Raw genomic sequence first — 576,716 nt, 5'->3', positions numbered from 1 at the left:
CAGAACTGAGGTTAGGAACCTGTGCCTTCCCCACGGTCACCTGTCTACATAGTGGGCAGAGCTTGGACATGAACCCAGGCCTGCGGACTCCTGGGCCTGCTTGCAAGTGCTGAGGAATCCCATCCTGATGTGCATTTGTCCTCTCCAGACTGGGTAGAGGGCTGACCAGAAATGATCAGGCTTCTGAGCCGGCAGCAGGAGGATGAAGGATTAGAATGAGAACAATTGAATTTCAGAGCCAGAAGAGATGTCACAAGTCATCTAGTCTGACCTCTGCATTTACAGATGAGAAGACGGAGGCCCACGGGATTGAGCTGCTTTGCCCAAGGTCGCACAGCAAGCCGGTGGCAGAACTAGGGCGAGGATGCAGACCTCCTAATCCCCAGGAGACCTGGAGCGAACCTCCCACTCCAGAAAGATGATGGCCAAGCCCCCCTGCCCAGCTGCTATCTGAGGGGCGGATCCCCGGAGTCCTGGACTCTTCTGGGCTTTTCTTTCCCTCTCTCGGTGGCACGGCACTTAAGTAGGGTGCATGCTGCATAAATAATAAAGCACGACTCCCTTCCAGGGAGGAAGGCCGCGTCTGGGCAGGCAGTGTGACAGATGGTATTTACAATGTGTACTGAGAAGTTCTCACACAGCCTCACTTGGGCGGAGTGGCTGAGAGATGGAGGAAGCAGATTTGTGTGCCCACCGTCTCACTCCTGTGCCTGGCGTTCCTGCTGCTGCTGCCGCGGCTGCCGTGTTTCTGTTCACTCTCCCTTGCGCTGGTTGCCCCTGGCCATCCTGGATCTGGAGCTCCAGGATGGTTGGCTGCTGCTGCTGCATCCTCATCATCAGAAAGGACCCCAAGGCTTCCTTCACCAGAGCAGATGCTGGACTCACTGACATTCTCTCGAAGGAGGCCGAGGAAGGCTTCTGAGGCCAAACCCTGGGCTGCGTTTCTAGGAATTCTGACATCTGGGAGCCCTTCCCCAGGCCCGGAGGAGAAGTAGGAGAGATTTGTTCATTGAACAGGTTGTTGTTGTCGTTCAATTGCTCAGTCGTGTCCAACTCTTTGCAACCCCATAGACTACAGCACACCAGGCTTCCCTGTCCTTCACTATCTCCCGCAGTTTGCTCAAGCTCATGTCCATTGAGTCAGTGATGCCATCCAACCACGCCCCCTTCTCCTCCTGCCCTCATCAGGGTCTTTTCCAATGAGTTGGCTCTTCGCATCGGGTGGCCAAAGGATTGGAGCTTCAGCTTCAGCATCAGTCCTTCCAATGAGTATTCAGGGTTGAATTCTTTTAGGATTGACTGGTTTGATCTCCTTGCTGTCCAGGAGACTCTTACGAGTCTTCTCCAGCATCACAGTTGGAAAGCATCAATTCTTCAGTGCTCAGCCTTCTTTATAGTCCAGTTCTCACATCCATACATGACTACTGGAAATAGTCATAGCTTTGACTAGACGGACCTTTGTCAGCAAAGTGATGTCTTTGCTTTTTAATATGCTGTCTAGGTTTGTCATAGCTTTTCTTCCAAGGAGCAAGCGTCTTTTAATTTCATGGCTGCCATCACTGTCCCCAGTGATTTTGGAGCCCAAGAAAATTAAATCTGTCACTCCTTCCACTTTTTCCCCATCTATTTGAGCAGGTGGCTTGCTGTGAACCTTCCAGGTGCCAGGAATCATTTTAGAAGTCAAAGATTCTGCTGTCAGCAAACAGAACCAAGTGCTTGTCCTAATGGAGTAGATGCTCAAACAGGAAGTTTACCACAGGCTTTGTGGCAGATTGCCTCCAGACTCTGTCCCTTTCACTCTGCACAAGCTCCCATCTGGCTGTGTAGTGGGGAGTGACAGCAAACCATTCCCCATCCTGGGGACCCCGCACACGCAGCTTAACAACAGCAAAGCAGAAAACAATCCAGTGGCTTTTACTTCACAGCCAGAGACCCTCCCAATGTTACGATTTCTACCAGCCTACAGCTGGACAAGCCCCACCTACTTGCCCTGGGAGGCTGTCACTGCAGGTCGTGGTCAGGACTTGTGTATTTAACTTTTTTTTTGGCCATGTGGTGCAGCTTGCAGGATCTTAGTTCCCTGACCAAGGATCAAACCCCAGCCCCTTGCAATGGGAGCATGGAGTCTTAGCCACTGGATTGCCAGGAAAGTCTGTCTTTCACTCTTAAAATCAGAAATTTGGGGGCTTCCCTGGTGGCTCAGTGGTAAAGAATCCACCTGCAATGCAGGAGACATGGGTTCGATCCCTGGTCTGGGAAGATCCCATATGCCATGGAGCAACTAAGCGCATGCACCGCAACTACTGAGCCTGAGCTCTAGAGCCCGGGAGCCTCAACTGCTGCAGCCTGCGTGCCCTAGAGCCCGTGTTCCTCAACGAGAGAAGCCACCACGATGAGAAGCCTTTGCACCACAGCTAGGGAGTAGCCCCTTCTCGCCGCAGCTAGAGAAGAGCCCACGCAGCAACAGAGAAACCCAGAAAGCCTCGTCTTCCTTTAAAAAAAGAAAAATAAATTTGGTGAGAGGAATGGAGAATCAAACCCCCTCTGGGTCCCGGGAATCTTACTGTTCTGCCTTTGTATCTGTTCTTCTACCTCAGAAAGGCCGGCTTCTTGAGGATGAAATGAAATGACAAATGTGTAAGTGCTTTGAAATAAAGGCAACGGAGATACAATTGTATTTTTATTATGCAGAGAAATCTTTTCTGTAAAACATAAAACTTGTTTCTTATCGAGGGCTGAGACTAGTAACTGTGTAATTAGACCCCATGTCAGATCAAGAGACATGCTCTGTTTTTCATTAAAGAGACATTTGTTCGGCTCCTACTGTGTGCAGTGTTGTGTTTTGTGATGGGTGTGACACTGAATAAGCCATAATCTCTCCTTCAAGGAATATGTATTTGGGTACAAGGAAGGCAAAACTTAGATATTGTAATGCAAGGTCAAAAGAAAAAAGTGATCCAGAGGAAGCAGTGGTTCCACTTGGGCTTGGAGGGTTGAGTAAAGACTTCTGAAGGAGAAAGCATCCATCAGAGAGCACACGATTGAACTCGAAGGTGCTGTTTGCTAAGGACACAGGGCCTACCTGTGACATAACCAGAGGTCACACAGAGCATTGGAGGCCCAAAGAGGACCCAGGAATGGGACCCCAGGGACAGCCTACCCCCCAAGGAGAGGGCAGAGAAGGAAGAGGAGAACCAGAAGAGCAGCTGAGAGTTTCCCTGCATGTATGTGCGTGCTCTCATTTCAGTCAAGTCCAACTCTTTGCAACCCCCTGGACTGTAGCTCGCCAGGCTCCTCTGTCCATGGGATTCTCCAGGCAAGAATACTGGAGTGGGTTGCCATGCCCTCCTCCAGGGGATCTTTCCAACCCAAGAATCAAGTCCTCATCTCCTGCCGCTCCTGCATTGCAGGCAGATTCTTTATCCCCTTAGCCACCTGGGAAGCCCTTCGCTGCATGTGCGATTGGCTAAATCTTGGAACTGGGCGAGTTTCCCCCGTGCTTTTCTGAGCTTTTCCCTTTTGGGTGCCCACACCTCTCTTTGAAAGGATCTGGTGTCTATGGACCTAGACGTCTCTCAGTGATTTTAGTTCCCTGGAAAATTGGGGGCCCTGGAGTGAGAGGGGAAGAGACGAAAGGCGAGAAGAAGAAAAAAAAAGTCCGTTTAGCAGCGTTGTTGCGTTTGATCTCGGAGACAGCGGGCAATAATGGAAGAATGCTGGAGCTGGGGACGGAGGAGGGTTGGATTCCAAGTGTCGGTCTCCTCCCTGAGCCGCACCCGCTGTTCGGACTTGCAGACTTCAAACATGACTGGGGGATTCCGGGAAGACAAAAGAATTCAGGGCCAGGGCTTGGATCTCAGTCAAAAATAACTCATGTCTTCATCTCAAGCAGCTCGGGGCTGTTTGCAGGTTTCTCAGAAGATGGAGCTGGATGCAGGCAACGGGGACTGTGAGGGTCAGTTTTAGGTTTACTTTGGGGAGAAAAAGTGTCCTGAGGGGTGTGGGCCTGGCTGAGGGAGACATCAGGATAGGAAACTGCTGTTTCAGAGGAGGCCTCAGCTGAGAGGTTCTGGAGAAAAAGTCACCCCCGTTTACCCCTCCTTCTTGGCGCTGCCATTTGCTTTGAGCGGTAATTACAGCCCTTAATGTTTCTTCCCTGTCTTCTCATTAGCTCACGGTGTCCACAAACAAACTCCTGGGCCCCCCTCTCCACCCTCCTTCCCTCTCCCCAGCTTTCCTGCTTCTCCAGTAGCAGCCCCATTGTGCGGGTGCTCCCGGCCCATCAGAACATCAGTTCCTTAAAGAACCCCCCCCCTCCCTCTCTGGGTGGGTGCACCCCCAGACAGCTCTTTCTCCCTTATCGCACTGGGCTGTAATTAGAGGATTATCTAATTTTCTCCCAGGAGGCCAGGGTCTGGGTCTTATTCCCTTTGTATTCTCAGCACCTCGGCCAGGGTCTGGCAAAGAATGGACACTCGCAATGTGTTAGTTGAATTGCTGTCCTGGGCTGCTGCCAACTTAATCTTCCTAAAATGCTGCTCCAGTTAGAAGCCGCCACCACTTACTTCTTCCATCGCCCATTAAGCAAGGTCCAGGCTCCTCAGACTGGCACTCAAAGACTTTCTGGACACGACTTCTCACCCATCTGGTCATCCCCTGTTTGTGCTCACCCACTGAGTTGTTCCCAAGACAGTCAGTGGCTTTCCTGTCTCTGCTTTTACTGCTTTGGTTCTGTCCCCCGAGAAACCCTTCCACACTCTACTGCAAAGCTGCCCCCTCTGTCCAGGTTCATCTCCATAGCTCATCCTGTCCCTCTGAGTTGGGTTTGCCGCTTCAAGGTTTGAACCGCTTTCTCCCAGGCTCTTATCCTGTTCAGCGTTGACTTAGTGTCTGGCTGTTGTGTGCTTAGTAGCTCAGTCGTGCCCGACTCTTCGCGACCCCATGGACTGCACTCCACCAGGCTCCTCTGTCCATGGGATTTTCCAGGCAGGAATACTGGAGTAGGCTGCCATTTCCTTCTCTAGGGGATCTTCCCATCCCAGGGATCAAACCTGCGCCTCCTGTGTCTCCTGCACTGCAGGCCAATTCTTTACCCACTGAGCCATCGGGAAACTTCATAAGAGGTCATGGGTGTCGAGGTCTTACACAGTGAAGAGCAGAGTGTAAATGCCAGTCGGCCTCTGCTGACTGTCATCTCCAGGCAGACCAGGGCCCTTGGGCAGGGCCCTGCAGCATCCAGTGAGAGTGGGTGGTTGCTGTGCCCTTTCTCTCCTCTGTCCCCAGTAGGGCTCCGGATGGGCTGGTCCTCAGGTGTTCTCAGAGTGGGACAAGAGCTCTCAGAGAGCCTGGCCACTCCTACCCCCCAGGGGTTCTGGGCCTTGGGACCCAAGGTCCACGTCCCACTGCCTGCTGAGGGGCAGGCTGGCCCCAGCTGCATGTTCCCCTGGGCTGAGGACTGCCATGGGCTGGCTGGTGAGGCAGAGGCAAGGCTGAGGGCAAAAGGTGCGTGCGGCCTCAGGTTCATAGGAGCTGCCGGATGTCACAGCTGGTCTCCAAGTCCAGATGGTGGTGCTCCTTCCAGCGGGGACCGGGGAGGGACGGGAGCGGGCTCCTGAAGCGAGAGCCCTGGCTGGAGTTCAGGAATTCCTCCCTAGGAGACTTGGGAACACTGTTTGCCAGGGTTGGGTGTGATGTTCCTAGGACTGATGAAGGAACAACATCCCCTTCTCGATACTTCCCAGAGCCCCGCTCTCCACTTTATTCTAACTGGTGCTGCCCTCATGACTGCTTCCTTGGATCGTTGTTCAGTCGCTGAGTCATGGCCGACTCTTTGCAAGCCCATGGACTGCAGCATACCAGGCTTCCCTGTCCTTCACCAACTCCCAGAGGTTTACTCAAACTCATGTCCATTGAGTCCTTGGATGTCACCTCCCATCTCCCTATGCTTAGGGTTAGAGAGGCCAGCCTCCTGGACAGATTTTTTTTTTTTTGGACCAGCTATTGAAAGGCAGTCGTAGTGTGGAGTCCTAAGCACTGGACCACCAGGGAATTCCCTGGAGGGATCTTTTCCAATGTTACTTTCCTGCTCACAATCCTTTGGTGGCCTCCCCATTGCTCTTAGGGCAAAGTCCAAATCTCTTTCTCAGGAAACTCCTCACAGCCCTTTAAACCTTCAAACCCTCTGCTCCAGGCTGGGTTCTTTTTTTTTTTTTTTTAAGACTTTTTTTTTTTTTGATGTGGACCATTTTTCAAGTCTTTCTTGAATTTGTTACAATATTGCTTCTATTTTATGGGTTTTTTTCTTTTGCCCTTGAGGCTTGTGGGATCTTAACTCCCCACCACCGATTGAACCCTTACCCCTTGCATTGGAAGGCAAAGTCTTAACCACTGAACCACCAAGGAAGTCTCCCAGTCTGGGTTCTCTACATTTGAGTTCCTTGCTCTAATTTCCAGCCGTGCCAAATTGATTGTAGTTTCTTTTCCAAACCATACTGCTGCCCAAGCCCAGCCTCTGTCCATGCCGTTCCCTCCACCTGGAAGGTTTCCCCTCCAGCTTTCCCACTTTGTTCTGTTTTGGGGCATATCCTTTGGGAAGCCCTCTTGGACCCACAGGAACCCTCTCCCTTGATCTTCCCTGGCTATCACTCCCAATTAAACAGCTTCTGGAGGTCTGGGTCTGGATCCTATCTACCTCTCTTCCCAAAGTTCTGTCTCTGGCACTTAGTAGGAGCCCAGCAAAGGTTCAGCGAACTGAATGGAGCCTGCTGAGATCCCTTCTACTGGAGGGGATAACAGAATTGGATGGGTTGATAAGAGCTGTCCCTGGGCTGAAGAAAAGGCAGAACCCAAAGGGCAGCTGAGGTCAGAGACTGCCCAGAGACCAAGCCCTCTCTGAGCTCTTCGCCTCCCCTCTTCCCTGGAACTTCCCATTTCCTGACCACTTCTCCAGCCTGGAAGATCTAAATGTAAGACAGCCAGCACCCAGGCAGGTCCTGTAAATGATAGCAGTGGGGGTGGTGGGGGCAGTGCCACTGACCTCAGGGCCCCCAGCTGCCCCTTGTCCTTTGGGCTTCTTTCCATAAAGGAGTCCATCGGCCTCTCTCCTGTCCCCTGAAAGCTGTTTCCAAAATCACATCCTATGCAGACAGTTTTATTTACAAGGAAATCTTGGCAGGATCTTGACTTGTTAGTAGAGTAGGGATGGGGGAAGGGTGGTGAGAAACAAAAATAGTTGGAATGATCACACTTTCTGAAACCAGAGATGAAAATTGGTGTCTGTAGCAAACTCACCTAATTAGAATGGAGTTAATTTCCTTCTCTGGGTTTAGGGGGAGCAGTTATTGTCGGCTGAGATGGTCACAGGTTGGATCCTGGGGTTATGTGTTTGCTTTATGAAGATGAGCACATTAATTGCAACTTGCACTACTGGAAAAGAGCATCCACTTCTGAGAGGGAGAGAGAGGAGCAAAGGCCAGTGGGTGAGTGGGTGGTGGTAAGAGGAGTGGAAGGAGGCACCTTTAGTGTGGGCTGGGGGCTGACTGGGGAACATCACCAGAAATGAATCCCTGAGAGGGCACCTGTCCCAGCCAGCCATTGGCACCCTTTCCAGGCAGAGCCTCTGCTTAAGGGAGACTGCCTCTCCTGGGAGGTCTTTCCTGCAAGCAAACAGCACCAATTTTTTTTCTTTAGAAGATCCCCTACTCCTCTGTCTCTAACTCGATTCCTACTTGCTGTAGTTTCTTTACCTCCCATCTTGCCTGGTCCTACGTTTGTCAGCCTGGTTCCGTGAAGCCAGGACACTGTCCCATAGCTCTGGGTGTGCGGAGGGCAAGATTTCAGGGTTTGGGGTCCGGGACTCCCCTGATTTCTCCCTACCTGAGCCTACCTGGACCTCCCAGGATCTGGGACCGAAGTGAGGGAAGGGTGGCGGTGGGGGCGGGGATCCTGTCTTCCTAGCGTCCTGCTCCCATTTCACTCCCAGTTAACCCCGACATTGCCAACTTAGTGAGAACCTCGCCCCTGCCACCTTCACGCGTCTGCTGCCTCCAAGTCATGTTAGCCCGGTGGGTCTCGGCAAGTAGACACTGCACCCCGCCATCCCTCACCCCACCCGGTCCCGCACGGAGAGACAAACCCGGGCCGGGCTGGAGGCAGGTGGTGATGGGGCCCGGGCCCGCGCAGCCCCACCCCCGCCAGGGCCATGCAGCCACTTCCCCGCCAAGCCCGCCGCAGCCCTCCTCCTCCCCGGGCCGCGGCGCTCTGACCGACTTGGCCCGGGCGGTGGCGCCCGGGGGTGGCGGGTGGGGGGCGGCGGTCCCGGGAGCAGCCCCGCCCCCGCCTGCGCACCGCCCCCGAGGAGTCCGCGGGGAGGAGGAGACTCGGGCGCAGAGCGGGGGCCGCGGGAAGCGAGGAGGGAGCGCGCGGGGAGCCGCGGGGCCGGGGCCGGCCCAAGGGCGCCCTCGCCTCGGAGCCGGGCGTTGGGGCCGGGGTGGAGGCGGAGGCCGGCGGGGCCGCGGGCGCCGAGAAGTTTGCGGCGGAGGGCCTGGCGTCCCGGGGTCGCGAGGCTGCGGCGCGGGGGCCGGGACCATGGGGGCGGAGGCGGAGGCGGCGCGGCGCGCACAGGCAGCCCAGAGCGGCGCGGCCGCTGCGGCGCAAAGTTAGCCAGGCGCCCCGGGACGAGCCCCGCAGCCGCGCCGGGCCCCGGACGCCGCCCCGGCATGGGCGAACACCCCAGCCCGGGCCCCGCGGTGGCCGCTTGCGCCGAGGCGGAGCGCATCGAGGAGCTGGAACCCGAGGCCGAGGAGCGGCCGCCGGCGGAGGACGTGAGTGCCCCCTCCCCAGCCCCGGCAAACTTTCTGGGGGGTGGGGGCCGCGGTGGGGACCGCTGCCCCCGACTTGCCCCCCGCGGGGTAACTGGGAGGTTTCAAGGTGACGCGGGAGCGCCCCGGATTGGCCGGGTCCCCGCGGGCTGGAGGGGGCGGAGGGAACCGGTCTCCCCGAAACGCGCGCGCGCCATCCCCTGCTCGGGCTCCCGGGGCTTCCCGGCGGAGCGCAGCGCCCGCCGCTGCGCCGGGGACCCGCCGGCCACCAAGCCCCCTCCCCGCGGCTGGTGCAGTGCCCGGGACACGGCGTTTTCCCGCAGAGGCGGCCGCGTCACAGCAGTGGCTCCCCTCCCCTCCCACTCGCGACCTGCGGGCTCTCGGAGCCGGGGAAGGAGCGGGCGCCGCAGAGTCCCCGGAAGCCGGCGGCGCAGACCGCCCTGGCGACCCCTTCTCCGCTCGCTGATGAGCCCCGGCCCGGCACCTGCCCTGTCCAAGACCCTGATCGAAATTCTAGCTGGCCCCTGGCCCCGAGCCCGGCTGGAGGACCCACAGGAGGAGTGCCAGGGAGCTTTCGCTCCCAGAGGGGGGCTTAGGAGTCCCAGACCGCGTCGGAGCCAGCGACGATCCCCTGGGTGAGGATAGGGAGGGGCTGCCCCACAGGGCTTCCCTGCCATCTGCTGCCGGAGTCTCCCCACCTCCCTCCGGTCCTGGGAGCCATGGGCAAAGCCGGCACCGGGGAGTCCTGGGAACTGGAGTTTCTTAAGCTTCTCCCTCCCCAGGTTAACCTGCTCCGCAGAGGTGAAAAACTGGGCAGACGCTCTGCCCTGCCCCTGACCTCTCAGTGTGGGGACCGGGAAGTGAAGCCCGCCCACCCCCCACCTCCCCCCACCAGCCCCGCCGGTCTACCCAGCCTCCGCAGGGAAGTCTGAATAGGGTTGTATCCCCTCTGGCTCTTGTGCTTAAACCCCTTCTGTTGCTTCTGGTCCCATCGCTTTGGCTGACTCTTAGGGGCTCCTCACTTAGGCTCAGCCTGCAGAGAGACAGGGGTGGGTTTCAGAGCATGCGGGAATCCCCTCCTCCCAAAGTAGAGGCCAAACCTTAATGTTTATGCCCGGATGTGTTTTCCGGATAGGGGGTCTTTGACCCCCAGCAGGTGGAGACTGCTGCAGCGGGTCTGATGGAATTGCAGGAGATGCATCCGGGCATGCATTCCCAGGCCTGGGAGTAGACACCGAGATAGCTAAGCAGCAGAAGTTATTAGAGGCCCTTGGACAGAATGGCACACTTTTTTCTTTTTTTTTTTAAGGAATGTTGAGAATCACCCTTGCTCTGCTCATGTCCCCTCCTGCGTGTCCCAGAATGAGGGATGCTCTCCCTCCCCAATCTGAGTTCTCCCACCTTTGCTAGGTGTAGACTCATTTGGGAAACTCTTCCCAGGGATCCCTGGCCTCGGGTCCCTGAGCCTGGGCCCGCAGCGGGAGGCTAGGTCAGAAACAGCAGGGGGCTGCAGAGGCCTTGGTGATAAGTGTGTTTCTTTCTTTCTCTCCTCTTCCTCCTCTCCTGCATGGCTCCTTCTCTACCAGCACTGGAAAGTCCTGTTTGATCAGGTAGGTGAGCAGTTAAATGCCCCCTCCCTTCCTGCCAGCCCTCCCCGCAGTCTCCCTGCCTGCGTGGGCTTCCCCAGCTCCGCACTCCTGAGACGGTGACGTGGGGGTGGGGGTGTGGCCTAAGGCAGCTCTGGGTCTGAATGGTACTGCTCTCCAGGTTTCAGGAGGAGGTTGGGGGGGCTCCCTTAAGAGATCCTTACCTGCCTCCTCCCAACGCCACTTCACGGGAACCAGCTTTATACCAGGGAGAAATCCGATAATACGCATTGAAAGCCCTGGATGTATGTTCTCTGTGTGCCAAGGAATTGGCCGTTTAGGCTGAGGAGGTGGGGGAAGGGCTTAGGTGAACATCCCCCCCCCCCGCCCCTTTTTTTTTTCTCCCTCCACCGTCACAGATCCACGGCCATCTCTGAGGTCAGATCTCTGCCATCCTTGGTGGGTGACTCAAATATGAGCCCTATTTGAAAGCTGACCACTCTTGATTTTGCCTCAGGGATGGGGGAGCTATAGGGGGAAAACAGGATGTGACTGCAACACCTCAAGTCGAAGTGTGGGCGGTGGAGTTGTAAGTGCCCCATTGGCTTTGGAACAGGGAGACCAACTCTTGGCCTTCAGCAGGGAAATGGTCTTCTTTGCTGGGAACTGCTTTTGCGTGCTGTTGTCTGTTTCCTTCTCCCTCCCTGTTTCACAAGCTGCCCGGGTGTGGGGGAACAGTGAGCATGGTGCCCTGGGCTGAAGATGATTATGCCAGGAAGTGTGTGCGACTTTAAGACACCAGTCTGGTTGGGTCAGAGGGAAGGTGTTGGGTTCCAGAGGCAGATAAAGCTGAAAAAGTAGCCTGCACCAGACCTCATCCTGTTGAATGCAGGGGAAGCCTTTCAAAGTATTTTTGGCAAGTTTGTTACAAGATCCAGGGTTTACCTTGGGAAGATGCTGTGTGAGAGTTGGGTGGAGATGAGAAGCTGGCTAGGAGCCTGCAGCAGTGCATGGGGACAAGCACCGTGACTTGGAAAAGTGGGAAGGGAAAGGAAGAAGGACATGGTGATGGGCGAATTGGAAGATCTTATTAGACTGGAATAGATGAGGTGAACCCCATCTGTTACTTTGAGATTCTAAATGTAGATTTGGGACTTCCCTGGCGGTCCAGTGGCTAGGACTGTGCACTTCCGGTGGAGGGGGCCTGGGTTTGATCCCTGGTTTGGAAATTAGGTCCCACATGCCACAGCTAAGAGGTCCGTGCTGCAACTCAAGATGCTGCAGCTGCAGTGAAGATCGGAGACAGATCCGAATAGATGAGGCAGACCGCGTGTACAACATCGAGCTTCCGAACCTGATAGGAGAAGGAAATGTAAGGGTTCATAAAACTGACAACTTTGATTTCAGACCAGTTCAGTTTGAGTCAGCTAAATGCAGATGCCGAGTGGGACTGAAAACAGAATTCAGGGGACTTCCCTGGCGGGCCAGTGGTTAAGACTTCACCTTCCAGTGTTTGGGGGGAGTGGGTTCTATTCCTGATGAGGGAGCGAAGATCCCACATGCCTCTGGGCCCCCAAAAAATCAAAACATGAAACAGAAGCAACATTGTAACCAATTCAATAAAGACTTTAAAAATGGTCTGCATCAAAAAAATCTTAAAAGCAAAAACATGGAATTCAGCTTGAAAGACAGGGTGGGCCTGGAGTGGAGATTTGCGGGTGTCATCATCTTAACACAAGGCCTGACTGTGATGTGGGGAGCTTCCCACCGCTCCAGTCCCGCTGGGGTAGACCGACTCCCCCTCGGGCTCCTAAGAGCACAGCAGCTGCTGGCCTGATGCCCTGAGGCAGGAGGGAGCCGCCTGCTGCCACCGATGCCACGACCAGCAAGCTGCCAACCCTTCACACCTCCTGCCAGATTTAGAATCGAAACCTAGAACAAAGTGTATCGTTCGTTTTTCCCCTCTGTCTGTGTCTTTCTCATTTGATTAATTTCCTTCCCCAGTCCCTGCCTGTGTGTTTACACTGTGAAACGAACGATTTGGAGGAATGGAGGGAAATTTTTGGGAGGAAGGATTTGGAACTTGAGGGAGCAGAGAAAATGCATGGCACCGGAGAGCAGTGGGTGGTCCACGAAATCCAGTTTTTCCCACTGGAGGGAGATCCCGAGTGTCACAGAGTGCATCCCCCTGCTTCTGGGAAGGCCCACCCAGAAACCATTCTGGACAGACACACTTCTAGGAAAGAAACTCTCCAAGCTTACTCTGGACAGTTTTTCTCTCACTATAAGTTCTGCCTTATGTTTGCTCCCCAGCCCTCATACGGCTTTAGGAGCCCGTTTCTGTTGTCTTCCTTCCTGTCAGTGCTTTGTGTTTGAGGAGAGCTGCTTGTGAGCAGGGGGCCCAACCTCTGGCAGATACCCATCCCTCTGCACCTGCTCCCCTCCTTTGTGCAGCTCCCCTTAGACCAGCCCCTATAGGGCTGAATGCAGAGCAGGTGTGAGGCTCCATAAATGGTCGTACAACTTCAGAAGGGCCCCAGGAGAGCTGGGGGGTCTTATCCTCTCTGACTCTTCCTCTGGGCCTACTTGAAGGCAGGATTTGGTGATGGTGAACTTGTTGCACTCAGGAAGGAATATTTGTCTGGGGGTTACAGGCAGCCTCCCTACAATTTCTTACAGGAATAGACCTGATGGATCGACCTGTGCTGAATGGAGTAGGATTCTCCTGACACTTGTCAGAATCCCTGCTGGCTAATGTGGCCCTGGAATTCACCTTTCTGAGGTCATGGGATGGGGAGGCTGGCCCCAGTCAGTCCGCCTTCCTTTCCTGGGTCAAGGGGATACCAGCGATCACCTGGTTTCAAACTGGGATCTGCTGCGACCTTTTCCCAGTGTTAGGGGTGGTTTTGGAGCAGTCTCTCTGTGCTGTCTGGTTCTTCAGCGTGTAGAGTGGCTTTGACCCAACATGATGCTGATTGGAGCCAAGGGCTAGAAACCATGACCTTGGCCTTTTGATCCTATGTGGACACCCCCTCACCAGAATGCCTTCTGGGTAGTTGGAGATGAAGAAAACAGGTGACTCCAGCCCCATGGAAATTCACCCAGCTGGTCCCCACTGGCATCCTGGGTGTTCGTCTGGTCTGTTCAAGCAGGAGTGCAACACGCCACCCAGCCTCATCCCTTCCCCTATATTTCCCTGTGGATCCCAGAAGTTATAACGGGTAGGAAGCCTGAAGATCATCACTTCAGCCCCCAGATATTCCAGGTGTTTGTTTCCTGTTTGAACTTCTCACTGAGGAAATGATCTTTTCATTGCCTTGGAATCAGAGTGGTTTTCCTAAATACTGGATCTTAAAGTTTAAATATTAACCTGTTGTTATGGTGTAAAATAATGGTAAAAATGTCTTCTTTTTCTGCAGTTCAGTCTATTGGGCTTTTCCTTCATGATTCCTTATGTTGCTTCAGAGCTGAGACACTTTCCATCCCTCTTCAGATCTCATAAATTGCTTTTGTTGTTCAGTCGCTCAGTTGTGTCTGACTCTTTGCAACTCCATGGACTGCAGCACACCAGGCTTCCCTGTCCTTCACTATCTCCTGGAGATTGCTCAAACTCACATCCGTTGAGTTGGTGATGCCATCCAACCATCTCATCCTCTGTCACCTCCTTCTCTTCCTGCCCTCAATCTTTCCTAGCATCAGGGTCTTTTCCAGTGAGTTGGCTCTTTACATCAGGTGGCCAAAATATTGGAGCTTTACCTTCAGCATCAGTCCTTCCAATGAATATTCAGGGTTGATTTCCTTAAGGATGACTGGTTTGATCTCCTTGCTCTCCAAGGGACTCTCAGAGTTTTCTCCAACACCACAGTTTGTTTTTTTTTTAATTTATTTATTTATTTTAATTGGAGGCTAATTACTTTACAGTATTGTAGTGGTTTTTGCCATACATTGACATGAATCAGCCATGGGTATACATGTGTTCTTCATCCTGAACCCCCTCCCTCCCCATCCCATCCCTCAGGGTCATCCCAGTGCACCGGCCCTGAGCACCCTGTCTCACGCATCAAACCTGGACTGGCGATCTGTTTCACATATGATAATATACATGTTTTAATGCTATTCTCTCAAATCATCCCACCCTCGCCTTCTCCCACAGAGTCCAAAAGTCTGTTCCTTATATCTCTGTCTCTTTTGCTGTCTCACATATAGGGTCATCATTACTATCTTTCTAAATTTCGTATATATACGTCAATATACTGTATTGGTGTTTTTCTTTCTGACTTACTTCACTCTGTATAATAGGCTCCAGTTTCATCCACCTCATTAGAACTGATTCAAATAACACCACAGTTTGAAAGCATCAGTTCTTTGGCACTCAGCCTTCATTATGGTTTAGCTTTCACATCCATACATGACTACTGGAAAAACCATAGCTTTGACTATATGGACCTTTGTCGGCAAAGTGACGTCTCTGCTTTTTAATATGCTGTCTAGGTTTGTCATAGCTTTTCTTCCATGGAGGAAGTGTCTTTTAATTTCATGGCTGCAGTCACCATCTGCAGTGATTTTGGAGCCCAAGAAAATAAAGTCTGTCACTGTTTCCATTTTTCCCCATCTATTTGCCATGGAGTGATGGGCTTGGATACTATGATCTTAGTTTTTTGAATGTTGAGTTTTAAGACAGCTTTGTCACTCTCCTCTTTCACCTTCATTAAGAGGCTCTTTAGTTCCTCTTTGCTTTCTGCCATTCAGTTCAGTTCAATTCAGTCGTTCATTCATGTCCGACTCTTTGCAACCCCATGAATTGCAGCACACCAGGCCTCCCTGTCCATCACCAACTCCCGGAGTTCACTCAAACTCACGTCCATCGAGTTGGTGATATCATCCAGCCATCTCATCCTCTGTTGTCCCCCTCTCCTCCTGCCCCATTAGGATCTCATAATAGGTGCTTCTATTTCCTACTTCTTTTTCTCTGATTAAAAAAAATCCTCTAACCCTTTACTCCCTCCAGATCTAATTCCTATCCAATTATACCAGCATCACTTATTAAGAAAGCTTTCCTTTACATAGTGAGAAATTTTATCATTTGGTAAGTTTTTATTAATATACGTGGTGAGGTTTATTTTTTATTTCTGATCTATTCCCCTGATATTTACAATTTTGTCCAGTTACCCTTTAGTTATTGCTTTACATTTCTTCCATAGGTTTCCTCCAAGCTTCTCTTTTTCAGATTATGCTTTGATAGTCTCCCAGTCCTTCCTGGACTCCAGGGAGGTACCCTCAAGGACCTAAGGTCAAACAGCAGGTTGTGGCAGACATAGGACTGGAGTCTGCTAACTCATAAAAGGCTTTGGGGTTGGAAAACCATTGCCACATTCACACATACAAGTGCCTCCAAGATCTCCAAATGTTTAATGAGCAAAACGGTTTGGAGCAGAGTTCTGTTAAGTCAACAGAGCACAATTGCTTTCCAAGCTCAAGCACGTGAGAAGGAAAAGGGAGAAATAGAAGGAAATTGATCATGTTTCCCGTTTTTCCCCTTCCCACTGGGAGCATGCATTTTTCAGTCTCCAAGAAGAGACCCCTAACTTTTCCAATCTCCCAGAAGGGAAGCAGGCAAATCTTGACTCTCCCTCCAAAATTATAAACATGTTACAACCACAGCAGGAGGCTGCTTGGGTGGGCTGCTGGAGAAAACCCTATATGTGGGGCAAATAGTCCTGGGTTCAAGCCCTACTGACTCTGTGATTGGGGTCAAGTGACCTTAGCTCTCTGAGCCTCAATTTCTTTATCTCTAAAATGGACAGGATAATCTTTAAGTCTAGGGATGATTGTGGGAGTTAAATGGAAGTGGAAACTCTCTTAATAATGTCTGATACCCAGTGGATATTGGTTGGTGTTTTTGTTTGTTTGGGTTTTCCTGTTTTGTTTTTGGCTATGCTGAGTAGCATGCGTGATCTTAGTTCCCTGACCAGCGATTGAATCCACGCCCCCTGCAGTGGAAGCATGAAGTCTTAAGCTGTAGTATACCTTTGACAGCTGTTTTTTGATGGGGAATCAGAATTTGCTAGAATAAGCCCAGAGTCACTTCTGAGATCCATTCCTCCATAGGGAATGTCTCTGCCTCTAGACAACCTCCTTCCCAGCCCCAACTCCTGGAGACAGAGCCACTTGTATGCTCAGAGGAGTTTTCTGCTTGCTTTCCCCAAGTATCTCCTCTACTCAGTCCCCTTGCCCCCAGCCTGGGGTCCTTCCTGAGCCTGACCCTAAAGCCTACCTCATTTACTCTCCTGCTGGCTGGCTTAAGACGATTCTGGGAGCTGAAAAGAGGTGCAGATGAGACTGCTGTATGGATTAGTGAGGAGCCGCAGAGAAAACACGTGCCCCAGACTCGGGGGCCTTGGCAGCGCCCCTGGGGACACAGGATTAACCAGCAGAGAGGGGTTGCCTTGCCTGGGCTCTGTGCCTCCAGCCCCTTATCAGGTGGTGTCCAGGTCCCTAGAGTCTGTGGACTCTCCTCCACCACAAAGGCCGCTCCCCTCCCCTGCCCCCAGGGACCCCAGCAGTCATGCTGCATTAACACTTTTATGCCTGACTCCCAGAAAGGCACTGGGTAGCAGCTGAGCAGTGAGGCTGAGGGAGCTGAGGTGGTGTGCTGCCCGGCTGCCTCCCTGACATGGAACAGGCACACACATGTGGAAGCGAACAGGTCCAGCTACATCCCTGCCCGCGCCGTCTCTGGCTCTGATGTCCTCTCCAGGCGCTGGCCCTGGCTGTGGGCCACCTCGCCCCGGTCGGCCCCTCTGGGGCTGCGGCCACCTTGAGGACCTCGGCTTATCAGGAGGTCGATGGAAGCAGCTTGTCCAGTCTGCTCATTTTGCAAATGAGGAAACAGAAGTCTGTGACCTTAGGAGGTCACTTGGTGCTGGAGTATCAGACTGAGACAAGAGCCCAGCTCTGCTTTCTCTCTGACCTGTGTTTCTGCCGCCGGGCCATGCAGACTTCTGGCCGCTTCCTCGGCACCCGGAGTGACTAAGGGACAGGCGAGGACACGGAGTCTGGCTTGAGTCCCAGTTTTGCTTCTCCTTGCTTGCTACGTGACATGGGGCCAGCTGGGTGATGTCTCCAAGCCTCAGTTTTCTCGTCTGTCAGCTGCCTGCCCTCAGGGCTCTTTCGGGGCCTGATGAGATGCTGAGTGCACAGCACGTGGTGGTGTGTAGTGAGCCCCTGGTAAACACACGTGGTTGTCACTGTGTTACTGGAATTTGAAGAAATTGACACCATTTTCAAAATTACCTCTGGGTAATAGTTCTAGGTCTTGAATCAAAGTGTCCAGATCCCCATGCTGGGGTTCCTTCCAGCTTATCAAGCTGATTTCTTCAGGGCAAGAGCTGGAAAACCATGTTCCCTCTGAACTTTGCACAGAGAGGAGAGAAGTTTTTGGATAGAGACTGCCGGGGGTAGGGGCTGGGGGGATGGACGTCCAAGCGTTTTTCCCTCCTCTCACTGGCTGTGGGAAAGTCTGTGGCGAGAACAAGGCTTCAGGCACCAGGTGATCAGAGCCCAGGGCAGGCCTCCTCTACCCAGGGTTCCCATTTGACAGTTCCTGGTGAGCCTGGGCATAGGGCCCTGGTTTGTGTTACGGAAATGAGCTGATGAGCGTCTCGAGCTGTGGACAACTTGGCCAGCCTTGTTCCACCGGCTTTTTAAATTTATTTTGAAAATGTATTTATTTATGGCTGCACTGGGTCTTCGTTGCTGTGCGCGGGCTTCTCACTGCAGTAGATTCTCTGGTTGCAGAACACGGACTCCAGAGCGGTCTCAGTAGTCGTGGCACATGGGCTTAGTTGCATCTCGGCATGTGGAATCTTCTCAGACCAGGGATCCGATCCATGTCCCCTGTGTTGGCAGGTGGATTCTCAGCCCCTGGACCACCAGGGAAGTCCTCCGCCAGCTTTTTAAATTTATTTATATCTTCTATTATTTTTTGGCCATGCCACATGGCAGGCAAAATCTTAGTTCCCCAATCAGGGATCAAACATGAGTGCCCTGCAGTGGAAGCCTGGTCTTAACCCCTGGAGCACCAGGGAAGTTTCCCATCACCTTTTTTAAAAGGACGGTACAGGTTTGAGTTGGAAAGTATTCCTCTGAGAGAGCAAACACTGAGCATCTGCTGTGTGCACACAGGTCATCTCATTTCGCTCTCTTAATAACCCTGGGAGGTGAGTGGTGCAATCCCCTCTTTACAGAGGAGGAAACTGAGGCCTGGGGGCGGGGCCCAAAACAAAAAGCAAATGAGGACCCTCTGCAGAGGGGTTTGTGTGAGTGCACAAGGCTCCTGGGTGGCTTCAGCGTCGGGGCTGAGGGCCACAGGAGACGAAGGAGCCTGGTGACCCTACATCCTGCCCACCCTGCTCCTGGTCAGAGGTCTGCATCCCACTTCCCTCCTCCCTGCATCCAGCGGGACCCGTTGGTAGTTTCCAAGAGAAACAGCAGGAGGAAATGGGTTTAGGCTGAAGCAGGTGGGGTGGGGAAGATGTAAGACCCCCTCCCCACTCGAACCCACTCCCACCTCTCCCTGCCAACGGCTGCCCTGCCTTTACAGCTGTGACTTGGCCTCAGTCCCCCAGGAGCCGTGACGGCCAGGCCTGGATGAGTCAGCACAGGCGTTCCGTCTGCCTCTGGGACCCAAGGGGCCAGCCTGAGTCCCAGCCCCCAGCTGCCCCCCAGGGCCTGTGCACCTCCAAGGCCTTCTTTGGGGAGGGGACTCCTGAAGGGGAGAAGCGGGGTCCTCCAGGAGGCTCTCTTTCAGAGAGGAGATGGGCAGGGCCTGGAGGGAAGAGGTGGCCCCCATGCCTGGGCACCCACCTGACCCCCGTTTCTGCACCCCGGAGGGGGAGTCTGGGAGCTCATCTTCCCCTCACGGCCCAGGTATTGAGAGAGAGGGCCGGATGGTTTTCTGGAAATAGACCAGCTGCCCAGCAGCTCAGCCTGGATCCAGGCCAAGACATCCCCGGCTTCTCTGCTTGAGGAATGTGTTCCAGCCTCCTAATCAGCCTGCCAGCCTCAGATCCGGGGGATCAGCTCTTCGACTAATGGGGAGTGATGTTCAGGAGTCTGGCCTACAGCTTCTGGGAGAAGCCCCTTGGGAGGGATGGAGCCCTGGGCTGGCAGCTGGAAGGACAGAAATAATAAAACTGGGAATTCTAGAATTGTGGAAGGTTCACTCGCCGTCAGATGCCTGGCCAGACCTCAGGGGAGCTGAGCGCCCCTCATGCCTCCAGGTGGGGAGACTGGAAGGCAGAAGAGGTCGGAACCAGGCTTTTAAAAACTGGTCTCTCCTTCCCAGGGAGACTTGAGGTCTTCATAAATCCACTCCTAGCTTCAGCTGCTTTAAAGCAGGCCAGAGGGGTACCCTGTTCTACTCACTGAAGTGCCTCTGGGCAGATCATTCATCTTGGTGTGCCTCAGTTTCCATATCTGTTAAATGGGACTAATCACACTTATACTCTAGGATTGATGTGAGAATAAAAGTGGTCAGAGGAATTCCCTGATTAGGAATGGTTAGTGTGGTTAGGACTCCTCTTTCACTGCCTAGGGCCCAGGTTCAGTCCCTAGTCGGGGAACTAAAATCCCACAAGCTGTGTGGGGCAGCCAGGAAAAAAACAAAACTGTGAAATTATTGTGAAAAGATGTATTTCAGGTCTGGGGGAAAAGACAGAGCGGATGGTGTGAGGTGGTTTTCTCTATGGGGCGAATTAGCATCCTCATTTGCAAGGCAGAAGTGCTAGGGAAAGCTGCTACTCCCATAACCTCACCTCCTGACCTCGGCAGCTGCAGGCCTGGACCTAATTTATGGGGCTGTAAATATCCATGAATGGACCAGAGTTCCCTGGTGGGCTGTAGCTGCTGAGTGGGGACAACTCTGCTGAGCCCGAAACCCTAGGGCAGCCTCATTAATTCTGCTTAGCCCAGAAGCCGGGTAATGGTGCAAGGAGCCAGCAGAGGAGCTGTGATAACCCCCTGAGTGGGGAGGGGTGGCTGTCTGCACCCTCCCCTGCCCCAGCATTCACACTATGTGGTCCTTTCCCAGGGATCTTTTTGTCTTGGTAAACAGGGGACAGTGGGGCCGAGATGGAAGCCTTCCTTAGACTCTAGGTCCTAACCTTCTGGGTCTGAGAGGTCTGTACCAGGATGGCTCTCTAGGTGGGGCTTCCTGGGTAATGCTAGTGGTAAAGAACCCTCCTGCCAGTGCAAGAGACATGAGAGACAGGTGTTCCATCCCTGGGCCAGGAAGATTCCCTGGAGGAGGGCATGGCAACCGTCTCTGGCATTCTTGCCTGGAGAATCCCATGGACAGAGGAGCCTGGATCACACATATAAATGAGCCATCCAGTAGGCGTGTTCCTTCCTCTTTCTCCTGTGCCTTGCTACTGCTGAAGCTTGGCTGGGCTCTCGGGCCTGCGGCAGGGAGGGAAGTGGCGCCGCTGTCCTGGGTGCTGAGCAGGCAGATCTCAGCTCAGCGGCTCATTAGGCCCATCACTTCCTCCTCTTTCTCTCCCAGGGTTTGGTACCCTCCTCAGCCCTCTGCCTGGGGCCAGGATCTGGGAGATTTCTAACTTTGCTGGAGGACACCGGACAACTGCCTCAAGGGCCTGCCATTCATGAGGTGGGGGTGAAAGGCTGGTTTGAAACCACGGACAAAGGGGCCTGGTTTCAAAGAAGGGAAAAGCACCTCTATTATGGATTCATGCATTTCCCCCAAAATTTGTTGCATGGAGTGTTGCTGTGAAAAAATATTATGATCAAAGATCCAATAAGTTTAGAAAATGCTGGGCTGAACAATTCAGACAGGTTTCTCCACTTTATAAGACCTTGAAGAACTGTTTATATGGTTTTATGCATCATGCCCTTCCAAAAGGGTTTCCCATAATTTTTTAATTTTATTTTTTGGCCACCTTGCCTGGCATGTGGCCTCTTCGTTCCCTGTGTGTGTGCGTGCCAAGTGGCTTCAGTCGTGTCCGACTCTTTACGACACTATGGACCGTAGCCTGCTAGGCTCCTCTGTCCATGGGATTCTCCAGGCAAGAATACTGGAGTGGGGTGCTGTGCCCTCCTCCAGGGATCTTCCCAACCCAGGAATCAGCCTGCGTCTCTTCCATCTCCTGCCTTGGCAGGCAAGTTCTTTACCACTAGCGCCACCTGGGAAGCCCCTTAGTTCCCTTACTGGAGCAAACCTGTGCCCCCCACCTTGAAAGCATGGACCATTGGACCATTAACCATTGGACTGCCAGGGAAGTCCCAAGCGTTTCCCAAACTTACAGGACCACAACACCCTTATTACATGCACCACCTTGGGCCTGGTGCTTCATGAAACACACACTGGGAAGCACTGAGCCAGTTATATTTCAAATGCCAGAACAGGGCAGAGAAAAACAAGGGAGAGCAAAGCTGCACCAGCTAGCCCCCATGGAGGAACACTGAACTATTTCCATTTTGATCACTGACTTGCTCTGTGACCTTGAACTAGTTCCTTTTGCCCTCTGCACCTGTTTCCCTGTCCATAATACAAGCATGATACCCGACACATAGTTGATCCTTGGCAAGTACTTGTTGAATGAATGGATGAGAAGACTGAGTTGGGGTCTCTCAAACCCTTCAGGATGCCGCAGCATCTGAAACTGGGAGAGTGTAGGCTCTGGCCCCTCCACCTGGATGTGAGTCCACCTGCCCAGTTACCAGCTCTTCAAACCTGGGCAGCTCTGTGCTGGATGCCTCGTCTTTCTCCCGTATAAAATAGCACCTCCCTCGTAGGACTGTTGTAAGGTTTAAATGGGGGGATCGTTTAGTGTCCACCCTGGGACTGTTTTGAGAGTGAAAGGGGGCACTGTTAATAAACATGCTGAGGGACTTCCCTGGGGGTCCAGTGGTTAAGAATCCACCTGCCAATGCAGGGGATGCAGGTTTGATCACTGGTCATGGAACTAAGATCCCACAGGCCTTGGGGCAACTAAGCCGGTGTGCAGCCCTACAACTGGAGAGCCAGCAGACAGCAGTGAGGTTCCCACGTGCCACAATGAAGATGGGACGAAGCCAGATGAATAAGCTGGAATAAACAAATAAATCATCCTGTCATCTCCAGTTCCTGCTCACCCAGTTCCTTCTGAAACATGCTGAGACGATAGGTGTAAACCAGGACTGTCACAGACAAACCAGGACGTAGGGTGACCTGAGGTTTCCACGAGGTAGCGCCTGATGCTTGGCTGCTAAGTTGCTTCAGTCGTGTCCGACTCTGTGTGACCCCATAGATGACAGCCCACCAGGCTCCCCCGTCCCTGGGATTCTCCAGGCAAGAACACTGAAGCGGGTTTCCATTTCCTTCTCCAGAGCATGCAAGTGAAAAGTGAAAGTGAAGTCGCTCAGTCCTGTCTTGACTCTGAGTGACCCCATGGACTGCAACCTACCAGGCTCCTCCGTCCATGGGATTTTCCAGGCAAGAGTACTGGAGTGGGGTGCCATCGCCTTCTCCTGATACTTGGCAGGCACTGCATATGCAGCTACTATTGTGTCTCTGTTCAACCAGGGAGCCCGCAGGAGACCAACAGAGAAAACAACTCAGAAACGTCCCTGGTGGTCCAGTAGTGAAGACTCCAAGTTCCCGAGGCAGAGGGCATGGGTTTGATCCCTGGCTGGGGAACTAAGATCCCTCAAGCTGCACAGTGCAACTAATAAAAAGAAACAAAAAACTGGAAACAAACAAACTCAGATGGGGCCTGTCTGGCTGAGGAGGCAGAGGGGGCTGTTCAGCAAACCCTTCCCCACCTCTCTGGGCCTCAGAGGTCCCCCCAACTCCTAGAACTCTGCAGAGCAGCTTGAAAACCACTGAGGTTCCTTTTCAGCTCCCGTGGACCGTGAGATAACAATCTCCTGATCTGCTGCCTGTCTCCCCAGTGTCACCAGGTCCCTCGTGCAACACAGACCTCAAGCCCCACCCCTCCACCCCTGCCCCTACCATGTAGCTGCCTCATCCTGAGTCCAAATTTCCCATCAGCCCTTTGACTGAGCAAGGATGCAGAACTGAAGATCAGCCGCTCCACGCACTGTATGGGTCGTGAATTTCTCTTTCCCCGGCCGTCATCTGCATACGATGTGTTTATGTGTGCAGGGCTGGGGACAGACCCCCTTACTTCCATCCAAGAGGGGAGAGTTCCTCCCACATGATGGATAGAGAAATCCAGGCAGTGTGGCTAATGCTCTGCCCAAGATGGCACAGCAGCTAAGGGTGGGGTTCTTTCCAGAACTCTTCCCCAGCTCCTCGCCCCAGAGGAGGGGAGGAGCCCTCAGAGAGAATGTGGTGGGTTCTTTCCACAGTCGGCTTCCACGGTGGCTGAGATGATAAAGAATCGGCCCACAATGTGGGAGACGCAGGTTCAATCCTGGGTCAGGAAGATCCCCTATGGCAACCCACTCCAGTATTCTTGCCTGGAAAATTCCATGGACAGAGGAACCTGGAGGGCTACAGCCCATGGGGTCGCAAAGAGTTGGACAGGACTGAACTGCTAACACTTTGCACAGCTGAGGTTGTAAGTAAGCCAGGAGGGGGCCCAGGGCGGGAGACAGGGATATATATGTACAAACGGCCGAGCATGCGTGGGGCCCCAGGCAGGGGAGAAACCGGCAACCCAGAGGATTAAGGGGCCAGGGGGCTGGGCATTCTGGGATTAAGCGCCCACCACCCCAGTCTCGCAGCTCTTTTCAAGGTCCAGGCAGGTGGGCGGGGGCTGCTGGAGGATCACTCCTCATTCTGTGTTTTCCTCTCTTTCTGCCCCAGCAGCCCCCACACAGGCTGAATGTGGGTTTGGCTTCCCCTTCACCCACCTCCACAGTCAGGCCTATCCAGGAGGCAGCTGCGAGGGTGCTCCTGGCTTCTGACTCCCAGGGGGCCCTCTGCCTGGGGCCTGTTCACAGCCCCGCCACCCTCAGACCAGCCCCAGTCAGGCTGTCTCCAACCCACTCAGCCTGGACCTCACCCTGAGAGCGCCCCACCCAAAGTGGATGAATCTGGGCTTGGAGCACCCAGGACCCGCAGTTTCGGGGCCTTCGGTACATTGCGTGTGTGCTCAGTCACTCTGTCGTGTCTGACTCTTTCGTGACCGCATGGACCGTAGCCCCTCACGCTCCTCTGTCCATGGGATTTCCCAGAATTTGAATGAGGCAAGAATACTGGAGTGGGTTGCCATTTCCTCCTCCAGGGGATCTTCCCAACCCCCGGTTTGAACCTGCCTCTCCTGCATTGGCAGGCTGATTCTTTACCACTGAGCCACCAGGGAGCCCCATTCGGTACATTATTGATGAGGAAATGAAATTGCATTCGTTTGTTGGGGTGTTTGTTTTTGGCCATGCGTTCTGTGGGCTCTTAGTTTCCCGTTCAGGAATCCCCGCCCCTTGCATTGGCTGCGCGGAGTCATATTCACTGGACCACCGAGGAAGTCCCAGAAACTACATGTATAGGGTTTGTCTCTCCCAAAGCTCCAAACCACTGTGCTCGTATGATCCTGTCCCCATCGCTGCCCTTGAGGAGGCCCAGGGTGGGAGTCGTGTCCAGGAGGGTCGGCCAAGCCTCCGTAACACGGCTGCTCTCCCTTCCTTTGAATGAGGCAAGTGGAACTGGACACTGAGTCCGGCCGACCCTGGACCCTGGAGAGCCCAGCCCTGCGTTTGCTTCAGCCCACTGCACCCTGCGGAGAGGCTCGCTCTGCTTGATAAGTGAGGCCGAGGCAATTATGGGTCGAGATCATTACCCGAAATTACGCAAACTGCTCCATGGCCGAGGCAAGAATGGGATTTTGCCTTGTTCGTTGCAGCCTTCTTTAGAAGCTCTCAGCATCCTCCCGGGCAGTGGTGCCTACCTCTCTCCACCTTCTGCATGAGTCCTCTCTCTGTGTGTGTTTCTGTCTCCCCCTCACTCGCTCCCTTTGTTCCCTGGCTCCCCCTGCCCCATCCATGCCCTCTGTCAGCCTGTTCTTGCCCTCCTCTTCCGAGGTGTCAGGGGTGGTGGTTGGAGGGTGTCCTGTGTCCATTCCTGTGGGGCTTAGGCAGCTGGCCCCCTCCCTTCCTCTGCCTCCCCCCAGTCACCCTCCTTCATCCCTGAGGCCTCATTATTAGGGTAGCCATGACCTCGCATTGTCTGGCCTGTCTGGCCCTGGCATGAAAGGTAGAGTTTTGGCAGAGAAGGGGAAGCTCGGCCAGCTTCCAGCTCCTTCTCTGTAACATGCTGGGGGCAGACACGGCGGGGCGGGGTTGGGAGCTGGGGCAGGAGCCCCAGGGCAGCCCCTGTCACTAGGGCAACAGCAGGGAGCCCTGGGTTGTGAGGGGGGGGGAAGGAGACCAGGGGAGCAGGTGGTTCTTTGTCTGGAGCCGGAATGAAGGAGAGGGGCCCTTGCCTGATCCCAGCCCTTTCACCCCATCCCTCGGGAGAGCCTTGGATGGGCCCCCCGGGGAGGGATTATCTTCCCCCCACCCCAGGCTGATGCAGGAGACGCTCCCTGTGGTGCTCACCAGGGGAGGGGCGGGGAAGGGTGAATGTTTCCAGGATTCAGGGCTGCTTCCGAACACCCCCTACTTGGAACCCACCCCCGCCCCACCCAACCCCCATCAGCCCACCCAGGACGAGGGTCACAGGGAACCAGGCAGGGCCAGGCTGGTGAGTCCCTGTTGCCGGAGGGGTAGGGGCCCAGGCAGAGCGGGAGACCCCCACCCAGCTGCTGCCGCTGCCACTTGGTCACCACAGGCATCATTTCCCGTCTGAGCTGTAAGGAGATCAGAGCTGTTGCTGTGTGAGCGCTTTCCTGCTTTAAAAATCTGTTTAGAGTGGACCCTGGAGGCTCCTGGAGCCCCTCCTTTCCGGGCTTTGCGCTCACCTCTTTGATCCTTACATTTGGCTTCTGAGCAGCAGAGCAGGCTCTGAAGGCTGACGGGCAGCGGCAGCCAGTGGTGATGGTAGGGCCGGGCTGTTCGGGCCTGGAATTCTGGGGTCTTCGGCTCCGTGGCTCGCAGGCCTGTCACTTAACCTCTCTGCGCTCATCTTCCTGAGTCTTCACTTCCTCATCTGTGAGACTGAAACCATGTAACTCGGGCTGGGACTCGAACCCACGTCCCAGGACTTGAACCCACGTCCCTGGACTCGAACCCACGTCCCTGGACTCAAACCGACCCAGGCTTTTAACTGAGATCGCACACCTGGTTTCAGGACTTAATGAAGCTCAGGCTCTTGATGTCTCATCACAGAAAGAATTCAGTGAGAGACCAGCTGATAGGTAAGAAGTGGATTTATTTAGAGAAAAACACAGTCCACAGAGTGTGGGCCATCTCAGAAGGTGAGAGTGGCATCGAAATGGGGTGGGGTTACTTTTTATGGGCTAGCTAATTTCACAGGCTAATGCGTGGGAGGATTAGTCCAGCTATTTGGGGGAAGGGGTGGAGATTTCCAGGAACTGGGCCACTGTCCGCTTTTCAGTCTTTGATAGTCAGCCTTGGAGCTGTCATGGTGCCTGTGGGTGTGTGACTTAGCTTGCTGATGTGTTACAGTGAGTATATACTGAGGCCCAAGGTCTAGTGGACGTCGACTCATCGGCCACCTCGCGGTCATTTAGTTCTAATAAGTTTATGTCATGTCGTTTGGCTATGTTGTTCTCTTAAAGGCTGTGCCCTGCCCCCTTCCCTCTGGTTTCAATATGAAGATAATTATATGACATACTCGTAAGGTTGTGGTAGGAGGTTAAATAAGTCATATATATGAGGTGCTTGGAATGGTATTTAGCCCCATAAAAACACTCAGCAAATAGTAGGTGTTTTTGCTCCTAGAGATCTTTCTGGAGCAGGGTGGAGGTGAATTTCCTGCAATACTCCTTGTTGGGACCCAAAGAAGTGTCATTCCTGAAATCTGTTTTTTTGGGTGGAGGGTGGGGAACAAGTGCAGGCTTTTCAATAGGCCTCCTTCGAGATGTCCCCTCTCACTGAGTTCTGGGGAGGATTGAAGGAGTCATATCTCCTGGGCTGTCTTAGAGAGGCTGCACACAGAATCAACCTTTCCAAAAATAGTCTTCACTGACCTTATCCAGGAAAGGCGGAAAAGTGGGCTTGATTTTCCGGGCTCCCTGTCGTGCACATGCAGATGTCCGAAATGTCTGTTCGCTCATTTTTTAAATGCCTTTTTAAAAAAAAATATATATTTTATTTATTTGGCTCTGCTGGGTCTGAGTTGCATTCTGTGGGTTCTTTAGTTGCAGCCTGTAGCATCTAGTTCCCTGGTCAGGGATTGAACCTGGGGCCCCCTGTATTGAGAGCACAGTCTTAGCCACTGGACCAGCAGTGAAGTTCCTATTTGCCTGTTAAAATCGAAGCAGCCCGCAGAAGCATCTCCAAGTGCAGTGAGTTCATGTGGGGAGGCAGTTTGTGATCAGGAACTGCTCTGGGTGTCTGTAAAGCCAGTTAGTGTGCGCTGACTGGGGACACTGGGTGCGTTCTGTGGGGAAAGAGATGGGGCAGTGAAAGGGGGACCTGAAGGTCACGGGCCTCTCTGGGGGAAATGAATAAGCCCCTTTTCTTTTCCTTTTCTTCTCTTTTGGCCACTCTGAGTGGCACGCGGGATATTAGTTCCCCTACCAGGGATTGAAGCTGCAACCCCTGCAGTGTAAGCACAGAGTCTTAAACCACTGGTCTGCCAGGGAGGTCCCAGTCCCTTTTCTAATGGAAACCCTGAGCCGTTCCTTGGAAAATGACCGCCCATCTTTTCACCCAAACATCCACTTATTCACACAACAGATCTTCAGTGGGTGTCAAACTATGCCAGCCTCTGTGCTGAGCCCCAGGGATAAGTTGTGATGCCAACCTTCAAGGAACCAGCGTCCAGAGAAGAGTTGAAAATAGATAGTGGGGTGGAGGCTGGAGGGCTGTTGGAGATTCCAGGGAAGCAGATCGTGTGTTGGGGGAAGGCTGGCTGGACATGGGACACCTGAGGAGTTGGAAGGGTGAATCCGAGTCTCCCAGGGAGATGAGGGGCAGAAGGGCAGCAACCAGACGTTCAGAGCACGGGGTCTTTGGGGAGCCTTGTGTGTAGGGTGTGGGGTGCATGTGGCCTGGGCATGGGAGAGGGGCTGGCAGGCTGTGTTCCCCACTGCCCGGGGCCTCTTGCCTTCACCCACTCAGCCCCTCCAGCCCAGGGTCCAGATTTCTTCCTCCACTCATCACCTTTTCATTCCCACTTCCCACTTGTCCTGGGTCAGAAGTAGGGCAGAGAGTCACCTCTCTGAGCCTCCATTCCCCTTTTCTGTGCACCAGCTGGTTGGATTGGGCGATCTCAGAGGTCTCCAGGGCCTTCTAGGGTTGTTCATGGTTGTCTGCCCTATTTGGATGTTTCCCCTGGGGGCCTTGGGAACAGTCCAGATGCCCTCTGGTCCTCTGTCAGCAGAGGGCTGAGGATGAAAGCCACGAGTGGTGGCAGTGATGGAGTGCCTGGGGCCTGCAGGTGGAGGGACGGAGCCCCACTGACCCTGCTGCTGTGTGTGCTTCTCCCTCAGTTTGACCCTGGGAACACAGGCTTCATCAGTACAGGCAAGTTCCGGAGCCTCCTGGACAGCCACAGTTCCAAGCTGGACCCGCACAAGAGGGAGGTACTTCTGGCTCTTGCCGACAGCCATGCCAACGGGCAGATATGCTACCAGGATTTTGTCAACCTGGTGAGCACTCTGGGTCCCTCACCACTGGGAGTGGCCTGTTTGGGGGCGTGGCTTAGAGGGCCCTTTTGGATAATTAATTACTGGGATTGGTGGGTCTTCAGCATTGAAAAACTCCAGGACTATGGCAGCAGCAAAGTGGCTGCAGCTGTTCCAGCCCTCACACCCTCAGACCTCACCCCAAAGGAGAGGAGAGGAGAGGAGCTCTTTTTATGGGAGCTCCCACATGAGGCCTGGGATTTCCTTCCTTCCATTGGCCTAGATTGGGTCAGTGGGATGTGCTGATTGACTCAAACTGATCAGTGCCCACCCTGGGGGCTCAGAGGAGAGTCACTTCCATAGAAATGAAGGGCTGGAAGTGGGAAGTCATCGTTGGCAGGAGAAGAGCTGTGGAGTGGATGTTGAGAGGATCGGGCCAGGCCTTTCAGGAGCAATGGGGCATGTGGGTGAAGGCTGAAGCTCTTCAGACCTGCTGGCAGTGGTCCTGGGTGATCGGAGGGGCTGGAGACAGGAGGCCCATGCATCCTGCTCGGTGGTCTGGTGTCTTGGAGTCAGGACATCCTCCTTACTGGGTACTGCTGTGATGTTTCGGGGCTACAGTGGCAGGATTGGAATGGGGTTCAGTGGGGTTGAGCAGGAAGCAACCCACCGTGGGTGAATGGGATGTGAGCAGAAGCCGCATGAACTAGCGGGATGAACACAAGGCTGGGAGATTCCACGCGGTTCCCTCTTGGTGGAATGGAAGAGTCGCCTCTCTTCTCGTCGCCCATTAACTAAATGACTGGTGTGAACAGTCAGTTCTTGAACATCCAGGCTCCTGGAATTCACAGGCGTCAGTGATGGGGGAGCCAGAACTTGCCATCGTGCCAAGTCCGTTCTCTGATGTGAAGGCTTTGGTGGTGTTTTAATTGCCTCTTAACTGAGGACCTGCCTTCATCCAGAGATTAACAGATGGCAGCGAGCAGCTGTGAGGCTTTTAGGGATGAAGTAATCTGCTGTTCAGATTGGACCCAGGGAGCAGACCTTTTAGAGGGTGGGAGGCAGAGCTCAATTAAGCAGGGAAGTTGGGGACATTTGGGATTCACGGGATGGGTCATGGAGGTGAGTTGTGTGGCTGGGAACCCAGCAGCGCCAGCAAAGATCAGACCACAGGTTCGAGCTCGTGGCTCCTCCACAGCCCCAGCACTAGCATGTTCGACGCGTGCTCTGGTCAGCCCGGGGCAGAGTGAGGGCATGGCAGAGCCAGTGAGTGGCTTCTGTCCAGCTGGGGGTTCAGGAAATCTGCGTGAATTCACAACAGCAGGTTGCTTGTTGCCATCAAGATTTCTCTGTTCAAGTTCTGAGCTGGAGTGGCCAACCAGAGCCTGGATTCCTGTGAGCAAGGCTGCCCTGGAGGGCGGGACTAAGAAGGGGCTCACGGGGAGGGAGGATCTGGGAAGGGCAGAGAGCTCGGGGGCTGGAGTCAGGCGGACCTGGGTCCTGCTTAATGCGCTGCCTTTGCCACTCAGTGGGAAAGATTCTCTGAGCCCATGTGTAAAATGAAGCCAAAGTACACCTTCTTCAGAGTGGTGGTGGTGTTTAGTCACTAAGTCACGTCCGACTCTTTGCGACCCCATGGACTGTAGCCCGCCAGGCTTCTCTGTCCATGGGATTCCCCAGGCAAGAATACTGGAGTGGGTTGCCATTTCCTTCTCTGGTTGATCTTCTTGACTCAGGGGTCAAACCTGTATCTCCTGCATTGGCAGGCATGCTCTTTACCACCGAGCCACCTGGGAAGCCTCTTCAGGATGGTGGTAAGGATTAAATAAGATGAAATGTTTGAAAGTTTTTGTTGCCTCTTAATGTTCTTCCAGGTTAACTCCTCGGCATCTTTTGTGAGCCTTTTCCCACGCCCACCCAGGCAGAATGAACTAACCTTATCCTGAGCCCTCCAGTGCTTTGCGCAAGCCTCTCTTCTAACACAGACCACATTGCATTACAGCTGAGTGGTCAGGGTTGTCATGTATGGGTCTACAGGTTGTGGACTGTATAAGGATGCCAGGCAGAGAGACGAATGACTGAAATCTGCCCTGGGCTTTGTTCAGCAAGGCCTGGAAAGGGTGCATCCACCTGGAAGAAGAGGCTTCCTTATCTAACTGGCATGAAAGCACCATATGGGCCAGCATAGGCCCCAGAGTCAGGCGGATCTGAATCTGAATCCTGACTCCATGATTTACTAACTATGGGTCCTTGAGAAAATTACTTTCCAAGGAAAATTACTCTCCAAGCTCCCATCTCCACTTTTATATCACGGGGATAACACAGTGCACCAGATAACAAAGAAGACATCATCTTTTGCTGCTGATTACACCTCTGTCTCTCCTATAAGCTCCGTGAGGCTGGAGACCATGGCCGCTGCTGTGCCTAGCACAGTTCTAGGCACATCAGGGCAAAGGTCAATGGTGAGTGTGTGTGTGCGCACACGCACTTCTTCTCCCATACTCATGCTGAGCGCCTCCCCCCATGAGTCTTGCAACTGTGTGTTTGTGAGTGCATGTACACACCTCGAGATTGGGGGAGAGGATGGCTATACACTAATCGGATCACATGATCTTATCTTGGGCTTGCAGCGAATGCAGAGCCCTAAGCCCTGCCTAAATTTATAGAGCTGCCAAGCCACTGAGAACCAGGCCCAAGCTTTGCAGGCATGGAGGGGATGGGAATAAGGAATCGTTGGAAGGGGTTCATCCGGGAAGGCCTGCTAGAGGGGGAAGGCTTCAGCCAGATTTTGCAGGTGTGTGCAGAACCCAGGAGAGGGGATGGGAACTGCTGATGGAGACTCATTCGTCCTGGCCTGGTCTGAACCCGGATCTTCCCCAGCTCTCTGCCCCGAACAGGGCTTCAAACCCCTATGCCTTTATCCGGCTGGCTCCCCTTTGCATCCCTGTCTGGACTCCTGCCTTCGGGTTTAGCCTGATGTCCATTTCTGGGCCCGCAGTCCCAGAAATGCATTGATAATCCCTACTCAGTGACCGTGGGGCAGCCCCTGGGCAACACTGTGGACTCTGGTTGGGAGAGCTGTGTCTCTAGAATATTTCCCTGTATGGAGGGTCTAGAGTGTGGTCGGGGAGAGTGTGTGGGAGGTAGCAGAGGCCTCTGGAGGCTGAAAATCAGCAGGTCTGCCTCTGGGAGTCAGGTTGCCAGAGCTCTGTGGGGGAGAGACCCGGCCTGGGGCTCCTCGAGTATCACAGTTCTCTTGGGGTCCTTCAGGACTGATGACCTTCCACAAGCACAGCTTTGGGTTCTGGCTTTAGGGGCCAGGGATGCAGACTCCTACTTGTCCTGTAGTTCTCACTCATGCCACCTCCTCCAGGAAGTCCTCCATGACCACCTTGGGACCAGGTTGGGCCTCCCTCCTGTGTGCTCCCACAGCAGGCTTCACTGTGAACCATGATTGCTGGTTACTTAGCTGGCTCAGACAGTAAAGAATCTGCCTGCAGTGCAGGAGATCTGGGTTCCATCCCCGGTTGGGAAGATCCCCTGGAGAAGGGAATGGCTACCTACTCCAGTATTTTTGCCTGGAGAATTCCATGGACAGAGGAACCTGGTGGGTTCCAGTTCATGCAGTCCCAAAAAGTTGGACATGACTGAGTGACTAACACCTTCACACTTTCTTCACTTTCACTTATCGGCCTTCGACACCTCTGTATTCCAGTGTCTGGCAACACCTGATGCTTAATAGTTGCTCAGGAAATTGTGAGGGATGACAGGCTGGTGGGTGGGAGGAGATATCGTGGATATGAATCCAGGCTCTGGAGCCTTGCTGGGTTTGGACTTGATGGATTCTTAGAACTGTACGCTTTGGGCTCGTCATCTGGTGGGATGGGGATATTCATGGTCTTTATCTAGCAGGTAGACTAGATGCATCAAATGAGCTGAGCTGTGATGTGCTTAGAACAGCCCCTGACACAGAAGAGCTTGGTGAATATTGCTTGTTAACTTACATTTAACTCCTTGCAAACTATTACAGAAGAAAGAGGAAGGTGGCCTCAGGCCTGGGCGGTCTAAGGAACTGGCTGGCTGGGAAATGGGATGGGGCTCCCCTGAGACCCCGGTTCTGACCCCCTCCCCTCCCCTGTTCCCATGTAGATGAGCAACAAGCGGTCCAACAGTTTTCGCCAGGCCATCCTGCAGGGGAACCGCAGGCTCTGCAGCAAGGCCCTGCTGGAGGAGAAGGGGCTGAACCTCTCCCAGCGACTCATCCGTCACGTGGCCTACGAGACCCTGCCCCGGGAAATTGACCGGAAGTGGTACTACGACAGTTATACCTGCTGCCCCCCGCCCTGGTTCATGATCACAGTCACACTGCTAGAGGCAAGGATGGGGGTGGCGAAGGGGCTGCTGGAGGGTCAAAAAGATACAATTTTTTTTTTCCCTGCACCGTGTGACATGTGGGATCTTAGTTCCCCAACCAGGGATTGAACCCACACCCCATGCAGTGGAAGGATAGAATCCTAGCAATTGGAACCACCAGGGAAGTTGCAGGAGGATATCTGAGATCACAAGGGGAGGGGCAGCACCTTCACCACCGAAAGGTGATGGTTGAGGATCAAATAGCAGTTGTCACGGCAGGTCAGGCCCTGGTACAGGGCATGCAGGTGTTGTTATAACCCCTCGGCCACAGAGGTATTACAAAGATCATGACTTGAAGTCACATGCACTGCAGCAAAACTCCTGTATGACCCTCCCCCCCGCCCAAATCAACGGCAACACGAACAGTGTCAGAAGGTCTTTGATTGGGGGCATTTCACCAAGCAAACTCATTAAAGCAACTTCTGTTAGTTCCTCCCAGAGTGAGTGGAGTGAGCCTCGTGGATGGGTCATTTGTTCCCCCCGGACTCCATCTTCCACCTGGAAAGTGGGAATAACCAGACTTGCCCTCCTTCTCCCACGTGACTCCTCTGTTTAGAGCCAGAGAATTGCTGGTGGTGCTTTCTGAGCACAAAAGCATTATATCAATACGTATGGGAAGGAGTGTTTATGAACAGGTAAATGTGGGCTTCACATATTTTGCAGGAACATTCTCCCCTTAGGGAATCATCCTTACCTATTGTAATTCTAAAAGTCTCATCTTATGCAACATGATCCAAAGTACCACTTTCTGAATCAGCACTCCTGTATGAGGGACTCTGAATGCTTCCGGCTCTTCAGCCCCAGAACTTGCGGCCCACCCCCATCCCCAGCGCGGGCTCTCAAACGGATGCTTGGCTTCCTTTTGGCGTTTTATAATCTCCACCGTTTCTCTTCCAGAGCTAGGGGCCTAATTACCGCCCCTGCGTATGTTCTTATAAAATTCCTGCCGAATCAAACTGCAGGATCATTAAGCCTCATGGCGTCCTGCTTCTTCCTTTCTTTAATCAGAATATCTGGACTGCAGACCAGAGCTCCTCGATTTGTTGTTCTGGCTTCCTCCAAGTACATGTTGAAGTTGCGATTTTTCCGAGATATTCTTGGACTTGTTCTCCAAGCGCTTACTGTGTTGGTCTATTTATTAACTTCTATTTGAGGACCAATAATAACGAGTTGGCTTGCAAGCTGTGTTTGCTGCCAGGCCACCCGCATGCATGGTGTTAGGTGAACAGATTCGGCTCCCAGGGAGTCCAGCTGCTGGGAGCCCTGAGCCATTCCCAGGCTTAGCCCAGGAGGGCTTAACCCCAAGCTAATTACAGCTGCCTTCCCTCAGCTGATGCTGCTCACAGGGCTGGCTCTTCGTGTACTTTATCTTAAAAAAAAAAAAAATTATTTATTTTGACCACGTCGGGTCTTAGGGCTTCCCAGGTAGCACTAGTGGTAAAGAACCTGCCTGCCTATGCAGGAAACGTGAGACGTGGGTTCGCTCCCTGAACACAAAGCTCCCCTGGAGTAGGAAATGGCAACCCACAGTAGTATTCTAGCTTGGAGAATCTCATTCTAGCTTGGGGAATCCATGCTGAATCCCACGGACAGAGGAGCCTGGCAGGCTACAGTCCATGGGGTCACAAAGAGTTGGGCACGACTGAGCATGCAGAGAGAGATCGGGTCTCAGTTGCAGTGCACAGGCTTAGATGCCCACAGCGTGTGGGATCTTAATTCCCCAACCAGGGGTTGAACCAGGTCCCCTCCATTGCATGGTGGATTCTTAACCACTGGACCACCCGGGAAGCCCCTGGTGGGAAGCCCACCTTTAAAAAAACATTTTATAGTTTATCATTTTTAAGCCTCACAATCACCATGGAAATGTAGACATGAGTATTCCCATTTCCAAATGGGAAAACCATGTGTGTGCTCAGTCTGACTCTTTGCAACCCCATGGACTGTAGCCTGCCAGCCTCCTCTATCCATGGAATTTTCCAGGCAAGAATACTGGAGTGGGTTGCCATTTCCTACTTCAGGGGATTTTCCCAACCCAGGGATCAAACCCACATGTCCTGCATTACAGGGGGAACCTTTACCACTGTGCCACCTGTGAAGCCCCAGAGAAATGGACGACCAGTGAATTAAAATAATTTGCCCAAGGTTATCCAGAGGAGCTGGATCTTTTGTCCAGATTGGTTTCTGATTTTCCAAAACCTCAGCTGTGTAAACTCAAATCACCAATCTAGAAGAAACTGGAAAATGATGAAGTAACTGTTTCAGAGTCCTTATACCAAAGCCCAAGCCTTTTGTTTTATATCCTGTTCCAGTAACCTAACTTTCTGATTCCGTAACAGTGAACATAATGGGAAGCTACTGGAAGAGGGCCTCCTCCCTGCCAACAAGAGGAAGTAAGAACCTGGTTGTGGTAACTGGTTAACAACTTGCTGACACCCCAGGCATGGCAAGAGAGGACAAGAGAAAATGTACAAGCAAACCTGAGTCACAAAGAAACAAGAATTTGGGATCATTTAGTACAGGAGCGAAACCCCCATCAGTTGCTGGAGAAGACATTGCTCCTATAGCCCAGATCAATACCTGAGGCATCCTTAAAATTAAGAACCTAGGGACATGAATTATGCATTGTAGAGAGAGTTCCAGGGAGAAATAGTTAAAATAAACACCCTTTTCGGGCTTAAACAAGTATGCTTCAGTCATCTTCACAAATTCTTATGTGAGGTGTTGATGAGAATTCAGAGCAATTGAAATCCTTGTGTACTGTCGGTGGGAATGTAAAGTGGTATAGCCATTGTGGGAAACAGTATGTCAGTTCCTCAGAAAATTAAACCAGAATTATCACACGATCGTGCAACTCCACTTCTGAGTGTATACCCAAGAGAATTGAAAGCAGGGACTCAGATATCTATATATCCATGTTCACAGCAGCATTGTTCACAGTAGCTAAAAGGTGAGCGCAACCCGAGATCCATCAACAGATGGATGGATAAACAAAATTTGGTAGCTACATCCAGTGGAATATTGGGAAGGAGATTTTGACACATGTTACAACGTGGATGTATCTTGATGACATTATGCCGAGCGAAATAAACCAGTCACAAAAGACAAATGCTGTGTGATTCCACTTCCACACAGTCCCTGGAGTAGTCGCGTTCGTAGAGACAGAAAGCGGAATAGTGGTTGCCAGGGGCTGGGGGGCAGGGAATGGAAATTAATGTTTCATGGATATAGAGTTGCTTTCATCACTTGTACAAGATGAAAAGAATCCTGTGAATGGATAGTGGTGATGGTTGCCCATTATGAATGTATTTAACACCCCTGAACTCTACACTTAAAATGGTTAAGATGGTAAATTTTATGTTACATGGCTTTTGCCACAGTTTTGTGTGTTTTTTTTGGAAATCAACTTATATGGCATTGCCTCAACCCCAAGTGGGTATGTGAGTTATTACTGGAATTAAAGTTTAAAATCCTCCAAACCCTTTCTGCTTAGCACCGAGGAAATGTGGGCAGAGACCTTGAGACCATTTTGTGAACCGTGAACACACAATGAACAGAAGTGGAGTGAGAGGTGGTAGAGAGCTAGCTTGGGTGCTGGTCACCCGGGTGTGAGAAGGACAGATGGCAACTTCCCTAGGGATTCCGCATGATAATAAGCTCAGGAGGGCTTCCGGGCAGTTTCCTGCCTAGTAACGGCCTCTCTGTACTCTCTGCTCTCCTCCAGGTTGCCTTTTTCCTTTACAATGGGGTGTCGCTGGGCCAGTTTGTACTGCAGGTGACCCACCCACGGTACCTGAAGAACCCACTGGTTTACCATCCACAGCTCCGAGCACAGGCTTGGCGTTACCTGACATACATATTCATGCATGCAGGGTGAGTACTGGTGTCCTTCACTCTATCAACAATCCCTGCAGAAAAATAACTGGTCCAGAGAGCCTGGATTGAAATTTTATTTTTTTTTAGTTTATTTTTGTCTACCTAGACACAGGATTTGAGATGGCTTCTTAAAACTTATCTAATACCAAACCAGTATGTGTAAATTATTTGGAGTATATGGGAGATGAAAATGTTTTACAGTTGGTGGTGGTGATGTTTGTGCATACCAGGCCATTAAAACTATACGGTTTAGGGGACTTCCCTAGGGGCGCAGTGGGTATGAATCCACCTGCCAGTGCAGGGAGTTTGATCTCTGGTGGCGAAGATTCCACATGCCATGGAGCAGCTAAGCCCGTGCACCACAGCTACTGGGCCCTGTGTGCTGCAGGTACTGAAGCCCATGTGCCCAGAGCCTGTGCTTTGCCGCAAGAGAAGCTACTGCAATGAGAAGCCTGCGCACCTCAACGGAGAGTAGCTCCCACTTGCTGAAAATAGAGAAAGCCTGTGCAAAGCAATGAGGACCAGTGCAGCCAAAAATAAATAAAATTATATATTTATTATATATATATATATAAAAATTGTACAGTTAAAAAAAAAGAGTGTATGGGAAAGAGAAAGCAAAGTGAGATCAGCATACACAGCATGTGATTCTATATCTTTGCTGTAAGTAGGTTATAGATTTATTCTGAGCTTCCTGGTGGCCAAAGCAAAGAGGGAAATGTGGTCAACCACCAGGTTCATTGTCCATAAACTATGTGTGAGAGTTCCTATAAGTGAAATAAAGCACTGATTTGTTGAAAGGAGGTCTACCTATATGGTGACATGAGTCTTCTGGAGGAACTCTGGAAATATTAGAGTTTCTGTTTACAGAGCCATGTGACCTCTTTTGGGACCTGGAGTGCCACCAGTTCTCAGGGATGCATTTTACCCCATGATAAGGACCTCCTAGCTGGCCAGGTGACCACCCAGGTCCAAGTCTCTTGAATGCACGATCTTGGCTGGAGAGTTTTTACGTAGTGGAAGTGTGGAGTTGGAAAGTCAGAATCCCCGGACCCCAGACCTCTGCAGTGTCTTCTACAGACTCTAGAGAAGTGGAGAGAAAGCGTGGAAAAGCCCTGAGGGTGCCTGTCCCTCAGGCAGTGGGGATGCCAATGGGAAGAAGATCACCCGGGCCCTCATGGTTCTTTCCTTGGGAGAATGACCCACAGTGGCCACGAGGAAGCTCCACTGTGAACCTCTGCTCCTGCTGAGCTTCTAAAGGGGCCACAGAGCCTTCCCCAGCTGGCTGCACCTGCTGGGGAGGCTGCTTTGGGGTTAAGAGACTTCTCTGGTGGTCACTGATGAATGTCTCTACCCTGAGCCTAAGGGGATGGCAGCCTGGCCTGCTATGTCTCAGCTTCGACTTCAGGGCTGAGGAGGAGAGTGGGGGAGGCCCTTCATGCTTGGGTATCCTCATGAGTCAAGATGTGGACACAACAGGAACTGGGGGAATAACTTTGACTTACTAAGTTGTTTTTTTTTAAGTATTTATTTATTGTTGCACTGGGTCTTCATTGCTTCATGTGGACTTCTCATTACAGTGGCTTCTCTTGTGACGGAGTGTGGACTTTGGGAGCACAGGCTTCAGTAGTTATGACACGAGCTTAGCTGCCTGGCAGCATGTGGGGATCTTCCCAGACCAGGGATCAAACCCGTGTCCCCTGCATTGACAGGCGGATTCTTCGCTACTAGGCCACCAGGGAGCTCCCAGCCGTAGGGTCTGGTCCACTGCTGGATGCCCAGCCTCTTGACATGCTGACTGAATGACTGTGGTCTCTCTGTACAGGATAGAACACCTGGGACTCAACGTGGTGCTCCAGCTCCTGGTGGGGGTGCCTCTGGAGATGGTGCATGGAGCAACCCGCATTGGGCTTGTCTATGTGGCCGGTGTCGTGGCAGGTAGGCAGGTGGGCCCAGAGTCCATAGGGGTGAACCTCCCCAGGGCGGCTGATGAGACCCTGTGCCGTCAGGCAGGCCCCAGGCTTCCAGCGGACGCTCATCACCCAGGCTCCCGACTGCTAGGGTTCTCCTCCGGGTACCTCCCCCCACCTCCCCAGGGAGACCGGACGGGGATGCCACCCAGAGGGGGAGGTGTGTGACGGCAAAGCGGGTGGAGGGGTGTGATTTGGAGCTGGCAGACTGACCGAGGTTTCAGTCTCTCACTGCCGTGTTGTAGCCGTGTGAACTTGGGGAAATTCCTTACCTTCTCTTGGCGCCTGTTAAGCTTTAAGAGGGAACTAATGAGATCTGCCACAGAGAGTCGGACACAACTTAGCGACTGAACAACAAAAAGTGAGATATGCGTGCAGGATGTGAGGAGGGCGGGGCGAGGTGAAGAATGAAATAAAGCAAGGGTAGTAAGATCCCAGGGGTGGGGTGGGGGGCCACCGGTACCCGAAGGGCAGTCTTGCCTCTGCCTGGGCTGGCCCTTGATTGACCCACTGCAAGCAGGAGATAGTCTGGCCCAAGAAGTCGTGAGCACTTGTGCCAGCTGGAGGAGTCTGGGCCCTGGCTGACTCAGCCCACGTGGCAGGTGATGCGTGTAATCACTGTGGCCTTGAGGACAGTGTCGCAGCTCCTGGGCCCCCGCCCCGGTGGGAGGGGAGGTGGACCGGAGCAAGGTGGGGAGAGCGGAGGAGATTTCTGCAGGAGTCTGCACCAACTGTGCTTCTGAACAGAGAAATCTCCCTGGTGATGTCTCCAACTTTATTGCTGGCTTTTTTCTTTACAAGGTTTGCTGCTTCAGCTCTTCACCTTGACAGCGGTGCCCAAGGGAGCTTTGCGTGTGTGTTTAAGTAAGATCTTAATCCTTTCTGAGTGGCATTAAAGCTGTCATCAGGAGAGCAGGGCAGCTTCGGCCTTGTAAACAGAGGGCAGGCAGGGACCCCGGGAGTGAGTGGGAGGGCTTCCGGAATCAAAGAGGGAAGGCTCCCACCCCGCCCGCCCACCCGTCCATCCCAGGAGAGGCTGGTCTGCTAGTTTGTAAAGCCTCAGCCTGGGAGGTTGGCCCAGCGCTGTTCTCCTTCACTCCTGGGCTGAGGTTGAAAACTTGGCCACCTTGGACAGCGCCCACACCAGCCTCTCATCTCCCAGAATCCAGCACCTTCTGCATCCTTGAACAAAGGTCTGAGGAGCGTCTCTGTGCGCCAGACTTCCTCAGTCACCCACACACTCCTGAGCGTCGACATGTGGGGATTCAGAGCCACGTCTTCCATACCTACTCAGAGACCCAGATGGTTAATGGCGAGGAACAGGGAAGTGCTCGTAACACTTGCAGTTAGTAGTCAATTAAGTGGGCGTGCCGGAGTAACCTAGAAGACAACACAGATTCAAGATGACTCAGGTCTCGTCCAAACCAGATGATGCCCAGCGGGGAAACAGTGCAGATATTACTTCCCAGGGACACCAGTGCAGAAGGGGTTGGTGTACAGGCAGAAGGGGGCTTGCCAGCTGAACCTGAGGGTGTGGGTCTGTACTGCAAAGCAAACGACGTGCACTGTCCTATTTGAGTCATTGATTCAGAGCAGAGGGCATTCTGGTCACCACATGTCACGCCATTGATCTCCAGGATTGAGCTGATTGATCCGCCTGCACCCTTTCCTCCTCCTCTGCTCTGTGTGTGCATCGCTCTTCAGAGAGGGGGTGCCGGTTCAGACAGTCAGGCTCTGACCAGATAGCCAAGTGCGTGTCCTGTGCAGGCTGTATTTAATCCCCACAACAACCTCCTGAGGCAGGTACTATTACCCTTCACCTGTTACAGATACAGAAGTCAAGGCTTGGAGAAGGAAAGTGACTTGCCTAAGAAGATACAGTCATAAGTGGTGGAGCTGGGCTCCGATCAGGCTGTCTGACCCCAAAGGCTATGCTCTAACATGACCTTAGTGTTATGAGAACCAGAGGCAAGACTTATCCTTCATGCATGGAATTTATTGGAAACCAAGGGAGGTCATTGTTTTCATGTTAAAGATTTTTTGATGTGGGCCATTTTTAAAGTCTTCACTGAATTTGTTACAATATTGCTTCTGTTTTGGGTTTTGGTTTTTTGGTCGTGAGGCATATGGGATCTTAGCTCCCAGACCAGGAATCGAACCCACACCCCCTGCATTGGAAGGCGAAGTCTCAACCACTGGACCACCAGGGAAGTCCTCCAAGGCGGGGCAGTCTTCATAGACATTAAGCCCTGCTCTTTAATTCCTGCCCAATGAAAATATTCCAAATCCAAGGCCATCGCATTTTGTAACAATTATAACTAATCTCTGCTCAGCATGTCTGATGGTCCAGGCATGTGATAAAGGGTTCACGTGTATTATCTCATCACATTCGTCTGAAGTGGCTACTGACACCCCCATTTTATAGGCAGTTCAAAGAAGTGGAATCACCCTGTTTGCTCAGCCAAGAAATCCTAGAACTGTAGTAGAAACTTCCCCAAACCTGTGCTTCTAGCCAATGCTTGAAGCCAAGATGTATCTCACTTCTGCTAATGATTATAGGGCTGAATTTAAATACTTTAACATCCAGTCTTGGGACTTCCTTGGCAATCCAGTGGTTAGGACTCTCAGCTTCCACTGCAGGGGACATGGGTCGAATCCCTGCTCAGAGAACTTAGATCCTGTAAGCCATGTGGTTCGGCCAAAAAAATCAAAGTAGCCCGATCTTTTCACTGTTTTGCCCAACTTTGATGATAAATTCTGTAGATCAGAAGCCATGGGCGCACCCCCCAGAGCCTAGCACAGGCTTTGGCACATGGCAAGCACTGAATGAGAGGGTACATACATAAATAAAGTTAGACTGCTTAAAGGTAGGTGTTCTGGCAATTTTTATTTGGATTTGCTTTTCTTTAGCAACCAAGGGCGGAGAAGGTGATTGGCACCCACTCCAGTACTCTTGCCTGGAAAATCCCAGGGCGGAGGAGCCTGGTAGGCTGCAGTCCATGGGGTCGCTAAGAGTTGGACATGACTGAGCGACTTCACTTTCACTTTTCACTTTCACGCATTGGAGAAGGAAATGGCAACCCACTCCAGTGTTCTTGCCTGGAGAATCCCAGGGACCGGGGAGCCTGGTGGGCTGCCCTCTTTGGGGTCGCACAGAGTTGGACACGACCGAAGCGACTTAGCCGCAGCAGCAGCAGCAGCAACTAAGGGAGGTGCTGGAGGACACCTGCTTTAAATTTTCCAGGCTAAAATTATCCCAGCTGTGCGTTATGGCAAAGTCGCCAGTTCATCACTGTGCTGGCATGGACCCAGGGTTTCGGGGAGTGGAAATTCATAGCCCTGACTAGCACTGGTCCTCTGGTTTGCTGCTGTGCAGAGGTGTGGCTTGCTTCTCTGTCTTCTACCTTCCTGACCTCCGTGGGTTCACACTGCATCCCATAGGTTTGTCAGGAATCCTCCCTGGCCCTGGCTTCCGACCCCGGAATGGCTTTGCTCTGTTGATATGCAGAGCAGCCCACATTTCTACTTGACTTCTCCCAGTCCCTCTGAAAATGAAAGTGTTAGTCACGCAGTCCAGTGTGACTCTTTGTGACCCCATGGACTGTAGCCCGCCAGACTCCTCTGTCCATTGAATTCTCTCCCACCAGACTTCTCTAACCATGGAATTCTCTCCAGGCAGGTATACTGGAGTGAGTAGCTATTCCCTTCTCCAAGGGATCTCCCTGACCCAGGGATCGAACCCAGGCCTCCTGCATTGTAGGCAGATTCTTTACCATCTGAGCCACCAGGGAAGCCCATAGTCCACGACTAATTTGCAGTCATTTAAGGAAAGTCTTTCTGCCACAAATGGAGGGCAAGTGGGTCCAGATCATTTCCTTCTAGATTCTTATATCAGTATTCAAACCCCAGACCCTGGATCTTAGGCCAAGGCTTTTATTATTGTATTTCTGATCTGGAAGGAACCCTGGAGGTCCCCTCCAGTGAATGGCAAACTTTACTCCCCATGTCTCACCCCCATTCAGCCTGAGCAGCTGTCTGCCCTCTGCTCTGTGGGATAGGGGTATAGGTCAGGTTTCTTTGAAAAGAGAGTCTTACTGCTCAAACATTGGACAGCCTTAGAACTAACCTCCTCATTTCACAGATATGAAAACTGAAGCCCAGAGAATTCAGGGGCTGTGTCCGAGGTCACACAAGTAGCCAGTCTCGTCCCCAGTCGACCATCCTGCCACCATCCAGACTGACCTGTGGCCCTGCCTGGGGTCAGGACTCCCATCCCTGCATAGGGTGAGGGAAAGGTCAGTGCATGGAGGCTGGACCCTGCTGCCTCCCTGCCCTGGTGGATCCCGCCGGTGAGGCCGAAGGAGCAGAAGCTGGGCCCATCTGCAGGGACTCACACGGAGGAAAGAGGCCAGCCTGGGAGCTTCCTCTGTCCAGACGGTAATTAAGAGGAGCCCAGCCCTGCAATGCAACCTTCTCCACCAGCCCCAGCCGGGAGCGTGGGAATCCTTTGTCATGCAGATCTCTGCTGGCCTGCAGGCCACCCTGAGATTTTTTTTTTTTCCCCTCCTGTTATATAGGGTTGACCCCATGGCTCAGCAGTTAAAAAAAAAAAAGTTATCTGACAATAGATCAATACCTAATTAAAGCCGAAGGGGAAGCATGAAAGGAGAGAGGAAAGATTTATAGTTGCCCTGGGAGGGGAGAAGGACTCGGGTGTTCTTAGTTCATGACAGTTTATGTTTTCCTTGAGAGATGACATCCCCCTGGAGACGAAGAACCTGTTGTGGGGAATCTCTTCCTGGTAGGATCACAATAAGCTCAGAGCCTTGAGAGCGATCTGGGGTGGCGGCAGCAAGCGATGGGGGGAGAAGGCAGATGACATTGCTGCTACCTCTCCAGGCCCAGGGTGTCAGGTACCCTGGTTCCCAGGCGGGCCCCAGCCTCTTCCTTAGGAGCTGACCCTCCACCCCCATAGGGCCTGCAGAACTTGGCCTTCTGCCTTGCCCTCCTCTCTCCACCCAGGCAGTGACTAATTGGCTCAGGAGCCTGCGGGCATTTTCCAGTGGTGATTTCTGCACACTCACCCTGCCAGCCACCTCTCATCCTCTGAGCCCTGAGTTCTAACTCCCAGTTATTTTTAGTCTCCTGTGTCCTTCCCTGGAAGCCAAAGCATTGATCACACTTAAATGAGACCAGAACAATGCATTGCCCATCTCCTCTCTGCCCAGCTTCCCTCCCAGGACCAAAGTTTCTCATCCTCCAGACCTAGAGTCTGTACCATTCCTTTCCCCCAGGGGGTATGACATCATCTTTCTTTCTTCCCTGGAACTTCTCAAGGACATTTTTCCTCCAAAGATGCTCAGCTCTAGAGATCCTGTTGGTCTGTTGCAGTTTCACTCAGTTGGAGGTGATGCATGGCAGGTTTCTGGGTGCTATTGAGAAAGAATGAGGGTAGAGGGTGGGGATTGACAGGTTAGGGAGTGGCTGCTGGAGAGGCCAAGAGTACACGAGTTTTGTGTTAGGCAGGCCTGGACTCATGTCCTGGCTGCAGCCATTCCTACCAGGTGACTGAGGCCTCAGCCTCCTCATCTCTGCGATGAGGCTGTTAGCGCCCGCCTCAGCGAGTGGGCTTGAGGGTCACACAAAATGTTTGGCAGTTGTCTGACACATAGCATCCCATAAGGGTGGCAGTTTCGGCAAAACTACCGCTACCATTTTCTTGACATCGCTCAGAACCCTGAGATAGCACCTGGTGAGGCCAGATCACCAGGCAGATGGTCTGGGTTGGAGCTCTACTGTGGACAAGTCACTTCCCTCCTTGAGACTTTGCTTCCCAGTTGTAAAAGGAGAGGTTTGAACCAAATGGTCCTTTCGGTCGTAGATGAATCTTTCAGGAAGCTCCAGGGTGATGGAGCTTTCGCTCTGGAGTCTCAGCCCTGAGGCTGCAGCATCCCAGCGCCTGGGACTCGGGGTGGGGAGCGACTCCAGCATCCTTGAATTCTCCGTCTCTCTCTGTACCAGGGTCCTTGGCAGTGTCTGTGGCTGACATGACCGCACCAGTGGTGGGCTCCTCTGGAGGGGTGTATGCGCTCGTCTCTGCCCATCTGGCCAACATCGTCATGGTGAGCACCCCTGTCCCTGAAGTCCTTTCTTGGCCCACCCCACCCCTTCCCCGCCGTCACTGGGCCTGGATGTTAATCTACCGGAGTTGGGTTTTAGATTCTTTTCTGTGCTCCAGCCTGGGCTCGGAAAGCCCCAGGTGGCCTTGGCCAGTAGCCAAATTCAAGGAAACTTCCTCACCCTCTGCTGGGCCATTTCCAATGGGTCCCTTCTGTATATGATTCCAATTTTCTCCAGCCTGGCTTTGCCTGTCTCCCTATTACAACTCTGCTACCCGGTGGCTTTAAAAAGTGAAAATTCTTGACCACTAGCACCCATCAAAATTGTAATTTGTTGTTTCTCATAGTTTGGTAAAAGTAAAGGGCCTTAAGGGCTTCCCTGGTGGCTCAGTGGGTAAAGAATCTGCCTGCCAGTGCAGGAGACACAGGTTTGATCCCTGATCTGGGAAGATCCCAAATGTCACGGAGCAACTGAGCCCGTGTGCCACAACTACTGAGCCTGTGCTCCAGGGCCTAGGAGCCCCAACTACAGAGCCCTCATGCCCTGCAGCCCCCACAATGAGAAGCTGTCACACCGCAACTACACAGTAACCTCTGCTCACCACAACCAGACAAAAGCCCCTGAAGCAGTGAAGACCCAGCACAGCCAAAATAAATAAAATTACAAATAAAGAAGTAAAGGGACCTTAGAGATGATCTCACCAAAATTCTCAAATAGGAAAGAAGGCCCCGACAGGTTAAATGATTTGTGCAAAGTCATAATCAAATTGGTGACAAAAATACGGTCTTGAGCCCACATCTCCTGGCGACCATTTAAGTGCCACTGTCCTCCACCAGCCCGTCACAGTGTCTGGACACCGTCATCCTGTTTCTCATGTCCTTCCTTCCCTTTTCCTGAAAGGCAATCTAGTGAACTAGCTAACAGCAGGGGCTGTTATTCAGCTTAGATCTGAATGGCAGCCACCTACTTCCTTAAGAGTGACCTTGAGCAAATGACTTCAGTGCTTTGTGCCTCAGTTTCTACATCTGTGAAATGGGATGGGGTGGGACGAATGTGATACAGTGAAAATAACCACTTGCTGTAAGTGTTAGCTTCATGCCTGAGCCCTCACTGAAGAGGCTGGGGTGGACTCAGAGTAGAGACAGGACCTTCAAGGCAAGAAGTTGAAAGCCATCTGATAGTCTTAGAGGAGGCCAAGGAAGACAGCTTCCTTGCTTTGGAAGCAGTCTGAAGTTTGGAGGCTGAAAGAGGAGTCGTTGGCAGTGCTTGGTTCACTCTGCCTGATGCCCCCCACACAGGCACAGCCCAGGTCTTACCTATCTTTTCCCCAGTGCCTGGAATAGGGCTGAACGCATGGCAGAGGGTACCCACTGAATCTGGGGGCAGGCGGGAAGGAAGAACCCGGGGTTAGGGGAGCAGGGGCCATGTCCAGGAAAGGAATTTCTCTTTGGGAGCCTCTTGTTCTCACTTTCCTCCCCCATCACTGTCTTCACCCACGTGGCAGATATTCAGATGCTCAGTTACAACAGTTCATAGAGTTCCTCGATTCCCCCACGTCTTATTTATTTTGCCTGCGCTGCCAGGCATGTGGGCTGTTGGTTCCCGGACCAGGAATCAAATCCGCGCCCACTGCAATGGAGTCTTAAGCACTGGACCACTGGGGACTCTCCTCCATTTCTTCTTTATCACCGCTACTGTCAACTGTCCTGCTCCTCAACACGATTCCCTCTTTTTGCACCAAAGTCCCATTTGTACCCTGAGAGAGAAAGAGAGCTGCCACAGAGGCTGGAAAGCCCATGTGAGGGCGTGGCGGGGCGGGGGGCGGTTGGGGGCGGTAAGTGTGTTTACACACAGGGTGCGTGCCGTGGTCTGCTGAGCACCTGGGAGCCCAGGGCCGCCTCACGTGGCCCTTTAAATAGGTCGTTCTGTATCAGCGCCACCGCTTTCCCCAGACACAGCTTTTCCTCTGAATTCTGCTTCCGCCACTCCCCCCTCCCCCTGCCCCAATTCCTTTCTGCAGGGGGAGGAAATGCCACCCTCCCCCAGCTGTTCCCCCCAGGATGTGTCTGTGTGGAAGGACATGAACCAGCACAGCTGAGAAGGGAGAGGCAAGCAGGACTTCATAACGATGCCCTGTTTCCACCCCTCGCCGCCACCTGGGAAGTAGCTCTGGTGTTCTCAGAAGTTCCCACTGTGAGAGCAGACCCAGGGCCCAGGGTGGGGCGTGGGGTTGAGGAGGGGGTATTTGAGAGCAGTTTTCTTCCAGTTTGTACTTCTTTCTGCAAGTAGCCAGTGGTGGTGCAGCTGAGCCCAGTGCTCTTCCAGAAGGACATGGCTTTCTCTGGCCAACGGGGAGCTTTGGGGTCCCCTGGAGCGTGACATTTGGTAGCCCTCCTTTAAAAAGCTGTGTGCTGTTTATTGGACAGTGAAGAATGCTCATTTCACTCGCTTCCTTCTTAGAAAGGTCAGTTTCTTTTCATCAAGAGGCTACCTTTACCCAAACTAGCTCTGTGCCCAGCGATTCGGAGATGCATTAGGACAAGCCAAATGAAATTGGTATTTCTGTGGGTCAGAAGCATTTCAACCTTGGCAGTTTGATGTGGCTCAGCCTAATAGATGACATATTTTTTCTCCCCAGAATGTTAGCAAACGTAAGAGGAGAGTTCTTTTTTTTTCTTTATTTTTATTTTATATTGGTGCTTTCAAACTGTGGTGCTGGAGAAGACTCTTGAGAGTCCCTTGGACTGCAAGGAGATCAAACCAGTCAATCGTAAAGGAAGTCAACCTTGAATATTCATTGGAAGGACTGATGCTGAAGCTGAAGCGCTGATACTTTGGCCACGTGATGCAAAGAGCCGACTCCTTGGAAAAGACTCTGATGCTGGGAAAGATAGAAGGCAGGAGGAGGAGGAGACAACAGAGGATGAGATGGTGGATGGCATCGCTGACTCAATGGACATGAGTTTCAGCAAGCTCTGGGAGATGGTGAAGGACAGTGAAGCCTGGTGTGCTGCAGTCCATGGGGTCACAAAGAGTCAGGCATAACTGAGTAACTGAGTAACAAATAGTTGATTTACAGTGTTGTATTAGTTTCAGGTGTACAGCAAAGTGATTTACTTATATATATCCTTATTCTTTTTCAGTTCTTTTCCCGTGTAAGTTATTACAGGATACTGAGTAGAGTTCCCTGCGCTGCACACCAGGCCCTTGCTGATTATTTTGTATACAGTGGTGTATATACGCTTAGTGGGCTTCCCAGATGGCACTAGTGGTAAACAATCTGCCTGCCAATGCAGGAGACTCAGGAGACATGGGTTTGATCCCTGGGTCGGGAAGGTCCCCTGGAGTAGGAGATGGCAACCTGCTCCAGTAATCTTGCCTGGAGAGTCCCATGGACAGAGGAGTCTGGCAGGGTACTGTCAATGAGGCTGCAGAGTCAGACATGACTGAGCGGCTGAGCACATACATTTAGACTGTTGATCTTTAATTCCAAATGAAGATTTGGTCTGTGTGTATATACCCAATAAAGCACCTCACTGGAGCAGAAGGAGAAAGAGCATGCACCTGTCAGGAAATGTGGATTTGAGGTCTGGTATTACCATCTATTATGCTGTGAGTTCCTTAACTCCTTAGGGATTCTGTTCTCTCATCGGTAATCCTTTCTTCACAAAGTAGTTGTGAGAAAGACATGAAAAAAAATGCATGTGAAAATGTCATTTATGTGGCAGATCGTCATCCTGGGAGATCCTGTAGGTATATGTGTGTTTATATTAGTCAGTTCAGTTGCTCAGTCGTGTCCGACTCTTTGCGACCCCATGGACTGCAGCACGCCAGGCCTCCCTGTCCATCAACAATTCCCGGAGTTCACCCAGACTCATGTCTGTTGAGTTAGTGATGCCATCCAATCATCTCATCCTCTGTCGTCCCCTTCTCCTCCTGCCCTCAATCTTTCCCAGTATCAGGGTCTTTTCAATGAGTTAGCTCTTCGCATGAGGTGGCCAAAGTGTTTGAGTATCAGCTTTAACATCAGTCCTTCCAATGAACACGTAGGACTGATCTTTAGGATGGACTGGTTGGATCTCCTTGCTGTCCAAGGGACTCACAAGAGTCTTCTCCAACACCACAGTTCAAAAGTGTTTATATATATATATTTTTTCTTTCTAACAATTTGTTCCTTTATTTAGCCTGAAACTTTTTATAAAGGTAAAAAATAATTTTAAGGGTGAATATCATCATCATTTTATTTGAGCTCTTTTGATTTAAATTTTATTATTTTTCTTTATTTTCTAATTGAAGGATAATTACTTTACAATATTATGTTAATTTCTGCCATACATCACCATGAATCAGCCATAGGTATACATATGTCTACTCCCTCTTGAACCTGCCTCCCTCCTCCCACCGTCCACTCCTCTAGGTTGTCACAGAGCCCTGGTTTGAGTTCCCCGAGTCATACAGCAAATTCCCAATGTCTGTTTTCGTATGGTAGTGTATATGTTTCCGTGCTTCTCTCTCGATTGGTCCCACCCCTGCCCCGGTGTCCATAAATCTGTTCTCTGTGTCTGCATCTCCATTCAGTTGAGTTCAGCTCAGTCACTCAGTCGCTGCCCTGCACATAGATTCACCAGTACCATCTTTCTAGATTCTAGAGTGTGTCGTGTGCTTAGTCGCTCAGTCGTGTCCGAATCTTGCCACCCCATAGACTGTAGCCTGCTAGGCTCCTCTGTCCATGGGATCCTCCAGGCAAGAATACTGGAACGGGTTGCCATTTCCTTCTCCAGGGAATCTTCCAGACCCAGGAATGGAACCTGGGTCTCCTGCATTGCAGGCAGATTCTTTACCAACTGAGCTAGATCCTATGTGTATGCGTTAATATGCGATATTTGTTTTTCTCTTTCGGATTTATTTTACTCTGTGTAATAGGCTCTAGGTTCATCCACCTCATTAGCACTGACTCAAATGTGTTCCTTTTTATAGGTGAGTAATATTCCATTGTATGTATGTACCACAGCTTCTTTATCCGTTCATCTGTCAGTGGACATCCAGGTTACTTCCATGTCCTAGGTATTGTAAATAGCGCTTGAATGAACATCGGGGTAACATGTGTCTTTTTCAATTATGGTTTTCTCAGGGTGTATGCCCAGTAGTGGGATTGTTGGGTCATATGGTAGTTTTATTCCTATGTATATATTTTATACATATTCTTTAATTACAAATTCCACCGGATGTCTGCACAGGGAATAATCTGAAAATGTGTACTTTATGCTTCAGATACATAACAGAAAAATGTTGAACCCTCCTGTTCTCAGGACTGTACTTAAGCGAAAGAGTCTGCCTGAAATGAAAGCGTGTCCTATTTTTCATAAAAAAAAAAAAAAAAAAAAAGCACTTTGAGTTTCAAACAGCTTGTTTACATCAAGGGATTAAATCTAGAAAATATTTCAACAAACAATCTGGATGGCATTAAAGACCTGCAATCAGGACTTCTTATTTGAAATTCTAGAAGTATAAAGACTCACATAATTGAATAATTTATTAATTGCTTTTTGCTGCGGCCCATAGAGCAGACTTTCATTTTTAAATATACAAGATATTTTCTTATACTTTGCCCCACTCAATAGATGTTTTTCTAAAACGTTTTGAGATCGAAATTTTCACAAATTGAACCGTACTGTCAAAGCACAGGAGAGATTGTTGTCTGAAAGTCGCAGAAGATTGCTGCGTTACAAGGTTCAGTTTATTAAGTAAAAAGCCTGCTGTAAGATTTTTACTTAATGACATCTAATTTTATCTGTGTCATGCTTTCTTGTTTCCTGTGTTGGGTTTTCGTGAAGTGATTTGACAAGAAGTTGTTTCCACTGGGGGTATGTAACGCAGTCTGGGAACAGAACCTCCCGCCTGGGTTTCAGCCTGTGAGCTCTTAGCTGGTTGGATGAGCAAGATGCTGAGAGGCCTGGTTCCCGTCTTGTTTGCCGTTGGTGAGTTACCATCTCACCCTGCAAGGCTCTGGGAGAGAATGAAATTAAAGGGCCTGAAAAAAGTATATATTCCCCAGGGGCCTGCAGGCTTTTCAACATTTATAGCAGCAGCATGGCTGGCGTGTGTGAGGTTTTTCCCCTTCTCCTGTTGTTTCACTGTGCTTATTTTATTGGAGAGAATAATGGGGAGGGGGCTGGGAGATGAGGCAGCTGGTGCAAAGGAGTGACTTTCTAGTTTAACCCGTCAGCTGCTGGGAGGCTGGTCACTTACTGACTGTTCACTCAGCTTTGGGGGGCAGCTGGGGGCAGCCGGCAGGGACAGACAGCACAGACAGACAGAACATAACCTTGCCTCGGAAGTGTGGGCAAACAGAGCCCTGGACTGGGAACCTTGTCAAGCTCGACCTTAACTCACTGTGACCTTGCCCTAGCCCTCCTTGACCCTCAAGTGCAGATGAGAGGGTGTGACTGGATCAGCTTGGCAGACTCCAGTATCTTCCGGAGCCAGGTATGGTGTGGTGGATGAGGCTGGCCCGGCGGGGGTGCTGGGGGGGCAGGGCAGCCATGTGGGAAAACTGGAGTTCCCTGGCTTCATCGAAGGTCATTGAGATTCTGCAGAATTTTTTTTTTTAAGATTTTTTTTTTTTTTTTACCTCTTTATACAATTTTTACAATTAATTCATTTGTTTTGTTTGGGGCTGTGCTGGGTCTTTGTTGCTGCACACAGGCTTTCTCTAGTTGTGGTGCCAGGGCTTCTCTTACTGTGGATCTTGGGCTTTAGGGCCATGGGCTTCAGTAGTTACGGCACACGGGCTTAGTTTCCCCATACCATGCGGGATCTTCCCAACCCAGGGATCGAACTCTTGTCCACTGCATTGGCAGGAGAATTCTTAACCCCTGGCTTCCAGGTTGCGCAGTGGTAAAGAATCTGCCTGCCAGCGCAAGAGATGCAGTTTCAATCCCTGGGTTGGGAAGATCCCCTGGAGGAGGCTCCTGGAGTCAGATGGACTCCCTGCCTGTGGGAGTGGCAACCCACTCTAGTATTCTTGCCTGGAGAATCCCATGGACAGAGGAGCCTGGTGGGTGAGCGTCCATGGAGTTGCAGAGTCAGATTTGACTCAGCACACAGACGTGACTTGCACACTCCTTAACCACTGGGAAGTCCATTTTTGTACAATTTTAAAAGGTTACTTTGCACTTACAGTTATTACAAAATATTGCCTATATTGCCTGTGTGAAACAAATCATCCCTGAGCCTCTCTTACCCCCAGTCGTTTGCACCTTACGGTCTCCTACCCCAATCTTGCCCCTTCCACTGGTTACACTAGTTTGTTTTCTGTATCTGTGAGTCTACTTCTCTTATGTTCTATTCACTGCTGCTACTGCTGCTAAGTCACTTCAGTCGTGTCCGACTCTGTGCGACCCCAGAGACGGCAGCCCAGCAGGCTCCCCCGTCCCTGGGATTCTCCAGGCAAGAATACTGGAGTGGGTTGCCATTTCCTTCTCCAATGCATGAAAGTGAAAAGTGAAAGTAAAGTCGCTCAGTCGTGTCTGACTCTTAGCGACCCCATGGACTGCAGCCTACCAGGCTCCTCCACCCATGGGATTTTCCAGGCAAGAGTGCTGGAGTGGGGTGCCATTGCCTTCTCCGGTTCTATTCACTAGTTTGTTGTATTTTTTAGATGCCACGTGTAAATGATATCATCCAGTATTGGTCTTTCTCTGACTTATTTCACTTCGCAGAGATTCTGAAGTTTTAAAACCGTTCTGCAAGGCAAGCTCACTATCTTTGCCGCAGGTCTAGATACTATCAGACATTTAGATGGATGACTCTTACTGTGTTCCAGTCTGTGTTCTTTACACATATTAATTCATTTCACCTTCGTAACAATGAGGTGGGCTATGAGATACGTACTATTACCTCAAATTTATAAACAAGGACCCTAGGAAAAAGGAATTCTGAGTCATCCCAGGGTGATCTTGCCAGACCAAAAATACAGACGGTACTTTTTAAGGCAAATCCCAGGTTGGACCCAGAGGGGTGAGGACCTCAGCTGAAGGAGAGCGTGACCAATACATTCTAAACTTACTTTGCCCCATAGTATCAGTCAGAACTCAGGGAAAGAGACATGAGGTAAAATATCCAGAGAGCTTTTATGAGGAAAAGGGATATTAGAAGTGTTCCATGTCACTTTTTTTTTTAAGAGTGTTCAGTACATTCATATCATAGTACGATACAAATCACCATCTATCTGCAGAACTCTTTCCATTTTGCAGAACTAAAACTCTATACCCTTTTAACAACAACTTCCATTCCTCTCTCCCCCACCTCCTGGACTCCTCTGTACCTCCTATAAGTGGAATCAAATGCTCTTTGTCTTTTTGGGAGTGGATTATTTCACTTAGCAGCATAATATCTTTAAGGTTGATTCCAGTTTGGGATGAGTCTTAACGTCTTTCCTTTTGAAGGCTGAGTAATATTCCACTGTGTGGCTAGCCCACCTTCTCTTTCTCTGTTCATCTCTCCTTGGACCCTTGATTTGCTTCCACTTTTTTGGCTGTTGTGAATTACACTGCTGTGAATGTGGGTGTCACTTTTAAGAGAGAATGAAGAGCCGTGGGTGGACATCACAGGGAGGCAAAGCCTGGCTGGACAATGGCAGGAAGAAATTTTCCGTGATTATAACCCCTTCCTGGGGCTGCCCCAGGAGCTGGGGAGCTCCCCGTCACAGGGGCTTCTTGGCAGGGGTGTCCCTTTGGGAGGAGATGGCCCACCAGGTGACTCCCAAGGTCCCTCCCATCCTAAGGCTTCCTCATGGAGAGGAGCTGAGGGGCTACCCAACTTCAGCCAACTGAGCCAGCTCGGACTGGGTTGCCAGATCCAATGGAAGGCACCAACTCCTGTTCTGTTCCCTGCCCCCAGCAAGAGTCCCCTGTGGGCAAACCCCAGCAGGGGACAACGTTGTCTTGCCATCTGCTTCTTAGTACAGAACATGTCAGCAAGCAGAGATCAGACTTTCCCACCTGAAGAGGGACCGTGTATCGCTCACCTCCCCTTTTTTTTTTTTGGTTGCAGCATGTGGGATCTTTAGTTGTGGCACGTGGGATCTAGTTCCCTGACTAGGGATCAAACATGGGCCACCTACATTGGGAGCTCAGAGTCTTAGCCACTGGACTACCAGGGAAGACCCTCACCTTGCTTTTTGTGAGGAAGGACATGCTGATCATTGAGGAATAATGGGGAAGAGGGAGGCGAAGGGCAGAGAGCTGAATGTGGCAGGATTTCTGTCTTTGGGACAGCGTCCCTCCATTCCATTCGGTCCACTGAAGCTTCTATAGACATTGCTGTCCGTGCCAGTGTTTAGGAGCCCCGTCAGATTTCATGCATGGGTCCCCCTATTTCAGAGGAGTTCAAGATGTGCCCTTGAGCTGGGCCTGGGCCAGGGAGCAAAGGCAGGGGGAGGTGGGTGGGAGGAAACAGAAGCCGGGGCATCCCCACTTGCCTCCTCCCCCAAGACTGATGTTTTCCAGGGAGATTCCGGGCTCCTTTCTGCTTCTGGGTAAATGGAAGGGATCTTTGAAAGCACTGCAGGAGTGGCCCTCAAAGGAGCCCTGTGGCGAAGTCTTTTGTAAAGTGAACAGTCCTTTTGTAAGGTGAATAATTGTGCTCTGATTATCTGCTTTGGAGGTTCAGAGTGTTCAGAGATTCTCAGGGGAAAGAGGGATTTGTCTGAAGGCCATCTGGCCCACCCCGCTTCCAATGCTTGATTCTCTCAAGCACCCGCTCTGAGTGATGCAAAGCCCCCATGTGGACCCCTCTGTGATGGGAAACTCACCATCCCATGGATCATTCCATCTTTGGACAGCTCAGCTGATTAGAAATGGAAGCGTATCCTGAGCTTAAAAAGAAAAGTCTGTCTCTGAAGTTTTATCCATTGTCTCTGCTTACAGGTTACACTAAATATACCTTTTGCTTATGTTGACTCACTTGATAGCTGACCACAGTGAACTTGACCTCCCCCAGATCTTCTCCTCATTTGTTTCTCGAATGCAGGCTTTTGAGTTCTCCTGTCGTCCTGATGGTTCTGTTTTGACTTGGCTTGCTTTGCTGGCCTGCATCGCTTTGTAACCATGAGACCTAGCAGCTGGGGCAACATTCAGATATCTATCTGTGTCGTGGAGACAGGGACTCGTGTCTCCCAGGATCTAGATTCTCTTCCTATGTTGGTGCAGCTCCAGAGCTTTTATGACAGTACCAACCCCTAAAATCTCCAGGCTGTGCTGGTGCGATCTGGGACTGCGCCACAATCACTTCATTCAGGATTTAATAGAGATGATTTCTTTTTAAACTCCATCTTTATTTTTATTGTACTCCAACTCTTTTAGCCTTTCCTTTGTTTACAAATTTTCTTTTTTTAATTTTTAAAACTATTTATTTTTACATTTATTTATTTGACTGTGCCAGGTCTTAGTTGAAGCATACAGGATCTTTAATTGTGGCATGCAGACTCTTAGTTGTACCATGCGGGATCTAGTTCCCTGAGCAGGGGGTGAACGCTGGCCCCCTGCATTGAGAGCATGGAGTCTTAACCACTGGGCCACCAGGAAAACCCCACTAATTTTATTTTTAAATTTATTTTTGGCCTCACTCTACAGCTTGTGGGATCTTAGTTTCCCGATCAGGGAACAAACCCAAGCCCTTGGCTGTGAAAGTGCGGAATCCTAACCACTGAACCACCAGGGAATTCCCAGAGATGACTTTTTTAAATGTCAGCTTTTCCTAGGCTGGCTACCTCTGCAGAGAAGTGGTCTGATCTGAAACTAATGAAACTCTCTCTCTTTTTTTTTTTTTTCCTAGAACTGGTCAGGCATGAAGTGTCAATTCAAGCTGCTGCGGATGGCTGTGGCCTTGATCTGTAGTAAGTTCTGATAGGGCTGGCTGGGGAAGGGGGGCCCTGTACCAGTCCTGGGGGATGTAGAGATGGCACAGTCCCTGCTCTTTAGGGACTTGTGGTCAAAAAGAGAAGGGAGACATGTTCACAATGTGCAAAGAAGTGGGGGTTACAGGAGGGTCTGACCTCCAGTGCTGCTCCCTGACCTCTACTTTTCACAGACATAGACTGTGCAGAGAGTAAAGTCCACGTAGAGAGGAGAGTCCACATAGAGAGGAGAGTCCACATGGGATAAGGCTGTAGCTCAGTGGTCAGATCAAGAAGAATAACCTTTGGGGGCTTTTATTCCTTTTGGTTTAAAAAAAATTCTGGTTTCAATATTTTTATTTAAAAATGTTTTTCCTTCCAGTTTTATTGAGATAAAATTGACACACGGCCCTGCATGAGTTACAGGTGTACAGCCTGATGATTTGACTTATATACATCACGAAATGGTTAGTACCATCAGCTTAGCAAACATCCGTCATCTCGTATAGATGCAGAATTAAAGAAATTGAAAAAAATTTTTTTTCCTTGTGAGAAAAGTAATTTCTTAACCTTTTGGGTCACGGAGTCGATCCTTTGAGATCTCCTACTGGAAACTGAGGATTACTTTCCAGAAAAAGGCACATATGGGCAAGCTCACATGGGCGTGCACACACACACACACACACACACTCTAAAACTTGCAGTTTAGCAGGCTCACGAGCTATAGCTAATCCACGAACCCTTGTGAACAGGTGTGATGAGGGCCTTCGTTGAGAGAAGCCAGTCTACCTGCAAAGGACATTTTGAGTGTGAAAGACAAGACAGGTTTTCACCAGGTAGACAGGATGCAAGAGGCCACTTCAGGTGCTGCAGAAACAAAGATGCAAAAGAGTGAAGGGTAATGGCTGGCAAGTTGGTTAACAAAACTGACCCATGACGTTTAGGACTGTGTGTGATTGTGTAAGAGATCACTGGAGTCAGACCATGGAGGGATTTAAATGCAAAGAGAAAAACTGGGCTTCATCCCCGGATGCACTAGGAGGCCAGTGAGGGGCTTTAAATGAGGGAGATGTTTACAATTTTGAGTTTTCAGTGACTCATCAGATTGCAGTGTGGAGGGGGAGGTATGTGCAGGGGATAAGACCAGAGGCCAAGAGGCTCATTCTGAGATGGAAAGAGATGAGTCTGAACAGAATAGAGAAGAGGGACACACAAACTCTCATTCAGTCCCCAGAACATGGCTATGAAGAGCGGATTGTTTTTAGGCTCAATTTACAGGCTCAGAACATGAAGGTCACCCCCCTACAGGTGGTAGAGGCAGAATTCAGAGTGAGCCTCTGCCGTCTCTAACGCCCTGCACTTTTGCCAGGCTGGGCAGGAGCTCCGGGACTATCTCTGTCTGGGTCAGCCACTTGGTTTGTGGGGAAGAGGAAAAACTGAGCCAGAACAGATATGGAACGGATAAGGGGCCCAGGTGGGCTCCATTTAAATCCACTTCCACATCCTTTGTACCCCATGGCTTTCAGGATCCTCTGATCTCTGTTTCCTGGATGGCGTTGGAGGATTTCTAATCCCGGAAAGGACCTTCCAGCTCTAAAACTCACAGAATCTTTGAATCAGGGTCTGGGGGCGGCAGGGGGTTGGGAGAGGCTATGGGAGGCAGTGGGCTAGGAGCTAGGGGGAGCATAGCTTCCTCATCTGCTCAGCCTGAATTTGTCTGTTTGTAAGAAAGGGAGCAGAGTCATGAGTCTTACAGTTTAGAAGAATACAACCTGGGGACTTCCCTGGTGGACCAGTGGTTAAGACTTCTCCTTCCAGTGCAGGGGCTGCAGGTTAGATCCCTGGTTGGGGAGCTAAGATCCTACATGTTTCTTGGCAAAAAAAAAAAAAAGAAAAAACAGAACATAAAACAGAATTGTAACAAATTCAATAAAGACTTTAAAAAATGGTCCACATAAAAAATTTTTTTAAATAAAATAATCTAACTACAAGCATTATAAAAACTAAAATGCAATTTTGGAACTGAGACCAATGTCACTCCAACCTCCCTTGTGGACTGCAGGGCCTGCAAGGGAAAGGGCAGGAAGACGCCTTGGCACCCGGGGAGGCAGGAGGAGGTAAGGATGTGTGTCCCTTGCCACTCCTTTTCTGCCATCTATTGGCCATCCCTGGGGTTGCAGGGCTCAGGCCTGGAAGCTTAGGCAATTCCCTGGGGAATGAACATCCTTGGAGGTGCTGGCATCTCTGGGGTGGTTAGGGTGGAGAGAGGCACCCTGGTTAATTAAATGGTAACCTAACAAGGTTCTTTGGGTGATAGGTAATAAAATGGCACTTAACCCTTCAAGAGAGCACGTCCCCGTTGAATTGGCCAAGCTGAGTTTGCACAAGAAGGATGGATTGGAGAGCAAGATGGGGGCATTTTAGGTTCTGACATTCTAACACTTTGTTGAGATTATTTATTTCCGTTCCTTCTTTGCCCTTCTATCCCTTCATCGCTTCCTTTCAACCACAAAAGCACCAGTTCTGAGGGTTCTCCAGGGTTTAGAGCTAGTACATGAAGACACTTAGTAGACTGTAAAGGTCTCACACATAATGAGATTCTTATTGATGTCTCAGCAGTGTAGCCTGGTATGTAGAGTCTGAGACTATACAGATGGGGGGACTGAGCCTCCAGCACTCATGACTGCAGGGGTGCAGGCCCTTTGGGCTTCTGCACAGAGCTGTCCCCTCGGCCTGAAGCGCTCTTCTTAAGGTCTTCTCTCTCTTTTTAAGATTTTTTTCTTGATACGGACTATTTCTAAAGTCTTTATTGAATTTGTTACAGTATTTTGTATTTTTGAATTTTTGGCCACGAGACCTGTGGGCTGTTAACTCCCTGCCTTGAAAGGTGAAGTTTTGACCCGTGGACCACCAGGAAGTTCTGAGTCTTCTCTTGATATTCAAGTGTCCCTCCTGTGGGAAGATTTGGCCTGATTCTCCAAACTGAACAATCCCCTTCCTGAAACACAGCCTTGATTTTAAATCACCTATTTTTTTCTTCCCATAGGGTTTCTTTTGGGCTTCCCTGATAGCTCAGTTGGTAAAGCATCCGCCTGCAATGTAGGAGACCCCAGTTGGATTCCTGGGTTGGGAAGATCCGCTGGAGAAGGGAAAGGCTACCCACTCCAGTATTCTGGCCTTTTACCGGATTATCTTACTATGTAATTATATGCTGGTTGGTCGCCAGATTCTGTAAGCCCTGGGAGAACAGTAGTGTGTCTGCCGTCTTCATGATTATATGTCCAGTGCACACAGCAAACTGTGCTTGGCCTGTTGGGTAGTGAAAGAATTAGTGGCTGGATGACTGGGTGGCTGGCTGGAGTGCAAGACCTCTCGTTCAGCTCCCGCCCCGTGCCCTCCGGTGACCTGTCTGTGCTTCCTCCCCTTGCAGTGAGCATGGAGTTTGGACGGGCCGTGTGGCTGCGGTTCCACCCGTCAGCTTACCCTCCCTGCCCTCACCCGAGCTTTGTGGCGCACTTGGGTGGCGTGGCTGTGGGCATCACCCTGGGTGTGGTGGTCCTGAGGAACTACGAGCAGAGGCTGCAAGACCAGTCGCTGTGGTGGATTTTTGTGGCCATGTACACCGTCTTCGTGCTGTTCGCTGTCTTCTGGAACATCTTTGCCTATACCCTGCTGGACTTGAAGCTGCCGCCGCCCCCCTAAAGGCCTGAAGGACCGTGGTCCAGGAGAGGAGGGAGAAGCAGCATCAGCCAGGAGCAGCCGTATTCTTTTTCTCATCACCAGCTCAGTGAGGCCAGAGAGGAGAGGACAAGAGATGCTGGGCTGCTGTAACATTTGTGTTCAGATCTGAACAGACAGTGGAGGCCTTTTTCTGAAGGCACCCGTTGGAGGAATTGGATGTGGCTTCTGTAGTTTTTCTAGATTGTTCTGAGGACCTCGGGCCAGGGCGAAGGCCTGGGGTGACGTGAGAGTGGCTGTCCCCTCGGGCTGGGCATGTCCCATGTGTTCAGGGACACAGACTGGGTAGCAGCCTTCTCCTTCATCCGCCACCCAGAGGTGCCTAAGAGTGTAAGGAAGGCCCGCGGCTTCTAGTCATCCAGTAGCCAGGCAGGCCGTGTCCAGCCCAGAGGTCACTATGGGGCCAAGACGTGTTCCCTCCATAGCTATTGGGTATGGAGCTCTGGAGTGGAAGGGGGCCTGGTGGTGGAGGATGGTCAACTTTGGTCTCAGCTGGGGGGACCCAAGACGCCCTCCCATGCCTGTTGGTGGGCACTGGGGTGCCCACCAGTGGGGCTCTCTCTCAGGCCTGGAGAGCGCAGAGGGAGATCCTATAGCTCCAGGCTCCCCCTTCCCTGCTCCCTTGCCCTCGGGGTACCTGTGAGAGGAGCCTGAGAGGGAGGCAATAACTTTGTTCAGGGCTTACCTAGTGGCTCGGGTGATAAAGAATCTGCCTCCTGTGCGGGAGACCCAGGTTCGATCCCTGGGTCGGGAAGATCCCCTGGAGAAAGGAATGGCTACCTACTCCAGTATTCTTGCCTGGAGAATCCCATGGACAGGGGAGCCTGGTGGGCTACAGTCCGTGGGATCACAAAGAGTTGAACAGGACTGAGCAACTTTCACTTTCACTCCCCTCCACCCCGCCCTTGCCCTCCCCACCCCCCCACCCCCAGTGCCAGTGGGGAAGGGAAGGGTATCAGCTTCGGACTTCTCCCGGGTGCTGACGTCTCACACCAGTGTCTGGACATCCAACCCCTTTTGTTCAGGGTCTTTTCCTCCCCTTCCACTGCCCACAGCCCCCAGTGTGCCTGTCCTCTGCTTACAGAGCCAATGTTCTGGTACATGTGTACGTGTGTGTGTGTGCATGTGTGTGTGTGCACATATATGGTTTGGTGGGCAGATGCACATGTGATGGGAAAGATGATGTGAGGCCAGCTGGAGGCTGCAGAGGAAACCTGCAGAGGGCAGGGGCTGTGGGGGAGTCCGCCTGAGAGGAAGGGGACACTGAGAGATAGGAAGCTCCCACCCCCTTCTTCCCCATCCCCGTTCCTCTCTGGTGCCTCCCTGAGACTCCCTGACCAGTGGGAGATGTGCTGCGGTGGAGGGAGACCTCCGCCCTTCCAGGGACCTTGAGGATGCTGAGGTTTCCCTCCCCTTTGCCACGTTCTGCTCTGACTCCTGTCTAGAGGAGCCTTCCTGTCTGAAAAGATTATGTTGTGTCTCCCTTAGGAGGGAGGGAGCTTTGGGGGTGCAGGAAAGGCTGGAGCAGGAATGTTGGGTCCTTTTGAAGTTGGGGGGCACAGGGATTCCAATTCAGACAGGAAACTGCTCCTGGAGAAGAATTAGTGGGTGCTTGAGGGAATATTGCAGGCAAGGAGGACAGCCCATGGATGCTCAGAGCCGGGAGGACACATGGAGATGGTCAAATCTGCGCCCCCACCCCAAAACAAGTGGCAGAACAGGGCTGAGGCAACAATCCCCTGCAGGAGCTGGTGCCCACCCGGTGGGGAGGGTGTGGGGAGGATGGCCTTTGATGAACTGTGTCTCTTTATGCTGCCCTGGGAACTCCCTACACTGACAACCCAGAGGGCTGTGTTCCTGCAGGAATGGGGCCGCCACAAGCCTGTCAGAGCCCTTACATATGCTAAGGTCCAGAGTCAGCCAGGCCAGGTATTCACGGGTCTTGGGCCACTGTGATCACCCATAAATGGGCAGGGTCTTCCTACCCCACGACACCCCTACTCACCCCCGGGCTATGCCAAGCCCTTCCCTGTCTTGGCCCAATGATAGATTGTTCTGGTCCCCACATAGGGCTCCCGAGGTCATGCTGCATTTGTGTCAATGCTGTGCTAAGGACACCCTGGCAGGATGGCCCTGGGTGTTTGGCTGAGCCGTGCCAGTCTGTCCCTGCCAGCCATCCTCCACCCTCCTGAGGGCCAGGTGTGGTTGAAAGAGTGAGCTTCTTAGGAGAGGAAACTCTGAGCTGGAAAGGAGGCCAAGAAGACGTGGGCAAAGATGGGGGTGGGAGGGGCTCCGCAGTGGACTGCCACCCCTGCTAACCCTGAGTGATGCTGTCCCTTCTGGGAGCGACAGAGGCTGCTTGTGCTCTGCTGGGAGGCAGGGCATCGCCTCTGTCCTGGCACCTGAGCACTCTGGGATGTGGTGGAGGAAGTGGAGACACTTCTGCCTTTATCTGGTATGGTCTGGAGCGGGGGGCTTCCGCTCTCAGACGTGGGAAGACTGTGAACTGGAAGAGTCTAGAAAGCCCATCAGGGAAGCACCCAGTTCCTTCAGGGCTTCAGATGGAAGCTTGTTACTGAGGACTGCATAAGGCAGAGGTGTGGAGTCTTGCCCTGCGAGGCCTGGGATACACTAAGGGCTCCTTCTCTACACCCCGCACCGCCGGCCCCAGCTGCTCCTGGTCCACAAGCAACCTCCAAGTTCTTTGTTGTGCTCAACGCCCACCTCCGCCGCCTCTCCCAACCACCACGTTCAAGCAGGACCACGCAGTGGTGGCAGGAGTCACTTCAGACGCTCCAGATCTCCAGCCCAGGGCCGGCAGACAGCTGTCCGGTAAGGTTTACTTCTGGGGGTCTGGCTTCCTCCCGGGCAGGTCCCTCTGTTCCCACATTCCCTCCTCATCCAGTATGGCCACCTGACCGGGTGCTGAGAAGCAGAGGGTGGAGAGAATCTTCAGGCTGTGGAAGCCAGTCAGCCTTTTATCCACAGGCTTCAGAGGCTGAAAACTGAAGGTTCCCCAAACAGCAGCCCCAGACTCACCCTCTCCTTACATGGAAGAGGAATCACAGAAACTCGGGAAAGGAAAACGACCTTCCAAGGAGAAATTTCATTTTAGTGACACCACTCATCATTAGTTTTTTAATTAGGAAAAGCTCCTGGATGAGACGCTTTTGCCAGCTCACAGGGTTCTCAATTTCCATGAGAACCATTCTTGCCCAGAGGATTAGGGGAGTCCATGCTCACCAAGCCTGGGTCTCCCTGCAGTGTCCAGTTTCGTTTGCAAATAATGCTGATTCCCAGGTGCAGTGGAAAACCCTTTCCTGGCATCATTCATGTTCCCAGTGCTGGCCGGAAAGCTCCAATATTCCTCTGCCTTAAAAAACTGCCCAGCCCAACACCTGTCTCCCTGCCCCCAGGACTGGAGTAGGTGGAAAAAAAAAAAACCACAAGCTGCAGTGTTTGTTTCTAAATATTTTTGTATCGTGTACATTCTGTATATTTTTGTTGTAACATATTATTTGAGCACAGATTCCATTAAAGATTTTTTTTTTCTTTAAGTCATTGGTTATACAGTTATTCTCACCAGTTTCACCAGTTACTCGGGAAGGGCTGGCATTGGAGCCTGTTTCATCTCGGTCTGGGTTAGGGTTGGGGAGGCAGAGAGGGTGGCCAACAGTGGGGGTGGGTCTGTGATGTATGCCGTACGGATGGGGCATCCGTGCTCAGCACTGGTCTTTCCGGCTTGGTAGTTCTTAGCCTTTCTTGAATACAGTTCTTTTGAGTGGTTGATGGAAGCTATGATTATTCTTCCCATAAAAATGCACAGATAGACAATTCTATGTATAATTTAGAGGGAAAGGGCTGTGAATAAGGAAACTCATCTAGGGTTTCAGGTCATGAACCTCTGTGCCAGCTGTCCTGGTGGGTGCCTGGCCTTCCCCTTCCACTCTGATACTGTACCCCAGAGAGAGCTTAATATTCTATTATTATTGGATGAGTCTTCTTCAAAATATCCTAGATACTTCCTTCATTACCCCAATAGCCTAGTCTTTAGGTCTTTTCTTTCTTGTCATGCAGGATCTTAGTTCCCTGACTAGGGATTGAACCCATACCCTCTGCATTGGGAGCATGGAGTCTTAATCGCTGGACCACCTGGCAAGTCCCTAGGTCTTTCTAGGGGCTGTCAGCACCCTGATCCTAAAAAAGAAATAGGAATGTCCTTGGGGTAAAAGAGCATGGACAGTTCACTTACAGAAGGGGAAAAATAAGAGGAGAGAAAATGTTAAAGGTAGTCTGGTGCTTGGTATGTTTAATAATCAAGTGGGCTTTGAGTTGGTGAAGCCTGAGAAACCATTCTCACCAGTTTCTCTAAGCTAATGGCAGTGTATGTGGTTTGGCCATTCACAGCTTTCAGTGGAGGATTAAACTACCCTGTTAAAATTCAGGGTATGGGAGTTGTTTCTGATCATGTTTTCACATCAGTTTCTTGTGTATCATTTAGAAATATTTCTACATGCTTTCTGGGATGGCAGAAGTCATCCCAGAGCAAATTTTAGGGCATGGTTCAGGCTCAAGATCTAGGATCTGTTTGGAGTGTGGGGAACAGAGTCCTGTCAGCAGCCGTGGTCCCGGGACTCGGTTCCCAAAGGTAAGCTCCCTGGCAGCCGGCAGTCGTTAAACCAGCTTTGCCTCTGACCTCCTACCACTCTGCTCTTCACTCTTGCTTCCTCCCTTCCACCAGCTTCTCATTCTTCCTATAACTTAAAACTGATAATAGGGTAATTATACAGACCACTTAGTGGGTACCTACTCTGTGCCTGGGCACTGGGCGAGGCACTTTCAGTCTTATTTAATTGCACAGCTACTTGAAGTGGGTATAAGTACACCCATATCTACCCACGAAGGGACAGCCTAGAGAAGTTCAGTAACTTGCCAGTAGGATCGCAGCCAAGACGGCCTGGTTCCAAAGTTCCTGTGCTCAGCCCTCGGGTGTTTGTATAGAACTTTAAGGACACTTAAGTTTGTAGAAGTGTCAGGGCGTTTGTTTAAAGATCCAGTCTCGTTGCCCTTGGCCTGGGGCCATCTGGTCACAGTCCTGAACCTTGGCATATTTGCTTGGTGTTCACTTAACAGGATCTCCACTTTGTCAGCCCTCCCAGAAGTAGTTCACAAGAAAACTCACAGCTATCAATTCATTACTGCTCCCTATCACTGCCCCACCAGTGACTTCTGAAATCTAGCATTTCCGCCAACTTAGAGAGATATGAAGTCTGTGAGGCACATTTCAGAAGTTTAGCGGGTATAGGACTGGAGCTGCCCTCTTAGGCCTTCAAGTGGAAAGACTTCGTTGAAGCCAGTGGGGTTTCCATGACAGAGAAGACTCATGGTTAGGAGAAAGGTAGTCCTGGTAACTGAATCTTATTTCTGAGACGCTTGCAGGCTTTCCTGGCATTTGGTGTAAGTACTCCTCTGGTAAAGGACAGGCATTCTGTCATGGTTAATAATGAATGAGAGTGAAAAGAATTGAGTCGGGCCATTGAATTAGACAGGTGTAAGCATACTGGACAATGAATAAAACACTGTGATGGAAATTGCTCATATAGTCTGCCTAATGCCTCCTGCAGGTTGCAGAAAGATGTCTCCTAGCAGGCAATTTGATTTTTTTCAACAAATTCCTTAGCCAAACAAGTATAATTTCCCTCAAAACTTGCTGTGAATTAATAAAAATGTCAGACTGGAGAATTGAGCTCACTGAATAAAAATGACTGTGTTGCTGAGAAGCTAAGTTTTATTGTTATTATAATAAATATAATTACAGGTAAATTGAGACCATTTTTGATCCATGACAAACATACATTTCCTGTGTGTATAGCACACAAATAATACACAATGTATTCCACACTTAACAAATGCTTTTTAAAACTTTGAAAGTTAATATATTAGCTTATTAAAATTTGAATATAATACATGTTTTTGGTCACAAACTCTGAGTTTCTTCTCACGGCCCACAAGACAGTCAGCTCCATATCACTATTTTCCTTGTCTACAGCAGTGATATACACACACTTTTAAAATAAGACTGTATTGTATATAACTGTGTGATGTCATGAGCCTACATTACCAAAAATATATATAAAAGTACATATAAAGAATATGTAATTATGCCTTGACTCTATCCATAAATGACTTGAAGCAGGTAATATATTTGCTTTTAAATGCTATTTACAACATGGACTCTTGAATGATATGTGAATTTGAAAATGAAAAACATATTTTCCAGACTCAAAATGTTGATGTCCTAATGGTATTTATTTAAAAAACTGATTTCCAAGTGGGCAACCCTACCTTAGAAAAAGTCAGACTCAAGGGTTGTACCATAAAATTTCCCATAGTCACTGTGAATGCTATAAAAAAGATGGTACTTGGATTTTTTTCTACACTGACTACAATGCAAGTTATTAAAGTTTAAAACTATATGAAAGCCTTTATGAGGATCCTGAATTGTATTTCCCATTAAAGAAAAGAAATGGCTCAGTGAGTCATGTCTCTAGGTTTCTGTAGAAGAAAAAGCAGAAGGCCGTTGTCAGTTATCTTGAAAGTTAAAACTCAGCACTTAATGTGAATTTAGATGAGTTTAGGAGAGGAGTTTTACGGGCTTCTGTTCCTCTGAGCATCCTGAGGGCAGTGAGAACAGAAGACTTCTGATCTTCCAAACAAAAATCATTATCAAATGGATTTATTAAAGAGCTATGCAGAACAAACTGCAGTCATATGTGTGTAGCTATAGTTGGCTTCCATGGGAATTATCAGTGGCTCTAACGCAGGGCACTTTCAGTTGATTCAGAGTAAAACAATATAAGGCTTGTAACACATGTACAGAAAACTAAAATCAATGTGAAGAATCTCTGTGCGAGTTCTTTATTTTGTTTGCTTGTAAAATTGATGTACTTTGTTTCTTTTTTAACACTCCATTTAAAAACTCCAGCATTTTCATATAAAAGAAAAAGAGAAATTATAGGCTCTTGGCAAATACCTGTGAACAAAAGAATGAAGAAAAGTGATGGGGCCACTTCTGCAGTAGCTTTCCATCAGAGATAATATCTTATCTTGAAGCTAGTGCACCTATTTTTAAAGTTCATTTAATTCCTTACACACTCATGATTTATTTGCATATTGACATAAAAGCTGCCTTCATCATCCATGCCATTATCAATCAGACAAAAAAAATCCATCAAGCACCCACAGGATGCAGAGATCTGTCTTTGAAATGGTGGCATGGTGTTAATCTGTCCTAAAACTAGGAATAAGTTTTTTGAAAGAAGCTATAGTACATTGAGGGATTCCCTGTGGCTCAGTGGTAAAGAATCTGCCTGCCAACACAGGAGACGAGGGTTTGATCCCTGGGTCAAGAAGATCCCCTGGAGAAGGAAATGGCAACCCACTTCAATATCCATGGACAGAGGAGTCTGGCGGGTTGCAGTCCATGGGGTCACCAAAAGAGTCAGACATGAGTTAGCGACTAAACAACAACAGTACCTTGGGAAAGAAGTATTATGATTTTTCTGGGAGGGAAAGTTGCTAAATACTGCAAACTCCTCAGAGAAGCCACAAAATCACCTCTGAAGGTTTTAAGCAACAATTCCCTGAAGCTAGAAGTTATGGGACCAGCAATGTAAAAATTTCACAGTTCTAACATACATCTATCTATGACTGTGAAGACGTGCCTCAGATTTATACATCTAATTGGGTTTAATCTTGAAGATACAAAATGAGAAAATCTATAATGTGTTTTCAAATAATCTGAAATAGCAATCCTATGACAGTTACCAAACTACCACAGTTTTAAACACCACGGCTTGCAGGACTTCACAATACAATCATCTCCAAATACGTCATCAAAAACTCTGGGCAGCAGCTTCTTTCATAAATTCCTCGAGGACAGCTACCACATTTTTGGCTTCAGGCATTTCTTCGTGTTCCACTTTAACAATCTTCAAAAGGATATCTCCACTACCACAGTTCTTTAGGAACATGTAACATTTAAACAAAGCATAATGATTCATTTCTGCCTGCCGGATAAATCTCTTCAAATTATTTGTGTCTTGTATGGCCTAGAAAAAGATTACCCAGTTAACTATGTGTTCAGTGAGATAATAATGAAGCTTGAAAAAGATCTCCTATCCAGCTGAGAACTCAACTATATGTGAATGAAATGTTTGCCTTTTATTTCAAAATTGCTAATATGCTTTGCCCTTGATACAACAAAATCTTTGACATAAAGTAAAAATACAAATCTCCTAAATAAGGTGACAACATGCCTCCCCAACAAAATTCTGAACTTTTAGGCATGGAACTACGTTTTTTGTGCTTCCCAACTAAGATATGCCGTAAATTATAAGACGGATGTCCCTAAAATATAAGCAAGCATTCAATTCAATTTATTGGAAATGCAATGATACATACACAGAGGCCACTGAAAACTATAAATGCCTTTGGAAGATTCTAGCTCTTGTTTGTTTTTCAAAAATTAGAACATCATTTTAATTATTATGAATAAGGCTTACAGTGCAAAAACACAGAATAAGCAAATTTGTGGTTAAAACTTGGACTTTACTTGACAATTCATCAAAAAATATAAAGATAGTGTTTATATATAAAGAATGACAGGTAATACCTTTCATTAGTATTGCCTTTACTATTTCTAATGTCACTGTATCATAGTGGATACATCTGCTCCATCAAAATGTCTTTCTGTTTATTTGCTAATACTAAACGAACATGAAAAAATGTTCAGCCTGAATAATAATTAAAGACAGATTTGAATAGCTATGGAGTGCCAACATTAAAGTAATAAAAATAAATAAGACTGATAAAAAACTGTTATATCAGGTTCTGCATAGAAAACCCATACACATTGCTGAACATTCTGTAATTTGTTCCTATTTTTTTTGAACTGCAAGCTGGCAATTTGTAATAGAAACCAAAACATTAAAACCCTTGACTTGGTAATCCCACTTTTGGGAATATACATTAAGGTAATAATCCAAATGAAAAAAATACCATCCAGCAATGCTCCTTCTGGACATCTCTCTGAAGAAAACCAAAGCACCTACTCAGAAAGATATCTGCAGTGCCATGTTCCCTGAAGCATCACCAACAGCAGCCAAGACATGGAAACAACCCAAGTGTCAACTGATGGGTGAATGGACAAACTGTGGTATATACACACAATGGAATACCACTCAGCCAGTAAACAGAAGAATGAGATCTGCCAACAAGGGCTTCATGCTAAGTGAAACAGGTTCTACAGAGAAAGACATCTACATGTGGAATCCAAATATATATATATTTTTATATAAATATATAAAAAACAACTCATGGACTCAGAGTACAGAGGCAGCAGATAGGGAGTGGGAGAAATGGGTGGACTGTTTTGGTTTTGGTTGAAACAAATTGAAATTTTTACATACAAATAAAAATAGTGATATACCAGTGTCACCTGTCAGGCTGGCAAAGACGAAAAGTTTAGATACCCGGTGGTGTCTGAGTTTGGGGAAACTGGCACTTTCAATGCTATTGGTATAAATGGAAATTGAGGATTATAGTTTTGAAAGTGTTCTAGTTAACAGACATTATAGCTGTGAAGCAGATTTGTTTCCTGGTCACTGGTACTAACTAAACTTTGTGACAAAGATTATATGTGGCACTTGGCACACAGCCAATTAGTTACCTTTAGTTTAAAGTTCTCCAGGACTTGTCGAAAAAGAAAAGGGTTACCTCCTTCAGCACCATTCATAAAAGCCTGCATCCAATCCTCACAAAACCGGTTGCTCCCTATAAAATATTTTAGAAAAATGAATAAAAGTAACATCACAAGACATTTATTCTTCCTTTCTTTTTATTTTCTTTTTTAAATTGAGGTATAATTGAACCATGTAACATTATATAAATTTCAAGTGCACAGCACAAGGATTCAATATTTGTATACATCACAATATTCTTTCCTCATTTATAAAAACACTTATAATGAATTATTTAAGGCTTCTATATTGGTCTAAAAAAACCTTAACTCACCACCTGGCTAAGAAATACCAAACTGGTCGAAGCTCCCACATGCATCTTCCTAGCTGCATCCCCCTATTTTCCCATCAGAAAGGATTATCATGCCCATGTCTTTCTTTAAACCTTTGCCACATACTTTATCTCTAAGCCCTATATAGTGTAAAAAAATTTGCATGTTAAAACTGTACTTTTCTTTAACAGCTCTTTCACTATATAGTATGTTTGGATGCTATACGGAGAGATATAGCTCTACTTCACTCGCTGTCACGGCTGTATAGTATTCTACTGTATGAGTATAACAGCTTAGCAGTTCTCCTGTTGACAGACACTTGAGTTGCTTTCAGTTCTTTCCTTGCCAACAGTGCCCTTATGAACGTCTTGTATTTGTCTCCTTGTGTACATACATAAGAGTTTCTCTATATACCTAGGAGTAGAATTGCTAGGCATGTCATGATTTCCATGTTTCTAGAAATGCTCTTGTTTTTGGCGATTTGGGGATAAACATGTAAAACTGCACAGGGCAGGGAGGATAACTTTGCGTCATTTGTTGTCCGTGTGAAAACAGTGATTGACAAGGCTGTTCCCAGGGTTGTGGCTCACCTGCATTGTGGAACTGAGGCTGGGAGCTGCTGCAGTCGATGATCACAGACTTCTGCTGCTCCTCCGTCATGGCCATGCACAAGGATGTCATGGTGCCTTCGTGAATAAGGCCTTGGAGACTAGCCACGCTCAGAAACCTGCCACACATACAATCTTTTTCCACAAAGTATATTACAGGATGGGAGGGAGAAAGCAAATTCATTCTGCATTGCGTGGTGGGGGAGTTCAAAACAGAAATATCAGACTGGCTGAGGAAAAGGTGCTCTCTTTGCAAAACTGTTCTTTACCTGTGAATGTCTCTCTTTGTTTTTTCATCTGATCCTTTAACCTCAACAGGAGTATAACTCAGAGCCTATGAGAGAAAAATAACGCCCAGTTGATACACCTATGCCAATTTTCCTTGCAGAGCAGCTAGTGACTAAACGTCGCCTCCCCCAACAACCACCGCACCAGACCATGTTTGCTGGACACCGCCCTGGAGCTCTCCAGAGCTGTGTTCAGCTGCTCACTGATGGTCGGGAACCTAGCCTTACTACCTGGGCTTGAGGGGCTGTCCAGGCTCAGCTGCATCCACCCACCACATGAAAAATGAAAAACCTGGCCACTTACTCAAGCCTTCCCCACTGTCCAGATATTCTATTAAATATTTTATTTGGGCATTTTTATATAGTTAAAAATTACTTTGGATTTCCATTTTCCTCTTCAAATTGTTTTAGAAATCACATGTCTCCCACATCACTTCAAAAAGTAATTATTTTAGAGAATTCCCTGGTAGTCTAGTGGTTAGGATTCAACACTTTGACTGCTGTGGCCCGGGTTCAATACCTGGTTAGGGAACTGAGTTTCTATAAGCCGTATGGCACAGCCAAAAAGAAAAAGTGATTAAAATGTTTTATTGTATTAGAAGATAGTATTCGGAACTCTACCTTCGTAGTGTAACTTTCTGGATCTGTGTAAACAGAGTGCGGTGTATCCTTATTGCAAGCATAGTCTGAATGAATATTCAGAGGGCAGGTGGAAGTAATAAGTAATGTTCAGAGAAAATAAGTATGTCTTTAAGTAAACCAAACTATGCCAAAGTGATCCTCAATGAAGGAAATACTTTCGTTTGGGCAATACTTACAGCATGTAGCAGAAAGGTGAGCTTCTCCTGAAAGAGATGGACCACCCTTTGGATGGGGCAAACAACATCTGCAAACCAGCTGCTCAGGTAAGACTGGATGTGGTTCTCCCCACCACTTTCCTAGATTAAGAGAGAATGTCATTTGCTTTGATCTAAGCCTTCACCTTAATTAATACACTTAACATTTTCTTCATGATACTCTTGGCAGTGAAAAGAAATGGGGACCAAGACCTCCTTCTTTTTTAAGCTAATGCCACCAATTAAAACAAAAGGAATTGTAGGAATTTCCTGGCAGTTCAGTGGTTAGGACTCTGCCCTTCATTGCCAGGCACCTGGGTTCAATCCCTGGTTGGGGAACTAAGATCCCACAAGCAGAGAGGTACAGCCAAAAAACAAAAAAAGGAATTGTGATATAACTTTGCTGGGCTTGTTAGGCAGAGAGGGGATTAATTCAGTACTGCATTAAAAAAAAACACACTAAAACATGCATTATATAAAATGAAGAAACTAAAAAAATACAAAATAAAATGAAGAAACTGACTTAATAGGGTTCTATGCTATTTCTTCACTGAAAGGAGTTAGGGCATTTACATGTCCATCTCCTCCCACTGTGCTGTGAACTCCCAGAGATACTCTCTTAATAATCCTTATCTCCAAAAATTAATGAATAAAACTCTTTAAGGGGAGGAAAAAAAATCCTCATCTCCCCAAGCATCTGGTACAGTTTCCCAAACATCCATGGATGAGCTTATAAAGGGCCTGTTGAATGACTGAAGGAACGCAGACAGCTAACATTTGAAAGCGAACAGGGAAGGACAGAGGTCAACACATCAAAGTGCTCAAGCCCACTCCGGTGTGGTCGGACACACTGCCAGGAGCTCATCCAGCTTCCCTGGCTCTGCTGCTCCCTAGGGACTGGTGGGAGCACCCCATCCTGGAGAGCAGCTACCCTAGACTTGCTTGTATCCCTGGCTCACTCCGATGCTGTCATTCCCCTCTGTACTGCCTTGTAAGCACAGGCATGACAAGCAAAAGGAATTACTACCACCTGTAATGGGTAGAAAATTTATGAGTTATACTTAACTCCAACAAACCAAACGCACAGTATTTAAAAGGTATGGATAAGCACAGGCATGACAAGGAAAAGGAATTACTACCACCTGTAATGGGTAGAAAATTTATGAGTTATACTTAACTCCAACAAACCAAACGCACAGTATTTAAAAGGTATGGATAAAGGAATCAATATGGATGTATCTAATTCACAAAAGATCGATTAATGAATAACGGGATGTTTCTAAACATCTTTGAGGTTGAGTTCAAGGACAGTCATCCCATTGCACAGCATGTCTCTGGTGCCAGCGGCTTCGTAAGCCATTAGTTCTGCCCAGAGTATAAATCCTATGTCTAGAAATCAGGAAAGCAGCATCTTCTTCCTTGCTTGGCATGTGACTGTATACCTTTGAACTTAATGGATTGAATTTTTCATAGATACAAAACATCACAAGCAGTCTTATGAAACTTAGAGCACTGTGTCCCTTGCTCCTCTTAACAGCACTTTCCTACTAGCCCACAAAGTAGCACATTTTCAGAATTTAAGTGTCTGTGCCCACCTGGATGCTTTGATAAGAACAGCAGTCACATAATGTTAGTCATTTGGGTCTTTAAAAATATTAATGCAATTGTCTTACCTCACAGTTCATGTTATTTTTCAGCCCTTGAATGTATTTGTCCAATTCAAGCCTGAAAGTATGTTCTTAAGGAAGTGATAAAGGATGAATCAAGACAGGGTTTTATCTCTCAATGGATAATAGGAAAATCTCTTAAATATCTGTTGGTTAAAACAAGCCACGATATGGGAATTTCTTGGCAGACCAGTGGTTAGTACTCCATGCTCTCACCACCTAAGAGTTCAGTTTCAATCCCTGGTTGGGGAACCAAGATCACACAAGCCAAGTGGCCAAAAATAAATAAATTCATGATAAAAACAAGTGAAGACAAACTGGTTGTATGAAGGTATGAGATTGAAGTTAATGCATAAGAGGTAGAAAGGCTTTTCAGGGGTTGGTAGTGATAATCCTCCACTTGCCTGTCAGCATTTCCTTCCTGATATCCTCAGAGACCAAAGAAAGGATATAGCTCAAGTCCTTTTTCAGACCCTCCTAAAAAACAGACCACATACTCTGAAGACTTCTGCTCAGAGTCCGTTGATGCTGTTTGGGGAAGCAGTTTTTCTTGCTGGAAAAGGCAGTAATAACAACCGACTCGGTAACCTGGAATTCTAGAAAAGAAACAAAAAGCTAAAATGCATTCTTTTGACAACTCATGTATGTTGTTTTGTAGGCTTCTCTGAGCGCTGGTCATCCTGATCTGGCAATATCGTTAGACTGCTCTGTAATTTAGAGCTTCCCAGACTTCTCCTTAGTTTACTGGTAACAACAGACGAAAGTGAACCTTCATCGTAATGGGCTTTAGCTAAAGCAGCACCTAACAAACACAGAATTTCTTTGAATTCTTCTGTCTTATGTGAAAAATTCATACAAATTCCACTCTTGTTGACGGTTTACCCATGTTTACATGGTTTATCTGTGTTTTCCCTCCCATAAACATACACGAATCACTGAAGCTCCAGGAGGATGTGAAGTGTTGACCCTGTGGTCTTACCTTTGGGATGTGGCCTCATACTCCTGAAGGGACTCAATGCCAATATCATGGTCTGAAGTGAACTACAATCAAGGGGTGTAATGGAAAGATGGCTGGAATTCAACCAAGGACACCTATATTTAAGCCTGAATTCCATCAATGTGACTGGCCTTAGGAACTTAACTTCTCTGAGTTTATTTCCTCATCTGAAATAGGAAGTAAGAGTATATGCTTTATCACCCCTTTGTAAGGAGAATGGCATTGAAGCTTGTGAAAGCCCTTTACAACTGTACAGTGTACAATTTCAGTTTTGGTAATGAGCTCATTTCTCCCAAGTACAAGACTAAATATGTACCCTTAGGAGGAAGGGTCTCTGCCATTCAGTTAATTTCATTCCTCAAAAGTGTGTGTGTGTGTGTGTGTGTGTGAGGCCCACGGCTCAGCTGCCAGGAAACAAAGATGAACTTTGCAGGTCTAGCCAGAGTTGATCTTTTGGAGTTTCTCATCGCTTCCCATATTTAGCTCAGAAATAAAACCTCAGAACACAGCACATTTTACACTTACCTCAGCTCTACAGCTGCAACATTACCCAGCCCTTCAAAGACTGCTCCCTTAGAAAGACGCTTCGCGATGAAACTGCGTAGCTCTGGCTCCACTTCAGATGGTAGATTAGTATCCACTAAGGAGAGGCTTGACAAATGAAAGACACATGTTCCTTAGCAGTGGACTCTGCATTTATACCCAGTAAGTCAGACAGGACATTGCTAAAAGCCCTCACTAAGGACTCGGCAGAGCTTTCTGTTTGGGTCCTGTTGGTGAGGCTTCTAGGGATGTATGTCACCAAGTACGATCTGCCTTATCTGTTTAAAGTAGTCCTACCTTTCTAGCTCATTTTCTTTAGTATTATGACTCCACTGGGACCCCTCAAACCCACTGACCTTACCTCTTTTTCACAGTAACCTCAAGTTTCTCATCCTCATCTCCCTTCTCCTTACCCAGCTTAAATTCCACGGCCAGTCATTACGATCACCGCCCCGCATACATTCTCATTCAACCCCTTTGTTTTCGCCTCCTGGTATTTGCTTAGCAAAGCTTCAGCCCTGCTTAGTCCAGTTCTCTACCTAGTCTGCACCTGCCCCTGTGCAGCTGAATGTGGCTGGACAAAAGCCCACCACCACAGTGGCTAGTCTCATTTGAAATCAATGACCACCAGCCACCAGCGGGCCCTGACCGCTGCCCAGCTCTCATGCCATCTCCTGGTCCACTCACATCTACTATTTCATGCCTCCTCTTCTTCCCTCAAACCTCCAACTACCCACTGCCCATGAATAAACACACCAGCTCAGTGATTATTTATGACCTAGACACACACATTTCAGTTTGGTTGAGATTAGAATATAAACAGAAACTATAATTTGAATATGTAAGAAGATTTTCCATCACCAAACTTCCCAACAGAGAATATGAACCCAATATGCCTCACATCTTTGGTTCCACATTAAGGAAAATTTCAAACACTGAAAAGTAGAAAGAATAATATAACGAACCTACATGTACCAACCAACCTACATGACCAACGTAGGTATAGGACCTACGTATAGCACTGGGAACTCAATACTCTGTAATGGCCTATATGGGAAAAGAATCTAAAACAGAGTGGATGTACGTATATGCAAAACTGAGTCACTTCGCTGTACACCTGAAACCAACACAACATTGTAAGTCAATTATATTCCAATAAAAATTATAAAACATTTTATTTTCATCTGTACTCCCATGTTGTCCATACCCTCCACCTCCCAGACTTATTTTGGACTTTTTTGTTTTTACACTTTTGATTTTGTATTGGGGTATAGCCGATTAACAAACAACACTGTGATAGCTTCAGGTCAATAGCAAAGGGACTCAGCCATACACACACATGTATCCATTCTCCCCCAAACTCCCTTCCTGTCCAGGCTGCCACATAACATTAAGCAGAGTTCCATGTCCTCTACAGTAGGTCCTTGTCGGTTAAACATTTTAAATATAGCAGTGATTACATGTCCATCCCAAACTCCCTAATTATCCCTTCCCCCAGTCCTTCCCTTCTGGCGAACCATAAGTTTGTTCTCTTAAGTCCCATACTTATTTTGAAGCAAGTTCCAGGCATCATATTATTTCATCCCTAAACTTCTCATTACATATCTCTAAAACATGAGGATTTAAAAAATATATATGTATGTATCTATAACCACAATACTGTTACAGCACCTGAAAAATTTCTTAAATCATCCATCATCCAGCCTCTCGGTGAACATAATATTTTTGTACTATACCCTACTTTGCATCAAGTGTTGAGGTTCATTCATTCCTTCCCTTAGTAAATATATATTAAACATCGACCCTATGCCAAGTACCTACCACTCAAGGTTCTAGGCACGGAGACATCAATGAACAAAAGAGACAGCAATCACTGCTGGCTTGGAGTTGACACTGCAGTATGCAGCAGCAGAGCTATGAAAGGGTATTCAATGGGGGGGGGGGGTAGGGAGAGGAGGATTTTAAATTTTTTTTTTTTAATTTTTTGATACTCATATGATATTGAATATTTACTGGAGTTCCGATCAAGAAACTCAGAATAACTGTCTGCCTAATCAACATGGTGCTAATCACCACGGTATGTGGCTCTGCCCCAGCCTTGAATAAATGAATAAAGGAAAATAAGATGAGGTTCCTAGGGGTGAAGGGGGCTTGATGGTTTCATTCAAGGAAAGCTGAGGGCAGATAAGGTACCCATTGACATCTGCATGCCAGAGATGCCCTTAGGAGAAAAGCACATACACGGCTTAAGGCCAAGCTGTTTTTACCTGAAATCATCACCAGAGGGAGTTTCTGCATTTGTGCCACCTGGGCTTCCATCATCGCTGTCCGCTCGCTGCTGTGCCAATCTGCTCGCCACAAAACCAATTCAGTTATGAACTATGGGCTCTAAGTCAAGTGGAGTATGCCCTCCCTCCCCCAGCAAGCAAGGAAGGGGGCAAACAGACCACTAAAACTGCTGCAAGGTAGAAATACTTGAACCCCGTCCTCCTCCGCCTAGCTTCAATGACAGGGAAACCCCACAAAACAGCGCTGACAGGAGCCCCTTCTCTCTCCAGGCCACTTAAAGGGTAGAGGAAAGCCTAAATTAAATATCCAGAAATGTCAAGGAAATTTTCTCTTAAATGCACACTTTACAGGGAATTCCCGGGTGGTCCAAGTAGGACTCGGCACTTCCACTGCGGGGGGAACCAAGATCCCACAAGCAGCCCCAACAAAAACAAAAAGACTTTACAGGGCCAAAAGAGCCCCAGGAAGTCGGCTCTGGAGGAGGGAGAAGAGGCAGCAAGGACCGACGGTAACCAGAAGGTGGGGGGAGGGAAGAGGGGTGGGGACGGAGGAAAGCGGGGAGACAATGACAGGAAGTAAAGGGGGGATGGGGATTGACTTTATTGAGCGTGCAAGGCACTGCGCTAAACAAAAGCAGAGGCGACAGGAAGGGGCTGAGAAGATGTCAAGGACACAGCGCTGAGGCATGGGAGGACCAGGCGCAAAAGTCCAGGATTGGGGGCCGGGAAGTATGGCGTGAGGCGAGGAGGGCCCTGAGGGCCAGAGACCTTGGCTGGGAGGGGAGAAGACTGCGTTTGGGAGCCGCCAAGCTGCGGAACCCGGAGTGGGCTGCGGGGCCGGGCGGCGGGGCCGGGGCGGGGCCACAAGGGCGGCCGGGCGCTGCACCTGCTTCCGCGGTAGCTGTAGAGACAGTAGTGGCTGCTGGGCGGCGGGTCGAGTCTCCGCTCCTCGGCGGAGCCGCCCTCTTCGCTGCTCTCTAGCTCCTTTTCATCCCCATCCAGCGATTCCTGCAAGGAGGGGAGCATCGCGGCGGCCTCTGAGCGGCCCTGCGTCCCCGCCAAACCGCTCCCCCGGTACCGTACAGTCCTCTATGGCCGGGCTCGTCCGGCTCCCGGCCCTCGCGCATCTGCGTTCCGCTGGTTTCCCGGGCTCTCAGTCGAGAAAGCTGGAATGCCCCCTGATTTTTCTGTCTTCTTTTTCTCACATCATTCAGGTCTGTGCAGAAACGTCACTTCCTCAGAGACAACTTCTTAACCGCCCTATGCAAAACATCCCCCTGGCACCTCCACTGCTGTTGCATCAGTCTCTAACCTATCCCCTTATATTGCTTAATTCTTCATCCCAGTTATCACCCCGACAAGATGTGTTTACTGTCTCTGCTACTAGAATGCCATCTTGTTCACTGCTATACCCTCTGTCCTAGCCCGTGCCCTATGCGGCTCAAAAACTGCCGAATTAGTTTTAAGATTTTGTCACGTCAGAAAAAAGAAAAGATTTTTGTAACGCCTAGGCATCTTTTTCTTGCACGTTTTACCTTATCACCGTATTAAAGATAATAAAGTACACCTACATCCCTTAACTTTATATAGAAAAATGGTAGCTAACATTTATTAAGCATTTTCTGTGTGAGGACTTTTCTAAGTGCTTTACAAATACTTATTCATTTAATTCTCACAACCCCATGAGGTAGATATTATTATTATCCCATTTGACAGAAAAGTAAGCCAAGGCTAGAATTACTTGACTTGTCCACTGGAAAATAAGGTTGTACGTGGCAGTGCTCAGTCATATCCCACGCTTTGTCACCCTGTGGACTGTTGCCCGCCAGGCTCCTCTGTCCATGGAGTTTTCTAGGCAAGAACACTGGAGTAGTTGTCATTTTCTACTCCAGGGGGATCTTCCTGACCCAGGGATGGAACTCGCATCTCTTGCATCTCCTATATTGGCAGGCAGATTCTTTACTACTGGAACACTTGGGAAGCCCTAATAAGTGGCAGAGTGGCTTTCAAACCCACTGACTCCAGAACTCAAGACCACAAAATTAAAGATGACTTGACCTAAATTTATGTCTTAAAGCCATTTATTTGGACAGTTAATCTCAGGGGTTTTTTGTTGTTTTCACTTCTTTAGATCTTTAATTTCTTACAACAATATTTTGGTTTTTCAGAGTATAAGTTCTGAATGTTTGTTAAATTTTTATTCTTTTTGATGCTATTATAAATGAAATTTTCTTAAATTCTTTTTCAGATTGCTGTTGCTTGTGTATAGAAGTACAATTGATTCTTGTATATTGACCTTTGTTTTAAAATTTTATTTTTTAATTGAAGGATAATTGCCTTACAATATTATATTGTATATTGATTTTGTATTGTGAACTTTGCTGAACTCTTATTAGCTCTAGGTTTTTAAAACATGTATTCCTTAGAATTTTCTGTATATAAGTGTTTCAGTTTTCTAGGGTTCCTGTTAAAGTACCAAAGGCTGAGTGGTTTAAATAACAAAATTTATTTTTTTGGAGGGCTGTGCACCTTGGGGTCCCAACAGTAAAAGTGCTGAGCCCTAACCACTGGACCACCAAGGAATTCCCTAAACAACAGAATTTATCGTCCCACAGTTCTACAATTTTAAGTCCAAAGTCAAGCTGTCAGCCGGGTTGGTTCCTTTGGAGAGCTGTGGGGAAAGAGTCTGTTCCAAGTTTCTCTCCCTGACTTACGGAGGTTGTCTTCTATATCTCTTCATATTGTTTCCTTCTATTCCTAACTCTCTTATAAAAAAATTCCCTTTTTGTGGTTAGCGGTTCATGCTTTCACTCCAAGAGGCATGGTGCAGCCAGAAAAAAATGTGGGTGGGGTGGGGGAGTTGAAGTAATTTACACAGTCACAGAGTAAGTATGGAGCTGAGTTAGAGTTGAGTTTTGTAAAACATTTTGGCTCAATAGTGAGAACAGTGGATTGGAGTCTGAGAGGCATGTCAGAGAATGTGACAGTAACCTGGATAAGAGATCAAACTGGTCTGCAGTAGGACATTAGTTGCAGAAAAGCATTTTATTCATTCTTCCTAAAACAAAAAATAAGATAATTCTATTTATTTATTTATGCCATGTAGGATCTTAAGGGTCCACTAACCACTGGACGACGAAGGAATTCCCTACAACTCCCTTAAGCTCTCCCTTTTTTTCATCTGTATTAACCGGGTGTTAACAACGGCACCTACATCACAGGTTTGTTGGGACAAGTAATGTAAAACTTACACCTTGTCTGGCACACAAATGCTTCATGGATACCCGCTATTATTTTTTTCCTTTTAATAGGAACATGTAATTTACCTTACTAGTTATTTCTCTATGACAAACTGTGCTTTAAATGCAGGCAGAGAAAGTTTAAGTGGCTTGCCCAAAGTCATGCAAATAGGCGGTAGAAAGCGATCCCAAGCACCTGGACTCTAAAGCAACTACACTCTTAATTTGTGTTATTCTCTAACTGTCCTCTTAAAACTCTTAGGTTGCTACCCAGGGACTTCAGCATAAAACGCAACTTCTCAGACTGCTCGAGAATCTCAAGAAGTCATCTTTGCCAGCCTCCTCAGCATCATCTGTTGCCATCAGCCCCTTCACTACCAGCTCCAACCTTACTACCTCTAAACTTTTTTTCAGGTGCTCAGGCTCAAAGACTTGCACTTTTTGCACCCTTAGGGAGATACCCTCTCCTCCACCTCGCCTGCTCCCATTCACCCTTCCGGCAACCTTGATACCCTGATGACCGCCAAGGCTCTATAAACCCCGCAACACCTCGTATTTCCATCACCTCGGTGACCATGCTGCCGTAGTTTACGCACCCATCACCAATGTGTGAGTTACAAGACTGAGACTTCGACTTCTTTGATTCGGTAGTAGAAAAACGTCCACCGCTTACTGCAGAGTAATCAGGGCAATGAAACAAAACGAAAAACTGGGCGCTGTCTCAGTTATCCTTTATTTGTAATCTACCCTGAATTACGCTGGGTAATCTTTTCAGCTTTTCCACCCCCTCCTCACCCCTCCAATTCGCGAGCGTCTCGGCGTACCTAGGTCACCATATCCTTTACAAAGAAAAATGAGCTCTGAGGAACTCGCTCGCCCACGAAAGCCGAGATGGCCAGCACTGACAAGATGGCCGGCAGCCCGACGGGGCCGCGAGTCTCCACCCACTTAGGACGGAGGCCTGCGTCACGTCACCCCCCCCCGACCCCCGCCCCTGCTTGGCACCTCCTCCGGCCGCAGAGCCTGACGGGAGACAGAGCAGCGAGCGAAGGCGTCGGCCATTTTGTGGATGTTTCCTGTGGGACGCGGTGGTGGCGGTTGGGTTGGAAGAGTGAGCTGTTCTTCACGTCGTTCTTTACTGTTTGTTTTTTCCTCTTTTTGTCGATAGAGCGCAGTTATGGGTCGCAAGAAGAAGAAGCAGTTGAAGCCGTGGTGCTGGTATCCTTTGTCGGTTTGAAGTCGAGGCCAAGCGGGGGCGCCGGTTAGTGGTGACTGGCTAGGAGAGGCCTGGCTTCGGCCTATGGCGGAGAGTGGGATGTAGGCCTCGAGGTCGGTGGTTTGGTGGTTGGACTGGGATTTGGGAAGACTTGTCAGAAAGTAGGGACCCTGGGGCGAGAGGCTCTGGCAGCTGTGGGTCGTGGGCCTTCGTGACTCAGGAGGTTCTTGCTTTGGTGCGAGCGTTGACCCCCTGAGGCGACTTGGACCCCATCACCAAGGACAGAGTCCCCTGAGGACTCTGCTGCCACACTACGTTGTTTTGGTGACGATTCAACAAAGGGACTTTCTTCGAGTATAATACGCTCATTGACTCTGGAGGATTAGGAGAGAGCTTCCGGAGTCTGTCACCCACTTTCTTTTTTTGGTAGAATCTGGTTTCGTAAAGGCTTCTGTTAGTCAACCCTGATTTCGACCCCCCCCCCCCCTTCCTCCCTTTTTATTGCGGGGGTGGGGCGGGGGAGCTAGTTTCCGCGTCTCGCCCTCTGGCGCGTTAATCTTCGGGAAGTAACAGGGTGGGGTTACTTATCTTTCTACCTAGCTTTCTAGGAGTGAAAAAATACGTTTTAGGAATAAAACGTGGCGGTTTATTTTTTTCCCGGGAACGTTAATAAACTACGTTCCAATTGTTTTTATTTATTGTCTTGTACCTGAAAAAGCTTTGCTACAGAACTGAATTTATTTTTGTAATAGTTGAAAAATGGTTACAAGTTTTGTTAAAGTCCTTTTAGGAAAATCTGATTAGTGAGTTAATTCTCGGTAACAACTCTTCTGGGAGTTTAAATGAAACCTTTGGCAACATAAATTCGGAATTGCAGGCAACTTTATGGGTTTTTATAGGAAATGGTTACTTTTACTCGCAGTGAACTTATTTTCAGATTCCAAATTAGTGTTAAATTCTAAATCTGATTATTTTTATGTTCTACTTAATTGAAGTTCTGTCAATATAAATTGTTTTTTTTCTTTTTTTAATAAACATTGATCCCTTGCAGTTAACATCGTGCGTTTGTAAATGTTGAGAGATTGAACAGAAGTTAATTTCGCATAAATCTGGTGGTAAACGCTGAAATTTGACGAAGCTGTATTGCCTACGGAGATGTGTTTTTTTAGGGTTGGTGAAGAGAGATTGTGGGCTTCCGGGACATTGAAAATTCCAAAATTAGTGGCAGGTTTATTTCTAGTTATATAATACCAAAAGCAGAGTTTGTACAAAGTACTTTTGGTTTTAGCTGTTCCCCGTTTTTAATGTTAAGTAGTGAATAGTGTTCTCTTTAATTGCATATTTATTTTCTATAAGTAATGTTATTGTGCTATATTTTTGTACCTTAACAATAGTGACCAGGTATTGTAATAGAGATTTTGATGATGAGAAGATCCTTATACAGCACCAAAAAGCAAAGCATTTTAAATGCCATATATGTCATAAGAAATTGTATACAGGACCTGGCTTAGCTATTCATTGCATGCAGGTAAGGAGTTTTTTCCTCTTATTTAATATTACTCTATTGTAGTTTGCAAACAGCATGGAGGGAAAACCTTGAATTTCTTTTTGAAACCCAAGGGTGTTTTTTTGTTGTTCATTGCAAAAGATTGGATAAGATGACCAGTTAATTAAAAAAAAAAAAAAGGTTGTTTAGCCATGGAGAAGATAAACTATTGATTTTCTATGTTTAAAGAATTTTTATTAGTATTTACCTTTAAGTTATTGATATCTTCATCCTAGGTTAGATACGTGACAGGCTGAAATCACAAAATATTTCCTCAATACTTGGGCAAGAAAACAAAGATCAGAGATTTAAATTTTGTAGGCAATCTGACCAGTTCTACTCCTGTAAGAATTAGTACATAATTAACTGCCATTACTCTGCCATTGAAGGATTTTACAATCTGTTGCCTGCCTGGGGCTAGGTTTAGTTCCACCATTTATTCCATGGAAGGGTAGTATTGTGTTTTCATTTAAAACTTAGGGTTTTTTTTCATTTCTAAGTAGGGGGAGCTTTGTAATGTATATTTCTGAAGATCTAGTAAGTTTTATTTTTGAAGATGTTTTATTAAACATTTCTTCTACTTTGTCAGTCCAGAATTGCCTGAATTTTTGCGTAATTGGACCCTAGAGAGGCGTGAGATGAAGGAATCCCCATTGGAAATTACTGTTGGTAGGAGGCAGGGAGGTAAATTAAAACAAGATTATTGCTTCCCCAAGCTTAAAAATAAGTTTTTGTAGATCTTTCTCACTTCTCTCAAGCCAATCAGTAATTTAAAATCCATTCAGAAATGTCAGTGCCTGCTACATCCACAATTTTCCATTGTGGCAATCACTGGTTCTTAGTTGCTAAATCCTGTCTGACTCTCTTTGACTCCGTGAACTGTAGCCTGCCAGGTTCCTCTGTCCTTGCAATTTCTCAGGCAGAAATACTGGAGCAGGTACCTTGAACTCAGGTGTCCTTCATTGCAGGCAGATTCTTTACCGCTGAGCCTTGAGGGAAACCCAGTCACTAGTTACCTGTGACTATTGAAAAAGAAATTTAAAAATGAAAAGTTAAATTCCTCAGTCGCATTATAGCCACATTTCCATTGCTTAGTCACATGTGACTGGTGGATGACTTGTATAGCACAGATATAGAACTTTACCATTTATGTGAGACAGCATTGTACAATATTTGAAGCACCATATATATAGCAGTGAATAAAATAGTCATTTTTGTGAAGTTTAGATTAACATTGTGGAGGAAAACAACCTATAAATGTTTACTTAGTCTTATGCTGATACATCGGAGAAGGCGATGGCACCCCACTCCAGTACTCTTGCCTGGAAAATCCCACAGATGGAGGAGACTGGTGGGCTGCAGTCCATGGGGTTGCTAAGAGTCGGACATGACTGAGCGACTTCACTTTTCATTTTCATGCATTGGAGAAGGAAATGGCAACCCACTCCAGTGTTCTTGCCTGGAGAATCCCAGGGACGGGGAGCCTGATGGGCTGCCGTCTACGGGTCGCACAGTCGGACACAACTGAAGTGAAGTGACTTAGCAGTAGCATGCTGATACATGATACAGAACTAAAACTAGGTAGAGGGGAATAGGGGCGGGCCATAAGATAGTAAAGGCCTGAATGACAAGCTGACATCTGAACAGAGATCGAAGAGGATGAGGGAGAGATTCCAGGGAACAGCAAATGAAGAACTGTTACATGAGGAATATTATCCTATATTGAGGGAAGAGCAGCAATGTGCTACTTTATATAGGAGGTCTTGTCGGCTGCTGTGTTTCTTTAAGTCTGAATGAAATGGGAGGTTTTAATTGAAGTGTAACATGCTTTGGTGTACTTTGGGTCATTTTGGCTGTAAGGGTGAGAATAGACTATAGAGTGCAGTAAGTCCGTTTTAGGAGTATTCGAGGCAAGAGGTGATGGTGACAGAGGTAAGACTTTGTTGATGAGGTTAGATGTGGAACGTGAGAAAGTGAGGGGTGGAGGATGATCTGAAGGTTTTTGGCTTGAGCAGTGTGAAAAGTGAGTTGAATACAGTGGTAGTCAATTGGCCCTTGGTATTTTGGTATCACTGTGGGTTCAGCCAACCACAGTTGGGAGTCAGTTGATTGAACCCACTATCAACTGAGTGCAGAAATACACAGATAATGGAGGGTGCCATTTTATATAAGGGACTTGAGCATCCTTGGTATGAGGTGGGTAGTCCTGGAACCAGTTCCTCCTCGATACCAAGGGATGACCCCTAATGTGTAGAAAGCTGCGGGAAGAATAGGCTTAGAGGTGAGAATACTATATCATCTTAAGTTAATTTTGAATATTTTAATGTTGAGAAGGTCTTCTTGAATATCCAAATGGAGATAGCATATAAACAGTTGAATCTACGGGTCTATAGTTTAGAGAAGTTGGAGCTGGAGATAGAAGTTTGGGAGGATACAGTAAAAGGATGGCTATTTTAAGCCATGATACTAGATGTCCTTAGACAGTATAGATAGAAAAGAGGTGCAAGGACTCCACCTTGGGTATCTCCCAGCATATAGAGGTCAGATGATTAAAATAAACCAATCAAGATTGAAAAGGTAGGAAAACTAAGAGATTAGTGCCCTGGAAGCCAAATGAGGTGTTTTAAGGAGAGAGTTAAATCAAAGCTAGTGGTAGATCAAGAAAGCACAGGACAAAGATTGGTTTGATCAAAGTAGAGGTCATTGATTACTTGTCAGGAGTGCTTTCCTAGGATGAAGAAGATGAAAGGCTGATTGGAGTGCTGGCAAGAGAATGAGAGGGAAAGGAGAGGCACTATTTCAGGGATTTGTACTGTAAGAGAAGAGCAAAGAAATGTCATGAAAGCTGGAAGGAGATTAGTTGATAAACTATTAGTAATGTCTTTAATTGAAATTTTCTATTTATATATTCTTATAGCAGCCTGTGACATAGGCATGGCAGTTAAATCAGACACATGCTCCAGTTTTTATAGTAAAAGATGTTTTTCCCCCTCATTACTTAGAAGCATAATGAAAACTAGTTACTGTGTCTGTGGATGTAGCTATATTTCTTTAAAGAACATAGAGATGACTTCGTGTACATCATCAAGAAAAGTAACATTCTAAAAAACCTGGGGGGAAGTGATTACATCATTTATTGAGTAGCTTTATTCATGGATCTTTTAATCATAATTTCTAAATTTCATTTGTGTTTCAGTTTTTTAAATATTTGAGATACTCCTCTAAAGAGAAAAAACAGTTTTCTTTACCTTTCTTCTGTTCTGTGAAAGAGTCTTAAAGGAAAAGAAAAATGTGTTACTTGGACAACTGTATCAAAGTCATTACCCTTACCCTATAAAAGTGATTCTCAAACTTGAACATGCAAAGGAATCACCTTGAAGACTTAGATTCATGGTTGTACTAAGAGTTTCTGATTCAGTAGGACTCAGGTGTGCCCTGAGAATTTGCATTTTTGTTAAGCTTCCAGTTGAAGCCAGTGGTCTAGACAAACTACTTTGACATCCTTTAACCTAAGTTAAAACATTCTGCTGAAGGAACCAAGACTGATCAGGGTTTTACCATATTGGCAGAAGTTACTCACTGAGGGTTAGAAATGTTTGATCTAGGAAAGACTATATAGTGAAAAAAGGTCCTGAATTCTCAGTGTTATACAATAATACATCTTAAGAACTTCTTTTTGTGATCAACCAAATACCTTCAGAGATAGTGACAGGTTCTCTGCTGTGGCAGTGTTAAGCTCCTTAGGTGACTCATTAGTTGTGGGTAATGCTAATTGTAAATGTCACTTTTGTGGTTTGTAATTACTAGCTTCTCAAGTACATCATTGGAAATTTCAGTTTATTCTGATACTTAATATAATAAGGCTTCATAAGCATTACTTAATTCAGACTTCAGACTTCCCTGATTTGAGTAGTACTGTTACTTTATTGCTAATAATTCAAACAAGATTATAAGCTACACATTGCCAAGTGGTTTTTATATACAGTTTTTTTTTTTTAATCTTAAAAATAACCTGAGAAATTAGGTACTAAATTAGATGAAGTAAACTGAGGCTTAGGTCAAATGATTTGCCCAAACTCTAGAAAGTTGGAGGGTTGAATTCAGTCTCACTGTAGCACCAGTTACTCTTAACCTTTATACTAGATGGTCTATGAGTAATTTAAAATTCCTTTTTAAAAAAGACTTTCATGAGGCACTTCTGTCTATCTAATGGAAGGCTTGTGTTTTGTTTATATGGATTTGTTTGTTTTTTAATTTAGGTGCATAAAGAGACAATAGATGCAGTACCAAATGCAATACCTGGGAGAACAGACATAGAGTTGGAAATATATGGTATGGAAGGTATTCCAGAAAAAGATATGGATGAAAGAAGACGACTTCTTGAACAAAAAACACAAGGTAAGTACTAAGATAAATGCTTAATAAGTAAATTTCTTAATAAAGCTTCACTAATGAGAGTATTATTACTGTTTTCAAGTATAAATTTAATGGTCGGTATTAGACCTATTTGGGCTTCCCTGGTGGCTCAGACAGTAAAGAATCTGCCTGTGATGCAGAAGACCTGGGTTGGAAAGATCCCCTGGAGGTGGGCATGGCAACTCACTCCAGTATTCTTATGTGGAGAATCCCCATGGAGACAGGAGCCTAGCAGGCTGCAGTCCATGGAGTCGCAAAGAGTCAGACACGCTGAGCGACTAAACATAGCACAGTACATTAGATCTATTCAGAATTCCACAATTTTGAGGGGTTTTTTGGTCTTATATTTGAAATAGATTTTATTTTGTATACATGGTATTGTTTGGATAATTTTATACGTTATTTTTTTTGCTCATAACTGAATTCCAGGTAGATTTAGCAAGTGTTAAGGCCTTTAAAAATGAAGGTGCCTTGTTTAGATTTATGAAATCACTAGTTGTAAATTTTTAGTACTGTATTTGACTTGGTATTTGCAGCCCTCTCCTATCCAAATGATAGAATCTTCTTAATAACCTAAGAAATATTTTATTTTGAAAAGCGTTACAGGGAGGTCAGACTGCTTTGTCATAATTTACCTTTTGGAGTGAAATAGGAAGCTTGTTTTGTAAAGTATAGCTGATTTAGGAAAATGATTTTTGCCTGCCATAGAATAGGGAGAACATGTTAACCCTTCTTGCTTAATACAGATTGAAAAACCATTCGAAGAGTAAAGAACAGTGTTGGCTGAATTTTTTTTTTGCAAAAAAAATTCTCAAGAGCTAGTTGCATTGAAATAAAGTTTTTAAATGTTGAATGTCTTAAACTTGATTTGTTTTTCTTTTCTTTTACTCTATGGGGAAAATTAATTGAGTCTTTTTTAGCAGAGAGTCAAAAAAAGAAGCAGCAAGATGATTCTGATGAGTATGATGATGATGACTCTGCGGCTTCGACTTCATTTCAACCACAGCCTGTTCAGCCTCAGCAAGGTTATATCCCCCCAATGGCACAACCAGGACTACCACCGGTTCCAGGAGCACCAGGAATGCCTCCAGGTAGCACCTAAGGCCTCTTACAATTTAACATTCTCAAGTCTTCATTGATACAGATTAGAAGTATTAATTCTTCCCTCTTAACTTTTTGTATGTTTTCTTCTTGGTGAAAATTCTTATTTATAGGCATACCTCCATTAATGCCAGGTGTTCCTCCTCTGATGCCAGGAATGCCACCAGTTATGCCAGGAATGCCACCTGGGTAAGAAAACTCTTTTAATTGACTTGTGAGCTGGTGCCTAGTAGTGATCTTTCTCAGCTTGGGTGTTTACATCAATTAAATGTTATTTTGTGGGGTTTTTTTGTGTTTTTTGCTTCTAAAAGATATGGGCTCTATTAATTATTAAACTTATCTAATAAAGAAATCTACTAATAAATTTAAGGAATATAAATTTGCCTCTGGAGAGAATAGATTTTTGGGTTTTAGGATAAATGTAGGCAGCCATCTGCTTCAATTGCATCTGATGTAATTAAAGTAGTTGGTTGTAGATTTGAGTTTTTGAGATTCAGAACTGTCCATGACACTTTGTAGTTGTGACAGAAGCAAATTCTGTAAATGATTTGTCAAATCTTCAAGAACTAAAATGAATTTGAGGTGCCCGTGCTCATCACTTTACTTAAAAATATTGTTGGATGTGAAAGGTATACAATACACTTTCCCACTGTATTTTGAAAATCACAGTTAGATTTTGATTTTGTCATACATTTTCACAGATTGCATCATCAGAGAAAATACACCCAGTCATTTTGCGGTGAAAACATGTAAGCATCTCATTCATAATGTAATTCAGGAGGTATAATCATAATGTCATTTTTTTGTGTGTTTAATGGTATCTATTCAGTTGACTTCAAAACTTTTCTAACCTTCCTCACTAAAACTTCTAAAATTTGCAAACTGACACAGATCTCTTAAAGGAGGGAACTAAAAAACATCTGAGGAAATAGTAATAGACCCACATAAATCCTTTTCTAACTGTGCAGCTGTTTTCCCCAAACTGCTAAAACTTATGAGACTTAGTAGAAGGGGTTGATATTTAAGAAAGAGTATATTCTTAGGTGAAATTACATGCTCTATTATGGAAAGTAATTGAATTTTCTTTAATAAAACCTGTATATAGAAGTTATTCTGTTTGAGTCCTAAATCAAAAATTCACAAAACTTGTAACTTTTGAAGTGAATTGGACACTGATATTTGAAGGTGAGCTCTTCTAAGGAAAGGAAGATAAATATGGGTTATGCTTTTAAGTCCTGGTTTAGTGTTAGGAACTTTCTACATAAAAAGTAGAGACTGAGTTTAGTTTTGGTTATCTTTGGTTATCTTAACTACAGATTGATGGTAGTTTATGTTTGTGCATCCCCAGAAAAAGAAATCTTCACTCCACAGAATACACTTACTATTTTTTCTTTTTGAAAAAAAATCTGACAGCTCTAAAATGGAGGGTTCTTTTTAAGGGGGGAGGTTTTTGGTTTTGTTTTCATTTTTTAATTTATATTCTGTGGATATATTCCAAGTGAGACAAAAAATGATTTTGTTTTCCAGTTACACATTTTAGATAAGGCCTCTTGTTTTTAAGAAGAGTAAAATATTTGTTCTCAATAACTTCAAATGTATTAAAATATTCTTTTAACAGACACTGAATTTTTTCACCCCTATTCTACTGGTAAACCAGAGAGTTTGCTGAGTTTTAGGGGATTTATTTTGATAGGATTGTTTTAGTGTGTTGTATGTTCTTTTCACTTTGATAGATTTCAATATTAGAGGTCAAATTCAAGTCTTTATTGTTGTTTCAGGCTTTTAGCTAGAATATTTTCTAATGTTTTATGCTGTTAATTAACTTTAGTTGTCTCTTGAAATTTGCTTTCTAATAGAATGATGCCAATGGGTGGAATGATGCCACCTGGACCGGGAATACCACCTCTGATGCCTGGTATGCCACCAGGTATGAAATGTTAGTTTCCTTTTTAATATGACATATAAAAATACGACATGTTTTATTCTTAAGTATTTTGAATAACAGATTTATGAGCGTTGGTACAATGTGATTTTAAATTTTCTATGGGTTAATAACTTCTTTTAAAATTACTGTGAGAAATGTATTTTTTTGTTTTGTTTTGTTTTTTTGAAATATATAGTAAAAGTATGAGTTACTGAGCTTGTGACTTAAGAGTGGTTATATAAGGACTATTTTAGACAAGTAATGGAGACCCTTAGCAAGTAACAGAAAAATCCAACCCTAAGTGGTAGATTTGGCGACTATGGCGATAACAAGAACCCATACTTTATTAAATTTGCCGCTTTGCCAGCCTTAGCTTTTGTTCCTCAGACATGTTACTCAGTAGTTCGAAGATGACTCAGGCAAGAAAGGGTGCTTTTATTTCTTTTATTTTATGGCAAAGTAACTTTCTAGCCTCTTAGATATCATTTGCCAGAAAAAGTCTAATGGACCCCCTAGGTACAAGGAAGCCTGCAAATTAATTAAAATATCTTGACTTCTTAGTCTATAATGTGAGGGGATGGGATTTGGTTAGCCCAGGAAATAAGTGTGGCACAGAAGTTTTCATGAGATTCTCTCGATCTGTTGCCTAGTTTTTTAATCCTAGCACGTTTGATTTGCAATCCATAACAGATTCACATGTACTCAAGTGATAGTATAAAAGGAACAGGAAAAATAAAGCAGCAGCAAAATTTGAATCATAGCTAGTGCAACCATTAATTTTGAGGTGGCAACTTCACATACATTATGATCTGAGACAACTTAAGACCTTTAAGGAATAAAGAAAAATAATCTGTATTCATTTGGTAATGGGAAGTCAGTAAGTTTTAAATTATTTTGAGGCACTTGGAAGAACAGCTAGTGGTGCATTCAGGAAAACGTATGTACTTTGGCCACCTCATGCGAAGAGTTGATTCATTGGAAAAGACCCTGATGCTGGGAGGGATTGGGGGCAGGAGGAGAAGAGGACGAGATGGCTGGATGGCATCACTGACTCGATGGATGTGAGTCTCAGTGAACTCCGGGAGTTGGTGATGGACAGGGAAGCCTGGTGTGCTGCAATTCATGGGGTCGCAGAGTCGGACACGACTGAGCCACTGATCCGATCTGATGTATTATTTAAAGGAGTAACTTCGTTTCTGGAATAATTTTTATGGGTATATGACCTATTAATAGTTTTTATTGCAGTTTGCATTAGAGTTCTGGAAACATCTGTCTCTTAGATGATTGAAATAATTTCTATTAAAAAAAAAAGAAATAATTTCTATATGTTTGAAAATTTTATTGCATTAGTAATAGGCCTAATTGTTGATCTGCCCATATACAGGTTTTCTCGTGGTTATCTTTAACATCTAAAAATTTTAAAGAGGAACAAAGTCATATAGAAAGTTGGAGGCAGAATTGTTCCAAGTGGCAAATGCCTAGGTTCTCTGAGCCTCTTTGAGTTCAGCAGTCAAGAGTTAGTAATTTTACAGTATAGGGTTTTTTGTTTTCTTTTTTTTTAATTTAATTGGCTACAAGTTTTTTTAATTCTCTGCAGGTATGCCCCCTCCTGTTCCACGTCCTGGAATTCCTCCAATGACTCAAGCACAGGCTGTTTCAGCTCCAGGTATTCTTAACAGACCACCTGCACCAACAGCAACAGTTCCGGCTCCGCAGCCTCCAGTTACTAAGCCTCTTTTCCCCAGTGCGGGACAGGTAAGGTGAAACTCTTGAAAAAGGAGTGCATTAATATTTAAAGGTAAAGTGCAGTTTACTGAAATCCTTCAGTTTGTCATAGGTTATTTAAGTATTTCCTAATCTTTTTAATATAATTTATTAACTATACTAAAGAGTGGCCTATTCTCTCCCATGTTTGCACACATTGATTTCCTCTACTCAAAAAAGATTAACTGAAACCAGAGAATAGTGTTGTATGTTGTTTTTTCATAGTAATTAATGCTGGTTACTCTTCACTTTATTAGAAATGGAAATTTAATTTCTGAGAGCTTAAATAAAAATGTTCCTCTTTTACATAATGAGCTCTGGGTAGAATGAAACCAAAGACAAAAATGTAAAATCCTATAGCAAATTATTTTGGGGTTCTTACTTTAATCTAGAATTGTTAAACAATGTTGCACTGTTGTAGGAAGGGCATCATTTAATGGATTTTGACCTAGTTACACTGGTATTTCCTATTCGTCTTTTTTTACCCCTCACCAGAACTCAGAAGCAAAAGATTATTTTATATGTAGTATGTATGTAATGGTTGGTAACCCAGTTTCATTCTGAATTAGGCAGGTGTGTTTAATTCATTCAGAATTCAAAAAATCAGGATGTATGTTCTTTATTGTTCACCTTAAAATGATCCATTAGATGTTTTCTTTTTTCAACTCTTTCCTATTTGTAGTTAAAAAGGCACTTTTTAAGTGCTTTTTAAGGCATATTACCTTATGTTTTTGAGGTTGGGGTGATCTCTTTTTTTTGAGAGATGTTATTAAACTTTTGGCAAATATTGTTACTGAGAAAATTGAAGTAATGCGTCATAATTCTCAGTTTAAGGTATCAGTTTTGAAATACCATAGTGCAGAACACCTTAGGTTTAGGTGGAAGAAAAAACTGGTTAATTAGATTTATTGATATAGAATTAAAGTTTTTTTGAAGCTCATACTGTCACTCTGTTTATTGCAAATGCATTAACTGCCTACCTCTATATATAAAACAGCTTTGATGGCATTGTATTTTGCATTTACAGAAATGCAATCTATACTGGAAAAAAAAGTCTACCACGTGGCTTATTTTCACCCATTTGTTTGGAGACTTTTCATTGTTTCCTTTCTTTTATGCTACAGATGGGGACACCTGTAACAAGCTCAAGTACAGCTTCATCCAATTCAGAAAGTCTGTCTGCATCTTCTAAAGCTCTGTTTCCTAGCACAGCACAAGTACGCAGGAAGTTGCAGTTTAAAATTGTTAAAATGGCTTTATAACTTAACCCTTTGGACCCTACTTTAAAACTAAATCTTATCCCAAAAATATATTATTTAATTTTTTAAAAATAAAATTAATGGCTTATAAATCAATGGTATTTGAAAATTTGAACTACATAATAATAGAAAAAAATGTACCCCAAACTCCTATGGCTCTAAAGGGTTAAAAGCATGTAAGCAGTAAGTGCATTATAGTGGCCAATGATTAGCTTGATGCATGAGTAAGCTATTCTGTTTTATGCTGTTTAATGCATCACATATAACGTAAGGAAATTTAGTACTCTGCATTTGGTTCTAAAAATTGGCCTAATTTACATGTTTCAGATGCATAGTGTTACAGAAAGTAACATTTATTACTGGTAACTTTATGCTTAAAAGCTCTACTGAATCCTTTTGTCCATCATAATCATACAGACATTGTTAATTGAGCGGACATTGTATTACTATATAAAGAATACTTCTGAAGGCCATATCTTTAATGTGTCACCATTGATAATTGTTTATGGTAGACTTGGTAACTGAAATTTATGCCAACATTTTTTTGTATTCTATAATTTGACTTTTTGTTTGGTAGATCAATTTTTAAAAAATAATTTAGAGTAATGAAAATTGAACATGTTATTTCATGATACAGTATTTCATCAATTAGGAATAATACAAAGCTTTGTAAATTAAGTAATTTTTGGTGAGGAGACATGCTGTCTGAGAAATTACATAAGCAGTCTTGTTTCTTGTTTCCCCTGCTGTGTTTTAGATGTGCTTTGATTCAGCATCTTTCAATATTATATGTTATCTTAAATTTTGTGGATTGATCATGATGTTAACTTAGTTTTCATTTAAAATTTTGTCCCTTATTGAATGTTAGTGTATTGTTTTTAAGTTAAGTTGGTAGTAAATAAATTCAGTTTTGAGGTTTTGTTGATGAAAGATTGTTTTACAGGCTCAGGCAGCTGTCCAGGGACCTGTTGGTACAGATTTCAAGCCCTTAAATAGTACCCCTGCAACAACTACAGAACCACCAAAGCCTACATTCCCTGCATATACACAGTCTACAGCTTCAACCACTAGTACAACAAATAGCACTGCAGCTAAGCCAGCAGCTTCCATAACAAGTAAGCCTGCTACACTTACCACAACCAGTGCAACCAGTAAGTTGATCCATCCAGATGAGGATATATCACTGGTAAGTTGTTTAAAATTTTTTACTAGCAGAGTTTGATTGAGTACTATTGTAGCAACTTGTTCATTTGAAAAAATTTTAATTTGTGTACCAATGGTCTTACAGTCTGATTGGATGCCAAGTAATTTTTGCCATTAGAATTTTTTATTTTTACCATACTAACTTCACAAAACGAGGTGAATATTGCATATTTTGATCTTAGATCCAGTCCCCATCCCCTAACACTATATCTAAAAGAAGGTAGTGAGTTGGGTTCTTACTCTTAAAAATTAGTTTAGTTGGACATAAACTGGTAAATGAATTGAAGAAGCAGTTAAGTGTGCGATAGAATCTGCAGATTGCTTACTCTACATACACCTTCTTGATTACGGTATCTTGCTGAAGCAATTTATAATTCCTGGATAGCTGTTCAAACATAACATACTTCAAATATAAAAATAGGTGATGTTTTCTTAAGGCATCAAGGTTTTAAGTAGTTGGATTGATTTGTGTTGTCAAAGTAACTGGAATGTAAGAGTACATTTAAAAATGACTATAAAGACTTTAGATTCTTGCCTTCATGCTTAACAACTCTCTGTGTTCATATGTTTCACATCTCACACATTTTTATTCCTAGGAAGAGAGAAGAGCACAGTTACCTAAATATCAACGTAATCTTCCTCGACCAGGACAGGCTCCCATGGGTAATCCACCTGTTGGACCAATTGGAGGTATGATGCCACCGCAGCCAGGCATCCCACAGCAACAAGGAATGAGACCCCCAATGCCACCTCATGGTATTCCTCTTTTTTATGTTTTTTTTATTCAGTATACACACAAAACAAATTTATATGCAAAATACATTACATTTAAAAGTACTGTGCATAGACTGAATCTATCTTTTTGTGTTTTAAATGTGTTTTTTAGGTCAGTATGGTGGTCATCATCAAGGCATGCCAGGTTACCTTCCTGGTGCTATGCCACCATATGGGCAGGGACCGCCAATGGTGCCCCCTTACCAAGGTGGGCCTCCTCGACCTCCGATGGGAATGAGACCTCCTGTAATGTCGCAAGGTGGCCGTTACTGATCTTACTTCATCCAGTCTAATAGGTTTGGAGATTAAACCTTTTCTCAACTTGTGCTGTTTATATAGCCAAGCTTCCGTCAATAAGGCGTCATTGTGACTTTAACAAAAACATTATCTTCCCACATACCAGGAACTATTGGACATTTATTTTACATGGGAAAATTTATTTGGAATAATAAAGCAGGAACTTTTCCTGAAGTTGCAATTTATACTGTATGGCTTCTTTTTCATGTTTCATCTAGGTTTTTAGAAGTGAAGTATAGTAAATTTGGTTCGTTATATTGTGAAGGCGCTGGAATTACATGAACATACCACCTTAATAAAGGCAAGTTCTGTAAGCTTACATTGCTATTTGTAAAGTTATGCCTTCACAGCATTTCAGATGCTGTTGGACTTCATGTCCCCAACCTAGCTTGGTGAGGGCTGTAACTGTCTCCAAGTACCTGTACATTGGAAGTCTGAATGTGTAACAATATTTAATGTATTTAGAGTTCCTCATGTTGCAGGGTTTAAGAAATCTGACCCTCCAAGGTCATGTGACTTTTCTGTACTGTTAAACTTCATTGTAATAAAATGAGAGAAAAATTTATGCCTTTTTATTCATAACCCAGCTGTGGACCACTGCCTGAAAGGTTTGTACAAATGCATGCCAGAGTAGATGTCCACATAATAAAATTCGTAGTTACCAATGCAATTTTGATATATCATTGGATTCTGTCATTGAATTGTAGGTTGTTCGTTAGCTGCATGTTTTTAACTGGATAGTGTATGTGGAATTGTATGTTAATCCTTCAGTTGACAAAAAACTTAGAGATATATACATATATATATATATATGGGTCAGAGTATGAAATCTTTATATTGTGTCACCCTTCTACCCCCTTGGTGTCAGTACATGTTAGATATCATAGAGACTTAAAATGTAAATCCTGATATTCCCTTCTTCCTGCTGCTGATGTTTAGAGCCTAGTGCCAGACCCATTCATTTCCTTTTGATTATATTTGAAACTGCAGTACTGAGTGGACCTCAGAAGCTTTTCAGGTGCAAAATTCTAGAAGCTTAGGTGCATGCAGTAATAGCCTTTTGTGCTGTTAATGGCTGGTATGTATTCTAAGTATAATTATGAGAATCTAAATGTGCCTCTGTTAAGATGGTTAACAGATGGATTTGAAATTTTTTACTATGTTCCTGGAAGATTTCATTATTTCTTTGATTAAATGGCTGCCTTCTGTTATTAAGCCTAAATGGCTTTTTGCTGTTAACCTTTTCATCCTTGGAAATTTGAATGTTAAAACTGTTCTATGGAGAACTTTTCTGTAGAGATGACTGCTATTATTCAGTATCTTGTGTTGCAAGTCTCATAATAATAGCTTGTTGACCACTTTTTGGCATCTATTTTAAAATCTTTTATAGAATACTTTTATGATTATTTAAGTATCAAATGACTTGTACAAAGTATAATTATTATGAACTCGAGTTTAGTTTTCCTCGATATAAAGTTAAAAGACAGCTAAGAAAATAACATTTCTCTATAACCTTATGTGGAGGTGTAGGTATCAGACAGAATCTGAAGTTTTGTTTAAAAAAAAAGTTTAACCATGTAACAAAATACTAAAGGATGTTTTAATTATCATAAAAGAGTCTGTATGTAAGTGACAAGTAAAGTCATTGATTTAAAGAAAACACTGAGTATTACAAAGCTGAGTGCCATTTGTTTTGTTCCAGTGGTGTTACAGCTCCTGTGCTATGTATCACCAGGAAAGCATTTCTTTCTCTACCCTTTTTCTTAACCAGCGCCTACCTACCGAGATAGTTTTGGAATTATCGTATATGTCTTAGATTTGGAAGTACGTATATCATACTGCCCAAGACCTGTGTTGAGAATCTTTAAGGTCAAGATGGCACAATTTAAATTTAGAATTATTAAATAGGAAATGTTTTCTCAAACCAAATATCTCCCAAGCATTTCATGTATAGGATTATCAATAAACCAGGAATGGATGATAGCAATGGGGCAAAGGGGGCAGGAAGAGGGTAAAAATGGGTTAGTAATGTTTCAAAAAATTTGCAAAGCCTCATTTGCATTTAATGCAAAGAAAACCAGTATATTGAGGTTGCTTTCTGAGATCCATGAAGAGAAAACACTAGTACTTTTGAATAAGGGGTAGAATTCTAATTAGAAGTTATTTTAAAATGTTATGCATAGCACTTAGGCACATCATCTCTTGTGTTTGTATGTATATGGCTCAGATGGTGCCCATTTGGTATATTTAATGTGTAATTTGTGCATGCATCAGAGCGTAATAAGCTTCTAGAACATACTTTTTACCTAACTGCTTCTGGGGTCCATATTATGGTTCAGTAATGAGTGGAACAACTTACGTTGAAATAATTTTAACTCTTTGACTTAACTTTCTTAAATAATGGATGGAGTTCAGTTTAAGTAAACTTCATCTGCCCTCAGAGAAGACAGCTTTGGGGACCCAGTTATATACAAGCAGGCATTGTGATTAACATAATTTAGGAGGTTGTCAGATTAATGAGACTGCCATCTTTGGCTCTAGCATACATCCATTGTCACCACTTGAAAAAAAAAAAGAACCACTATTTTTGTCTGGCACTAGTTTCTATTGTGTAGTTTTTACTACTGTATGACAGTAACAAGGCCAGCAGGTGAGGATCAACTTTTGAGTGACTGCTGGAATATCATTTGACTTGAATTCTTACTGTCTTAGCAATCTCTCACACATTTACCAATTAGAAATGGGGTAAATATTCTTTGAGCCCTCCTATTCCACTGATCAAGTTGCATAATTGAACTTAAACTTAGTTTAATTAAATTTAGTTATTTGTGGGGGTGGGGGAGAGTCCCAATAAAAGTATGGACTCAGAATGGAATTACAGTGGACAATAGATTTTTTTTTTTAAAGAGCTACTCCTTTTTTCCTATGCTTGCTTGATCATTGGGATTTTTTTTAATGCATGTCTTTTAAATTAATTGGGTAATGTTTTTCTAAAATTAAAATTTTCTTCTTCCTATAGCCCTGCCATAGGACAGGCTGAGGCTGAGTCTCAGTGTTGCCCTGTTCAGTCTGAGGCAAGTGGGATTTATTTTATTCCTTATAGGGGCTTTCACAGCTTTATGGCTGTTGGATATTCATGTCCCCAAACTTGCAGCAAGTTTGGTGAAGGCCCCTAAATTTAATTAAATTTAGGGTTTTTATACTCTTTTGGCAGAGAAGGCTCTATATTAATATTCACGTTTGACTGTGGTGTTAATAAACAAAATATTTGACATGTAATTTGTGTTACATAATACTTAACAGCCTCAGTAAAGCTGGTATTACTTACATTGAACTTTAGAAAATTGACAAAATTTGACATTCTTGATTTGGAGGCCTGATATGTTTCATTCAAATTTTCCCTTTCACTTTTTAGGAAAATCTGGTTATTTTCTTCTCAAACTATTAAATTTAACCTCAAGGATAAGTTTAATCATTAGATGTGCCACTGGATAGTGAAATCTACTTTTTTTAATCCCAAAGTTATTCATTGAAGGTTGAAAGGCCATCTGGAAATGCTTGTGATTTTTAATATAAATCTCACCACATTAGAGCAAATGTTAATGTAGAGCCCTGTGAAAAGTGGGAAGATGGTGTGTATGTGTGGTATGTATGCGTATACACTACACATTTGGTATAAAAAACGTTTGGGTATTACGACTTACAGTATGGGTGGATTATTTTCAAGCAGTCAAACTGAAATTGTATCACATAGTAAAGTTAGTATATTGAACTGTGGTTTTGGAATGATTATTTTGAGTTTCATTTTTATCTTTACTGAGCAATATTTGATGCAATATGCACACATGAAAAGCATCTATGTATGTTTCCAACCAAAAATTGCTTTTATTTGGTTAAGAAAAGTATGTGTATATGTTGTAGGGGGCAAGTAAATGGGGAACTGGAAGAGAGGCCAAATCATTAACTTGGATTACTCTTGTTCCTTCCTGTGTTAAAGCCATCATTCTATGCAGATAGCATTTTCCTCTGAACAGTAACAGTTAACGTAGTAGCAAACTCAGGCTTGTGTTTCTTTGTGGTTTTAATTCTTGGAAGCGTAAAGAAATACACAATGAATTCCAAATTTTCATGTCTGTAACTAGAACATATGCTTTTCTCTGTAACTGAATCATGGAAAGAAGATAACAATGTTTGAAAAAAGAATATGTCACCACAAAAAAATTCCGTTGGAATATTTTACTCCCTGCTCAATAATTGCACCTTTTAAGACTCCTTAGTTGGAGGTGCTTTCTGTTATAGCCACCATTGCCCCAATATATTGAAATATTCAAGAGTGAAGTTGCTTGTCCCAATTCTGATAGTGATCATTGAAATAATTATAATTGGAATATACTCTTAAACATTTGAGTGCTGGGGTGGGAGGGATTTTCTAAGGGTGACATAATTTATTGAAGGTGATAAGATGTAGGTTCCTTGAACTCTGTAGTTCTGTGATTCAGACAAATAACAATTTTAAGAATTACTTAACTTTCAGGTGTCTATCATGTCCACTGGTAAAACTTGGTAAATTATAGAAAGGAAATGTTGAAGTCACTTACTTTCTGAGATAAAATTTTGTTTAAACTGACACTTGCGTTGGTTATGAGATTTTTTTAAAGTAGGAAACATGTAACCTAAAATTTGTATAAATCAGGTATGTCTTTAAGGTGGTATTTATCTACCATATTGAATAACTTTTGTATGTTATTCCAAAATGAAACTGGTTCTCTCTCACTCTTTTATGGAAGTCTTCTAAAAGAAAGGATTCATTATGAGACTATTGACTATAAGGCAGAGTTTTGTAAGTAAACATTCTCCCAATTATACTTCTGCTTGCAATCCTCATGATTTGAATATTAGTGTAGGTTACTCCTCTCTTAACCTTCTTTCTCAATATTTTATTTTCTGTTATCTGAATCATTTTAATAAATAACCATTTGTTTTTATAGCATATAAATCATCTAACATTTCTGTGTGATTTCTTGGCAAAATAAGCAGCTACATATAGTGTTATGCACATACTGGATATTCACAATTTTGTGGTTAAATATCTCCATTATTTCCAAGTGTTTTCGTGTTTTTACTTGGCATTGTGTTGGAAAATACAGTTTTTAAAAGAAACTAGATTCTTCATTAAGGCTTGGAGAAGAACTGCTTTTTTATAAGCATTGTTTTTCCTGACCTTTTGCATAGTATTTTGGCCATAAAAGGAAAAGCCTTTCATTTTCATCCGAACTCAAAAAAGAATAGTTTGAAACTCTTACTAGTTTGAAATTATTGAACCTTCTCTCTTTAAACTTAATTAATCTCATGTAGTCTCAGGGGAAATTATACTAGTCAGGATATAGAAGTCATTTTAAGGTAGAAATTGGAGACCCAAAGTCAATCTTCACTGAAGCTAGTTTGAGCTATTTATTTCTATTTGACGCAAATTGAACATAGTATTGTAAATGAAGACTGATATAGTTAGGTTATTTAGGAGGGAAATAATGACCAACTTTCTTAAGAAAATATGTTTGTATAATTGTAGTTTTTGTCAAATTAACTGCAGAGAAAATACATGTGAGTAAACTGTTTGAACAATTGATTACTTGGATCCCAGCCATTAATTCCAAATATTGTAGTGCTATGTAAAGTTGTGATACAGCACAGCTTCAGTAATGTGCTGTGTTGGGTCAGGAGTTTTTGTAATGCTTTGTGTGTAAAAAGGGGGAAGTCCTTTATTGGAATTTTCCAGGCCTTTTGGCATTCTTACTGTGTCTGGGTTTTGTTTTTTAACCATTATTATAGTTAAGAATTGTATGTTTTGTTTTGGTTTAATTGTATGTTCAGTTTTGGTTTAAATATAAGGAACTGGCAATGAAATTCATTGATGCCCAACTTGGATAAAAATGAAGAATGTTGTTTACCCAGCTTACTACACACAAACCAGTAGTGATTATTTGGGAGAAGCCATTGTATAGTGTTGTTGACTTTTTTAAGAACCATAAATACAACGAAAAGTGACAGCATTCTGGCCTTGGTTTACATTCATTATGAAAGGTTTCACCAAATCATTTATTGCAATGTAGCTTGTCAACATTTTATTCATAAATAGTTTGGTGGTCAGTCAAAGATGAAAGAAAATAAACAAGATTTGCTGCACCATTTCCCAGTTTCTATTAATAAAACAAGGCTGCTTAAGTACCCAAGTGGACCAAGGAAAGAGTTACTAAAGTTTCTGGAAGTTTGAGTTAGAAAAGTGAGACATTTTAGTTATTGAACAGAGCCTTCCCTTTTAGTTACTAGCTTGTTACTATACTTGTAGGAGAAGCGATAGAATTTACTTTTTTGCCCGGGTTCTTAAAATTGAAAATCTTTAGTATAAGGAAATGAAGTCAAGTATTTTAAAAGTTGAATCTTAAAATATTCAAGTTTACCCTTAGAGTAACCCGTGTTTTCATAGTACACATACCAAAATAGTTTATTAAAATTGAGATGTATCCAAGAGATATACAGTATTAGTAACTCAATCTCGTAAGATCACTCTAAATTTAATAGCCAAAATAAGGTAATTTTTTAAGACTTAGGGAAAAAAATTTTTAACTGTATTAATGTCAGACTCTGAGGAAATTTTATGCGCATTGACTTTTTAAACTGAATTGAACTCCTCAGTTTAATACAATTTGTGTTTTTGTTAACTAGCAGCAGAATTTCAGCATTTGCTACTTACTGGTAGAGAAGAAAAATCCCACAGCCCTGCCAGTACAGGTTAGTTTAATCTGTAAGTACCTGATGTTCCTATTTTTTTCAAACATATCCATATAACCCACACAAGGAAGAAAGCTGTGCAGTTATTAAATGTGAGTATGACTAATAGAGATCCATTGGACACTTTCAGACACACAATTTTTGGGCCAAAGTAGCTCTAGGTTTGATCACCTTAGTTGTAATAAAGGTGTAATACTGCTCCTTTATCTGGTTATGATTGAACCTAAATACATAAATTGTACACAGGAGGAAGACAGTGGCAGTTTCAATTGGCTGTACGCTCATGTTGGTATATAGAGTGCAGGTGTTTGGCTTCAGGGTATCCTACTTAAGCCACTCCTGTGGTGGAACTCATACTTTTTTAACTTTTTACAATATGAATCAACAGACAAAAAGTCACGTTTCCTCACCTCTAGCAGTGATAAATGGCGTGCAATCATAAGCTAGAAAGTTTTTTTTTATACCTTTTTTGATCTTACATGTTTTTAGCAACTTTTGCTGTAATTAAGTACTGATTTTGTTCATCTTTTTTGTATACTATAACCTTTTCTGTTGGTGCACCACCATTGTGGGTTCGTTTTATTTTGAACTAAGCAATATTTTAATTACCATGAACGCTGACTATCAAGAAATCTAGACAGGTTTCTTTGTGTATTCCTCTTGAGGGGCAATGAGGACATATACATTAAAGTTTTTGTTAGTTTCATTAGTTCTACCAGGATTCATTGTCGACTTGAACCATCCTTCAAAGATTTCCTTTAAGCTGTAAATATTATGCTTTTATGTTGATAAAAATTTTAAATACTGAGGAGAGAAGAAGAAACTGTACAATTTAGTTTACACAAGCCTGAACCATTCTTCAGTCTGTATGGCTTCCTCTTCACCTTAAGTGTAAAGTTGTATAATATGGGACAGTCTGTTCATAAAACTAGCTGATCTTTTATTCCTATTAAACTGGGATGGTGATGAGCCACTGAAAACAGATCATCTCAATGTTAATATGAAAGTCATGTTTTCAGTTAAGTGTTCTAATGACCTTGATTTATCAACTGATAATATTTTTTATAAGATACTAGCTTGGTTTTTTTAAATATAAAATTGCCTAAGGGCTTAAGTTTCATTGCCTTTCACAGTTTAATCTGTATAAGAAATGGTGTAGATACAGTGGAAATGGTTTTCCTTAAAACCATCTCTTTAAGCTGCTTTGCTGGTGAGTACTTACTATTTTATACTTCATATAATTACTATTTCTCTAAAGTTGGACACTTTGATGGCAGTGTCTTGAGTTTCTGTGTTCTTCAACTATTATCTGAATCAAGAATGTTAAGGTGATTATTTGACTTCCTCACAGTTCCTAATAATTGGGGCTCACTTTTTTCCTAACCTTCACTTACTAGACTCTAACTGCAGAAACTTTTAACATGTAAATTATTTCCTTTTGGTGAGATAGGAAAAATGTTTTTGCTCAAAACTAACATTTAAGGAAAATCTTTTACAGATTTTTTTGTAGTTGACAGAAAAATTTTTTCTCAGTGCTTTTGATTGCCATTTTACATAAGTATAAAATTTAAAGACCACAATTTCTGTCTGTCCAGCAATTCCTGAGCAGTTAACTGAGAGTAGAGTAAAGGAAAGTTTGCCCAAAATGGTCATGCAGACTAATTGCTTACACAGAAGCCTCTGAGTGAAGCTTGAAAATTTCAAATGTACTCTTAAATCATTCTAACCTTGCATGAAAAGCTTTGGTTGGAATACTGATTTCTAGGACTGTGTATACCAGTGGAAATTAGCCTGAGTATATTTCTAATTACTTGATCCCTGTTTAATCATTGTATCACATAGATTCCGCCCGCCCCCGCTTTAGCATTTAGTCACATCCTAGCTAATGTCAATATATGCTAAGGATGTTCTCAGATTGTTTCTCCTGCTGTGATCTTTGTCAGTCAGTAATAAAGAGGCAACTCTTTGCTTTTTAGTATGAAGAGTGATCGTCTTCTAAAACCTGAAAATTGATATCTGAGTATGTGATAATGGTGATGTATTGTTCTAGATAAGCACTAAACAAAGTGTGGACCCTCAATTGATGTCTTTAAGATTTAAAGTGAAGTATATTTCTAAGGAACTCTGTCCTTTCCTAGCAAGGATAAGCAGACGCTGAAAATTCGGTAAGTATGTAACTTTAAATGCATGTAATATTTGAATAAATAGCTAAATTTCCATGGTTTAAGGTAATATCTAGACATAAACAAGAATTCTTGAATATCCTTTGTGACTTAATGTGTCTAGCATTTTTACAAATTTGTGTGCACACTGATTAAATTGAAAGGTACCTTACTCCTTTGTCTCGTTTGCTTTTATTTTTATAGTGCATTACTAATTTCATATTTCAAACTTTTTTCAGAGTAGAAATAAGTGGCGGGTAAAGAATATCTTCAAGGAAGAATTATTTAAATGTCCCCATCTTAAAACCCAATGATCTTCTGTTTACCTTAAGGCTTCTGTTCTTACAGCTCCAGTTAGATCTGACAGATAATAGGCAACTGATCAAAAATGGGAATGAAATCTTTCTGCTCTTTCTGGAGTGTTGTGGGAATCATTGTATAATAGTAAAATATAACTTAAGGCAACAGTGGATTTTCAGGGAAGCAGTGTTTTTTAAATTAAGAGAGAAAGGTGGTGAGATTTTGGAATCTCTGCTCCCTGGTACACCATTGCTCTTAGTAAAAAGAGGGTAAACGGAGGTTCAAGTGAAAACATTTAATTGTTACAGCAGGGAAGGTGGTTTACATCTGAACACTATGTCTGCTTCTTTCCAAAGTGATACAGCATTTTGTGAGATGGTACAAGATCTCAAAGGGGTGGGGAGAACAGGTGGGTTCCCTCCATTCTGTCTCCAGGCTTCACTCCAGCATTGTACTGGCAAGGAGGGAAGTGAAGAAGAGCAAGTCATACAAGGGATATGATGGTAAGAAGACCCTAAATAAAACAAACAAAGGAGGATAAATGCTAGTCCATGTATATATGTATATGATTAAATGGTCTGGCTAAACAACTTTTGACTGGTAGCTTTTGAATGTAAGTAAATGAACTTACTGATTTAAAAGTTGTAATTAAATACTAGCTTAGAATTTTTACTGACTTTTAAAACTAATCAAAAAAGAAAGATGCTAGCAATTAACACTAGGATTTGCGGGGCAGGGGGGAGGTGGGTGGGTATTTTTAAATTAAAGCTTTCTTGCATAAGTAATAGTGTGTTTTGTCACCTTGACATACCACTTGGAAGCTAGAGCATAAGAAAAATGAAATGGATGACCATATTTATAGTGTTTATATTAAATTTTAGCCTAATGATAGGGTTTGGATGGAAGAGGTGTTCCCAGATGTTCGTTCGTGTGTGGAACCATATAATTGGAGCTCACAAAAAGCCTTTTTCTTTTTTCTCCCCTCTTGAGTTTGTTTGGAAGTGTTTGCAAGGCTTTGAAAAAGGCCAGAACTACCATTTGAAAAATGGTGCTTTATTTTCATATCTGAAACAAGTTTTGGGTTGGATCTTCATTTAAAGGTGGAAGGATTTTTGTTTCTGCATATTAAAAGCAAATGTCTTTTTATTCCAAAGTAATGATTGACCATTAACATTTGAGTGTCTGTTGTTTACAAAGATTAATAAAAATTTTCATTTCTTAATTAATAATACTTGTCTGAGCCCTATTTATTAAGTTGTATCCAGAACAGATTATACTGAGGATGAATTACACACATCAGTTGTCCTGAACAGGTTTTGGTGTGCCTTGGGAAATGGAATCCACAGTTACTATAAATATGGAATGTTTATTGGAAGAAAATGGTAAATAAATTTTAACACTGTGGGTATGGAGTAATTGGTGGTGGTTAGGTTGAACAAGTAGATGAAGCCAGAAGTAACATTGTGGTTTAGGCTATAAGCATAAAATTAAACCTTGCAGTCCCATCCATCTCCATCATTTAGTAGTAGCTGACTTGACCATGAGCAAGTTAGCTTCTCGAAAGTGATGGTAATAATTTGCCTAGGCTTGTGAGAAAAAGTTACTGTAACATAACTTAGCCATGTCTACCACACCAGTGGAAATGGCAGAGTTAGGGTCTAGGTATAGGCAGTTACTGAAAACCTAAAATTTCAGTAAATGCTTATGAATGCCTATTATATGCTTGGCTACTTGCCTATATACAGGTGGACAGAGGAGATACATCCCAAAAGGGACCTTGGAGCTTAGGGTTTAGGAAGCCAGCCCTTGCAAAAAAGTTTTGGGTGAGTGTTATAGGCAAAAGGAACAATAGGTGCAGAAACAGATGGGAAAAAGCCTCTTGGAACAAAAAATCAAGTGCGAGTAGTGGGTTGGGAGGGTGTTTGTGGAGACTGGAGAAGTAGGTAGGCCAATCACAGATCATAGTTTGAATTTTAGTTTAGTGGAAGTCATTGAAAGACTTTGAGCTCGTGAGTAGTATGTATGACTTTTAAAAGCCCATTCTAAGGTGTGTGAAGGTGGGCGGTGGGGTCGACATTATAGGGACTAGGTAGAAGGCAAGAACCTGGCTCTAAAGAGAACTCTAAAGATAACTGAAGTTATGAACTGCTATGGCTGGATAATCACAGAAGAAGTTAGATTATGCTGAGCCTAAGCACAGAAGAATTAAGGTTTGATGGTTAACATGGTTTAGCCCGCACCTGACTTCATTTAGGAAATACTGAGGATCTATGTAAGGAATTGAGAAAACTTCCGTTGTCTTGGTTTTAAGGATAAATGCTAATACAAGAAAGTGAAAATGCCCTCTGAGGAAGTTTGGAGGATGGTAATTCCACCTGCCTTGTGTCTGGGAAAGAGGTAGCATTTGAACTAGGTCTTGAAGAATTGTTAAGGTTTGGGCAAATTAAGAGTATTAGGGGAATGCCTTTAAAATATATATCAATATAGAGAGGAATATGAGTAAAAGTTGTAGAGAATGAGATAAAGTAATTTGAGATAAAGGTCGCTGAATGCCATGTTAGGGATATGCATTCTCCTAGGAATTAAAGTGCCTTTGTTCATTACTGATGAGAGCTGTGGTTGTGGACTACTCTTCAGAAGCAACTTCTATTCCCAGATCATCAGACGCTGCCACCATTTCTCCATTGCTGCTATTGTCATGTGGAGTAGTAGGGCTCAAGAACCATAATTGGGCCGGACCACTGTTGATTGAGTTAAAAACTAGAATTCCTTCTTTTCCCCAGGGCTAGCTTAAAATGTCTGGACAACACACTGTCTTGGACCTTTACTGGGTCATCTTCCTGTAAATACCTTGACTTTTTTTCTAGCACTTTTAAGTAGTAAGGCATTGATCTCTCACTTCAAAAGCTGTTGAATGTGTGAAGTCACTCAGTTGTGTCTGACTCTCTGCGACTCTGTGGACTGTAGCCCACCAGGCTTCTCTGTCCATGGGATTCTCCAGGCAAGAATACTGGAGTGGGTTGCCATTTCCTTCTCCAGGGGATCTTTCCAAACCAGCGATTGAACCTGGGTCTCCTGCTTTACAGGCAGATGCTTTATCCTCTGAGCCACCAGGGAAGCCTTCCAAAGCTGTTACACCCATGTAAATCCTATTTCATATAACTGAATTCTTAGTCTGAACTTTAACTTTTCTGAAAACTGGTTTTTTGTAAAGGTACAGAATTGAGTGTGCTCTTCTTCCAGATTATCTGTACCTGGAATTTGAGAGGTAGAATCAGTGACTGAAGCAAACCATTATTTACAAATATATTTGTTTCATGACTTACTCCTGTGATTTACTGACTCCTTAAAATTGTCTCTTATTGAAGTCTGGCACAGTGCATAGTAAGTGCTCAATAGTTGGGTGGTTTGGTTTTTTTGGGGTTTTTTAGTGATTTTTTTTTTTTTTAAGATAGACATTTGTTTGTGAATTTTGTCTTTTATGAAATTTTTGTCACCAAAAAAGGCAGGATTACATTTTTTTTTTTTACTTCAATTGAGTTGGTACAGTATATTCTTGGTTGTCGAAATATTCATAGCTTTAAAAGTTCTTTGAAATGGTAGGTATTTGTGCTATGTGGAAGAGCATGATATATAGCTATGATCTTAATTACATAAAAGTGGATGCTTAGCTGTGGAAATACACAAATGAGACCTTTGACAAGGACACATCAAACTTAAAAACCTTAGAAGACATTCTTTGAAGAACATTGGTTATAATGACATACTACTGAAGACTTACACAGTTTTGCAGGTTGGTGTCTAATAGTGTATAATAATACTGTGGATGTATTATTTATGTGGATGTGACAAAACCATTTCAACCTTCACTGGGCCCATGATGTTCTGAAGAAATTCTGTGCAAGAACTTTTCCACTGATTGGTTCCATATCTTTCCAAATCCTTGTCAGCTTCTTTGCCCTGCCAGCACACAGGCACTTTTCTCATGGTTTTGCTTCCTAGTTCATGAAGGATGTAAAAAGCTTTTAACTTTAAGATACCATGTCAATGAAAGTTGCTCAGTTGTGTTGGACTCTGCGACCCCATGGTCTATATATAGTCCATGGAGTTCTCCAGGCCAGAATACTGGAGTGGATAGCAGGGATCTTCCCAACCTAGGGATGGAACCCAGATGTCCCACATTGCAGGAGAATTCTTTACCAGCTGAGCCATGAGGGAAGCCCAAGAATACTGGAGTGGGTAACCTGTTCCTTCTCCAGCAGATCTTCCTGACCCAGGAATCGAACTGGGGTCTCCTGCACTGCAGGTGGATTCTTCACCAGCTGAACTACCAGGGAAGCCCTTTAGATATCATATCTATAATCTGTATTTGTACTCTTCATTACTTTGTATTCCGTATTCAATTCTTCATGGCTAACATCTTTTACTATACTCTGGAATTCTGTGACGTGTGTATGTGATTCAGAGCAGTTCTAGGTTTGCAGTAATTAAAAGGGAGGTACAGGGATTTCTCAGATAACTTCTGTCCCAATACCAGCAAAGCCTCTCCTGTCATAGTCATTCATCTTTCACCACAGTGGTGTATATATGTGTGTGTATACCATGAATGACCATACAGTGATACATCATAATCACCCAGAGTCTATAGGTCTGTAGTTAACCATAGGGTTCACCTAGATGTACTTTCTAGGAGTTGGAATAAAAGTATAGTGACATATTGTAATATACAGAATGTTTTCATTGCCCTAAAAATTCTCTGCCTATTCATCTTCTCTGTGTCTACCCCTAGCAATCACTAGTGGGTTTTTTTTTGTTGTTGTTTTCATACTTTTACCATTTCCAGAATGTTATACATTGGAATGATACAGTATATAGACACTTAAGTTGCAGTTAAACGTGTTTAAGGTTCTTCCATGTCTTTGTGGATTTTTTTTTAGTGCTGAATAAAATAAAAATACTCTGTTGGATGTACCACAGTTTATCCATTCACTTAATGAAGGACGTTTTGCTTGCTTCCAGGCTTTGTTAATTACGAGTAAAGCTGCTATAAGCATCCATGTGTAGGATTTTGCATTGATGTTTTCAACTCCTTTGGAATAAATATGAAGAGATAATTGCTGGATTGTACGGTAAAATGTTTTATAGATGAATGCCAAACTCTTGCAGAGTGGCTGCCATTTAGCAGTCTCACCAGCAGTGTATTTAGGCTCCTCTTGCTCTGCATCCTTGACATTTGGTAGTATCAGCGTACTGGACTTTGACCATTTTGGTAACTAGTGGTGTTTCATTTAACTTTGTACTTTCTTCATGTAATGTGGAACATCTTTTCATATGCACGTATCTTTAGTAAGGTTTCTTGTTAAGATCTTTGGAACATTTTTAAATTGGGTGGTTCCCTTACTTGAGCAAAGAGTGAAGGACAGGAGCCTGATGTACTCCTGGGCTGCCATGGGGTGGCAAAGAGTCACACACAACTTAGCAACTGAACAGTAACAACAGCTGCTTTTCCCAATTCTCATTTAATGACTCCTCTTTTCCCTCAGGATAAAGCCTGAATGATGGAAAGTGGCATAAATGATAGAAGTCAAGGGTGGTACAGAGGTTTTATTTTCATAATCAGACCCTTGCTTATCTTCCTAGTTTCATTTTTCCCACGATAGTCTGTTCAAACTCTCTGCCTGAACACCCTTTTCCTCCTGTCTTGGTTCATGTCCTCATCTTTACACTTAGCAAATTTTAGTTTAGAGGTTATTTCCTCTTATAAATCCCAGAGCCTTCCTGACCTTCATATATGCTTTCTTTAAACCAAGTACTCAACCATTAATGTTGCCTGTGTGGACTGGACTGCAATGCCCTTGAATGCAGGTATGTGTCTTACTCATTACATCCCCAAAACCTAAAATGCTGCATGGTACTTAAAGAGAGGCCTTAATTGCTAAGTTTAATTAGACTTGCCATTAGTGGGTTAGTTCATTTCTTCAGAACGGAAGCAGTCCAGATAGACACGTGCCTTTATCTGAGCATTGTGCGACTTAAAATCTGTCTGACTCATCTGTTTTTTGAGCAAGAATTTTTTTTTTTCCCTTTAAAGCAGGATCTTTAGAAGGTACTTATTGATTGGCTAAAGAATAACCCTATCCAACAGTAAAGGTCTCTTGGACAAAACTGAGAAACTTGTGCTTTTTTCAGGACGATTGGAAATGTTTTTTTAGAAGTAACTTTTCCTATAGGATGTCTATCAGAATAAAAAAATTCCCCTTTCCTACATGGTGAAAGATGAGCTCCAGTTTACAGGAGAGGCTGGACTAGGAATTGCAAACTAAAATGCATAGAAGAGCCAGATATATAGTAGAAATGAGTGAGATGAGCCAAATGAAGAGTGTCGAAGTTATGACTCTTCTAAATGAGGTTTATGCATGTGTAATGTTTGATCAAGGTTGCCAGATTTCATTTTTCTAGAAAAGTGAGAAATAGTTTTGAATTTGGCAAAAAGATATTTCTGTTTTAAAAACTGTGAGCCAAACACACCTGCAGACTAGTTCCGTGGGTTACCAGTGTGGGACTTCTTGGATGGAAGCTGATATTTGTGGAGATCTGCCCAACAACTGTCAATACCGGGAAACCCAGGTAGTCCCAGAGTGGAAGGTTTGGCCAAGAAACATGATCTGCCTGCATGGTGGAGCATAATGTCAGAACAAAAGTGAATTACCAGTAATTGGCGACAATGACCCATCTGCAGATTGTAGATGGGAATAAATACAGAAATTAGTGTTCAGCATCAGGATTTTAGTTCCTAGAAGGGTTTTGGCTGCAGTGCAGTACCATAAGAGAGTTGAGAACACAAAAGTAAAACCAGAAGGACCAGAGTGAATATGTTTTGGTGAAAGAAAGCAAATCTTGTAAACAGTCGTAATAAGTAAGTTATGTTACCTTGATTGTTGTTGTTAAACCTCTCATGCACTATGCATAGTGCCTGGCACATAGTGGGCAATAAATGTTTGTTAAATTAAGTATGTTCATCTCTCATTTTGTCAAAAAAATCTCTGATCACCATCAGGATATTGACAAGTGTACCTCAGACCTATTTCTCAATCAGTAAATAAATAGTGGTAAGATAACTCCAGAAGTTCATAATTAACAGCATGTAATTTTTTTACCTGATGCTTGGAAATTGATACAGAGTTCATACTATTGCTTTTTTCAACAGTAAATTTTTGTTTGAATTGTTGCTTATCAGTTTTTAAACCCTGTGTACGAGACAGCAAAAGAGACACTGATGTATAGATCAGTCTTATGGACTCTGTGGGAGAGGGAGAGGGTGGGGAGATTTGGGAGAATGGCATTGAAACATGTATAATATCATGTATGAAATGAGTTGCCAGTCCAGGTTTGATGCAGGATACTGGATGCTTGGGGCTGGTGCACTGGGACGACCCAGAGGGAGGGTATGGGGAGGGAGGAGGGTTCAGGATGGGGAACACAGGTATATCTGTGGTGGATTCATTTCGATATTTGGCAAAACTAATACAATATTGTAAAGTTAAAAAAAAAAAAAACCCATGTGGGGGAAAAAAAAAAAGTCTAAGATGGATCAAATGAAAAAGCAGTAGGGAATTTCCTTGGTGGCCCAGTTGTTAGGACTTGGTGCTTTCACTGCCGCAGGCCTGGGTTCAATCCCTGGTCAGGGAACTAAGATCCCACAAGCTGCATGATGTAGCCAAAAAGTAAAAAGCAATGGTTCCCTGCCCTACCCCCAGTCACAGTCCCAAGGAAAAACTACTTTTAATAGTATTTCATTTGGGTTCCCCCAAGTATACGTAAATAACATCCTTCTGCTATTGACATAAATGTTAACATTTGTTGATTTCTACTGGTGGGTAATGATTTAGCTCTTCTCTCATTTTTGTAGTTCTATCAGTTTTTGTTCCACTGGTGGTTACCTCTGTAAAATATCTTTATTCCTTGTTCCATCAATTAAAAACAGTATCTAAAAAAAAAACAAACCAGTATCTCAGTCCCTTAATAACATCATCATTACTCTTCCATTCTTTTTCTACCTTTCATTTTTTTACATGTACACTTTTCTTCAGTGTCAAGGCTCAGATATTTGCATTTTTTTTATAAACAACATGTTTTGTGTATAGATTGATTTTAAAATTGGAAATAGATTTATGACTATAATAAATATTACTCAGAAGGCCAAGAGGTGTAAATTACATTTCCTTTCCAGTAAAGTTTTTTGTTTTACCCGGAGTCAGTCTGTCCCTGTGTGTATGTCTCGCATTTTGTCTACTTTATTATGTTTGTTGGTTATTCTTAGCTTTTGAGGACAGTGTCAATCTTTGGAATCCCTCCTCCTGTTTTTTTCTTGTGTGCCTTTTCTAAGAAAAATCCATCATGCAGTATTTTAAAAGTTTGCTTGCAAATCCTGGATGCTTTCTGAAAGATGTCTTCATATTAGAGTTGAGAATTGTATTCTCAGCCTCCTCATATGATAAGTGCTGTAAAGCCATGTTAACCTCTTTGTTTCTACAGGAAAACTGAAATTATCCCACAACAGTAAGATTATGTCAGAAAAAAGTATTTTGCAGTGTCTTGTGTATATATATCTAGGATATCTAAAGCATTTAGTTGACAATAATCCAGTGGGAAAATGGGCAAAGGGTATCAACTGGCACTTCACAAAAAAGATGATTGGAATGACCAATAAATGTGAAAAGATGACTCAGCTTCACCAGTAGTCATAAAAATTCAAGCTAAAATAGTAGAATATCATTTCAAAAGCCTGTATCAGTTTGGCAGAAGTTAGGGTCCAGTGGGCTTCACAGGTGGCGCAGTGGTAAAGAATCCACCTGCCCATGCAGGAGATGGAAGAGACGCACGTTTGGTCCCTCAGTTGGGAAAATCCCCAGACATGGGAAATGGCAACCTACCCCAGTGTACTTGCCTGGAAAATTCCATGGACAGAGGAGCCTGGTGGGCTGCAGTCAGTGGGGCTACAAAGAGTAGGAAATGACTGAACACACATGCAAGGTCTGATGATAAAAATGTTGATGAAGATGTGGAACACCATCTCTTGTGAACTGCAAATGAGAGTGTGTTTCATTAGGATACACATTGTGGTGTTGTAATAAAAATCCAACTATAACATGGTTTAATAAAGTGAGAGTTTTTCCTCTCATAAGAGTCCCAAGTATAGGGCTGATAAGAGTATTTGTGACACGCTCTTTTCTGTCAACTTTAGTAGGCACGTTTATTCTTTGGTTTCATGATGGCTACTCCAGTATGGCCATCATGTCCATATGCCAATTACTAAGGGGGAAGTTCTGTTTCATCTTTTTAAAGACATGGCCCAACTTCTATTTTACATGTTATTGGCCAGAACTTTGGCCCATGGCCACAGATAGTTACAAGAAATGATAAGTGATATCTATTCTAGTCAGCTATGTACCCACCTAAAATTTGGAGGATCTGTTATTAAAGAAGATAATATTTTGGACCTGTATAGATGTTGCCACAGAGAAACTAGTTCAGTCACTTGGGAGAGCAATTTGGCAAGATTATCAATAAAGTTGGAGATATACATATTCCTAGATCTACCACTTCCACTTCTAAATCTGTGTCGTATAGAAGCAGATGTGTACACAAGGAGATGTACAGAAATACTGTGGTATTATTTGTAATTGAAAAACTTGAAGCAACTGAATGTTCATCAATAGAGGAACAGATCATTTGAATATAGGTAAATACAAAAAAAGTACAGTTGAATTGTCAACATGGATAAATAAAAAGCATGTGATAAGGGGAAGTTGTATAAATATATTCACAATATTATGGCAAATAATGTTGGAAACATGTAACACTATAATATTTTTTCATACAGGTATGTGTAACAAAAGTATAGAGACCTGCATGGGAATGGTAAATACCCAATATAGGGTAGAAGTTACCTCTTGTTGGGGGTGGGGGTAAACAATGCTTCAACTGTTCGTTCTTAAAAATCTGCAGCAAATACAGCAGAATGCTAAAGCTAGGTGGTGAATATGTGGATATATATGTTTGTAATATAAGAAAATAGCACATGTTTTCATAGAGCTTACAGTTCAGTGGAAGAAACAATGTTTTCAACAATGTAAAATGTGGTGTAATAGTGTGTTCAAAGGGCTGTAAAAATAGAAGTGGATTATTTCTTAACTCAGCCTGGCAATGGTTGTTGAAGAGAGAAGACTGTATGGGAGTGATACCTGAGCCTTGAAGGATGTTGCACAGACAGTAGATGGAGTGGAAGAAAGGTAGTCCATTGCAGAGAGGACAGCATATAATAATGGCTACAGTTTGTATGGCAAACATTTATGTCATGTCTAAATGAAAAAAGAAAATTGATCTAAGCAATTCACGGCTCTGTCTTAGGTAATCCAACCACCATCTACCATCAAAAATGAACTCAGAAGAAGTTATAAAATTTCAGAGGCAGAGCTTTCCAAAACTCTTAGAGAAAGCATTCAATAGAGATCAACCAAAAATTAACTTAAAATACAGGATCCTATGGAAATTTAGCCTAGGGTATCACATCTAAGAGTAAAGGATACAGGCCTCACAAAGTTCTTATCCAGTCTGTTTTTGCAAGAGTGAGCAGTGTTTAAGTGTAACTGATTCACATAACTACAGATGTCAGTTTGGCCTGCCAGTGCAGCTTCTGGCCATGTTTCCTAATTAGAATACCGGTAGACCACCCAGAGACTGCATTCTTGATTAGCACCAGGATTATAGCTTAACCTAAATAATACATTTAACCACATTGCAAATACTGAAGTATTTTAAAGTAAATTACAAACACTTTTTTCTTGACTTCATCTGGCCATCCTTAATTTTTTAAAGTATAAGATGCCAAAAACACCAATAATGTGTATTTGTATTTCAATACTCAAGTACTTCCTTGAAGGTTTCATTATGGTAAAGTTAGAGAAAGGATAAAGAATATTGGTATTTGTCTCATTATTATATCTTCTGGTTTTTTTTTTTTTTTTTTTTCATAATCTTTAAAAATGTGACTGGAAAAAATTGTGACTGAGTTTTTCCTGGGAAGTGTTCTTTATTTTTTTTATGTCTTTTTCTGATTTTGTTTTTTTTTTCCCCCTCTTTGGAAAGTGTTCTTATGAAACATAAGAGTCTTATTCTGGGGTTCATACTCTGGCTAAAAACCTAGGTAATAATTTTTACCTTAGTTATTATGCAAGTAGTGTGGATCAGAATAAACTGTGGGAAATTCTGAAAGAGATGGGAATACCAGATCACCTGACCTGCCTCCTGAGAAACCTATATGCAGGTCAGGAAGCAACAGTTAGGACTGGACATGGAACAACAGACTGGTTCCAGATAGGAAAATGAGTATGTCAAGGCTGTATATTGTCACCCTGCTTATTTAACTTATATGCAGAGTACATCATGAGAAACTGGGCTGGAGGAAGCACAAGCTGGAATCAAGATTGCCAGGAGAAATATCAATAATCTCAGATATGCAGATGACACCACCCTTATGGCAGAAAGTGAAGAGGAACGAAAGAGCCTCTTGATGAAAGTGAAAGAGGAGAGTGAAAAGTTGGCTTAAAGCTCAACATTCAGAAAACGAAGATCATGGCATCTGGTCCCATCACTTCATGGGAAATAGATGGGGAAACAGTGTCAGACTTTATTTTTGGGGGCTCCAAAATCACTGCAGATGGTGACTGCAGCCGTGAAATTAAAAGACACTTACTCCTTGGAAAGTTACGACTAACCTAGATAGCATATTCAAAAGCAGAGACATTACTTTGCCAACAAAGGTCCGTCTAGTCAAGGCTATGGTTTTCCCAGTAGTCATGTGTGGATGTGAGAGTTGGACTGTGAAGAAAGGTGAGTGCCGAAGAATTGATGCTTTTGAACTGTGGTGTTGGAGAAGACTCTTGAAAGTCCCTTGGACTGCAAGGAGATCCAACCAGTCCATTCTGAAGGAGATCAGCCCTGGGATTTCTTTGGAAGGAATGATGCTAAAGCTGAAACTCCAGTACTTTGGCCACCTCATGCGAAGAGTTGACTCATTGGAAAAGACTCTGATGCTGGGAGGGGTTGGGGGCAGGAGGAGAGGGGGACGACAGAGGATGAGATGGCTGGATGGCATCACTGACTCGATGGACGTGAGTTTCAGTGAACTCCGGGAGTTGGTGATGGACAGGGAGGCCTGGCGTGCTGCAGTTCATGGGGTCGAAAAGAGTTGGACACGACTGAGCGACTGGACTGAACTGAGTGAAACTTTGAAACTTAAGATATTTTTCAAATTTAGAATTTTATTTTCAGTGTGCATACTTATCAGAAGCACTTCACAATTTGAAAATGAAATATACTGTGTACGTAGGATTTTTGTATTGCAAACTGTGAAGAAGGCTGAGCGCCGAAGAACTGATGCTTTTGAACTGTGGTGTTGGAGAAGACTCTTGAGAGTCCCTTGGACTGCAAGGAGATCCAACCAGTCCATTCTGAAGGAGATCAGCCCTGGGATTTCTTTGGAAGGAATGATGCTAAAGCTGAAACTCCAGTACTTTGGCCACCTCATGCGAAGAGTTGACTCATTGGAAAAGACTCTGATGCTGGGAGGGATTGGGGGCAAGAGGAGAAGGGGACGACAGAGGATGAGATGGCTGTATGGTATCACTGACTTGATGGACATGAGTCTGGGTGAACTCTGGGAGTTGGTGATGGACAGGGAGGCCTGGCGTGCTGTGATTCATGGGGTCGCGAAGAGTCGGACAGGACTGAGCGACTGATCTGATCTGAGGCCTCATCAAGTTAGTGATAAAGATACTTTTCCTGTAATAGATACTGTGTATCATCTTATATAAATTTCCTCAAACTAATTATACTTTTAGATAAAAATTAGTGCAAATTCTAAACCAGTGTATTCTTGACCAAGAACCTTCAGGCCTCTGTATTACTGAAAAAAGTTTTGTTTGTTTGTTTTTTTTTTTTTTTATGATCTCTGTTTTAGGGATAGAGACAGAATTCTGATTTTCATTCAAAAATGTTTATGAGCCCCTTTGCACAGTTAAAAGCTAAATTTGAGGTGTTTTGTTTTCACCTAAAAAAACTTAGAAAAGGTGGGTAGGAAGTAGTCAAAAGGGATACAAATATTAGGAGTTTTGATATCTACAAAATGAAATCTTTGTTAGGGAATTTACTTGAATATTTATCCATATTGCCATTATTCTGCTCTTGCTTTTCCTGGCCCTCTTTGGATTGCTTCTCTGATCCAACCTTAGTGTTTTCTCTCTTCATTAAGGCACTATTAAGAAACACTCTAGTGCTGGGAAAGCTCTAGTGCTAGGAAACCCAAGGCACCTGAATTGGTTCTTCCCAGCTACCTGCCAGGAAAGGGAGACACATTTAGCTTGTCTTTAAGCCTAGCAAGGTAAGAAGTTTTACCTTTGGAATCAGAACAGCTGTATCTGATTTGAAGATTGGAATCTTTTTTTTATTATCCTGCTTAAAAGTACTGTCTTTGAAGACCCATAAGATATAGAATTAGAAGGCAACTTAAAGATCATTTTACAGAGATGTAGAGAGATGAACTGCTTGAAGCAGCTATTTCAAGCACATGTAGGATGGGGCAAATTAGAACCTGTAGCCCCCCCAAATTAGTAGCAAGAGTTTTTTTTATTTATTCATTTATTTTGGCTGTGCTGGGTGGGGCTTTGTGGCACTCGAGCCTCTCAGCATGTGTGATCTTAGCTTCCCCACCAGGGATCTGTCGAACCTGCATCCCCTGCATGGGGAGGCAGATCTTAACCACTGGACCACCAGGGAAGTCCCCGCAAGTGCATCTTAGTTCTTTAAAAATATGATATTTTAGGCTACCATTTCTTTAATATGAATATGGGCTTTTTTGGCTGACTTTTAAACATACATATATTTCTCACTTTGTGGTCTTGTTTACTTATTCTTTCTAGAAGTGAAGGAGAGGGTTCCCATGATGGTATGACATTTTTCATCTTTATACTGGTAATCGGTAATGCAAATTTCTAAAACTTTTTGTCATCACAAAGCCCCTTTTCATTCTAGGTATTTTCCTTAAAATTTTGTGCATTTGAATTTTATGAAGAATTTCCTGCCTTCCTGAAAATGAACCAATTTATTATACTTAACACACCTTCAGTTTTTTCATTAATTAAACTTTGCCACCAAATGATATCTAGAAATTTCCTTTTTCCTCTCCAACTTAAATAGTGCTTTACTTTTTTTTTTTTGGAAAGAATTTTTTAAATACCCTTATCTACATACTATACAACTCACCCATAAAAATTGTACAATTCAATAGCTGTAGCATACTCAGAATTGTGCAAACATTGCCACAACCTAATTTTTTTTTAATTGTAGTAAAATATTGTTTAGTCGTTAAGTCATGTCTGATTCTTTTGCAACCCCATGGACTGTAGCCCACCAGACTCCTCTGTCCATGGGATTTACCTGGCCAGAATACCAGAGCGGGTTGCCATTTCCTTCTGGAAGTGCTATACTTTGAATTTAAGATTTGTGAAGGGTACCAGATAGAATTTTTTAAATTTACATCAGCCTAATAATGTATTTGCCTTAATCTTATTGCTAATAAACTATGTCAAAATGTGAAAGAAAAAGAAGTGATGCAGAAACTTAAATTGTATTGAAATAAGTTTGGTTGTTCCAGTTTGCTCCTAAGACGTCTTTATAATCTTTGACTCTCTCGGGCTGAGACAGGCACTCCTCTATATTCTCATAGAACTTTCCAGTACTTCTGAGTGGGAATAATAATAATTTGATTCAAGATTGTTCTGAAGATCAAAAGGAATAGTTTATGTGAAGTGTTTAAAACTGTTCCTAGATCAATAAAAGTTAGCTGTTTTTATTAATAGTGTTTTGGCTATGTATAACCTATCATTTTTTGAGCAGTTATAGATTTATTGAAGACCTACTTTGCTATATATGGGAAATATAATTGTAAAATACGGTTAACTAAGTCAGAGGCCTAATGTAGTTTTTTTTTTAAGTTTTTATTTTTAGAACTAATACGACATTTAAAAAAGAATTCATTATTTGTAACCAAAATTGCATATAGTGTGGTATTCATATTTGAATGCTGGATATGGTCAACTCCAAAGTGAGGTACAATTTTTTTTAAATTTTTTCAACATAACAGCTGACACATGAATGTGTGAAATATTTTTATCATATTTTTGCTGTTTTAATTTTATGGTACATCTACTTATATCTAAACAACACATTGAGTTTTGTTTCTAAGCTTTATAAAATTGGAATCATGGAAATTATCCTAAATCATACTAAGATTCATCGATGCTGTTTTGTGTAGTTGCATTACCTTCATATCCATTTTTGTCTGATATACCAGAATTTATTTATTCATTTTCATTTTGATGGCCATTTAGGAGTCCAGTCTTTCTCCTTTACAAACAGTGTTACTGTGAACATTATAACCTGTGTCTCCTGGTACATATGTATGAAGAGTATTAATAGTGTTTCAATTATGTATAACCTATCATTCATTGAACAGTTATATATTTATTGAATAATTGCTGGGTAATAGGATATTCAAAGATAAACTTCACAAGACAATGTGACATTTTCTAAAGTCGGTGAATTGATTTATACTTCACCAGTGACATATGAGTTCCCATTGATTCATTTCCTTTCTAACATTGAAGATTCTCACACTTCTACATTTTTTTGCCAAGTGTGAATAAAATGATATCCTAGTATGGCCTTATTTTTCATTTTTTAACTAGCTTAATTCTCTCTGCTTTTATTTCTTTTATTTCTCAAATGTAAATAACTATTTTTTGTTCTGATTACAAAATTGACTTACTGATACGCATTTTCAAGAAATATTATGTGCCAGGTATGCTTCAAGGTCCTAGGGGGAGAGATACAGCATTGAAATAGAAGAGATAAGCCCCTCCCCTCATAGAGCTTCCATTCTAGTGTGAGGAGATTAACAATATTCAAAGAAAAAATAACAAGATAATTGAAATTTCAGATACTGATAAAGTGCCATGAACACAAAAAGACAGTAAAATAATAATGATTTGTGGGGATGTGTGGATTGGTTGATAAAGAGCTTCCTGAGGAAATAAATCATATGTGAGCTATATCTAATAATGAGAGAGACAGCCCTGTAGACATGTGAAATCTACATGTGAAGGACTTAAGCATGTGAAGAAGATAGGTTAACAGTGTTTCAGGTGGTGGAAGGAGTAAGTCCTAACGTCATGTGATGGGGAATTCTACTATAACTTAAAGGATAAGAAGGGAAAAGAACTTAACCCCACCCGGGGACAGCATGTTAATATTTTTGATGCATGTTTCTTCACACATTTCTCTATGCATTTTTGGTATTTCTTTTCATCTGCTGGAAAGTTAAATGGTAGACTTTTTTTTTTTAATTTGAAGTATGGTTGATTTACAATATTGTGTTAGTTTCAGGACTATACAGCTTAGTAATTCAGTTGTTTTTTTCTATAATTATATTCTGTTACAGATTAGTACAAGATATCAAAATGTAATTTCCTATGCTATACAGTAAATCCTTGATGCTTTCTCTGTATCTCTTTTTTGTATTTTTAAATAGCATATATTTCTTGGTTCATCAAGGATAAAATTTATTGGTTCACTCTATTAAATGTAAGGAAATGATCACACTTGTATTTCTTTATTTTCCTCCTACTTATTTAACTTTAAGAGTTCAAAAAGTAACTGTTAGGCCTTTCATATCACAAATTCCAAATCAAAAGCACATTCTGTTTCATAAGTTGGTTGGCTGGATGATGTGTTCAAGTATGTCTTTCAGAAATGTATAGCTGGTGTATTTCTTGACTTTCTGCATATTTGAGAACATTTTTCTGTTGCCTTCAAACATGACCAGCAATTAATCTGGATAAAGAATTACCATCAATATTCTCTTAAGTTTTGTACCTACGGACATGACGTAGCGAAGAAGGCGACTAAAACCAGCTTTTCCCCTACACCTCTCCATTATAGATAATTTAAATTGACTTTTATCTGTACTTACATGATTTATTTCTAATCTTTAAAGTTCACTACGTTAACCAGGATCTATGTTCCTGTTTGTCTTTTTTTTTTCCCCCCCTGTGACATACTTACACAAAAGAAAGAATTATCAGAGTTCCTGTCCAATCCTTGGAGAATTTTTTTTTTCCTTCTTCTGTTTTTTGGCTTTGCAACATGCAGGATCTGACCATGGATTGAACCTGCACCCCCTGCAGTGGAAGCACAGGCATCTTAGCCCCCTGGATCACCAGTAAAGTCCCCTTGGAGCACTTTTTTTTTTTTTTTAATATTTATTTATTTGGCTGCTCCAGGTCTTTAGTTGCAGCATGTGGGATTTAATTCCCTTACCAAGGACTGAACCCAGGCCCCCTGCATTAGGAGCTTGGAGTCTTAGCCACTGTACCACCAGGAAAGTCCCCCCTTGGAGAACTTTTTAGCTAGATTGAAGAGGTAGATCCTGGTCCTAAGATTCAACAGTAGGAAAATGGAAAGTTTTCTGCCATTAGTAGGGTCTGCTGACTTCCTGGATGCTATAAGAAATATTGAGAATTATTTTGAGTCCAGCTAGTTTTATTGGGAAAGACTACTGTGATTGATTAGTGATGTCTGCCTCCAGTGAGGGAGAGTATTCAGTTCAGTTGCTCAGTCATTTCTGACTTTTTACGACCCCATTGACTGCAGCACGCCAGTCCTCCCAATCACCAGTTCCCAGAGCTTGCTCAAACTCATGTCCATTGAGTCAGTGATGCCATCCAAGCATCTCATTCCCTGTTGTCCCCTTCTCTTCCTGCCTTCAATCTTTCCCAGCATCAGGGTCTTTCCAATGAGTCTATTCTTTGCATTAGGTGGCGAAAGTATTGGAGTTTCAGTCCTTCCAATGAATATTCAGGACTGATTTTCTTTAGGATTGACTGGTTTGATCTTGTAATCCAAGGGACTCTCAAGAGTCTTCTCCAACACTGCAGTTCAAAAGGATCAATTCTTCGGTGCTCAGCTTGCTTTCTGGTCCAACTCTCACATCCATACATGACCACTGGAAAAACCATAGCTTTGACCAGACGGACCTATGAAAAGAGGGAGAGCATAGTAGTATCTAATATGCCAGGTAACAGACCTCCCTGCTGTCTCTGAGAACTATCTTAGATTGTCCTCAGAGAAAATTAGGAACATTGTTGGAGACCAGTGAGAGCTCTTTAAATCCAGTGATGCAGCAGAAACCCCAAGAGTGCTGAGTTCAGACTCCAGAGAGCTGGTGCTGCTCTCATTATTTTACTTAGCTCAGAAGCTGTGAATAACCTCCTATGGCCTATAGCATGATGTCCAAACCCCTCCTTAGCCTATTATGGCCATCATGCTCCTTCATGCTGTTTGCTATATCCTATTGTACAGTTACCTCAAACTAATTTTTATTCCCTGTACACTTCTATAATCTTAGCATTTGTCTACTTTGCCATGGTATATGAAATGCACTTAAGAATTAGAATGTTAAAGTTGAAAGAAATACTGAATATCCTATCAGTGACTCCCAATCCTGGGTATACATCACAATCACTTGGAAAGTTTTTAAGAATACGTATTTTCAAGTCTTATCCCTAGAGGTTTTTACTTCAAAAGGTCTGGGGAACAGGTTTGCATGTGTATTTTTATATTTCAAATTTTATTTATGTATATTATGCTTTAGTCTTTGCTCATATGCATGTTTGTAATAGAGCAGTTATGTAATAATTTTTATAATTTGCTGTTTGTAATGTTTTTCTGTGTTGCACTATCCACAATTTTTGTCAGAAAGGCTGTATAATAACTTTAGGTTATTGACAAGTTGTTTCCTAGATTTTACTTTTATAAATGACTCTACTGTGTGACTGTCTTCCTGCATATAGCATATGTATTTTTTTTTTAAGGAGCCAAACTGGACATTTTATATAAGAATAACATGAAGCCTAGAGAGGTAAGTGGCTTGCTTCTTGTTTCACAGTTAAGAAAAAGAGTAAACTTGAACCTGATTTTCCAATTCCCAATGCAACATGCCTTCTACCACCCATGCTTTTTACATCTTATCCTTCATAGCCTTTTTCTGTACAGCCAGATCCTATCCATCTGATAAAAATTTGTGTAAATATCACTTGCTTCACAAAGCCATTCCTTGCTCAGCCACTTGGAAGAAATGTCCTCTTGAATGTCCTTTATTATCTAGAGTTCTTTTTTCCTTTTTCACTTTTGACCTTATATGATGATAATGCGTTTTGTGTGTTAGCTGCCTTACCACAGGCAATATGCATACTGGTTAGGATTTTGGGCTCTGGAACAAATTGGAGTTCTAGCTACAGCACTAGATCATAGCTCTGTGAACTTGGGCAAGTTACTCAACCTCTAAGCCTGAGTTTTCTCAGCTTTAAAATGGGATTAAGTGAAATACTAAATGTGAAATACCTTGTACAATATCTGGCACACAGCACACAATATATTTTAATTTTTTGTTAATATTATTGCTTTCATTAGCAATTCATGGGACTTCCCTGTCAGTCCAGTGGTTAAGATTCCATGTTTCCACTGCAGAGTGCACAGGTTCAATTCCTGGCTGGGAAACTAAGATCCCAGGTTTGAGATCCATAATATGGGCTCCATAAATATTTGATGAATAAACAATAAAATTAATATTTTAGGTATGTGACTTCCCTGAATAAAGTAAGAGGCCCTGGGTAAATGTTTAATATGATACTGTCGGTACCCTTCCCAACAATAATTCAAACTCACTGGCAGCCATCCTGACTAGCTAGTACCTTGTCCATAGTGCTTCCCCACTCAGAACTCAGCACCTTGGGATTATGTAATAAACAGAGCATTTCTCATCCAGACACAACCTTTGTGAGGCCAACTCATTAAAATTTTTGAAATTGGTGGAAAGAAACTTAAAAAATGAGCTAACTATATATGGATTTTTGTAATTTAGTGATCAATCTCTCAGTTCTTCTTGACTAAGAAATTTGGATCTGAAGTAGATTTTGTTTTGTGCTGCTTTTTTTAAAAAAAAGTTAAGAGTACCATTGAGTCTCAGTTCAGTTCAGTTCAGTTGCTTGGTCATGCCCGACTCTCTGCGACCCCATGAATCACAGCACGCCAGGCCTCCCTGTCCATCACCAACTCCCGGAGTTCACTCAGACTCATGTCCATCGAGTCGATGATGCCATCCAGCCATCTCATCCTCTGTCATCCCCTTCTCCTGTCCCCAGTCCCTCCCAATGTCAGAGTCTTTTCCAATGAGTCAACTCTTGGCATGAGGTGGCCAAAGTACTGGAGTTTCAGCTTTAGCATCATTCCTTCCAAAGAAATCCCAGGGCTGATCTCCTTCAGAATGGACTGGTTGGATCTCCTTGCAGTCCAAGGGACTCTCAAGAGTCTTCTCCAACACCACAGTTCAAAAGCATCAATTCTTCGGCGCTCAGCTTTCTTTTTTTTTGTTGTTTTAATCTGAGTTTTATTGTTGTCTTTTTAATCTAATTATGGAAGTTGTTTATCTAGTTTGGGTAAATTTCAACTGTCAGAAAAGTGTATTGCAAATATATTTTGCACTTTTTTGTTTTTGGCGCTCAGCTTTCTTCACAGTCCAACTGTCACATCCATACATGACTACTGGAAAAACCATAGCCTTGACTAGACGGACCTTTGTTGGCAAAGTAATGTCTCTGCTTTTTTCAATATGCTATCTAGGTTGATCATAACTTTTCTTCCAAGGAGTGTCTTTTAATTTCATGGCTGCAGTCATGTCTGCAGTGATTTTGGAGCCCCCCAAAATAAAGTCTGACACTGTTTCCACTGTTTCCCCATCTATTTCCCATAAAGTGATGGGACCAGATGCCATGGTCTTTGTTTTCTGAATGTTGAGCTTTAAGCCAACTTTTTCACTCTCCACTTTCACTTTCATCAAGAGGCTTTTGAGTTCCTCTTCACTGGGTACATTATTTTTTAATTAATTTAACTAATTTTTGGCTGTGCTGGATCTTCGTTGCTTTGCTTGGGCTTTTTTCTTCTTGCAGTGAGTGGGGGCTACTCTTTGTTGCAGGCATGAGTTTCTCATTGCAGGGGTCTCTCTTACTGTGGAACATAGGCTGTAGGCGCTTGGGCTTCAGTAGTTGCAGCTCTTGGGCTCTAGAGTGTGGTATCAGTAGTTGTGGCATGAGTTTAGTTGCTCTGGGGCATGTGGAATCTTCCCGGACCAGGGACTGAACCTGTGTCCCCTGCATTGGCAAGCGGATTCTTATACTCATTGCACCACCAGGAAGTACTAGGGTACATTATTTTTTAAGTTTTACTCTTTTAAGGTAATTGACAGCTAGGAGAAAATGGAATAAACTTGTCTTTAATAATACCCTGAAGGACTTCACTGACTGTCCAGGGGTTAAGACTGCATTTCACTGAGGGGGCACAGGTTCGATCCCAGGTCAGGGAACTAAGATCTCACAAGCACAGCACCCCACCCCACCCCCCAAAAAAAAACAACTTGAATTTATATTAATATATCATTTTGAATGCAAATTGCTTCATTCTTGAGGAGTTAGGTTTCTATGGTTTGCTGTTTGTGAATTAGTGTTCACTTATAATACTAAAAAGTAAAACTAGAACAAAGCACTGACACATTTAAAGTTTAGTTTCATGTGTCTTCATCCATGTTGGTGATAGGGTCTAATGCTCTGAACACATGGACTTACACATATAAGTCCTTGACCTGGTTTCCTTAGTTCCACTGCTGGGGCCTCTTAGAGTCAACCACAAACTCATGCCAAACCTCAGGCTTGGGACTGACTTCCTCCCTGCCCTATTCTGTTGAAATCATTCTGACTTTAGTTTTAGTATCTGAGCACATGTCTTATTTCCACCTTCTCTGCCATACTCCGGTTTTCAGAATTGACCCTCTTTCTTGGCCTACCTGACATCAAGTTCACTGAGGACTGCTTTGCTCTCACCACTGCTGTGAGCCTGCTGCCCATGATGCTTCCTCATCTGCTGCCAGTCTTTCATGTGATTCTTAATAAGCTGCTAAACTGCCCCAGTTTCCATGTATATCAAAGGACAGAGCAGACCAGAGACACATAGATGAAGCAAACGAAACTGATATGAAGCAAACCCACTGCCCCACATAGGACTGCCTCCACTGCTCTGTGCAGGGGAACAGCTTCCATTTCATCTCTGATGAGACACTTATATCAACGATTGGATCACTCATCTTTTCTCACAAGTTCATTAGAAGTGACTAAGGATTTGTTTCACTTCTTCCCTTCTGGTTCCAGTAGACCATTTTAGGATGCTGGCAAACAACTGGTTGAAATGGGAAACCATTTCCAGTTTCCATGATCAGAATTTGGCAGTTTCTCCTCTTTGCATCTGTAACTCCAGTTTTTATTTGCCTCTGTTATAGTAAATTTATAGTAAAGAGAGTAAATGTTTAAAAAGTTATTAAAGCTTTATTTTTTTCTAAGAAATGCATTCTCATTTTAAAAAATGTGTAAATAATTACTTCTGATTGAGGTATTGCAAATAGTTCATGCTTCTACACAATTCTGCCTTGAACACTTAATGGTTAAGATAAAAGCAGATCTATTTATGGGACTAAAAATGTAAGAGAAAGCCCTCATAGTGAGTGGGGACTCAGGCTCTGGGTCTAGAACCAGGGTGACCAAGAGCATGACCTCTACTAGTAAAACAGATCTCTTTGAGAGCTCAATGATCAAGACAGAAGATCTAGGAATATTGATCGGAGCCAGGGCCTGGGATAGGTGTCAGCTTATGAAAGCAGGCTGGTAATACTGTTGATTTCCTGCCTGGGACTGTTACTTTTTAAAAAACAAAACAAAACAAAACTAGGCCAATGAGAGTAAATGAGAAAAACATGGCTTTGGGGATTTTTTAAACCAAAAACAGCTAAGTAGCTTCTTGGCTCAGTAACTGGATCTGTGATTTAAGACTATCAAAGTAGGCTCAAAACACTAAGACCTAGTTCTTGATTGGAGACTCTGGAGGAGCCTTCAGGAATAGTTAGAGTGGGATAAGAAAAGAAAAGGGAGAGATTTTAAAAATAAGCAGACAGGCCAGCTCTCCCTGCCTAACAGGAAGTTGGCCCGCTGTACTGGCAGTGACCCCCTCTCTCCATTCTGATAAACTTTATTCTTGTCTCAAAAAAAATAAAAACAAGCAGACAAAAATTTTAAGTAGAACCTTTCATTGAAAGTTATTGAGAAACTTATAGCTAAAGACTTCCAAAAATAATAATAATTCAGAACGTGCTTTATACCAGCTGAAAATAATTTTTAGGACAATATGATATATGCTTCAAGAGATAAGTGAAAGAATAACATCTGTTTAAAAAGAAAACTATGAAGCAAAACAGGCAGCCATAAAGTAAATTCTTATTAAAAAGAACATATCAGGGATTTTGAATATAGAAAGTGTGATCATTGAAATAAAACAGAAACTCTAACATGAACATGTTGAAAAGGAGAATCAGTGAACTGGGAGATAGAATTTTTCTAGACTGCAGCAGAGTGGATTGATAAGAATGTTAGAGGATTAACTGAAAGACCCCAGCATATATCTAATGGGAGTTCTAGAACAGGGTTTCAGAGTCTTAATACCTTTGCCATTTGGGGCCAAATAATTCTTTGTTGTGGGAAACTGTCCTGTGTGTTACAGGATGTTTAGCAGCATCCCTGGCTGTTTCCTCCTAGATGCTAGTAGGACAACCCCTCCCCCCAAAGTTGTGACAACCAAAAGCGTCTCCAGACACTGCCAAATCATACCTGGTTGAGAGCCACTATTCTAGAGGAGTAGATTTGGAGGATGGCAGGCAAGTAATATTTGAGAAGGCAATCACTGAACTTTTTCTAGAATTCAAAAAAAAAAAAAAAAAAGCATTACTTTTCAGATTAGGTGTGTAGCCTGAGGACCAGGCAGGATAAAAAGACAAATCCATCACCAGGCACATCATCATTGTGAAATAGTGGGACTTCCAGATAAAGGCAGCAAGAGAGAAGACCCTGTCTACAAAGGGCCGCCAGTTACCCTGTCAGCTGACTTCTCATCAGCAACAGTAGAGGCCAGGAAACAATGTCTCAAATGCTGAGGGCATATATGTCCATGTAGAACTTTATCCACAGCTAAACTAGCATTCAAAAATGAATACAAATTATAAAAATTTTTAGACATGACTTAGTACAAAACCTCACATTAAAATTATTAAAAATACATTTCTGCAAGAGAAGACATGACAGTCAAGTCATGAAGCAAAGTAGTTTCTGTAGTAGGAGAGAATGGTGGCTAAAAAATAATCTGAACACAGTGATTTAACAAGACAGTACATTTAAATCAACTATTGACTGTAGACACTGTTTTGTGATCAGATCAGATCAGATCAGATCAGTCGCTCAGTCGTGTCCGACTCTTTGTGACCCCATGAATCACAGCACGCCAGGCCTCCCTGTCCATCACCAACTCCCAGAGTTCACTCAGACTCACGTCCATCGAGTCAGTGATGCCAACCAGCCATCTCATCCTCTGTCGTCCCCTTCTCCTCCTGCTCCCAATCCCTCCCAGCATCAGAGTCTTTTCCAATGAGTCAACTCTTGGCATGAGGTGGCCAAAGTACTGGAGTTTCAGCTTTAGCATCATTCCTTCCAAAGAAATCCCAGGGCTGATCTCCTTCAGAATGGACTGGTTGGATCTCCTTGCAGTCCAAGGGACTCTCAAGAGTCTTCTCCAACACCACAGTTCAAAAGCATCAATTCTTCGGTGCTCAGCCTTCTTCACAGTCCAACTCTCACATCCATACATGACCACAGGAAAAACCATAGCCTTGACTAGACGGACCTTTGTTGGCAAAGTAATGTCTCTGATTTTGAATATGCTATCTAGGTTGGTCATAACTTTCAGGAGTAAGCGTCTTTTAATTTCATGGCTGCAGTCACCATCTGTAGTGATTTTGGAGCCCAGAAAAATAAAGTCTGATACTGTTTCCACTGTTTCCCCATCTATTTCCCATGAAGTGGTAGGACCAGATGCCATGATCTTCGTTTTCTGAATGTTGAGCTTTAAGCCAACGTTTTCACTCTCCACTTTCACTTTCATCAAGAGGCTTTTGAGTTCCTCTTCACTTTCTGCCATAAGGGTGGTGTCATCTGCATATCTGAGGTTATTGATATTTCTCCCGGCAATCTTGATTCCAGTTTGTGTTTCTTCCAGCCCAGTGTTTCTCATGATGTACTCTGCATATAAGTTAAATAAACAGGGTGACAATATACAGCCTTGATGAACTCCTTTTCCTATTTGGAACCAGTCTGTTGTTCCATGTCCAGTTCTAACTGTTGCTTCCTGACCTGCATACAAATTTCTCAAGAGGCAGATCAGGTGGTCTGGTATTCCCATCTCTTTCAGAATTTTCCACAGTTTACTGTGATCCACACAGTCAAAGGCTTTGGCATAGTCAAGAAAGCAGAAATAGATGTTTTTCTGGAACTCTCTTGCTTTTTCTATGATCCAGCGGATGTTGGCAATTTGATCTCTGGTTCCTCTGCCTTTTCTAAAACCAGCTTGAACATCAGGAAGTTCACGGTTCACATATTGCTGAAGCCTGGCTTGGAGAATTTTGAGCATTACTTTACTAGTGTGTGAGATGAGTGCAATTGTGCGGTAGTTTGAGCATTCTTTGCCATTGCCTTTCTTTGGCATTGGAATGAAAACTGACCTTTTCCAGTCCTGTGGCCACTGCTGAGTCTTCCAAATTTGCTGGCATATTGAGTGCAGCACTTTCACAGCATCATCTTTCAGGATTTGGAATAGCTCAACTGGAATTCCATCACCTCCACTAGCTTTGTTCGTAGTGATGCTTTCTAAGGCCCACTTGACTTCACATTCCAGGATGTCTGGCTCTAGGTCAGTGATCACACCATCGTGATTATCTGGGTCGTGAAGATTTTTTTTGTACAGTTCTTCTGTGTATTCTTGCCATCTCTTCTTAATATCTTCTGCTTCTGTTAGGTGCATACCATTTCTGTCCTTTATCGAGCTCATCATTGCATGAAGTGTTCCTTTGGTATCTCTGATTTTCTTGAAGAGATCCCTAGTCTTTCCCATTCTGTTGTTTTCCTCTATTTTTTTGCATTGATCACTGAGGAAGGGTTTCTTATCTCTTGCTATTCTTTGGAACTCTGCATTCAGATGTTTATATCTTTCCTTTTCTCCTTTGCTTTTCGCTTCTCTTCTTTTCACAGCTATTTGTAAGGCCTCCCCAGACAGCCATTTTGCTTTTTTGCATTTCTTTTCCATGGGAATGGTCTTGATCCCTGTCTCCTGTACAATGTCACGAACCTCCGTCCATAGTTCATCAGGCACTCTATCAGATCTAGGCCCTTAAATCTATTTCTCACTTCCACTGTATAATCATAAGGGATTTGATTTAGGTCATACCTGAATGGTCTAGTGGTTTTCCCTACTTTCTTCAATTTAAGTCTGAATTTGGCAATAAGGAGTTCATGGTCTGAGCCACAGTCAGCTCCTGGTCTTGTTTTTGCTGACTGTATAGAGATTCTCCATCTTTGGCTGCAAAGAATATAATCAATCTGATTTCGGTGTTGACCATCTGGTGATGTCCATGTATAGAGTCTTCTCTTGTGTTGTTGGAAGAGGGTGTTTGTTATGATCAGTGCATTTTCTTGGCAAAACTCTATTAGTCTTTGCCCTGCTTCATTCCATATTCCAAGGCCAAATTTGCCTGTTATTCCAGGTGTTTCTTGACTTCCTACTTTTGCATTCCAGTCCCCTATAATGAAAAGGACATCTTTTTTGGGTGTTAGTTCTAAAAGGTCTTGTAGGTCTTCATAGAACCATTCAACTGCAGCTTCTTCAGCGTTACTGGTTGGGGCATAGACTTGGATTACTGTGATGTTGAATGGTTTGCCTTGGAAACGAACAGAGATCATCCTGTCGTTTTTGAGATTGTATCCAAGTACTGCATTTCGGACTCTCTTGTTGACCATGATGGCCATTCCATTTCTTCTGAGGGATTCCTGCCCGCAGTAGTAGATATAATGGTCATCTGAGTTAAATTCACCCATTCCAGTCCATTTCAGTTCGCTGATTCCTAGAATGTTGACATTCACTCTTGCCATTTCTTGTTTGACCACTTCCAATTTGCCTCGATTCATGGACCTGACATTCCAGGTTCCTATGCAATATTGCTCTTTACAGCATCAGACCTTGCTTCTATCACCAGTCACATCCACAGCTGGGTATTGTTTTTGCTTTGGCTCCATCCCTTCATTCTTTCTGGAGTAAGCTGAAATAAACATTTAAAGAAAGAAAATTTAAACCAACAGTTTCCAAATGTGTTGGTCTTGTTGTTCAGTCGTTAAGTCACGTCTGACTCTTTGTGACCCTATGAACTACAGCACGCCAGGCTTCCCTGTCCTTCACTATCTCCCTGAGTTTGTTCTAACTCATGTCCACTGAGTCAGTGATGCCATCCAACCATCTTATCCCCTGTTGCCCCCTTCTCCTCCTGCCCTCAATCTTTCCCAGCACCAGGGTCTTTTCCAATGACCCAGCTCTTTGCAGCAGGTGGCCCAAGTATTGGAGCTTCAGCTTTAGCATCAGTCCTTCCAATGAACATTCAGGACTGATTTTCTTTAGGATTGACTGGTTTGATCTCCTTGCTGTCCAAGGGATTCTCAACAGTCTTCTCCAGTACCAGTTTTGAAAGCATCAACTCTTCGGCATTCAGCCTTCTTTCAGGTCAACTCTCACACCTGTACATGACTACTGGAAAAACTATAGCTTTGACTATTAGGATCCTTTTATAGTCTTACAAATTATTGCAGGCCCAAAGACCTTTGTGTGTGTGTGTTGTATCAATATTTACCATATTAGAAATTAGAACTAATATTAAAAAATTATGATTTAATTTACAAATAATAGGCCTGCTATTTTGGAATTTTTTATGAAAAATATTTCCTAAGACAAATTTAATGAGTGGCATTATTTGTACATTTTTGCCAATGTCTTTAATGTTTGGCTTAGGAGACAACTGGATTCTTATATACAAATTATGTATTCATCTTCATATTATTATAGATGAAACACATTATTCATAAATTCTTATTTCTGAATTGAAATACCTGAGAAAAATTCAGTCTCATACAGACCTGTAGTTGGAGAAGGGACTATATTAATACCTTTTTGCTTGAAAGCCTAGATTCATTTTGTTGCAACAAGTACTGATTTGTTTTCCTTGAAGTGATAAGTTCATTTTATTTTCAAGGAAATGACAGTCACACACCAATGTCTGTAGAACCATGGGTTATCTGAGCCTCTCAAGTAAAAATGATGTTCTGTGAAAAAAGTGGTTTGTTAAACAATCACACGAGTGATTCTCCAAGAGAAAACCACTGTATTTCTGTGTGCAGTGAAAGTACTTTATGCATATTTCCTATATAATCACCCAGATTTTTGAAGAGATGTATTCGTGGGTCAAAATTTAATGAAATCCACTTTTACTGCCTCATCAAGGGCACTCTGAACCATAACTGGCTTTTTTTCCCTTTTTTTCTTCTTCTGTGAGTTTATGACAATGAAGAATACAAGGACTCCTGGGACAGTTTGGTACCACTGCCTTGATTCATGCTAAGGCACCAGCTGTTTCACCCGTCATTGCTTTTGTATCATCAGTGCAAATGTCAAAGAGTGGGTAAAAGCAACATCTTAGTGATATTATAAAATAGCTTTAACCTTGCCGATTCTTGAATGAGTCCTGGGAAGCACACTTAAAGTACTGCTGCCTTAATAATGAGAGAGGACCTGTTTAATAAGAACCTTTTCATGTCTAGAAGGAAGCATAGCTGAAGAACATTCAGAATAAAGGTTAAGTGTGTCCTTTGAAAGTAAAGAGGAATTATTGAAAGAAAAAGAAGATATCTGTAATTTCCAAACAAGCACAGCTGTGAAAGGGAATATTGACTCTTAGTTGCTAAGTCATGGCTGACTCTTTTGTGGCCCCGTGGACTATAGCCCACCAGGCTCCTCTGTCCATAGGATTTCCCATCAAGAATATTGAAGTGGATTGCCATTGCCTTTTCCCAGGGATCTTCGCAAACCAGGGATCAAACCTGTGTCTCCTGCATTGGCAGGCAAATTCTTTACCACTGAGCTGCCTGGGAAGCCCCCAAAGAGAATATAGAAGCCTATCAATTTAGTAGAAGGCAGGAAAAGAGAAAGAATCAGAAAGAAGGGTAATAGGGGCTTGCCTAGTGGCTCAGTGGTAAAGAATCTGCCTGCCGATACAGGAGACATCAGAGATGTGGGTTTGATTCCTGGGTAGGGAAGACTCCCTGGAGGAGGAAATGGCAACCCACTCCAGTATTCTTGCCTAGAAAATCCCATGGACAGAGGAGCCTGATGGGCTACAGTCAATGGGGTCGCAAAGACTCTGCATGACTGAGCACACATGCAGAATCTCATCTTTTTATAGCAGTGTACTTTTTGTTGTTACATATGTATTTTCATAGAGTTGCTGGGAGGATTAAATGGAGTAATATATAGAGAGTACTTTTTACCTTCTGCTGATCTGCAGGCTACTATCTAATGGAATTAGAATTCCATTAGAATTGAATTGCTCTTCATGGAGTTGCTGTTCTTGGCTTTCTGCTAAGGATCCTAAGGAGTTGGTTTGAAAAGGGAAATTTATAGATACTAGATGAAATAAAAAACCCAGGTGTATGAGGAGTCGTGTGTAAGATCTCTCTGTTTTAATCTGACTGATTAAAGTTTTGAGCAAAGAGAAACTGTGTGATATCAGGGAAAACTGTTATTGCTGCTGCTGCTGCTAAGTCACTTCAGTCGTGTCCGACTCTATGAGACCCCATAGACGGCAGCCCACCAGGCTCCCCCGTCCCTGGGATTCTCCAGGCAAGAACACTGGAGTGGGTTGCCATTTCCTTCTCTAGTGCATGAAAGTGAAAAGTGAAAGTGAAGTCGCTCAGTCGTGTCCGACTCTAGCGGCCCCATGGACTGCAGCCTACCAGGCTCCTCCATCTGTGAGATTTTCCAGGCAAGAGTACTGGAGTGGGGTGCCATTGCCTTCTCCAAAAACTGTTACTATTCACTCATAAATACATTTACTTTATGTATTACATAATGGAAATGCTACCACCTTGTACCAGAAACAGTTTCTACTAGGAAGATCCATTCTGACAGCACAAGGTTCTTATTTAAAATTTGGACAGATTATCTGTATTGTTGAATTTGCCAACAGAGAAGAGAAATATCCTAAAAATATAGCTTGTAATTTACCAACTTAATGCAGACTGCTTATTTGTCTAGTAACCGTGCAGCTCTGTCAAGACTTTGCACATAATGCGTTGGAATCAGCAACATTAGATGCAGCGTGGACTAATGCAGTGAACCTGGGCTAGAAGTCCGAAGAACTGGAAGCAAGTCCTGATGTTATCTGAGACCGAGGGTTCTGTTATATCGATCTTGTTACGGTGGCAAAGCAGTGGTAAATATGGACTGATCGGAAGCATTGTGCAGGATGAAACCTTGCAACTCTGTATCAGTGTGTGTGTGGTGGTGGTGGGGATATGATGGCTAAAACTGACCAAAGCAGTAAGCGCTAATGCATAAAAAAATACAACAGATTCCTTATAATACCCAAAAATAAACGTGAGTTTGAAAAACCCTCCCTGAGATACACGAAACCCTGACTAGACTTCCCAGATCTTAAGATTTTCTTGTGGTTCTGTGTTACTGTATCCTGAAGAAATGGTAAGCAGCTCCTGAGAAGCGAAGGCAGTGAAGAGGTCCTTAAATTTATTAGCTTGCACCAGATTGCCCGGTAAAGTTAGGGCATTTATCTGGCTCTGACTATTCTTCAGAAAGGGACAGTGAAATGCTCTTGAGACAACCCGGGTAACAAAAAGTTCAGGAAAAATTGTCTCAGAAAAGGGACCGAGGAGAAACGGAGACTTCCAGAGAAGAGAAAGCCTGTGTATCAAAATGCCTGCAAGAACACAGGCATTGAATGGTGACATCTGAGTGGCTTTGTTTGTTGGAGTTGTCCTCAGGTGAGGTAAGTTTTTATCTTCTCACTCTCCTCGATCTTTGTATAATTCCCTGGTGCTTTACACTCCGCACTCCATTAGGAGGTGACTCCACAACCTCCAATTGTGTGTTCTGGGCAAGTTCCTTAGCTTTCTCTAAACTAGCCTCCGTTTCCTCAGCTGTAAAACACAGATCTGTGGTGCCTGCTACTAAAGGTGGTTTTAAGGATGAAGTGAAGTAGTATGTGTGAGAGTTTCACTATTGGTTCCTTGATAAGCTCCCTCCTGCTCAGGAGCTCCTGAGATCGAGCCTGATGCCACTTCACTGCTAGCCTCTAGCTGCAATAACGCTAGCACTCTGAGTCTTGTTCTGACCTGTAATCCTTGTTTTCAGTCATTTCACGTCTACCCAGTGGAGGAAAAACAAATGGAGCGTGTTTTAGACATCACAAAGCCCTTTATAAGCGGCTGTGAAGCCAGTAATGATCTCGTTCTTGCACAGGATGGGTTTCTGAACAAGCCTCCTTAGTACAGAGTGTAATTTCGGAGGCCCAAGAAGAAGTCTGAGTACTCCTCACAGAGGCAGAAGTGTAAGCAAACAGTTGCTTCTTAAAAAAGGGGGGGGCCATTGAGATAAAGTTCACATACCAGACAGTTGACCCATTTGAAGTGTAAAATTCAATAGTTTTTAATATATTTACAGAGCTTTGCAACTGTCACCACAGTCAATTTTAGAAGATTTTTATAATTCCAGAAAGAAACTCTATACCCATCAGTCATTCCCCATTTCCCTCCAGCACTCCCAGGCTTAGGGAACAAGTAATCTATTTTCAGTGTCTATATGTTTGCCTCTCTAGACATTTAGTATAAATGGAATCATACAATATGTGGTGTTTTGTGACAGGTTTCTTTCATTTAGTGTAAAGTTTTCAAGTTTCATCCATGTTACAGCACATATGAATACTCCATTCAATTTTATTGTCAAATAATACTCTATCATATTGATAGACTACATTTTATTTATCCATGAATTAGTTGTTGGTCATTTGGACCGGTTCCTTCTCAACTCCCTTTTGCATTTTGTTTCCACAGAGAACGGACTTTTAGAAGAGTAACTTGATTGTACTTACGACTTAACTGTAAAGGCCTTGATGTGGGTGTTTCCTGTTGGTACATGATTTAATCCATTTCATTAAAAAACTGAAAAATGAAGACTTGAACCATTCCTATTTGAAGATATCAGTACTCCTCAATTCTCTAGTATGTAGAGCAGTAGTGTTGAACTATTTACTGGTCCTCAGATCAGATCAGATCAGTCGCTCAGTCGTGTCCGACTCTGCGACCCCATGAATCGCAGCACTCCAGGCCTCCCTGTCCATCACCAACTCCCGGAGTTCACCCAGACTTACGTCCATTGAGTCAGCAATGGTATCCAGCCATCTCATCCTCTGTCGTCCCCTTCTCCTCCTGCCCCCAATCCCTCCCAGCATCAGAGTCTTTTCCAATGAGTCAACTCTTGGCATGAGGTGGCCAAAGTACTGGAGTTTCAGCTTTAGCATCATTCCTTCCAAAGAAATCCCAGGGCTGATCTCCTTCAGAATGGACTGGTTGGATCTCCTTGCAGTCCAAGGGACTCTCAAGAGTCTTCTCCAACACCACAGTTCAAAAGCATCAATTCTTCGGCGCTCAGCCTTCTTCACAGTCCAACTCTCACATCCTTGGTCCTAGTTGTTCCCAATTTTGGATTGTTCGTTTTTTGAACTTTTCTTTACAATTATAACAAAAGTTAAAACATTTGAAATTGAGAAATGCAGATAGGTAAAATTAAAAATGATCTGTAATCTCAACAGTTAAAGACAACTAACCTTAACATACTTTTGAGAATGAATTTATTTGTAAAAATGATACATACTGATTACAAATTCACAAAAAAGTTAAAAAAGAAAATCACTTTGAATTCTACCCCATGGAGAAGGAAATGGCAACCCACTCCAGTATTCTTGCCTAGAGAATCCCATGGACAGAGGAGCCTGGTGGGCTACAGTCCATGGGGTCGCAAAGAGTTGGACATGACTGAGCGACTTCCCACACTCACACACACGTGTTTTCTTGAATAAAAATTAACCATGTTTATATTCTGCAAAAAAAAATAATAATAAATAAATTCTACCCCAGAAGTAACTCTAATAAGTTAAAAGAATTCCAGACGTTTCTACCTTTGTGTGTACATAGACAGAAGGATAGATAGATTGTTGAATGAACAGAGAGAAAATGAAACATATAAATGAAAAATTACAATGATGACTTTTAATAAAAATAACATTTACCTGAATTTTACAGAAGAGTTTTGGGTCCAAGATGGTGAACTGAACACATCTTGAAACTTCAGTTGTTTTTCCGAAACTCTGGAATTGATAGCTAAGAACATGTGTTTAAAGTATTCATAGATGTGCTCTGAAACAAGACAAATTCTCAGAGGTTGTAAGAAATTCCTGACTAAAGTCAGATGGGATTGAGCTGAAGAGGGATGGCAATCCAATGGGCATGTGGGAATTCAGCATATAATACTGCTACAAGAGGTGGGAGCTCCATTCTCAGATAGGACATGCCAGAAAGAAGCTGGGCAATAGGAGCTGGGTGGCACAGGCATAGCCTCCAGGCCTGTTTTCCCTGTACCATTCTCTCCGTAAGTCATGCAGGTGCAACCATTATCCCTAGATGGGAGCAGTGTCTCAGAGATAAGGCAGTGTCTCAAGTGGCTGGCAATAGCAGGGAGAAATGAGGAGCGCTTAAATCCAAACAACTAGCTTCTTTCCTTGTAGCACATTCTACCCATCTTCCAGTCTCACTGAAAAACACATCAGAGCATCAGCCCCAGCAATCACATCTGTACCTCCTCAACATCCTTGACTCCAAGGTCAGCAGCTGAAGTAGAGAAGGTTTCAATCTAGTAGGAACCTTGGTGGAAAAACTGGATCTGTGGTAGATAATCCTCAGATACTTAAGTTGCACTTTGAAATAGAATTAAAAAAAGAAGAAGAACTTTAATTGAGGACACAGAGAATTGGAGAAACCTTTAGAATAAGCCTAATATCATCACAGAGATGTAAGGATATTTCGTCCATGAAACGTGAACAAGTATGACAAAAACGAACCAAACTGGAGATCTTAATGATGAAAACCACACTTTTCAAAAATAAAATGATAGCTAGGTTGAATGGCAGAGTGGGTACACAGAAGAGTGAATACCGTGCTGGAAGACTGGATGGAGAAATTCTCTCAGAACACAGTAGGAAAAGAAAGTAAGGGGTATTCCTGATGGTCCAGTGGTTAAGACTTAATGCAGGGGGTGCAGGCAGGTTCGATCCTTGGTCAGGGGGCTAAGATCTCACATGCCTCAGGGTCAAAAAACCAAAACATAAAACCAGAAGCAATATTGTAACAAATTCAATAAAGACTTTTAAAAGACGTCTGCATCAGAAAAAAAAAATTAAAAAAAAAAAAAGTTGGAGGAATGAAAGACATAGGGGTAGATCAAGCACTAGTTCAGTTGCTCAGTCGTGTCTGGCTCTTTGCAACCCCATGGACTGCAGCACACCAGGCTTCCTTGTCCATCACCAACTCCCGGAGTTTACCCAAATTCAGGTCCATTGAGTCAGTGATGCCATCCAACCACCTCATCCTCTATCGTCCCCTTCTCCTGCCTTCAATCTTTCCCAGCATCAGGGTCTTTTCCACTGAGTCAGTTCTCATCAGGTGGCCAAAATATTGGCATTTCAGATCAAGCACTAACGTCCGTCTAGAGGAGTGACAGGAGAAAGTGGAAAAAACGGAGGGCAGATATGACAATGTTTTTTGTTAATCCTGCAACTGCTGTTCTCTAACCCATCTCCCCTGCTGGCCATGCTATCTCCCACCCTAAATGCTGGTCATGCCCACCAATGGCTTGTCCAGCCACACCTGCAGCTGGGGCATGGGTTTGTGGTCCAATCCCGACCTGTGGGACCAGACAGGAGTTCTGCTAGGAAATTTCTATGCGTATTTCTTCACAATACCAAGAAATGCACAAGGAAGAACTGCTTCCTGTGTTTGAATGCAGTTGTGTGAGGATACTCTGTCTGGAGCTCTAGCAGTCATTTTGCAACCACATGGGGATGACAGCAATGCTGAGAATGGATGAACAGAAAAGTGGACCTTGAGTTCTTGTATACTTTAGATATTCAGTTCAGTTCAGTTGCTCAGTTGTGTCCTACTCTTTGCAATCTCATGGACTGCAGCACACCAGGCCTCCCTGTCCGTCACCAACTCCCAGAGTTTACCCAAACTCATGTCCATTGAGTCAGTGATGCCGTCCAACCATCTCATCCTCTGTCATGCCCTTCTCCTCCCACCTTCAATCTTTCCCAGCATCAGGGCCTTTTCCAATGAGTCAGTTCTTTGCATCAGGTCGCCAAAGGATTGGAGCTTCAGCTTCAGGATCAGTCCTTCCAATGAACACCCAGGACTGGTCTCTTTTAGGATGGACTGGTTGGATCTCCTTGCAGTCCAAGGGACTCTCAAGAGTCTTCTCCAACACCACAGTTCAAAAGCATCAATTCTTCTGTGCTCAGCTTTCTTTACAGTCCAACTCTCACATCCATACGTGACTACTGGAAAAACCATAGCCTTAACTAGACAGACCTTTGTTGACAAAGTAATGTCTCTGCTTTTTAATATGCTGCATAGGTTCATCATAACTCTCCTTCCAAGGAGTAAGTGTCTTTTAATTTCATGGCTGCAGTCACCATCTACAGTGATTTTGGAGCCCCTCAAAATAAAGTCAACCACTGTTTCCATTGTTTCCCCATCTATTTGCCATAAAGTGATGGGACTGGATGCCATGATCTTAGTTTTCTGAATGTTGAGCTTTAAGCCAACTTTTTCACTCTCCTCTTTCACTTTCATCAAGAGGCTCTTTAGTTCCTCTTCACTTTCTGCCATAAGGGTGGTGTCATCTGCATATCTGAGATTATTGATATTTCTCCTGGCAATCTTGATTCCAGCTTGTGCTTCTTCCAGCCCAGCATTTCTCATGATGTACTCTGCATATAAGTTAAATAAGCAGGGTGACAATACACAGCCTTGACGTACTCCTTTTCCTATTTGGAACCAGTCTGTTGTTCCATGTCCAGTTCTAACTGTTGCTTCCTGACCTGCATACAGATTTCTCAATCCCATATATAATATATATTAGGCATTGCAAATGCCTCCTTCAGTACTGTCACCTATTAACTTTATATGGTATCTTTCATGAATAGAAATAATTTTGATATAATCAAGTCCTTGATTGATTGTTTTCCAGTATTGGTTTGTGCTTTTGACATTTAAAGTTCATCCTTGTCTCTAGGTCACAAAGTCATCCTACATTTTATTCCATTGGATTTATGGTTTTACTTTCATATTTAATTCCTTAACTCATCTGAAGTTCACCCTTATAGATGATGTTAGGTAGCAATCCAGTTTTTTTTTTCCTCCATGTAGCAACCAAGTTTTCCCAACTTCACCTAATAAATGGTCTCTTCTGTCGCCATTGATCTGTGATGACTCTTTTATTGTATACCAAATTCACTTTATAAGTGGGTCCTTCTTAGAGTTCTCTTCCTTATTGCTTGGTCTATTGCACTGATGCCCACCTATTTTTGTCTTGCAATACATTGTAATATCCAATAGAGCAAGCTTCCTTTTACTCACTTTTCTTTTTAAAGATTATTTCAACTATTCATAGACCTTCCTCCTTTATATAAGTTTTACGGTATCTTATTGTTTTTATTTAAAGAAAAACTACTTGAATTTTATTTATGATTTGCAGGTTTGGAGATGATTGCTGAACAGAATAAATAAGAAAAAACCTGTACAGAGTCATGTAATAATGATATTTTAGAGCATCAAAAATGAAAAAATATTCTTAAAGTTATCAGAGAGAAAAAACAGATTTCTGAGAAAAGAATAAGAATCAGATTGGCATCTGACTTTTCTTCAGCAACATCAGACACAAGAATGTAGTAGGGCATGTGGGGAAACCAGAGCTTCCTGCTGTGGTCTTTTCTTCTTTAAATTTTTTTTCAAACTTTAAACTTTTTATTTTGTATTGGGGTATAGCCAATTAATAATGTTGTAGTAGTTTCAGGTGAACAGTGAAGGGACTCAGCCATACATATGCGTGTACCCACTCTTCCGAAAGTCCTCTTCCCACCCAGACTGGCACATAGCAGTGAGTAGAGTTCCAGTTCAGTTCAGTTCAGTCACTCAGTGTGTCCGACTCTTTGTGACCCCGTGGACTGCAGCACGCCAGGCTTCCCTGTCCTTCACCAACTCCTGGAGCTTGCATAAACTCATGTCCATCAAGTCGGTGATGCCATCCAACCATCTCATCCTCTGTCATCCCCTTCTCCTCCTGCCTTCAGTCTTTCCCAGCATCAGGGTTTTTTCTAATGAGTCCGTTCTTCGCATCAGGTGGCCAAAGTATTGGAGCTTCAGCTTTGGCATCAGTCCTTCCAATGAAGTTCCATGTGCTATATAATAGATCATATAGAGTTCCGTGTGCTATGCAATAAGTCCATATTGGTTATCCATTTTGAATATCCTGCTATGTTCTTTTTTCCCAGAAGATTTTATGATGTACCTTTAAACCCAAGCTTGATGGCATGGGGACGCCAGAAAATTGAACTGCTCTCTCTGCCCAGAAATTTTACAGATTATCTACATTGAATGGAAGATGCATCAGTAAAAGAATTGAGACTATTTATTATTTAGGTATAATTTAAATGGACTATAATTTTAGGACTTCCCTCATGGTCCAGTGGTTAAGACTCCACGCTTCCACTGCAGGAGGTATGGGTTCTATCCCTGGTCAGGAAATTGAGATCCCACATGTCACGGGGTAAAGCTAAAAGAAACAGTACTCACAGGGCTAAATGAATAATAATAGGCATATGTTATGAACCAATATTTCTTACATTTGACTTTATGCAATTCTTTAAAACATGTTGTATGAGCTTTGGAGTTAACCCAAACACTGGAGTGATGTGATTTTATTTCACGTGCTAAAAGAAAAGGTTTGATAAAAACAATTCAAGATCTCAAGGAAATATTATCTCTGCCAAGAAACACAGCAAGGAAGGCTGTAATTTATGATAGAAACAGCATGTCAAATTTGACTTCAGACCTTTTACTCTCCCTTGATCAAGTCTCTTTCTTTAGCTCGATTGATTGTAAATATTTTGCATCTTTGTATTTCTTATTGGCATAGAGAATGGCAAGTCATGGGATGTTGAAACTCCTGTGTAAAGTTATTTTTAGGTTCACAAGATTGCATCAAGAGACATATTTTTTTTCATGCCACATTTCTGTTTAAGTCAGAATTATACTTGCCAATTTCACAATTTCTTCAAAGTGCTGAAAGGAAAATAAATGTAGCAATTAAGAACTATATTCCAGCCAAACCACCAGACAAATTTGAGGAGGAAATATAAATATTTGGAGGCACAAAAGGAGCTTAGAAAATTTGCTGTCCATAAATTCACTCTGAAATAACGATTTAGTTACTTTAGTCAGAATTTTTTTTAATTTATGTGTTTTTAATTGGAGAATAACTGCTTTACAGTATTGTGTTTGTTTCTACCATACATCAACATGAATCAGCCATAGGTATGTCCTGTCCCATCTCTCACCTCCCGTGGTCATTTTCTGAGGCCTTGCACCCAAGGTTCAGTTTTATCCAGAAGCAAAACGTCTGTTGCCCTAGGGGTGCTCCAACCTAGATGCACACAAAGGATACTGCTACAGGTATGCCATTTTTTAGTCAGTTTCTATGACAGAAGACATGCTCTGCAAGAATGAGGCACAAGAAGAAACAATGAGCAAATGAATGCGTGGAACTTACTGTCTAAACATTAATTATGAACCAAAATTCCAGTTATAGCAATGTGGAAGCACTCAGCAAGAGGAAATGAAAATATGTCAAGGATTTGTAATCCTGTCTTTTCAAGGGGGAGATATAGATATCGACTACCTCTAGATATTATTAGAAAAATAATGTTTAATCATGTGTTTAACAATTTAAAGGTAGCCACTTAGAAGATCAAAAGTTGAGTAGAAAAATTGAATGAAGAAATGACCAATCCAGTGGACGTAAGGAACATAGCAATGATGAGATAAAAAGGAGAAGATAAAACACTCAAAATTTATTTTATAAATTACCATAAAGAAAATGGGTTAAATACACTACTTTTTAAAAAGCTCAGCATGGATTAGAATCATACACATATACCGAAACTTAGCCATATGATCTGTCATAGGAAACAAAGGTAAAACAACATAGAAAACCTAAATATTAAATAGAAAAAGACACAGCAGGCAAATAGTACCTGAAAGACATCTAGAGTAGAAATTCAATATCACTCAAAATGCATGCACACAATGCTATATTCAAAATGGATAACCAACAATGTCCTACTGTATAGCACAAGTAACTCTGCTCAGTTTTATGTGGCAGCCTGAATGGGAGGGAAAATTGGAGAACAGATACACGTGTATGTATGGCTGAGTCCTTTTGCTGTCCACCTGAAACTATCACAACATTGTTAATTGACTATACTCCAATATAAAATAAAAAGTCTAGAAAGCTGTTGTGTAAAGGAGAAAAAATTGTAAGGGGAAATTTTACTTTTTAAAAGGAATCCATGTATAGTTACACAAATAATCTCAACAGTATTAGTATTAGACAAATAGAAAATAAGATACTACAATACTTTGTAGTGAGCCTGTAGAGGGCCTGAGACAGAAAAGATATTAAAATTAACCAAAGAGAAAAGACAGACTGCCTACAAAGGAACTTCAGTTAGACTGAAAAGAGTTATCTTTCACATCCTTGAAATGCTGAGTGAAAATACATGTTAGCATAGGCACTTTGTACCCACTGGAACTATAAGAATAAGAGTAAAATAAAGACATTTTAAATCAACAACAAAGTTAATCACTGATGGAGTTTCACTGAAGGAGAACCATACTGCTGCTGCTAAGTCGCTTCGGTTGTGTCCGACTCTGTGCGACCCCATAGACGGCAGCCCACCAGGCTCCGCCGTCCCTGGGATTCTCCAGGCAAGAACACTGGAGTGGGTTGCCATTTCCTTCTCCAATGCATGAAAGTGAAAAGTGAAAGTGAAGTCGCTCAGTCGTGTCCGACTCTTAGTGACCACATGGACTACAGCCTACCAGGCTCCTCTGTCCATGAGATTTTCCAGGCAAGAGTACTGGAGTGGGTTGCCATTGCCTTCTCCTGAATCAGCCATAGGTGTACATATATCCCTTCCCCTTTGAACCTCTAATCTCCCTCCACATCCTACCCCTCTAGGTTGATACAGAGCCCCTGTTTGAGTTTCCTGAGCCATACAGCAAATTCCTGTTGGCTATCGATTTTACATATGGTAATGTAAGTTTCCATGTTACTCTTTCCATACAACTCACCCTCTCCTCCCTTCTCTCCATGTCCATAAGTCTATTCTCTATGTCTGTTTCTCCATTGCTTCCCTGTAAATAAACTCTTCAGAACCATTTTTCTAGATTCTGGATATGTGCATTAGAATATGATATTTAATCTCTTTCTTTCTGACTCACTTTACTCTGTATAATAAGTTCTAGGTTCATCCACCTCATCAGAACTGAGTCAAATGTGTTCCTTTTCATGGCTGAGTAATATTCCTATATGCAGGTCAGGAAGCAACAGTTAGAACTGGACATGGAACAACAGACTGGTTCCAAATAGGAAAAGGAGTACATCAAGGCTGTATATTGTCACCCTGCTTATTTAACTTATATACAGAGTACATCATGAGAAACGCTGGGCTGGAAGAAGCACAGGCTGGAATCAAGATTGCCAGGAGAAATATCAATAACCTCAGATATGCAGATGATACCACCCTTATGGCAGAAAGAGAAGAGGAACTAAAGAGCCGCTTGATGAAAGTGAAAGAGGAGAGTGAAAAAGTTGGCTTAAAGCTCAACATTCAGAAAACTAAGATCATGGCATTTGGTCCCATCACTTCAAGGGAAATAGATGGGGAAACAGTGGGAACAGTGTCAGACTTTATGTTTTTGGGCTCCAAAAAATCACTGCAGATGGTGACTGCAGCCATGAAATTAAAAGACGCTTACTCCTTAGAGTGTTCTTCCCTGGTGGCTCAGAGGTTAAAGTGTCTGCCTGCAATGCAGGAGACCTGGGTTCGATCCCTGGGTCGGGAAGATTCCTTGGAGAAGGAAATGGCAACCCACTCCAGTATTCTTGCCTGGAGAATCCCATGTACGGAGGAGCCTGGTGGGCTACAGTCCACGAGGTCGCAAAGAGTTGGACATGACTGAGCGACTTCACTTTCACTTTTTCTCCTTGGAAGGAAAGTTATGACCAACCTAGATAGCATATTGAAAAGCAGAGATATTACTTTGTCAACAAAAGTCCGTCTAGTCAAGGCTATGGTTTTTCTAGTGGTCATGTATGGATGTGAGAGTTGGACTGTGAAGAAGGCTCAGCGCCAAAGAATTGATGCTTTTGAACTGTGGTGTTGGAGAAGACTCTTGAGAGTCCCTTGGACTGCAAGGAGATCCAACCAGTCCATCCTAAAGGAGACCAGTCCTGGGTGTTCATTGGAAGGACTGATCCTGAAGCTGAAACTCCAATCCTTTGGCGACCTGATGCGAAGGACGGACTCATTGGAAAAGACTCTGATGCTGGGAGGGATTGGGGGCAGGAGGAGAAGGGGATGACAGAGGATGATATGGCTGGATGGCATCACCGACTCAATGGACATGAGCTTGAGTGAACTCTGGGAGTTGGTGATGGACAGGGAGGCCTGGTGTGCTGTGATTCATGGGGTTGCAAAGAGTCAGACATGACTGAGTGACTGAACTGAACTGAATATTCCATTGTGTATATGTACCACAACTTCTGTATCTATTCATCTGTCGATGGGCATCTAGATTGCTTCCATATTATAACTTTTGTAAATAGTGCTTCAATGAACAATGGGATACATGTGTCTTTTTCAACCCTGGTTTCCTCAGGGTATATGCCTAGGCGTGGGATTGCTGGGTCATATGGTGGTTTTATTCCTAGTTTTTTAAGGGATCTCCATAGCATCTATTTTTGCTTTATTGACTATGCCAAAGCCTTTGACTGTGTGGATCACAATAAACTGTGGAAAATTCTGAAAGAGATGGGAATACCAGACCACCAGATCTGCTGCTTGAGAAATTTGTATGCAGGTCAGGAAGCAACAGTTAGAACTGGACATGGAACAACAGACTGGTTCCAAATAGGAAAAGGAGTTCATCAAGGCTGTATATTGTCACCCTGTTTATTTAACTTATATGCAGAGTACATCATGAGAAACGCTGGACTGGAAGAAACACAAGCTGGAATCTTGATTCAATAACCTCAGATATGCAGATGACACCACTCTTATGGCAGAAAGTGAAGAAGAACTAAAAAGCCTCTTGATGAAAGTGAAAGTGGAGAGTGAAAAAGTTGGCTTAAAGCTCAACATTCAGAAAACTAAGATCATGGCATCCAGTCCCACCACTTCATGGGAAATAGATGGGGAAACAGTGGAAACAGTGTCAGACTTTATTTTTCTGGGCTCCAAAATCACTGCAGATGGTGACTGCAGCCATGAAATTAAAAGATGCTTACTCCTTGGAAGGAAAGTTATGACCAACCTAGATAGCATATTCAAAATCAGAGACATTACTTTGCCAACAAAGGTTCGTCTAGTCAAGGCTATGGTTTTTCCTGTGGTCATGTATGGATGCGAGAGTTGGACTGTGAAGAAGGCTCAGTGCCGAAGAATTGATGCTGTTGAACTGTGGTGTTGGAGAAGACTCTTGAGAGTCCCTTGGACTGCAAGGAGATCCAACCAGTCCATTCTGAAGGAGATCAGCCCTGGGATTTCTTTGGAAGGAATGATGCTAAAGCTGAAACTCCAGTACTTTGGCCACCTCATGCCAAGAGTTGACTCATTGGAAAAGACTCTGATGCTGGGAGGGATTGGGGGCAAGAGGAGAAGGGGACGACAGAGGATGAGATGGCTGGATGGCATCACTGACTTGATGGACGTGAGTCTGAGTGAACTCCGGGAGTTGGTGATGGACAGGGAGGCCTGGCATGCTGCGATTCATGGACTCACAAAGAGTCGGACACAACTGAGTGACTGATCTGATCTGATACTGTCTTCCATAGGGGCTGTATCAATTTACATTCCCACCAACAGTGCAAGAGCGTTTACTTTTCTCCACACCCTCTCCAGCACTTATTGTTTGTAGACTTTTTGAGGATAGCCATTCTGACAGATGTGAGGTGATATCTCATTGTGGTTTTGATTTGCATTTCTCTATTGAGCCATGTTGAGCATCTTTTCATGTGTTTGTTAGTCATCTGTATGTCTTTGGAGAAAAGTCTGTTTAGGTCTTTTCCCCACTTTTTGATTGGGTTGTTTGTTTTCCTGGTATTGAGTTATATGGGCTGCTTATATATTTTGGAAATTAATCCTTTGTCGGTTGTTTCATTTGCTATTATGTTCTCCCATTCTGAGGGTTGTCTTTTCACCTTATTACTCAATATGCCAGAAAATTTGGAAAACTCAGCAGTGGCCACAGGACTGGAAAAGGTTAATTTTCATTCCAATCCCAAAGAAAGGCAATGCCAAAGAATGCTCAAACTACTGCACAACTGCACTCATTTCACACGCTAGTAAAGTAATGCTCAAAATTCTCCAAGCCAGGCTTCAGCAATATGTCAACTGTGCACTTCCAGATGTTCAAGCTGGTTTTAGAAAAGGCAAAGGAACCAGAGATTAAATTACCAACATCCGCTGGATCATCGAAAAAGCCAGAGAGTTGCAGAAAAACATCTATTTCTGATTTATTGACTATGCCAAAGCCTTTGACTGTGTGGATAACCACAAACTGTGGAAAATTCTGAAAGAGATGGAAACACCAGACCACCTGACCTGCCTCTTGAGAAATCTGTATGCAGGTCCAGAAGCAACAGTTAGAACTGGACATGGAACAACAGACTGGTTCCAAATAGGAAAAGGAGTACGTCAAGGCTGTATATTGTCACTCTGCTTATTTAACTTATATGCAGAGTACATCATGAGAAACGCTGTACTGGAAGAAGCACAAGCTGGAATCAAGATTGCTGGGAGAAATATCAATAACCTCAGATATGCAGATGATACCACCCTTATGGCAGAAAGTGAAGAAGAACTAAAGAGCCTCTTGATGAAAGTGAAAGAGGAGCGTGAAAAAGTTGGCTTAAAGCTCAACATTCACAAAACTAAGATTATGGCATCCGGTCCCATCATTTCATGGCAAATAGATGGGGAAACAATAGCAGCTTTATTTTGGGGGGCTCCAAAATCACTGCAGATGGTGACTTCAGCCATGAAATTAAAAGATGCTTACTCCTTGGAAGGAAAGTTATGACCAACCTAGATAGCATATTAAAAAGCAGAGACATTACCAACAAAGGCTATGGTTTTTCCAGTGGTCATGTATGGATGTGCGAGTTGGACTGTAAAGATGCCGAGTGCCAAAGAATTGATGCTTTTCAACTGTGATGTTGGAAAAGACTCTTGAGAGTCCCTTGGACTGCAAGGAGATCCAACCAGTCCATCCTAAAGGAGATCAGTCCTGGGTGTTCATTAAAAGGACTGATGCTGAAGCTAAAGCTCCAATTCTTTGGCCACCTGATGCAGAGAACTGACTCATTTGAAAAAACCCTGATCCTGGGAAAGATTGAAGGCAGAAGGGGACCACAGAAGATGAGATGGTTGGACGGCATCACTGACTCAATGGACTTGAGTTTGGGTAAACTCCGGGAGTTGGTGATGGATAGGGAGGCCTGGAGCGCTGTGGTCCGTGGTGTCGCAAAGAGTTGGACACAACTGAGTGACTGAACTGAACTGAACCGGTAGTTTCCTTTGCTATGCAAAAGCTTTTATGTTTAATCAGGTCCTACTTATTTACATTTGTTTTTATTTCTGTTACTCTAGGAAGTGGGTCATAGAGGATCTTGCTTTATGTCATTGAATGTTCTATGTTTTCCTCTAAGAGTTTTATAGTTCAGGTCTCACATTTAGGTCTTTAATCCATTTTAAGTTGATCTTTGTGTATGGTGTTAGGAAGTGTTCTAATTTCATTCTTTTATGTGTAGCTGTACAGTTTCCCCAGCACCATTTATTGAAGAGGTTGTCTTTGCCCCATTGTATATTCTTGTCTCCTTTGTCAAAAATAAGGTACCCATAGGTGCATGGGTTTATTTCTGGGCTTTCTATCTTGTTCCATTGGTCTATATTTCTGTTTTTATGCTAGTACCATACTGTCTTGATGACTGTAGCTTTGTAGTATAATCTGAAGTCAGGAAGGTTGATTCCTCCAGCTCCATTCTTCTTTCTCAAGACTGCTTTGGCAATTTGGGATCTTTTGTATTTCCGTATGAATTGTGAAATTTTTTGTTCTAGTGTTGTAAAAAAATGCCATTGGTAATTTGATAAGGATTTCATTGAATCTGTAGATTGCATTTGGTAATATAGTCATTTTCACAATATTGATTCTTCTTACCCAGGAACATGGAATATCTCTCCATCTGTTTGTGTCATCTTTGGTTTATTTCATCAATGTCTTATAATTTTCTGTGTATAGTTCTTTTGTCTCCTTAGGTAAGTTTATTCCTAGATATTTTATTCTTTTTGTTGCAATGGTGAATGTTACTGATGCCTTAATTTCTCTTTTTGATTTTTTCATTGTTAGAATATAGAAATACAAGTGATTTCTGTGTATTTATTTTGTATCCTACAACTTTGCTAAATTCACTGATTAGCTCTAGTAATCTTCTGATACTATCTTTAGGGTTTTCTATGTACAATATGAAGTAGATTTTTTTTTTTAACTTGTGAAAAATGTTTAATTGAATACATTGTAACATACATACACATCCATGAAGCAAAAACAACACTTAAAGAAATGAAACTATCTATACCATTAAGATTTCTCATGACTTTTGTAATGACTCCTTCAGGCCTTTTTCTACCCCATCTTGTTCCTACGCATTCATGGATGTCTTTCTGAATACATCTCCTGTTTTCAAGAATTTTATGAAAATACACATTTTTAATATAATTGTATATTTGGTTTACTTCATTCAGAATACTCATTTTGCAGTTATGCATATTGCTACATGTATCCACAATCTACTTTTTATTCTCTACTGTTGTGTATTATCCCATTGTAGGCATATGCAGCAATTTTTTTATCCTTCTGCCAATGAATATTTAAATTTTTTCACATTTTTGACCTGTATAGGAAAGTTGATATGAATATTCATTTGCAATGTTTATGTAAAAATTCCATTTTAATTCTTTATATTTGGAGAGGAAAGTCTGGATCATAATATTAACTTTATTTCTACATTTTCAAGATACCATAACACTGTTTTCCAAAATGGTTGTACAAATTTCTCATGAAAATTTCAGTTATACTCTTTTTTGGGAATAGAATTTAGGAATTTATCTCTTTAATGTAAATGAGAAGTCTCATATGACTACTGCTACAGATACATTTTTGCACTAATGTGTGCCTTCACCATATACTTCCTCCTCACATTTTAGTACTTGTCTCCTGTTGTTGTTTAGTCCTAGGTCCTGTCTGACTCTTTTACAATCCCTGGTGCTTCCAGGCACCTCGGTATATAGGATTTCCAGGCAACAATACTGGAGTGGGTTGCCATTTCCTTCTCCATGAAGTAGATTTTTAAAACAATTTTATGGATGGCCAAACTCAATCTCAGAGAGTTTAAGTGATTTGCATATTAGTTGGTAGTAAAGATTTGTGCTTTGTGTTTGTCCAGCTTCAAATTCCACACTCTTTTCCTCAGCATCTAGTGCATTTCACTGGAGTAACTTGAAAGTCATCTTTAAAGTTTATAAACCTAGCCTGGGAACCTGAAGGACTTACCAATTTTCCAATGACAAATGTGATTTTGGAATAAAGAGAAAGATAAGGAAAGCAGATGGTTGGCTACACAGTTTTATTGAAACCAGGATTTGGTTTTCTGGCCCAAATAATAATTTGTCTATTGCAGGTAGCACAGTGGTAAAGAATCTGTCAGCCAATGCAGGAGGTACAAGAGAAGTGGGTTCAGCCCCTGGGTCGGGAAGATGCCCTGGAGTAGGGAATGGCAACTCACTCCAGTATTCTTGCTTGGAAAATTCCATGGACAGAGGAGCCTGGCAGGCTACAGTCCATGGGGTCACAAAGAGTCAGACACCACTGAGTAACTATATATTCCTGACTTTTTCCATGTCCACATTCCATATGTAATGCTATTGAAATTGACCTACTTTGTTTTTCATTGTAACTTTGTCTCTACCTTTAATGGAAAACCATTAGTATTATTGACCATAACTAGAATGTATTCATAAAAATAAAAACAAGGAAATCTAAACTCCATCTAGATAGTGTTGTCTGCTCTCACTTTGTTAAAAAGATAAAGGAGTATTAGAGAGCCAGTAAAAACATAATGACACCTCACTGAACATTTCTACTTCAATAAGAAGAATTGGAGAACATTTGGAAAGGAAACGTCACAGTATTCCAAAAATGGCAAATATGGTCTGGGTGGACCTCATGGGAGAGGAACTAGAAAGGAACTGAGGTGGCCTTCTATGGAGGTTTTTGGATTCCCTTGCATGATATTCCTTCTTCTCTCCACTCATCTACTGAGTTGTCTCTCTCCCAACTTGGCTCTAGTTTGCTCCAAGTGACAGAGTTCGGTTTCTGTTCCCTTGGCTAACTGGCTCAGTGTCTCAATTTTCCAATTCCTCAGGGAGGAATTGGACTGGTCCAGCTCCTCATTTCAGGCCAGCCCCTGTATGCCCTAGGTCACTGGTTAATCTGTGATAGCAGTCAGATTGGCTCAAGTGAATAATCCCATAGTGTAGGGCACAGACATTGAGGGCAGAAGGTTGTGGCAGGACAAATTCTAGCACTTGTCTCGTCATCCAGCAAATATGTATTGGGTGGTTTCTGTGTGTGCACATAGGAGTTGGGAGTATAACTGGACAAGATTGACAAGGTTTCTGAAACTCTGTGGAGGGAGATGAGCTTAAATAGGTGAAATAATAAAATCTCAGACTGTGTTAAGTCCTAGGTAGAAAATAAACAGAGTGCTATGATGGTTACTGGATTGAAAGTATAGGTGCTGATTCTCTCTTGTTGACAGGATCTGTGGGTTCTTGAGTGGCTCCCCTGGTGGACCTCACAATCCCCATTCATTGACTGCTTCCTGAAGTCCATCCTTCCAGCCTTTTATGATAAGTCTCCTCACTCAGATGGCCCTGCTGAGTAGGTTCTTTCAAGACGGCCCTGTGAAATCTACCTTTGCACTTGGCCCCTGCAAGCACAGGAAGCAGAGGCTCTTTCTCCTTGTCCCATTGTGGGGCGTGTTTCTCTGATCTGGAATTCTGCAGGCCAAAAGTGGGTAACTGTCCTCATGAATGCGTATGAAGGCCCCAGACTCCTGGAGAAACATATCAGGTTCACCTCCAGCTTTCATGACAGTGGTTGTGCAGAGAGGAGCTTAAAAGTTCCTGTGGTCAGCAAGACATACCAGCCTGGGAGAAAGGTTTGGCAGACACCCCTTGTCATTTGTAGTACACTCCTCTTTGTAGTGAGGTAAGCACTTTATCCTCTTCTCTGATTTCTTTCTTTTTAATTTTTTTGGCAGCACTGCACAGCATGTGGGCTCTTATTTCCCCAGTCAGGAATTGAACCTGCGCCACTGCAGTAGAAGCACAGAATTGTAACCACTGGACCGCTAGTGAAGTCCCTTCTATGATTTCTTCTAATGAATTCCTTTTGAATTTTTATGCATCCTGCTGTAGGCTGGAAGTGGATGAAGGCTGCATCTTTGGGGATATAACTGATAACTCTTCTTTAGAAGGTGGGGAGACATGTGGCTTTTGTTCTGAGCTTTGGAATTTATAGCCCATTAACATTCTGGTACAATATTAATTGGGTACCAAATTGAGAAGGGAGGAATACCTTTTTTGAGCAAAGAAAGGCTCAGTTTTAGGAGACATTTAGAAGCCATTTTATCCAATTCCCCAATCAATATCATGAATCCTGTTTACAATCATTTGAACATATCCAGGAACTAGGAACCCATTCCCTAACTCTCAGATCTCAAGGCTGTCAATTACCATGTGAGTTTCACCAAATCATTTAAAACCTTTATCTATAAAGGAGATTTAAATAATATCTTCTTCACAGAACATTGTTGGTAAGATAAAAGGAAATAGACATATAAATTGCCTAACTCAGACAGGGGTCTTCCCTGGTAGCTCGGCTGGTAAAGAATCTGATTGCAATGCAGGAGACCCTGGTTTGATTCCTGGCTCAGGTTCCCTTGGAGAAGGAAATGGCAACCCACTCCAGTATTCTTGTCTGGGAAATCTGATGGACAGAGAAGCCTGGCAGGCTACAGTCTATGGGATCCTGACACAACTGAGTGACTAAGCACAGCACAGCACAGCAACCCAGACACAGGTGAGTCAATGTTGGTTCCCTTTATATTAATAGGTTCCTTTAGGAGGCAGCATGTTACTTTTTCTTTTTGGCCACTCCAGAGCAGCACGCAGGATCTTAGGCTCCTGACCAGGGATCAAACCTGTGCGCCCTGCAGTGGAAGCGCAGGGCCCTAACCAGGGCAATGCAAGGCCCCAGGCTATTGCATTTTTGGATTGTCTTCACCCACAGAAAGATCTTCATGCTGAACTGTCGGTATTCCTTTTTAGTACTTCCTTTAAACTCAACTCTCAGTGGGCACAAAGAATGTCTTTTTTTTCTTCTATTTGACAGCTTTTTGGATGTGTGTAATATTAGTTGAAGGCACTAGAGACATTGGGGAAAAAATCCATTTTTTCTTTATTGAGCTAGGGAGTTGAAGGAGCTATTAGACTTCTATGTGACCCCCCAAGAGGGATTAACTGAATGAATGGGGCAAAGATGATATTTCACTTTCTAACATCAGTTTTCTACAACACTGGTGCATTTAGTCACAGGCTGGCTAGGATTCTGTAGGATTCTAGCCTGAAAAGTGTGTGTGTGTGTGTGTGTGTATGTGTCCCTCCCACGTGTTGCCAGACACTTGAAAGCATTTGAATAGTGCTATGAGTTTGAGTGAACTCCGGGAGTTGGTGATGGACAGGGAGGCCTGGCGTGCTGCGATTCATGGGGTCGCAGAGAGTCGGACACGACTGAGCGACTGAACTGAACTGATTCTTTGTCAGCCACACAGTGAGCACTTTATGAGACTGTTTATTGCCCTGAATGAATGGCTGAATGTGGAAGCTACAAAGAAAGCCAAACAGCTTTCACTGAATACCCAAGCGGGTGCTCAAACACTTCTCTCAAGAGCAAGCGAGGGAGTCGGGGTTTTAGAGGCCTCTTGTGGGTGGCTGGGGACTAGTTTCGGGCTCCCAATGGTTAGGCACCGCCTCGTTTGTTCGTGGGTAGCCGCTAGGCGGTGCCGGAGAGCCTCGTTGGTGGGCGGCAAGCTCCCCGGCTCTCATCCTCACCGTTCGGCCCTCCTCCGCGGCCCCCGCGCAGAGACTACAGCTCCCTTCGTGCTCCTGGAGTGGAGGAGGGCGGGGACGAGGGCGGGCCTTCCGGGCGTGTGTTTCCGGCGTCGGCGGCCGCGGCCGGGGACGGTGTGAGAGCGGTAAGATGGCGGCGGCGGCGGTGGTGGAGTTCCAGAGAGCCCAGTCTCTACTCAGCACCGACCGGGAGGCCTCCATCGACATCCTCCACTCCATCGGTAAAGGTCGCCGCGCGCCCTCTCTGTCCCCGCTGGTCCAGCTCGGCCTGTGTCGGTCGGCGGCGGCGGAGCGGGGCCGGGCTAGCCGGCACCGGTGCTGCTGACTCACTGTGTGTGTGTGTGTGTGTGTGTGTTTGTGTGAGTGTGAGGGGGGCCGGGCCGGGGGCCCGAGGCCGCTCGGAGCTCCCTGGAGCCCCGGGGTCCCCACCCCGGTACGAAGCCCCGAGGCAAGCCCGGCGTCCACTCGCCGGCTGCTGACTCACGGTGGGCTCGGCGCGCGGAGGGAGAGTGGGCCGAGCCGGAGCCCCGTCGCTCCCCAGCCTGGTCTCCCGCTCTGGCCGGTGCGGGCTGGCCCGGGACCGGGAGCGGTGCCGGCCGGCAGGCGGGCTTTGTCATGAGCTGGTCTGAGAACCTCCAGTTGAGGGCCTGAGAAACCCGCTCTGGACAGGCATTTCCCGCCCTTGTTGTCAGCCCAGCCTGCTCGGGTGGGAGCGCGAGCGCTCGCTCTTCTTCTCTTGGAGTTTCCTTTCCTCCGGACGCTGGAGCTGCTACTTCTGCCAGCCCACCGCGGAAAGCTCCACTTGCAGGGGCTCTTCCTGAGTATGTTTTGAGACACCGAGGGGGCACACACCTCAGGTTGGCATTTGGTTTGGGGAGGTGGCCGAGAGGTTCCTTTACCCCCCCGTGTAGGGTGTGAGAACCAGATGTTGGGGTGGGACCGCCCGGCCCGAGGAGGTGACTAATCGTCCTAGACTTTCCCGGAGAGGTTTGGAAGAGAGTTCAGAGAGTTAGTTGTCAGCCGCGGAGTTCCGCGAACTCTTTGCAACCTGCCGGCTGCCCTTTGCCGGAAAAAATGAAAGAAAAACGTCTTAGCACTGTAGTATGATTGTCTCACACCTTGCATGCAAGTGGGGGAACTGACGTGGGAGCCCGAGCCGGTCGCTTCCGACAGTTTTCTAACTGGGATTCAGGTGTGAACAGAAATAAATGTATGATGATACAGAGGGCTTTTAAATGTTCATCCATCAAGGGTTCAGATAGGGCTAGCTCTTCACTACCCAGGCAGTAGTGATGTTTCTAAGGTAGCTGGAGAAGATTCGGATTGAATCAACAAGTAGTTCGAGAATGCACGTGTATGTGGGACCTCCAGGCTATTGACTTTTCAGTTGACTCATCAGTCCGTTGAATTTTGGTACTCCTGACTTTCATGAAGAAAGGACAGTGACAGGATCTTGATGTCTTTATCTTTGGGGCTAGTAGAAAAAGGGAAGAAATGGAGGTTAAGATGCATCAGTGAATGGATGATGTTGGTAAATGAAGGCTGTATTTCAGTTTGAAGTTCTGATCTTGACTTAAGTCAGTTACAGTTGCAGAACTAGAGTTATCTCAATGTTTTTTTTTTTTAATGTGTATTTTTATCCTGTGGATACACACTAGTATTTACAACTAATGTGAGAAGCATGGGTTTTATATTTTGTGTGTAGTGCCTATTATATTGTCTTTTATAAAGTGGGCGTTATGGTAAACATTATAATCAGAGTATTTCTTGCTTGCCCACTGTATTAGGAGAGAGTTCACTGAAAGCTTCTTTGTTAGAGTAAGCTTGAGTCATGATGGTTGACAGCCTTACTTTTTCCAGACTCCATCATGGAGTATCAGAATTTTGGTTTTTGTCAAGTCATGATGCTTTGTAAGAGAAGTGATAGCTAGTGATGATTACTAAACTTATCACTACAAGCTTGAAGAGGCTGGCCAGTGTTCAAGTGGTAGAATAGTTACTAACAGTTGGAAGAGGGACTGTTAGCACAGTTATTTAAGCAGTTCCTAAATACCTTAAACTAGCTTCCCTCCTAAGGACCACACTGGAGCTGTGACAGGATTGTTTTTCCTGAATGGCTTTGTAGACCTGTTTATCCCTAACACATCAGTCAGCTGAGGTTCTCCACAGGCCTAAAGTTTATTGAAAGGCTTTTGACTTTATAGTTATCAGTAACTTGGTCATTTGGTTTTAGTTTGTAGCAGGTAAATATGCAGACAGGTATGTTTAATATTTTAACAGCGCCTGGCATGGGGTGTTCCTCCACAGGCATAAAGAACTTGTTTTGTTTAAATTTTGCATTAGCCAAGTGACAGCAACAGAAATCGCCAGTGTATGTGGGTGAGGGAAATTCTAAGTGGTAGACTGAAAAGGCACATTTAAATTCCAAAGAGGAGTCTATTCTGATGAGATAGATACATGGGACATGTACTGCATGATCAATTTACTTTTTCTTGTTTAAAGTTTTTTCTTTTAAAGCTCTCTAGCATTTGTGTTTTGCTAACTGTTTGAGTTTGTATTTGGTCTTGTGAGGGTGAAATTTCCCTTAGTCTTCATTTTTTGTCAGAATTTTAAGAGGGTTTGCATTTTCCTCTCCCAGTGAAGCGTGACATTCAGGAGAATGACGAGGAGGCAGTGCAGGTCAAGGAGCAGAGCATCCTGGAACTGGGGTCTCTCCTGGCCAAGACTGGACAAGCTGCAGGTAAGTGCTCCAAATGGATTGCTTTCTCTTCTTACCTGAGATGCTGCGTGAAGTTTCACTTTTTTGGTTGGAGTGAGGGAATATAGGACTGTATCCACACAGTTTATTGGTAATGAAGTTCCATTTTATCGTCCACTTGTTGAGCTTTAGTTTTCTGTCAGGAAGTTAAGAGGCCTTTAAACTCAGTTCTTTCATGGATGACTTTTGTTCTGCAGGTGAAGGAAGAATCCTGTTTCTGTTGGGAAACAGTAACCTGTGGTTTGTTTCTGCTTTGGATTTTCACTGCACTCCCTTACATGTGGGCAGTAGCAGTCTTCGGTGCTTTCATGGATCTGTTCTGGTGTACTTAAGGTGGAGAGTACCTAGGCCCCTGCTTTCAAAATGACCAGGGATTTTGTATCCAAGGAAGTGATTTGCTGTCCTTTTTTCCTGATACACAATGAGTAAGACATTAAATGGAGAGAACCTTCCCAAGATTTCTCCACTGGTACCTAGGACTTTGTACCTGTTGTTGCTCAGTCTAGTTGTAATGGAACCATTGACTCTCCAGGCTCCAAGTGATATTCTGATGATGGGTGTGTCCTGGACTGAGAGAGCCCTGTTGGCCAGGAAGGCCTTTGGCCAGTGAAGTGGCAATAGTATCAGAGTAGCCTGCTTAAACTTAACATGGATGATTTTAGTTAACTTTAAAGTGATTTTAGAGCTTATCTCATTAGAATGGATTGAACATAGTTCATCTTGTGGGTTACTTTCCTCCAAATTATGTTGTTATCCAAGAGGATGATAGGTATGCATTAGCAAAACTTGTTGAACTTGAGAACAAAGATCTTTCCCAATTAAGGGTGACAACTAATTATTAGACTTAATCAGTAGAAAGTTGAGTAAAGTTGTATGAAATTGGAAGGATGTATTTATATGGATCTTGCATCTTATTTAAAATATCATTAAAAAGGAAAACTGTTTTTAAGTGCTTACTGTGAACTACCTTAAGCCCAAGTGGGATTTAGCTTACTGAACCCTTGAAACAACTTGATAAGGTAGATACTATTACCCATTTATACTTGAGGAAACTGAGCACAGAAAAGTTAGATATCTTACTTTTACGGGCACCCAGTTAGTACGGGAGAAATAGGATTTGAATCCATGTAGTTCTACTAAGCTCATGACCTTGAGTTATAAAGGCTATTACTTTCCATAGTTATTCACTTATGAGTTATCAGTGGTAGGTGTGTTTTTTTCATTGTATGATGACTTCTATTTACCATGTATATGGATTCCTTTTGCCTGTCAGTTAATGTTGCAAAACAGTTTTAATGATTAGTCCACATGAAATATTGAAATTATTATTATTTTTTTGGCTGTGCTGCACGTCTTCTGAAATCTTAGTTCCCTGACCAGGGATTGAACCTGGACCCTTGGCAGTGAGAGCACAATCACCAGGGAATTCCCTGAAATAATTTTTCTGTTGTTGAACCATTCAGATGTCTACTTTTTCAAGTAGAATGGATAATTAAAAACAGCATGTAGTATAGTCATTGTTTCAGAAAACTTGTCTGAAAATGTTACTGTTTTGCTTGAAATTACTGTTTCCTGCTCTACTCCCCGCTTGTTCATTGCCCCCCACTCCCTGTGATCCATACCTGAGAAGTTTAGAAGTGCACAGGGAAACCTACTGGACTCTTTAACAGGTGAATCATAATAACTTTCAGAACGTTTCCAGGTTACTTATCATTGTTTTCTAAGAAAGACTTTGAGGAGTATGTTAAGGAAGTTTGGGGCCTACATTCATTTACCCATCTTTGCTACTAATAATTGATCAGTTTGTGTTCTTTCCTTTGAATTTGGGGTTCCAGAGAACAGAACATCTGTCTGTTCTGTTAATTTTCAATTTTGTTTTGTTACGTATTTCATATATGGCTAGAATTGCGCTGAGTAGTCTGCTCAAATAGGTAGGATCCCTGCTGGACAGTAGACAACTTGGGAATTAGTGAATAAGACTGTCTGATGCATGCTTGTGATTGAAAATTGTGGTCTTCATTATTAGATGTGATGTCTCGGCTTGGGACCTGCAGATTCCATAGCCTGAGACTCTTTAAAGGAGTGTGCTGAGTTCTGTGAGGTTCTGTAAAGGAAGTTCTGGTCATACATTTGCAAATAACTTCAGTAAGTAAAGAATGAAGAAGTGAATATGATTCTGTCAGAATTTAAAAAAATCATTATGTGTGAAAATGCAAAGAAACAGGGAATATAATCAAGAATGAATAAGAAACAGTAATAGACTAAACTGAAAAATGAACTGAGTCTTTTGGCAACTAAGACGTCATTTGTTTTTCTGTTAGAGCAAAAAGAATAACTTGGAAAAGATACTGTTGTGCTAGCAAGTGCTAGAGAGAAAGGCAGATCCTTAGCTCATGTTTCACTTCTGCCTTTTCCAGGAAGGAAAATGATTAAGAAAAAGATAGAAATAACACCAGAAAGAGAGAATTAAAGCCAAGGTAGGTGAGAGAAGAGAGAGCAGATTCTCTTTTTCAATAAGTTCAAGTTTCTAGGCTCTGACAATTTCTGTCTTTTAATATCAAAAGAATGGTTGTAGCAGATATGTTTATAGAGCCACTGTGATTCTGAGAAAAATCATGGAGGATGGAGAGGTGTAAGGAAAATGAGGAGGGGCAAACATTATTCCACTTTGCAAAAAGATAATGAAAAGAACAAATCCTAGACATTATAAGCTGGTAATCATCGGTAAAGTTCTGGGACAGATTATTTGATTAGGTTTTAATCATATAAAGCAGTGGGTTTGTTAAGAAAAAATTATTCCAAACTCACCCTAGTTCTCTTTGGTTAGCCTTATCGGATCAGATTTGCAGGGCTCTGGGGACAATGGCTTGCCAGCTGTTTTTGTAAATAAAGTTTTATTGGAACATAGCCATGCCCATGTGTTTACATATTACCCATGACTGCTTTTGCACTACAGTGGCTGAGTTGAGTAGCTACTGCTGAGACTGTATAACCCACAAAGTTGAAAATATTTACTATCTGGCCCTTCACAAAAAAAGTTTGTTAACCCCTGGTTAGGAATAATGATATAAACAACGTATCTGATGTAAGCAGAGTTTTTGAACGTTTGGCATGGCAAATGGATCGATTGTTGACCTGGAGGGAAGTCTCTAGCATCAAGCCATAGGGATCTGTACTTGCTCTTCTGGACAGCATCTGGCATATGGCTAAAGCCATAGCAGAAGGTGTGCTTATTTCTGTGGATGATTCAGTACAGTAGAGAACAGATTTAGGATTCAGGGTTGTTGCCAAAGCCAGCAAGACTAAATTGTGTAGAAAGGAAAAAGTTATAGACTCAAACTGTTTATCAGAACAGAGGAACCTGTCTGCACGAAGACTTTATGGACTCAGTCCGAAAAAGAGTGCTGTTAGCAAAAGCAAAACATGCTTTCTTGTGTTACATGTCTGATCAGGAGAACTGAGCCATAACTCTACTGGTCTGACCCTACGTGGAACATTGTTTTCAGTTCTGGGTGCCACAGGTGGTATGTTTGCAAACCAGAATTTATTTGGAGGAGGGCAACTAAGATGACAAGGAATGTAGAAACCAGGGTGTTGGAGGAACAGTTGAAATAGCTAAAGCTATCTAGCTTGGAGAAAGGGAAATTTAGGGAGACGCGTGCATGTGTGCTAAGTTGCTTCAGTCATGTCCGACTCTTTGCGGCGCTATGGACTGTAGCCCACCAAGCTCCTCCGTCCATAGCATTCTTCAGGCAAGAATACTGGAGTGGGTTGCTGTGCCCAAGGAGATACAAGTGATAGTTATCTTCACATATTTGAAGCCATGTGGAAAGAGGCTATAGACTTACGTTTCAGAAAAGAACAATTGAGTTTGACCAAGATTGGAATCATCTGCTTTCTGAATATTTCTGTCACTAGAGATTGTTCAGAATTCTTCCAGGATAATAGGAAACGCTGTAGCACAAGGGACGTTGCACTCGACTACTTTTAAAAAGCTGTGATTATATAATTGAAGTTTGCATACGTGCACAAGGAATTTGAGGGAGAGAAACAGGTGTAGCCTGGCATTGGCACGGAAGACTCAGTCGGACTTTAGCCGACTTGAAAGGGCATCTAAGCTCTACGTAGGTCAGGGTGACGGGGGTGGATTCCAGGTGGTGGTGCAGCACGAGCGAGGCCTGGCTGCAGGCGCGGGTGAATGGAGTGATAGAGTGGGGGAGAGTCTGAGGCGGTGGGAGTCCCAAGTCAGGACCGGAGAATGGAGGGAAGGGTGAACTTTCCCGCTCTGTATAGAGTTCCTTTTATACCTGACACGGCCCCGTGGTTTCTGTGACTGTGCTGGCAGATGAGGATTTCAAGACCCCTAATTAGCATTCTCTGGAGGGAGAGGTTTGCTTGCCCTGAATTCGAATTCTCAGGAGGATGAGTCTACAATTTGAGGCAGTGACACTAAAGTAATTTTAACCTACATTCCAGGAGTTCTTCCTTAGTTGGTCAGTTGAAATATTGTCTCATTTTCGCTCTTGTTTCTAAAGGTGCCCCCTTAGAATTACTGTGCCACCCACTTTTCTCACACAAGAGGGGAAGAAGCCTCAGTCGTGGTCACGTTTTTTGTCATAGTTTTTGTCATAGTTTGACTTAGGTTTTATAGATGAATGAGGAATTTTAAAAGGGTACAGTACAACTTTAAGGGACAGACACCCTAACTTTCATGTGAAAAACTGATTTAGAAGAGTGCCATGCAAATTACATTGTAAAAGACTAAACTGGGCATAACTTTAGGAAGGGAGGAAAAAAGGAACCTGAAAGTGAAGATCTCTGTTGAGATTTCCAACTTAGACAGTCTTGGAAATTAGAAAAAAAATTTTCTTTTAACTCTATAACCTGATAAATTTGTTGATTGTGGGGAAGTGATTTTGTCCAAGGTGGTTGAGGCATGGCATGTTTCCTGTTCTAGAATACTGCTTTCTGAGAGTGTGAGTACTTTGCTGTACTCATGAGATAGAGAGCCTCGAGCATTTCCCAGGATCCTCACAGTAATCCAGTGGCCAAGTGGGGAATGGAATACAGATTTGGTGTAAGCTGTTAACTTTTTTGCTACTCTATTACCTGCTGAGAATGCTTTAAATTCCTATTAAGTTTCCTTTTGACTGCTTCCAGACATAAGTACTGATTTTATTATCTTGGGTCATCTTTTAATGGGTATTTTGTCCCTAATATTGATGGGTACTTTTTCCTGTCACAATTGCCTTCCACAGAGCTTGGAGGACTCCTGAAGTATGTGCGACCCTTCTTGAATTCCATCAGCAAGGCTAAAGCCGCTCGTCTGGTCCGATCTCTTCTTGATCTGTTTCTTGATATGGAAGCAGCCACAGGACAGGAGGTAAGCTACTTGAAGGACGAAAGAGAAGAGTCTTGTTTGGAGCGAAGTCTTGTTTCAGTGAAGGAAGTGCCTGCCTGCACTGTGGTGGTAATGTGTAAGGGACGGCTGGGAGGACAGCGCAGGACTTAGCACGTCAGTTTCTCTTTGTTGCAGGGCATTTGATACTTTGGGTCTGTTCCATGCTTTGCTTTGTAAGTGGAGATTGTCAGTGGTCCCTGGAATCCTCATTACATCAGGGTCACAAACTGATTCTTGTCTTTGAGGTATTGTATTGCCACACCTTTGTAATGTTTTCTGTGTCTGTGGTACCTCTGTGTCACAGAGCTCCTAGTGAGCGCTAATTAAGTCTCGCGGCATCCCTTCTTGGCGTGTCTTGTATGCATTTATGCCTTTATTGAGTGAGCATCCATCTGTCTGTCTCGTGTGTCCTGAAGTGACTGGTATACCTGTCCATGTCCTCTACGAGTTCAGACTAGACCCTGAGCTGTACTGAAGAGTGCCTCTTTGGAATCACTGAGCCTCTTCCAGTTCTTTTCAAAGAATTATCGTTTGCAATTCCGGAGAAGGAGATGCTACCAAAGTTAAAACTCATTTGGTAAAAAGTGGTAGATTGAAGCAGGGTGTACGGTGGTTGCTTGAATCTGTTTGTAGGAAGAATATAGTTGTTGTCTTTTCTGTATTCCTCAGCAGTCATTGAATGTGTGCTGTGTTAGGCACTGTTACAGGTGTTAGGGATTCATTTGTAACAGTGTACAGTTACTGCTCTCATGAGGATTATATTTTAATGAGGAAGGCAGATAATGAACAAATAAATAAAATGTCAAGTGGTATAAAGGCAGGGGTAGGCATTGGTAGGTAGTTATATGTCTCATTATTTGCCATGGCCGCTGTGGGTGTAAAAGATATGAAGGGGCTTAGTGGCATATTGAATAAACAATGGGGAACTTCAGAAACCTAGCGCGTGACGGATCTTACTTTGAATTCATGTCGTTTGTAAAATCTGGTTTCTTTCTTTAATGATTCTTTGAAGCCTAGTTTAAACACCATAAACTAACTTCATTGTAGAAAATTTATTTGTAGAGAAGTCCTCAAGTTCATTTGTTTTTCGCAGAACCGTGTTTCATGATAATAGATCAAAAATAGATATGTAGATGGCTGCCTTTTGAACCAAAGCATTAGAATTATTTTTATGAACAATTTAAAAGAAAAGGTGGTGTTTTAAAGAGGTGTTACTCTTTTGTAACCCTGACTTTTAAAAGAAAATTGCATTTGTGCTCATGAAAAAGTGATGCCACATTTTTTGTTTGAATTAGGATGCCTTAGAATGAGCTGACCAGTAAATGTTAGCTTGAAACAGACTAATAAATGTTACTTGGAACATTTTAGGCAGAAAAAATTAATTATCCAAGCTGCTTCTTTGACTGAGCTCTTGGAATTTGTCTCTTCCTGTAACTGCGCTGGCTCAGTGGCTAGAACTGCAATTGTTTGATGGTCGGTTCTCCTCCTGTATCCAAATTATCCAAATCATAATTTGGTGCTCTCCTGTAATTGGCTTGTGGGATTCACTGGCCTTTGTCTTGTGGCTCCATGTCTGGTTAGGCCCTCCTTTTAACTGTGTGTGTACATTGTTATTCTTCGTTGTACATTATTTTCTTGTCAACTAGAGGCTTTTCTTCCTTATCCTAGGGTGAAAGGGAACACTCTTACATATTGTGTCTTTTTGTTGTCAATGTCGTATTAGTGCTAAGTAAGACCTGTTGATCTTTTTTGTTTGTTTGTTTTTATTGATTAGTAGTTTAGCTTTTTATCAACCAGCCAGAGTCTTACTCCACTTAGCAGGTCTTTCAGTAATTTTTGTGGATTACAGATTATTTGCTTGGTTTGGAATAAATTGTGAACCATCCAGATGGTTCTGTCTGCACCTCAAAGTCAACATAGCAACATCAACATCCAACCATTTATTAAATTCTGTCAATGCAACTTTCTCCAATCTTTATTCTCCACCCTTTTTGTATTTGTTCTCTGTGTACAACTACCATCTAATTGGGTTCTAATTATTTCTTCTTTTTATTTTTTGGAGGTATTGTTCACATACAGTGAGTTCTAATTATTTCTTAGACTACTGCAAAAGTCTCGTACCACCATTTTGAGAGATATCCTACCCAGTAACCCTCTGAACATCTTATTCCTCTCTGTGCATCCCTGAACTTGAGCCTTCAGTGGCTCTCGATTGCTTGCAGAGTTCGTATTTTATGTTCCTCTACAGTACAGCTTAGCAGGACAGTCTGACCTCCTGGTACTCTATGAAGTGTACCACACGTGCCTGGCCTGTTGGGCACTTGACTGTCTGCGGAGCGAGGCCTGTACACTCTTCATGATGCACCTTTCCCTTCTGTGGTTCCGTGTCCAGTGCCCTCTGCTCTGAGATCTTTGCTTGCTGACGTTCCTATGATCTAAACTCCACAGTGATGCCCGCTGTGTTTGCACATGTTACATCTCTGACGATTGTCTTTACGATGGACGCTTGGACGTTTGCCCTATCTCCTTTCCTGTGATACAGTCTCATTCAGATGCAACCTGCGTGCCTTGTGGTGTCACAGCACCTTTCTCATTCCTAACTCATGGCTATTCCTTGACCACGGCTACCTCTGGCCTCACCTGCCATACTGTTCTTTCTTTCACATTATTTACAGCTGTAACACTGGCTTTAAACTGTTCTAACTTTGGGGCATTTTTATACATCTAATTTTTTTTTGGCCATGTTGTATGGCTTGTGAGATCTTAGTTCCCTGACCAGGGATCTAACCTGTGCCCCTTGCAGTGGAAGCATGAAATCTTAACCACTGTACTGACCTGGCAGTCTCACTCTTAGCCTGATCTTAACACAGCCTTTTTTCTTCTTCACATCATTTCAAGTCTTTGTTTCCATCTCGTTTCCTCAGAGACCTTCCTTTATCACCGTATCTAAAATACCCTCTTTCTGCTTTCTTCATGTTTATTTTGCTTATTAACATTCATTTGCTACTTAAAAGATAAATTTCATGAGGATAATTACTGTGTCCTATTCACTGCTGTAACCTCCACACTTAGTTTGGCCCAAAGAAGCTACCTAACTAGTATTTGTCGAAGGAATGTATCAATCATGCCTTCTCCATGGTAGATGCTCAGGAGATATTTTGTTGAATTAAGACTTAACTTTATTGACTTGAGATACAACCATGGGGTATTGTTGCTGCATTTGTCTACGTGACTCAAGACCTCTGACTTGGGAGGGTGGAAAATTCTAGGTGCTTTTAAAATTCTTCGATTGAGTATTGGGAAAGGATAGAGGAGCAAGGCATAGGTAGATCACTCTCATTGAAGTGTTGAGGCCTGGGGCAAAGTACGAAGTTTTAGGACATTTGTAAGCCATGGAATTAAAAGATGCTTACTCCTTGGAAGGAAAGTTACAACCAACCTAGATAGCATATTAAAAAGCAGAGATATTACTTTGCCAACAAAGGTCCGTCTAGTCAAGGCTATGGTTTTCCCAGTGGTCATGTATGGATGTGAGAGTTGGACTGTGAAGAAGGCTGAGCACCGAAGAATTGATGCTTTTGAACTGTGGTGTTGGAGAAGACTCTTGAAAGTCCCTTGGACTGCAAGGAGATCCAACCAGTCCATCCTAAAGGAGATCAGTCCTGGGTGTTCACTGGCAGGACTGATACTGAAGCTGAGACTCCAATACTTTGGCCACCTCATGCGAAGAGTTGACTCAGTGGAAAAGACCCTGATGCTGGGAGGGATTGGGGGCAGGAGGAGAAGGGGACAACAGAGGATGAGATGGCTGGATGGCATCACTGACTCTAAGTTTGGGTAAACTCCGGGAGTTCGTGATGGACAGGGAGGCCTGGCGTGCTGTGATTCAAGGGGTCGCAAAGAGTCGGACACAACTGAGCGACTAAACTGAAGAGATCTAGAAGTGTTGGGGAGTTTAACAGGAAGAGTATGGGGAGGGGATTTTCCTTGCCTTTTTGTATTTGGTGACTCACCGTAAGTCAGATAGAGCTATAGCATGGTCTTCAGCTTGCTGTGTTCCAGAAGCTGATGTGATTCAGGTTAGGTTCTGGTCATTTGCCTAGGATGTGAGGCTGTATGGGTGGGGTGGGTGACTGAGGATTGGGATGGTTGGCAAGGAGAAGGGGAGTAGAGATTTAGGGTGAAGAGGGGAGAAAGAAGACTGAACCAGATCCTTAACCAAAGAGTGAGCTCAAATTCCAGAATTGATTTTACCTTCCAGGTATGTCTAGGCAGTTCTTTGGGAGGCCATTTTTTGGTATAGTCTATCCAACTGAAGCACAGTAGCACGTTTTAAGAAAGCTTACATCAAAAAATCCTGTTGAATTAAATAATTATTTTAATGGAAAAGGGGAGTTCGTGCCAGAGAATTTCACACTTAAAACGGTAGTTAACTTTTTTTTCCCTTAGGAATTTAGTGAATAAAAGCATATAAAAATGGTTTAGTGTTATTTATTTAAAGCTTAAAAACATTAATATCTAATTTGACTGTTTTAAGCTTTTGTACTCAAGTAAGGGCTTCCTCCAGAAGCATGGACTTCTTGTGTATTATTATCTATCCCCTTTATCTGTCATTGTTAGCATTAACAAAGCACAAAGCCTCTCAAACAAAAGGGCAGTGAGTGGCCTTTAAATTTTTTTTCTGAGAACTCATGTGCTGGTTTCACCAATTATAATTCTAGATATTGCAAATCATGTACCCTGTAACTGAAAACTGATAGTTCATGTAAAAATTCTCTACTGTAGGAAAAATGTCTCTATTGACCTGAATTTATTAAGTGTGAGTTAAGGTTGGGTCAAGTTCTGGTCCCAGTGGCTGATCATGACCTTTGGTAGGTCACTTAACATCTGGACTGTCAGGGAAATGGGGACAGGTAAGACGCTAGGGTAGAACTCAGTGTTTCTTAACTAGGGGTGTACATCAGAGAGGCCAACCTTTTATTCCAGACTACTGAATCAGGAGCCTAGGCATTCATTTCAGCATTGTTAAACTTGCTGGGTAAAACTGTTGGTAAGCGTTTCTTAGTCCCGCAAAACACGGAGGACTAAAGACTTTTATTCTTGTTGCTAAAAATATTCAGCAAAATATTTTCAGTTCCATTCATGTATGAACAGAAATCTTACTTTGATTTTGGTCTTTTAGAACATAACTCAAAACTGAAATTGTGATTGGCCTGCTTTTATTTCAGGTTTTGTAGAATTCATGAGGGTGATTGAGTTTAGAGTTGCGGATTGAGTAGCCACTAGGGGGCCCCCTCCGGTGAGTTATAAAGTTTTCATTGACTTGCTGATGAATCTTCCAAATACCATGTAAAGGCATTCACTTATCTACTGAGCTTTATTTTACCAGTTAGTTTTCTGGAAAGCTCAGTTTCTTTTTATCTTATGCTCTGATTGTGAATCTTAATATAAACTTGCAGTAACAGAAGTGATAGATGATCTGCAGCACTTAATACGTACTTGTCAGAACTCCTGTGGCAAGGATACCTGATGGCATGTAGACCACCTGGCCTAGAACACTTAAGATAGTTACTTTGCATGGGACATTACTGCTTGGGTAGCAGGTAGAACTGGGAGTTCAGAGTTCCTTTATAGAAAGTTTAAAAAGCCCCTTTAAGTGTTAGGCTAATTTTAATTTCTTTTTACTCACTTTCATACAAGCTAAGTTTGCTGTACTGTGATGAGAATTGTTACTTGCGCTTTGTAAACTCTGGAAGGGAAGAGTCAGCTGGGCCTTTTGAATCTTAAAAGCAACCGTTGGAAGAGTAAGACACTTGTGCCTAGACTGAGAATTTCTCCCCTTTATGACTGATATAGTCATATGAACACATTATTGTTACTATTCAGGGAAAAATTTCTGCTTTAAAAATGTCTCAGCCATTATAGAACTAACTCTACATTCCAGGACTGCATATGTAGTCTGGGTCCCTCCTGAGAAGGTAGATGAGGAATCTTGAAGACAAAGCTCTTTTCCAAAGGAACAGTCTAAGCACAAATATACTCTGTGTGTAAAAAGCCAAGTTGATTTTCCAGTATGCTATACATATTGAGCGGAGAAGGCAATGGCACCCCACTCCAGTACTCTTGCCTGGAAAACCCCATGGGCGGAGGAGCCTGGTAGGTTGCAGTCCATGGGGTTGTAAAGAGTCGGACACGACTGAGCGACTTCACTTTCACTTTTCACTTTCATGCATTGGGGAAGGAAATGGCAACCCACTCCAGTATTCTTGCCTGGAGAATCCCAGGGATGGGGGAACCTGGTGGGCTGCTGTCTATGGGGTCACACAGAGTCGGACATGACTGAAGCGGCTTAGCAGCAGCAGCAGCATACATCTTGAGATACTATGATCAAGGCATGCTCCTGAGACAGTAAACATGGATAGTAATGCATAAGGAGGAAATGACAGCTGTTCTCCCGAGCAAGGCTTGTGGGAAGAACGTGAGGACATAATGTTGCATATACTGTCTCTCCCTGTTGCAGGTCGAGTTGTGTTTAGAGTGCATCGAGTGGGCCAAATCAGAGAAGAGAACTTTCTTACGCCAAGCTTTGGAGGTATGTGCCTGTGTTGGTATTGATCTCAGGTCTCTAGACGTTTGACAGACTGTGATTATAAATAACACCATCCTGATCAAAAGTATTTTCAGCAGCTTTGTATTCTGTGTACCCATAATGATGGGTAGTAGACCTGCTCATGAGAATTGCTCTGGTTGAAGCTTTGATACAGACCTGCTGCTTGGCTCAGAAAAGTAAGCAGCAGCATGGTTTAGTCATTGGCTATAATAGGAGATAATATCATGGGCTAGATGATTTTTTTTTTAGGCTGAATTTGATGCTATCATCAGGACTTGAATATTCAGCAGTAACAGTTCTGTGACTGTCAATCTTTGATTTCTTTCTTTGGCTTTTTTTCTCCCCTTTCCATCAGTCAATGCCTTTTCTCTTTCCTAGGCAAGACTGGTGTCTTTGTACTTTGATACCAAGAGGTACCAGGAAGCATTGCATTTGGGTAAGTAAGCTGGTGGAAGCTAGTGAAGTGTCTTAGCTGGCTCTGTGTATGTGTGTGTGCGTGCGTGCTCAGTCATATCCGATTCTTTGCGACCCCATGGACTGTAGCCCACCAGGCTCGTCTGTCCATGGAATTCTCCAGGCAAGAATACTGGAGCAGGTTGCCATTTCCTTCTCCATCTTAGCTGGCTAAATGAATGTATTCTGAACCTGGGTACTCTTATTAGTTATGTATTAATAATTTATATTCTGCCTATATCTTAGAAGATTTAAAGTGGCTTATAATTACTGAATCTGTCATGGAAAAATGGCATTTAGAAGTTCTAAGAAACTATCAACATTAGAAAACAAAAGGGTGAAACTGCAAGTATTTATTGACCGTTACATTTACTATATCTGTTTATAATTATCATTAAAATCAGTTTTAAAGATCAAAAAGTTAACTGGATGTAAATACATACAGGAAACCTAAAGTGGGCCAGCTAAAGGCTTCTTTTGGCCTTTGCTGCTGCTGCTGCTAAGCACCCTAAAATCTTTGCCTGCTGCTTTTTAAAAAATTAATGGATATAGCTGGACTATTTTCTCCAGGTGGAAGGACATGACTTTCGTGATCTATTAAGTTGAAAAATTGCCAGTATGTAATTCTTATCCTGCAGAAGTGCTATTTTCATATGGTTCTAACAAGTAGCATTAAAAAAAAAGAAAACTGCTTTAATAGAGATATAATTCACAGACCATAAAATGCACCCTTTAAAAGTGTACAGCCAGTGATTTTTAGTCTGTTCACAAAGTGCAATTGTCACCACTATCTGATTTCAGAACATTTTCATCACCCTAGAAAGTAACCTTGTATCCATCAGCTGTCACTTCCTGTTAACCCCCCATTCATCCTCTGTGTGCCCACCATCCCAAGGCAATCACTAACTAGTTTTGCCTCTGTAGACTTGTCTGTTCTGGACACTGCACATAATGGAGCCACGCAGTGTGTGGCCTTTGTGAGTGGCTTCTTTCTCCAGCATGTTCTCAGTGTTCATCCATGTTGTAGCATATGGCAATGCTTCATTCCTTTTTATTGCTAAGTAATACTCCATTGTATCATATTATCCCTTCATCAGGTTGATGGACACTGAGATTGTTTCCACTTTTTGGCTATTATGAATGCTGCTATAAACAGGTTTTATGTGGACATGGTTTTCTTTTGGGTATATACCCAGGAGTAGAATTCCTGGCATATAGTGACTCTCTTTAGCTTTTGAGGAACAGCCAAACTGCTTTTTAAAGTGGCCACACCATTGTACATTCTCACCAGCAGTGTATGAGGAGAGTTCCAGTTTCTCCACATCCTCACCAACACTTGTTGATATTGTCTGTGTTTTTAACTTTAGCCATCTTAGTGTGTGTGGAGTAGTATCGCATATTGGCTTTGATTTATATTTCCTTAATGACTAAATTAATGATGTTGAGCCTGGGGAAGAAGGGGTGTTTGCAGAACGTTAGTATATCCTAATCTCTTTGCTTTCCCCAACAACCCTAGTGCCTCATATTTCTTATGCAGTTTCAGGATTATTGGATAGGAATAGAGTGCGATCAAGTGCCTGTCTGAACTGGATAAGTAATTTCAGCATTTTCTGGGTGGGGATTCCCACTTTTATTTGAATCTTAGGAGTAAGCTCGTCACATTCTTGGCTGTAATGTCTTTTGTATGCAGAAAGCTTTCAAAGAGATCTGTGTTTCTCTTTTGGAAGACAACACCTTAGCAGAAAATGTAAATCTTGTGAATAGATAACCTCGTTTTGAGTTCAGGCAGGTTTCTTTATCCTGAGTGTTCTTATAAGGGTGAGAGAGGGAAATAGTCCGGTATTAAAGTATTAAGATTATAGCTAACAAGAGGTATCTGTATTTTCTTTCTCTAGGTTCTCAGTTGCTTCGGGAGTTGAAAAAGATGGATGACAAAGCCCTTTTGGTGGAAGTACAGCTTTTAGAAAGCAAAACCTACCATGCCCTGAGCAACCTGCCAAAAGCCCGAGCTGCCTTAACCTCTGCTCGAACCACAGCAAATGCCATTTACTGCCCCCCTAAATTGCAGGCCACCTTGGATATGCAGTCAGGTAACACCCTTAGAAACTCATGTGATGTTTTCTTAAAGCTCATCTTACCTCACAGGTGGAAGGAATCTGGAGTTGGGGCTGAAGAATAAAATTGGCTGTTTTGGCTTAGGCTTCCTCAGGGAAACCAGTTGGAAGGTTACCCCTCTAACTAGCTGCCCGCCTCCTCTTCACTTGCTATGAACTGCCTAAATAATACTAAGAACCTGCTTATCTGTGGTTGAACAGGCAACCTGATTGTTGGCACCAGCATCCTAGAGAGGTCTCACTTAGGTTTTAAAAAGCTCTTCCTTCTCTTCTGTCTTTGTCAGTTACTCAGGATGGTAGCACTCCTTTCCAGGACTGGACTAACCCAAGTCTTTTGACAGTTGGAGACCTTTGTAGAGCATGCTAGGCTTTTCTAAAGGACCTCATATCAAGGCTGAGGAAAGGACCCCACCCCCAACCCCCACCCCTACAGGAGAGTGTAGTGAATTGCCTTCTTAAGAAGTGTGGGAACTGGGCTGGGAGGCCATGGAGTGGCAGGAGGATACTTGCAGTCAGCAGCTTTTATTAGTTATGATTTATTACCATTGTTGGAGGGTGTTGGGATTGGAGGCAGAGGACTAGTTTAAGCCCTGATGTTACCTCTTTGCCATCTTTGTTTCCATATAAAACTGTAAGAGGGAGATAACAGCTGCCATGCTTGCCTCTCAGGTATTGTAAATGTCATTTGGCATGTTTTGTCATTCAGGTGACCAGCAGAAGCTCTAGAAAATGGCTTTTCTAGGTTGAAATTTTAGTTTTGCGAATTTCTAGCTGTGTGATTGGGCAAGTTACTTAATTTATCTTTAGTTCATCTGAAAAATGGTGATGATAATTGTACCTCCTTACAGGATGGTGGTGAGGAGTAAATGAGCTGATGAATGTAAGCTCTTCTCACAGGACCTTGCTTTGACCAAAATTGGCACTTTCTTCAAGCCACTGCTCTTCATCATGTTCTTTTTTCATGGTCAGGAGATGACCTTGCATCATATTTCTCAGAGCAGATGAGGCCATTTTTATGTGTGCTTCCTTTATTTCTCTTTCCTCCCTAGAATTTGTATCACTGTTTTTACCTGTTATCAAGTGTGATCCTTCTACCTGCCTTTATAAAAGTTTTCAGTTTTCCAAGTCCAGTTTTTTGTCTCCACTTGGATCTTCCTCTCAGTCTTTGAACTACCCCAGCTGAAAAATCACAGTCCTCTGTCCTTTTAAAATTGCTGTGTTCTCCTTTTCTGTCAAGCTTATTGGAAAAGCTGGAAGAGTATCGTTACTTTGATGTCTTTTGATTCGTTTCAAGACAGTTACTCCCCTGTAATCTCTGACTTTCTTGGAGGTTGGACACTGTTGAGCAGTCCAGCCTTCTTTGACAGCAGTGTCTTCTCGGGTCTCCTCCTTGAGTCATTGTCCTCAGGCACTCTTCCCCCTGTTGTCTCTCAAGTGTGGGTGTTCCTCAGTGTTGTTTTCTTAGTTCTTTTCTCTTCCTGGTCTCCCTTTTTCCTGTCTCATCTCATACTCTCCCGTGGCTTTAGTTACTACGTAACACACAAATGGTCTCCTCATCTAGATTTCTGGTAGCTTCTCTGTCCTGAATTCCATACCTAAATGTTCTGTAGATCTGAATCTCAGCACATCAAAAACCAAAATTATTATTTAACTCTTCCCCTCAAACTATTCTATTCTACATTTCCTATTTTCATTAGTGGTATAATTACTGACTCAGGTGTTCAGGCTGTTCTCTTTGGAGTGATTTGGATTCCCTTCCTCTTCTTCACCCTTCATATGCAGTCAGTCACCAGATGAGGTTGAGTCTGTCTCCACACCTGCCTGTTCTTTTCCGTCTCTGCAGTCACTGCTCTCATGAATGCCAGTGGACCACTGGCATGGTCTTTTCACTGCCCTAAACGTCCCTGTCACTTCCCAATCCGTCTTGCTTACTGGTCTCATTTTTTTGGAAACACACATCTGATCGTGTAAATCCAGTGACTCTGCATTATCCTCTTTAACTGTGCATTCTAAAGGAAGGCACTCTTTTCACGCTTATCTATGGTTTCAGTCCTAGTCACCAAATGACTTCCTGTGTTCCTGCTCTTGTATATTCTTTGCTTGGAATTCCCCTTTCCGTCTTGTCCCCTTGACAAAGTCCTGTGCATCCTTCTAGATCCAGCTTGCATGTTTCCTTTATAAACCCTCATGAGTGCCTTCTTCACTTTGGACTTCCTTGTGAATTGTATATTCTTTGGTGTGTATTACGATACTAATCTCCTTCTGTCTGTTTTGATGACTGCTGTGAGACTGTGAGCTGCTTCAGCACCTTATTCATATTTTTATTTCCTCTATAATAGCTATATCAGTGCTTGGCATATGGTGGGCCCTTGTTAATATTGGTGTTGAATGAGTAACAGGCTAGTGTTTTTTTGTTTTTGTTTTTTTTTTAATGTCCTACGCCAGTTGTGATGGTTATAGTCCTCATGTGGTCTACATTTGCTAATGTGTTTGAGAATGCAGTATACCAGTTCTTGGGCCTTATTTTACTTTTTTTTTTTTTAATACCAGTCTTATTTTTCGTCTGGTCTATTCTAGCTTTAGACGGGGAGGAAAGGAAAAATGGGCATTTGTCTCATTGAATTTGGCAGTGTTAATAATAGTTTGTTGGATATTTTTGAGGAAGTCTCCTTGGCTACAGAGGAGGGTGGGTTTTCTTCAGGCCTCTGTGTGCTCAGTTGCTCAGTCGTATCTGTTTGCAACCCCATGGACTGTTTCTAGCCAGGCTCCTCTGTCCATGGGGATTCTCCAGGCAAGAATACTGGAGAGGGTTGCCATGCCCTCCTCCACGGGATCTTCCCAATCAAGGGATCGAACCTTGGTCTCCCTCATTGCAAGCAGATTCTTTACTGTCTGAGCCACCAGGGAAGTCCCCAGGCCTCTGTAGTTAAGTATAAGGGTCTGATTCCTATGGCTGCTGAACGGGAGGCTTTCTGGGTAAAGTAAAAGCCCTGGGTATGGCACATACCACTCAGTAGTGGTTATCAAGTAGAAGTTCCCAACTGGTGTGCCAGGCACACAGGCATATGACAGGTAGGTCTGAAACATGGATCCCCTGGGGTCATGTATGAGCATTTTCATCCTTTTACTCCAGAATACTGAGTACTTTCTTCTGTACCTTGCTGTGAAAAAATTGGGAAGTCCTGAGGTGGACACATGGATGGGGCTGAGGCAGGGTTAGAACTGATATAGAGAATCTTAGGCTTAGATGCCTTTCAAGCTAGAAAGTACTATTTTTCATGTCATCCCAAGTGATAGCATAGGTTGGTAATAATTGCAGATTCAGTCAAAGTTAGGCTTATTGGGAGCAACTCGGCTTCTAAACAGCAGAGAATTGGTTAGATAAAGTATGTAGCATATTACCCTAAAGAAATACTGCTTAAGTGTGTACAGTTAAGTTCATGAATTTGGCATTATGTGAAATTCATGTATTGACTGCATCACAGCAAAAGTATATCTATAAAATTGTAAATGACCAGTATCTGGAATGAGACTATATAAGAGGTTGGGTTTTTTTTTTTTCCCATCTCATGAAAGCTACTTAAAAATGTCAAGCTTAGAAAAGTTATCAGAAAGAAATGGTTGATGTTATTAAAGCCAGTAATTTGGGCAGAGCAGGGAGAGATGTTTGGATCGCCTTTCTGACTTGTGAAGATAGTGTCATGGAGAGTGAGCATGGCCTTGTCTAGTGGTTCCAAAGGATAGTGGGACTGCTGTGGTGACGAGACGCATGAGGACCATATGTGGCTTTTAGCATCCCCTTTAGTTGGGTCTCTAACTCGTTTGGGATTAATATTGGTAGATGATTGAACTGGGAGTTCAAAGACCTGGGCTCTAATCTCAGCTTTGCCACTAGATGGCAGTGACTTTGGGCAGGTCTTTTATTCTTCCCTGACCACATCAATAAGTAGATGAGGTTGGGATAGATTTTTGAGGCCCTTCCCAGCTGTGATATTTTATGGTTTTGTTACTTCATATGGTTCTTACCCTTTTCTTTTCAATGTCCAGGTATCATCCATGCAGCAGAGGAGAAGGATTGGAAAACTGCATACTCATATTTCTATGAGGCTTTTGAGGGTTATGATTCCATCGATAGCCCCAAGGCCATCACATCTCTGAAGTACATGTTGCTGTGCAAAATCATGCTCAACACGTAGGTGCACGTTAACTTGGGGGTATGAGCTCTCAGGTCCTTGGTCTAAGATTTTCTGCCATGTCAGGATAGCTTGGGCAGGGAGATTGGCCAGTTACAGAAGCAGTGGCTGCCACCTTGTGGGGTGCCTAAGGTGGAGTGGGAGGATCAAAGCTAATCTAGAGCACTCTTCCTTCCTAGTCTTTTAGAACTGAGGAGACAGATTTGAGAAATATCCTTCCCAGCCCCTTGGAACGTTCTCCTCAGCGTGCAGTTCTGTCCAGAGAGTTGCTGAGCACTGGGCAGAGGGCCAGGAAATGGCGTATAGACCAGCACCAGCCACTAGGCCTTCCGGAATGGGGGTTAGAGGAGAGGTTAGGGAAAGGCTTGAAAAAGGGTGACAGCGGCGAGTGTGGGCAGCTCGATGTCTCCATGTTTTATAAAGAATTCCACAGAATTTTTCCATGTTTCTTTTTTGGGAATGCATGAGGTACTGACTGGGATTTTTTTTTGGATCTTGGGATTAAACAGAGCTTGTGTTTTTATAAGATCTGTTATACTGGGATTTGATCTATAAAGTCATTTTGCATAGCCTTTTTTTTTTTTTTTTTTGGCCACGCTGTACAGCTTGTGGGATATTTCCCCAACCAGGGGTTGAACCTGGGGCCACAGCAATGAAATTAGGACTCCAAGTCCTAATTATTGGACTGCCAGAGAAGTCCCACTGTGGCTTTCTTCTTTAAGTTCAGTTTTTCTGCTTTTCAGCAGTGAGCCCAGAGTGGAGAAAGCCTGGCTCCTGTGGTGTGAGGAGCGTATGGATTTACGGGTGGGGGCTGATTACTTCTGTGGGTGGAGTCTTTTCACAGAAGAAGAAATTTGCCTAAACATAGAAACATAGCATCCTAGAGCAATTGACCAAGTCTGTCTTTTTTTTCTAGCCCAGAAGATGTCCAGGCTTTGGTGAGCGGGAAGCTTGCACTTCGGTATGCAGGGAGGCAGGTAGGGGATGCCTTGACTGCAATTTTGATCTCTGCTCACTCTGAGGCAGTGTGTGGTCAGTCACGGTGTTCACTGATATCGTGCTCTTCAGGTCGCCATTCTACTTTTCATTCTGCCCTCCCTCGCTTATGTTTATCAAGCTCCTTTAGTGTAATTCCTGTACTGTTAGTTCTGGGCCCGAAAAGTCAGTGTTTGGTGCTCTTGTGGGTATCAGGTGGTTTGAGGAACTTAACTCAGAATTGAACTGTAGCATTTATAGTGGGTTAGGTTGCATTTGGCTTCAACCAGAAAGTATATCTCCTATGAGCTTGGCTTGAAAATTTAATGTATGGAATAATATTCTTTAAGACAGTGGAGCCGGGTAAGGTCTGGTGCACATGTCCTTCAGAGAGGTTGGATTACCTGGTGCAGAAACTAGGATTGATGGCTCACTTGAGGGCTTCTCATGTCCATCATACCTTCCCACTCATTTCCTGAGTTTGGGTGTGGTCACGAAGAGACCTTCGGTGGTTGGTAGCCCTGTGTGAGATGCCTTTTATGCCTGAGCAGGTAAGAGTGCTCTGTGTAAAGGTGATGTTTCAGATGTGTGCATCATCACTTCTTTGTATTTTGCTTGATTATCACTAGGAAGTAAGAGTAATCTTTCTAGGTTTTGAGTGCAGTTGTGTCTACAGAAACATTGGCCATCTCACTGTATCTTTGATGGAATGTCCACTGCAGACGATAGCTTCTATCTATACAAATGGCCCTAATTGACTTTTCATCAGAAGAAGTTTCATATCAGCCCCTCGTTTTGACCAAAAGGATATTGGTTATTACTGTAATGAAAGACTCACTGTCATATCTAGAATTAGAGTTAATGAGGTGGGCCAAGAGAGGTGAAGTGTCCAGAGCACAAGGGCAAGTAGCTAGTACTGGTGAAGTCAGACTTTGAGCTTGGGTTATCTAGCTCTGAGTTTCAGGCTGTTCGCATCATTTTTCAGTCTGTAGGACAGATGCTGGAACAGACTCTACTAGTGATGAGTTTTGCATCATTTTTAAAGTCTGCTGTAGAAGACACTACATCCTTGTTTAAGTACAGAGGCTGGTACCAGAGGAGCTCCTTCTTGTTCTTTGTACCTTGATGACAGCTTTCAAGCAGGAGTCAGGCCCACCTCTCAGATGATGAATGTTGCAGATTTCTTGCTGAGTGCAGACTTACTAGCTTGGTCAGGTGTCTTGTATAACCAGATTAGAGGTTGCCCCTCAACCGTTAATTATACCTTCATCACTCTGGGGTTTTAACATTCAGTGTAATATGTAGAGTTTTGATGCCTCAATTCCAATGCAAGTAAATCTTGGCTTATGTCCTGCACCAAACCCAGCAGAGTGAGTTTTGATAAAGCACGAGGTGTGATCAAGTCTCAGGGCAGGAAGGCATCCGGGGGTGTAGGTAAGGGTAGGGAGTCTTGGAGGAGGGGAAAGGATTCACACCTCTCTGGCCATTTTCCCTTTTAGCTTCTCATCTTTGGAGAATGCTTTATCAAAGCCTTTCTTTTGGAAAACTTTGTACTTCCTAGTATCTTCACATCACTTCTGCTTTTGGAGGGAAACTGGCACACAGTGGTACTCCATTCCTCTGGCTTTTCTTCCCAGGCCTCTGAAGAAGAAGAGTCATGGGGCAGGTTCTTCCTGATAGCCAGGAGTTGTGTGGATGAATCACGTTTCTTATGACTTGTGGAGATGTGAGTGTGCGGAATAGATCACTGTCACTCTTCTTCTCTTTATTCTTAGACAGAAGCATTAAAATGTGTGGCTCAGGCGAGCAAGAACAGATCACTGGCAGATTTTGAAAAGGTAAGCATGGTATTGGGTTGCTAGGGAACCAGGTGGAGGGGAGGGCCATTTAAGTACTTAAAATGTTTTTTCATCTTTAAATGCTTACAGTTTCACAAGAAGTTGTAAAGATAGTACAGGTGACCCCATGTCCCATTCACCCAGTTTCCCCATGGTTACACCTTAAGTATAGTACAGGGTCAAAACCAAGACGTAGAGACTTCCTTGGTGGTCCAGTGGCCAAGACTCCCAACGCAGGGGTCCAGGGGCCCGGGTTCATCCCTGGTCAGGGGACTAGATCTGTGCCATTACAAAGACCCAGTGCAGCTAAAATAAACAAGTAAACATTAAGGAACCCAAAATTAAGAACTCTTTTCCCCACCCCCAAGAAGTAGTTAAGCTTTTGTACAGTGAAACTTGAGTTGTGAAATCTCATTTATATACAGTACATTTCAGTTTCATAAAGTTCTGTCATCTGTCTTGCACTTCATTTTTCACAACAAACCTATTACCTACATTTTATGCTTGGGGAAGCTGGGATTTAAAGAGAATGCCTGAGTCGCACAGCTAACTTGCATCAGGGTCTGACACAGGCACCATATGACATGGTCTTAGATGTTCCTTCAGCTCCAGAAATGCCAGGTTTGCGTCTCCTCTGTGGACATCAGTGGTGATGTGTGCATCTGGGCTGAAAGACTCTTCCTTAGGATGAAATTCTAGGCTTACTTAGCCTCCTGTGCCTTTCACTCAATGTTTGCGAAGGTTTAGAAAGGGAGAAAAACCTGTCTAAGCAGCAGGGTGAGACTTATACTTTTCTGAGTCTGCTTCCTGTTAATCTGAGTATAAAGACCAACTTAATAAAAACAAACCTAGATCCAGGAAGAAAAATAGAAACTAGACATTGTGGCTCTCTGACTGTCCCCAAGGTTCATCATCTTCCTTGAGATTTCTTGTCAGTTTCATTTCCTTACTTGGCTTGATTTGCTTGCTTCCCTTAACACGTTAAAGCACAGCTAAAATGAGGCGGGATACTGAAGAATATTATTAAAGATAAATAGATCACATACATGAATAAACAAAGAGTTTAGATTATTTTATCCCCAAATTTGGATGGAACATTTCTAGCAGGGGGGATTAAAAAAAAAGACCATGATCAGATATTTGGGAAACACTAGGGCTAACAAAATTAAAAAGGGACTTTGTTTTCTGGTACCTGCAGCTATGTTGTGCTGATATTCCTTATAAAACCCTAAGAGCTAGCTGTGCAATTCAGCATTTCCCATTATTTAGCATCAGAATTCCCCTGCTCCCACTGCCTTGGAGGCTGTGCTTGTTCTGTGAAACACACATTGAGAACTGCTTGTGCAGTGAATTCAGCTTGTAAGCTGAACTGCTCGTGGGGCTTGCATGGTTTGAGTGGTCAGTGTGAGGCTTTCAGACAGAAGCAAGGTGCCTAGGGTAGGCTTCATCTTTCATTTCTTTGCGTTCCTTGTCTTCTGCCTTCATGGCAGCTCCTTCATTTCTGCAAACCCTCCAGGCCTCTTGGGTCGAGCGTGTAATTACGGGGCCAGCACACTCTGTAGGGAGCCGCAAGTAGCCCGTGGCTTTCAGCTCTCCTCTGTGCCCTTCTCTGCTCTCTTGGCAGGCCCTGACAGACTACCGGGCGGAGCTCCGGGACGACCCCATCATCAGCACACACTTGGCCAAGCTGTATGATAACTTACTGGAACAGAACCTGATCCGAGTCATCGAGCCCTTTTCCCGAGTACAGGTAAGAACCTCCTGGGGACTCCAGCTCTTCTCTGGTGGGAGGGGGTTTCTGGCTCGGCTTCCTCACTGTCTCCCCCTCCCTTCCCACACCCATCCAGATGGGAACTTGCTACCAAGGGTGTGCCTGGGATTAGGCAGGAGACCCCCTAAGAGCTTGGGATTTTATGACAGGGAACAAGAGTTGAGGAGAGGGGGGTGTCAGGTGGAGGCTGGTGAGGTCGCCCCTGCCTGTTTTCGGTGCAGCCTCCTCTCCGTTTTTGCAGTCACCGTGCGTGTGGTAAATGCTGTCTCCTCTGGGCATGTGGGACAGGAGTGTGGTCATTGTAATGATGCAGGGAAGGCAGATGGACCAGGCATGGCTAAAGAGGATCTGGCCATGACATGCAGCCGGGATCCAAGATACGGCACTACCCTCATCCCAGTATTAGAGGCGAAAGTAAAACTTTCTGTGTTGGTGTCTTTTTACCTTTCCTTTTAGATCGAACACATATCTAGCCTCATCAAACTCTCCAAGGTAAGGAGTCCTGAGCTTGTCTGGAGGGTGGGGATGGGGAAGGGCGCAGGTGGAGGGGCTGCCGTTGACACCTACCAGGCCTTATTGCAAAGCTCCCCAACCTACTGCTCAGTGGGGACTGGGGGCCGTGGGCTCAGAGTGGAGCTGCAGTGTTGCTGTTTCAAGCCATTTGCCCTGGGACCCTTTTATACAAGACTTTTGTGTCACTTAGCTGTCAGTAGATAGCTGATCCCCTTAATCATGTGCTTTGATTTTAGGCCGACGTGGAAAGGAAATTATCACAGATGATTCTTGACAAGAAATTTCATGGTGAGTAGCAGCCATACAGGCGAGGGTGCTGGTGGAGGTGATGAAGTGGTGAGGAGGCATCATGCTCTTGTTGATGTTGGATGACGACGCTCTGTTGTTCCCCTTGGTGGCGCCCTGGGATCCTTGCCCACCTCATCCCTGTGATGAGAGCGTATAATAAACACGCACAAAGGGAACAGGAAGGTGACTATTGCCCCTCCTTTCTGGAGAAAGTGAGGCAGCTAGGGAGCAGGCTGCATCTTCAGTGCTTGTGTGTCTAATCCTTGCTTTTACCTGGGTTCGCTTGTGTTTCCTGCAGGGATCTTGGACCAGGGGGAGGGTGTCTTGATTATTTTCGATGAACCCCCAGTAGATAAAACCTATGAAGCTGCTCTGGAAACAATTCAGAACATGAGTAAAGTAGTGGATTCCCTCTACAACAAAGCCAAGAAGCTGACATAGGTGAGTGCTGGCGCCGGGCCGGCCCGGGCAGCGCTGTCTTCTGCCTGCTGAGACTGAACGCCTCCCGGTGGCCTTGCGGGCGGCTTCCCCGATTGACACTGCTCTGTCTTCTCTTGCAGAGTTGGATCTGTAGCGGTCCTTTGGAGAGTGTGTGTGGCGGGAGAGTGAAACCTTTGGGGAAAATGCTAGGAGATTCTTTTTTCTTTCTGTTCTACTTTTCGCTCGGAAAGTTTTTAAATCCTCATTTGGTGCATCTGTATTCCAGCCGATAGGTGTGCCAGTTTTCATGTAATCTTTACTGGCCCGACTTGGGAGTGGGAAAATTGCTTAAAAAAAAAGAAAAAGGAAAAAAAAAAAAGGTTATTCTAAATAAAAGGAAAAAGGCTTACACTACCTAAAGCTGTGCTCTCTGCCTCCCGGGAGAGGGCCGCCAAGCCAGGCGCTCCACCAGCCACCGGGGCTCCTAACCCACCCGCTGGGCGTCACCTTGCCTCCTCTTCCGAATTGGGTGTTTGCCTGACCATCAAAGCAACGACTTTTTATTCTGTTTGTACCGAACCAAAACAAACAACTGTGTATAGACTGCTCTTTTCTTTTTTATTTGAAAATGAGGCGTTTCGGTGTTCTGTCCCCTGCCATACGGCCTGTCCGCCTGCCCTTCCCCAACAGTGGCCCCAGCAGACTGGCCGAAGGTCCCGCCGCCGCCACTGCAGCAGCAGCAGCAGCGCCTGCACGGCTCCGCTCAACCCTGGAAGGAATGGGACGTGGCCGGGAGCTCGTGCCCACCGTGGCCACACGGGGAGCAGTGTGGGCCCTCAGGGGCCTGCTGTGCATGTGGCTCTTTTTAACACAGTAAACTAGATTAGACGTCAGTGTTTTAATTGCCCCCCTCCTCTGCTCTTTTCTGTCTCTCCCTCCTTCCCGCCCCCACCCTCCCCAGCCAGATGACCACCCCATGTCTCCCTCCCTTCCTCCTCTGCCCCCAGGGGAGTCCGGCTGTCTGAAACCCTTCAGCTTCTCTCCCTGTCCCACCGCTCCTCTCCTGCTGTCAGATGGATTTATTCCTTTTTTAAACAGTGAACGTTGGAAATGAGACTGTGGGGTGTGGGTTTTTTTTTTCCTCCTCTTAATTTTCGTTGTTGGGTTTTTGAGCAACCTCATGTCCCCCTCCCAGGGAGCGTCTTTATTTACCTCTTAGAAATGGGACGGATGGGAGGTAGAGCACTGTTTTCCGCATGCTTTGTCTTACGATGAGATTATATAGCAAGGCTTTAATGCCATTTGGGCAGGTAAGCTTCTGCGCCTCTGTTGTGCTCAGCTGTATTCTCTTCTTCCTCTCATTTCCTCTCTCCCCTCTTTTTTCCTCTCCCCTTCCTGCCTCCTTCCTTCTTGCTGCCTTCCTTTTATCTTTCTTTCCCTTTCTCAGATTATCCTTCCAGGTTTTCGTAATAAATTTATATTTTGTAAAAGGATTTTGTTGTACCAGGTTTTGCATCCTCACTGAATCTGACTGGCTTTTATTTTCCTCTCCAGAATCAGGTTTTTGTTCTCACCATCTTTCCCCATCATGTCCAGTCACTGTTTTGGTTTTGGCACCATCAATATCAAATGTACAAACGGTTCTTGCTAACCAACACCAGGTATATCTGATGTTCAGATGAGTTCCAATAAAAACAATTTTTTTTTTTCAAAAAGTGTCCTTTCTTGAGTGCTGGAGGGCTTCTGATCAAGTCCAGACAGGTCAGTGTAGCCCTCGAGACTGGACAGAGCTCTGCTGTCTCAAATTCGCTCCATGGGAGACCTTTAGAGCCAGGGTCATGTGGAGGCCTTTGGGTGAGAAGGTTGGTCTGTGAGGTCTGAAATGGGCACAAGGGCTCAGTTATCTTTGTTTTTCCAAGGTCTCGTGGTCCAGTGAGGACATGGGGTTTGGGTTGTAATATCCTCTGAACCTGTTTCCTCACCTGCACAGCAAGGATGGTGCTTCCTCTGTGGGTAATTGCGGTGGGAGGGTTACATGCAGTTAGCAGAAGGGCAGATGCCTGGAGAATCCTGGCATTCAGTTGTGGTTTAGTTTTAGTTTTTTTGGATCTTGTTCAAAAGCATTGGTTTTCATCCTGCTCCTCAGACTCCTGTGGGACTCTGGGGCCACGGGGAGGAAGGGGTGAGCTCTAGCTGCCAACTCCAGTCCGAGCCACTCTCTGTCATGTTTCAACGTGGTGTCTCTGTGTATAGTTCTACTTGAGGAGGAGTTGTGCTTCAATAAAGGGCTTTAAAAATATCCCACAGGATCCAGGACCAGAGCAGGCTTGGCAGTCCCAGGAGCTCAGAGCCTGCCCTCCCCTCCCTCAGCGTGTCTGCTGACTCCTCTAGACCTGTGCTGCCCAGTGTGTGGCTGCAGGCCCCGTGCGGCCATTCAGCCCTTGAAGTGTGGCTCGTTCAAACTGGGGTGTCTTGCAAAAGTAAACAAACCAGAATACTTTGAAGAAGGTGAAAAAAGAATGAAAAACTCATTGCTCAACTTCCTTTTTACATATGTTGAAATATTTTGTGCACTTACTAGGTTACATAAAATATACTATTAAAATTCACCTGTTTCTTTCACTTTTTAAATGTGGCCGCTAGAAAATACTGAGTTAACTCTGTGGCTTGTGTTTGTGGCTCACATTACTATTACTGTTTTTCAGACAGCACTGCTCTAGACTTCGCAGGACTGCTTCCTTTCCCAGACCTCGATAAGCTGCATCCAGCTGCAGCTGAGAGGGTGGGGTGGCCCATGGGCTAGCCTGGGCCTGGCTCCCTCACTTAGAGGCCCTCCCTGGCACTAGGCTTCGCGGTGCCAGGGCTTCCTTGTGTGTTCATGAGATACTGATGGCGTTGGGAGCGGCGGCTGAGGCCCTTGGCTCTGAAACCCTGCTGCAGGCTAGAGTTATGTAATCTGTGCTGCCCAGAAGGGCCACTAGATGCTGCTCTGTGATGCCTGAGAGAACAAAGCATACTTCCTTAGGAGCCAGGGCTCAGCCTGGCTTTACTGGAACCCTTTCGGGGGCTGGCTGACTGGGGCACTGACCTCCCTTCCTTGGGAAGGGGGCATGCAGAGCATGGGAACGCTCCAGGAAGTCCTAGCTCAGCAGCGCATGTCCCAAGCGGGCTGGCCCTTCCGGCAGCTAGAGACAGACTATAGGATAAAGAGGCTGATGGATGGGGGTGGGATCTGGAGCGCTTCCCTGCAGTTCTCTGGTGAAGAGCGGGAAGAAAACAGCTGTGCATCATTTATCTGGGTCTGCCTCCTGGGTCCTTGATTCTGCCGTTTCGGGCAGATGGTTGCTCTTCCTTGCTTCGCATTTGGAGCAGTGATGGGAGCTTGAGGAGGGTGGTGGTGGGCTGGGTGAGCAGAGTGGTGTGGCTCCTCAAAACAGAGCGGGCATGACACGCGTGGACAGCGTCTAGGGTTCCTCGGTCACAACAGCCAGTATGCTGGCAGCACCATCCCATTCATGCCCTGCTGCACACGTGACTTCACCTCTGACAAGTGTGAGGAGGTTGGGATAGTTCTGCCAAGAGCTCTTTTTGAAGGTAGTAGGTGAGGGCTGACTGGACAAAGGCAAGAGAGGACATGAGAGTGGCCAGGCTGGAAAAGGCCCAGGCCAACGCGAGCTTCCATCATGGTTTGGGAAGTAGGATGGAGTCAAGTGGAACTGCCCACCATGAGCTGAGAATAGTTAGAACTGAAATCTGCAGGTACCGGTAGCAGGGTGGGTCCAGATAGTTATAAGGGGTAGATTATAGGCTTAGAAATCTAAGCATATTTGGGAAAGTGGAAAGCATTTATTCCCTGCTTAACCATCCATAATCTGAAGGGGACACAGGAAAAGCAATGTGGTCACAGGCCAAGTCAGGAGCGGGGCCTCCACTAGGGGCAGAATGAAAAAAGGCTGGGGTCCAGCTTTGCCTTACGAAGTCACTGGGCCAGGGACCCGGAGGAGACTGATGCTCAGCTCCTTCTACAGAGCACAGCTCCATTAGAAAAGCAGGTAGGGGCTGTTCCTTGAGCATTCAGAGGGAGGGGCACACCAAGCTAAGGGCCAGCCTTTACCTTCTAAGTTAAAATGACAGCTGCTGTGGATGTTTCTAAAGAGCGCCACAAGAAGTAGCCTGAGTACCGAGCACTGCATTTCCACTATATGGCCACCCAGGCCATTACTGACAGAGAAACCTCTGGGTAGTACTTTAGCAAATTCTAGTACTTTCTGATGATGTAGCATTGTTGTGACACCAGATTTTAATACTGCTCAGGGCAGTAGGCAGAGCTGACACAGGTTGCTGGAGTGGTCTGGGCATCAGGGGACTGGGTATTCTCTGGACTGCCACTTCCTCCTTACCAAGTCCAGAGTGGTAATTGGAAACAGGACATGGTTTAAGTCTCTCTCTCCTCTTTCCCAGGTTAGTGGTCAAATCTGAGTCACCCATCTCTAGAACCAAACTAAAAGAATAACAAGAAGAGCCGTTGTGAAGGATTCTTGTTCTTTGTGAAAAGAAAAGTTAACAGAACCAGAATTTGACTCAGAATTTAATAATTTTAGGAGCGCCGAGTCTTCAAATTATACCCGCTTAGCATGAAAAATAAAGTCGGCAGATCAGAGGCTGGTTGAAGCAAGTGCTTCAGTTGTACTATAACAGATAAAGAGGGCCTGTGGAAATTCTGAGGTCACATTAAGGATGGGCTCAGTATTCATCCGTCTCGGGGGCAGTGACCGAGCCAGGAGCCTCAGGGCCCTGTCCAGGTGTAGTGTGGGAAGGCGAGTAGCTCCGTGGAACGGCCCAGAGCAGCCTACGCCTCTGGCTTGTATTTCTGAGACTTACCTGGTTGGTGGGCATTGACCCGGATGGGACAACAGAGGTCTCGGAGGGAAAAGCACTCTGAATTCATGGGACAGTCCCCTCCGGATGCGCGTGGCACTGAGGCCTGCCCCCTCTCCGCCCTTGCTCCCTGAGCGCCCTAGCTTCTGTCCCCGGGATCTCGGGCATTAAATGGAAGGAGGCTACTCGGGTCCCAGCCTCCGTGGACTGCTTCTCGGGCGGCCGGGGCGCGGACGCTGCCGAGGGTGCCCCCGCCGCCGGCAGCTGCGGACGCCGCGGCGGGAACAAAGGCAGCACGTGTCTGGGCGGGGCGGCGGGCGGGGTCGCTCCCCGGCCCCGCCCCAGCCCTCCCCGTCCGGAGCTCCCCACCCGCCCAAGCTCAGCTGCGCGGTGCGTTCGCGAGTCTCACGCGGTCGGGCTGCTGCTGGCGCGGCAGCGCCGAGCGGGCGGTGAGCAGTGCGGGGAGGGGGCGGCTCCGCGGGGCGGGACGGGGAGGTGCCGCGAGTCCCCGCCGCCGGAGTCTGGGTCCTGGATGGGGCGCGGCGAGTAGAGAGGAGCCCGGAGCTCGCGGCCGCGTCGCTGCCCGCACCGCGCGCCGCTCGTGCTGAGCACGGCGGCGGCCCCAGCTCCCGGGTGAGACCAGGCCCGGCCGGCGCGTGGGCCGCGCGCGCGCGCGCCCGAGAGGGAGGCCGCTGAGGTGCGCGCCGGGGCGGGCGCGGGCGCGGCGGCGGCGGCGGCGGCGAAGGCGGCCGAGCGGGGGGCGGGGCCGCGGCGCCTGCAGAACCTTGGACAGAAGCTCCCGAGCCGCCGCCGCCGCGCGCGAGCCCCGCCGAGCCCCGGGACCGCGGCGCTGAGCCGCGGCGCGCATTGCGGAAGGTGCGGAGCGCCGGAGCCACCTGCTCGGTAAGCCTGCCCCTCGGGCAGCCCGCTGTCCCCGGGGGACCGGGGCCGCGGCCAGTGTCGAGGCGGGGTCCCCGGCCGCCTCCGCCGGCTCCCGCGCCCCCGCGCTGCCATCCGGACCGCGGCGGGAGCGGGTCTCGGTGCCGCAGTGGAGAGGCCGGGGTTGCGGCGCGGGGACGCGGGCGGGGCCGTGTCAACCAGGGAAGGCCCCGGGCGCGGGGCCGGGGCCGGGGCCGCCAAGGCCGGGGCGGAGGAGCGCGGCGCGAGCCCCGCCTGATGCTGAGAACCATCTTGTTTTGCCCCCACAGATCCGGAGGGGCGGCACGCGACCTCGGGAGCGCCCCCGCCTCCCCCTGGCCGCCGCGGCTCGGTGAGCTTCTTTCCTCTAGCCGGCAGGCTGGGCGCGCAGGGGCGCGGGTCCCCGCCCGGCGCGCAGCGGCACCATGGGCACGGTGCTGTCCCTGTCCCCCAGCTACCGGAAGGCCACGCTGTTTGAGGATGGCGCGGCCACGGTGGGCCACTACACGGCCGTGCAGAACAGCAAGAACGCCAAGGACAAGAACCTGAAGCGGCACTCCATCATCTCCGTGCTGCCGTGGAAGAGGATCGTGGCCGTGTCGGCCAAGAAGAAGAACTCCAAGAAGGTGCAGCCCAACAGCAGCTATCAGAACAACATCACGCACCTCAACAATGAGAACCTGAAGAAGTCGCTGTCGTGCGCCAACCTGTCCACGTTCGCCCAGCCCCCGCCGGCCCAGCCGCCCGCCCCCCCTGCCAGCCAGCTCTCGGGTTCGCAGACCGGGGTCTCCTCGTCCGTCAAGAAGGCCCCGCACCCTGCCGTCAGCTCCGCAGGGACGCCCAAACGGGTCATCGTCCAGGCGTCCACCAGCGAGCTGCTGCGCTGCCTGGGCGAGTTCCTCTGTCGCCGGTGCTACCGCCTGAAGCACCTGTCCCCCACGGACCCTGTGCTCTGGCTGCGCAGCGTGGACCGCTCGCTGCTGCTGCAGGGCTGGCAGGACCAGGGCTTCATCACGCCGGCCAACGTGGTCTTCCTCTACATGCTCTGCCGGGATGTCATCTCCTCCGAGGTGGGTTCCGACCACGAGCTCCAGGCGGTCCTGCTGACCTGCCTGTACCTCTCCTACTCCTACATGGGCAACGAGATCTCCTACCCGCTCAAGCCCTTCCTGGTGGAGAGCTGCAAGGAGGCCTTTTGGGACCGCTGTCTCTCCGTCATCAACCTCATGAGCTCCAAGATGCTGCAGATCAACGCCGACCCCCACTACTTCACGCAGGTGTTCTCCGACCTGAAGAACGAGAGCGGCCAGGAGGACAAGAAGCGGCTCCTCCTCGGGCTGGACCGGTGAGCCCGCCAGCCTGCATCATGGCTCAAGGATTCAATTCATTTTTAAAAATTTATTCTTAAATCAGATTTTGTGTACAGTATGTGTTTAGCAAAGCCACCAAGGGCCTCTCCCTTCCCACCTCCCCTCCTTGGGGTTTTCCTCCACCCTGCCAAGAACTCTGGGCGCTTCTGAACTCCTGAACCTTGTGCAACATTCAGAAGATGTATTCAGAGCCACCGTGGCCCCCAACGTCTCACTCTGGGGAATTGAAAGGACTGACTGGCCTCTGCTGCCTGCGCCCTTGCTGGACCAAGGCAGGGAAGGCGGCCCACAGCCAGGCAGCCCAGGGAGGAACTGGAGTTTCTGGTTGGAGGCCCTTTGCTGGCTCCTGTTCTGGGTCGTCTGTTCTCCCAGAGGCTCCTGAAGCCGGCCACCTGGACTGCGCCGCACGTGGGCTTAGGAGGCCAAACGCCCGTGGCCCTGGGACAGCCTCTTCAATCGAGGGGAAGCCGGCCTGGTGCGAAGATCATGTCCTCTAATTTGGCCATGCACGACCCTGGTTTGCTCTTTTTTCTTTTTTAGGGAGAAGGGCTTTCCTTTCATGGAGACATGGAACCGCCCCCACCCCCCAACAACCTCCCCTCCTTCGTCCCCCACCCCCAGCCCTGTTGGTAGTGTTGGTTAATGAGCTGGTTTGACTAAGTTCTTTCATTTTGGGTCCCGGCTCCCAAGGGGTGGGGTGACGCCAGGGACAACTCCTTTCTTGGGTGAATTTTTCATTTGAATCATGCAGCTTAGTCACCCCGTGGCGAAGGCCAGGGCAGCTGCAGGTGCCCATTGTCAACAGCCTGCCTCCCGGGCAGGTGGGGCTGCCATGCCTGGGACTGAGCCAGTGCCCATGACATTTGCCCTGCGGAGCTGCAGGGATTGGGGCGGGGGTGATATCAGGGACCAGGGTGATGTGGTAATGATGCGCCCCTCCCCTCACCCCCTGTTGATGTAAAGCTGTTTCCAAACAGTTGAGTCTCTTCTGAAGACGAAGCCTTGTCCCGAAAGGCCCAGGGAGACGGCTGGATCTTGGAGACAATTATGAGCCGGGAGCCGAACTCCTGACTGCCTGCTGATTCTCCCGCTGATCATTTGCAGCTGCTGGTTTGGGTCTCCACCTTCAACCTTAGTGGCTGTAAAAAAAAAAAAAAAACCCATGATGTGTCACTTAATTTTCTTTCTGATTCTCCCAGATTGGTGGCTGGGGGCTTGGGAGAGGACCCAGAGAAGGGAGCCAGCCTTCCGTGATCCCTCTGGCTTTGGGGAACAAAGACTGATGTGAAGGCCCACAGAGAATTCTCTCTTCCAGTCTCAAACCCCAAGGGGAGCTGGAAGGGGAGGCTGGGGGTGAGGGAGGCAGGGGGGCCGTTTTACATAGGATTAGCTTCCAGGTGGCTGCCATTTCAGCACAAGCACTACTGAAATTCACATAAAAAAGAGAAAGCTGTGAAACTGAGCTCCCGATTTAACAGGCCCGGCGTCGAGCCTGCGGCCCCGTGGTGCTCGCGAGAACGAGGGCCTGCCCCAAGCTGGGAGCACGGGCCTCAGCTGCGCCCTGAGGCCCACGCCCAGCCGCTCCCAGGACCGCCGGCCAGATTTACCTGCCGCGGGGCTGGAAGGAACCCGCGGCTGCCGGCGGGGACCTCGCGTGCAGAGCCTCTCCTCCGCGGGAGTTGTCACACAGCCTGTCTGTGCAGATTCTGCTGCCGTGTGTGACCCGAGGTAGGCGGCCGGCGGTGGCGGCGGGGTCCCCGGCAGCACACGAGGGTGGGGGAGGGGTGGCGTCCCGGGGCCAAGTGTCAGCAGCCGGGACCGGGGTCTGGAGTCGCTCCTTCGTGGGCCTTGCTGGGCCTGAAACGGCGAGAACGCGCACCCGCGAGATTCCAGTCGTGTGTGTTTCCTTCTCTCTCCATATTTATTTTTTTAATTTATGGAGGCGGTGCAAATTTCAGGAATGGTTGGGGACTAAAGAAAGAAGTCTCTAGTTCCATCCATATGAAGCCTGGCGAGGTCTCCTCCTCTTGCACTGGTCATCAGTATTGTGTAAAGAAACCGATATACTTGAGTGTGCAAGCAATGAACCCATTTGACATGCTGCTATGAAGACTACTTTTAGAACAATTAAAAAAAAAAAGAAAAACTAATCTACAAAAAAAACCCCACCCTTTATTCTTTAATTGTTGCTTTTACAGTGATATTGTGCATGCAAACCAGGAGCATTTTGTGTCTTAAGAAAAATAATCTTAGAACAGATGGCTGTGAAAATTACACCCGTGCACAGAACAAGTCACAGGAATAATAGTTCAGGATTTGGTTTTCCTCTTTTTTCTTGTAAAACCTGAAGGGTTGATATATTCTTTCCATGCAGTTATTAGAACTTAGTTTTGTTCTAGCAGTTGTTAAACTTGCAATGAAAAGGAAATGTGCCATTTTTTTTTCCACTTGGAACTATTCTTAGCTGTATATTTGAAACTGCTAATTACACACGTGTGATGTATGTTGGTTTTTAGTGCAATTTCTTCTGTAGCTATTCTTTGACCAAACTGTGGGTATTGTTAATAATAATTTATATTTGTCTCATTTTTGTATGTATGCGTAGCGTGTTTGTAAGTATGTGTGGTTTATAATCTGACAAGGTCATGAAGCTCAGTTTGGCTGTAATTTAATTCCCCTCCCCTTATTTTTATTTATTTTTGTACTGTGCTGATTAAATAAAATGCACTGACCATCCATTACACAGACTGTTTTTTGTGGGCACATCCTTCAAGAGCAGTCTGGGGGCTCATTTTTATAAAGGATTCTTGTGCTCAGAACATAATTGGATTGTGGTGTGGGGGAGGGGAGGAGGGCAGGGTTAGGGGAGAAGGCTTAACAATTGTGTTCACTGTTAAGGTGATTAAGAAAGAAGCCCAGGTGAAGTCAACTTGGGTTTCTTGGTGTGGCCAGGGCAGGAGTTGGTCTCTCAAGGCCCAGGACCTCCGACCAGGGAGGGTCAGGCCCAGGTATGGCCTGGCGAGGGCTGGGCCCCCAAGTGTGCTGGCCCAGGCTCTGCTTGTAGCGCACTGCCCCAAGGTCCCCCGGGCAGCAGGAGCCGGCTGGGTCCGTGTGGTTCAGCCCCGCCAGCCTAGCTCTGTGCAGGTTTCAAGAGGAAACTCCAGCTCCCAAATAAGCAGCCTCCCCAGCCCCTAATTGTGGCAAGGCTGGGGCCCCCTACCGGTTGTATTGCCATCGGTCTGTGCTCACTCTTGCCACCAGCCTGGGCCTTGGAGACCTGGTGTTTTGGCCTCAGTCCTCCCCGGGCTCTGCGCCTGGTGGGCTGGAGCTGCCCTGGGCTTTGGGGGCACTTGTTCAGGTTGTGCCTTTGAAGCTGGCAGCCTTTCGATCGGGGCGTCTTCTTTGTCTTCTGAGTTGGAAGCCGTCGTTGCGTGCTCCGGCCAGTGACTGGGGGTTGGGAGCATCCTCTGGCTGCAGCACCCTGGGGTGCTGGGGTTGCCCCATCTCCCTGCAGGGCCTTGCTTGCCGGCAGCTCACCCACCCCAACCAGAGGGCTCAGGGAGGGGCTGACCAGCCAGCCAGGGTGCACTCAGGCCTCTACCTGAGCTGCAGCCCTGGGCATCCGGGCCTTGCGTTTATTCTTTGCGCATTTGCATGCTTCGATTTCAGTAAAGGTGAAAGCAAAGCGCTTTCAGTGTGCAGGCCTCAAAATAGTGGTTAACACCACCACCTGGCCCCCTCCTGACTCCTCCTCCTCACAGCTGTTTTCTATTTAATATTTTTCATCAGAAGCCTCAGGCCAACTATCCTCCATTTTTACCTTACTTGTGCTTAATGCTCCTTTCAGCCTCCAGGATAACAACCGACTTTCTACATGCCCAAATTTCACCATTTTAGATAGTTTTCAACTCAATAAGCAGAATACCTTTAAGAGTAAGATTTAATGCTTTATTGCTCTTGATGATAAATCAAAATATGCTTTAGAAATAAAGTTAATTTAATGGAAAATAGGAATATACGCACCAAACCATAAAACCACATTTAACTAAATCACGAGAAAACACTTCATTGCATACAATCACTGTGTCCCCCCTGCTTTGCCTTCGGCGCCATGATCACACCCGAAATTCTTTCCCTCAGTGACCACACACACTGACTTCTTGCAGGACATCATGAAAAAGTGCTTGTGGACGGTGCTCGCGCGCCGGCCCTCAGCCGGGAGGCACTGCGCTCGAGGGCCAGAGGCCACACCCAAAGGCGGGAGGTCGGACTCCGGAACCCCCCTCCTCTCCAGCCTCCGAAAGGCACTCATTTGGCATGTTCTGTTTTGGTGTGTCTAAAACATAACGTTTGCATGTATCTAGTAAAGCAACAAGTTTGGGGCAGTAAGTGGAAAGGAGAGGCGATGTTCCAGTTGAGGAGGACCGATAGCGTCAAGGCAGTTGGCAAAGCTGTGGGTGTTGCTGAATGGGGCCCTGTGCGGGTAGCTGACCAGGCTTGGAGGATGAGAGTGGGTTTCAGAGACCAGGATGGCAGCAGGGCTCTTGTGCTGTGGATGGTATGGGGTGTGCATGTGCTCAGAGCCCTGGGGGTGGTGGCAGGCTCTGGGTGTGCTGGGCGGGGCTGGGGTGCTGGGGTGGGGGGAGGGGAGCCCCAGGGGTGAAACAGTTAAGAAAAGCCAGGATGTGTTTCTTGGACACCCTGCCTGGCTCCGCCTGGGGCGTGGGCCCACTCTCAGCGCCCCCTTAACCACATGGGGTGCCTGAGTCTTGACTCTTGAAGGTTCCAGGCTGGGAGCCCCGGGGCTGCCCAGGGGAGTGCGGCATGGTCCCGGGGCATCTGGAGCACACGTGCGCTCTGCAGGGCAGGGACTGGCAGGGCGCCGCTCTCCTGGCTTGGGTGGGCATCCTGGCCTGGCCTGCAGTGCCAGGACCCCTGCTCTCTTTCCTATCGCTCCCCTTCCCCAGGTTCCTCTGGGCCCCGACCCTCCTGCCCCCGGCCTGGTTCTCCACGTGAGTGTGAGGCAGAGGCATTGGAGGGGGAAAACTTCAGACCCCCTAGTGCTCCCCTTTCTTTCCATTTTATTAGTGTTCCTGACACCAGTGTGGCACAGCGGATGTGGTATCTGGTTAGTAACCCTGCTCCTAACTGCAGAAATAAGTGTAAGACAACCACGGCCTGGGCTGCATGGTTCAGTAAGACGGTTCCTGGAGCATTCCCCGAGCCATGCTCTCTGGGCAGAGGGTCAAGGGGCTGGGGGCTGGCTCTGAGTGGGACAGACTGCCCACTGGGCGAGGTGGTTCCTTTGGCCAGGGGCTCCTGGGCTGAGGGGCTGGCTCTCCAGGTGAACCTGCTCACCTGGTGGTCTTGGTGGGCTGCTGGGGAGAGGGGGTCCATGGGGAGTTCCGAGAATCTCCCTGAACCAGGGCGTGGGGTTGCTATCCTTAGGGAGGAGGGGGCACCTGAGCCCAGAGAGGGCAGGGCTACCTCTCCACAGCCGCCCGCAACTCCAGAGGCTTGGTCTGGTTGGAAACAACATCCAGGCTCCCCCAGCCCTCCCCTGGCAGGGCCAGTAGCCAGTCACAGGGCCAGGCAAGCCTATCTGACCTGGCATGGGGGTGGCCCTCACTGACCAGAGGGGAGCTGTTCTGGAGAAGCTGCTGCAGGCTGGGCAGGACACAGGGTCTTTGATTTGTTGAGGGGGCCGTGGACAGTCGGGACAGAGGAAGACAGAGATCAAAGGCAGAAGCCGGACTGGACCTCAGGGAGGAGCCACAGGGGAGGCAGGGGGCCCCGTCCCAGCCTGGACCCTGGTGAGCGGGCATCTAGCGGCGGCTGGGCGGGCAGCCCCCGTCTCCCTGCGCTTCAATTGCCAGGCACGCTGAGGATGAAGCCTGAGCGATTCTTGGTGAAGTCAGGCTGCGGCTGGTTGAGCCGTGTCTCCACAGAGACCGTGCACTTCTTCCCGTGCAGGCTGCACTGGACGGGGTTGGTGACGTTGACTTGAAGGTGGCGCTTCTCACTGGAAGAACCAAGAAGACAGGCAGTTAGCAGGTGGCCGGGGGTTGGGGGGAGTCTCCCGGGCCACCCAGGTGCCCCCCAGGCTGGGCACAGAGAGGGTGAGGATGGGAGAGATGGCGCTTGGTTATAGGCCCAAACCAAAGTCATAGGCGAGCCAGGGCCCAGCTCCCGAGAACCCACATGTGGGGCAGGACAGAGCATGGAACTGCAGCGGAGCCGCGGTCACCACCCTCGGGCCTGAGGCCAAGGACCAAGGCCTGGGCTTTAGATGTCAGCTGGGGGATGTGGCGGCAAGGGGCTCTGATGTGATCATCCGCTTTCTCTGATGCCAAGAGAGAGCCCCAGGGGTGCTGCGTCCAGGGGCAAATGGAGGCTCTTCCCTACCCATGGTCTCCGACAAGAGAAATGCCTTCCGTGAGTCCTGGCTCGGCCCTGGCTGTCGTGGGTCTGGCTGTGAGAACCAGTCTGATGCCAGTGGCCCTGGGGTCGGGGGTGCTGCCCCCACATGGGGCGGCTTTGTGGTTGGCAATGTGGCAGGGAGGGTGAGCGGCGCTTCTAACCGTACTGCTGGCAGCTTGTGCGTGTTCCCCAGCCTGGGGGCCATGTGCCCTCCTGGCCCAGCCAGGGTGCCGGGCGGGGAGGCTGTGCACTGCTAGGTAGAGGCAGTGCCCGGCCTCTGGCGCCTTGAGATGTACCAAGTGCACTTCAGGTGCCGTCCACGTAAGAGCTGGGAGACCTGTGGCCGGCACGGGCTCACCCTGCGCCTTGTGCCTTGCTGGCTTTCTCAGCACCGGGAGGTCTGGACGGGCTGGCCTGGCTCCCTGTGCTGGGCCTGCTTCAATTCCCCTGGGGCGCTCTTGGGTGTGGTCAGGTTGGGCTTCCTGGGTGGTGGCTGCTCCTGGCATTGGATGGGGGATGCCAAGGGTCCACCTGGATGGGAGGCCAGGCCGAGGCTGGCCCAGGGGAGAGGGAAGCGCTTTCCAGGCACTGCCTGGCCTGGGTGACACCATCTCTCAGACCCTTTACTCCATAGGAAGAGCACCCGTGGGCAGTGGCACGCTTAGCCTCTGAGTGCCCGGAACACCAGGCTGGCCTTTGCCGCAGCACGGAGGGGCAGCTGTGGCCGTGTTCTTAGGGGCTTTCCACATGGCTGTTTCCTACCAGCTTTCTTGTTCAACGTGTTGTTGGAGCAGAAAATGGGCACAGGAAGAGACCCACTGTTATTTCTCATGGGCATTAGGTATCTGCTGCTTAATGTCTCGTCCGCTGCAGCTAAAACCTTGGCTTAGATGGCTATTTTTAACCAGGCTTGGGCATAAAAATAGCAGAGCCCATTGTGGGCAGTGCCTTGGGCACCTCTTCACTCCTGCAGGAGCCAGGATGCCGTGCCTGTCGTCTTGGTGAGGGGTCCTTGGACCCTCCGGACCAAGCGGAGCCCTGGCACTGAAGCCCTGCTTGCAGCTGGAGATGCCCCGAGTTCCTGCCTCTCTTTGCAGGGCTGCTGTGGGGTTTGGGCAGAAGAGAGGGGCTTGAGTAGTTACACGTGTTGAGGGCAGGAAGAAGCACCGGCTTTCTGGTCTGAAGAGCTGGGCGGCTAAGCGACCCCTGGCTGATGCCATCCACACTGCCATCAACTGACAACAGAGTAAGGTAATGTGGATTGAGGCTGACTTGTAGAGGAAGAAAACAGAATTACCACACGACCCAGCAATTCCACTTCTGGATATATACCCAAAAGAAAACAGGTGTTCAAACAAAAACTTGTACAGGAATGTTTATAGCAGCATTATTTACAGTAACGCAGAATAAACTTTGGATATAATTCATCCATTTATGATAAAAAACACAACCTCTTCAGATAGTGGGCACAGAGAGAACACACTTCAGTATAATAAAGGCCATAAATGTGGCAAACCCACAACTAACATCATACTCAGTGGTGAAAAGCTGAAAGCGTATTCTCTAAGATCAAGCGCCCACTCTGGACACTTATTCAACGTGGTTTTGAAAGTCCTAGCCACAGCAATTGGAGAAGAATGACCATACCGCCCAAGGCAATCTACACTCGCAGTACAATCCCAAATTACCAATGGCATTTTTCACAGAACTAGAACAAGAATTTTTAAAATTTGGGTTTCCCTGTGGCTCAGCAGTAAAGAATCCACGTGCAGTGCAGGAGATGTGGGTTCAGTCCCTGGGTCGGGAAGATCCCTTGGAGGAGGGAATGGCAGCTTACTCTAGTATTCTTGCCTGGAAAGTCCCATGGACAGAGGAACCTGGTGGGCTACAGTCCATGGGGTTGCACAGTTTGGGGTTGCATGACTGAGCAACTGAGCACTCAAAAAAATTTTTTTGGAAAATACATATGGAAACACAACCCCCCCTGAAAAACCAAAACAATCCTGAGAGAGAAGAATGGAGCTGGAGGAATCGCCCTCCTTGACCTCAGACTATACTACAAAGCTACAGTAATCAAAACGACGTGGCATGGCATAAAAACACACTTATAGATCAGTGGAGCAGGAGAGAGCCCAGAAACAAACCCACACACTTACAGTCAATTAATCTACGACAAAGGAGGTAAGAATACAATGGAGAAGAGACAGTCTCTTCAACAAGTGGTGCTGGAAAAACTGGACAGTAAAAGAATGAAATCAGAACACAACACTATCTACAAAAATAAGCTCAAAATGAGTTAAAGAAGTAAACATAACACCACATACTATAAAACGCCTAACATATGCCTAGGAGTGGGATTTTAGGGTCATAGGGTAACTCTTTGATTCTTAAACTACTGTCCTCTATAGCAGCTATACCAATTTACTGGAGAAGGCGATGGCACCCCACTCCAGTACTCTTGCCTGGAAACCCATGGACTAGAGGAGCCTATTGGGCTGCAGTCCGTGGGGTCGCTAAGAGTCAGACACAACGGAGCGACTTCACTTTCACTTTTCACTTTCCTGCATTGGAGAAGGAAATGGCAACCCACTCCATTGTTCTTGCCTGGAGAATCCCAGGGACGGGGGAGCCTGGTGGGCTGCTGTCTATGGGGTTGCACAGAGTCGGACATGACTGAAGCAACTTAGTAGCAGCATACCAATTTACAGTCCCACCAAGAGTGTAGGAGGGTTTCTTTTTCTCCACACCCTCTCCAGCATTTAATATTTGTAGATTTTTTGAAGATGGCTATTCTGACTGGTGTGAAGTGATACCTCATTATAGTTTTGATTTGCATTTCTCTAAAAATTAGCAACATTGAACATCTTTTCATGTGCCTTTTGGCCATCTGTATGTCTTCTTTGAAGAAATGTCTATTTAGGTCTTCTGCCCACTTTTTGGTTGGGTTGTTTATTGTTTTGATATTAAGCTCTATGAGCTGTTTGTATATCTTTGAAATTAATCCTTTTTCGGTAGCATTGATTGCAGATATTTTCTCCCTTTCTGTAGGCTGTCTTTCCTTTTTGTCTATGGTTTCCTTTGGTGTGCAAAAGCTTTTAGGTTTAATTAGGTCCCATTTGTTTATTTTTGTTTTTATTTCCATTAGGAGACAGATCCTAAAAGATACTGCTACAATTTAGGTCCAAGAGTGCTCTGCCTATGTTTTCCTCTAGGAGTTTTATAGCATCATCCCACTACTGGACATATATCTGGAAAACACCATAATTGAAAAACATACATGAAAAAAAAAATAAATAAAAAACATACATGTACCTCGGTTCACTGCAGCACTGTTCGCACGGAAGCGAACTGAATTTCCATTGACAGACGAATGGATAAATAAGATGTGGTACACATATGCCGTGGAATGTGACTCAGCCGTGAAAAAGAATGAAATGACGCCACTCGCAGCAATGTGGATGGATGCAGAGATTATCATATCATGAAGTAAGTCAGAGAAAGGCAAAGATATGGTATCACTTATGTATGTAATCCAAAACTTGGCACAAAGTTTAAAATCTTATTTACAAAACAGAAATTGACATGCAGACATAGAAAACAAACTTACGGTTCCCAAAGGGGACAGAGAGGAGGGAGAGAGAGAAATTAGAAGATTAATATATACGCACTACTATACATAAATAAGCAACAGGGACCTCCTATATAGCACAGGGAACTATATTCAGTATCTTCTAATAAACTACAATGGAAAAGAATCTGAAAAATAATATATGTACATATAACTGAATCACTTTGCCGTACACTCGAAACTAACACAACATTGTAAATTAGCTGTACTTCAATAATTAAAAGGTAGAAATAACCCAAGCATCTATCAACTGATGAAGGAACAAACAAATGTGGTCCAATAAAATATTATTTAGCCATAGAAAGAATGAAGTAATGATGCCTGCTACAACATGGATGATACCTTGTTAAGCTAGACAGAAAAAGCTGCGTTATATAATTCCACTCATATGAAATGTCAGAATAAGCAAATTCATAGAGACAGAAAACAGAGGAGTTGGGGTGTTCCTTTGATGAAAATATTCTGGAACTCATCAGTGGTGATGGGTGTGCAACACTGAATGTACTAATTGTGACTAATGGTAAATTTTAAGTTACGGGTATTTTACCACAAATTTTTTTTTTTTCAAGTGGGTTGATCTAAAGGAAATGTAAGAACTTGCCCTCAAACTGTGTTTTTTTTCCTCAGCATTTTAATAGGGTTTTAAGGCCAGCGAGGGGTTTCTTGTGCTTATCTTGAAGACAGACCAGTGCGGGCGGGTCCAAAAGGCAGATAAGGGAGTGGATTCTCTGCAGGTGTCAAGTGACATCTTCTGCTGGAGCTTCACCACACGGGAAATCTTCAGGGAACCAGCGCACGGTCCTTAGTTTTTAAAGAAAAGAGAGCAGATTTTATAGCTGCTGATGACAGCTGTGATGGAGGCTGCTGGCTGTGAGGGGGAGGGGCTTTCCTCCCCGTTTTCTGTTACCGGATTTAATGGCTCAGCAAACTGTGGAATTCGGGTACTTTCATCTCGTTTCATCTGTTCCAAGCCATCATTGCAGACAAATGGCCTTGATCAAGTTACTTTGCTTCCGTTTCCTCCAGTCCTGTGTTCACCAGAGAAATCCATGGGTCAACACAAGACCGGATCCGCGGGCATCCCTTGCAGCCCTGCGCTGAAAAGTCTTGCCTTCAGTGTGGTAGCACCAGTGTCTGCAGGGGCCGAACCAGCCCAGAACTTGTCCCTGCTGTCCAGACCCCTGCCCCGCAGCAGCCCGGGACTTGAGCCACCTTCTCTCTCTCTTTTTTAAATTTACTTATTGTGTCTGTGCTAGGTCTTCGTTGCTGCGAGAGGGCTTTCTCTAGCTGAGGTGAGCGGGGGGCTACTCTTGAGCTGGGGTATGTGGGCTTCTCACCGTGGTGGCCGCTCTTCTTGCAGAGCACGGGCCCTAGGCGTACGGGCTTCAGTGGTTGTGGTGCAAAGTCTTAGTTGTCCCTCAGCATGTGAAATCTTCCTGGACCAGGGATCAAACCCACGTCCCCTGCATTGGCAGGTGGATTCTTGCCCACTGGACCAGCAAGGAAGCCCCGCCCTCTGTTCTTGAGGGGGTTCCCTGCTGGAGCTCTAACTCCTGCACTTGAAGGGAACTGGGATGCGAGTGAGGGGAAGTGCAGTGGGCTGATGCATGGATCCTCTGGGGGAGTGGCCAGCAGTTCCAGAGACTTCAGGGCTAACGCAATGATCTCTGTGTTTGGTCACAGGATGTGGTGGGAGGAAGCTTGCTTTGCACCAAGCACAGGCAGGTCGTAAAGAGATGCTTTTCGCAGCGGTGAGACATGTAGTGTGTCACAATAAACTTTAAATTCACCAAGACGGGCCGCCCTCCACCTGAATGCCTCTGGGGCACAGTGCAGGGTCTCCAGCTCCCAGGGAGGACAATGGTCTGCTCGTTTCTGCAGCTGGTCCCTACATGTTTCGCTTCTTGCAAGAAGGAAGTCCTTTGACACGAGTCCTTCTGCTTATGTTAAACCGCAGAGGGCAGCTTTCAAAATCCTGCTGTATGAAATGCTACTTCTGTTTTTGTCAGGGTCAAACGGACACTTTGACCACGGTCCCTCCTCAAGCAAGTCTGAGAATCCAAGCGCCCGTGCAGTCTTGAGTGGGGGTGTCACATCTCCTGGCCTGCTGGGTCTCTCTGGGTTTGTGGCTGGTGAGGGATGGGGGGGCGGGTGACACCATTTTAAAAAGTTTTTTCTTTTTTTTATTAACTTATTTGGCTACACTGGGTCTCAGCTGCAGCACATGGACTCTGTAGTTACTCCGAGGCTTGCAGGATCTTATTTTCCTGACCATGCAGGGATGGAACCTGCATCCCCCGAACTGCAAGGCCGATTCTTAACCATTGGACCACCAGGAAAGTCCTGTGACACCACTGGGACTGAGTCATTAATGGTTCTGGGCAGGCAGCATGTCCTGAGGACCCCACGCAGCCTGCATTTGCCTCCTCCACCACACCTCCGAATGATAGGCTCCGGGTCTGGTGGGCAGAACCCCTGTGGCCCTGACGCCTCCCCTCCAGGCAGGGACACCTTCCCCCAGGCTCTCCTCTCTCAGCCCCATCACCCGTCTCTCCCCCACCCACTCTCCTCCTCTTGATGGAGATTTACCAAGCACCCATGCTGGGCTGGGCTCCATCCAGAGAAAGTGAACATAAAGAGGGTAGGATGCAGGTTCCGACTTCAAGGCACCCATTCTTTTTCTTTTTTAAAAAAATTTTTCTCTTGTATGTATGTGGTCGCTCAGTCATGTCCGACTCTTTGTGACCCTTTGGACTGTAGCCTGCCTGTACAGCCAATTAACACTGTTGTGATAGTTTTAGGTTGACAGCAAAGGAACTCGGTCATACATATGCATGTTTCCATTGTCCCCCAAACTCCCCTCCCAATCAAGCGGCCACGTAACACTGAGCAGAACTCCCTGGGCTATATGGTAGGTCCTTGTTAAGGCACCCGTTCTTGACAGGAAGATGGGCAAGCGCGAATGACCCGAGATACGCACAGGAGCCACCGGAGCGTGGGTGGCTGGCCTGGGATGCCAGAGGGGATGACGTCAGACAGACGCCTCGAGAAGCAGCAGGGATCGTGCAGGAGCCTGTTTCTGTCTCCTCGCTCCCTAGATACGTTTATCTTTGGTCCTTTTCATTCTATACATTCTCCCCCAGTGCCCTGCTTCCCTGGTGGCTCAGTGGTAAAGAATCCGCCTGCCAGTGCAGGAGACCTGGGTTCGATCCCTGGGTTGGGAAGATCCCCTGGAGAAGGAAATGGCAACCCACTCCAGTATTCTTGCCTGGAAAGTCTCGTGGGCAGAGAAGCCTGGCAGGCTACAGGCTACAGGGTTGCAGAGAGTTGGACATGACTGAGTGACTGAGCACGCATACCTCCACCCTCTCCTCCAGGGTGTCACCCATAACTGGGGTTTCAAGGACAATTACCCAATCAGTGCCCCCTGTCTCAGCCAGAGGCCCGAGCACATAGGTGCAGCCACCTGCTAGACAAATCCCCTGGATGTGCTGCAGACAGCTGAGCCTGTGTGTGTCCAACCCTGAGCTCATCCTCTTGGCCCCTTCCCCAAACTGCTTCCCTCCTCCTGTCGAGCCTGTCACAGGGAGACGTGTCATCATCCATCCATCACATAGGCTGGGAAGCCAAGCTCAGCCCGGGTCCCTCCTCCGCCCACGTCATTACTGAGTTCTCTCTTATTTCACTTTCTCGGTCTCTCTCCGCGGCCACCCTTACTGCCCAGAACCCCAGCCCCCTTTTCCTACTTATGAACACAGCCGCCTAACCCAGTCTTCTGTCTTCGGTTTGCCCTGCACTCCACTTCAAACATGTCCTCCTCGTTGTTATCAGAGAGATATTTAAAGGCACTAAAAGATGCTGTCATTCTGCTGCTAAAAACCTCTTCAGTCATTCCCCAGTGCTTTCCAGAACCACCTGCCTCCCACTCCCCACCCCCAGACCGAGCTGGGTGCCCCCTGTTCTCTCGAAGCCCCGAGCAGGCAATGGTGCTGCTTCCAACAGTGTGATTAGAGCTGACAAGCTCTGCTCACTGTGTACAAATGTCTTCAACATGAACACGATTCCCCAGGAAGAATATTTAAAATCAAAGTGGAGGTTGCAGGCCAGGAAGGGTGACCCTCCAGGGCCAGGAAGAAGGACGGGGTGGGATGTCAGCGGATGCCAAGCCAAGGACACTCAGGCACCAGGGCTGAGATCAGTGTGAGGCTGCCGGTCACCAGGAGCCTGCCTCCCAGCGTGGCAGAGAGGCACAGAGCCACGGTGTGAGAAGATACACACAAAAAGGGTTTTCCAGTAAAAAAGAAAAAAAAAGAAAACCTCAAGCTTTCTTCTCTCGACCTCTTGAAAAACAGATCCACTGCAGGTTCCCAAAGGCAGGGCAAACCTGGACACCCAGGGCGAAGAGAGACACCGCTTGCAAAGGAATCATAGGCCTGCTCATCCACTAGGAGGGAAAAATGAAAACACAGACTCATCAAAGGGTTTATGGAAAATATCTGTCAACCTGGAATTCTATCCCCGACCCATCACCTGAGCACGGGGCCAACAGAAAGACTTTCTCAGACAACGAGGGTGAGCCCCGGGGAGCTGGGCAAGCTCAGCTCTTGGGTAAAGAAGGACCCTGTCGTTCGTCAGGAAAGACACTGAATCCAGAGGGAAAGCGTGGTGCGGGCGATGTGCTGGGAGCAGACCCACCGGCAAGCACGCAGGTCAGTCTCAGCAAGCGGTAAACAGCACTGATGAAGGCGACTGAGCGTTTCAGACCAACGCGGAACAACATCCTGGAGAAGAGCAACGTGAGACATGGGCTGTGGTCCCAGGAAACTGTTCCAGGGTCCCCGTCTCATCTGGGAGGAGGGTAAGGAGACTGATGAACTTCAGGTTCCACAGACAAGCACAAAAGTAAAGGCAACTGATGGTAAAGGAGAAGGTAAGACTGCAATGCGCACGTTCCAAAGAAGCGGAAGGAAGCGGGACAAGACAGTCTGCTTCACTTAATGGAAGGAAGGAAAGGTGAGCACGAGGAGCAAAGAAGGAACACGGGGACGAGAAAACATAAGCTGACACGGAGGTGAACCCCTGTTAACCTCAGAGACATAGTAATACATCTTTTGTTGTTTAGTTGCTAAGTCGTGTCTGACTCTCTTGCGACCCCGTGGATGGTAGCCCGCCAGGCTCCTCTGTCCATGGGATTTCCCAGGCAAGAATACTGGATGGGGTTGCCATTTCCTTCTCTAGGGGATCTTCCCAACCCAGGGATCGAACCCGCGGCTCCTGCATTGGCAGGCGGATTCTTTATCGCTGAACCACCAGGGAAGCATGTCTTTTGTTACCTGAACTTTACTGACTGCAGTGTTTCAATATTCACTTACATAATAAATTATTGGCCACACTCGTTAATTTCGGCAAGAACCACCCCCACCCCACCCCAGCCCGCCCTGGTCAATAATGTGTTAAAAGGGAGTTCTCAGACTGAATTGAGAAATGTGGCTAGAAGTCTATTTGCAGGAGACCCATCTCGAGCCTACTGACAAAGATAAGTTAAAGGAAGAAACAAGATACGCAAGGCAAATGTTAATCACAAGAAAGCTGGCAGACAGCGCTGCTGCTGGGGAAAGAACTGGTGAGATAACGCTCTCCTTTTTCAAGGAGTTGTTCGCTAGGAAGATCCTCTCCAGAAGACAGCGAATACATTTGTGTGAGACGGCGTGAGATGTGCAAAGATATAATGACATGTCCGCAAATAGTCAATGATGTTAATATACTTTCCCCCCAAACGTACAGGTCTGCAGACAATGTTAAAAGAACATAGACTTGAACCCAATTAATAATATAGATTTGAGCCAAATAAATAAGCTTTGTGTGCTCAACTATATTCAACAATTAGAGAATACACATTTTTTGAAATTGGAGTGTAACTGCTTTGCAATGTTGTGTTGGTTTCTGCTGTACAACAAAGTGAGCCAGCTATATAGTATACCTATATCCCCTCCCTCTTGGACTCCCCCCAAACACCCCACATCCCACCCCTCTAGGTCATCACAGAGCACCGAGCTGAGCTCCCTGTGCTATACAGCAGCTTTTCAATAGCCATCTGTTTTACACAGAGTGGTAGTATATATATGTCAGTGCTAATCTCTCAATTCATCCCATCCTCTCCTTTCCCCACTCTGTCCACAAGTATGTTCTCTACATTTGCGTCTCTATTCCTGCCCAGCAAATAGGTTCATTGGCGCCATTTTTCTAGATTCCCCATATATTTGTTAATATATTTGTTTTCCTTTCTGACTGACTTCACTCTAAATGACAGACTCTGGGTCCATCCATGTCTCTACAGATGACCCAATTTTGTTCCTTGTTATGGTTGAGTAATATTCCACTGTATGTATGTACAACATCTTCTTTATCCATTCATCTGTTGATGGATATTTAGGTTGCTTTCATGTCCTGGCTGTTGTAAAGAGTGCTGCAATGAAGACTGTGGGACATGTGTCTTTTAAAAAAAGTTATTTATTTGACTGTGCTGGGTCTTAGTTTTGGCATTTGGGGATCAAGTTCCTTGACCACGGATCAAACCCAGGCCCCCTGCATTGAGAGTTCAGATTCTTAGCCACTGGGCCACCAGGGAAGTCCTGCATGTGTGTCTTTTTGAATTACGGTTTTCTCAGGGTGTATGCCCAGTAGGGGGATTGCTGGGTCATACAGTAGTATTACACATGATTTTAAAGTATACTTGGAATAGGTACCATATCCTAAAAAGAAATTCAATAAATACTTAAGAATTAGCATCAGACTGAGACTATCTGACGATAATACAATATGAATAGAAATCAAATAGAGACTATAAAAACAATAGTAAGTACTGTATGCTCTTTTGCTAAGTGCTTTACAAATAGCAACTCATGAGATCCTCATGACGGGATGAGGTAAGTTCCATCATCAGAAGAGGACATGAGGCCCCAAGAATCTAACTACCTGCCACGATCAGAAAGCAGAGCCAGATCTGAACCTGGGCATCTGGGCCAGAGCCCAAGCCTTAACCTCTGTGTACACCGCTACTAAAACAGTCGCTAGAATATAATCATTAGCTCAGCCCCCTACTTCCTAAGAGCTTCTGGGCAGTTTTCATCCCCTGATCAAGAGCTCCTAAGGGCAGCTATCTGATACAGAATAGGAGTTCCATAACTGTCTACAGAAAGAATGAATTTTTAAGAGAGACATCATTAAGAAAGCAGCTGGGACTCGTTTCAATGTCAGACGCTAACCAGAAGACCCAAGGGCAACATCAAGCCTCTTCAAAGCGGGGTTGATGAGAAGTGAGTTGGAGCCACGGGTGAGTAAGGGCTGGGCTCTGGGGCCGCACCTGCCCTCCTGGCACTGCGCTCCGGGGGAGGCGGTGTGGAGGTGTGGAGTGTGATTAAGGCGCATGAAGAGGCCCTGGGGGTGCTCACCGTTCCCGAGATGCTTTTCGAGAGCCAGAGAACCCTTCTGCAAAGTGAATCATTACTTTGCTTTCTAAATCCAAACTCTCACATCCTGGGTGTTCCCTCACCATTGCTGATGACGTTCTCAGGGAGACAAAAATGTTCGTAGGGTGACAGACACTTGGACTGATGGATTTTGGAAACATACATGCAAGGTTGGAGAAGTTCCAGGAATGACATCAATGAACATGTTGTCATCTTTTTTTTTCTGTTTTTCGAGGTTGAATGGAGATGAGCAGACGCTGGCTTCATGCACATTTCTTTTTTAAAGATTAATTTTTGGCTGTGCTGTGTCTTCTTTGCTGCACTTGGGCTTCCTCTGTGGCGAGCGAGGGCTAGGTGCGGTGCACAGGGTCCTCATTGCGGGGGCTTCTCTTGTTGAGGAGCATGGGCTCAAGGGCACACAGGTAGCTGTGCACGGGCTCAGATGCCATGTGGCATGTGGGGTCTTTGCAGAACAGGGATGGAACCAGTGTCCCCTTTTATCCTGGCAGGAGGATTCTTAACCACTGGACCACCGGGGAAGCCCTCCATGCACATTTCGCAGTAATCTCCTGAGTAATGTGAGCAGATACTTCCCAGCATCACTTAGCTGTTGGTTGGCTATGGCCGGTACAATTAGCAGCGTCTCTTGTGTAGCTTTAAGAGGGGTTTAGGGGGAAGGGAGAGCTTGACAATCAAAACCATCCACTTATAGGGAACTTCCTCCCATTAGGCACTGCCTTCCACATTTTACCTGCTTCATCTCATTTAATCCTGACCAACACCTTACAAGGCACTGCCATTACTTATGCCCACGCCGCAGATGAGGGCACAGAGGCTTAGCAAAGTCAAGGAGCTCCGCACACCCAGAAGGCTATGGCTGTCTCTGAGTGACTGTAGCCCCGTTCCACTTAGTCCGCACGCTGAGGTATTTGTCCAGTTGTCGTATGAGGGCATTATTTCTGCTGCACACAATTCTTTAACATATTGAATCTGGTGCTGTTTGGGGATCTTGACCCATAGCCAGGACCCCCACTGTCACCACCTGTCCTCTGCTTCCTGGACACGCATCTGTCTGTCCATGCATCTGGCTGTGCCTGGTCTTAGTTGCAGCAAGTGGGATCTTCGATATTCATTGCCGTGTGCAAACTCTTAGCTGTGGCAATGTGGGATCTAGTTCCCTGACCAGAAATCGAACCCAGGCCTCCGGCATTGGGAGTACATGGAGTACTAGCCCCTGAACCACCAGGGAAGTCCTGTTTCTGGACATTTCCCACTGATGTTTTCAGGCTTGGTTGACTGCAGGCCATCAAAGAACGGGTGCTCTCCTGGTGTCTGGAGAACTTGTGTACTTTTAAAACCTGTTGCCTGGTGCACCCAGCTGTCTTGATTTTCCAGCTGGAGTCCCCGAGGAGGACTGTTGCTCTCTGGAGGCTCCTGGTTTCTGGTTTTGTCATCGAGAAGGTTCCTATTCTTCGTGTGCTGGAGGCCCTTCCCTGGCAGGGCAGACCGAGGCACTGCTGGATGTGGCCTGGATGGGCTACATCTTGAGATGGCCAGCGACTGCATTTGCTTCCCTTCCACCAACATCAGGGACCCAGGCGGTGAGGATGCTCCGCTTTGCTTTATGTTCTTGGAATCTGGACTCTTTAACAGGCCGCATTCCTCTGTCCCTCCCCAAATGTCCAAATTGATGCTTTCTGCCGGGGATAATGAAACCTTTCAAAACTGAACTAAAAGGACAAAACCATACTCACCGCTCCCTCAGACATGAGAGAAGAACAGAAAACAGAAGCAAGAAAATAACACGAAGCCAAACCCCTACCACAAAACAAATGGGACAGCAGCTGTGGACAGAGCAGCGTCATGGGCCAGGGGCTGGGGCCGCCCCATCACTTCCAACGAGAGGGCGTTGGCTCTGGAGCCCGAGTGGAGTGCCTCTGTGTCCATCCCACTTTCCCTGCCCTCCTCTCTCTCCTCACCTCTTCCGTCTTCTTTCTCTTGGCCTCCCTTCGCCTTCTCATCTCAGTGATTTGCTCTACAGTTTTTGGGGCTTTATTTTATCAAAATATATCTGATTTTTCCCCCTTTGCTGTGTTAAGCATTTTTTTTTTTCCAACTTTGCTGTTTTCTGCTTTCATTTGTGCTTCTCCTATCCTGACACTTCTGTTAACAGCACCTCCAAAGTTAGCTCTGTCTGTGAACACTGCTGCTGCTTTTCTATTCGCATCATTAATGAAGGTGCTAAATAAGACTGGATTGAACACGAGCCAGGAGCCACATCTTCCTTTGAACAGATGACTTAAAAAAAACAATTTTATTTATTTATGGCTGTGCTGCTGGGTCTTTGCGGCTGCGTGGGCTTTTCTCTAGTTGTGGTGAGCAGGGGATACTCTGCAGTTGCAGTGTATGGGCTTCTCATTGCTGCAGAGCACAGGCTCTAGGGCACGCAGGTTTCAGCAGTTGCAGCCCATGGGCTCAACAGCTGTGGCTCCCAGGCTCTAGAGCACAGGCTCAGCAGTTGTGGTGCACAGGCTGAGTTGTTCCAAGGGATGGGGGACCTTCCCGGATCAGGAATAGAACCCATGTGTCCTGCATTGGCACGTGGATTCTTTACCCCACGGGGTCACCACGGAAGTCCAGATGATTTTTAGTGGGTTGTGAGAACATCATTCTATATCTGCCTATTTGGTTCACCATCGTCAAGAAGCATCTGAGCTTCTGTTTGTGTGGGCCTGTGGGTTACTGCACAGGGGAGCTCGCAGGACCCGTCTCTCCATCTGAAAACTGGACATCTCGGGTGGTTTGTGGACACGTGGACACACACACACACACACACACACACACACACACACACCACGACATAAATTCTAAAAAGAGAGTCATCAAAGTAAGCAAATATAAGATGAATGACCTCCCTTGGGCTCAGGGATTCCTCAGCATTATCTCAAAACATGCCCTACATCCAATATCTGAGTCTAAGGCTCTGAGATGCAAGATAAATAATAAAACAGTCTCCATGCTCAAGAAGCTCAGTCTGGGGAGGGAGGCCGACTTGTCCACAGATGGCTGCTATATCTGCAGGGTGCACTCGGGGAGCACAGGATGGGGGCAGGGAAGAGTCCCTGCCTGCTCTCGGCCTGGGTGCCACCCCTAGGGCTGTGGGGGTCCTGGCTTTGCTATGCAGACGCATCATGGAAATAAACTGGGCTCTCGGCACCCTGGTCCAGAACGTGACCTGATTTCTCTCCCTCACGCTGCTCCCCATCTGTGTGGAGCGAGGCAGAGCCTCGGGGCAGGGTGCCGAGGCCCCGGGAAACAGGTCCAGCAACCCTCGCCCACTCCTCAGTCCAGCAGCCGCGCCCAGTCTGCCTGGCATGTCTCCTCCCTCCGACCACATCCCTCCAGGTCTAACTGTCCTCCTTCTCTGCAGCCTACTTGGGCCTCAGCAGCCCAGATCTCCAAGATCCAAAGACAGGAGGTGACCAGTTGCCCCCTGAAGCAGGAGGAGGACAAATGAGATGCCTTGCAGCCTAAAAGTGAAATTGACAGAGGACACGGGGAATGCAAGGGTGGGGCTGTCGTTTAGCACACAACTGTGTTTGGTGACTGTGGTGCGAGAGAGGCTGGGGTAGATAACAGGCAAGGAGGTTAGGCTTAGTTTTGGAGGCAGTGGCGACGTCCTTAAGGATTCTTGAGTGGAGAAGAGAGGGACTACTTTGTCAGTGCCCTTCCGCTATCTGAAATTGACCTATTCGATTCTTGGCTTGTTGACTGTCTTCCTGTGGCGCCCACCCTCTTCCCAAAGATTACCTCCATGGGAAAGGGCCCTCTTCCATATTGCCATGTCCAAGAGCATTTGGCATAAGGTAGATAAATTTAATAAAAGAATGAATACATGAAACTGATAGGAAACAAGTGATGTCGAGGACAGACTAAAGGCGCCTTTTTTTTTTTTCAATTTTAAAACATTTTTATGTTTATCTTCCTTTTAAACTTCTACATAGCTGAACGCACCAATTTTTTAATTTATTATTGGAGTATAATTGCTTTACAATGTTGTGCTGGTTTCTGCTGTGCAACGAAGCAAATCGACTCTATGTATACGCATATCCCCTCCCTCTCGAGCCTCGCTCCCCGCTCCGCCATTCCGCCCCCTAGGTCATCACAGCGCACCAAGCTGAGTTCCCTATACAGCAGCTTCCCACTCAAAGAACGGGACTTAGCCACTTAGCTATTTTACACATTAGGTGGTGTGTATACGGGCTTCCCTGGTGGCTCACATGGTAAAGAATCTGAGTGTATATATGTCGGTGCTCATCTCTCAGTTTGTCCCGCCCTCCACTGCCCCCTCACGTCCAGATGTCTGCACTCTATGCCTGCATCTCTGTTCTTGCCTTGCCTATAAATTCATCTGTACCGTTTTTCTAGATTCCATATATATGCATTAATATACAATATTTTTCTCTTTCTGATTTCACTCTGTATGACAGAGCCCGGGTGCATCCACGTCACTATAAATGACCCAATTTTGTTCCTTTTTACGGCTGAGTAGTATTCCATTGTATACACATATATACCTCATCTTCTTTATCCATTCATCTGCTGATGTATATTTAGGTTGCTTCCATATCCTGGCTATTGTAAATAGTGCTGCAGTGAACATTAGGGTACATATGTCTGTTTGAATTATGGTTTTTTCAGGGTTTATGTCCAGGAGTGGGGTTGCTGGGTCATATGGCAGTTCTATTTTTGGTTTCCATACTGTTCTCCACGGTGGCTGTATCAATTTACATTCCCACCAACAGTGCAAGAGGTTTCCCTTTTCTCCACATCCTCTCCAACATTTTACTATTTCCAGATTTTCTGATGACTGCCACTCTGACCAGTATAAGGTGATACCTCATTGTAGTTTCGATTTGTATTTCTCTAATGATAAGTGATGTCGAGCATCTGGTGTGTGTTTGTTTTGGCCATTTGTATATCTTCTTTGGAAAAATGTCTGTTTAGGTCTTCTGCCCACTTTTTGATTGGGTTTTTTTTTTTTGGACATTGAGCTGTATGAGGTGTTTGTATATTTTGGAGATTAATCTTTTGATGGGGGCATTGTAAAGCAGGCAGATCAGGTAGGAAAAAGGCCTGTGGTTGTTAAGAAGGCAGAAACAGGGCAAGTTTGAGAGATGCTTCAGAGCAAGAATTTGGTGACCAACCAGACCTAGACGGTAACAGGGAGCGTCTTCTGCGTTCCTGGGTGTCAGTGTGGGTGATGGAGAAGGAGACAGAGAGTGAGTTTGAATCTGGACAATGTTGAGTTTTGCTTCCTCTGCAAGATGATCCTAAGGGTTTTGCTGCATGCCATGAAGACTTACTCGGGAACATATGCCTTACAGCCCTCTCTCCCTTAAAGGAACGTGTGATCATGAGGCAGATCATATATCAAAACTGTTTTCCCAGACCTATTCTGTTAGCAAATTCTATTATAAAACAGGTATTTACAATATTATCCTGGTGCTGTGCTATATTAAGTAAACAAGCCTCGAATTTTGACAACAGTATGTGTGGGCCTGATATTCTCACCCACCTGATACTCTTCACCATGTCTAACTTAAAGAAAAGCATTCATTTATTTGGCTGTGCTGGGTCTTAGCTGTGGCTCATGGGGTCTTTTAGTCGCAGCACGTGAACTCTTAGTTGTGGCCTGTGGGATCTAGTTCCCTGACCAGGGGTTGGGCCCCCTGCACTGGGAGCGCAGAGTCTTAGCCACTGGATCACCAGGGAAGTCCTACTTTTTACCCAGTGGTCTTCTTTCTGATACTTATCCCACCATTCTTTTCAGGAATTTTTATCTGAACATGCCCAAAGCTAAAAAGCAGCATTCCCAGGAGCAATGATGCAGATTATAAAGGTGGAGTAGAGGGGGGAGGAAAAGAAAGGCCTAATTCTTGCTTTGCAAATAAAAGGTCACATTCTCTAGAAAGGTGGTGACTATAGGAAGCCGGAAACTGGTCACTGTCCAATGACAATTGGCACATTATGGTTTACTGAACAGTAACGTTCAAGTCCCCACGTAGGGGCGGTTTGCATGTCAGACTACTGGAAAAAGTAATTTCTTGTGGATGGTAACCAGTCCTTTGGAATTTGGGCTATAACACCCCAGGAGTCTGACATTCCAGCTGGCAACAGCAGCAGGGAAGAGACAGGTCTTCCAGCTTCTGTGTATTTCTAGTAATGTTGCTTAATCAAGACAGGAGACAATAGGCCTGGTGGAGAGAACAGGCCTTTGGAATCTGCCGGTCTAGGGTGTGAATCCAGCTGTATGGCTTTGGGCGATCATATATCCTTTGAAGCTTGGCTTCCTGAACTGGGATAATTAACAGTGGGAATGCTTTCTTCTAAAGGGTTCTGGTGAGAATTAAAGAAAATATACTTTGACACAGTGGCTAGGGTGATGCCCAGCTCAGAGTAAGTGCCCTTTGAACATCTGTTATGGAGTCAAGTGTTTTTTAAAAATTATTTATGATTTATTTGGCTGCATCAGGTCCTAGTTGCGGCTCGCGGGATCTTTCGTTGTTGTGTGTGGGCTTAGTTGCCGTGCAGCACGTGGGATCTTCCTTCTCTGACCAGGGATTGAACCCAAAGGTGGATTCTTAACCACTGGGCCACCAGCGATGTCCCATTTTTTAAAAAAATATTTATTTTTATTATTGGGCTGCACAAGGTCTTGGTTGCGGCATGCAGGATCTTCAGTTGCAGCATGTGGGATCTAGTTCCCTGCTTAGGGATCAAACCCAGGCCCCCTGCACTGGGAGTGCGGAGTCTTAGCCACTGAACCACCAGGGAAGTCCCTGAGTCAAGTGCTCTAATGATGGAGGTTCTTATGTTAAGAATGTTGGTTAAACAATTGATACAGGGGCTGGAGGGACCCTTGTCCTTGGGCCTCAAGGCCTCTTCACTGGACCACAGATGGCCCTGTCCTTGGGCCTCAAGGCCTCTTCACTGGACCACAGATGGCCCTGTCCTTGGGCCTCAAGGCCTCTTCACTGGACCACAGATGGCCCTGTCCTTGGCCTCAAGGCCTCTTCACTGGACCACAGATGGCCCTTTAAGAATCAACCTTGTTACTTCCTACCTAGGGCCGTATTGGTAAAAAAGCTTATCGATTCCAGAAGGCCCTTTTCACGTGTTCTTGAGTATTTTAAAATCCCACCTCAGCTGACAAAACATACTTTTCTCGGGGGCGGATGACACAGTTCCTTTTATGCATTTTCCACCTCACTCTCACTAAGCCTCGCAGCCCATCCAGGCAACCGTAATCCACAGTGCGGGATATCTGATTAGGTAGCACATAGCTGGGGATTCTGTTCTAAGGGGAATTCAACAGGGTTAAAACAGAAGCCACTACCTCATGAACCAACCCAGAACAGTGAGATGAAAAGAAGCAAACTGCCCACTTTCTACCACCTGTTTGAGAACAGAAGGGTTTGTGCTCAGTTATGCCAGCTAAAAAAAACAAAAATGTACCCAGACTCGCTGTGGTCCAGAAGCCTTTACCACTTGAATGCTTTGGATGGAAGACCCACCCTGTGCTCCAACAGACCCTTTCATGCTGGTAATAACAGAGGCAGCCCAGGTCCTTCCATCAGTATGTTCTGCACACATCTTAACAGCTCTGCTTTTCCTCTTCTGCATGTGCTATTTTAAGCTAGAACATAATGCATCAATTTTCAGACTCTTACTCAATGCCACCGCTACAGAACTGAGAACTCGGTAATTTTGTCGGGCGGTGCAGAACAATATTCCAACAGATGAAACGTCCCATGCAGCCCGACTTCCCCATCCCTGGGATGTGGCATCTATTTCTGGCGCTGTGATGAGAGAGGAGCCAGTGGCGGTGGTCCAGACCTGCTCTCCCGGGCATCCCACATCACAGAAACCATTCGCTGTGTTGCCGCTGCTGGGAGACACATCAAAAGCCCCGTTTGGGTCCCAAGACCATTCAACTGCTCTCTTGGTTTTTAAGTTCCCAGAAATGGGTTGTTTGGATCTGGGCTGGAGCTTGCTGGCTGGGTTCGCTCAGACCACATTTGTGCTTTTTTCCTTGCTACCCTGAAGAATTTCTCTCCACCATCACTAACTTGATTGAAGTGCCCGAGACTAACCCTTAAGACTAACCCTGCCCATCCTGGTCTCCCAAGAGATTTCAAGGCGAGTGTCCCCATGTGCCTTCTTGCCAAGTTTGCCTTGACCTTGGGGGCAGACACACTACTAGTGGAAAGTCAATTGCCTCGGATACGCCGGCGGGCAGTTTAGGCAGATTTCCTTGCGTTGTGTGTGGACAGCTTTCATGGCTTCTAACACAGGCCTTATTTACTGCCAGCCGAGTTACCTGGGACAGACAGTGGAGCAATCTGCTGCTACGCCTGCTGGCTCGTAATGGGTTAGCCACATTTTCCAGAGATCTACTCTTTCTACCTGGCTGGTATAAATGGGCGGGGCCCCTCCCCCCCAGCCCTCCAGATTCTGCTCATTTTAGCACCTATCAATTACAAAATGGCACAAATTAGACTGAGGGAGTGCATAAGTGATTCTACTGAAAAGTGAGTAACAATAATAAGCCGACATCTCAGTGCTCGGTCTAAAAAACAATCCAGTGATTCAGCCATCTCTGATGGGGACCTTGAATTACTGGCCCAACTTCATCAGCATAAAAACAAACCAAATACGCTCTTCCTCTGGGGCTGGAAGTCAGACACCCTGAGTAATATTTAGGTCACTGCTGCCTGGGCAAGTCTGAAAAATGGTTCATGCCCTGATTAGACAGTTACAGATTTCTTTTAAACGACTGTCAAAGGAGTGGACCCGTGGGCTTTTTAAGGCAAAGAGAGCTTCTATGAACAGTGGTGAAACAACCCGAAGTGGGCTAAAGCCAGTCATCTCTTTGTTCAGCCTAAAGTGTACCAGCATCAGCTTGACAGCTGAAATCGAATCTCTGGGTTTGGTGAGTGTAAGTGTCCCTGCCTCCTCTTGCCTGCATTTCTGGGGTCCCACAGAGCCACACGTGATTGAGCACATGAATCATCAGAGGAGCATCTGAAAAGCAGTGGTCAGTCCTTGCTCGAAGAGGCTCTGATCAGCTAGTCTGCTTGTGGGCCCCTGGACGTTGGTGTTTTTCTCTCAGTTTTGTTTATTTTTGGCTGTGCAGGGTCTTCATTGCTGCGTACGGGCATGCTCTAGTTGTGGTGAGCAGGGGCTACTCTCCAGTTGCAGTGTGGTGGCTTCTCTTGCTGCGGAGCATGGGCTCCAAGGCACATGGACTTCAGTGGTTGTGGGGCACAGACTCAGTTGCCCCCTGGCATGTGGGATCTTCACGAGCCAGGGATCGAACCTGTGTCCTCTGCATTGGCATGTGGATTCTTAACTGCTGGACCACCAGGGAAGTCCTGGATATTGGTGGCTTAAGGCCCTGGCTGGTTTTCCTGCACGCCCCTGCCTCAGAGCACCAATGCCTCATCTTCCCTGCGAAGTACTGGGAGAAGGACGGCCTGGCCTTGCCTTGGGTCAGGGCTCCAGTCACCTGCTCAGGACTGGCTTGGCAAATGACAGAGATCCCCTCATTTACGATTTAACTGATTCATCAAACTTTTTATTATGAGGAGTTTCAGACATATTCCAGATACACAAGAATTATTTAGGACAGCTTCCTAGAGGTACTTTGTACAGGGAAGATGGAGCCCCTGGAGGGTCACTAAGCTCACAAGAGATGATGGAGATGGGACCCCTCCTGGTATCCCGGGCTCACCCTCTGGACAGCCCCAGGCCCCATCACTGACAGCACCTCTTTCTGGTCCACTTCTTATCTCTTTCTTTATTCAATAGATGTGTACTAAATCCTGCCTGTGTGCTGGCCCCTGAAGATAAGGGACGTGAAAGATAGGTGCTGTTCCTTCCCTCACCAAGCTTATAGTCTGGTGTGGAGATGTACATAAACAAGAATTAGCCACTCATCACTGTGTATCCCTAATCCTGGGAAGCGCTCTGAATGTAAAAAGTGCAGAAGGCTTTGGAATCACATGGTGGGACCCTACTCTGGTCTCATCTACTTTTGGGGGAATTAGGGAAGAGTTCCCTAGTAGTACTCACAGTTTCACTTACTGTGTATCAGTGCAGGCATCGTTCTGTGTGCATGCAGCCGATACATACATACATATCCATACATATCACTGAGGGCTGACTTGAAAGCAAAACCCCAGCCTTTAACCAACCTGAAAGGCTCACTTTTCATTTCATTTCAGATGTGGGAATGATAGTGAAGGTGTGTGATGGAAGCAAGATAGTACTGGAGTGCCACTGACTCACGACCCTGGTAAGAGTGGTCCAAGGTTTCTGGCTGTTACTCGGTGTTTCGTCATTTACACGTTAGGTGTGACCTTCAGAACATGGAAAAAGTCATTCCAAAATATCCTGTTAAACCCAATACCTAACTATGTATTGGATACAGTTCGTGTCTAGAAAATGCTTTCTATTTAGCAAATTTGGTTAGACCATGGTGTGTCCTCCTTACGGACACTCCAACAGCGTGGCACCAATCTTTTTTTTTCCCTTGAAGACGAGGGCATCGGTTGCATCGTGAGCCAGTCTGGCATTTCCAGCCAGTGCCATCTGAGCTGCTATGCTGCCTCGAGACAGAGGGATGACAGGAGGGTTCTGGGCTGGGGATCCTTACGGTGCCTCATCACCCTTCCTTATCAGCTTATGTGGATGCTAACAGCACCCCCAAACTCCAGGCAAGAGTTCATCTTCTGGAAGCCCTGGTAATTCTGCTCTGGGGAGCAACAACCCCATCTAGACGGGACCTCCTGTAGCTGCTGAGTTATTTGAGGCCTAAGGGGGTGAGGCAAGAGCGTTTCCATGACTGTCAGCTTCAGTCCCTCCGGGGAGCGGCGGGGTGGGGGGCCGGGGCCGGTCCTCTCCTGCCAGGGTGACCACAGCGGGCCACGGGCCAGACAGACAGACCACGAGCTGAAGGGCATCCATTCAGGTGCGGGAAAAACAAGTTTCTCTTCTCTTCGTCCTTTTTTGAAAAGGCTGGTTTCAAGTGAGGCATTAAGGTCCCCGGGAATAACAGACGGTTCCAGGCCTGTCAGTGCCGCCGGGTCAGGGGAGCGGCCGGCTTGATCAGGCACCTGCCGGGGGGTGCTGAGTCCAGGGGTTCCCAACCTGCGGCTGCTCCGGGAGGGCTGGGGCCCGGGAACGTGGGGGCGGGGCAGGAGGGGGAGGGGAGGCAGGACAGAAAGGGGGAGAAAAGGCAGATGAAGGGAAGAGCGGAGACGAGGGGCGGGGTGGGGGGAAGGAGGATGCGGGGAGCTAGAGAGACAAAGGGAATCTGCACCGCCGGGTGGGCTGCGGCGGGGGAGGCGGCGGCCCGGCTGCCGCTTTTAGCTCCACCGCTCCCGCGGTCGCCATGGCAACGCGGGCTTAGCGATTCCATCTGACATTAAAATGCCGCCGCCTGCCCAGAGCAAGGGCGGGGGTGGGGGGTAGTGGTGGTGGTGAGGGTGTGTGTGTGTTTGTGTGCGCGCGCGCGTGTGCTGGGGCCAGTGGGTGGAAAATGTACGCGCGCGTGCACGCATGCGCGTGCACGCACACACGCCCACCCGCCGAGGGGCCAGGCGGCGCGGGCCCCCTTTTAGCTGTAGTTGTACGCATCATTTACCGCGCCCCCACCCTCCCATCCGCCCTCCCTCCTTCCGGCTGTTTTTGTTTGTTTGTTTTTCTAGAGAAGGTGATGATTTGGGGCTTAGATCATCTGCTGGCATATTGGTGAGCTCACCGGGTTGCCGAAAGGGAATGGGAATACGGATTTGGGTTAGAAGGGCGTGTGACTGGCCTAAGACAAAAAGCATCAAGAAACGGAATATCTGGGCAAACAGGCTTTCTTTCTTTCTTGCCTTCCCTTATTTATTTTTTAAAACAGGTCTATGAATTAGCTAGAAATAGTTGAAGGGGAGGAGGATGGGCTACCGTGAAGATAGGAGTGAAACAGGACTAGTGGAAACCCTGAAGACCCAGGCCCAGGGGAACCATCCTGCAGCAATCTGCCACACGTGACAATTTTCCTGCTTCAGATTCCTGCTCCAGAAAAAGAAAATCAATCTGTACTTTTTTTTTTTTTTGGCACTTGAAATTCCACCCCATGGTATTCTCTCTCAAACTGTATTTCAACACAAACAGGGAAAAGCTCATGAAACTGTAACCTGAGGGCAGAAATTGGCCTTAATCACCTTGGCAACTGCTGAGCCCACCATGGACTCGCCACACCCCAGACAAGGGTGATGCCCCAGCCACTGGCACATGGCACATCTGCAGAGAAGGCTTCCCAAGACCAGCCTCCTGTGTGTGACAGGAACCAGGCCCAGAAACATCCGGGAAGCACGATGCCCCCGAGGCCCCGCCATGAAAGCAAAGACCCACGGGTGTGGGTGGGAAGTTTTTGAAAACTCAGCAAAGCGTGGGCAGGAACATATGGCTTCTTATCCACCAGGTGAAGTCTCCCCTGTATGACACATCTTGCCTGGGTCTGGAGCATGACACTTGGTGAGAAAATAAAGAAGGATGCTGATTAATAACAGGCGTGTGACAGGCTGGTGTGGGCTGGCAGGAGCTGGCTCCCAGCCACTCTGCGATTCCCAGGAACGAGAGGGCACCACCATCTCCAGCTGAACAGAGCGCCCCTTCCTGACCCACAGACCTGGGTCCATGTATCTGGACAGGCACTGTGTCTGTTCCAAGAATCCTCAGTCCTTGGTGATAATCTGAGAAGCTGCTCTGGTATCCCAGGGTAGGGTAGGGGTCTTCTCAACCAGATCTTGCCACAGCCAGGACAGAAACATTATGAATAAAAATAATAAATGCAGACCGTGATCATTCCTGCATCCCAGAATTCTGAGATGACTATCGTCAAAGATGGGGGCAAAGCTCATCTTCCAGGCAGGTGGAGAATAAACAGGGGATGGAAGGACTAAGACGCTGAGAACACAGAGTGGGGAATGAGCCCTCTTGGCTCAGTAAGGCCTCCTGACAACGCACCATTCAGAAGACTGACCAAAAAGACCCAGCCTCGATTCTTGAAGCTGCAAATTCTAGAGCTGAGCCTTGAGAGGGGCTCTGACCTTGAGGGCTGCTTAAGCAGGGAGACATCTAGAATATTCCAGCCAGAAGGCTGTCTATTTATTTCCTCCAGACCTCTCCCTTAGGGACAGATGGGCCGTGCCTCCCCCTAGTGTTACTGCATCCTGACGGTGGAGAAGTTCTTCCAAACCATGACAACCAACCTACTCCTTAGAAACACACCTAAAATAGGGATGCGCAGGCCCAGGCGGTGCACGCCGTCTCTGCAGTCTAAAAGGAGTGCTCTGCTGGCGGGCGTCAGAGCAGTCTCCCTTTAGAGGCCGACTCTGTGTGATAAAGGCCCACAGCTTCCCACGCAACCATCAGCAAACTGCAAAGAACTCTGAGGAAGTTAAAGGAAGAGGAATTTTCACAGCCTCCTATAGGTTGCTCCTTTGCTCAGTAGCTGGTGCTTCCAGGAGTATTAAATACAGACACTAGTGAAATGAATGCCCAATAATTTAAAATGATTTGGGAGAACCTTAATGGGCTGAGACGTGGCTCATGATTGCTTCTTTGTCCATCGAATTCTAACCAGCCAACCTGGATTAAATAAATCGCAGTTTCCCTGAACTATTTCACATATTCATAATAAAATGTGGTAACCCCCTACTTGCTGTCCCAATTCCCATCTCACCACGGGAGGCCTGTTGTTTTCTCCTATTCATGAGTGGAAAGCACTGGATTCAGGGCTAGAAAACCTTTGGACCAAAAGAAGGTGCCTCGATGATCAGAATAAAGGAATTCTGCCCCAAACCACTCTAATCTCTTGAAGGCCTTCTTAATTTTTTAGATGCTTCTTAAGACGAGTTAGAGCATTACAGGGCTTGGAAGGGATGCTGGGTAAATGTATTAGGAAGATGAGACATACCGTTTGCTAAACAGAGCAGAGTCCTGGGGAATGGCGTACAGAACGAGTACCACGTGATGCCAAGATGGGGTGAGACGGGAGGAGGATGGGATGAACTGGTACAAAGGGCACTGGGGTATGAAGCCACGGGGCAGGATGAGGACACCAATGATGGGAGACCGAGGAAAAGCTAGAGCAGAGGTGGAGACGTCCCAAAGCCAAGACTGATTTATCCTAGACTTCTGAGGAGGGCCAGCTCCACCTGTGCCTTCCACTGAGTTACATCATCCTGCTCATCCATCTCCTTATGATCTGAGTCCCTAGACCTCTTGACAAGGATGTGCTCTCACACCACGTCCCCTGCCTCCCCACCGTATATAAGACAGAGGACCAAAGATGCAGAAGACAGAGGGCCTGAGGGCTTGCTAGTGGCCAGGATGAGAAGGAAAGAGAGATGAGGACATGGAAAGACAGGAGGGGTGAGAGGAAAGACAATGGGGGGTATTCAGTACAGGAATAGACCTTCATTAGACTCTTACAGCTTCACGTTCCGGATAAGGAGCCGGGCCCAAAGAGGCCGTGAACTGGGTGAGATCACTTAGTAGGTGGCGGCGGAAGTGAAACTGACACCCAGACCTCAGGTTTCCAACTTGGCGTCCATTCATCTACTTTAAGAGAGGCAAGGAAAGGGCAGAAATACCAAATCTCACCAATAGAGAAAGAGCAAAATGCAAATGAAAAACAGAAAAAGTCTTCACAGGAAATTGAGGAGATTCTAAAAATCGGTCCACTTAGCCTTTGTGACAAAATAATAAAACCAGAGGCAGTGAACTAAAGCAGCGGTCCTCATCCTTTGGACTGGTTTCGTGGAAGACAATTTTCCCGTGGATGCAGGGAGGATGATTTCAGGATGGTTCAAGGGCACTGCATTCACTGTGCACTTTATTTCTAATCTAATGCCGCCACTGATGACAGGAAATCCATGGCCCAGAGGCTGGGGAACTGAACTATTCAGAGGACCAGTTCTTCAGTGAGTCTGGTGGGAACAAATAACTGCTTCTCCACTGACAAGCCGTGTGCCTGGGGGCAAACTTCTAAACCTGTCCAGCCCTCAGTTTCCTCCATCATGAGATGGGGATAATAGGGGTATCACCCCGCATGTAGATTTTTGTGAAAATCAAAAAATCGTGATCAGTGGCAAAGAACTTTCTCAGCAGTGCCTGGAGCATAAACGCTTCATAAGGGTTACTATTATTATGAAGACCACGGAGCTAATACAACCAGGGCCAACTTCATTTTTTCTTACCAGAAAAGTGCAGTAAAAAATATTTATGGGTGGTTTCTCTGCATGGAAAAGCATATCTATTTTCTTTAAGTAAATGAGTATCTGTATCTTTTTGAATTTCCCACGATAAAAAAAAAAGCATCCTTTTGCTTCTGTCTCTGGTGAAGCATACTTCCTTCTGATGTCACCTTTCTCTTGCCTCCACTGGTGAGAAAGTCCCAGTCTCAGTTTCACAACTAAAAAAAAAGGGTTGCTTCTTAGCAGAGCCGCACAAGCTCTCTCCACGTTGCCCAGGGCCGAGGTGGAGGATGGGAATAAGGAGGAAGTTACTTATCTGTGCGTTTCATTGCTTTCATTTTCCATAGGAAGGCTCCGGACTTGAATTAGAGCTGAGATTAGCAAGCCTCAGTCTGAAAGGGTTCGGGGCGGGGTGGCGGCGGGGGAGCCATATGTTTTTCACCATCTGTGAAGTGGGTACCACAGTGTTCAACCAACTGATCTGGAAGGGGAATGGCGAGGTCCTCGGGGTCTAGGAGTGTTACTTCTTCAGCCACTCAGGTGATAACTCTTCTGACCCCTGATCCAGTGGCCCAAAGACAAACCTCCCCTCTCTCTCCTTCCCCTTCCCCCTGTGGATTTCTCGGGCTAGCTCATTTACAGACCTGACTCCTGAAGGGTTTTACATTCCTGGTTATTTTTAGCCTCATTGAGTCAAAACTGTTCGAACGTGGTCACCACATGGCATGCAGCTGGGGAGAGCAGCTGCCGTGGGTGGATTTCCAGTCAGTGTTACTTGAATTTCTCGTCAGGTGCTCTCTAAAATTCCCTGTGTCTTTTTCAGGTGATCTCAAGAACTCCCCCACCAAACCCCCTGGAGTTGTGGGTGTGACGCCCGAGCTGTGTGCATCACTGTCTTAGCACCTGCTCCAGGTGAGTGTTGAATCCAGAACCCTGCTAGAAGGGAAGCTGTAGTTCAGTTTCCGGGACTGAAATTTCTCTGCCCCAGAACTCTCAGGTCTTGGATGAGAGACAGGGTGGTGGGCTCTGGTTCTGACAGTTTCCTTAAGCCCACCCCTCCCCCAGCTTTCCAATTTGAGAAATGGGGGCCATGGTCTCTTGGGGGGTCTCAGGAAGAAAGCGGGGAGGATGAGGCAGCTTGCCGGGCCGTGGGGAGCCTACTTTCAGTGATACCGCTTAAACGTACAGGAGGCTGGGTTATTCAGCCCGGCGAAGAGCTGTACTGGACCGCATGCTTCCGCCTGCTTTTCTCTATCTTTTCTCCACCTCCTTCCACCCCCTGCTTACCTCCCTGTCTCTGGGTCAGGCAGCTACTCGTTTCTTGGTCCACCATACACCCCTCTGCCGTGGTGCTTTTGCCTTCAGGCCTTTTGCACACACTGTTCCCACCTGGAAGGCCCTTGGTCCATTTTCCAGACCAACTTCTTTTTTTCAAAAGCGTATCTATTTACTTGGCTGCCTTGGGTCTTAGTTGCGGCGTGTGGGATCTTCGCTGCAGTGTGTGGCTTACTCTCGTTGCGTGCACGGGCTCTCTCGGGCTTAGCAGTTGTGGTACTCGGGCTTAGTTGCCCCACAGCATGTGGGATCTTAGTTCCTCGACCAGGGATGAAACCTCTGTTTCCTGCCTTGGAAGGCGGACTCTTAACCACCGGACCACCCAGGGAAATCCCCAGACCAACTTCTATTTGTCATTTGCGTCTCAACATCAGCATATCTTTTGGCAGTCTTCTCCGATCCTTCAAGGCAGGGTTGTCTCTCTGTGTACTTAAACGTGTTAGATTGTAATCGTCTGTTTCCTCATCCAGTACCCCCCACCCCCACTCCCGTTAGACTGTAATCTAGGATCAGGGTCTGGTTTACTGCTGCTGTGTCTCCACTTCCCAGCCCAGTGTCTGGCCCAGCACATAGTAGGTGCTTTGTAAGTATTTGCTGAATAATATTTCAGACTCATCAAGAACTGCCTCTTTTTTTCTCCCCTCCTATATATTTTTTTAGACCGTATCAAACTCTTTGTTCCTCAAATCAAGTTCTCTAACCCAGCTATTCAGATGAAATCCTTTTTTGGTTCTGAGTTTGGAAAAAAAAAATCTTCAATTGTATTTATAGGGATGAAATGTGATGCTGTCGACGCCTGGGTAGTGTCTGTGTCTGAGGGAAACACATCAAGGGAAAGTGGAAATGTGGGCGGGATAACTGGTAGGAGCTAGAGACTTTGCCTGGGTCTCCTGATCATTCTCCTTCATGAAGCCTTCTTTTTTTGTGGGCTGGTAAGTTTGGAGCCCTATTTTCAAGGCATGGTTCTTTTTGACAGGGAGACACCACAGGTTTTCAACCAAAAAAAAAAAAAACAAACCCAACAAAACCCCCCAAAACAGCTCTGATTGATCATGTGGAACTGTTTTCTGTTCCTTTCAAGAGAATTCTTACAGTGGAGAGGCAGTGTTCTTCTACATACAGTCCCCACGAAGGTCCCTTCTCGTGCCCGCCCCACCCTTCTGCTCCCAGCAGATAGGAACCGACGCCAGGGCCGCGATTATCAACAGGGCCACACAGCTTCTCGACGCCGACTTTTCACGGTACTGTTTTTCATCCTTCCACAATGGCTGTCTTTCCCCAGCCCTCACCATCAAATGATAATTTTTATGCAGCAGTATACACGGTGTTTATGGCAACAGCGCACGACTTGTAGAACCGCAACACAGGATTTGGCATGGGATTCAACTTTTTGCCTGCAAAAAGGCCATGGGAACAAGACTTCCGTGCAAACGTAGGGCTTCAGAACGACACCAGTGGCATCTGCAGCTGTGTCTGGTGTCACCAGATCCGCCCTGCGTGCTGGTGAGATAACTGGCTGGTGGAGGCCCACCACCATGGGGAGGGGTGTGGGCAAGATGGGTGGGGCCAGGTGTCTAGTATGTTGAGATACTCCCAGGCACCGTGGACCAGGAGCCAAGGATCTGCTGCTTACCCTCACTGACTTGACATTCTAGAGATGCCCCGGCAGACACGCAGAGGCAAGGCGTTTTCCTGCGTGAGATGAATCTAAGCAAAAGCGAAACAGCTTGGTTCTCATGGCAACAAATCTGACCTGCTGGGGGGGTCTTCCCCAGTGTAAAGCGTGTGCCTGTCCTGCCCCACCAGCCAGTGGTTCAGGGGAAGAGGGGGGCCTGATGGGAGGAAATGTTTAATGTCTTCTGCCCTCTGGAGGGCTGGCCGCAAGACACCCAGGGCCCTGTGGCTACTGCAAGTGGCAGAAAGTAAGAAGACAGAAGGTACGAGGGCAGTTTGGGAAGCTGGGCTCCTCAGCTTCAGGAGGAAGTCGAAAGGCAGGGTGGTGAACCCTGTAGAACCTGTGGGGGTGGTGTGTGTGGGAATTATGGGGCTGGGCAGGAGGGCAGGCCGAAGGATGGGTCCACAAAAGATATCCACACCCCGACCCTGGGACCTGTGAATGTTACATTCTACTGCAAAACAAGGATGCTACAGCGGTGATTACATAAGGCTCCTGAGACGGGGAGAGTATCCTGAATTATCCAGGTGGATTTTAAGAGCAATCACAAATGTTCTTTTTTAAGATTTTTTTTTTTTTTTGGATGTGGACCATTTTAAAAGTCTTTACTGAATTTGTTATAATATTGCTTCTGTTCTATATTTTTGGCCACAAGGCATGTGGGATCTTGGCTCCCCGACCAGGGATTGAACCTGCACCCCCTGAATTGGAAGGCAAAGTCTTAACCACTGGACTGCCAGGGAAATCCCACAAGCGTTCTTTTAAGGGGGAGACAGGGGGAGATTTGACATGGACAGGAGAGAAGGCGATGTGATCAGGGAGGCAGAGACGAATGTGCTCAGATGGTCAGCCATGTCAGACTCTTTGCGACCCTGTGGACTATAGTCTGCCAGGCCCCTCTTTGTCCATGGGGTTGTCCCAGCAAGAAAGTGGAGTGGGTTGCCATTTCCTCCTTCAGGGGATCTTCCTGACCCAGAGATTGAACCTGCATCTCTTGCATCTCCTTCATTAGCAGGTGGGTTCTTTACTGCTAGCACCACCTGGGAAACCCCAGAGACTGGAATGATGTGGCCACAAACCAAGGGATGCTGGCAGCCCCAGGAGCTGGAGGAGGCAAGGAGCGGATTTTTCCTTAGAGTCTCTGGGAGGAGCACAATCCTGCTGACCCTCTGAGTTTGGGTCAGAATTGTATCAGTGATACTAATTTTGCACTGCTGGGAAAATGCATTTCTGCTGTTTAAGCCACCAAGTCTGTGGTTATTTATTAAAGCAGCAGGGAGAAGCTAAGCTACAGTTTTAGCTTCTAAGCCATTTGATGAGACTTCTGACTCTTCCAACAAGCATTATAGGGTGGGGCCAGTAGAGAGAACAACAAGCATTTCACAGTATTCACTACATGGAGCCTGTATCAGAATTCTGAACACACACACACACCTCTCTCCTGGATTTGAATGAGCAACTGCTTGTATCTAGCTTTGCAGTGTTACACTGACTCTAGAGTTAATTCACTGCAAACTGGAACAGGCAGCTGCCAGCTGAAAAAAAGTGTGAGATCATCTCCCCCAGCTTAGTCAGGGAGGGTCGGGAGGGCATCACAGATGCACGATGGAGACAAGAGGGGAAGCCAAAGGCAGTGAGGGGAGGCTTCCCTTTGAGGTGCAAGCATCCTGGACAGAAGGGAGAGGAACATGCCCCCCAGAACAAGGAAAAGGAAGGTCCTGCCTGCAGCTCTGAGAAGGTGCTTCCTCAGGAAGAATAAGGGGAAAAGGCAGGCCTGACCCTTTTTCTGTTCTGTCCCCAAACTCTTCCCTAGGGATGTATTATCCTCCTAGGTGAGTGATTTATTTATCACTTTATTTTACTGGAGTATAACTGCTTTATAATGTATCCGTTTCTACTGCACAACAGAGTGAGCCAGCCACGTGTGCACCTGCATCCCCTCTCTCTCAAGCCTCCCTCCCACCCCTCCCCCATCCTGCCCCCTAGGTCATCACAGGGCACTGAGCTGAATGGGTGATTCAGTTTTAAAAAGAGGACTACGGGGCATCGACCACTGGGTGTGCTATGTGGATGCGACCAGCCCGGGTGCTCCTTTGGGTGGGCGGGATCTTTGGGCTGCTGTGGCATTTGGGGTAGGGTGGGTGGCTGCCATTCAGCTTAAGGAACAGCTTCTGGCTTAGGAGGTTAAAGCGTTTCTGTGGTCCCTCCTAGGGAAGACAAAGAGGCGTGGGAGGTGAGAGAAAGCCACTCTCTCCATGGCCTGGGTAGCGATGCCAGAAGCTCTCCTGTGAGAGAGGTGCTCCAGGCCGTGGAGGAAGCCCTGTGCAGACTTCCCACGGCTCAACAGGCGTGGGGACCAGTCCCCTCACTGTGACTGGTCCCATAGCCCCAGGCTCCCAGCTATACTGACACTTGAACGATAATATGTTAAACCCTTGACTCAGCGCCACTTACTTAGCATGCACAGTGTCCACAGCATTAGAGGAGGTTGCATATAGGTTTGCAGGGAAAGAACAGTGGACCCTTGAACAACATGAGTTTGAACTGTGCAGGTCCCCTTATACATGGATTATTTTCCATAGAAAATATGGCAGGACTATACCATCTGAGACTGGATGAATCGTGGATACAGAGGAACAAAGCATATGGAAGGCCGACTGTAAGTTACACCCACCTGGATTTTTGACTGTGTGGAGCGTTGTACCCCAGCCCTGTGTTGTTCAAGGGCCAGCTGTAGATAGCACAGTTTCTATTCTCCGGGGAGAAACAAATACAAATAAGAAGAGCCAAACCAGGGACTTCCCTGGTAGCTCAGACAGTAAAGAACTGGCCTGCAATGCGGGAGACCTGGCTTCAATCCTTGGGTTGGGAAGCTCCCCTGGAGGAGGAAATGACAACCCACTCCAGTATTCTTGCCTGGAGAATCCCATGCATAGAGGAGCCTGGTGGGCCATTATGGTCCATAGGGTCGTAAAGAGTCCAACATGACTAAGGACTAACGCTTCCATTTTCACTTTCACTTCCAGTGGGTAAGACTCTGTGCTGCCAGCGGAGGGGGCCCAGGTTCAGTCCCTGGTCAGAGAACTAGATCCCACATGCTGCAATTAAGAGTGTGCATGCTGCAGCTAAGACCCAGCACAGCCAAGTAAACCAAAAAAAAAAAAAAAAAAGAGCCAAGCAAAGACACAGGTGACAGATGTCTTAAGGCACTGAACCCAGGAGGAACTAGCAAAGGGTCCAGAAGACCTGTGCTCATCAAGCCCTCAGTTCCATGCCTCTGTGATCTTGGGGTTTAAGTCTTTGTGTCCATCTGCAAAGGAGATTTAACGTAATTACCAATGGCTTGGCTTATTTAAACAATTGAACGAGATAATGTATGTGAAAGCACTCTTAAAGCTACAGTGGTTGTGCCTCAACATACAATATGCAGCATAAGGAAATATAAAAACTTACACTCTGAGGGGTAGAAAAAAATACAGACTGTTAGCTTAATTCCAAGAATATAATAATTTCATTATGACTCATCAGGATACTCTGGGACAACAATGAGACACATTATTCAAGAGAAAAGAACATCTTGATATTAAGTACAGCCAACATTGATTTTTGTCTGCCTCCTTCTAGAGAACTGATTCACCCCAACAGCAGCCACAGGCAGAGTTGCCCATGACAGGACCACACACTCCAGCCTCAGGGCTGGAGCCTGGGCAGAGATCATGTGATTCAGGGTGGACCAATCAGAGGTGTTCCTTGGTTTCCACAGATTTTGAAGTAGGAAAGATTTTCCCTTCCTTTTAGGTTGCTACGCTGGCACAATACAAGCCTGCCACCGCCCATGGCCATGATGTCCTCTGTGTGGAAGAAGCCTGTAGTAAGACAGAATGAGGCCAACGCACAGACACTCTGGGGAGGAGAGCAAGAGTCTGATTATGGGGAAGAAAAAGGGTCTTGCTTCAAGTGCTTAAGCACCCAGGGTCCTACAACTCTGTGAGTTCTTTTCAGGATATTCGATTTTGGGTTTAAAACAGCTGCTTCATCTGAAAGAGTTCTGATCTATAGAGCAAGCTTACCCAGACATACTAAATAAACCTTGATGAAGGGCGAGTAAGAATGTTGGAAAAAGATTCTACAAAGGTCATTGCTTCTCCTGAAACACATGAGATGAGCTCACCATTTGGAGATATCAATCCCAGTTTTCTAAACCTGGCTCAGCACTAACAACCTTCTGTATTAATCAAACAAAAAGGCCACGTGCATGCACCATGATGAATACCAGGAGACGCATTCAATGAGGGTCTGGCTAGATCATTCTAACACCTGACGAGCATGACCAGCACGGGGAAAGGGATTCAAAATATACGCAGGAAATAATGCTGAAAGGTGGACAAGAATGACTGGGACAACATTTCAACTAGAATATTAACTACCACTTATTATTTTCCATGCTGTTCGCTTACTGAACAGGAAAAATTCATGTTTCAACGGCAGCATCAGGAATCACAACCTTTTACTATCTTCAAGGTCACTAGATGGAAAGCTTACATTTGCTCTTAATGGCCATATCATTATGTGGCTGCAAAACATCATCACCAAAGAACCGATCTGCTGTGGCGTGGTATTTAATCCATCGTGCTCCTGTAGGGTAAGAAGACTCTCAAAGCCCTGCCCTGCACCATCCCTGGCTCCATTATGGTTGCTGAGAGTTCCACGGACAAGTTCCGGCTTAAGCCTGGAGAAGGCAGTTCTTGGAAACAAGTATCAGAGACAAGGAATGATAAAAATGTGAATCTTTCTTGGAACCCCTTTCTGATCTCCATCTTTTTTCTTTCAACCAGACAAGATCTGTCTTCTCTGTAACCTCTACACAAGTTTATTATTTTTAAAATCTATTTTAATTAACTAATTTTTTGGTTGCACTGTGCAGCATGTGGGATCTTAGTTCCCCAACCAGGGATCAAACCCATGATCCCTGCAGTGGAAGCACAGAGTCTTAACCACTGGACCGCCAAGAAGTCCCAACACAAGTTTATATCTGCTACTAATAGGGCCTACTCAGTGACAAATTCAGAAATTAAGAGCGTTTGTAGCAGATGGAACAGTATGGTGGTGACCTATGGCCTTAAAAGAGGCACCCATGGTAGGGAATTTGGATTAATCTAAGAAGCATAGATGGGCGAATATTCAAAGTCCAAGAAAAACAGTACGGGGTAGAGTAGTGGTTGGTCGTTTAGTTGCTAAGTTGTGTCCGACTCCTGAGACCCCATAAACTGTAGCCTGCCAGGCTCCTCTGTCCATGGGATTTTCCAGGCAAGAATACTGGAGTGGTTTGCCATTTCCTTCTCCAGGGGATCTTCCCAACCCAGGAATCGAACCTGTGTCTCCTGCACTGCAGGCAGATTCTTTACCGACTGAGCTATGAGGGAAGCCCCATGGGGTAGATGGTCTCACTAAAAATTCTATGTGCACCTTAGAGTATGTAGAAGCTGGTGAGTCCATTCTGCCATAGCAGGGCTGAGACCCTCTGCTCCCATTGTTGGGGGTAAAATAATTCTGTACCTTTATCCACATTAAGGATATTTTTGCATGGTGGCACTAAATGGTAGCTCAGTTGGTAAAGAATCTGCCTGCAGTGCAGGAGACCCCAGTTCAATTCCTGGGTTGGGAAGATCCTCTGGGGAAGGGATAGGCTACCCACTCCAGTATTCCTGGGCTTCCCTTGTGGCTCAGCTCGTACAATCTGCCTGCAATTTGGAAGACATGGGTTTGATCCCTAGGTTGGGAAGATCCCCTGGAGAAAGGAGAGGCTATCCACTCCAGTATTCTGGCCTGGAGAATTCCATGGACTACAGTCCATGGGGTGGCAAAGAGTCAGACACGACTGAACAACTTTCACTAAATGAACGAGAGATCCTCTTTAAGAAACTGGCCTTCATGATGGCACCTTGCTTCCTCGGGTTTTCCAGGCCAGGTCAATGAATTCAGTCAATAGCTGGTTTTCTACCTTTTTTCCTGTCTCTCAACATCCCTGAAGTGCCTGACGTGGTGGCTTTCGAACACTGTCTCACATGGCCTCTGTGGTACAGCATGTTCTCATCTTCCTGTTCTTTTTTTCCCCCTAATATTTATTTATTTGGTTGTGCTGGGTCTTAGTTGCAGCATGTGAACTCTTAGTTTCGGCATGTGGGATCTACTTCCCTGACCAGCGATTGAATCCAGGCTCCTAGCACTGGGAGTGAGGAGTCTTAGCTACTGGACCATGGGGAAGTCCCTTGTCTTCCTGCTCTGTAACCTTCTCCTTGTTCCCACCTCTCCTCTCTTCCTCCATCCATATGGCTTCATTTCTATATGCTGATAGCCCCCAGATCTACACCTCTAGCCCATGTGAACCCCAAGCCTTAGATTCAGCTTCCTACAGGGCATCTCCCCTTGGATGGGTGGCAGCTGGTTTACTGTACACCCACCCACCTGAGAAGCCTGTAGACGCTCCCAGACTCCATACTCACTCTCATGCCACAGCCATCCATCACCACGTCCTGCATCTTTACCTTTTAATTTCTTTCAAATCTGCCTCTTTCACCCTTATTTCCACTCCACTGTCCACACTTTCATAGCATCTCACCCAAATCACTGTGACAGCTTCCTTTCCATCTCCCTGCCTCCCCTCCAGATGAATGATCCTACACAGATATAAACATGTAAGTTACAAATATGATCTCTGGCTTGAAGCTCTCCTTGAGTCCTCATTACCCTCAGGGACAAGTTCAAACTGTTTCCAGTGTCTCTCTGATCTGCTTACCTCTCCTGTTCTGGCTCCTCACTCGCTCCCGAGCTCCCTGGGTTCTAGCCCTACTCAACTATTTCCAGATCTTCTGTAGTCCTGCTCAGTGTCCCTAGCTTTCACTTGCTTCTCCCTTTGCTAGAATATACTCTTTCCTCATCACCCCCTTCCATATTCCAAGACAGTCCTAAGGAAATAATCTGAAATGCCAACATGTTTCTATTGTGGGATACTCATCACAAAGTACAATAAAAAATCTTGAAAACTACCAAAATGCCAACAAAAACAGCCTTAAAAGGACTGAAGTTTTGTGTTACTAGAAAATGGCTCATCGTATATTAAATGAGAAAACCAAATTATGAAGGTTGCTTTCCATCACAACTTCATAGATACTAAAATAGCAACAGTAGTTATTTCTGCATGGCAAAATCACTGGTGATTTTAATGTTCTTCTTCAGACTTTTCTATATATTTATTTTTAAAAAACTTACCCATGTACATGCGATAATTACTTTCATAATTAGGAAAAACCAGTTATTTTTTAGAGAGGGACATCCCTGAGCATGTAATAGGAGGGTGGTGGTGATTGTTGTTCAATCACTAAGTCATGTCTGACTCTTCATGACCCCGTGGACTGCAGCACGCCAGGCTCCTCTGTCCTCCACTACCTTCCACAGTTTGCTCAAATTCATGTCCAAATAGGAGGGTAGATGTAGACCATGAAGATTCTATTTCTCAAGGGAAGAGTGCTTTCTATGGAAAGTTTAAATCCTGAACTGGGAGGATATCTAGAAGATTGTGAATGAGTTCTATAATCATCTGTTGCAAAGGGTGAAGTGAAAAAACAGCTGAAGAGGGTGTGTGTGGGGGCAGTTTCTGCTCCCATGACAAATGCTAGGGCTAAGATTAACTCATCTCTGGGATGTGTTTCCATCACTGAATAAATCCCTCCACTCTCTCCTCTTAACCCCCCGTCGATATGGGCATATATTTTAGTGTGGCTGAACCAGTGGAAGGGCCCCAAGAACTGAGTGAGCAAAATATGGTTAACTCACAGCCCCTCAGCTGCTGTGCTTCAGTCAGCAGGGAGCAACAGGTGGTATCCTTGCCAATCTGTGTGTCCAGCTATGAACGGAGAAGGGAAAGTTAACACACAAACGTTTTGTTCTCCAGAAAAATGAAAATCATTTGGATAAGTCTGTACAGCTGTATCCAGTGGCCACTTGAGTGCTGGCCTGAGAATATTATATATAAAGGGAGTTTCCCACCTAGTCAGACATGTATGCTATTTCCATTAAAGGTTATTTTCTGTCTCAATTAAATCTGGAGTTAGAACAGTACCAGAAGCATAAGCAGAGTTAGAAGAGAACTGTGTGCTTTGGGAAAATGAGATCAAACGCTTAGCTTACATGAAAACGTCACCTTAATGCACAAAACTGAAAACACAGCATCTCTGGCTCACTTAGGTATAATTGCTGATTAAATTTTCAGTTAATGACCTAGCAGGGAGCATTTGTTGCAAGGCATGTATTAAATAATGAAGCAATCAAGCAGATAACTGAAAAACATACTTTTGAAACAGAGTTCAACCTTTTGGAAGAAAGAGAAACAATATAATATTTACAGGAAACCCAGTAACATTTAAATAAAATCTTTGAGAATCCACAGGTGTGTTCCCTGCAGAAACAAGTCTGTAGCAACAAGAGGGAGAAGGCCAATTTCTTATGAATCACCCTGTTCCTGCGAAGAGTGTGTGTCCTTAAAGACAGGAGAGACGAGAGACAGAGGATGGTAAGAGAGAGGAGAGCAGATTACAAGTTTCCCAGCCACAGACTCTGATTCTGTTATTTTCTAGGTCTGGAAAAAAGGAAACCAGCATGAAATCACAATCTTGATGAGCACAACAAACGAAGATCCTATTGTATCAGGTCATTTAAAACTCCAAATTGACTTTTATTATTACAGCTGGATAAAGTGAGTGAATGCTTATTGGTTTAGATATTAAAATGAACCATAAATATGGCTGTTAGGGTTAAGTGAGTGATGAATCTTACGTCCTGGCTTAATTTCCCAGATTTTCAAATGGATGATTCTAAAGGCAATGCCAATTTATTAGTTTCTCAGAATTAGCTTTAAGTTGGAAAAAAAGATAGCATGAATGAGAAAACATTATTATGCAGTATATATTTCATTTTAAAGTTTGAATTATTTCTTGGAATCAGACCTGGGTCTGATCTGTAGAATTTTCCACTTGAAAACCTTTGTGCTGTGTGTTTAGTTGCTCAGTCGTGTTCGACTCTTTGTGACCCCCTGGACTGTGGCCCATCAGGCTCTTCTGTCCATGGGGATTCTCCAGGCAAGAACACTGGAGCGGGTCACCATGCCCTCCTCCAGGGGATCTTGACAGCCTTAAACACTGGCAATATTCCAACAATTGTTACTGACTTCTTTTTTAAGCTTCATTACCCAGGATTTCATTTTGGTGGCTTGAAAAAAAAAGTCTGATGAATCGCATCCTTTCACAGTTAGAAATCGAAGCGTTCACACTTCTTGTCAGCAGGAAGTGGAGGTTGGGAAGAATTCTATTTTTGGAGTTGAAAGGCCACCTTTGACCCAGAAATGTGTGGTTTCATGAAAGATGTTCCTCTGTTCTGTCTTACTTGATTTACCCAAGGAATGGAGAAATGCTTAAGAGTGTAACTTCATCAGACTTGTTTCCTCCCAGTGCCCTAAGTGCCCTAAGACAACCCTATTGACCATACCTAAAGAATTTTAGATTTTCAAGTGTTTAATTTGGTCTTATGTGATCCATGTCACAGTCATTTAACTTTATGTTATTCAAAACCTTCCACGTTGAAATCTTGACACTTTTTCTAAGATGTGAGGATGTATTCTTCATCTAGATCAGGGGATAAGAGATGAACAGTCTGAAGCAAGGATTGATCATCAAGAAGCAAAGGGATCCTAGAGAAAGAAGTGAATCCACAGGGAAGGAAAATGTATCCTGGTATACTGCTTGGCTCTGAAGGAAACAATGTTTATAAAGTTATAGTCATATAAAGAGCAGTTATTGGTTTTCAGCTTTAGGGTCAATCAGCAAAGTGTGAAACAATGTAAAGTAAAGTTCTAGGTGCCAGAAGTTCAAGCAAGACACTGTCTTCATCTTCATTCCACGTAGTGGTGTGAAGAGATGGGTCTGAAATTTATGGAGCATGAAAAAGTGATTCTTACATATTTTTGTATTTCACAGATTCTAAAAGCTCACATCTTTCAACCATTAATATATTTTTATATACTTTTAATTAATCATTTATTTCTGGACTGTGCTGGGTCTTCACGGCTACTTGCAGGCTTTCCCTGCGGTGGTGAGTGGGGGCTACTCTCTAGCGGAGGTGCCTGGGCTCCTCGTTGTGGTGGCTTCTCTTGAGGTCCGGGGTGTGCGTCCTTTAGTAGTGGTGAGTGGGCTCAGTAACCCCTCAGCATGTGGAGTCTTCCTGGACCAGCGATCAAAACCCATGGCCCCTGAGTGGGCAAGCAGATTCTTAACCACTGGACCCCCAGAAAAGTTCTAATATATTTGAAACTGGGATACACCTTACTCTTGAGAATACCTTATAAGTATAATTGGCAATGTTGTTTTCTTTGGTGGAACAGACAATAATGGCACATCTTACATTTGACAATGCAGTATCTTGAGTTGTAAAAAGTAACTAAAAGTAAACTAAAGATAATGAAAAAAAAAAACACAAAAACTAATAATACTTGGGAGGCAGTGACCAAAGACAGCTAAATAAACCATCATCTCTTAGAATCAAAGGTTAACAGAAAATGTCTAAACCTGATAAATTTTTAAAAATGGCAGCATGAGCCTGTTGTTTATGTATCTTTTCATTTTAAACCCTTCCACTGTTTTTTTGGCAGGGGGTGGGGGGGGTGCGGGGCGGGGAGCACACTGTGCAGCTTATGGGATCTTAATTTCCCGACCAGGGACTGAACCCAGGCCCCAGCAGTGAGAGCCCAAGTCTTAACCACTGGACTCCTGGGGAATTCCCCACTATTTGACTTTTAAAAAACAAGACTGTATCAGGTTCTTGTCGTTGCTGTAACAAATTACCACAGTCTTGGTGGCTTAAATTAAAAGACGCTTACTCCTTGGAAGGAAAGTTATGACCAACCTAGACAGCATGTTAAAAAACAGAGACATTACTTTGTCAACAAAGGTCCGTCTAGTCAAGGCTATGGTTTTTCTAATGGTCATGTATGGATGTGAGAGTTGGACTATAAAGAAGGCTGAGTGCAGAAGAATTGATGCTTTTGCACTGTGGTGTTGGAGAAGACTCTTGAGAGTCCCTTGGACTGCAAAAAGATCCAACCAGTCCATTCTAAAGGAGATCAGTCCTGGGTGTTCATTGGAGGGACTGATGTTGAAGCTGAAACTCCAATATTTTGGCTACTTGATGCGAAGAGCTGACTCATTTGAAAAGACCCTGATGTTGGGAAAGATTGAGGGCAGGAGGAGAAGGGGACGACAGAGGATGAGATGGCTGGATGGCATCACTGACTCGATGGACATGAGTCTGAGTGAACTCTGGGAGTTGGTGATGGACAGGGAGGCCTGGTGTGCTGCGGTTCATGGGGTCGCAAAGAGTCGGACATGACTGAGCAACTGAACTGAACTGGTGGCTTCAAACAGAAATTTACTCTCTCCTAATTCTGGAGGCCAGAAGTCTGAAATCAAGATGTTTCTAAGGCCATGTTCCTTCACAGATTCAAGGGTTCTTCGCCTCTTCTAGCTTCTGGGAGCTGCCATCATTTCTGCACTATGCCAGTCTCTCTCTCTGTCTTCACATCACTGTCTCTGTGAGTGTCAAATCTCCCTCTGCCTTTCTCTTATAAGCACACTTGTAGCACTTAGGACCTACCTGGATAATCTAGGATAATCTCCCAATTTGAAGATCCTTAACTTCAGTCGTGTCTGACTCTTTGTGATCCCATGGACTATAGTCTACCAGGCTTCTCTGTCCATGGGATTTTCCAGGCAAGAGTACTGGAGTGGGTTGCCATTTCCTTCTCCAGGGGATCTTCCTGACCCAGGGATTGAACCCAGGTCTCCTGCATTGCAGGCAGACGCTTTACCCTCTGAGCCACCAGGGAAGCCCAATTATATCTGCAAAGACCCTTTATTCCAAATAAGTAACATTCACTGATTCTGAGTACTATTAGGATATGGACATATCTTTGGGAGCCATTATCAGCCTACTCATGCATTAGTTTGATTTAAAAAAAAAATCCTAAGTTATTATACAACTTGAAGCTTTTCAGTGACTACCCATAGCTTCCAGGATCAAGTTCAAATGATGTACTGGTTAAAAATATAGTCTCTAAAGCAAAAGCAGAGGAAACAAAGGAAAAATAGGTAAATTGGACTTCAAGATTAAAAACTTTTGTGCTTCAAAGGATACCATCAAGAAAGAGAAAAGACAACACACAGAGAAAATAACATAAATGATAAGAAACTTCTATCTAGAATATACAAAGAGTTCTTAGGACTCGATAATAAAAAGACAAATAACAATTGTTAAATGGGCAATAGACATTTCTTGAAGGAAGATACAAAACTGACCAAAAAATACACAAAAAGATGCTATCCATCATTAGTCACTTAGGAAATACAAACTAAACACAGTGAAACACCACTTCATACTAGCTAGGATGGTGACAATAAAAAAGACAGATAGTAACAAGTCCTGGCAAGGGAACAGAGAAACTGGAACCTTCATGCACTGTTGGTGGGTTATTCATTAGTCATAATATCCCCAAAGTGGAAACAACTCAGATGTTCTTCCACTGACAAACGGATACATAAAATGCAGGCTATCCATATAATGGAATATTATTTGGCAATGAAAAGCAATAAGGAATATGAGACATTGCTATAATATAGATGACCCTTGAAAACACTACCCTAAGCGGAAGAAGCCAGTCACAAAGGACCAGGTATTGTATGATTCCATTATACGAAATGTCTAGGGTAGACAAATCTATAGTGATAGGAAATGGATTAATGGTTGGTTGGGGTAGGGGTCTAGAGGGAATGGGGGATGGGTGACTGCCAATGGGTATGGGATTTCTATTTTGTTTTAATTATGTAGGTGTTTATTTTTCGCTGCACCGAGTCTTCCTTCACTGCTGTGCATGGGCTTCCTCCAGGCGCAGCGGCTGAGGGCTACTCTCTAGCTGCAGTTGGAGGTGCTTCATTGCAGTGGCTTCTCCTGTGGAGCACAGGCTGCAGAACTTGGGCTTAGTTGTGGCGCGCAGGCTTAGGCGCCCGGCGGCATGTGGGATCTTCCTGGACCGGGGATTGAACCCGTGCCTGCTGCATTGGCAGGCAGATTCTTAACCACTGGACCACCAGGGAAGTCCTGATATTTCTACGTGGGGTGATAAAAATGTTCTAAGTGGATTGTGGTAATGGTCACACAACTCTGAATATACTAAAAACCATTGAATTACCTGCTTTAAATGAGTGACGTTTATGACATGTGAAGTCTATCATAGATAGATGATAGACCAGTAGACAGACAGTCCACTCACTCACTCGGGTCCAGTCTCAGTTCCATGAGAAGGTGTAGGTGGATGAGAGAACATGCACGGAAGACCTCAGCACAGTCCCTGGCACTGGGACTGTAGATACCCTACATGTGACCACTGTTATTATCTGCCTGGCATTTGGATCACTGTGGGACTTGGTCCTGGCCTACCTCTGGCCCCTTTACACCGCCCTTAACCCCTTTTCAGGACAGTTGCCACCCTGCGTCCCCTGCCCCCAGCTATGCTACCTCTTAAGTGCCCCCTGAAACAGGCTCAGCACATCCTGCTTTCACTAGAATACTCCCCCCTGCCTGCACCTGGTTAGTTCCTCTTTTCCTCCCCTTCTGTGTTTCCTGAGCCCTTGTCTCCCAGGAAGCATCCCCTACGGGCTCTAAGACCGCCTGCCCTTCCCGCCAGGTCCGCTGTGGCCCCCACAGCTCTGGGTACACAGTCTCTCGTGGCACTCGCCATGCTCTGTGGCATCTGTCTGCTGTGTCTTATTCATCTTTCCACGCTCAGTGCCAAGCAGAGTGACAAAAATGTAAGAAGTGAACATGCTCAATGGCCGCTGGGCCTAAAGAGAATTACTGCTGTGCCAGCAGTAGAGCAAAGTCTCTCCCAGGAGAGAGCAAAGATTTTTTCTCTTGTTTTCCGGGCTGAAGAAGTCGGTTTCTCTGGGGATGGGGTGCTTGGCACGACCAGCCTCGTGCCTTATCTTCCACGTGCACACGTGCAGACGTGCCCGCCGCCTGCTTCCCATGGAGGGATGGAGGGATGGACGCAGGCCTGTCGTGTGACCCTGTCGGTTTATTAGCACTTTACTGAAGTGCGTGTTCAGACACGTGCACTTAATGGAAGGGACAGCTGAAGAGCAAAGCCAGCGTGATATTCACACCATGCAGCATAGGGAAAAATGCATTTGCAAACGCCGTAGGAGGTAAAGCTCCAGAAAAGCCCACGGTCTGGGGACAAGAAGGAACAACTCCTTTCTAAATATTCCCCGTAACATAAGCACAGCTGGTGAAGAGTCCAGGGAGGCCTGTGTGAAACCGCCTCTAACCCTCAGAGGTAGTGAGCGCCCTACCGCGGAGGCACCCACACTGCGGAGGGTGCCGTGGGGAGCGAGGAGATGCTGGATTCGGGGACCCTTAGCTCCACTCCAATGATTAGAAGACACGATGTGCCGATTTGAGTGTCTGGTGAGAATTATCTGGAATATGCGGGCTGCCACTCTGCACAACTCCGGGATGCCCTTTGCGTCACAGTCTAGGTGAGAGGCACCCCCCACCCCCGCCGTACCCCCGACGAAGTGCCGCCCTGCAGGGACTCTGTAGTTGTTATGGGCAACCGGGCTAAATCTTGATTACAGACTCCTGTGTCTATTACAGCAAAACAGGCTTGCTTAATTTCTTCTTTTAAGGTTTGTAGTATCTTTATTTTTTTTAAATTATTTTTCATTGAAGGATAATTGCTTTACAATCTTGTGTTGGTTTCTGCCACACATCAACATGAATCAGCCACAGGTATACCTATGTCCCTTCCCCCGTGGCTTACTTAGTTTTATATGACTCTGGCTTTTTTTTTTTTTTAAAGAACACTGTCTAAATTGTACACACATGGCTTAACGAAACGGTGACATATTTTAAAGGAAACTCCAAACCCAAGGAGGGCTGAGTTGGTAAAAATTTTCATCCCTGGTCGCATCTTAGGGTTGTACTCCAAACAAATGCTAGCCACTGTCTCTTGGCCTCAGTGTATGTTGTTGGTTAGTCAGAAAGGCCACTAGCTCTCAGGGATCCTGAGAAAAGATGCCAGATGTCGTGTGTGAAAGCCAGCACATTTGCCCACAGACAAAGCAGACCCAACTATTTCTGCATGGGTGTCCCGTCAGGAAACAGCTTTTCCTTCTCTTTTTTAAGCCATGTCACACAGCATGCGGGATCTTAGTTCCCTGACTAGAGATGGAACCCAGGTCCCCTGCATTGGGAGCATGGAGTCTTAACCACTGGACCACCAGGGAAGCCCAGGTGTTCCTTCTGTTTATTAAAACAGAAAAGAATCAGCACTGGCATATGCACACACATGTGTACATATGTGTACACACATGTACACACCCTCTTCCTTCCATATATCACATATATTAGAATACTATATTAGATATTTAATACATATATTAAATATATATGGTGGCACTAGGTAAAGAACTTGCCTGCCAATGCAGGAGACATAGGAGACCCAGGTTTGATCCCTGGGTCGGGAAGATCCCTTGGAGGAGGGAATGGCAACCCATCACTCCAGTATTCTTGCCCAGAGAATCCCATGGACAGAGGCGCCTGGTGGGCTACAGTCCATAGGGTCACAAAGAGTCGAACATGATTGTAGCAAGCTACTTGGCATGCATATAAATATAAATTAGTCGAATTTTCTATCTTATTAGTTGATTCAGTAAAATATGTGATGGAAAATAAAATGAGTGTTTTTAGTTCTCCATGGTTTTTCCTTCTCTAAATTTCCCGTTCCTTGTACTGAGCATAGACCTGGGCCACGCGCCTTATAGCACCAACGCAGAGTCACTGCTTCACGTAGGGGAGGGCGGAAGGCACCATCTGTCCATGTTCCAAGGTCCCCGCAAGCACCCCATCCTCTCGGACCTCTCCCTGCCGCACACGATGGCCTCCCGTCTACTCCTCTCTTTAAAGTGGGGAGTGGGTAAGAACACGGGCTGAGGAGTCAGTGAGGACTGAGCTGAAATCCTGACTCTGCTGCTGACCAGCCGTGGGCACCTCTGGTGAGGGACAGAGCTCCTCTGGGTCTCAGCTTCCTCATTTGAAAAATAGGAGCAATACCCGCCCCATTTGGGGTTACGAGAAGCTCAAGGAGAAAAGCTCACGGAAAGCACGTGGCTCAGGGGCAGTGTCCAGCCAGTGGTCAACAAACAGCAGCATCTCCTCTACTGCGCTGCTCTCTGAATGGACTCTGCCCCCATTATCAGGCTGTGAGCCCTCTGAGGGGTCCGATGTTTACTGAATGGGGAAATGGATCTGACAGGACAGGAAAACCACGGCACCTCCTATTGACCTGGTGCTCCTGGAGAATCACCACCATGCGCTTCCTCTGCCCCACTTCTGCTCCTAATCAATCCGACTAAGGCCTTACTGCTTTACCAGCAAGGTGGTGGATTTCCACCAGCAAAGACAGCAAGCTGTGAATGACTCTGATACATTTTTACTGTAATATATAACCTCTCTGCTCAAATATCATATGCAATTGACCACAGGAAGGACAGGCCTGCTTTCTAAAGGTTATGCAGATGATTTTTTTGTTCCAAGCTAAGTGTCTCTCTTTCTACATTATATTGTATTATAGAATACAAGTAGGCTGACATACTTTCCTCCCTTGCTTCTATTTGTATACAATTAGAATTTAAGGTCTGTTCTCTTTTCTTGGCTTTTTTTTTTTTTTCCCCCTCAAGGACTTGGGATACTTGAGGGTATACATCTGAAATCCTGGGGTAGATTCCTGTGATCATTAATTTCATCAGGCTTGAACAGGGCCAGCTTAGCATGGAGACTCACATGATGCTTTCCTACTCCGAGAATAACAGGCACTGAGGCCCTCACAGGCCACGTGGCTGCCGATTCAGTCCTGGGTTCCCCTACCTTGGAATCCCGCAGGCTGCCTGTATAAGGGCGCTGAGCAGTTATTCATTCTGATGCTGTGCTGACAGAAATGGCTCTCCCAGCTATAGATTTAGGCACTTGGAGGGCTGAACAGTAGCTCATCCACTCTCTAGTTTTTCTTTGGAATTCAGTAATGAACTCATTAAATCACCAACTTGTTGTGACAGGAAGTCATTCAGATGCTGATGCTATTGCCATGGAAACCATCCCTCTGCTCCAAGCTCTGTCTCTGCTGAGGAGCACCCCAGCTCCATAATTACTGTCATTCCCCCAAATAACACTGAGCCATCACGGCTCCAAGCAAATCCAGAGCAGGGCATGCAGAGTCTCTATTCTGCTTTCAGACGGATCCTTGTTGGTTTTGGTGTATTTTTAGCACACATTTCTCTTCTGAACCAGTTGTCTTTTAAATGCCTACATGCTGGCTCCTTTCCAACACCTTTCTTAGAGAAGCAGACAAAAGATTTTTGGGGGGGATAACTGTCAGGGATAGGGATTAAAGGGAACCCACTGCTTTCCCAAATCTTTGTGCTTCCAAATATAGAAACAAATGAGTTCTTCTGCCTTTTGAGACCCTCAGAAACAACTCAATTCTCTTATAGTTCATCTTTTATAAAACCTAAAGGTTTATGGATAGATGAGTAATGCCCGGATGCAAGTTCAAAGACGCAACACAAGTATGAAGTGTTTGCTTTGTTTTGTTTGTATTATCTAGGCTATTGCTAAATGCCAATACCAAGACACAAAAAGAGAGAAAGTACACTCTTATCCGGAGTAGCAATCAAGTTTTTTTTTTTGAGATAAAAATATTTTACTTATAAACAGGATACAATTTGGTACTAAATACCAAATAACTGGCTGAAAAATAGAAAAATTTCATCAAAATTTTAATTTAGCATTCTATAGGTATGTAAACATATATTAAGACTTGCCATATTTAAGATTTATTTTTCAGGTTTTTTTTTTTGTTTTTTTAATTAATTTTTATTGGAGGACAGTTGCTTTACAATGTCATGTTAAATCAAGTCTTTTTTTGAATATGCCATGGCACCTGGTATACAGGGAATTTGAAACATAACCATCTCTTAGCAAATGAGAGACACTGTACCAGGCATTTTGCATTCTGTTTCATGATTTAAATTTATCTGCATGAAAATCCCATGAGGCAGATATTTTTATTCCAATTTTACAGCTCAGGAATGTACAGCTCAGAGCAATTAGGTAAATTAAATAAATTCCACACTCTTCCATACTGCAGAGGTGTTACCACATCACACGTGCTGTGCCCGCAGGCATAAAGGTGACTTCTGTTGCCTGAGAATCATAGGTGCCTGGATTACAAAAAGCCTTTCATGACTCTCTGTTTCAACTAACCAACCCCTTTTAGGACATCCCAGCTCATTATCTGCTCTCAGCTTGGGTATCACCAGCAATGGAGAATTAACTAAAAGCAGTCTGTATCTGGACAGCTTTCTCAGAGAAGCCTGTTCTGCCCATGAGCAAAGAGCAATCATCCTGGGAGCGTCTACTGAGCGAAACTGAGGCCATTTGGTTGTGGCTGAGAGTCCTCTAGGATATCCAGGTACGGGTGGGAGAAGAGGGCGATAAGAAGGAACTAGGTTAGGGTCTGCTTGAGCGCAACAAGAGCATCTCAGCAGACCACTGACTCTGTGACCATTTGCTCTGTGCGGAAGAAACCTGTTCCCCAGAGCCAGTGGGAAGCTGTGTTTTTTTCCCCCTTTCTTTAACTTGGTGACCATTTATAATTTTATTTATGTAAAACCTTTTTTGGAGTGCACTTGCTTTACAATGTGGTGTTAGTTTCTGCTGTACAGCAAAGTGAATCGGTTATATATGCATCCCTTCTTTTTTAGATTTCCTTTCCAGTTAGGTCATCACAGGGCACTGAATAGAGTTCCCTGTGCTACCTGGTAGGTTCTCAGTAGTTACCGATTTTATATGTGGTGTCAGTGTACATATGCCAATTCCAATCTCGCACCCCATCCCACCTCCCCCCTTCCCTTTGGTGTCCATACGCTTGTTCTGTATGGGGGAAGCTATGTTTTGAGTGAGACTCAAATCATACACACATGTGGACATATACTCTCAACAAAAATGCATCTCTGTTCCAAACAGAAATACCAACATTTAAGAAGGGCAGTAAGCAGTGATCCAGCTTCTGAAAATGTTAGCAAGGTCAGGGGAGGAATACCACACTGACCTTGCAGCTTCACGAAGTTCTGTGTTTAGTGCCGTGAGGATCATTTCTTTCTGCCCCAGGGAATGAGGTTTACTCCTACAAATGCTCAACTGCCTATGCCTTAGACTCTACACTCCTTGGTGGCAAGTTCTGTAATATGTGCAGATATGTGTTACCTGAATGATCCCTGACAAGCCTCTTTAACCCAAGTGCCTCTCTTTCCTCATCTGTAAAATGAAGGATGCTGCTAATTACATTCTCTACTTTATGGGAGTATGGCCAGATTGAGCTGCAAAGTGCAAAAAAAAACCAAAAAAACAAACCCTGAGAAAAGCATCAAATCTATAAGAAAAAAAAAACTGTGCCTAGGGACTTCCCTGGTGGTCCAGTGGCTAAGACTGTGCACTCCCAGTGCAGGGGGCCTGGGTTTGATCCCTGGTCAGGGAACTAGAGGCCACGTGTAGGAACTAAAGAGCCCGCACGCCACAACTAAGACCCAGTGTTGCCAAATAAATAAAAATACTAAAAACAAAAATTCCCAACTCTGTATTTGATGAAAGGGAATATGTAAACATAAACAATTCCAAGCTTAATATTTACCAGAAGTGAGATCAAATCTCTTTACAATTATCATGAAAACCAAAATGATTTTCTAAGCTTGGAGCAATGATTCCTTTGAAGCAATATTCAGCGTAAAAATTTTGATACTACAGGGTTGTGATTTGTTTTTTTAGTGTTCACTGTCTCATGACCTAACCTGTTGCAAAGATTAAAGCAAAATTTTCCAGTTAATCACAGAGGATTAGTAAGGCCTCTATAATTCTGCATCAGTAAAAAAAAGAGCAGATCACACAGAGTCCAATGTTTTTAGTCTTTATAGGTTTGTTTTCTAAGTAACTTATAAAGGTACTTGTGAATATACTCTGCCTAATTCTCAAAAGTATCTGATAGCCTACAATAAAAGAAACAGAAATAATAAAAGTGAAGTAATTTGAAAAGAATCTTTTCATCCAATTCACAGCCATTTGTTCTTAATAATACCTATGAAACAGAATTCAGCTAGAGTTACAAATGAGATCCTCTATAGTTTCTGACACTGAAAATATTTTATTCACCGTAACCAAACACAGGGCTGGTAGGAAATGACTTCTGGGCGAGGGGGCGGGCTGGGGTGGGGGGAGTCTGTGAAATGGACTGAACTACGGGACTTGAAGAGAACGAACATGAATACAATTATGAAGTGGATTAAATCAAGATGCAGCGCACGCCCAGATCACGTGTTTTATTTCCATTTGGATGTAACAGCTAGTTTCAGGCAGAATATGCTAAGACAGCCACACAAAAGGGAAATGAGTCATTGACTAAATACCAGAAAAGCTTAGGCCAACTGGCTAGACCGAGACTCAGCCACGTCTTTTTCTGCCTCTGTTCCACTTCTATATCCTGAAAGCGCCACCTTATCATAGGAGGGAAATCTTTTTGGCAAATACGCCTGGGACACATCCAGCTGTACTCTTCCTCCATGTCACACACACACACACCCACGCATCTAAGAGGCTTAGGGATGCATGTGGTTTTTTTCCCCAGCAGTCTTACCTCCATAATTATGTTTGACCTAGACTAACATTAACATATTTTGCTCTTCCTGAGCAAGCAGCAATCAGCATGAGGTTCCACCTTCCTTGGATCATAGCCCATCATCCTTTCTCTCTCTTTCTCTCCCCCCATTCCCACCAGCATAAAAGCCCTGGCACAGGAACTCTTGTCTGTCTTGCTGACTCTCTGGTATAGTGCCTGGCATATTGTTGGTACTCAATAAACATTTCCTGGGTGAGCTGAAGAAATACTTTCAGTCTCTCCTAGAAGCTCTCTGCTTTTTCCTCAGCCTAAAAGCTTGTACAAGTCTCCTCATTAAGTAAAAGACCAAAAAAGTCCACCGTTCTCTTCTCCCCACAAGCCATGAAATACCCGCCAATTAAACCACCCATAATGTCAGTGCCCTTGTAGCTCCTGTCTTCTCTCCCATCACACCTTATAGCCAAGCTTCTTAAGAGAGTGGTGGTGGTGGTTTAGTCACGACGTCCTGTCAGACTCTTTGTGACCCCAGACTGTAGCCCCCAGGTCCTCTATCCACGGGATTTCCCAGGCAGGAATACTGGACTGGGGTGCTATTTCTGTCTCCAGGGGATCTTCCTGACCCAGGGATTGAACCCGTGTCTCCTCCGTTGGCAGGAAGGTTCTTTACCACAGAACCACAGGGAAGCCCCCTCTTAAGAGATCAGTTTCTGTGTATACCATCTTTACTTCTGTAGTGTTCATTCTTTAACAGTATTCTTCTGCAATCCATTGCCTCCCTCCCTCCCTTTCATCTATCCACCTACCCTTTTCCTCCCATCTTTCTTTTTCTCTGCTTCTGTAAATATATATCAATGCCTGCGATGTACTAGGTACTGCACTGGGAATATGTATTGAAAAAGACAGAATCTCCAAAGTGGAAGTGCTCTTGATCTGTGCGAGAAACAGGTGTGTCAACTTGAGAGTCTTAAACTGGGGTCCAACTCCCCTGGCTGTGCAGGAGTGTGCTATACTAAGTGACGACCTGGAACAAACCCAGCGCGTATAGAGATGACAAGGAGCCCCGTGGGAGAAACTGCTGAATTTCATTTAAAAAAGGTAGATGAGAACAATGGATATACAAAGTTTTGTTTTTTCCCTGGCAAATTGGCAAGTGAAATCCAGTGCCAAGTGAGTAACTTGGTACAGGAGGCGTGTGGATAGTTGTCTGTAAGAGTGTAAAATGCCATAAGCATTAGAGAGCTAATCTAGACAAATGTATGAAAAGCCTTGAAGAATGTATACGCATTGGCCCTACAATTCCACTTCTAGGAATTCCTAAGGAAGCAATCATGGATATAAATAAATACACCTCTCCAGCTGCAGTCCATGGGGTTGCTGAGAGTCGGATACGACTGAGCGTCTTCACTTTCACTTTTCACTTTCATGCATTGGAGAAGGAAATGGCACCCCACTCCAGCGTTCTTGCCTGGAGAATCCCAGGGACGGGGGAGCCTCGTGGGCTGCCGTCTATGGGGTTGCACAGAGTCGGACACGACTGAAGTGACTTAGCAGCAGCAGCAGCAGCAAGGACACTTAGAGAAGCCTTAAGGGAAGCCTGGCATGTTTCAGTCGACGGGGTTACAAAGCATCAGATACGACTGAGCGACTGAACAACAACTAAAGACAATTATCATCGCGTTGCTTATATCGCGTTGCTTATAGTACTAAAAACTGCGAACATTCTAGATGCTCAACAGTTAAGGGTTGACAATGAAACAATATACAGAAATAAGTTTTGGTTCATTTTCAGCATGAAATAACATACAGGTATGCAAAGTTGTGCTGGAGAAGAATACTGAGTGACCTAGGAAGACATTTTCAGAATGTTTGCTCTGCATCCTTAAGGGAAATAGCAATTATAAAACAGAATGTATTAAAAAAAAAAATCTCATTTTTGGAAAACTGTATCAGAATGCAAAAGAAGATACGGAAATGTTAACAATAGTTTGCATGTGCGCTTACAGATTTTTTTCTTTAGTGTCTTTGTGTACATTTCCCCAAATTTCCTCATAAAGAGTTACTTTTGTTATCAGAAAAAGTATTTTTAACTAGAGACACAAAAATTCCCTTCTGTTTTGGCTGCCTGTTGTCTACTGGATGAAACCCAAATCCCTTTGCCTGATAAGCGAGGGCTGTCACAATCTGGCTGCTCCCCGGCAGTGTCCCAGCCTGCTCTTCCGGGCAGAGACCCATATTCAAGGCTCCCCAAGTCACATGCTTATCCATCAACAAGCTTTGTCTTTCTAAACCTTTGGCTGCACAGCCACGCCTCTCCTTTCCAGCATGCTCAAAGGATTGCTGAACTCCTCATCCTTCTAAATGGCCTGCCTCTCCAGTTCCTGATCTTCTCACAACTCCACAAGCCTTGGCACCAAAGTCTTTTCTGCCTCAGGGCCTTTGCACCTACCATGTTCCTGCCTGGCTTTGTCTTTACACGACCAGCTCCTTTCCATCTTTCAAACCTTAAATGTCACCCCTGGGGATTTTCCTCGTGGTCCAGTGATTAAGAATCTGCCTGCAATGTGAGAGACCCAGGTTCGATCCCTGGGTTGGGGAGATTCCCTGGAGAAGGGAATGGCTACCCACTCCAGTATTCTTGCCTGGAGAATCCCATAGATAGAGGAGCCTGGTGGGCTACAGTCCATGGGGTTACAAAGAGTCAGATAAGACTGAGTGGCTAACACTTCTGCAATGCAGGGGCCTCGGGTTTGATCCCTGGTTGAGGAATAAGATCTCCCACGCCGAGGAGCAACTAAGCTGATGTGCCACAGTAGTTGTGGCACGCTCCTGGAGATCCTGCGCCACAACAAGAAAGTCCAGGTGCCACAACCAAAGGCTCCAAGTGACGTAACCAAGACCTGATGCAGCCAAATAAATGGCTAAGTATTGAAAAAAGATGCCACCTCTGCACTTGGCTTTTTCTGACCACTCCATCCAAAATAGGTCACCTCCTTTAATTCTCTGTCTCAGAGCCCTGTTACTCCTCCTTAGCACTTGCTACAGTAGAGAACTATTTTTATTTACTTGTTCACTCATTTTAGGGGGATTGCCCCACTTGAGTATAAGCTCCAGGAAGACAGGGGCTATGATCTGACCTGAGGCCTCACACCTGGTAGAACAAAGATCTTTCTGGAATGGACAGACAATGGGAAGGCCAGATGTTCTATATGCATTCCTCTGTCTTCCTGTGGGATGCTGTATGTTCATCTCCACCAACCTTTCCCTATCTGTATCTTTTTTATTTATTTGGCTGCACAGCTTGTGAGATCTTAATTCCCCAACCAGGGATTGAACCTGGGCATATGGCAGTGAAAATGGGGAGTCTTAACCACAGGGCCACCAGGAAATTTCCTTTCTATCTGTATTTTTGAAACCACTAATGCAGTTGTTCCTAACAGACCCTGAAATGGACTGCAGGTACTCTGAGATGGAGACTGGATGCAGGGTCAAGGTCCTGTCGCACACTGCAGGTGCTCAACAAGCGTGTGCTCCGAATGAATGGAGGAGGGGCTCCCAGTGGATGGAGGAAACCATTCTTGGGCTGAGCAGTTGCTGCAACTCACACACATGATGAGACACTGCCCACATAAGTCTTACACTTTGGGTGGACACAGGGTTTGTGGTGAAAAAAAGTTTTAACTACATTTTATGAAGAATTCTGAAAGTGAAAGTCACTCAGGCGTGTCTGACTCTTTGTGACCCCATGGACTATACAGTCCATGGGATTCTCCAGGCCAGAATACTGGAGTGGGTAGCCGTTCCCTTCTCCAAGGGATCTTCCCAACCCAGGAATCGAACTGGGGTTTCCTGCATTGTAGGTGGATTCTTTACCAACTGAGCAATGAGGGAAGCCCAATGGAGAATTTTAGCAACTAGTTAGGTAACAATTAATTCTTGAGCTTCAAAAAAAATGAACAACAGAAAATTATAAGATGCTAATGAAAGAAATCAAAGATGACATAAACAGATGGAGAGATATTCCATGTTCCTGGGTAGAAAGAATCAATATTGTGAAAATGACTATATTACCAAATGCTATCTACAGATTCAGTGTGATCCCTATCAAATTACCAATGGCATTTTTCACAGAACTAGAACAGAAAATTTCACAATTCATGTGGAAACACAAAAGACCCCAAATAGCCAAAGCAGTCTTGAGAAAGAAGAATGGAGCTGGAGGAATCAACCTTCCTGACTTCAGATTATACTACAAAGCTACCATCATCAAGGCAGTATGGTACTGGCACAAAAACAGAAGTATAGACCAATGGAATAAGATAGAAAGCCCAGAGATAAACCCATGCACCTATGGGTACCTAATTTTTGACAAAGGAGGCAAGAATATACAATGGGGAAAAGACAGCCTCTTCATTAATGGTGCTGGGAAAAGTGGACAGCTACATGGAGAAGGAAATGGCAACCCACTCCAGTACTCTTGCCTGGAAAATCCCATGGATGGAGGAGCTTGGTGCAGGCTACTGTCCATGAGGTCGCAGAGAGTCAGGCACAACTGAGCGACTTCACTTTCACATGTAAAAGAATGAAATTAGAACACTTCCTAACACCACACACAAAGATAAACTCAAAATGGATTAAAGACCTAAATGTAAGACCAGAAACTATAAAACACTTAGAGGAAAAGAAAACATAGGCAGAACACTCAATGACATAAATCAAAGCAAGATTCTCTATGACCCACCTTCTACAGTAACGGAAATAAAACCAAAAGTAAACAAGTGGGAACTGATTAAACTTAAAAAGCTTTTGCACAGCAAAGGAAACTATAAACAAGGTGAAAAGACAACCCCCCAAATGGGAGAAAATAATAGCAAATGAAACAACAGACAAAAGATTAATTTCCAAAATATACAAGCAGCTCATACAACTCAATGCTAGAAAAATAAACAACCCAATCAAAATGTGGGAAAAAGACCTAAACAGACATTTCTCCAAAGAAGACATACAGATGGCTAACAAACACATGAAAAGATGCTCAACATTGCTCATTATTAGAGAAATGCAAATCAAAACCACAATGAGATATCACCTCACATCGGTCAGAATGGCTATCCTCAAAACGTCTACAAACAATGCCTGCTGGAGAGGGCGTGGAGAAAAGGGAACGCTCTTGCACTGTTGGTGGGGATGTAAACTGGTACAGCCACTATGGAAGACGGTATGGAGATTCCTTAAAAAACTTGGAATAAAACCACCATATGACCCAGCAGTCCCACTCCTAGGCATACACCCTGAGGAAACCAGAACTGAAAAAGACACATGTATCCCATTGTCCATTGCAGCACTATTTACAATAGCTAGAAGATGGAAGCAACCTAGATGCCCATTGACAGATGAATGGATATAGAAGTTGTGGTACATATACACAATGGAATATTACTCAGCCATAAAAGGAACACATTTGAGTCAGTTCTGATGAGGTGGATGAACCTAGAACCTATTATACAGAGTGAAGCGAGTCAGAAAGAGAAAGATAAATATCGTATTCTAATGCACATATACGGAATCTAGAAAAATGGTACTGAAGAATTTATTTACAGGGCAGCAATGGAGAAACAGACATAGAGAATAGGTTTATGGACATGAGGAGAGGGGAGGAGAGGGTGAGATATAAGAGTAACATGGAAACTTACATTATCCTATGTAAAATAGATAGGCATTGGGAATTTGCTGTATGGCTTAGGAAACTCAAACAGCGGCTCTGTATCAACCTAGAGGGGTGGGTTGGGGAGGGAGGTTCAAAAGGGAGGGGATATATGTATACCTATGGCTGAGGCATGTTGAGGTTTGACAGAAAACAACCAAATTCTGTAAAGCAATTATCCTTCAATAAAAAAATGTATATGTTTAATTTTTAAATGAAAACAGGCTACTATACTAAATAAAGTTCTTACTTGACTACAAAAAAAAATGAACAACAGCAAATCTAACACTGATGATAGAACTATAAGAAAAGAGAAATATCATAGTGCCTTTGGGTCTGTCAAAAAGTGAAGAATATATTTATTAATCTAAGAAATTATAGGCTCCTTGTGTGGAACCCATAAATTGATGTTTGTTTTACAATGTTCTCCCAGAGAAACATTACAAATAATGCAGGGCATTACAGACAAATAATGCAGGGCACTCACCCCAATTAAGGCAGCTTAAGAGTGAGATGGTTTAGGACTTCCCTAGCAGTCTAGTGGTTAAGACTCTGCACTTCCAATGCAAAGGGCGTGGGTTCAATCCCTGGTTGGGGAACTAAGATCCCATATGCTGTATGGCCAAATAAATAAAGTAACTGCTGGATACTTAAAAAAAAAAAAAAAGGGTGAGATGGTCTAATTGAAGTATGCTGAATGTAGAGATGATCCATGACTTGTGGGAGAAAACATTAAATCTGACTAGTGCAGTTATTACTCAGTGAAAAAATGCGAGCCTTTCAATTTGGAAGCCTCAGTCTCTCTTTGTGAAAGTGGTCAAACTGGATGGGTCCTGAGATACTGTGTTGTTAGGGGTCAGTCAAGTTTCTCTCTAAAGGGCCAGAGAGTGACTATTTCAGCTCTGTGGGCCAAACTGTACTGCAACCACTCAACCTGGCTGCTGCTATGTGGATGTAAATGGACAGTCAGTGTTCCCACACAGTTTTATTTGTGGACGATGGAGCTGAATTTTATATAAACATCAGGTATCATGAAATGTTATCCTTCTTTTTGATGTTTTCCACTAATTGCTTAAAAAAATGCAAACCCACCTAGGTGGTGGGCCAGGTTTGGCCCACGGGCCACTGTTTGCTGACCCCTGGGCTGGTTTATGACAGTTTATCTTCAAGGGCAGTAGTGGGACAGTGAAGAGACGTGCTCTCAGAGGCAGAGCCTTGATCTCCGAAGGGTAAACTCTGGACTTCCCTGGTGTGCAGGAGCTGAGATTCTGCACTCCCAAAGCACGGGGCCTGGGTTCAATCCCTGGTCAGGGAATTAGATAACGTATACTGCAACCAAGACTTGGTGCAGCTGAATAAATAAAAGTAAGTATTAAAAAGCTAGGAAAGATTGAGGAAGGAGATAGTGAAGGACAGGAAGCCTGGCACGCTGCAGTCCATGGGGTCACAAGAGTTGGACATGACTTAGTGACTGAACAAGAGCAACGAAAAACTCCACAAAGAGTACGTTCCAACACTTGAGCATCAAGGCCCAACAGAAACAACTTATTTCTGAGACCAGAAAACAATGTCGGGTGCTGGATGGTTAACAGTTAGTTTAAGACGAGGGGGAAAGATTTCATTCTTGGAAGCGAAGCGTGGTCTTTGAAGTTTGATTAAAAGCGTTTCGTTCACACTTTATGGGAGCACATTATATTAGCACCTTTCACTGCAGGATCAACGGAAAAGAAGTAACGTGCCGCCATCCTCACGCGGCTGCACCTGTGGCTGGAAAAGGCCAACGAACTGCTCTCCACTCAAGGGCTCACTGTCAGAGGATGCAACTTCTGACAATAAGAGAGCCCAGAAACGTCCTTCTTTTCATCCAAAAAAGGCTCCCTCCACACTTCTGACCAGTTTGGTTATAGAATGCATTCCCAGGGAGATGAGAGGAGACGGAGGTCATGTCCAAGGTCTCTTCTGCCCTCTCATTTCCTGTTCTAAAGTGTGCTTCCATTCCAAATAGTTTACTCCTGCTCTGAATAATCTGGGTGCCTCGCATAGGAGAGGCAGCAGCACCTAAGGGTACAAGATGCCGGGGGTGCTTGTCTATTACGAATTAGCTGTGATCTGGGGCAAATTCCTCAACCTCTCTCTGCTTCAGTTTCTTCAGGTATAAAAGGAGGATAATCAGTGCACCCACCTTCTAGAGCAGTGAGGTGTGTGTGTGTTAGTGCCTGTATGGGGCTTTGAATGGAGTCTAGCATGGAGTAAGGACTGGATGAGTGTTGACTATTTTTATTATCTTCTGTCCTATCAAGAAGCCCAGAATGTGTGCTCATGTGTGTACTTTCACACACACACACACACACACACACACACACACACACACACAATTTGATCCTCAGCTGGCCAGGTATCACTCGCTTTTCACAAGGAATAAACTGGGGCTTAGTGGCTCAAGGCCACTCAGCTATGAATCTTCTTTTGATTATGAACCAAATGGTCCTTCAAAGGCTTTTAAATGATTGAATGTGATCTTCAATTTCCTGCCCTTTGCCTGTTGTGGAAGCTCCTTAAAGAAAAAGTTGTATAAAAAAGTGTTTAAAAAAAAAATCCACCTACTTGTAATCTATATGCAATAGAGGGTCTTAATTGTTGGATGTTAAGTTTATTTTTCTCATATGCTTTATGATCATTACCTTTTTAAAATCATATTTTATTATTTCCATCCCTAATATTCCTTCTCTCTTAAATGTCTCTTTTATTGATCACCTACCATCGATTTCTTGAAATGTACAAAAAAACTATGTTCGTTCCCAGCCACAGACCTTTAAGTATTTCTTGACCTTTCAGCTTCACCTTCTCTATTTATCACTGCTATGCATGTAATGACAGGGTAGTTATCCCATAGTAACCCTCATTTAACTGCAAAAGAATGGTTGTGGCAAACTGAGCATGTAAAATGTAAACTCTTTGCTCAGTCATGTCCAACGCTTTGCAACCCCATGGACTGTAGCCCACCAGGCTCCTCTGTCCATGGAATTCACGAGGCAAGAATACTGGAGTGGGTTGCCATTCCCTTCTCCAGGGGATCTTCCTGCCCAGGGATTGAACTGAGGTCTCCTGCACTGCAGGCAGATTCTTTACCATCTGAGCCACCTGGGGACCCGTAAGCAACAGAATGTTCTTGGAAAACTGAATATGTTTGCTGTTAAAAAAGTAAACTATTCTGGGAAAGCCTAATTCCTCCTAAAGCATAAGCTGCTGTTTAGTCACTAAGTGGTGGCTGTTTCTGACCCCATGGGCTGCAGCATGCCAGGCTTCCCTGTCCCTCACCATCTCCTGGAGCTTGCTCAAACTCATGTCCACTGACTCGGTGATGCCAGCCAACCATCTCATCCTGTCACCCCCTTCTCCTCCTGTGTATAAGTACAATATCTAATTCATATGGTCATGGTAGGTCAGCAGAGATACCGTTTCAAGTTTATAAGGGCTGCTGAGACAAAGGCAACCCAGATAAGTAGTATTCCTGGAAACCTGCTGCAAGAAAAATGTGTACGTTAAGGAGTCTTTGAATTAAAAAGAACTGTTAATACCCAGAAACAACTAAAATAAATGATCCGTGATATAAAAACTTTCATACCAAAGTTGAAACTCTGATTCTCAAGATTAGTTGGTGAATCATTCAGAGAAAGTTATGTTTTTGAAGATTTTTACAAGCAAACTAACAACATTTATTACTGTCACTGACTCAGTCCTCGGAGAAGGCAATGGCACCCCACTCCAGTACTCTTGCCTGGAAAATCCCATGGATGGAGGAGCCTGGTGGGCTGCGGTCCATGGGGTCGCTAGGAGTTGGACACGACTGAGCAACTTCACTTTCACTTTTCACTTTCCTGCATTGGAGAAGGAAATGGCAACCCACTCCAGTGTTCTTGCCTGGAGAATCCCAGGGACGGGGGAGCCTGGTGGGCTGCCGTCTGTGGGGTCGCACATGATTGAAGCGACTCAGCAGCAGCAGCAGCAACTCAGTCCTGGGCTTCCCAGGCGGTGCAGTGGTAAAGAATCCTCCTGCAGGAGATGCAGGAGACATGGGTTTGATCCCTGGATCAGGAAGATCTTCTGGAATAAGAAATGGCAACCTGCTCCAGTATCCTTGCCTGAAAAATTCCATCAACAGAGGAGGTTGGCAGGCTATAGTCCATGGGGTTGCACAAGAGTTGGACACAACTGAGCGACTGAGCGTACAACTCAGTCCTCTTATACGTTCTGCACATTTTTTGCTTTCCTTTTTTCTTTTTTTAAATTCTAACATTCATACATGTTCATTGTAGAAAACGTGGAAAATGGAAGAAAGTATAAAGCAGGAGAAACAAAAATTTCCCCATAATACTACCTTGCCATCTCAGGAGAGAATGTTGGTTAATATTTTGACATGTTAACATAGTAACATTGATATTTTACATATCCTTCTAGTGATTAACTTTTGCCATAAAAGTCAAAATGATTTCTTACCATTTTCCCTTGACTGTCATTGAAATAAAGCTAGAAAGCATAAAAAAATTGAAAGAAGAACAGAATCACTTAGCATTAACCATTTTGGTATATTTCCTTCAACTCCTTTTTATGTCTGTATTTTTTTCAAAGTTGTGATTACAACTGGATATATTTCATATTTAAAAATCTTATATCTTAAGCACTTTCTTTTGACATCAAAAAGTTTGTAAAGATAACTTTTAGTGGCTGTAAAAAATTTCATCATAAGTCTTTACTTGTTCAGATATTCTTTCAAGGTTTTGGCTGTTTACAGTTTTCACTGTTTATAGATAACTGCTATATACATCTTTAAGTGTAGATTTTTGTCCACATTTCTAATTACTTTCTGAGGATATATGTGTTGAAAGGAGACTGTTAGGACAAAGAATATGAGCATTACAAAATTAGTAATGTTATTTTTTCCCCTCTGACTCTAAATGCATGATATAACCCTTGAAATAAGTCCTATAATATTAAAAACTAAATTATATTTCCTTTCATCCCTTTTAAGGGCAGGAGGCTTTTCATGGCTTTTGATTCATGCTTGCAAATGGTTTTCCACATCTGTATCAGTTACCTCTCTCATTAGCAATAAACGAGTGCAGAATCTTACTGCATTCTCACTAGTGAAGAACGTTATCCTTAAAAGAAACTCCACTGTGGGAGGTGGGAGGAAGGTTCAAGAGGGAGGGGACACACATATACCTGTAGCTGATTCATGTTCATGCTTGGCGGAAACCAACACAATATTGTAAAGCCATTATCCTTCCATTAAAAATTGAAGGGAAAAGCAGTATCTTATTGTTTTGTTGATACCTTTGATTATTAATGAAGACATTTTTTCAAATGTGTGTCATTTGGGGTATCTTTTTTTGGGTGAATTTTCTTAACTATCATAGGTATTTCTAAGTACACAGGTAGTGATTAGTGGTGTGTGTGCTCGGTCGCTAAGTCACGTCTGATTCTTTATGACCCCGTGGAGTGTAGCCCATCAGGCTCCTCTGTCCAGGGGATTTCCCAGGCAAGAATACTGGAGTGGGTTGCCAATTCCTCCTCCAGGGGATCTTCCAAACCCAGGGATTGAACCTGCCTCTCCTGCATTGGCAGGTGGATTCTTTACTGCTGAGCCACCTGGGAAGCCCACTGATTAGTAGAGGATGATGTTCATCTAAGACTCATAAGTATGTACCTTAGCCAACACATCTGGGTACCAGCAGGAACCATTTCACACTAAGAGTCAGGAGAGTGAAGCGCTGCTTCACCCACGAGGAAAGCCATGCAGGTCTGTGTCCTCTCCCTCCACCGCAGGCCTGACCGTCAGTCACACCTCAAACTACTGTATCTCAGTTTAACATGAGCTCCTAAGTATCTGATGTAATGTATCTGATTTTTTTTTTTAAACCCTTCCTGGTATGATGTTATTTTGGTTTACTACCATTCTTGCTGGACTAAAAAGACTACGTGGGAATATAAAAGTAGCGGAAGCTGGTAAGATATATCCACAATTGATTAAAATCTGTTTTGCTTAACTTTATCTGTCAGCATCTGCAAATCAAATTTCCCCCGTAACCACACTGGCTTCCCACGACAACGTGGGGTTCTGGGCGCTGTAGCTCTAGTGTGGAGGTTGCGAGCAGAGCCTAGGCACCCAAGGAGTGGAAACTCATGCCCCTGCGTTTGCTGTCCCTTCAAAATTGGGTCAATTTTGGGTCAACTGTTCCTGGGAAGGTAACTGTCCATGAGCAGGTAGGTTTTTCTTATGCTTGCTCTGAAGTGTCTAATTACTCACACAAATCTGGATCTGACATCAGCTTCCTTCAGTGTCACTTAGGAAAATCTCGGTCAGCATGTGGGTCCCTTTCCTTTCTAAGCCGACACCCTATACTTAGCAATGATTGTTAAGTGGCCCTGTAACTGGGGCTGCGGTGCAGCGTACAATCCAGGGTGAATTCCTCTAACAAGAGCCTATCTTTCTTCTGCCTCTTCTCTCCTTTGATGTTTATTTGGTGCTTCCGGTGCTGGGCAGTGGATGACTCAGATGTTCACAGGACACATCCTCTGCTCTTAGGGAGCTTACAGTTTAATGGGGGAGAGAGATGAAGAGCATAGATTAACTAGAAAATGAAGGGAAGGTAATGGTGACCACAGAGATAACGAAAAAAGAGGCATGGAGCCCCCTCTAAGAACTTCACGCGAAGGAATCATCTGGGACTCCAGGTCATGTGACTTTTAAGGGGGAGGGTACAGAAGTAGATTCCAACAAGGCCCATCTACATGAAAATAAATTAAAAAACAGTATATTGAATTTTATTTATTTGGCTGTGCCAGGTCACAGCTGCGGCATGTGGCATCTTCAGCTGTGGCATGCGAACTCTTAGCTGTGTCCTGTGGCATCTAGTTCCCCAGCTAGGGATTGAACCCTGGCCCTCTGCATTGGGAGCCCAGAGTCTTAGCCACTGGACCACCAGGGAAGTCCCCTGTCTGCATCTTGTTGTCACGGTGACAAAGGGACTCTGTGGTCCTTCTAGAGACAACAGACCCCCTATTCTCACAATCACACAAACCACCATCACCTTTGTGACAGTGCTTGCGGTTGCATAATGTATGGAACTAAAAATAATGTCATCATCTAGGAAACACTGTCGTGTGCTAAATCTGTCCCTTAAAGAGACGGTTCTTCTCTGCAGCCACAGGAGATATCCTGGCAGCACCAGCTTTCACAATGCAGTTCCCACCGCTGTCTTTCTTAAACCTCACCTGCTGGATCCTGGAGCCCTGACCAGGGCGCAGCTGCTCAGACGGTCGAGTCTATTCAACCTTTAGCTCTCGGTCACCTGCTCTGTCACCTTGGCCCCCGAGAGCAGTTGCTCTTCATCTGGCCAGCAATGGTTTGGTGGCTGAGGACACATCTATTTGGGACCAAACTGAGCCAGAACGTGACCACCACCGAACACTGGCAAGGAAGGATTGTGTCACCAGTGGCGTCTGAACAGGGAGTCCAGCACCAAAGGTCAACTCCATGCACCTGTTTCAGAGTTTCTCATTACGATGAAATACATTCAGTGATGAGAAATAACATCTATGACTTCCCAGTCATTCACTACACAGTTTCTGAGCATCTGGTTCAGAGACACGGTCCTCCCCTTGTGGAATTCCTCACAACTTCCTGAAAGTGAAAGATGCTAATTAACGCATGCACACAAATCTATTATAATTGCGGTGTTGTGAAGGAAAAAAAAAATAGGGTCTTACTAGATGACATGAATACGAGGACTTAAGACTTGTCTGGGAAAGAGGTCATTTAACCTGAAACCTGAAAGATGCCCAAGGGTCCGTTCTCAGCAGAAGGTTGAACACTTGAGACATCTCCCAGATAGGTAGGGTGGGCCCCTTGCTTGAGGAGGTAACCATTGTTCCCAATTTACAATGGGGTTACATCCCGATAAACCCATCGTATGCTGAATATCTCAAAGCCAGAAATGCAATGAATACACCTGACCTACTGACATCCTGGCTGAACCGAGCCCATCTTCAACATGCTCAGAACACTTACATTCGCCTACAGCTGGGTAAAATCATGCAAATCAATGTTTGTTTTATCATAAAGCATTGGACAGCTCATGCAAGTGGTCAAAGACTGTACTAAAAGTGTGCAGCAGACTAGTCCTCTGGGTACAGCGTGGTCTTACATGTGTGTGTCGGGGGCTCACACTCCACATTCCCTGCTCCAGGGGATCTTCCCAACCCAGGAATTGAACCGGGGTCTCCTGCATTGCAGGTGGATTTTTCACCAACTGAGCTACCAGGGAAGCCCTCGTACAGAGAAAAAAATGATAAGTCAAATGATGTTAAGTTGGGGACCACCTGTGAAAGTAAGTGGGTGTGACCCTGCAGGTGAGGAGGAGCAGAAGGTGCAGATGCTGGCCTTTTGGGGTGTTAATGGGACAAAACTACCGAGACAGCAGTTTCTGGCTGAGGGTAAGGGGACACTGTAAAGGGTAACAAGTGGCAGTAGGGGCAGAAGTTGATAAATCAACACATTACCGACCAGGGGATTTTTGCAAAAACTAACGCCTATGGCGTTAACTTGTCTCTGGTCAATAATATGTTAAGAAATGAATGAAGGAGATAGATAATAAGGTCCTACTGTACAGCCCAGGGAAAACTATATTTAATATCCTGTGACAAACCATGATGGAAAAGAATATTAAAAAAAAGAGTGTAGGACTTTCCTGGTGGTCCAGTGGTTAGGACTCTGCGCTTCCAGTGCAGAGGATGTGAGTTTGATCCCTGGTTGGGGAGCTAAGATCCCACATGCTACCTGGTATGGCCAAAAAATGGGGAAAAAAAGAATATAAAAATTACATACAACAAAACATGTTGTGTGTGTATGCGTGCTAAGTCATTTCAGTCATATCTGACTCTTTGCAACCCTTTGGACTGTAGCCTGCCAGGGTCCTCTGTCCATGGGATTCTCCAGGGAAGAATACTGGAGTGGGTTGCCATTTCCTCCTCCAGGGGATCTTCCCGACTCAGGGATGGAGCCCACATCTCCTGCGGCTCCTGCATTGCAGGTGGATTCTTTACCACTGAGCCACCTGGGAGCCTGCAGAACCTGTTATAAACAACTGAAAAAAAAAGGAGTGAAGAAGAAAGAAGAGGTATAATGCATCCTAAGTAGAAGCAGTGTTAATTTTGCCCATGGCTGTACCCCTGGTGCAGAGGCTCAGCAAGTAATACGTGCACAAAAGTATTAGTTGGGTGGTGGCTGTATTGGGACAGAATCGATTCTGTAATAATCATGATGACAAGCAGAACAGACTCAGCCATCACTGACTGAGCACCTACTATGTGCCGCAGCTGTGCTCGGTGTTGGCTAGGCTAACCCCAATCTACCAACACGGGAAGCAGGTGTTGTGATCCTCACTCACGGATAAGGAACTATCAGGTATCAAGAGGTTAGGAAATGCACAGTGTCTCATCCAGAGAGGCGCTGAAATGCAGGCCAACGTCAGCCCAGAGCCTGAGCCCTTTCCGCCACATCACGCTGCTTTTCAAGCATGAACGTGTTCGTGAGTTGGGCTCCAGGCTTTTCCAGATGACTTGGCTGCTGCAGGGTCTCATGCTGTCACTGTGCTTAGTCACCCCATCCGAGCAGCCCCGTAGGAAGCATACGTGCCCCGGATGTGGGCGATCACAGACGTCCACCTACAAGATGCATTTACCAAAAGTGCCTTATGCAATGAGGCTGTGCCAGGTTAGGTCAGGGGTACTAGCGAGGCCACTCCTTCAGGTTGGTCTCCAGATCCAATTAACTCAGCTCCGTGGCTTAGTGACACACCTCGGCCCGAGTCATCTGTCTCAGAGAAAACACCTGAGAAGTGTGGGTGGCTTCGCAAAACCTGTTTGCAAGACCAGGAAAGCCATTCAGAGCAATGTCACAATGCAGGCCAAGAACAGCTTCCTATGAAAAGATCATGCAACCTTCCTACCCAAACTTACATGATCAGAGCCCCTCTGCCTTGCAAAGACCTTTTCTCAAGTCTCAGGGCATTTCCTCCTCTAAGAATTTCTCAGAACCTTCTATCAAATATCTCTTTGATATTGTTTTAAAAAAAAAAAAAAAGACAGGTTGGGAGATACAAAGCTAATACAATTTCTGAAAATGACTAAAAATTTAAAAGACTGTTCACATTCAGAGTATCTATGCAGCTTTGATGCTGTTCAAACAACTATAACTGTAGACAGAGATGTTCTTAGAACCAATATTTAGGCAAGCTTCGCTGGTGGCTCAGACAGTAAAGAATCTACCCGCAATACAGGAGACCTGGGTTTAGTCCCTGGGTCAGGAAGATCCCCTGGAGGAGGGCATGGCAACCTGCTCAAGTATTCTTGACTGGAGAATTCCATGGACAGAGGAGCCTGATGGGCTACAGTCCATGGGTCCCAAAGCGTTGGACGTGACCGAGTGACTTTCACTTTCACTAGGCAAGCTTATTGTTTGGAATATGATCAGGATGCAGTTAGCTTTCAAGGCAAGTGCTAAATTGTTGGCCAAAAGGTTCATTCAGGTTTTTCCATGACATCTTATGAATGAACTTTTGGGCCAGCCAAAGAGCTCTACATTCTCTTTCTCTGCTTCTAGTATCTTCCCTCTACAAACTGTCCTCCTCATGGCTGCTGGAGTTATCTTTCCAGAACACAAATCTGATTAGCTCACTGCTTTATATAACCTACTAATCCCGCTTGTGTTGTGTATATAAGTCAGGTGGTTTTGTGATGGATCGTCTGTCTGGGACACTGTTTAGAGTTAAGAGAGGCAGGTCTATTAATTATTATGTCAGGGTAACAGCCATAAACTAAACTGTGACTGTCCCTGGCAAGCTATGAGCTCTGGTCAGCTCACAGAGAAGGTGGCTGGCAATCTGTCCCCACGAGATCAGGCTCTGAGAGGCACCTGCTCTTCCTGTGCTTTCTGGCTCCATACTTCAGCCGTTCCCTGCTTTTCAGCTGGAGGGTGCTTCTAGACCAGCTAGAAGAACAGCTCCACATCCTCTCCAAGGCAGACTTAGAGGCTTCAACCTCTACACTTTCATGCACCTTTAACACCGTCCTCACTGGGGCATCAGCATGTGTTTGCGTTCATATTGTCCTTCAGGACCACAAGCTCCTCAAGGTCAGGGATTGAAGCATGTGTGTGGCTACCAGCAATGTATAGAAGGTGGTTTCTTGTGTCTTAAGAGCTCAGTAAATGTTCGTTGATGGTAAATCAATCCCATGACTAGAGAATCTGAGAGCTTTTCAATACCATACCCTGAGGTGACTGCCAATAAATGTTCATGACTACAGCCTCTTATTGCAGAGCCAATGACTGTCCCGGTATCACAGAAAAACAGTATGACATGAGCAATTTGTTTTCTCAGTGGTGGAGACAGTAAGAGTTATTATTCACTTCTGTTGTTCATTGGGGATGGTGTTGCTCTGGGCCAAAAGGCTGCACCTGGGGAGGGTGATTCATCCCTGCGGTGTTCTGAGCTGTCTCAGGCCCAAAGGCATTCAGGTCTCCTGGACAGTAATTCGTGTGCGGCGCTCAGGCTGCAGACAGACTCTCTGTTGGTATCTTCTACAGCAAAGACTCCTGTGATGTTCCTGGGCAGTCCCTCCCGGTCTAACCTGTCTCTTTACAACCAGGAAACACCCAAGGGAAGCGAAAGGAAGTTTCTCAGACTGAGACCAAAAAATGCCACCTCCCTCTGGGTGAGCAATGGAGTGCACACCCAGTTAGGTGAATTCCCTGTCTCCGGAAGCAGGAATCTGGGAGGGATGAGCCATGACTGGTCAACGATTAGTATATTGAGCTAAATCTCAATTTCCAGTGACTTTATTGAGTTAGGAAGTAGACGCAGCTCCCTGGCCCTCCCACTATGACTGCTTTCCAGCTTTTGTTGATCTTGAGCATGGATAATTTGAATATATTAAAGAGCCAGAGAATAAGACCCATGAATAGAGAGACAGAAGATCAGATGAGTATAGGAAAGTATCATAAGGTGAGTCACTAGATGGTGACATCTGTTCCCACAGTCCCTGAGCACAAGAAGAAATTGGAGTGTAGGACATTTGGGTTTAGAAAGAGGACCAAGTTTCCAGAGGGATACTTAAGATCATTAAGTACATAACCAAAGGAGGTGTGGAATAGATTTGACTGGAGGTCTTTAAAAACAGAGCCAATATTAAGCAGTCACGATGCATGCTGGTCAAACCTGAGCATTACCCAGAACTGGCTGGAATCTTTAGTGTTTCCACTAAAGTGTTTCCCAACACTACAGTGTCACGATCAATTGCCAGTGAGCAGAACCCCAAAGCAGAGGGACCTCAGGAAGTCATCTGATCTTCTCCTTGGCCAAAAAGTTTGGGGCGGTGCGGGGGGAGCTTCCCAGGTGGCTCAGTGGTAAAGAATCTGCCTGCCAATGCAGGAGCCACAGGAGACGCGGGTTCAATCCCTGGGTGAGGAAGATCCCCTGGAGGAGGAAATGGCAACCCACTCCAGTATTCTTGCCTGGAAAATCCCAGGGACAGAGGAGCCTGGTGTGCTACAGTCCATGGGGTTGCAAAGAGTCAGACGTGACTGAATGAGCACAAAAAGTTCGTTCTGATTTTTGTAAGATGTTATGGAAAACCTGAACAAACTTTTTGGCCAACCTAATATTTGCAGTCTTTCAACATTTCGTCCATCCCCGACAGCCAAAAACTTGTCCTGGGACTTCCCTGGTGTTCCAGTGATTAAGAATCCATACTCCCAACGCAGGGGGATAGGGGTTCAATCCCTGGGTGAAGAATTAAGATCCCTTATGCCTAGGCCTTCCCAGGTGGCACTAGTTATAAAGAACCAAAGCAGGAGATGTAAGAGATGAGGGTTTGATCCCTGGATGGGGAGGATCCCCCGGAGAAAAAATGGCAAGCCACTCCAGGATTCTTGGCTGGAGAATTCCATGGACACAGGAGCCTGGCAGGCTGCAGTCCATGGGGTCAGAAAGAGTCGAACAAAACTGAAGTGACTTAGCACGCACCCAGATGCCTCAGGGCAACCTAAGCCCTTATACCCCAACTACAGACCCCATGTGCCACAGCTAGAAAGAAGCACATGCTCCACAACCAACGGCCGGCACACTTCAGTGAAAGATCCTGCAGGCCACAACGGAGAACCAGAGCAGCCAAAAAGAAATGTTAAAAAAAAAAAAAAAAATTGCCCTGATGCTTAGTCAGATTTTCTTGTTTGTAAGATGAGAATGAGATGGTTTCTTCCTACCAGTGGACACACACAGTAAGCCAAGGTAATCACATTGTTTAAGGCTCTTCTGACATTCCTTGTGGCTTCAAAGCTTCTGTGGGGAAGTCCCAGAAAATCTACCAGACTGGGTGAAATCCGAGTTTGTCGAGATTACTCTGTGCACAGATGGATATTATAATGCCAAGCTTCGGGGTCTGAGGTATTACATTAAATATTAAGGGGTTAGGGATGGAAACCGGATGGAATCTAACCCAACATTCTTCCTAAAACACACAGCATCCCCCGGGTGTCCATCAACACCGCAACTATTCTCCCGTGGATATCAGCCCCCCACCCAGTGCGCGTGTCTACTGGGGAGGAGGCGGTGAGGGAAAGAAGTAACAGATGAGTGCTGAGCCCAGGCGATGGAAACGGTGGTCCCAGGGGGAGCAAGGGGTCTGCTCCCAAGGGGTCTTCTCAAGGGAGAAGGTGGTGGGGCCAGAGAAGAAGCAGAAGTCATAGCAATAAATAGGCTGAGAAGGTAGAAGGAAAAGTAAATAAAAACACATAGAGGAAAATTTCTTCGAATAGTAACTCAAGAAGCCTTAAAAGGGTCATTTTCCCATTCATGCTTGAGCAGGTCAGTCGGTGGAAAGTGTGTGCTCAGTCTGCTGGGCTGGAGGAGAAGCAGGAGAGAGGAGGCAGGTGGTGGGTAAAGAAACTCCCATTGATAGGTAAGGGGACAGCGAACTGACCACAAGTCTCCAGCAAAAATATGTCCTGGCAACCCTCCCTGTGACGCTGCTGTCCAGGGTCACTTTTTCAGCGTCTGTTCCTGTTGCTGGCCTCCTTCTGCCCCTTTGCACTGCTTCCTGTCTCAAGTCTTTCTTCTCTCCCTGGGACTCTCCATCCCATTAAGTTGGCCAAATAGCTGAGAAAAACTGTGAATTCTGGGAGGGGCTCAGATGGTTCTCTAGAAGGTGGTAGAGGACATGGAACAAGATTTACATTAGAATTAAGTCAGAATTGTCGAAACGCCTACACGTCAAGAAAGGAACAGACGACTAACCTTTTCTTTTGACACCCAGCAGCATACCCACCTTCTAGAACGCTTTAAAGTGGAAGATTCTTGCTGTAATTTTCGAGAAATAAGACTCTTAACTCCTCCTCCCTCCCCACTGTTCAGTTAATTTGGGGGAAATCAAAGAGTCCCTCCAAGCCATTTGCAGAGAATCTGATTTTGCTGAGGTCATTAAAAGCATTACCCTTTTGTTCTTTAACAAAATAACCCACACAGAGGACTGGGGGAAAAACACAAACAAACCAACAGTCCCTTGACCCGCTGCTTCCTTTTTTCATGCTTGTTTTTTAAATTGCTTCCACTTTTAGTTCTTTGGTGGTGAGTTCCAATCACTAAAGACTATGCTTATAGTGTTCTTTCTTTCTTTACCAATTTTGGATATTACCCATTGACTTCTTTTTATGACAGATCTGCATTTATATTACTAATAATCTCCTCTTGGGCTTCCCTGGTGGCTCAGATGGAAAAGAATCTGCTTGCAATGCAGAAGACTCGAGATCAATCGCTGGGTTGGGAAAATCCCCTGGAGAAGTGAATGGCTACCCACTCCAGTATTCTTACCTGGAAAGTCCCATGGACAGAGGAGCCTGGTGGGCTACAGTCCATGGGGTTGCAGAGTCAGACATGACTTAGCAACGAACACTCACAACCTCCTCTCGCCCCCTCATCTTTAACTTAATCAATATAGTTGTGCACTTTGGATTCTCTTTATTACATAAAATAATAGAGGCATCCTTTGTTCCATCAACGAGAAACCATATTTTTACTGTCCCCAGGATAGGTAAGGATCCTGGCACCTCTATCCTTTAGCATTTCTGCTTCTCTCCCAAATACTTGTACATCCTCAAGGTTGAGAATAGTTCTTTTGTAACATCTCCAACAATGGACTTTTTTTTTTTTTTTTGGCAGCAGGGCATGTGGGATTTTAGTTCCCTGACCAGAGATCGAACGCATGTTCCCTGCATTGGAAGTGCGGAGTCTTAACCACTGGACCACCAACAAAATCCTTTCAACAATGAACCCTTGTTTTTATCTCCAAAAGGTGCTCCCATCCCAAACATCCCACCCTCAGTCAACTCTGCTCCACCTACCAGGTGCTGCAGCCAGAAACAAATCCTCACCTGCCCTTTCACCCCACGTAAGTCCTGTCGTCGCTGCCTCCAAAGCACATTTCCACCCTCTCCACTGCTAAGACACTAGTGCAAGTCATCCCCTTCCCTCTCCAGGACCAGCTGCTCTTATCTTCCTGTAAATCTGTCCTCTACAAAAAAGCCAGACTGGTTTTTCTGAAATATAAATCAGATCACATCACATCACTCCTCTTCCTAAAAAGTGATCTCTCTTTCCAACCTCCTCACCATTGCCCGTAAGACCTTCAGTGATCTGATCTGGGGTATCTCAAACAGCCATGCTCTTAAACTCTCCCCCTCATCCACTCTGCTCCAGCTATCTTTTGGCCGTCACAAACTGACTCCTGTTTTAGGGCCTTCACTCTTCTGCTTGGTAACACCCTGCATCTTTTCCTTCTCATCTTTTGAATCCTAACTGGAGTGCTCCTTCTGAGAGGCCTTGTGGGAGCAAAAACACCCTCTTACCCCTTGGTGTGCACTCTTATGTTATCTTGTTTATCTTCACGCTGTTCTAGACATCATCCTACTTTTATATGTTTATTGTTTACCCCCTGCTTCCAGAATGTGAGCATTGAAAGCTCTTTTGTTCACTGTATCATCTTCTAGAACAGGGCCTGGTACATGGAAGGCATTAAAAAAATACGGACTACGATCAGCTCAGTGTTCTGCAACATTGCTAAGGTTTCCATGCTTAGCAATTGCTTTGACTAAGAATAATTCCAAAAGTTGGAAATCAAGCAGTGTTTTATTATTGCAACCATGTAATTATTATTCACTACTTAAGTGATATCCCAAAATACATTCTCTCTTGAATGTTTTTTTTCCTCCTTGGAATTTATAATTGCCTTTTCTCTTCGTGGTTTAGCTTTTTTTTTTTTTAATTAATTTTTATTGTAGTATAGTTGCTTGATCATGTTGGCTGTACAACAAAGTGAATCAGTTATATACTTACATATATGCCCTCTTTTTTGGATTTCCTTCCTATTCAGGTCACCACAGAGCACTAAGAGTTTCCTGTGTTTACAGTAGGTCCTTGTTATTTGTTTTATGTATGTGCTCAGTTGTGTCTAACTCTTTGTGACCCCATGGATGGTAGCCCACCAGGCTCCTCTGTCCTTGGGATTTCCCAGGCAAGAATACTGGAATGGGTTGCCATTTCCTTCTCCAGGGGATCTTCCCGACCTAGAGATCAAACTTACATTTCCTGTGGCTCCTGCATTGCAGGGAGATTCTTTACCTGATGAGCCATCAGGGAAGCCCAATATATACTCTATTGATATTATGCATCTATTTTATATACAGTATCAATAGTGTATACATGTCAATCCCAAGCTCCCAGTTCATCCTATCCTCCCATCCTCCCTTAGGAAGGTCTAGCTTTGTAGGATAGACTAGAACCCACAAATCCCCTCTTTTTCCAGGGACCGTTCACTCAGTTCAGTTGTTCAGTTGTGTCCAACTCTTTGTGACCCCACGGACTGCAGCACGCCAGCTTTCCTTTCCTTTACCAACTCCCAGAGCTTGCTCAAAATCATGTCCATTGAGTCGGTGATGCTGTCCAACCATCTCATCCTCTTTCATCCCCTTCTCCTCCTGCCTTCAATCTTTCCCAGCAACAGGGTCTTTTCCAATGAGTCAGTTCTTCACATCAGGTGGCCAAAGTATCAGAGTTTCAGCTTCAGCATCAGTCCTTTCAATGAATATTCAGGCCTGATTTCCTTTAGGATGGACTGGTTGGATCTCCTTGCAGTCCAGAGGACTCTCAAGGGTCTTCTCCAACACCACAGTTCAAAAGCATCAATTCTACAGCGCTCAGCTTTCTTTATAGTCCAACTCTCACATCCATACATGACTACTGGAAAAACCATAGCTTTGACTAGACAGACATTTGTTGGCAAAGTAAACTCTCTGCTTTTTAATATGCTGTCCAGGTTTGTCATAGCTTTTCTTCCAAGGAGCAAGCATCTTTTAATTTCAAGTCTGCAGTCACCACATGCAGTGATTTTGGAGCCCAAGAAAATAAAGTCTGTTACTGTTTCCATTGTCTCTCCATCTATTTGCCATGGAGTGATGGGACCGGATGCCATGATCTTAGATTTTTGAATGCTGAGTTTTAATTCAGCTTTTTCACTCTGCTCTTTCACTTTTATCAAGAGGCCCTTAAGTTCCTCTTCACTTTTTGCCATAAAGGTGGTGTCATCTGCATTTCTGAGGTTACTGATATTTCTTCTGGCAATCTTGATTTCAGCTTGTGCTTCATCCAGCCTGGCATTTTTCATGATGTATTCTGCATATAAGCTAAATAAGCAGGGTGACAATATACAGCCTTGATGTACTCATTTCCCAATTTGGAACCAGTCTGTTGTTCCATGTCCGGTTCTAACAGTTACTTCTTGACCTGTATACAGATTTCTCAGGAGGCAGGTAAGGTGGTCTGGTATTCCCATCTCTTGAAGAATTTTCCACAGTTTGTTGTGATCTACACAGTCAAAGGCTTTGGTGTTAACAATAAAGCAGAAGTAGATGTTTTTCTGGAATTCTCTAGATTTTTCAATGATCCAATGGATGTTGGCAATTCACTGGTGCCCTGGATTTGCTCATGCTGATTTGGGTGGATGACTTCACCAAGTCTAAACCACAGCTGCCGCTCGGGCTTCGTTTCCTTCGTGATGTGGATCTGCCACCTCCTGGCTCTCATGTCTTCCTCTTTCTTGCTTTATTTCCTTAGTTTGTGGGAATATATCCTCAGAAATTCTCCAATGAAAGGGTGTGTGGAAAGCCCCTGCTTGTCTGACCATGTTTTCCCCCTTCGTTGTCTGTTTTGCTTTTTAATTTCACACTTGATTAATACTTTGGCTGGGTAAAGAATTACCAGTTGACAACACTTTCCTCTCAGTGTGTGAAAGACAATTTTCCATTGTCTTTTAGCATCTGGTATAAGTGAAGAGAATTCACATAGGTACACACTTTAAGGTATAATCTCAGTCCCTACTAAGACTTCCCAAAAATGCTGTTTATAGAAGACAAAGGGAACAATCACATCAGGCACTGGCAAAGACTACTCAGGGTGATGAATACAAGAGAAAATTCTGTAAAGCTAGCTAGTTTAAATTACCTGAATCGCCTTGAGTTATAGTATGCTGAGTAAAGAAATTCAATTTTATTTCTTCCAAAATTAGGCAGTTCTCCACAAATTCTTCTCGTGATCAGGGTAAATCAGCAAGGAGATCCAACCAGTCCATTCTGAAGGAGATCAGCCTTGGGATTTCTTTGGAAGGAGTGATGCTGAAGCTGAAACTCCAGTACTTTGGCTACCTCATGCGAAGAGCTGACTCATTGGAAAAGACTCTGATGCTGGGAGGGATTGGGGGCAGGAGGAGAAGGGGATGACAGAGGATGAGATGGCTGGATGGCATCACTGACTCGATGGACGAGTCTCAGTGAACTCCGGGAGTTGGTGATGGACAGGGAGGCCTGGTGTGCTGCAATTCATGGGGCTGCAAAGAGTCGAACACGACTGAGCGACTGATCTGATCTGATCTGATCTGATTTACCCTGTTCACGAGAAGAATTCGTGGAGAACTGCCTAGTTTTGGTAGAAATACTTTCCTACAAGTCTTTTACTAATTTTCTTTTTTTTTTTTTTTAAGTAAACCTCTTATTCACAGCATTCCTTAGTTCACCTGCATGGTTCTCAGCACAATTGTAACTGCTTTTTTTGTTTTTAAAATCTATTTGTAAACTCAGTGTGGGAAGGAGGGGTGTCTTTCTGTTTCTGGCATCTAACTTGACTACAGAAGGTCTGGCACTTTTGAATTAGGGCTCACTTTACAGGCTGAAGAAATAAAAACAGCCATACAAGGTGCAATACAGCCTCAGCTCTCTGAAACTCAAGATGCAAGCCCTGCTGAGTTCTGTAGGCTCCCAGTCTTCACACACAGACAGAGATCATGGGTTTTGCAGTCAGAGGACTTGAGTTTGACTCTGACTCTGCTTTGCTACTTATTAGCTGTGAGACATTGGGTCAATCATTTATATGGTCTGAACCCATTTCTTCACTGTAAAATGGGGACAAGATTGTCTACCCTGCAGTAGAGCAACTTTGAAGATTAAATCCTATAATTTATGCAAATAAACAGACACAATAGTAGGACCTTAAGTAATGGTTACTACTACTGTTTTCATTGATAAAGGCAATAGGGCCCTGCCTCGTGGTCCAGTGGTTAAGAATCTGCCTTGCAATGCAGGGAACTCAGGTTTGATCCCTGTTCGGGGAACTAAGATCCCACATGCCTTGGGGCAACGCAGGCCACTTGCCATAGCTACTGAGCCCGCACACCACAACTAGAAGGCCCAGGAGCTGCAACGAAAGGCCCCGCACAATGCGACGAGACCTTACGGGCTGCAGCTGAGACCCAACACGGACCTCCGCCCGCCCCTGCCCCCCCACCCGCCCGCCCCCGCACCCCCCCCCCCGCCCGCCAAAAAAAAGCTATAAAAAGTTGGTATATAGAAACCAAACCTAAAGCATTCATTGCAATGAAAAAACAAATCCAGAATTTATATACTGTTTTATATAGCACTAAGCATGATGATAACACTCTGTAGCAAAACTGAAAAAATGAACAAGTTTCTAAATCTGAGGCTCCTTTTGGTCAAGACCCAATGTCCTTCATGACTCCTGCAGTTCCAACCCTGCCACTTCTGACTGACCTTGTCTGTATAGCTCCATCCATTAAAAAATCGTTAGGCAGGAGCCTTAAGCTACAAAGTCTTACATTTGATTTCTTTTGCATCCTTGTCCTTACTGATGAAAATTCCAAATGAGTGAAACAGGAATAAGTGGCGTTTTACTGTAAGTTATAGGTTTACAATAAATTTTGTTTGGTTAAACAAATCAAATATGCATGTGGTATAAACAACATGCCACTGAGAAAGGGAATTTGGGGGGTGACTTAGGGACATTGATCTTATTATTTCAGTCATATTAGATTAGATGCATTGAGTTCTCTGTTTGCTCAGGAGGTTTGCTCTTTCCATCTCATGCTCTGGCTTTCACTTACATTTCCTCTGGGGCGGGCTTCTCCTAACTTTGTTTTCCATTCATTATCTTGTGAGGATTCCTGTTTTTGCTTTAGGAGTATGCCTGATGACTGCTCTTCAGAGAGATGATAGCTAGACTGGGGGGTCAGAATAAGGTCATCACAGACTCCTGAATTCCCAAGATGATTATCTGTTCAACTACCTCTAGGAGCCATCAATCTGGGGTTCAGCATGCCCACAGCAACGGGAAAGGAAACAAGGCTTCTTAAAAGCTAGGCTCCAATTATGCTTATCAGCAAGGGGGCGTCTTTCTGTTTCGGTTTGTGGTCAATCAATGCCCTCGTCTGGAGATCTGACAACAGCGGAGGTGCACAAACAAGGCAGACAGGAACTTCAAAGCCACAAAAGCCTTATGTTTGATTCCTTTTTACCTACTAAGGGGAATCTGCTAATAGCATCCGAGAATAAAATGGCAATACATTTAGCTCATTGCTAGGTAGATCAGGGGAGAACCAGGGAGAAGAACAAGGACACTTAAAAAATAAAATCTATTTTCACAAATGTGCAAGATGAAGAACACTGTTGAACAGGCAAGCTTGCTACTCCGCCCTATTTGCTATTTAGGGTCCAGGCGCCATAACCAATGGCTAGTTCTTAAACCATAAGGTTTTACTTTGAAAGGAACCTGGATCTCCTGACCTTCTGACTCTTCTATCCAAGACAGAAACTGAACAAGGGACAGTGCATTTAGGAATCTGCATTTAGAGTCACCTGCCAAGGCTTCCCGGTGACAACTGTGACTGTCTAATCTTTTATACAAACGAAGGTGAAAAGGTTTTCTAAACATATAAAACCCTAAAGGAAATTCCATGATACTTATCAAAAGCACCACACACACACACTTTGGATCAGGATATCAAAACCACCCAGCTGGACTACATGATATGATGGTAGGCTAGGGGCTAAGAAATGTGCTTCTGGGAGTTAATATTCGTATCTTCTCAATCTGACAAACACCAGCTTTGATTTCTTACTGCCTTTCTTTTACAAAGCCTAAGTGACTTAGAACAGGAATCATGTGTCCTATCTAGCAGTTAATCAAGGTCTCTCAGGTGCTGAAACGTTTGTTTTTACATCCTTCCTTTTGTAAAAGGTGTACCTTCAGGTTGGAGTTCCACTCTCTGGAACAGATGGCTATCATTTAACTAACAATGCTGAGTTTGTTTACCAAGGATTTGGAGTCTAGTCACAAAATAGTGAATATGATTTAGCTTCCATCAGTGACAGGCAAAAATAGAGCTTAAATAAGAATCCAACAGATGGGATGGCTTTTAAGATGCAGAAACAAGTTTCAAAGAGACTTTGGAGTTAGCTGTTAGAATGCTTGGATTTATAAAATGCAAGAAAAGATTGGTAGAAATTGTATATAAGAAAGTAGCAGAACATGGTGCTGAAACCTCATATACATAAAGTAAGTTACTTGGTAAAAATATTTCCCTTTGTGGCCTTAAGTTCAACCCATATGAGAGGTCCAATGTATTGCCATGAAATAATAGAGGGTTCCCTGGGATATAGGGTATCAGAACCCCTATGTGTATAAGGTTTGAAAATTGTCTCAGACGGTAAAGAATCTGCCTGCAACGCAGGAGACCCAGTTTCAATCCCTGGGTGGGGAAGATCGCCTGGAGAAGGGAATGGCAACCCACTCCAGTATTCTTGGAGAATCCCATGGACAGAGGAGCCTGGTGGGCTACAGTCCATGGGATTGCACAGGGTTGGACATGCCTGAGCGACTAACTCAGTCACTATAATCCCTATGTCTATAAGGTTTGAAATTGTACCCCAGTCTTCTCAGGATCACCCACAATTTCCCAATCGCAGAATTACTGCTTTCACCTAGTAGCAGAATAACCACTTCAGAACCTTGCTCATCTGGGTGTCAGCGTCGGCCGGTCAGGTTTAGAACATCTACATCCGGACTTTCAAGTTTTCACTTACAAAACAGGTATCTTGAGCTGGTCTTCCCGAACTGGTACAGTATAAAAAAATTACACCTCCAAAGTATAAAGTTATAAAATTTAGAATATAAAGAGATAAGGTAACATTTTACTTCCACTCAATCTTTTTGATTATTTTTTTCTTTCCACAAATTGGCTTTCACTCTCAACTCGCAGTCACTCAGTTGTGTCTGACAGACAGTCGCCCGCCAGGCTCCTCTGTCCATGGAATTCTCCAGGCAGGAGTACTAGAGTGGGTAGCCATTCCCTTCTCTAGGGGATCTTCCTAACTCGGGGATCAGACCTGGGTCTCCCGCATTGCAGGTAGATTCTTTACCATCTGAGCCACCAAAGAGTCACAAAGAGTTGGACACAATTGAGTGACTAAGCACACACACACACACTCAGCACTTAAAGAAAGACACTTCCTAAGGTCACCAAATCAAAGGGACTTTCCAGCTCTTAAATCTCCTTTAACGCTGAGGCATCTGACCATGCTGTCCTCATCTTTCCAAGAGATTACCTCCCTCACATCGCCTGCTACTTTTCTGACTTCCCATCCATTAAACACGGGATTTGCCCAGGGTTCTGATCTGATCCCTCTTTTCACACTCCATGTTCTCGCTGGTGCCTTCCTCTTGCTTTGGCATCAATTCAGACTCATTTACATGGCCTTTAAGTTCCTTGACCATCTGGTTATACCGATGTACTTTTCCAGAATTTCTTGCCACTTAATCTGCACAACCTCTGAGCTTGCCACACCAGACTATTTCTCACTACGTCTCAGAGCAGAACCCATGTATTTTCAAATATTCCCTTTATGGCTTTGTTCATGCTGTTTTCTTCTACCCCAAATGCATAGACCCAACTCACATGGACCACCTTCCCTAGAGTCTAGAGTCCAGTTTCAAGTTTATTAATAGCTTCATTGTGGCATCAATGACATCTGGTAAACCCCACCCATTCAAAGTGTACAACAGGGAAAGTTCGGAGATGTGCATATACCCTGAAAGCCAGGCTCAAAATATCTGCCACCTCCACAAGTTTCCTTGTGCTCCTTTGTAATCCCTCCTTCTTGACCCCTCCCCACCCATTCTCGTTTCCCAGACAACCACTGATCCGCTTCCTGTTACTACAGCTTAGCTTGTATTTTCTAGAGTTTGATAAAATGGGATCATACAGCATGTCCATTTTTAAGCTGGGCTTCTTTGACCAAAGGGGCTTCTCTGGTGGCTCAGATGGTAGAGAATCTGCCTGCGACGTAGGAGATCAAGGTTCGATCCCTGGATTGGGAAGATCCCCTGGAGAAGGGCGTGGCAACCCACTCCAGTATTCTTGCCTGGAGAATCCCATGGATAAGAGGAGCCTTGTGAGCTACAGCCCATGGGGTTGCAAAGACTCAAGATACGACTGAGCGACTACTACTTTCACTTCCTTTGATCGAGCATTCATTTTGAAATGAATTTTGAAATTCAGCCATCTGGTAGCATGTATCAATGGTCATTCTTTTTAAACAAATGTTTTATTTTTAATTGGGGGATTATTACAATACTGTGATGCTTTCCGCCACATATCAACATGAATCTGAACAGAAGCCCACTGTATGGGTACCACAGCTTGCTTATTCATTCACCTGTTAATGGCCATTTGGGTTGTTCCCAGTATTTGACTGTTACAAATAAAACTGCCATAAGCAATGTGGTTGAGTCTCTGTGTGCCTAAATACTTTCATTTCTCCCTTTGGTAAATTCCTAGGAGGGTAGGTGTATTTAACTTTTTAAAAACTGCCACCATTTCCCAAAGTGACAATACAAATGATCCAATTAATACAATTATCCAAAATGGACGATGGGACAATCCAAAAATTATGCAGAGTTGCTGAATCCTGTCTGAGGGGTAAAACAATCAATCTTTCACCACTAAACATGATGTTAGCTTTAGGTTTTTCACAGGTGCTCTGTATCAGATTGAGGACGTTATTTTTATTGTTAGTCTGCTGAGAGTTTTTATCAGAAACAAATGTTGGATTTTGTCAAATGCTTTTCCTGCATCTATTGAGATATCATATGGTTTTTTTCTTCTTAGTTTATTTATATGGTACATTATGTAGATTGATTTTTGAATGTTAAATCAACCTTGTATTCTTAGGATAAATCTCACTTAGTCATAATGTATTATTTGCCTTATATATTGTTAGATTTGATTTTTCCTTCTATATATTGCCCACCTGCAAAGTCACTCAGTCGTGTGTGACTCTTTGTGACCCCATGGACTGTAAGCCTGCCAGGCTCCTTTATCCATGGGATTTTCCAGGCAAGAACACTGGAGTGGGGTGCCATTTTCCTCCTCCAGGGGATCTTCCTGACCCAAGGATGGAAGCTGTGTCTCCTGTATTGCAGGTGCATTCTTTGTCCTCTGAGCTATTGGGGAAGCCCTTCTATATACTGTGGAAGTAGATGTAATCAGTTTTGCTTACATTTTTTACATCTCTGCTCCCAATGGAGATTCGTAATATTTTTGTCTGACTTTGGTATCAAGGTGAGACTGGCCTCACAGAATGAATTGGGGAGATACTTCCCAATATATAATCGAATACAACAATATATAAGACAAATAATACATTATGACTAAGTGAGATTTATCCTAAGAATACAAGGTTGATTTGACATTCAAATATCAGCCTACATAAGGCACCATATAAATAAACTAAGGAGAAAAAAACATATGATATCTCAATAGATGCACGAAAAGCATTTGACAATCTCCTTTTCAGTTTTCTGGAAGAATCTGCAAAGACCTGGTATTATGTCTTCCTTAAATGTAGAGAATTCACCAGTGAAGCCATCTGGATCTGGAATTTTTTTTTGTGGGAAAGTTTTAACTACTAATTCAATTTTTTTTTTAAGTTTTTTTTTTTTTTAAATGCAGACCAGTTTTAAAGCCTTTATTGAGTTTGTTACAATATTGCTTCTGTTTTATGTTTTGTTTTTTTGGCCCTGAGGCAGGTGGGATTCAACCAGAGTCCTTTGCATTGGAAGGCAAAGCCTTAACCCATGGACCACCAGGCAAGTCCCTCAATTTCTTTAACAGACAAAGAACTAGTCCAGTTATTTCTTCTTGTAGAGTTTTGATAGTTTGTGACTTTTAAGGAATTTGCCCATTTCATCTAAGCTGTCAAACTGATTGGCATAAAAGGTTAATAAAAATAATCCCTGTTATCTTTTTAATATCCATAGACTCTATGGGTTTCACCTTTTTCACCCTGATATTGGTAACTTTTGTCTTCTATTCTTCCTTATCTTCTTGCTAGATGCTAATCTATCTTATTTTTGTTTCACCTGTATTTGCTACTGTTTGTTTTTCTGTTATTTATTTCATTGATTTCAGCTCTGATATATATTGTTTTCTTTCATTTTTTTTTGCTTATTTTGGTTTAATTTGCTCTTATTTTTCTAGTTGCTTGGAAGTATAAGCGGAACAGCAATAGATTTGAGACCTCTCTCCTCTTCTGTTCTGGGCATTTAGTGCTATAAATTCCACCTATGAAGTGCGTTAGCAGCATTACATAAATTTTGATATGCTGTATTTTCATCTTTATGAAGTTCAAAATACTTTCTAAGCCTTCATTTTAATCAACTCTTTGACCCATGAGTTGCTTTGAAGTGTGTTATTTAGCTTCTAATTATTTGGGGATTTTTCGGAGATCCTGCTGTTATTGATTTCTAATTTCATTTCACTATGGCAGGGATCTTGAAGCCTTTATATTAATTGTGATTTGCATCATGGCCCAGAATATGGTCTGTTTTGGAAAATATATACTTGAAGATGTAAATTCTGATGCTGTTAGATAGAATGTTCTAGAAATGTTAATTAGGTCTACTCAGTTGATACCGTGGTTCAAGTCTTCTGTATGCTTATTTTTCTGTTGACTTGTTTTATGAATTGACCCATATTACTTTGTTACTATTATTTTTTAAACAATTGCCTTTTAAAAAGATTGAACAAGGGAAACAGCTTATATATTTACTCATGTAGCTGTTATTTCTAGTGCTCTTTATTCATTTGTGGAGATCTGTATTTCCATCTGATATATGTATATGTATGTATGTGTGTGTGTGTGTGTGTGTGTATGTGTGTATATATATATATATATATATATATATAGTATGTACCTAACAGAAGCAGAAGATATTAAGAAGAGATGGCAAGAATACACAGAAGAACTGTACAAAAAAGATCTTCACGACCCAGATAATCACGATGGTGTGATCACTCACCTAGAGCCAGACATCCTGGAATGTGAAGTCAAGTGGGCCTTAGAAAGCATCACTATGAACAAAGCTAGTGGAGGTGATGGAATTCCAGTTGAGCTATTCCAAATCCTGAAAATGATGCTGTGAAAGTGCTGCACTCAATATGCCAGCAAATTTGGAAAACTCAGCAGTGGCCACAGGACTGGAAAAGGTCAGTTTTCATTCCAATCCCAAAGAAAGGCAATGCCAAAGAATGCTCAAACTACCACACAATTGCACTCATCTCACACGCTAGTAAAGTAATGCTCAAAATTCTCCAAGCCAGGCTTCAACAATAAGTGAACTGTGAACTTCCTGATGTTCAAGCTGGTTTTAGAAAAGGCAGAGGAACCAGAGATCAAATTGCCAACATCTGCTGGATCATAGAAAAAGCAAGAGAGTTCCAGAAAAACATCTATTTCTGCTTTATTGACTATGCCAAAGCCTTTGACTGTGTGGATCACAATAAACTGTGGAAAATTCTCAAAGAGATGGGAACACCAGGCCACCTGATCTGCTTCTTGAGAAATCTGTATGCAGGTCAGGAAGCAACAGTTAGAACTGGACATGGAACAACAGACTGGTTCCAAATAGGAAAAGGAGTTCGTCAAGGCTGTATATTGTCACCCGGTTTATTTAACTTATATGCAGAGTACATCATGAGAAACGCTGGACTGGAAGAAACACAAGCTGGAATCAAGATTGCCGGGAGAAATATCAATAACCTCAGATATGCAGATGACACCATCTTATGGCAGAAAGTGAAGAGGAACTAAAAAGCCTCTTGATGAAGGTGAAAGAGGAGAGTGAAAAAGTTGGCTTAAAGCTCAACATTCAGAAAACGAAGATCATGGCATCCAGTCCCATCACTTCATGGGAAATAGATGGGGAAACAGTGTCAGACTTTATTTTTCTGGGCTCCAAAATCACTACAGATGGTGACTGCAGCCATGAAATTAAAAGATGCTTACTCCTTGGAAGGAAAGTTATGACCAACCTAGAGAGCATATTCAAAAGCAGAGACATTACTTTGCCAACAAAGGTTCGTCTAGTCAAGGCTATGGTTTTTCCTGTGGTCATGTATGGATGTGAGAGTTGGACTGTGAAGAAGGCTGAGCGCCAAAGAATTGATGCTTTTGAACTGTGGTGTTGGAGAAGACTCTTGAGAGTCCCTTGGACTGCAAGGAGATCCAACCAGTCCATTCTGAAGGAGATCAGCCTTGGGATTTCTTTGGAGGGAATGATGCTAAAGCTGAAACTTCAGTACTTTGGCCACCTCATGCGAGGAGTTGACTCATTGGAAAAGACTCTGATGCTGGGAGGGATTGGGGGCAGGAGGAGAAGGGGATGACAGAGGATGAGATGGCTGGATGGCATCACTGACTCGATGGACGTGAGTCTGAGTGAACTCCGGGAGTTGGTGATGGACAGGGAGGCCTGGCGTGCTGCGATTCATGGGGTTGCAAAGAGTCGGACACGACTGAGTGACTGATCTGATCTGATATATATATATATATTTTTTTTTTTCCTGCCTAAATGACCTTCTTTAATATTTCATGTACTATGAATCTCTGCTGCTGCTGCTGCTAAGTCGCTTCAGTCGTGTCCGACTCTGTGCGACCCCCTAGACGGCAGCCCATCAGGCTCCCCCTTCCCTGGGATTCTCCAGGCAAGAACACTGGAGTGGGTTGCCATTTCCTTCTCCAATGCATGAAAGTGAAAAGTGAAAGTCAAGTTGCTCAGTCGTGTCCGACTCTTGGCGACCCCATGGACTGCAGCCCACCAGGCTTCTCTGTCCATGGGATTTTTTTAGGCGAGAGTACCTTTGTGTATCTGAAAAGTCTTTAATTCACTTTCATTCTTAACGTTATTACTACTTGGTACAGAACTGTAGGTTGACACTTTTTCCCTTCTGTATTTTAAAGATGTTGTATTGCTTTCTCACTTTCATCATTACTGATGGGAGATCTTCTACAGCCTTATATTTATTCCTTCTCATAAAATGTGACTGTTTCCTTTGGTTACCTTTTAGAATTTACTTTCATCATTGGCTTTGAGCATTTGATTGTGATATGCCTTGGTGTGGCTTTCTTCATTATTATTACTTTGGGTGTAACTTCTAGGATTTATGTGTTTATGAGATTTTCACTAAATTTGGAAAGTTTTCAGTCATTATTTTTTTACTTTTTTTTTTTTCTATCTTCCCCGTTAGCTGGGGACTTCATTTCCTAATATATTCGACTGGCTGAAGTTATCTCATAGTTCACTCATGATCTGTTCCTTTTTCAAACATTTTTTTTTCCTCTGTGTGCTTCAGTTTGGATAGTTTCTATTGCTGTTTTCAAGTTCACTAATCTTTATTTCTGCAACGTGTAATACGCTATCGATCCCATCTGGTGTACTTTTATGTCAGACAGAGTTTTCACTTCTGGAAGTTTGACTTGGGCCTCTTTCAATGTCTTCTATGTCTTTAACTGTTTGCTATAACTATCTTAATGTCCTTGTTGGTTCTTTTTAACTTCTGTGGCAGTTCTGGGTTGGTTCTGATTTTTATTCTCATAATGGGTTGTATTTTCCTGCTTCTCTGCAAGGCTGCCAATTTTTGATTGAATGCCAGACACTGTGAATTTTCCCTGCTTGAGGGTGGCTGCTTTTGTATTCCTATAAATATTCTTGAGGTTTTCCTGGGTTGACGTTAAGTTACTTGGAAATTAATTTGATCCTTCTGGGTCTTGCTTTTAAATTTGTTAGAGGAAAACCAGAGCAGTGCTCAATCTAGGGCCAATTATTCTCTACTGCTGAAGCAAGACCCTTCTGAGTACTATACTTAAAAAAAAAACCAAAAACTTACTCGGCTGCAGTGGGTCTTAGCACGTGGGATCTTTGATCTTTGTTGTAGCAAGCAGGATCTTTTAGTTGAGGCATGTGGGATCTAATTCCCTGACCAGGGATCAAACCTGTGTCTCCTGCATTGGGAGCGTGTAGTCTTGGACACTGGACCACCAGGGAAGCCCCTGAGTACTACACTTAATGCCCCGTGGCTTACTGAGAATTTCCAGTCTGGTTGCTGTGAGCAGGTGCTATTCCCCACTCTCTGTGAGTGCCAGCACTGCCACCTCTAATCTTTCTGATTGTTCTTTTGTCCTCTGGTGGTTCCCTAACAACACGCGCTGACCAGTATTCACGCGAATACTTAACAGGAACCCTTGCGGACCTCCAGTTCCCTGCGTAGCCCTCTGCTCTGTTCCTCTAACCTGGGTGACCTCATTTATTCTGTTTCTCATGAATCATCATCCTTCAGTGATATCCGGTTTCCTGAACATTATTATTTCATATATTTTGTCTGTTTTTTTTTTGTTGCATTAGGCAAGAGGGTAAATTTCATCCTTGTCACTCCATCTTGGCTAGATGTGGAAGGTCACTTTTTAAACTTCAGAGGTCCCCTTTTAAGCCTGGCACAAACACCACTTCACTTTGATGAAGTTTCCCTAGAACATTTTCCCATCTGTCACCTCTGTCTAAAAATATACCCTGACGTTTGTGCATTAAGCCACTTTCTTTGTACTCTTATGAGCTTATTATGAGTTATGCATTTGACAGACTGCAAGCTTCCTGATGGCAGGAGGTGGGTCTTTGTATCACTGTGTCATGTCTATGTATCAACAATGTCGATAAATTATTGAGCCTCAAGACATATCCCCCTGACCCCATTTCTGTGGTGCTCACTAGCCAATACTTCTGTTTTTACCATTAACCACTTGTAAGCATACAGTTCAGTAGTGTTTCTCACACCTCCAGAGGTTTTTCCCATCATGCAGATAGAAATACATATATATATATACACATGTATCTTAATGAATAAAGACATTTGGTGAAGGCTTTTAATTTCAACTAAAAAAGGTTGATTTGCTGAAGGGCCTACAGCGAGCTGGTGGTGATGTTAAGACCAGAAGACACACTGCCTGTTTCCTGTCAAATACTCGTTCCTACCAGGTCTGTTAATTCAATGCATATGCTGAACACAGAAGGCCAAGAATCTCCACGCATCAAAGAAGCCTCAGATGTGGAAAGTCAGAAGTTACTAATTCCGAATGGCATAATTTAGCAAGGCCGGGCTTTGTTTTTTTTGTTTTAATTTGTCTTGGTTAGAAAACAATATTCTCTAAGAAACTGTTCCTTGATTTTTTTTTTTTTCCTGACATGGGGTTTTCTGAGTCATCTAGTACTGTAAGGCTGCTTACTTATTCCATTTTATATCAAAATTTCTTTTCTCCGTATAGCCTCAGTCCGATTCTTTTCATTTTCTATGATATCTCTAGGCCTGGTATCTTTCTAAGAGCAGGATATATAACTTTTTGTTTCCTTTAGTAATGATTCCATCTCACCCAGGATGCATACGTGGGATTGAGCTGATTTTTTTCCACTACAAAAATTTCATGGGAACGTACTGGTTGTTAGTTGCTTTGCTTCTGGAGGAAAAGATATTCTGAAATAATCTTATAACTTTTAAATATGTTTTTCTAGTTATAAATTTAACAACGACGATCACAGAAAATTTGACATTCATCATTTTTTAGGCAAGTTAAAAAGAAAGCCAAAAATAAGACATTAAACGCAAAAACCATTTAAAAAATCATAAATGTCATGTTGGCTATTTCTTTTGGTCTCAAATGTGAAGCAAAGGCGGCTTGGAACAATTTTTCTTCACGTCAAAGAGACGCTGGAGGAAGTAACTGCTATCACCTTTTGAAGAAAGGCTGGAGGATGGGCTCTGAATTCAACAAAACCACCTTCCCCTTTTTACAGAGAAGCCTGCTATCTGCAGAGGGTCTGGCCAGGAATGTATGCCATGTTGAAACAACTGAGCAAAATGTAAGAATTTTGTTTTCTGGTGCAATTTCAGTGTTCTAAGCTCTAGAAAATACCATACCCCCAGACCCCTGGAAATTCAAGAAAATGGTTCCAATTAACTATGAAAGAATGATCTCTTACTTTCCTCTCCAGCAATGTTTGCATATCCTTAGACTTGTCTCATTTGTCATTACAAAATTCATTTTCTCCAATGGATTCAACCATCTATTATTTTCATTTCAGTTGTGTATTAGATTTTTTTTTTAATTTCACCCCTGAGGAAAAATTAAAATAATGCTGGGAAGAATTGAAAACACATTGACAAGAACAACAATGTCCTACTATATAGCAGAGGGAACTATATTCAATATCCTGGGATAAACTATAATAGAAAAGAATATAAAAAAGAATGTACACATATGTATAGTTGAATCACTTTGCTGCACAGCAGAAACTAATAAAGCACTGTAACTTAACTGTATGTCAATTAAAAAACACATGGAGACCAGTCTGAATGGAGGAGGGAAAAAATGGAATTACAGCTGTCTGGCAATGAAGACACTAATATAGTGATTAAAAATTCCAAATCACTGATGTCCTTAATTTTGATGCCCAGAGATGAGGCAAAAACTACAACCAACTGGCAGATTTTCAAACATTTTCTAAAAAGCTCTGTTACAAAATCAGCAAAGTTAAATTGGATAAAATACAGCCTCACAATATCCATTTATAAAGAAACATCTCTAATACCTACAGAGGAGTTTAACACTCTAATATTTACAAAACAGAGACGCTTGAATAAAATGGCAATCCACTCCAGTACTATTGCCTGGAAAATCCCATGGACAGAGGAGCCTGGTAGGCTACAGTCCATGGGGTCGCAAAGAGTCGGACACGACTGAGCAACTTCACCTTCTTTTCCTTTCAGTATCTTAGGAGGGAGACTAAATGTTGGCAATAAAGTATCAACTATATGTTTTACCAAGATCCAACAACATCTGCTGTATTATTTATTAGTAGATAGCAGTGCATAAAAACTGTTGATTTGTGTAGGGCTTGAATGCATTACATTAGGACTCTTGGGCACAGGCTTTCCTGATGGCTCAGTTAGTAAAGAATCCGCCTGCAGTGCAGGAGACTCAGGTTTGATCCCTGGGTGGGGAGATCCTCTGGAGAAGGAAATGGCAACCCACTCCAGTATCTTGCCTGGAGAATCCTATGGACAGAGGAGCCTGGTGAGCTATAGTCTATGGGATTGCAAAGAGTCAAGACATAACTAAGTGACTAAACCATACCTCTTCGGTACAAGGACAGAAACCCAATTCCTATAGCTTAAGTGAGGGGGAACTTGTTATGAACCAGGATAACTCATTGAGGAAAAGAAATCTGTCAAATGGTGAACTCACCAAAGGGCAATATGCTGAACAACAAATCTGCATATCTCACAGACCTGTTTTCTGTTTATCCAGTTTTTATTGGATGGATTGGCTGGATGCTTATGGTTCTTGGGCTGTCTGGCTCTTCCTCACCTATCGGCCTGTCCCTTTTGCCCACCCCCAACCCCCAGATTGGCACCCAAATGGATGGGTGCACACACTCTCCTCTCTTCCTCTGTTTCAGCTACTTCCAGCTCGAACAGCAGGGCCAGAAACAAAAGGACTCCTCCTTAAACTGTCATGAAAACTGATCAATTACACTTTCTGGAAATTCTCAAAAGCTACTAATTGCCATCTCATCTAGCTGAAGCACTGTCAACTTTTTATAAAGGGTCAAAGGAACATATTTTCGGTAAACTGGTAAGTTGGTAAATGAGATAAATTAGACAGTTGGGCAAACTTGATGGAAGAATACTAAATGTCAAATGGAAAATAACTGAAGGAAAATTTGAAGATTTAGTATAAGCTAAATTTCCCATAAGGAAATGCTAAAATCTGTGGATTCTGACAGCTGCTTTGTATTTTAAGATCTGGTATGGAAAGTGGGTGGTGCCAGTTTCTAGGAAAAGCTTGAGTCTGGATGACCTGAAATGCAGATGCCTCTCTGTGACAGACCATAGTATCTGATACTGCTATTTGGGAAGGGTCGTATGGGGTTTTGAGGCCCTTAAGAGCACAATGATTATATAAAATACGCTTGCTAGTTCTTTGAAGAATCTAACAAAAGGACACCCTTCCCTAATAGTTCTAAGTAAATGCCAAACAACATATGTGCAAACAGAGTGAAGTCCATTTTTCAGCTAAATTTCATGAAAAGACTAAGCCAATCCGAGACCCTTAGTTTAACTTCAACATGCCTTAAAATGCTGTGACAAGGAATTAATTCAAGAAGGATATTCCTTGAAACCAAGTTTTGGTAACTGCAAATTTTTGCAAATTCAATGAACTGGCCACTTGGCAAATTGACTTTTAGTGAATTGAATTTTTTAAAAAATCTACTCTTAAAAAACTGGAAAAAAAATCCCACATAATAAAATATTCACCTGCCTAACAATTTCCAAGTGCACCTACAGTATGGTCCTGTCAACCACATGTGTGACAGTGAACTGATTTTTGACAAATCAGCCTTCTTCAAATCATACACAATCTAGTGTCAAACAAGGTCATACAGTGTGAAGGTCACAGGGAGGCTGGCGCTGCATTTCAGCCGACACGGGCCCGGATCCATCGGATTCTCCTTTACCGCGGTCTCTGCTTCTCTGTGGGTCAGCCATGCCGTGGTTTTCTTCACCTTTGGAAATGCGGCTGCCCCAGCCCCCGGGTGTCTGGAGAGGCAGTGACCTGTGCGTCTTCTCTGGACTGAGGGCCAGCGATCTCCAGGAAGGGGGAAGTGGTGCAGCATGGGCCACGTGCCACCCCTGCACTATTCATCTCTGCCAGGGGGTCAGGGATGCGAGGATGTGGTGCCGCCGGTGGGAGCCGTGGAGATGAAACACAGGGGACAGGGAGCTCCAGAAGAAGGGGCTGCTGGACAGACCAACGGCCGATGTCCCCTCAACTCAAGCGCCTCCTCCCTCTGTTCAGTGTTACTGCCATCCATCCCTGGAGAAGCTTCTCTCCCTGCAAAACGGCTGTAGAATGCAGCGAAGCTCCTGTAAACCTCTTACTTCCTTGCTGTTCCTGGCGGCGAAAATCTAGGTCCTTCTCATCTTAGGGATTATCTTTTTTTGGCTAATAACTATATATTTTGGGTAACCAAATTAACAGCAGGGAAATTACAAACGCTAAGGAATTTTGCCATGGCTCTTACTCCTTTGAGGACGTTTAATTTCTAGTTTTATTACTGAGAGTCGCACTTGTCTTTCTACCCTCTACCGTACTCGTTCTTTCTCCATTTAATTCATTCTTTTTGGCATATGGGGGCCGCAGATGTATAGCAACTAGCGTCTTCAGTTTTCCATTTCCCTTTTAAGTGGACGACTGTTTTGCCCTCCTGAGCATGTTTAACATGGAAGATGATGTCATTTAACATTTAACATGGAAATGTCATTTAACAGGAGAGATAACATGTTATTAGGCTTTGACTCACTGGTGTTGTATATACATATATATATATAAATATTTTTTAAAATTTATTTTTGGCTGCTCTGGGTCTTTGTTGCTTAGGCTGGACTTTCTCTAGTTGCAGCGAGTGGGGGCCACCCTTCGTTGTGGGCACAGGCTTCTCTTTGCAGTGGCTTCTCTTGTCGCAGAACATAGGTTCCAGGGCGTGTGGGCTTCAGTGGTTGTGGCACATGGGTTTAGTTGCCCCTCAGCCTGCAGAACCTTCCCAGACCAGGGGCTGAACCTGTGTCCCCTGCCCTGACAGACAGAAGAATCACTTAACCACTGGACAGGCAGAAGAATCACTTACCCACTGGACCACCAAGAAAGCTGCAACATTATATAATTTAATACTTACGTCCTCCCTATAACCTATATGATAAAGTTCAAATTCATTAGCTTGGGGTCCTACTTCAGCTACTTCTTTCCACCAAGCTTTTGCACATTCTGTTCACGTCTCTGGGGAAAATCTTGCCCCATCCCAACTGATAAAACTCCAGCAAGCCTTGGAGACCCAGCTGGATGATCAGTTCATCCCCTGCGCTTCCATGGCCTGGCCCTGTCACAGCTCGCTTCAGGCAATGGAGTGTGCACACCATCCCATCTTCCCCATGAGATCGAGAGCTATCTGAGGAAAAGGATCACACGGTCCATCTTTGTATCCTTTCCACCCCCCACAGCCAGACCTGCAGTGAACGCATGGAGAATGTAGGCTAAATGATGGGATGAAAATATAACAGTGTTTGTTTCAGATGAAAAAACACTTGGTTAAGTAGTTATGCTTCCTATACAGTCGATAAGACTTGAAATAAACACATGAAGAAAGCTTTAAAAAAAAAAAAAGCCTGTTCATTTAAATTTTCTATCTGACAATTTAGGAAAAAATCCCAACAGCACAAACCAGGGTGTGAATTCACGAAAACTTCACAGGACGATCTCCACGTGAACACATTGCAACGTTTAGGGCTGGGCAAGAGCTCAGTTGCTCAGTTGTATCAGACTCTTCACGACCCTATAGACGGACTGTAGTCTGCCAGTCTCCTCTGTCCATGGGATTTCCCTGGCAAGAATACTGGAGTGGGTTGCCATTTCCTCCTCCAGGGAATCTTCTCAAAACCCAGGGATTGAACCAATGTCTCCTGCATTGGCAGGAGGATTCTTTACTGCTGAGCTGCTGGGGAAGCTTAAGGGCCTTCAAAAAAGTAATACGATTACCCTAAATGTACCATATCTCCCTGCAGTGATGCTGAAAAGATGATCAGTTTTCCAGTACTTTTGGATTTTCTCTTTCAACATGAAAGGCAAAGATGGTTATGTCATAAAGCAAATAAGTATCTTTGATCTGCACAAAAGTCTTCAGTAAATCTCCATCATAAGAGCAGGTAAGGCTGAGGATGACTGTGCACCCTGCATGTCCTCAGAGAGGGCTTTTGTCCAAGGGCAGCTGCTTCTCAAGACAGATGGCACAGTGCAGGGAGAAGAAATGGAAAGTCGGTGGATGGTGCACCGTCCTCAGCAGCTGATGCACCTTAATGCTGTTTGATTTCGGTCCTGCCTTAGTCATGCTGAAAAGCTTTTAAGACTTTGCTCTGTGTTCTTTTGTGTACAGCAGATGGGCAGGACTGTATAGAAATGGGTTCAGTTCATTCCCTGGAGGCCTGTTACTTGCAGGTGAGGTATCCCATCTGGGAATGGGCAGGCAGGTCTTAACAGCAAACTTTGTAGGGTCACTAAAGACCATTGCTTAGAGTGAGGGATGGCTCTTTCTGGGGCAAGCAGAGGTGGCAGATAGAATGCTGGTTCTGCCAATTCTCATCTCATTTCTCATCTCCACCCTCCTTCACTCCTCTCTCTGAACCTCAGCCCATTCCTCACCCTGCCTCTCTTCACTGGGGTACGAGGGGATGCTATTGTTGCACCTGATTTGATAATAATCATTTTACAAGCACAAAGGTTTAGTGGTTTGCTTTTTTTTTTTTTTTTTTAATGCTACCTTTGTCACAATGACCATATGAAAATATCACGTGTTCATCCTGGCCATTTTCTAAGTCAGTTCATGAAACCAATGGGAATTGCTTGGGTAGCCCACTAAGGGTGTAGATTCCTAGAAATTAGGATTTACTGATAGAAGGGGCCCAGGGATTTGCCTTTTGAATAAGCACTTCCAGGTATTCCAGTGCAGATGCCACCCACACTTTAAGGAACCCTGATAAAGACTGTTATATTTTTTTCATGGCAAATTCTATTTCTTTGTGAGGAAATACCATAATATGTTTAACCATGTCTATTTTGATGGACTTCTACAGTTTCTATGTTTTCACAATGAGTAATGATGCTGCATTGTTTCTTCTGCCCAGGGTCACTTTCTGCTTCTTTTGCGAAATGTTGGCCTCATATATTTCACCACCAAACGTTCCCACCCAGCTCTATCTTGCCCTGTCCCAAAAGAGGTTCTTCCCGTGGTCTTACTGCAGACTTTCATATTCTGAGAAGACCCACTTCTCTGGTCAAAGTGACTGCCCCTGAGATAGGCATCTCACCCACATGGTGACAATCTTGTTATGCTGACACAGGAAGATTTTCTTCAAGTATGTTTTAAGCTAACACATTTTACTGAATATACGATGCCCTGCCTGTAAGATGCACCCTTGTGTATCCCTGAGATGTTGCCCATTACCACTATAAGAATCCACCAGTGCTAAGTCGCATCCCAACTTCAGAGAAGCCAAAATTTTAAAAAATGTATTCTTAAAATCAATAAAACAAGTCTTAGTTTTGCTCAGTGTGTTTCTCTTTTCCAAGTACACCTATTATTTGAATGTAAACCTTTTGTTCTCTGTCTTCCGTATCTGTCAACTTCTTTGTTACTCTACCCTTCCTCTGTAAACCAAGAGACCTTCTTAAACTTTTCTTTCATACCGATTCTGTTTTCTGCAATACCAATTGTGTCACTGCTGGATTTTCATTTAAATTTTTCGATATCTTTTATTCCATTCAAATAATTGGACACTTTTGTTTCTCAGCTTGCCCCTCTTCGTCTCAGTCTGTCATGCAATCTTTGGTCTGTTTATGCAGAATCCTTGCTTTCTTAAATTTTATTCAGGCTATAGTTTCTATAATGTGAATTTTCTGTTATAATACTTTTCGGAAACACACTTTTCTTTTTCTTTTAAGGCTGTCGTCTATATCTGTGTCATTGCTACTGACTTTCATAAATAAGGAGACAGTTCTGGTGTTACACAAAAAGGGCATATGGATTTTTTTGGAGTCTTTCTTATGGTCCACCTGTTTGAAGTTAGAATTCATTTTTCAGCTTTAAAAAAATATTTATTTGTTTTTGGCTGCTGTGGGTCTTTGTTGCTCTGGGTGGGCTTTCTCTGGTTGTGACAAGTGGGGGCTACTCTATACTTGCAGTGTGGGAGCGTCTCATTGCGGCGGCCCCCCTTGTTGCAGAGCATGGGCTCGAGGGTGCTCAGTGCGCTTGGGCTCAGGAGCTGTGGCACACAGGCTTAGTTGCTCCTTGGCATGTGGAATCTTCCCAAACCAGGGATCGTACCTATGTCCCTTACAATCGCAGGTGATTCTTAACCACTGGACCACCAGAGAAGCCCCATTTCTCAGTTTTTCAGCTGGAGAGCTAGCTTATGGACACAACCGCTAGATGTGGATGTCTTTTACTTATTATGAAGCTGCTATCTGAGTGGGAATCCCTATATCTTGCTTCCTTGTCAGCTTACTGACAAGGAGAGTTTGAAATTATTTCTAGTTATTTTTTTAAGAAATAAGTAAATTACTACTTATATATATATTTTAAAGTAAATGTAAAGCTGCAACTCCCAGCATACAACATACCCATGGCTCTTTCAGCCCATAGGTCTTTTAGTTGCTAATTTACTATCTTGAAATACCCATTCACTTCTGTAACCAGATGTACTACATTGCTTAGAGTGATAATCCTGCAGCTGGTAGAAGATGAGAGGTGTTCATAAGGGGAAGGAAAATGTCAGGGCTCTTCCTTTCCTTCATACAGAAGGAGGACTGTTACCATCCTCTGGTGGACAAGATGCAGAGTGGGGGGAAAGGACTAGAAGTATCCTTTGGCCCAAGGGGGATAGCAGTCAGTCTCTGTTTTCACCAGTTATCTCCTGGGAGTCTTCTGAGTGCCAGGAATGTTCGGAACATTAGGGAAACTGCAGTGAACAATACAGTCCTGCTGACTTGGGGCTTGTATTCTAGTTGGAATATATACAATAAATAAACAACTAAAGACAGAGTGTCAGATGGACATGAAAGCCACGAGGGAAACAGCAGGGGAGGAGTCAGGGGGCACTGTGGTGGGTGAACTGCTCTTCTCTACAGGATGGCAGAGAAGGCCTGATAGGTGACATGTGAGCAGGTGTGAAGGATGGGCCTCTGAGCAGGCATCTGGCTGAGCAATGTTTCTGGTTTCCAGTACTAGTAAGGCCAATGGCATCTCTTTCTATGTTTTCATGTATATGTATCTCTATTGGAAAGCAAAGGTGGGCGAGTGGTGGTCACTCACTTTTCCATCACCATGAATCAGAGGACTTTGATAATCATCATTTTTTTCTTTTTTGCTCCATCATGTGGTACAGCATGTGGGATTCTAGTTCTCTGACCAGGGATGGAACCCACGCCCTCTGTACTGGAAGTGCAGAGTCTTAACGACTGGGCCACCAGGGAAGTCCCAATAATTATCATTTTAAATGGCCCCAATACTCTGTTCAGGAGATGGACCATAATTTAATTAACAAATCTTCTATTTAGCTGACTCTTGAACAACACAGGTTTGAACTTCCCAGGTCTACTTATGTATATGGATTTTTTTTCCAGTAAATACTATTTGTTGTTGTTGTTCAATTGCTAAGTTGTGTCTAAGTGTTTGAGACCCCATGGACTATAGCATGCCAGCCTCCTCTGTCCTCCACTATCTCCCAGAGTTCACTCAAATTCATGTCCATTGAGTTGGTGGTGCTATCTAATCATCTCAAATTGTCTCCCCCTTCTCCTCTTGCCTTCAATCTTTCCCAGCACCAGGGTCATTTCTAATGAGGAACACACAATTCCCCAGCTGGTTGAATTAATGGATACAGAACTGTGGATGCTAAGGGTGGACTACAGGACTTGAGCATCTGTGGATTTTCCGCCAGAGGGTCTTTGAGCCAATGCCCCCTGGATTCTGAGGGATGACTATAGTTGTCTATCTACATTATTTTCAACTGTCTTTCTTTTATCGGCTCTGCTGATGGCTCAGATGGTAAAGAATCTGTCTGCAAAGAAGGAGACCTAGGTTTGATCCCTTGGTCAGGAAGATCCCCTGGAGAAGGGAACAGCAACCCACTCCAGTATTCTTGCCTGGAGAATCTCATGGACAGAGGAGCCTGGAGGGCTACAGTCCATGGGCTCTTTCTTTTACTTACATATTTTTAGTAGGAATATAAACTACTCTGATTAGTAGCCAGGCATTCAAGGAAAGCAGTTTGGGAATACAGATTAAGAGCCAGGAACACAGGTATCCGGGCTCAGGGGCGGAGGAGTGTGGGGAATGAGGAGGAGCAGGAAGGGGTGAGCACTGGAAGCACAGGACAGACAGGGCCAGGAGCAGAGGGCTTTGTGAGCTGGCCTTGCCCCTCCCCTTCACCTCTGCTCAGGAGGCCTCGTCTCCCCCTGTTCCCGTGGCCATAGCCAATGGCCTGCTTCTTAGTCTGATTCTACCCATAGTTCAAGTGTGGGTTAAAAAGAACATAAGCGAGGGACTTCCCTGATAGTCCAATGGCTAAGACTCCGTGCTCCCAACACAGGGGGCCCAGGTTCAATCCCTGGCAGGGGGACTCGATCCCACATCCTGCAACTAAGAGTTCCTGTGCCACAACTAAAGAACCCACATGTAGATATTAAAGAGACTGCTTATGAAAAACAAGACGCAGATGGCACTGACTCCTGGCTTGCATCCACAGAAATAGAATGGGGAAAATAAGAAGTTTCTGTGCCTAAGACTGGGGTTATACTGAGGTTTCCAGCATCCAGACAGGCAAATGCCTGGACAGCTGCTTAGGGCAGATGGGTCCTTTGACAGCTTAATATTGCAGAGTTTCTGGTGACTCTGTAGTTAGGGCAGCCAACGTGAGGCCATCTGTTTACTAGTGGGCAGAAAAGCTTACTACCAGCAGGTAGTCACTGCTGAGCATGAGATACAAACCAAAAGTCAGGTCAGCCACTTTCATCACCTCTGCAAAGCAAACCGGCCTGGGAAACCACTGGTACAAACACCAGAGACAAAGAAACCTCACCTCAGCGTCATGTGACCTACACAATCGGACCCATGAAACAGTAGTTTCCTAGGAGCTTTTATTTGCATTTATTTCAACATATTCAATGCCATGAGAGAAACCATTTGCTCAGAAAGCTCTTTTGTTCTTTTCTACTTTTCTAAACAGGAAAGGAAAATAACCATGAATTTAGGGCCTTCTGTAATATACCTAAAAAGTAGCATGTTTTATTATTTAAATGAAAAAAACTTAGATAAGTAATACATGTATTTGTTGCAAAAGGTTTATAATGAAAAATAAATAAATCTCCCTCCCATACCTCTTTCTCCTGGTACCCCATCTCCCCTCTCCAGAGACAAACAGAATTACTCATTTCCTGAATGTCTTTCTAGATATGGCTTATAATATACATAATTGTTGGAGTAAGAAATGGCAACCCACTCCAGTATTCTTGCCTGCAGAATCCCATGGACAGAGGAGCCTGGCAGGCTACAGTCCATGGGGTCGCAAAAGAGTCAGACATGACTGAAGCGACTTAGCACATACATTAATTGTGTGTGTGTGTGTAACACAATTTTTTAATTGGCTGTATTTAAAATGAACAAAGCCTATTATTAATAAAAAGCTCTGGGAAGTACTGCAGTAAAGAAACCTATTTAACTTCATCAGGGAATCCTAAACATACTTGACTTCAGGCCCCCTTCTTTTCTTCTTTGGTATAATTTCTGGTCTGTGGAATGTAGCCAGGACTCGCTGGTATGGCTGGATCAGGTGTTTCTGAAGGGCGTCTGTGCTGAATGGTTTCTGAGCCATGCTGGTTGTTAAATATTGTAAATGTCACACCTCAGAATATACTTCATTAAAAGACTGCCTTCAAATGTTTTAGAAAATGTGAAATGTGTGGGTGAGTTCTTGCAGAGGCAGAAATAATGGGTCCAGGTTAAGGAAAGACTGAAGGAGGTGAGAGTAAGGCTAATTTATATTTAGTTGGATTCAGTTTCAGATTAGTATGGGGAGAAATGCCAGGAAAGGGCTGGCTTCAATTTGAGAGAGAAGATGGTCATGAGAAATTCATTAAGTAGAGGAGAAAGCCGTAAGCTTCATCATTTTTGTCTTTGTTTTTAATCATGAAATATTTCATACATCAATGTATTTTTCATCAAGAAGTTTGATTTGAATCTTTTTTTAAAAAATATTTTCCATGTCTTTAGTTAACTTTTGAACACCTGAAATTTAGTTATAATAACTGCTTTCATGTCTGTATCTGCTAATTCTTACACCTTTGTCAGTTGCGGATTGGTTTCCATTGGATAATGGTTTTCCCCTTGTACTGGATTGCACTGTCCTGCCTATTTGTATGCCTAGTAATTTTTGATTAGATGTCAGACATTGTGAATTCTGCCTTGTTGGAGGTGGATACTTGTGCATTGCTATAAACATTCATGAGCTCTGTTCTAGGACATAGTTAAACTACTCGGTGGCAGTTGATCCCTTTGGGTCTTGCTTTTAAGACTTATTTGGAACTTGAGGGGGATCCTACACAGATCTCTAGCATTCCCTCTCTGTGCTCTTCTTCCCTCTTTGGCAATCTGTCCTGAAAAATTCAGTTGCCTTGATCTTCCCAGACTCTTGTCTCTATCTCCTGAACTCAGGGAGTCCCTTTCCTAATCCCTTGTTCTGATACGTGGCTAGCATTTTGTTCATGGACTTTAAGCCCTAATCCTCTCTCTTTGAAAGTTTTAAAGACACTGACTCCTGTTCAGATTCAGTCTATCAATGGTATGTTTTGTTATTTTGGGTCTTTTCCTCCCAACTTTTAACTAGAGAACTTCTTAGAATGCACTTGAAGGAAATTCTCTTAAAGATAAAGTACTGGTTTGGAGTTAATTTCTTATCGTCTTTGGATTTACAAAATTAACCCAGGGACAAGAAAGATTACATGCCACATCATTATGCTTATAAAATACAATATGATTTTCAAAGTTACAACAATGCTCTGATACTTGACAATACAGAAAAACAGCTAGGAAAAAAAAAAATCAAATTAACCTTTTCTCAAGAAGCCAATAGCAAATTAACTATAGTTCTAAATCAAAATTTCCAAGCATGAATTTTCTAGGGACAGACAGAAGGATTTTCCCCCCTCTCATTTGTACTTTAATTCTTAATTCACAGAATTAGAAACACAGGATAAGGACATCAAAAAAAAAAAAAAAAAAGAAGACAAAAAGAGCTCATACAGGTCAATATATATATATAAAACCCAATCAAAAAATGGCAGAAGAAAAAAAAAATGGGCAGAAGGTCTAAAAAAGCATTTCTACAAAGAAGACATACAGATGGCCAAAAGGCACATAAGATGCTCAGTATTGCTAATTATAAAAGAAATGCAGGTCAAAACTATAGTGAGGTATGACCTCACATGGATCAGAATGGCCATCATTAAAAAGTGTACCAATAATAAATGGTAGAGAGGGTGTGGAGAGAATGGAACCCTCCTACACTACTGGTGGGAATGTAAATTGGTACAGCCACTATGGAGAACAGAATGGAAGTTCCTTAAAATACTAAACACAGAGCTACCATATGATCTTGCAAACCCTCTCCTGGGTATATATCTGGAGAAAACAACAGTTTGAAAAGATACATATGCTGCAATGTTCACAGAAACACTATTTACAACAGCCAAGATGTGGAAGCAACCTAAATGTCCATCAACAGATGAACGGATAAAGATGTGCTATATATACCCAATGGAATACTACTCAGCCACGAAAAGAATGAAATAACTCAATTTGCTGCAACATGGACGGACCTAAAGATTAACATATTGAGTAAGTCAGATAAAGACAAATACCAATATGCTGTCACTTGTACATGGAATCTAAAATATGATGCAAACGAACTTATTTACAAAACAGATTTATAGACACAGGAAACAAACTTACATTATCAAAGAGGAAAGCAGGTAAAGGAGGGACAAATTTGAAGTTTGGGATTAATTGATATACATGTTGTATATAAAACAGACAACCAACAAGGACCTACTGTATAGCACAGGGAACTATACTCAGTATTTTGTAATAACCTCTAAAGGAAAAGAATCTTAAAAAAATAGGTCTATATGCATGTATACCTGAATCTCTTTGTTGTAAATCTATACATGAGACACTGTAAATCAATATACTTCAATAAAAAATACACATGGAATAATTAAAAAATCCCAGTAGCTTGACAGCCTTCCCTTCCCTCCATTTATACATTTTAAAGACATTTAAAAGTCTTACATATATTAAAGAGAGAAAGGTATCTTAGACAATATGCTAGGACAAGGAAGTCATTGATGGATTCCACAACTAGATTCACATATTTCCGCCATGTGTAGAGGCATTTAACAGGAGTTAGAAATTAAGAAACAAGGACTCAGATTGAGCAAAAATACTTAAATGTCCCAGGCAAAAACCATTTAGTAGTACAGGCATCCAAATGAAAGGTAACAAAGTAAAATCCCTTTTGACTATCCATCTTTCGCTACAACTACGTATTAAGAGGAAATGGACCTGCTTATCTGAGTTATAGACTTTACTGTAGAGATGACTTCTCCATGTCTTTCTCTTACATTCTAAACCCTTCAGTAGTTCTCTTAGCTTTATTTGGCAGATAGGAGGAAATTTTTCAAAGGCCTATATATTTATTGTTATCTTTTGGTAATTCCTCAGTCAGATTCTTATTTTCCACCAGGTGACCACTCAACATCATTTCACTTATACCATTTGAAAGCATTTAATTATGTAAGATATTGAAAGATCTGTTTTGGTCTAGAGCATAAAATAAATGGCCTCTGCAGCTCACTTCTAAAATTATTCTCCATGCATTTGTTAGCAAAAAGGAACACCATAGAATTACATGTGTGAACGTCAGATACTAAATATGCCTTTGTTTAGAGAAAGAACTCCACCTCTAAAACAACTCCAATAAATAACCAGGCAAAAATCCTCTACTTAGAGTTATCCGCTCACTGAACACCATCACCATCAGGATCTGTTGCCTGTTTTTCCTTCTCACATCACTGTTCACTCCATAGACATACACAATCACACTAGGCATCAGCGAGGTTTACTATGAAGTTCTCTGACAATACCGCATTCCCTCATGACTCCATGTTTTTGCAGAGGTAATTGCTTCTTAGAATTCCTTTAGTCTTTGTGGACCCACAAGTCATCCTACACCTGCCTTCTAATTTGTTTATATTCACAGCAGATACTTGAATTGATTATACTCAGGATAAATGAGAAGCTGTGATACTAAGAATGTAAAGTAAGTTTTCTGTCTTTTGGATTTAATTACGTTTGGATTGGCAGTGAAGAAATCACCATTGGGGAAATCTCTGACTGTTGGTTCAGCTGGAGGCTGGAAAAGCAGAGGATCATTCCTAATCTTGAACTAAGCTGGGATGCTAATTTCGCCTTCCGCGAAACAGATGATTTAAGTTGTCCTTAAGAAGGAAAATAACTCAACATGCTAAAACTGGCATGAAACAAGTTCAGTGAGAATTATGATGAAAGATTTCATCTATTTTAAACTTGCCTTCGTTAAGCAAAAACCAAACTTTACCTCTTGAAATGATTCACCAGGACTCCAACCAGTTCTCCGATTCGACTTTCATGGGTTGGCTGTTTGCTGAAGAGACAGACAATTAGGTCTTTGTTGTCTTTTGTATGGAACACTACAAGTTGGTCCTTTCCATTGGAGACGCTTAGACCGGTCAACTGCAAAGAAATATAGCATAGAAAACTGTTAGGATGGCTCTCAAAATAATGAATTTAAACAGTTTGTAGTGGTTTTACTCAGTAATACTGGTGATGTTAATCTTTACCAAGTTTTATGAAATAAGCAGATGAAAGGAAATAATAAAGATAAGAACAGAAATTAATGAAATTTAAAGTAGAAAATAGTGTAAAACCAATGAAATAAAGAGTTGATTCTTTCAAGAGATAGGTGAAATTGCTAAATCTCTAATTTGAAAGAATAAAAGAGAAAAGACCTAATGACCCATATCAGGAATGGAAGAGGGGCTATTACTACAGACCACATAGACATTAAAAGGATAAAAAAGGAATATCTACAACAACCTTATGCATAAAATTGAACAACTTAGACAAAACCAAACCATTCCTTGCAAGCCACAAACTACTAAAACTCACCCAAGAAGAAACAGATAACCTGAAGCTTACTTTATCTATTACAGAAGTTAAATTTGTAGTTAAAAACCTTTCAAAAAAGAAACTTCAGGCTCAGATGATTGCATTGGTAAATCCTACCAAATATTTAAAGAAGAAATAACATCCATTCTCTACATCTCTTCTAGAAAATGGAAGAAAAGGAACACTTTATAACTCATTTTATGAGCATTGTCCTGAAACCAAAAATTGACAAAAGCAATATAAGAAAAGAAAACTAAAAACCAGTATCCAATATCTTTCATGAACATGGACTTATTAGACTGGCCAACAAAATATCAGCAAATCAAATCCCAAACTACATGAGAACAATGACACATCATGACCGAGCGGAGTTAATCTAAGAAACGCATAGCTGGTTTTGTATTAAAAATATCAATCAATATAATCCCTCATAGCAACAGAATAAAAAATAAAGCCACATGATTATGTCAACTGACGCAGAAAAAGCATTTGACAAAATTCAACATCCATTCATGAAATAAATCTCTCAGCAAAAAGGATTAGAAGAGAATTCAACCTGAAAACGACATCTTCCAAAATGCCACAGCGGACATCATGCTAAGTGGTGCGAGACTGAATGCTTTTCCCAAAGATCAGGAGCAGTGTCAGGATTTCTGCTCTTACTGCTGCTGGGCACTTTCATACTGGAAGCCCTAGCCAGTGTACCAAGGCAGGTTTAAACAAATTAAAAGGCATACAAATTAAAACAGACGAAACAAATGGCTTTATTTTCAGATGACATGATCGTCTATGTAGAAAGTCCCAAGGAATTTACAAAATAGGTCTTAGGACTAATATATGGGTTTGGCAAGGTCACAAATACCAGGGCAACAGACAAAAATATTTCTATATACCAGCAACGAAAAACTGGAAACAGAAATTTAAAACCAAAACCATCCACAACTCCCAAACCAAAAATACTTGGACATAAATCTAACAAAATGTGTGTAGGATCTGTAAGCTGAGAATTATGAAAGGTTGATGAAAGAAGTCAAACAAAAATGCTGATGACAAAAGAAAATATAAATACATGGAGAGAAATAATGTGTTTTAGGTTGAAAAACTCAATATGGTTGGATACTGTCAATTTTCCTCAAATCAATCTATAGATTTAATGCAATTCTGACCAAAATTCCAGCAGAATTTTTGGTAGATATCAACAAGCTGATTCTAAAATATATATGGAAAGGCAAAGAAACGAGAATAGCAAAAGCCATTTGAAAAAAAAAAAAAAAGTTGGAGGACTCATAGTAGCTGATTTTCTTACTATAAAATAACAGTAATCAAGAAAGGTAATCGTCAAGAAGACTGTCAAAGGAATAAAAACATAGATCAGTGGGAACAGAATGGAGAATAAGATATAATCCCACATAAATACAACTGATTGATTTTTCACAAAAATGCAAAGGCAGTTCAATGGAGAAAGGATCATTTGAGCATTTGGGTAACTCAGCATTTCTCGGGATTTGAACACCCACATGCCAAAAGAAATAAACATTGACCTAAATTTCACACTTCATGAAAAAGTAATTCAAATTGGGCCATTGATCTAAATGTAAAATGTAAAACCGTAAAACTTGTAGAAGAAAACACAGGAGAAAATCTCTGTGACCTTGGACTGGGCAAAGATTTCTTAGGAATGACATGAAAAGCACAACCCAACAAAGAAAAAAAAACTGCATAAAATTTACAACTCTGCTCTAAGAAAGACACTGATGGGAGAATGAAAAGACAGCATGCAGACTGGGGAAAAAATATCTGCAGAGACAGATCTGATAAAGGACCTATGTCCAGAATAAAGAACTCTTAAAATTCAACAATGAGAGAGCAAACAAATCAACTTAAAATGAGCAAAAGATCTGTAGTCACTTCCCCAAATAAGTCCATGCAAAGATGGTCAACATGACTAGCCATTAGGGAAATGGGAATTAAACTGCAACAAGATATCATCACAAGCCTGTCAGAATGGCTGAAATCAAAACAAAACAAAGAGGAAGATGAACAGCAAAAGTGATTAAGACTAAATGCTGGTGAGACTGTAGGACAATCAGAGGAACTCTCACACATTGTTGGGAGGAATGTAAAACGGTACAGTCACTGGGAAGACAGTGTCACAGAATTACCACATGATCTAGAAATCTCAGTCCCGGGCATTTAGCCCAGGGAAATAAAAACTTAGGTTCGGACTTCCTTGGTGGCGCAGTGGATAAGAATCTCCCTGATAGCTCAGTTGGTAAAGTATCCACCTGCAATGCAGGAGACCCCAGTTTGATTCCTGGGTCAGGAAGATCTGCTGGAGAAGAGATAGGCTATCCACTCCAGTATTCTTGGGCTTCCCTTGTGGCTCAGCCAGTAAAGAATCCACCTGCAATGCAGGAGACCTCAGTTCGATTCCTGAATTGGGAAGATCCCCTGGAGAAGGGAAAGGCTACACACTCCAGTATTCTGGCCGGGAGAATACCATGGACTGTATAGCCCATAGGGTCGCAAAGAGTCGGACATGACTGAGTGACTTTCACTTTCACCAATACAAGAGACATGGGTTTGATCCTTGGTCCAGGAAGATCCCACATGCCGCGGAGCAGCTAAGCCTGTGCGCCACAACCCCTGAGCTCACGAGCCACAACTCCCATGTGCCTAAAGCCCATGCTCCACAAGAGAAGCCACTGCAATGAGAAGCCCACGTACTGCAAGGAAGAGTAATCCCCGCTCACAGCAACTGGAGAAAGCCTGCACAAAAAGCAACGAAGACCTAGTGCAGCCAAAAAAAAAAGCACAATTTGTGTTCACACGAAAACTCACACATGAATGTTTGCACATGTGCGTGCTCGTTGCTTCAGTCGTGTCAGGCTCTGTGCAACACTACAGACTACAGCCTGCCAGGCTCCTCTGTGCATGGGATTCTCCAGGCAAGAATACTGGAGTGGGTTGCCATGCCCTCCTCCAGGGGATCTTCCCAACCCAGGGATTGAACCCACGCTGCCTGCATCTCCTGTACCGCAGGAAGATTCTTTACCCACTGAGTCACCTGGTCTCAGTCATGAGTGTTTAAAGCAGTTGTATTCATAAGTGCTCCCAACTGGAAACAACCAGAATATCCATCAACAGGTGAATAAACAAACTGTGATACAGCTATATGATAGAATGCTATTCAGCGATAAAAAGGAATGAGTTAATAATACAAATCATGGATATGCAACACCAAGGCTTGCTTTCAAAGGCATTATGGTGAGAGAAAGCATCCAGTCTCAAAGGTTACATTACTGGATGACTCAATTCATGAGATATTCTGGAATAGAGCTGTCAGGGTTTGGAGTCAGGTGGAGTCTGACACAAGGAGTTTTGGGGGGTAATGAGATGACTGCATCTTCATTGTGGTGCTAGTTCCAGAAATCTATGCATGTATGAAGACCCATAGACCTGAATACCATCACCACTACCAAATTTTATTTATTATACGCAAATTTAGAAGATATAGCTCCTTGGTTGTTTTGATCACTAGATCTACTTTGGTCAATAAAGCAGGTACCTGAGTGATCTCTCACTCTGTGGTTTGTTCTCTGACTGCAGAAAACACCAAAGTGCCACCTCCTGGCTACCACAGGTGCTGTCGGTTGGTCTGGCAATCAGCATTGACAGGATATCCACTGGGGGCAATGCAGAGTGCCAGGCGGCCAGGGGTGGGGACGGAAGTGCCAGAGATGAAGAAGGTATGCTTTTCTCTTCTACAGGGATTCATGACCCAGCTGGATGAGTGGAAGAGACAAATACCCAACAACTGAAGAGCTTTTAACAGTTCATACATTTGGAAGACCATCTAGTCTCATGCCCATATTTTACAGATAAGAAAACTGAGGCTCAAAGAAGTGAGCTGATTTGCAGACCTTGAAACTGGAACACAAGCTTGTGGACTGACCCAGATCCATGTTCTATCACAGTAGACTTTTCCAAATATCATGCACAAATGAACATAAGCTGTAAAAATAAGTATCCCTAAATGTCATGGAAATAAATTTTCAGAGGAAGGGAGTTTTTCGGTTGATTTTAAAGAATGCCGGGGTTGGTACTCAAATGAGAGACGGGAAAATATTCAAGTAATTGGGAATCATTTCACAACCTACACAGATCATGGGCTTTTAAAAAAATACTTATTTATTTTTAATTGATTGATGATTGGTTTACAATACTGGTTTGATTTCTGTCATACATCAACATGAATTAACCATGGGTATTCTTTACCACTTCACCATTCTTTACCACTGAGCCACCTGGGAAGCTCCTTGATAGCCACTAACCGTCTAGTCAAGGCTATGGTTTTTCCTGTGGTCATGTATGGGTGTGAGAGTTGGACTGTGAAGAAGGCTGAGCGCTGAAGAATTGATGGTTTTGAACTGTGGCGTTGGAGAAGACTCTTGAGAGTCCCTTGGACTGCAAGGAGGTCCAGCCAGTCCATTCTGAAGGAGATCAGCCCTGGGATTTCTTTGGAAGGAATGATGCTAAAGCTGAAACTCCAGTACTTTGGCCACCTCATGTGAGGAGTTGACTCATTGGAAAAGACTCTGATGCTGGGAGGGATTGGGGGCAGGAGGAGAAGGGGACGACAGAGGATGAGATGGCTGGATGGCATCACTGACCCGATGGATGTGAGTCTGGGTGAACTCCGGGAGTTGGTGATGGACAGGGAGGCCTGGTGTGCTGCGATTCATGCGGTCGCAAAGAGTCAGACACGACTGAGCGACTGATCTGATCTGATCTGATACCTATAATTTCCTCCCTCTTGGATCATGGGTTTTTTAAGGCCTGTGTAAGAGAATATATAAATCTTTCTCTCACTTAGATGTATAACATCCAGATGATTTTTTGTTTGGTGTACATTTTTTTAAATAAAATAATTTTATTTTGTTAATTTATTGGCTGCACTACATGGCATGTGGGAATCTTAGTTTTTCGACCAGGGGTTGAACTCACCCTCTGTCCTGCATGGAAGTGTAGAGGTTTAACCACTGGACCACAGGGAAGTCCCTACACTGGCTTTTTAGAAAGTTCTTTAAAAAATATTTTATTGAAGTATAGTTGATTTACAGTGTAGTGTTAATTTCTGCTGTACAGCAAAGTGACTCAGTTATACATGGGCTTCCCTGTGGCTCAGCTGGTAAAGAATCCGCCTGCAATATGGGAGACCTGGGTTCGATTCCTGGGTTCGGAAGATCCCCTGGAGAAGGAAAAGGCTACCCACTCCAGTATTTTGGCTTGGAGAATTCCATGGACTGACTGTATAGTCCACGGGGTTGAAAAGAGTTGGACATGACTAAGTGACTTTCACTTTCTTTGTTATATATATATATATACATATATATATGTTTTCATTTCTTTTCCATTAAGGTTTATCACAGGATATTGAATCAAGTTCCCTGTGCTATACAGGAGAAGCTTGTTGTTTACCCATCCTATATATATTACTTTGCATCTGCTAATCCCAAACTCCCAATTCTTCCCTTCCCCACCCCAAGATGATTTTTATTTTTATTTTTTTCCAGATGATTTTTATATGACTAAATTAAAAATATCATTTTCATTAAAAAAACATGCTGTGTCTACGACGCTTCACTCTCCTTTGATTATTTTATATGCAAAAATGCAAACTAGAATTGATGGAGCACTTCACAGGAGAGCTTGATTAAAGCCTAATAAAATGAGAAATCTAATAGCACTAACTTCGCTGGCACATCCCAGCAACATTAACTGCAGGGGTTTGGGGAAAGGGACTGCTGTGCAGCTATGAATGCTGAAACCATCCAGGGAGAGGGTCCCTTCTGGATGCTGCTGGGCCAGAGCAGAGGCGTCTCTGATGGTTTTCTGAGCCACCTTCCCACCTCAGGGGGTGGGCTTCCCTTCTTGCCCTTCCCTATTCCTCCCTGTCTGGATGACTTCACCGAGCATAGGAATTCCTCATGTGTGCTCAGGGCTTACAGCAGTGCCAGAGTCCCAGCAGAAAATAGGGCAAACGGCACCTACTTTCCTCTGCTGCACAAATAATGAAAGATTAAGTCCCTGTTGTCATCAAGGCAAGACAAACAGCATCCAGGATGTCTCTTTTGTTCTGGGAGACAGGATGGTAGGTGGGGGAAAGCAGCGGAGTAAAGGATGACCTGGGTGTCATCTCCGTTTAGCCATGTGAGCTTGAGAAAATCATTTAATTTGGAGCGCAACTCTTTCCTTTTCTGCAAAATAAGGATTCTACTAGATGCTCTGTTTGCCTCATAAGTTCGTGCTGCTGCTGCTGCTGCTGCTGCTAAGTCACTTCAGTCGTGTCCGACCCTGTGTGACCCCATTGATGGCAGCCCACCAGGCTTCCCCGTCCCTGGGATTCTCCAGGCAAGAACACCGGAGTGGATTGCCATTTCCTTCTCCAATGCATGAAAGTGAAAAGTGAAAGGGAAGTTGCTCAGTCATGTCCGACTCTTAGCGACCCCATGGACTGCAGCTCACCAGGCTCCTCCATCCATGGGATTTTCCAGGCAAGAGTACTAGAGTCGGGTGCCATTGCCTTCTCTAATAGGAGCAACTCGGGCATGCAAAAAAGATAAATAAACAAAACCCCTCTGCCTTTGAGGGTCTTTCCACTCTAAGAGAAGATATGCCAGCCAAATCTGAAAAACTACAGGAGTATCATGCCAAGGGAAGGTACTGTATGCAATTACATCAGTTAGAGAAGGGATTTTACCTTAGAGATCTCTAGGCACCCAAAACACACAAATAAGTTCTCTAAACAAAAGTGAAACTCCTTATCAAGGCTCCCCCTCTACTAGCTGCCTTCTTATTTCTCATAATCCAGGGGATCTCTACACTGTGATAAATCTAAACCTTCCTCCTCTTTGGTTTTAAAGGTTTGAGCAGGGCAGATACAATCTCTGATGGTCATCTAACTCAAGTCTCCCAGACTCTCTTCCGTATGGATAATCAAATAGTGAACACAACCAGATAAGCAAAAAGAATGTATAACTTTCCAATCATTAGTAAAAAAAGAATCAATAAAACTCGAACAACAACAACTAGACAAGAAGAAGGAAATAGCAGGGAAGTATTAAAAATGGAAAGTGCTTGAATAACACAAATTTAAAAAGCCAAAATACTGTCATTTTTTATAAGAAATGGGATATAACTCCTTTATGGGATGAAGATGGCTCACAGATTAGGTCAAAGACAAAATTTAACTATACTCCATTTATAACAGAGTATAGATGTTTAGATGCATCTAAAACAAAAAGACACAGAAAGATAAATCAAAGGATGGACAAAGACGTGCCAGGAAGAAAGTGAGGATGGGAATAGGAATAATAGGCAAAGCAAAATCCAAGGCAAAACCCACAAGACTTGTTTCTTTTATATTGACAAAAATGTAATAAAAAATGAAAACGATCATCTTCATGCGACTGAATAACATGGTACTGAAACGAAGCAAAAACTGTTCTCACGCAAAAGAAATGGACAAAATCGCGATGTCCGTGGGTGACCTGGTGCTTGGCAGTTCTAGTAGTCAAAAAGCAAATGAGTGTGGAGACCGTCTGAATAATCAACAGATTTGATTTTGTAGTTACATGAAAATCTTATACACATTTATCGTGGTCCCCAGAGCATTTAGAAGGGAGGCCTGGCATGTTGCAGTCCATGGGGTCGCAAAGAGTCAGACACGATTGAGCGACTGAACTGCACTGATTATGAATTGGGCCAAAAGTAACACTTCTCTTCCCAGTTACAAAAAGTAGGATACGCACTGGACCTAATCACAGTGAGATAAAACTAGAAAATTATATAAAGGTTAACAGTAAAACAACCTTATCATTGAGAATTATTTTTTTTAAAGTATCTCTTTAGGCTGGATTAAAGAGATGATAATTGCAGTTATAGACAATAAAGAAATTAATGAAAAAGAGAATTTTACATTAGTATTCATGGATGCAGTCAAAGCTACATTCAAAAGAAAACACACTGCCTTAAATACTTTTGTTATTAAACAAGAGAAAGGAAGTAAATTAAATACCAAAGTGGAAGTAGTGAAAGTGTTAGTAGCTCTGTTGTGTCCGACTCTTTCTTTGTGACTACATGTCCATGGAATTCTCCAGACAAGAACACTGGAGTGGGTTGCAATTCCCTTCTCCAGGGGATCTTCCTGATCCAGGGCTCAAACCCAGGTCTCCTGCACCACAGGCAGATTCTTTACCGACTGAGCTATCAGGGAAACCCAAATTAAATAGGTAGATTGAAACCCAAATTAAATAGATAGATTAAAATCTATCTATTTAATTTTAAATCTAGATTTAAAAACCTAGATAAAGGACTAAAAAAACCAAAGTAAAAATTAGTGACGATAAAAGCAGAAATTGATGCATGAGAAAAACAATATAGATGATAAACCCAAGAGTTGGTTCTTTGAACAGACCATTAAACCACCAAACCCATGGCAAGGTCTAGTCAGGAATAAAACAAGGCAAAAACACAAATATCTAACATGAGGAATGAGAAAGGGATTTAAGAAAGGATGTGTTGTTTTTAGAAATTATGAGAATGACATTTATAATTTTCTGTTAATAAATTAAGTAGTTTGTGAAATGCATGCTTTTAAAGGAAAATATAAATTATAAAAATTGACTCAAAGAAAGGTGAAATAATCAGAATCAATTCATATTATTGGGCACAGATGATGGGACAGGCAAACCACGCCCCAGGTAATTCCTATGCTGTGGAAAATCCTCTAGAACAGAAATGGACAGACACCATCCCGACTCATTTTACTTAATCCTGGCAGCAAAACTTGAGGAATATCTCTTTCACAGACACACCCCCAGAGACCAATCTCATAAGGACAGATGCAAATATCTGAAAGAATTAACAAACTGATTTCAGCAGGATAATACACCATGACCAAAAGGGCATATAGCCCACAGTGTAAGGATGGTTCACTAATAAAAAATGCACCCACATTGCTCAGCTTATTCATAGGTCACATCTATGTGTTATCTGAGTGCTTTTCCCACTAGAATTATCTCCTTGCCTGACAGCTTTCTCTTTAGGCAAGTATGAAGTTTTGTCCTTCTATTGTTTTTATTTTACAATACTCCTTGATAGATAAAACAGTATTTCTCTTTACAGTATATACTAGAATGTACTTAAAAATTAAAAAAAAAAACTTTTTGTTTTGTATTGGGATATAGCCAATTAACAGACAATGGTGTGGACAGTTTCAGGTGAACAGCAAAGGGACTCAGCCATACATATAGATGTATCTATCTGTTCTCTGCTAAACTCCCCTCCCATCCAGGCTGCCACACAACACTGAGCAGAGTTCCCTGTACTACACAGTAGGTCCTTGTTGGTTATCCATTTTAAAAACAGCAGTTTTAAGTATATGTTGATCCCAAACTCCCTAACTATCCCTTCCCCGATCCTTCCCCATCCCTGCAACCATAAGTTCAGTTCTCTAAGTCTGCAAATCTCTTTTCATGTTGTAAGTTCATTTGTATCATTTCTTTTTTAGATTCCACATATAAGCAATGTCATTGGATATTTCTGCTTCTCTGCCTGACTTACTGTACTTATTATCATATCATCACTACAATATTAGTTTAAAAAATACTTATTTATTTATTTGGCTGTATTGGGTCTTAGTTGCGGCATGCGGGACCTTACTTCTCCAGCCAGGGATTGAACCCTTGTTTCTGCATTGGAAGGTGGATTCTTACTGGACCACCAGGGAAGTCCCACTACAATATTAGTTTTAAGTTTTTTTCTAACCCAACAGTAATCTTCAGCAGCAGAGCATTGTGGATAAAGGAGAGAATATACTTCCTCCCTTGTACTCAGCTGGTAAAGAATCTCCTGCAATGCAGGAGACCCTGGTTTGACTGCTGGGTTGGGAAGATCAGATGGAGAAGGGGTAGGCTACTCACTCCAGTGTTCTTGGGCTTCCCTGATGGCTCAGACAGTACAGAATCCGCCTGCAATGCAGGAGACCTGAGTTCGATCCCTGGGTTGGGAAGATCTCCTGGAGAAGGAATGGCAACCCACTCCAGTATTCTGTCCTGGAGAATCCATGGACTATATAGTCCATGGGGTCGCAGAGTTGGACATGACTGAGCGACTTTCACTTTCACTTGTAGAAAAGTATTATCAGGCTAAAACCAAGCATAATGACCAATCCTAGAGACCTTGGCTGGATCTTCAAATAGAATTTTTAAATGACAGAGGCTATGTTAATAGATACTGTCTATTTTTTTTGTTGTTTTTACTACTTTTATAAACAACAGGTAAGAAAATAATTAACTGGAAATGAAAATATATGATTCTATTCACACCAAAACACTCCATACATCTTGACCCATCAAATACTATTTTTAAAAATTGAGGTTTTTACAGTAAAATTAGGAGCAGTAAAATTCACAGATGTTTAAGTGTTTAGGTAGATGATTTTTGACATCCAAATCAAGAGAGAGAATATTTCCATCATGCCAGAGAGTTTCCTCTGAATGTTCTTTTTAAAGACTTAGTTCTATATTTGTAAGTCAAATTGACTTACTTAGCTTTTGAGAGCTAAAAAGATTAGCTCATTACTTAGACCTAGAAAGCCAGAGAGCCACTGTACTAAGAACAAACTCACAAAATACAGAACTTTCCCTTCATCTTTTCTCTGTTTTCATGAATTGTACCTTTAGGATTGTGAGAATTTTACAAAGAAAATAGTTAATCTTTGAAGGTGACAAACCAGGCAAATGCTATAATGGTAATCTTAAAGGAACTAATTAAAATACAATAATAGAATATAGGTTTATTCAAACTGCTTGAAATAGATGGTTTGGAATTTAAACTATATTTGGTGGCCTATATATTCTACTTAATGGGCTTCCCAGGTGGCTCAGTGGTAAAGAATCCATCTCCAATGCAAGAGATGTGGGTTCAATTCCTGGGTAGGGAAGATCCACTGGAGAAGGAAATGGCAACCCATACCAGTAGTCTTGCTTGGAAGATCCCAGGGACAGAGCAGCCTGGCAGGCTACAGTCTATGGAGTTACAAAGAGTTGGACACGACTTAGTGACTAAACAACAATATTCTACTTATTTAGTAAGATTCCTTGCAAGAGAATTTGACTTCATTTGATTTCTTTTAATAGACTGATAATCTTTGGTTTCCAATCTCCAGTTTTCAATAATTAAAAAAATTATGTTGAGGCTATAAACCCACAGTTGTTGGATTAGGTTCAGCCTCGCTTTGTAGGATAAGAACAGGAACAGGGTTAATAATCCCTCAAAGTCCAAGATAACCACCTATCATCTTTTTATCTTTTTTTCTTTAAACATATATCCACTCTGTTAAAAATTCTTGTCCCATATAGGTCGTTACAGAGTACTGAAAAGAGTTTCCTGTGCTATACAGTAAGGCTTTATTAGGTATCTATTTTACACATGGAAGTATGTATATGTTAATCCCAGTCTCCCAATTTATCCCTCCCCGGCCCTATCACCTGGTAACCCATAAGTTTGTTTTCTACATCTGTGACTATTTCTGTTCTGTAGATAATAAGTTCATTTCTACTATTTTTAAGATTCCATATATAAGGGACAGCACATGATATTTGTTTTTCTCTCTCTGACTTACTTCACTCAGTATGACGATCTCTAGGTCTCTCTGTGTTGCTGCAGATGATATCATTTCACTCCGTTTTATGGCTGTGTAGTAGTAACCCACTGTCTATATGCACCACATCTCTGTCCATTCTCCTGTCAGTGGACATTCAGGGTGCTTCCATGTCTTGGCTATTGTAAACAGTGCTACAGCCAACACTGGGATGCATGGATCATTCTGAATTATGCTTGCTGTCTCTCTTGCTTCATATTCCATCTTTATCTCCCTTTCTGCACCTATATGTGGGCATACAAGCTTTGTCACGGAAAACTGTGGGGCCTCAAAATGCAGCCTATAAACACCAGAATCCCAAACAATAATTTCTAGAAGTTGCAGACTTCTGGAGACTGTGGGAATCATGAGAAAAGGCTCTGACACTTTATGACAAAATCTCTGATAATGGAATGGGCCACAAGCACTTTGTGACTTTGAAACAAATTAATCTTTTTTTAAAAACAATATTCTTCCTTTTCTATTCCATTAATCTGCCATTCATCTTTTTAACATTTATGATTCTCCATTAATCTGCCATTCATCTTTTTAACATTACAATTCTAAAACATATCACAATTCCACAAAACTTGCGTTTTCTAAATGTCAACCCTCTAAATATGCATTTATTTGAAAAAAGTTAATCTTTTAAATGGTGACCAACTCCTTTAAAAACCATCCTGGTCTGACCAGGGAGGAGAATGCACTAGTATTCACTCTGGGACCTTCTCTTCCAGACTTACTCCTGGAAAGCAGCTACTCCAAGTCTTTTTGAGTGGGGGTATCTCTTTTCTGTAGTTACTGCTCTCTACATACACCTCTAAGGGACTGCATTAACCTGGGGTCCTCTCACCCCCATCAGGGATGTGATTAACACACAAAGGGCTTTCATAAAATTGTGCTGGTCATTTCACTTCTTCAGGTATTTTCTGTGTGGTGATATACACACTTGGCCTTTGGGATTTAACTCTTCTCTACTTCAGTTCTTTGGTTTGACTGCAGAGTTATAATATTTATGCTCTTTTGATCTCAATTAACAAATTGATTTGGCTGCTCAATGATGGAGAACATTCTGTTCATTCTGTTTTCCATTCAGAGGCTTGGGAGACAGATGCTCTGGCTTTTTGCAGGATGCCTGGTGACTTTATTCCTTGCTTTTGTGTCTCTGCTCTCTGTTCTCCCAGTTTTCCTTTTTTCTCTCCCTTTACCTCTTTCTTTCCTTCCCTCTTCCTTCCTTTCTTTCTTCTCTCTTCCCCCTCTCCTTTGCCCAACTAGCTATAAATCAGAGATCTTAATGATACTGATTTGTCATGGAAATAACGTACTATTTGGGATAAATAAGAGTTTATCACCCTATGAAAGTGTTAGTTGCTTATTCGCGTCCAATTCTTTGCGACCCCACGGACTGTAGCCTGCCAGGCTCCTCTGTCCATGGAGTTCTCCAGGCAAGAATACTGGAGTGAGTTTTGCCATTTTCTCCTCCAGGGGATCTTCCCGACCCAGGGATTGAACCTGGGTCTCCTGCATTGCAGGCAGATTCTTTACTGTCTGAGCCATGAGGGAATCCCAAGAATAGTGGAGTGGGTAGCCAGTCCTTTCACCAGGGGATCTTTCCCACCCAGGGACTGAACCCTGGTGTCTTGCGCTGCAGGTGGATTTTTTACCATCTGAGTCACCAGGAAAGCTCATCTTATTCCTCTATGAACAACCATCATTTGGGGCAACAGAGTGCTTGTGCTTTGAGTCATTTTGTAGGAGGGCTGACTATCCCGAGGTCGCTGTGCTGTGAGGTCAGGTGCTGACCTTCTAGTCAGCAGCTCTGGGATGAGCCCTCCCAGCCTCAGCACTAGATGAGTGAGCATATGAGGGTCCCAAAGATCCTCAGTCATTGGGTAACTCCCAGCTTTTGTGACTTCCCAACTAAAACCCTGCATATTGTGGAGCAAAGGTAAACTGGCCCCATGGTGCCCTTTTCAAATTCTGGACCCACGGAATCCGTGATCATAATAAAATGGTCATATGCTACTAGATTTAAAGTAGACAACCAACAAGGACTGACTGTATAGCACAGGGAACTTGGCCCAATACTCTACAGTAATCTAAGTGGGAAAAGAATCTGAAAAGGAAGGATACTTGTATGGGTATAACTGAATCACTCTGCTGTACACTTGAAACTAACACATCACTGTTAATTGACTATACTCAAATGTAAAATAAAAGTGTAAAAAATAATTAAATGGTCATATTTTTTTTTTAACTCCACTAAGTCTTAGGGTGGAAGGTAGCACCCAAGCAACAGTTGACTGAAATCCAAATTTGGGAGCTGTGAGGTGCTCCTGTAGCAGAATCCTTAAACAGTTGGCCCTGGCTTTGGGAAGTGGGTGGTAGCTGGAAGAGCCTTGAGGAGCCTGCTGGTGGAATCACGATGGGCTTTAAGGAGGCGGTCACGAGGGCCTGAAGGGAAGCAAGGAAAATATGATCTCAAGCACGAGGCAAGGAGGCTTTTATCATGAAGTGGTGGAAAACTTGATAACCCTGCTGCCTATGGGAAGGCAGAGAACAGAAGATGTACCTAACAAACTGGTGCTCAAGATACGGATTTCCAGACAGGATGCCGGACGTGCCATCTGGCTGCCTCTTGCTGTCTATGAAAACACGTGAGAGGAGAAGCATGCTCTTAATACAGAGCTGCTTGGCTCTCATGCAAAGTTTAGAAGAAATATAAAGGAGCTTGCACTTGCTGGGTTTGAAAATAAAACTGTTTCTTATTCTCAGCTTCTCCAGATGGCAAAGGATTCTCAAATTAAGAAATGGTTTCAGGGCAATGATCAGATCCAGAGTGGGTCTGTAAAAATCCTTTGTCAAAACCTCAGAAAGATCTAAGGCAGTACTTCATAGAAATCTCCAGGCAGATGAAAGGCTCTAAAGATCTTCAGGGCATGCCTCACAAATTTTCTCACAATGAGGCTCTGAAAAGTCTTAGGGGTCTTGTCCCATAGTAGCTCATAAGGAACCCAAGAACAGGAGAGCTTATCTTGCAGAGATTTGTGGGCACGGTTTTAGTGGATTATAAATTTTTAAAAAATCAGCTGCTTATTGTTGGCCGTGCTGGGTCTTTGTTGATGTGGACAAGCTTTCTCTGGTTGTGGGGAACAGGGGCTATTCTCTAGTTGTGATGCTTGGGCTTCTCACCGCGGTGGCTTCTCTCGTTGTGGAGTACACGCTCTAGAACACGGGCTCAGTAGTTGTGGCACACAGGTTTAACTGCCCCCCCAGCACGTGGGATCTACCGGACCCAGGGATGGAACCCGGGTCTCCTGCATTGCAGGCAGATTCTTAACCATCTGCGCCACCAGGAGGTATAATCATAATAAAAAGTAGCTGGTTGTAAGTTTGGGGTAAATTGTTATGCAGCAATAGTGACCTGAAATCAGAGAAACCTTAATTTTGTAAACGTATCATGGAAAGAATGCAGAGTTCAGGATAACTAAGAGTTTATTCCTTTGCAGAAAATATTACTTCCAACAAATTAAAAAAAAATTTTTTACCATGTTGGAAGAATATGTAAGAACACAGACTTTCTTACGAAGTTTTCCAGCTTCCTTAAACATTATAAAATTATTCTTTTACTTTCTTAAGGATTCAGAGTTGTTACAATGAACATTAATTAGTAAATGTGCTTTAAAACAGATATATCTTCAAGGCTACTGGCATTCCTGTGACCACACCCCTGGACCACAAGCTCCAAAAATAATACCGGTGTGTGTAAATAAAGTACATGACGTTCTACTGGTGAAATAAAGCCTTTTCTACACAATACAGGCTGTGAGCAGTACCAAAAAAATTGTCTTCAAGCCAGTTTAATCAACTTCAGGCACAAGCACCTAATTATAAGCCTAGTACTACTGATCAATATTATTCAGGCCAATGAAAATAACTGTAATCAACTGACTAAAGGCTTGAGTTTCTATTATTGATTGACAAGGCCCTTCAACCCTTGATTTGAATTGCTTGATGAAGGCAACTGAGCAAAACTCTTTAATAAATTTCCAATACCAATCTATCTAACTGCACTGAATATTAACAACATTTCCATATCTACTCCAAGTTTCTCCAAATAGTCCTCACTTGGACAGGGAATCAAGGGCATCACCAAGAAGAAAATGTGCAACCTAGTCATAATGTTTTCATCACAAATGAACTTCATACTTTATGATACAAATTAATTTAGAGTGAGTTACCAAGGAACCTGGGCCCGCTATAGCCTCTTTTATTAATTTAAATGCTTGAGTCATTTTTTCCTTTTGGTGCAAGTATCTCATTTGTGGCATGCAAATTTGATTATTTATTTGGCTGCACGGGATCTTAACTGTGGCATGCAGGATGTAGTTTCCTGACTAGGAATTGAACCCTGGGACCCCTGCATTGGGAGTGTGGAGTCTCAGCCACTGGCCCACCAGGGAAGTTGCAAGGCTTTTTCATATTTAGATTAAGTTTGTCAAATTCCTTATTGGAAATGGGATTGCTGCTGCTGCTGCTGCTGCTAAGTCGCTTCAGTCGTGTCCGACTCTGTGAGACTCCATAGACAGCAGCCCACCAGGCTCCACTGTCCCTGGGATTCTCCAGGCAAGAACATTGGAGTGGGTTGCCATTTCCTTCTCCAATGCATGAAAGTGAAAAGTGAAAGTGAAGCTGCTCAGTCGTGCCTACCAGGCTCCTCTGTCCATGGGATTTTCCAGGCAAGAGTACTGGAGTGGGTTGCCATTGCTTTCTCCTGGAAATGGGGTTCAGTTCAGTTCAGTCACTCAGTCATATCCGACTCTTTGCGACCCCATGAATCGCAGCACGCCAGGCCTCCCTGTCCATTACCAACTCCTGGAGTTCACCCAGACTCACGTCCATCAAGTCAGTGATGCCATCCAGCCATCTTATCTCATGTCGTCCTCTTCTCCTCCTGCTCCCAATCCGCCCCAGCATCAGAGTCTTTTCCAATGAGTCTTTTCCAATGAGTCAACCCTTCACATGAGGTGGCCAAAGTACTGGAGTTTCAGCTTCAGCATCATTCCTTCCAAAGAAATCCCAGGGCTGATCTCCTTCAGAATGGACTGGTTGGATCTCCTTGCAGTCCAAGGGACTCTCAAGAGTCTTCTCCAACACCACAGTTCAAAAGCATCAATTCTTTGGCACTCAGCCTTCTTCACAGTCCATCTCTCACATCCATACATGACCACAGGAAAAACCATAGCCTTGACTAGACAGATCTTTGTTGGTAAAGTAATATCCCTGCTTTTGAATATGCTATCTAGGTTGGTCATAACTTTCCTTCCAAGGAGTAAGCATCTTTTAATTTCATGGCTGCAATCACCATCTGCAGTGATTTTGGAGCCCAAAAAAATAAAGTCTGACACTGTTTCCACTGTTTCCCCATCTATTTCCCATGAAGTGATGGGACTGGATGCCATGATCTTCGTTTTCTGAAAGTTGAGCTTTAAGCCAACTTTTTCACTCTCCACTTTCACTTTCATCAAGAGGCTTTTAGTTCCTCTTCACTTTCTGCCATAAGGGTGGTGTCATCTGCATATGTGAGGTTATTGATATTTCTCCCGGCAATCTTGATTCCAGCTTGTGTTTCTTCCAGTCCAGTGTTTCTCATGATGTACTCTGCATATAAGTTAAATAAGCAGGGTGACAATATACAGCCTTGATGTACTCCTTTTCCTGTTTGGAACCAGTCTGTTGTTCCATGTCCAGTTCTATCTGTTGCTTCCTGACCTGCATACAGATTTCTCAAGAGGCAGGTCAGGTGGTCTGGTATTCCCATCTCTTTCAGAATTTTCCACAGTTTATTGTGATTCACACAGTCAAAGGCTTTGGCATAGTCAATAAAGCAGAAATAGATGTTTTTCTGGAACTCTCTTGCTTTTTCTATGATCCAGCGGATGTTGGCAATTTGATCTCTGGTTCCTCTGCCTTTTCTAAAACCAGCTTGAACATCAGGAAGTTCATGGTTCACATATTGCTGAAGCCTGGCTTGGAGAATTTTGAGCATTACTTTACTAGCGTGTGAGATGAGTGCAATTGTGCGGTAGTTTGAGCATTCTTTGGCACTGCCTTTCTTTGGGATTGGAATGAAAACTGACCTTTTCCAGTGCTGTGGCCACTGGTGAGTTTTCCAAATTTGCTGGCATATTGAGTGCAGCACTTTCACAGCATCATCTTTCAGGATTTGAAATAGCTCAACTGGAATTCCATCACCTCCACTAGCTTTGTTCGTAGTGATGCTTTCTAAGGCCCACTTGACTTCACATTCCAGGATGTCTGGCTCTAGGTGAGTGATCACACCATCGTGATTATCTGGGTCATGAAGATCTTTTTTGTACAGTTCTTCTGTGTATTCTTGCCACCTCTTCTTAATACCTTCTGCTTCTGTTAGGTCCATACCATTTCTGTCCTTTATCGAGCCCATCTTTGCATGAAATGTTCCCTTGTTATCTCTAATTTTCTTGAAGAGATCTCTAGTCTTTCCCAGTGTGTTGTTTTCCTCTATTTCTTTGCATTGATCACTGCGGAAGGCTTTCTTATCTCTTCTTGCTATTCTTTGGAAATGGGGCTAGAACCTACCAATATCAGCCAAATAGCTGGGTATCAGCCAAATGGCTAATTGTTTCCTTTTGGCTAAAAATCTCAGACCTATTGGAGGTCTCTCTCAACTCTCTGGCAGTTTGAATTCCTGGGTTTGCAGCTTAGGACCCAGTAGTTTCGTGAAAAACTGAATTTTAATTCCAAAATGACTGCTCTGAGGAGACAGCTCAAGAAATCACTCCAACAAGTGTTTAATACCAAGCCATTTAGTGGAACTGAACTAAATCTCCTCTGAGCCCTCCTGTACGTTCAGTTTTCATGTACTCCAAACATCAATATGACCGCCTGTGAGAGACTGACTCCCTTTTAATTACTGCTTCAGATTTACTGTTGTGGGCTTGGGGACCAGATAATCAGATTCATCACAAGGGTGCATGATGCAAGATAAATGGCCCAAGAGGGCCCTCCTTTAGAAAGAGCATGCAAAATTTAGTGCACAAACTCCATCATAGTTATTTTGACTATTCAGGAGTTGTTAAAATTTCTCCACTTGTATTCTGTCTATTCCCTCTGGTCCATTTAGGCTGATGCTCTCAAACTTGACTGCACGTGAGAATCACTGGGGACACTCTGGTTTATTGGGGCTTGGAAAGGGCTGGGCATCCATAGTTTTAAAACCTCCCCAAGTGATTCTAATCGCACAAAACCATTGATTTAGGTAAAACTGTTAAGTAACTTCAACTTAGACAAATTATTATTTTACAAAGCTACTTGTTTTACTAATTGAATCAAGTTTTACATGATTTTGAATTTATTTTTTTCCTCTTAAACCACTAACTTACTTAAATTACTCTCCTCACTGGTCTTTTCTTTGAATTAAAATAATTTTAATTAAATGAATAATTAATTAAAATAACTCCAGGCAAGGGAAGAGGTCCAGGTTTTCTATGAGACCTTTGCTGATGGAAGTTGGGCGTTGGGGAGCGGCTGCAACGCTCCTGGGTGTTTTTCTCAAAAAGAACACTGATTGTCAAAAAGGTTTCTGTTTTGCTAGGCTGCCCACTTCCTGTTCCTCTGGCACAAGAGAACTTTTTTGGTCTGTGCCATCTGGGAAGGGGCTTCTTTGGCACGGGAAGTACAGAGACCAAAAGAAATCCCAAGGAACCCACTGCCATGTGGCTTCTCAAGTCTCCAGTTAGTGCACTTTCTCTCCATCTTTCAGGAGTCTTCTTAACGTTCGTTTTATAATATGATGTTTATGGTTTTCAGATGTAATTAGTGAGGAGGATGAGGAGAAATTAATCTATTCTATCTTGTCCAGAACTGGAAGTTCCAACTTGCTATTCTAGATCACACACACCAACAGATTAGAAGATGTAGCTTCCTCCTTAGGGAGTTTACAATGTGGCTGAGCAGCCAGGAGGCATTCACTGTAGGAGAGGATGACCTGGGTCTAGTGGGGGAACAGGCTGCTAGTTTCCCTCTCTTTAAGACTAAAAATTCTCAAATGTGAACGCAAAACTTAGACCTTTCCTGGAGCGCCAGGTGGGTCCTCGGCCCATCTGGGGAAAACTCAGATAAGGGTTCCTTGGGGACCACTCGTTTGACCCAGCCAAGATGAAGTTCATTACCTTACTTTAATTTATTCTTCTCGGGGCCCTATTTCAATCCAATATCACCAGTAGCACCATGTCCCGAGCCCCCTAAAATATTTACTAGAATGGTATTTATTTCATCAGCCTCTTCCCAGTTCATCCATACTTTGCTAACGCTGTCAGGATTAGCTTCCTAAAAACCAAACCTCATCTTGTCTCCTAAACTTGTCCCTCTGCATTGCCAAAAGCAGTTGTTCACACATCCCTTCGTATGCTTAGTCACTCAGTCGTGTCCAACTCTTTGTGACCCCATGGAGTGTAGCTGCTAGGCTCCTCTGTCCATGGGGATTCTCCTGGTAAGAATATACTGGAGTGGGTTGACCTCCTCCAGGGGATCTTCCCAACAGGGATCAAACCCAGGTCTCCCGCATTACAGGCAGATTCTTTACCATCTGAGCCACCAGGGAAGCCCAAGAATACTGGAGTAGGTAGCCTATCCCTTCTCCAGGAGATCTTCCCGACCCACGGATCAACCCGGGGTCTCCTGCATTGCAGGGGGATTCTTTACCAGCTGACCTAAAAAGACACAAGTACCCCATATATAAAAATGCACAAGTGTTTGCACTTATGAACCCCTGAACTGCTTCCTTGTCTGAGAAACCATGTCTGCCCCTCCTCCACGCTTTCTCAGCAAATCACGCCTCTTTGTTTTAGCATGTAATGAGCTGTCCTGGGATGACGTCTGTATATATCTGCCTCACCCACCAAACAATGAGCAGAGACTCTGTCTTCTTCCTCTTTATTTCCAGTACCTAGCACAGTGCCCCAGCACCATGGTAGACCTCAGACAATCACAGTGTATTGAATGTGTGGAGGACAGTGAGTAAAAGGTAGAGACGAGGTCGAAGGGTTTATCCCGCCACATTATCTCCATCCCTAGCACATTGCAAAGACGTCTTTATTTAGATATAATACCAATAAAAGAAAATCTTCCATGTGTCTGTTATATCAGAAAATCAGATTCTCCCTGCAGTGCACTAGAACTTCACTATGATGGATTCAGTGGAAAGAACCTTAGCTCTGAACCTCAACCAGAAACAAAGAAACAAGCTCCTTTATTTAATACCTAAGAGTTCAGGACCAGGGTCGGACCGTCTCCCAGTGATATGTGACAATGCATGGTGATGTCCGTTACAAGCGATGAGAGTCAGCAAACATAAAGTGATGATCTTATACCACTCTTGTTGAAGGAAAATCTTCTGCTAAGACTATTTGCAAACGTAAAACCACAGTCAGTACCTTAAAGGTTTAATGTTTTTAAAAAAGAACTTTTAATTTCGTACTGGAGTATGGCCAATGAAGGATGTTGTGATAGTTTCAGCTGAACAGTGAAGCGGCACAGCTGCACATATACGTGTGTCCATTCTCCCCCAAGGTCCCCTCCCATCCAGGCTGTGCTGTGCTTGGTCCCCCAGTCCTGCCTGACTCTTCCCGACCCGGCCAGGCTCCTCCGTCCATGGGGATCCTCCAGGCAAGAATACTGCAGCCACAAGACATTGAGCAGAGATCCCTGTGCTGCACAGTAGGTCCCTGTTGGCTATCCATTTTAAATATAGCAGTGTGTACAGGTCCATCCCAAACTCCCCAACTATCCCGACCCCGCATCCCCCACCCATCCCCCACACCCATAAATTCAGTTCTCTAATCTGTGAGTTTCCTTCTGTTTTGTAAGTAAGCTCATTTGTAACATTTCTTCTTAGGTTCCACATACAAGGGATGGCATAAGATAATTCTCAGGAAGGTTTATTTTTTGGATACATTTCACAGGCTTTTTAGAAAACACACACACACTCTCCCTCTCTGTCATTTTCTCTCCTTCCCTCTCTTTCTCTCTCATACACACACACACACACACACACACACACACACACATACATACATATAAGAAACATCTAATGGAAGAACTGAATTTGGTGGCAAGTCCAACTTTCAACAAATGTTTCCAAACGTGAATCGGCCACAGGGATACATATGTCCGCGCCCTCCTGACCTCCCCTCCCATCTCCCACCCTCTAGGTTATCACAGAGTACCGGCTTGAGCTCCCCGGGTCACACAGCAAAGTCCCACTTGCTTTCTATTTTACATATGGTAATGTATATGTTTCCATGCTAGTCTCTCTGTTCAGATGCAGACCAGTTTTTAAGGTCTTTAACTGAATTTGTTGCAATACTGGTTCTGTTTTATATTTTGGCTTTTTTTTTGGTCCCAAGGCATATGGGATCTTAGATTCCTGACCAGGGACTGAAACCATGCCCTCTCCACTGGAAGGCAAAGTGTTAACCACGGGACTGCCAGAGAAGTCCCTCTTCTCTCTTTTTAAAACAGGATCTTGGTTGTATGTGTTATTTATCATCAAGGGAGGCAGTGCTAGGAAGTCACCACCAGGGTTGTGATTCTAAGGGTTCCAGAGTCAAACGAAAGCCAGGGGCCATTCCCTGTGAGCTTTGTGACCCTGGGCTATTACTTTAATTTTCTGAGTGACAGTTTCCCCTGGAGATATAGGTACAATCATCTGTATCTACATGGCTGCCACATGCTTGTGCTGGGCAGGCTGGTTGGCTTCTCTGCTTCTCCCACAGGCCTGTGCGAAGACTGGGTGATGTATTAGTTCATTGCTAATGCCTGCCAAATGCACAGCATATAGTAGGTGTTCAAAAATATTGACTGCAGAAAAGGGAGCTCTGATAAGACAGTTGTGTAAAAGGAAGCCTATTCCTGCAAGCTTAGAGATGTTTATGTATGTAATCCAGCATCTTTTGGCTAATATACATAATGATTGGCATATTTTGGCAAAGGTTTCCCAGGTGGCGCTAGTGGTAAAGAACCTGCCTGCCAATGCAGTAGACATAAGAAACGTGGGTTTGATCCCTGGGTTGGGAAGATACCCTGGAGAAGGGCATGGCAACCCACTCCAGTATTCTTGCCTGGAAAATTCCTTGGACAGAGGAGCCTGGTGGGCTACAGTCCATGGGGTTGCAAGAGTCAGACACGACTGAAGTGACTTAGCACACATTTCTGTAAATGCACAGATCCTTTATGTGTACACCTCTATTCAGGGCTTTGTTTTAAAAGGATCTTGTTACTAACAATCTGACCTCTGGATAAATGAGGTGGTGTCATACTAATTTTCTCATACTTTAGTTTTTAAAGGCTTTGTGTTTCTTTAACGAGATAGCTTTTCAAAGGAATCATGCGTGCGCTCTGATGGTTGCTGCTTTCAGACACTGCTTTGATACATCTTTTACATTTGTAATTGAATTTCCAAGTACAGTACTAATGAAAATGGACTCTACCTTCTGCCCCAAGGCACCTTTTGACATTGTAACTTGGTTTGCTTATTTAGTATGGTTTAGCGTAAGCGGTGCTGTCTAACTCATACAACAAAAGACATTTACTTCCAAACAATGTCAGGAAAACAATCAATAGGGTAGCTTTGAAATTCTGACTTTCTTCTCTTATTAAAAAAGAAAGTGAGAGAACCTGGCTAGATGTCCCACTTCTTAGAAGTATTTTAAAACCATGTGGCTCACTCAAATCCAAATATGAAATAACTGAGTGTTGAAAGAAATTATAAGGAGTGGACCATTTCACTGCTAAAGCATCAGAGCAAGAAAAGATTCTTAAAAAAATTAAACTGAAACCCTAACACCTTTATCTTTTAAAATTCTTCTTTCATACAGACATCACAATTTTTTTTTTAAGAACGGAGGTTTCCAAATATCCGATATTGCTAAGCAACGCTCTTTGTTATAACAGGCAAAAATCTAAACGTTTGCATGAGATGTTCGAAATACTACAGCTCGCAGAAACTCACTGAGAATTAATTAGGAAGGCAAGTTTATTACCCAAATAAATAAATAAACCCAAAGCCACTCAGTGTCTGACATTAGGGGTTATATACTTTCCATTAAAGAGGACTAATAAATATAGTTTAAAGGCTCAAGGGAGGAGTGAGGGGGAGAGGGCTGGCAAGCACCAGCTCAGGCGGTGCCAGACATCAGCTGACTGCCTCCATTGAGATTACCATGGAAACACCTTCTCCTGGGATATAGCCACGAGGGCAGGGTGCTTGAGAAATGTGATGGGGAGCAGGGCCTGAGGCCGATGGATTTTTAGCAGGGTTCACCCCTGTAGCACATTATAAGGACAATCCATCTTTCAAATGAAACAGTATCTTTCCAGCGAGTCACGTCAGATAGAGTAATAAAGCATGAAGCCTGGCATAATTACGATCCATTCACCTCTACAAAACAGTCACATCCTTTCAGATAATTGTCTCTCTTCTCTCCCCTGCCTGCTTCCTATTCTCCCTAGAACTAAAGGAGGTATTTGTGTAAATTAATTGGCTGCTTCCTCAGCCATCAAGCCCATGCTGATAAAAAAGGACTATATCAAAAACAGCCTTCACGGGCAGATTCAAACATTTTTCAAACCCACCCGTCAGGCAAAACCAACACAACTCTGCCAACAAAAGGGTAAGAGGAGTCCCAGCTGAGGTCAGGTTAAATGTTTCAGTTCATGTGGTCTCCCTCGAAACCGGTGAACAGATTTTATGTTTATGCAAATTAAACTCGGTCTTAGCAACCAGCTCCCTGAGCGCTGGCTGGGGAGCACCCATGTCCACAGGAACTCAAAAGGCAGCAGGGCACTGATTCAAGCGATGTGCCTCAGCCATGGGGTGCAGTTTCCCCCACCAGTTATAGGGATTTCTAGAATGATGAGTGGAGTTCAAGAGGCGTGATCAAAGTTTTGAACACAACATGACTAATTGTGTGGGCTGTTTCTTGCCTTTGTCTCTGCATCAAGCTGTGGCTACCAGGAGTCTTCCCGCTTTGCAAAACATTCAGATTCTGACCCCACCATCCCCCATACAAATTTTAACCTTTCTTGACAACTGTATTGGAATTAATGTTTTAATTTTATATTACCACTTACAAATGTAGAAAGTGACTCAAGGGGGATGACACTAATTTGACAATAATACAACATTCCTAATCTAACTGTATCTGGAAAGTTACACTGTGGTTAAAAAAGGGATCACTTGTAACTTGAGTATTTCATCCTGACTGCTATGGATAATTATTTGATCATGCCATTTGTGAGAATATTCTCAAAAACCTGTCACAGTTTCCTATTTTTATCTTTCCTGTGAAGAGTGCCTGGAATCTTGATTAAATGATAAATTGATTTTTGCTAATGCAAGGGAAAAAAAGGTCCCTGATTTATCTTGTAATTATATTTTACCTAGGCTTATGTCAAGATCACTTGTCATCTCCTGAACACAAACCAACTAACCACAGAGAGGGGAGACATGATATCTGTAGTTAAAGACTGACTGAGACCCCAGTGAGTGCTGGGTTATATAATTTAGGGTAATAGAAAAATAGATGATACCACGACACATCTGTTAGAATGGCTAAAGTTAAAAAAAAAAATCTGATGTAGAACTCTTGATCATTGTTGGTAGAAAAGCAAAACGATAGTCATGTTGGAAGACAGTTCAGTGGATCTTATAAAGCCAAACTTGGCCTTATCACAGGACCTAGAATTGTACTTGAAGGTTTTTACCCAAACAATTTGAAAACTTGTGACTATACAAAAACCTTCATGTGAATGTTTCTAGCAGCTTTATTCATAACTGCCCCAAACTGGAAGCAACTGATATGTTTCAATAAGCCAAAGGATAAACCAACTATGGTACATTCATACAATGGACTCCTATTTAGCAATAAAAAGAAATAAGCTATCAAGCCACGGAAAGGCATATACAAAACCTCGAATACTGATTCCTAAGTGAAAGAAGCCAGAATGAAAAGCATGATTCCAAGCATATGATATTCTAGAAAAGCACAACTACAGTAGAATGATCAGTGGTTGCCAGAGATTTGGGGGAGAGAGATAAAAGTTGTAGAAATACATAAGAAGTATCCATTTTCCCTTCCTGGCTGCCTGAGGAACCACCAGGAGGAACAACACAGTAGCTATCTGGACCAGGAAGTTCCTGACCAATCAGCTATGGAAACAAATGATCACTGATGTCCTTCATCCTGGCCTGGCAACAGTACCCAGGACAAAAACTGGGGGGAAAACCAGACAAAATACATAAGACTATTCTAGCTGTCATCTTCGTACTTGGATTCAGAACCATTTTGGTGGTGGCAAAGCCAATAGCTTTGGTGTGATTTACAATTTCTTGGATAATGCAAAGGAAAATAAATCCAAACACAGACTTGCAGAATGTGGCCTGTATAAGAAGAAAAAAAAAATTCAAGAAAACAGTGAAAGGAACACAAGAGCAGAATGCACAAAGTCAGCAGGACTGTAAAGGCCATCGTTGGTGCTGGCAAAAAGGAGGGAAGACTCTGCAGTGATTTTATCTGTGGTGATTGCCCAGATTTTAAATGAGAGGATTAATAAACTATAAAAACTTCAATATGAAAGTATCAAAGATCAAAGCATTGGCAGAATTTTGTTATAAAAAGAGACTGGTAAAATAAAACTGAAAATAACAGGTATTGTTACTGATGGGCAGCTTATTAATAGGTAAATACTTAATGGCCATTTTTATCTTAATTTTTTATGCTAAATTCTAATTGTTCATAGGAAAACATGGGATGTGTTCTATAAGTAGTTGGAATTTAGGCTACAGCAAGGCCAACATCAACTCGATGGACATGGGTTTGGGTGGATTCTGGGAGTTGGTGATAGACAGGGAGGCCTGGTGTACTGTGGTTCATGGGGTCGCAAAGAGTCGGACATGGCTGAGCGACTGAACTCAAGGGCAATATAATAATAGCTTGGCTACAATGAAACATTTCCTAAAGATCCACAAGGCAGTCAGCTGTACATGTGCCTTCTTTACTGACATGCAAGATATAATCTTAAGTGTGTGGAAGTATAAAACTGAAAGAAAATGAACACTTTCTGGGACTTCCCTGGTCGTCCAGTGGCTAAGACTCTCTGCTCCTAACGCAGAGGGCCTGGATTCAGTCCCTGGTCAGGGAGCTAGATCCCACATGCCGCACCTAAGACCCAGTGCAGCCAAATAAATGTTAAAAAAATTAATATCTCCTGATTTAATTTCCAGCTTATAGGAAATACAGAGACTAGAAGAATAAGTTAAATGACCATGAGGAAACAATTAGACAAATCCAGACTAGCCCAGTCCTGGATTCTTTAAAAACTCAACATCATACATACCAAGTTTTGGTGAGGATGTGGAGAAACCACGACTCTGACGCTGAAAACAATGCAAAATGGAGCAGCCGCTTTGGAAAACAGTTTGGTAGCTCCTTACAAAGTTAAACACATGTCATGAGGAGTACTTCCATTCATAGATAGCTACCCAAGAGAAATGAAAACACATGCCCACAGAAAGTCTCGCATGTGAACGAATGTAGCAGCCAAACGCCCATCAGCTGGTGAGTGGAGAAATGAAATCTGATACATCCACTCAATGGAGTATTACTTAGCAATGAAAGGAGAGAACCAGTGATACTCGGGACATGGATGAACCTCTGAAACATTATGCTCAATAAAGGACTCCAGACACGAAAACAGTATCTACTGTATGGTATGATTCCATGTACATGACGTTTTTAGAAAAGGTGAAAGTATAGACACAGAAAGGTCAGTGACTGTCTAGGGCTGAAACTGAGAGTGGATTTACTACAAATGAGCATGGGAGAACTTTCTCAAGTGATGGAAATGTTCCAAGACTGGAATCATGTGATGTTTGGACAACTGCATACCTTTACTAAAAATAACTGAACCGGACCTTACAATGGGTGAATTTTGGGGTAAGTACTCTAAATATATTAGTTCCAGGGCTGCCATAACACAGTAGCAGAGCAGGTGGCTTAAACAACAGAAGTCTGTTGGCTCAGAGTTCTGGAGGCTAGAAGTCCAAGACCAAAGTGTGGGCAAAGCTAGCTCCTTCTGAGGCCTCTCTCCTTGCTTGCGGGTGTCTGTCTCCCCGCTGTGTCCTCCTGTGATCTTCCTCTGTATGTGTCTGTGTCCTAAAAGGACACCATGTCTTACCAGGTGGTGCTAGTGGTAAAGAATCCGCCTGCTAATTCAGGAGATGCTGATTCCATCCCTGGGTTGGGGAGATCCCCTGGAGAAGGGAATGGCAACCCCATCCAGTATTCTTGCCTGGGAAATCCCATGGACAGAGGAGCCTGGTGGGCTACAGTCCATGGAGCTGCAAAGAGTCAGACACAACTGAGCGACACAGACAGACAGACAGACAGACACCAATCATAGTAGATCGGGGCCCGCCTTAAGGTCTCATTTTAACCTAATTACCTCTTTAAAGATTCTGTCTCCAAACACAAGTCCTATGTTAAAGTACCAGGGGTTAGGACTTTAACAAATGAATTCTGAGGGAACACAACTGAGCTTATCATAGTAAATGATACCTTAATAATGCTGTTTTAAAAGTCAATTTCATGAAAAAAAAAAAAAAAAGCGGGATGTTGTCTCTAGAGGCACAGTTTTGGACTAAAAGATATGTAATGACCAGATCTAAAATATGAACGTAGATAGGATTTTTAAAAAACAGGTATAAAAGACATTCTTTGAACAACTGAGGAAATCTGAACGTGAGCTGACCAACACATAATGGATAATGATTATATATTATGTTTGGTATTATAGAAATATTAAGATTTTTAGATATGAAAATGGTGTTGTGGTTAAGAGGGATGTTCTATTCTTAGGAGAACGCACACAGGGGCATTTTAGCAGTGAAGTGTCATGAGAGAGAGAAAATAAGTATGACAAAAAAGAAATTAAACACTTAATGAACCTAGGTGAAGGGAATATGGGTATTCCTTATAATATTCTTTTAATTTCCCTATACATTTGAAAAATTTTATAATAAAAAGTTGGAAGAATACAATTAGCAGTGAACTCTGAAGGGGTAGAAAGTTCTGTAGAAAAGGCACCTACCTGTATCCAAGGTTTCCTTCATTCTTTTCCTTCCTGGCTAATTGACACAGAAAATATACTCTTCTAAAGCTCACATCCAGTTATAGCTTTTTATAAGTAAGAAATGATTAGTGTTTGTTTCTACTACATAAAATCTAGAATAAAACATACCATAGTTTTAGAGTTTTAAAAATTTGACAGGGAGCTCAGTGGTAAAGAATCTGCCTGCAATTACAGGAGACCCAGGTTCAGTCTCTGGATTGGGAAGATCCCCTGGAGGAGGCCTTGGCAACCCACTCCAGTATTCTCGCCTGGAGAATCCCATGGACAGAGGGGCCTGGCGGGCTACAGTCCATGGGGTCACAAACAATTGGATACGACTGAAGTGACTGAGCACGCATGCACGCAGCGAAGAGGTCACAGAGTAGAGATGGCTAGAGGGTAAAGAATTGGCCTGCAAAGCAGGAGACACAGAAGACGTGGGTTCAAACCCAGGGCCAGGAAGATTGCCTGGAGGAGCAAATGGCAACTTACTCTAGTATTCTTGCCTGAAAAATTCCATGGACAGAGGAGCCTGGCAGGCTACAGTCCACGGGGTTGCAAAGAGTCAGACACGACAAGGCAACTAAGCACTAAGCACATTTAGAATAACAGATGACAAAAGCAAAGACTTTTTAAAATAGGAGCAGCAAACCGGTGGCCTGTGGGCTTACAAGATGTGTTCTATCTGGCTTACATGGCATTTAACAATCAGGAGATATTACCTATAATATAGACTTCAACTTTTCCTGGGTGAATCCAAAGATTTGGCATATGGGTCTCTAGAGAGGTCACAACAGATTACAGTGGTAGCTGCTCCTTGATCAGTATGAACTTCATTCATTTCTAAACCTGACTCCTAAAGGAATTTTACTTTTTCACAGAGGAAATGGGTAAACAGCAAGCTGTCCCTTCTGCTAGGATTTGCTTTATCCTCAGCTCTCTCCTTCATATGGATACAGCTAATGAGAATGTTGGGTTTCCCTGGTATCTCAATGGTAAAGAATCTGCCTGCTAATGTAGAAGATGTGGGTTCGATCCCTGGGTTGGGAAGATCCCCTGGAAAAGGAAACAGTAACCCACTCCAGTATTCTTGCCTGGGCAATCCCATGGACAGAGAAGCCTGCTGGGCCTCAGTCCATGGGGTCGTAAAAGAGTCAGACATGACTTACTGACTAAAAAAACAACAACAATAATGAGAATACTATATTGGGAGGAAGGTGAAATTGAAGTGGGAGATTTTGGAAATTTATTATAATTTTACAGTTCATAAAATCTCTGCCCAACAGTAATTAAAACTGTCATTGGCAGAAAGATAGACAGTAGACCAATAGAACGGAGTAGAGAAACTAGAAAGAGACATATGGCCACTCTGATTTATAACAAATGTAGTGCTGAAGAGCAAGTGGGGAAAGATGGTCTTTTCAATATGCGATGTTGGGCCAATTGTTTATATGGGAAAAAAATAAACCCTGAGCTGTTGCCTTGCACATACAGAAAAATCAATTCTAGGTGGACTGTAAGATGTCAATACGAAAGGTGCAGCGATAAAGCTTATAGAATATGATAGATGAGGATATTTTCACAACCTTGGGATAGAGAATGCTTTCTTAAGGAAAAATAAAAAAGCATCAACCTCAGAGGAAAAAAACGGATAAACTGAAGTATAGCAACATGAAAAATGTTGCTCACAGAAACACTAAAGGAATGAAAAGGCAAGTCACAGAGCTGGAGAAAGTATCTATAAGATCTATAACTGCCAATGGGCACATACACAGAATATAAAAAGAACTTCTAAAAATCAATTTTTAAAAGACAGCCCAACAGAAACACAGCAAGAGACATCAACAGGCAATTTACAGAAGAGGTCCAAATGACCAGTAAACACACAGCAAAGGGCTCCACCTTATTAGTAATAGGAGGACAAAGAAAACCCACAGTATGTATCTGTCAGTGGATCAATGGATAAAGATGTGGCATACATATATGACGTAGCATTATTCAGCCACGAGAAACAAGGAAATCCCGCCATTTGCAACAACGTGGGTGAATCCTGAGGGCATTATGACTGAAATAGGCTGGGTAGAGAAAGACAAATACTATAGGACTACCGTCACCAGTCTTTCTGGCACCGGGCATCGGTTTCGTGGAAGACAGTTTTGCCATGGACTGGGGACGGGCTGGGGGCGCTGGATGGTTTCAGGGTGAATCAAGAGCATTATGTTCACTGTGCACTTTATTTCTCTTCCCTGGTAGCTCAGCTGGTAAAGAATCCACCTGCAATGCAAGAGACCCCAGTTCAATTCCAGGGTCAGGAAGCTCTGCTGGAGAAGGGACAGGCTGCCCACTCCAGGATTCTTGGGCCTCCCTGGTAGCTCAGCTGATAAAGAATCCACTTGCAATGTGGGAGACCTGGGTTTGATCCCTGGGTTGGGAAGATCCCCTGGAGAAGGGGAAGGCTACCCACTTTAGTATTCTGGCCTGGAGAATTCCATGGACTGTACAGTCCACGGGGTCGTAAAGAGTTGGACTTGACTGAGTGACTTGCACTTTATTTCTGTTATTACATCAGCTCCATCTCAGATCATCAGGCATTAGATTAGAGGTTGGGGACCCCTGCTATTGATATCACTTATATGTAGAATCTAAAAATGAAAAACTCAGAGAAACAGAGAGTAGAGTGGGGGTCACTAGGGGCTCAGGGGGAGGTGCGGAAAACGAAATGTTGGTCAGAGGGCACAAACTTCCAGCTAGAAGATGAGTGAGTTCTTGGGGCCTGTTATACAGCATGGTGATTACAGCTAATACGGCATTACATAACTTGAAAGTTGCTAAGTGATCAGCTCTTCAGTGTTCTTACTACAAAAAAGAAATGGCAATTACATGGTGTGATGGAGGTGTCATCTAACGCTATGGCGGTAATCATACTGCAATAGATCAATGTATCAAGTCAACACACCTTAGACTTACACAATGCTATGCGTCTGTTATATTTCAGTAAAGCTAGACCCGTCCCCCACATGTGTAACTACCACACCTACCAGAATAGCTAAAATTCAAAGGACTTTCAGCTTTGCAAATGAGATCTATACCATTTTTCTAGATTTCACGTATATGCGTTAATATATGATATTTGCTTTCCTCTTTCTGATTTCACTGTGTATTGCAGTTAAGGGAGAAAGGGCGGGGTGGGAAGAAGTAGATTGGGATTGACATATATACACGACTGATACTGTGTATAGAAGAGACAAGTAATGAGCACCTACTGTGTAGCACAGGGAACTCTCCTCAGTGCTCTGTGGTGACCTAAATGTGAGGGAAACCCAAAAAAGAGGGGATACGTGTATATGTACAGTGCATTCACTTTGCTGTATAGAAGAAACTAACACAACATTAAAAACCAACTATACACAAGTTAAAAAATAAAAAAAGACTGTCAGGACCTAGTGTTGGAGAGAAAATGGAGCAACTGGAACTTTCACATGTTGGGGGTGGGGGAGGGTTGTAGACCAGTGTGACCACTTTGGAAAACTGGAATTATCTACTGAACAGCAATTTCATGCCTGGGTACTTGTCCAATGAAAAAGTATGCATCACTTGGGGCTGGTGCACTGGGATGACCCGGAGGGATGGTACGGGGAGGGAGGTGGGAGCGGGTTCAGGATGGGGAACACGTGTACGCCCGTGGCGGATTCATGTTGATGTGTGGCAGAACCAATACAATATTGTAAAGTGTTCAGCCTCCAATTAAAATAAATAAATTTAAAATTAAAAAAAAAACTATAAAAAAAGTATGCATCATACCAATACCAAAACACATGCATAACAATGATTCTAAAAATTTCAAATATCCATCAAGATGTGAACAGATAAACAATTTGTGGTGTATTTGACAAGGAAATACTACAAAGCGGTGAAAATGAGCAAACTAGAATTACAGGAAACCACATAGATGTTCCCATGAACATAATGTTGAAAGAAACACAAAAAGGAATACACAATGTTTGATTTCACTTACATTAAGTTCAAAATGGGCAAAATTATGCCTCTGAAAAGGAAAGAAGAGATAGTGACTGGGAGGGGGCATATGAGTTTTTTTTTTTTTTTTTGGAGTCTTATATCTTGATTTTGGGAATGGTCCCAAAATTATACCAAAATGGTCCCAAAATTATCAAGCTATAAAGCTATGGTTTTTCTAGTAGTCAGGTACGGATGTGAGAGGTGTACCATAAAGAAGGCTGAGAGTCGAGGAATCGATGGTTTCAAACTGTGGAGCTTTGAGAAGACTCTTGACAATCCCTTGGACAGCATGGAGATCAAACCATTCAATCCTAAAGGAAATCAACCCTGAATATTCATTGGAAGGACTGATGCTGAAGCTGAAGCTCCAATACTTTGGCCACCTGATGCAAAGAGACAACTCACTGGAAAAGACTCTGATGCTGGGAAAGATTGAGGGCAGGAGGAGAAGGGGGCAACAGAGGATGAGATGGTTGGTTATGGCCTATTTGAAGCACTGTTCTCCCACTGGCACTTTCCCACCAGGAAAACCTAATGACCTACCCTCAGTATTCAGCAGGTCCAAATGTGACTCGGGCCTTAAGGACAACAGTCAAAAATTGCAGGGAGAAGAGATCATTTATACCCCCAAATGAATTAGTCATTACTCATGCTATGCTAGGAGAAGTCAGGGAAGACTACGCATAGATTTGCAAATGCTTAACAAGGAACTGAAGGACCAATTTGGATCATGCAGAACTGGTTGCCATGGTGAGGCCTCATCAGAGACAGTATTCAGTGTCACTGCAGAATGAAACTCTAATGGTTTGTTGGGTTGGCTAAGGATTCATACCTTAGCCTAGCACTGGCCCAGGCTGGATGGCAAGAAAGGTAATTGTTAGACAGGGGACACACAAAGAGGGACTTTCCTGGTGGTTCAGTGGCTAAGACTTCATGCTTTCAATGCAGGGGAGCCCAGGTTCGATCCCTAGTCAGGGAACTAGATCTCTCGTCGAAACTAAGAGTTTACAGGTTGCAACTAAAAATCCCACATGCCACAACGAAAAGGTCCCACATGCTGCAACTAAGACCTGGAGCAGCTAAATAAATAAACATTAAAAAAAAGAAGACACACAAAGAGAAGTAGAGATAGAGAGTGGCAGAAACTGACACCATCTAAGCATCATTTTGCTGGGCGGGACACAGGATAACATGGTCTCTCAGAGCTGCCTTAAAACCTGAATAGTGCCCTGGGTTCCTATGAGATTTCTTTCCCTTACTACCGTGTGTATCCTTTCTTTAAACACAAATCAAAATAGTACGGTATATGGTCATGTTGGGGCCTAGGGCAGGCCCCCAAATATGTATCAATGGCATATTGAGTATTTTGAATTAAAGTTACTTAAGAAGCAGCCAATGCAAAAAGGACACATTGACCCTCCTCTCCGTTTCTCTGAAACCAGGAAATAAATCTCCCGTATGAAAGGTGCCCTCTTTGGACCCAGAGAAAGACATCAGTAGGACCAAAGACAGACAACTCAGGTCCGAGAAGCCTGTATAAATAAACCTTGCTCCTTCTTCACTAATTTACCTCCCAGGCTCACCCCTTGGCTTAAATTCCTCATAATCATGCCCGAACCTAGTTTCTTTGTTCTTCCAAATCCTCACAAATTTATTGTTTCTTTATACACAAAGATATTAAGTTACCCACTCTTAGACATTCTCTGTGCATCTTTTTACGATCTCCCATTAAAAAGCAGAGACATTACTTTGCTGACAAGGTCCATATAGCCAAAGCTATGATTTTTCCAGTAGTCATGTATGGATGTGAGAGTTGGACCATAAAGAAAGCTGAATGCTGAAGAATTGATGCTTTTGTACTGCTGTGTTGGTGAAGACTCTTGAAAGTCCCTTGGACTGCAAGGAGATCAAACCAGTCAATCCTAAAGGAAATCAACCCTGAATATTCATTGGAAGGACTGATGCTGAAGCTGAAGCTCCAATACTTTGGCCACCTGATGAGAAGAACTGACTCATTAGAAAAGACCCTGATGCTGGGAGGGATTGGGGGCAGGAGGATAAGGGGACGACAGAGGATGAGATGGTTGGATGGCATCACTGACTCAAAGGACATGAGTTTGAGTAAGCTCCAGGAGTTGGTGATGGACAGGGAAGCCTGGCATGCTGCTTCCATGGGGTCGCAAAGAGTTGGAAATGACTGAGCGACTGAACTGCCTGATGCCCATAAAACTAAGTTGGGTTTCCTCCTGTTAATCTGTCTTGTGTCAACTTTATTATTAGTCCAGCCACAGATACTCGAGAGGAACAGAGGGAATCTCTCTCCCCCTTCCCACAATCACAATCTGTTCCCCGGAGCCAGAAAATCTCACTGACACAGGACAGGCAGCCGGGCAAAAGCAGGAAGGAAGAGCAGAGAACGAGAGGAGCAAAGGGTGGGATCAGTAGTTAGGTTTTTATTGATTACCCTTATTTCTGAAAACTTTCCAACTTGATTCTGAAACACAGTGTTTCCAGAGTTCTTTTCCTTCCTGGAATAATTCATAACCTTATGGAACTGGAGAGAAATTAGAACTCATTTGGCACATTAGAAGAGAAAGGAGAAAGCGGAGGCCCAGAAAGAGCGGAGATTTCTTTTTCATTCCATTTCCTTTAGTCAATCTCTTTTCCCCACCATTTAAGCATGATGTTCTTGAATCATCTGCCCCTTCTCCCTCTAGACTGATAATTTCAGCCTCAAATTATACATGTGTCTGCTCCTAAATTTTTATCCTAAGTGCTGAATGCTATGCTCTTTTATACAATGTTAGACTCCAGTGATCGACGGCATGTTTACTTACAAGTGTCATCAGTGTCTGAAACTCAACTTGGTTAAGACTGAAATCTTTCTCCATCTCCTCTCAGCTTCTTCATCCCTGCCATGAGCATTATCATTTTTAAAGCTTCCTTGTCGTAAACTCTTTTTTAAAAGATTTTTTGATGTGGACTATTTTTTAAGGCTTATTGAAATTGTTTCAATATTGCGTCTGTTTTGTGTTTTTTGTTTGTTTGTTTTTTGGCCCCAAGGCATGTGGGATTTTTAGCTCCCCAATCAGGGATCAAACCTGCACCCCTTGCATTGGAAGCCGAAGTTTTAACCACTGGACTACCAGGGAAGCCTCCTTAAACTTTTAAAATTTCAAAATATTTCATACAAAAAGGGTAAAGAATAAAATAATATTCACATCCTTATTATTCAGACTTAATATTTGGCTGTATTTGCTTCAGATTGAAGGACATCTTTACAGACGCGGCTGGAAGTCCCCAGCCCCATTCAATCTGCTCCCTCCTGAGAGGTTTGATGCTTGGGTGGGGCTGATCCCCTGGAGGAGGGCATGGCAACCCACTCCAGTATTCTTGCCTGGAGAATCCCATGGACAGAGGAGCCTGGTGGGCTACAGTCCCTGGGGTCCCAAAGAGTCAGACACAACTGAAGCGACTTAGTATTATAGCACAAAGGCTGAGGAGCCTCAGGACTGATCCAGGAGGTGCAGGGAGCCAGGGAAGGGAGTGGGGAGGTGGCTCAGGGTGGGAGGGTGGCCAGTAGGGCCCATTATTAAGCAGCTACTATGGTGGGCAGCGCAGCTTATTCCTATAGAAAAGCTCCTGCAAATGATGTAAAATACACTTCAGAATTATCATGGACAATGAATGGTGCGGCTTGGAGGATTTATATGCCCACACCCACTAGTCATGTAGGTGGCTAGGGGTGGGGATTATTTCCAGTCAAGGGTCCCAGCAGTCTGTGGGGACCTTTGAACAAAGATGCTGGCTATTGGAAGTTAGGCTGGAATGTACAAAAGTGGAAAGGACATCAAAGGGATGTGGGTGACAGCGTCGGTGACAGTGTGTGTCCTGCCTACTGACCTCAATTTACCTTTATGTTTACCTAAACATTGTTACTTTAAAAAAATACATTATTGATAACATTGATGATGATGATGATGATGATGAAGAGGAACAGTGACTATAACTATACACCAGTCAACATGAAAAAGGCAGAAAATAACTTCGGTTCAAAGACCTGTTTAACTACTTACTGGATTTTTATCATGCACCTGATTGCTCTCTCTTTAGTAGAAAGTAAGAAAAAGAAATACACATTTTACTAGACTTTGACAAAATGTGACCTTCTCCCTCATCTTCCTTCATCTCCTTCTTCAAGACTATGGGGTTAATAGGCTTAAATGGTGATTGATATGAGATTATAGGTCTTTGCTAAGAAGACTACCTATGATCAAGAATGTCTTAGAACATCATTTCCTTCTAAGCTGAAATACATTAGCCTTTTTACTGAAAGAAAGCTGAGCACCGAAGAATTGATGCTTTTGAACTGTGGTGTTGGAGAAGACTCTTGAGAATCCCTTGGACTGTAAGGAGATCCAACCCGTCCATCCTAAAGGAAATCAGTCTGGAATATTCACTGGAAGGATTGATGCTGAAGCTGAAACTCTAATACTTTGGCCACCTGATGTGAAGAACTGACTCACTGGAAAAGACCCTGATGCTGGGAAAGATTGAAGGCAGAAGGAGAAGGGGACGACAGAGGATGAGATGGTTGGATGGCATCACCAACTCGATGGACATGAGTTTCAGCAAGCTCTGGGAGTTGGTGATGGACAGGGAAGCCTGGCGTGCTGCAGTCCATGGGGTTGCAAAGAGTTGGCACATGACTGAGCGACTGAACTGAACCAAAAGGGAGAAAAGTGTGTATGTATGCATATGCAGTGAGGGGACCAGGTGATGCAGTCAAACTTCAACTCCATCGTCAGGCAATAAGCCTGCAGCAATGTTCTAAGTTATTTAGCAAAGCCAGGAACAGCTTGCCTTCCTTGAACCTCACAACCAACAGGACTCCTGATTTAACAAAATAAAAAACTGTAAAACAATATGTTTCCTATTTCCTTTTGCAGAGGCCAAAAGGATTTAAAACAATCTTTAAATAATACTCCTCCTAGATCTCATGATTGGACAAACACAGACCTCTCTCTCTAAGAACTAACAGATAGAAAAATCACCTGAGACATGGGAAGATCCAGCAGTCCAGGGGGATCTTTTTCAAGAATCAGAACAGTTACTTGTTAAGCAGATCCCATAGAGCAGAATAAAAATTTTTTTAAAGTTTCATATTGAGATTCAGGGGCTTCCCAGGAAGTGCAAGTGGTAAAGAATCTGCCTGCCGATGCAAGAGATGCAAGAGACGTGGGTTCCAGCCCTGGGTTGGGAAGATCCCCTGGAGAAGGAAATGGCAACTCACTCCAGTATTCTTGCCAGCAAAATCCCAGGGACAGAGGAGTCTCGTGGGCTACAGTCCATGCGGTCATAAAAAGTCAGACACGACTGCACGTGTAAAAGAGAGGTAATGGTTTCATAAAGTTGTTCTCTACTATTTCTTTACCTGATTCCACTTCCACATAAAAACAAGCCTTATGATAAATCAATAAGGAAATACATTTTGTGTCACCGTAGTTAAGCTCTGAGTAGGATAAAGAAAGGTCACATACAATGCAGAGTCCTACACTTTCAAACAAAATGTGCCTTTGTTATTCTATTTGAAGCTTTGGATACTCCATACAGAAAATTGTTCTTCTGCATAAAATAGGAGACGGGCTGAACATTTCAGGAATTCATGGGCTCTCTAAAGCCCCAAAGGTTCTTGTGATCTGTTGACACCCTAGGGGTCCATGAGAACCAGGTTAAGAATCCTTTGTTTAGAGTGAAGCAGAGAACACTTACGTTGTATAGAGGGATAGTCTTCATCACCTTGTACTGCTTAGTGGGATCCATTTTATACAGGTGACGGTCAGTGACAAAAATTGCTCGATCTTCGACCTTACTAAATCGATTCACCTGTAAGAAAAAAAAAAAAGTAAACCATAATATCTCATCAAAAATGAAATCAAATGATCTGCCAGGAAAACATCTAGGGGCTGGTACAAGACCTTCTAGAACTAACACCCCCAAAAGATGTCCTTTTCATTATAGGGGACTGGAATGCAAAAGTAGGAAGTCAAGAGATAGCTGGAATAACAGGGAAATTTGGCCTTGGAGTACAAAACGAAGCAGGGCAAAGGCTAACAGAGTTTTGCCAAGGGACTGCACTGGTCATAGCAAACACCCTCTTTCAACAACACAAGAGAAGACTCTACACATGGACATCACCAGGTGGTCAATACTGAAATCAGATTGATTATATTCTTTGCAACCGAAGATGGAGAAGCTCTATACAGTCAGCAAAAATAAGACTGGGAGCTGACTATGGCTCAGATCATGAACTCCTTATTGTCAAAGTCAGACTTAAATTGAAGAAAGTAGGGAAAACCACCCGGAGAAGGCAATGGCACCCCACTCCAGTACTCTTGCCTGGAAAATCCCATGGACGGAGGAGCCTGGTAGGCTGCAGTCCATGAGGTTGCTAAGAGTTGGACATGACTGAGTGACTTCACTTTCACTTTTCACCTTCACGCACTGGAGAAGGAAATGGCAACCCACTCCACTGCTCTTGCCTGGAGAATCCCAGGGACAGGGGAGCCTGGTAGGAGGCCGTCTATGGAGTCGCACAGAGTCAGACACGACTGAAGCGACTTAGCAGCAGCAGCAGCAGCAGGGAAAACCACCAGACCATTCAGGTATGACCTAAATCAAATCTCTTACAATTATACAGTGGAAGTGACAAATAGATTCAAGGGATTAGATCTGATAAGAGTGTCTGATGAACTATGGATGGAGGTTTGTGACATTGTATGAGGCAGTGATCAAGACCATCAGCAAAAAAAAAGAAATGCAAAAAGGCAGAATGGTTGTCTGCAGAGGCCTTACAATTAGCTGAGAAAAGAAGAGAAGCTGAAGGCAAAGAAAAGGAAAGGTATACCCATTGGAATGCAGAGTTCCAAAGAATAGCAAGGAGAGATAAGAAAGCCTTCCTCAGTGATCAACGCAAAGAGAGGAAAACAAAAGAATGGGAAAGACTAGAGATCTCTTCAAGAAAATTAGAGATACCAAGGGAACATTTCATGCAAAGATGGGCACAATAAAGGGCAGAAATGGTATGGACCTAACAGAAGCAGAAGATATTAAGAAGAGGTGGCAAGAATACACAGAAGAACTGTACAAAAAAGAGCTTCATGACCCAGATAATCATGATGGTGTAATCACTCACCTAGAGCCAGACATCCTGGAATGTGAAGTCAAGTGGGCCTTAGGAAGTGTCACTATGAACAAAGCTAGTGGAGGTGATGGAATTCCAGTCAAGCTATTTCAAATCCTAAAAGATGATGCTATGAAAGTGCTGCATTCAATATGCCAGCAAATTTGGAAAACTCAGCCGCGGCCACAGGACTAGAAAATTTCATTCCAATCCCAAAGAAAGGCAATGCCAAAGAATGTTCAAACTACCACACAATTGCATTCATCTCACACGCTAGCAAAGTAATGCTCAAAATTCGCCAACCCAGGCTTCAATAGTATGTGAACCATGAACTTCCAGATGTTCAAGCTGGTTTTAGAAAAGGCAGAGGAACCAAAGATCAAATTTCCAACATCTGTTGGATCATCAAAAAAGCAAAACAGTTCCAGAAGAACATCTACTTCTGCTTTGACTATGTCAAAGCCTTTGACTGTGTGGGTCACAATAAACTGTGGAAAATTCTTTAAGAGATGGGAATACCAGACCACCTGATCTGCCTCCTGAGAAATTTGTATGCAGGTCAACAAGGAACAGTTAGAATTGGACATGGAAAGGCAGACTGGTTCCAAATAGGAAAAGGAGTACATCAAGGCTGTATATTGTCACCCTGCTTATTTAACATATATGCAGAGTACATCATGTGAAATGCCAGGCTGGATGGATCACAAGCTGGAATCAAGATTGCTGGGAGAAATACCAATAACCTCAGATATGCAGATGACACCACCCTTATGGCAGAAAGCAAAGAACTAAAGAGCCTCTTGATGAAAGTGAAAGAGGAAAGTGAAAAAGTTGGCTTAAAACTCAACATTCATAAAACTAACATCATGGTATCTGGTCCCATCACTTCATGGCAAATAGATAGTGGTCCCATCACCTCCATGGCATCTCATGGAAACAGTGGAAACAGTGGCAGACTTTATTTTTCTGGGCTCCAAAATCATTGCAGATGGTGACTGCAGCCATGAAATTAAAAGACACTTGCTCCTTGGAAGGAAAGCAATGATCAATCTAGACAGCATATTAAACAACAGAGACATTATCTTGCCAACAAAGCTCCACCTAGTCAAAGCTATGGATCTTCCAGTAGTCATGTATGGATGTGAGAGTTGGACTAAAAAGAAAGCTGAGTGCCGAAGAATTGATGCTTTTGAACTGTGGTGTTGGAGAAGACTCTTGAGAGTTGCTTGGACTGCAAGGAGATCCAACCAGTCCATCCTAAAGGAAATCAGTCCTGAATACTCATTGGAAGGACTGATGCTGAAGCTGAACCTCCAACACTTTGGCCACCTGATGTGAAGAACTGACTCATTAGAAAAGACCCTGATGTGCGGAAGGATTGAAGGCGGGAGGAGAAGGGGACGATGAGATGGTTGGATGGCATCACTGACTCAATGGACATGAGTTTGAGCAAGCTCCAGGAGTTGGCAATGGACAGGGAAGCCTGGTGTGCTGCAGTCCATGGGGTGGCAAAGAGTTGGACACAACTGAGCAACTGAACTTATTCTGGTGGTGGAGCCAAATTCTATAATAGATGTTATCCAGCTATGACCACTCTACTGGATGCAAAAGAGATGGAAAAGGAGGAGGTACTTCCAGATTTGTGGACTTTTACAATGTAAAGGTCACAGTTTTATAATTTATCAGGGAAAACAAGAAAAACGCATAAGAATTAAAGAACAAAAAAACATGTAACCCAGACAGAACAACAGAAGTGAATAGGCAACCCACAGGAGAAAATTTTTGCAAATCATTTATCTGAAAAAAAACTCTTATTTAATGAATACATAAAGAATATATGTTGTATCTAGAGTACATAACTCAATAATGAAAAGACCAAAAAATTTTTTTAAATGGGTAAAGAATTTGAAGAGACATTTCTCCGGAGAAGATACACATGTGGCTGTAGAAAAACATGAAAAGGTGCTTGAGATCACTGGCCATCAGAAAAACACACATCAGAACCACAGTGAGATATACCACCTCACGCCCACTAGGATGGCAATAATATAAAAGACGGACAGTAACAAATGCTGGCCTGGGTGTGGAGAAAGTGGATCCGTCATTACTACTAGTGGGGGTCTAAGATGATACAGTCCCTTTGGAAAACAGCCTGGCAGCTCCTGAAACAGTTAAACACAGAATGCCCACCTGGCTCACAAAGTCCCCTGTTAAGATATACCCAAGGGAACTGAAAACACATCCACGGAAACACTTGTGCCTGAATGTTAACAGCTGCCTTAATCATAACGGCTGCAAAGTAGAAACAGCCCAATGTCCATTAACCGAGGATAGAATAAATAAAATGTGATCTATCCATACAATGGAATATAATTGGCAATAAAAAGAATGACGTCTTGATACCTGCTACACCATGAAAGAACCCCGACAGCATGCCAAGAAGCCAGTCACAAAGGACCGTGTGTTATACAATTCCATTCATATGAAAAGTCCAGAACAAGCAAATCTATACAAACAGAGCATAGATTAGTGGCTTCCCTGGGCTGGGGGAAAGGGGAGGTTTCGGCATGGGGGGACAGCTAAGGGGTGTGGGGTTTCTCTACAGGTTAATGAAAATGTCGACAACTGGTTTTAGTGAGGGGTATTCAACCCTATTCTAAAATCATGCACTTTAAAATGGTGAAAGATATGTTATGTGAATCATATCTCAATGAAAAGTGAAAGTGTTAGTCACTCAGTCGTATCTGTAATTAAGATGAAAACAGACTCTATGTGGTAAAATAATAACTACTCTTGGTAGCAATGATTTACTTCATGTAGCAACATTTTTTTTGCCATAAAGGAAAACCAGCACTTGTCAGCCTTCTTGAAGCAAGGTGCTTGCAGAGTTTCTGCATAGTTTTTCTAAGCTGTTTTGCACAACCTCCTGCGATGCTTTGTGAGAGACAGGGTTCCAAGTCAAACTGGTTTGAGGAACTGCAAACCACAGCCTCCCCTGGGGTGTTCAGAGCCCACCGATACATCAAGTTTCATAGAATTCTGCATTATAAGAGCATGTTTAACCCATCATTCCTGGTGGTTCAGATGGTAAAGAATGTGGGAGAACCGGGTTCGATCCCTGGATTAGGAAGATCCTCTGGAGTAGGAAATGACAACATGCTCCAGTATTCTTGCCTGGGAAATTTCATGGACAGAAGAGCCTGGTGGGCTACAGTCCATGGGGTTGCAGTCAGATGTGACTGAGCGACTGACACTTGCACACTTTTTTCCTGAATACACTTACTTGTAGAATTCTTTAAAAAAAAAATCATATTTAAGGGAACACTGGTTTGTGAAAACCCTCTTGGAGAACACTAGTCATTTGTATCCATCTTAGGATATGGAAAACAAAGAACATGGAATTTGAATAGCAAGTAAAAGTCGGGCTCCTCATCTTTTGTGAGATCACACGGGGAAACAGATTAAGTGTGCTGCAAACGAAAATGGAAAAAAACAACTTGTTGCATCACTTCTCAAGGTCACACAAGATTTGAAAAACAGTAGGCCATAGTGCTCAAGTGCAGACTCTAGCTCTTCAGATGATATGTCCATGAGTTAATCAGGAAACCAACAGACAAAACCCTCAAAGCAACAATTCCACTGAAGCACTGTTTAGAAATATTACATTCTTTTTATGCAGAAATGTAATTTCTACGGAGCACAGGTCATAAGTCTCTACCTTGAGCTTTAGCAGCTCAAATCATCCTTAATGCATAAATCAAGTGAGTGGGAAGGACATTCATGTAACCAAGGAAAAGCTTTGAGTTGCATAACTTAGCTAAATCAAAACAAATCAAAGACAAATGTTTTCGAAACAAATGTGAATTTATAAATTCAGATTTAAAGTAATTCTAACATAGGAAGGGACATAATTTTTCTTCCTCTTAAATCATAAAGTAATAGAAAAACTTGATCACAGATTCAGTGTTAGATAGGCTCTTATCTGATTTCTTCTATTACCCAAGCTAAAATCCTCAACCAGAGAAAAATCTCTAGTTATATTGCTCTTGCCTGAACACTTCTAGGGATCTGTCTGTAGGTTTTGTCAGCTCCACAGGGGCCAGAGATAAAGTTTCCCTGGAGTCAGACCAGGAGAAAACACATTATGGGTGAGAGTACAACCAGTCCATCCTAAAGGAGATCAGCCCTGGGTGTTCACTGGAGGGACTGATGCTGAAGCTGAAACTCCAGTACTTTGGCCACCTCATGGGAAGAGTTGACTCATTGGAAAAGACTCTGATGCTGGGAGGGATTGGGGGCAAGGGGAGAAGGGGACGACAGAGGATGAGATGGCTGGATGGCATCACGGACTTGATGGACATGAGTTTGAGTGAACTCCAGGAGTTGGTGATGGACAGGGAGGCCTGGCGTGCTGCAGTTCGTGGGGTCGCAAAGAGTCAGACACGACTGAGCAACTGAACTGAACTGAACTGAACTATTTGCACAGGTCTCCCACCTTAAAGGACATTTTATAGCTGTGTGTGTGCTAAGCCGCTTCAGTCACATCCTACTCTTTGTGACCCTATGGACTGTGGCCTGCCAGGCTCCTCTGTCCATGGGGATTCTCCAGGCAAGAAAGAATACTGGAGAGGGTTGTTATGCCCTTCAGGGGAATCTTCCTGATCCAGGGATCAAATGCATGTCTCTAATGTTTCCTGCATTAGCAGGTAGGTGCTTTACCACTAGCACCGCCTGGGAAGCCCTTTTATGGGTGTAGCTATGGAAAGCGATTGTTTCAGAAAGAACCAAAACATAAAGAAGAGGACTTGACTAAAATCATACCAGGTTTACCTACATATGTCCTGGACGACTGGAAAGTTGCTAAAGATGACATTATCTAAGCTATGATGTGAAGAAACACAGTGTATTATTTTGCATTGCACTTAGAAATACAGAAGCATGACTAAAACATTTTCCGTTTGTTTTTCTGCAGTAGGACCTAGGGAGACACATGTTGTCAGACATCAAATTGTCATCACTAGAAAGATAGAATTAGGGATGCCAGGTTTTTCTAAGCAGATGATGTAATTCTCAAAACCATCCGGCTCTCTCTGATCAGTTGTCCTGATGACTAATTTGACCGTGATACTAGAAAGGAAGTATCCTAGATAGTGGATATGAGAATTCACTAAAATGGTACATTCCTTTGTCAAATTAAAAAAACTGGCATCATGGCTTATACTGTTTTGTGTGGGTGTGCGAATCTGGTTAGCAAAAGTCACTTCTTGGTTGTCTCATGAACTCTAGGTATACTGATCAAATAGAATTTCTGGATCTAGAGTTCAGAATTCGACTCTACACTTTGGTAACCAAGATACTACCAGCAAGCTTTCCATGGTGACATTTCATTCGACGTTTAAAACAGGCTGCTCTCTAGTTTGTTAAAAAGTCTGTATAATATTGAGTTGATCTCTTCTTCCACAGAATATCTGAATGCTAACATCCATTATGTAAGAACACATACACTACCCACTCCTCTCAGCGCCTGGTAATGACAGTTCCACTTGCTATTTCTATTAATTTGACTGTTCCAGATATTTCATGGAAGTGGAGTCAAACAATACTTGTCCTTTTGTGTCTTATCAAATATCTTCAAGGTGCATCACCCTGCAGCATGCATTTCATCCCGTCATGGCTGAGTAGTATTCCATTGGATGGATATGTGTATTCTTTATTCAAATATCTGTTGATGAACATTTGGGCTGTTTCTACCTTTAACTACTGTGAAGAATGCTGCTATGAACACTGAAGTACAGTCAATGATCTTTTAAAGAGATTTAACTGATAGGAAAAAGATAATATATTTACCCATGTAGCTACCACTTTTCCTGTTCTTCATTCTTAGGGGTATGTCCACGTTTCCTCCTGCCTGGAAATATTCACTTCCCTAATTAGACTTTATAGCCTAACCCTAATATTGTAGTCACTTCAGTCATTCCGTCAGTGCTTCACCATATAAGCAGGTAGAGCCTGTGGATGATGTAGCCAGTCATGGACCTCTTGTTCCGTCTGGCTGTGGTCATAGCTAAGTCAGTTTCACCTGAATCAGTCTTTTCTTTCCAGGGAGGTCTGTTTCCAGCCTGCCTTACCTTACGGACGTGACAGGAGAAGAGGACGTTCATGTATTTGTCCTTCCGTTTTAGTTCATTCGCAACGGGCACGAATGTGCCTGAGGTCTGAGGTGTATCTGGTTTCTGAAAGAGACAGGAAATGTGGTAAAAGGTGTGTGCTTAACATTTTAGATGAAAACATCATCTGTTACTGCTTTATACCTCTGCTCATGTATTTTCACACAGGTCCTTTTCACCTCCCCACCCCGGATGATAAGCTACTAAAGGGTTATTCTAACACCAAAGATCCTAGAATATTTTAAAAATCAAGAATGGGAGAGAGGATGAAATACAGCGCTGGGAATAACTGATACAAAGGTGGGTAATTAAAAATAGTTGCTGAATTATGCAAGAGAAGGTTTAAATGATCAAAGCCAGGTTATTGAATGTACCTAATTCATATGGATAGAAGGCAGAGAACACTCTCTCTCTCTTTCTGGTTTAATATTTATTTATTTGGCTGCATCAGCTTTTAGTTGTGGCTCACAGGCTCTCGAGCACGGTCTCAATTATTGTGGCTCAGGGCTTAGTTGCCCTGAGGATGTGGGATCTTACTTCCCCAACCAAGGATCAAACCAGTGTCCCCTGCATTGCAAGGGAGATTCTCTACCACCGGACCACCAGGGAAGTCCTGATAACTCTCTTTAAAGTGAGGGACATACCCATGTGGTACACTTAGAAGCCGTACAGTCTTTTAGTTTAGTATCTCCCGTAAGATTTAGCTTCTGAAGGTGTCTTAGTCTTTCTATAAATTCCTGGAGAAAACGTCTTCTCTTTCTTTGTTAAAGGAGCGGAAGTAGATTGCACTTTGTTCTCTTGGACTTACCGAAGCAAGATAGTTGCCCTCCCAGGCTCTCTGGAGCCCAAGGTCAGCCCTTTGACCCTTCAACATTTCCACGGCTGCAACCTTTGCTCTCACTTGAGGCAAGTCTGAAGCAGGTATGGTCTTGATAAGTTGGGATGCTCTCCATCTGTAAGTAAACAAACAAAATGTTTTAAGACTTTAAAAATACCATCCTATTCATTCTCCAAAATAACTGAAGCTGCCTTTAAGTAGAATTAAATTACTTCCACATCACCCTGAAAAAAAAAAAACCCTCCAAAATATACATAGAATGTGTTAAACGACGTAACAGTTTTATGTGGAGAGAGATTTTTGTAAAACTTCCTTTGCTGTTTGCATGTTTTGGAAGCAACCAGAACTTAGGGATACATGGACTCTCTTAATATCTATAGTTAGGGCATAAGAACTCTGGCTTCATCATTCATTCACTCATCAAATGTTTTCTAGGCACTTACTAAACTTCAGATGCTGTTCTAGGGAGCAGAGGCACAGCTGTAAACAGACAGACCCTTTCTGCTAGGTGCTGATGTTCTAGAAAGCAGAGTTTAGTGTTAGTTGCTCAGTTATGTCCGACTCTTTGTGAGCCCATGGATTGTAGCCCACCAGAATCCGCTGTCCATGGGGTTCTCCAGGCAAGAATACTAGAGAGGGTTACCATGCCTTCCTCCAGGGGATCTTCCCAACCTAGGGATTGAGCCCACATCTCATATGTCGGCTGTATCAGCAGGCAGGTTCTTGACCACAGAGCCACCAGGGAAGCCCCAGAAAGCAGAGGCAGATGAGAAATAAGCGAGTGAGTAGACACCCAGTGTGGATGATGGAATTAGGGCTATGAAAGAAAACACGACAAGGAACCGGGGAGAGGAGTGCAACAGAGGGAAGGAGCAGAGAGCAGGCGTCAGACGCCAAGGCTGGTCTGGAGGCACCCTGACAAGGACAGAGGAGCAGGAAGTGGCGGGGACCGCTGTATGGATGCTTGGGCAAGAGTGTTTAGGGCGAGAAAACAGTGAGCGCCGAGATTCTAACGTGTGAGCTGGCTTGGTGTCTGAGGGCAACAGCAAGGAGTCCTGTGAGCCGGAGCAGGAACCTGCGGGAGGGGGACCGAAGAGGGGGTGTCAGGGAGAGAGCCGGGGCCAGAACCCACAGTGCCATGGAGGCCATGTGTCGGGTCAGTCTGTCCCCTCTTCACTCCCACCGTGGCCCAGGACCGGGTCCACCGCGGACTGACCCCAGGGGCCTGTGGCAAAGAGCTGTGCTGGGGAATTCAGATCTGACCCACCCAACCTGGGGGGTAGGCGGGCGGGGCGGGGGATGAGCACACACTTCTCCTCCTGATCAAGCAAACCTCCATCTCCTAGATACATGCAGCGGACAACAGCTGCTGCCGGCAAGCTCAGCAGCCTTGACCCCAGGAAGAAGCTGGGTGCGAGGAAGGCACCCGGCCTTCCCAGGATGAAAAAGAACTGCTGTGAGGGATGAGAAGGTGGCTGAAGCTAGAAGCACAGACATGTTATAAGAAAACAAGGCCCCGCGATTCAGAGCAAAATCCTTGAACACACTTCTCTCAGGATTCTACAGATCAAAAGTGCAAGGATCAGTTAAATACCATGCAGCAATGAGACCAGGGGTTGGTAAACCACAGCCCGTGCCAAATCTCACCCATGGAGCTAAGAATAGTTTTTACGTGTTCAACAAAACAAAACTATGTGACAAAGACCATGTGGAGCCCATAAGCCCTAAAATATTTACTATCTGGCCCTTTACAGGAAAAGAGTGCCTTTGAACCAGATTAATCCAACTGGCAAGACTCTGTGTGTGTGTGTGTGTGTGTGTGTGTGTGTGTGTACAATCAACACACAGAGCAGATGTATTATTTTCAAAATGCTCATTGACTGTAAGTCTTAAGAAGGCTGGGGACGGTCTTTCACAGCTTTCTTATTTATCACTGTATCCACACGAAACCTAGGTCAGTGGCTCTGACACAGCAGGTGCTCAGTAAATATTTGCTGAGTAAATCAACTGAATTTTACACAAAATAATCAATTCTAGGCCATACATAAAACCTCCAAGCCTTAAAAAAGAAGACTGTACAGTCTACACTGCAACATTATCAAAATCAATAATTCTTTGCAGCTGCTAAAATTATAACATAGATCTTTATTTACTGTGATGGACAGGTCTCCAAGACTTATTTTTAAGTAAAGTCATACAGCCACACATAGATTCCTGCTTATAAAGAAAGCTGAGCACAGAAGAATTGATGCTTTTGAACTGTGGTGTTGGAGAAGACTCTTGAGAGTCTCTTGGACTGCAAGGAGATCCAACCAGTCCATCCTAAAGGAAATCAGTCCTGAATATTCATTGGAAGGGCTGATGCTGAAGCTGAAACTCCTATACTTTGGCCACCTGATATGAAGAGCTGACTCATTTGAAAAGACCCTGATGCTGGGAAAGACTGAAGGCAGGAGGAGAAGGGGACGACAGAGGATGAGATGGTTGGATGGCATCACCGACTCAATGGACATGAATTTGAGTAAACTCCGGGAGTTGCTGATGGACAGGGAGGCCTGGCGTGCTGCAGTCCATGGGGTCGCAAAGAGTCGGACAAGACTGAGCAACTGAACTGAACTGTGGAAATAAAGAGAGGGAAAGAAACCCAGATAGTATGAGCAAACAGTTCCACAGTACTTACTATGTGCAGGCACTATCTGAAATGCTTTATATCTATTTACTCATAATCCTTTCAGAACCCTATGAATGGGTGCTATGATAACGGCCCTTTTCCAGATAAGAAAACAGAGGCACAGAGAGATTAATTCATTTGTCCAAGGTTACACAGCTGGTCAGTGGCAGCTAGATTCCAGCGTTCGCGTTCTTAACACTATATCATACTTCTCTTATATGGCATTATATGCTTGTAAATGTATAGACAAAGATTTAGAAGGGTACAAACTAATTGTTAATAAGCGCTTATCTTAGGGGAAAGAAAGAAAAGACAAGAGACAGTGTGGAGGATTTCAACTTTATATCCTATAAAATTCTATATTATGTCCCTTAAAAAATGACATGTATTCAGGTATTGCTTCCTTACTTTTTAGATTATGTAAAAAGTGCAGGTGACAGATGATATAATTCATGGAAAAAATGAATCTGCACACTAAGAAGGCTCTGCCGAGCTTTACAGCTGACAGTTATGGGTCACACTGGACAGTGGAGGGTTGAGGTTCTTTTGCGTTCATTAATTTTCTCCTGTCCTATTTTTTTCTTTGTATGAGCAAACCTTTTTTTTTTTTTTTGAAAGCAAATGAGATACATATCAAAGAGCTTTCCTCCCTTTAAAAAAAAAAAAAAACAAAACAAAACTTTTTTTTTTTTTTTAATCTTTTGATATTTGCCACCAGTTTACATTCAACACATCAATCAGTTCATGGTGTACTTGGTAGAATACCATGATGCCAAATGACCATATTTGAGAACCATTAGCTTAGAGGAGCCTGGCATGCTATAGTCCATAGGGTTGCAAAGAGTCAGACATGACTGAAGCGATTTAGCACAGTTTAGTTTATAGGGCTTCCCCAGAGGCTCAGAGGATGAGCTGGTTGGATAGCATCACTGACTCAATGGACACGAGTCTGAGGAAACTCTGGAAGATAGTGAAGGACAGGGAAGCCTGGCGTGCTGCAGTCCGTGGGGTCACAAAGAGTAGGATACGATTTAGGGACTGAACAACAATGGCTCAAGAGCTAAAGAATCTACCTGCAATGGGTCAGGAAGATCCTCTAGAAAAGGAACTGGCAACCCACTCCAGTACTCCTGCCTGGACAATCCCATGGACAGAGGAGCCTGGAGGGCTACAGTGCTTGGGGTTGCAAAGGGTCAGACGCGTCTTAGGGACTAAAAACATACATACAACTTTGTTTATGTGACTAGATGCTGTATGTAAGACATAGCTAAATATATCCGGTGCATGCTGGCAACAAACAAGCTTAAAAAAACAAGAAGAAAGAAGCTATGAATAACTACAAAGTCAGATTCAGGGAAGTTTATAAAAAAAATGAAGATTAGCTGGGAAGGTATCAAATGTGACATGGATGTTAATTTATTTACTTATTTGTTTTTAAAAATAGCTTGCTCTATAACAGTGTTTTCTTTCATTTTAAAATCACCCAGGACCTCCGCTTGGGCTGTGCTCCCCAGCACCGTTAAATAGGACTTTTCAGAGGTGGGACCTGGGCCTCACTGTGTTTTACAAACTCTTTGTGAATGTCAGGTGTGGACAGAGAACCACTGCTCTGAAAGGATAACAGACTTCCTAGTATGAGTGATATGTGGTAATTCTAAGAGCAAAAAATAAAAGAAAGTAGAGACATCATGCTAATAGCTTATCTTAAACATGGCTTGACCTGGGCCTTGTGGCATACCACTGACCACTGCTACAGGAAAAATACGTAGACTGTTCTATTTTCTGAGGGGTAAGCAGATGCCCTTTGACAGTGAAATCATGAAGGTGGAGACACAAGGTAAAAGCCAATGGAAGTGTTAGTCGCTCAGTCGTATCCAACTCTTTGTGACCCCATGAATTGTAGCCCGCCAGGATCCTCTGTCCATGGGGTTTTCCAGGCAAGAATACTGGAGGGGGTTGCCATGCCCTCCCCTCCAGGGGATATTCCCCACCCAGGGATCAAACTTGTGTCTCCTGCATGCAGGCAGATTGTTTACCGTCTGAGCCACCTGGGAAAAATATAGCAAACAGCAGAGCTAATATCATGGCCTCAGGTTTGTAACTTTATCTAATAAGTGTGCTGTCATACATGGACGCTGCACATATCCACAGGTTCTTACCTATTAAAAATTGCCTGTAGGACCTCCTCGAAACGGTGAAGAACTTTCGGCGGGGTTGGCCACTGCACGTGCTTGCCGTAGTCCCTCATGGTCTTGATGCCGTGGAAGCGCCTGGCCACCTCGTGGATGTAGGACTTGACCTTGTAGCGACGGTAGTATCTGATAATCGTCAGCGCTGCTCTGGTCCTCTTGTACCGCATGCGGGCCAGGGTGCCCCGCCACACCTTCATGATCGAGGAAAATAAAAAAAGGAAGATGTTGCTGGATCACTTTGAAATCACAGACGCTCCTTTACTTAGATGCTCAACCTGGAAATTTGCATACATCGTAAGATCAGCCCAAGCCGAAGCATGTCAATTCTGCCTGCCACCAACAGATGGTGCCAGGAGGCACACCCATCATTTTGACTCAGAGTTTAGGGGGTTTATTATCCACAAAGAAGCGTGTGGAGTCTGAAGCAGAGCCCTGTTCTAACTCTAAGGTCACGAAAAGAAGAAAGCCAAAATACCATTATCCTTGGATAAATATTTTAAGAATGTTGAAAGGAAGCAAGATGAGTCAGAACCCAAAGCCATCAACATCCACAGTTCTTTTATGAAACCTAGCTTTGCACAGACTACACACATCGGCTGCTACTATAATGTTGCAGTGGAGTTAGGAACTGATTTATTCCTGTGCAGGGGTCTGTGCAGCCCCCCTCCCTGGGTGTTATGTAAACTCCTGTGAATTTAGATGTATTCCTGGGGAAAGGGTAAAAAACAGATGAATGATATCACAGAATCTATGTCCAATGTTTGCAGTGCTCAGAAATCAATCAGACAATATGTAAACATTTCAGTGCCTGCTTTATCCAAGCATAGTGAAGTCATAGATTACTTATATTTGTCTCAGGATCCCATCCTTCTCAACCTCTCAAGTAAAAAGAAATATGGTATAGTCTTCATCATTGACTCTTCCCCTAACTATGCTATTACCAAATGTATCTTTTCTTGTGCAGTATTTCCAGTATAAATTGCTTTCTTTTCCTTTCTGCTACTAGAGTCCCAAGACCCCAAACTTCCTCACTGTTTTCTTGGATAACCTCCTCGGACGAACTGCCACCACCGTCCAGGTGATACTCACTGCTGCTACTTAAATGACTGTCTGAATTCTTAGGTTGATGGTACTATTTCCCTCCCTGTCTCTGGACTCTCAGGACCAAGAAATTCAACCTCTAATTCAAAGCCCACACAGTATGAATTCTCCAGGATTGCTCAGGGTTCTTTTATTTCTTCTTAGATCCCCATCTGTGGCCACCAATTTCTCACAGAAAAACTTAGGTGATGCCTTTTTCAAAAAATAGTATTTATTTATGTATGTTTGTGCTGGGTCTTCATTGCTGCATCACCTTCTGTCTAGTGGCGAGGGGGGCTCCTCCTCATTGCGGTGCGTGGGCTTCTTAGTGGGGTGGCGTCTCTTGTTGGGAGCACAGGCTGTAGACAGACCGTGCAGGCTTCAGCAGTTGCAGCACGTGGGCTCAGTAGCTGTGGTGCACACGCTTAGTTGCTCCGTGCCATGTGGGATGTTCCTGGACCAGGAATTGAACCCTCGTCTCCTGCACCGGCAGGTGGATTCTTATCCACGGCACCACCATGGAAGTCCTGTGATGCCGTTTTCTTTCTCTATTTTTTTCCCCAGGTGATTAAAAAAATTTTTTATTAACTTTTATTGGAGTATAGTTGCTTCATAATGTTATAGTAATTCCTTGCTGCAGAGCAAAGTGAATCAACCATTTGTATCCATATAGCCGCCCTTTTTTAGATTTCCTTCCCATTAGGACACCCCAGAACACCGAGGAGAGTTCCCCGATGCCTCTTTCATTTAGCCATTTTAGGCTGGTTTTCACAAAGGTTCCTAAACATCCCACGAGGTTGCACTGCCCCTCCTTTCCAGCCTGCTGCACTAACATGCGGAGGCCATTCACGGACCCCAAAGAGGAACTAACGGATCAAGAGAAACCGTGACATGTGAGGGAAACACGACCAGAGCAATTTGTGATGAACCTGGAGCTCATGTATAAGCAGAATATATAGAGACGAAGAGGCAGTGAGAAGTGACTCATGGCTGTGTGTGCCAAGATGCCTTTCCTCCTGTAGCTGAATCCATCACACACGTGGCCGTGTGAGGCCTCCACCCAAGTGCTAAAATAGAGGTCCCTTCTTTAGTATCTTGAAAAACCAAGAGTACAATTACAGGGTGGAAGTGTGTGATTCAATTGCTTAAAGAAAACACATTTTTAAATTCTCATACTGTTTGTTGCTTTTTTTTTTTTTTTTTTAAGAGAAAGGCTATTAAGACTCCCTGGAGCCACATCTATATAGGAAATCAATCTTTAATTTTTAAGAAGTGTTTTATAGAGATTTTTGTTAAAATGTTTTTGGTTAGACTCTTCAGTAATCTGAAAAAAAATGTGTAAGTGCTTTTTAAGGGGTAGGGTTTTTTGTTTGTTTTTGACAGCCTTGGAGATTTCATCTGTGTCTTGGTTAAATTAGGTTTTGTGTAGCTAAAAAATCAAACAGCACAAAAATACTATAAAAAAAGACAGTTGCCCACCTAAGCCCACTGCCTCAACTTACAGTGTCATTCCATTCCAGCTATTCTAATTGCTTCTGGTATTTACAGATAATACATATAGGCTCTTATTTCTTGGTGAATCTTTTTAGACCCTATCCAAATTACAAAAGTTGGTGAGTTAGCTCTTTCATCATCACTGTTACTATTCCTTTATCACTCAATAATAATTACATCAAAATTTTAAAGTGTTTCTACTGTTACATGTTATATTAGCTATATTATAGGTTGCATGAATAATTTGTATAATACATGTATACATAATATATGTTATATATGAATTTGGTTCATCACTGTGCTAAGGAGCATAATTGGCTACCATTCCTTTACTTTATTATATAAACTTGCTTTTACAGGTAATAACTGTCTGGTTTTTTAAAAATGTGCCTTATTTCCTAAATACTTATGCTAATTTGTCCAAATGTTCTACCAGACTCATCAAATGATCAGCAACAATGTTTCCAATTGTCAAGCTCATCACTAGAATGTGTTTTCTTTGATGCTCCCTATGTCCGCATGCTCTTTGAGCTCACTCCACAGTTCCTATTCTGGGACTTTTAAAGGTCTCTTCCACATTAGATCCCTGATTCTTGAACTTAACGTCTTCATCTTGGTTTCCCTCCCTCCAGTAGCTTCCAAAAAAGGATGCATGGCCAGTAAATTTCTATTCTCTTTAATTTCCTTGAGAGTACAAAGCAGTTGCCTAAAATACTTGTTTCCTGGGGTATAAGGGCAGAGGAGTGGAGAACAGGCTCTGGACCAGACTGTGTCAAAATCCTGGCCCACTCCAGCCAGCTGGGTGAACTGGGGCAAACTTCCCAATCCCTCTGTGCCTTCGCATTTTTATCCATAAGATGAGGATGATAGGACTTCCCTGGTGGTCCAGTGGTTGAGAATCCGCCTGCCGGTGCAGGGGACATGGGTTCAACCCCTGGTCTGGGAAGAGCCCACGTGCCACGGAGCAACTAAGCCCATGCGTCACAACTACTGAGCCGACACTCTGGAGGCTGTACTCTGCAACAAGAGAAACTACCGCAATGAGAAGCCTGGGCACCGCAACTGGAGAGCAGACCCTGCTCACCACAACTAGAGAAAGTCCGAGCATGGCAACCAAGACCCAGCACAGCCAAATATAAAATAAAATTAAATTTAAAAAAGATGTGGATGATGATGGTGCTGATCTTGTAGCAGTGGTGTGAGGATTAAAGGTTTCACTATACACAGGACACTGAAAATAGTGTCTGGCGGGTATCTGGAACTCAGTATGCATCGGTGGGTAGGACTATTTGAAATCTAGGCCTTGTCTTCAGGAGGCTGTGCTACTTTCTTTCCTTTTAAACATTTATTTGTTTATTTATTTGGTTGCACAGGTTTACTTATTTGGCTGCGGCATGTGGGATCTAGTTCCTTGGCCAGGGATCGAACCTGGGTCCCCAGCATTGGGAGCTCAGAGTCTTAGCCACTGGACCACCAGGCAAGTCCCTGTGCTACTTTCTCTTTTTGTTTGTGCAGATTTTCTGCCTTGGTCACCAGTCAGTGTGGTCTGGAAACTCTGATGAATGTGAACCATTCCTCCTCAGTATGCCATTTGCCCTGGATAGTGTTTGATGGTGTGTTATTTTATTCTTTTAATGATAACATGGACCGGGTGTCCATGATTGATATGCCTTATCTGGGCTTTCGGCTGCCCAAGAATGGTGGAGAGAGAGCTGGGGCTGTGGATGACCACTGACTTCTTTCCTTAATACAAATGGAATCAATGCATCGGAGCTTTGCTTCAGTGAGTAAGGGGGGTATCATCGGCTTTTGGCTTGGCTGGGGACACACAGTCTTTCCCTGTGTCTTGTGAAGCTTTTCCTTGGTTTGGCCGTAGGAATTATCCCCAGCAGAAGCTTCCCCTCTTTCATGCCCACTTACTGACGTACCAAAGTCTCGCCTACTTACTGATGTACTCTTCTCGCCTGGTGGGGGTTGGGGTGGGGATCAGTCCTCTTGATGGAAGAAAGGGTTCCTGATGGAGGTGGTTGTACCAACCCTTCTCTCTAGGAACCCTTATACATAAGGCCAGAGCCTTGAAAAACAGTGAGACTTTTCAGAATTCCCTCCTTGTACTTTTCCACATTTCATTCTTGTCTTTGAAGAATACATATATTTCTTTTTAGCAGCGTCTTTCAATTCGGTCCAATTTCAGTTTTTGGATAACACTTCTCAAGTTTATAGTATGAACTTGGGAACTTTTCTTGCTTTCAGGGTTGATGGTGTGTTCTCCTTTATGATCAAAACGAACATTTTAATAATAACCTTTTAAAATGTTACTTTTACATTTTTGTTCATTTCAGCAAATTTAGGGGAGAGGACTTTCATGAGCTTGCAGTCACACCATCAACTTTATCAGGAGTCCCTTAGGCTTTATTTACTTTTCTAACATCAGAGAAAAAGTAGCAATGAGACACTACAGAGACAAATGATTCTATGCAAAAAAAAAAAAAAAAAAAAAATTCATGTATTTTTCCTTATATTCAAAGCCTAGTTGGTTTAAACCAATACGCTCCCATAGAAGTTTGCATTTGTGTGGGAAAGGCTGTTGTTAATTTTCTCATCAAGGGTCTGAAGGTTGAAATTTAAGGTATGAGACAGATTTTTCCCATTTCCCTCTTTGTTTAAAGAGCTTAAACTGTGGAGTTCTTCAAGTCATATAAAGAGGACTCCAGAGAGGACTTTGCCTGATGATGGAGTGTCAGAAAGGAGAAAATTAACTGTTATATTCAATAAGCAAATGCTTAATGAGCATTTGAATATGCCTGGAGAGGTTCAGCAACAATCAAGGGAGCCAGAGAGGGCCTCATCAACAACATGAACGCTGAAAGTGAAACCACAATATACTGTGTGCTTTAGGATCGGACGCAATAGACAGGGAGCCGAAAGCTGAAGGAAATATGACGGGACCTGGCGAGGAAGTTATCAGACGCTGTAAGGCAGAAGGCAGACTGACAGAGGAGAGGGCAAGCAAGTCGTTTCTTAGGTGGAACTGAAGATAGAGGTGAAGAGAGTGGCCAACTTGGAAGTTACGACTGAGATATATAAGAAGAGAACATTAGAGCCACAGGGCACATCCCTGCTACCGAATTTTGGACCCAATTCTTCTCTTCAGTACCGTGACCCCCTACAGTCAATTTCATTTTTGTAAAAAATTTATTGTTTCCTTTTAAAACACAATTTTATTGGAGTATATTTGCTTTACAATGTTGTGTTAGTTTCTACGGTTCAGCAAAGTGAATCAGTCATATGCAAACATATATCCCCTCTTGTTTGGATTTCCTTCCCATTTAGGTCAGGCTTCCCTGATAGCTCAGCGGGTAAACAATCCGCCCACAATGTGGGAGATCTGGGTTTGATCCCTGGGTTGAGAAGACCCCCCTGGAGAAGGGAAAGGCTACCCACTCCAGTATCCTGGCCGGGAGAAATTAATGGGCTGTATAGTCCGTGGAATCACAAAGAGTCAGACGTGACTGAGCACCTTTCACTTTCTCATTTAGGTGAGCAGTGAGCCCGGAGTAGAGTTTCCTGTGGTATACAGTAGGTTCTCATTGGTTAGCCATTTTATACAGAGTATCAATAGTGTATACATGTCAATTTCGCAGCCAAGTGATCCTTTTAGGACCAAAGTCAGATCCTGTCTCTTCTCTGCCTAAGACTCTGCCACTGTGCTCCATCTCTGTCTTGCCTAGAGTGAAAGCCAAAGTCCCTCCTGTGGCCCACAAGACCCACATAGTCTGGTACAATCTCCACGCAGCCCCTCCCACTGTCCTCTCCCTGGCTCACTCCAGCCACACTGCACCCTGCTCTGCCCTGCACCAGCCGCTGGTCTCCGGGCCTTTCCACGAATTGTCCCCTCTGCTGGAAGGATCTTCCTCCAGATACCACCTAGCTATCTTCCTCACTCTCTAGTCTGCACAAATGTCACCTTCCCAATAAACCAGGCCCTAACCATTATATGTAAAAATTCCTCTTGTCTCTGCTGCACCACCTGCCACCCCCCCCACACCTCCCCCACCCCGCCCCCAGCCTTGGCACTCCTCATTCTCTGCACCAGGCTCTATTTTTTCTCTTGCCTCCAGCACTTCACACTTTACAACATCTGTAACTTACATATTATTGTATTGTTTATGCTCTCCCTCTACAGGAATTTAAGCTCTGCTAGGCCAGGATCTTTGCCTCTTTTGTTCACAGACGAATCTCTACTGCCTCAAACAGAGCCAAGGACATAGAAGCCACCCAGTAGTATTTGTTGAGTGACTCAATGTTTTCAACTTCATCTTGCAAGCCAGATACTAAATCTTTCATTTTTATCATGTTTCCCACTTTTAAGAGCTCATCCTTGTTCTACAAATAGCCCTCTTAAAAGCATGTTGCTCTTAGCACTATTCACAATAGGCAAGACGTGGAAACAATCTAAATGTCCATCGACAGATGAATGGATAAAGAAGATGTGGGGTGTGTGTGTGTGTGTGTGGATATGGGTGGTGGACTTCACTACAGGGTGATTAGGTGGGGGTCAACCAGCTGTGGGGGACCCCAGGAACGTCTGTATTTTAAATTGTTTTCTCTTTGCTCCCAGAATTCTGAGTGAAGAGGACTGGAGGGAATCTTTAGTATCTAGACTTTCACTTAATATACTTGGTTTCAATATGGTGCGTAACCCTTCTCCACTGGTTCCTGGTATCCCTAAGCCAGAGCTTTTCTGGTTCAGTTTCTTCAGAGTAAATTTCTTATCTTCTATCAAAATGAGACTGAGGCAGCCCTCAGCTTTGTGAGGCTGGGAGGCCTGGGTATATAACTGCTCTTATACAGATTCCCAGGTGGAGCTAGTGGTAAAGAACCTGCCTACTGATGCAGGGAATGTAAGAGATGAGGGCTTGATCCCTGGGTCGGGAAGATCTCCTGGAGGAGGGCATGACAACCCACTCCAGTATTCTTGCCTGGAGAGTTCCATGGACAGAGGAGCCTGATGGGCTACAGTCCATGGGGTCACAGAGTCAGACATGACTGAAGTGACTTAGTACGCACACTTAGAGTTTCAACCAATCTCCCCCTTCAGCTCCACCGCTCTCCCCTACCTACAGAGGTACCTGTTCCTCCCCACCCTGAATCTTCCTGCAGCCCCATGGCTGGGTGATCTGGCTTGCTTGTCCACCTTCTTCTCTGCAGACACTTAGATTTCAGCTTTCTCCACTGGCCTGGGGGACTCACCACATGTTCACTTCCAAAATTACATTGATGCCTCTTGTCTGCTGTTATTTCCACTATGGTTGTATTTGTCCTTGTGGGTTTCTCCAATTTTCATCCCTGAACTGCTAATTGAGGGGTTCTGAGGGGGAGTGGATATAAACACAGTCGGTCATGTCTAACCAGATGTTTTATAATACCATCTTGATTCTACCATGTTTTCCTCTGGCACGTACTTCTGCGGTGGTCAGGCATTGCAAAGCAACATCTGGCAGTCATTAAAGTACAAGATACACTTTGCAAAAGATATAGGATTCTAGGTTACACTCTATTAAGAAGCAGGTCAATTATATATCTTCAGTTTAACTTCAAAAACAAACATAGATCAGCTTTCTGTTTTTCTCTAGTTTTTCATGTTTTTGTTTTCTAGTCATTATGGGTGCTAGGACCATTCGGGCTGTCTTCAAATAGCCCCCTGTTGCCCTGAATTGGATATTCTCTTGGTTTCTATAACCAGAATCCTTCAAAATTCCAGCTTCTAAGCTTCCCAGGCCCTCTATGCCTAGGGACAACTTTTGGTAGAATCATCTTTCAATTTCTATCTTCCATATAGATTTTCTGGCCAAGTTCTAACAGTTTATGGGTGTCAAGGAGTTGGGGTACAGGAGAATTTATTTAGGTACCAGGCTGAACTTTGACAAAATTGTAGGGTACACAAAATCTGTCTTTGGTATCCATACACCCCATCATATTTAGAATACGACATCCATTTTGGAATATCTCATGATTGATTAATGAAGGCCTGGCCTCTCCAAGAGTTATTTTAAAGGAAGATTCAAAGAAAACATTTTCTGAGTTGTTCCTTTTCAACTCAAATATCTCCATGAGGGATAACATGAATAAAGATCTGATGTGCTATTTTTAAAATGCTAGAGTACCCTTTTTTTTAAATCAGAATAGCAAGTTAATATGTATGAAGAAGAAAGTAAGACTCAGTGAATATAATCTGTAGTTTCTTAGCATAAATTTTAACACAAAATTCCTTGGTTTCACAGATAAGTTACCATTTTCAGATAGCTTAAGGGACAAATTAAGCAATAATGAAATACACCAAGTGAAGTAAGTCAAAGACAAATACCATATGATATTACTTTAATTCCACATGTAAGTGGAATCTAAAAAAAATGATATAAATGGATTTATTTACAAAACAGAAACAGACTTAGAAAACAAGTTTGGGACTAACATATACATACTACTATATATAAAATAGGTAACAAGAACGAACTGTATAGCACAGGGAGCTCTAATCAATACTCTGAAAATTCTGTAATGACCTATATGAGAAAAGAATGTGAAAAAGAATAGATACCTGTATGTGTATAATTGAATCATCTTGCCATACACCTGAAACTAACACGGCATTGTAAATCAACTATATTCCAGTACAAAATGAAAATTTAAAAAGAAATGATGAAGTAACGAGATCTTCAGTCAATAAACAGATGTAAACCATTCAACTAAAGAGATGCCCACCCCCCAAAAAACAGCATGTGTGAGTTTGATCATTATAAATTATCCTGATGAACTTAGCTGTGTGTGTAGGGGTGTATGATTTAGAAACGATCACCCCTGAGCTTTACTTTGGTCTCATGAACCTTCATTTGGGACTCATATGTTTTCTATATGGCCTTGGTGAGATCCATTAGCCCAGCGATTCTTTAGTGCCCACAACTGTTGCTAATACAACAATGCTGTAGTCTGATAACCTCCTTGTAACTGTAACTTCAATAAGCAACTGAACCTCCCAGTCAACTACTGTCAGAAGATTAGCTTAACATTAACTCTGTCAAAACTCAAATTGCAATTATTTTGAAAGCAAAATTATTTCAGCTAACAGGTTAAGTCATTCTGATGGGCCTTTCAGGATTCAATTTTGTTCAAAAGTAAACAGTCTGTGGAGTTTACTGAAGTGGCTACTTTCTTCTGTTTGGTTTAAAATCTTTTTTTTTTTTTTCCTTAAAAGAAGAGGTACAAAGTTGATCATTCATCTTCAAAATCGCTCAGGTCAAGGCTATTTCAAAACTGCTTCTTGACACAGAACTTCAGGGTATGGGTCAAGTGTTTAGGCATTTCAGCAGATCCAATGAGGTGTCTGTTTTAGGCTTGTGTGAAGACACCTGCTGCTTTCTCCACCCACAGAGTCACTGTCATCTAAGACGGAGGTGGCTCATGAACCAGTCAGGGGACAGGTTGGGCTTTTATCTTATATAACAAATGTTCTCACTTTTCTTCCTTTATGTCTGGCATCTAGAACATGCAGAATGCCTTAAAAAAAAAAACACAAAAAAACCTAGTAACCTTTGCTTCAGATGCTTGCAAATGATCTCAATTTTGAATGGTTACCTAGATCACTCAAAAACTCAGACAATAACCGGTATTTGAAAGGCCCAGCCAAAGGTGCACCCCAACATTCTTTTGAGTTTCAAAAGTGAATTTGGGGACACAGGGCCTTTGAAATGCCCCCTGGGAAAAAAAAAAGCGTTCCATTTTCAGTAAGTTCAGGAAGGCTGCATACTGCAATTCTTTTTCAGAGATTCATAACATACATTTGATATATTTAAAGCTCTGAGAAGTTCCATGTAAATAAATCTATTCTAACTTTGTTCAACCAAATTTTTAAAACATATTTAATTACAGAATCCTTTGTACACAGATTACTCATTCATTTTGAAGGGGATCAAGATACACTATCCCCTTATGCCACAGTGTCATAATAAGAGTTACTGAACATTTGTTTGGTCTATTAATATAAGAGCTCTGAGAGATGGTGAAGGACAGGGAAGCCTGGTGTGCTGCAGTCCATAGGGTCACAAAGAGTCAGAGATGACTGAGGAACTGAACAACAACAATTAATAGCAGAATTTCCCAAATTCCTTCTGTATTTAATGGTTTTTATAGGAGAACCAGGAAAAAATGGGAACATCTATGATATTCTAAGGAAAACTACATATGCCTATGAGATAGCTGGAAAACAACTACAACTAATCCCTTAAAAAGTAAGATCTGGTCAAAGTCCACATGTAATGAAGGAAATCTCCATGAAACGAAGCTTGACTTCCTATCACAGTGAGGCTCTTTCAAGGAAGTCAGCACTGCCAGAGGGACAGCTCCCCGGCTGGCTTGGAGTTTGGGGGTGGAGTGGAAAGAATCTTTCCCTAGAGAGGCCAGCATTCCCTGCATACTACTTTGCAGGCTTCAGATGCTTTATAAGAACACATATTCATATTCTATCACAACAGCTACCGATAACGAACAAAACTTTTAAAGTGTTAGAGGTTCTTTCTGATCCACAGTGCACACACATGGCACTGACAACCAGTATCTTTGATTCTCATCTGGTTATTGTGATTACTCCTCAGACTAGGGAGAGAAAATATTATTCCATTATTATATACCAGGCCTTATGCTAGACTCTGGACATACATTAAAAACAGGTTTTTAGAAGCACTTATACTTGACATATTTTTGTACCTTGCTGCTTTATGTTTCTCTTTCTAATAATTCAACATTAAAAAAGCAGGGCCATACATCTGACGTAAGTTTCTTGAAGTCAAGCATTATATTTTGCTGGCAAATGCTTGGCTTTGAGAAACAGTCATTTTTCAGACCTAAAACTGCTTCTACACAGGGATGCAATTAATATTTGCAGCTCTTGTTAGGAGCCTGGCTCTTGCTGCAGGCAATGGGTGATGGTGGCAGCAGGGTTTTGTTGAGTCTGGCTCTTTTAATATATCCCTGTACCCCAAACATGCCATTAGTCCCCAGTGTCCACACCGATGGGGATACGAGTGAGGATGCTTTCTGGAGGGGAATTTCAGAATCTAGGGAGAAGGAAGTAATCTGGAAAAGGTCCTTACATCAAATATGCTTTCTCTTTCCATTTTCTGTCTTGGCCTGTAATGAATGTAAGGAGGAATCGCAGGATAGGAAGCACACTTACTAAGGACAGATATTTTTTTTAACACTTCAAATGTACACAAGTTGAAAATGATATGATTAAATAACTACAAAGATCACTCCTGGTTATTACTCAATGCCAAAGAGAGGGGGGAAAAAAGAGAATACAACTGCACTGTCTGCGTGCATGATTTATCATAATAGTAGGTACCACATGGTCAGAATAATGAATAGCTCATGCTAGAATATGTTGTGGGTGAGACAGAAATGTTACTATTCAGAGAAAAATCTAGAGTAAAATGCTAAGTTTTCTCAGTGATGTTGAGGTTTTATATTTGTGCACACAGCTATCACTATATTACTGAAAATCCAGAAACAGATCTAAAAAATTCTAGTACCTGATCTATTAATTTTCCAAGATATGTTTTATAACATAGTATTTGAAGACTGAAGTTTCTTAATTATATACCAATCAAGTCGGAACAGATTTAAAATGAATCAACAGGAATATAATTTTCCAACTAATATAAATACAATATAGTTTTGTTAAGATGAAATTATTTAATTTTATTTTATATTGGAGTATAGCTGATTAACAATGTCGTGACAGTTTCAGGTGGGCTCCATTCTCCCCTAAACTCCTCTCCCATCCAGGCTGCCACATAACATTGAGCAGAGTTTCCTGTGCTCTACAGTAGGACCCTGTAGGTTTTCCATTTAAATTCCTTTTTATAAACTGCATATTTCCCTTTTTTTCAATCCATTTTCTTTGGATCTTTTTTTTTTACTGATTTGTACAAGCTCTATATAAATTAAGGGAACCATTCTTTTGTTATTAGTGTTTTAAATATTTTTTCCAGTATGCCAATGATCTTTTGATACTGTTTGTAATATACTACCATAGAGAAGTTGCTTTTTAAAAAAAATTGAGTGCAGTCAAATGTACTCATTTTTCTTCTTTGGTTATACACATATTTGACACAAAGTTGAGAACACATAATAATCATAAAGTGCTTTGCAATGCTTTTTATGTTATACATCAAGCACATTTCCCCATGTGATCAAATACCTTCTTATAACATGATTCTGAACAGCCTCACAGTACTCAGCAAGAAACATGCATGTAATTCAGTTAACCAGCCTCGTACTGTATGGTACTTGTGGTGTTTTCTGCTTTTTAAAATAGCATTTTAGGAGTATCATTGCACCAATTCTAATTCTAAAGGAGAATTGCTGCCATTACCCATTTCCAACTGCCACATATTTAAGTACTCCTTACCAAACTCCACCATTTGAAGAGCTAAAAAGAATTAACTAAATTGATACAAGCTAACCTACTGTATATGCTATGATTAAATTGCTTTGATTAGGAGTGTTATTTTTAAAAATTCACTAGCTATTTGAATTTTTTCTTCCATGAATTCTCTCTTCATACCTTTTCTTGTCCGTCACATATTCATAATTTCACCTCATGATTTGTAAGGGCTTTTTATATATGAAGTAGGTTAACCTTTTATTACATTTACAAAGACTTTTGGGCGTTTTGCCTTTTACCATGTCCTGGCCATGGCTCTTGGTTCTGGCTAATAAACCATGAGAAGACATTTTCTAGGTGTTTCTGAGAAAGAAAAATGTCTCACTCCTCAGAGAGAATGCCCAAGGACTTCTAGAAGTGAATTCTCTCCTTGAGTAAGTAAATATGGCTGCTGACTGTTAGCAGCCATCTTGCAACCACAAGGGGGAGCCTCACTGAGAGTGAAGATGATCCAGAAAGCTTCCTGTTGTATGAAATAAATCTTTCAACACTCTTCACCAGAGTAAATTAAGGTTTCTTCGCCTCCCCCTCCTCTCTCCTTACCTTCACCCTTCCCTCCTCTTTCTCCCTCCCTCTCCCTGCCCCTTCTCTATCTCTCTCCTGCTTTCTTCCTTCCTTGCAACTGAACACAACTTTGCTACAAAGATATTTTGAGACTCAGAAATTGTAAAGGTTTATGCTGTGATATCTATCAATCTTTGCCCTTATGATTCTTCTTTTGCTGCTGCTAAACTCAGAAAGCCCCTCCCTACTTTAAAATCAAATATCTGAGGGATTTCCCTAGCAGTCCAGTGGTTAAGACTTTGCCTTCCAATGCAGGAGGTAGGGGTTCGATCCCTGGTCAGGGAGCTAAGATCCTACATGCCTTGTGGCCAAAAAACCAAAGCATAAAACAGAAGAAATGTTGTAACAAATTCAATAAAGACTTAACAGAAGAAATATTAAAGAATCAAATATGTGCCCATGAAATGAATTTGTTAAGATGTAAATGGTATGGACCTAACAGAAGTAGAAGATATTAAGAAGAGGTGGCAAGAATACACAGAAGAACTGTACAAAAAAGAGCTTTACGACCAAGATAATCACGATGGTGTGATCACTCACCTAGAGCCAGACATCCTGGAGTGTAAAATCAAGTGGGCCTTAGAAAGCATCACTACCAACAAAGCTAGTGGAGGTGATGGAATTCCAGTTGAGCTATTTCAAATCCTAAAAGATGATGCTGTGAAAGTGCTGCACTCAATATGCCAGCAAATTTGGAAAACTCAGCAGTGGCCACAGGACTGGAAAAGGTCAGTTTTCATTCCAATCCCAAAAAAGGCAATGCCAAAGAATGCTCCAACTACCGCACTGCACTCATCTCACACGCTAGTAAAGTAATGCTCAAAATTCTCCACGCCAGGCTTTAGCAATATGTGAACCGTGAACTTCCAGATGTTCAAGCTGGTTTTAGAAAAGGCAGAGGAACCAGAGATCAAATTGCCAACATCCGCTGGATCACTGAAAAAGTAAGAGAGTTCCAGAAAAACATCTATTTCTGCTTTATTGACTATGCCAAAAACTTTGACTGTGTGGATCACAATAAACTGTGGAAAATTCTGAAAAAGATGGGAGTACCAGACCACCTGACCTGCCTCTTGAGAAACCTACATGCAGGTCAGGAAGCAACAGTTAGAACTGGACATGGAACAACAGACTGGTTCCAAATAGGAAAAGGAGTACGTCAAGGCTGTATATTGTCACCCTGCTTATTTAACTTATATGCAGGGTACATCATGAGAAACGCTGGGCTGGAAGAAACACAAACTGGAATCAAGATTGCCGGGAGAAATATCAATAACCTCAGATATGCAGATGACACCACCCTTATGGCAGAAAGTAAAGAGGAACTCAAAAGCCTCTTGATGAAAGTGAAAGTGGAGAGTGAAAAAGTTGGCTTAAAGCTCAACATTCAGAAAACGAAGATCATGGCATCTGGTCCCATCACTTCATGGGAAATAGACGAGAAACAGTGGAAACAGTGGCTGACTTTATATTGGGGGCTCCAAAATCACTGCAGATGGTGACTGCAGCCATGAAATTAAAAGACGCTTACTTCTCGGAAGGAAAGTTATGACCAACCTAGATAGCATATTGAAAAGAAGAGATATTACTTTGCCAACAAAGGTCTGTCTAGTCAAGGCTATGGTTTTTCCAGTGGTCATGTATGGATGTGAGAGTTGGACTGCGAAGAAAGGTGAGCGCCAAAGAATTGATGCTTTTGAACTGTGGTGTTGGAGAAGACTCTTGAGAGGCCCTTGGACTGCAAGGAGATCCAACCAGTCCATCCTAAAGGAGATCAGTCCTGCGTGTTCATTGGAAGGACTGATGCTGAAGCTGAAACTCCAATACTTTGGCCACCTCATGCAAAGAACTGACTCATTGGAAAAGACCCTGATGCTGGGAGGGATTGGAGGCAGGCGGAGAAGGGGATGACAGAGGGTGAGATGGCTAGATGGCATCACTGACTCGATGGATGTGAGTTTGAGTGAACTCTGGGAGTTGGTGATGGTCAGGGAGGCCTGGTGTGCTGTGATTCATGGGGTTGCAAAGAGTAGGACATGACTGAGCGACTGAACTGAACTGAAGCTATGGAGTGGGATGGGGAGGGGACTCAATCACAAAGAGGGGAAAGCCTTTATTTCACAATTATTTCATGAATGGCAGGAAACTGTGTCCACTCTAGTAGATTATCCATAATTAAAGATGTGTGAAATGCCCCCTAAAGACCTGGAATCTTTGAAATACAAATGAGTTACCAGTTTCAGCTGATGAATATGATGGGAGAAATGTTCTATTTGGATCAAACTTATGTGAGTGGACTGAATCTAAGTCAGATCCTACCTGGTCAGGCATTAAGAAGAGTTAATACTGGAAATCTTTATGGGGATGTCTCCCCTGAAATAGTTGAATAAAAAAAAAAAAAAAAAAACACTGGGAAATAATCAAGAAAAAAAAAATATACCCACATACATAAAATTATTTGACTACAAAAGGCATAAGCTACAGTAAAAAGGGTATATTCTATATATTTTAATATACAGTCATAATAAATCATCATGCATGCATGCTGAGTTTCTTTAGTTCTGTCTGAGTCTTTGCAACCCTATGGACCACAGCCTGCCAGTCTCCTCTATCCATGGGATTCTCCAGGCAGGAATAAATCAGCATTTTCACACAAAGTCAGAGCAACCATAAATTGGATTTAGAGAATAAGTAGAGTGCTTTTCGAATGAACAGTGTTAGACTGTCTATAAACAGCTCGATCTTGCCTGTGAAATATTTTAGGACCATCAAAATTGACCCTTCTTTTTGGTCTTTTTCACTCATCTCAACTGGCTTGTGATCAATATTTCATGGAACCCTTCTATAGCTGCCCTTCAGGTATCCTTCCAAAAAACCCAAACCCAAATTTCAGCTGAAAACTTCACAGAGAGAACTCCTGCTGCACTGAACCTTGAAGGAAGGGATGCATCAGCAACAAAAAGTGACCGAAGCACAGACGCTGGAGTGATAGCTCTGAAAATGCCTTCCGAATGTTCATACCCTTTCTCGCTGTGGAGTTTTTGCTTCTGCGTTTCCCTCAGCTTGCATCTTCTCTCCCTGGAATTTTCCTAGGGTCAGCCCCTTCTCCATCTTTGTGTGTGTGTGTTCGGTCCTCAGTCGTGTCTGACTCTTTGCAACCCCATGTGCTGTAGCCTGCCAGGCTCCTCTGTCCGTGGAATTTTTCAGGCAAGAATACTGGAGTGAGCTGTCATTTTCCTCCTCCAGGGGATCTTCCCAACCCAGGGATCAAACCTGCATCTCTTGCATCTCCTATATTGGCAGGCAGATTCTTTACCACTAGCGCCATCTCACTTCAGTGTTACCTCCTCAGAGAGGCCTTCACTGACCAGCTCATTCCCCTTGATCTCTGAATGACTTTCAGTCCTTCCTTCCCTTCGTAACTGTTACACAGTTTATAATTATTTGTTGACTTTTTTTGGTCTCACTCCTCGATTAGAATGTATACCCCATAAGGACAAGGACTATTTTTATTACATGTATCACTGTGTCTCCTAAGAGTGCCTGGCACTAAACACACTTGTTGAATGAAAGTATATACATTGGCTTGAATACACTAAAGATCTTTTATTATAAGTTTAAAAAGAAGACTGTGGAAGAGCCCCCATGGAATGTTTCACAGCCAAATAACCTTAGGGCTTAAGAGCCCACGTAAGAGAAACAGATAAGCCATCCTGTTACACAACAGAACAGACAAGCCAGGCACCTGACGAAACATTCAAGGAGAAACACACGGCAGCTGCCACACAGCTCTCAAGTCTTAATGGAATCTCAGAAATCAATGTCAGTGGTTGATGGTTCTAGAGTAGTCTAGCATGAATAAGCACTGACTTGGAAAACGGCTGCCAGTTTGTCAGTGAGGGGCCTGATGTGTGAAAAAGCCTGCTTTTCAGTGAATATTCTACTTACATGAAAAGAGTTTCACTAAAAACACAAGTATTCATCTTAAATAAGTTGGTTCTAACTATGAAAATATGAATATTCCAAATTAAGTTCCCAATTGCTTGTTCATCCCAGTTAACAGGATTTTTCACAAAAAATTTCCCCTTTTGACTCCCACCCCTCTCCCCCCAACCTTGCTGTTTTTGGACAGAAGTCAACACCTCAGTGTCACTGCATTTTATCAAGAGACCAAGGAAAATGCAACCTGTTACATCTTTACTCACTCTTGGAGCCAAAGTGACCAAGAAAGAGCCCATAAAACTCTACTGTGTATTATTCCGTTTATTTCACTGGGCCTGTAGGAATAATCTGATTCCTCTATTACTGGAATGAGAGGAAAGAGGTGGGGAAAACCCTAGACTGGGAAATTCTGCCAAATTCAAATATACAAATATTGTATGCATGCATGCTAAGTCGCTTCAGTCATGTGCGACTCTTTGCGACCCCATGGACTGTAGCCTGCCAGGCTCCTCTGTCCGTGGAGATTCTCCAGGCAAGAATACTGGAGTGGGTTGCCATGGCCTCCTCCAGGGGATCTTCCTAACCCAGGGATTGAACCGGCAACTCTTACTTCTCCTGCATCGGCAGGTGGGTTCCTTACCACTAGCACCACCTGGGAATCCCCACAAATATTATATACTAATTCTCAAATGGACAAAAATCAAGTTACAAGGGATGGATAAGGAACCAGCTCTTGGTCAGACCACTTAGATGAACTAGCTGTTCAGGCTCACAGGCTAAGGACGACTGAGAAGACACCCCTGGGCCACAGACTGGTACCAGTTTGTGGCCTGTTAGGGACTAGGTCACACGGCAGGAGGTGAGCGGCAGGTGAGCCAACGAAGCTTCGTCTGTATTCACAGCCACTCCCCATGGCTCTTTTGTCACCCCCAGATGTCCAGTTGCAGGAAAACAAGCTTAGGGCTCCTGCTGATTCTGTATTACAACGAGTTGTATAATTATTTCATTATAAATCACAATGTGATAATATTATAAATAAAATGTACAATACATATAATGCGCTTGAATCATCCCAAAATGATCTCCCTCCCCGACCTCGGTCTGTGGGAAATTGTCTTCCATGAAACTGGTCCCTGGTGCAAACAAGTTTGGGGACTGCTGCTGTAATTAATGTAGTTTTGGCTTTAACTCAGCAGCCGATAGGTATTCTCTACTTTCCTCTCTCGTTGAGAGGTGATCCAGCAGATATTCTATTCTTCCAAAGGCGCAGAAAACTGTTTTTTTTCCATACGTCCATGGAGTCCACTGAGTCACTACATTATGGCAAAAGGAGAAAAGTAGCTCAAGAGAGTCTCAGAGTTGCCATGTCTGTGGAGGTCTATCCTCTAAACCCACAATCACGGAACAAGTTTTCTGGGATCATCACATTCAAGATTGTACTTATCTGGCCAGGCTAAGACCACAAAAACTCACAGCTCCTTGACTTATCTGTCAAATAACAACTACAGAAAACTGGTTTATTACTAAATTATTTGGCTTTGAACCCTTGATTTTCTTCCTCTTCCAAATACGTATGTTAATGTAGCTGTAAGTTAACTGTCATCTACAGAAAACCCTGAGCTTGGTTGTTACTATAGCAAATTCATTCCTTTCCTCTTCATCTACATGGGTCATCCCACTGATGTGACCTGCTTTGGTCAATGTGTGGTCACCCCATTGTGACAATGTGTGGTGACCTCAACAGTTTGAAATGTGCTTGTGTGGTGAACTGTGCCCTCTTAGGCATTTGCTGTTATCGTGAGAAGAACATGCCCCAGGCTCCACTGACATCAGCAAAAACAAGCTACATGTAGAGCCAATCTGTAGTCAACCCACGGCCTGGGATGGGCTCAGCCAAAAACGGCCAAACCCTGGATGCATGAGGAATAAAGAAATATTGACTGCTATAGCCACTAAGGTTTAGAGTGGTTTGGTGGGCTGAATAATCCTCCCTCCCGCATATATACCTCTCAGTCCCTGGAACCAGTAAATGATACTTCATCTGACACAAAAAAGGACTTTGGCATTGTGATTAGGTTAATGATCTTGAGATGGGTAGATTATCCTGGATTATCTGGGTGGACCGTAAGTGCAATCACATGTATCTATATAAGAGGGGGGCGGTGGGAGATTTGAAGAGGAAGAGGAGATGGCATGTGACTATGGAAGCAGAGACTGGAGCCACAAACCATGGAATTCTGGCAGCTACCAGAAGCTGGAAAAAGCAAGGCACAGATTATCCCTATAACCACTAGAGGAAGTATGGCCTTGATGACACCCTGATTTTGGCCCAGTGAAACTGATTTCAGACTTCTGGCCTCCAGAACTGTGAAAGGATAAATTCCTGTTGTTTTAAGCCACTAAGTCTGTGATAATTTTCATAGCAGCCATAGGAAACCAATATAGGTGGTTTGTGGCATGGTTATGCCAATGGTCAACTGATAGATACCCAAACCAATAATAATAATATTAGTGTTAATAATATAATGTTAATAATTATACCAAACACACAGTAGCTGCCATATGCCAGGCACTGATCAAAGTATGTTGAATATATTAAGTCCTTTAATACTCACAACCATACTATACGGTGGTACTCTGATTTCCCTTTTACAGATGAAGAGACAGAAGAACAGAGAAGCCACAGCATTTCATTTTGTAAGTGCTGAGCAGGGATCGGACCCCAAGTGCCTTGTGGTTGACTGAAGCTAAGAACTACCTGCTGGTTAGGCAGCAGTTGAGTCAAGAAATTACACAGAAGTTAGTGATTCTTCAACTCTGGCGGCAGACTTAAAACTTAAAGGCTTCTTTCCCAGTTGGGAATAACTCTTATGCCAACTAATTACTCCATTTGCTTGGTATGATGAAGGTACCTCATTTCAATGCACACGACTAGCTCTTGAGTATTAATAAACATAACACAGCTAATAGGAAACTTTATAACTCCCAGAGCACCTAGTATTGAATCATGATACAATAATTATATTACTGGCAAAATACCACCCAAGCCACTCTGCAAAGGATATTATGCTGGGGCCCCTGGGTGGAGTACAAACAAGCAAAAGGACACTGCTTCCCTCAACAATTCATCATCTGGTTGAGGAGAAAAGACAAAATGTGCAAAATTACAAATGATCTGCAGACGAAAGAAATCTTAGAATTCAACAGCAATCTTTGAGCTAAAGACCTTTTTTTAGGGTTTTGTGGGTTTTTTTAAGTATTTTTAAGTCTCTGTTGAATTTGTTCAACATTGGTTCCGTGTTCTGTTTTGTTATTTTTGGCTGTGAAGTACATGGGATCTTAACTCCCCAACCAGGGATTGAAACCACACCCCCTGCACTGGAAAGAGATGTGTTAGCCACAGGCCCAGCAGGGAAGTCCCTGAAGACCTCAGCTGGGTGGTTCTCTGCCCTGCCTCTTCCACAGAACATCTGGCAATAGGAAGACTTTCTAACAGAAAACATTGCATATAAATAGCCCTAAATTTTCTTTAGTTATAAATGAAGCCCCACAAAGGAATGACTCACGGGTTCCTCCTTAGTCTGTATAATGGACCTGTGCACCTGTATGCACGTGTGTGTGCTTGCACACATGTGAGCATGTGTGGGTATTTCTAGAATTAATGTGGTTAAAAAGAAATCACACTGAATATCCTGTTTTGTAACATATATTCTTATTTAACATTTATCATGAGCACTTCGGAGAAGGCAATGGCACCCCATTCCAGTACTCTTGCCTGGAAAATCCCATGGATGGAGGAGCCTGGTGGGCTGCAGTCCATGGGGTCGGTAGGAGTTGGACATGATTGAGCGACTTCACTTTCACTTTTCAGTTTCCTGCATTGGAGAAGGAAATGGCAACCCACTCCAGTGTTCTTGCCTGGAGAATCCCAGGGACGGGGGAGCCTGGTGGGCTGCCGTCTATGGGGTTGCACAGAGTCAGACACGACTGAAGCGACTTAGCAGCAGCAGCAGCATGAGCACTTGATTAAATTTCTTTATATTGTCTTTGTTAATGGCTGCTTAGTTCTCTGCCGGTTGGATGTATTATAATTTATATGACTCAATGTTTTTCTCCATCATTTTCCACTTTCATGAGAAATACTGAAGAGAAAATTCTTACAACTAAACGTTTACATAAAGTCTCAAGAATTTCCTTACTATAAATTTCTAGAAGTATAATTGCTAGATTAGAGGCAAACCCAACCAAATTTTAGATTTTTTTGGAAACACATTGCTAAACTACCGTCTGGAAAGTTCTCACGTATTTATTCTCTTGCCAGCAGTAAACAAATCCTCAGCAACACTGTGTAGGATTAAAAAAAAAAAAAAAACCTCAAGTATTTGATAGATGAAAATGTTTGCGCTAGCCATTTTCCCCTTCTTATTCTTTTTGGTGGACTGATTGTTTATATTCTCCCTCCATTTTCTAGTATTTATTTCTTTGGAAGGGCCTTTTGTACATTAAAGGTATTTATATTCTGCACATGTTGAAATTGAAAAGATAGCATTTAAAGCCACTCTATGTTACCCCATAAAGAGAAACTGTAGGCTCTAAACATATGCAATAAATAATGATACATATCCCAGAACGTGCTGAATATTTCAAAAATTTTTTATTTTGGTTAGCAAAACTTACTAGTCCAAGCAGAATGTGTTTAAATGTGCCAGGAAAAAGAATACAAGCCATTTCTGACACACTTAGATTTCTTGGTAGTTACGTATGTTTGCCGTAGCAAGAAAAAGCTAAAGTAAACCCTAACATCGCAGCCCTTATGCTTAAACCACACAGACTCTATGATATACCTATCAGGACATTAGAATGTATTTTGCCACCCATAAAGTGTCTTGGTGTTGTTGTTTAGTTAGTAAGTTGTGTCCAACTCTTTTGCAACCCCATGGATTGTAGCCTGCCAGGCTCCTCTGTCCATGGGATTTCCTAGGCAAGAATATTGGAGTGGGTTGCCCTTTCCTTCTCCAGGAAATCTTCCTGACCCAGGGACTGAACCTGAGTCTCCTGCATTGGCAGGTAGAATTCTTTCTTGTTTTTAATTGAAGAATGATTGCTTTACAGAATATTGTGGTTTTCTGTCATACATCAAGAATCAGCCATAGGTACACTCATGTCCCCTACCCTCCTGGACCTCGTGCCCACCTCCCTCCCCATCCCACCCTTCAGCCTGTCGCGGAGCCCCTGTTTGAGTTCCCTGAGTCATACAGCAAATTCCCACTGGCTGTCTATTTCACATTTGGTATTATGCATGTCTATGTTGCCCTCCCCATACATCTCCCCTTCTCCCTCTTCTCCGCCTGTGTCCATAGGTCTATTCTCCTATGTCTGTTTCTCCATTGTGGCAGGTAGATTCTTTACTGCTGAGCCACCAGGGAAGCCAATAAAGTGTCTTGGCTTAATGAAATATGTGGCAAAAGGATGTACTTTTTGAAAAAAAAAAAAAAAAAGTCAGTTTTGAAAATCACCCTTTTTTTTGGGGGGGGGTGACATTTTACATAAACTATCAGCATGGCCATTAGACAGTGAATACTCATTATACTATTTTCTTTGCTGCCTTTAATATTTGTCACCCAATCGTTTCCCAAAGAATAAGAGGGAACTTACATAGGAGGTTACCTAGACGACACAGTCACCCAAAGAAAGAAAGTGAAGTCACTCAGTTGTGTCTGACTCTTTGCGACCCCACGGACTGTAGCCTACAAGGCTCCTTTGTCCATGGGGTTTTCCAGGCAAGGGTACTGGAATGGATTGCCATTTCCTTCTCCAGGGGATCTTCCCAACACAGGGATCGAACCCAGGTCTCCCGCATTGCAGGCAGACGCTTTACCATCTGAGCCACCAGGGAAGCCTTACACAGTCACCCAACTGAGGAATAAAGAACAGGTAGGCAATGAGGGTGGGGTGTCAGTCACACTGGAACCCCCAACTAAGAATGGTTCCTGGATTTGCGTACAAACGCGAATCCTGAGCTAACTGGAAGCTTCAGCTAATGCAAATGAGTTGCCTGGATTTCATTATTTCATGAGGTTGGTAATTAAATACTCCCTGCACCCAAATATGCTTTTAATTTTTAAACAATAATGTTTGTCAAGGAGGAAGAAAAATTAATTGCTCAGCAGTGATTCAATGGTATTTTGCTTGATGTGGCTGTCTTCCTCCAGATAAGCTTTTGGTGTACACCTCCTATCTGTACACTTCATTTGAGTCTGGAATGGCAATCCTTACCGAGTTGTTCACTAGTTTTTAATTTAATGTAAACACCTATTCATTGAATCACCTCCCCTTCACTAATTAATTCCTTGCAAAGAGTCAATTTCTTGAGCTTCCAGCAATTAAAAAAGAAAAGTGCCAGGAAAATGTAACCAGAGTTGGTTGTTTTTTTTTTTTTCCTTCCACCACTTTTAGAGGCCAGAAAATGTTGTCATGGAGACAACAGCTGGTAGATTATGAGGGACAGGTCTCAAGAGAGAAGTGTCTTGGAAAGGGAAGATCAAGTTGAAAAAAGAGTGAGAAAGAACCACTGCAAGCTCCTTCACTAAGCATTGTGGGGAGCTCAGCTGAAAGAGGTGTTTGAGTGAACAAAGAATAAAAGAAGTATTTCCTCCTTTCTTTCAACTAACATAGGAAATGTTTTTCTTCCAAAGGGGAACAGATTTCTTTTAAGCAAATCTCAAGCATATGTACATATCTTGACATAATTACATTTTAAAATTGGGATTCACACTGATGCACCAAATTGGTTGCCTTAGTAATGAGATATCACCCAGGCAACGGATTTGCTGCTCTTTCTCGAGAGCAAATCATCTGCTTGCAACTTACAGGGGGAGCGGGCTGGGGAAGGGGTGGCAGTGGTCGCTTCCTGGCAGTTATCTGAGAGGAGATAAATAAGAAACAAATTCTTTTTGACATGTCGTCATTATTTTCCAAATATGCTTTTATCTTTTTTATTCATCAGTTGGGTGGGAGGAGGAAAAGGGTAGGTGGGGGTAGGAAAAGAGAGAGGGAGGGAGGGAGGAGGATGCTCTGTCATTCCAGTGCTGCTGAAGCATTTTTATTGTTCTAAAAGGGCTTTGCATTTGTCAATATGTAAATACTAAATGGCATCAGCTATTGGCCGACATTATAAATCAACAGAAATTTTCTTCACAATAATAAAAATCAATGACTTGTATTGCGTAGTTATTTTAATGACACTGCTTAGTAACACACGTAGGGGTAACGCTTCAACATTCAAGAATCATTTACTAAATGTCTTGCAGATAGGAAATACTCCTTGGCTTCTTCATAAAGAACATCCATCCTTTCCCATACCTATTTCCATTACCACGACTTACCAACAAATGTTTGACACACTTTCCTGGGGGCTTCCCAGGTGGCACTACCTGCCTGCCAATGGAGGAGATGTACGAGATCGGGTGGGGAAGATCCCCTGGAGGAGGACATGGCAATCCACTGCAGTATTCTTGCCTGGAGAATTCCATGGACACAGAAGCCAGGTGGGCTACAGTCCAGAGGGCTGCAGGGAGTCAGACACGACTGAAGCGACTTAACACGCATGCACACACACTTTCTTGCTGGAGGATTCTGATAGCGGGTGTTTTTCTTCTCCTCTTATACTTTGCTTTCACCCCAATCATTTTTGACATTCTGGTTATTAATAAACCAGTAGTGATCTCCCAATGGCCAGATTACGTGGGCACTTTCAGCCCTTTATTTTGCTGCATAACTCTGTGTTTGACACTGCTGATCATTCCTTCTTCCTTGAAACCCGCCGCTTCCTTTGCTTCCCTGACTCAAACATCCAACTTGCTGGGCGTCTTGACTTGAATGTCTCAGAGGCACTTCGAACTATGCTCCAAGCTATTAATTTCCTCCAAATATGCTCCTGCCTCTGTTCCTTTTCTCTCTCTCTCAGTTGTTAGTGGCACCAGCTGTCTAGGAACCTTCCTCTAACATCGAAGGGGCAGTTTTTATATTAATGATCCCAAGGGCTGGACTAGTCTACATTTATTACCAAACACAATATTGAATATTTTTGTTTAAATATTTTTGAATATTTTTCTAGAAACACTTGCTCCTTGTTTTTGTCATAGGAAGTTTATAAACAATAACCATAGTGACAATTAACTGCTATGACACCAATGACCCAACTCTAATGAAATTCAACCTGTACAAATGGTTTATGGAATAGAGATGAAGAGCCATCTTCCCTACAAATGGCCTTTGAGTAAAATGTGAACTTGACAGAGTGGTTCTCAAACTTTTTGGCATCTCTCCCTCATCCAGAAGGGATAGGCTACCCACTCCAGTTTTCTTGGGCTTCCCTCGTGGCTCAGCTGGTAAAGAATCCACCGATAATGTGGGAGACCTGGGTTCAATCCCTGGGTTGGGAAGATCCCCTGGAGAAGGGAAAGGCTACCCAGTCCAATACTCTGACCTGGAGAATTCCATGGACTGTATAGTCCATGGGGTCGCAAAGAGTCAGACACAACTGAGCGACTTTCATCTTCACTCACTTCATCTGGAAAGCCTTCTCTTCCAGCTCAGGTAGGTGGCTGGTCTCAGCCCACCTGGCAGTCATTACCTACTCAACAGAGTCATAATTACTCAACTGCACTGGTCTGAGTGCTAACACATCACCCTCCTGACTGGGTTGTCAGCTTCCTCTGGGTGAAGCCCTGTCTTGTTCACTGTACATCCCTCTTTAGTAACGAATGGGAAAGTCCGTGTTTATTACTCATTGAAAATGCATGAGTTCCCTTCTCCCACCCGACCACACATCACAGTGTTGGAAAAGGCACTTGCAACCCATTTCTTTTCATCTCCTACTGAAAAGACATATCATCATTTGATCAAGGGCACATTTTTCTTTATTTCTTTCAGTCCTTAGCCATGGTCAAACAGCATATTTTTAACCATAAATATTCCCCATGAATAAAGCAGTGAATGGACTGGCATTGGGGGCAACCTCCCTTATCACCCAGGAAAGCCTCCCCCTCCCTTCCTGTAATTCGGCTTATGCTTTGTCTACAGTCATCCACACACACCTTTCCCAACCTACTCATGGCTTGCAAGTCACTTTTACTACAACAAACAAAAATCTCTTCTCTTGGAGCATGTAATCTCTGTAAAAGAGTCACTGATCATTTTTCATGACCACACACATGTCAAGAGCTGATTCATATAGGAAACAGCAGTTTTCTTCCCACCGTAGTGAAGATATATCTTAGTTCATATATCCAAGAGTCAATGACTCAGACATCACTAGGTGTCCACCCAGGTCATTTAATAAAGGAATTTTGCCAAATTACCTTCTTTCTCTCTGAGCATGATACCATCATCATCTTTGCGGCTGGTTTTACAGTTTTCTTCAATAGTGTAAATCACACCTGTTTTTCCTATAGGGAGGGAGTTCACACCGAATGATGCTACTGTGGTCTAAGTGAACCATGGAGAAGAGCGTGCATGCAGAAGGCTGGGCCACTGGGCTCAAACCCCAGCTGTGGGGCTCACTATTGGGGAGATTTCCAGCAAGGTACTCTGGCTACTTAGCTGGCTTGAGGTCCCTTTCTTTTTAAATGAAAATAGTGATAGACACTCGTTTACAGAGTTCTTGTAAAGATTCAGTTAATATATATAAAGGGCTCAGAATAGTGCCTGTCAGCCAGTAAAGATTACTGTATTAGTAGGTGTCTTGGTTTTTTTTTTATATATATACTTTAAGGGCAAAAGTAATCAATTTCATATGAGAGATAATTATTTTGCTTTTAGTCTGAGAAATCAAACACTTGATTGGTTTCTCAAAGAAGCTGGTAAGCTTTGCTTGAAAAGGAAGTGAGAGCCCCACAGCTTCATGCTACTATTTGACAAAGTTTCACAATAAACAATATATCAAGGAATAGGGCCAAGTGAATAACTACACCCATACAGTCTAGTTTTCAGATAATGATTCTATTCACACTTTTTCTCTGGCTGATTTACAAAATTATTCTACTCAGACCTATACGAATCTTTGAGATTACTTATAATAGTGATGATATTATTCCCAGTTTCAGAATTTGCTGTTTTCATGACACACTCATGTTTTAATGAACCACTTTTAACTCTTCACAAGATCTTTTGTGTGTTTGGGGCTATAATATAATCCAACAATGGGAGTGTATAAAATGCAAATTTAACAAATATAAGAACATACAAATAATATTAAGTTGCTAATCAGAATAAACCAACCAGGCCAGTCTTTAAAATATACATTTTTTAAGGATGAAATGGTACATCACTGGAAATCATAATTAATGTGATAAAGATCAGTGTGTTTCATTCTTGAAAGTGCCTTAGCTCAAATCTCTAACCACGTGTAGAAAGACATTTCTAAGTCAACTGGGAATAAGCAACACAAAGTACACAATAATAACACATTATTGTTAATTTTATATAGTATTATAACAGTATACTAAAATCCTTATCTGGTACTGGTATGTAAGGACAAAATGACAACATAAATTAGATTTCCTTTCAAAAACACCAGACCAAAAACACATAAAAACATGTGGTGAATACTAGATAAAATAAGAGTAGTAAAAGACTGATTCTTGTTCAAGCTAAGAGATGGGGACACTACTCTTTCTACTTTTGTGAATACTTGCTATTTTTCACAACAAAAACTATCAAAAAGAAAAAGGAAATACACTTTTTATCAAGCTACATTAAAAAAATGACTGCTCACTAGACCCTCCAAATGCAATAAATTCCAGAAATGAAAAATAGTATGTTTAACATTCCATGATCAAAATTATAGTAAAACTAAAAATTAATTAATTCCAGACATCCTGGAATGTGAAATCAAGTGGACCTTAGGAAGCATCACTATGAACAAAGCTAGGGGAGGTGATGGAATTCCAGTTGAGCTATTTCAAATCCTAAAAGATGATGCTGTGAAAGTGCTGCACTCAATATGTCAGCAAATTTGGAAAACTCAGCAGTGGCCACAGGACTGGAAAAGGTCAGTTTTCATTCCAATCCCAAGGAAAGGCAATGCCAAAGAATGCTCAAACTACTGCACAATTGCACTCATCTCACACACTAGAAAGTAATGCTCAAAATTCTCCAAGCCAGGCTTCAGCAATATGTGAACCATGAACATCCAGATGTTCAAGCTGGTTTTAGAAAAGGCAGAGAAACAAATTGCCAACATCCGCTGGATCAAAAAAGCAAGAGAGTTCCAGAGAAACATCTATTTCTGCTTCACTGACTATGCCAAAGCCTTTGACTGTGCAGATCACAACAAACTGTGGAAAATTCTTCAAGAGATGGGAATACCAGACTACCTGACCTGCCTCTTGAGAAACCTGTATGCAGGTCAGGAAGCACAGTTAGAACTGGACATGGAACAACAGACTGGTTCCAAATAGGAAAAGGAGTACATCAAGGCTATATATTGTCACCCTGCTTATTTAACTTATATGCAGAGTACATCATGAGAAACACTGGGCTAGAGGAAGCTCAAGCTGGAATCAAGATTGCCGGGAGAAATATCAATAACCTCACATATGCAGATGACACCACCCTTATGGTAGAAAGTGAAGAGGAACTAAAAAATCTCTTGATGAAAGTGACAGAGGAGAGTGAAAAAGTTAGCTTAAAGCTCAACATTCAGAAAACTAAGATCATGGCATCTGGTCCCATCACTTCATGGGAAATAGATGGGGAAACAGTGGAAACAGTGGCTGGCTTTATTTTGGGGGGCTCCAAAATCACTGCAGATGGTGACTTCAGCCATGAAATTAAAAGATGCTTACTCCTTGGAAGGAAAGTCATGACCAGCCTGGACTGCATATTCAAAAGCAGAGACATTACTTTGCCAACAAAGGTCTACCTAGTCAAGGCTATGGTTTTTCCAGTAGTCATGTATGGACGTGAGAGTTGAACTGTAAAGAAAGCTGAGCGCTGCAGAATTGATGCTTTTGAACTGTGGTGTTGGAGAAGACTCTTGAGAGTCCCTTGGACTGCAAGGAGATCCAACCAGTCCATCCTAAAGGAGATCAGTCCTGGTGTTCATTGGAAGGACTGATGTTGAAGCTGAAATTTCAATACTTGGGCCACCTGGTGCGAAGAGCTGCCTCATTTGAAAAGACCCTGATGCTGGGAGGGATTGAGGGCAGGAGGAGAAGGGGACGACAGAGGATGAGATGGTTGGACGGCATCACCGATTCAATGGACACGAGTTTGGGTAAACTCCGGGAGTTGGTGATGGACAGGGAGGCCTGGTGTGCTGCAGTCCATGGGGTTGCAGAGAGTTGGACACAACTGAGAGACTGAACTGAACTAAAAAATTAACAAAAAAGTCAGAAAATGAAAAAAAAATACACTCAAAACATTTATCACCTGGAAATGATTTTAAAAAAATTTTTAAATAACATTTTTTTGGGAAATAGGAAATCTAGATATATAATAATTCATGAAACCCTATAGATATAGTAAAAGTGGTTCTCAGAACAAATTCCATAGTCCATTATTAGTAACTGTGAAAGAATAAAATGCATGAAATGTCCAACTCCAGAACTGGGAGGAAGAGAATCTCCTGCTTGCTTCTTCTTTTTACATTCCCAAAAAAGAGGAATTGATGAAAATAAAGAGTAAAATCAGTAAATTAAAAACAGGAAAATGGTGGTACTAACAAGAGAGCTGGTTCTTGAAAATGCATTACTAACTAAAGTTGATAATAAAGAGTGAGTACCAGTCAAATACACAAAATGAGTGATCTGAGGGAATGATGAAAAAGGAAATGAAAAGAAACATAAGAGACAACTTTGTTCAACTCTGTTGAATTAAATTTGAGAAACTGAATGATTTTCTAAGAAAATATAAGTCCAAAACTGACCCAAAACAGACTAATTCTTTTAAGGAACTATAAGAAAACACTGCTGATCTATTGATAAAAGAACCCTATATGTTGTAGAATATTTACACAGTATAATTTTGCTAGTGGAAAACCAAATTTATTATTTTAAAATAAAAAAGGTCACTCACTACCCTACAATTCCATCTAGAACTCCACTTTAAAATTAGAAACAATCACATATCATTTTAGCCTACATTTTGAGAATTTATTTCACAGCTTGAGGAACCTTTCTTGGCATTCCATCATCCCTTTTTCTCTTTCACTCTTTTCCATACTTTCTCCTTCACTCGTTCCTTTGTTCTACTCTATACTGCCTTTGTAGTGTAGCAGTGAGTCACTCAGTCATGTCCGACTCTTTGGGACCCCACGGACTATAGAGTCCATGGAGTTCTCCAGGCCAGAATACTGGAGTGGGTAGCTGTTCCCTTCTCCAGGGGATCTTCCCAACCCTGGGAATGAACTCAGGTCTCCTGCATTGCAGGCAGATTCCTTAGCAGCTGAGCCACAAGGGAAGCCCATAGTGTCTTTGAGATTGCATCAATTTTGCTATGATCTCATAATCAAACTACAACCATCCTCTAATTTAGGAAGCTACCAGATGAGCAAAACTAAAATTCTGAGAGACAAGATTCAATGGAATACTACTCAGCCATAAAAAAAAAAACGAAATAATGCCATTTGCAACAACATGGACAAACATAGAGGTTGTCACACTGAGTAAAGTTACTCAGATAAAGACAAATCTATGACATTGCTTATTGTTGTTGTTTAGTTGCTAAGTCAGAGAAGGTGATGGCACCCCACTCCAGTACCCTTGCCTGGAAAATCCCATGGACGGAGGAGCCTGGTGGGCTGCAGTCCATGGGGTCGTGAAGAGTCGGACACAACTGAGCGACTTCCCTTTCACTTTTCACTTTCACGCATCGGAGAAGGAAATGGCAACCCACTTCGGTGTTCTTGCCTGGAGAATCCCAGGGACAGGGGAGCCTGGTGGGCTGCCGTCTATGGGGTCGCACAGAGTCGGACACGACTGAAGTGACTTAGCAGCAGCAGTCGCTAAGTTGTGTCCAACTCTTTGCAACCCCATGGACTGCAGCCTGCCAGTCTCCTCTATCCATGGAATTTCCCAGGCAAGAACACTGGAGTGGGTTGCCATTTCCTTCTCCAATGCATGAAAGTGAAAGTGAAGATGCTCAGTCGTATCCAACTCTTCACGACCCCATGGGCTGCAGCCCACCAGGCTCCTCCATCCATTGGATTTTCCAGGCAAGATAAAACAGATAACTAGTAACGACCTATTGTATAGCACAGGGAACTCTTTGAGAGTGATAGGGTTGTTCTAACATTTATAACAGACAACAGTCATCAACCAGGAAGGTTCCAATCAAACTGAGAGATATGGTCATCCTGGTTTAGAGTCAAAGCCTGAATCTGGTCAATCTCTCAGCTAGGTATAAAGAAGAAACACATAGCATCAGATCTGTGACAACAAACCATCCCCCGGATAAGCACTGAGGATCAAAAGCAAGAATCTGGATATACACAGAACAGATGTGGCAAAATAACTTACTATGGCAGACAAAAAACAGAGATTCAACTTTCAAATTTACAAGCTGTCTTAAGAAAGATAACAGAACAGAGGAAAGGCAATATTAAAAAAAAAAATTAACAGAAGAAAACTGTTTTAAGATGAAACAGAATTTTAAGATTCCACTCCAAAAGTTTTTCTCTGAGTTCTAGGCAAAATAAATGAACAAGACCAACACTTAGAAATATCTTGGCAGTTGGGAGGGAAGAAAAACTTTTATAATTTGCACATGATGTAATCTTTTACCCAGAAAAATGAATAGAATCAATAAATATGAATCAAGAAAGGCTTCATTTTGGATACAGATAAACCAATATAAGCCAAATCCAATGGACATAGGAGCCTGTATGGCTACAGACCATGGGGTCGCAAAGCATTGGACATAACTTAGCGACTGAGCCTGCAAGCAAACACACGCAAGCCAATACTATTTCTCTATACCAACACTGCCATGTAGAAAATCTAATAAAAACACAATAATAAAATCCCAACAGCTACAAAAATAATAAAGTATCTAGGAATTTACCATGAATTCATAAGGTACCTCTTAAGTCTAAAAGTCAATAAAATGATCTAAATAAGCCTATTCTATACTCTTAAGATGATTTAATATTATAAAAATGTTAACCCTTTCAAATTAATCTATAAATTCAATGCAACCATAATAAACAGTATTGTTGAATTTCATGAACTCAATAAACACACATTAAAATTCATATTACAGAATAAAGGTCTATGTATACAATAATCAACCTCAATAAAGAGTAGGGAAAAAAAGTACAGAAGATGGACTTATCATATACTAAGACGTACGACAATAAACAGTGTGTGTCATTGAGTGTAATGAGAGGCAGATATAAAAATGGAACCCCACACAGTGCTCAGAAACAGAATACATGTAATATATATGTATATATAAAAACTTCATACACAATAAAAGTGGCACCACAAATTAATAGGAAAAGAATAGATCATTTAGTAGGTGACACCGAGAAAACTTGCTCATCATATAGAAGAATGTGAATTAGAGAACCACACACTCAGGTGGATTTTGAATGGATTGAAGACCTAAATGTGAAGGGTAAAACTATACAGTTCATAGAAGAAAACACAGGAGAGTACCTTTGTGACCTGGAGACAAGGCAAGCCCTCTTAGACAAAATTCCAAAACACAAAGGATAAGGCAAAAAAAGTTGAAGATTTTCAATTATGTCAACATTAAGGATTCTCTTCAACAAAGCATATTAGAAAGTTCAATAGAACCCCTACAGTAGGAGAATATATTTATAATGTCTGAAGTGAAAGAGAGACTAACGTCTAAAACAGTCCAGGAATTCCTGCTCATCAACAAACAATGATACTAACTCCAGAAGAAAAGCGGATGAAAGACAGGAATGGGCAGTTTACAGGAAACCCCCGAAAGCAAACACGCATTTAATTAGATGTTCAAGTTTAATGGTAATCAGAGAAAGAGGAAATATAATAAAACAGCGTGATCTCATTATACTTAGTAGTCTGGCAAAATCTAGGTACCTGGATGATACTGAAAATGATGTGGGCACATAGTAACCTCTATATGCAAACTGGTGACGTGCAAACTGGCAGGCATCCTGGAGAGGAGCAGCCAGGTCTACACATGCCCAACGACCCAGCCACCCTTCCCTTGACAGATACTCCATTCTCACAGAAGGACATGAATTCTTTTTTTATCAGTTTTTACATTAAAACGTTTCATACAGAAGGTATGGAAATGGGTAAGGGGAATAAAAAGAAATAGTGAGCGAATGAAATGAAAAGGGACCCTGCACAGATCAATAATGACAGGTACCATGATCTTAGGAGCAGTGATAAGTCAGCACTACACACTTCAGTCAAGGGCTGGCAGTGGGTCATGATGGGTGAGACAGCTGGTTTCAAACGAGTTGGTCAAGCTTTTGAATGACAAGACAGAAAAAAGTTCTCTATGCAGTTAAGATGAGGCTAACTCATTTTGATCCAGTTGACCAAAATCAGACTACTTCCAGATCCACAGACAAAAATCAGACTACTTCAAACATCTCTCTGATTCTGAATATCAGAAGACGAAATATCTTTGGCGTTTGCAGGATAAAATTGATTCTTGTTGTTGTGTACTAGAGAAACCAAGACAACACTGTAAAGCAATTATCTTCCAATTAAAAATAAATGTAAAAAGATATTTTAAAAAATTGAACTCACACAGGTAAGTTTTCCATGTGCAAAGGCAACAGAAAATACTCTAAGAGATGCATAGATGCAAAAAAATTACATCATTGTGAACATTTCTTGACTCAGAGAAAGTATTCAACTCATTTTTAAGAACATAAAATCAAAGCCTTATCGTCATATAGAAAATGTAAGATTACCTTTTGTAGAAAGAGGACAATCCTTACAAGCATCTGAGCGCGGAGCTCTTCCAAGGTAAACAATGTTCGGGGTGTTCGAATGAAAATTTTGGTCTTCCCATAAGCCACATCATCCTGAAAGCCACAGTATTCGACCAGTTTCTTGACAGCCTCTTTGTCTGAGGGGAGGTCATGGTTGGGCCAGGTGAATTCAGAGATCATTTTGTACCTTGATGGGGAAAAACAAACAAACAAACCAGGACATGGATTAAGGGAGAAAAACCATGTGGTATTAATAGAAGCAGAAAAGCTATTCAATAAAATTCATGCTTCACAGAAAGGAAAAAAAAAAAAACTTCTTAGCAAACTCAGAATAGAGATGAATTTCATTAGCTTCATAAGAGACACAGAAAAAGTCTTCAATAAAATATAATACTCCTTTAGGATAATAACTCTTACTAAACCAGAGTTAGAAGGGTATTCCTTAATTTAATAAAAGCTATTTGCCAAAAACTTGCAGCAAATATTATCTGTAACATGGCAACCTTGGAAGCATTCTCTTTGCAAACAGAAACAAGACAAGGATGCCTCTATCATGGGTTTTTGAAAACATTACTTAAGAACAACATGACTCGTTTCAAAGGAAATCCACCAGATTTTCAGATAAACTATCATCAGTAAAAGAAAACTAAGCCGTGTTTTACATATAAGGTTAACACACAAAAATCCTTTGCAATTCTACATAGAAGTAGCCACCAGTTTCTCAATATGTGGGCCTCTTATAAGTTAGTTTACCACACACCAGCTTCTTGGTGACGGTGATCATGAGCAAGACAGAAGTCAAAGTCTCAGCCTTGCGTAACCTAATCTCACAAGCAACATTCCATCACTTTTGCCACAGTCCGTTTTGCTAGAAGCAGTTCACGAGGGCCAGCCCACTCTCCTGGGAAGAGGAGTACGCGGGCATGAACACCAGGAAGCGGGGATCAGTGGGACAGCTTGGAAGGCTGCCTACCACAGTGCTTTCCTCCTATCCTTGGTGCAAAGTTTTTACATGGAGTCGAATTTAGTATATTTTTCACTCACTACATCTGAATTTTAAGTCTTAGTGAAAGAGGTTCTCCTCACACTTAGATTACAGGGTAATTCACTTAGGGGTTCTTCTAGGACTTGCATGTTTCCATTTTTTACATTTGGAGCTCTGATTCATTTGTAATTTATCTTGGTATACGGAATGGATCCGACTTTACTTCTGAAAAAACTCTATTTCCAATATTATTTACTAAAAAGTCGGTCTTCCTCCCTCTGAGTTAATACGCTATTTTATCATATGCTAAATTTTCATATGTACTTTAATTCATTTCTAGGCTTTTTGATCTGTTTCACTGCTCTCTCTGCCCATCAGTACCACAGGGTTTTAATTATAGATGTTCTATTTTAATATCCAGTGGTCTTTTCTCTTTCTTTTCCTTTTAAAGGTCTTTCTAGATATTCTTGGATGTTTATTTTTCTATATGAACTTTAGAAGTAATTTGCATAGGGAAAAACAATCACAAAACAACAAATCCTTGTGGGTATTTTTTGGGGTTCCCATGCATTAAATTTGGCTATGATGTCCAGTTGTCCCACCCAAGAACCAGGGATTGGTTCAAGTCTACTTTTGCGCCTTCCAGGACTCTTCATATTTTCCTCCTAGGAATTTACCCATTTCTGGTTAAGATAATATGTATCTAAGGGGCATCTGATTCCTCCTTCTTGATATTTCTCTCTTTTCCTAGTTTCTATCTCAGCTTCCGTGGCAGCATGCTCTTCCTGGATTCCTTCTGTCTCTGGATATTTCTTCTCAATCTCATTTTCTGGCTACTGTTCTTCACTACCGGACCTCGAAATGTTGGAGTGCCCCGGGGCTCCTATCAAGCCCTCGTCTCTCTACGTACAACCTCCCACATCACCTCATCTATTCCGTCCATTTCATTTTTCAACTCAAGCAATTATTATCCCAAGCCCAGTTCTCAATTCTGAATTTCACACTCACATATCCAGTGCCTAAACAGACCTTGCTGCTACTGCTGCTAAGTCGCATCAAGTCGTGTCCGATTCTGTGCAACCCCATAGACGGCAGCCCAGCAGGCTCCTCTGTCCCTGGGATTCTCCAGGCAAGAATACTGGAGTGGGTTGCCATTTCCTTCTCCAGGCACTTTAAATTCTTCTTTCAGTCCTTCCAACCACAAAGTCATTGGTTACCAAAGCCAGAATCCTGGGAATCGCATTTGATTCCTGCTCTTCTCTTTCATTCCTTCTCATTCATCATCGAGTCTATTGATTCCACCTCCAAAATATATTTAAAATTCAGCTACTCTCATCTTCACTGCCACAATCCTAAGAGAAGCCACCATCAAGTTTACTACAGCAGACTCCTAAACTGTTTCCCATTTCTTCTTCAATCCATTCTGCATATTCAGCAGTCAGAGCAGTATTCCCAAAAGCCTCACACATTTTTATCTTTTACTGCTCTCCTGCTTTCATTGCTCTGCTCCAACAGCCTTGGCCTTCTTTAGGGTCTCGGTGTTGTGGTTGCCTCTTTCTTGCTTTGAGGCTTTGTACATGCTGTTCCCACTGCCTGGAATACTTTTTTTTTTTTTTAATGGAAATCCTGATTTTTTAAAAAAAATGTATTTATCTATTAGGCTGCATGAGGTCTTAGTTGGGACATACAGGATCTTCCATTTTAGTTGCAGCATTTGAAATATTTAGTTGCAGCATGCGAACTCTTCGCTGCGCCATGTGGGGTCTAGTTCCCTAACCAGGGATTGAACCTGGGCCCCCTGCATAGGTCTAGTCTTAGCCATTGGGCCATCAGGGAAGTTCCCTGGATTGCTTTTTTTTTAAAGCTACTCTTTGAAAGGCGGAGACTTCTCATCTTCTAGTCTTTTTTGATTTTCCTCCATCAATCATCATCCCCATTATTCCTAAAACAACCAGTTGTGTTTCTTTTCCTCACACCATTCGTCTCAGTTTGTAATCATATTGATTTGCGGGTCTGTCTGTTGAATGTCTGTCTATAAGTACCACGAAGGTAGAGATTTTGTTTTGTTCCTCACTATATGCCATGTGCCTATCATGTTGTCTGCCACACAGGGAGGAGAGAGAGATCTGTTAAATAAAAGAATGGAAGAAAATACATTTAAAAGTCTAGTCACTTGCCAGATAGAGACAGAAACCGAAACCGGAGAGTTCTGATACAAAGAGAGAGGTAACGATGTGCAATATCACATGAAAAAAGGAAATAAAATTCAAAAACTTGCCAATTAATTATGAAAGTAGAATAAGAGTCAACAGGCAGTAATGGTGTGTGTTCAAAGTTTTAGGCATTCTGCAGGAACTAGAAGAAATCGTACAGCCACACTGCTCAGCTAACACATCAGGGTAACGGTGCCCTTCCTCTCTTTCCTATGGTTGAGGGCACAACCCCAGTTCTCCAGCAAACTAGCATCCTGAACTTGCAAATGAAAAAGCTGAACTCATCTGCTTTCTGACAACTAGTTTTTAACCTCCCTGGAAGACTTTAGCAGCTTTTAAGGTTATCAGTACCTTTAAAATCCTTTCTCTCTTTTGATAAAAGAATGAAAGTGACAAGAAGTCTAGGCTCAAAGCTAGCTTACAAAAAAAAAATCTGCAGAATCTAAAAACAAACTCACTGTGGAAATGTTACTTTTTCTCCCACCAAGACTGAAAACATTCGTCCAGTGTCCTACACACTTTTCATCCTACCGCATACAGCACTGTTAATCAGTTCAATCAGTATATGTAAATATTATATTTATAGGAAAATACATTCTTTTCCCTGTCTTGTTAATTAACATTTCTATCCTTCCCATAAACAGCACAAGTCTTTACTTCTCTATATTCCTCATTCCCATTTTAATTTTTGTTGCAAATGATTACTACCGATATCCTTCCCCGCTCCCCCCAACCCCCCCATTATAATGGAAACCACTTGTATAGATTTCACAAGAAGTTTTACTGACTTATTTGTTCAATATTGCTTTTTTGCATTCCACATTTCCCTTCTGCATTTATATTCCTTTTTGCTAAAGTACACCCTTTCGAAGATTTTTCAGAGAAGTCTAGGGATAGTAAACTTTCTGAAATTATATATGTCCGGAAATTTATTTTGTTTTTATTTTGCCCACACTCTTTTTTTTGTCTGTGCTGGGTCTTCACTGTTGCATGTGGGTTTTCTCCAGTCGCAGTGAGTGGGGTCTACTCCCTAGTCGCAGTGCTCGGGCTTCTCACTATGGTGGCCTCTCTCGTGGGACACAGGCTTAGTTGCCTCGCAGCACATAAAATCTTCCCGAACCTGGGATGGAACCTGTGTCCCTTGCATTGGCAGGCAGACTCTTTACCACTGGACCACCAGGGAAGTTCCCTGCCCACACTCTCGAATGATAACTTGGCATGGAAGAAAATTCTAAGTGTAAACTTCATTCCCCTTCATGGTGCAGATACTGCTCCTTTGACTGTTTACACTGAATGTCGCTAATGAGAAGTCTGATGACAGTATGAGTCTCATTTCCTCACAGGTAGTTTGCCTTTCTTCTTGGGAAGTCTAAGCATTTTTCATTATGCCTAGAGTTCTGAAAGTGAACATAAAGTAAGTTCATTTAAAAAATTCGTATGTTTTACACTTGGTGTATTCTTTCAATCTGACCCCTGGACTCTTCTTTCTTTTAGAGCTCCTGCTAAATGGCTTTTGGCCCTCCTGGATCAAACTTACACTTGGTGTGACCTTTCTTTAGAACGTTCCATCTCTTTTTCTCTGTGATGAGGTCTGGGAGAAGTCTTCAGCTTGATATTCTAGCTCAATCTTCTAGCTCACTAACTCATTTAAAAGAAGTTTAGTTTGAAAAAAATTTTTTTTAATTATGGTAAATTTTATGTATTGTAAAATGCACACATTTAAATACACAATTCAGTAAGTTTTGAAAAATGTGTCCACTCATGAAACTGACATGTCAATCAAGATGAAGATCATCTACATAATCACAAAGAGCTCCCCAATTACCTTTCCCCCTTTCCAGCCAACTCTCAACCGAGAGCAAAGCACTGCTCTGATTTCTGTCTGTTCATGAGCTTCATATGAATCCAGCCAACTCTCAACCGAGAGCAAAGCACTGCTCTGATTTTTATCTGTTCATGAGCTTCATATGAATGGCAGCATAAAGTATGTCCTCTCTGGTGACTCCTTTTCACATAATGTTTTATTCATCCATGCTGTTGGTATAGTATCAGCTGCTCATTATCTTTTTTTTTTTTTTTTGGCCACACTGCATGGCATGTGGGATCTTAGTTCCCTGACCAGGGATTGAACCCACACCCCCTGCATTGGAAAAGTGGAGTCTTAACCACTGGACCACCAGGGAAGTCCCTGTTCATTCTCTTTAATGCTGACTTGTAACCATTATATGATGACACTATAAATTGCTGACTCATTCTATTGATGGACAATTCACTCCAATTGTGCTTAATTTGGTTTTCACTTTCCAAATCCCTAATTGGTTCTTTTTAACAACAACAACCTGTTCTTGTTTTGAACTTCATATTCCTACTTTAGGACTAAAATTCTCTCCTTTATCTCTCTGAGAATATGAATAGGCTTTTTCCAAGGTCTTCTCCTTGCTCTAGTTCCTTGGGGGTGAGGTTTTGCATTTGTCGAGCTTATTGGTTCTTTCTCATTGGTCTGGTCTTTCTCAGATGTTTGATTTTTATCTCATCTCCTACCCTAGAATCCTTCTTCCTACGTGTACGTCTTGGCCTTTGTTGGCCTCTTGTAAGGTGGCTATTTTTGCTTCCTGAATCTTGTATTCCTAAGTATTTTATTCTTTTCGTTGAAATGGTGAATGGAATTGTTTCCTTAATTTCTATTTCCTCATTATTAGTGTATAGGATGCAAGGGATTTCTGTGTGTTGATATACCTATGATGTCTCCCTTGCAGTTGCTCAGGTGGTTCTTTGTCCCGGCCATTACGGCAGCCTCTCAGTGCTGCAGCTGGGATAAACTCCAGACTGTAGCTGAGATGTCTCCTGAACGCCAGCTGAAGCCTCAGCAGGCAGTCTTTCCTTAAAACTGTGACCTCAGCATACTTCTGGGTCTACATGTCTGCCTCCTATCGTATTTAGGAGTGATTCTCATCTTTAAGGCTCACTGAGCATCCCTCTTTTGATTTCATAGTGTAGCTGTGCCTTTACTTGGCTTTAAATACACATATTTTATATCACTGGGGGATGTTCTGGAGTGGGAATGGGAGATTTAAGATTGTACTCCTAAGCCTATCATATCTGAAATTCATAGGTTCTTTTTCACCTTTTCTATTTTTACATGAGTATTAGAAAACATAATCCAATCCTTGTAGTATGTCTTCTGTGCCAAAAAAACACACCAAGCATCTTGAGTTGAAAGTAAAATAAGCACAGAAACAGACGAAACGTGAGTAAGGATATGCACTTGCAAAATTCCTTGTCCCCGCCAAATCAAGTTGCTTATTCTCTTACTTCAACTACTCTCCGTGGCTTCCTCTTTGTCTCATGATATTTTTTAGTTAGATAAATACACATTTTAGATAAATAATTCTTTCAGTTCAGCCCCATCCTATAGCTGCCCATTCCCACCCTGTCTTTCTAATACTCGACTTCTGCTGATCTTACATAGCCGACAACACAAAAAGAAATACTACCATCGAGTACTTGCTGGAATTCTGAGTAATGACAAGGGATGAGTAGTCTTCCTATTAACATCATTTGACACTGAAATCAAGACAGAATGAACACATTCCTACTCTACAGACTCAATAAAAAAGAAAAACCAAATTTAAAGAACAGCATGATCTCAATAAAGAAAATGATCAGTTTTGAGCATGACTTTCTGATCAATAAAAAATTGTCTCATTTTTCTAAGCTATTCTGCTATAAAGTTTTATTCATTCCAAGAGTCTCCAATTAGCCTGAATCCCTTTCACTTCTGCACACAAGTAGCTGAACACTGGTGGAGAAGAAAAGCTGACGCTGAGGGGGGAGGGGGGTCTCACTATACACTTACAATCTCAAACCTCAAATGGGTGCTCAGGTCTTCCTGGTAGCAAAACCACTGGGAGAGAGTGGGAAAGCTCTCCCGCTCTCTAAAATGAGTATTTCTGTTTCCTTGTCAACCCCCCTCACCACCTCGCTTGATCCTCACTCTCAGCCTCACGACCTTGCCTCATACTTCAAGAAGAAATACAAGCAATCAGACAGGAGCATTTTCATTGGTGCTATCAGTCGGCCTTTGAGGCTTCCTGCCTTGGTTTTCATATTCTTTGCCTTTCGTCCTGTTGCTAGGGGAGAAGGATCCCTGCTCCCATCTAAAGCTGACCAACCTTCCACTTGTGCTGGGATTTCATTCCTTGCCTTCTCAAGGAGGTTATTATTTCAGTTACCACCCTCCCTTCTGTGTGGCTGGTTTCTCTCTCTGTTCTGAATCATCGCCACCTGCATTTTGAACATTTTCTAGAGTCTCCTTGACTTCACATTCCACTCTGGCTGCTGCTTCCATTCTTCTCTGTTCTCATTCACAACACACATCCTTGAGTTGTCCGTGGACATCCAACTCTTCACTTCACTTTCCCATCCTGCTCAAATGGGGCTCTGACCAGCTCTTTCTCCTCTGACTTCTGTGCTGCCTGGTCTAATGGTTAAGCTTCTGCTTTTCTCTTACTGGATGGCATAGTAATATTTAATATAATTGTACTTCTCTTCTTGAAATGCCATCTTCCCTTGGCTTCTGTGACCTAACCCTCTTCTGATATTTCTTCTCTCTCATTGGTCACTTCTTCTCTTTTCTTTGCTGGTTCTTTCATGTCAGACCACAAACCTAAATGTTGGCATGGGCCTTCTCTTCTTTTTCTATCAAGTCCCAAGACTTTATATATAATCTATGTATCAGTAGACCTTCACTGGTGGCTCAGAGGTTAAAGCGTCTGCCTGCAATTCAGGAGACCTGGGTTCGATCCCTGGGTTGGGAATATCCCCTGGAGAAGGAAATGGCAACCCACTCCAGTATTCTTACCTGGAGAATCCCATGGACGGGGGAGCCTGGTGGGCTACAGTCCACGGGGTTGCAAAGAGTCGGGCACGACTGAGCGACTTCACTTACTTACCTACTTATGTATCAGTAACCCCAAACTTCCTATTTCCAGCCTGGAAGTCTTAACAGAACTACAGATTTATATGTCTAGTATATTATTTAGTATTTCTACCTAGGCATTTAGAACCATTTCAAACCTAACATAGTCAAGAGACAAATCTTGATTCCATCTTTGCCCTAGTTCTGTGTCCCCCTCTTCACACTTCTCTTCCCCAATCTTTCTTATCTCAGAAAATGGTACCATGCTTATCCAGATGCTCAAGCAAAAATCTACATGTTACCCTTCATCCCTCTCTACTCCTCTCTCATTGAGTCAATCCATCAGCAAGTTTTGTCTACTTTCCCCCAAAACCTATCCTAGTGGACCTATCAGTCCACTACTCTTGGATCTACAATAATTCCTTGTTCAAGGAACTCTCACTGAGCTGCCTCTCCTGGATTCCTGCAATAGCATCTCTAAATGTCTCCTTGCTTCCTATTCACACAGCAGCCACAGTGATCTCTTAACATCCATAAGATTGTGTGGCTTCCTGCATAAAATCCACCAATGGTTTTCTACCACCCTTGGCCAAAATCTAAACTGTTTAGTCTGATGACAACGTGCAACATGATCTGGCCCCCGTCCATCTCTCTGATCTCAACCCACACCACTGCCCTGTTGCTCAGCATCCTCCAACCATACTAGATGATGTTTGGTACCTAAAACAAGACACTTATTTCTGCAAAGGAGACTTTTCTCCACTGTTTCCTCTGCTTCACCTGCTCTTTTTCTTTGACTTTTGTATGGCTGACTCCTTACATTCATTACTATCTACTTAGAGACTCCTCACCAACCAATATTTTATGTGTTTATTCATTCATATTTTTGTGAAATCTGTAGTCTACAACATAGGAAATGTTGAATAAATATTTTAAAATAAATGAAAAGATGGGATTTAAAACAGTATTTTTAAGATCTCAGGTGTCAACTAGTATTATTGTTACCAATAATAAATAACAATAGCAATGACACCTTATATTGAGTGATTACTATATGCCAGGTTCCCATTCTAGGTGTTTATTTTATAAATGTTATCTCATTTCAGCCCCAGCAGCCTTATCAAGTAATTACTATTATTATTCCCATTTAAAAAATTAATTTTCTCCATTCTACACATAGGAAACAGAGGCAACTGGAAAGTTATATGATTTTCCCAAGGTCAAAAGTCCCGGTCAAAGCCAGGATTCAATCAGGTAGACTAATTTTAGGGCTTCCATGATGATCTACTTAGTATCTTTTTATTATGATAGTCACTAATATCAGTAATGATAAGCAGCATTAACTGAACTTCTACTATGCGCCAGGCACCTAGGCTTTCCACTTTGGTTAATTTAATTCTCACAACAAAAGCCTTATAAGGTAGCATTACTATACTCATTTTGCAAATGCAGAAACAAAGAAGTTAAATTTCTAGCTCCAGGTCATGCAACAGACGTGTGGTAGAGCCAGGATTCCAGCCCACCTGTGACTCTAAATCCTTGTTTTTTCTCCTATACTACATGCTTATATTTTCCCAATGAGGAATTCATTTTTTCCCCATGGTCCATAAACCACAAACTCAAGGGGTCTCCTGCCAATTCTAGGAACGTCTTTCATATTTGTAGTTTCCTCAACTCTTCTGTTCACTCAACAAATATTTAGACCGCCTGATACGAGCGGATGCGTTGCTTCACATAGGGAGGGCTCCGTAAGTCTCAGTGTGCTATCGGGTTTCTCTGTTTCATCTGTTCTCACCTGTGAAGAAACTTCTCGTAGGTCTGGCGGAAGGCAAAGCCTGCCCGACGCACCCTCACGTTTTCTAGGAGTCCAAGATACTCGACTTGATGCCGGCAGCGTTCATCATCAAAGATCTGTGGGGATTTCATGTCATTGGGCTTGATGCAACGTACATAATATGGTTCCTAAAGAAATAAACCAGCAAATGGTAAGCTTCAGTGGAGAAAAATCTCAGACTAAAGACACTAAGATGAAAAGGAACGCATTTGAGTCAGTTCTAATGAGATGGATGAACCTAGAGCCTATAATACAGAGCGAAGAAGGTCAGAAAGAGAAAAACAAATATCATATATTAATGCATATATATCTTCCCTGGTGGCTCAGAGGTTAAAGCATCTGCCTCCAATGCGGGATACCTGGGTTTGATCCCTGGGTCGGGAAGATCCCCTGGAGAAGGAAATGGCAACCCACTCCAGTATTCTTGCCTGGAGAATCCCATGGAAGGAGGAGCCTGGTGGGCTACAGTCCACAGGGTCGCAGAGTTGGATAGGACTGAGCGACTTCACTTTCACTTTCTTCCAACGCATATATATGGAATCTAGAAAGATGATACTGATGAACCTCTTTGCAGGGCAGCAGTGGAGACGCAGACAGACAGAACAGACTCATGGACACAGTAGGGGAAGGAGAGGGTGGGATGAATTGAGAGAAGAGCATGGAAACACACACATCACCACATGTAAAAGAGACAGCCAGTGGGAATGTGCTGTATGACGCGGGGAGCTCAAACCTGGTGCTCTGTGACAACCTAGAGGGGTGGGATGGGGAGGGAGGTGGGACGGAGGTTCAGGAGGAAGGGGACATAGGTATACCTATGGCTGACTCATGTTGATGTATGGCAGAAACCAACACAATACGGTAAAGCAATTATCCTCCAATTAAAAATAAATAAAAATTAAAAAAAAACACACTATGACTAACATGTAATTAGTGTTAACTGTGTCAAATTAAGCTTTGTGACTCTAATTTCTCAGGCACAGACTTGTGAAAAATTCTTCCTTTCTCTTCAATTTACACTTGGAAGTTCTCAGGCATTCTGCTACATTTTTGTATTATTATGTTTTAGGATTCATCAGGAAGAGTAGAAGTGGAATAAAACTAGCGTGTAAGTAATTGAGACAAGTAAACATCAAGTTTTTGTGTATTTACAGAAACATGATTAAAAGTAACAGAAGTAATTTAATAGACAGAGTCAGAAACTATGATAAAGACGCATTGCAATGAAGAATATAAAATATTAGGCTCAGCTCTGGCACATAGATGTGCTGGATTCAGCTTTGAATCATTACAGTCCTTCAAACTGGAATAGTTTCTTTGGAATATCAGTGTTTTTAGATGCTTAAATGGAGCAAAAGAAATCTAGACAAAGATTATATACAAAAATGGGCCTCCAATTACTTCCATAAATAGTTTTGCAAATATAATGTTTGGAACAAGATAAAAGTTAATCAGATATACAAGAAGCCAAGATAACATGAATTAGAAATAGCAAAACAATATACAAAATAAAAAGATCTGCAGGGGTCCAGATGTTGGGATTAGCAGATAGAAATATCAAAACAACTATATTTAGCATGTTCAAGATGACAAAAGGCAATATTAAGAATGTTTTAAAGAACCAGAACTATAAAAAAGAACCAGACCAAGGACTTAAAGATGCAATAGTAGAAATTAAGAACTCATTGGACCAGTAGAAGAGTACATTGGAAATAGTTCAAGAAAAAAATAGTAAACTAGAAGGAAAGTGAGAAGAATTTTCCCAGAATGGATCATGGAGAGACAAAAAGACAGAAAATAAAGAAGAGAGGTTAAGAGGCATAGAAGACATACAGTGAGATGCTTTAATTAACTGGAGTCCTACGGAGAGGAGACAGAAGGGACAGAAGCAATATTTGAAGAGCTAATAGTCAAAGACTTGGCAAAACTGATGAATATCAATCAAGCTGGAACAAACTGAAAAAGTGCTACAAACTGCAAGCAAGATTAAAAAAAAGGTACATCAGTAAGACTTCTGAAAACCAAAGAAGAGCAGCCAGAAGAAAAAAGACTTATTACCTAAAGGAGCAACAGTCTAATAGCTGACTTCTCAAAAGAAACTACGGAATACGGAAGACAAATGAATATTATGCTTGAAATGCTGAAAGGCTGTCAGTGCAGAATTTTACACCCTAGCAAAACTATTCTTCAAGAAGGAAAACATGTAGACTATTTCCAGGTAAACAAAAACAGAGAATTTGTCAACATCAGGCCTCATATACAAGAGGAGAAAATTCAAACAGAAGAAAAATGGCCCAAGATGAAGGTCAAAAAAGAAGGGATAAATGAGGAAATCCAAACAGATATTACAGTACTTAGCATTAATAATGGTGATGGTGATGTCATCATCTTCGACTTAGAATTATATACGAACATATTGTATATATTTACATGTATACATAAATGAAATAAATATTTGTAAGTACATGACTAAAACAGCACATAAGTTGGGAGGAAGACAAATGGAATTAAGATGTTTTATGGACCTTGCATTGTCTAGGAAGGAGATAAAAACACCAAATAATATTAGATTTTTATAATCAATAATGACACCGTAATAATTTGAGTAACCACTGAAACAGTATTATGGTGTAAATCTTCCAAAATAATAAAGTCAATAAATGTAGTAATAAAATATCATTGTCATACTAGTGGTTGAGGGGTGGTAAAAGGAAAGGATGCCTCTCTAGGTCTAACTAAACATTCTGACTCAAAAGATTTACAGCCCACACTTGGCAGGAGTCTACTCAGAAGGACAAGAACATGGCTTGCCAGCAGGCAGTGTCCAGGTCATGTGGCAGGCCACACAGCAGTCAGGTGATAGCTTAGGCACGAGATGAGGTCCGTATCAGACAGATGTAGGAAGTGCCCTTGATTTAAAAGCCTCACGCCCCATAGGATTCAATATCTCTCACAGCAAATCTAAAGATACAGCTTCCAGGGTCCTTGAAAGGGACATGCCTAATACATGAGTCACCACACTCAGGAAGCCAGAAGTATGACATTCCCACCAGACATTTCTCATTTTCCCAGTGCAGGTACACTTTATCAATAGGGGTAATTTTTACCTTAGGTGATGTTGCCTAGTAATATGGTTGATGTACATCATGCGTTTAACAGGGGAACAAAGCTAGAAATTTAACTGAGGTTATCAGGCAGAAGGAATAGAATTTTGCTTACCTTTCACCCACAGTAATCAATCAAAAAGGTTAGAAAGGGAAGAAAAAGAAATAAAGAGACAAATAGAAAGCACTAAGGAGATGGTCAATTTGTAAACAACATACAGTAGCTATGTTAAGAGTAAATGCAATAAATGATTTATTCAAAGGACAAAGATGGGCAGAATGGATAAAAAGCCAAAACTACCTCTGTATGCTATTTATGAGTCATACCTGAAGCATAAAGTCATGGAAAGACTGAAAGTTTTAAGGACAGACCATGCAAACCCTAGTCAAAAAAAGAGCTAGTTTTAACTATTTTATTCCTGCAAAAGTGACTTTAAGGCAAAAATCAATACAGAAATAAAGATTTCATAGTGATAAATGACTCACATGCTAGGAAGATATAATAGTTCTAAGTTGAATAAGCTTAATAAATTCACAAAATATTTAAAGCAAAAATGGAAGGCATATTAAGAAGCAGGCAAATTCAGAATTACAGTAGGTTTTATCACATTTCAGCACTGACAAAACAAAGTAATTTTAAGAATGTGGAAACGCTGGACACTAATATGATGCAGACTTGACCTAACGACTGTGTACAGACTATTAAGTGCAAATAATTCTAATACATAAAGAAAACTTACATCTCTAAGGGCTGAAATCACACAGAGTATATCCTCTGATCAAATGAGATTAAGTTAGAAATCAAGAGAAAGAAGATAATTAGAGAATCTTAAGATGATTGCAAATTAAGAAATATACTTCTAAATTATCCTTGGGTCAAAAAGAAAATTACAGTGTGAATTAGAAAATATTTTGAACTCAATAATTTATGCAATCATGTGGGCAAGGCAATCTTAGTACAAGGTATCATTTGAGTCATGTAAATAACTTTACTAAACAGAAACCAGTTGAATGGAATTTTACCAGTGTTGACTGATTATGCCCAGAAAGGGGTAACACTCACACCCATCTAAGGGGTGGGGAATGCCCTTTCATCCTGGTTAGTAATATAAAAACCTTCAGATAAGGAATCCAGTGCAAATGCTTTCTCTATATTTCATCAGCATTCTGTTTCAATTTATAAATGCCGCCTCCTCTCTCCTTATAAATATCCAGACTGACTCAACCTAACAAATCCTAAATTTGACAAATTCCAAGCATCTTATTAAGGTTAAGTCACAAAAGTTAATAGTGATCTTATCATCTGGCACTTTTAAACCTTTTTCTCCCTATATTTTATGAGAAAAACATCCTTCGACAAAGTATGTGTTTGCTGAATCATTTCAGTCATGTCCGACTCTTTGAGACTCTACGGACTGTAGCCTGCCAGGCTCCTCTGTCCATGGGATTCTCCAGGCAAGAACACTGGAGCAGGTTGCCATTCCCTCCTCCAGGGGATCTTCCCGACCCAGGGATCGAAACTGCGTCTCTTGCATCTCCTGTATTGGCAGGAGGGTTCTTTACCACTAGTGCCACCTGGGAAGCCCTTGCCAAAGTACACCAATCAGTATATATGTTAGCCAGAAGATCCTGGATTTAGATATTCATTTACTTAGCCTGTGTTGAACAGTATCAAATAGAGCCAATGGCAAATTAAAGTTCTTTTAATAATTTACTGACCACCTGTTCAGAGTGCTTTATGAGGTATCAGTGAAAGTCACTCAGTCATGTCTGACTCTTTGCGACCCCATGGACTGTACAGTCCATGGACTTCTCCAGGCCAGAATACTGGAGTGGGTAGCCATTTCTTTTTCTGGGAGATCTTCCCAAGCCAGGGATCAAACCCAGATCTTCCTCATTGCAGGTGGATTCTTTACCAGCTGAGCCACCAGGGAAGCCCATGAGGTATCAAGAGAGAGAGAAGATTAGTAGAAGTCATTCCTTAGATTCTAAAGACTTATAATCTAGGTGGCAATGAGACACGTGTTTAAAAATACTATGCGTTATAGTTAATAATACTATATTGTACATTTGAAAGTTGCTGAGAGATTCTTAAAAGTTCTTATCACAAGAAAAAGTTTATGTATGGTATAGATGTTAATTAGACTTATTGTGGTGATTATTTTGCAAAATATACAAATGTCAAGTCATTATGTTGTACACCTAAAATGGATAGTTATATGTCAATTATATGTCAATAAAATACACGAATAATTACAAATTTTTAAATAAAAAAAACCACCGTGTGAACTCAAAAAAGCAGAAGTTAGGGACCTTCACTTCCAGTGATGAAGGACTAGGCAATTCCTATCAACTTTCCTGAGAAAGTCACTAGGAAAAAAGTGCTATAAAATTATGGGGGGATGGGAGAAATCTTCATTGCATGAAGAGCTAATAACATAGCCAAGATGAGACAAAGACTAAAGTCCAGGGAGGATAAAGCTGGCCTTGAGGTCTGCTTCCATTTTCGAGGCAACTGTCTGCCGATCTATAGAGGCAGCCATGAGGCTCAGCACAGCTGCTGGCAGCCTTGAGGGGCCTGGGGGATGAAAGCTGGAGCCTGAGTCCTCAGACACAGGACTCCACTCTGGTCTGGAATCCTGAAAAGTTAAACTCAGGAGTTATAAGCTGAATGGAAAACAGGTTGGCACTTCCAGGGAAGGCAGACAGCTCACTGCTAAGCCCCTGTAGGTCCTGAAATTTGATTAAGGTGATTTCGGAATGTCAGAATTTGCCTGATACATCTTTTAAAACATAAACTTTCAACTTTTCTGTTAGGATTAGATGTCATTAATAAGTGGCAATGTATCTGTTGTTGTTCAGTCGCTGAGTCGTGTCTGACTCTTTGCGACCCCATAGACTGCAGCACGCCAGGCTTCCCTGTTCTTCACCATCTCCCTGAGATTGCTCAAACTCCTGTCCATTGAGTCAGTGATGCCATCCAACCATCTCATCCTCTGTCATCCCCTTCTCCTTCTGCCTTCAATCTTTCCCAGCATCAGGGTCTTTTCTAACGAGTCAGTTCTTCACATCAGGTAGCCAAAGTACTGGAGCTTCAGCTTCAGCATCAGTCCTTCTCAGGATTGATTTCCCCTAGGATTGACTTGTTTGATCTCCTTGTTATCCAAGAGACTCTCAAGAGTCTTCTCCAACACCACAGCTCATAAGCATCAATTCTTTGGCGTTCAGCCTTCTTTATAGTCCAACTCTCACAGCCATACATGATTACTGGAAAAACCATAGCTTTGACTATATGGACCTTTGTTGACAAAGTAATGTCTCTGCTTTTTAATAATGCTGTCTAGGTTTGTCACAGCTTTTCTTCCAAGGAGCAAGCATCTTTTAATTTCGTGGCTGTAGTCATATCTGCAGTGATTCTGGAACCCAAGAAAATAAAGTCTGTCACTGTTTCCCCATCTATTTGCCATAAAGTGATGGGACTGGAGGCCACGATCTTAGTTTTTTGAATGCTGAGTTTTAAGCCAACCTTTTCACTGTCCTCATTCACCTCCATCAAGAGGCTCTTTAGTTCTTCTTCACTTCTGCCATAAGAGTGATGTCATCTGTGTATCTGAGGTTACTGATTTCTCCCAGCAATCTTGATTCCAGCTTCAGCCCAGCATTTCACATGATGTGCTCTGCATATAAGTTAAATAAGCAGGGTGACAATATATAGCCTTGATGTACTCTTTTCCCAATTTTGAACCAGTCTGTTGTTGCATGTCTGGTTCTAACTGTTGCTTCTTTACCTGCATACAGGTTTCTCAGGAGGCAGGTAAGGTGGTCTGGTATTCCCATCTCTTTCAGAATTTTCCACAGTTTGTTGTGATCTAGTGTAGTCAATGAAGAGGCAGATGTTTTTCTGAAATTCTCTTGCTTTTTCTATGATCCAACAGATGTTGGCAATTTGAACTCTGGTTCCTCTGCTTTTTCTAATGTGTCTGTATTCCTTTTCTTTAATTTGATTTGACAATTTTGTTCCATTTACATTCACTGTACTTATTAATATATTTGGATTTTTCTCTAACATCTTAATTTGTCCCAGCTTTCCTATGTTACTCTGTCTCCTCTTTGCTATGTTTTTTAGGACTGATGATTCTTTTCTCATTCTGACTTCCCCTACCCCCAACTACTAGCTTGTAAGTTAAAAACTCATTTCTATTATTTTAATGACTACACTAGAAAATTTTACATGTACTTATAACTCATGAGAGTTATAAGCTAATCAATACATTTATCCTTTTCCTGAACAACCAAGGACCTTAAACACTTGAAATATAATAACTCACCCTTCAGTTTATATGCTATTGTGCTATTTAATTCTAACCTGCATTTTAAATCCAATATAATATTATTTTATAGAGTCAGTTGATTTATATGCATCTACATATTCACCAATTTCTTTGCTCTTCATTTTGCATTTCAGACTTTCATTTAGTAATCAGACATCCTCCTACCTGATATATATCCTTTAGCATTTCCTTTTTCTTTGCTTTGTATCTATTTTATTTTTTAAATTATAAAACTATGATAACACATTTATAGGAGACTTGGAAAATACAGAATAAAGTTACATATATATTTCCATATATATGTACGGAAATATATTTACATACATATAGTTCCACTTTATATTACAATTTTTTAAGTAGATAAATTAAGATTTTCAGTTGGAGTTTCAATATCAAACTCTCAGAAATTAATAGAATGAATGTACAGAGTAGTAGAAGAACATAGTAGACCTGAAAAGCATTATGAACCAATTCTACATAATTAAGATTTATACTATGGTTTTTCCAGTAGTCCTGTATGGATGTGAGAGTTGCACCATAAAGAAGGTTGAGCACCAAAGAACTGATGCCTTCAAACTGTGGTGTTGGAGAAAATTCTTGAGAGTCCCTTGGACTGCAAGGAGATCAAACCAGTCAATCCTTAAGGAAATCAACCTATTGATGATTATTCATTGGAAAGACTGATGCTGAAGTTCCAGCACTTTGGCCACTGATGTGAAGAGCCAACTCATTGAAAAAGACCCTGATTCTGGGAAAGACTGAAGACAGGAGAAGGGGATGACAGAGGACTGACTCAATGGACAAGAGTTTGAGCAGGCTCTGGGAGATGTGGAGGACAGGGAAGGCTGGCGTGCTGCAGCCCCTGGGGTCACAAAGAGTTGGACACAACTGAGCAACTGAACAACAAGATTTATATAATTTTCACACAACAGTAGGATATAAATTCTATTCAAGTTCCCACTGAATTTCCTTTAGTGTGGTTCTAACTCTGTTTTTATTTTTTCAGAAAGATTCTTTGTTGTTCATGAAAAATAAATTCTCTCAGTATAGAATTTTGATTTATTTTCTCTAGGCCTGTTACTCCTTCAAAGCTAATCTGCTTTTAAGGTATTTTCTTTGTCTTTGATATTCTGGGGTTTCACTAGAGGATTGGGGGCAGATTTCTTTTAATTTTTCTAACTTGGGATACACTGGACTTCCTGACTATCTCTTTCATCATTCTGGAAATTCTTTTTCTTTTTCTTCAAAAATCGCTCTGCCCATTCTCTCCTCTCCATGCACATCAGACCTTTTCATTTTATCTTCCATGTTTCTTAATATGTCTTTTATAAGTTTCATTTCTTGGATGAAGTGAAATTCTGGATAATTTCTTTGATTCTGTCTTTCATTTCCCTATTCTCTCTTCAGCTTTGTCTTAACCAATGTTAAATCTATCCACTGAATTTTACATTTTAATTATTTAGCTTTTATTTCTATCAATTACCTAGTCACTTGCTCTTAACTACTAGTTCTCGTATTTTTAGGACTTTCATTTCTTGAAACGCATTAAGCATTCTGGGAGTCTTTCTGATAATTCCATATAAGACATTTTCATGAGGCTTCGGTTTAGTCTCACCTCCCTTGTGTCCTGTCTTGCTTCTTTATATGTGTGGTCGTCCTTTACTATGAACTGCTTTTTTTCCCTAGAACACCATCTGTGGAAGTTCTATTTCTTTAAGGTCTGGTATGAAGGTGGTTTCCTCTCTGCTCTCATCAGATGCCCAGGGGTAATACCAGACCTGGATGGACCACTTTAAATTGTTGGCTTCAGTCTTTTCAGGCCACCTAGGTATGAGTTTGGACTGCAAATCTCATCAAAGCGGCTTATGATTATTAATTCTCAAGGGAGGTTCACTCACCCCACTTGGCTCAGTGCCAAACTCCAAGGCAGTTTTCCTTCCCGACAGTGAGGGATTATTTCCAGAGCTAGCCCTTAGAGGAGGCAACCCTCTAGAGACCTAGCTTTGTGCAGCTGGTGTATACATACTTGTGAGTGTGCACGTGGTTTGTAATCCCATATGAGTCACCCTACTCTGAGCAGACCCTGGCCTTCCCTTCAAGGACCCAGTCTTGGACACCTATACTCAAAGGTACCCGCACTCAAAGGTACCCACTTCAACAACTGCCCACAGGGTGAAAGTGGCATGGTGCTCTCCTCACTTTCCCTTCACTCAGTTAATTTCTGCCTTCCCTCAGCACCCGGCCTACACATTCCTTGCTTTCTTGTTAGTTCATGACTGTATTTAGGAAGTTGGTTTTTTATAATTTACCTAACTTTCTGGTTGTTTTCAGTTGGTATTAAAGGCCACTTTGTTCACCCTATTGCCATCAAATGCATTGCTGCTGCTGCTGCTAAGGCGCTTCAGTCGTTGTCCGACTCTGTGCGACCCCATAGACGGCAGCCCACCAGGCTCCCCCATCCCTGGGATTCTCCAGGCAAGAACACTGGAGTGGGTTGCCATTTCCTTCTCCAATGCATGAAAGTGAAAAGTGAAAGTGAAGTCGCTCAGTCGTGCCCGACTCTTAGCGACCCCATGGACTGCAGCCTACCAGGCTCCTCCGTCCATGGGATTTTCCAGGCAACAGTACTGGAGTGGGGTGCCATCGCCTTCTCCCATCAAATGCATTACTCACATGTATTTTAAAAATCTTCATGTTTATGTTCCTAGGTGAAACTCACCTCTAATTTCATTTTTTTACTGTTAACCTTGTACTAAGGTCATAGTAATCTCATAAAATAAATCGGGTAGTGGCTTCTCTTCTTCCCATCCTCCAAAACCATGTATGTATGATAGGAATTACTGGCTCCTTGAAGGATTTATAAAACTTATCTATAAAACCATCTGGGCCTGAAGTTCTTGGCAGAGTTGGAAGAAGGCAGACTTCTGATTAGTGATTCAGAATCTCTAAGGTTACTGATTTACTCAGGTTTTCTATTTCTTCTTGAGTGAATTTTGATAACATTATTCTAGAAAACTAGTGCTTCGCAGGTCGTGCTAGTAAAGAATCCTCCTGCCGATGCAGGAGACACAAGAGATTCAGGTTCAATCTCTGAGTTGGGAAGATCCCTTGGAGTTGGAAATGGCACCCCACCCCAGTATTCTTGCCTAGAAAATTCTATGGGCAGAGGAGCCTGGCAGGCTACAGTATATGAAGCTGCAAAGAGTTGGACACGACTGAGCATGCACACACATTCTATTATTAGAAAACTAATTGTGAAGATTCATTGGCATAGAGCTGTTTGTAATACTCTGATGCTTTATTTTATTTATTTTTTTTACTTTTTTTTTTTTTTTTACTCTGATGCTTTAAAAAATCTCTGTAATATAGAGGTTGTAACCTATTTTCATTCTGAATATTGTTTTCTCTCTTTAAAATCAACTTTTTAAAGGTCTAATTAATTTTTTGATCTATTACTTTTAGTTTTTGCTATTTAAAAATTATTCTCTCACTTTCTTTAGATTTTCCTTGGATTCCCTTTACTGACTTCTTGAATTGTATCTTATCTCATTTACTTTTGATCTTTTTCTTTGTTTGTTTGTTTTTAATAAAGGCTTAACAAGTGGGCCGCTTTAGGAGCGTTCTACTGATTCTGATAAATTCTTTGTCATGCAGTTTCACATATTTTGTAGTTTCCATTCAGATTTCTTCTTCAACCTGTGAGTTATTTAGGAGAACACTTTTTTAAAGTTCCCAAGCATATTAAAAAAAAAAAAAACTTTTTAAAGGCTTGTTTTTATTTCACTTGCTGTGAGGATGGAGAATACATCTGTGTATATATTTGTTAAAACAGTGAGACTTCCTTTGTGCTCTAGCTTATGGTCATTTCTTAAAAATGTTCTATGTATACTTCAAAGGAATATGTATTTCCTATCCCCTGGGTACAGAGATCTTTTGATTAAAGTTTAAATTTGGTTTTCAAAGCTTCTTCACTCTTGCTAAGGTTTTTGCTTCATCTATCAGTTTTTGGTAGAGGTGGTTTAATATCTCCCTCTAGAATTGTGAACTTGTCAATTTTGCCTTTTTCGCCTTTTACATTTTTCAGGGTCGTCATCTTCTTTTTTTTTGCTTTTTAGAATTTAAGTACCATCATGGCTGTATTGTTAGGTACCTAGTTCAAAATGGCTTTATTGAGTATTTTCTTTTTATTATTACTAGTCTATCTGTATTTAATAGATTTCCCCCTTAAATTTTATGTTCTCTCACATTAATATTGCCTTCACCAGTTTTCTTGGGGGAGGGGGCTTGATATGTCTTTATCTACCTTTTTGTTCTTAATCTTTCTGCAGAGTATTAATTAGCTATAATAACTCCTATGAACAACACGGCAAAACCTTGGTCTTATTGCAGGTTAAGTTCCAGACCACGGCAGTAACATGAACACAGCAATAGCGTGAGTCACATGAATTTTATGGTTTACTGGCTTTCTGGACTGACGGGTTGTCTCTATTCTTTGGCTTGTCCCTGCTCCCTTTCTCATTCCCTACCACTATACACACAGAGAGTGCGGAGCTGTAGCAGAGACTGCTAGGCTAGTTGCCTACCTCATATACAGTACATTTTTCCTACTTTGAAACGGAATACTGACTTCTAGCTGGGAGCAATGCTAACCAGAATGAAAGGCACTTCCCAGCTTCCCTGGCAACTAAGCACACCAAATGAGATGGAGCTAAAGTACTGTATGAGGCTTCCAGGAAGTCTCTTTAAAAAGGAAGAAGCTCCAGCTGCCATCTTGGACCAGGAGGACAGATGCCAAGCATTAAGACAGTAGAGCAGAAAGACAGAAGGAACCTGGATCTCTAACAACCTTAGAGCTGGGATACCTTCTTCAGCACTTCATTTACACAGACAGAACTAAATGTCTCTTCTGTTTAATCCACTAATTTGGGGGTGGGGTGGGGTTTATTTGTTTAGCAGCTGAATGCAATTCTCCATACAGAACTGATAAATGGTCCTAGAACTTTTATTTAAAAAATGTAACCCTGGGACTTCCCTCGTGGTCCAGTGCTTAGGAGTCTAGCTTCCAGTGCAGGGGACATGGGTTTGATACGCGGTCGAGGAACTCAGACCCCACATGCTACAGGGCAGCAAAGCCCATGCACTGTGACTGCGGAGCCTGCACTCTAGAGCCCGTGAGCTGCACCTGCTGAGCCCGTGCACCGCAACTCCTGAAGCCCATGTGCCCCAGAGCCTGCGGCTCCAGAGCAAGAGAAGCCCCTCTGTGCTGCAACTAGGGAAAGCCTGCATGCCACAACGAAGAGCATCTGCATGCTGCAATAAAGACCCAGCACAGCCACAAATACATAAATGTTAAAAAATGAACATTTAACTACCAAATAGTGAAAATAAAAATGATTCTTTTCTAATTAACTTGAACATATTTTACAAACAATATATTACAAGGAATGTGTTTCATAAAGTACATTCTATAAAATTCGGCGTGCGACTCTCTTTCTCGTGTCCCATGCCTTTCTTCTAGGTTTTTTCTTGCTGGATGACGCAGGTTGAAGCTGACTTGCAGAGAAAAGCTGAGGGACAAGAGGAGGGGTCTTAAGGGTATTCAAGTCTACAGCCCTGGTAGCCTTAACCCTCTCTGCCTTTCTGGAGGTTTGATTATACAAGCCAACACACTGTTCTTATTTGTTGTCACCTGAGGTCAAAGAATCCTGACGAAAAGAACAGAAAGCTACTGAAGAGATGTATTCTTATGGCATTTGCCTAATTTATCCACAGTGAAGTAACCAAAAATAATATAGATTTAAATTTTTAGAGAGGAAGTTGATTAAAGAAAAAAAAAAGATAAAAATGAAGAAGAAAAAATACACTGGAAAAACACCAGGAGAGAAAGATAAAAATGAAGGAACTAAAAATAATGAGCCCCAGAATGCTGCCTAATTTATCAAACTCATCAACAGCAGCAGTTAAGAGTAGAAATCTGTTCTTCAAGGGGAAAAAAACCTCAGACTAAAGTTATCAAACAGTATGAGGCCTCAAAGGAACAATAAAAAGCAGAAACGACTGCCCATAGTACATCTTTTCATTTCAACTATTAAAACAGCCTAAGGGCAACACTTAAATACTAAACTTCCTCTTACAGCTCTATCTGTAATTTGTATTCAGATACAACATAAGGATGGTACGTGACAATTTAACTCAAGATTTTTTTTTTTTAAAGCCAGGCCTTGTCTTCAGCACAGGGCTAAAATTTCTTTTATCAGGCACATACTATACCTGTAGTATACTGTTTTTATTTTTTTAAGATCACATATAAGACTTTCCCGTTGATGACAACAATATAAAAGGCCTAAATTTAAGATCATTCATCTGGGACACAAACAACTGTTTCACCAGGCCATGTTAAAAAACAAACAAAACAGTATTAAGAATTACTATAACATTCATTTAAAATACATGTTCTTCAATTTGATTTACTATAGTTACCTAAAAAGCAAATACTATACATACCTTTCTCATTAACATATGTCAAGAGAGAATCCATGAAATAAAACGGGTATTTTAAAATGAAAGTAATTACCTTTGATGCAAGGTTGTCTACCAGAGCAATCATAGAATTTTTAAATAAGGTGGCAGCGGTCAGTGGTCTCTTGGTCACCTCTGTAATGCTCAGTTTGCCTTCAGGCCACATATTCTTCAGCACAGGATTTGAACTGAGAAGCACAGAAAGAGTGGCTTGAACGTTACATTCAAATAAGTGGATTAAGAATTGCTAAGCATTCCTGCTGAACTGTATCCTGGGAGCCACAATTGCACTGCAGACGCAACTCACTAGGCCTGATTGAAAGAATGATTTCACCTGGAAAATCAGGCTGAGAGTATAATGGCAGATACCACACCACAAAATGAGAAGATGTGTCTAAATCACGCCACCTTCGAAAAGTTCTTTAAATTTCTTTAAATGATTGCGTTGTTACTATTACGTAGGATATTCTGATGGTTTACACAGCTCTATACCATATACCTAAAATCAAATGGTTTTGGTGATTCTTACAAGAATGAGAACACATCATAAACAGGAAAATGATCTTCAAGGTCGTGTCAGAAATCAGGAAAGGGAAAGCATTTTTTAAAAAACTGGAGTATAATTGTTTTACAATATTGTGTTAGTTTCTGCTGTACAACAAAGTGAATCAGCTATATGTATACAGATATCCCCTGCTCTTACACTTCCCTTCCACCCCAGCCCCATCGCACCCCTCTGGTCATCACAGAGCACCAAGCTGAGCCCGCTGTGTCACGCAGCAGCTTCCTGCCAGCCAGCTATTTTATACACACGGTAGTGTATGTCAGTGCCACTCTGTCCATTCATTCCACCTTCTCCTTCCCCTGATGGGCCCACACGTCTGCTCTCTCTGCGTCTCAAGAGAGTAGCTTTTAATTGACACAAACATGCATACAGTATACATCACAAAAAGCCAGGTCTCTCAAAAAATACAGATAGGAACAGAAAATAACCACTTTTACATCGTCTTCTCATAAACCCCTTTACTGCAGTTGAATTATGATCACATTTATAGGTAGTGCTGGCAGCTCCAATATTTTATTGATGTGACACTAAGATGGCTGCAATCCAATTCTTAAACTTCAGGCCAGTTTTCAGGCTAAAAGTGATATATTCCTTACTTGGCTCTGTGGAGATCTTTTTATAAACATGTACGGTGGTCTCGGCTCTGATTTTCTCCCTGTTTCATATGGGTGCTTTTGATTTTTTAAAAATTACTTTTTATTGGAGTATAGTGACTTACAATGTTATGTTGGGATTGACATTCACACACTACTATCTGTAACATAGATAACTAACAAGGACCTACTGTGTATAGCACAGGAAACTCGATTCAATGCTCTGTAATGATCTATAAGGGAAAAAAAGTCTAAAAAAGAGCAGATATACGCATATATATAACTGATTCACTTTGCTATATACCTGAAACTAACAGAACACTCGGTGCTTTTGATTTTAAAGTAATTGGAATTCAAAATGTTGCTTGTTTTCTGAAAACTTCTATCAGACTTTTTTCTTTCTTAATTGGGGGTTGAGAATCAGAAAAAAAAAAACTTAACATGGATCTTTTCTGCTAATTGTGTTTACTGTTGTCATCATTTTGCCCACTTTTCTTTCCCTGGCATAAAATTGAGAAAATTGAGTTGGTTCCCCAAACATCTAGTAAACCTCTATACATAGAGGTTCTAAACATTAGTAGCAAACTGCCAGAAAGGACAAGAGCGAAGAAGATAAACAGTGAGGTGAAGACTGGCTAGGCTGTGAATGAAGGCAGAGAAATATTCCTGACCCTGACCGTTGCCAGCAAGCTGTGCCAACTGCCATCAAAATGCGGCTATAAAATAATGCATGATCTGTGGTTCATGGACCCAGTTTTACTACGTTATAGTCCTATTCCATAATTTTCCAAAGATAACATGCCAATAAAAATGACCACATAAATGTATATTGCTTTCCCTTAACTTTACCATTCCAATCTTTAGCAGAGAGAGAACTTGAGGCAATTGTTCTCAGTTTTTGATGCCCATCGTGCCTGAATGCCTTTCTAACACCAAAGGAATATTAATAGAATTTTCAGGAAGTAGAGTGTGTGCACTTTGAAAATCCTGATGCATGTCAAAGACAGAAAGTCACTGTCTTTGGTCTATGCAGTTTCTATCCCCAGTTCCACTCTGCTCACTTTTGGCCTTGTTTAGACACTACCTAATGAATGAAGGGTGGCGTGAAAGTTGGAAATGAAGGAAATAAGATGTTTATTATTATTTCTTTATTTGGCTGTGCCAGCTCTTTGTTGTAGCATGTGGAATCTAGTTCCCTGACCAGGGAACATACTGGGCTTCCTGCATTGGGGGCAGGGATTCTTAGCCACTGGGCCACCAGGAAAGTCCCTATTATTATTATTATCATCAAACAGTAGAATTGATGTGTAATGAATCAAAATAGACAAGTTCAATTGTTTTCAGAGAGAAAGAACTTTGAGGTTGGTAAGTCAACATAATTTTCAAATATTTAAAAGAGCTTTTTCCTTAAAGGGGAAGCTTATTTATCCAGAAACTCAGTATGTGTAACAGAGAAGGCAGAACTTAGCTGGCTAATGAGAGAGAGGGAAGAGTGGCCCGTGCACCTGGCATGCCGCCTGTCTGCTTCCTGTCTCCTTCCCTTTACACACACACGAGCAAGCATACATGCATGGATACGCTCCAGAACTAGAGATCCAAGGATCACTCTTTAAACAGATATAAAGAAAGGATTAAAATTTACGGAGGTCATTTAGCCATGGAAGTATCAAAAAGTATCCAGAGGCAAAGGCAGCCCATTTAAATACTAAGAGGATAGTTTTAATCAAAATTATTTCAAGACTTTGCATCCCACTAGCAAGACCTTTCCTACTATGGCAATATATACAATAAGCTGCAACTGTTTTATGTTTTTATACCTTTGGCAAGACCATCCCTGCTGTGAAATGTCTTTAATCACTAGACTTATCTAAGTTCCTTTGTTCTGATTCCAGGCTTACCAAGCAACTAAGTATCCTTTGGATGATATTTTTCACTGTCAATTAATAAACTAGAGTTCTATTTAATTTCCCAGACAGGTTTCCAATAGGGAAGAAGAGCCTGGTAAACCAATGCAAGTGTTTCATACCACAAGACCCTTACGACTGTCTGAAGTCCATTCGCTCTGTTTCTGTGTTAGTCCTGTGAGCCGGGATTACCAGAATCCACCGCCAGAAGGTGGCGCTGCTCTCGGTGAGCTGAACCTCTGGGCTTCCCGGGTGGGGCTAGTGGTAAACAACCTGCCTGCCAATGCGGGAGACGTTCAATCCCTGGGTCCTGAAGATCCTTTGGAGAGGGGCACAAAAACCCACTCCAGCACTCTTGCCTGGAAAATCCCACGGACAGAGGAGCCTGGTGGGCTGCAGCGCATAGGGTCGCAAAGAATCGGACATGACTAAAGCTCCTTAGCACGCTCGTAGACAGCGAATGGCACCCTGTGCAGCCTCCTGGAACACAGCCCGACTGCCTCCTCTGGGCAACACGCCCTGACTTTGCCCCTGGACGACTGAGGCCGTTTTTCCAATTTGACTTTTTGACATTTTTTATACAGAGCAATGTCAGACTCTTTGGTTTTTCCCTCAAAATGAGTGCATCGTACCTGATAAACCACTTATTGAAACTCCTCTCTGAAAGTCTCTCCTCCCCAGATTGGTTCTTACATGGATTCCCTCTCAGACCCCCACGCCTCTGTGCCTTTCTAGTGTTGATGGCTCTATCTCTGCTCCTGGAGGCTTCATCCACATAGACGAACCACTTTATAGCAAAACCTTTTGGAAAAAACGGTTGAAACCCACCGTCGCCTCATTCTCATTTTCTGTATTCTCTTGACCCACTTCCGTGAGACATCTGTCTTCATGACACTGTAAAGTCAGTGTTGTACTGACCTTCATGTTAGCAAATCCAGCGGTGAATCTTGTTCCTCACGTTACTCTGCTCTTGATAGTGTTTGGCACAGTTGATCATTTTTACTTGGCCTGGCCACCCTGACACTGGATTCCTGGCTTCCTTCCTAACTCACAGGCATGCTCTCAGCTTCCTTTGCTAGTTCCTCCTTCCCTGCTTGACTCAAAATGGTGGAGTGTCTCAGGGATTCATCCTCCAATCTCTTGTCTCTTTTATTTTTTGTCTATGCTCACCCTAGATAACCTCAACCAGGACAATGGCTTTTAGTACCATCAACAGATGGGCCACCATGAATTTATTTCTCTGTTCCCGCCTTTACTCTTGAGTTTCAGATGCACGCGTACAATTGCCTATTTGGATGGATGTCCAGGACACACCTCCCACAAAACATATTCGAAGCGGTACTCTTTATTTCCCCCCAAAATGAGCACCTCCTCTGTCTTTCCCACAACCAAGCATCCCGTCCCCCTTGTCTTTGACTTCTGTTTTTTTTCCCCATCACACATTCTATCCATCAGCAAATCTTGTTGGTTCTACTTTCAAAATATCACCCACTTGGACCATTTTCCATTTCTGTCACCACCATCCACGTCTCAGCCTGGATCACTAAACCAGCCTCCTGCCTGGTCTCCCCAGGTTTACTCCCGCCCTTCACAATCTGGGTTTTACACAGCGCTTCCAGTGCTTTCTTTAGAACAGACATCATATCATCCATTCCAATGGCTTCCCGTTGTGCCTGGCTCATGGACTCTCTCTGAGCTGGGCCTGTGGACCTCTCTGCAGTCATTCCTGACTGTTCTCCCCTCCCCTCACTGATTTTAGCCACACTGACCTTCCTGCAGTCAACACAGCCATGCTTGTCTCCACCTTAGCATCTTGGTGAGCTAGTCTTTCTCTCTCTTTGAATGCTGCCCCCCATACTCATGGTTTGCACCCGCACTTCACTCTGGGCTCAGTTCAAATGACCCTTCTTTTAAGGAGCCTTTTCCCACCACACTACCTGTAACACCTCCATGGCCCTTCTTGGTCTATACCCGCAATCTCTCACCTAACTTTGTTTTTCTTCATAGCACTTGACACTAGCTTAAAGTTCCATCTTTTATCATTAACTGTCATCTCCACTAGAATAAAAGACCTCAGGAGGGCAGGGACTTTGTCCAAGGTTTTTCAACAGCTGAATCCCAAGAGTACAGGGGAATGTGTGGCTCAGAGGTGCTCCATATATCTTTGATGACCTGCTGGCCAGTGGGCTGAGCTGACTTAATACATGAGCAATGACACTTTAACCAAAAGAAGCAGTTGGCTAGGAAGCTTCTCTTCTTCATGAGCCTTCTTTCCAAAGAATCTGTACCAGATGTGAATTTGCTGTCCTCTGCTTGGCTTTATTTCTCCATGACTTTTTCACATTTTCTTGGGTTGTGAGAAGATTCTATCCACTCTGCACTGATCACCACTGACGTGAGAGCCACTCTGTTATTAGGGTGGCCCCACGGCTGGAGGCAAAGACACTGTAGTGGGAATCCGAGTGTGTAAAGCTTTCGGCTGGTCCAGAGCTTACCTGACACCCTCCCATCACCACTGAGCTGGCCTGGAGACTGCTGAGTACAATGGCAGGGACAAGAAGGATGGCAACAGTAAAGAGAGAAACCGAGGAAATCCAAGGGAAATTGAGGAACACTGTATTAGTAACAGGGTCCCTGCCCTAAGTTTACAGATTTTATCATCATAAAGTAACAGATGATTTCACTAAGTATGATCAAACAGAAGTATACAAATTGCCAGAAAACTCTTAAAACTGTCACACAGAAATAATCATGTGCATACATATTATGTAATATATGTCAGCAAGCTAAATATAAATATTAATAAAATTTTAATCCTACCTGTTATACATGAGGCGCTTGAAATCTTGAAATAAAGTGTCTTTGTTTTTGTCAATAAAACCAACGACAGAATACCTAGTTGAGACAAAAGAAACACGGAAAACACATTATTCACCAAGCAAGAGCCATTTCTAAGCTTTTCTAGAAGTCTACAAGCCTTTCTACTGTTAAATAATGCCATCAATCATGTATAAAGCTTGTCCACCCAGTTCTGAGTTAAAGAATATCAAATTTACCTACTCTGTGGACAGGGTGATGTTTCTGCCCCTCAAAAGGAGGGCAAACATCAGTGCCATCACTATGACTAAGATCATCACTCCACTGGTTTGTGGCTTACCTCGAGATGCTGACTTCTAAAAAGACAGCTGTGTGTGCCATCCCACATTCCTAAGATAAAAGCAAAACGGCAACGTACAGGATCTAAGAGCCTCATCCGTGGGGAGGTGAGATGACTTGCCTAAGGCTCGCTCACTGTGTTCAGGGTGGGAGAAAAGATCCAAGGAGAACTGCAAAGGATGGTAAGATTGGGATAAGCAGGAGAGAAAGAGGAAGGCAGATTATCCAGGGCAACATTAAACAAAGGCGTGGAAGCAGGCACATGCACGGAGTTGTTGGGAGGAAATGAAAAGGTCAGTGTTCATGGTGTGGAGGGTGGGATGTGAGTAAGGTCTCAAAGCTAAACTTGCAGCTGGTGGGCAAGGGGCTGCCCTGCTGCAGTCACTGGCATGGATCCAGAGGGAGTAAATCATGGGGGAGGGGGTAACAGTACAGGGTGATGCTGTGTGATCAAGACAGGCTAAGAGGTTAGGGAAATAGTAACTCAAGAGGTGGCTGCTCCCTATAGCTCTCCTATCTCGCCTGACTGTATTTTCTTCCTGGACAATCACATCACTGTAGACCAGTGGTCCCCAATCTTTTTGGCACCAGGGACTGGTTTTGTGGAAGACAATTTTTCCATGGGTGAGGGTAGGGGATGGTTTGGGGATGATTCAAGTGAATTACATTCATTGTGCACTCTATTTCTATTATTATTACATCAGCTCCACTTCAGATCATCAGGCATTAGACCCCAGAGGTTGGGGACCCTTGCTGCAGACAATTCTATGATCTCTAACTCTGATGCCTCACCAGTCTTATATTGTTCCAGCCGCTCATGTTTCATTCTGCAAGAAAGTTTCGTGCTGCCCACGGGCACAGTTTTAGGCCACCAGGTCCAAAATAATTTCCCTGCCTCCTCCAATCTTGGTCTTCTTCCTACTACCTTCAAGTCATTTTTGACTGAACCCTTAAAGTCACCTGATTCTTAATGTATCATCAGACCCTTACAATTCAAAGTCCTTATTCTGACCTTTTAGACTCATTGTGATTTGATCTCAATCTACTTTTCTAGGTGTCTCTACTTCTCTATGCCACCAAAAGGATACACTCCAGTCAAATAGGCTAAGGTGATAGTTCCTGAATCTTTCTAGCATCCTTCCCACTTTTTCCTAGAAAAATAATTCCTAGCACCTAATGATCAGCATCTGCCTATCTGGGTTTATCACACACAGTTAAAGGTATTTGCTTATTCTGAAAACACATGTTATTACTCATATGGAAATTATTTTCAACCATCTTTTGTTGTATCAATATATATATATATATATACACAAATGTGTGTATGCATATACATCTACATGGGGCTGTCCTGCTCAGCTGGTAAAGAATCCGCCTTCTAGGCAGGAGACCCCAGTTTGATTCCTGGGTCGGGAAGATCCTGTGGAGAAAGGATAGGCTACCCACCCCAGTATTCTTGGGCTTCCCCAGTGGCTCAGATGGAAAAAAATCTGCCTGCAACACGGGAAACCTGGGTTTGATCCCTGGGTTGGGAAGATCCCCTGGAGGAGGGCATGGCAACCCACTCAAGAATTCTTGCCTGGAGAATTCCCATGGACAGAGGAACCTGGCGGGCTACAGTCCATGAGGTTGCAAAGAGTTGGACACGACTAAGCAACTAAGCACAGCATATATATATATACACACACACACACACACACACACACATACACGTGTGTGTGTGCTAATACTGTGTGTTATTACACACACAACCCCACACATGTATGTATGCATCTTACATGGAAAGCTCTTTATGGGCAGGGACCATACTTTATAAAGTATTGGGCACACAGAAGACATCCAGTAAAAACCTAGAAAAGGGTTGAAAGGCTTAAGGAGAGACAGAAGGGGAATCGGCGGCATCACATATTCCTCTGTGGGGCTGGCTAGCTCTCTGGACGGGGAGTCTGGACACCTAGGTATTGTCTCAGCTATTCGTCAAGCTTGCTGTCTGATGCTGGGAAAGAATGGCACACACTCTGGATAAATGCCTCCATCTGTGAAACAGTGGCTGCCCCGCCTGGCCTCTAAGTCCAGCCCTGCAGCTATGCGGATCCAAGCTGTAAGAGGGCACCCGGTGAGTGTGGCCTGAGTGATCGGAGGCGGCCATCTGTATATCACTGGATCTTCCCTCTTCAGGATTCTGGAATCTGGAAATAGCACCAGAAAAAGTGGAATATTGTGCCATCCTGGCGCGAACGGCTAGTTTGACAGATGGGGGTAATAATTTTGAGCCATATTATTTTACGATTCTAGAGTTTTGGTTTTTTTTTAATTTTTTTTTAACTTTACAATATTGTATTGGTTTTGCCATACATCAACATGAATCCGCCATGGGTGTACATGTGTTCCCCATCCTGAACCCCCCTCCCACCTCCCTCCCCATACCATCCCTCTGGGTCATCCCAGTGCACCAGCCCCGAGCACCCTGTCTCATGCATCAAACCTGGACTGGTGATTCGTTTCACCTATGACAATTTACATGTTTCAATCCATTTCCCATATCATCCCGCCCTCGCCCTCTCCCACAGAATCAAAAAGACTGTTCTATACATCTGTGTCTCTTTTGCTGTCTCACATAGAGTTATTGTTGCCATCTTTCTAAATTCCATATATATGCGTTAGTATACTGTATTGGTGTTTTTCTTTCCGGTTTACTTCACTCTGTATAATAGGCTCCAGTTTCATCCACCACATCAGAACCGATTCATATATATTCTTTATAATGGCTGAGTAATACTCCATTGTGTATATGTACCCCAGCTTTCTTATCCATTCATCTGCTGATGGACATCTAGGTTGCTTCCATGTCCTGGCTATTATAAACAGTGCTGCGATGAACACTGGGGTACACGTGTCTCTTTCCCTTCTGGTTTCCTCAGTGTGTATGCCCAGCCGTGGGATTGCTGGGTCATAAGGCAGTTCTATTTCCAGTTTTTTAAGGAATCTCCACACTGTTCTCCATAGTGGCTGTACTAGTTTGCATTCCCACCAACAGCGTAAGAGGGTTCCCTTTTCTTCACACCCTCTCCAGCATTTATTGCTTGTAGACTTTTGGATAGCAGCCATTCTGACTGGCTTGAAATGGTACCTCATTGTGTTTTTGATTTGCATTTCTCTGATAATGAGTGATGTTGAGCATCTTTTCATCTGTTTGTTAGCCATCTGTATATCTTCTTTGGAGAAATGTCTCCAAATGTCTTAGTTCTTTGGCCCACTTTTTGACTGGGTCATTTATTTTCCTGGAATTGAGCTATAGGAGTTGCTTGTATATTTTTGAGATTAATTCTTCGTCCATTGCTTCATTTTTTATTATTTTCTCCCATTCTGAAGGCTGTCTTTTCACCTTGCTTATAGTTTCCTTTGTTGTGCAGAAGCTTTTAATTTTAATTAGGTCCCATTTATTTTTGCTTTTATTTTCCAATATTCTGGGAGGTGGGTCATAGAGGATCCTGCTGTGATTTATGTCGGAGAGTGTTTTGCCTATGTTTTCCTCTAGGAGTTTCTGGTCTTACGTTTAGATCTTTAATCCATTTTGAGTTTATTTTTGTGTATGGTGTTAGAAAGTGTTCTAGTTTCATTCTTTTACCAGTGGTTGACCAGTTTTCCCAGCACCTCTTGTTAAAGAGATTGTCTTTTCTCCACTGTATATTCTTGCCTCCTTTATCAAAGATAAGGTGTCCATACTCACGTGGATTTATCTCTGGGCTTTCTATTTTGTGCCACTGATCTATATTTCTGTCTTTGTGCCAGCACCATATTATCTTGATGATTGTGGCTTTGTAGTAGAGCCTGAAGTCAGGCAGGTTGATTCCTCCAGTTCCATTCTTCTTTCTCAAGATTGCTTTGGCTATTCGAGGTTTTTTGTATTTCCATACAAATTGTGAAATTATTTGTTCTAGTTCTCTGAAAAATACTGTTGGTAGCTTGATAGGGATTGCACTGAATCTATAGATTGCTTTGGGTAGTATACTCATTTTCACTATACTGATTCTTCAGATCCACGAACACGGTATATTTCTCCATCTATTTGTGTCCTCTTTGATTTCTTTCACCAGTGTTTTATAGTTTTCTATATATAGGTCTTTTGTTTCTTTAGGTAGATATATTCCTAAGTATTTTATTCTTTTCATTGCAATAGTGAATGGAATTGTTTCCTTAATTTCTCTGTTTTCTCATTGTTAGTGTATAGGAATGCAAGGGATTTCTGTGTGTTGATTTTATATCCTGCAACTTTACTATATTCATTGATTAGCTCTAGTAATTTTCTGCTGGACTCTTTAGGGTTTTCTATGTAGAGGATCATGTCATCTGCAAATATTGAGAGTTTTACTTCTTTCCCAATCTGGATTCTTTTTATTTCTTTTTCTGTTCTGATTGCTGTGGCCAAAACTTCCAAAACTATGTTGAATAGTAGTGGTGAGAGTGGGCACCCTTGTCTTGTTCCTGACTTTAGGGGAAATGCTTTCAATTTTTCACCATTGAGGATGATTCTAGAGTTTTAATTTAAATCAGGAACAGGTATTAAGTTTCTTCAAATGCCTCTTTGGCATTTAGAGAGATGATCGTTTTCATTTTTTGTTGTTTAATCTCTGCCTGTAATGGGTTATGTGAATAGAATTCCCAGCATCAAAAAGAAGGAGAAAGGAAAAGAGGGGACTTTAAACAAAAACCAGATAATAAGCAGTGTGGGTAGACAAAGCACGCTAAGTGTAGCAGACTGAAAAATGCCTCCCTTGAAAGACATGCTGTGCTGTGCTTAACCGCTCAGTCATGTCCGACTCTTTGTGAACCTATGGACTGCAGCCCGCCAGGGTCCTCTGTCCATGGGGATTCTCCAGGCAAGAATTCTGAGTGGGCTGCCATGCCCTCCTCCAGGGAATCTTCCCAATGCAGGGATCGAACCCAGGTCTCCTGCATTGCAGACAGACAGATTCTTTACCATCTGAGCCATCAGAGAAGCCTTGTCAAATTCCCTGGAAATTGTGAATATTACCTTGTATGGTAAAAGATGTGATTACATTGAGGATCCTGGGAGAAGAAATTCATCCCGTGTTATTCAGGTGGGCCTTAGATGCATTCACAAGTGTAGTTTTAAAACAGAAACAGAGGGAGATTTAATACAGACACCCCAAAGAGGAGGTGGCAATGTGACGATGGAGGCTGAGACTGGACTGATACAGCCACAAGCCAAGGAAAGCAGGCAGCCACCAGATGCTGAAGAAAGCAGGAAACAAGCTTCCTCTAAAGCATTCAGAGTGTGGCCCTGCCAGCACCTAGATTTCGAACTTGTGGCCTCCAGAATGGGGTGTCCCTGATGGCTCAGATGGTAAAGAATCTGCCTGCAATGCAGGAGACCTGGTTCGATCCCTGGGTCAGAAGAGCCATGAAACAATACATTTCTATTGTTTTAAGCCACCAATTTGTGGTCGTTTTTCATAGAAACCCTAGGAAACTAAAAGACTAAGGAAGTTATATGTTTTTTGTTTTATTTTCTTACCAATTTCTACTTTTATCATACTGTAGCCAGAAAATGTAGCTTGTGAGAATTTTACTTTTTTGAATAATATGTGAAAAATCATATGGGAAAACTGGTTTTTGCTCATATAGTTGCCCAACTACCCGTAGTTCTTCATGTATAGTGATGACTCTCACTTCTGGGCCTGTATGCCTGCTGTCTCTCTGCTTGGAATGCCCTCTCATCTCCTTCTCTTCCTAATTCTGTCTTCCAACTAAGCCTCTTTTACTTTCTAGACTCATCTGGAATATCACTTCCTTCAAGGCTTGGCTACACTCCTCACTCTGGGTTAATTATTCCTCCTCAGTGTTCCCACAAGGCTTTTCCCTGGTGGCTCAGTGGTAAAGAACCCACCTGCCAATGCAGGAGATGTGGGTTCAATCCCTGGGTCAGGAAGATCTCCTGGAGAAGGAAATGACAACCCACTTCAGTATTCTTGCCTGGGAAGTCCCATGGACAGAGGAGGCTGGCGGGCTACAGTCTATGGAGTGGCAAAGACTTAGCGACTAAACAGCAAACAGCAGTGTTCCCATAATGCCTTGTGTTTCTCCAGTTTAACCCTTTCCATTCTTCATTATAATGACTTATCATGTATCTGCCTATATCCTCCACTAAGCTGTTAGCATCATCAGGGCATAGTCCATGTTACTCATCTTTCTATCCCAATTCCTAACATACTTCCATGGTTTATTTAACCATCAGTTGATGCTGACCGGATGTCAACTATTCCAGAAACTATGGATGGCCACACATGATGTGTCTTTAACAAATGTTTGAAAAGCAAGGAATGAATGAAGCTATGCCAATGTTTTAAGTGAAGAAATTAAAATATATTGGCATCAGAAATGGCTGGAAAATGCAAACGAATAGGAAAATAATTTCTATTTCCCTTAATTGTATCTTCTGCAGTGAGGCTGCATGCAAACCACCACGTCAGGCACCAGAGTGAGATACTCACACCACGTCCCCCGCATAATGTCGAATTCGAAAATCTCGATCAAACTCCAGGATTTTGTCCGAGGCGCAGAGCTAAGAAATCAAGAAGGAAGGAGATGATCTTGAAAATAGACATTTTAACTTTTCTAAAACTATGTTCCAACTTAATAGGAGAAGTTAATCATGTCACAAATCATGATATCATTATGAACGAAGTCCCAGTATGTGGGGGTTTATTTAACTTGGCAAATGTGGTAAAGATTGAGAACTTTCCCCCCCGAAGTGCACAGAGCCAGACTGCATTTCCTGGCCACCTTGGTGACTGGGAATGGCCAGGTGACCAAGCTCTGGACAATGGAAGGTGAGTGTGAGGGGATAAGGCTCTTCAAGGTCAAAGCTGGTAAGAAGCGGGTGACTCTCCTCTGTACTTTCTTCTCAACTCCCACTAGTTGGATGCAGAGAAGGATGGTCCTGAGGGGATGGAAGAGCCTAAAGATGGGAGCAGTCTGGGACCCTGGGAGAGAAATAGACTTCTGCTGTCTATGACACTTAAATCTCCGCTGTTAACACAGCCCAGCCAACCTTGACTGATAGAGCCTCTCTCTCCTCCATGTCCCACTTAAAGAAGACCATTTTGAGGATTTGCCATCTTCTATGCATGGATATCTCATTCAATACTCACAACTGATATTTAAACTAAGGATTATGGATTCTCTTTTACATACATGAAAACTAAGCCTCAGACAGGTTAGGTAACTGGCCCAAGGTCCTATAGCTGATAAGCGGTAGCTCTGGGAAGAGTTCCTGGGACCAAATGCCATGTCTGTACTCTGCTATGTATACGTCAACCTGGCTCACCCGTCTTCTGCTAAGCTGGGACTCCAGGTCTACCACTTCACAGAAGATCAACCTTCTGTAGCTGTTTCTCACTGAAGAGGACCTCTCTGAGAAGGCAGTTTTTATAGAGCCCTGGATCTCTGTAAGTTTCTGCAATTTCCTTATTACAGAAGCACGTAGATTCTTTGACCACCCTATAAAGGATCACTTGATATCCTTTAGGTTCAAAAGCGGATGTTTAAGAATCCGTAACTATTGGGACTTCCCTGGCAGTCCAGTGGTTAAGACTTCACTTTCCAATGCAGGAGATGTGGGTTTGATCTCTGGTTGGGGAGCTAAGATTACACAGTGCCTCACAGCCAAAAAACAAACAAACAAACAAACATAAAACAGAAGCAATATAAAGACTTTAAAAATGGTCAACATTAAAAAAAAAAAAAAGAATCCGTAAGCATTGAGTATGGTTACGTAGAAACATCACTTGGCTTGTCATGCTAGATAACAAACAACCCCAACCAGGATGGTGGGTTCTCTATGGATGTAGACTGTTAAGGGAATAATTAGTCTATTAATTCAAATTAATAATTAAAGGAAGTTAGAGTCAGACTTCTGAGATTGCAGTCTTGTCTCTACCATCTACATGCTTTGTTTCCTTCAGTAATCACTTATTGTAGAGTTGTTCTAGAGGTTAAACCAACTGTGGAGAACAAAGCATCTAACATTCAGAGGGGTCTCTGAAATATTTAATTCCTCTCTCCTTCCCTCTCTCTTATCAACCACTTTTACAAAACCCTTCTACTTATAAAACTCCCAAAGGAAAAAGACTCAAGAGACATCTATACTAATTGAATATTCTTACATTTAGATACTGCAAATTCTTAACTGATCTAAACATAGAACTTTTTAGATTTTTCTTTACTTTAAAAAAAATAAGACCTATTTATCATTCAACTTTACATGTTAACAATACTTTTAACAGTAATTTTATAGTTTATTGGATCATCTGTCTGCCTGTGCATGATAATTTTAATACATGACAAACAGTTTAGCCCATAAATAAACACAAGCCAGAAACCTCTTCTTTAACCTGTCAATAAAAGTAGTTAATCATTAGTAATCAATAATGAATTAAAATACCTGCTGTGACATACAGGATAATAGCATTTATTTAACAGAAAGGTTCACAGTGATGAAAATATCCTGACAGCTTGGTTATTTCATTTCTTTCATTCATTAGGCAAAAATCCCAGAAAAGAACACAAAAAATTTCCATTTCAAGATATGTCTGAGAGATGCTGCTGCTGAGGGAGAAAGGAGCCACCTGGTCTGAGAATTGGGAAAACCTGGGCTCCTACAATAAAAAAAAGAAAAGAAAATTTCCATCTTCACAGATAAATTACTACTTAGCCTTTCAAGTCAGTAGTTAGTGCTTAAAACTACTGCATGAACAGCTTCTACTTTAAATATTTGGTTGATACATTCAGGTACATAAATGGCCAAGGTGAAACATAACAAAATGAAGCGATTCCTCATGTGAGAATCATAGTTGTTTATCTAATCATATGGAGAGTTGCCTGTTTTAGTTCAGAATTCAATATTTCCTAAGATTTTTTTGGTATGATCATGACCAATTCAATTTGATAAACAAGGATTGTCTACCATCTGGTAGACATAATACAAGGCGAATCTCCAAAGTCTGAATTATTATTATAAAGAACATTTTTTACCCAGCCCCTCAGAGATGGGACATTTGCCCCTGTCACTGTGCCATCTTTAAAAGTATCACTCTAAATAATTCATGTGGCTTCTAACTTTGCTTACTGTTCTGTCCCCAGCCGTCAGGATTGTACCTGGAAAACGAGAGGCACTTATTCAGTATTTGTGTTATAAACGGGAAATGACTGGAGGAATAACTGTAGCTGGAACCCTAATGTCAAAGATCAGACCATAGGGACTTTCCTGGTGGCCCAGAGGTTAAGACTCCGTGCTTCCAATGCAGGGGGTGTAGGTTCAATACCTGGTCAGGGAACTAGATTCCACATGCCACGCAGTGTGGCCAAAAGTAAAAATTAAAACAAAGATAAGACCATACTATCTGAAAGCTAACCTACAGCAGGCTACACATTAGTCTTCAGTAACAGACCAAAGAGAATGTCTTGGAGATAAACTGGTCTAAAATAAATATCAGCCAGTAATCTATTTCTTGGCGATTTATGCTTTCTCTAGTTAACTGTGGAATCTTACTGTTCTAATTACATAATGTCAAAAGGGACAAAGTTAGAATATAGATTTATTCATACTAAAAAATGGCAGTATGTCATAGATTTACATGGAATTATGGAGGAGCAGAAACGTTTGCCTCTTTCTTCCTGGAAGCGAAGAAGCACAGGGCCTGTTTCTCCTTCAGCTTATGGTTGCTGGACAAGCCTGTATTTATAGGGAACACCTGGGGATGATGGTGTGTCTCTCCTAGGACAAATATCATGGCGAACATATCATACGCAAGGCGCAGCACAAAGGTCTGATAACCACAACTGCCACCAGTTATCATAGAAGTATGATCTGTTTGTAACATTTTTAGAATGTGAAAAATAGGGAGTTAAAAAGGTCACCCATTTATTTAAGGAATGAGTGTCCTTGTAACATGAGAATTTCAGCTAGAATTTCTCGTTTTCAAGAAAGTCACATAGTCTCACATAGAGCAGAGCACATATACTATATTTTTATAAGTGAGGATTACAGTAAAAAGTCATGGACAAAAGCTATTTTCAGTGCCATAGTTATCGGATGCAGGGGCAAAATTCTAGCACATGAACAAGGTCTCTGTACCTATTGGTTATAAATGACATCATGCTTTCTAAACAATTGTGTTCATTTTTCCTATTTCTAGCAAATTGAGTAGTCTAGAGTGCCCTCTCCTGGACATTATGATTTTTATCAATCACACCATCCCATAAAGAAGGCTGAGCACCAAAGAATTAATGCTTTTGAACTGTGGTGCTGAAGAAGACTCTTGAGAGTCCCTTGGACAACAAGGAGATCAAATCAGTTGATCCTAAAGGAAATCAACCCTGAATATTCATTAAAAGGACTGATGCTGAAGCTCCAATACTTTGGCCACCTGATGCAAAGGGCTGACTCATTAGAAAAGACCCTGATGCTGGGAAAGATTGAAAGCAGGAGAAGGGGATGACAGAAGATGAGATGGTTGGATGGCATCACTGACTCGATGGACATGAGTTTGAGCAAGCTCCGGGAGATGGTGAAGGACAGGGAAGCCTGGCGTGCTGCAGTCCATTGGGTCGTAAAGAGTTGGATATGACTGAACAACAACATCATCATCCCAGTAAACCAGACAGGCAGAATTTATCCACAGCAATACATCATTTCAGGGATGTTTACAGCCTTTCATACTCGTGTGGACATTCTTGTACCCCAACATAAAAATTCATTTGATTCTGTCAAACAATGAGGAAAATCGTACAGATCAAAATGAGAGGATGTGCTCATTATACACGGTACCTTGCGGCTGGAAAAATGGCCGTGCTTGCCCAGTTTGCTGTTAAGTGCTTCTAGGAACATTTCATCAGTGACTTTGCCGACGTTCATGCAGGCGTCATCCAGGATGGCAATGATCCCCTTGTGCTGCTGCTCCACCAGGTCCACGATGATCTGATTGTTGAAGTAATCAATCTGGAAGACACAGCAAAGAGCCAGTTACAAACAGGACGGGAACCAGGTGCAACACCAACACCTCCGCGGGTATCAGGAGTTCAAGTCACTCTGATGTCAAATATGTAAATCACAATTAATGAGGCTTCCCTGGTGGCTCAGACAGTAAAGAATCGGCCTGCAATGCAGGAGACATGGGTTCGATTCCTGGGTTGGGAAGATCCCCTGGAGAAGGAAATGGCAACCCACTCCAGTGTTCTTGCCAGGAGAATCCCATGGACAGAGGAGCCTGGCAGGCTACAGTTCACGGGGTCACAAAGAATGGGACATGACTGAGCGACTAAAACCTTCAATGCTAAAATGAGTACATGTTTTAACAGAGGTTTTTTAAAAGATGCATTTATTGACTTTGTATCATAAAACATTTTGTCTTGGGAGTTCCCCGGGGGTCTAGCGGTTAGGATTTCGCACGTTTCACTGCCATGGCCCTGGTTCAATCCCTGGTCAGGGAACTGAAATCCCACAGGCTGCAGAGCTTGGTCAAAATTTTTTAAAAATTGCCTTAAATGAACACAGTAAGTCCCCTACAAATGAATGAGTTCCATTCTCAGAGTGTGTTTGTAAGTCCAACAAAGTTAACCGAGGTACCCAGCTAACACAATCAGCTATATAGGTTGTACTGTAATAGGTTCATAATATTCTTCACATAAATACTACACACATAAAAAAATGAGCAAACACAAAAAATAAAGATTTTTCACCTTATAGTACAGTACCTTGAAAGTATAATAGTACAATAGCCGGCACACAGGGGCTGGCATGAACGTCTGCATTTTTAAAAGTTTGCAACTTGAAGGTTTGTATAGAGGGGACTTACTGTACAGCTCAAGGTGAAAATTATAAAGTAGATAATGTTTCTTCCTTCACCAAGTCTTATTTTAATCCTGTCTTCATACCCTGCACCTAACCTTACTCCCCATACTCTCAATCTGTTGGCTGTTAATCACAAGACCCATATTCCACTGTGCTGTGCTGAGTCACTCAGTTGTGTCCCAACTCTTTGTGACCCCATGGACTGTGGTCCGCCAGGCTCCTCTGTCCATGGGGATTCTCCAGGCTAGAATACTGGAGTGGGTTGCCATGCCCTCCTCCAGGGGATTTTCCCAAGCCAGGGGTCGAACCCAGGTCTCCCGCATTGCAGGCGGATTCTTTACTGTCTGAGCCACCAGGGAAGCCCCCATATTCCACTGCTGCTGCTGCTGCTAAGTCACTTCAGTTGTGTCCGACTTTGTGCGACCTCATAGATGGCAGCCCACCAGGCTCCGCCATCCCTGGGATTCTCCAGGCGAGAACACTGGAGTGGGTTGCCATTCCTTCTCCAATGCATGAAAGTGAAAAGTGAAAATGAAGTCGCTCAGTCGTGTCCGACTCTTCGCGACTCCATGGACTGCAGCCTACCAGGCTCCTCCGTCCATGGGATTTCCCAGGCAAGAGTACTGGAGTGGGTTGCCATTGCCTTCTCCGCCATATTCCACTCAGTCAGTTCAGTTCAGTCGCTCAGTCGTGTCCGACTCTTTGCGACCCCATGAATCACAGCACGCCAGGCCTCCCTGTCCATCACCATCTCCCGGAGTTCACTCAAACTCATGTCCATGGAGTCGGTTAGGCCATCCAGCCATCTCATCCTCTGTCGTCCCCTTCTCCTCCTGCCACCAATCCCTCCCAGCATCAGAGTCTTTTCCAATGAGTCAGCTCTTTCCATGAGGTGGCCAAAGTACTGGAGTTTCAGCTTTAGCATCATTCCTTCCAAAGAAATCCCAGGGCTGATCTCCTTCAGAATGGACTGGTTGGATCTCCTTGCAGTCCAAGGGACTCTCAAGAGTCTTCTCCAACACCACAGTTCAAAAGCATCAAAACTTTGGCGCTCAGCCTTCTTCACAGTCCAACTCTCACATCCATACATGACCACAGGAAAAACCATAGCCTTGACTAGACGAACCTTTGTTGGCAAAGTAATGTCTCTGCTTTTGAATATGCTGTCTAGGTTGGTCATAACTTTCCTTCCAAGGAGTAAGAGTCTTTTAATTTCATGGCTGCAGTCACCATCTGCAGTGATTTTCAAGCCCAGAAAAATAAAGTCTGACACTGTTTCCACTGTTTCCCCATCTATTTCCCATGAAGTGGTGGGACCGGATGCCATGATCTTCGTTTTCTGAATGTTGAGCTTTAAGCCAACTTTTTCACTCTCCTCTTTCACTTTCATCAAGAGGCTTTTTAGTTCCTCTTCACTTTCCACTAGGTGCCCACACGTAACCTGGAAGTATTACTTGATACCTAACTTGATGAAGTTAAGGTGCTACACAGAACTTGCATTTTTAGTTACATCACCCTGTCTGACCAAAATGCCAGAGTGTCTCCTCCAGTTTCCCAAAAGTTAAAAAGCATATATGGATCTAACACAGTTTTTCAGGGTACAATATAAAAATTTTAATTGTCAGATATAAGGATCCATAAAGAGTAAGAATACACTTTTCATTTGCTTCCACAAGCTGAAAAAAAAGTTATAAACAACTTCTGAATCTTTCTCTACTTCAAGACATACAAGGTATGTATAATAATCCTCTTCTACACCTGTTTCTTCTGATCAAAGTGTGAAAGTGTTAGTCACTCAATCATGTCCAACTTTTTGCAACCCCATAGACTGCAGCCCACCAGGCTCTTCCGTCCATGGCGTTTTTCAGGCAAGAATACTGGAGTGGGTTTCAATTTCCTCCTCCAGGGGATCTTCCTAACCCAGGAATCGAACCTGGGTCTGCACTGCAGGCAGGTTTTTTATTGGCTGAGCCACCAGGGAAGCCTGTTTATCCTGACAGCTTGCAGCATACATATCACTAGACTCCGAGAGAAAGCACGCATGGGCCTGACTCAGGCAAGCTGTGCATCACGTGAAGAAGGGCAGTCTATGCACTTTAATCCCGTGTGTTGATACGTCCCTGATCATTCAGGAGGTACCTGATCTGAGAGTGGTCTCCATTACCCTCTCTAAAATTGACACACTCACAATAGATGAGTACTATGTCTCATGGATTCCTGCTCAATGGTAATTTAAAAATCCAAGGGCTCGTGCCAGCTGTGGTTTTCAGCTCCACCTCTATTTCCAAGCCCTCCTCTGCATTCCATGAACTCAAAGTCTGCAAACTGGGTGGCTTTTACTTTTTTTATATTTTTCTGGTTTGTCTAAATCAGCGATCGGAGAAGGCAATGGCACCCCACTCCAGTACTCTTGCCTGGAGAATCCCATGGATGGAGGTGCCTGGTAGGCTGTAGTCCATGGGGTCGCTAAGAGTCGGACACGACTGAGCAACTTCCCTTTCACTTTTCACTTTCACGCATTGGAGAAGGAAATGGCAACCCACTCCAGTGTTCTTGCCTGGAGAATCCCAGGGACGGGGGAGCCTGATGGGCTTCCATCTATGGGGTCGCACAGAGTCAGACACTACTGAAGCGACTTAGCAGTAGCAGCAGCAAATCAGTGATACTCAATGGGGTGTGACTTTCCCTGGAACCCCTAGGGCATCTGGCAATGTCTGGAGATGTTTTTGATGGTCATGACTAGGAGGAGGCCAGGATACTGCTCAACATCCTACGATGCACAGGACAGGCTTGGTACAAAATGTTAGTACAGAGACAGATTAGCCCTGGTCTAAGTATGTACTTTTATTGTGGGCACTTTATTACATTTCTCATCAGGGAAAAATGTTATTTGTATCTTTGGAAAAAATATTTTTAAAATGTTCAAAAAGTAGGAACTCTATATTAATCAACATAGCTGAAATCTTAGACTTTGCAACTATGGAATTAAAGACTAAGCCTTTTGTCGTTAAGGCCAAAAGAATTAAGTTTCCCAAATTCCAGCTGGCTATCTACAAGTAATTAGTCTTTGCTGAAGAGTCCAGTAGCTTTTGGTTCACAATTGAATGCTGCTTTAAGCACTGCCTAAAATTGGGGTTTACAAATCAGGTTCTTCCAGCCACCTGGCATTCCCAAGAGGTTTCTTAGGGGACGCAGGAGATAAAGAGGTGGGATGGAGTTTTTACTTTTTATTTAAATTAATTTTTATTGGAGTAGAGTTGATTTACAGTGCTGTGTTAGTTTCTGCTGTACAGCAAAGTCAATCAGTTGGATGTGTGTTAGTCGCTCAGCTGTGTGTGACTCTTTGCAAAGTCAATCAGTTGGATGTGTGTTAGTCGCTCAGCTGTGTGTGACTCTTTGCAACCCCATGGACTGCAGCCCGCCATGCTCCTGAGGCCATGGCATTCTCCAGGCAAGAATAAATACTGGAGTGGGTTGCCATGACCTTTTCCAGGGGATCTTCCCAACCTAGGGATGGAACATGCATCTCTTATGTTTCCTGTATTGGCAGGCAGGTAGCGGTACTACCACTAGTACCACCTGGGAAGTCAAAGTAAATCCGTTACATACCTACATATGTTCACTCGTTTTTAGACCTTTTCCCATATAGATCATTACAGAGTACTGAGTAGAGTTCCCTGTGCCATACAGTAGGTCCTTATTAGTTATCTGTATTATATACAGCAGTGTGTCTGTGGTGCTAGAGAAGATTCTTGAAAGTCCCTTGGACTGCAAAGAGATCAAACCAGCCAATCCTAAAGGAAATCCACCCTGAACATTCACTGGAAGGACTGATGCTAAGGTTCCAGTACTTCAGCCACATGATGGGAAGAGCCAACTTACTAGAAAAGACACTGATGCTGGGAAAGATTGAGGGCAGGGGGAGAAGATGGCAACAAAGAATGAGATGGTTGGACGGTATCACCAAATCAATGCACATGAGTTTGAGAAGACTCCAGGAGATAATAAAGGACAGGGAAGCCTGGCGAGCTGCAGTGCAAAGAGTCGGACACGACTTATCAACTGAACAACAACGAAAAATGTGTCTATGTCAATAAGTTTGGGGGTTTTAAAGGAAATACTTGCCCAGAATAGGAATTCTAATTTGGGCATTCGGCCTGTCCTCAGTAACTGTTACCCTTAAGAGAGTCTTCTGTTTCCTCCAGGACATATTTCTCTTGGTTTATTTCACTAAGAATTGTTTTAAAGGGCTTTTCCCTCCTTTTTCATATGTTTGTAATAGCCTCCTGCCATTGCTGACTTTTCCTTTTCTCAACTATGCCTGTGGGATTTGATGTTCTGATTGTTACAGGATATTTTTGACCAGTATCTCTGAACCACATCTGAATAACAAGTTTTATGATTAAATTTGTTATAAAAACCTAAACCCTAGTTATAATTGTGTATTATGAGACACAACAGATTCATTCTATGAAAGTTGCATATTAACTTTACTGAATTACATGTTAAATATGTGATGAGAATTCACTCTTTAAATCAAAACTGTACGCAATCCTATTAGAAAGTAATAATACACCTGTGGTTTATTTATAAATAGGTAATATTTATACTAATATATTTGAACAAAATTTTTTATGGTATTCTAATATATAACACAATGGAAGGCAAAGAAGCAATTTAAAGCAGGAAAGCTAGTTATTATACCATATATATACATATATAAGATATAAAATATGTAATTATATATAATATATATGTATGTTTCCAGTATCTACTTTTCCTGAATCAGAGAAGATAGCAAGTAAGAAGGTGGGAAGGAATATAAAAGTAATTTAAATACAGCATTTCAAATAGGTTTTTACTGCTTACACTGAGTATCAGAAAACAAATATGGACTTCATTGTCTATACTTGGCAAAGGATAAACAGAAATAAAAGGAAACTCAGAAGTTTTTGAATTTTTAAAGTCTGTTCACAAAATTGTTTATTAATAAAAATTTCAAAGAAAATGACAAGGTCCCACTTCTTTCATAAGCAGGAAGTCTAACGGTCCTGGTTTTAGCTGTGATCTGTGGGACTGCGCCCTGCATCCGTCAAACTGTCTGCCTACATCTTATCAGACCAGTGACAAATACAAAGTTCCCAGAGAGCCACGCGAAGAGAGGTGGAAACTCGTGTGACACAACAGAGACTGAATGGAAATCAAAGTCATCGCAGCTGTCTTCATGCACTGGTTTCAGGGAGTATGGACTTCCCTGACCAGAGACGACGGAGTGCCACTGAGCTTACAAAGTAGAGGAAGAAGAAAGAGGAATAAGAGCAAAAAAAGGAAAGAAGGAAGGAGAAGAAACTCTACTAGGAAGCCAAGTTCTGTCCACTGAAGGCAAAAGCTGCTGCTATGAATAATGTATAAAGGATGCTAAAGTCAAACAGACAGATGTGAATCAAAAAGCCATGTGTTACGGTCTAGCACAGACAACTGGATTCAATATTCTATGATACACCATAATGGGAAAGGATTTTTTAAAAATGTACATATATATATGTAGAACTGAATCACTTTGCTCTATGGCAGAAATTAACACAACATCGTAAATCAACTATACGTCAATGTAAAATATTTTTTTCTTTTCTTTTATATCTATATGAGATGATGAATATTCACTAAACTCATTGTGGTAATCATTTCATGATGTGCGTTAAGTCAAATTGCTATACTGTATAATGTAAACTTACACAGTGCATGCGAGCATGCTCAGTAGCTAAGTTGTGTCAGACTCTTTGTGACCCCATGGACCGTAGCCCACCAGGCTCCTCTGGCCCTGAAATTTTCCAGGCGAGAATATTGGAGTGGGTTGACATTTTCCCCTCCAAAACTTATACAGTGCTATATGTCAATTATACCTCAATAAAATTAGAAAGAAAAAATAAAACAAAAACCTACAGGGTATCAGCAATCAGGTGAACATAAGTTTACTGATTTTAACTCAGCCCTTTCTGGGTCCCAAACAGAGAGTTGATCAAATTAGAGAAACCCCACCTGTCAACCCTGAAAATGAGTTGTATGTACATACCCCAAAAGGAAAGCTAAGGGTGCTGTGTTTCAAGTGCCCAAGGAAATCAGCAGACCCCTAGGATGCTAGAAGTTGGCTTTATCATGAATCCACTCACATGCTTCCAGGGGATCCCTTCCCGCTGGTACTCCTCCTGTTCTTGCTTCAGGACCAGCTGAATAAACAGCTGCTGGAGCTTCTCGTTGCAGTAATTGATGCAGAATTGCTCAAAGCTGCAAGAAAAGGAATCAATCAGGCTCAAACAAATTTTAACAACAACAAAACAATAGGGTTTTTAGTATCTTCTCTGGTTTACCTGTTGTTGTCGAAGATTTCAAAGCCATAGATATCCAAGACACCAATAACAGTGTTCTTGCCATGGATGGTGGTGTCTGAGTTCTTGACCGCAATAATATCATTGATGCGGGAGACAATCCAACAGAAAAGGCGCTCGTATATGGCCTGTGATGAAAATGACCTCGTAAATTCTTGCACGTTGGAAATGAGTCCTCTGTTTGGATTTTTTTTAAATTATATTCATTTATTTATTTTGACTGTTCTGGCTCTTTGTTGCTGTGTGCGCTTGTCTCTATTTGCAAGGAACGGGGGCTCGTCTTTGCTGAGATGTGTGGGCTTCTCATTGCAGAGCCCCCCCGCCCCACCCCACCTCATTGTGGCACAAGGGCTCTAGGGCGCATGCGTTTCAGTAGCTGAGGCACGTGAGCTCAACAGTTGCAGCTCCCAGGCCCTAGAGAACAGGCTCTATCGTTGTGGCACACTAGCCCAGTTGCTCCACGGCATTTGGGATCCTCCTGGACCAGGGTTCAAACCCACGTCTCCTGTAATGGCAGGTGGAGTATTATCCACTGTGCCACTAGGGAAGCCCTGGATTTGTGATACGTTTTAAATTCTTATTGACCTCCTCCTTAGCATTTAGCATAGCTGTTAATCCTCTAAGCTAAAAAATGAGAAATACAGATCGTTTTCTAAAAAATTATGTGACGTTTGCATGATATTTGGATGGTGGTTATTATTGGTCACTATGTGAGCTATATTTCAACAAAATTCCTTAGGTGTGTCTCTGTGACCTGGTAACACCAATAATTTGCTTACTATCTCGTATAAGTCACTTTGTTGCTTTATTTTAACCTCATTAACTATAAAAAGCAGAGAACTAACGAGTTCTATATTCTATGGATTCTAAATACACAAACATTGACTTATAATGCTAAATAAAGATCTAAGCCAAAAGGACAGCATTTCAAATTCCTTGAGGTTCAAATATACATTCAATGCCCAAGAACACACACAGCAACACGAAAGGACAAAGGCACCACACACTCGCACACATTCATATCCTGATACAAATGTGTCCTGCAATGTCTTTCCTTAACATCTCCCTCCAGATACCCGCTCTCTTCACCTGTACACGTCCAGACACATGACCTCCACTATTCACCTCCTCTTCCAACCACTCCAGTCTTCATTTTCTCTCATTTTCTTTCATTTTCTCACTGAAATGGCTCATCAAGGACCCCAAGCACCTCTCTATGGACACTTTCTCGTTCCTCCACGTGGACATCTTACCCAGTTTCCCACTCTTGCCTTGAAACTTTCTGCCCTCTGATTCAGGACATCACACTGTCTTAATTTGCCTCTTATTTCACCGGCTGTTCCTTCTTGGTGAACTCTCTTACTGTTCCTCAGTCACTAAGCTGTGACCAACTCTGCAACCCCACGGACTGCAGTACGCCAGGCTCCTCTGTGCTCTGCTATCTCCCGAGTTTGCTCAAATTCATGTCTATTGAGTCAGTGGTGCTATCTAACCATCTCCTCCTCTACCTGACCTCTAAAAGCTGGAGTTCCTCCTGGTCCTCTTCTCTCCCTATCTCCTCTTTTCTGTGTCATTTCATATGACAATAAAGAACAGTGATATGATGTTTCCCCCCAAAAGCACTGTCTGAACGCAAGCTCTCCTCTGAGCTCCAGGTCCCATGCCTGCCTGCCTGCCTGACAGCACTCCTGGATGTCTCACGGCCATCTCAAACTTCTGTCTTGTCTGGACTGCTGATCTTCCCACCTCCCCCAGACTTCCTTCATGTTGTTCAGTCGCTAAGCCATGTGCAACTCTTCTGCAACTCCATGGACTGTAGCCCGCCAGGCTCCTCTGCCCATGGGATTTCCCAGGCAAGAACACTACAGTGGGTTGCCATTTCCTTCTCCAGGGGATCTTCCCCACCCAGGGACTGAACCTGGGTTTCCTGCTTGGCAGGCAGATTCTTTACCACTGAGCCACCCTACTTCTAACCACCAATAACTAGAAACAGAAACTTAGGGATTCATTAGAAATTTTGGTACCAGAGCCCTTACAACGCCAACAGGCTGCCGGTTAAACTCCCACCTTGGCGAAGGCATCCCTTCCGTAGCTGGCTTCCTGCTCTGTGTGCTGCTTGTCGATGATGTCGCGGCCCGTAGCCACCGTCCGGTAGAGGAGGGCTTTCTCCACCATGTCCGTCTTGGTGGACAGCAATTCTGCGATGATAGATACAAGCTTGCCGTCCTCAATCAGAGTAGTGTCACCATCCACTACAAACTTTAAATTCCCCTGTATCAGAAGAGAAGAACCAAGACACATCATTTCCACTGAGATTCTGAAAAACGATGTCAGGGAAAGATTTGCCAGTGTGAGAGAATTCCCAGGGACCTTGTCTGTAGCACCTATCTTCCTAAATACATTAATATCTCAACACATAAAAATCGAGTGCTTCATCCATTTCGTCCTTCTCCAGACACTCCTCTTTCAATTTTCAGTGTATGGTTTTGATGGATGGAAATTTTATATTTTTATGTTGTCAAATCTATGAGTCATTTGTTTCAGGGTTTCTCTTTCTTTGGTGTCATGCTTAGATCATTCCAACTCTGAAGATTTTATGAATATTTAATAGATTTTTCTATTCCTTTTATAGTTTTTTCCCTCCTATTTAAGCCTTGAGTCCAGCTAGAAGGTATATCAGTATAAAGTAAGAATCCAACTTTATTTTTTCAGATGATTACTTGCTCCAACACCATCAACTGAATAGTCTAAGCTTTTCCTCCTGATTTGAAATATAACCTTTATTACACATTAATTTCCACCAATTTTTTGAGTCTATTTATATGTTACTCTTTCCAGACAATAAATATTAGCCAGTTACCAAGTGTCCAGCACATGAACTAGTCTGTTGATTAATCTGGTGCTGAACTTATGCAGCAAGTTTTAAAGCACTGCGGCTTTTACTATCATTTTAAACGGCTGGAATTAGTTGTGTCTCTTTCCTCCAGCTCCCCCTACCCTACTATTCTCCTTTAACACATTTTATTCACTTTTAGTATATGCTTATTGTTCTAGTAAGTTCTAGAATCATTATGTCAACTGAAAAAAGAAATTCTTCTTTGGATACTGAAGCATTATTGTCACACCGTATTTATAAACTAGTTGAAACAATGAAATAATTTAGAATGTTAAAGTCTTCCCACTCATAAACATTTATTTAAGAGATTGTTTACATGCGGCTTTATAACAGTTTTCATACAGGTCCCAAGCATTTCTTTCTTTTTTTTTTCTTGGGGGGGAGCCCTCCACTGAGTCTTTGTTGCTGCGTGTGGGCTTTCTCCAATTGCAGGCAGCGGGGGCTACTCTTCGTTGCGGGGTGCGTGCTTCTCACTGCGGTGGCTTCTCTTATTGGGGAGCATGGGCTCTCGAACGCAGCCTCAGCACCTGTGGTGCACGAGCTTAGGTGCCCCGCGCATCTGGGATTTTCCTGGACCAGGGCTGGAACCCATGTCCCCTACATTGGCAGGCGGGCTCTGGACCACCAGGGAAGTCCCAGGTCCTGTGCATTTCTGATTCCCTTAGGGTTACTCTCTCCACAGGAAAGTGCAAAGTCATTTTTATTCCAGATTTGCATTCATGCTGTCACTCATTCACCAGGAGGCCACAGGTTCATTATGCTTTCAAGATCTCTAATAAATACAGACAGTAATGAAAAGACTCCCGCTGACAGTTCTTTACTTCTAAGTTTAGTGTGATGTGTGGAACATAACTTGTGCTGAAGTGGCCAGGGTGGCCCATGGTACTGGCTGCAATGAACTGGCTGTGCTTTTTTGGGGGTGGGGTGGGGGGTACTTTTAAGCCAGTCATTCATTTCCAATCTATAAAATGAGACAATAAAAATCTAGCTCTGTGATTCTGGTTCAAATGCCATTAGAAGTTGACTCTGTTCAAAAGATTTGAGCTTATTCCATGGGTGGTCACATCACTGCTGAATTCTTTTACCTTTGAAAATATCCAGTCCAAAGCCTAACATACCAAGAAGACAGTGAACGAAAGCCACAGTCTCAAAACCTACAGTGGCTTGGAAAATCCCTCCTACTATTATAAAATGGTGGAGGAAACTACAGATACAATAATTTCTTCAACATGTCAGAGAAATTTTCTCTACATAAATTACTTTTTTACAAAACCCCAAACCTTCTGAAAGAACATCCGAGCTCCACAGGGAGGCAATAACTTCAGAAAGGCGTCCCCACTCACCAAGTGAAGAATAGCAGCCAAGATTTTATACGCTGTTTGAATCTCCTCAGGTTTGAAGCCAATTACTTTCATGGCATCAGCTACTACTTTGAATTCTGCAGCATCATTGATAGACGACTGGGAATGAAAACAGGAAACCGAGGTCACAGACATTTCATTTGAACATTAACATACAAAACCAGGAGACTAAATTTAAGTGTAGCCAAGGTCCTGATGCCTTTGGAGTAAGTCACTGAAGGGATGGGGAGTATCCAGAGAAAATACAATGATTTCAGGCGTAGCGATATAAGGCAACACCCGCAAGGCCCACTTCTGTGTGAGAGCCACCGTCTCTCATAATAAGCACCAGGCACTTTTCTGGAAGCTTCAGTGAAGGAGCAAGTCCTGAGTTGGCTCAGAGAAGCTCTGGGATGAGTGGAGGAAGTGGCATGAGATGTGAGACCACAAGTGGAAACTCTGACTGAAGGAGCCTCCGAGACACATGCCTAGCTATTGTCGTCTGTGGCTTTTGGTTCCACAATTAGTCTTGTCCAGGCTGGGAACAATGCTCCCACGCTGGTTTGGTCAGGCTTCCTACTTCAAAGGTGAGGAAGAACACTCCCCACCCCATCCCCAAAAGCCAAGTGGCCTGCCTCGATCATTTGGCTAGCTGGGAAACGGTCCAGGAATATGACCTCGCTTTTTCAAGCATTCTGTAAGCATTCAGTGTGTCAGAGATTCTCGCTGTACAAGAGGGTTCCTGTAGAAGGAATGTTTATATCTCTCCCCCGAGTTTCCTGGGGGCTCCCCAGGCGGTGCTAGTGGTAAAGAACCTGCCTGCTAATGCAGGAGACATAAGACACATGGGTTCAGTCCCTGGGTTGGGAAGATCCCCTGGAGGAGGGCATGCCAACCCACTCCAGTATTCTTGCCTAGAGAATCTCATGGATGGAGGAGCTTGGTGGGCTATAGTCCATGGGGTCACAAAGAGTTGGACATGACTGAAAGGACTTAGCACACACACAGGCCGCTACTTGAGCACCTTGAGTACCTCACACTCAAGTTCATATGTTGAAATCTTAGCCTTCAAGGTGATGGTGTTAGGGATGGAGCCTCTGGGAGGTGATCAGGTCTTGGAGATGAAGCCCTCATGTTCGGATGGGTACCCTTAGAAAAGAGACCCCAGAGGTCTGTCAATGACAAATTGGTGCTTGCCAAGGGAGGGCCTCTGCCATCTGCCTCTGTGCGGACTGAACTCTGCGCAGCTGCAGCTGTTGACCTCTGCCATGCCCTGAAGGGAGTTCAGGGTGGACAACAGGGATGGGGCACCTTATGCTCCAGGGAAACTGGTGGAACAGGTCTTTACATAGTTATTTTCAGGAGCTGATTTCATGATCCCAATCGTTGCATCTCCTCACATCAAAGAGAAGCACTAAGACCCTTCATGGTGACATCAGCTCCTCGTGACCAGCAGAAAAGCTTTTGTAAGATACTGACCTTCCCCTACTACCTCTTCGGAGCAGCTTCTCAGAGCTATCTCCTGGGAGGCAGTCCTCATTTTGCCCAGATAGAACTTAACTCACAATTCTCACGTTGTGCATCTTTTTAAGCTGACAGATCCCTGGTCCTTCTGCCCTGTGAGGACATGGCAAGAAGGCACAACCCTTGAACCATAAAGTGGACACAGACTCTGCTGGGGCCTTGATCTTGGGCTCCCCAGCCTCCGGAGTTATGAGAAATCAACATTTCTCATATGCTTATGGTATTTTTGTTGTAGCAACCCAACTAGACTAAGACAAGGGTTCAAAGACTAACTGCCTGCCTTGATCTGTAGCCCATTGGAAATACAAGGGTGTCAATAAAATTCACAGTAAAGCAACGGTAACTGCCCATCTTAGGAGTTTTTCCAAAGCAGTGGCTGCGGGGAGTCCAATCTTTCCTCGGTGAGTTTCTGCCTTGGCTGGGACAGAGACCTGGCCTGATGCTCACCTGCTGAGGAAGATCAGAGGAAGGGGTCCCCTCTGCCTGATGAGCACGTGTTCCTTTAATTCCAGGACTCAACCAGGCAAACTCTTCCCCTTTCCAGCTCTCTAAGACGCTTAACTTTGTTGAGGCTCAATTTCCTCATGGGGACAAAGGGCATAATGGTACCTTTCTTACATGGCTATTGGAGAAGGAAATGAGAATGTACATACAGCAACTCCCTTTATATACGGGTCTTGCCTTCAGTCTTTCCCAAGACCCTGATGCTGGGAAAGATCGAAGACAAAAGCAGAAGAAGATGGCAGAAAATGAGATAGGTAGGTAGCATTACTGACTCAGTGGACATGAATTTGAAAAACTCCAGGACATAGTGAAGTACAGGGAAGCCTGGCGTGCTGCAGTCCACCGGGTTGCAAAGAGTCGGACACAACTTAGCAACTGAACAACAGTTCCTAGCACAGTGAAAGCACCCAACTATCAGATTATTATTATCAAAAGCCGCAACAGTGTTGAAACTGCAGAGAAACCAGACAGGAAGTCTACATGTCCTACTGAGGGGAACTGTCGGCTGCCTACCCAAGGGGCATTTTCCAGCCCTACTTCTTTCCTACTGATGAAACTCTGATTTGTTCACCCCTCGCCAAGGGCATGTGTTCTTCAGGACTGGTTTCCCCTCACCTTAGGAGGTAAATCTTCATTGGTCTAAACTCATCACAGGGATCTTTTTCCCCTAACCAAGTGATTGGTCAGTCATGGGCATGAGAAGCCATTCTGGCCCATAAGACATGAGGCTTCCCTAGCTTATCAAGGGTTGTGGCCAGGAGCATTTTCTCTGCCCGTGACTGCTGGAATTGCCACTGCCATTTTGGGACCATGAGGAAAATCAGCTTAAGCAGACCAGCCAAATCCAGTGAGGATGGCAAAACTGTAAGTTGGAGAAACAAACAAGCATCTGGGTCTCTTACTGACATTGTTACGGCACTCAATTAACCAACTCTGGAACTGCCCCATCCTAGGGCTTCTTGTTATGATATAATCAAGTTCCTTATTGTTTTTGGAGACTTTTAATTGGGTCTTACCTGTAACCCACAGTATCTTAATTGTACATGAGTCCTACATTTTAGGATGGCTAAGTTATGAAACATAGAGAGTAATACTTCATAGTTATTAAAACTGTTCTATTAATTTATATTTGTTTACATAGAAAGATATTAATGATTATATTATAATTTAATAAAAGGTTTACTTAATTAGGATTTATTGTATGATTCCATATATAAATATATACATATATATACTGCTGTTACCAATAATTATCTCTGAAAGGTGAGCTTTAGTATATTTTAATTTCCTTTTGGTTCATCTTTATTTTAGGTTTTGACTATGATCATATATTACTTCTTGGTTTTTATTGGGCAGAAAAAAAAGGAAGGGAAGGAATAGGAATGAAAATTGTTGATGAAAAGGGAACCTAAGGTAAATTTAGTGTTGAAGAAAAGACTTAATGTTCATTTAATATTTGCTTTTTGTGGGTGCTTTACATGACCCAGTCAAGAGTCACTAGGTCAACGAGACAATTTGATTTAAAAAGAATATTTTCAGTCACTGTTCTTTTAAGTGTTGATTTTACAATCCTTTATACATTTTGAAGTACCTCTGACCTATTCTCAAAAAAGTTGGGGTGTTGCCCTCTGTTGTTTGCTTGCTTCCAATTAATTTTCAGCCAAACATCCTGTTCTTGGATGACGATAAAAGTATAAAACTTGTGCAACTTAAATGTCAAACAATGGAAAACTGATTGCAAAACCCTAAATATCATTTATTTATATGTGTGATAATAAAAATATCGCTAAAACCACTAATACAGGTATAATTAGCTTAAGATGAATTGCAAAGAATTTGAAAAAAAGACATGCTTCCCACATCTTGGATTCTTTCCTTTTATAAAGTGTTTTATTTTCTCCCCAAACTACAAATGCAATGCATCTTTAATTATAGAAGAAATATTAAATATGGAAAAAGCAGAAGAACCCAAGTATGTATAACTTTATATACCCAGAGTAAACAAGTAAACCCTGGTCTATTTCCCTTCGGATCTTATTTCATGTATTTATACACCTTCCCCAATGAAACTATAATTACTCTTTTATAACCTACCATTGGCAAATCACTATATTATTAGGATTAGCTACAAATTGGCTAGCAGAAGTTAGATGTATAGCAGAACACGAATTAGAAACCAAAGGGCAAAAGGATCGGTGTTACGTGTGTGCAAGGGCTTTATATGCAAGGGAAGGGGGGGAAAATGTGAAAGCTGAATAGAAATGCTCCAAGGATCACAAAACTATTTCATCAAAATCATGATTTGAAAAACGAATGAATGGCGATCTTTGATATTTTTCAACCACAGTGCTTTTCAGCTTTCTTTTGTTATAACAACTTGCCTTTGGCCAAATCATATCCTACTTCTTTTGCGGTGGATTTCCTACTTGTAACAATGTTTTTAGAGGGTCAAAATAAAAGGAATGGGATTAAAAATTAAAAACAAAAAAACCCACAAGATCACAAGAGAAAAACTTCTTTCCTGTCAGATGGTGATAAAATATAGTAATGGGTTATTAAGCAAAGTTGTTGCATCAATAATACATTGAATCTCTGTCCTAGAGAATTTTAAAAATAGAATAAAAGAGTCATTCACTTGCCTTAAGGTGGCAGGCTGAAACCGATAATTAATTAATGTCCCTTCTGATTCTTTGATTCTATATCTGAATCATCTCAAAAAGGAAACGCTTACCTTTAGCTGGGCTCCAACATGGATGTAGCTGTAGGATGACAAGGATTTCTGGAGGTGCAGAGAACGTAGCATCTGGTCCGAACCTCCTTGCAGCAGCTGAAAAACATCGAAATAAAAATAAGCTATCAATATACCCACTGAACCCAATATACCATGTATTCTAACTTACTGGCACTCAGTCCCTCAGTCACGTCCGACTCTTTGAGACCCCATGGACTGCAGCCCACCAGGCTCCTCTGTCCATGGAATTTTTTAGGCAAGAAGACTAGATTGGGTTGCCATTTTCTTACTCCAAACTTAATGGTAAACTAGCTGTTTTTCATCTTCTGGGTTAATTCACTCAGGTCCTCTGGCTTTGAAGATTTATTTTTTATCTCGAGGGGAAATGGCTTCAACATCATCAGAGATGGAGAATGTTATACACAGTCAGAAGGAAAATTACTTAAAAGTTCTTAGCCCTTTCCCAACATAGCTGGCATGAAAGGTTCTTGCTTGGACTGTAGCTGTTTGTGAACCGGGAGCCAGTGCTCTATGGCAGTCATGTGCTTATCAACCTTGTTATCTAGACAGTGTGCAGTTGTGTTTCGAATTCAGAAAAAGTCAATACTGCCTTCAATTTAAAAGGCATCAGCAGCTAGTCATATGTTGAATCATACTGGAAACAAACAGCTTTTCCTCCTCAAACTCCAATCCCAGGACAGGACAATTGGGTAGCCAGGACTGTAGTATTGGACAAAGACAAATTTTAACTTTCACTCAAGTGCAGAAAAAGTTACAGGTTCTTTTAAAAAAAAAAAAAATTTAAGTTATTAATTTGGTTGCATCGGTCCTTAGTGGTGGCATGGGGGATCTAGTTCCCTGACCAGGGATTGAACCCGGGTCCCCTGCATTGGTGTCTTAGCCACTGGACCACCAGGCAAATCCCAGTCACGGGTTCTTGAAATAACAGAACTCCTCTATTTGGCAGAAAACTAGTTTATTGAAAACATGGTGAATTATCAACAAAAACACAGACACAATACACGTCATCCTTCTCGATAGAACATGAATTTCAGAAGGCACTATGTTGAAATTCTCTATGTGAAACTGCACACTTTGGTTTACTGAAAAAAATGTAACTATCAGGTTTTTTAAATTGATTTTTTTTTTTAAACAAAAATAACCTGAATTTGTATTCCCATCTCTGGAGTGCTGCAAAATGGGAACAATAGCTCCAACTGAAAAATAAAACTAATTTACCATATTCAGAATGTATCGTTTCAAAAGCGTTTAGGGTCATTAAACTGTTACTACACTGCAGAGAGACAGAGGGAAGCTCAACCGAGGCAGTCGTCCGGTTGGTTAACTACCTGCTAACTTCTGAGAACAGTCATGCTCCTCAAGTCCCTGAAGAGCCCCGTGGGGGAGGGTGTATGCACGCGTGCCCATGTGCGTGACGTGTCGCGGGCCGACGGAGGCGAGGGAGGCACAAGGCAGGGGAGGGTCCCCAAAGTAAAAATCCATTTCATTTCGTGCACGCCTTAACAAATGGACGATTATCTGCGCGAGGGCTTACTAACCTGATAGAAAGAATGAAAGCTCCTTTCTCCTGGCTGTTGCACAATAACTCGAGACTAAGGGGGGAAAAAAGAAATGCATTAAAACCTGCGATTGTACTGCTAAAACAAAATGAGAGCCACTCTCCCAGAGAACCCTGTACCAGCACTGCCCTGAAAGGTCGTAAGGACCCCAAGGATGGGACCAACCCATGGAGCTTTCTGTGCAATCTTTCGATAATTCTTTCTTAAACTTTCCGAAAATGAAGCTATTTTGATGTTTTTTAAAACCTGGAGCCTAAAGATGGAATTTTCAGGGGGAGGGAATTGGCAGTGGGGAGAATAGGAAGGAATGTTTAGGGAGGAATACTCTCAGCATTCCCTTCCTGAGGATCTGCTGGTATTTCCAAAAGCACCACCTTACATCCTGGACTGAAGTCAGGCAGGCGAACAAGATCCGTCCACAGATTCCTCTGCTCGAGAGGGTTTCAAAAAGATTGCTCTTAAGAGAGGACTCAAAATGTAAGGGGATTCTTTTGCCTGAATATGTACATAAAGTGAAGGCATGAAACATTTTGGGAAAAAAAACAAACAGACTGATAATAACTGGCATTTCCTGTCCTTTTCCAACTGACTCTGATAAAACACTGTTTCCTGAACAGTCTGCCTTCAGCTTCACAAACAAAAATGAAGGTTAAGACTGCATTCTGCTGCCATAAAGGTTGCTATGGTATGACTGGGATGGAAAGCCCTTAACTGAGAAGGTAGGTCAGTTCATCTCTGAGTACAGTTCAAGGCAGCAACTTAACTTGGTCAAGCTCAACCTTAACTGCTGTAACCAGGCAAATGTACTCCAGATTAGTTAGGACACAGCCTCTCTAGCAGTCCCAAGAGGAAAGTTTTGACTGGACTCTTCTACAAATTGGATCTTTCACTTATATGGCAGATAAAAACATACTCAAAGTTTTCACAGATCAAATGTAGTATGCCTCACAATTAGGCTATAAAACCACAAAGTACTATATTACTATATAAATATACATATATATGTTACTATAAGGCAGTGAACAAATAGAAACTGGAAGAAAGGAGATTTCAAATTAATTAAAATACAAACATGGGAGGATGTGTAAAAAGAGTAGAAGCGATTAATCCTAGATGGGTTTTTGCTAACCCTCACCCAAAGTTGGCACATGTTCAATCACCTCCCTTCACATACACACCTAAATCATTATCTACAAATGCTATAACTTTTCCCAACTTGACATTGTAATGCTAATAAGAGAACACTGAAGGAGAACATTAATGTCACAGAACAGTAACTGAGGGGCAGGAAGGGATGGAGAAGAGGATTAAAAGCTACTTTGGAGCAGTAAAAGAAATTCTACAATCACACATACAGAGAACAAACAGTGGTTGTCAGAGAGGATGGTGTTGGAGGAGGGATGGGTGAAATAGGTGGAGGGTATTGAGAAGTACAAACTACTAGTTACAAATGAGGAGGTGACGTACACACAGGGAATACAGTCATTGACACTGTAATAAGTTTGCATGGTGATGGACGGTAATTGGTCTTAGTGAGGCGATTATTTTATAATATATAAAATCACTGAATCACTGCATTGTATACCTGAAACTAATATTGTACATGAATTATAACTCAATTTGAAAACGCAATTCTAGTGCTCCCCCTCAAAAATTCAGCATTTGCAAACATGACCCTCAGAAACCAAGCACATTTTACCTTCTCCAATAAGTAGTTATTGATGTGTCCACCAATCGGGTCTCCCTTGAAATCAAAGTTGATATCCATGTATTTTCCAAACCTGCTTGAGTTGTCATTGCGGTTGGTTTTGGCGTTTCCAAAAGCTTCCAGGACACAGTTAGACTTAAGTAACATATTCTTCACTCTTTAACACAGATAAAGGAAAGTCACTGAGAGAAATTTCAAAGACTGGACGTTTTAAGAAACTAGATTTCATGAAAAGATATGCAAATATGTCTACAGAGAAGCTGACTGCAGCATTGTTTGCAACGTCAAAAGAACAAGAACCTTTAAACAACAAAAATGTCCATGAAGAGAGATGGATGAAGATAAATTTTTGTTTCCTAGTACAATATATACTTACCTAGAAAGAGGTCCAGAATATATTAATGAATGAGAAATTAAGTTGCAAAATAATATGTATTACAAAATAGTATGATCTTTGTGGTGTGTGTATGTGGGCACGCACATGTTTTACTGCTGCTGCTGCTGCTGCTAAGTCACCCCAGTCGTGTCCGACTCTGTGCGACCCTATAGACGGCAGCCCAGCAGGCTCCTCCATCCCTGGGATTCTCCAGGCAAGAACACTGGAGTGGGTTGCCATTTCCTTCTCCAGTGCATGAAAGTGAAAAGTGAAAGTGAAGTCGCTCAGTCGTGTCCAACCTTCAGCAGCCCCATGGACTGCAGCCTACCAGGCTCCTCCATCCATGGGATTTTCCAGGCAGGAGTACTGGAGTGGGGTGCCATTGCCTTCTCCGACATGTTTTACTAAATGCTTACAAATCTGGAAGGGACAACATACTTCACTATGGTTACCTAGGTTAATGGGGTAGGTAGGTGGAATTTCAGGGAACTTTCATGTTCTGCACAATGATGTAATTTTTAGTTTTTCTATTAAATGAGCATATTTTATTTACATAAATACAAATATTAAAAAGAGATGTTCTGAAAAGAATGGGTGATACGGACAATGATTCCATTTTTTAAAGTATCTGCTTACAAAGCCTAGTGAAATTTATTGCACTGGTTAATATATCATCAATGTGGTCTTGATTAGTTTAGAAACTGCTCATCATTTTGTTTAGAGCTGTATGGAATCTCTCTTTGGTATCAGGTAGTTAAGTCTTTTACTTCCAGGTACAATTTTTAAATAAAGATAATTACAAAAGACGTTAAGTCAGTCTTTATTGATGAACACTAGTTCTCTATCCCAATGGATACATTTTAACTTCATTCTAGGTCTTAGTTTCTATTTCATGGACATACTTGCTCTTATATGGGCATATTACTGAAATAACCTCCCATCACTACTTAAAAGTGACCCTACAACCTTAACTCCTCATGAATGAAAGTAGGCGTTTAAGTGGGGCAGGGGAAACTGCTTTGCTATGGTAAATAAAGACAAGTGTTTATAAACTACAGTCAGATATGCTCTTAAAAGGCCAGTAAATGTAAACATGCCTTACTTTACTGTACCAACTGGGCTTAGACATTAACTCTTAAAACAAACTAAAATTTAGTTCTCAGCCAGTTACTCTCCTGAGATTCTAAGGAAATTCTAAAAACTTACTTATATCCTTGTCCTTGTCATATTAGGTTGCAAAGTCAGAATCACAATTGGGGCTGTATCGCTACTGAGAAAGATACCTCTTTTGATGTGGCAATCGAGCCCAGTTACAGCGAGAGAAGAAAGCCCATGTAGGGTAGTCTAGTCCAAATTCTCTTCTTTTGTACCAACACAGCTTCCTTTTTCTCTACCCATAAAACTGAAGGCTGAGACGTATAGACAGAGTGCAACTGTCCTGTAAATAAATACTGAGTTTCAAACTAGCAACTTTGGATTTTTTTTTTTTTATGTGGACCATTTAAAAAATCTTTACTGTATTTGTTACAATATTGCTTCTGTTTTATATCTTGGTTTTGTGGCCAGGAGGCATGTAAGATCTTAGCTCCCCGACCAGGATCAAACCCACATTCCCTGCATTGGAAGGTGAAGTCTTAACCACTAGACTTCCAGGGGAGTCCCAAAGTAGCAACTTTAGAAAGTTGCTCTTTTTCTCTTCAGAAAGTCCACACCACGTAAGAAAGTCATGTTGCTTTAGAGCCAACTTTCTAAAAACAAAACAAAAAAACCCCCATCCCTTTACTCCTTAATATTTACTAAGTAAAGAGCATGTACCAGACAGTCTACTGAATGCTGGGTCAGTGCACACCAGCTTCACCACTCATCTTGCGGTGAGTGGAGAACGATGTGGTATGAATCCTATTCGGAACTGCTAATACCAAGGTTCTGGTTGTCACAGAGTTGGGCAGCATGCATCTGCCTCCCAGAGCCCCCTTTCAGTCTAGGGAAAGTAGAGCACAGTGTAGAAAAGATGCTTGTAGAAAGAGCAAGAAACCTGTGCGTACTTGAACAATACAAACTCCCAGGAGACTATTACATCTTTGCTGAGCACATATAACACTGAAGGCAGCAGCTGCAGACTGGAATTACCTTAGCAGTATCTTTCGATCAAAAAGAAATATGGAAATGGAAGGATATAAATGAAGGTACAGAGAGGACTTCCCTGGTGGTTCAGTGGTAAGAACCTGCCTGCCAGTGCAGGGGGACACAGGTTCGATCCCTGGTCCGGGAGGATTCCACATGCCTTGGGGCAACCAGGTCCATATGCCACAACTACCGAGCCTGTGCCTCACAACGAGAGCAGCCACCGCAACGAGAAGCCTGCGCGCCACACCTGGAGAGGAGCCCCCTCTCGCCACAACCAGAGAAAACCTGTGCGCAGCAACAAAGTCCTAGTGCATCCCCGAATGAATACATAAAATGTAAAAGTAAAGATAACCCAAGTTATTAAAAAATAAAAGCACAGAGATCTGCAGGAAGAGAATCAAAGTAGTTCAACCATCAGTAAATGCCCAATGCATATCAGAGTGTAGGCCTAACCTAGTCCAGTCTGTATAGAAAATGAGGCTCCAGCGAGAATTTTCCCGCATGCTTAGACGGCCCTTACCTTTCGATCTCTGCTCTCTGACTGGGGTTGGTGATGGCTGCAATGTACTGCATGATGTACTTACTGGCTTCTGTTTTACCGGCTCCGCTTTCCCCTAGGGGGAGAATTTAAAAATTAAAAAAAAAAAAAATTGGAGTATTGTTGCTTTACAAGGTTCTGTTAATTTCTACTGTACAGCAAAGTGAATCAGCTACATGGACACATATATCGTCTCTTTTTTAGATTTCCTTCCCTTTTAGGTCACCACAGAGCACTGAGCAGAGTTGCCCTGGGCTGTACAGAAGATTCTCATTAGTTATCTATTTTATTCATAGTAGTATATATATGTCAATCCTGATCTTCCATCCATCACACCCCCTTTTTCCGCTTGGTATCCATACATTCGTAAAGTTTTTTGAAAAATATTTATTTTTATTTATTTGACTGTGTTGTCTCTTAGTCGCAGCATGTGGGATCTAGTCCTCTGACCAGGGACAGAACCCAAGCCCCCTGCACTGGGAGCGTGGAGTCTTAGCCATTGGACCTCCCAGGGAAGTCACCATTTGTCAAGGTTTTATGTAATTCATTTGAAATCTTTTATGTTTCTGTTCTTTTTTTTGAGTTATTTCATTCTATCTTGATATGGGATTGGTTCTAATGGATCTGAACATGGTAAAAAATTTAAAACTACTGTAGAAGCAAACTAACAGATGTAAAAAATATCAAGGGGTAAAATGTGGCACAGTAATCCCTTAAAGTCTTAGTACTTGGCGGTGACTCTGAAGTCCAGTGGAAAAGAAACAAGTGACAAACAGTGGCTACAGTGAAATTCATGTAACTGTTTTTGCTACAGCAGAGTTTTTAAAAAAAATTTTAATGGGGATGAAATTTTCTTTAATTACATCAATTTTAGTGAAAAACAAAAGCGCAAGCTCCAAACATATGGTGTCACAGAAAAAGCAGGACAACTCACATAAGGAGGGGAGAAGGGATAAGTTTATACTTATCTACCCAGATTTTTAAATGTTTATCCCCTGTGACCCAAAATTCCACATGCAGAAATTTATACTCTAGAAATACTAAAAATACAAATATAATCAAATGATAATCTTCAAAGGTTTTAAGGCTGTTTCTGCAGGCTATTCTATGTAGTATCACTAAAATCTGCAAGTAATATGCCCATTATTAGAGCATTGGGTAAATAAATTATGGTTCAACTATTCAACGTCATCCTACACAAAAACAATATTTCTCAGAGACTGTACTACTTCTATAGGTTTTCCAGTGAAAAGATATCCACTACACATTGTTAAATGGAGAAACAAGTTATGTAATAGCAGTGATAACATAATTCTATAATATATATTTATAATTAAGATGCATGCGTGACTATATGTATTTGCACACACAGAGAAAATGTATAAAACGAGAAGTGCTTTTGGGACTTCCTGGAGATCCAGTGGTTCAAGACTCTACTCTTCCAATGCAAGGGGCATGGGTTTGATCCCCGGTCAGGGAACTAAGATCCCACATGCTGTGTAGTACTGAAGAAAAAAAAAAGGATAAACACTTTATTGTTCACAGGTGTTACACAGGTGTTATTGTTCACAGGGATTAGAAAGAGACTTCCTGCTTTCACTTTAAACATTTATAAAACTGCCTCCCTCCTGCCCCCTTTTTACAATCAGGCAATATTGCCTTCAAATTTTGTTTTAATAAAGGCTGTCCCAGAATATAACTCTGCCATCTATGGATGGGGTTGCACAGAGTCGAACATGACTGAAGTGACTTAGCAGCAGCAGCAGCACTAAAGCTGCCTCGCTTCTCTGACCCTCAATACTCTCATCTGTGAAGTAGAAACACAACTGTCCTACGTTCCGATCAGAGAGCAGAGCTGACAACCAAAATGGAATAAAGATCGCAAAAGGGTTTTTAAAGTATAAAAGCCACTCATGCGAATATGAGGTGTTATGAACATCGAGAGGAAGTCCCACGTTTGGGAGAGGCCACCCTGGGCCAGCGGGCAGGTATTTTCTTATTTCCAACTCACTCACACGATTCTTTGAAGTGCCCAGTTTTACACAGAGAGCTCGGCTCCTGTTCTTGGGCACCCAGGGTCTGGCACCTGTTTATCCTCCCGCAGGCTTTTCTAGCTCCAGCCCCCAACTCTGAGCCCATTTCTAGCCCCCATGCCTCTGTATGTCCCTTGACACCAGCTCCATCCTGTTCACCAGTCTGACTTGGAGTTCATTCTTTCTTTTTGATAGGACCTTAGGATGTCATCTTCCTGGTTTCATTCTCTGATTACCTAAACTTTGTTACATTTTTATCCAGTAGTTCTATGCATCTGAGATGAGAGAACGAATTTCCCACGTCAGCACAGCCTACAAAATTGACCAGAAGTCCTTCCAAACATAATATATAATGTGTAAATGAACTGAGACTAGTGGACGGTCAGAATGACAGAGATGATCTGGCATTTAATGTTGGTTACATTTCTTTCTCCTACAAAATTATTTAAGCTTTTAACTTCAAAGAATATCTAGTTAATCATTTGGACATTTGAGAACCCAAATAAATTAAATACATGTTGACGTTGGGAGCACAGGGATCTCCTTAAATACCTGATATCACAATGCAAGTGTCTTTTGATCGCCTCTTCATAGCCTTGTAAGCAGCGTCAGCAATGGCAAAAAGATGCGGGGGTCTCTCATACAGCTCACGCCCCTTGTACTGCTCGATCGTGTCTCTCCCATAAATGTTCAGCGACTTGTAGGGATTCACAGAGACGACGACTTCTCCAATGAATGTGTAGATGCGTCCTTTTTCAAATCTGCACGCAAGTGGGAGAAAGGAAGACATGGCTGTGGTTATTGTCATTGTTTAGTCACTAAGTTGTGTTCGACTCTTTGCCACCCCGTGGACTGTAGCCTGCCAGGCTCCTCTGTCCATGGGATTTCCCAGGCAAGAACACTTGAGTGAGTTACCATTTTCTTCTTCAGGGAATCTTCCTTACCCGGGATCGAACCCGTGTCTCCTGCAGTGGCAGGCAGATTCTTTACCACTGAGCCACCAGGGAAGCCCAGGTATGGTTAAGCAGAAATGCTATTTCTTTCCTACAAGTCTCTTATTTCCAAGAAAATCCAAATATCCCAGGAGCAACTTGAGAACTGACACTTCACGATTCTGAGTTTACTTCTGGAGTTAGTGCTTGAGGCTGTGTCCCTGTGGCTGCTGCTGATAGAAAAGACCAGTAGGGGTTATCAGCCAAGAGAGAAGGAAGAATTTAATACCAGAGGCTGAGAAAACCACTACAATATTTTAAAGTAATTAGCCTCCAATTAAATAAATTTATATATTAAAAAAATAATACCAGAGGCTGGAGATCTTCTAATTTCTAAAATACAAAGGAGTAAGGAGGAGAAAGAAATAAAAATGGCTGGGATAATAGAAGCGCTCTAGGAGGAGAAGATACAGAAGTTAAGCAGGTCTTGAAACCCATTTAGCCAGATTTTCAACTGTAAAGAAAATTGTCCAAATATATTTATTTCTTCTCCCTCTTGAAACCCCATAAAAATGTTAGTAAAGGAATAAAAACAGTAACATCCATACCAGAGAGAACAGTAGAGGAGACATTTCTGGCATAAATCAAATCCACTTTTTTTTTTAATTTTTTTAAATTTTATTTTGTTTTTAAGCTTTACAAAAAAATATGGAACGCTTCATGAATTTGCGTGTCATCCTTGCGCAGGGGCTATGCTAATCTTCTCTGTATGGTTCCAATTTTAGTATATGTGCTGTTGAAGCGAGCACTCAAATCCACTTTTTAAAAAAATGACTACCTAAAATTCCATGGTGCAGATATATATTTATTTATTCGATCACTCCACTTTCTTCCTGCTATCGTGAGCAATATTGTAGAAAATACTCTTGGCACATAATCTTACAAATCAGTGCTTTCATTTGTGTGAAACGGATCTCCAGGAATAGGATAGCTGATTGAAAGTATGTCTATTTTAAAAAGTATAACAGGATCCCACCACTCACACATATAAGAGGCTAAAAATCCACTCTCTATATGTATGTGACAGGTACCTAACTGTGCGTGCGTGGACTTCAGTCATGTCCAACTGTGTGTGACCCTATGGACTGTACCCAGCCAGGCTCCTCTGTCCATGGGATTCTCTAGGCAAGAATACTGGAGTGGGTTGCCATGCCCTCCTCCAGGGGATCGTCCCAACCCAGGGATCAAACCCACGTCTTTTATGTCTCCTGCATTGGCAGGCGAGTTCTTTACCACTAGCACCACCTGGGAAGCCCATATATAACTGTATATAAATACATTTTGTAAATGGTTACATGAGCATGGAAAAATATGGAAGGCTGCATCATGTTATGTCTTATGTATTTTAAAACACATATAGTAGGGTGATGAGGAGGAAGGCCCATGTGGGCAGCTGGAAGAAAGCCAGAGGAACTAAGAAAAGAAAAAGAGTAAAAACCCCCAGCACATATGATATGACTCCAACTGTGCAAAATCATGCATCTATATCCGCAAAGAAAAAAATTTAACATAAAATTTAGAAAACCCGTATGTATTTACCACTGACCATTAATTCATACTTATAAACACATATAAGGCCAACACCTTATGGACATTTCTACATAAGTGGTTGGTACGACATACTCCACCTGCCGAGAGGCTCATGCAGACAGAGCTCACGTCCAAGAGCTGGAAGAAGGGAGCGCCAGCATGGGAGGATGCTGATCCACGGACAGTGGCTGGGTCTCTGAGCACTCCTGCTGTCGACTAAGTGCAGCAAGGCAATAACTAAAGCCTAACTAGAGACCAGAGGGCAGGACCCTTAAACTCCCTTTGCACTGGAATGAAGGCTGTCGGCTATAATTAGGAGGGGAAACAAACATGCTGATAATGTCAGCAATAAATTAATTCCATGATTTTTATCAAGCAGTTGGTGTATGCTTAAATGAGAGTTATTGGCCACATTAAGGTTTTCTGTGCATTTTTCTCCTGTGGTTTGCCTATGCATTCTTTCCATTGTTGGACAGAAAGTTTCTGTGGTTGCTAAACGCACCAACCCTGAAGCCCTTGATACCTGGGTCCAAAGGTTCACATGCAAATTTAAGAGCCGAGAGACTGTGAAAGCTGCTTAACCTCCGCAGGTTTCAGCTCCTTCACCTATAAAATGGTGATAATTATATCCTTCCCTCCCTCCAGCATTGAGTAAGTACTTAAAAAAACGGCAATTAATCTTATGCATCCAATTATGTTCTGCATGAAGGAGATTTTTAATAAATGCTTTTATTTTATTAACATTGCTACTAGAAGCACAGCCATCCCTCCACACAAGGAATTAATGCAGTGATCATAATTTGATCCCCTGCCTCAGCTGTCAATCAATATAAGTCACAAGGAACATGTCCACGTAACTCATACTGAAAGACCCACAAAAGCAAGGAGCAGCTAAGATTCACCGCTCAAGCCTTTCTGGTTTAACCTGTATGTTTGAAGGACACACTCAACAGCTTTCTTCAAAGATAAGAACTCAAAGGACAAAATTCTTTAGTTTAAAAAACACTGTCCAAACAGAAAAAACAGAGAGGAGGAGGAGGATGTTAGAAAAAAAAATATTATCTCATGAGTCTGGAACTCTGTGACTAAGAGACAGCAAATACCATATGAGATTAGACTGTTGTTCTAAGATTCCAGGTCTATCCAACCCTGCCCTTCCTCTGAAATTCCATTTTATTTCAAATAGAATGTCTTGTTTATTAAAACTTGAGAGCATCTTTGTAAAGCACAATTATAAAACTTCCAATGAAGTTGAAGACAGTGGCAAAGGCTGAACAAGATATAATACGAAATCCAACGCTTCAGGAAGAGTTTGGTGATGAACGATGAAACTTTCAATTTGGCCAGGTATTAAAACGACCACTAGATGGTGCCAACACACACCTTAACACCAACCCAAGAGTTCCACTTGTTTTGGAGAGCCGCAGGGTACGAAGTCTGCCAGCACTTAGGTAATCCTCACCTCTCTGATTGTCTCCAGGAGGAAAGGCAGGAATCATCCTCGATGACAAATGCCTGACACCATCTCTTTCGAGAGACCAAGGAAGGCATTTCTACAATCTCTGTGTGCAAACCTTTGATGATAAACTTTTATCATTATTCTATCTGAAATATTTCACATTTCAGAAATTCTATAATTCATTATTCAAATATCAACTTTGTGCCAGGCGCTGGGCCTGACTCTGGGGATTAAAAAAGGAATAAAGAACAGGAAGTGAGTGAGTGAGTGAAAGTCGCTCAGTCGTGTCTGACTCTTTGTGACCCCGTGGGTATAGTCCATGGAACTCTCTAGGCCAGAATACTGGAGTGGGTAGCCTTTCCCTTCTCCAAGGGATCTTGCCCAACTCAGGGATCGAACCCAGGTCTCCCGCATTGCAGGCAGATTCTTCACCAGCTGAGCCACCAGGGAAGCCCGAAGAACAGGGAAGTATTGCAAATAAATAATAATGATAGAGTGTGATAGTAAGATACTAAAAACATGTACCATGGTGGCAAAGATGATCACAACAAACGCCTTTTGATATGGAACTCTGAAGGGCAATATACAAACCACAGCAGGGCACACGTGTGTTCTGGCCTCCATGATTCTCTCCGTTTGACTCTCCCAACTCCCCGCAACACTTCCACCCACCCGCCCAACCCATGTCACTCTTGCCCTCACATTAATGAGCTACTTACAGTTCCCAGGGTCACCAGGCCTGCGTGGTTTGTCCATGGGGTCCATTCTGCCTAAATACCTTTCTCCACCTGTCTCTTTCCATCATATGCTTGGTAGATTCCTACTCCTTCAAAAGTCCAAGCATCAGCTCCTTTGGGAAGCCATTCATGGTACCCTATCTCTGACTCTAGGACTATATGGTCTTTGTTCTGTTCAGAGTTTTTTCCCTCTTTGAAACTTCCCAAATAGTGAAAACAGCTTAATAGCAACTGATTTTTAAAACAATTTTTTAAAGGAATTTATTTAAAATATTTATTGAATGGGCCAGATATTTTCACTGCCTTCTGAATGAAACATAGAGGTACTAAGCTTTTGAATTAATGAATAGCAATGGAGACAATACGAAGGTTATGTCTTGTACATGAATTCTGAAACATTTTTAAAAATACAGACGTCTTTAAACTTTTTTTTTTTTTTAAGAAAAACATGGCCCTGTTAATTTGCATGTGCTTGTACAAAAGATCACCTACAACAAGAAGTCAAGATGTACGTAGCTCGCTCAGATCGGACACAGACAGACTGTGGGTACACCATCACTGGGGTGGGGAACCCACGCAGAACGACACTAAAGATAATGACGTGCTCACTGTGAACACGAACCCAAGCAAGAAGACAGAACCATGTGGCAAGATTAGCAGTATGGGAAGGAGGCTGGCCTAACCAGAGCAAACAATCAGGCAATGTTAGAGAACAACTGAGAAAGCAGGAGGGAGTCAGATTTGATACGATATGATGGGCTTTTCTTTTTTAAAAATTGAGGTATAATTGACATACAACATTATATTTGTTTCAGGTGTACAACATAAGGGTTCAATATTTGTATATACTATGAAACAGTCACCACAGTAAGTCTAGTTAAAATCTGTCCCTATCCATCACTACTTTCGTGCGATGAGAATTTTTAAGATCTACTCTCTTGCTGCTGCTGCTGCTGCTGCTGCTAAGTCGCTTCAGTCGTATCCGACTCTGTGCGACCCCACAGACGGCAGCCCACCAGGCCCCGCCATCCCTGGGATTCTCCAGGCAAGAATACTGGAGTGGGTTGCCATTTCCTCCTCCAAGGCATGAAAGTGAAAAGTGAAAGAGAAGTCGCTTAGTCATTTCTGACTCTTAGCGACCCCATGGACTGCAGCCTACCAGGCTCCTCCATCCATGGGATTTTCCAGGCAAGAGTACTGGAGTGGGTTTCCATCTACTCTCTTAGCCACTTTCAAATATGCAACACAGTATTATTAGCAATGTTGTATTATGTAGTATTATCACCATGCTGTCCATTATACCCCCATGACTTATTTATTTTATGACTCGAAGCTTGTACCTTTTGACTCCCTTCACCCATTTCCTATCCCCCACCCCAACCCCCATCTCTGGCAATCACCAATCTGCTTTCTCTATGAACTTGGGTTTTGTGTTTTTGTTTTCCTTTTTTTTTTTTTTTTTTAAGATTCCACATATAAATGGGATAGTATGGTATTTGTTTTTTGTCTTTGACTTATTTCATTTAGCATAATGCTCTCATTTTACAAACGGCAAGAATTCCTTCTTCAGTATTCCAGTGTACCACATATTCATCCATTCATCCACTGATGGGCATTCAGGTTATTTTCTGACACAAAAGGCTCTGAAACCTAGGTTGAGGAAATCTAAATTGAATGTGACTGAAAACAAGGAAAAAAGTGAAGACTCTTCTAGCTGAAGAGATCAATAAGGCAGGGTCTCAACGGAAGGAACAACAGTAGAAATGGAGGAAAGATAAATTGTTTTAAAGGGATAGTGGGCAGAATTTGAACATACATTGAGTAAGAGAGACATAAATATATTTAACCTTTGAGATGGGTGGAAGAGAAACAGGAATTTATTTTGGATGATGAGATTCCAAAATGCACTCCCATGGACTTAAAAGCTCTCCCACTAACAGAATTCAGGGTTACCCTTGATTGACTTCTTAAACTATTAATTATCATCAGGAGGAAAATTCTCTGCACACTTAATAAAACAGGCACTTAGCCTACTGTGCACTTAATAAAATTTTTACTCATGAATAAATACTATTTATTTCATGAGAACATACGTTTTCAAATAGGTGATACTTAACCACATCAACTGGCCTGCTTTCTTTCCCTTTTCAATGCGAAGGAAATCTTAAGTTGCTATAAATAATGTTCATACTTCTCAGGATGGGAGTTTGCCTACACCTATACCTGCCATTTTTTTGTCTTCTATTACCTCCTCAACCACTTTCAATTTGGGTTCCTCTCTAGCACCTCAGTAAACCTGGATCAACTTCCCAAAGTTAAGTGAAAGTGAAGTCGCTTAGTCATGTCCGACTCTAGGCGACCCCATGAACTGTATAGCCTACCAGGCTCCTCTGTCCATGGGATTTTCCAGGCAAGAGTGCTGGAGTCAGTTGCCATTTCCTTTTCCAGGGATCTTCCCAAACCAAGGATCAAACCCAGGTCTCCTGCATTGCAGGCAGATGCTTTACCGCCTGGGCCACCAGGGAAGCCCTCCCAAAGTTAAGTCCCCAATGAAACTGCTAAATCCATTGGCTGATTGTCATCATACTGGCTTCTCAGGAGCATCTGACATTGACTCCTATTTCCTCCCTACATTCCTTCCTGGCTTCTGTGCATTCTTGGGGTTTCATCCTCAATCTCTTTGCTGGCTCCTCTTTCCTCACGATCTCTAAACACTCAAGTTCTCTAGGGCTGAATCCAGTATCTACTCCAAACACCACCTAAAGCAGGTGTCCCCCACCTCCAGGATCTAATGCCTGGTGATCTGAGATGGAGCTGATGTAATAATAATAGAAATAAAGCATACAATAGATGTAATGGGCTTGAATCATCCTGAAAGCATAGCCCAACTCCGGTCCGTGGAAAAACTGTCTTCCACAAAACTGGTTCCTGGCACCAAAAAGGTCGGGAACTGCTGACCTAAGGCACGCCCATTTAAGGAGGCTGGAGTAACGATATCTTAGCTCTACTCTACCCTCTGAAAAATCAACAACAAGACAAAACCAGAAAAGAAAACTTTACCTAGGAGAAAACAGAAAACTAGCCACAACTCAGAAATACAATCCATGAAGAGAGGGTGAGAAGCACTGCAAAATGATCCTCATGGAGAGGGGCTGCTAAGAGTGAGCATGCGCTTCTGCAAAGTCCAGGCATGGGAGCAAGTCCTCCAGAAACAGCTGTAGCTCTCGAATGGCCAAACCAACTTTTTTTTTTTTTTTGGCTGCACCACATAGCATGCAGGACCTTAGTTATCTGATCAGGGATCAAACCCACACCCCCTGCAGTGGAAGCACAGAGTCTTAACCACTAGACCATCAGGGAAGTCCCCAAACCAACCATCTTTTGATAAGCATGGCAGGGTCTGGGGACCTGACCCTTGTTTTGCAAGTGGCTGCAAAACAAGAGGTCCCATTTGACACTTCTGAAGAGCTGCAAGGTGGAGATAAATAAAGACAGGAATGGAAATTATGTTTTTGCAGAAAAAAAAGGAGGTTGCCAGAATGGTGAGGAGAAAATGAAAAAGTAGGTACAATTGCTCTGCAGCAGGTGAAATCTGTAAATGAAGAGCGGCCATGCTAACTCATCTCCCAGAAGTCTCACACGTATGTATGGGACCTGCTTGCTAGACGGGCAAACTGCCTGCCATATCCGGGCAGAGTGTTAGTGAGAAAAGGTCTGGAAGTAATGGATCCCAAACTTGGAGATCTACAGATCCTTCTGCACGCTAACTTTCAGCAACTAACCAACCCAGAATGGAACATACCTATTCAAAGTTGGCAATAATCTGAAAGTGAAAGTGAAGTCACTCAGTCGTGTCCGACTCTTTGCGACTCTTTGCGACCCCATAGGCTGTAGCCTACCAGGCTCTTCTGTCCATGGGATTTTCCAGGCAATAGTACTGGAGTGGATTGCCATTTCCTTCTCCAGGGGATCTTCCCAACCCAGGGCTCGAATCCAGGTCTCCCGCATTGTAGACTTTACTGTCTGAGCCACCAGGGAAGTCCCAAATAATCTGAAGTGAACCAGAAAAGAATGTATGTATGTGCATAACTGAGTCACTTCACTGTACAGCAGAAATTGGTACAACAGTATAAGTCAACCATACTTAAATAAAAAATAGATGAATAAAAAAGAAAAAAGTGAATCAGAATGGCACCCTTGTTCAGATGTTAAAAGGAAAAGAACTGTACAGACAAAAAGCAGATCAAGAATACCCGAGGAAAGTAAGGATTCACCACAAAGGAGAAAAACTATGAAAAAAATACTCCTGCATGAAAGCAAAGAGTGTAAAGAATATATAGCCCTATCAACCAGGAGATCAAAGAGAACATCATTTTTAAAAAGAGCTTTCATATTTAAAAATCATTTTTAAAGGAGATATACCAAAAGAGCTCAAGAAAAGAAAAACGCACATAAAGGAAGGTCATATTAAAAGATATAAAAAGAGGAATGGGCACTGCTGCAAAAAGCCAGGGACAAGAAGACGAGGTGGAGACATGTAAGCAAAAGGAAATGGAAAAACAAAATTAAAGCAGAAAGAAGGAAACCAGAGAGGCAGGAGGTACTGGAGGTGACATAATGAGGGTTCCTGAAGGGTTCTGTACATGATAATGGGGACATTTCAAAACAGCAATAATACCGATAATGAATGTCCACAGTGTTAGAAATGAGCTAGCCACCTAGGGGGGAAAAAACACAACAGATTACTAATGAGATGGCTTGAATTGTGTTCCCCCAGGAAGGTATGTTGAAGTCCTTAGCCCTGGTAGCTGGGAGGGTGACCTTATTTGGAAATGGGGCTTTTGCAGATGTGATCAAGATGAGGTCACTGGATGGGCCTTAAGCCAGTGTGACTGCTGTCCTTCCAAGTAGAGGAAAATGCCTGTGAAGACAGATGGACAGGGAGGATGCCCCGTGATGACAGAGGCAGAAGCAGCTACAAGCCAAGGAAGGCCACGGTCTGAGGGTCATCACTGGAAGCTAGGAGGAGGTGGGGAAGGACTTCTCCTCTTCAGGTTTCAGAGAGAGCATGGCCGGCTGATACCTTCATTTTGGACTTCCAGCCTTCAGAACTGTGAGACAGTCAATGCCCACTGCTTTAAGACACTTTGCTTGTTGTAATGTGTTACAGCAACTCTAGGAAACTGGTGCAACTAGTTATACCAAAATAAGTTCCGTGAAAACATGTTTCAATTTCACTTTTCACTTAATGAAATGCAAATCAGTGGTACAATTTTTCACCTATAGATCAGGGGTTTTATAGTGAACAAGGTTAGCAAGAATATGGAGTCACAGGGGAAGTGGGGGTGGGATGAATTAGGAGATTGGGATTGACACATACATACTACTATTAAATAGATAGCAAGAATCAATCGCATAGCACAGGGAACTCTATTCTGTGCTCTGCGGTGACCTACATGGGAAGGAAATCCAAAACACAGGGGACATATATGCATAGCTGATTCACTCTGCTGTATAGCAGAAATGAACACAACATTGTAAAGCAACTATACTCCAATAAAATTTTTTTTAAAAAGAATATGGAGTCTTAGATAACGTTCCCATCACAGGTATCCTCTTAACTGGTCTGCCCCATTTCAATCTCCATATGGTAGGAGGCATGATCTGAAAACATAGATCTAACTATTTATTCCTATCCTGGTGACTACTACTTCCCTGGTGGCTCAGACGGTAAAGTGTCTGCCTACAATGCAGGAGACCCGGGTTCAATCCCTGGGTCGGGAAGATCTCCTAGAGAAGGAAATGGCAAACCACTCCAGTATTCTTGCCTAGAAAATCCCATGGATGGAGGAGCCTGGTAGGCTACAGTTCATGGGGCTGCAAAGAGTCAGACACGACTGAGCAACTTCACTTTCACTTTTCATTCCTATCCTTAAATCTTTTCACTGGAAAATCTCAATGTCAGGTCAATCTGATATTGAGCTATTGGCTCATCACATGCCAACTAGTTATCCCTGGTCACTGTGGACTCTGGCTGAGAAGACAAGTTCTTTTCCCATCTAAACAGCTCACCCCCATCATCCCCCACTTGTTTGTTTCCTTTATAATAATTTGCCACAAGCAGGTTCTTGTTTACTTGCTTATTGTCTGTCTCCAGGGGAATACAGGCCATATCTACCTTGATCATTGCTGTATCTTCAGCATGCAACATGGTCCTGGAATTTATATGGGGGTGGTTAAATAGTTGATGAGTGAAAAAATAAAGGAATGAATGCATGAGTTCCCTTAGCCCACGTCTACCTGCTCAGAAAGACTGAGGTCAGGAGGAGAAGCGGGCAACAGAGGATGAGATGATTGAATGACATCACCAACTCAATGGACATGAGGTTGAACAAGCTCCGGGAGTTGGTGAAGGACAGGGAGGCCTGGCATGCTACAGTCCATGGAGTTGCAGAGTCAGACATGACTGAGCGACTGAACAACAACACTCTCTCAGAAAATGGTTTTGCATTCTACTTACAAGAAAATCCAGGCTATCAGGTATGCAAAACTTTAAATCACCTGCCATCATTACCATTTTTCCCATTTATATACTTAGTTTCACTGAGTAAACTTCTCTTATTTCCTTGTGACTTTCAAAAATTGGGGGTAGGGTGGGGAGGGAGTATTAAATAAAGCAAGATGTCACCCTGGCTAAAAATGGGTCATATCCTCAGGATTCAACATAAAAAAGTCTTTCCTTTCATGTAGGAAACTTCAAAAAATTTAGATACAAAGGTCAGGAAGATCCCCCGGAGAAGGGAATGGCAACCCACTCCAGTATTCTTGCCTGGAGAATCCCATGGACAGAGGAGCCTGGAGGGCTACAGTCCACGGGGTTGCAAAGAGTTGGACACGACTGAGCGACTAACACTACTACTACTAGCAATTTTTATTCCAGGAAAATATAATTGAATGGCACCTACTCCAATCAAGACAGGTTTTTCACTGGCAGAGAAGTTACAAAATATGTGGGGTTGACTTAGAATTGGAGAATTCAGTACAAACTTATGGCCTATGGGGGATAAACGGAGGATGATGTATAAACACACACATTTCCTAGTTCCATCTGCTGAGAGAGCTTAGAAGCAATGACACCCAGATGTTGGCTTGTAAATGTTATCCTTCTTAACTAAAAGGACCCAGGGTTCCTTGGAGAAAAACTGATTCCAGAGCTTGTACAGGAAAACAGAAGATGAGCCGGAATACCATGTTGTGACAGAAAGCAGGGACAGAAAATAGTACTCAAGGAAGGAGAGGGAAAAGTTAAAAGGACGGGGGAGCCATCAGGTGAATGAATGGTTCCCTGATTAAATCTGGGACCATGTGAACATTGAGATAAATAATGCCAGGAACATTATAATCCTTTGAATACAGTAAGCATCTATGCATCCACATTAATATAAAAAAGGAATAAATAAGAGAAGGAAAATCCTTTTAGAGTGGAAACCCACTTAAGAAATATAGAAGGAATGATGTGAGTTAGACAACGATTTGTGTATGCTGAGACGAGGAGTTAAAAATATGACAAGGAAGAAGGTATTTACATGGACTCAAAGGATCTCCCCGCAAATCACTTTTTAATTACAAAAGAGAAAGACAATAATTTTACAATGGAGAAATCTTACAACCACTTAAACCAACTAAGTAAAATTAGTATCACCCAATATTGAAACAAACTATTAATAACATATGTGCCTGAGCTAATCAGTTTGATGTGTCAAGTTGACTGGGCCATCGAGTGCCCAGATATTTGGTCAAACATTACTCTGGGTGTTGCCTTTTTGGTTAATTATACTACAATCAGTAGACTGAGTCAAGCAGAGTGCCCTCCCCAATGTGTGAGCCTCATCCAACCATCAAAGGCCTGACTAGAATTAAATGGGTAAGAAGGCATCCTTTCTGCTTGGCTGTCTTTGAGCTGAGACATAGGTCTCCTGCCTTTGTACACAGACTCAGACTAGAATTTATACCATTGGGTCTTTTGCTTGCCAACTGCAGGTGTTGGACTTCTCAGTGTCCATAACTGCATAAGCCAAAAATTTCTGCACACACACACACTCACTCACTCTCATTTTGTTGATTCTGTTTCTCTGGGTAACCCAAACTAGTGACAGACTTTGGTACCAAGAGAGGTATCAAAGGGACAGAATTTGAGGATGAATATTCTGAACCGACTTGGGGGGTTCTGGAATTGGGGCTATCTGAAATGATTAGATTTAAACCCACTATGAGTCTATTCTGGTAGTAAAGAGAGCACCAACAGCCTAGGGTGTGTGATCTGACCCCTGCGATATATCAACATCTCCATCGGATGCTCCCAATCAACATTTGTAGGAAGCAAGGAGCTGGGTGATAAGCCATGATACTCTCAAATTCTTGGAAAAGTAACAGGAATAGGAAGTCAGCCAGGAGGTGCTAACATCCCTGGACAAAGCAGTGAATGAAAAGGATGATATTGTACCATGAAATGATGGGAAAGCTTCTGTGTGTGCCCTGGAGGAGAGCTGTGTCTCCCACAGCCATGGGGCTAAGGACCCAGAGAAATGCAGAGCCTCCTCGTAGGAGGCAGTGAGGACTCAACCATCACTTCTGTGGCATCTGCCAGAAACACATGACCTGAACCTAATCAGGAGGAAACGGAAAACAACCCTAAATTGAAGGAGAGTCTACAAAAGAAGTGGAAAACCTCACAGTCAAGAAAATAGACAAAGGCTGAATAACACTCAAGATGAGAAGAGATTACAACAACTACAGACGCAAGGCACACTCCTAGGAGGCTCCTTGTGGCATTCTTGCAACTTGTCTGTAAACCTGAAATTATATCAAAATTAAAAGTTGCGAATAAAAATCCAACTGTTAAACTTCCTTATATAGCAGGTTTAAGTTTTAGTAATTTATTACTTTTGAATAGGCAATATAGATTCTCAGTAAAAGATTCAAAAGATATCAATGACTAGGTAGTGAAAGTATTTCTCTCATCAGAAGTAATCACTGGAACTAGTTTCCTGTGAATTCTTCCAGGAATAGTTTATGCACACAAACACACATGCATTCACATAGTATTTTTTAACAAAGATGACTTTTTTCTAATTAAAAGAGATATGTATCTTGGCTATGGTTTCATGTAAGTAAAAAGAGAAAGGCCTCATTTTTGATGTCTTTAGAGTACTTCATTTCATGGGTGAATATACAATGAAATATTTAATCGGTTATTACCAATCACTTGTTACTATGAACAATGCAACTATAAAAACAGCTTATACTTCTTCGTGCATATGTGTATATATACTCGTAAAAGACATTCCTAGAATTGAAACTGCTAACTGAGAGGACTGTCTGCAATTTAAACTTCTGAATGATCGCCAAATTATTCTCCAAAGAGGTTGTAGCAATTTACACGTTCATTTACAATCTATGAGAGTTTCTGTTTTCCTGGGTGTGGGTTTTTCTCAACCAATGATGCTGGCCCGTTTCGAAAGGACAGCCTATACTGCAGTTTTATTTTTAAAGTACACAAAACTTTGACCCCTTTCTTTACTGGTGCACCAAACTTATGCAACACTCATTAGCTTACTGCCAACTGTCATAAGGCTCAGTTCACCTTCCCCAGTTCTTGGAGAGGAATCTCTCCCAAGGCTGAAGGCATCTTGTCTCTGTTTCTGGCAAAATCATGGTCTCCATGCGAGGCAGTCAATTTGCTTTATCCCCTTTGTTAGACAGTATCTTCCTGAGACAGGCAGGGACTATGCTGGAAAGATTACGAGATGGAGAGTCACACAGCCCTGGAACCCTGGGTTTGAATCCTGCTCAGCTACTTGCTGTCTGTGTGCAGTCATGCACATGTGAGTAATTAATAAGTGCCACGTACCAGGCACTATGCCAGGAGTCTGAGTTTCAAAGAAGAATAAGGCATGGCACTGTTGCAGTAGAAGGTTTACACTGACAATGTCATGTAGTAGAAATAAGCAAAGAGGGTTTAAAAATTACAGATTCTTTCTTTTATCATTCCCTTCTTGCTCCCATTTTCCCTCCCTCCTCTTTCTCTCTCTCACACACACATGCTGTTTCAGAAAAAATCTAAGGCAATAATAACAAGAAAGAAAGGATGCTATGGAAGCTTAGAGAAAAGATACCTAACCCAGCTCTAGGAGTGGGAAGGCTCAAAGAAGGTATCCTTAAAATTAAGTTACTTGACAAGTTATTCATGTGACTTGACACGACTGAGTGACTGATCTGATCTGATCTGATACAACTTCATATAGGTAGTTGTAAGCACCATTTGGGTTTACAGCGCCTTAAGAGTTTCCGAAATAGGATGCTCTATTTTGACTTTTTATTAATACGCTGCAGCCTTGGCAGAGAAGGCTCGGGTAGTTTCACCGCATCCCGCCAGTGACTGCAGTGCACGAGGCTCCCTGAACCCTCAGAGCAGACAAAAGGGCACGGTAAGAATGTGCTCTCTGCAGATGTAGAGAATGGACGGTGGACACATGGGGTGGGGGGTGGATGATGGGGTGAATCGGGAGATTGACATACGAGCTCTGCCATGTGTAAGACACAGCTAATGGGATCCGGCTGTACAGTGCATGGAGCTCAGCTCGGCACTCTGTGATGACCTACATGGGTGGGGTCGGGGTGGCAGGGAGGTTTGAGAGAGAGAGGAGCTACGTATACCTATGTCTGATTCATGTTTGATGTATGGCAGAAACCAACACAATACTGTAAAGCAATCAGCCTCCAATTAAGAGGGAGGGGATATATGGGGCTTCCCTGGTGGCTCAGAGGTAAAGAATCTGCCTGCCAATGCAGGAGGCGTGGGTTCAATCCCTGAGTCCAGAAGATCCCCTGGAGAAGGAAATGGCAACTCATACCAGTTTTATTGCCTGGGAAATCCCATAGACAGAGGAGCCTGGCAGGTATAGTCCATGGGGTCACAAAAGAGTAGGACAGGACGTCATGACTAAACAACAATATTGGATTCACTTCATTGTACAGCAGAAATTAACACATTATAAAGCAACTATACCCCAATTAAAAAAAAAAAAAAAGAAAATGCGCTCTGGAACCAGATGGCAATTTAGCACCAAGTATCAGACACGACTGGGCGACTTTACTTTCACTTTTCACTTTCATGCATTGGAGAAGGAAATGGCAACCCACTCCAGTGTTCTTGCCTGGAGAATCCCAGGGACGGGGGAGCCTCATGGGCTGCCATCTGTGGGGTCGCACAGAGTCAGACATGACTGAATCGACTTAGCAGCAGCAGCAGCTCTACAATTATATGCAAGCGACCTTCTCTCTCTGCTAGAGAGGTACTTTCTTCATCTGAAAGGCGGGACGATGCTAGTATCTACCTCACAGGACTGTGATAAGAAATGCGACACTCCACCTGTAGACCCCGAGACACACTGCTGACACGTGGTAAGCTTGCAGAAGACCAGGTCCTGTTTTTACCATGAGCAGCACCGCCAGCCCTCCGAATGGCAGGAAGCGTCTTTTCCCCACGCAGGTCCCATTGCCCCACTCACAGCAGCTGCGCTGAGCTATTTATCCTCAGGCAAGGGTCACTTTTCTAAGCTGAATGGATCATGATCCAGCCTGGCGTCATGTCTGGAAATCATTCTAGGACAGACCCTCTTAAGCCAAAACCCCTCCATAAAATGTCTAGGCTTTTCGCAGGACATAGGGAACAGGCCAGGGCCACTGGGAGTGGTTTTTATAGACTTCTTGAGTCCATCTCTTGGTTTTCTTCTCCAGAGCAACATCTCTTCACGTGAGCAACACAAGAGGTAGTCAACCAGAAAGTGTGGTCAGGAGATGCCTAGCTGAATTACTTACTCACTCATTCACTCCTTCCTTTCTTCCTTCCTTCTTTCCTTCCCTTTCCTCCCTCCCTCCCAGTGAAAATAATTTGCTTTTGATATATACCTTTTAAGGGCTTCCCTGGTGGCTCAGATGGTTAAGAATCTGCCTGTAATACGGGAAACCTGGGTTCAATCCCTGGGTTGAGAAGATCCCCTGGAAAAGGGAATGGCTACCCACTCTAGTATTCTTGCCTGGAGAAGTCCATGGACAGAGGGGCCTGATGGGCTACAGTCCTTGGGGTCCCAAAGAGTGGGACATGACAGAGTGACCAACTCTTTGACTTTCATATACCTTTTAAGGTAATGGTTACTTTTTGGAAACACATTTCTATTATATAGTAAGGTATGCCTTATAGAGAAAGAGTCATTTCAAACGTTCTTATTGCTGTCTTTAAATTTTTTTGCATTCGCTCATTCAATACATCATTATTAGGGCCCACGCTCCATGCCGGGAACTGTGCTGGGAACCATGTGGGGAGGAACGAACAGACAGAGCCGTCTCCATCCTTCTGCACACTAACGAGAGGGACGGCACTTGACAAGGGCTCGGGGAAGGGGCAGGAGAACATGCACTGCCCGGTGGAAGGGGGAACACGTGCCTGAGGACTAGAGCAGGACCACATGACCACCTCACAGCAGAGACAGCAAGGGGACAGTGACGTCAGGGGCGTGAGGGGAGAGGCTAGAGTGTGCAAGCCCTGCAGGTACATTGTAAGGATCTGAGGATTCATCTCAAGGGCAGAATTGTAAGTACTGATCCCATTGGCTTTTTTTGAAAGCCCCCTCTGATGGCAGGGTGGAAAGTGAGGAGGCTACAGCATTAGCCCCAGGAAGGGATGACCAGGGCTTTGATTGGAACAGAGTAGTGGAGAGACGGAGCAGTGGACAGGCTGGAAGAGCAGAAACAGAACTGATGAGACAGGATGATTTAGATGGGATGTGGGAGGTGAGAAGGGGTGTGGAGGGGTCGGGCTTTCTCACATCCACAACTGAGCAGACCATGATGCTGCCTGTGAGTGAGAACAGGGGAGGAAGAGAAGAATTTTAGGAGGTGACCGGGATTCTGACAGGCTAATTCCTGAGACACAGCCAAGGGAAGGTGTTCCTTTTCTTTCTCTCATAAGCTAATTAAATCTGATCCCTTGGACACAAAGGGAATAACACAGAGTATTAAGAAAACAGAGAGGGCAGTCAGAAATCTTTACCTGGCATGATGGTCAAACCTTGTCAGGGGACCACATGCTCCACTGTCTAATTTAAAATCAAGAAGATATTAAAGACATAGTAGATATGGGTTCTACTATAAATTTTTCACTATCTGAATTTGATCATGTCAAATTACTCTGTGATTCTACTTTCTTGGTGTAAGAAAATACTAGACACAGTCCAACACCCTTCTCCATAAAGGCTATATACTGAGGTCCCAGGCAATGTGGTTAAAAATAAGAATATGATGACCAGCTCTCAGTACACTGTCTAAACCTCTTGGCTAGGAAATATCACAACTCATTGACCTAGCAAAAGGAAACAGAACATTTTAAGGTATATTTCAATGAAAACAAGGTAAGTCTTGAGGCTATGAAATATAGTCTGTCAAACACAGCAGCTGGGGTGACATGTGTAAGTGGACTGCTTTTCAGTTTGTGCTGTTTTCTCTGCTGGGGTGTCTGGAAGGGTTCACATTTCAAATCGATCAACATCATGGGAAGGATCCTGCCCACTCACGGGGCGCTCAGCCAACCACCCTCTTTACAATGGATGAGTGTCTACTACTGCTGGTGTTAGGACATGTCTATGCTGGGTAGAGAATCACTATTAGGTTGGACATACTGTTGAAAGTGAATCTGAAATGTTTAGGTTTTGATGCTGCAGAGAAAACTGTTCTTTCTATGAAATCATAAAAGGTCTGTAAGTTTACCAAACCCACGTCATGGAATGCACATCATCTGCTTGATCATCGTCTGCCACCTTATACATTTATTTTCAAAAAAAAATTTTTTTAATATATTTTTGAAATGTATTTGGCTGCACTGGGTCTTGCAAAATTCTGTTGCAACATGCAGAATCTTTAGTTGTACTATGCGAACTATTAGTTGCGGCATGTGGGATCTTAATTCCCTAACCAGGGCCTACTGCACTGGGAATTCAGAGTCTTAGCCTCTGGACCCCCAGGGAATTCCCCCTCCCTATAGCTTTTCCATAGTATTTGAATATTTCATTGACTGATGTTCCTCAAATCCTAGTAGAGGAAATATAAAGACTGGTGAACTGAACGCACAGTAAAGTAAGGTAAAGGAAAGGAAAGGAAGGGACTGTAAGAGTCTGCAGAAACTAGAGAGACTCTCAGACCACGAGAACAGATATTTAAATATTCACACAATATTAGGAAAAACAAAAAACAAAATGAACGAAAAACTCCTACAAGATGTTAGATATTTTACAATGTTAGCGTATGACTAAATCACAGCAGCATTATTTAGCCATGAGATGCTGAGTGCCTGATGACAGGCATGAAGATCTAGACCAAAGACAAAAAGGCAACTGTCCAAGACACAATATTTTCTCTTCCAATTGACAGGTAACAAATAGAAATTGTCCAACACAGGGCTCAACTCTTACATATTTATTCCTCTGCATCCATTTCATTTATAAAAGAGTTTTTATTTCAGTAACCGTTTGACTATCTGGCATGATTAGATAAGTAGTTAACTGCATTTCACCTTGCGTAAGGAGTTAACCTATTTATAAACATACTCTGCTCAGGAAAATGAATTGGAAAATCCTTTGACAGGAATGCACAATCATATAAATGGATAATGATTATGCATTTTAAATAATACTATAAATCACTTAAACTACAGTACTGAACACTTTTATTTCATTTTTGTTTTAATTTTTTTAATTGCAATATAGTTGATTACAATGCTGTGTTAGCTTCAGGTATTCAGCAAAGTGACTCAGGTCCTTGTTGATTATGTATTTTATATACAGTAATGTGTATATGTTAATTCCAAACTCCTAATTCATCCCTCCCCACCCCCCACCACTTTCCCTTTTGGTAACCATAAGTTTGTTTTCTATGTCTATGGGTCTCTTTCTGTTTTGTATGTCAGTTCATTTGTAGCAATTTTTTTTTTAGAACTGCACACTCTTTTAAAAAACAAATACAGTTTAGAGGGGTGGGATGGCGGTGTGGGAGAGAGGCTCAGGAGGAGGGAATATATGTATACTTACAGCTGATCCACTGTTACTGTACAGGAGAAACTAGCAGAACATTACAATTACACTCCAACTTAAAAAACACGAAAGAAAACCAAACACATAAATGCCAGAGATGTCCGAGGACTGAAACAAAGCAGGAAAAACAGGGTTAAAAAAAATGCTTAGTTATTAAGCATTTTAAAATTCTCTTTAATTTTTATTTTCCTTCTTTCTTCTAAAAATAAAAATTTTTATTTTCTTTGGAGTATAGCTGATTACAATGTTGTGTTAGTTTCTGCTGCACAGCAAAGTGATTTAGTCACTATATTTATATATATACATACCCATTATTTTTTCAGATTCCCTTTCAAAATCACAGAATACTGAGTAGGGTCCCTGTGCTATACAGCAGGTCCTTGTTGATGATCTGTTTAACAGATAGGAGACTTGGGATTCTTATCCTATCTACCCTCAGATTTTTACTGGCAGGAAGCCCCACTATCTCACCTGTACCCAGGTATCCTGCTGCTGGGTTCTCTAGGTGACAGGAAAGCTAACAAGTCTTCACTGTCACTTTTTTCACAACTATGCCCAACTTAGTAAATGACAGAACACCTACTCAATATACTGTATCACTTTTTAAAAACTATAGTTCTTTAACCCGGTTTTCATAAACACATGAAGGCTTTGCTCATCTGCCTTGGGACCACCAGGTAGGCAGCTTTTGGGTACAAGTTGGGCAACGGCTGTGAGGCAGGTGACACTGTAGCCAAGTGAACGAATTCTTTCCTTTGCACTTTACTGTCAGGACACCTGTTTTAAGTTCAATAAACAAAGTCACACTCAATTTCTATTTATTGTGTGCCTATTGTACAAGAATTACGTTGGATATTTTTCATGTATGTTGCTACTTAAACATACATTTTCTGTTTGAAATATTAATGGAAAATCTTCCCAACCCTCCTTTTGTTGACATTACATACCCAATTACAGGTAAGAAGGAAATCACCGTGTATTTGAAACCATCACCTAACCATTATCTCCACTTAGACAGATGTGAAACACAAAGAGAAGCAGCTTTCACTGGCCTGGGAAGGAGATCTGTTTCTACTACAGGAGGAATTTCCTAAGAGCAGAGAAACTGGAAATTTGCCCAGATGCTCCTAAGTTATGTGTTCAGTGATTGTTTCTGGTGGGCTGAGCTAGTAGCTGCCACTGAGCAGAGGATTTTAAAACCAGCAAAAATATTTACTGAGTGAATGAACGAACAGCCAGAAACTTTGTCGTCTGGCTCTTTCCTTGGCTTTCTTTGTCAGAAATCTGCAACAAGGACTTCCCTAGTGGGCAGGTGGTTAGGAATCCACCTGCAAATGCGGAGGACACAGGTTCGATCCCCAGTCTGGAAACTAATATCCCACAGGCTGCAGGGCAGCTGAGTCTATGTACCACAGCTACCGAAGCCTGTGCACCCCGGAGCCTGAGCTCTGCAATGAGAAGCCTGCACACTGCAATGAAGAGTGGCCCCCACTCTCCACAACTAGAGAAAGCCCAGGCGAAGCAATGAACACCCGGCACAGCCGAAAAAACAAGTCTGCAATGTCAATTAAGGCCACATCACCTCATGTAAAGTTTTTAATTTTGCATAATCCTCATACTTGTTATATTTGGCAGTATCACTTAGCTTGCTTTTTTTTTTTTTTTAAATACAACCTTTCTTGTGCCTAAGACAGAGGGAAGGGTGCACTTCCTTTCCCTATCAGTGGTGTAGGGTGTAAGTTGTGTAGGCAGCCTGACTTCAGTGCTGCCGACAGTAGCCTCAGGGGAAGGAGGGAGGTCAGGCTGGAACTATCCCATGTTCCAAGTGTCTAGGGGCGTACAGAACTTTCACAGTGCTAATCTGCTAATACTGTAGCTCCTCAGATGCCAACAAGCCACAAAAGGAAATCAAGAATGTCAGATGGAATCTCCAAGTGAAGTATCAAGAGCTGCTCACCAGAACTTCTCAATAATGACTGTTCATTTGGGATAAGGTCATTATGGTAAGAAGAAGTGACCTGACTTTGGAAGGGTTTAGAGCAGTGGTCCTCAACCTTTTTGGTACCAGGGGGCCAGTTTCATGGAAGAGAATCTTTCCATGGACCGGGAGGTGAGGGGAAGGTTTCAGGATGATTCAAGGGCATTACATTTACTTTATTTCTATTATGCACTTTATTTCTATTATTATTACATCAGCTCCACCTCAGATCATCACAGGCATTAGATCCTGGAGGTTGGAGATCTCTGGTTAAGAGGAGCTATTAAACTCAAAAGACATTGACTCTTACTACTCAGCAAAGGGTTTTCATCTTTACATGATATTTGAGATCTTGTATTTTACAGCTGTATTCCTAAACTGTAATTAAGTTCCCTAAAAAATTAGAAGGCAGCTTTTTAAAAAATTATTTTTACTTATTCCTAGTACACTGCTGTGGGACCCAAGGGAATTCTTACTAAGAGAGGACGGAACCTGGCACCATAAGAGATTCATTATGAAAACTGCCAAGTATTAAATGGGCCCATATTCAGATGATAAAAATCCACACATTCCAAAGCCACACAGACAATGGATAATCAATGATTCCACTTGATCCTCCTTCACTTGTGAAAATCACCAAGTGCTGTCTACACTCAGGAGCACAGACATCAGGAAGTGAACTAAGAGAGGAAGAATGTGGTGGCAAAGAAGAGAGTCAAAAACTAAAAACAGATCAAATACACCAGGAAATGGAAAAAACAAATAATTTTCCCTATTTTGTCTTAGTTCCTGAAGCAGAAAAAATTCTTTTTTTTTTTTATGGCTAGATCAAACTGAGAAAGGAATTTATGTGAGTCGACTGGTTGCCAATGTAAGACAAACACTGCAATATTTACTTTTTCTTTAAGTGTGCCCCCACCAACCAGGCCAACAGGAATAGCTCTAGCTGTCCTCAGAAGGCAGCTGCTCTTCAAGTTTAACCTTGCTCACTGAAGCAGCACAGTTTCCCTATGTGTCTGTTAATGTCACATTTCAAAAAAGGAAAGAAAAGATAAGTCTACTTACAGATAGCATTATTTCCAAATGTTGACTGCAGTAAATGCCCTTGTCCTCTGTGAATGAGAACTGAAACCATGTGATTGAATAATGAAAAATATTAATCCTCTTATTTTCCAATTTCAAGAAACATTCTGTCTCAAGTGTTTGCTTATAATTCACCTAAGTTTAAAAAGTCAAGGGTTTGGCCAGCATGGCCAGTGTACTTGGCAGGGCCAGGATGGAGGACTCAGCTGGCTCAGTTGATGTGTGGTGGGGCCAGGAGAAGATCCCACCAGTGCAGCTGGGGTGTCTGGCAGTGGAGGGGCCAGGGAGGTGGCTGCACCGTGGGGAACTTAGTTACATATAGGAGGCTTAAGAAAATAAACAAACAGGCTGATGATGATGGGAGCCAGGTTTCTCACTTCTGCAGAAGGAAATTACAAAGATAGAAGGGAGACAGCTAAAATAAACCCCAGGGGTTAGGCTGAAATGGGAGGTATCAGGACAAACTCATGATATTTAACCTAAATTGACAAAGGAATGGAAATGCATGTGTGTGTGTGTGTGTGTGCATGTTCCCCTGCAGACTGTGCTGAGCAAGCCTAGAAGCAAGGACACCCTGGCAGCAACAACCAGACCTACTACCCAGATCTTGATTTTTAAGAGCCACATGGCATCAACAGGAACCAAGGCTTTTTGGAGAAATGACTGAATCCATCACCAGGCCAGGGAAAGCACTAGATGTCCCTGGAATCAGTATTACGGAGCTGGAGAATAAGGAAGTTCTCCAGGAATGACTGGGACCTGTCAAAAGGATACTGTAGTCAGCAGAAAGAGGCTTACCACTACCCAATTCTGGGACAAATCGTCTGGTTTATTTGGGTTAGTAAGGAGAATGAACTGGGCTTCCCTGGTGGCTCCAGAGTAAAGAATCTGCCTGCTAATGCAGGAGACACGGATTCGATCCCTAGGTCAGGAAGATCCCCTGGAGGAGGGCATGGCAACCCACTCCAGTATCCTTGCCTGGAAAATCCCATTGGACAGAGAAGCTTGGTAGGCTACAGTCCATGGGGTGGCAAGGAGTCAGACACGACTTAGTGACTGAAGAACAACAAAGGAGAATGAATTTGGTTGTTGACGATTTATCTTTGTTCTCTGTTGGGGCCGTGTGCACTACAACTGGTATCCTAACCAGTCTTCTAGGAGAGACACAGAGCTGATGAGGCCAACATGCCCAACTAAACCGGCACAAATTCATCACCACAAATGAACATGTTGCTCAAATTCTGTGCCCTCTTGACAGCATGGTTGCTTGCTTAAAATATGTAATATGTGGATGTCTACCCATCAAAAATATGGATATTCTTTGCTAATAAGGTCCTTCTTTGGATACAAAGAAGCCTACATTTATTTATGCTTTGAGTGCTTTCTTAAGTCAGGGAACTAATGACTGGAGAAGGAAATGGCAACCCACTCCAGTACTCTTGCCTGGAAAATCCCATGGACAGAGAACCCTGGTGGGCTACAGTCCATGATCACAAAGAGTCAGACACGACTGAGCGACTTCACTTCACTTCACTAATGATTAGATGCAGAGACAAATTGTTTCAGTTTTTCACACATACAAAAAAACCCTTTTTTTCTAAGTTTTGATATGAGGAAATATGATTTCCTCATATCAACTAGAGGAAATATTTGTTTTTCTGGAAAATAACTTGTAAGACATGGGATCAATTAGGTTGGCCTTAAACGTTCCCTTTCCCTAAATTCAGACTACAAGATTAATCACTTAGGGAAGAAAAAAAAATCTTTCTCACTGTTGACAAATCTGTGGTTGAGAGCTGGCTTTGACATTTAAAAATAATTTTCATATTGAAATAATTTCAAACTTAAAAGTTGGAGGAAGAACATGAACAAGCTCCCAGATATCCTTCACTCAGATGACTGATTTCTCATTTGTTATGTTTTCAGATGTGTCTTATTCTCACATAAATGTGTGTGTAAATATCCATATCACACAATATCTGTTTACACATATTATCATAATCTATTTCTGAGATCAACCAATTTATTTCAACCACAGATTTACACATAATTTTATCCTTCAAATGACACACAGGTCAGGTTAGGAAAGGTAGCTGATGGAGCTGGTGAAGCTGGAGGTTTTATTTTGGAGTGGTTTTGAACTCTGTGGGTAAATCATGCTCTTACACACTAAGTCCTATGATCAAACCAAGCTGTCTGTGAAGGCCAGGTGGCAAAGAAGACAAGTGAAGCAGGAAGACAGTCCACTGGCACAGTGGGGACTAGAAGAGCATGCGCTCTATATAAAGGGTGCATTTATTACTTTCATAAAAAACTAAAGTGTTAGTTGCTCAGTCGTGTCCGACTCTTAGTGATCCCATGGACTGTAGCCCACCAGGCTCCTCTGTCCGTGGACTCCTCCAGGCAAGAATACTGGAGTGGGTTGCCATTCTCTTCTCTGGGGGATCTTCCTGACCCAGGGATCGAACCTGGGATTCCTGCACTGCAGGCAGATTATTTACTACTAGAGAAGCCCTATCTCCAGCTTTCTGAAAGTCTGATGAACTGCCCTTGATTAAAATGAAAAATTAAAAAGAATTCTATTTGAAAAAAAAAAAAATAGGATACCATTCTGGTGCAACTGAGTCTGAATTTCAGAGTAGGAACCATCTATTACTTTCAGAAGTTCTGATGTTTCAAGAGAAGGTAGAAATTTGGATTCTTTTAGGAATAGCATCCTATTTTTTCACTTTTTTAAACAGAACACCTATGAAAGGAGAATCTGCTTGCCAGTGCAGGAGACACGGGTTCGAACCCTGGTCTGGGACAATCTCACATGCTGCGAAGCAACTAAGCCTGTGAGCCGCAACTACTGAGCTTGTGCTCTAGAGCCCGGGAGCCACAACTACAGAAGCCCTTGCCCCCTAGATCCCAATCTCCACAGTAAAAGAAGGCCGAGCACCGCCATGAAGAGCAAGTAGCCCTTTTCATCACATCTAGAAAAAGCCCATGCAGCAACGGAGACCTAGCGCAGCCAAAAATAAATTAAATTATATATATATATATATATAAGCCAGAGAAGAGCTGGATTTCATATAAGTTTTATACCATGCCTCCTACACATATTTCTTGATCTCAGAATTATTTAAGATTAAAGAAAAAGAGATCAGAGCATCACGTCACTGAGACTAGTCCTGGAAAGGAGCTGGCATATAGTAACCACTTGCAAAATTCCTGTTGACTATTATAACTGGAACTTTTTTTTGATAGCACCCTATTTTAAAATGGGACTAACGTTTAAAAATAATAGTGGTCTGAGAAAAAAAAATCATCTTTAACTTGTGTGTAACTCACCACACTTCCAGTTGACAGGTGTAATAATAACTCCCATTTAATTTTTGGTGATGACTAATAGAAAGGTATGATTCCATAAAAAGGTAATAGACAAAAACAATGAAGAAAATGACCCTACCCTCAGATCCTGTAGTCAATTCCCTGCAAAGGATGTGATGCAACAGAAACTACACGCAGGATAAATAAAAAAGGAAGACTGAGCTGGCAAGAACTGATCCCATATTACAAAACAACATCTGTGAAGCAGAGCTTTTTAAAAGGGACATTACAGAGTAAGAATCTGGTTCAAACACAGTAATTACCAAGAAATTAGTAATGATTCAAAGGAATAAAGACTTTTAATTTATCTCTTCAAAAAAGAACACAAGCAAGGAAGTTTCCTTTGTATTCAAAAGCTGACAGTAAGATTCATGCAGTAAAATCAGTATTTATATATTACTAATTAGTATGACTAATGTTTAAGTTTCACTTTGGGCTTACAGAACAACTCAATTAACTAATCAAGATACTACAATGACTAAAATAAAACTGATCTGAATTATATTTTTAAACATCTTATTATCCTTTAAGAAGTATTTTAAGTCCCACAAGTTCCATAAGGCTCTCTCCTTGACACTTCTAGCCTGAATGAGCTTCCTCTCCACTGGACACTTAAGGATTTACTGTCTCTACAACTTATTTGTGAGTTGATCATGGCTGTTCAGTCACCAAATTGTGTCTGACTCCTTGCGACCCCATGGACTATAGCACACCAGGGCTTCCAGTCCTTCACCGTCTTTCAGAGTTTGCTCAAGCTCATGTCCATTGAGTTGGTGAGGCCATCCAACCATCTCATCCTCTGTCACCCTCTTCCCCTCCTTCCCTCAGCTTTTCCTGGCATCAGTTTCTTTTCCAAGTGGGCTCCTTGAATTAGGTGCCCAAAGTATTGGAGCTTCAGCTTCAGCATCAGTTCTTCCAGTGAATATTCAGGGGTGATTTCCTTTAGGATGGACTATTTGTCAGTTAACTGGACGCTGCACTGAGGCCTTTATTACCTTTTTAAGCTATTGAATTTTTATTGCTATTTAATATTTCAAGTGCTTCTACATTTCCTTATGTTCTCCAATACTTGCTAGAAGTGTTACTCAAGTGTTCTAGTCTGCAAACTGTTTATTGCTTGGTCTGTGATAAGTATGGAAACAGAGCATTTAAAAACTCTTCATGGCAATCTGACATTATAGTGACAGCCAAGAGCGAGACCAGTGAACTCATTTTGTTCAACAAAGTACAAACTATTTTGGATGCTGTTAAACTCTTATGGTGTGGTCAGCAGGTTGAACAGTGTGACACGAGCTGGATATTTGTCATCCACAGCAGGACCAAGTTACAAAGTGTAACACTTAAACATAGTTTATAAACTCTAACTCAAAAGTACATAAAAATCTCAGAAATGTAAGCATGTATTTATTTTTATTACTTGCCGTGTTTACAATTGTTTAAATATTTAATCAGGCCTGGTTTTGAATTTATAGTTTAGCACTATTAGCTGTGTTAGGAAAGTAACATTTGTATTATTTATTTTTAATCCAATTTAACTTAAGCCAAATCCTGGGCCAAACAAGCTTCAGAGCCTTTTGTTCCGTTTTGTCCAGAAAAAGACACATCTTTTCTGAATGTAGCAGTTAGTGAACCAAATGATGAGAGTGAAAGCGAGTCCAGAAAAATGGAGACCAAAAGTACTAAATTCACTGAGAGGTATGAATTCCTTATTCATTGAGTCTAGTTTTGAAGCCACAGCTGATGGGGAGGCATGTTAGTGGCAGAGATGTGAATATTAATACAGCCATATAGACATCACAATGAGGCAGCTGCTGCTGCTGCTGCTAAATCGCTTCAGTCATGTCCGACTCTGTGCGACCCCATAGACGGCAGCCCACCAGGCTCCCCTGTCCCTGGGATTCTCCAGGCAAGAACACTGGAGTGGGTTGCCATTTCCTTCTCCAATGCATGAAAGTGAAAAGTGAAAGTCAAGTCGCTCAGTTGTGACCGACTCTTAGCGACCCCATGGACTGCAGCCTACCAGGCTCCTCCATCCATGGGATTTTCCAGGCAAGAGTACTGGAGTGGGGTGCCATCGCCTTCTCCAATGAGGCAGCATTTACAAATAAAGAAATAACTTCAAAACCAAAAGTATTATTTGAAAGAAAAAGCTGATATTTACAGGACACTCTCAGCCTGGTCAAAACAATCCACAAGGACATCAAGATAGGGGTTGGGCAAAGAAGCCTTGGCGATGGACCCGATCCCAGAAGAGTGATTCCAGAGGCAGCAGGCGCTTGCCTGGGGTTTCAGAGACCCTCCCTGGTACACGCACAAGCTCAAACCAGGTGATTCTTTTCAGGCCATAGGCACCTTCAGGGATTACACGGTCCTCTGAGGGTTTGATGAGATGATTATCTAAGAAACCTAAGGCTACTACAGTTCAGTTCAGTCGCTCAGTCATGTCCGACTCTTTGTGACCCCATGAATTGCAGCACACCAGGCCTCCCTGTCCATCACCAACTCCCAGAGTTCACTCAGACTCAAGTCCATCGAGTCGGTGATGCCATCCAGCCATCTCATCCTCTGTTGTCCCCTTCTCCTCCTGCCCCCAATCCCTCCCAGCATCAGAGTCTTTTCCAGTGAGTCAACTTTACGCATGAGGTGGCCAAAGTACTGGAGTTTCAGCTTTAGCATCATTCCTTCCAAAGAAATCCCAGGGCTGATCTCCTTTAGAATGGACTGGTTGGATCTCCTTGCAGTCCAAGGGACTCTCAAGAGTCTTCTCCAACACCACCGTTCAAAAGCATCAATTCTTCGGCACTCAGCCTTCTTCACAGTCCAACTCTCACATCCATACATGACCATAGGAAAAACCACAGCCCTGACTAGACAGACCTTTGTTGGCAAAGTAATGTCTCTGCTTTTGAATATGCTATCTAGGTTGGTCATAACTTTCCTTCCAAGAAGCAAGCGTCTTTTAATTTCATGGCTGCAATCACCATCTGCAGTGATTTTAGAGCCCCCCAAAATAAAGTCTGACACTGTTTCCACTGTTTCCCCATCTATTTCCCATGAAGTGGTGGGACCAGATGCCATGATCTTCGTTTTCTGAATGTTGAGCTTTAAGCCAACTTTTTCACTCTCCTCTTTCACTTTCATCAAGAGACTTTTTAGTTCCTCTTCACTTTCTGCCATAAGGGTGGTGTCATCTGCATATCTGAGGTTATTGATATTTCTCCCGGCAATCTTGATTCCAGCTTGTGCTTCTTCCAGCCCAGCGTTTCTCATGATGTACCCTGCATAGAAGTTAAATAAGCAGGGTGACAATATACAGCCTTGACGTACTCCTTTTCCTATTTGGAACCAGTCTGTTGTTCCATGTCCAGTTCTAACTGTTGCTTCCTGACCTGCATATAGGTTTCTCAAGAGGCAGGTCAGGTGGTCTGGTATTCCCATCTCTTTCAGAATTTTCTACAGTTTATTGTGTTCCACACAGTCAAAGGCTTTGGCATAGTCAATAAGGCAGAAGTAGATGTTTTTCTGGAACTCTCTTGATTTTTCCATGATCCAGAGGATGTGGGCAATTTGATCTCTGGTTCCTCTGCCTTTCCTAAAACCAGCTTGAACATCAGGAAGTTCACGGTTCATGTATTGCTGAAGCCTGGCTTGGAGAATTTTGAGCATTACTTTACTAGTGTGTGAGATGAGTGCAATTGTGCTGTAGTTTGAGCATTCTTTGCCATTGCCTTTCTTTGGGATTGGAATGAAAACTGACCTTTTCCAGTCCTGTGGCCACTGCTGAGTTTTCCAAATTTGCTGGCATATTGAGTGCAGCACTTTCACAGCATCATCTTTCAGGATTTGAAACAACTCAACTGGAATTCCATCACCTCCACTAGCTTTGTTCGTAGTGATGCTTTCTAAGGCCCACTTGACTTCACATTCCAGGATGTCTGGCTCTAGGTCAGTGATCACACCATCGTGATTATCTGGGTCATGAAGCTCTTTTTTGTACAGTTCTTCTATGTATTCTTGCCACCTCTTCTTAATATCTTCCGCTTCTGTTAGGTCCATACCATTTCTGTCCTTTATCGAGCCCATCTTTGCATGAAATGTTCCCTTGGTATCTTTAATTTTCTTGGAGAGATCTCTAGTCTTTCCCATTCTGTTGTTCTCCTCTATTTCTTTGCATTGATCGCTGAAGAAGGCTTTCTTATCTCTTCTTGCTATTCTTTGGAACTCTGCATTCAGATGCTTATATCTTTCCTTTTCTCCTTTGCTTTTCCCTTCTCTTCTTTTCACAGCTATTTGTAAGGCCTTCCCAGACAGCCATTTTGCTTTTTTGCATTTCTTTTCCATGGGGATGGTCTTGATCCCTGTCTCCTGTACAATGTCACGAACCTCTGTCCATAGTTCATCAGGCACTCTATCATCAGATCTAGTCCCTTAAATCTACTTCTCACTTCCACTGCATAATCATAAGGGATTTGATTTAGGTCATACCTGAATGCTCTAGTGGTTTTCCCTACTTTCTTCAATTTAAGTCTGAATTTGGCAATAAGGAGTTCATGATCTGAGCCACAGTCAGAGTTTTGCAAAGAGAATGCACTGGTCATAGCAAACACCCTCTTCCAACAACACAAGAGAAGACTCTACACATGGACATCACCAGATGGTCAACACCGAAATCAGATTGATTATATTCTTTACAGCCAAAGATGGAGAAGGGTACTACATCCAAGGTGTTATGCTGTTTTCTTCAATCAGGTTTGAAATGTCTGTTTAAAGTGTACACTGAATATATACCCCATTTGAAATGAAAATGTCTGGTTTTGCGGAAAGGGCATTAACCTGTAAAAATGAACCTTGATGTTTTGAATGCCTAAAGAGATAAAGGCATCTTAAGATATTTCTTGTAGGAGTAATCATTACTGTATTTTTATAGCTCACTGGGTGTTTGGCTTTCCAAGGCGGTGTGAGGCAGTTCCTTGCTCATTCACAATGAATGACTTGCTTATTTCTTTGCCTGCCCTTTCATTCCAGCATATTCAGGAAAGGAGTGGTACAGAGTAAATGGTGAAGGGCATTTCCCATTTTCAAAAACTGGCATCATGTGAGGCTTAACTACAGAACACAAGGAAGTACAAATGTGGGTGGATTTTACTATTCTCTCCACTGTTCATACTATATACACACATGCATGTTGGAGCTATATGTTAATTTCATCTAAGGTAAGTTAACAGTTGCATAATTCAGATTTCTCAACGTTGAATTTTTTGTTTTAGGAAGCATTTCCTGGAATCAATTTAAACCAGCTTGAAAAACAACCACAAAAATTAGTATCTGTGAATTTCACTCTCAATATATATTAACAGAAGGTAAAGACTACACTACAGAGTTGAAGGCAGTTTAGACATTTTCTTGTTACACTGAAAATATTAAAAATAATGGTTAAAAAAAAATCTAACATGGTAACCTCAATCCTGCTTGCCAGAGGTTCCTATTGTTAATAACTCCTTTTTTCAAAGTTTATTCATCCATTTTTGGTTGCCCTGGGTTGTCTTTGCTGCGCGTGGGCTTTCTCTACGTGGGGGCTACTCTCTAGGTGCAGTGTGTGGGCCTCTCGTTGCAATGGCTTCTCCTGTTGTGGAGTACGGGGTCTAGGTGAGCAGGCTCAGGAGTTGTGGCGCACGGGCTTAGTGCCTCGGAGACATGCGGGATCTTCCTGAATCAGGATGGACTCAGGCCCCTTCATCCACAGGCAGATTCTTAACCACTGGGCTGTCAGGGAAGTCCAATATCTTCTCATATATCCTTCCAGAAAACTTTATGGACCTATGCTCCCTAGATACACTGATTTTTAAAATATGTGTGTGCATAATATATAAAACATACACAGACACTATACAATCTGATCTATGCGTCGCCTTTTAAAATTCGTATTCTCTAAATAATATGGCCAAGGTGGTTGGGCCCCAAACCTTCCATCAGTTCTGCCACACCGCAAGCCCCTCTTGCGGTCAGCCACGTGCTCAGCTCCGGCCAGTGGGCTGTGGAAGGCCCACAGTCCTGGGCCGAAGAGCAGAGAAGCAGCGTCCACACCGCCCTGGTGACAGAGGGAGCTCTGTGTTTGGGATGGCAGAGCCACAGGATCAAAACAACCTGAGTGCTCAACGGCTGCCTGCTAAGTCCTCTGGACCCACAGGGTTTTTGTGAGGCAGACGGACTCCTCTGTTACACTAAGCTGCTGGACCGGGGGGCTGTTTGCGATGGCAGCGTAACCTACCCCATTCTAATTCAGCACTCTTTCCATACTAGTCTACATGCTTTTTCTCAACCACAGTACAGGCTAGTGCAGTCACTGATGTGCCAGGCCCCACGGATGGACTCTGAGGTTGTTCCTACCTTGTTTCTGTTGTTCTGATAGACATGCCATCACTGACACCATGTTATGTGCAGTTTCCCTAACAGACACACAAATATTTCTGTGGGAGGAAGTCCTTGAAGTAGAATGACTGGGCATAGCATAATACACTAAAAATATTATTTTAAGTAAGTAGTACTTCAATGATCAAACTTCAAAAGGCACACAAAAGAATGCAATAAAAGTCCCTTTCACACCCTATCTCAGCGCCTACTTCTGATTATAACCAATGCTATCAGTTACCTATGTATCCTGAAAGTGAAAGTGAAGTCGCTCCGACTTCAAAAAAGTGAAGTCCTGTCCGACTCTTTGCGACTCCATGGACTGTAGCCTATCAGGCTCCTCCATCCATGGGATTTTCCAGGCAAGAGTGCTGGAGTGGTTTGCCATTTCCTTCTCCAGGGCATCTTCCGGACCCAGGAATTGAACCCGGGTCTCCCCCATTGCAGGCAGACGTATCCTGAGAGATCCTGAGAGATCCTGAGAGATCTCAAATATATATTTATAGGAGAAGGAAATGGCAACCCACTCTAGTATTCTTGCCTGGAGAATCCCATGGACTGAGCAGCTTGGTGGGCTACAGTCCATAGGGTCACAAAGAGTCAGAAACAACTGAAGCGACTTAGCATACATATATATTTGTGTGTGTGTGTGTGTGTGTATATACATATATATGCAAAATTGTATAGCTCTGCATGGATATATGTGTATGCATACATAAAGATACGCATGCACATATGTATATTTAGGGTAGATTCTAAGAGATGTTTCTAAATTGCCTCTCAATGAGAGTGCCCATTTCTCCACAATCTTCTATGGCTGTCTAAAATAAGAGGCATTCATGCTGTGTTTCTGTGACAGCAATTATAACAACTGCTAATATTTGGGCAGGCCTTTTACAATATTTTAAGAGAAGAGGCCCAACTGTAATTGTCAGGTGACCTTGTAAACTGTGCAATGTTTGCCAAATAAATTCACAGCAATCAAGCTGCATCAATGGCAGCTCAAACTATTTTCACAGTGCTAAGTCGCTTCAGTCGTGTCCGACTCTGTGCGACCCCATAGACAGGAGCCCACCAGGCTCCCCTGTCCCCGGGATTCTCCAGGCAAGAACACTGGAGTGGGTTGCCATTTCCTTCTCCAATGCATGAAAGTGAAAAGTGAAAGTGAAGTCGCTCAGTCGTGTCGGACTGTTAGTGACCCCATGGACTGCAGCCTACCAGGCTCCTCCGCCCATGCGGAGGATTTTCCAGGCAAGACTCTACCTAAAGGCCAGACAAATGGGCTAAGCAAAGGATGGGGCTATCACAGGGCAGGTGGGAAAAGGCAAGAGCAATGGCCTGCAGGAGAATGAAGAAGTCTGACCGGGAAACAGCAAGGAGACTGCTGTGCCTGAAAGGGGTCTGCAAACATTGCAAAGAAGTGGTGGGACACAGAAAGTCACTCCGTTGTGTCCGACTCTTTATGATCCCACAGAATGCAGCCCATCAGGCTCCTCTGTCCGTGGAATTCTCCAGGCAGGAATACTGGAGTGGGTAGCCGTGCCCTCTCCAGGGGATCTTCTTGACCCAGGAACTGAACCCGGGTTTCCTGCGCTGCAGGCAGATTTTTGACTTGTCTGAACCACCAGTATGATGTATTTCAAACACAGTAGCAGACTCTGAATGATCTCAACCCACATTCATTCCCCAACCCTTTTCCTTTGCCAGCAGAGCCCTGGATCTGTACAGGTGTTCAGTGCCCCACTCCTGCCATACACACACACCCCCTCAGACTGCTCAGGGCTTGGAATTCTCTCCTCAGCTCCAGGAGAATGGATCTTGCTGAGTGACAAAACTGCAAATTCCAACCCTTATACAGTGATCAGATAGGAAGGTCTCTCCTTGATCTGAGCAAAGATAAAGGGGAAATCCTTTTAGAATGTTGCACAAGGTTCCTAGATTTTCATCCTGAAGTCAAGGGAGCCAGCTTAGAAGAATAAATGAAACTGCTAAGGGGATAGAAAGAACCTGGGTCTCTGAGGGCATGATTGAGCAACTGGATTATCCAACCTGGGATCTATCCTTCTGGTGATAGGGGAAAAATAACTTGCCTTGTTGTTGAAGCCACTTTTATTTGGGTTTTCTGTTACTTGTAGCCAAAGCATCTTGCTACAGAGAACAGTTTGATAAGCTTAGCTATGAATACAGAGTCTCGGTTTACTGTGGGACATCCAAGTGGAAACAAGATCAAAGGATGAGAATGGGTGAGAGGAGATTCAAGGACAGAAGGGGCACTTCCAGTCACATGAGAGCAACTGCAGTCACCAGGTATGGTTATGACTAATGATGGCTAACAATGCTTCCTGTGGACTGGACCCCGTTCCAAACGTATTATTAATAAAAGAATCTCTGTCTTATCCTCACAACACACAACAATGTAATTTTCCATCTCCACTTTATCTATGGCAGAAGTGAGCACCAGAGAGGTTTAGGAAGTTGCCAAAGGTTACAAAAGTGGGGGGTCAGTGCCACAGTTGGTTCACACCCAGCAGGCTGAGGACAGAGTCAATCCACTTAACTCTCTCTGCCATGTTGCTGCTGCTGCTGCTAAGTCGCTTCAGTCATGTCCGACTCTTCAGTCGTGCAACCCCATAGACAGCAGCCCACCAGGCTCCCCCATCCCTGGGATTCTCCATGTTACCTATTCTTAAATCACAGGAAGAGAAAACAGTGGAGTCATAAGGAGCAGTCATCAGAGAACTGAAAACAAAATACAAAATGTCTAAAGAAGCAGCTTCGACAGGAGGAGAACCATGAGGGTAACAGTAACAAACTCTGAAAGTGAGGGAGCTGGGGAGACACCAGAGTCCCAGGTCAGGCGCAAGGTCTGGTCTCGAGACACTCTGCGGACACAGCCTGTACAGGACAGGGAAAAAGACTGCAGAGGTATAGGTGGAGACTGGACCCCAGCTGCACCCATGAAGGCTGCACACTTTGGCCAAGGAGCAGTATGCCATAATGCGTTTCACTTTCTCGTCTTAACAAGATACTAAGTCACTGACAAGCAGGAAAGTAGTATTTATGAGCACTTGGCTAGGTAGAAACTTTATATTATTTAATCCTCACAATTACCTTAATGATAATTTTGACATTATCTTTTCATGAACAATTTCACCAATCAAACATAATGTACAAGCCCGAAGTCCTTTACATCCATCAGCAAATCTACCTGCAAATCCTATTAGTTCAACCTTCAAAATATGTCTGGAATCGATCATTTCTCCTATAACCTGTCTTCAGCACCAGCAATCTCCCTATATTTGGAAAGATACTCTGCCACTGAGTTATCCTTAGGAGATCCTCAAATATCACTTCGTAGACAAACTTGAAAAAGACTGGAGTCTTATACATCCTATTACTCATTTATCCAAGTGTTTATGGTGCTACACAATCTTTTAAGGGTTTATACACAACAGTCATCAATATAATCATGGCTTGAGATCCTCCGGACAGCCTAGTAGGTGATTAGATTATTTATGTTACAAGTAAGTAAGTAGAAAACACAGGAGCTGTTATGATACAGGAAATGCAGGAGGATCTTGGAGTACAAATGCAGGGCAGTTAATCCAGACTTTGAGGATCTGAGAAGGGGATCCAGGAAGTGACATCTATGTTGAGAACTAAGGGATGGGTAGGAATGATCAGGGGATAAAGATGGAGTGGCGGGTGGGAAAGCAGTGCTCCAACACAGAGGGCGCAGTTGAGAAGCTGAGAACCAAAGTTGAAAAGCTTAAAACAGAGGAAGGCATGCTTAAAGAAAGAAGTTCCAGAAGGCTGGGGCACAGGGTACAGGAAAGACAGTGCAGGTAAAGGGAAGCAAAGTCAGGGAAAGAGAAGAAAGGAGAACTGATTGCGGATGACTCAGGGCCTTACAAGTCCTGTTACGAAGTTTAGGCTTAGGACTTCCCTGGTGGTCCAGCGGTTAAGACACTGCACTCCTGATGCAAGGGACACGGGTTTGACCCCTGCTCAGGGAACTAGGATCCCACATGCTGCACAGCATGGCCAAATAAATAAATACTCATCTGCTTACAAAAAAAAAAGTAGTAGTAGTTTAGGATTTATCCCCAAAGCAAGGGAGAGTCAGTGAAGGATTTCAACTCAGAGACATAGGTGTTGAGTTGTGCATTTTAAAAAGCAAATTCTGGCTACAGCATGAAAGTATTAAGACAGGACACAACTACAAGGCCAGTTAAGAGACGGTTGCACCCAAGGGACCTTAACAGAGACCTAAACTGGACCATGGGGGAGGTCGATTCAAGAGACACTTAGGAGACTGAATTGACCTCAACAGGTTACCGAGTAGAAGCAGGGGGCAGAGATGGTAAAAAACAAACAAACAAACAAAAAAAAACAGATGAGTCAAAAACTACCAGATTTCTGGCTTGGTCACTGGGTGGAAGGCTGAACACTGAGCAGCTTTCACATTCTGGTAAATTTCTCAAGGCAGCGACACGTTTTAGAAAAGGGACCTGCCAGAGCCTGCGTCAGCCACATAAATTATACTTTTGTGTTGACATTTTAAATTTATTCCTTCTCTTTTTCCTACTGCACTTGTAAGTAAGAGTAAATGCTCTCTGGATTTGTAAACACAGAATGTAACCTTATAAAATGGGGTGAGGGGAAGGAGGATAAACAAAGAGCCTACTTAATCCGAGCAGCCATTAGCTGGCAGTTTCAGGGCGAAGCAAGTGGTTTGGAATAACGAAAGACTAAGATTTAGCAGATTATTTTAAAAGGAAGCTGTTGTTTCTTCTAAGTTACATTACAAATGAAGACATAAGCTCATCATTCTTAAATGTGAAATATTTACTCTGAAAGTGCTATACAAGCTATGAAACATTGCCTTAGGGTGATGCTAGTTGCAACAGTGAACTCCAAGCTTCCCAGCGGCTTAACAAGAGAAGTGTATTTGTCATTCACACATTGCTCCAACACAAATGTTTCTGGGGAGAAGGAGTGGGCCTCTGCTCCAGGCAGTCATAGAGTGACTTGTTTACCACCCTTTCATGCCCAGCTGGCATACCAGATAGTACAGTTTCTGGAGAAAGATCCTTCACTCACAGCACCAGTTACTAGGGGGTTAATAATATTTTGGTCCCAAACATGTAGTCAAAAAGAGGTCACAGGCCCTTGGGGAGCTGAAAGAAATATTGAAAGTGATTGAACCTTGACAATTTGTTAAAATCCAAGAACCTTTGTTTAAACAAATTGCCAAGTGTGTATCTAGCCCCACATTCAGGGCTATCGTGGCATCAGTGTACACTGTGTTGAAAGGCGTGTATGGAAATGAACAGCACCATGTGTGATGAGCTGTCAGCCTTGTAGGAGACAGGTCATCAGCAGGAGAAAAAGAAAGAAGAGAACGTGAAGGACTGTGGAAAAAAACTGGAGGATCCAGAGAGGTCTTAGCTGTGACAGGATAATTCCAACTTACTGAAAACAATGACAATGACATTACTAACCTGCGGAGTCACACATTTATGGAGTCGGAGACGCAGCAACAGTTTTCTTTACTGTGCAACTTTACAGTAGAGTTCACATTTGTTTCATTATTACAACAGCACTGTGTATACCTGTCTCTAAGTAAAGGACAAAAAAAAAAAAAAGGACTTCAAAGTCTAGACAACAGATGGACTTCTCAGAGCTTGGCAAACATAATCATTGTTCTAACCCTCTTTTAAAAAAAGTAGTCTTCAAAGATCTGTCAGTGATGGAGAAGGAAATGGCAACCCACTCCAGGAGTCTTGCCTGGGAAATCCCATGGACAGAGAAGCCCCTAATGGGCTACAGTTAACAGAGTCATAAAAGAGTTGGACAGGACTTAGTGACTAAACAACAGCAATACATACACACACACACACAACTTGTTGCAGTGGAAAAAAGAATCTGTCGATGAAGTTGCTGTTATAAATTTCATTATTGGGAGTTCCATCTTCAGCTCATGATTTCCAGGTCACCATAGGCATTGATGCCAAAGCGGGCAGAGTGGAGAATAACACAGAGGAAGAAGCTTTTATGAGCTAGACTTGGGAGTGGCTGGATCTCAGGAGTTTCAGTGGTGAGAACTCGGTCACACGCCACTTGGACCTGCAAAGGAGGGTGTGTCCACAAAGGAAAGGAAATGAGTTTTGGTGAATAGTTAGAAGTCTCTGTCACAGATGTTTCTGGTGAATGGTTAGCAAAAGCTGTCATAGATGGAGCAGTTCTGAGGATAAGACATCTGACTTGTTCGTCTTTGCAAAGTGGCCAAGCCTAGCTGTATCTCAAAGAGAACTGGAATTCAAGTACTCAAATATAATTGTTAAAAAATACTTTATGAAAAATATTACCTTGTAAGAGATACATATTATGGATAAACTGAAAAGCAAAGTGTCAGTCACTCAGTCATGTCTGACTCTTTGTGACACCGTGGACTGTAGCACCAGGCTCCTCTGTCCATGGGATTCTCCAGGCAAGAATACTGGAGTGGGTAGCCATTCTCTTCTCCAGGGGAATCTTCCCAACCAGGGACTGAACCTGGGTCTCCCACATTGCAGGCAGATTCTTTACTGTCTGAGCCACAAGGGAAGTCATATATTATGGCATAAACTACTGCTAAAATAACTGTCAGGTACATAAATTGAAGGAATGTAGGATAAAAAATTCCTAAGATTTTGATTTACAGCAGTTGCTCATTTCAACATGAATTTTTTTCTCCTTCGCCAAGAAGAGACCAAAAATATTAGAGGAAGAAGCCATCCCATGGACTGCAGCATGCCACGTTTCTCTGTCCTCCATTGTCTCCTGGAGTTTGCTCAAATTCATGTCCATTGAGTTGGTGATGCTATCTAAGCACCTCATCCTCTGCCACCCCCTTCTCCTTTTGCCTTTAATCTTTCCCAGCATCAAGGTTTTTTCCAATGAGTCAGCTCTTCGCATCAGGTGGCTTAAGTATTGGAGCTTCAACTTCAGCAATAGTCCTTCCAACGAATATTCCAATGATTTCCTTTAGAATTGACTGGTCTGATCTCCTTGCTGTCCAAGGGACTCTCAAGAGTCTTTTCCAGCACCAAAGTTCAAAAGCAACAATTCAAAAGAATCAACTCCCATGGAGAGAGGAGCCTGGTGGGCTACAGTCAGTGGGGCCACAAAGAGTCAGACATGACTGAGAGACTAATACTTTCACTTTGATTACTGTCAATACTATTAAAACTAAATTTTAAGCTATGTGGTTTGGTCAGTCCAATTTGCAATAGACTACAGTTCTTTAACAGTATCTTCAAAGACTAGGGGGAAGGAAACACTTGAATGCATTTTTTTTCTTTGAAAATACTTATACTATTTATTTGCGATTAGTGGACCATGAGTTAGTTCTGTTTTAGATACTGTTTTATATTTAAAAAGTGGTCTAGGACTTCCCTGGTGGTATAGTGGATAAGAATCCACCTGCCAATGTATGGGACATGGGTTTGATCTCTGGCCTGGGAAGATTCCACATGCTGAGGAGCCTCTAAACCCACGCACCGCAACTACTGAGCCCATGCTCCAGAGCCTGGGCTCTGCAACAAGAGAAGCCCCTGAGATGAGAAGTCCATGCACTGCAACAAAGAGAAGCTCCCGCTCGCCACAACTAGAGAAAGCCCGAGCAGCAACAAAGACCAGCACAGCCAAAAATAAATAAATTTTTTAAAAAGTCTCCCTCTTTAAAAAAAAAAAAAAAAGAGGTCTAAATCTAATACATGGATGCTCTTAACTGCAGACACTGTAGAAACTCCCAGATACAACATTAATTATGTGTTGAAAATGCATTATTAAAATGCTAATAATCCATCTTGATCATAAAACAAGATTCAATCTTTCTTCTTCAAATACAATACTATACTGTTTGGGGATTTTTAAAATAATTTTTTAAGAAAAAGGAGAAAGATAGAGCAAGAGAAGCCACAGCACAAAAGTTTTCTGGAAAGGAAAAATGATCAGAACTTATCTGTATATAATAACTTGGACAAGTGTGACTAGGGCTTCCCTGATAGCTCAGTTGGTAAAGAATCCACCTGCAATGCGGAGATCCTTGTTCAATCTCTGGGTTGGGAAGATCCCCTGGAGAAGGGATAAGCTACCCACTCTGGTACTCTTGGGCTTCCTCTGTGACTCAGATGGTAAAGAATCCACCTGCAATGCAGGAGACCTGGGCTCGATCCCTGGATTGGGAAGGTCCCCTGGAGAAGGGAAAGGTTACCCATTCCAGTATTCTGGCCTGGAGAATTCCATGGACTGTATATAGTCTATGGGGTCACACAGAGTCCGACACGACTGAGCGACTTCACTTTCACTTTTCACTCTCATGCATCGGAGAAGGAAATGGCAACCCACTCCAGTGTTCTTGCCTGGAGAATCCCAGGGACGGGGGAGCCTGGTGGGCTGCCGTCTATGGGATCGCACAGAGTTGGACACGACTGAAGTGACTTAGCAGCAGCAGTCTAGAATTAGCCTAGTACCACCCCCTTCGGGAGATGGTAAGGAACAGGGAGGCCTTGTGTGCTGTAGGCTACGGGGTTGCACAAGTTGAACAAGACGGAGTGACAAGTCTAGTATTATTTCTAAATTTCCTTTCAGGTCAGCCTATTATGAGTCTAAATGCATGTGGCATTTTTAGTACCTGCCAAATACCAGTCTGTTAAATTTATGTGTAACTCCGTCCAAAATAATCACCTGGTAAACTATACATTATTGTATTTTTTAAGTTTGCACAATATGTACATTGCACAATAATAATTGTACACTGGTACAATTTATACAATAACTGGTAGTCTTAGTACAAACCAAGACTACCACTTTACATGGAAATGTTGAGAAAAATAAATATGGCCCAACACAAATCATGTCATCTATGAGAATGAAAATACTTGAAAACTGTTCATCTGGGTAATGAATCAGAAGAGAGTTTTCAGTTATTGTCTAAAATCAAATTTTGGTATATTGCTATCAATAAAATAAAAATAGTATTCACCTGCTAGCCAATTCATAGTAATGTTTTAAGAATGCATTAAAAAATTTATGAAATGTTTTCGGTCCTAAAAGATATTGACACTGAAGCTTTCTCATTCTGCTGAGGATCAGGAACATCACAGCCATATTATTTAACGGTTTAGCAACAAAAAAACTTGGAACAAGAACATATTTTTACCTCTCTTCACGACAGTCATAAAATGTAGGTACATTTTCTGCATTCTGAAATGAATATTTCACATTCATAACATGACTGTAGTTTTAAAAACTGGTCTTGTCAGCTCAACACTGGTGCTGCCATTTTCAAGTAACCATTTTCAAGGAAAGTAATTCTTCCCTGTAATGTTACAACTTAAGTTAGAAAACTTTTAAAAATTAACCAAAATACAAACGAAATCTAGTGAGAGGCAATGTTACCTCTTCCTGTTTCTGTAGACCATTTTCAAGGAGTATTCATAATAATGGCCAACATCTGTTGAGCATGACCATGGCAGGCCCTGTGTGAAATGGCTTAAATATTGATCTATGGAGTGTGTGTGCCCAGTCGTGTCCAACTCTTTGCAGCCCCATGGACTGTAGCCTGCCAGGCCCTCTGTCCATGGGATTCTCCAGGCAAGAATACTGGAGTGGGTTGCCATGTCCTCCTCCAGGGGATTTTCCCAACCCAGGGATCAAACCCGTGTCTCTCCTATCTCCTGCACTAGCAAGCAGGTTCTTTACCATCAGCGCCACCTGGGAAGCCCCTTTATATATTGATACATGACTCCATTTCATCCTCACAACAATTCAACGTATCACATACCTCTTCTGTTATGGATAAAGAAAACACAACTTTGAGAAGCAGTTGATTCTGGTTCAAGGTCACACAAGCATCACAAACAGAAGAGCTGGGATTCACCGAAGCAGTCTACTTCTAGAGCCACTGCTCTTAACCACTCCTACCTCCTGCAAGCACTCTGTCGTCAAATATTATTCAGGTCATGTTCCAGCTGGACACTGCTGTCCCAGCAGTCTGACCATCCTGCCCACCCCAGTACCGCCTGGCTGTGGTTCCATGCGCAGGCCACTGTATACAAGGAAGGTTGACCAGATCTCCAACAGCAGTTCCAGCTCAGTGGGAAGATTTCTAATTGGTAGATATTTCACTGCTTTGGAGGTAGATGGTCAATGGCTACGTTCAACAACCTTCCAGCTCATGGATAAAGAAGTGGATACTATATAGGGCTCCCTTGGTGGCTCAATGGTAAAGAATCTGCCTGCCAAAAAAGGGGACACAGGTTCAATCCCTGATCCAGGAAGATCCCACGTGCCATGGAGCAACTAAGCCCATGTGCCACAACTACTGAGCCTGTGCTCTATCTAGAGCCTGGGAGCTGCAACTACTGAGCCCATGAGCTCAGTGAAACCCACGTCCCAGAGCCTGTGCCCCACAACAAGAGAAGTCACTGTAATGAGAAGCCCGTGCACTGCAATGAAGAGTAGACCCCTCACACCACAACCAGGTAAAAGCCTGGGTGGTAACAGATACCCAGCACAGCCATGAATAAATAAATAAAACTATCAAAAAGTGGGTACTGTATATTTCCAGCCTTCTTGTCTAGAAGAGACATTGAAAGAAAGAGCATGTTGAGGGAAAGAAATGTAAAATAAAAGCCTCTCTCTTCTCAGAGTTGTAGGGCCAAGAAGGCATTATAATGTGCTTTGTAGCCAGAAAGACCTGGGTTCAAATCCTAGTTCCACCACTTGCTGTATCTTTGATCTCGGATAAGGAGTTCATCTCTCCAAATCTGTTTCCTCATTTGTAAATATTTCTTTATTTGTACCCCATGAGGCTGTCATGAGGACCAGATGAGGCAAAGTGTGCAGTAAGACACTGGGGTCCAGTTTCCTTTATTTAGGTAAGTAGTGAGACTAGAAAATCTAAAATCCTTTCCAGCTCTAAAGACCGCATGAAGTTGTGCCCCATTTTCAGTTCAAAAACTTGCAAAGATTAACCAAAATAAACAAAGAATTCGGCTGAAGAGGTTGATGTCACCCTCTTCCTTGCTTCTTCCTTAAACTGGAATATTACAAAATAGGATACGCCTGGAATGTGTTCAACCTACAAAAAAGGAAGTCGGCAGTTGCTGAAAAGTCACAGCAGCTGGTTATTCACTTTTTTCCAGGAGCACAGGCTGTTGATATAATCACACCACAGGAAAACTTCATCATGTTGGCTAAGAGCAATCTGCGATGACACGGCAGTAATTCTCCATCATGTAGAGGTCGGCGTCTTCACTGCTCTTGTCTGGCTAATTGGGTTAGAAGACGTGAGAACAGGGCCAGCTTGGTTATATCCCAGGCATGAGAAGAAGGGCAGGGGTCTCAGGGGAAACCGGGGGGTGGGGGCAGGGAGAAACCGCAGGACTGAGAACAAGGAAAGTCTCCTGGTTTCTGTTGCTCTTACTCCGTCCCCCTCTGCCCTTTATGAAGCAGCTCCTTGCTTTGATGCATTTCTGTTCCTTCATAAATCTGACCTGCACGTGGCTTTGACCTGCCAGAGCCCCTTTCCTTCCTTTTTCAAATGAGCAGTGCTCAACCCTGACTTTTCATGTCTGCATGTGTCCCCTTCTGTAGGGAACTGTCCATGTTTTCATCAGATTCCTCAAGGAGGCAATGGCCTCATTAAGAGGAGGAAGGAACTCTGTTCTCATAACTCCACAGCTTCAGTTTCTGCTGGTGACTCTCATTCAGTTCCCTAACTCCAAATTCCTAGTAGGATAGCAAGAACGGCCACCATTTATGCTGTTTTGAGTATGAGCCAGATCTTGTTGTATGAACTTTAAGTGAATTAATCGGAGAAGGCAATGGCACCCTACTCCAGTACTCTTGCCTGGAAAATCCCATGGATGGAGGAGCCTGGTAGGCTGCAATCCATGGGGTCGCTAAGAGTTGGACATGACTGAGCGACTTCACTTTCACTTTTAACTTTCATGCATTGGAGAAGGAAATGGCAACCCACTCCAGTGTTCTTGCCTGGAGAATCCTAGGGATGGGGGAGCATAGTTCTCAGAACATTATATATAAGCTAATGTTTTATAAAGACACACAGTAAACCCTGAGTGAGGTGCTTGGGGTTCCACAACTAGTAATTGGCTCAGCTTGAATTTCATCCTGGACAATATACATATTGCTTAAAACGGGTTGAGTTAAATTCTGCATCAAGCCACAGGTCGTTTGTAAGACCGCAGATTGGCCCTCTTTGGGTCAAAGTCCTATCCCAACTGTGGCAGGGTGAGAGTGACGGGAGACAGGGGCATCCACTAGCTTAAAACACAGCCCCTGCCTCAGCCATGTCATAGATAACTGGTTACTCTTAAAGAGAGAAGGCAATGGCACCCCACTCCAGTACTTTTGCCTAGAAAATCCCATGGACGGAGGAGCCTGGTAGGCTGCAGTCCGTGGGGTTGCTAGAGTCAGACACGACTGAGCGACTTCACTTTGACTTTTCGCTTTCATGTGTTGGAGAAGGAAATGGCAACCCACTCCAGTGTTCTTGCCTGGAGAATCCCAGGGACGGGAAGCCTGGTTGGCTGCTGTCTATGGGTCGCACAGAGTCAGACACGACTGAAGCGACGCAGCAGCTTAGAGAGAGAGGAGGTGGTAGGCAGGCACATTAACACTTCACATGTCTAGCATAACCAGCACTTTCGTTGTTTGTCTTCTAGGAATATTTCAAAATCAAATAACTGAAATTTACCTTTAAGAATTATAAGTAAAGGAAGGGTAATATAAACAGTAGAAAAATAAGATTGGGGCAGGAGCCTATCAGCAGAAGAGAAATAAAACTAAGTCCCCCACAAATGTACATACACACACACATACACACACACCCCTGATTAACAAGGGGCTTCCCTGTGGGTCCAGGACAATTGGGTCCTGGCTTAGAACTGAATGTCCTGGGCAAGTCTAAATTTGAAGGACCAGTTATGGTACCTTATTCTCAATCCCTGGCTCACACAAATAGCCTCTATCAAGGAAAAACTCCTCTTTTTTAAGACCAAACACAGAAAAATATTGGGGGATAGGAAGGGGAGGGAGAGGGAAGAGGGAGGGTAGAAAGAAAAAGGAGTATGTATGTGAGAAATAAAAAAGAATATATACCAGCATAATTTTGCAAAACTAGGTAAAAAAATCTTGGCCAAAGACATTACTTTTATTTATTTTTTATTGAAGTACAGTTGATTTACAGTGTTGTGCCAATCTCTTCTGTGTAGCAGAGTGACTCAGTTTTTTACACATATGTACATTCTTTTTAAAATATTCTTTTCCATTATGGTTTATCCCAGGAGATTGGATATCATTCCCTGTGCTTATAGGACCTTGTTGCTTATCCATTCTAAATATAACCATTTGCATCTACCAACCCCAAATTCCTGGTCCATCCTCTCCCTCCGCCCCTCCCTCTTGGCAACCACAGTCTGATCTCTATGTCTGTGAGCAAAGACATTACTTTTAAAATGACCTTTGCGGTAGGGCAGAATTATGCCTCACTCTTACTCCCAAAGATGCCTGGGTCCTAATCCCTGTGCATCTGTCATCTGACATGGCAGAGGAGACTGAAGGTTCTTAATCAGCTGATTTTCAATTACAGATTGCCTGGGGGGGTCCAATGGAATCACCAGGGTCCTTAAAAATGAGAGAGACACACAAGAGAAGTGATTAGAGAAGGTCAGAAGGTCAGTGCTGTGCAATGTGAGAAGGGCTTGACCTGCCTTTGCTGACTTTGAAGGTGGAGGAAGAAAAGCCTGAGTCAACCTCTAGGAGGTGGAAAAGGTAAGAAACTGCAGAGTCTCCACCAGAGCCTCCACAGAGGAACTGTTAGGGGAAGCACACTGACAGAAACCGCCCACCCTGGCCTGGAACCACAGTAACCATCCGCCTACGTTGTTTTACGACAGAAGGTCCTGGTAAGGAACATGGAACAAATAAGCCACCACCAATCAGAAGAGTTCAAGAAAGGTCAAAAGGAGACACCACGTGTCCGACCACCTCCCAGAATCCTCCTTGCTGGCATCCATCTTGGCTGAGCAATGCGTGCGCCACTAGGAAGGACTGAGTCAGAATGATTGGCTAAAGACAACCTGGAAACAAACCCCATCACCATAAAACCCGAGGCTGTGAACCACGAGGCGGAGCCGTTCTCCTGGGTTCCCTTACCCTCCTGCTCTCCACCTGGGCGCCCCTTCCCAATAAAGTCTCTTGGTTTGTCAGCACGTATGTTTCTTCGGACAACTCATTTCTGAGTGTTAGACAAGAGGTCCCCCTTCCAGCAACAGAACCAGCCCTGTTGACATCATGATTACAGTTCAGTGAGACCCACGTCACACTTCCAACCTCTAAAACTATAATAAAACCTGTGTTGTTTATCACTAAGTTTGTGGTAGCTTGCTGCAGGTAATTTTTAAAGGCTTTATGAAACAAGGGCTTACAACAAAAACTAAAATAGCTCAAAAAAGAAAAAAAAATGACACAACTAAAGGTGGAGAAAAGATAGCAGAGCTCAGAAAGGAAAGTAAGAATAAAAGTCATCACACTGGAAGGCCACACTGGAAGCAGCCGAAAGGAGCAAAGACCCTGCTGAAAATGCATCTGGGGCCAAGGAAGACAAACCTGAGAAAAGGGGGAAAATGCAACAGAAAACAAGGATTCAATGGAGAATCAACATACTCCTGGTTGATATCTCTGAAGAACAAATAAATGAAAAGGCTCCAAGGGATAATACAAGAAATTCAAGAGGTCGCCTTAGACAGTTACACTGAAGAACTAAAGTGAAGTGTTAGTCACTTAGTCGTGCCCGACTCTACAACTCCACAGACTGTAGCCCACCAGGCTTCTCAGTCCTTGGAATTCTCCAAACAAGAATACTGGTGTGGGCTGCCATTCACTTCTCCAGGGCATCTGCCCAACCCAGGAATCAAACCCCGGTCTCCTGCATTGCAGGTGGATTCTTTACAGTCTGAGCCACCAGGGAAGCCCTTACACGGAAGGGCTACCTATATCCTAAAGATAAATTAACAGAGATGAACAAACATCAGGACATATCCCAGTGATATGATACCTAACCCAGAGGCCATAAAGGAAACAGTTGATAGATCTGACTACATAAATATGAAAAACTTTTATTTGGCAAGAGTTACTACACACAAAGTTAAAAGAACAAAATGAAAAATATTTCTGACTTACATAGTAGAGAGCAGTAATATCTGTAAGGTTACTAAAATCAATAAGAGTATAACAAATACTCTAATAAAAATAGGCACTTTGGAGCATATAAATAGCTAATACATCTAGAAAAAGACACTCAACCCCACTAACAATCTAGGAATGTACCATAAAATAATGACATAGCATTTTTCACCCGTTAGATTAGCAACAGGTGAATTGTTTTTTTTACAACGGCAAAACCTAGTGTTAAAAGGATAATGTCTTTGGTTAATAGGTTCAAGTATTTGAGAGAGCAGTTTGGCAAAATGCATCAAAGAGTTTTAAATGATGAGTGTGTGCATATGCAAGCAGCTCAGCAATCACCGTTTGGGGCATTTATGCTACAGAAATACTAGCCCAAGTGGGCAAAACTACACACACGAGGACACTCACTGCAGTATGTTCGTCATGCTACACATCACAAACAATCGTGACTTGGGAAATGATCACATCCAAATGATGACAGATGACGTGGCCAGTGGAGTGAGGCAGGCCTCTCCCGGCGGTCCAGTGGTGAAGAATCCACCTGCCAAAGCAGGGGACGTGGGTTTGGTTCCTGGTGTGGGAAGAGTCCACATGCCACAGGGCAACTAAGCCCGTGCTCTGTAACTACTGAAGCCCGCGTGCCCTACAGCCCAAGCCCCGCAACAAGAGGCCACCGCAGTGAGAATGCCACGGACCACAGTGAAGAGCGGCCCCCGCTCACGGCAACCAGAGAAAGCCTGCACACAACAACAAAGACCCAGCAAAGCCGCACACGCGCACAAGAGGGAGGCAGAATTCAATATGCTAACACTGAAAGAGGCTAGGGACACATCGTAGTAAGTAGAAAAAGAACCATACTACAGAACATTATTAAGGCATGATCCCATTTAAAGTTTTACTTGCTGTTTGTTCTTATGGAGACTTTATTCCATTCCACAACATTCTATTACTTTTTAAATTTGAAACCATACATGTATGTACACATGCCTGAGCACAAGCATACAGAAACATACTCACACAATCTCTCTCTCCCCCTCCCCTTCCTCTCTACCACCTCTTATGTATATAACCAGTTGGTTGTCCAAATGTTTGCATGCTCTGGAAAGAGATGCATCAAGCTCCCAGTGTTTACTTCTGGGGAGTAGCGCTGGGGGTAGAGATGGGAGGGGGTAAAAATCACATTTTACTTCATTTACTTTGGTTTGCTGGAAAGATGTTTTTCTTTAGTAATTAAAAAAAAATCAGTATAAAATAAACCAAATTAAAAGTAACTAAGATGTAAAACAAATTAATTAAAAGAGAAGGTTAATCCAAAGAATGGCATCTTTGTTATCCCAGCTGTGGCTTCTTTGAAAATTGTGATATTACCAATACTTACTGAATTGAGTTAGCTTTGTGTGGAACATTTTCTCATCCAAATGAAGTATGATTAAAACAAAAAGATCCAGATTACATTACTCTGTAACACAGATCATTTCATATCTCAGGGTGAATTTTAATTAAGGTACATGCTCATATTCACAGGTTTTGAAACTCCTTTGGTATTTTTAAGTACCTGAGTACATATGTGTGTGTATTAAGTTGCTCAGTTGTGTCTGCCTCTTTGCAAACCCAGGGACTGGAGCCCAGGAGGCTCCTCTGTTCATGGATTTCTCCAGGCAAGAATATTAAAGTGGGTAATCATTCCCCTCTCCAGGGGATCTTTCCAACCCAGAGATGGAATCTGGGTCTCCTGCATTGCAGGCAGATTCTTTACCATCTGAGTCAGAAGCTAATTGCTCCTTCCTTAACAGAATACTAGTAGGGACTTCCTGATGGTTCAGTGGTTAAGAATCTGCCTTCCAATGCAGGGGATGCGGGTTCCACCCCTCATTGGGGAACTAACAGCCTGTGTTCCGCAACAAGAGAAGCCTGCATGCCGCAAAGAAGACCCGCACAAGCAATAAATTTAAAAAAAAAAAAAAACTTAAAAAGCTCCAAACCAGAATACTACTATATTACAAAATTATCAAAATGGTATGATGCTGGCATAAAAACAGACACAGATCAACAGAACAGGATATAGAACCCAGAAATAAACACATGCATATATGGTCAATTAATTTACAAAATTAATTAATTAAAAGACACTTGCTCCTTGGAAGAAAAGCTATGAAAAACCTAGACTGCATATAAAAAAGCAGAGACATTACTTTGCCAACAAAGGTCCGTCTAGTCAAAGCCATGGTTTCTCCAGTAGTCATGTATGGATGTGAGAGTTGGACTATAAAGAAAGCTGAGTGCTGAAGAACTGATGTTTTTGAGGACTCTTGAGAGTCCCCTGGACTGCAAGGAGATCAAACCAGTCAATCCTAAAGGAAATCAACCCTGAATATTCATTGGAAAAACTGATGCTGAAGCTGAAGCTCCAGTACTTTGGCCACCTGATGCAAAGAGCCAACTCACTAGAAAAGACCCTGATGCTGGGAAAGGCTGAGGGCAGGATGAGAAGGGGACAGCCAAGGATGAGATGGTTGGATGGCATCACTGACTCAATGGACATGAGTTTGAGCAAGGTCCAGGAGATGGTGAAGGACAGGGAAGCCTGGTATGTTGCAGACCATGGGGTGGGAAAGAGTTGGACATGACTGAGAGACTGAACAACAATTTATAACAAAGGAGCCAAAAATATACAATGGGGAAAGGATAGTCTTGTCAATAAATGGTAATTGGGAAAACTGGACAGCCATGAACAAAATAATGAAAGTGGACCCATACCTTAAAACAAAGACAAAAGTCAACTCAAATATAAGATCAGAAGCCATAGAACTCCGAGAAGAAAACAAAGGGGTAAGCTCCTTGACCTAGGTCTTGGCAATGACTGTTTTGGATTTGACACCAAAAGCAAAAACAGTAAAAGCAAAAATAAATAAAGGAGACTACATCAAACTAAAAGGGCTTCTGTAAAACAAAAAGAAAAATCATCAACAGAATGAAAAGACAATGCTTAGAATAGGAGAAAATATTTGAAAATCATATATCTGATAAGGTGCTAACTTCCAAAATAAACAAGTAACTCATAAAGTTCCATAGCAAAGAACCAAATAACCCAATTTAAAAACAAGCTGAGAAGCTGAATGGGTGTTTTACAAAGAAGACATACAAATGGTCAGCAGACACATGGAAAGGTGCTCAATACCACTCATCCTAAGAGAAATCAAAACCCCAAGGAGCTATCACCTCATACCTGTTAGAACGGTGACCATCAAAAAGATTAGAGGTAATAAATGTTGGCAAGGATGTGGAAAAAAGGGAAGCCCTGTGTGCTGCTGGTAGGAATGTAAATTGGTGCAGCCACTATGGAAAAAAAAGTATGGAGGTTCCTCAAAAAATTAAAAATAGAACTAACGTATGATCCAGACATTCCAAAGGAAACAAAATCACTATCTTGAAGAGATATCTGCACCCCGAGTTCACTGCATCATTACTTGTAAGAGAAAAGATATGGAAATAACCTAAGTGTACATCAGTGGATGAATGGATAAAGAAAATGTGGTTATGTGTGTGTGTGTGTATGTGGAGGTGTTACTCGCTCAAGTCGTGTCCAACTCTTTGTGACTCCATGGACTGTATGTAGCCTGCCAGGCTCCTCTCTCCATGGGATTTCCCAGGCAAGAATCCTGGAGAGGGTTGCCATTTCTTCCTCCAGGGGATCTGCCAGATCCAGAGATCAAACCCGCGTCTCCTGCATTGGCAGGCAGATTCTTTACCACTGAGCCACCTGGGAAACCCTTTGAAAAGTTACCTGTAGAAAAATATGCATCTCTTTATTTGCTACTACTAAAATATGAAATCTATCAAAACTCAGTATTTAATAAAACTGGACACAATGTAATCTACCTAGGTGATAACACACACTAAAACTTCTGGGCTGGGTTGGAATACAGTGGACATTAGATCTTCCACACTCTTGCGATAGTAGAAAATTTCTATTTGAGGGACTACCCTAGTGGTCCAGTGGTTAAGACTCCATGCTTCCATTGATCGATCCCGAGTCAGGGAAATAAGATCCCACATGCTAGGAGGCATGGGCAAAAACAAAAAAATTCTATTTGAATAGAAAATAACTCATACCAAACAGTAAACTAATTTGATGGTGTAAAGGTATCTTGAGAAAATATGAAAAAAGTGCACAATTTAGCTATGCATCCCTCCTGCTGTTTCACAATTTCCTGCTAAATTCTGATAGAACCATCGTTGGAAAGGTATATATTATTTATTTTAAAAAATTTTAAAGTCTATATAATTTGATCAGAGGCTATGGGGATGTAAGATACAACAGCCAATTGTGGAAGACAGTATGACACAACAGCCAATTGTGGAAGACAGTATGACTGTTTCCTCAAAAAATTAAACACAGAATTACCATGTGAACTAGCGATTCCAGCTCTAGGTATACACCCACAAGAATTGAGAGCAGGGAGTCAAACAGATATTTGCATACTCATGCTCATGTGCTGCGCTGTGCTGTGTCACTCAGCCATGTCCAACTCCTTATGACCCCATGAACTGCAGCCCACCAGTTCCTCTGTCCATGGGATTTCCCAGGCAAGAATCCTGGAGTGGGTTGCCATTTCCTTCTCCAGAGGATCTTCCTGACCCAGGGATCGAACCCAGATTTCCTGCACTGGCAGCTGGACTTCTTTACCACTGAGCCACCTGGGAAGACTCTATTTTATCACAGTACAAACTTAGGAGGAAGCATTTCATTATTTTTAAAAAACAAAAGTTTTTCCTTACTACTCTATATTTCCAACCTCCAATCTATTCAACTGGGAACCAAAAAATTAAAAAAGTAGAAAAAAAAGACATCATTAAGTTTAAAGACAAACTCTCTAGAATCTGCAGCCCACAAAACAGATGGTCAGTGACTGTGTACACAAGGAATTGTCTTTCATGCCAAGGCAATGAGGGAAAAGTGAACTTAAAAAGAAATTCTCATTTCAGCAAAAATTTGCAAAATGCTTTCAGAAGTCTGGGTTGCAGGTAAAAGATGATGCCTGTGCTCACTTACTAACTACATTCTCACCCAGGAAAAAGAGGGATAGCACTATCAAGTTCAAAATAACTCTTACGAAGTCAGAACCACACCACTGGCAAAAGAAAATGACCACTAACCGCTACTAAATACCGGGCACAGAACAAAACACCGAACTTGGGAGAAGCACACTGGAAAACATGTCAAGTTCAAGACTCAGCAGATCGAGCTGACGTGGAAGCCAGTAATACAAATGGCAGGCGTTAGTTTCCAGAAAGCCTCTGGGTAAGAGGCAGTTGTTCTGTTTAAGTCAGACTGTTTTTGTTCTTCTGGGTTATTTAGAAGAGAAGACAGGAAACAGGTGCATACGTGGACGAGTCCATCAGAGAACGAGAAGGCTCCTGGCAGCGGGACGCCGCGTTCCAGTGTCCTCTTTAATTCTGCATTCAAGGGCAGGGTAGGGGTGGAGGCAGGAGAGGTGGAGACAGGCGTGTACACCACTGGGCAAGGTCAATGTCTTCCTGTTACTTAAAGGAGTGCGTGTGCAAGCTCAGTCGCTTCAGTCATGTCTGTCGCTTTTCCACCCTATGGACTGTAGCCCGCCAGGCTCCTCTGTCCATGGGATTCTCCAGGCAAGAATACTGCAATGGGTTGCCAAGCCCTCCTCCAGGGGAGCTTCCTGACCCAAGGGTCAAACCAGCATCTCCTGTGTCTCTTGCATTGCAGGTGGATTCTTTATCACTGAGCCACCGGTGGAAGGCGCTAGGGATATGAGTTAAGTTCTGAGTTCTGGCCTTAGTTGCTACTTTCTATATAGTTTCCTCATTTGAATGTCATAATGACCCTCCCGGGTTTTATCCTGCATTCTGGGCTCTTTTGATTCTGCATTATGATATTCCAATTTGGCTGCCGTGGAAAGGGAGGCAAGTTGGACAGACTTGCTTGAAGCCATGCTCTCATGGTAAGTGGTGGAGGCAGGAGGCACACCAGGCTCTGACTCTGTGGCGCAGGACTCCCTGAGCTGCGCAGCCGCAGCTGCACACAGGCGGACACAGCAATGCAGGAGCAAAAATGGGAATGATAGATGGAAAATGTGCTCAAGCAGATGCCAAAATAAACTGCAAAACATTTACTTTTAAGATGAGATCTTGAAATAGTAGCAAAAGAGAGTCCACTCACAGGGAGGGGCGGGGCAGGCACAGAACAGGGAAACTGGTTTCTCAAATACATTTTTGAGAAAGGTCTTCTCAGGGCACATTTATGTCGTTCTGCGAGGGGCTGATGTTTATCAGATGATCTTATTTGCAAAGCAGAAATAAAGACAACAGATGGAGAGAACGAAAGTATGGACACCAAGGGAAGAAAGCGGGGGTGAGGTGGATTGGGATTCACATATATACACTACTGATGAGTTAGATAACTAATGAGAACCTATTGAATAGCACAGGGAACTCTACTCAATGTTCTGTGGTGACCTAAATGAGAAGGAAATAACAAAAACAGAGGGGATATAGGTAACATATAGCTGATTCACTTTGCTGTACTGTAGAAACACAGCACTGTAAAGCCACTGTACTCCAATTAAAAGTCAATTTAAAAAAAAGAACACCAGACATACCCATTTTCAAATGTATAGATAAAACGATGTTCATCAAAAATCATCTTTTCCACCTTGAATTATTCGCATGTACACTCTGCATGAATCCTAGAGCCATGGGCTTTGCCATCATTCCTGAGGTTGGACCCCTGTTCTGTATCACCTGCTAGGAGCGGGAACGTGAGTCACACGTTGTTTTTTAAACAAATGAGGAAATGGAGAGAGAGACACAGACAAAGAAAATGGAACACCTGCCTTGGGGATTCTGCAAAGTGGTAACGAAAAGGCACGCACAGAATCCATCATCAAAGGTCTCTGCATCTCCCTCACCGTCGATCCAACAAACATGTCTTCTCAGGACAAGAGAGTTGACTTAATAGGTGTAGTTACTTTAATTACAATATCATCAAGTTTTCTGAGTAACTGAAGCCCCTAATTTCTAGTGTATTTAGTCCCAGAGTCATATCTAAAATTAGAAAAAAAAAGTCCCAAAGAAAGGCCTGCGACGGTCCCCTAGAAATGAGGTGACTTGATTACAATATCTATTTTAGCTTGCATGAAATAAAGTTTCCTCTCCTCGCCTCAACTGTGTTCTAAGTAACTGAGGTAAATAAAGTGGTAGTACTTATTATTTGTTTGTTTATTTCTGGCTGTGCTGGGTCTTCACTGCTGCGTGGGCTTGTCTCTAGTTGCTGTAAGTGGGGGCTACTCTCCAGTTGCAGGGTGCGGGCTTCTCACTGCGGTGGCTTCTCTCGTTGGGGAGCATCGGCTCTCGAGCACAAGCTCAGTCGTTGTGGCGCGTGGGTTTAGTTGCTCCGTGGCACGTGGGATCTTCCCAGACCAGGGATTGAACCCATGTCCCCTGCACTAGCCGGTGGATTCTTTACCACTGAGCCACTAGGGTAGCCCACGTGGTAACACTTAAATCAAGATATTCGGCATTAAAGCAAAATATCCCATCCAACGAAAACGGTATTAGCACAACATAATTATCATTTGACCATAATACTAAAAATGTGTAACAGCCAAGTACTCCCTAGAACTGCTATGGATTAAAGTGAGGGTGACTAAAAGCACGCTAGGCAGAGGCAAGGCTTTGAAACAGAATGGAGAATGAACCTGATAAAAATACTGCTGATGAGACATTTTGGACTGAGAAAGGAAAAACGTTTTTAAAAAGTAATAAAGACACGTATGGTATAAATCCATTTATATGTTTAAAAATCACATAGCCATTTCTCTTATCTGTATATCTATACACGGATGAAAACATCTGGACAGATAAACACAAAATATTAAGACTGGTTATGGAAGAATTACAGTTTTTTTTTTCTTTTTCCTAATACTCAATTTCTATTTTCTACTACAAAAGAAAATAGTTTTTAAAAGCTACTGACATGATTGTAAAAGGTAAGCAAACATAAGGTTTTCATAAATATATTACTGACTTGTGATCAATATACAGAGAGAAGAAACAGTGTCACAAATTAAAAGGAAAATAGAATTTGGCACAGCTCTAAGCAGTAATTTGGATAGGGTTAATCGGAGAAGGTGATGGCACCCCACTCCAGTACTCTTGCCTGGAAAATCCCGTGGACAGAGGAGCCTGGTGGGCTGCAGTCCATGGGGTCTCGAAGAGTTGGACACGACTGAGCGACTTCACTTTCACTTTTCACTTTCATGCATTGGAGAAGGAAACGGCAACCCACTCCAGTGTTCTTGCCTGGAGAATCCCAGGGACCGGGGGGCCTAGTGGGCTGCCGTCTATGGGGTCGCACAGAGTCGGACACGACTGAAGCGACTTAGCAGCAGCAGCAGCAATCTAATCAGAAATGCTTCAAAATTCTGACAAAGAGAATAACATTTTTTCAAAGCAAATAATTTTCACTTGGAGGAAAAAGAAATTGCTTTTTGACTTTTTATTTTTCTGTGTTAGATCATGCTGAATTTTTATGCTGACAATCTCTAAAATGTACCCTCTACTAAAGGCACCCAGGGAAATCCTCACAGATGGAATTTATTTCACTTTTGTTCAAACTAACCTGTGAACATTGCTTAGGAGAACCCATGCTCATAGAGAATTAAGTGCTTTCAGATAATGAAATATTTATTAATCCCTTTAAAATATCTGTTTAAAGAGGAATGTCATCATCAGGCTTGCATTAATTTGTTTTTAAAATGAAGGCTTAGGATCATTTACAATGTAACACATGCTCAACTCTAAGTAAACAAGGTAAAAAAACAATGTAATTAATTATTGATGCCATGGAAATGAATAACCGGAATTATGTGCAGTCAAAAAAGAAAAACTGTATTGCATATATCAGCTCAATTTGTGCCCCCAGAAAATTTGATTATTTTTTAAACACTTCAGATAACTTATTAACTCAGCTGGTAAAGAATCTGCCTGCAATGCAGGAGACCCCAGTGTGATTGCTGGGTCAGGAAGATCCCCTGGAGAAGGGATGGGCTACCCACTTCAGTATTCTTGGGCTTCCCTGGTGGCTCAGAGGGTAAAGAATCTGCCTGCAATGCAGGAGACCTGGGTTTGATCCCTGGGTTGGGAAGATCCCTTGAAGGGGGGCATGGCAACCCACTTCAGTATTCTTGCCTGGAGAATCCCCACGGATAGAGGAGCCTGGCGGGTTACAGTCCACGGGGTCACAAAGTCAGACACGACTGAGCAACTAAGCACAGATGACTTAGGTTGGGATATTTATACTCAGGTTTACATATTATTCTTAAACAAATATTTATATAAGTTCATGATGACCTGCTGCTTTCTTTTTCTGGGATTTGAATTGCTTGATAAGGTAACCAGGCATGCCATGATCATCCCACATAAACGCAAGGCATCTTTCACCATCTCTTGACTTTTTCTAGCTGCAGCAAAGCAGAGGCACAGATTCTGAGCCAGACTTGAGTCCTTGTCTACCTGTGTGATTCTGGGACTTTCCTGGTGGTTCAGTGGTTAAGAATTTGCCTTCCAATGCAGGGGATTCGGGTTCCGTCCTTGGCTGGGGAACTAAGATCTCACACGCCTAAGGGCAACTAAGCCTGCGTGCTCTAACTAGAGAGTCTGCCTGCCACAATGAAAACCCAGCGTAACCAAAAGAAAGTTACAATCTCTATATACGGTAAAGGATTCATTAGATGAATGTATATAAGGCATTCAGCACAGTGCCTGGCAGAAAGGAAGTACTCAAGAGTGACAGGTGTTTAGTTTCATCGGGGCTCTATCAATTAGCTATGATGGTGAGCAAGTTATCTCTCTCTTTGCCTGTTTCCACAGGTACAAAGACAGAGCACCTACCTCAGTAGGGCTGCTGCTCAGAGGTGATGCATGTAATGGGCTTCAACTGTGCCTGACACATACGGTTACCTGCGTGTCAGCCGCTGTCATTACATCACGGATGTGCAGCTGAGTAGACTCCCTGCGGCTACTGCCTCTCCAAGTTTCTCAATTCTATTTTAATCCCCATCAGAGTACTTCTGTTGTATTGTTTTCTGTTTCCAGACTAGCTCTTCTACATCTATTAGATTAAATGAAATGCCTGAAACAGAGAAGGCTTAGAAGAAAGAATGAATAAAGGCCCACACCTTCAAGCTCTCTATTTACCTTTACAAGTGGTGTCTGAGGGCAACTGCCCCAAACCCAGACAGGGCCAAATGCTTTCCACAACAGATACACTTAGTAAATGTGAATTAATTACATGTGGAAGGCTCAATATTAAAAGGGGAAAACAGTTCACTAATAAACAAATTCTCATTTTATGCCACTATATCAAAATAGCTATTTTTCATAATTTCTTACTAAAGTAAATATTGCTCGGGGACCTCAAAGTAATCCTACCATAAATAGAATATCAGTGTTTATACAGTATAGAGAGTTTAGCTACAAAAATGCTTAAATAAGGCTTGTAACTGTCAATCTTCTTACAGCTGTCATTCATAAATTAGGGAATTCAGTGTGGTATATTCTGCACTATTTTCTAGTTATATTAGACATTTGTTAAAATTAACTTGCAGTCTGTGCACACACACTTAGAAGAAAGGGATGGACGTTTAGACTAAGGATGGCAGCAGCACACACCTAAAACTGTTCATTTCACCAATTTTACTGACTTGAGAAAGAGGCCTGTTTTATTTTAAAAATGAAATAAAACTCAAAAGCAAATGTAGAGAACAAAAGTTACATGTGATTTAAGAAGGCACTTTCTTTAAAATGCAAATAATTTTTAACTTGGGTACAAGTAAGCAGCTTAGTTTCTCTGATCTATATAGTGAAGTGAACGCTACTCAGTCATGTCTGACTCTTTGCAACCCCCCAGACTGTAGCCCACCAGGTTCCTCTGTCCATGGGGATTCTCCAGGCAAGAACACTGGAGTGGGTTGTCTTTCCCTTCTCCAGAGGATCTTCCCAATCCAGGGATCGAACCCAGATCTCCCACATTGTAGGTGGATTCTTTACTGAGCCACTGGGGAAGCCCCCGATCTATATAATGTGCCCACAAAACAGAATCTGAAGTCGTCCCAAGGGACATGCCTCTGAAGTGGCGTTGTGGGAGGTGCTCCCCTGAGTCATGGGTGTTCAAATCATGAACTATACTGAGTATTCATCTCTCCATCCTGGCTTCCCCCCTGAACCTCAGAACAGTCTGTCTAACTGCAAGTTAAGCATCCTTTAGGATGATTTCCAGATGAGAATACTGAAACTTAAGAACATGTGGTGACTGGTCCAAGGCCACACATCATTCATTTTTCAGATTTTTTTTTTTTTTAAATCAGTGAGAAACAAAGGAGGGCCTATTTATGAAATGTAGTCTGTTGAATTTGGACTTATGTCTAGACCTCTGTTGGCTTCCCTGATGGCTCAGCGGTAAAGAATCCACCTGCAATGCAGGAGATGCGGGTTTGATCCCTGAGTCAGTAAGATCCCCTGGAGAAGAAAACGTCAGTTCACTCTGGTATTCTTGCCTGGGAAGTCCCATGGACAGAGGAGCCTGGAGAGCTACAGTCTATGAGGCTGCAAAAGAGCTGGACACAACTTAGTAACTAAACGACAACAACTGGATCTATGTAACCGCCATAGAGAATGATCATTTAGGAAACTTTCATCACCCCAGAAGGTTCTCTTGAATCTTCCAGTCAGTTCTCCCACCCAGGGATACTCTTCTGACTTTTCACTATCAGTTAATTTGCCTGTTCTTGAATCATATAACTGGAAGTTTTGTATCAATTCCTTCTGCCTGTCTGCTTTTGTTCAAGATAATGTCAGCGAGATTCATTCATGCTGTCATGTACATCACTAATTTGTTCTTCTGTTCCAGCTACACAGTACTCCATATAGGAATACACCACAGTTTATTAATCCATGCTCCTGCTCTTAGGATCACAGGGGTGGTTTCCAGTTTGGGGCTAGTTTGAATGAAGCTGTTTTGAACAGCCATGTCTATATCTTTACACATGACATATGAATCCATTCTCCTGAATATATACCTGGGAGAAGTGCTGGGTCATAGGACAGGTATATATTTAACCTGAGGAGATACTGCCAAAGAGTTTTCCAAGGTGCCTGAATTAATTTATAGCCTCCCTAGCAATAGGTTAACAGTTCCAGTTGCTTCAAGCTGACATTTTATTTTTGCCAGTCTTTAAATTTAGCCACTCTGATGAATGTGTAATGCTACTTTGTGGTTTTTAGCTTGCATTTCCATGATACTCAGTGATATTGTGTGGACTTTTTTAATGCTTACTGATCATTTGGCTATTTTTAAAGTGCCTGCCTATTTTTCTAAAAATTGGGTTGCCCTTTTTTTTTTGGTAGTTCTTTACATGTTCTGGCTATAAGTCTTTGTCAGATAAATGAACTGCAAAAATCTTTTCCCAGATGTGGTTCATATTCACTTTTAATAGTCCTGATATTATTCTATCAATTAGATATGTCATTATTCAACCATTTTCCCACTGTTGGATATTTAGGCTATTTCTTATTTTTACTGTAATCAAACATGTTAATGACCAACTTTTATAGCTTTGTCTGTATTGATACATTCTTCCTTAACCTAGATTCACAGAAGTGGCTTTACTGAAACAATGCATACGATCATTTGGTATTGGTACAGACAGACAAACTGCTTCAGGAAGAATTCTATCAGTTGATATTGCTACTTATTAATGCATGAGAACATCTACTCACCATGTCCTCACTGACTCTGGCTTTTAAAAAACAATCTTTACCAGTTTGACAGGGAAAAAGTCAGTATTTTACTGTTTTAATATTTGGTTCTAGGACTACCAGTGAAATGGAAAACATTTTTGCTTAGCCTTTTTTTTTTCACTTCTACACATGGTCTGTTCATTTTGTATGTGTGCATTTATCATTCACTCAAGGTATTAAGTCTTTCTTTTCTTTTACATACTATTCTAATGTATTTTTATTTTATTTTATTCTATGTTTACTGCAATCATTTTCCAAGAGGTAATGCGCTTTGCCATAGACAGAGAAGCCTGGTGGGCTATAGTCCATGGGGTCCCAAAAGAATCAGACACGACTCAGCCACGACAACAATAATTTGCTTTTTTTTTTTTTGCTTGTTTTGAACTTTTTATTTTGTACTGGGGCATAGCCGATTAACAATGTTGTGATAGTTCTGGGTGAACAGTGAAGGGACTCGGCCATACATATGTACATGTATCCATTCTCCCCTAAACTCCCCCTTTAAAAATTTTATGTAGTCAAATCTGTGATCACATCCAAGCTTAGAAATGTCTTTTCCCTACAATACTTCCTATTCAGTATTCTCCAAGGTGGCGCTAGTGGTAAAGAATCTGACTGCCGACGCAAGAGACGCAAGTTCGATCCCTGGGTCGGGAAAATCCCCTGGAGAAGGAAATGGCAACCCACTCCAGTATTCTTGCTGAAAAATTCCAGGGACAAGAGGAGCCTGGAGGTCTGCAGTCCATAGCGTTGCAAAGAGTCGGACACAACTGAGCACACGCGTACATACATAAATACGAGTAGTTCTCTATAAATATTCACACCCATTTTCCTCTAGTTTTTAAGAAGAATACTTAATTCCTTAATCTTTCATCAACCTTTTGGGCAGTACTGTATTGAATTTATCTCTAAATCTTATCCTTTTCTAAACTGATAACCAGCATGGCAGTACCATTTATCCAACAAAGACTCCTTTCCTCTTTGGATTTGTGATGCATACTTTATCACTTATTAAATTTTTTATACAGGGAAGCATCTCCTTCCCGGCTCTTTTCAGTTCCACCAATTAGTCTGTCAGTTCTTACAACGCCATCATATTGCTTCCATTCTTGTAGCCTTATAACTATTTCATGAGACCAATATTCTTTGAGCCTTGCGTTGTGTTAGATCCTAAGGTCAAAATGGTGAAGACACACACCTGGTTCCTGTCATCATGGCACACAGGCTAGTGGGGGGATGAAGACAAGTCAACAGGTGGTGACGACACCCTGTGATGTGTATGACAGGAGACACAGGGAGCTGAGGGCCCCTAACCTGGACTTTAGGAATGAGGAGGTGATGCCACGGCTGAGCAGGAAGTCTGGAGACAAGGTCTGGAAGTGCAAGAGAAAAGAGTACTGGAGGTTGAGCAGGGGTGGGAAGAGGAGTGTGACAAGAGCTGAGGCTGAAGAAGCATCAAAGGCAAGACCACTCGAGATTAAAAACAACTTTGTACTGAATCCTGAGGGCAAGGGAAGCCACTCCAGAGTTTAACCATGGAGCAAAGTGTTCAGACATGCACTGTATTTTTTTAGTTTTTGGCTGCACCACGCGGCATGCGGGATCTTGGTTCCTCGACCAGGGATTGAACCCACACTGCTGCACTGGAAGGTGGAGTCTTAACCACTGGGCCACAGGGGAAGTCTCTCATATACGCATTTTAGAAGGACCACATAGGCTGAAAGAGGATGCAAAAATGATTTACTAGAGGAACTCAAGAGAACAGCCAAAGAGCCTACTTGGAGTACTGGCAGTAAAATCACACAGGTGTATATATGTGTGTGCTCAGTCGTGTCCGACTCCCTGCAACCCTGTGGACTGTAGCCCTCCAGGCTTCTCTTGTCCATGGAATTTTCCAGGCAAGAATACTGGAGTGGGTTGTCATTTCCTACTCCAGGGGATCTTCCCAACACAGGGATCAAACCCACGTCTCTTGCACCTCCTGCAGCGGCAGGCAGATTCTTTACCACTAGCGCCACATGGGAGAATACTAAAATTAAAATTAAGTAAAATTAAGTCCTGACTTAATACTTCTTTTTCAAACTTTCTATGCCATATGACATACCTGTTTTCCAGATAAATATGGAAATTATTTAGCCAAGTTCCCTCCCATGCACCTGACTCCATTCCAAACCAACTGTGACTTTATTTGAAATGACAGGAAATGTTTTAAATGAACTGTTGAAGAATAACTCCATATGTCATGTCCCCTATAGTTTTGAAATGATTGTGGCTAGGCCATTTCTCCTTTCATCATACATTTTTGGAACATAAGACTTTGTGCTAATTATGGTCTTCTCCTTCACCTTTTTATCTGGGCAGATCGTAATTCCTTCATTCCAGAGATGTTTGCTATGCTCAAGGCACTGGGAGCATCATGATGAAAAAGCAGATGCACTTCCTGTCCTCCTGGGATACAACAGGGTATAGAGACAAATCATTAGACAATTAGAGTACAGGGTGCAAGGTATTGCTGGAGCACAGGGCAGAAGCATCTGGGGCCCTGAGGAAGTCAGCTCAGAGGAACTGAATCTTTGGGAAGGTTATGTGGTTGTGCATGGTTGTTAGCAAAACAAAAATGAAGGGGAAAAGGTGGGACAGGAGAGCCTTAATCTTGACCAAAAGCAAAGGAAATGTCAAAAACCAAAGGGAGAAGTGCAAGTCGATCAGTCGTGTCCAACTCTTTGCGACTCCATAGACTATACAGTCCATGGAATTCTCCAGATCATGAAAAGGACTAAGGTCTAAGCCAAGAAGAAAGAGCACGCTGCTGGAGAGAGTGAGATGGAGTGTTTTAAACTTCAGTGTTAAATACAGGTATGCCTAGATCAAAATGAAGAGGCTTATTTTCCCCAAAGTCAAGGAGCGAATAAAGAATAAAAAAATTTGACCAGAATTCAAAGCATGCCGGAGTTTTACTAAAATAACTATAAGCCATAGCAGTGGAGTCGAGGAACCAAAGCAGCGAAAGAGATCCAAATAGAGACCTCAGGTGTTTCAAAACTCTGTGTGTGGATTCTCCTACTCAGTTCCAGTCTAGAGTCTCTCACACCAAACTCAAGTGGAGCGACAACCTGGAAACTGGGTGACAGGCGGCAAACTGGGGCTAAAAGCCTTCCTCCAGAGAAAGAGAGGAAAGTGAGGGAAGCCAGAGAAGTGCGTCCATCCTGTAAGAAAGAAACTATGCCTCCTAGCACTCTTCAGGATTGCTAAGGATGGACACATCCTTCTGCCAGAGGACAAAACAGAGAAACTGCCCATAGTTTTCACATCTATATTTATTCTCAGGATTTTTAAAGGCTTTTTTTTTTTTTCGGTCATAAGATATTTGTTATTCTGAAAGCGGTTTGGTGGTGCTAGTGGTAAAGAACCTGCCTGCCAATGGAGGAGACACAAGAGACGTGCGCTTGATCCCTGCGTCGGGAAGATCCCCTGGAGTAGGAAATGACAACCCACTCCAGTATTCTTGCCTGGAAAAGTCCATGGACAGAGGAGCCTGGCAGGCTACAATCCGCAGGGTCGCAGAGTTGGAGACGACTGAGCACGTGGAACAGGTATGTACTCTGTGGTCTCTCTCTGTCTCCCCAATTTGAACACCATGAAGTGTAATTCAAGTCAAAATATGAGAAACTGAAAGATTTCAGAGTCTGAAAAAACTAGATCGAGAATGACAAAAAGACACAGGTATTATGCACTTTCCTTTCCAGGGCTCACAAAGTTGTGGTTGTTAGAAAGGATAAGACAATCTTCTCCTTAATTGTTTTATCTGGGCCGGGAATAATTCCTTCATTCCAGAGATGTTTACTACACCCAAGGCACTGGGGCCATCATGCTGAAAAGGCAGATACACTTCCTGAAGCACAGGGGAGAGGCATCCGGGGAGTTCAGGAGAGCAGCCCGGAAGAAGTGAATCCATGGGAAGGTTATGCGGGTGTCCCCCCGGCTGGGACCCAAGCTAAGACCCAGAACCACATACTGGATCAGGGCAACCCCACCTGGGTGTGGGTGACAGGTGTGCCCTCTCAGAGCACTACAGAATACAGCTTCCTAACCTGTGCTCAGACCACAGGTGGCCCACCAACCACAAGCACAGCCTTACTCATTTCCCTCAATGGGCAGGACCGAGGTTATCATTTTCTATGAGCGTCATGACATGGCAATCACTGCTTTTAAAGAACTCAAGAAATGCTGCTTTTGTCTCTCTGCTGTAATTCTTTCAAATTCATTCATTCATATTCTATTACCTCATTCTTCTTTATTATTTTTTCTAGTCTTCAATACTCACGCAGAATTCAACTCCCAACTGTTCCAAAATATATACATTATGAATTTCAGCCAACAAAAGAGAAAAATGATTTCATTTTTCATAGACTCATTTGATTCATATGAATCATATGATTTATCTTCATAGAATCCTGGTGAAGAACTATGATTGGTCCAGCTCGAGTCAGGTGTCCTCTCCTGGACCAATTAACAGTGGCCAAAAAGAGTCTCTTGTATTTAAATTGCAGCATGCAGAGTTACCATTAGAGTAGACTAGAGGGAGGGATGCTAGTTAGATTAAAAAAAAAAAAAGATAGGTGTTCACTATAAGATCTGAATGCTGAACAGAAATATCCAGGAGAGGGCAAGGATGACAACTCAAAAAAGCAAAATGATAATTAGAGAGGTCCATGACCTTGTGGGCGTGAGAAGAGACAGGACCCCTGGTAAGGCTGGTGGGACTGGCCTTCCAGAGGAGGGACAGACAGGAAGGGAGGAGGAAGGAGTGGGTGGAGGTATGGAGTTTGGATGTGCCAGCAGGAATGGTACAGTTCAGGTCTAAAGAAGTATTTCTCTGAGAAGCAGGAAGGTGATGCAGGAGGGAGCGGGTAGGATAGAAATAGGAGATCAGTGGAAAGAACATGAAATGTGAAATGAGAAGAGAGCAGCTTAAGGAGAGCACAGGAGGAATGCCTGGCAGTTTTACCACCCGAGAGAGGGTGGAAACTAAATTTATTGAAACTTAACTGTCCAGTAACATAATTTTCTCCTGCAAGTCTCAGCAGCCCCAGTATAGAGTCTATATAGTACACAGTATAGAGTCTGTCATATACAGCATACAGTCAATATCATATACAGTACAGAGTCTATATCATATACAGCATAGACTCTATATAGTATACAGCATAGACTCTATATAGTAAACAGCATAGAGTCTATAGAGGCAAATAAAAAGATCAACTTGGTAGGCCTAGGCTGAGCTTTTGCCGCTAAGGGCCCCTGAAGGACAGTGGGACAGTGCAGTTAAGGTTGAGAAGACAGAGGTGCTTGGGTTGAAAATTCCAGGTCAGAAGGGAGAAGGAAGCAGCAGCATGAGAACAAGAAGACAGATGACACTTTGGGAGATGATCAAGACCACAGGGACGGGATGCACGACCAGTTTAGTTGGCTGCAAGGTTTCTGGGACAATTAATCCCTCCCATGTCCCAGTGGATAGGGATCTCTTAGATCTCTTAAGAGTCAGATGTACACAGGACTGATGGTTTCTCTGATATGTTGCCTGGTCAGAAATAGCCAGTTATTCCTCAAAGCCTTTTTATACTTTATACACTTAAGGAAGGTATACACATCTTTCTCTCTAAGCTACCTGCATTCTTTCTTAGATTGGGTTATCTACTCCAATCAGAGTAAGCAGCATGTGATTTCCAAGATGCTTCTGGGACTCAACCTTCCCCCCATGGTGTTTTACACGCCTTCTCCTCACTCATTCAGAACACACACTTCCCATCCCATGAGCCCGGACTGCAAAATCTCACCACCTTTCAAAACCCAGGTAAATACCCAATTTCTCCAAGTTTCTATTTCTTCTAATACGCAGATTTTGTGTGTGTGTGTGTGTGTCATCTGTTTTTTTCTCATTCTCCTTTGGGACAGGAATTCTTCTTAAATTCAATTTTTAAGCCAAAGTGTGTGTGTGTGCACTTGGAGCCCATACTCTTGATTTAAAGGACTCAGACAGTCCAAGATGTAGACAACTGTCATCTTCTTAATCTAAAGCCCATATACCACACTGAGTATCTATAAAGAACAGACTCCTGTGACTAAAGAGAAAATGGGGAAGTGTGTTTATATAAAATGTCTTCAAGGCTGCACAACAACCCCCCAAATTAGTAATGGCATGTTGAATGAATCAAGTGGAATGCTTAGTACTGACTACTGGCCTTATGTTTCTTAGTCACTAAGTATTTTCTGCACGGTATGCCAAGGAAATCCAAAGTCACCAAGTTTTCCATTTCCCTACCTTTTAGGGGAATAGAAAAGATAGAAATGAGGGAGAAGAGGTAGTTTACAGATGCAGGAACCCGGACAGAAGGAAAAGCAGTGGGCTTCATCAAGGCGCTGCCGGCAAAATGGGGTGGGGTGCCTTACAACCCCCTAAGGACATGCGCACATAAACTCATTCAGCTCCATAACCTAGGACTAACATGAAGAAAACTCATTAACAATAATACAGCTTTTATTTTGCTCCATATGAAGATGGCCATATCCATTTTGAAGACACTCTCATGCTCTGTTGAATTAACACTTTAATTATAAAGCAATCTAGCAACAAATATAAAAATGCCTGCGGTACATACACTTTGACCTCTTATTTTACTTCTAGGAATCTATACTAAGGAAAAAAGACACTCACACACACACACAGGTATTCATTAGCACAAATCACATCAGTTATGTCTGACCCTGCGACCCTATGGACCATGGACTGTGGCCCTCCAGGCTCCTCTGTCATGCAATTCTCCAGGCAAGAATACTCGAGTGGGGTGCCATGCCCTCCTCCAGGGGGTCTCCCCGACCCTGGAATCGAGCCCGTGTCTCTTAAGTCGCCTGCACTGACAGGTGGGTTCTTTACCACTAGTGACACCTGGGAAATCCCAAATGTATATCTACTGACATGTAAAAATATCAGTAATACATTTTGTGTGAAAAATGTAGGCTAAAGCAGCATGTCCCCATATTTGCGTTTTATAAAAAGTTACACACATGCAAGAAAAAGAAATCTGGAAGGATACACCCAAAACTCAAAGTGACTTTTCTGGAGGTGAGATTTGGAGTGATTTTTACTTTCCTCTTTGCAACTCTGTCTTGACTCCATTTTTTTAAAAATACATTTGAATCAGTTCTAATGACGTGGATGAAACTTGAGCCTATTATACAGAGTGAAGTAAGCCAGAAAGAAAAACACCAATACAGTATACTAACGCATATATACGGAATTTAGAAAGATGGTAACGACAACCCTGTATGCGAGATAGCAAAAGAGACACAGATGTATAGAACAGTCTTTTGGACTTTGTGGGAGAGGGCGAGGGTGGGATGATTTGGGAGAATGGCATTGAAACATGTATAATATCATATATGAAACAAATCGCCAGTCCAGGTTTGATGCATGATACAGGATGCTTGGGGCTGGTGCAGTGGGACGGAGAGGAAGGTGGGAGGGGGGTTCAGGATGGGGAACACGTGTACACCTGTGGCAGATTCATGTTGATGTATGGCAAAACCAACACAATATTGTAAAGTAATTAGCCTCTGATTAAAATAAATAAATTTATAATAAAAATAAATAAATAAATAAATAAAATTCGTTAAAAAAAGACCATATATTATTTTTATATATAAAGTTTTCATTAAAAAAATCTGTCTTCACCTAAATGTGTATCAACAGATTAATGAATAAAGAAGATGTGGTACATACATACAGTGGAATACTACTCAGCCATAAAAAAAGAATGAAATGATACCATTTGAGGCAACATGGACGGACCCAGATATTATCATACTAAGTGAAGTAAGACAGAAAGAGAAAGACAAATGCTACATGATATCACTTATCTAAAATATGATACAAATGAACCTATCTATGAAACAGGAAAAAAAATCTGTCTTCGTTTTTCATTTTCAAACCCTTTTAAGAGCTAATAAGGTTCACAAATAGTTCAACCATAACAAATTGTTTTAATTTTGTTTCCTCTCTGTACTTACACAATAGACTCTAGGTTTATCCTCACTAAAAGAAATAATCAGTAATATAACAGAAGTCATAGGACAGAGGTAACCAACAAAAGTGGCTGCTTCCAGCTCTGCTATGAAAAAAAGACAGAGGTGCTATAATATTGATAATGTCATTTTATATTTTCAATGACAATTGGTAAAGCGCTTTTATATCCGCAGTATTATCTGGTCCTCAAGTCTATGTAAAAGGCAGGCAAAGCACAACCCTCACTTTTCAGGTAAATAGCCTGAGTTAGGAGAGGTGGACGGAGAAGGCAATGGCACCCCACTCCAGTACTCTTGCCTGGAAAATCCATGGACAGAGGAGCCTGGTAGGCTGCAGTCCATGGGGTCGCTAAGAGTCGGACACGACTGAGCAACTTCACTTTCACTTTTCTCTTTCATGCATTGGAGAAGGAAATGGCAACCCAGTCCAGTGTTCTTGCCTGGAGAATCCCAGGAACGGGGGAGCCTGGTGGGCTGCCGTCTATGGGGTCGCATAGAGTCGGACACGACTGAAGCGACTTAGCATAGCATAGCACAGGAGAGGTGGAGGGATGTACCCAGGGTCTCAGATTGGTGAATAGTGCTAGCTTGCACAATCCAAGATGGTAGCCACTAACCACATGTGGCCAACTAAGTTGATTTAAATGGCATACACTTTAACATTCAGTTCCTTAGCTGCACTGGCCACATTTCAAGGGTTCAACAGCCATTTGTGGTTAGTGGCTACTGTGTTGGATGGTGGCAGATAAAGAATATTTCCATCCCCACAGAAATAAGGCAATTTCCATGCCAATAACATTTTCCACTCATGTGGTGGCTTTCTACACCCTTGCTTTGCCCCCTTGAAAAAAACAGGAAGTTATTATTTGATAATCCTTCCCTACAAGACATGAATCTCTGAAAACTCATAGGAAAAAAAAAACCTGTGCTGAATTAGAATAACTGAAAGGTGGCTGGTACAGCTGGAAAACAGTGAGTAGTGAAAGAAGGACACAAGAAGAGCCTGAAGGTGGCCCAGTGAACTCGGGGTGGGGCACCTACTTAGCACCTATTCACTCTCTTCTTCCTTTGCAATAGAGCTAGGATTTTGTTGAGGTGTCAACCCCGCCCCTACGGCCTTTGTGCCTCAGAGTGGGCCTGCAATGCAAGTTGGGCCTGACGAAACAAGACGAGAAGTGAGCTAATAGGATAATACCCTCCTGTGGCTTTGGTCTTGACCTCTGAAAGGTCAAACAGCTGAACGCCTACTTAACATCATCTCAAGGATTACCCAAAAAGTGGCCATATACTATGGGATCACACACATGACTGTTTAACTTATATCCAATCAGCATCCGAGTGGGCAATATGGACAAAGCATGTCATTCAGACTTACTAATATAGGCCCGGCTGGATGGCATCACTGACTCGATGGATATGAGTCTGAGTGAACTCCGGTAGTTGGTGATGGACAGGGAGGCCTGGCATGCTGCGATTCATGGGGTCACAAAGAGTCGGACACAACTGAGCGACTGAACTGATCTGATAGGTAAACATGGGCTTCCCAGGTGTCGCTAGTGGTAAAGAACCCACCTCCCAGTGCAGGAGACGTAAGAGACACGGGTTTGATCCCTGGGTCAGGAAAATCCCCTGGAGGAGGGCATTTTCCTCCTCCAGGAATACATACACTCCAGTTTTTTGCCTGGAGCATCCCATGGGCAGAGGAGCCTGGGGTGCTACAGTCCATAGGGTCAGAAAGAGTCACACGCGACTGAAGTGACTTGGCACGCATGCACATAGCTAAGTATCTAGATGTATCTTGGGGCAAAAAAATCTAATTTTGTACTTTATGTGTTGAAATTCCATCATCTAAAATAGAAATATAGCCTTGCAAAAAAGTAAGTTATAGTAATTAGTGGTAGTCTAGAAAACTGTTAATTTTATGTACAAAAACTATCCAAAAATTTCAAATTATTAAATTTAAATAAGGGGAACAAACTGACAGTATAAACATTAAGAGCACATTCATAGGTAAACTTTGGGAAGAACATTATATCCTTTTGTAGCCAAACATTTATAACAGTTTCAACAACCAACACAGGATACAGGGGTGAGATGACAACCTAATTTCTTATCTTCATAAAACCATAACATTAAATAAAATAACCCTTTAAAAACCGCTGCAGGGAGCTCAGCTTGGAGTTCTGTGATGATCTAAAGAGGGTGGATGGGAGCAGGGGAGGAGGGCGGCTCAAGAAGGAGGGGATATATATACACACACACATATAGCTGATTCCGGAGAAGGCAATGGCAACCCACTCCACTGTTCTTGCCTGGAGAATCCCAGGGATGGCGGAGCCTGGTGGACTGCCATCTATGGGGTCGCACAGAGTCGGACACGACTGAAGCGACTTAGCAGAAGCAGCATAACCGATCACTTTATGTACAGCAAAAACTAACAGAACATTGCAAAGCAATTATACTCCAATAAAAAAATTTAGGTCACACACAGAAACTCCTGCGGCTCCCCTGGTGACTCAGTGGTAAAGAACCCACCTTCCAATTCAGGAGACATGGGATTGATTCCTGGTCTGGGAAGATCCCACAGGTGGTGGAACAACTAAGCCCCTGTGTCACAACTATTGAGCCTGTGCTTCAGAGCCTGGGAGCCACAACTACTGAAGCCTGCTTGCCCATCGAGCTGGTGCTCCACAACGACAGAAGCCACTGCAACGAGCAGCCTGCGCGCCGCAACCGGAGCGTAGCCCCCACTTGCCGCAACTAAAGAAAAGCCCGTGCAGCAGAGAAGACCCAGCACAGCCAAAAGTAACTAAATAAGTAAAAATTCTCTTCTTTTAAAAAAAACTGCTGAATTTCTTAATTATGTGGTTCTCCTGGGGCCATGAGTCTTTTACGGAAGATCTCAGTTTGGAAATTCTTTGTATCTTGTGAGAACAAATTCTACACACTTTGTAGAATGAAACATTAGAAAACTGTCATGCAATTTTCAATGGAACAAATGCAGTAGAGGTTATGAGTGATTTTGGAATCACAAGCATACGCTGCTTTGTTCACAAGCTCCAGAGAGTAATTACAGACCAACTGCTGGCCTGAAGCAGAAAAATGATGGCTACCTGTCATCTTTCCTCACCAAAAGACAAGCTGCAAGACAGAGTTGGAACCGTCTCACCAGCAACTTACATAAAATGTTCAATGGGATAAACAGCAGCTCTCACATGTTAAAAAGACAGCCTTGAATGAGAGAAAGCTCAGTACTGTACTCAGCACACAATGGTAACTATACAGCAAGCCTTCATAAGAACCAGCGGTGGTTTGTGCAGAAAGCAATTCACCTGCTGAAAAAGGTACTGGGTCATGAGCCCTGAATACAAGTATTTCCTACATGAAAGCTGCTCTGTACAATCTCCTGTCACTCTGCTTCAGAAAAGATGTTGAAATGGATATGCATGCACCAAAAGCATGCGATGAAAATGTGGTCCCCCTTCACTTCGCTGGAAACAGCTAATTCATTTAAGATTAACTGAACTCAAAGAGATGTGATATGAATCCTGGACCAGGAAACAAACAAAAATTGCTATAAAAGACATTATATTGGGGGCAATTGGCAAAATCTAAATATGGACTTTGATACCAGACAATTATCTAATCCAGGGTAAAAGTTCCTGCTTCTGGTATCTACACTGGGATTATATAGGAGACTCTCCTTGTTCTTAGAAATATACACTCAAGTATTAGGGGGTAAAGAGAAGGCAGTGGCAACCCACTCCAGTACTCTTGCCTGGAAAATCCCATGGATGGAGGAACCTGGTAGGCTGCAATCCATGGGGTCTCGAAGAGTCGGACACGACTGAGTGACTTCACTTTCACTTTTCACTTTCATGCACTGGAGAAGGAAATGGCAACCCACTCTGGTGTTCTTGCCTGCAGAATCCCAGGGACGGGGGAGCCTGGTGGGCTGCCATCTCTGGGGTTGCACAGAGTCGGACACGACTGAAGCGACTTAGCAGCATTAGGGGGTAAAGGGGCATGGTGTCTGCAATTTTCTTTCACATTATTGGTAGATGTGATGATAAGGCAAATGCCAAACAATTGATGAGTCTGGGTGAAAAGAACAAGGGAGGTCCTGTAACTTATAAGAAATTTAAAATTATGTTGGGGACCTCCCTGGTGGTCCAGCAGTTAACAATTCATGCTCCCAGTACAGTGGGGCCCAGGTTCAATCCCTGGTCAGGGAACTAGACCCCACATGCCGCACTAGACTCCACTAAGACCTGGCAGAGCGGAATAAATAAATTATTTAAAAAATGATGTCAAAGTAAAAGATTACTAAAAGAGTTAAATCACTTCTCTCTTGACATTGCCTTCAGAAAACAAGTGGTTCTGTGGTGGTCAGGTCTTGCAGTGATCCAGGAGATGAAAAGTTCTGGATGTTGCCGAGGCCTTTAGTTCCCTTGAAGGGCCCACCGTACTCTGTCGCTAGCTCTGAGGGTCAGGCTGGATCCAGAAGTGATTCAACTCCTGATGGCAGAGCACGCGGCTGTTTAGTGGGGGTCATTCAGTGATGACTGAAAGTGTGAATTCCTGGGGTAGTTAGTATGTAACCACTGTCTCCTGTAGCCTTATTGTCACAGTCTATAGCCGGGCTCACTCACCCCAGCAGCCCCAAATCTCATGCTTGTTCCTCAAAGCACATGGTTTAAGAGAATAGCCCTGTAATAAGGAAACTCCTAGATGACCATTTCAAAGGCAATGCCAAGTTCCCCGACATTCCTACAGACCCAGGAAAAGCCAGATAAACATATATTATAAAATAAGAGAACAAATATATAGTGAGAAATAAACATTCTGAAGACATGGACACTTAAACAGTACCTTAAATATTAGGTGTGCTCATCTTACAGTTGTAAAAACATGTTTGAAGCCTGAACTGTGGCATTTCGTGTACTTTCTACAGTTTAAAACAAAACCCAGAAGGAAATACACTTTACTATCATGACATGTCATCCGCAAATTATACGTCTAACCCTTGAGCTTATTTTAGAAACTTTCCTCACTAATTTGCCTGTGTTTTTGAATAGCAAGTAATATGTTTTCAATCAGGAAAGGTTACAGGGAAATTTTTGTGGTAAAAACTGGCCTTCCACTAGCATAAAAATCATCCCTCTTTCTTCAGTCCTTTGGGAAATAATATTTTTTTTCATCATTGTCAAGCAGCGTTCAAACCAATTTTAATAGCTACTGTTGCAGAGAATGGTTGTTTACATCCATCGAAAACTGCTGTCACTCAAAACCATGTAAGAGGGGAAAAAAAGGCAGTCCGTTGGATAAAGAAATGATTGTTTCTTTATAATATTTGAAGAGTGAATTAAACTCCATGAACTTTTATCATAAACATAATGCTAATTATCCACTAAGGTGTAAATGAACAATTGTCCATCCTCTAATACATCACACAATTAGCCCTGAACTACTGAGTTGCTCTTTTTGACCTTTCATACAGCAATATTACCATAAAACATAGCTCTTTTACTCTGAACTGAAATTGTATTTGAAGTTACTTTTTTTATGTATTTTTCATGTAAAATGTCTTGTTGTTTAATCGCTAAATCATGTCTGACTCGTTGCAATCCCATGAACTGTAGCCCACCAGGCTCCTCTGTCCATGGGATTCCTCGGGCAAGAATACTGGAGTGAATTGCCACTTCCTTCTCCAGGGGTAAAATGTCTGGGCAGTACAAAAATTAAATGGCTTCTGTGAGTGCTCTGTTTTCTTGTCTTTCACTGTTTCTCTAAAACTTCCAGGGACTAAATAATTACTGCACCTCCAATAACATTTAGGAATTTTGCACAGGAATAACATAGTAATGCTGCCTTTTTTTTCTTTCTCCTCAAAATATGTGCCCTGTTTTTTATTTTTCTAAGATCTAGCATACAAGGATATGCCAATTTTTCCTTTACCAATCCTTTTTTTAAAAATAATAAATAAAATTTCTAAAACCTAACTACAAACATCAGTGAATTTTAAGGGAACAGAGTAGTTATCAAGGTCTGGCTAGAGCTTGATCACTAGCTTACCATGGGAATCGATCTGTTTCTTTTTTCTTGTTTATGAGAGAATAAACCTCCCTGTACTCGCTTTAAAGTTACTTAAATATACTTGCAAGGGAATTTTTTTCAGAGTACCAACTGATTAATTCTCCCCTGCACCTAGGTTGCTAAGTGTTGTTTGGTTACTAAGTTATGTCTGACTCATTTGTGACCCCATGGGCTGTAGCCTGCCAGGCAAGAATACTGGGGTGGGTTGTCATTTCATCCTCTAGGGGATCTTCCCAACCCAGGGATCAAACCCACATATCCTATGGCTCTTGCACTCACTGGCAGGCAGATTCTTTACCACTGAGCCACCACAGAAGCCATGGGCTGCTAAGTATTGCCAGAGAAATACCCTAGATCGACAGAGGGGGGAAATGCTACAAATTTGTGGTTTTCAGCTTCAGGAGAACCTCTGACACTGGTGAAGGTTCAACTTGGTGATCCCCCACAGTAGTCCTCAGACAGCTCCCCAGCCTGAGCTGCGGTCACCTGGATCAGAAGGCAAACCCGTTCACCCACACCTCATCACTGAGCTAATGTTTCTCCTACTCCGTTCACTCTCAGCCAATGTTGTGCCTTCTCTTTCACAGAGAAAAGGAAATCTATTACAGAAACTCCTCCCACTTCCTCCTAGCTCACCTGCATGCCCTCCCATCCTGACCTCCTTCCCTGAAAAAAGGTGGCTCCAGAACTCTGGGCCCCATCCCCTCTCACGTCCTCCACTATCAATTCCTGCAAATATGCATATGTCACACCCATCTTTCAGTTCAGTTCAGGTCAGTTGCTCAGTCGTGTCTGACTCTTTGCGACCCATGTATTGCACCACACCAGGCCTCCCTGTCCATCACCAACTTCCGGAGTTCACTGACACTTACATCCATCGAGTCAGTGATGCCATCCAGCCATCTCATCCTCTGCCATCCCCTTCTCCTCCTGCCCCCAATCCCTCCCAGCATCAGAGTCTTTTCCAATGAGTCAACTCTTCGCATGAGGTGACCAAAGTACTGGAGTTTCAGCTTTAGCATCATTCCTTCCAAAGAAATCCCAGGGCTGATCTCCTTTAGAATGGACTGGTTGGATCTCCTTGCGGTCCAAGGGACTCTCAAGAGTCTTCTCCAACACCACAGTTCAAAAGCATCAATTCTTCGGCGCTCAGCTTTCTTCACAGAACTAATAATATAACACCTTCTATCAATTCTGCAGCTCCTCAACCTAATAACTCTCTCCTGCCCTTTACAGCTATGATTATGGAACAAATCATATCTACTTCATGCACCTGTCAGCTTACCCTAAAGCTACAACTTACCGTTACACCAATGCCTCCAGGCACCAAACCCAATGGATTCGTCCATCCTGTGCTTATGAGACCTCCCTACAGCATTAACTAATGTTGACCCTTCTTCCTAAGAATTCCTCTTTTATTAGTTTCTCTCATACCACTGGGCTTCCCAGGTGGCTCAGCGGTAAAGAATCTGCCTACAATGCAGGAGATGCGGGTTCAATTTCTCAGTCCCAAAGATCTCCTGGAGAGGCAAATGGCAACCATTCCAGTATTCTTGCCTAGGATCCCATAGACAGAGGAATCTGGTGGGCTACATGGGGTCACAAAAGAGCTGGACACGACTTACCATAGTGTTACTTTCTGGTTCATCTATTTCTTTTATTAACTCTTTCTCCAATAAAACCTTTAAATGTCAGAGCCAGCTGTGAATGGGAGTAGGAATTGAAATAAAGATTTTGAAAAACACTTAATAAAAACTGTAAAGCTTTACACTGTTCCCATCCTTTAATCCACTTATTCTACCTCTAAAAATCCATGTTAAGAACCATAAATAATGAAAGGAGAAATAATCCTTGCACATACACATTAAAAGCAATATTAAAATTTTAATAAGATGACACTATGCTTAAACTAATGTTAAGTGGGAAAAAATATGATGTAAAACTGTTCACACAGTGGTATCTCAACGGTGTGGAAAGTGTGCACAGGAAAAAGTCTGGAAAGAAATATTCCAAATGTTGATGGTGATTTTCTTGGGAAATGAGAATCGCATTATTGGTGAATCTTATTGGCTTTATATATTTTGCACTTGCCAAGTTTTTCACAGGGATCATTTGTATTTTGAGAGGGGAAAAAAATCCATGCATGAAAAACAATTCAATAAAGGGCCCAGACTCCTTTTCTGAAAAGGTGATATTTGCCTTCACTTCCCCTGCCCACCCTCCAGCTGGTAGTCTCACGCCCTGCAGAAGCAGGAAATGTCACCACTTACAGATGACTGACACCTTGCCAGTACAGGTCACTCTTCTAAGCTCCAGAATTGTGCTTGCACGTGGCTTCTAGGCAATTTCCTGTGACGACTCATAAAACCCAGAGCACCAACCTCTTGTCTTAGCCTCCTTCACACACTCCGCATCTTTACCCTCTGGTCTTGGTAAACAGCCCCACTCTCCCCAAACTTCCCCTACTTCGGGTAATAAGGTGGGAACAACAGGATGAATTAACAAATTACGGATTTTTTTCCCCCACACAACTGAATCAGTGCTCTAAGAATCAATATATGCAAGATGGAAAATTTACTCAATAAATAATGATAAACAACTAATAAGTTCAACATATGAAGTGTGGTATCTGCCTTAAGTTTACATAGCTATTTTGTAGTTATTTTGGAAAGTGTACAAGGTTTAAAATTAATAAGAATCTTTCTCGACTTGTTTTCTCTCTTTCTGAGGCACGTTTGAAAATCACCTTTCAGAGCTACTGATTTCCAATGTAGGCAAAAATTATCTTAGCTTCCTAAAAACAGAAAAAAGTCAAATTATTACCAGCCATATCAACAACAGGAATCACATTGAAATCAGTCTGAACTAAAGAGAAATAGAGTCTCCATTTCACTTCACGGACAGTTTTTTCCTCCCTTCATTCCAAACACATGCAATAGGTAACCCATGGGAATTTAAATTTACTAATCAGAATTTTCGTGAAGATCTAACTCATAAGGGGTTGTGCTCAGTCCTCAGTTGCTCAGTGCTGTCCAACTCTATGGGATCATGTGGACTGTAGCCCACCAGGCTCCTCTGTCCATGGGATTCTCCAGGTAAGATTTCTTGAGTGGGTTGCCATTTCCTCCTCTTCCCAACCCAGGAATTGAACCTACATCTCCTGCGTCTCCTGCATTGCCAGTGGATTCTTTATCAATGAGCCACTGGGGAAAGCCCCTAAGGGGTTATGAAAACATAAAAATAACAATGGATCCTGGCAAAGCAGAGACTATTGAAAATTATGAAACCCTAGGAAATGGATCTCTTCCTTGCTTAACTACTCACAATTCCTCACAAGTGAGTCACCCTCTTCCAAAAAAGCAAGGTTCCACCTGAAACGAACCTGCCTGTGAAGGAGCTTGCACATGGAAGCGAAACAACTGGGTTTTTCTCTGGCCTGAAGCAGGAAATCGTGGATGAAGCCAACTGCAAACAACAAATAATCCAAAAGTAATTCTGCCTCACTTTGGAATACACTCTACACTTTACGCAGTGGGGACAGATTCCATTTTCTTTGACAAACTAATATTAGAATCAGTTTGCACTTCCAGCACACAGGCCCACTGAGCCAGTGAAGCAAGGCTGGGGATTCAAAACATCCCCTAAACGTATGATTCTTGAGGGCCTCTGAGACTCAAGATGAAATCAGGAGGTGATCTGAAGAGAAGCAATCAACAGAGGGTAAAGGCTGAAGAAGCCCAATAAAATCTGTAATGACAGCCGTGGCACTCGCGAACTGGACGTGGAATTAGGATGCTGTGCTGGGCGTGAACCCACTGGCAGAATCCACGCCCTGTACTGAGGACCTGCACTGTGGTCTGAGACACAACACCTGGTATACAAATGTGTACACGTGAATCCCACCTCACACACGTGCCCAGATGCCACACCTGGCAGCTGCTCTTCCAGTCTCTGCAAAGCCACTGCAGTCATGCCGCCCCTCGGCTGGCCTGATAAACCGATGGTTAATACTGGCGCCCTCGAGATTTATGATGCTGTTCGTAAGGTCAAAGGACTTCCACCAAGTCTGAACTGCACGCTGATTTATACACTGATTTTATGCCTTTCTTCACTGTGTTTAAAAAAACACACACACACTTCATTGAAGTGTAATATGCACACATAAAAGTGTACAAGTCATGTGTTAAGTATGATGAGTTATTGAAGTGAACACACCCATGTGACACTCCTGTGTCAAGACACTCCTTGGTAGCCCAGTGGCTAAGAATCTGTGCTCCGAATGCAGGGAGCCTGGATTTGATCCCTGGTCAGGGAACTAAAGTCCACAGGCCACAACTAAGAGTTTGCATGCCACAACTAACTTGGTGCAGCCAAGTAAATACATAAATAAATAATTTTTTTTTAAAGACGATGCCCAGCAACCCTGGAAGCCTGCTTTATCCTCCTCCTAATTCTTTGGAAGGAATGATGCTAAAGCTGAAACTCCAGTACTTTGGCCACCTCATGCGAAGAGTTGACTCATTGGAAAAGACTCTGATGCTGGGAGGGATTGGGGGCAGGAGGAGAAGGGGACGGCAGAGGATGAGATGGCTGGATGGCATCACTGACTCGATAGACATGAGTCTCAGTGAACTCCGGGAGTTGGTGATGGACAGGGAGGCCTGGCGTGCTGCGATTCATGGGGTTGCAAAGAGTTGGACACGACTGAGCGACTGATCTGATCTGATCTGAATCACCACTCTCCCTTTCCTCTCCTCAAATTCCCATTATCCTGACTTCCGACCCCTCAGATCAGTGATGCCTGGCTTTGAATTGTATATAGACAGAGGCACAGAGTAGGGCCTGTTTTGTGTCCAGCTTCTTTTGTTCAATGTTACAATTGTGAGATTCATTCACATTGACTCGTGGAGCTGTCGTCCCTTCCTTTCTGCTGTTATCTAGTCACTCTATTGTATGAATGAGTGTGTGTATGTATCAATCCATACTCGTCCCCACCCCCACTCAATCTGTGCTCAGTAATGTCTGACTCTTTGCTACCCCAAGGACTGTAGCCCCCACGCTCCTCTGTCTATGGAATTCTCCAGGCAGGACTACTGGAGTGGGTAGCCACTCCCTTCTCCAGGGGATTTTCTCAACCCAGGGGTAGAACCCAGGTCTCCTGCATGGCAGCCAGATTCTTGACAGTCTGAGTCACAAGGGACACTCTACTGTATGAACACCACCATGATTTTTCCATCCCACTCCTGATGAAAACTTGTGGTCTTCCCCAGCTCTGGACTCTTAATCTTTCTTGCATTTTAACATCTAACACGGAGGTCTAGCACTTTTCTTTTCTTTTTTGCATGCTTTATTTATTCAAAACAACTTTTGTTAGCTCTTACACATCAAAACAGTTCTCCAATGAAATGGTGGAGGACGAGGCCACGACAGAGAAAACGCTATGCGTTGCAGAAGATAATTCAGCCCTGAGAAACACGGCCTAGAGTCCTTCGGAGGAGGCTGAGGCCCATCCAAGGTCAGGCTGGCCCAGGCTGTGGTCTCTGCAGGCCCGGCTGTCTTGGCCAGAGTGTATTCACTCTCATTTCCTCATTCTCCGTGGACACTCCTTTTTTTTTCAAACTGGCTGAGCTGTGTCTTAGTTGCGGTGGGAGGGCTTCTCACTGTGGTGGCTTCTCTTGTTGCAGGACTCAGGCTCTAGAGCTCAGTAGCTGCAACTCACGGGCTTAGCTGCTCCCACAGCACGTGGGATCTGCCAGGACCAGGGATTGAACCCGTGTCCCCTGCATTGGCAGGCAGACTCCCAACTGGACCACGAGGGAGGTTCCTTGGACACTCATTTTTAAGGAAGCTATTTAGGAACAAATAGTGTTATAAGATAGCACTGAATTGAGCCACTTTAAACAGAATACACCTTCGCTGCCCCTCATGGACCACGTGTTTTGGAAACAGCATGGACCCAGCAGCTGTGGTCAGCAAGGCCACCTTGCATGCGCACACAGAGACTTCTGGTGTGTGTTGGGGCAGGACGGTGGCGGTGGGTATGGAGGCAGGCAGTGTAGACGATGAGGATGGTGCCTCGGCGCACCCCATCCTCCCCATTTCCTCAGGGATCTCACCTTTTTCATCAGAACCTCTCTTCTCAAACTTCTCTCTCTCTCTCACCCTCCTCCTTTCCATCATCATTTACTTTCTCAACTCTCCAGGCTTAAAAATAAGAGAAGAGCAAAACCTCACCTACCACCTCCTGTACCTACGGGCCTTCCCGCCCTCTGTTCAGAGCAAACTTCCTGAAAGCCTGCTGGCCTCTCTCGGATTCTAGTTCTCCACCCTTCCCACTCACTGTTTAACTCATTTCGATTGTTTTCCACTTCTGCCTGCAAACTGAGACCCGCCTTTGGAAAGGTCCCAATGCCCTCCGCAGTGCTGGGTCTGAGGGACGCTCCTCTACCTGCATCTTCTCTGACATTTCTGCCATTCTCAACTCCCGCTCCTCTGGACTTCTGTGACGTCACCCTCCTGGTGACGTCCAACCTCCCTGGGTGCTCTTTTTCAGGATACGGTGGGGTGCTGCTGACTGTCCCTTCCACTGCCTTCTGACTGCTCCTCGGGGTTCAGTCCTTGGCCCTTTGCTCACACTTGGTGCTCTTTTCCAATAACCTGCATCTCATGGACACATTCCAAGTGCATTTCAATCTCAAAGTGACAGGAAGTACTGGGATACATTCTCCTTTTTCTAATATTCTTTTCAATATTCTGCACACACAGGCAAGCACGCCCAGCCTCTATTCACAAGCAGCACTGCCCTCTATTCCTTTCCATGTGTAAGAAGCAGGCAGGGTAGCAGGAAGGGTATGGGCTTTGAAGACAAGCCAATCTGGTTTCAGATTCAAACCGCCTCTTAAAGCAACTCTGTTTTCAAGAGAGAGGAAATGACTCTCTCCAAGTCACAATGCTTCACATTTGTATAATGAGTGCAACACCTATCTTGGAGGACTGAACGGATGGAAAGAGAAATGAATGAATGAATGAATGAATGAAAAACCATCTAGGGACTTTTTTCTCTGGTGGTCCAGTGGTTAAGGATCTGCTTGCCAATGCAGGGGACACAGGTTCAATCCCTGGCCCTGGAAGATCCCACACGCCTCGGGCGGGGCAACTAAGCTCGTGCGCTACAACTACTGAGTTCACACTCCAGAGCCCGTGCTCTGCAGCAAGAGAGGTCACTGCAATGAGAAGCCTGCACACCGCAACCAGAGAGGAGGCCCCACTCACTGCAACTAGAGAAAGCCCATGTACAAAGAGCCAGCAGAGCCAAAAATAAATAAATAAAAGTAAAAAGTAAAAGTAAAATTTTTAAATGGAAAATTAATTTTAATTAAAATTTAATTTAAAAATGAACGTTTTAAATTAATTTTAAAATGTTAATTTAAAATTAACATTTTAAAATTAAATTTTAAAAATTAATTTAAAAATTAAAAGTAAAAATTAAAACTATCTAACCCAGTGCCTGATGTCCCAATTATCAGCTTCCTTTCCATCTTCCCTGTTATGGCAGTCAGTCCTGTGTCCGTAACTACACCGTATTTAAAGCAGTGCTCTCTATAGGAAGCCTCCAAACCTGTCAGACTAGTCCTCTCATTGTCCCTGAACACCACACGCCCTTCACAGGGGCACCTCTGCATGGAATGTCCCCTCTCCACTCTTACTCCATGCATACCTAAGTCTTACGCTCCGACTCCTAGTCCCATCCCATACCTCTATAAAGGCCTTCCTGAAGCTCACAGAAACATCCCCCAGTCTGAAATGTATAGACTATTAACACCAAAGGTCTGGTACATACTACCGAGTTCTGACAGCATATGTGTAAGTCCAATTTGTTGGTAAGTCCAACAAAGTTAGCCTAGGTACCAGACTAATACAATCGGCTATATAGTCCTGTACTGTAATAGGTCTGTAATACTTTTTACCCAAGTGATACATAAAAACAAACACAAGAAATAAACATATTAAATCTTACAGCATGGTACTTTGAAAATACAGTAGTACAATACAACAGCTGGCATACGGGAGCATGTTTGCATCTTTGACAGTCTGCAACTTGAAGGTTCATATGTAGGGGATTTACTGTATTTATTATATACTACTGTATGGGGGTCATCTACTTTTTATGTCAATGCCCTTTTTACCTAATGACATCACTAATGTTTCTTGTAGGAAGCTATATACAGTCTTCGGTATAGACAGTCTCTGTAGTATATACATTCTCTAGCCAAGAGTTTTTTAAAAACACCTGCTGATTGGTATAAGAGGGCAATCTCCTTTGATCTGTAATAACTGAAGGCATAAACATCATTTAGTAAATCCAACTATTACTTTAAAATACATATACAGATGGGCTTCTCTCATAGTTCAGTTGGTAAAGAATCTGCCTGCAGTGCAGGAGACCCGGGTTCAATTCCTGAGTTGGGAAGATCCCCTGGAGAAGGAAATGGCGACCCACTCCAGTATTCTTACCTGGAGAATCCCATGGATGGAGGAACCTGGCAGGCTACAGTCCATGGGGTCGCAAGAGTCGGACACGACTTAGCGACTAAACCACCACCACCACCACCATAGAGACACCCAGAATCTTAGCATTTGGGCTTCAGAGGCCATGTAGACCATGCACAACATCCCTTTACAATGGCCTCAGTGAGTGACCTTCCAAACTCTGTCTCAATGAATCCGCACAACCAGAGGCTCACTATATTCCTTTCAAGCCGTGTGATGTCTAGGTATCAGTTACTTTAATCAAAAAAAGAAAGCAATCTCAAAGTTGTAACCAAGAGTTGCAGGTCCCTTCTTTCTTCCTTAAGGGCTTGAGAATAACCTGATGCACTGCCGCCCATGCACAGGAGCTTCACACAGTTACATTCTCCTAGGTAACCACTGCCGCCCATGCACAGGAGCTTCACACAGTTACATTCTCCTAGGTAACCACAACACAACCATCAGGCTCAGGAAATTAAGACCTGATACATTTACCCATAACAAATCCTCAAACTCCATTCAAATTCCACCAAGCGGCTCAATAATATCCTTGACAGCAAAAGAATCTGGTTCAGCATCATGCTTTACCTTTAGTTGCTATATCATTCTAGAATAGTTCCTTGAGCTTTCCTTGATTTTTAGGAATGTGACATTTTTAAAGATTATAACTATTCGGTCCTTTGACTTTCCCGGATGTTTCCTCTGATTAGACCCAGGGCATGCATCTTTAGCAGGAATGTCTCAGATGATGTGATGCTCTGTTCTGACTGCATCTGTTCCTATGGCATGCGATCTGACTCACAGCATTACTGATGCAGTCCTTTCTGCTCACGTATTAGGTGGTGCCTACCAGGCTTCTCCACTGCAACAGTGCAAGGAGATCCAACCAGTCCATTCTGAAGGAGATCAGCCCTGGGATTTCTTTGGAAGGAATGATGCTAAAGTTGAAACTCCAGTACTTTGGCCACCTCATGCGAAGAGTTGACTCATTGGAAAAGACTCTGATGCTGGGAGGGATTGGGGGCAGGAGGAGAAGGGGACGACAGAAGATGAGATGGCTGGATGGCATCACTGACTCGATGGACGTGAGTCTGAGTGAACTCCAGGAGTTGGTGATGGACAGGGAGGCCTGGCGTGCTGCGATTCATGGGGTAGCAAAGAGTCGGACACAACTGAGCGACTGAACTGAACTGAATGATGTTTTGTAGGGAGATGCTGAGATACTAGAATGAGATACTTAGATCTCATTCCTCATAAAATTTCAAGTTACTAGCTTATTAGTTTATGTAAGTATGGACTCAGGGTTTCCCAGGTGGCTTGGTGGTAAAGAATTCACCTACCAATGCAGGAGACATGGGTTCAAGCCCTGGTCCAGGAAGATCCCTTGGAGAAGGAAATGGCAACCCACTCCAGTATTCTTGCCTGGACAATTCCATGGACAGAGAAGCCTGGTGGGCTACAGTCCATGGGGTTGTAGAGAGTTGGACATGACTGAGGACACACGGGGTATGGGTAGGGGGGAGTATGGACTTGTGCCTTCTCATTTCAAGTGGATGCTCAGGCTGACCCAGATTTAGCCAGAGGGAGCTCCTTCAACCTGGTTTTCGTATCTTTATATTGTCCATCATTCTCTGAGGACTTCTTTCATTTCTGACACAGCAAGAAATGCTGTGCCAGGCTCTGCCCCAGGCTGTGCCCCAGGCTCATCTTGCTTTTTATTTTTGTTTGTTTTAAATCAGGAAGGGATGCCACTTACCTCTCCCTTTACAAAAATAAAATTATACCATCTATGTCATTAAATATATCATATATTGTGGCATACGTTTGAGCCAATACATATATATAGCCATATTCCTTTAGCTTGATCTGTAATATTCCAGAGTGTGGACAGGCAGAAGCTCCTGTGCCCAGGATGCTTCCTGATCTCAGCCTGGCTGTTCACCTGCGTCCTTTATAATCGACTGGTAAACAGAGGTCAATTGTTCTCTGGCTTCTGTGGGCCACTCCAGCAAATCTGAAGAAGGGGTCGTAGGAACCTCCAATACACACAACTGGTTGATCGGAAGCACAAGTGACGACCTGGACTTGCTGTCTGAGGAGGGGGGCAGTCTTGTGCGACTGAGCCCTTAGCCTGGAGAATATGTAGATAATAGCAGAATGGTGCATGTTAAATTTGTCAGATTCCCAGCTGGTGTCCACTGAGAACTGGAGAACTGCTTGGTCATGCTGGAAAACACACCAAAGTTATCATATTCCCTGTCATTTCATTTTTAAATTAATTTTTATTGGAGTATAGCTGATTTACAATGTTGTGTTAGTTTCTCCTGTACAGCAAAGTAACTCAGTTTTATATATATATATACATAGTAACTCAGTTTTATATATATACACATATATCCACTCTTTTAAAGATTCTTTTCCTGTATAGATCATTAGAGAGTACTGAGTAGAATTCCCTGTGCTATATACAGTAGGTTCTTCTTAGTGATCTACTTTATATAGAATAATGTGTATATGTTAATCCCAGTCTCCCAGCTTATCCCTCCCCCTTCATTTCCTCCTTGGTGACCATAAGTTTGTTTTCTACATCTGTGACGATTTCTGTTCTGCAAACAAGTTGACTTGCATCACTTTTTTTTTTAAGATTCCACATATTAGTGATGCATTTGTCTTTGTCTGACTTTCTTCACTCAGTATGACCATCTCTAGGTCCAGCCATGTCACTGCAAATGGCATTATTTCATTCCTTTTTATGGCTGAGTAACATTTCATTGTATATATGTGCCACATCTTTTTCATTCACCCATCAATCAATGGATATTAGGTTGCTTCCATGTCTCCTTCAGTTACTTTAAAATGACAGTTTCATTTACCCTCATCACACTAGGCATTCGTTTCTGAATTAACATCATTCTGTCTATACACTTTTATAGCGTACAGAGGAGATTCTCTTGGTTGCCTATTCAATGATTGTATTCTCCTCCTAAAAGAAGCATTCCTCCCTAAAAGAAGCAGATTTTGTCCTATCTCATCCCTTCCACATAACCATGCACACACTCTAAATCAATCATGATAACCTCATTCCTCAGAACCAGTGATGGATTTAGTAATTTGCATGTAAGCAAATGCAGACCAATGAAACACAAGGAAGTCTCGGAGGGACTTCCTAAGAAAGCAGCAAAGACAAGCAGATGGTCCCCTCTTCTTCCTTTGGAGAGTACTGAGTCTGGATGAGAGGCACAGAATTGCTGTAACTATCTTCAACCAGCATGAGGACGAGACCAGCGCTCGGACAAGGCTGAGACCACCTCAGACCAGAGGAGCCAGAGCCCTTAAGGACTAGCCAGAGCTCCTTTTATCACTGACTTCTGGTTGTGTGAGATGACATATTTCCTTTTGGTGGAAGCTGCTCTGATCAGGGTTTCTCTTAGCAGCAGCCAACAGCATTTTACCTGATACGGAGCAGTGAGAACTACACAGCCCTCCAGGGGAGACGAGATGAGCCAGAGTTAGCACTTCCAATTCCCTTTTTTCCCTTCCATAGAGCCCAGGTGGATGCTGATGCATAATAAGGCTCCTAAAACCCTCATCTTTGGCATTCCTAAATGTTATTTTGTATTTATATCATTGCCCTTCAGTAAAAGAACTAGCAATTTACTGCATATTTAGGTAGCTAACTTCTTCATTGTTGTAACCTGCTTAGATCTTTTTAAGTAAGTCTGTTTCAAGTGGGGAAAGAAAAAGCAAGTTAAAGCACTGCTACTTGATTGCAAAACACCAGAGAGTAAAGAAGAGAGAAACAAAAGAACAAATACAGAGCTAGGACATCAGAGATTTTTGCTCCAGGAATAACAGTGCTACTAGACTATTGGAGAATCTTGGGGGAAGAAATCACATAATTTTTTATGTGACTTATGTGAGTCACATGTGTTTCTAACTTCATGTATCTGTAACATCAGTAAGAGAACCTCCAGGTTCCCTTCTGGCATTAAAATTCTACACCCCAGAGATTTCATCAGGGAAATGGCTCAAAATTCCCTTCTTCTCTTGCCTGAAGCATAAAATCAGAAAAAGCAGCTCCCAAAAGTCAGCTGTAGTCTATTAGTCATTAGTGAGATTGATTTCAAATCCACAGCACTGCTTTCGAGCTCCTATTCCAAGAAACAGCTCCGCTATATCCCACAAATCAAGATGGAACTGTATATGTGTTTACTATTGCTGAAGGCAAAGCGTAGAAAGTAATTGCCAACTCCGCAATCCATTCACCAATTTGACAAAAATAAACATTCATAACAGCCACCAGACCTGGGGAGTTTTGGCAGCTGAACCCAGAGACTTAAAAGCCTGCTAACAATCTGAAGTGACTGCAGGATGTGGGAAGCCCTTCAGGATTTCCCAGTGCCCTTCAAGTCTGAGCCCTTCATTCCCAAGGCCCTTTACAAAGTGTAGTCCTGACCTTCATTGTTACCTGGCCCTACTCTGTCCAGAGACTCCAGCCTTACTAAATTCCCTTCAGCTTCACCACGGGTCCATGTGTCTGTCAATGTCTCATACTCTGCTCTCATGATTCATTCTGCCTGGCCTGAACCACCCTTCCCTCTCTGATTTCCCTTCCCTCTCTGATACCCCACACCTGCCTCCCCTCACCCACCCCCCACCCCAGATTCCTCTTCCTTCTGATTCCACTTAAAGTCAACTTCCTCATGAAATGCCTTCTCTGTGGCATGAACACACACCACTGCTGCTTCCCCTGGAAAGGAAGTCTGCCCTTTCCTTCAGAGCGCTTATTACTACCTGTAATTATTCTTTTGTTTACCAGTTTTGTATGTCTCTGCGGCTGGTAACCCAGGTGGCTCAGTGGTAAAGAATCCGCCTGCAATGTGGGAGACGTGGGTTTGATCCCTGAGTCAGGAGGATCCCCTGGAGGAGGAAATGGCAACCCGCTCCAGTACTCTTGCCTGGGAAAAAACCCCATGGAGAGAGGAGGCTGGTGGGCTACAGCCCATGGGGTCACAAAGCATCAGACACGACTGAGTACACACACACCACACACTGGACCATGAGGGAAATCCCTGTCATATTTTCAGTAACAAGCTAAGGACATGGAAAAATGCTGAAGACACTATAAGAGAAAAACTGTTGACAAAAGATTATCTTGTTTAAACAGGAAGATACCAAATTTTAAAATATATACATTTACATATGCATAAAACAATATAAGGACATATATCAAGGTATTAACAAGGATGGTATGGTTATACTTTTTTTGGGTATGGCGAATCTGGTGACAGAAAGAAATAACATATAGTATGCTAAAAGTAGACAATCACAAAGCTAAGAGCAAAAGAAAATGTACAGATGAAGAGTAAAACAGGACTACCAAATAATTAAATTGATTTAGTAATCACAACGGAGCTAAGAACACTGATTATTTGGAAAAGGTTTGATACATTTGTTAACATACCAGTCAGTTCACATCCCACATAACATCAACAGAACACAACTGTGGATGCAAAACCAGTAGCCTGAGATTGCAGTCCATAACCCGGCTGCACTTGAGAATCACCTGGGTATGAATGAAGCTGAAAAAATCCACGTCTCCAGGAGGCAGAGTCTTGGGAATCTGGATATTTTAAGAGCTAGGAAATTCTGAAACAAAGCTGAACTGGAGAATTACCAAGCCAGGATAATGAAGTTAAAGAACAGGTTTCTTTTCAGTAAAGCTTTCAGATAAACCAGGAACCTAGGAGGCAGAGATTCAAATGATAACAGATTCTGCCAATAGCTACCACCTCCTGCAAATCAACAATCAATCATAAAGTGCACACAGTGTGGAAAAACCCAGGCAGCATGGTTAACCACACACAAACACCAAGGACGGGGGTAAGTCTTGGAGTAGCAGCTTGTCTACGACTCAGAACTCAGTCTTGACGTCACACATCAAAGCAATTAAAAAAAAAAAAAATCTGAGCAGAGAAGATACACAGACATCTCAAAACTTGTGCTCCACAACTGAAACACCCAAGACCGCCCCTCACTCTTCATTAGAATTTAGTTAACTTCTCTCTTTCCCCTTCCATGGGCTAGTCCCAGGGCGGATCAGATTTGTGGATTAAGAGGGGACAGAGAATTCACAGGGAAGGCACACTAAGGGAAGCTACAGAAACTTAACTGCATATCTAATATGTTAAATGATTCAGAACCATTGGGTGGGGAACAAAACATCACACATACCTCAATAAACCCCAAAGGTGTGAAAACAGTTATTCGTAACTATAATCATCACGATCTAAGTCCTTTAGGAAAGAACTTACATTCTTACATTTAAGGAAACAAAAATGAGAGACCATTAGACTTGAGCACCCTCGATATGTTTAGAACAATAAATAAGCCACTTATGACCTCATTTTATGAAATAACCTTCTAATGTAGGGATCATTCCCATTTTAAAACCAGACAGCAGAGGCTCAGAGAACCAAAATAAATTGTTTTTGTCATACTGTATAATAGTATAGCCATATTTAAGTTTGGATAACTGAAATATTTCCTTGGTTCATGTCATACCACAATGCCACTTTTAAAGTCATTTTGGTTGGAAATATTTCTAATTTTGTGCACGTGTGTGTATGTGTTTGCAAGGTAAACACCACCTGGAAAACAACCACTTAGAACAGTGCTTTTCAAACTGGCTTTTTAATATGATAGCATTTCTCCTCAAACAAAAAATTCCTTGGTCACATAGAGAACAACCATGTGATCCCACTGGGAAGAGGGAAAAGGGGAAGGGCATGACAGGGGAAGGAAGGAAGAGATACCAATGTATAAAATAAATAAGCAACAAGGACATATTGTACAGCATAGGGAAATATAGACATTATTTTGTAATAATTTTAAATGGAGTATAATCTATAGGAATATTGAACGGCTTTGTTGTCCACCTGAAACCACCATAATATTGTAAATCACCTATACTTCAATGAAAAAATAATTAGCTTATCAAGGAAAAAAAAATTCCTAGGACTTCCCTGGATCAGGAATCCAGTGGTTAGGAATCCACCTTCCAATGCAGGGGACTTGAGTTCGATCCCTGGCCAGGGAACTAAGATCCCACATGCTGCGGAGCAACAAAGACCTGATACAGTAAAATAAATAAATATTAAAAAAAAAAATCCCTGGGAACCCCAGTATGTAAATACAGAGCTGCTCTGTTTGAAGGGCGGGGGGTGGAGGCGGGCTGAAGCCCTACTCCATCCCTACTTGGCCTCCCTACCACTCCATCCCTACTACGGCGACTTCTCAGGCAGCCCCATGGCCGAGGACACCAGGGAATGCAGACTGAAAGAGCACCCATCTATGTGATCTGTGTCACTGGACTTGCTGTATAAAACCATGTCCCTTCAGTGACAGTCAACAGATGATACAAAGTTATATAAAGGCATCTTGATGCTGGTCAAAATTTAATCAACTTGCTAACACCAGATGGGCTCGATAAAGGACAGAAATGGTAGGGACCTAACAAAAACAGAAGATATTAAGACGAGGTGGCAAGAATATACAGAAGAACAACTGTACAAAAAAGATCTTCACGACCCAGATAATCACGATGATGTGATCACTCACCTAGAGCCAGACATCCTGGAATGTGAAGTCAAGTGGGCCTTAGAAAGCATCACTTCGAACAAAGCTAGTGGAAGTGATGGAATTCCAGTTGAGCTATTTCAAATCCTGAAAGATGATGCTGTGAAAGTGCTGCACTCAATATGCCAGCAAATTTGGAAAACTCAGCAGTGGTCACAGCACTGGAAAAGGTCAGTTTTCACTCCAATCCCAAAGAAAGGCAATGCCAAAGAATGCTCAAACTACCACACAATTGCACTCATCTCACATGCTAGTAAAGTAATGCTCAAAATTCTCCAAGCCAGGCTTCAGCAATAAGTGAACCGTGAACTTCCTGATGTTCAAGCTGGTTTTAGAAAAGGCAGAGGAACCAGAGATCAAATTGCCAACATCCGCTGGATCATGGAAAAAGCAAGAGAGTTCCAGAAAAACATCTATTTCTGCTTTATTGACTATGCCAAAGCCTTTGACTGTGTGGAACACAATAAACTGTGGAAAATTCTGAAAGAGATGGGAATACCAAACCACCTGACCTGCCTCTTGAGAAATCTGTATGCAGGTCAGGAAGCAACAGTTAGAACTGGACATGGAACAACAGACTGGTTCCAAATAGGAAAAGGAGTACGTCAAGGCTGTATATTGTCATCCTGCTTATTTAACTTCTATGCAGGGTACATCATGAGAAATGCTGGGCTGGAAGAAACACAAGCTGGAATCAATATTGCCAGGAGAAATCTCAATAACCTCAGATATGCAGATGACACCACCTTACGGCAGAAAGTGAAGAGGAACTAAAAAGTCTCTTGATGAAAGTGAAAGAGGAGAGTGAAAAAGTTGGCTTAAAGCTCAACATTCAGAAAACGAAGATCATGGCATCTGGTCCCACCACTTCATGGGAAATAGATAGGGAAACAGTGGAAACAGTGCCAGACTTTATTTTCTTGGGCTCCAAAATCACTGCAGATGGTGACTGCAGCCATGAAATTAAAAGACTCTTACTCCTTGGAAGGAAAGTTATGACCAACCTAGATAGCATATTCAAAGGCAGAGACATTACTTTGCCAACAAAGGTCCATCTAGTCAAGACTATGGTTTTTCCAGTGGTCATGTATGGATGTGAGAGTTGGACTGTGAAGAAGGCTGAGTGCCGAAGAATGGATGCTTTTGAACCGTGGTGTTGGAGAAGACTCTTGAGAGTCCCTTGGACTGCAAGGAGATCCAACCAGTCCATTCTGAAGGAGATCAGCCCTGGGATTTCTTTGGAAGGAATGATGCTAAAGCTGAAACTCCAGTACTTTGGCCACCTCATGCGAAGAGTTGACTCATTGGAAAAGACTCTGATGCTGGGAGGGATTGGGGGCAGGAGGAGAAGGGGATGACAGAGGATGAGATGGCTGGATGGCATCACTGACTTGATGGACTTGAGTCTGAGTGAACTCCGGGAGTTGGTGATGGACAGGGAGGCCTGGCGTGCTGCGATTCACGGGGTCACAAAGAGTGAGACACGACTGAGTGACTGAACTGAACTGAACACCAGATTGCACTCAAGTACGTTTCCCCTTGTTATCCAATGACAAGCTCCACATGTCTGAGTTCTACAAGCCTTAGAAAAGAGGAAAGAAAAAAAAAACCTCTACCATTTCACGAGGACCCCAGACATATTTTAGTGCCTTTTTTCTCCCCCAAGAGTAATGGTAGTTTTTATTTTTCTATCTTCTCAAAGACTGGAATTACAAGAGAAAAATCAGATTTTTAAATATGCAAAATGCAATCAATACATGAAATATGGAAAATATATAGTTCAGGCAGGAATCAAAGATGTGAAGATATTATGCATGCATTTATTCATTCACTTATAGAAGTGAAAACATCTTGTTCTTAATGCCTGGGAATAAGCCTTCAGAGATAAAGAAGATAAAGTTACTCTCAGGACTTGCTAGAGATAGGACACAAATGTGAATTGACAGCACAGGTTGAACACAACTGAAAAAAAACCCCTTCACAGTTGTACTTACATTTAAACTGCTCTAGAGATTGGTAAATTTGAGGATTTTTTTTAAAAAAGGTTTTCTTCTTAATTACAAGTAACATAGGATGGCAGATACAGACTTAACTCAACCTCATGATCAAAAGACTATTCTTACAATAAATGTTAAGTGACAGAGATGTTCATAAAAGCCCAAATGAAATAAAACTGAGTTTAGGGTGATCCAAAATAAATGTAAGTTGTTTTTTTTTTTTTAAATGGAGTTTGCCTTTTTTTTTTTTTTAATTGACTATGACCTTTTTCTCGACTTTATATTGAACACAAAGAAGCAGTTTGAGATTCCTTTGGGATCGCCCTGACCCTGCTGCGGACGATCCTCTATTGTACAACTTACTCAAAGCCGACTTTGTGGGCAGAGGGGGAGAAACTGTCTGAGTGTCTCTTGGTGTTTGCTTCATTGTTTTAGATGAAACCATTTTTGGGGACTAACTCACTGGCTTTTAGCGCTTAAGGGATGCGGGTGTATATAAGTGGTTATTCCCCCCCAAGTCTTAGTAATATGACTGTGGGAGATAAGTGGAGATAAGAGGGGGAATGAAAGCAAAGTTGGGTTTGTTTCCTGATGCACTTTTCCATCTATTCGAAAAGTTTGCTTGTTTTTGTTGTTGTTTTTGTTTTAATAGAAACTTGAATTGGAGAAAGCTATGTTCAGCCGTAGGCTTCCCTGATGGTTCAGGCTGTAAAGAATCCGCCCACAATGCGGGAGACCTGGGTTCAATCCCTGGGTCAGGAAGACCCCTTGGGAGTAGAGAATGGCTCTCCACTCCAGTATTCTTGCCTGGAGAACTCCATGAACAGAGGAGCCTGGTGAGCTGCAGTCCATGGGATCGCAACAAGTCAGGCACGACTGAGCTACTTACTAACACTTTTGCATACTTCACATTCTCAGCAGTAAAAATTTGTTTTATTAAAGCAAAACAGCTTTACTAGAATTAATGCTTTAGTCTCACTAAAGTGAAATCCACTTCTACATTGTGCACCTATGAGCAGAAACAGGGGGAACGAAGATGGTCTCATTGAGACTTAAAGTAACTACTCCTCGGCGAGCAGCTCTGTCCAGATCAGAAACTGGGACATCCTCAGGGTGCAGCTGAGACAAGGAGGAGATGGGGAGGTGGCAAAGTTTCAAAAAGGAACCAGTGGAGGCTCTCAAATTCCACTTCCATAGATTAAAGTCATTTATCAGAACCCTGTCCCTGGAAATGGTCTCCCTTCCAAAAGTGGGCCATTCTATTTCAGCATTAAATGTTGAAAGCTATGAGACGAGAGTCACAGGCTGGCTCACTATGTCTCTAACCCACAATGGAATAACAAGAGTCTTTACCACACAGTCTGGGTGCTGAGTCCTAGAAGTTCTGTCATTAGGCATAAAATAAAGAAAAAAAAATTTTTTTTTCCATTTCCTCTTCTAGGCTCAAAGACTGTGTGTGTATGTGTTCAGTCACTCAGTTGTGTCTGACCCTTTGTGGCTTCAGCATACCAAGCTCCTCTATCCATGGAATTTTCCAGGCAAGAATACTGGGTTGGGTTGCCATTTCCTCCTCCAGGAGATCTTTCCAACCCAGGGATCAAACCTGCATCTCTTGCGTCTCCTGTGCGTCTCTTTACCACTGAGCTACCTGGGAAACCCAGTGGAATATTACTCAGCTGTAAAGCGGAACGAAATCGGAAGAAGATTCTTAGCCTGACTCAGTCTTTAGTTGGGAGAATTTGAGGCAGCATAGGACAGGAGTGTCAATCATGGTCGGGGGAGGAGACATTTTTGAGCAGTGGAAGCTGGTGAGCGGCACGGCCAGTGTACTGGTGCTGAGAGTGCTGAGAGTGGAGGGAGGCAGAGAGGGGGCTAGGATGTGGGGGCCCAGGCGACAGGGGTGCCTCCCGATGAGACTCTTCTTCCAACAAGGGTCTGCTCACGTTCTACCTGTTCCACAGGGCACAACCTACTCCCAACCCCGTTTTTTCTTTTTCTGAATTCCCTGAGAACTCCAGTACATAATATATAAACAACTCTTGACTACACTGTCATCAGTTCTGTTTTTAAAAAATTGTGGTTCACTGGTTCCTTCTCTCTAGGAAGCCCTTAGAACAACTGTCTGTCACATTCATTTTGGTTCAATCATTTTCTACTTGATGTTGATCTATGTATAAAGGTATCTTTTACTCCCAGTTAAGCTACTCCCCCAAAGAACAATAATTTTTTTTTAAGTAGCCCCCACTGAAGTGCCCAACAAAGTGATAAGCACACAGCAAGAATTCAAGTAGTTGTCAGCTCTAAAGCCAGGTGATTATACTAAAAGTACATAAGGTCTCTAGTTAAACAAGGAAATAAGTTAGAGATAAAAAAAAAAAAAAAAGACTATTTAAAAGCTCATCACCCAGCTATACTGCTTGGGGACTTCCCAATGTCACCAACATTCAGCAGGGAACAGTAAACACGAAGAATAAAATATTTTGGAACATTTATGAATAATATGAACAGCTGATCTCCTTTCTCAGAGAGCTTAAAACAGTTTCCAGGAACTAAATAGTGGTAACCCTGAAGGGAGCAAGGTTATGTGTGTGATAGTCATGGAGAGAGTTGGGAAGCAGCATGGGCACTCAGTCCACAGGGCTGCATTGAGAGGGGATGCAGAGGAGAGACAGAGGACCATCTGCTGAGCATCTCCTGGTAGTATGCTATGGGTACCATGCTGGAGTGTCTGACAGGTGGTAGAACTTTATCTTCACGATAACCCTTCATCTTTACAGATGAAGAAATTGAGGCTCAGGCAGGTGAAGCAACTTGTCCAAGGCCATGGGCATAGTAGTAATGGACAGAGACAGAGTGAAAGCCCAGATCTATTTGTCTCCAATGCTTTTGCTCTCTCCACTAGGTAACCCCAACCTCTTCTAGAACACCTTTCATTCTTGCCCCCCAAATAAAGCCAAATGGTTTTGTCTTTGTGAGGAAAGAATGTAAGAACAGCTAGCTCTTCTACAGTTACGGAGTCAGGGCAGGATTCCGAAAATGGAGTTAACGTTAGTTGAGAGGGATTATGAACCAAGAACCATATAGGCACCTTTTACACATCACGTGATTTCACCCCAATAACCCTAAGAAAGGGAACTTGAGGTTAACATATACGAGTTAATTGAGGGAAGTTAACTTACCCTAAGGCATGATGCTAAAAAGAGGGAAAGTGAAGAGGGGATTTGAACAGGGTCCATCAGGTCTCAAAGCCTCTTTCCACTGCCCTCCAGCATGCACTCCCATTTCTTCTTCCCATAAATGCCCAAAACTAAAGTTTGGGAAATACCACCTATTAAGAGATCTGCCCAGTAATTACATAGCAGTTGAACCAAAGGGAGCCTGCATCCCACAGGAAGTAAAACTATCATCTCAACCAAGGAACTGAGTAGGCAGAGAGAGAGAGATTTGCAATGTGTATTTAAAACTGCTGCTACCCTCTGAACCCCTGTGTGAATCTAATGGACTTTTTGTTAGTGAGGTAACATGTTTGTTACCACGTCAGTGAGGCTCATCACCAAGTTACATCCCCAGTGGGGATGGAGCCACTGTGGACAGCAGATCCCACTAGATAGGCTTGACCATGGCTGGGCAATGACACATGACCCAATCCAGTTCCAGCAGCAACACAGTGATGGAGGCCAGAGAGTTATCATAAGATGAGGTCGGTCCATGAGATCCGGTCCTTTTTGCTGAGCTGGCTCAGACTCAGGTGAACATGTCAGCAAACAGCTCTCCACATCAGGATAACTCACAGCGCTGACAACTTACCCATGAGTCACTAAGCAAACACACTTCTATCTCCACCAGCTTCCCCATTTTCGTCTCCAAGTTAAGCAAAGAGCCAATCTCTTTAAAAAAGATGTTAAATCCTCGGGACCTGCGATGAAACGCACCAGTAGCAGCTTCTGAGGTCTCGATCCCACCCACATCTGGCTCTGTTTGGGAGCTAAATTCAGCAGAAGTCTCCAGGGTCAACCAATGACCCCGAATAAAAATAGTCTTGGAAATCTGTCAGGAGCAGGAAAGGAAACAAGACGGCAGGGTGATTCACTCCAAATGGCAGCTCCGAAACCCAAATTCTCATTTTTTTGTCCCAATATGAAGCCAATGTGCAAAACAGGCCCGGAGCAAACTGTCCTTTTCCGAAGGCCTCTAAAAGTGGCTGCCAAAGAATTTCACATGCAAGCCAAAAAGATTTAGTGTGCCATTCACCTCTCCTGTGACTCTAACTACAGCTACTTTGCAAGAGAGCTCTGAGCCAATCACAGGTTGACCCATGCTTGGGGACCACCAGGGTTCCTGAGGTTTTGCCCCAGTAAACAAGAGGGGCCGTCTGTCTTATCTAATTTTCTGTGTGGTCAAACAGCCGCAGAAAGGGCACAGAGGCTGTGTGGCAAGTGAGAGAGAGAGAGAGAGCGATCACCTCTTCATTGCCTTTCTACTAATTCTAAAACTCACTGCTCCAGCTCCTCTCCCACACACTAAGGTTGTCTTAAAATAAGTACAATATTTTGAGATTATTGTATGCTTTTTTTTTTTTAGTTAAGAATTCCACGGGCTTCAGCCAACATTTGATGGCTTAATTCACTCATTTTTTTTCTTTTCTTTTTTATTTTATGGCCACGCCGCATGGCTTGTGGAATCTTAGTTCCCGGACCAGAGATTAAACCCAGGATCTCTCATCAGTGAAAGCGTGCAGTCCTAATTCTAACCAGGGAATTCCCAGTTCACTCATTTTAAAATGTACTGAAGGCATAGATGCTCAGTCCTAGAGCATGATAGAAAATGCAGAAGGACTAGAGGTGGGTTTGTTTCACAGCCACTCACCTGTGCTTGCCCCTTCCAAAGCCCTGTATCTAATGTGACATTCATAATGTATACTTTTTTCCTTAGAGGTGGTCCCCCCTGCCCAGATGAATTTCAAAAGACCACACAACCTGGATCCACCTCTGGACAGGCCCTGGGGCTTTGGGGAATCTCACAATTTGGTGGGAATGAAGGCATGCAGAGAACAACAGAACATGATAAATCCTAACAGCTACCGTCAAGCGCCCACGTACCCTGGGTGCACAGGTGAGGGCGTGGTTAACCTGTGCCTCGGAGGACTGGGAAAGACTTCTCAGAACTGGTCTTGCAGAACCACTAAGAGTGTGACAGGCTGGGAATGAGGGCAGGGAGTAGGGGGAGGACACTCCAGGGACTGAGAACAGCCCAGGTCAGGGGTTCTCAACTGGGGCCAATTTTGCCCCCTCCCCCAGGGGATACTTGGTAACATCTGGAAACATGTTTGGTTGTCATCTGGGAAGGGAACGGAGCTCCTGTCACAGGGGTCGGGGGGAGGCCCGGGGGCGACCCCATGGACTCTCACCCACCAGGCTCCTCCTACCATGGAATTTTCCAGGTAAGAATACTGGAGTTGGCTACTGTTTCCTACTCCAGGGGATCTTCCCAACCCAGGGATCGAACCTGTGTCTTCTGCAGCTCCTGCACCGGCAGGCAGATTCTTTACCACTGCACCACCTAGGAAGCCCAGGTAGAGGTCAGAGATGCTGCTAACAAGTGACAACACACTGGACAGCCTACCCGACCCCCCCCAACCCCGCCCCAACAACAAAGCCTGACCCTGCTGCATCGTCAACGGCACAAAGCAGGCAGAAAGTTTGGTCTGAGTAAAGATATGAAAGACCCTGTGTTATACTAAAGGTGAGAAGTTGCCTGCAGCTTTGGTAAACACAGTGCTTCAAATCACTTCTTTCATGGAAGAGAAAAACCAGTAAGAAGAGAGGACACGTTAAATTTCTAAAGAGCCAAGACATCAGGCTGGGCAGATGCCTTATTCTCAAAACAGGAATCACCACAAAGTTAGACGCTGGAAGCCTAAGGAGGGTTTCCTGCGATATGAAAAGGACATCTAAAAAGTCCCCGGGAACAGCCATCCACATTCCTCCTTGCTCGTGGATGGCTAAGGGGTGAATGAGAGCATGGTGAGGCCCCGGTGCTCTACATGGCTTGGACAAAAAGGAACTAAAGGCTCCAGAGAGGAAGCAGCTATGAAGAAAGCAGAAAGAACATGGTGGGGATGCCGTGGATGAAACTTCAAGTGGCCATGTGGTGGGTTGGTGGGAACCAGGCCTGCCCATGAAGGCGGGAGGCGCTTGTGCAGGCATCTTACTCCTCAACAGGACCCTGGAAGTGCAGTGAAGAGGCTACCACCACCACCAAAGCCGCCGACACCTCTGCCTCCACTCAAAGGAAAAGCAGGGCTTCCCTGGTGGTCCAGTGGTTAAGAATCCACCTTGCAGTGCAGGGGGACACCGGTTTGATCCCTGGTCCAGGAAGATCCCACGTGCCGTGGAGCAACTGAGCCTGTGCGCCGCAACTGCTGAGTCTGCACTCTAGAGCCCACAAGCCACAAGTACTGAGCCCTGGTTCTGCAGCTGCTGAAACCTGCACACCCTAGAGCCTGTGTTCCAAAACGAGAAAGCCACCGCCATGAGAAGCCCGAGCACTGCAACTCAAGAGTAGCCCCCACTTGCCGCAACTAGAGAAAAGCTCACGTGCAGCAACAAAGACCCAGCAAGATAAAAATAAATTAAAAAAGGAAAAGCAAATAAGTAGAACAAATCTCCCCTAGCAAGAGACTTGTAGGAAGGAGAGAAGACCACCCTCAAGATAACAGTTTTGGGTATAAGGGTAAAAAAACACAAACTGAAACCCCTTCTCAGATACATTCAGTTCAATTGCTAATCCATATCACCATTTGAGTCTTGCCTCCTCCAGACCCACATGCACAGACACATGCCTACATTGATTTTTTTAAATGATAATAGTCAGGGGAAAGTGACATCAATTGTATAGATGTCTAAAATAGAGCATTTACCCAAGAAGAAAAAGAAAGCTGGACTAGTATCAAAATAAGATCATTCTAAATGGACAATGTCACAAAAGCTTCAAAAAAAAAAAATGTTGTCACAATGGGTGCTACTGTCAGAAAAATTAAAATTCAGTTTGGATGACACAGACCCCTGATACAACTGTAGCTGTAAGTGTGTAAATGCACATCACAGGCCATAAATGAAGCAAAAGGGCCTTGAAAAAAGCCAGACAGCAAAGGACAGGACATTCCAAACAGAAGAGGAAAAGCTGCAGCCTGGGCAAGGCAGGAATGATGGAGCGTGTGCACACATATCCACTGAGAGATGAAATACACTCAAATTTCACCTCTCTACAGCCATAAATATACACTTAGGACGGACCAACTAGGCGTCCCTGGTGGCCCAATGGCAAAGACCCCATCTGCAATGCAGGAGACTCGGCTTCGATCCCTGGGTTGGCAAGATCCCCTGGAGAAGGAAATGGCAACCCACTCCAGTATTCTTGCCTGGAGAATCCCATGGACAGAGGAGCCTGGAGGGCTACAGTCCACGGGGTGCAGAAGAGTCAGGCATGACTAGCAACTAAACAAGGAACCAACCGCCTGTATTTTGGGAGATGAAAACATTACATGGCATATTAGCACCTGGCTGTACAGTGCATTTCCAGTCACATTCTTCAGAGGGAAACAGAGCATAAGCCCAGGAGTCCACACAGCTAAACACTGGAATAGCCTGGAGGGACATCAGGGTGGTAGGAAATCCAATCAGAAGGAGGCCTGCTTTCCACCTGGATAATCAGGATTTACAGCTGGGGAGGAGGCGAGGGTTTGACTACCCTTTAAGGACTCCTGGGAACCAGTCCTCCCAACTTATAAGTAAATCATCAACAATCACTGAACCTGTGCGCTGAGAAATTGCAGCCAATCCTCAGAGTGGTGGAGTACACACACAAGTGAGAAACATATAACACCTGAATGTTGACTGACCCAGTGACTGGGAATAAGGTAGACCTAGAAACCTAGGCATTAGCCAAGGTCATGCTAATGAGAGCTGATTCCACCCACAACTCCCCAACACCTATTCCTTTGCTCCAGACAGCTCAATTCACTATCATCCAAAGATCAAGCGTGGGCATGCTCAGTTGCTCATTCATGTCCAACTCTTTGCGACCCCATGGACTGTAGCCCGCCAGGCTCCTCTGTCCATGGAATTCTCCAGGCAAGAATACTGGAGTACGTTGCCATTTCCTTCTGCAGGGGATCTTCCTGATTCAGGAATCGAACCCACATCTCCTGCATTGACAGGCAGATTCTTTACTGCTGAGCCACAAGGGAGGCCCCATCACCCAAACAAAATCAGCTTTTAAACCTCACTCCTCTGCTGGCCACTTTATCCATCTGGAATGTTCTCCACCTACACCAATCTGATGCATCCTCTGCAACTCCTCTCAACCCCTCCTCTCCTCCTCTGGAAGGTGTTTCTGAGCCAGCCTAAGGCATCTCTCCCTCTGCTGAACTCCCAGAACAATTAGGTTGTCCAATTACTTGGCAAAGAACTATCTCCACTCTACAAAGCTTTAACTCGTCTGTTGTTTTCTTGACCTATTATTTAAATGAATAGAAATTTTAACTTTGCTCCCTATCTTTATTAATACATCACATTGTTGAGAGGTAAGGACACACGTGGTAATTCTTTGGACCCTCCCATCTTACCTCCTGGAGCAGTGTTCCTCAATCTTCTTGGCACCAGGAATGGGTTTTGTGGAAGACAATTTTCCCTTGGGCCGGGGAAGGGCGGGGGCGGGTGGGGTGGGTGGGGCGGGGGTGGGGGGGAGGGTGGGCGGTGTTGGTGGTAGGGATGGTAGTTTCAGGATGATTTAAATGCATTACATTTATTGTGCACTTTATTTTTATTATCATGGTGTCAGATCATCAGGCATTACATCCCAGAGTTTGGGGACCTCTGTCCTAGAGTATCCTGCATAATACAGAATTAGATTGCAAAGTTCTAAGTTCTCTTCTGAGCTAAGTTATGCTCACGTTAACAATCTTTCTTAACAGTCAAGTCTAACAAGGCTTTGCAACCAACGATATGTGAAAGCAAAAAAAAAAAAAATGTAATTCAGAAGAATCTTGGAGATCATTACTTCACAAATTAGGAAACTCAGACATGCAGACTGGCTCAAAGTCCTTTGCAGTGGTGGGTGAACACCGGTTTGGGTCCCTGCTCCTTACTATGGCACATAATGAAGCCTGGCTAAGAGCAGATGATGACTATGGGGACTGCAATTTTGAAGATTAAAAAAGTTTTAAAAATTCTTCAAGTTAACACCGGAATTTATATTGAGAAGTGGGATTAGTTGAGCATCCTAACCTAGATTAAGATTTTCACAAACTTAGCACAGCACAGCATGGAGTGATATTCAAATCGTACAAGAAATGTTATCAGGACTTTCAGGAAACACAAACACATACACACACTCTCCCCCCTAAAAACTCAGTTTTGAAACTCCATTTACTGTAATTTTTTTTTAAGTCAAACTACTTTAAAGCTCTGCTTACATATATTACTCTCTCAGGAGTGTAATAATCACACGTAAAAGCCTTTCTGAAACAAATTCTCCCTGGAAGCCCATTCCGGGGCGTTGAGTTGTGACTACATTCTCAAGGATGTTAGTAACACAAGGGCTCCATCCACAACTCCTTGAGGAAAAAAAAAAAAAACTGAAACCATGAATGCCTTGTCAAATTCAGACAGTTTATCTTGGCACTGGCAAGCAGAGCAGTCTCTTCGATGTCTGGAAACGTGTCTAATTACGTTTTTAGAGAGTAACTAAAAAATAGCCAGCATCCCGGAACAGACGGCTCAGGGATCACTCCATAGCATCCTGAATGACGTGATGGAACCACGCCAGGAAAAGATAAATAAATAAAGGAGAAGACGAAAGCGAAAAAGAACCAAGTGTGAAACCACGATGAGACCCCCAGTCTCTCTGCAAAACAACCCTGCAGTCTTCCCAGGGGCTTGAGGCCGCCAGGACTCTCCCGAAAGTTTTTATTTCCCTTTACTTTTGTTTCCATTAGGTCACCCGGCCCGCCCACAGCATTCACCTGGGGGCTGTGCACCAGCCTGCCCGGCCCCAAGCGCAACCTCCAGCTCGGCACACCCCCGATACCCACTCTTCCGTCCGGACGGCACCCAAGGACACCCCTTACTCTGGAACGCGCAGCCCCGGAGCTCGGCACGCCCCTTCCACTCGGATGCGACCGCACCCCGGTATGCAACCAGCGAGCTTAGCGGACCCCGGACACCCCCCGCTGCACCCCGAATCCGGCCACACGTCAAGGGCGCCCCCTCTAGGCGCAGGCTCGCGGCACTGCGCACGGCCGCTCCGCCGCCCTCACCTGAGCCGGAGGTTGGCCATGAACTCGGGCATGGAGACGGTGTCCATCAGCACGAAGTCCGCCTTCCCGAACTCCAGGCTCTCCTGCTCCGCCATGGTGCCGGCGCACGGGCTCAGGTGGGCGCGGACGGACTCAGGTGGGCGCGCTCGGACGGCGCGGGGGGCCGGTCCCCGGGGCGTGCGGCGAGCTCGGGCGGGGCCGGGGCGGGGCGCGGGGAAGGGGGCTCGGTGGCCACTCGGAGGGATCTGGACCGGACGGAGGCCGCCCCGCGGCTCCTCGGCGCGCTCTGGGCCGGCGCGGCACACCCGGCAGTTTCCGCTTCTCCCGCGGCGGCGGCCCGGCGCTGTGGGGGGACGGGACAACGAGACGGAGACGGCGGCGGCTGGTCCCGCCTCTGGCCTTGGTCTGGCCCCCGCCCCGCGACCGGCCCGCCCCGCTCCGCCCCGTCCTGTCCCCGCCTCCCGGCCTCCCCGCCTCCCCGCCCCGCCAGCCGAGGAGCCGCCCCTGCCGGGGCGCAGGCCGCCGCCTCCTCACCTGGGCGGCGCGCACGCGCGGGGCAGCCGGCGGGGGCGCGCCCCCGGCCCGGGCCCCGGCGGCTGGGCGGCAGCGCCCTCTGGGGACGGTCGCTGGGCACTCAGCGGGGCGGTGCTGAGGAGTGCGGACGTAGGAGGTGGGTGGAATCAAGTTTCCAGGATTGCTGCCTCCCGCCCGGGGCTTGGTTCAGTTCAGTCACTCAGTCGGGTCCGACTCTCTGCGACCCAAAGGACTGCAGCAAGCCAGGCTTCCCTGCCCATCACCAACTCCCGGAGTTTACGCAAACTCACGTCCATTGAGTCGGCGATGCCCTCCATCCATCTCATCCTCTGTCGTCCCCTTCTCCTCCCGCCTTCAATCTTTCCCAGGGGCTTGGTAGATGCCAACAAAGTTAACAAAAGTAGCTCGTGGAGCTTCTCACGAGGATGATTCATGATGATTCTGACACTCGGCTGCGACGCTCTCTCCTGATCTGCTCACATCCTCTCCATCCTTCAAATGATGGTTCACGCTCAGACTGAAATAGTAATAGTAATTAGCTTGTTGAGGGGATCAAAAGTGCTCAGAGTTTTTCTGAGGGACTTAGAGAAGTTAGTAACTTGCCACAGGCCGCTTAAGTAGTGGGGAAGCTGCAATTTCATCCAGGTCATTTGACTTATGAGCCCCAGCGTTTAGCCACCTGGCAGATTGCTTTCCTTCTCCATTTCCTTCTCGGTGTTCCCTGATCCATTTTTCTCTTCCACCTACCTAAGAATGGCTTTCCACTTGGCTCAGTGGTAAAGTGGTAGCCTGAGCGGTAGCGTGGCTCAGTCTCCACCTGCCAATGCAGGAGATCTGGGTTTGATCCCAGGGTCGGGAAGATCCCCTGCAGAAGGCAATGGCAACCCACTCCAGTATTCTTGCCTGGAAAATCCCATGGACAGAGGAGCCTGGCAGGCTATAGTCCATGGGGTTGCAAAGAGTCAGACATGACTAGCAACTAAACAAAACAATGACAACTAAGCTTGTCATCAAGTATTACCTTATATTGTTGTTGTTTTTCAATTATCTATGTATCTTCTCCCTGAGATTGTTGTAGGCTTCTTGAGCATGGGATGGTGTCTTAAATTTTTCCATCTCCCCCTTGGCACCCACCAAGGAGCTGTTGTACTGCCTTGCACACATACGTATGAAATGCACAGTGATCCAATGGGATAGAATGGGTTTTAAGTGGTCTCCAATTTATAGGTGCATTGATCCTGGAAAATTCTTTTGGAACCCAGACTGCATTTTCTCAGGGAAAATCTATCATAAATGGTTTCTAAGGCAGCTGCACTGCTTCGGTCCTGTGTTTCTATTAGGACCATCTACAGTAAGTCCCCTACATTCAAACCTTCAAGTTGTGAACTTTCAAAGATCTCCAAGTGTGTTCCATCAGTGTCAGGCATAAGTGAAATTGCAGCTTGCCCTCCATCTCCTATTGCTGACTATCCTTCAGCTCTACCATCTCCCACCTCTTCTCCCACCTCCAGTCAGTAACTCTTCTTGTGCATTCACTCAATGCCAGCCCCTGTATGCTGACTGTTCTGATGTACTACTGTACTTTTCAAGGCACTGTACTATAAGATTAAAAATGTTTTATTTTTTGTCTTTGTTTTTTGTGTATTATTTTTGTGACAGGTATTATAAACCTATTATACTACAGTACTATATAGCCAATTGTGTTAGTTGGGTCCCTAGGCTAACTTGGTTGAACTTACAAGTTGGACTTACAAACACACTCTCAGAATGGAACATGTTTGTATGTAGGGAACTTACTGTATTTCAAAGCCTCCTAGCAAATCTGCTGCTGCTGCTGCTGCTGCTGCTGCTAAGTCGCTTCAGTCATGTCCGACTCTTAGCGACCCCATGGACTGCAGCCCACCAGGCTCCTCCGTCCATGGGATTTTCCAGGCAAGAGTACTGGAGTGGGGTGCCATTGCCTTCTCCGCCTAGCAAATCTAGTAGCCCCCAAAGACCTGGCTGGACTCCAACACTATGGCTGAATGTGAAATGAGTAAACCAGACCTAAGGACCCTGCCTCACTGTCTGCTTCAGTTGCCAACAAATCACCGTGGCCAAGAGACAGAAGTGGACAGCTTGATCACTTCCCAAGGGAGCATATCTGCCATCGGAAAGTCACCCCAGTCTCAGTCACAGGCAGAGCCTAGTCGCAGTCTGAGTACCATAAGTAGCTCCCCATCTTCAGAAGGCACCTCCCTGGATCTCAGTGTCCTCATTAATGGAGTAGGACCTCTGGGCTAGGTACTTTCCAAGGTAGGACTGGCCTTTGCTTGAGTCATTTTTGTGGGTGAGTCAGTAGCTAAGCAGGTGATTGCAGAAAGTATGATACATTCTTAAAATGTTTTCACTGGTACATTTTAACATAAAATAGAATTAAAAAAAAAAAAAAGAGGAAGAAATCCCAAATTCTGTGCAATTGGGAGCAACTCTTGCCTGGAAAATCCCATGGATGGAGGAGCCTGGTGGGCTTCAGTCCATGGGGTCGCTAGAGTCAGACACGACTGAGCGACTTCACTTTCACGCATCAGAGAAGGAAATGGCAACCCACTCCAGTGTTCTTGCCTGGAGAATCCCAGGGACGGGGGAGCCTGGTGGGCTGCCGTCTATGGGGTCACACAGAGTCGGACACGACTGAAGCGACTTAGCAGCAGCAGCAGCAGGGACTCATTAGAAATGATCACTGAAAAATGAATGGCTGTGTTTTCCCTGAACCCTGGCATTGTTAGAGCAAAAGTGGTTGGATCTATGGGAGGATATAGCTGTGGTTTTCAAAAGGCCAAAGCAAGGGAACTGCTGTATCTATCCATGTCTTATACAGGAGCTGAATGTATAAAACATACACACAACATATGCAAAGGGTATTTTATCAATTTCAAGCCCCAAATTAGTATATAATCAGGCATTGAGACCAGTGAGGCTCTCCTGATGAACACAGATCTGTCCAGTGGGGCTCACCGTCACCTTAAATCAGCCTCAGGATTTCAGTTTACTTTCGTATGGATGTTTTGGTTGTACGTGTGTGTTAGTCGCTCAGTCGTGTCTGACTCTTTTGCCACCCCATGGACTGTAGCTCACCAGACTCTTCTGTCCGGGATCCTCCAGGCAAGAATACTGGAGGTTCTCATTTCCTTCTCCCTGGGACCTTCTCAACCCAGAATCAAACCCAGGTCTTTCACATTGCATGCAGATTTTTTTTACCATTTGAACCCCCAGGGAAGCCATTCAGTTGTACAGAACCAAGAAAATGCTAATTGACAGGGCTAATCAGTAATTTGTTACTGGTACAGTTTACCATCCATCTGTTTAAAAGGGCAGTGCATGCCTACAATCTCATTTATTAGTGACACATTTATAAGAAGTTCCATTATACTTAGAAATGGCAGGAGAAACTGAACACTGCGGTCTGCACTCATATAAGGTACTGTAGAGCTAATAAATTCGCTCATTATTAATCTCCTTTGTGATTAAAAATTTGGATATAAACATTTGGATGTATAGGTTTGTATTACAGCTTAAAATGTACTAAAAACCAAAATAAAAGTTAACACTGCCAATTGTTTAGTCACGTTCAGCTCTTTTTGACCCCATAGACTGTAGCCCACCAGGCTCCTCTGTTCACAGAATTTTCCAGGCAAGAACAGTTGAGTGGGTTGTCATTTCCTCCTCCAGGGGATCTTCCCAACCCAGGGATCAAACCTGCATCTCCTGGATTGCAGGCAGATTTTTTTTTACTGCTAATTCTTAACAGCTAACTTCTCTTCATTCCTCCACTGTAAGCTGTAACATCACTTCCTCCAGCAAGGCTTCCATGATCTTCTAAGTCAGGTCGGTTATCCCTCCTCTGTGACCCCCCAGCACCCTGGAAGCATTACCCTCATTACAGGCCGAATGCACCCGAATGAACCTAGTATTGTCCATATCTCTTACTGGAGTGTCAGGACCTTGAGGGCTGGAAGCTGTGCCTGTCCTGTTTTGGAAAGTAGCTCTGACCCCTAATAGCACGTGCTTAGCATGTGAAACTCTAATAGACTATTACTTGATGAGTGGACAGGGAATGGTCTGAATCTGTTGGTTATGTGAGGTTGGAAATCCACCTTCATTGGTAGATTTTCTGCATTAAAAATCTGTTCTTTAGGACTTCCCTAGTGGTCTGCTGACTTAAGAATCTGCCTGCCAATGCAGGAGATGCGGGTTTGATCCCAGGTCTGGGAACTAAGATCCCACATGCCGAGGAGCAGCTTAAGCCCAGTGCTGCAATTACTGAACCCTCACCCTGGAGCCCGTGGTCTGCAACAGAAGTGTGCACCGCAACTAGAGAGTAGCCCCCGTCTTCACAGCTAGAGAAAGCCTGTGCTCAGCAACAGAGACCCAGGGCAGCCATAAATAAATTTTTAAAACTTTTAAAATCTGTTTTTTGTGCAGCATTTATCTTTCTCATCTCCTGTCCCTGGCAGCAGGTCTCAGGGCTCTGTTCACTTCTCTCCCAGAGCCAGGCCTGAACGCTTCTTGTTCACACTGAACAAAAAGCTGTTGTCCAAAAAAACCCTTCGGCTTTTGCCACCTGCTGCAGAGGATCTGTTCTGGGTTCTCCCGAAAAATCAGCTCTGAGTTTTCCACAGCACATATTTGCTCTCCTGGTCTACTTTCCCGGAATGCTTCCAGGCTGCCCCACCTTCTTCCTCTTCACCAGGTGCGCTGTGTCCAGGAACACTGCTCACCCACAAGACGGAAGCAGGAGGACCAGGAAGAACGCAGTCACACAACATAGTCAAAGGGCATCTTATAAATTTATTGCATTTGCGCATGCGTACTAAGTCGCCTCAGTCGTGTCTGAATCTTTGCGACTCTATGGACTATAGCCCGCCAGCCTCCCCTGTCCATGGGCTTCTCCAGGCAAGAATACTGGAGCGGGCAGTCATGCCCTCCTCCAGGAGATCTTCCCGACCCAGGGATCGAACCCGCCTCTCTTATGTCTTCTGCATTGGCAGATGGGCTCATTGGCGCCACTTGGCAAGACCCAAGTTTATGGTTTAAGCCCCAATTATTCTAAAGCAAAAGTAGAAAGGCAAATTTATGTTGCACAATAACTTCATAATACACTTGCAACTATATGGAAATGATACGAAGCTTGCTAGTATACATATTGGGTTGGCCAAAAAGTTCATTTGAGTTTCCCATAACTACTTTGGAAAAGTCCAAATAGACTTTTTGGCCAACCCAACATTGCCCAAAACATATCCCAAGTTAAGAACCCTTGCGAATTCCCTAGGGGACCAGTAGTAAGACCTTGATGCTTTCACTGCAGACGGGGCCCAGGTTTGATCCCTGGTTGGGAAACTAAGATCCCATAAGCCTCGAGGCACAGCCAAAATTTTTTTTAAAAATAAAAAGGAAGAACTCCCGAGCTAAGGGAGGTTCTAATCATTGGGAAACGGAGAAGAATTTAAGCAAGCCATCACTGTCAGCATCCCGTGAGTCACCAGACAAGGGCTGTCCGAAGAGCGCATCCCCTGGAGTGGGCACAGAGCCACATATTTAAGGCCTCAGGAAAGACAAAGTCAGCTGGTAAAGGAAGACACAGCCCGAGACTGCCTCCAGAATTTTCCTTGCCTGCAATAACATAGTTTCTGACTGTAAACATTTCACTGGAATGTATCCTTTTTGCTAATTATAGAAGTGCTTATCACATGGAGTTGGCTTCCAGGCATGGCCCTAAACCCCCTAGGACAGAGGCCATGCCTTATCTTCTCTCCAGCCCTCAAGCTGTGCCTGATGCCCTTTAGATATATACATATATTTATTTTATTTTATTTTTGACGACGCTGGGTCTGTGTTGCTGCTCAAAGGCTTTCCCCAGTTGTAGTGAACGGGGGCGGCTCTCTAGTTGTAGTGTGCAGGTTTCTCGCCGCAGTGGCTTCTCGTGCTGAGGAGCACAGGCTCTAGACCACGTGGGCTTCAGAAGTTGTGGCCTCGGACTCAGTAGTTGTGACTTGGGGGACCGAGAACCCGGGCTCGGTAGTTGTGGTGCACAGGCTTCAACGCCCCGAGGCATGTGGGATCGTCCTGGACCAGGGATTGAATCTGTGTCTCCAGCATTGGCAGGTGGATTCTTAACCACTGGGCCACCAGGGAAGTCCCGATATTTCTTGAATCAAGTAGGTGAGTTAATTGGTGAGCTAATTTATTTGTAAATGGAGTGTGTTGGTGTAGGATTAAATGTTAGGGAGGATGTGGCATCGCTCTATACTCTGTGCCAGAAAATCACTAACTTGAACTCTTTGGGCCATTGGAAGGAGTCCTAGAGCTAGAAAATTTGGGGATGTGATAGGAACCCACAAGAGGGAAAACAAAGAGGCAAGCCACAATCAATTCATGGACTGATGGCGTCTTAAGGCAGCATGTCTCACATTTTAAGGCGAATAAGAATCACCTGGGATCTGGTTAGAAATGCAGGCTCAGGTCCCACCTGAGTAGGTCTGAACTCACTGGATCGCAGTCTGCCTGTTAACAGGATCCCCAAGTGATACTGCTGCCGCCAGCCTGCTGACCAGACTCTGCGTAGGAAGATTAAAGGAAGCATCATGGCCATGGAATCAAACATAAGCAGCCTTTTACAGATGGGGAAACTGAGGCCCAGGAGGAGCTGCTGACTTTGACTGAGTCAGAATAAGGCACTGGTAGAGCGGAAACCTGAACTTACGTCTTCTGATTTGGGTGGTGGATCGTTTCCACTAGTCAACATGAATATTCACTCATAAAATTGTGTGTGTGGGGGGGGGGAGGGAGAGTAAAGAAAAGGGACAGCAGCACCCTAGATCTCCTCTGGGTAACCCCAGGGCCTCCCTACCCCATTTCTATTAAAAAAAATTTTTTTTGGTCATGCTGCATTTTGTGGGATCTTAGTTCCCTGACCTCCTGCAGAGGAAGCTTGGAGTCTTAGCCACTGGACCACCAGGGAAATCTCCATACCCCATTTCTAAGTGTGTTTGTGTGTTGGGTGATGTCCTCCTTTTCCCCTGATGCTCCTTTTTCTCTTTCTTTTAGAAGCTTGGAGTAGAAGCTGTAAAAAATATTGCTAGGGTCAGGAAAAGTCCAATTCCTTTCTTCCCTCCACTGGACAAAGTAGCAAATAGTACAGATAACATCTACCATTAATATCTGGTTAGTATCCATAGAAATGACATTCTGGAAAGAGTGTGACATCATACTCAAGTGACAGCTTCTAATCTACCTCCCAGAGCCCCTCTCCTCCTACCATTCACCCAAGTGAGCTGTGGCTGTACCCCTCTCCTAGAATTAAGAGCATGAAATAAGGTAATGTTAAAATTAAAGTGTGACCCCCTGACTTTTTCTAGTCAACTGGATTAATTCTTCAGACTGTCTAGAGACAGAAGTCTGGGATATTACTCAGCCATGAAAAGGAACGAAACTGGGTCATTTTTAGAGGTGTGGTGGACCTCGAGTGTGTCATACAGAGTAAAGTAAGTCAGAAAGAAAAAATCAAATGTATATTAATGCATATATGTGGAATCTAGAAAAACAGTACAGATTATCTTATTTGCAAAGCAGAAACAGAGACACAGAGGTAGAGAACAAATGTATGAACACCAAGGGGGGACGGTGGGGTGGTGGGAGGAATTGGGCGATTGTGATTGACATATACACACTATGAATACTATGTACAAAATGGATAATTAGTAGAACATATTGTGTAGCACAGGGAACTCTACTTAATGCGCTGTGGTGACCTAATGGAGAGGAAGTCCAAAAAAGGGGATACATGTATCTGGATGGTCGATTCACTTTGCTGCTCAGCAGAAACTATTAATAATACAATGTTGTAAAGCAACCATACTACAATAAAAATTAATTAAAAAAAAGAAATATCATGAGTAGTGCTTCTGTCCTAATTCTGACAACCTGAACTCTAAAAAAATCGACGCAGGAGAAATTTTTCAATGATTTCAAAGTAGAACCCACAAGACCTGGGAGACCCCAGAGGCCATGTGATCCAGGATCCCACCCAATGCCTGAATCCCCTCCACCATACGCTGTAATGCCTGGATCAACCTGCACCAGCTGACTCATTAGGCCTCTTCTGCACCGTGCAGACATCACCATACAAAAGTAAGCTCTCCACCCTCTCACTCAACCTCACCCCTGAATCACCGCCCAGACTCACTCCATGCCCTGTATGCCAGCCTCTGCTCAACCTCTGCTTGTGTTACTCTCCCCATGTATGAGCTTGGTTTGCCCTTTGCATCTGCTCTTCTACCAAGAGAGGACCAGGATGTGGTGAATTGTAATCAAGGAGGGTCGCCAAGGTCATAGCCAGTGAAAAAGGAGCCTCCTGTTTTTCTTGAGCTGACCTGCCTTTTAGAGTTTCTATCCAGAGAACCCTATTTTCTCTGATCTCTTTGCACTCTGCCTTCTCAGCGTTAGGGTCGGTGTTGGACTGTGCTGTCTCTTAGCCATGTCACAGCCACTTTCTCCCACTGTCCCTCGCCTTTGCAAGTCTCTATTTAGCCTTTCTGTACAGAATAGGATGGGCTTTCCGGGTGGTGCTAGTGGTAAAGAACCCACCCGCCAATGCAAGAGACATAAGAGACACAGGTTCCAACCCCAGGTTGGGTAGATCCCCTGGAGGAGGGCACAGCATCCCATTCCAGTATTCTTGTCTGGAGAATCCCATGGACAGAGGAGTGTGGCAGGCTACAGTCCATAGAGTCACAGGGTCAGACATGACTGAAGTGACTTAGCACATACACACACACACACACATACACATATGGAATAGAGTAGAATTATCCCCACCCTCAAGAGGCAGAGAGAGAGGTGCCCAAACTTTAGATACCTGTACTGGTGGCATAGGATATGGGCTGGGGCTCTTCATTTTAGTAAGCAGCCCAAGAGATTCTGCTGCAGGTGGGCAGGGGGCCCAACTTAGAGAAATATTGATAGGAATTTTGATGTCAGACACGCTGGCGCTCAATTCCTAGCTCGGCAACTTGCCATCTGTGTGACCTTGAACATCTTAGGTCATCTTGATAAGCCTCAGTTTCCTTATCTTGGTTAAAGAGATGAGAAAACCCATCTCCGAGTGTTAAAACCATGAAATGAGATGATGTCTATAAGGTGCTTTATATAATTCAAGGCAGATAGTAGGCACTCAATAAATATGAGCTAGCATGGTGAATTCGGGCTTCCCTGGTGGCTCAGAGGTTAAAGCGTCTGCCTGGAATTCAGGAGACCGGGGTTCGATCCCTGGGTCAGGAAGATCCCCTGGAGAAGGAAATGGCAACCCACTCCAGTACTCTTGCCTGGAGAAGCCCATGGAGGGAGGAGCCTGGTAGGCTACAGTCCATGGGGTCGCAAAGAGTTGGACACGACTGAGCGACTTCACTTCACTTCACTTCCTTTATCTTCAGAATAGGGAAATGATTAGCAGGTAATCATTGATTGCAAGTTCTTTTTAGCAGACTGAGATTTCTAATAGATGCTGGTGGGTCTTCTGATCACCCCCTGATGTTCCTCTGTGTGAGTTTTGTGATCCCATTGGTAATTTTTTACCATAGCCATGCAGAGCCACAGGTCTGACACTTAGTAGGGTATCGAAATTTGCCCCGTATTTTGCAATGAGAGAGTGCCATCTGGCCAGGCCTTCTGTGCTACATTCCCATGGCAACACCACATCTGATCTTCTCGCCCTTCCCCCAAATGCTCTCCAGCATCTTAACATCATGACACTGATTCAGTTCCTTCCTGGCCTGACCCTTCCTGCTCCCCAGCTCCAGTGAAGAGTGTGTATGTGTTCGGTCTTGTCTAACTCCTTTGCTACCCTATGGGCTGTAGCCCACCAGGCTGCTCTGTCCATGGCGTTTTCCAGACAAGAATACCAGAGGGGGTTGCCATTTCCTCCTCCAGGGAATGTCCCAATGCAGGGATCGAACCCGCATCTCCTGCATTGGCAAGTGAATTCTTTACCACTGTGCCACCTGGGAAGCCCCCCGGTCCACAGCAAAGAGTCCCATCTCGCAAAGCCTTGATGATACTTCCAGTTTTTACTTACTTCTTTGCGTTAAAATATCCAATTCACGTCATCCTACAATATATGCTCTAGACATATATTATGTTTTTAAATAGAGAAATGAGAGAGGAAGATGGTGAAAAGCAAGGAGGAGTTGGAGGGGTAGGTGGGATGTGACTCTGACAACCAGGTAAGAGGGAACCGGACATGACTTAAGTGACTTAGCAACACACAAGAGGGAACCACTTTTCCTTTCATGGAAGGGTTCAATTTAGCTTCCGTCATTATCAAATGATTAATTCAGAAGAATTGAGCCTACACTATGGATAAGTTACATCCCAAGTTCTCCATCAATGAAGGATACATGCAGCAAATGCACAAAGCACACACTGGTAATAACAAGGGTCGTGGGACTCTGGTGTTCAGGTTTGGAAAGTGGCAGAGCGTGGGGTTAGAAGCAAAGGTTCAGGGGCTGATTCTGAGACTGAGGCACAGATGTGGCCTCAGGCAAGTCACATTAGTCTCCTGAGTCTCAGTTTCCTCTTCTGTAAAGTTCGAGTAATCCATACTAATATCTTACCATGTGATGTTGCTAGGGTAATTAAGCGAGATGAACTACCCCGAGCACCTAGCCTGGGGGGTCTGGGACACAAGGCTCAACACAGGTAGGCTGACAGTACTTCCTACTCGCCAGTCCCTCCACTGAGGCTTTGACATCGCTCATAAGCAGGTGGGAGTGGGAAAAGTGTTCACTTCTGGTCCTTTCCGTCTTTAGAATGCTGGTTCTTTGGGGTCCTCTTATCTGTTGCTTTGTGTCAGGCTGGTCACGTCCTTGTAGCTGAGCTGATGTACTAATTTCAGGGAGTTCACGGCCTCTCTATCTACAATTTCTCAACCTTCAGTTTTGAAGCTACAGTGACTTGCTGGCTTTCCCCATCCAGGTTTTGTCTCCCGAGTTCCTGATCTCATTTGCATAACCAGGCACGCACTTGCCTTTTAAGAGACACTTCTCTCCCAAGGCAGATACAAATATATACACGGAGCCTAAGCATCACGTCTGTGAAGAGTTTCTCCTCCAACCCTGGCTCTGCTGTGGTTGCTTTAGGAAGGCCTTATAGATTAGTGGTCCCCAAGCTTTTCAGTTCCAGGGACCAATTTCGTGGAAGACAATTTTCCCACTGACCAGGGATGGGGAGATGGTTTGGGGATGATTCAAGTGAATTATATTTATTGTGCATTTTATTTCTAATCTAATTATGCCTCTGATCTGACAGGAGGTACCGGCCCATGGCCCAGAAATTGGGGATCCCTGCTATAGACCCATGAATCCCAAATCTGGCTGCTCACTGGATTCACCTGGGATGCTTTAGAAAAACTAGAAATGGAAATTTCTAGTCTTTTTGAATTGAAATCTTCATGGCTAAGAAATAACTGAAGTTGGCAGGTTGTATGACCCTAAATGGCCTCCCTGGTGGCTCAGCAGCAAAGAATCTGCCTGCAATGCAGGAGATTCAGGTTTGATCCTAGAGTCGGGAAGATCCCCTGGAGAAGGGATTGGCTACCAACTCCGGTATTCTTGCCTAGGAAATTGCATGGACAGAGGAGCCCAGTGGGCTACAGTCCATGGGGCCACAAAGAGTCAGACATGACTGAAAGGATTTAGCACAACTCAGAACAACAATGATCCTAAACATGATAAAAATCATTGAATTGCATACTTTAAATGGATGCATTTTATGATATATGAATTATATCTCAATAAAAAATTGCTTTAACTAAAAAAAAAAAAAACAAAACAAAGAATAACTTCTGAGACGAGCATTGCCTGGTTAATGGATGGCTGTTACATCAAACAGGATGCTATCTTTCATGTGGGATAGAGCCAAAGAACGCTTGGAGTTTCCCACCTCACACTCCTTCGGAAATGTAACCCATGCCAGCTTCAGACCTCGAGGTCTAAATATATCTAATAATATCTAATAAAGGTCTAATAATGTCTCTTGAGGATTTTGAAAGCCTTCCTCTCCTGCAGGTGCAGTCACTAATGACCGATTTTGTTAGGAATGATTGCCCTCCAGCACTTCCTATAAAACCTCTTTGGAACGTGCCCTTACCTACAGCCAGTGCTCTGAGCTACCAGCGTCAGGATAAGCCTTCCACATGCACTTCATTTGCTTACATGGCCTACAGTTCCCTAAGAGGAAGCTCACCATTTATATCCCAGCCAAAGAGAAGGATGAGTGGGTCCACTCTGCCACTGGGAAGAAGAGGAGGAAGAAGAAGGAGGCATATTTTAATTACATGGGGAAACTCTTAAAGCAAGTGAGTTGGGACTCCGTTTTTGGAAGCTTAGAATGGTCAAGACGGATATCATGCTAGTGGCCCTGGGTGTGACCTTGACCTCACCTTCTGATACAGGAGTCCTTCTTCACACATTGAGTTCCTGAAAGGCCGGGTGCAAACAGCTGCTATAAACTGGATCTGCAGATGGCTGCTATCTTTTTCTGCTTGCCTTTCTTTCTGTTGGCAGCAACTCCGAACACCTGAGCTCTTGGTGTCTCCTCTTCTCGTATTTGTTGACAGCCAATCTGTAAATTGATTCTCAAACGTCCCCCGCCCACTCCGCTTCCGCTTTTCCTGCAGAGAGGGGATCTGCCACCTTCTCCGTTCTGTTGCTTTGACGGGTTGCAAATAATCAGGTTTTCATTAAATGGTCCTCTGTACTTAGAAATTTCTTTTTAAAATTTTTATTTATTTGGCTGTGCCAGGTCTTAGTTGCAGCATGAAGAATCTTTTTTTTTTTTTCTTAGTTGTGGCATGCAAACTCTTAGTTGTAGCATGTAGGATCTAGTCCCCTGACTAGACCTTCAATGACCAGGGATTGAACCCAGGTCCCCTGCATTAGGAGCAGAGTCTTAGCCACTGAACCAGCAGGGAAGTCCTTGTCTTTATAAATTTCTTTAAGTGTGTAGACACTCATTCCTTTTCTCCTGCCCACCCATACAGGAGCTCCTGGCATACAAATTCTAGAAAACGAAGTCAGCAAAGTCTTCTCCTTAAAGAGAAGTTATAGGGAAGAGAGTAAGGAGATTCTCTGAAAGATGTGTTAAGGCTTGATTTGGGATATCACTTCTCTTTTAAAAAATTGTTTATTTTATATTGGCGTATAGTTGATCTACAATATTGTGTTTCAGGTGTATAGCAAAGTGATTTAGTTTTACATATATTGTATTCTTTTTCACATTCTGTTCCCATGTAGGTTTACAGAATACTGGTGAGTCCCCTGTGCTATACAGTAGGTCTCTTGATTATTTTATATTTAGCAGCAGCAGCAGCAGCAGTGTGTATATCAGAGAAGGCAATGGCACCCCACTCCAGTACTCTTGCCTGGAAAATCCCATGGATGGAGGGGCCTGGTGGGCTGCAGTCCATGGGGTCGCTAGGAGTCAGATACGACTGAGCCACTTCACTTTATTTTTTCACTTTTATGCATCGGAGAAGGAAATGGCAACCCACTCCAGTGTTCTTGCCTGGAGAATCCCAGTGACGGCAGAGCCTGGTGGGCTGCCATCTATGGGGTCGCACAGAGTCAGACATGACTGAAGCGACTTAGCAGCAGCAGCAGCAGCAGCAGTGCGTATATGGTAATGGGGTTTTGCTTCTTCGTGCCAATGAAGCAGGGCTGAGTGTTCATACCTGTGATTGTACTGATGCCCCCTGTATTCCAGGAGTATTGTATGGAAACTGTTGTTTATCTTGGAAGGAGGGAAAATGAGATTAAGGAAAGACAGGAGAAGGAGAGAAGGTGTGTAGTCAGAACAGGGTTCTCAACCTCAGCACTGTTCACAATGGGCTGGGGTCTGTCCTGTGCACTGTGGGGCATTGAGCAGCAACCCTGGCTTCTACCCACTAAATGCCAGGATCTGCCTCCCTCCCGGTTGTGACAACCAAAAGTGCCCACAGATCCTGCCCAATGTTGCCTGGAAGGCGAAATCACCCCCAACTCTGAGCTCTTTGCAGGAGATCATGCATTGGGCTGGAAGGGTCCGGGGTGGGAGAACATGGACTAAGCAGTCTGCTGAGCATTTGTTTTCCCTTGGCTTGTCCTTAACCTTGTGGGTCTGGCAGGCCGCCCTGCTTCTTCAGGCCTCCAGAGATTCAGGTCTGTGCCCTTGGGTCGGCCTTTCAGGGTCCTGTGAGGGTAAAAGCAGATGTTGGTTGGGTAAACCTATTGAGTGCTTGCTTAAGTGCCAGCCAGGCCTGCTGCAGGAGCTCAGCTGAACACGATGGAAGTTCTGCTGGAGAGGCGCTCACCTGTTGCATTTCACAGCCGTGACTTTGTGGCTGAGAGGAGGTGCTCCAAAGGCAGATGGCCTGGGTTTCTACCCAGGCTCTGCCACTTACTGGCTGTTTGACCTGGAGCAAATGACTTTCTCTGCCATGGTTTTCTCATCAGTAAAATAGAGAACGGAAGTACCTCCTCTATAGGATATCTATGGCTAATTGAGAAAACCTCTTTAAGACCCTTAGAATACTGCCTGACATACAGTAAGTACTCAATAAATGTTATGTTTTTTCCCCTAGACGAGAGGTTCTTTAACTTTAGACCCATGGACCTTTGCTGCTGCTGCTGCTAAGTCGCTTCAGTCGTATCTGACTCTGTGTGACCCCATAGACAGCAGCCCACTAGGCTCCCCCGTCCCTGGGATTCTCTAGGCAAGAACACTGGAGTGGGTTGCCATTTCCTTCTCCAATGCATGAAAGTGAAAAGTGAAAGTGAAGTTGCTCAGTCGTGTCTGACTCCTAGCGACCCCATGGACTGCAGCCCACCAGGCTCCTCTGTCCATGGGATTTTCCAGGCAAGAGTACTGGAGTGGGGTGCCATCGCCTTTTCCCATGGACCTTTGAGGGGGGTTCTATGTATGGATTCTAATAGATCTAGGAATTCCCTGAAGTTATATGTAAAACTGGGTGTCTGTCTCTGTGTGGGTGTGTGTTGTGGGGGGCATTGAGGAAATACCTGTAAATTATGAAAACTAGGAGAAACTTTTAGAATCCCACCTTAAAACTTCTGAGGCCCAGTGTGAGACTATGACTTGCTTACCTGACCTCTCATGTCCAAACAATTAGGATTAGAGCCCAGGATGGCAGATTCTCAGGGCACCACTCTTTGGACTGTTCCTGCTGCCTCTGTAACTTCAGACAAGGATGCTGATAACATAGGCAGCCTGTGATACAGGCTCTGAGAACAAACGTGCTCTGGTCCTCAGTTGGCAGGGCTCGGGGGTGGTTGTGTGGAATGCAGATAAGCCAGAGGTGAGAGTTGGGGCAGAGTCTTAGAAGAAGGATGGGATTTGAAAGGTGGCGTTGAGTGTGGGCCTGGGACGTAGAGGTGACAGATACACAGTAGCACCGGGCCTGGAAAACTTAGCGACGCACCTGAGGAGGGGCAAGTATTCCCTGCTAGGCTGGAGAGACTGTTGCCATAAGGGAGTAAGGCTGAAAATTAAGAAGTGTTAAAGTTAAATGCTTACTAGTATGACTATAGAGTTGGAAAGTATTGCTGTTATTGCCCAGCCGTGTCTGATTCTTTTTGACCCCAAGAACTGCAGCACCCCAGGCCTTCCTGTCCCTCACCATCTCCTGAAGTTTATCCAAGTTCATGTCTGTTGCATCGGTGATGCCATCCAGCCATCTCATCTTCTGATGCCCTCTTCTCCTTCTGTCCTCAGCCTTTCCCAGTATCAGGGACTGAGTCGGCTGTTTGCATCAGATGACCAAAATATTGGAGCTTCGGCTTCACTATCAGTCCTTCCAACGAGTATTCAGGATTGATTTCCCTTAAGATTGACTGGTTTGATCTCCTTGCTGTCCAAGGGACTTTCAGGAAAAAGTGAAAGTCTACTGGAAGCTAAAACTGTTTCACATCTTCAGAAGGCATTGGGTGTTAGCTCTGCTTCTATTAGGAAAAATCAAGGCACGAAAGTTGAAGTGACGAGAGTTAACTGGTATTATCCAGACAAAAGTTATCTTTCTCACATACCTACAAATCCCCCTCCCTTGATCTTTCTCAGAAAGCCGACAGTTACAATGGCTTAGTTTCCTTCATCACATCCCTCCCATTGTCCCTCTGGGTGGTTTGTATGGTAGAAGCCGTGGGCGCATGGGTGCGGTGTTGGAGCATACGTTCCTGACTATGGGAGCCTTGACTTCTGTGTCTCAACATTATGCTGTTTCTGTCGCAGGTCCACCCAGACTTCAGTGGGTGCTCCTGGATCTTGGATACCCTGAGAGTGCTGGAGGATTGGCAGCTGGAATGGGTTAGCCTGGAGGCGGTCAGATTGTCCCTCTACAACCACAGAAGAACCATCACCAGCAGAGAGATCCTCGAAGCAGTCAAGCAGAGATGCTCTCAGAAGAGCTTGGGAATAAATGAAGTGGATCTCCATGGCTCTGTTGTTGAAATGATTGCACTCGTCCAAAAACAAAAATTGGGTCTTTTGGAGGGTTGAGTTGAAAGACAAAGTATCTGAAAAGTACCCACTGAAGCAGGGGTCTTGGTGTGACACACTTGTCTCTGATCTTATGTTTTTAGCCCCTGATTTAAGCTGTGGGGAAAAAAAAATAAAGGAAAGGCACTTGCTCTTGTGTGTGTGATGCTTGTTTATGGTTTAAAATTTTTTTCTCCACGGCTTTGAGCTTAGTTATTGTATTTTTGGACACAATTCAACCTCTTACACTCTGGACTCACCATCGCTCCCTCTACTCCAACTCCAGGCATGGGGATGGGGGTGCTGCTGCGCTGATAGGAACTGAAATATTTTTGTCTTAATTTAAGCACCTGTACTTTGACTTATGGAAACTAAAATATAAAGGAAAAAGGAGTCTGTTTGCTCTTTGAATATAAGACTCATGATGCTGGTTATCTATGTAGCACCTAGAATAACAACATAGGTAATGTGTGGTTTGGAGTAAGAAATGGCACCCCACTTTAGTATTCTTTTAATTTCATGCAGCCATGAAATTAAAAGACTCCTGCTTCTTGGAAGAAAAGCTATGACAAACCTAGACAGTGTATTAAAAAGCAGAGATATCACTTTGCTGACAGATCCTTATAGTCAAAGCTATGGTTTTTCCAGTAGTCATGTATGGATGTGAGAGTTGGACCATAAAGAAGGCTGAGCATTGAAGAATTAATGCTTTCGAATTATGGTGCTGGAGAAAAGACTCTTGAGAGTCCCTTGGATTGCAAGGAGATCAAACCAGTCAATCCTAAAGGAAATAAACCCTGAATATTCATTGGAAGTACTGATGCTGAAGCTCCCATACTTTGGCCACCTGATGTGAAGAGCAACTCGTTGGAAAAGACCCTGATGCTGCAAAAGATTGAGGGCAAGAGAAGAAGGGGGTGACAGAGGATGAGGTGGTTGGATCGCATCACTGACTCAAAGGACATGAGTTTGAACAAACTCCAGGAGATAGAGAAGGATGGGGAAGCCTGGAGTACTGCAGTTCTTGGGGTGGCAAAAAGTCAGATACAACTTAGCAACTGAGCAACAACAACCAGAATTCTTGCCTGGAAAATTCCATGGACAGAGGAACCTGGTGGGCTACAGTTCATGGGGTCACAGAGTCGGACATGACTGAGTGACTGAGCGCTCAATGTATCGGTGAAATGTATAAGCATTTCACCAAAAGTATAAGCTTAATCATTTCACCAAATGTATAAGCATTTCAACAAAACAATTGTAGTAGTTACAAAAAAACAATTATTTAGGAGCAGAAAGAATAAATGGGCTGGTACATTTTAGACATCATGGTCTGGGAAAGCCTGTGTAGCTGATATCAAGGAAAAGAAGGGGAAGGGGCTGAGGAAACGGCATGAGCAGAGGTCCTGGGGCCAGCAGGAAAGCTTTTAGCTTGTTAGAGAAACTAAAGGGAAGTCAGGGCAACTGGATTCCCATAAGCAAAGAAGTACATTAGAAGATGAGGTTGGAGAAAAAGCCTGGGGTTGAGTCATACAGGGTTGGTCTGCTATTCCAAGGGCAGTGTGAGGCTACTGAAGAATTTTAACTAGGGAATCAACATCTCGTTTGGGTTTTCATTGTTGTTGTCATTTTTAGTTGAGGTTTATCCTACAGTAAAGGACACAAACTTAAGCATAGCTCAAAGTTTTATATATATGTGTATCTATATACTCAGATTAGGATACAGAACATTTCCTTTTCTGTTGCTGCCATGTTAAGAACAGATTGAGAGACTTCCCTTGTGGTCCAGTAGTTAAGAATCCACCTTGCAAAGCAGAGGACGAGGGTTCGATTCCTGGTTGAGGAACAGGAATAAGATCCCATATATGTCAGGGCAACTAAGCCCACGCTCCACAATCACTGGAGCCCACAGGCCACAACTAGAGTCTGTGTGCCACGACTCCCACATTGGCAGGCAGATTCTTTACCACTGAGCCACCTGGGAAAGTCCTGTCAAATAGGTAGGAAGAACCAAAGATACAAACTTGGGAATCTGCATAAAATAGGGACAAATACATCAGCAGGAATATGTGCTATTACCTAGGAAGATGAAATTAAAAAAAAAAAAAAAAAGACGGTCTGTGACTAAGACCAAAGAAATTCTAATGTTTACATTTAGAGAGTGGAGAGCAGATAAACAGAACCAAGGAGGAGAAATCTGAGAGGTTGGGGGAGGGTGGTGTCATGGAAGCCAGGAAGGGAGAAAGGGGTCCAGTCCGCTGTGCACCATCCTGGGGAGAGTGTTAAAAGGAGATGCCCATGTCTGTTGCTCCTGGTGACAGGGAGATCATGGTGACTTTGAAAAGTCAGCTCACTGGAGCAGGGTGGGTATCAGCCAGCTTTGAGCAGGTTGAAGAGTGAATGGGAGGTAGTCAGTGGACATAGCTTTTCTGATGGTGTTGAGACACAAGGAGAAATTTAGCTTGTAAAAGGAACAGAGACTTAGGCTGGTAGCTGGAGAGTCACTGGGCACAGAGAGATTTTGAAGATAATAAGGACTGCTGCTGCTAAGTCACTTCAGTTGTGTCCGACTCTGTGTGACCCCATAGATAATAAGGACTGGAGCACCATTATTGACTGATGGGACTTCTCCAACATAGAGGGAGATATTAACTCAGAAGAATGTAGAAAAAGGTAAAGGACCAAGGACCTTGGGGGGTGGGGAGGGGGAGGACGGGATTCAGAGAAGAAATGAAAGAAGAGAAGACGTGTACAAATATGGGAAGTTTAGAGATTCGGGATGAAAAAATGAGGAAATAAGTACTTTTCTTCTTTTTTTTTTAATGAAACAAATGAAAGTGGAGGAGGGGCATGGGAAGTCTGCAGATAAGATATGAGACTTACATGCAGATAAGTTGTTGAGACTTCCCTGCTCCAGTGGTTAGGGCTTTGCCTTCCGACCTGACGGGTGTGGGTTTGAGCCCTCTCTGGGAGCTAAGATACCACATGACTTGTGGCCACAAAACCAAAGCATAAAACAGAAGCAGTATTGTAACAAATTCAATAAAGACTTAAAAAAACTGGTTTAGTCACTGTATAGTTCATGGTATTCTCCAGGCCAGAATACTGGAGTGGGTAGCCTTTCCCTTCTCCAGGGGATCTTCCCAACCCAGGGATCGAACCCACATCTTCCACATTGCAGGTAGATTCTTTACCAGATAAGCCACAAGGGAAGCTGGTCCACATCAAAACAAATACATAAATAAAAAGATATGAAGTTGTTTCTCAGGAACTAAGGGTGTGAGGTTCGGACCTCTATGGACAGATGGTTCACCAGGAAGGTCTGTGATTGTGAGTCGAAAGCAAAGCCAGTCTGGCCGTGGGACCTTCTCCACGGCGTGTGCCTGCTGCAGTGCCCGTCTGCAGAAGGCAGAGTGTGGGTTCTAGGGAATGAACTAGGAAGGCGAGAGAAGCAGGGGAGCTTGTTTGGATGGACTGTGTCATCCAGCCCAGCCAGGAGGGGTGGGGGATGAGCACGGCAACAACCTCGTGGGAGCCACAGAAGGCAATGAAGGCTGAATCTCAAAGGAGTCCTCTCTCTCTGGCACCCTATGGTGTTCAGATCAGATCAGATCAGTCGCTCAGTCGTGTCTGACTCTTTGCGACCCCATGAATCGCAGCACGCCAGGCCTCCCTGTCCATCACCAACTCCCGGAGTTCACCCAGATTCACGTCCATCAAGTCAGTGATGCCATCCAGCCATCTCATCCTCTGTCGTCCCCTTCTCCTCCTGCCCCCAATCCCTCCCAGCATCAGAGTCTTTTCCAATGAGTCAACTCTTCGCATGAGGTGGCCAAAGTACTGGAGTTTCAGCTTTAGCATCATTCCTTCCAAAGAAATCCCAGGGCTGATCTCCTTCAGAATGGACTGGTTGGATCTCCTTGCAGTCCAAGGGACTCTCAAGAGTCTTCTCCAACACCACGGTTCAAAAGCATCCATTCTTCGACACTCAGCCTTCTTCACAGTCCAACTCTCACATCCATACATGACCACAGGAAAAACCATAGCCTTGACTAGATGGACCT

At 43.5% G+C, this 576,716-nt stretch overlaps 7 protein-coding genes, 2 non-coding genes and 1 pseudogene across 30 annotated transcripts; 7 read left to right on the top strand and 3 right to left on the bottom strand.

The window, feature by feature from the left end:
• Positions 1-8,152: 8,152 nt before the first annotated feature.
• Positions 8,153-63,683, top strand: RHBDL3 (rhomboid like 3). Of its 2 annotated transcripts, XM_061390440.1 has the most exons (9): positions 8,153-8,822; positions 10,406-10,429; positions 28,981-29,139; positions 33,265-33,489; positions 37,250-37,398; positions 39,227-39,339; positions 45,393-45,493; positions 56,328-56,388; positions 59,819-63,683. In XM_061390440.1, the coding sequence occupies exons 1-9, from the start codon at positions 8,718-8,720 to the stop codon at positions 60,088-60,090; spliced, it is 1,209 nt and encodes a 402-aa protein (XP_061246424.1). In that variant the 5' UTR covers positions 8,153-8,717; the 3' UTR covers positions 60,091-63,683. The 2 variants fall into 2 exon arrangements, with proteins under 2 accessions (XP_061246424.1, XP_061246426.1); XM_061390442.1 differs by lacking the exon at positions 10,406-10,429.
• Positions 63,684-65,892: 2,209 nt separating this feature from the next.
• On the bottom strand, positions 65,893-78,762 carry C19H17orf75 (chromosome 19 C17orf75 homolog). 2 transcript variants are annotated; one of them, XM_061390439.1, is made up of 10 exons: positions 78,311-78,762; positions 77,404-77,484; positions 75,119-75,244; positions 74,049-74,192; positions 73,603-73,660; positions 71,912-72,031; positions 71,076-71,140; positions 70,789-70,925; positions 69,857-69,960; positions 65,893-67,159 (listed from the first exon to the last, which is right to left on the bottom strand). In XM_061390439.1, the coding sequence occupies exons 1-10, from the start codon at positions 78,448-78,450 to the stop codon at positions 67,139-67,141; spliced, it is 996 nt and encodes a 331-aa protein (XP_061246423.1). In that variant the 5' UTR covers positions 78,451-78,762; the 3' UTR covers positions 65,893-67,138. The 2 variants fall into 2 exon arrangements, with proteins under 2 accessions (XP_061246423.1, XP_061246422.1); XM_061390438.1 differs by having other exon boundaries at positions 65,893-68,237; positions 78,311-78,755.
• On the top strand, positions 71,554-71,625 carry TRNAQ-UUG (transfer RNA glutamine (anticodon UUG)). Its single transcript has one exon. It is a non-coding gene; the product is annotated as a tRNA-Gln (tRNA).
• A 2,924-nt stretch (positions 78,763-81,686) lies between the features above and the next one.
• Positions 81,687-105,286, top strand: ZNF207 (zinc finger protein 207). 17 transcript variants are annotated; one of them, XR_009731245.1, is made up of 14 exons: positions 81,687-81,881; positions 83,281-83,407; positions 87,685-87,823; positions 88,762-88,932; positions 89,056-89,131; positions 89,644-89,691; positions 90,799-90,878; positions 92,464-92,621; positions 93,755-93,847; positions 94,833-95,075; positions 95,689-95,848; positions 95,979-96,162; positions 99,183-99,237; positions 102,890-105,286. XR_009731245.1 is itself a non-coding variant. In XM_061390425.1 (13 exons), the coding sequence occupies exons 1-12, from the start codon at positions 81,841-81,843 to the stop codon at positions 96,137-96,139; spliced, it is 1,497 nt and encodes a 498-aa protein (XP_061246409.1). In that variant the 5' UTR covers positions 81,687-81,840; the 3' UTR covers positions 96,140-96,162; positions 99,183-105,286. The 17 variants fall into 17 exon arrangements, 13 of the variants coding, with proteins under 13 accessions (XP_061246409.1, XP_061246410.1, XP_061246411.1 ...); XR_009731244.1 differs by having other exon boundaries at positions 102,887-105,286; XR_009731246.1 differs by having other exon boundaries at positions 99,183-102,952; positions 104,086-105,286.
• A 51,023-nt stretch (positions 105,287-156,309) lies between these two features.
• Positions 156,310-185,314, top strand: PSMD11 (proteasome 26S subunit, non-ATPase 11). 2 transcript variants are annotated; one of them, XM_061390408.1, is made up of 14 exons: positions 156,310-156,486; positions 158,904-159,005; positions 164,282-164,406; positions 170,945-171,016; positions 171,413-171,470; positions 173,383-173,577; positions 177,649-177,793; positions 178,711-178,771; positions 180,545-180,607; positions 182,232-182,357; positions 182,835-182,870; positions 183,128-183,179; positions 183,478-183,620; positions 183,740-184,013. In XM_061390408.1, the coding sequence occupies exons 1-13, from the start codon at positions 156,396-156,398 to the stop codon at positions 183,618-183,620; spliced, it is 1,269 nt and encodes a 422-aa protein (XP_061246392.1). In that variant the 5' UTR covers positions 156,310-156,395; the 3' UTR covers positions 183,740-184,013. The 2 variants fall into 2 exon arrangements, with proteins under 2 accessions (XP_061246392.1, XP_061246393.1); XM_061390409.1 differs by lacking the exon at positions 183,740-184,013 and adding an exon at positions 184,290-185,314 and having other exon boundaries at positions 156,344-156,486.
• Positions 185,315-188,835: 3,521 nt separating this feature from the next.
• On the top strand, positions 188,836-193,506 carry CDK5R1 (cyclin dependent kinase 5 regulatory subunit 1). Of its 3 annotated transcripts, XR_009731242.1 has the most exons (3): positions 189,293-189,380; positions 189,686-191,282; positions 191,743-193,506. XR_009731242.1 is itself a non-coding variant. In XM_061390411.1 (2 exons), exon 2 carries the CDS (start codon positions 189,821-189,823, stop codon positions 190,742-190,744), a length of 924 nt encoding a protein of 307 aa, XP_061246395.1. In that variant the 5' UTR covers positions 188,836-188,926; positions 189,686-189,820; the 3' UTR covers positions 190,745-193,506. The 3 variants fall into 3 exon arrangements, 2 of the variants coding, with proteins under 2 accessions (XP_061246395.1, XP_061246394.1); XM_061390411.1 differs by lacking the exon at positions 189,293-189,380 and adding an exon at positions 188,836-188,926 and having other exon boundaries at positions 189,686-193,506; XM_061390410.1 differs by having other exon boundaries at positions 189,289-189,380; positions 189,686-193,506.
• A 1,193-nt stretch (positions 193,507-194,699) lies between these two features.
• Positions 194,700-555,949, bottom strand: MYO1D (myosin ID). Its single transcript, XM_061390407.1, has 22 exons — positions 555,562-555,949; positions 452,657-452,865; positions 450,054-450,147; positions 447,022-447,187; positions 445,302-445,355; positions 443,743-443,838; positions 438,987-439,103; positions 436,815-437,018; positions 434,730-434,875; positions 434,532-434,646; positions 427,339-427,509; positions 423,002-423,072; positions 416,151-416,225; positions 410,324-410,456; positions 396,276-396,442; positions 386,344-386,551; positions 351,803-352,026; positions 346,943-347,087; positions 346,096-346,200; positions 338,557-338,670; positions 299,260-299,414; positions 194,700-196,787 (listed from the first exon to the last, which is right to left on the bottom strand). The coding sequence occupies exons 1-22, from the start codon at positions 555,654-555,656 to the stop codon at positions 196,631-196,633; spliced, it is 3,021 nt and encodes a 1,006-aa protein (XP_061246391.1). The 5' UTR covers positions 555,657-555,949; the 3' UTR covers positions 194,700-196,630.
• On the top strand, positions 320,567-326,668 carry LOC133233002 (small ribosomal subunit protein eS24-like; annotated as a pseudogene).
• LOC133233205 (U6 spliceosomal RNA) lies at positions 453,739-453,845 on the bottom strand. The gene has a single exon (XR_009731676.1). It is a non-coding gene; the product is annotated as a U6 spliceosomal RNA (small nuclear RNA).
• A 12,244-nt stretch (positions 555,950-568,193) lies between the features above and the next one.
• On the top strand, positions 568,194-572,862 carry LOC133231572 (histone H2A.N). Its single transcript, XM_061389937.1, has 2 exons — positions 568,194-568,486; positions 572,410-572,862. The coding sequence occupies exons 1-2, from the start codon at positions 568,325-568,327 to the stop codon at positions 572,674-572,676; spliced, it is 429 nt and encodes a 142-aa protein (XP_061245921.1). The 5' UTR covers positions 568,194-568,324; the 3' UTR covers positions 572,677-572,862.
• Positions 572,863-576,716: the final 3,854 nt, after the last annotated feature.

The sequence above is a fragment of the Bos javanicus genome, chromosome 19 (genome assembly GCF_032452875.1).
Source record: "Bos javanicus breed banteng chromosome 19, ARS-OSU_banteng_1.0, whole genome shotgun sequence".
Taxonomy (NCBI): Eukaryota; Metazoa; Chordata; class Mammalia; order Artiodactyla; family Bovidae; genus Bos; species Bos javanicus.
The sequence above is the reverse complement of the archived record's forward strand: the minus strand, read 5'-3'. Positions and strand labels throughout refer to the sequence as shown.

Excerpts from the sequence above, each read along its gene's own strand:
- RHBDL3 (XM_061390440.1), top strand. The coding sequence starts at position 8,718 with ATGGGCGAACACCCCAGCCCGGGCCCCGCGGTGGCCGCTTGCGCCGAG. Across the intron at positions 8,823-10,405 it reads AGCGGCCGCCGGCGGAGGAC|CACTGGAAAGTCCTGTTTGA; the intron begins GTGAGTGCCCCC and ends CTTCTCTACCAG. Across the intron at positions 33,490-37,249 it reads TCACAGTCACACTGCTAGAG|GTTGCCTTTTTCCTTTACAA; the intron begins GCAAGGATGGGG and ends GCTCTCCTCCAG.
- ZNF207 (XM_061390425.1), top strand. The coding sequence starts at position 81,841 with ATGGGTCGCAAGAAGAAGAAGCAGTTGAAGCCGTGGTGCTG. Across the intron at positions 89,692-90,798 it reads TCATTTTGCGGTGAAAACAT|AATGATGCCAATGGGTGGAA; the intron begins GTAAGCATCTCA and ends GCTTTCTAATAG. Across the intron at positions 95,076-95,688 it reads CAGATGAGGATATATCACTG|GAAGAGAGAAGAGCACAGTT; the intron begins GTAAGTTGTTTA and ends TTTTATTCCTAG.
- PSMD11 (XM_061390409.1), top strand. The coding sequence starts at position 156,396 with ATGGCGGCGGCGGCGGTGGTGGAGTTCCAGAGAGCCCAGTCTCTACTC. Across the intron at positions 178,772-180,544 it reads TTCGGTATGCAGGGAGGCAG|ACAGAAGCATTAAAATGTGT; the intron begins GTAGGGGATGCC and ends CTTTATTCTTAG. Across the intron at positions 182,358-182,834 it reads AGCCCTTTTCCCGAGTACAG|ATCGAACACATATCTAGCCT; the intron begins GTAAGAACCTCC and ends CTTTCCTTTTAG.
- C19H17orf75 (XM_061390438.1), bottom strand. The coding sequence starts at position 78,450 with ATGCTCCCCTCCTTGCAGGAATCGCTGGATGGGGATGAAAAGGAGCTA. Across the intron at positions 74,193-75,118 it reads GTTGCAGCTGTAGAGCTGAG|AATTCCAGGTTACCGAGTCG; the intron begins GTAAGTGTAAAA and ends TTTCTTTTCTAG. Across the intron at positions 72,032-73,602 it reads AAAATAACATGAACTGTGAG|GAAAGTGGTGGGGAGAACCA; the intron begins GTAAGACAATTG and ends CTCTTAATCTAG.
- MYO1D (XM_061390407.1), bottom strand. The coding sequence starts at position 555,656 with ATGGCGGAGCAGGAGAGCCTGGAGTTCGGGAAGGCGGACTTCGTGCTG. Across the intron at positions 439,104-443,742 it reads ATGTTGGAGCCCAGCTAAAG|TCGTCTATCAATGATGCTGC; the intron begins GTAAGCGTTTCC and ends TTTCATTCCCAG. Across the intron at positions 434,876-436,814 it reads GAAGGGATGCCTTCGCCAAG|GCCATATACGAGCGCCTTTT; the intron begins GTGGGAGTTTAA and ends TTTTCATCACAG.
- CDK5R1 (XM_061390411.1), top strand. The coding sequence starts at position 189,821 with ATGGGCACGGTGCTGTCCCTGTCCCCCAGCTACCGGAAGGCCACGCTG.
- LOC133231572 (XM_061389937.1), top strand. The coding sequence starts at position 568,325 with ATGCACTTCATTTGCTTACATGGCCTACAGTTCCCTAAGAGGAAGCTC. Across the intron at positions 568,487-572,409 it reads TGGGGAAACTCTTAAAGCAA|GTCCACCCAGACTTCAGTGG; the intron begins GTGAGTTGGGAC and ends TTTCTGTCGCAG.